The 440,703-nt window shown below is 45.5% G+C and overlaps 2 protein-coding genes and 2 non-coding genes across 9 annotated transcripts; 1 reads left to right on the top strand and 3 right to left on the bottom strand.

Moving 5' to 3' along the window:
* The first annotated feature begins 22,834 nt into the window (after positions 1–22,834).
* On the top strand, positions 22,835–389,392 carry CUX2 (cut like homeobox 2). Of its 3 annotated transcripts, XM_029057640.2 has the most exons (23): positions 22,835–23,083; positions 67,828–67,898; positions 261,523–261,633; positions 264,359–264,406; positions 310,746–310,824; positions 340,302–340,439; positions 345,801–345,924; positions 348,874–348,950; positions 351,923–351,989; positions 356,239–356,287; positions 358,203–358,310; positions 363,004–363,195; positions 363,749–363,807; positions 364,495–364,543; positions 364,786–364,885; positions 365,933–366,589; positions 368,361–368,462; positions 373,136–373,932; positions 374,677–374,836; positions 378,536–378,805; positions 379,612–379,800; positions 384,054–384,327; positions 385,969–389,392. In XM_029057640.2, exons 1-23 carry the CDS (start codon positions 22,939–22,941, stop codon positions 386,780–386,782), a joined length of 4,680 nt encoding a protein of 1,559 aa, XP_028913473.1. In that variant the 5' UTR covers positions 22,835–22,938; the 3' UTR covers positions 386,783–389,392. The 3 variants fall into 3 exon arrangements, with proteins under 3 accessions (XP_028913473.1, XP_028913475.1, XP_028913477.1); XM_029057644.2 differs by lacking the exons at positions 22,835–23,083; positions 67,828–67,898 and adding an exon at positions 202,776–202,944; XM_029057642.2 differs by lacking the exons at positions 345,801–345,924; positions 348,874–348,950 and having other exon boundaries at positions 22,836–23,083.
* LOC114809778 lies at positions 118,478–118,615 on the bottom strand. The gene has a single exon (XR_003757556.1). It is a non-coding gene; the product is annotated as a small nucleolar RNA SNORA7 (small nucleolar RNA).
* On the bottom strand, positions 272,390–272,527 carry LOC114809842. Its single transcript, XR_003757616.1, has one exon. It is a non-coding gene; the product is annotated as a small nucleolar RNA SNORA7 (small nucleolar RNA).
* Positions 389,393–396,571: 7,179 nt separating the features above from the next.
* Positions 396,572–408,779, bottom strand: PHETA1 (PH domain containing endocytic trafficking adaptor 1). 4 transcript variants are annotated; one of them, XM_039910488.1, is made up of 3 exons: positions 408,571–408,779; positions 405,646–405,811; positions 396,572–398,309 (listed from the first exon to the last, which is right to left on the bottom strand). In XM_039910488.1, the coding sequence occupies exon 3, from the start codon at positions 398,295–398,297 to the stop codon at positions 397,509–397,511; it is 789 nt and encodes a 262-aa protein (XP_039766422.1). In that variant the 5' UTR covers positions 398,298–398,309; positions 405,646–405,811; positions 408,571–408,779; the 3' UTR covers positions 396,572–397,508. The 4 variants fall into 4 exon arrangements, with proteins under 4 accessions (XP_039766422.1, XP_039766423.1, XP_039766428.1 ...); XM_039910489.1 differs by having other exon boundaries at positions 405,646–405,817; XM_039910494.1 differs by lacking the exon at positions 405,646–405,811.
* Between the last annotated feature and the right edge of the window lie 31,924 nt (positions 408,780–440,703).

The following is a 440,703-nucleotide window of genomic DNA, read 5'->3' on the forward strand; positions in this document are numbered from 1 at the left end:
CTGTGGCCTTGAGCAAGTCACTTAACTTCTTCATGTCCCAGTTTCTTCAACTGTAACGTAGGGATTCAATACCTATTCTCCCTCTTACTTAGACTGTGCGCTCCATGTGGGACCTGATTATCTTGTCTACCCCAGTTAGTTAGTTAGTACAGTGCTTGGCACATAAAAAGCACCTAACAAATACCATTATTATTATCACTATTATAGTTATGTCATGGGTGGCTGTGAGTGTGTAAATGTTGAGTTGGTAGATGGAAGGATTTGACCTGGGGAGGAGTTATTCAGATGGGACACCACTGGACACTTCACTTCTCTGTGCCTCAATTACCTCATCAGTAAAATGGGGATTGAGACTGTGAACCCCACATGGGAAGGGACTGTGTCCAACTCAATTTGTTTATATCCACCTCAGGCACACACTAAGTGCTTAATAATTACCATCATTATTATTATTATTATCCCTGGCCCACCTGGTACTCCCACACTAAGAGATAGGGGATCAAGTAGTTTATCCCTAATTTACAGATGAGAAAACTAAGGCACAGAGAGGTTTTAATGATTTGTCGCAAGACACACCACAGGTCAGTAGTGGCACTGGATCTAGAACTCCCAACTTCCAACTCCCAGACCCATGCTCCTTAATAATAATAATAATGTTGGCATTTGTTAAGCGCTTACTATGTGCACAGCACTGTTCTAAGCGCTGGGGTATACAGGGTAATCAGGTTGTCCCCCATGAGGCTCACACTTAATCCTCATTTTACAGATGAGGTAACTGAGGCACAGAGAAGTTAAGTGACTTGCCCACAGTCACACAACTGACAAGTGGCAGAGCTGGGATTCGAACCCATGACCTCTGACTTCCAAGCCCAGGCTTTTTCCACTGAGCCACGCTGCTTCTCCTTCCCACTGCTGTCTCTGCCCAGCATTATTATTAATAATAATAAATAAAATCATAACACCCAAATTATAGAACACCCCCAAATATTGATAAATTCCCAGGTGTCCAGGACTTGGAGTTTAAGTTCATACCCAGGGATGTGAACATCAATCAAACATCAGTGGTATTGATAAAACACTTACTGTGTGCAGAGCACTGTATTAAGCACTTGGAAAAATATAACAGAGTAGTTAGAAGCATCATCCCTGTCCCCAAGGATCTTACAGTCTACAGAGAAGCACTGTGTCCTAGTGAAAAGAGCAAGGGCCTGGGAGTTGGAGGACCAACTGGGTTCTAATGCCAAATGCTTGCAGTGTGACCTTGGGTAAGTCACTTAACTCCTCTGGGCCTCAATTTCCTCATCTGTGAAATGGGGATTAAATCCTATTTCCTCCAACTTAAATTATGAGCCCCATATTAGACAGGAATTTTATCCAGCTTGAAAATCTATCTACTCCAGCACTTAGAACAATGGCTGGACACATAGTAAGCACTTTTGGAAATACCATGAAAAAAAAAGAGAGGGAGACATTGAAATAAATCCAGACTGGTCAAATAGAGTATAAGGATATGTACATATGTGCTGTGGGGCTGGGGTGAGTATCAAAGAGTTTAAGGGGTATAGAGACAATAATAACAATAATAATAATGCTGGTATTTAAGTAGCGTGGCTTAGTGGAAAAAGCCCGGGCTTGGGAGTCAGAGGTCGCGGGTTCTAATCCCAGCTCTGCCACTTGTCAGCTGTGTGACTTTGGGCAAGTCACTTCACTACTCTGTGCCTCAGTTCCCTCATTTGTAAAATGGGGATTAAGACCTTATTCCCTTGTGTCTACCTCAACACTTAGAACAGTGCTTGGCACATAGTAAGTGCTTAACAAATACCAGCATTATTATTATTATTATTATTACTAGGTGCCAGGCACTGTTCTAAGCACTGGGGTAGATTCAAGGTAATCAGGTTGTCCCACGTGAGGCATGCAGTCTTAATCTCCACTTCACAGATGAGGTCACTGAAGCACAGAGAAGTGAAGTGACTTGCCCAAAATCACACAGCAGACAAGTGGCGAAGTCGCAATTAGAACCCAAGACCTCTGACTCCTAAGCCTGTGCTCTTTCCACTGAGCCACGCTGCTTCTCTAAGCAGAGCAGACAAGCATAGTCACCGCGGAAGGGAAGGTCAGTAGCAGAAATAAGGGCTTAATCAGGGGAGGCCTCCCATGCAGGGGTGGGGAAGGAGAAAGGAGTGATTTAGGCTGAAAATCAGATGGGGCAATTGCTTTAGGCCCTGACTGCAAGGGTCTCAGCCTGTCGGCCAGAGGCAAATGGAGCTGCCTTTTCATCAGATCGCTGTGTTTGGAACACCCTCTGTTGGCGAAACCTATTAATTGCTTCGCTGCCATGAAAGCTGAGATGTGTGCAAAAGCAGACCGTAGTTTGCAAAGAGCTGATTTTGCAGGCTGACATCTACCAAGACCTTGTGCTAATTGCCAAGCCATTTTCACCACCGGAGGAGGTGAGCACAGTTATCACAACAGGGCTGAGCTGTGGGGAGGAATTAGAAGCAGAGGCTCAGAAGAAGGGAAAAAGCTGTGACCTTTCCTTAGGATGATATTATCCTGAACACATCTGTTAACCTTCTGAGCCATTCAGGCTTCTGAGAGACAGTAAGGCCTCAGAGTTGGCTAATAGGCGTTTCAGGGACAATCCCAACTCTGCCACTAATTTTCTTCATGATCCGAAGCAAGCCAAGCAACTTATCATGCCTTCTCTGCTGGTTTAGAACCTGAGACAAATACACTGGCCTTCTTTGGGTTACTTATATTCCTTCATTCATAGTGCATTTAGAGAGGCTGTTGATGGTCCTTTTGGGTACCTCCATATTCAACATCATATGCTTTATGCTGGAAGTTACCTAATGATATCAAATGCAGCATTTCAATCAATTGTCTTTATTGAGCACTTACTGTGTGCAGAGCACTGTACTAAGTACTTGGGAGAGTACACTGGAACCGAGTTGGTAAACTTGTTCCCTATCCATAGCGGAGCCTATTCCCTAGAAAGGGAGGTGGACATTAATATAAATAAGTAAATTATGGATATGTACGTAGGTGCTGCGGGTCAAAGGAAAGGGTAAATAAAGGGTGAAAATCCAAGTCAAAGGTAAGCAGAAATGATTGGAAGAAGAAGAAATGAGGGCCTAGTTGGGGAAAGACTCTTGGAGAAGATGTGCCTTCATTAAAGCTTTGAAGAGAGTGATTGTTAGATATGAAGAGGGAGGACGTTCCAGGCCAGAGGCAGGACGTGGACGAGAGGTCAGCAGCGAGATAGACAAGATTGAGGTACGGTGAGTAGGTTGGCATTAGAGGACCAAAAAGTGCAGATTGGGTTGTAGTAGGAAAACAGCAAGTTAAGGGAGGTGGGGGCAAGGTGATTGAGTGTTTTAAAGCCAATGGTAAGGAGTTTCTGTTTGATGCAAAGGTGGATGGGTTACTGTTGGAGGTTCTTTGAGGAGTGGGGAAATATGGCCTAAATATTTTTATAGAAAAATGATCCAGGCAGCAGAGTGAAGTATGGTCTGGAGTGGGGAGAAACTGGAGACAGGGAGGTCAGCAAGGAGGCTGATGCAGTAATCAAGGTGGGATAGGATATGTGCTTGGACTAACATGGTTGCAGTTTGGATAGAGAGGAAAAGGTGAATTTTTGCCATGTTGTGAAGGTTGAACAGACAATATTTAGTACAGATTGAATATGTCAGTTGACTGGGAGAGATGAGTCAAGGATAAGACCAAGGTCATGGGCTTGTGAGACAGCAAGGATAGTGGTACTGTTTACAGTGACAGGAAAGTTAGGGAATCATGGAAGTATGTCCAAGTCTACCCAGGTCTAGAACATTTCTTGGGAGAGTATGGATGTAGGGAACCCCTGATCCTTCTACTTGCCCCAAATCATAATAATATTGGTATTTGTTAAGTGCTTACTATGTGCCAAGCACTGTTGCTCTGCACTGGAGTAGATATAAGGCAATCAGGTTGGACACATTTCCTGTCCCACATGGGTCTCAGTCTCAATCCCCATTTTACAGATGAGGTAAATGAGGCACAGCACAGTTAAGTGAATTGCCCAAAGTCACACAGCAGAGAAGTGGCGGAGCCAGGATTAGAACCCACATCCCTTGACTCCCAAGCCTGTGCTCTTGCCACTAGACCATGCAAGGTGCTCCCCTCCCGGGTTCCTGTAATCATAGGTGCTTCTACTTCCCAGTCACGGACTCCGTGGCAGAAGCCAAAATGGAGGGAGGCTGAGCGCCTCAAATAAAAATACCAGACAGAGCCCACCAAATCCAAGAAGCCTCCCATGATTAATTCACAACACCCCAGTTATGTCATATTAGCACCCTTGACAATTGTGTGCTTTAATCCCGTCCTCAGCACTCAAGTATACCTGTATATTTTAATTTTTTTGTAAATTATAGTCATTAATTATACACATCAATCAATGGTATTTATTGAGCACCTAAAATGTGCAGGACACTGTACCAAGCACTTGGGAGAATCGAATACAGCAGAGTAGAATACAACAGAATTAGCAGAAATGTTCTCTGCCCATAATGAATTTACAGTCTAAAGGGGGAGACAGACATAAATATAAATAAATGAGTAATTTATAATATCTAATTTAAAGATATGTGTATAAATTCTGTGGGGTTGAGGGTGGAGTGAATATCAAATGTCCATAGGTTGCAGATCCTAGCACCTATATGATGCAGAAGGGAGAACAAGCTGGAGTAAAGAGGCCTTAATCAGGGAAGACATCCTGGAAGACATGTGACCTTAATAAGGCTTTGAAGATGGGGAGAGGAATGGTCTGGAGTATATAGAGGGGGAGGGTGTTCCAGGCTAGGGGAAGGATGCGGTAAGTAGGGACAGAATAGCGGTAATGTAGTGGAGATGAAGCAATGTCCCTCTGCAAAACATTGCATATGAAATCATTATGTTATATTGCATGTGCATGGAGGCTAATGAAATGATGTCTTACGGAATGGGGACGGTGATCAATTTTTTTTCCCATGCCTCGGAGCACCGGAATATCTGAATATCCGACAGAGACAAGGTAGGCAAACTCACAGAGTTTTTCACGGGAATGGCTAATGGGTCTTAGTCCTGAGCCTGCAGTGCCAAGAATGTGTGTGGAGAATGTAAGCTGGTTGTGGGCTGGGAAAGTGTCTACCAACTGTTATACTATCCTCTCCCAGGTACTTATTACAGTGTTCTGCACACAGTAAGTGTTCAATAAATGCCATTGACTGATTGATTATAGTGCTAGTGGCTTCTGTAGAGCCACTTGCACTTTCCCTGCAGTCATGTTCCCACTGGTTTTGGAATGCAACAGTTGAGCAGGCTTGCCCACAAAGTGCTCCTGAAAGCTGACATGACCACAGCAAGGTATCAGTGTTGTGACATATAGCGCCAAAACCTGGAAGGAGGATGCTTTGGTAGCCTTTGCCACATAGTTGGTCAGCTTTTTTTTTATGGTATTTGTTAAGCACTTATTATTTGCCAGCCTTTAAGCCCTACATGGGACAGGGAATGTGTCCAAAACAATTTGCTTGTATCCATCCCAGTGCTTAGTACAGTGCCTGCTTAGTACAGTGCCTGGCACATAGTAAGTACTTAACAAATACCAACAGGATGGCTTAGTGGAAAGAGCACAGGTTTGGGTGTCAGAGGTGGTGGGTTCTAATCCCGTCTCCACCACTTATCAGCTGGGTGACTTTGGGCAAGTCACTTAACTTCTCTGTGCCTCAGTTACCTCATCAGTAAAATGGGGATGAAGACCGTAAGCCCCATGTGGGACAACATGATTACCTTGTATCTACCCCAGTGCTTAAAACAGTGCTTGACACATAGTAAGTGCTTAACAAATACCATCATCATCATCATAATTACTATTATTATTATTATTATTACACCAGCTAATTAAGTTGGACACAGCCCATGTCCCACATTGGGCTCACAGAATTAATCCCCATTTCACATATGAGGTAACTGAGGCACAGAGAAGTGAAGTGACTTGCCCGAGGTCACACAGCAGATAAGTGACAAAGCCAGGATTAGAACCCAGGTCCTTCTGACTCCTAGGCCCATACTCTAATGACTAGACCACATTGCTTCTCACACACTATCCACTAGGTTATGCTGTTTTTTTAGAATATTTGCTGGATCTAAACACCTTATGAATTGTCATAGGTGTTTTTTTCAGAGAGAAACCTTCACCACTGATGGCATAGACCCAGAAGACAAAACTGGGACCAGAACTCAGTCCTTCTGATTCACAGAGAGGAGGTCTTCCCACAGGACCAAGAGCAGATTTTTAGATCAGTGGAGATGGATACACATACATCAGGAAAGAGAGTGTATATTGATGCTGTGGATTCTATAGTGAGAACGTATACTAAGTTGGTCTGGAAAGGCTGAAAAGAGGAGGTGAGTTCCAATTGTTTCTGGGAAGTGTGTCAGAACTGTAGGTTTTAAGATTTTTCTGAACCTATCCAAACCTCCCCTCTCGGTGTCCCCAGGAGTCAGACTTGGGACTTTGACTCTGAACCACTTCTTTAGGCTCTAATGATCCCTTGACGATAGGAAACTATGCTTTGAAAGTATCAAGCCCTTCAGAGGCAGTAAACATTTTTATTCTTGCTTGTATCCACCCCAGCACTTAGTACAATGCCTGGCACCTAGTTAGTGCTTAACAAATACCATAATCATCATCGTCATCATCATAGCATGAGCAGGATGTGGGTGGGGCAGAGGCAGTGGTCATCACTAGGTTGAGTACCTTTGGCCTGGAATTCTCTCCCTCCTCATATCCAACAGACAATTACTCTACCCTGCTTCAAATCCTTATTGAAAGCACATCTCCAAGAGGACTTCCCTGGCTAAGCCCTGCTACCTCTTCTCCCCCTGCTTCTGCATCTCCTTGACTTCCTCCCATTATTCATCTCCCCTCCAAGCCCCATAGCACTTTTGTACATATCTATAATTTTTTAATTTATATTAATGTCTGACTCCCCCTCTAATCTCTAAGCTCACTGTGGGCAGGGAATGTGTCCGTTATATTGCACGTTCCCAAGTACTTAGTATAGTGCTCTGCACACAGTAAACACTCAAGAAATGTATTTGACTGACTGAATGACCAGGGAAGCTATAATATGGGGATGAAAGCTTTCAGTGAATACAAGGGATAGCAGGGTAGAATGAAGGGTGGTGGGTTAGGTGAGGACCAAGAAATCTAGTCCAGCCATAGGCTCAGGAAAATTTAAACATCCCTTTGAGATACAATCACCCCGAGCATTCCTTTTTTTGGGTGTCATTTGCCTTCTCACTCACAGAACTGTGCATGGAAATACTACCAGCAGGAGGAAGAAACAGAAGGCAAGAAATGCTACAGGGAGGCCAAAACTCACTGGAAAACAGAGAGAGCAATGAAGTGGAGGAATAGAACCAGTTTGCTCTGGTTGTCTGGGGAGGTCACCTGTTAAACTTTGACCAGCCCATTGGATCTGCAAGTTATTTCTGCACAGGTTGTAGGTGGATAAGCTTTGGAGTTAGGTGCCCTAAAAACTAAATCTGGCTTCCCCAGATTTGCAGAATGACTTTGGCTGAGATATCTTATTAACTAGTAAAGAAATTTACAGATATTTCAGAATTTTCAGAAAGCTTGAAGCCTGTCATAACCAGTCCACCCTGGACAAAGTCCTCTCAACATCAAGCACTTGCTCCCCTAATGCAAAACACAATAGAAAATTTTAAGACTGGAAGGTACCTTAAGAGGTCATTTAGTCCATTCCCCTGACTCCAGGAAGGGCCAGTTCTCCCTGACAGAGGAAAAGAGCACTTATTTTTAAAGACCACTAGAGAAAGGGATTCCATTACCTCCCTCGGTAACTCATTCCGTTGCTTAACAATCTTCCCTGACAGGAAATGAATTACGAATGGATGTAAAGTAGGGCAGATTCCTTTAGAAAGAGAAATGCTTTGTTTCCACTTTATGGGTTGTGTACCTATAATCCCCCAAAAGCTAATGGCTGAAGAGCCTAGAGTCTCTATCCAGTTGTGCCCCCCTTCTGGCCAAGAATGGCCAGTATAAAGGAAAGGTGATGGACTCTGGGAGCCTCAGTGTCTTCACAATCTACCGCCAGAGAGGAACAAGGAACTTGGGGAGGAAAAGGGGGTTCAGGCTCTCCTCTGTTTAATCAAGGTCTGGATTCTGTTAGTCCTAGAAATTTCACTGAATTAATTGGACCCCAGTGCAATTATCTTAATTTACAGCATTAGGTAAAATCTATAAATGTCAAGAAGTGATGCACAGAAGCTTAATGGGAATTGTCATTGGTGCCACAAAACCTTGCACATTATTCTGAGCCTGTGACTCGGAGCAGCGCTGCTGAGGGTGGAGTACTGGGACAAACATCCCTGTGGGAACTGCACAGGTGAACAGGAATGGAGGTCATTTTAAGTTGGGGCTTGATTCCCTGATTGTTTTGAATCATAGTGAAAACAAAATTCTGCATCTGAACAGCTCCTTCCATACAGGAAGCTCAAAGCACTTTCTAAATATTCATGTTCCTTCCTTCCTTCACATATTTATTAAACACCAACCGTGTGCACTGTATTCAGTACTTAGAGGAGCTAGGAAAAATACCGAAAACAGTCATCTTCCGGAAAGGTAGTTCTGTTCTCAGGGAGACGGATGAGACATATATTATTTAAAAACATTGGAACAATGAACATCCTTTAAGCATTAAGTTGTATTTCAATTTCTGCTGGGGCCTGGGCCAGGCCTTCTAAGGCAGAAGCAATTTCCCTCCATGCAGGGGAAGATATACCACCAGGAGGGGCTTTCCATTATCCAATCCCTCTTCTAAAGCTGAAATTTGCTCCCTGGCAGATGGGGAATTTGGAATCATGGTCCCTCCTTCTGTTCTACACATTGTCCACTTTGAGTCTTTTCTTTGTCCAAGGGAGGTGGCCAAAATAACTAAAATCCACCAACCTTATTTGCTCTTTAGATTAATACCCAGCCTTTGGGAAAGGACTAGGTTTGTGTTTAACTTCTTTAAGTCATCAGTTCCAGAGAAGAAATCCAAATGGGTTGGCCAGCTCCATTCCCTAGTTTCAGTTTATAGTAGACTCAAACAAAAAGGGCTGGTTTTGCTGATTCTTCCTTTTCTTCAGTTGTACTTATCGAGCGCTTACTGTGTGTAGAGCACTGTACTGACTGCTTGGGAGAGTACAATAGAACAATAAACAGTCACATTCCCTGCCCACAATGAGCTTCCAATCTAGACTGCTAATTATTTGTAGACTAAGGAATGGAGGGTATTCTTCCCCTATAGCCTGTAAGCTCCTTTTTTTAAAAAAATAAAAGGTGTTTAAGTGCTTACTATGTGCCAGGAACTAGCGCAGGTGCTGTGGTAGATATAAGATAATCAGCCACAGTGGAATCACGGTCTTAATCCCCATTTTACAGATGAGGTAACTGAGAGACAGCCAAGTTGAGTAATTTGCCCCAAGTCACCCAGCAGACAAGTGGCAGCGCTATGATAGGAACCTTTATTCTCAGAGCCATGCTCTATTCACTAGGCCATGCTACTTCTCCTTGTGGGCAAGGACTGTGCCTACCAATTTTGTTGTAGTGTAGTTTCTCAAGCACTTAGTACAGTGCTCGGCACACAGGAAGGGCTTGGTAATTATCACTGATTGATGGATTGAACTCACAGAGGCAGGAGAGTCATTCACCAACCTCGGGGAATAATAATAATAATTGTGGTATATGTTAAGTACTTACTGTGTGCCAGGCACTGTACTAAGCACTGGGTTGGACACAAGCAAATCAGGTTGGACACAGTCCCTGTCCCACATGGGGCTCTATACATCTGCACTGTTGCTCATTTTACAGATGAGGTAACTGAGGCACAGAGAAGTGAAGTGACTTGCCCAAGGACACACAGCAGACAAGTGGCAGAAAAATGAAATGTCACCTTGGTTCTGGACCCAGCATAGGCCCCAGCAGTGGGGGGGATCAGCTTTCTGAGGCAGTGGGGAAGGCTGGTGGGTGGTCAGGCATGAAAGAATGCACAAAGTGACCTGTGTTCCAGACATGGCCCCATTTCACGGGTCTGCTGGGCCAAGGACCGGCTGTACAACGTCTAAGCCTTAATCTAGAAAGAGTTTAGCTGCCATTGACATTAAAGATGACACCCACTTTAGGAGGCTGAGGTGTAAAAGGCGATCTAGTGTCATTACCAGTCTTCCACCCCCGCAAACATAAAGCCTTCCCAATCCTCCAGACTGAGAGGTGTGTATGAGAAGGCATGGCTGCCTCGACGGTCTCCTGTTTGTTCTTCAGAAACAGGGAGATTATGATAGCACTTATTTGTGAGCTTGGATCACACATGTGCTATATGATGGATACGAGACATTGACAGGATGGATCAGATACTAAAAACATATGACTACATATGGAAGGCCATGGTGTGGGATAAAAATCCTGGATGGGTATGGGGTGCAGATGGCTATGTATAATTCCACAGTAATTTGTAAGACTATACATCTGCTCTGTTGCTCATTTTTCAGTTGTCAGACAGACATAATCCTGAGCCTCTTATTTTATAACACAGATTTGCCAGGGAACTGGGGGGGAAGCCAGAGCTGCTGCCAGGAAAACTCAGAAATAATTTGGGGCAGAAATGCCGCGGGAGCAGTGAGGACAGTGAAGGCATTTGAGGTCGTGACCGTGGGACAAGGTTCAGGAGGTGCCGGCAGGGGGCGCTGCTGGTCCTTCCTCTTGTGCCCATTTGTGGGGCTTGGTCAGTCGGTCAATCATATTCATTGAGCGCTCACTGGGTGCTGAGCACTGAACTAAGGATACAGTTTAACAGACAGATTCCCTGCCCACAACGAGCTTACATTATCACAGCGGGCAACAGGAGAGATCCACACTGGGGAGGGAACTTTCTGGACACCAAGTTGCATGGCCCGATGAAAAGTGCGCGGGCCTGGGAGTCAGAGGAGCTGGATTCAAATCCTAGCTCTGCCACTTGTCTGTTGTGTGACCGTATTCAAGTTACTTAACTTCTCTGTGCCTCTATATCCTCCTCTGTAAAATGAGGATTAAATCCTACTCCCTCCTACTTTGACTGGAAGCTTCCTGTGGGATAGGGACCGTGTCCAACCTGATGATCTTGTATGTACTTCAGCACTTAGTACAGTGCGTGGCACATAGTGAGCATTTATCGCTGTAGGCAGGGAATGTGTGTTTACTGTTGTACAACTGTGTGCTCTGCAGGCAGTAAGCGCTCAGTAAATACAATTGACCGATTAACTGACAGACTTAATAAGTATAATGATAATAATAATCTCTTTTCTTTTGTCTTCTCTAAGTTCTGACCAACTCAAATGGCAAGAAGCAGCAAATCCCTAGCCTTGACCTCCTCCAGATAAACCTATCCAGATTAATTTCCAACGTTCTAATTAGTCTAAACCTATCGTCCCTCTCTAGCAATTAGAAGTTTATGTATCTATCTTCAGGACTTTGTTAGACCTGTTCATTTAATTGTATGCCAATTATTTATCTCGATCATGCTATTTATGAATATTTTTATGTCTGTCTCCCATTTTAGAGTATAAACTCCTTGAGAAGCAGCATAGCCTAGTGGAAAGAGCACAGGCTTGGGAGTCTAATTCTGGCTCCACCACACTTCTACTACAGCCCAGCCCACACACTTCACTCCTCTAGTGCCAGTTTACTCAGTGTGCCCAAATCTCGTCTATCTCGCCATCGACTCCTTTCCCGCATCCTCCTCCTAGCCAGGAACTCCCTCCCCTTCCACATATGCCAGCCCACCACTCTCCCCACCTTCAAAGTCTTAAGGTAACATCTCCCCCAAGAGGCCTTCCCTGATTAAGTTTTCTTTTCCCTGTCTCCCTCTCCTTTCTGCGTCAGCTGTATGCTTGGAGCTGCAACCTTTGGGCATTTGCCATTCATTCCACCCTCAACACCACAGCATTTTTTTACACATCTATAAATTCTACATTATAAATTATTTATATTAATGTCTGACTCCCCTTTTAGACTGTAAGTTCGTAGTGAGCAGGAAATGTGTCTATCAACTCTATTATATTGTACTTTCACAAGTGCTTAACACAGTGCTCTGAACACAGGAAGTGCTCAATAAATATCGTCGATGGTGATGATGATGATGATGATAACTCGTGGCAATGGGCAAGTCGCTGAACTTCTCTGAACCTCCTCATCCACAAAATGGGCATTCAATACCTGTTTTCCCTCCTGTTTAGACTGAGCCCATGTGGGATCTGATTATCTTGTATCTACCCCAGCACTTAGTACAGCACTTGGCATATAGTAGGTGCTTAAAAATGCCACAATTGTTATTAATTATTATTGTGGACAGGGAATTATTTCCTTGTTTTGTCTTTCCTAAACTCTTAGTTGGGTGTATTGCACCAGGCTGGCACTCGATAAATAATACTATTTATTTACATTCACCAATTAATTACACCTCTCCAGATGCTCAAAAATAATTTTTTTTGACTGACCTACACTTTAACCTCAGTCAAACTCCACTCAGAGGTTGACATAGGAATCTTATCCTAGAAGTCCTGGTGTCAGATCTCACTGTGTCCAGTTTCTTCCTATTTCCTGGTGTTGAGTTTCTTGGAATTATCAGAGAAACTCTCAAGAGCTCTGAGATGTCTTTTTAGGGTTTGTTTTTGATTCCCTGGTGGAGTAGTGCTTATGGGGGGTTGGATGGATGGAGCAGGTGTCTGTCTACTACTTAAGGGTGAAGTCAAATGTCTGGGCTAGAGAGCTTGGCCAGAGGGTCTTGACTAGATGGGTCACTGTGTTTGTTTGCCTTACATCAGGCTGGGTAGGTGGAGAGGTAATTCACAAAAGGGGGTTGGACTGGACCCTTCACGGGTCAGGCTTGCAAGAGACAAAGAACATTTCTGGAAAGTTCTATATAGAAAACCTTCTTTTCTGACCAGAATCAACACAAGGCAGTGTTTTTTTTAAGCATCCAGTTAACACTAACAAGGTTTAGTGAGATTAACATTTTGGGAGCACTGCTTACTAAGCTACCCCGGGGAACCTGACTAACAAGGACTGTGTCTGCTTACTGTCATATTGTACTCTCCCAAGTGTTTAGTACAGCACTTTGCAAAACGTAAGTGCTCAATAAATACGACTGAATGAATGAATGACTTTTCCATCCCAGTCACTTGAACCCATCCCGGCTGCTTTCCTGGGAAGCTTCAGGGCAATCTCCAGGTTGCAGGAAGTAACCCAAACCCGGTCCTCTCCCAGACTTCTCTATCACCGTGGATGGCACAACCATCCTTCCCGTCTCTCAGGCCCGCAATCTTGGTGTCATCCTTGACTCGTCCCTCTCGTTCACCCCACACATCCTATCCGTTACCAAGACCTGCCGGTTTCACCTCTACAATATCGCCAAGATCCGCCCTTTCCTCTCCACCCAAACGGCTACCTTACTATTATGGGCTCTCGTTATATCCCGGCTAGACTACTGTGTCAGCCTTCTCTCTGACCTCCCTTCCTCCTCTCTCGCCCCGCTCCGGTCTATTCTTCACTCCGCTGCCCGGCTCATCTTCCTGCAGAAACGATCTGGGCATGTCACTCCCCTTCTTAAACAACTCCAGTGGTTGCCTATCGACCTCCGCTCCAAACAAAAACTCCTCACTCTAGGCTTCAAGGCTCTCCATCACCTTGCCCCTTCCTACCTCTCCTCCCTTTCTACCGCCCACCCCGCACGCTCCGCTCCTCCGCCGCCCACCTCCTCACCGTCCCTCGGTCTCGCCTATCCCGCCGTCGACCCCTGGGTCACGTCCTCCCGCGGTCCTGGAACGCCCTCCCTCCTCACCTCCGCCAAACTGATTCTCTTTCCCTCTTCAAAACCCTACTTAAAAATCACCTCCTCCAAGAGGCGTTCCCAGACTGAGCTCCTCTTCCCCCTCTACTCCCTCTGCCATCCCCCCTTTACCTCTCCGCAGCTAAAGCCTCATTTTCCCCTTTTCCCTCTGCTCCTCCACCTCTCCCTTCCCATCCCCACAGCACTGTACTTGTCCGCTCAACTGTATATATTTTCGTTACCCTATTTATTTTGTTAATGAATTGTACATTGCCTTGATTCTATTTAGTTGCCATTGTTTTTACGAGATGTTCTTCCCCTTGACGCTGTTTAGTGCCATTGTTCTTGTCTGTCCGTCTCCCCCGATTAGACTGTAAGCCCGTCAAACGGCAGGGACTGTCTCTATCTGTTGCCGACTTGTTCATCCCAAGCGCTTAGTACAGTGCTCTGCACATAGTAAGCGCTCAATAAATACTATTGATAGCAGCTATCAATCGGCAGACTTCAGGACCAGTAAGGAGACATACACAGGCATGGCCTGGGATGCAGAGGAACTAGGTTCTAATCCCTTCCACTACTTGTCTGCTGTGTGACCTTGATCAAATCACTTAACTTTCTGTGCCTTAGTTTCCTCACCTGTAAAATGGGGATTGAGACGGTGAGCCCCATATGGGACATGGACTGTGTGTCTAAACTGATTAGCTTATATCTACCCCAGAGCTTAGTACAGTACCTGGCACACAGTAAGCACTTAACAAATACCATTAAAAAAGTGCTTAGTTCAGTGTTCTGCACTAAAGTAAAGGCTCATAAATGTGATTGATTGATTCAACATAGTTAGTAGACATGTTCACTCCTCCCAAGGTGCTTACAGCCTAAATGTAACTATCTGTAACCATTATAACAAAATATAATGCCTGCCCATCCAACTTGGATAACCTTTAAAATAAAGCAGGAACTGATTCTGACATGATTGAAAAACTTGGATGATTTTCCCTTTATTCCACAAGCTTTTCCCTTTGCTTGTGTCAAATCAATTGTATTTCTTGATAGCTTACTATATGCAGAGCACTGTACTAGTGCTTGAGCAAGTACAATTAGTGTTAGAGTTGACAGACATGCTCCCCGCCCACAAGCTTATGGTCTAGAGGGAGAGAAGACATTAATATAAATAAATTAATTACAGGAATGTACATTAGTGCTGCACCACTTTTAGGTTTCCAAACGTGCTCCTTAGTCATGGTGCTATAGGATTTGATGAATGAGTCATGACATTGAGAATTTCAATCATATCCCTTCTCAACCTTCATCTTTACCAAATGAAGGGTCCTAATCTTTAGCATCTCACCTTCACCTGGAAGCTTCTCCATCCCTCTGGTCATCTTGGAAGCCCATCTCCATACTTCTCCAGCTCGAATATGTCTTTAATAGCTTACGTCCTCACTTCTTCCATAACATGATTGTGGCCGAGTGGAAAGAACACAAGATTGAGAGTCAGGAGACCTGGGAATGAGGTAGGCTCTGGGACTGTGGGATTGTAGGAGACACATGGGGATTGTTTCCAATCTCATCTATCCCAGTGATTATAACATAGTAAGCACTCAACAAATGCCATGGTTATTATTATTTTCACTATACATTTTGACCAGAACACTATTAAGGAAACAGGGAATGTTCTCCTGAAAATACAAGCCCATTTGGATTCAGCGTACCACATTATCAAAGAAAACAGCTTGCACGCAGGGGCAGAATAATAAAAATAATGGTGGTATTGTTAAGGACTTACTATGTGTCAAGCACTGGCCTAACTGCTGGGGAAGATGCAAGATCATCAGGTGGGATCCACAGTCCCTGTCCCTCACTGGGCTCACAGTCTAGTTAAGAAGGACAATGGTTATCGTATGAGTGTTCCTTCACATGGGATTTTGCAAGAAAACAATCTTGCATTTTTGGAGAACCAAATGTAATTCCAGGGATGGAAAGGAGCTTGGAAGAGCTTCCCTACTTCAACTAGTACTACCAGTTTAGAAGCAGTTGAAAGAGCTGGGAATTAGAGGACCTGGGTTCTAATCCTCGCTCTGCCACTTTGCCAGCAGCGTGACTTTGGGTAAGTCATTTAGCTTCTCTGTCTCTCAGTTTTCTCATCCGTAAAATGGGGCTTAAATGCCTGTTCTCCCTGCCCATTAGACTGCGAGCCCCGTCACCCACATCTGTGGAACAGGGACTGTGACCAAACTGATTATTTTGTATCTACCTCAGCGCTTAGTCCAGTGTTTGAACTGTAAGCTCCAGGGCAGGGATCCTGGGTACCAACTGTATTGTATTGAACACTTCCAAGTGCTTGTTCACTGCTCGGTACACAGTAAGTACTCAATAAATACCACTGACTGATTGGCACATAATAATAATACTAATGTTGGTATTTGTTAAGCACTTACTATGTTCAGAACACTGTTCTAAGTGCTGGGGTAGATACAGGGTTATCAGGTTGTCCCACGTGAGTCTCACAGTTAATCCCCATTTTACAGATGAGGTAGCTGAGGCACAGAGAAGTTAAGTGACTTGCCCACAGTCACACAGCTGACAAATGGCAGAGCCGGGATTTGAGCCCATGCCCTCTGACTCCCAAGCCCGGGCTCTTTCCACTAAGCCACACTGCTCCTCCTAGTAAGCACTTAACTAATACCCCAATTATTATACTTATAATTAGTATTATTAAGTTAAAAGAACTTCTATTTTTAAAGATCTTCAGAGAAGAAGATTCCACAGCCTCCATCAGTCACTTATTTCATTGTTTCACCCACTGTCAGAAAATTCTTCCATATTCACTATGTAGTCCAAATCACTTATGCTGCAGGTTAAATCCATTTCCTTTTGATTCTTCTTCAATCGAGAGGGAGAACAGCTGGCCACTCTCTTTGGTAGAAGAACATTCATATCCTTGAAAATTGTCATTTACATTACTCCTCAGTCTCCTTTACTGTGAAAGAATAACCGTTCTGGAGGGCATGTGATTTTCAGGGCCTGAAGTGTGGTAGGATGAGGCAGGACGCCAGCACACTTCTCCTCAAAAGGGGCAGAAACTTTCCTGCTCCCTTGTATTAGGCTTTGAAAATAGATTGGTGAAATATTTTGGAAAGTCAGCAACCTTCTCTGTTATTAGCACCAACAAGCCTCGATGTATGGACCAAACCTTAAAATGACCCATTGATGAACCTCATGGAAACTACCATAATTTGAAATAAGGGCCAAATAAGTCCAAAAACATATGCAGGAAGAAGAAGCTTCTCTGGAAAACTGAAAGCAAGGAGAAGAGGATTTAAGCTATAAAGGGAAAAAAAAGAAAGCCTTAGACATGCTGTATCCTTGCTGAAAGCTGGCGGTAGATATCTTTCTTCTAGCATGGCATGTTACAATCAAGGGAAGACCAACTCTTTTCTAGGAGAGGCTTCCTAAGGTTTGTGAGATCAGGAGACAAAAAAAAAAACAACAGCTCAAGTGTCTGCAGACAACAAACATTACTGCTCAAAGGAGGATGGGTTTTGTATATGCCCAGTGTGATCTGTGGGTCGTGGACTCCAGACAAGGAAACTGCACATCTGTCACAGGTGTTACTCTAGGCATACCATATGACATGATGATGTCACAGGCCATTTTGCAGAAGCTTGACAATTTTGCACAACCCTGGAGCATTTCTCCCAGGTGACCCTTGAACCCCCATGCATGACCTATTAGATAGAGCACAGGCATGAAAATCAGAAGGACCTGGGTTCTAATCTCTGCCACTTGTCTGTGGCTTGTGTGACCTTGGGCAAGTCATTTAACTTCTCTGCCTCAGTTACCTCATCTGTAAAATGGGAATTAAAACTGTATGTCCCATGTGGGACAGGGGCTGTGTCCAACTTGATTAGCTTGTTTTTACCCCACCACGCAATGCCTGGCACATAGTAAGCACTTAACAAATAGCATTAAAAGCAAAACAAAACAAAAATCCTCTTGCTCCAGAGCTGGTGCATTCCCCAGCTAGGTCTGAGTGAACTCTGGAGCCATGCCTCAGCCCAGGGACAGGGTGAAAGGAGGCTCGGTGTTGCAAAACACAACAACAGAGAAACAGACATAAAAGCATCCGGCTCCATATCAGTAGCATAAGGAGGATATATCAGCTAAAAATTGGATTTCCCAGTGTAAAACCCCACAGACACCACTTAACTGTGGGGTCCGAATCAGCCTTTTCAGCCACATACAAACCCACAGTTGAATTTTGCCTTCTGTGGCACCTTCTTCTTGTACAAAGGGAAACTGTATCTGTGTATATGTTTAATATATGTAGGGGGAAGAGAGAGAGGGAGATAGGGCTATTAAATCTGCAGCTGTGATAGACCATCTCATTTCCTTATTTCTCTGATTGACACACAACTCACATCATCCCATTTCCTTTTTCTCTCACTTCAGGCATTGGTCAAAATCTGTGATTGAGGTTTTTCTAGGCAAGGTTATAGATAAATTCCAAGGGCAGTAAGTGCTTTGTGGTCACTTGGAAGACTTTTCCACAGATTAAACTGGGTGTGTTGTGGAACTTTTCAAAGGCCGGGCTCTGCTGATCCCACGCCTCGGGGCCCAGCTCAGACAAAAGTGTTTAATTACATTGTTCCTCTCCGCAGAGAAGCTATCTCCCCTCCCAGCAGACACCTGCCCTGAACAGGACAGGCAGGGAACACCCTCCCCACCCCCCCCCACCCCCCAGGCCTCCAGGGAGATAAAAATGAAATTACCCAGCTGCACCTCTGTTTCGTTGTGTTGAAGGCTGCAGCTCTGAGCCCAGCTGTTGCTTCCTCCCTTTTGTCAGGAAGGAGAACAAAAGTAACCCTTCCTTTTTCTGGAAGGGAGTCAGAAGGCTACAGAGTCAATCAATCAATCAATCAATCAATCGTATTTATTGATCACTTACTATGAGAAAGCACAATACCACAGTACAAAAGACACATTCCCTGCCCGCATGATCTTACAGTCTAAGGGAGGGGGGAGGCAGGGGAGACAGACATTAATATAAATAAATTATAGATATGTACATAAGTGCTGCATGGCTTGGAGGAAGGATGAATAAAGGGAGCAAGTCAGGGTGATGCAGAAGGGAGTTGAAGAAAAGGACAGAGGCTTAGTCAGGGAAAGCCTCTTGAAGGAGGTTTGCCTTCAAAAAGGCTTTGAAGAAGGAGAGAGTAATTGTTTGTCTGATTTGAGGAGGGAGGGCATTCCGGGTCAGAGGGAGGATGTAGGCGAGAGGTCGGTGGTGAGATAGATGAGATAGAGATTCAGTGAGTAGGCTGGCAATAGAGGAGTGAAGTGTGTGGGCTGGGTTGTAGTGGGAAAGCTGCGAGGTGAGATAGGAGAGGGCAAAGTATTTGAGTGTTTTAAAGTCTATGGCAAGCAGTTTCTGTTTGATGTTGGTATTCGTTAAGTGCTTACTATGTGCAGAGCACTGTTCTAAGCGCTGGGGTAGGTACAGAGTAATCAGGTTGTCCCACGTGAGGCTCACAGTCTTAATCCCCATTTTACAGATGAGGTAACTGAGGCACAGAGAAGTTAAGTGATTTGCCCACAGTCACACAGCTGACAAGTAGCAGAGCCAGGATTTGAACCCATGACCTCTGACTCCCAAGCCCGGGCTCTTTCCACTGAGCCACACTGCTTCTCTGATGTAGAGGTGGATGGGCAACCACTGGAAGATTTTGAGGAATGGGGAAGTGTGGACTGAGTATTTTCATAGAAAAATGATCTGGGCAGCAGAGTGAAGTATGGACTGGAATGGGGAGAGACAGGAGGCAGGGAAGTCAGCAAGGAGGATGACACTAATCAAAAAGGGATAGGATAAGTGCTTGGATTAACGTGATAGCACTTTGGGTGTAGAGGAAAGAATGGATTTTAGCAATGCGGAGGTTAAATCAAGAGAATTCAGTAATAGATTGAATATATGGGTTGAATGAGAAAGAGGAGTGAAGGATACCACCAAGGTTACTGGCTTTTGAGACAGGGAGGATGGCAGTGCTGTCTGATAGAAAAATCAGGGAAGGACAGGGTTTGGGTGGGAAGATAAAGAGTTCTGCTTTTGACGTGTTGAGTTTGAGGGGATGCCAGAACATCCAAGTGGAGATGTCTTGAAGGCAGGAGGAAATGAAAGACTGAGGAGGGGGAGAAAAATTAGGGATGGAGATGTAAATTTGGGTATCATTCTGTAAAGAGGTGGTAGTTGAAACCATAGGTGTGAATGAGTTCTCCAAGGGAGTGGGTGTAGATGGAGAATAGAAGGGAACCCAGAACTGAGCCTTGAGGGACCCCCACAGTTAGAAGGTGGGAGGCAGAGGAGGAGTCTATGAAAGAGACTGAGAATGAGCAGCCAGAGTGATAGGAGGAGGACCAGGAGAGGACAGTGTCAGGGAAACCAAGGTTGGATAATGTTTCCAGGAAAAGTGGGTGATCACCAGTGTCGAAAGCAGCTGAGAGGTAAAGGAGGACTAGAATGGAATAGAGGCCATTGGATTTGGCAAGGAGATCACTTATGGCCCTTGAGAGGGAGGTTTCTGTGGAGTGAAGGGGATGGAAGCCAGATTGGAGGGGTTCAAAGAGAGTATTGGAGAGGAACTTGAGACAGTGGGTCTAGATAATCCACTCAAGGAGTTTGGAGAAGAATGGTAGGAGGGAGGTGGGGCAATAAGTGGAGGGAGTTGTGGACTCAAGGGAGGGTTTTATTAGGATAAGGGAGACATGGCAAGTTCGAAAATAGTGGGGAAGAAGCACTGGATAGTGCACAGTGAACATGGCTGTTAGGGAGGGAAAAGGGGAAAGGGCAAGTGTTTTGATAAGGAAAGAAGGGATGGGGTGGGATGTGCATGTGGAGGGGGTGATTTAGAGAGAAGGCAGAAGATCTCCTTGGTGTTTATTTAGCACTTACCATGTGCAGAACACTGCATTAAGTGCTTGGGAGAGTACAGTGCAACAGAGTTAGTAGACAGGATCCCTGCCCACAGTGAACTTTCAGTCTAGAATCCCAGACTTCTACCTGCCCTGAGTTACAATCTCTAGGGCAGGTAGTCTATCAAGAGTTTTTATCGAGCACTTCTAGGTGTACAGCACTGTCCTAAGCACTTGGGAGAGTACCAGAGAGTAAATAGACACAATCTCTGCTCTCAAAGAGTTTACAGTTGAGCGAGTGAGACAGACATTAAAATTAATGACGTAAGGGAAGCGACCATGTACAGGAATATGTACATAAATGTATGAGGTTGGGGTGGGGTATCAAAGTGATTAGAGGGCAAAACTGAATACATAGGTGATACAGAAGGGAGGGAGAGTAAGGTGGGGACATGAGATGATAGTCAAGGAATCAGCATGGCCTAGGGGAAAGAGCATAGGCCTATGAGTCAGAAGACCCGGGTCCTACATCCAGCTTCTCCACTTGTCTGCAGTGTGAACTTGGGCAAGTCACCTCTCTTCTCAGTGCCTCAGTTGCCTCATCTGCAAAATAGGGGTTCAATTCTTGTTCTCCCTCCTACTTAGATTGTGATTCCAGTGTGGGACCTGATTACCTTGTATCTCCCCTAGGGTTTAGTACAGTGCTTGGCACATAGTAAGCACTTAACAAATACCACAGTTAATTGCCACAATTAAGGAAGGCTTCCTGGAGAAATAGCATGGTATAGTGGATAGAGCCTGGGCCTGGGAGTCAGAAGGTCATGGGTTCTAATCCCTGCTCTGCCACTTGCCTGCAGTGTGAACTTGTGCAAGTCACTTCACTTCTCTGTGCCTCAGTTACCTCATCTGTAAAATGGAGATTGAGACTATGAGTCCCACATGGGACAGGGACTGTGTCCAACCCAATTTGCTTGTATTCACCCTAGCTCTTAGTACAATGCCTGGCACATAGTAAACTCTCAACAAATACCACGATTATTATTATTATTATTGGAGGAGATATGATTTTAGTAGGGCTTTGAAGATTCAGGCAGTGGTGATCTGTCAGATATGAAGGGGGAGAGAGTTCCAGGCAGAAGAATATTGTGAGCAAGAAGTCAAAGGAGGGAGAGAGGAGAGTGAGGCACAGTGAGTAGGTTGGTGCTAGAGGAGTGAGGTGTGGGGGCTGGCTTTTAGTGGGAGAGAACTGAAGAGAAATAGTGGGAGAGGAGGGAGGAGAAGTAGTGGGAGAGGAGGGAGGAGAAGTAGTGGGAGAGGAGCCAGGAGAAATAGTGGGAGAGGAGCCAGGAGAAATAGTGGGAGAGGAGTGAAGAGTAATAGAAGAGGAGCGAGGAGAAGTGGTGGGAGAGAAGTGAGGGGGAGAAGTGAGAAGTAGTGGGGAGAGAGCATTTGCCCTTTGGGCTACAGAAATGATTTCCCTAATGTCACTCTCTGCATTTGTCCCAGGTCCAAACCCACCACCCATACTAGATTTCTGGACCATAAACACTCACACCATACATCTTCTTTGGGGTTAATGGGCTCTTACTCTTCTACCTCCTCACCCCCCTGCTTTCCCATTTTCAGATGGGCAAATGAATGTCTGAGCATTCATTACCCTTGTGGGCTCCACATGCAAATTGCCTTTGAGAATCCATCCCAAACTTACTTTCCAGGAACTCAGGGGGATAAATCACCTCTGCACAAAGGGAAGAATGTTATCGCTCTGAACCAGGACGAGCCAGTGCTGGCTCTGTTGCAGGAAACACATTTCACTCATGCAGAACACACCAAATTGAAAAGAGTGTGGGTTAATCAAATCCTTTTTTACTCGGTTTTTATCAAACTCAAGAGGGGTTGGCCTATTAATTAGAAAGGCTTTTTCATGTAAAACACGGGCACTTTAGAGATAAGAAGGAAAGATACTTGATTCTGCAGTCACAATGATGTTTCAGTTATTTCATCACAATGCGCTACATTCATTTACTGCACCATGGCCACAGTGTTGGGACTCTCAGCCCTCTGACTGAAGTTCTTCCCAAACCTCAAGAAGTTTTCTAACTAGTGCCTGCTAAGAAGAGAGAGGTTTCAGTGTGGGCCCAGCATGTCAAGAGGACCATCCATCTTGCGTGATGGGCATCATATTCAGGCAGCAGAATGCCAGGATTATTCCTTTTTTATGCAAGTCTCTGACCCACAGGACTCGAAGTGCATGCTGAGCTGTTTGGTGAATGAAGAGAACGATGAAGGTCAGTGGTTAGAGAGGACATGACTATTACAGATAATTGAGCTCAACAGATAATCCCTATGTTTACTAAAACATAGGGACACAGCACAGCCTAATGGAAAGAGCTGGGGCCTGGGAGTCAGAGGATCTGGGTTCTAGTTCTGACTCCAACACTTGTCTGCTGTGGGATCTTGGGCAAGTCACTTAACTTCTCTGTGCCTCAATTTCCTCATCTGTAAAATGGGGATGAAATTCCTGTTTTCCCACCTCCTCCCCCAGTGAGCCCCATGTGGGACAGGGTCTGTATTGAACTGGATTAATTTGTATCTACCCCAGGATTGTCTCTATCAGTTACTGAATTGTACTTCCCAAGCGCTTAGTACAGTGCTTTGCACACAGTAAGCGCTCAATAAATACGATTGAATGAATGAATGAATGAATGAATGAATGAATGAACAGTGCTGGGCACATAGTAACTGCTTAACCAATACCATAAAAGCAAACAAACCATGGAGTGGCTGTTTTGCTTTTCAGGGGAAGATACACAACACCTGGGATTTGGGGAATAGACTTACCAGGCTGACCGTGGAGTTCCCTGTAAGAACCAGGAAACAGGGGTACTGGAAACCAAAGTGGAGTTTGTAGCCCTTTTCCACCTAGAATGTAGTCCAGATCAAAAATTGGTGAGGGAAACATCCCTTCTAGATTGAACAGATAATATTAGCAACAGAATGAAGGAAATTTGCTTTACAAAACATGCAATTTTTCATTTGACAGCATTCTACTTAAATTACAGTTCATTTTAAAAGCGTTGTGATTTGTTAAGTTGAAGTTAACTGTCAAACCCTGATCTCACAGTTCAGCTGTGTTGTGTGCGCTAGATTAAAACGTGTATATTCAGTATATATTTTACACAATATCCAATTAGCAGAATCTCTGTAAATTTGTCCATAATGATAAAGCACTGGGTGGGCATCAACTTTACTCTTTACCCAAATTATTAAATAAGAAAGAATTGGGTGCTGTAATTGTTATTTTAATGATAATTATTCTCTGTTCACACTGCAGCTTTCTACATAGAACCTAAAGTGTTTGACTGAAGTTATCTGATTCATTCTCTCCTCATTCTGAGATCTGGGGAGGAGTCCCACTTATCTTCACTATTTAATCAGAGAAACCAAGTCACAGAGGTCAGTGACTCGTCCAAGGACACACTGCAAATGAAGGGCAAAACAGAGAAGTAGTCGTAATGGCATTTATTGAGCTTTCACTGTGTGTGAAGCAGTTTGGAAAGCACTTACCTGTTTTTCTTGACTCCTCAAGTCCAGGTTTTCCTCTCAGTTAATAGCATTTATCAAGTGCTAGATTTATGGGGAGCACCATATTAACAATTTGAGGCAGTACAACAGAATTAGTAGACGTGATCCCTGCCCTCAAGTAACTTTCAATCTAGTGGGGGAGACAGACATTAAAATAAATTACAGGTAGGAGGAAAAATAGAGTAGAAAGATATGTATGAATTTGTTGGTGGGTTGAAGGTTGTGAGTGCTGTAATGGTAGTTGAAGGATAGAAAGTGAGGAGATTAGCAATTAATCGGGTATAGTCTTCTGGAAGAGATGTGTTCTCGGAAGGCATTTGAAGATGGGGAGAGCTGTTGTCTGTTGGATGTGAAAAGCCTGAGAGTTCAGGGAGGGAGGATGTGAGCAGGAAGCACAAGAACAAGCAGAGTGAGTCAATTAGCTTAAGAAGAATGAAGAGTGTGAGCTGGTGTGTAGTGGGAAAAGAGTGTAAAATATAATGAGTGTATAAAGTAGGAGGGAAGGAGAGATTGAGAGTCTTGAAGCTAAAGGTGAGGTTTTTCTGCCTGATGCAGAAAGGGATGAGCAACCAATGGAGGTTTTGAGGAATGGGGAGATGTGTGCAGAATAACATTTTAGAAAAATGATCCAGTCACCAGAGTGAAGAATGGACTGAAGACTGGAGAGACTTCAGTGGGAAATCAGTGAGGAGGCTGATGGAGTAATCAAGTCAGGATATGGACCAGTTTGGTGGCCATTGGATGGAGGGAGAGGAACTGTTAAGGCTTCTGAATATTTTTTTGTCTCAGTGATACCTTGAAAATTAATCATAGACTGTTATTGGGCACCACATTCTATTTAGGGCCCAGGCCCAATACATGCAAGGCAGGATCAGTGTGGAACTCAGGCAACCATAGCAGAGGAAAGTAAAAATCTGATGGAAAAAAATGGAATTTCTAGACCTGAGAAAACTCTGAAACAAGATAAAGTCAGGAGTTTTGTGGGAGGAAACCTGGGACATCTAAATTACTGCATCTGCAGAAATGGAGTGTCCCAATGGCAAAACCTGACCCATCAGTGGGAAAATCATTAAACACTGAAACTGTCCAGATTCCCAGAGCAAAGCCTTTCTGTTTCTATTGCTGCATTTCTAAGCTTTGCACCATTTCTCCACTGTGCAAGGAAGGTGACCTTTGAGGAGGGAGACAACACTGATCCATAACTATGGTCAGAAATGAGCCTCGGGCAAAGGGAAGTTGATATTTTCAAATGGAGTTGGCCTCTGAGTGCTGGAGGTCTCCATTTTTTCTCTGAGAAACTAATACAGGCTGACCTTTCTCAGCCTGGGCTTGATCTCATTGTTTCAGACTCATCAAAAGGATCCATCTCAGCTCCCACTAACCAGTCTCCTCGTTAAATGTAAATTACAATATCTGAGAGAGGAGATTAGTGGAGGAGAAAGAAAGGATTCATGCACTCATGGCAAGGATCAGACAGACTTCCTGCCTGGATGTTAATTCCATCTGATTATGTTCAGAGAGTCATTAGCATCTGTCCTGCAGTTGCTGGTTGCTCCTCCATGGCCAAACTCCTTCCTTGGGGAGGTCTGGAAAAGGCCCAGTGAGAAGGCAATTGTGCTTTACGTCAAGAAGGTGGGACTGGGAACCATGTTTAGGGAAGGATAGGAAGCAGTTTTCAAAGTTCTTGGATATTTGGGCAACAAGAGAAGCAGCATTGCCTAGTGGAAAGAACAAGATCCTGGGAGTCAGAGGACTCTGCCACTTCTTTGCTGTGTGACCCTGTGTGACACCTCTCTGTGCCTCAGTTTCCATCTGTAAAATGGGGTTTAAGATGGTGAGCCCCCTGTGGGACAAGGACTATGTCCAACTCGATTATCTTGTCTCTACTTCAGTGCTTAGCACAGTGCCTGGCACAGAGTAAGCACTTAAATACCATTTAAAAAAATCCCCAAAACAAGTAGATTCTGCATCTATGATGCTGGGGGTAAAGACTGGAATTAGTGTATAAAAAGAGACCTAGAGACTATGTTAACAGACACAAGATTCATGTACATATGGATGTCCAGTTTTATGGGTTTTTAAACTCCACCTTGCCTGGAAGAGGAAAGGAGACAAGGAAACTGGATGAGGATTCCAGTGGAAAAAAAACAGGAAGAGGATTTGGGTGTTGATGAAAATGAAGAGAAACCATTGCAAACCGGTTTATTCAGAGACACCCGGGTCCCCTGGGTCCCATGCTCTCTGGGAAAACTGAAATTGCTGACTGTCACAAGTTCTCAGTTGATGCAAGTCCACAAAAATCAGCCAATGAGTTTCTTTCTCCAAGGAGGGAGAACAGGGAGAGTACGTAATGATTCAAAAGGAGTCTATCTTGTCTCCCCAAGAGAAAGCACAGGTTTCTTGGCCACTCATTTGATGAAATAGAAGTTGTGCATGTGGGGCACCTCCAAAATGTTCTCCTTTTGAATAGCAGGAGCTCTTGTTTGGCCCAGAGCCTAAGGGCTTGGAATTTTTTCTGCCAGAACTTTGAGCATCGGACTCAATTTCATAAAACCCTTGTTAGGTGTCTGCACTTATAATCAAGCTAGACACATTATGTTTTGTTGAGACAAAAATAACTTGTTTATTTATATGATTGAATTATGCACAAGGGAGAGCCTCTCTCCTGTTCAGCTCCTCTACTGCTCGTTGCCAGCTCTCCCAGCACATCCTGTCCCTTTCTGGAACTTTCCCACTAACAGGAATCCTATCCAAATGGACCTCCCTTGGTGATGTATTAGAGACTATATGAATAAGTTATCAATATTAGAATATTATTTACTTTTTTTACACAGACTTCCTTTACCTTTCAGACTTTCTTCTCACTCTAGTTGTCTCTGCCCATGGTAAGTGCTCAATAAATATCATTGATTTTTTTAAATGGTATTTGTTAAGTGCTTGCAATGTGCCAGGCACAGTCCTAAGCACTGCGGTAGATACAAGCTAATTCAGCTGGTTACAGTCAATGTACCACATGGTCTTAATCCCCATTTTACAGATGCAGTAACTGAGGCACAGAGATGTGAAGTCACTTGCCCAAGGTGACCCAGGAGATAAATTGCTTCATGATTAGAACTCAGGTCCTCCTGACTCCCAGGCCTGTGTTCTATCCACTAGGCCATCATACTGCTTCTCATTGATTAACTGATCACCCTTCTCATATCTGTAAGCTCTTTGAGGGCAGAGATCAAGTCTCCTTACTCTGTCGTTCTCTCCCAAGTGTTTAGTGCAGTGGTCTGTACAGAGTAAGCACTCATTAAATACCACTGACTGTTCGATTGATTGCTTTCCCAGTTTCTTCACTCTCAGTATTGTCATTCTTCATGTTTTAATCCATACTGTAGCATTGTTTAGACTATCCTTGTTTAGCTTCCTTGTAGTCCTTTCTTTCCTCCCACCAACCCCCACAAAATCTTGTTTTCTGTGCCTATTTTATTCTTTCCCGTCGGTAGTTGTAAATGCTTCTTGTTCATGCTGTAGCTCTATCCGTTTTCCATTTTAACCTCATGCAATTTTATTGCCATTTCCCACGTAGCAACTCTTTTATCCACCCAATAATTTCCATTGAACAAACTAACTTCATCATCTTCCTTTCATTTAGACAACTATGAGAATGCCTGTCATACCACAGCTTGTCCTTTCTTTTTCTTGTCATCTTATTTCTATTTAAATGTCTTTCCTCTCACTGATTTCATTTCTAAATTTGTTGGAAGTCTAGTTCTGTCTTTTCTCCCAAATAATAACTCCACTGGTGACCGACCATTCTTTTGACAAAGTAGTTCGATAATTTAATAATGCTAAAGAGGATTCCCCTCCTATAACTTTTGCAAATAGTCTCTTAATTATTTGACTCATCGTATTATGTTGTGTATCATCTCTTTAATCAAGACAGTCACTGCATGTTTTATTAAACAATGAATAATTTGTTTATTTACATGATTTAACAATGAACAAGTGAGGCTTTCTGTTACATCTTACTGGCTTTTCCAATCCAGCACTCCCTGATCCCCTCTGGACCTTTCATTTTTTAAAGGTATCTTGCCCTAACATTCTCCTGTTCCCATGACATTAGGTCTTTTTTTTAATACTTACCTGTCTAACCCCACATTCTAGGAGGGCCTCTTGGGGGTCTCCATGGATCTGTGACAAGATGTTTTGCCATCTTTGGTGATTTGGAAAAATAATTGGTGGCAACATTTTCAGTGGCTTTACACCCTGCTGTTTCCCCTATCTCATTATTTTAATGTCTCTCTCCCCATCTAGACCATAAACTCCTTGTAGGCAATGAGGGAGAAAGCCACGAGTGTGGCTGCTTTGAGAAGCAGCGTGGCCTAGTTGAAAGAGTATGGGAGACAGAGGCCCTGGGTTCTAATCCTACCTCCACCGATTGTCTGCTGTGTGACTTTGGGCAAATTACTTAACTTCTCTGTGCTTCAGTTACCTCAACTGTAAAATGGGGATTAAGACTGTGAGCCCTGTAGAAGACAGGGACTGTGTTCAACCTGATTATCTTGTATCTACTCCAGCATTTAGTACAGTGTCTGGCACAAAGTCAGAGCTAAGCAAATACCACTGAAAAAGTAACGTGATTGGGAGCAGGTTGGGGGACAAGCCGTGATGTAGAGGGAGATGAGGAGGGTGAGCACTGTGGTCTTTTGGGATAATAAACAGATTCTGAAAACCGCAAACCATACAGGCCCCTTGTGGATTATTTTTCTTTTAAAGTAGGTCTGGAGTGGGGGAAAATGAAAACTCCCACTGAGGGAAGATTCTGAAATCATAGAGCATGGATTTTTCATGAAATGAATCAATAGAAAAACACAGAATGGGAGAGAAAATGAAAACAAATGGCTGCCATCTCATTACCTCTTGTGTGATGTGAATTCCCGACCATCTGCTGAGAAAAGGGACACATTATCTGCTGATGATCTGTACGAGGTTTAAATCAGGCTCTGTAATAGAGATGCAGTGCCTGGGCTGGAGGAAGCTGACACAGGATGGAATCCAGGAGAACTTCCAACAGATCCAAGAGAACATCTAGGAAGAAACAAGCAAATGAAGCATGTAGAAATGGAAAAACTCAGGGTAGACCATGAGGTGTTTTATCCTTTAAGGGACAACATGGCCATGGACCTGTAATGTACAGTTTTCATTTGTGTGTTTTGTGTTCATCAATCAATCAATAATATTTACTGAGCACTTATTATGTGCTGAGCATTGTACTATGTGCTTGGGAGAGTTCAATAGAATTAGTAGACATGATCCCTGCCCTCAAGGAGCTTATAATCTAGTGGGTTTGGGGGGAACAGACCCTAAAATAAATTATAGGTAGAGGGAAACAATTGAGTACGAAGATCTGTACATAAGCTTTGTGAGAAGCAGCATGGTGTAGTGGATAGAGCATGGTCCTGGGAGTCAGAAGGTCATGGGTTGTAATCCCAGCTCCACCATGTGTCTGCTGTGTGACCTTGGGCAAATGACTTCACTTCTCTGGGCCTCAGTTATACCATTTGTAAAATGGGGATTGAGACTGTGAGCCCCATGTAGGACAGGGTCTGGACCCAACCAGATTTACCTGAATCCACCCCAGCCCTTAGTACAGTGCTTGGCACATAGTAAGAGCTTAACAAATACCACAGTTGTTATTAATATTTGTGATGGGGAGGGAGTGGTATGGCTACCCAAGTGCTTAGGGTGTGAGGACTCAAATGCCTCAAATGTAGAAGTGTTTAAATAGTACTAGGGAGGAAATAAGGTAGTGAGATAAGAGATGTTCCTCTCCTCTAAGATCACTGTGGGCAAGAAACATGTCTGGGGTGTCTGTCATCCTTTGAGGGTCAAAGTCTGAGGACAGAACTCTCCCTTGTTCTTCTTTTTGTAACACCCAACAGGGTGCTCAGTAAATAATGATGATTGAGTTACAGCCCCATATCAAAAGTTTCCAAGTGTTTTAGACAATAGTTCTGCATTCCCTAGCTCATATTCAGTAAAGAAAGAGCCAACCAATTCATTAGTTCAGTATTATTTCCTGAGCATCTAGGGGCAAGAAAATTCTGGAATATCCCTTAGATAATCCCAAAGACTTATTTTATCCATCTATTTCAACATTCCCCTCACCAAATCTTTTATTAGAACTGTTAGAAATAGCAAAACAGATGGGTTTGACTTTCTTCTCCTTTCATTTCTCCCTTCCACTTTTTGGTAGGTGATAGTGGATAGGTATGGTAGGTTTTGGTAGGTGTGAACTCTTCAGAGGACTGGGATAATGCAGTGGAAGGACAGAAGAAGTTAAGAAGGTGGGTGGGGGTGGGGAAGACCACACACTGGAACCACACTCCCTGGGTTGTTTAAGCATTCACTCACTTGGAGGAAGGGGACTAAATCAGGTGGAGTTCGTGTAAATTTGCCCGGGCAATCAATCAATCAATGCAGAAAATTTAACATGACTGCCATAAACATCAGAAGTTGTCAACCAGGGATGTGTGAACCCCTATGGGTATCCCAAAGCACTGTAGGACTACAGCCATTATGGCAAACAATGGGGAAGACTCCAGGGGTGCTCAGCAATAAGAAGAAACAGGAATAGGGACAGGATAAAAGAGTCTTGCTCAGTATCTCAGGCTTTGAAGTAAAAGGAGCTGTTTTGTTTTGTCATCTACTCTAGTGATTTATAGAGAAAGGACAGCTGGAGTTGGGTGAATATTTCTGTGCATGTGAGTGGTGTGTGTGTGTGTGTGTGTGTGTGTAAGGATAGGTAGGAGGGGGCACTGAAAGAGAGGTGGAGGGAATGTGAAAGGAGGATTTGTGGTTGGAAAAGGAAGTTCTTTTGATGAAACCTTGAGCCTGAAGGGCACAGTTTTAAAAAATGTTGCAAGTTCCTGATATAAATGATCTGAAAATATAAAACAGTTCTTGGAGTTCTAAAGTCGGGACTTGGAATGCATGTCCACGATAATACTGTCTTGTCTTATGCCATCGAGTTGTCTCCGACCCATAGCGACACCGCAGACACATCTCTCCCAGAACAACCCACTACCACCTTCAGTTGTTCTGGTAGTGTAGCCATAGAGTTTTCTTGGTCAAAATATGGAAGTGGTTAACCATTGTCTTCCGCGCAGTAAAGTCTCTGCCCTCAACTCTCTCCCATGCCGCTGCTGCCCAGCCGAGGTGAGTCTGTAGCAAATTGCCTTCCACTTGCCAGCCACTGCCCAAGCTAGGAGTGGAATGGATATGCCTCTGCTCAACTCTTCCTCTCATAGTTGAGACTGATAGGATACTGGAAACTCTCCAGGTGTGACCCTGAGCTAGGGCCACGATAATACTAAAGGACTATATTTCCCTGAAAGGGTAATATCTGCTGAGATATGTTGCTAATACAAAGCAGCATTTACTGACTCAAGACAATCATTAAGAAATTTATATAAACAATGCCTAGTCTCCTCTCATTTTGTGTTTCACCTATCAGCTCAGCTGCTTGAAGACCTGACATGGGTTCTCTCACGTGACTTCTCATCAGTGGCAGTAGGGGAGAAAGGGGATAATGGGACCAAAGGGCTCATAAATTCTTACTTGGATAGCCCTGGGAGGAGATGGGGAAGAGTGAAAGCTCCCCAATGATTTGATTATGTTGTATCTACCCTGATTTAGCACAGTACTTGGCAAGCACAAAGCACTAACAAATACCTCAATTATTATTATTATTGTTATCATTGTTATTGAGAATCTGCTGTGCCACTCTGAATCTGGCTTTTTACTTGCTCTGAGCTTGGAGCAAAAAAATGGTGGCTCACAGTCATGGGTGACCTACATTCACCCTCAAGGGGAATGGTCTGCCAGGATTTTCCTGGTAATTTGGAGTGCCTGGTGTGGACTACTAATATAGATTTATAGAACAATAATTGCCTAGGTCAGGTTGCCTAGAGGAAGTTATTTGGACTCTGCTTTGGGCTGAATTCACTGAATATTGACTGACCCTCCTCCAAACTCTGCGCTGATTAGATGATTAGATCTTGTCGGGAGGCCTGGTCTCTACCTGCAACTCCATTATGCATTAATTCAGGCACTAATCTGGCAGTATCCAAAGCACTATCAGCCTCTCCAGCAGTGACCTGAGAAAATGGAAAGCTATTCCCATTTCTGTTTTCAACATGTTATTCTAAACAAGTTGTTAACAACTAACGGTATTTGACACTATCCCTTTAAATATATTTCTTACATTCTGGGTTCTTTATGAATAGGAGAGTTTCTCGTCTCTCACAAGAAACATGACGTTGCAACTACATATTTATACTTCACAACAAATGCCAAGGTCAGATTGAATCTGGGTACTTGTTCAATTCCCTCTGAGCATATTAAACCTGAAACCTGGGGAAGTTGGGTGTTTTATCTGACTTCCACATCTAAACCGACAGTGCATAAAGAAGAAAGGTAGTAAATCAATCAACAGCATATATTGAGCATCTGTTATGTGCAGAGCATTGTTCTGAGGCTTGGGAGAGTATAATAAAAATTATCAATGATCCCTGCCCTCAAGAAGTTTACACTCTAACAGGGAGATAGACACATATTACAATTAGGACTACATGATAAAGTATTTAAAATATATACATTAATGCCAGAGGTCTTGAGATTTAAGCATTTAGAAAGCTCTGAACAGCTGAAAAGGCAGTTGATATAAACTGAGGAAATGAGAAATTCATGAAGGAAGCCCTTTCGGAAGAGATGAGATTTCAGAATACTTTGAAAATGGGAAGAGTTGTGGTTTATTGGACTACATGAGGTGAGAGAGTTCCAGAAAGGGGGAAATAAAACAATCCCCCAATAGCCACTCTGAGTCTGCCTGGTCCTGCTTTTGTCAGTATGCATGATTACACTCCTCAGGGCATTGAAGGACTGTGTGTATGAAGTGGTTTCAGTGGTAATGAGATGAAAGGCAATGTTTGTGGTTCAGAGTTGGCTTATGTCAAAGACCAGGATGACCAAGATAAAAATAGAAAAGAATAGAAGTGTAGCTCAAGACTCAACCCATTAGGGAAGCTCTCACTGATTAACCCCTTCCACTCTTCCATCTACTAGCACAATCAATGGCTCATTCTTTCCCCCACCATCCCCTAATTGTATTGAAATGTTCATATTTATATTGATTGCAAGAATTTGTTAAGCACTTGCTATGTCCCCGCTGCTGTACTTAGTACTAGGGCAGATGCAAACTAATCAGGTCGGACACACTCTAGGTCTCTCATGGAGCTCGTAGTCTTAATCCCCATTTTTCAGATAAGGTAACTGAGGAACAGAGAAGTTAAGTGACTTGCCCTAGGTCATCCAGCAGACATGTGGCAGAACTGAGATTAGAACCCAGGTCCTTCTGACTCTGAGGCATGTGCTCCATCCATTAGACCATGCTGCTGCTTTGTAAATGCAAATGTAAGGGTACCTGTCTTGTTTTCCCAGTTAGACAATTAGTTTCTTGAACAAAGAAGACTGTTTGACCTGGCTCAGGACAGGAGAAGACATACCTACTACATCCTAGTTCAACTCCAAAGGAGGAATCACTCTTCAATCCTGTGGCTTTCCCCTAGACCGAATCACCTCACCGGAGCATTTCTAAGCCTTTGCCATTTTAATCTGGTGCAGGTGAAAATTAGGCAAAAATGCTTTTCCCCTGCATTGGTGAGGGTGGTCTTAAAAGGTCTGGTTTGAATTTCCACTCTGTACTCTCTGATCCAAACGAGAACTCTTCCCAACTGGAAGAGAAATGCAGAGCAGAGAACATACCAAGTGCAGAGCACTGTTCTAAGTGCTTGCGAGACTACTATAGAATAGGTAGAGACCATTCCTGCCCTCAGAGACCTTACACATCTAGTTAATGGGGAAGATTCACTCATTCAATTCATTCATTCAATCATATTTATTGAGCACTTACTGTGTGCAGAGCACTGTATAAAGTGTTTGGGAAAGCAATACAATAGACACATTCCCTTGGCCATAATGAGTTTACAGTCTAGAGGATGGCACCTGTCCACTCACTTATATACCTCCTTAAAGCCTTTTAGAAGACAGAAATGACTGCTATTAGACCCGGAACATATGGATAAAACAACCAACTCTTCTAAGCATGGGCACCATCTCTTCATCTGGAACCTAGGTCTCCACATGCACTGTTCCTTCCTGCCCAGGTTGTGGCTTGTTCAAAGCAGTGTATGGGAGAGGTGCTGAAGGCACCATGGGGTGTGAAAGGGCCTGAGAGAATGGCTCAGAGCCCAAGACTCCTTGATTGCAATGGGGAAGATCCCATTACCATCAGCCTGCCAACCCTTCTACCTTCAGCGGGGCATTGATATGCCAAAATCAATGCTAGGAAGAGGAGCCGTGTCCTTTCCAGGGAGAGAGCAAAGAGGCACAAGATGATGAAGTTTGTGGATGGGAAATACTATTCTCACCACCTCCTTCCTCTGAAGTGGGAGTTTGCTTTCAGAAATGGCAAACTTCAAGCAGTTAGTACAGAGCTCTGCACCCAGTAAGTGCTCAGTAAATATGACTGAATAAACAGTAAACAAGTTTTGTGCATTGAATAATAATGTTGGTATTTGTTAAGCACTTATTATGTGCAGAGCACTGTTCTAAGTGCTGGGGTAGATACAGGGTAATCAGGTTGTCCCATGTGAGGCTCACAGTCTTAATCCCCATTTTACAGATGAGGGAACTGAGGCCTAGAGAAGTTAGGTGACTTGCCCACAGTCACACAGCTGATGAGTGGCGGAGCTGGGATTTGAACCCATGACCTCTGACTCCCAAACCCGGGCTCTTTCCACTGAGCCACACTGCTTTAATAATTATCTGAAATCAAGCAAATTCGTTACCAGATTGCCCTCATCCTTAGTAATGCAAACACTACCGTGAGGCTGATGAGGAAATCACCCTTCAAATAACAGAGACCATCATCATCAAAGGCATTTATTGAGTGCTTACTGTGTGCAGAGCACTGTTCTAAGCATTTGGGAGAGTACAATACAAGTTAGGGAAGCAGTGTGGACTAGTGGAAAGAGCATAGGCCTAGGTGTCAGAGGAGCTGGGTTCTAATCCCCCCTCGGCCACTTCTCTACTGTATGACTTTAAGCAAGTCACTTCACATCTCTGCGCCTCAGTTACCTCATCTGCAAAATGGGGATTTAATACCTGTGCTTCCTCCTACTTAGAATCTGAGTCCTATATGGGACTTGATTTTCTTGTGTTTACCCCAGCACTTAATATAGTGCTTGGCACATAGTAAGCACTTAAAAAATACCACAGTTCTTGGTACACATGTTCCTTGCCCACTATGAGCTTACAGTCTAGAGGGCAAGCCGAGGTCTATCCCTCCCATGCAGAGAAAAAGGTGTGAGGCATAGGCCATGCACAATAAAGTTAGTACTATTGATTGGGCAGTGCTTAAAAATGCTCTTTTACTGAGGTGGCATGGTATCTGTTCTCAGAAGACAGAAGAACCGAATGGGCCTGTTTCGGGCTGCCCGTTCCAGTATGAGGTCGATAGAGCATATTTGGAGGCTGGTCTTTAGTACATCCTTGTACCTTCTCCACTGGCCACCTTGGGAGCATGTGCTCATGCTAAGCTCTCCATAAAAGATCATCTTAACCAACAATTTAACCTATCCCATCTGCACCATCGGAGGAGTGTAGATGGCATAAGGGCTATGGTTGATTACAGATGGAGAGAGTCAAGACTCTACTAAATGTTTGGTTTAAAATCACTGCTCCAATACCTACACCAGGATTATGCCTCCTGTGGGGGCCTAATTGTTGCTTGTTGGATTTTCTGGCCTTGGGAACATTTATGGGCTCTCTGTGCATCCCACAGTTTAAAAAAAGGAGCAAAGTAGAACTACCTAAGGCTCCAGAAAGAATCATTTCTGGACTCTGAATTCTGATTAGACAGATTCCAGGAGAGAGGATGGCAGATGGTGCTTATTAAGCACTTACATTGGGTCAAGCACCTTGCTAAGCACCAAGGTAGACACAAGATAAGGGATCTGACTCAGAGAACTCAATCAAGGGTATTTACTGACCATTTACCATTTACAGAGCACTATACTAAGCATTTAAGAGTGTACAATACAACAGAATTGGCAGGCATGTTCCCTGCCCACAGAGAGCAGTATAAAGGGGAAGACAGACATCAATGTAAATTGAAAACTTATAATATTCTCAGTGGAAAGAGCCCGGGCTTGGGAGTCAGAGGTCATGGGTTCGAATCCAGGCTCTGCCACTTGTCAGCTGTGTGACTGTGGGCAAGTCACTTCACTTCTAGGTGCCTCAGTTACCTCATCTGTAAAATGGGTATTAAAACTGTGAGCCTCATATGGGACGACCTGATTACCCTGTATACCCCAGCGCTTAGAACAGTACTCTGCACATAGTAAGCACTTAACAAATACCAACATCATTATTATTAATTTAAACTTAGGTACATAAGTGTTGTGGGGTTGAGTGGAGAGGCAAATATCCAGTGCCCAAAGGTCACGGATCCTAGTGTATATGCCCAGGGACAGTTAAGGACAAATGGACATCAACTTCATCATCATCATTATCATCATCATCGTCATCATCATCATCTTCACCATGCACTCAGTTGTGGCTTGGATTTTTTTATGGTATTTGTTTAGTGCCACGCACTATACTAAGCGTTGAGATAGATGTAAGATCATCAGATTGGGCATAGTCCATGTCCCACACAGAGCTCACTGTCTTACTCCCAATTTTACAGGTAAGGTAACTGAGGTACAGAGATATTAGATGACTTACCCAAAGTCACACTGCACACTAGTGGCAGGCAGGGGATTAGAACCCAGGTCCTCTGACTACCAGGCCTGTGCTTCTTCCACTAGGTCACACTGCTTCTCATGGCCTATGGCCAGGAGATCTAAAGCACTTTAGCCACGATCAGACCTCAGGGGCTCCATTCAGGGAATGAGTGCTCCAGTAGGCTAATCAACACCCTCCAAGAGGAAATTCCCCTCTCAGCCTCCATGTTCTCACCCCCCAGATCATATGGCTCATCCTCAGAGCATCTTTCTTGGACCTGGGGTGTATCTTGAAGGACTTGACACAAAGGGGTGTCAATTTCTTGGCAAAGTCACACAGAAATCAGTGAAGGATCTGGGATTAGAACACATGTATGTTGAAGCAATGTGACCTAGTGGAAAGAGCATGGGCCTGGGAGTCAGAGGCTCTGTGTTCTAGCCCCGGCTCCGACTTGACCCTGGGCAAGTCACTTAACTTCTCTGTACCTCGGTTACCTCATCTGTAAAATGAGGAACAAGACTGTGAACCCTGAGTGGGACATGGACTGTGTCCAACTGGATCTGCAATCTAGGGATTTAACATCTGTTCTCTCTCCTGATTGTCCTCTCTCCAGAGTGGGACCTGATTGTCTTGCAACTTCCTCATTGCTTAGTACAGTAAGGGTTTAACAAACACCACAATTACTGTTGTTAATAATAATAAGTTCATATCATCACCCAGGTGATCTCTCGTGAGGATACCATATAGGTATTTCTACTCTCTCCCGCTGGCACCAGCAGATTCAGTGTGGAATAAACAAAAGAGGATGTGGTCCCACTCTTTCTCCGGGCTCCTGCCTTCTTCTCCCACTTTCCCTTTTTCAGGAAGGATCACCTTCTGCTGGGCTTGAACCTACTCCCAGTGCCGTGGGTGTCCAAAATGGAAGCTGCATAAAACACTGTCCCCCAGGCACAGAGAGAACTGGCTCCCAGACAGCATTTTCCCTTTTACTCTGCTGTGTGTGGCTTATTTTGTTATATGCACCAATGCAGATGAAATTAATTCAGTCCCACTGAATAGATCAGCATGAGGTCTTCTCACATCATTACTGTCCAAGGGTGAAAGTCAGTAATTTCCACAAGGATGCCCTGATGCTAATTCTTACCCTAATATATAAAAAACAGGTGCTTCCAGGAACTGTAAATATGAATCTACTTTAGGCTTTTAGAGCGATTGCTGAATTGAATAATCATAAAAGATATTTCTTCCATTGAGATTTATGCTTTTTTTCCCCAGTTCCCAATAGATAAAAAAACATATTTTACAAAAATATATCTCCTATCAGCGATCCTGGGAAATCTCCCTAACTGACTATATTTATTGGGAAATGATTCCCATTAATTTTAGGCTTCATACTAATATTATATTTATGACAAACTGGCTGAGCAGCCTGCTAGTGGTCTTGATTCATTACTGGCATATATTCTCTGTATCTGCAAACATATATTGTAAACACTGTCTTGAGAGATAGAATCATAAAACCCAAATAGGTTATCTTTAGAAAATCTGTTAACCCTAATCAAATGTGACAACCTCTCTCCCTTCTTGAATAGTGCCACTCAATGCCTCTCCATCACTGCCACCCCTTGTTCTGACCCCCGGACTTTGGTTTGACCTTTTTTATGGCGGGAGAACAGTTGGAAAAGCTTTTTGCATATTAAGAGTCTTGATTGGCTGGTCCTGCAAGGGTTGGACATGGGTCCATTATTCCAAAGGGGATAGGGAGGGCTCCAAAGAGGAGAGTTGGAAACCAAGTCAGAAGAAGAATTTTGTTCAAGACACTCCAATTCAAGTAGGCTTTAGAGCAGGTCGTGACATTCCAGATGCTACACTAAAGGCTATATTCATTCATTCATTCATTCATTCATTCATTCATTCACTCAATCGTATTTATTGAGCACTTACTGTGCTTGGGAAGTACAATTCAGCAATAAAGAGAGACAGTCCCTGCCCAAACTAGGCTTCTAGTCTTGAGGTGGGGTGGGGAAGGCAGACATCAAAACAAATAAAAAAATAAATAGAATTATAGATATATACATATATACATAAGTGTGGTGGGGTGGGGAGAGAGAGGGAAGAGCGAAGTTAGCGAGTCGAGGTGACGTGGAAGAGAGGAGCTGAGGAAAAGGAAGGCTTAACCTGGGAAGGCCTCTTGGAGGAGGTGCACCTTCAGTATGGCTTTGAAGGGGGGGAAGAGTGATTGTTTGGCGGATTTGAGGAGGGAGGGCGTTGCAGGCCAGAGGTAGGATGTGGGCCAGGGGTCGACGGCGGGGCAGGCAAGAATGAGGCAAAGTGAGAAGGTTAGCACCAGAGGAGCAGAGTGTGAGGACTGGGATGTAGAAGGAGAGAAGGAAGGTGAGGGAAGAGGGGGCAAGGTGATGTGGAGCTTTGAAGCCAATAGTGAGGAGTTTTTTTTGATACAGAGGTTGTTAAGCAACCAATGGAGATTTTCGAGGAGGGGGGCGACATGCCCGGAATGTTTCCTGTAGAAAGATAATCCATCAGCAGAGTGAAGTATGGTCTGAAATAGGAAGAGGCAGGAAGTTGAGAGGTCAGAAAGGAGGCTGATTCAGTAATCCAGTCGGGGTAGAATGAGTGATTGTACTAACGTAGTAGCGGTTTAGATGGAGAGGAAAGGGCGGGTCTTAGAGATGTTGTAAAGGTGAGACCAGCAGGCTTTCGTGACAAATTGGATATGTGGGGTGAATGAGAGAGTGGAGTCAAGGATGACACCAAGGTTGCAGGCTTGTGGGAAGGGAAGGATGGTTGTGCCGTCCACAGAGACAGGAAAGTTTGGGAGAGGACAGGGTTTGGGAGGGAAGATAAGGAGTTCCGTCTTAGAAATGTTGAGTTTCAGGTGGCGGGAGGACTTTCAAGTAGAGATGTCCTGAAGGCAGAAGGAGATGCAAGCCTGGTGGGAAGGGGAGAGAACAGGGGAGGAGATAGCGATTTGGGTGTCATCCGCATAGAGATTATAGTTGAAGCCGTGGGAGCAAATGAGTTCTCCAAGGGAGTGAGTGTAGATGGAGAAAAGAAGGGGATCAAGAACTGAACTTTGAGGGGCCCCTTCAGTTAGGGGATGGGAAGGGGAGGAAGAGCTTCTGAAGGAGACTGAGAATGAATGGACAGAGAGATGAGGAGAGCCAGGAGAGGATGGAGTCAGTGAGGAGAAGGGGATGGGATGGTCCACAGTGTCAAAGGCAGCTGAGTGATCAAGGGGGATTAGGATGGAGTAGGAGCTGTTGGATTTGACAAGAAGGAGGTCATTGGTGACCTTTGAGAGGGCAGTTTCAGTGGAGTGAAGGGGGCAGAAACCAGATTGGAGGGGGTTCAGGAGAGAGTTGGAGGAGAGGAATTTGAGGAAGTGAGTACAGATGACTCGCTCAAGAAGTTTGGACAGGAAGGGTAGGAGGGAGATGGGGTGAAAACTGGAGGGTGTTGTGGTGTCAAGCGAGGGTTTTTTTAGGATGGGGGAGATGTGGGCATGTCTGAAGGCAGTGGGGAAGAAGCCACTGGAGAGTGAGCGGTTGAAGATGGTAGCAAAGGAAGGAAGGAGGGATGGCGTGAGAGTTTTTATAAAGAATGAAGGAATGGGGCCTGATGTGCATGTGGAGGGTGTGGCACTTGAGAGGAAGCAGGAGATCTCTTCTGAAGATACTGTTGGGATGGATGGGAAAGTTGAAAAGGGGGCCGAGAGGAGGGGGGATGGTGTAGGGGGAGAGGTGATTTTGGGGAGCTCAGACCTGATGGTGTCAATTTTCTTAATGAAGTAGATGGCCAGATTGTTGGGGGTGAAGGATGGGGGAAGGGGAGAGGATGAGCCTGAGGAGGGAGTTAAATATCTGGAACAACTGACAAGGGTGATGGGCAGGGGTGTCAATAAGGGAAGAGAAATAGCTTTGCCAAGCAGAGGAGAGGTCAGAGTAAAGGCAAGTAAGGACAAACTTGAAGTGGACATGGTTGCGGTAGAGAGCGCTGGGAAGTGAAGGCCTTACCTTGATGGAGTTTGGAATAGAAACAGAGGAGGCAGACCAAAAGGAATCTATAAGATCAATCTATTTGAGAATGCAGACTGAAATAACACTTGAATATTATGACAGAAGGATAGTCCAATGGCTCCTTAGCCTAGATCAAGCAGATTCCTGGAGGAGATGGGTCTAGAGCAGGGCTCTGAAGAATGAGAAGGCCTATAGAGCCCTCCTTTGTGGCCTAGGGGAGACTATGGGTGCCAGGGAGAGAAGAATAAGAAGGATGTCTCATGGCCTGAAGGAAGGCAGGCCAATCCCAACTATGTAAATCAGGGGGAAGGAGGGTCACCAGGCTCCTGGAATTGCCAGCTGGGCGCTTGGAAGCAGGTAGCATCCCTTGTTTCCCTAGCAACTGCCAAGCTCAGCTCCTGGCCCTGCCCCAGTTCTAAAAATGGTTCCACGCTCTGAGGAACTCATATGCCCTCATAGCCCTTCTTCAGAACCAAGCAGAAAGGAGAGACAAAGGACCACATGTGTGGTACCTAAAGCTTCTGCAGTGCCATGAGCCGGACTGAGGACACAGGAGCTTCTGGGAGTGAAGCAAGAAAAACACACTCCTCAGAGTTCCTGGGAGCCAAAGGAAGGGGAGCACAGGCCACCTGTGACTGGCAGATCAGTTGCGAGACTGCCCTGAAGTGATAAACAATAGTAATCACTTCAATTATCCAAGGGGTTTTTACATTCATTCATTCAATCATATTTATTAAGTGCTTACTCTATGCACAGTAAGTGCTCAATAAATACAATCGAATGAATGCATAACACTGTACTAAGTGCATGGGAAAGAACAGTACAACACTAAACAGTGACGATCCCTGACCACAGTGATTTTACAGTCTAGAGTGGGGAGAGAGACATCAATATGGATAAATTAAATTACATAGCTATATATAAGTGCTGTGGGACTGGGATGGGGGAAGAGAAAAGGGAACAAGTTAGGGCAGTGCAGAAGGGAGTGGGAGATGAGGAAAAGTGGGGTTTAGTCTGGGACGGCCTCCTGGAGGAGATGTGCCTTCAGTAAGGCTTTGTAGCGGGGAAGAGTAATTGTGTGTCAGATTTGAGGAGGGAGGGCATTCCAGGCCAGAGACAGGACGAGGGCCAGGGGTCAGCGGCAAGACAGGAGAGATCAAGACACAGTGAGAAGGTTAGCACCTGAGGACAAAAGTATGCCAGTGGGTTGTAGATGGAGAGAAGCAAGGTGAGGTAGGAGGAAACAATGCTTTAAAGCCAATGCTGAGGAGTTTTTGTTTGATATGGAGGTGGATGAGCAACCACAGGAGAATTTTGAGGAGGGTGGTGACATGTCCTGAACGTTTTTATAGAAAGATGATCAGGCAGCGGCGTGAAATATGGACTAGAGTGGGGAGAGACAGGAGGTTGGGAGGTCAGCATGGAGTCAGATGCAGTAAGCCTAAGTGGAATAGGATGAGTGATTGTATTAATGTAGTAGCAATTGGGATGGAGAGGAAAGGGCGGATTTTAGCCATGTTGTGAAGGTGGCACCGACAGGATTTAGTGACAGATTGAATTGTATCATCCTCACATCCATGTGAGGTAGGGAGGGTCTAGGTATTGTTATCCCCATTTCAACAGATGAGGAAACTGAGGTCCAGAGAGGTTAGTCTTCTTGCCCGAGATCACACGGTAGGCCAATTGCAGAGTCAGAATGAAAATGACTTCCAGAACCATACCTCCCCACTTATGGCCCCGAATGGCCCAAAGCAGAAAGCAAATGTGAAATAAGGAAGAAGAGAGGAGAAAGTGGACCTAGAAATGGCAGAAGGTTGGGCAGAGTTCAGAGAGTTCAGAGACTTGGCATCCAAGCCTCAGACATATTGGGCCACATCTCAGGTCATGAAACTGGCCCTTTCAGGGTAGGGATTTTCATTTCCAGTTCTAGGTCAGAGTGGGTTAGAGGAAGCTCTCATTCACCACAGCATGGTGCCTGGATTTAGTGAGAGAATTCATTCATTCAACCATATTTATTGAGAGCTTACTGGGTGCAGAGCCCTGTACTAACCTCTTGGGAGAGTACAATACAATAATAAATAGCCACCTTCCCTGCTTGTAACGAACCTACAGTCTAGAGTCAGGAAGACTCAGAATCTGGGGAGGGTGCTAAATGTCAGCTACGTTGGGGTTCTGTGTCATCTATGCACTTAGATCTGTACACTGTGGACCCTTGATATTTATCCCACCCACAGCCGCACATCACTTACATACATATCTGAAATATATTTATTTATATTAATGTCCATCTCCCCCTCTAGATTGTAAACTACTGTGGGTAGGGAATGTGTCTACCAATCCTGTTGTATGCTTCCAAGTGCTTAGTGTAGTGCTCTGCAAACAGTAAATGCTCAGTAAATACCATTGATTGATTGATTGATGGGGTGGTGGGGCTGCTGCTTCCTTGCTTTCGGAGCCTCTGTATCCTTGGTTCAGGTAACTGCTGAACATCCCAACCCCCAGCCAGGGATGAATGGTGGAGCCAGGGTTAGAACCCATGACCTTCTGACTCCCAGTCAATCAATGAATGGCATTTAGTGAGCGCTGACTCTGTTCAGAGAACTGTACTAAACAATGGAAGAGTAGGACAGAGTTGGTAGACATGATTCCTCCCCTTGAGAGAGAATTCAGGATGTAAGCTCATTGTGAGGAGGGAAAGTGCCTACCAATTCTGTTATATTGTACTCTCATAAACACCTAGTACAGTACACTAAACACAATAAGCTCTCTTTAAATATAATTGATTGATTGGCTAATCTTTCTCTTTCAGATATCCCTTCAGGGGCTTTCTATAGAAATGGGCTCTTGAACACCTTGGGCTGGAAGAGAAGGGCAGTGGATGAGCCAAGCCTTCCCATTTCTACCAGACCCAGGGCTCTCTGTTTGGATCCCAAGGCAATGTGCTAGTATTAATAATTAATAATAATTTGGGTATTTGTTAAGCACTAACTCTCTGCCAAGCACTGTACTAAGCCCTGGGTAGAAGATAAATCAGGTCTCACAAGGGGCTCACCATCTAAGAAGGAGGGAGAACAGGTACTGAATGCCCATTTTGCAAATGAGGGAACTGAGGCACAGAGAAGTGAAGTGACTTGCCCAAGTTCACACAGCAGGCAAGTGGCAGAGCAGGGATTAGAGCCCAGGACCTCTGACTCTCAGGCCTATGCTCTTTCCACTAGGTCACGCTGCTTCCCTGCCAGTCATCAGGGGAGACATGGGGACACATTCCTTCTATCTTTTAAAAAAGAGAAAAAGAGGAAAGTAAAACTCGTTTCAATTAGAGGAGCAGCAGCTCCTGCCCGGGCTCGGCAAACAGTTGCCTTCAAAAATGTCAGGAGTATTTTTAGCCCTTGGAGTTGGTGCATATGTGTGGCAGATCGGAGAAGCGGTGACTCCACTCTCAGAACATGAAATGTTAAACCACAACAAACTCTCCATAAAAGGAGAGAGTCTGTGGCTCAGAGCGAGACACCCAGGGACGGGGACTGGGCCAGAGCAGCAAGGGCGCTGTCCTCTCCGGACCTTGCTGGGCCACAGGGTGGCAGGGCGGCTGCCTTGTGAGACCTTGGGCAAGTCACTTCACTTCTCTGAGCCTCAGTTACCTCATCTGTAAAAGGGGATTGAGTCTGTGATATGGGACAGGGACTGTGTCCAACCCAATTTGCTTGTATCCACTCCAGCACTTAGTACAGTGTCTGGCACATAGTAAGTGCTTAATAAGTACCATTAGTATTATTATTTTTATTATTATTATTATTATGCCCGCTCCTCCATGTGTGACTGGCTGGGCCGCTCACCCTTCTTGGGCGGGTCGGTTCAGGAGGCCCAGCTCAGGCCAGAGGCCACGGTGACGAGCAGAGGTGAACCCTTCTCCCAGCGATTCCAACAATGAAATAATTAGCCAGCTCGCTCATGTGTGATAATGAAAATCCTTTGCAGAGGAACGTGCAAGGTGGTAAAAATTAAATGCAAGAGTGAGGGTGGGAAAAGGGGAAGGGGCTTCTTGGTGAGGGATCTGGAGGAGGGGAGGAAACCTTCAGTGGGGGTCAGAAGAGGGCATTTGCGCTCAGTCGGAAGCAGATTCTGCTGTTCTCATGTGCTCCTGACAGATTAGTACCCATGTCCACTCCAGCTGAGCCCACCAGTGGCAGTCTCTGTGGGCTTGACTCCCTCCCCAAGCATTCCACCACAGAACCTTCTTGCTCTGACTTCTCAGGGGAAGGAGAGGGAAGGCTTGACTACCTACCCACAATTTCTGGTTCCGCAGCTGTACATACTGCCCTGCCCATGCCACATCTGGTCCAGGCTTGGGTCCCAGGGCTACACATATCCCTCTCAAACTCCCCCACCTCCCCACCCCCCAGCAGCAAGGGCACTGAGGAGGACAGCTTAGGGAAAGACTGCGCAAAACCAGCCAGCCCTCTTTGTCTGTGTGTATTTTCCTTTATCTCCTAATGCTTTTTATCCCTGGTAGCAGCAGCAAATTAACTGTTTACTTTTAGCCTCCACGTCCGTCATCATGCCCATTGTCAATAAATTTGTTGCTGTTTCACAGACGCTTGTGTCCCATATTAAATATCATTACAGTTTGGTCCCAGAAGCAATTGCAGCTGTCAGCGGAGCCAGCACTGGAGCCATTGAAGAAGACAGCTAAGAACCAGATGCTACTGCTGGGAGAAAGACATTTCCAGTGGTTAGCATCTGGATTCTGCAGCTGTCAAATGCACCCCATGTGGCCTGAGGGGAGTTGAACCATTCAGAGAGAACAAAGAGCCAGATACCTCCGCCTCCATCTCAGCCTAATGAGTGGCAAGGCCAAGAGCTTTCTACCATGTTCAAGAGCCAGGTGGGGGGGAGAATCCCTAACTACTTTCCCCTCTACTCCCCATTCTGCCTCTCCCCACAGTGACAAGGGAAGACATGACACTGTTTGAAATCCTCCAGGAACTCAGGAACGCACAGAGGTTCATGTAGCCAGAATGAGCTCCAGGTAGAAGTACAGTCCTTCTAGACTGTAAGATCCTTGCGGGCTCGGAACATGTCAGCCACCTCTGTTATACTGTACTCTCCCAAGTGTTTAATACAATGCCTAGTGAGAAGCTGTGTGGCCTAGTGGAAAGAGCACAGGGGAGTCAGAGGACTTGGGTTCTAATTCTGGCTCTGCCACTTGTGTGCTCTGTGACCTTGGGCAAGTCATTTAACTTCTGTGTGCCTCAGTTACCTCATCTGTAAAATGGGGATTATAACTCTGAGTCCCATGTGGGACATGGGACTGTGTCCAGCCTGTATTCAGCCCGATTAGCTTGTATCTACCACAGGAGTGCATGCTAGTACAGTGGTAAGGGTTTAACAAATACCATGAAAAAACCAAGCACTCAATAAACACCACGGATTGATTTATTGATTGAGTAGTAATAGTATTTATTAAGTGTTTATGGTGTGCAGAACACTGTAGTAAACGTTGGTAGAGAATACACAGGAGGGAATTAGGTGTGATCGCTATTCTTATTTTTCTGAGTCCTCTCTTTGGTGGACAGATCCCGGTTACTGGGTAGGCTCTAAGGGGTTAAAAAGGAAGGAGAAGTCATGGTCCCTAAATTGGAGGAGAATGGGGGAAACAAGACAAATGCACAAACATAAACAGGGATTGGAAAATACATGAATCACCCAGTCAATCCATAGTGTTTATTGAATGCCTGTTGTGTACAGAATTCTACATTAAGAGCTTGGTCTAGTTCAATAGAATTAGTAAGCTCTGTGAGGGCAGGGAACAAGCCTACTAACTCAGTCAATCAATTAATCACATTTATTGAGCGCTTACTGTGTGCAGAGCACTGAACTAAGCACTTGGGAGAGCACACTATAACAATATTACAGACACATGACCTGCCTGTTGTATTGTACTCTCCCAAGTGGTTATACAGTGCTCTGAATACAGTAAGTGCTCAATAAATATGATTGACTGATTAATTAGACCTGATGCCCTACCCTCAAGGAGCTCACAATCTACCTGAGGAAACAGGTAGTAAAATAATTTACAGATAGGAGAAAGATAGAGAAAGAGGCTAAGCACAAAAGTGCTGCAAGCACTTGGGAGTACTTAATGCTTCAGTGGTTCAGAAGTGCTTGAGAGACAGGAGGAAGGATATAAACTGAGATTATAAATTTTCTGGGAAAAATCCATGGGAATCCATCCTTTTCTGGATTTTTTTCTTAGAGCCATTTCCAATCCCACAAGCTTTCATTTCTGCCTAGGCCAAGTGATGCAGGTGAAATTTTTTTACGGTATTTGTTAAGTGCTTACTATGTGCTTGGCACTATACTAAGTGCTGATATAGATACACCCACATGGGATTTACAGCATTAATCCCCATTTTCCAGATAAGGTAACTGAGGAACAGAGAAGTACAGTGACTTGCCCAAGGTAACCTAGAAGACACATGGCAGACCTAGGATTAGAACCCAGGTCCTTCTGACTCCCAGGTGCATGCTCTATCCACTAGGCCATGCTGCTTCTGGGATTGGAGTGTAGATGGTTTTGGAATGAATCAAATGTTGATCCAAAAAGCCAGTCCGGTATGGTATGGAAATGCCCTGGTCCTTTACTCTTGACTTCTATTACTTTGTTCAAATATCTACACTCAACAACTCTTTCCATCTGACTCAAGCAGCTCTCTCTCAGGACCTAGCAGGAGTCTTAGCTGCAGCTGAAGTCAGCATCTCCATGCCCAAGCCAATGTGTGTTATTAGAATTAACCTTAGTGCTGAAACTGTGATGCTACTCCTGTTTCAAATGGGAGCAGGCAAAAAGCAATGTGTGAGCTTTTTATTTAAAAAAAGCAAGAAAAAACCCAAAAAGCTCCGATGAATATATTTTGCTCTAACCAATATTTTACACAATCGGATACATTTGACTGAACTAATACATATGTATGGGAACTGATACATTTCCATTCAAACCAATGTAAATTACCTTTGACCAATATATTTTTCCTGGAAATCAATGCATTTTAACACAAGATAATATTTATGAAATTGAATTTTTTATTGAAGCTAATGCAATTCTAGTCTATTTTATGCATTTTTTTAAACTAATGCATTTTAAATTAAACCATTGTATATTAAGTACAATAGACATTGGTACTTACAGTAAAATAATATACTCTTGCTGAAATCAATACATCTTCGAAACCCAGCATTTTCCATTTAACCAAGATATGTCAAATATCACAAATTCATATAAACCTTTGATTTCGGGGAACACATATGCGAACTTGTATCTTTATTGTGATACAAATTCACTGTTATTTAGTAGTTACTAAATGCCAGTAAAGTGCTAGTTGCTGAATGGAATTGAGTTAGTCACAGCCCTAGTTAAGAGACTTGTAAGTTCCATTTTAGAATCACGAGAGTTGACTGGTGAACAAGTGTGGAAAGGAGGAAATCACCCCTTTCTAGACTACACTTGATGAGGATTCTAAAACTATCATTATGGAGGATCTCACAGCACCTTATAATTACCTCATCTGTAAAATGGGGATTAACTGTGAGCCTCACGTGGGACAACCTGATTACCCTGTACCTCCCCCAGCGCTTAGAACAGTGCTCGGCACATAGTAAGCGCTTAACAAATACCAACATTACTAATAATGATAATAATGGACTCCTCACCATGCTTTTGGCAGGCAACACAGAGACGGCGATCCTTGGCAAAACCTACTTGTTCACGCAGCAAAAATATTGGTTGAATTGTCGGAAACTCCTGAACACATTTCAGAAGTTCTTTGTCAATCAACACACATTGTCTCATTTACCTCAAGGAGTGGCAATCAATCAATCGTATTTGAGTGCTTACTGTGTGCAGAGCACTATGCTAAGCAAGCGCTTGGGAGAATAGAGCAGATTTGGTAGACACGTTCTCTGTCCCCAGTGTGCTTACACACTGGAGGGAGAGACAGCCATTAATATAAATAAAATACGGATATGTACGGAAGTACTATGTGGCTGAGGAAGGGGTGAATAAAGGGGGCAGAAGGGCAAGGTGGGAGATCTCACTTGGGGCAGCTTTGGGAAAGGGTGACTTTGGGACTTGGAAGAGTCAGGCTCCCAGGCCCTGCATTTTACCCATCTCTACCTCTCCTTCCTTATGGTCTGTGCAGTCTCTCTCCTGCTGCCTCTTCCTGTTTCCACTGTGGCTGATCTCCCCCTTCAGACTATAAGCTCCTTGTGGGAAGGGAACTTGTCTACCCACTCTGGTCTACTGAACTCTCCCAAGCCCTTAGTACAGTGCTCTGAACACAGCAAGCGCTACTAAATACGATTGATTGATTGATTGGAGAAGCAGCGTGGCTCAGTGGAAAGAGCACGGTCTTTGGAGTCAGGGTTCATGAGTTCGAATCCCAGCTCTGCCACTTGTCGGCTGTGTGACTGTGGGCAAGTCACTTAACTTCTCTGTGCCTCAGTTCCCTCATCTGTAAAATGGGGATTAAGACTGTGAGCCCCATGTGGGACAACCTGATTCCCCTATGTCTACCCCAGTGCTTAGAACAGTGCTTGGCACATAGTAAGCGCTTAACAAATACCAACATAGGAGAAGCAGCGTGGCTCAGTGGAAAGAGCATGGGCTTTGGAGTCAGGGCTCATGAGTTCGAATCCCAGCTCTGCCACTTGTCGGCTGTGTGACTGTGGGCGAGTCACTTAACTTCTCTGTGCCTCAGTTCCCTCATCTGTAAAATGGGGATTAAGACTGTGAGCCCCACGTGGGACAACCTGATTCCCCTATGTCTACCCCAGCGCTTAGAACAGTGCTCGGCACATAGTAAGCGCTTAACAAATACCAACATTATTATTATTATTATTATGATTGATTGATTGATGCTTCTTCTACCTCAATTCCTGTTGCTGCAACGCCCTCCCCTCCCTCCACACTTAATATCTCTATTTAATATAGGTCAGAAAGACTATACGCCAGTGATGGAGCATATAATAACAACCACCTTTCTCTTTGGTCTTCCCTTCATCATTTATTCCCTGCCTGTGTAAAGACAGATAGAAAGAAGGTATTGCACTTCTGTATCATTGATAGTAGTAAATTCTCTGTCCAGAACTCAATGGAGAGGAGGAGATGATAGAAGACAAATAAGATATTAATTTTCCTAAATGAATATAAAAATAAGCAAGCATGATTAAAGGGAGAGGATATAGGAAGGGGGCAGAATTTTGAGTTCTGTTTTTGATTCCGCCCTTACCATCCTGGCTGTCCAGGAAAAATTCACGTAACACCCCTGTGCACTGTTACTCCATCTGCAAAATGGGGTAACAATACGTCTCTGAATTGGGAGAAGTGCTTTGGAATTTTTAGATGAAAAACATCAGCAAAAATGAAAAGTATATTATTGTTCTGAATAAGGAAAATCAATCACAACCCCTTCATAAACACTCTTTTTGCTATCTGTGGCTTGCTTACATAGGCAAAACGAAGTGGAGAGTTGCGATAAGTAGACATACAGTTCAGACCCCAAAACTGGACTAGTGAAGAAAGATACATTTTGGCCTAAAATGATTTAAATAGTTCAACTCTTTGACCCAAATTCACTGGTCGAAAAGCTCGGTTCTCCATTTCACCATGCCTGTGTAGTTACAGACTTAATGCCTATGTATATACAATATAGCATTTCCTCCATGGATTTTCATGAATACTCAAGTTCATGATGTAGCAACTGTAATGTTTTTGATCACATAATGAAGATATTTTAAAATATCATACATATGTGTTTTAAATACAGGCAAATAGCTGGCAGAGAAAGCCAGTTTCACAGTTGTATGCCATTCTAAGATATAATCTCTCTTCCAACTTTTAAAATCATATCATGAAGCCCAGATCAGCCCCAGAAGGTTTCTAATGTGGTACATTAACTCTGCATTTTAATTACAAGCTTAGTCTTGTTTTATCTTCTGTGTGTGCCTCTTTGAAACAGTTCTTCTCTGGAGCCTCTTTTCTTTTAAGTATTGGGGAGCTAAGTACTAAAGGAATTCATCAGACTGGGTATTTGCCCTCAATTTATGAGCAAAACATAAATCTCTAGCTGAAGAAGAAAAGGCTGGGTGTGGAGAGGGGTGATTGTAATCAATCAATCAATGCTATTTACTGAGCGCTTCTTGGATACAGAGCACTGTTCTAAGCACTTGGGAGAGACTGTAAGGGCGGAGTCTTTTTGTCTTGGAAAAATTATTATAGGAATACAGATTTCTTTCTCCACAGAGAAAGCAGAAGGAAATAAACTTCAATTGCAGCAGAATGACTGAAGGTCAGATTTAAGGAAGAACTTCCTGATCCAAAGGTTCTGAAGTTCTCAGATTGGTCAGTTATGAGCACTTGTGGTTTATATTTATATCTGCATATCTTTAAGAATGGATTGTAAGATCCTTGAGAGCAAGGATAATGTCTCTCAAGTGCTTAGTACAGAGCTCTGAACACAATCATATTTATTTAGTGCTTACTGTGTGCAGAGCACTGTGCAATATAACAGTATAAGAGTATAATAAATCAGTGTTGATAGATGTGTTCCCAGCCCACAATGACCTTACAGTCTAGAAGGGGAGGTGGACATTAATAGAAATGAATAAATGACAGATATGTACATAAGGGTCATGGGGCTGAGGGAGGGATGAATGAAGGGCGCAAATCCAAGTAGAAGGGTGAAACAGAAGGAAGTGGGAGAAGAGGAAATGAGGGCTTAGTCAAGGAAGGCCTCTTGGAGGAGATGTGCTTTTAAAATGGTTTTGAAGGTGGGGAGAGTGAGCCCTTAATTAATACCATTGATCAGTTGAATAGGATAGCCATTCCTGGCATAGTTTAGGTGAAGCCTGCATGTAGACAGGGGGGGAAACCTAGGTCACCTTTAGAGGCCCTTTCCATGCCTAGAATTACTTGAATTTTAAAATATTTTACCTTCCTGTGGAGCGAAACTTAGCACCTTTCAAGAGGAGCAGCCAATTCTCATTTGTTTGAATTCTTGGGCTAGGGATAGCACAGATATGGGACATCCATAGTTAATGCCTAAACCTCATTTTAGGTAATATTTTCAACATTCCCTTTGAAAGAACCCTTTATCAGAGATGCAGGCAACAATTAATAGTAACTGATTGAAATGTGTCCTCTACTTCCTGTCCCTGGCACTCACTGGTGGAGATGCTAACAGTAATCATAATACTAATAATAATTGTGGTATTTGTTAAGGCCTTACAGTGTGTACTAAGGGCTGGGGTGGTTACCAGCAAGTCAGGTTGGACACAGGCCCTGTCCCACATGGGGCTCTCAGTCTCAACCCCCCTTTTACAGAGGAGGTAACTGAAGCACAGAGAAGTCAAGTGACTTGTCTAAAGTCACACAGCAGGCAAGTGGCAGAGCAGGAATTAGAATCCAAGTCCTCTGACTCCCAGGCCCATGCTCTAGCCACTAGACCTTGCTGCTTCCCAGCTCTGAAATGGCCAAAAGGGAGGGGGAGAGAGTAGGAGGAAGCATAATCCTCTAACAGAACATCAGTTTAGGAATCAGGAGACTTGGGGTCTAATCCCAGCTCTGCTGTTGTCCAGCTGTGGGATCTTGAGCAAGCCACTTAACCACCTTGCCTCAGTTCCCTCCTCTCTAAAATGGGGATAATATTCCTCCTCTCACTCCCACTTAATTTATGTGCCCAGTGTGGGACAGAGACTGGGTCCAATCTGATTATCCTGCATCCACCCCAGCAATTAGCACATAGTAAATCCTTAATTAAGGCCATAATTAACAAATTAAACAGCTCCCAAATAATTAAAGGTTGGCTCTAGGTGGTATTCAGCCTTAGAGGGGGCAGCCTCACTGTTACCTCTGCTGCTGTGTCCCTCTTGAGACCTTTTCCTGCTGCCAGCTAGAATGGAGGAGTTAATCTCTTTTCAAACCTGGGGAAATTGGGAAGGTGGGAGACTAAGTAAACATGGCAAAGGGCACAAGGACACCCACCTTGGCTCTGCGAGATGCTTATGACATTAATCTGTGCTTCCCTTGGGGGTGTTTTTGAACTCTTTCTTTTCCTACTTTACCTTCATTGGTGTTTCCTGGGAGCAAGTTGGTTTCTCCCTTGGTGTAATGTGTAAGGAATATTCCATCCTTTTCCCACAAATAATAATAGCAGTGGTATTTGTTAAGCACTTACTCTGTGCCAAGCACAGTACTAAGGAGTAGGATAGATAAAAAATAATCAGGTCAGACACTGACTCACAGGGAACTCAGTCTAAGTAGGAGGGAGAACAAGTATTGGATTCCCATTTAACAGATGACGAAACTGAGTCATCAAGAAGTTGAGACTTGTCCAAGGTCATACAGCAAAGTGGTTGAGCCCAGGACTAGAACCCAGGTCTTCTGACCCTCCAGGCCTGAACTCTTTCCACTAGCCCAGGCTGCTTCCAAGAGAATTCTCCTAGTGAGTCACCTAGAAGGATGAATGAATTAATCAATCAATCATATTTATTGACCATTTACTGAGTGCAGAGCTGTGTACTGAATGCATGGAAGAGTACAATGGAATAAGAAGACACAGTCTCTCCTATCTAGGAACTTACTACACGCTAGTAGTGGGGAATAGACAGTAAAATAAATTATAGGTCGGGGAAGCAACAAGTATAGGGATATATATATGAGTGCTGTTGGGAGTTGAGGGAGGGGAGGCATGAGTACTTAAATACATAGATAACTTGAGCAATCAGACCCTTCCATATGGAATGGAACATTCCTCCATCCTCATGGAGCCAGAATCTTTCCATGCAACTGGGGCAAACCCAGCCTCATTCCCTGAGGATCAGTGGTTCTGGGAGCATCTTGCAGAAAGTGATAAAAATCTGCAAAATGTTTTCCCACCTTTCTTCCAACTACCAACGCCACAGTGGATGCTTTAGAGGAGACATATGGAGGAGACAGTGGGCTGCCGTAGCCTGAAAAAGTGCCAAACAGTACTGGAGTCCTGGAGGCGTTCTCCATTGGCCTGAGTTTTAGGGCTCTGCTATTAAGTGGGGCTGGGTTGCTCTTCCTCCTGAGGCAGGTCTGAGGTGGCTGGAGCAGGCCAGGGCTGGAGAGAAGGGGTGGATCCATCTGGGGGAACAGAGCCGATGGATCCTCAGGTACTGTTTGTGCCAGATTAAGATGGGGGTCGGGGGGCTGGGGAGGGGCAGTTTCTCCTTCCCTACCCACTTGGGGGAGGTCAGAATGGAACCTGTGAAACTGGAGGTGCTGGAAATAAATCTGAAAACTGGAATTAGTTGTTATTGTTAAATTTGAAGTTGGCAGCTATCGAACACTTCATTGAGTAAAGAAGGCAGTATTAAATTTCAACCTCTCACCAAAGAAACTACCTGGGGTCTGATAGGGGCTTAGTTATAGGATCCGAGTATCTTTAAATAAGAAAGAAAGCCTGATTAATTTCCCATTAACAAATAATATAGACTACTGATAATATGTTGGGTGCAGGAGCACAAACCTTTGGACAAAGACAAACTGATTCAAAATTGTTGAAGAATGGACATATATGCACATATATGTATGTATAAGCACTCACGCATACACATACATATACATATCCACATGCACATATATATCACCTATAAGTACATGATAAAGGAAATATGCAGGTGGCAAAATAAATTAATTCAGAAACTCATGCTATTTGTAACCTGTGGAAAATAAAATCACTATTATGTGATATGTATGATCCCATCTGTGTTCAAACCTATTTAAGTAAACTGGTTATTTCAATAAGCAAACCCTTTATCCACCAGTAAGGGTTTCCCTGTACTCTGTTATTGTTACTTCTTACTTGCTATTTTGTATTCTGACTAGACCAACGGGACTTTACTCCTGTAGAGTTTTACTTCCTTAAGATATCAGCTCAGTGAAGAGAGGGCAACTCTTGAGAGAGAATTTCAACTGGCTGATATTTCCATATTTTTGTGAAGAACCAAAGAAATCCTTCCATCAGTCAGGTGGGCAGGCAGTTAGGGACTGACCACTATAAGGAATGTACTGATCTGAGAAGAGGGACCATTCCCACGGCAAAAATCAGATTAGGGTTGCAAAGGGGAGTCTTGGTAGTCTTCGATTCCTTGAAAGCCCAAGACCTTATTGCCACAGATTTAGAAAAGTTGTGAAGAAACATGAGGTTATAGGAGACGGATTTAGTCCTTGCTGTTGGGAGCCTGAGGCAAGCAGGATTACTTGCTAGTTTCCACAGAGGTCAAGATATGGGAGAGAAACAAAGGAGAGAGTGAGGTCCATTTCCCTTTATAATTCCTACTGTTTACAGAACCCAAACTGGCATTTAGAGAGGACACAGAGGTATTCCTCAATCCAAGGGGAGGAGTGGTTAGCTTCAGGAGCCACAGTGGAGATAGAGAGAGTCAGTCCTTGTGGGTGAGAGTCTGAGGAAGTGGAGTTAGTAGAACAGTAGAACTCAATCTGAGGGAGGGAACAGGAGGGTCAAAGGGCAAAATTATGAGGGAATTGAGAGTGAGAGTAGGATAATCAGTCTACACCTGGGTTGGAACTATGTGGACGGTTTGTTTTTATATCCTGGGTCACTCTTGTTGTTGGGTACAAGGATTAGTTTACGTGAGTGTTGTAGCTGTTGCTGAACATGTGGGAATTTCAGCAATATTTGACATCAGTCGCAAACTACTAGTCTTGGGGGTGTAGGTTAGAATGGATTCCACACAACTGAATTCTGTGCTGTAGCACAGTGAGTTATTGTGGCCTCCCAATACATTTTCAATTACAGTCAATCGTCAATTATCAGTGTTAATGGAGTGCAAGAGTGTGGCTAATACAAAACAACAGATAATCCATAGAGGAGAAGTGACTTGGGTCTAAGCAGGGCAGTGGGGGCAAGCAAATGGGATGAGCCTGGAGATTCAACGGCAATAGAACTGAGGAAATGGAACCTGGAGAGAGAGAGAGAGAGAGAGAGAGAGAGAGAGAGAGAGAGAGAGGGAGAGAGACTACTGTAGGCTGTCATGGGGGAGAAGATAGTAAGAAAAGCAGAGGGATGATATAAAAACCTGGGGCACTTAATCCAAATAGTGGCTAATCCATTTGCCTGAGTTTTTTTTAGGGCATAGGCTAATTTTCATGGCTGTCAGTGACAAGGGATTTAGTCTTCCCTTTGATAAATGACTGCCCCCCATGAAGCTGATGTCACATTTCAGATGAGGTGGTAACTGATCCTCGTGCCTCAGTTTACCCTCCCAAGGCTGATTGGGGGGCAAAGTGAATGGCCACATAAACAGTATGTAGATCTGGAATAGCTGTGGAGATAAGATAATCTCAGAGAAGCAATAAAATAGATGGAAATTAAACTAATTAAAGAGCATCTGCTAATTGTAGGAGCAGTGTCAGAAAAATTACATCTGCTGAATGTTACTAAATGGTACTAAGGTGGAGAAAACCTTACCAGCAAGCACATCTCCTTCCTGATGGAGCGGCTCAGTGACTCCGAGGGACAGATGGTTATTCTGACAAGATAAGAATATAAAAAAGAGATTAGAAAATGAAAAATTGTACATTCCACACTTTATTTAGAAGTCAGCGATTGGTAAATAGCATCCTGGTGACGCCGATTTTTTTTTTTTTGAGCAAGCAGCAGAATCCCGGTGCCACATTTAATGTAGGTTGAATTTGGGGTTACTGAACCAAAGGATCTGGGAGAGCTGCCTCTCTCAGGGGATACTGAAATATACTGCGTTTCCTGGTAGAGCCCCAGGTGGGCTAAGATCAGGCCCCCAGAAGGCTTGCACCCCCCCTACTTGTTGGGAGGAAGGGTCTTCTCAGCTTGGGGAGAGGCTGAAAATCCTCCATTTGGAAGGGAGGTCAGGCCTCAGGAGGTTCAGGCTGGGCCTGGAAGTTTGGTACAGAAACCTTGGAAACTCAACTCTGACCCAGCATAGGAGAAACACCTACGGGAGAGGAATATTTCATCCAAATCCTTCTGTATAACCCTATATTCAATCACCCATTCCTGGAGTTTAATGAAAGCGGGATCTCACAAGGGTATTGGTCCAGAGGGTTGGTTGTTGGGGTTTTTTTTTTCCCCGTTCAGGGGAATTGACTTTTGATGAACGCGGCTCGGTAGGGGAGCCTGGGATCTGTTTCTTCTAAGACCCAAACGGTTCCGTTCCCCAGCTCAAGAACGGGTGTGGAGGTGCTGGACTATGCAGCCTGTGTCCACCAGATGGGGCCTTTACCCAACAGGCCACGCAGACCCTGCTGCGGCTCCTACTCGCTGGGACACGCAAGGCCAACCGGCAGCACCGAGAATTGTTGGTGTTGCCTGGGAAGTTCGGGATTTAAAACAAAAACAAAACCAAAAACTCACCCCACAACGAATAACAGTCCACAGATCACTTAAACTGACAACGACAAATGTTACTAGTAGCACATCACCTGCTGAGAATGGGTTTAGACAACTACAAGCCACAATCTAACTCTTGGATGCAAATTCATGCATTCATTCATTCAATAGTATTTATTGAGCGCTTACTATGTGCAGAGCACTGTACTAAGCGCTTGGAATGTACAAATCGGTAACAGATAGAGACAGTCCCTGCCCTTTGACGGGCTTACAGTCTAATCGGGGGACAAAACAATAGACAAAAACATTAGCAATAAATAGAATCGAGGGGATGAACATCTCATTATGACTTGAACCGTGTAATAACCATCTCAAGGAATTTAGTCGCTAGGATATCTGGGTTCTTTTACATCCTTGACACTTGCCTAGCATTCTGCAACGTTTCCACTGGGGACAAATGAGTCAGGATTTTTTTTTTTCCTCCAGGAGTGGGGAAAACTCCCCACCCAGCCTGGGAGTGGCACTCTGGGAAAAGGGAAAAGAAAAAGTGAGATGAATAATTCTGAAGTCTGGGGTCCTTTGCAGAGGAAGGAAAATTTGAGCTTGGAAAGTTCTGGTGGTCAATTAGGTTGGTTTTGGGGGGATTTCAGCTATGCCAAATGTGTGGCATTGCTGTTCTCAGACATAGAGAACTGGAATACGTTGCAAAGTATGTCTGAGGTACTGAAGCCTTCCCTGAGCAACCTCTCATTTTCCCACTTTATTTGCCTTCCCTTCTGCATCATCTATGCACTTGGGTCTGTGCCACTTAAAGTCTTCAGTACAGTGGAAAGAGCACGGGCTTGGGAGTCGGAGGTCATGGGTTCGAATCCCAGCTCCATCACTTGTCAGCTGTGTGACTGTGGGCAAGTCACTTAACTTCTCTGTGCCTCAGTTACCTCATCTGTAAAATGGGAATGAAGACTGTGAGCCTCGCGTGGGACCACCTGATTACACTGGATCTACCTCAGCACTTAGAACAGTGCTCTGCACATAGTAAGCACTTAACAAACACCAACATTAATTACTCACTCCACACTGCAGCCTCACAGCTCTTAAATCCATATCTGTATACTCTTCCATTTCCCCTATCAGTAATTTATTTTAATGTCTCTCTTGTCTCTCTGGATGAGAAGCTCTTTGAGGCGGAATTGTATCTACCAACTCCTTTGGTTTATACTCTCCCAAGTGTTTAGTACAGTGCTCTTATAATAATAATAATTATATGGTATTTGTTAAGCGCTTACTATGTGCCAAGCACTGTTATAAGTGCTGGGGTAGACAGAGGGTAATCAGGTTGTCCCACATGGGACTCACAGCCTTAATCCCCATTGTACACATGAGGAATCTGAGGCCCAGAGAAATGAGGTGTTTTGCCCACAGTCACACAGCAGACAAGTGGCGGAGCCAGGATTAGAACCCACATCCTCTGACTCCCAAGCCCGGGCCCTTTCCCCCAGGCCACGGTACTGCACAAGGTAAGCACTCAGTAACTACCTTTGACTGACTGGGTGGAAAAAGTGACACAAGTTCCAGCTGTTGCCACCACAATCCCTCCTACCTATCGCCCCCATTAAAAGACCACCTCTTGCAGGAAGGCTTCCCTGATTAACTTTTGCAATTCCAATGGAATCATTTTTCCCAGCTTCCTCAAACTTACATATGCCACTTAGGTATAGCTTTGTCAACCTTGTGTATGTACTATATTTCAGTTATCTGTATTCTAACTAGATGCTCTGAGACGTGCCATTTTTAATCTTACTCTATAAACTGCTTTGAGGGTTTTTATTTGTGACCGTTTGCTGTGCTTTTTACACTATGAGCTTCCCAAGGGCAGAGACCATGGCATTACTCTTTTTCGGTAATTCCCCACAAGGCTACCACTCAAAGATGGTGCTCAGTGAATACAAATGATGACAGTCCTAATAATAATAATAACCTTGGTATTTGTTAAGCATTTATCAAGGGCCAAGCACTGCACTAAACATTGGGGTAGGTACAAGATAATCAGTTTGGAAAAACTCCCTAGCCCATATGGGGCTCACAGTCTAAGTAGGAGGGAGAACGGGGATTGAATTCCCATTTCACAGATGAGGAAACTGAGGCACATAAAGGTTAAGTGACTTGCCCAAGGCCCACACAGCAGGCAAGGGGAAGAATGAGGCATAGAACCCACATCCTCTGAGTCTCCTTCTGCTGTGCCACAGTGCTTTTCATCATGATAATGATGAACACTGCCATCTTTCCTCAGCTGCGAGGTGTGGCAGGAGCTCCCAAGAAATGGGGAGGTATATGTAAGGCTGGAAGGGTATAAGTGAGCCTTCCAGGGAGTTTGGACTACCTTGCTATCATAACGGCAAGGAAAAGCAGTGAGCAGGTAGCAGAAGGGAGAGGGTATATGAAAAAACCATGACAAGCCCTGGGTGGAATCAATCAAACACTCAATAGTATTTATTAATAATAATAATGATGATGATATTTGTTAAGTGTTTACTATGCATCAGGCACTTTTCTATGCGCTGGGATAGATACAAGCTAATCAGTTTGGACACAGTCCCTTTTCCATATGGGGCTCACAGTCTTAATCCCCATTTTACAGATGAGGTAACCAAGGCACAGAGAAGTTAAGCGACTTGCCTGAGGTCACAGAGCAGACAAGTGGCGGAGCAGGGATTAGAATGCAGGTCCTTCTGACTCCGACGCCCACGCTCTGTCCACTAGGCCACACTGCTTCTCCACTGTGCACAGCATTGTATTATGCACTTGGGAGAATACAATACAGCTAGAAGTCACAGTTCCTGTCCTCAAAGGTCTTAGTCTTGCGGGAAATCGCCTTCTCAGTGGGTCACTAAATATAGGACTTTTGTCAAATCAATCAATCAATCAAGTGGTGTTTATTGAGTGCTTACTATGAAAAGCACCAAACTAAATGCTTGGTAGACTACGATACCCTTGACAGACCCATACCCTGACCATAAGGAATGTACCACCTAGTGAGGGAAGCAGACAAGAAAATAAATTTTAGTAAGAGGGTAAAAGGAAACAGGCATACATGCTTGCATATCTACCTGGGATGGTATCTCTGACTGTGGCCTTGCTGAGAGGCCAAGTGGGGTTTAAGCTTCAGTCAGATTCAGTGTTCAGGGATAAATTCAGGGGCAGGTAGATTCCATTTCAACAAAACATTCTCCAGAATCCTAACAGAACAGCCAACCCCTACCTGATGGACTGAAGATAAGTGACAAAGGGGTCTGTGAAGCATCATAATTGAAGTCAGAGAAGCTGATCAATGAGACCACAGCTGTGATCCCTGATTATTCTGATGTAAGTTGCTTTTGGGGACCCAGGATATCTTGTGAAACAGAAAGGAAAGGTGGGAGATGGGCAAGGACCTTCAGTGGAGATCACCTAAAAATGTCAATTCCTTTGGATTTCGCCAGTATAGAATGGGTTTTATCTTCAGGGAAGGGTGATGTTATTTCAAATGGGCAGGAAGACCTGCAGAGTGACTCACACTGAAATCAAAATGCTTTCAAAGCTCCTGTATTTTTCTGCCTAGAGGAAATCTCTCTGGCTTTTTCTAAATCTGATCAGAGAGTTATTTCTGTGAATGACCTGGTAGCTTGAAGTCACCGTTATTGATAGCCTGTTGATTGTTCTTTCTTGGGTATTACCAACATTAGCTCATTATGCCTCTGGCCAGGGAAAGGTGTTTCGGGTACTAGCTCCATTTTACAGATGGATAAACTGAGTTACAAGAGGGTCACTCCCCAAGGACTGAAGAGTTGAAGCCCAGATTAAACAGCTCTTGCGATTTGCATTTGTTTAATTATGTGGCTTATCATATGTCCCTTGAAGTGGTGGGGAGGCAGAGGTCAGGACCACAGGATCTGGGACTTTCTGGGCTCTGGGTTCTGCAGGAGCTATGACAGCTTCTCTCTTCCTACCCAACACAGCAGGAGTGAAGGCCTGCCTCCAGAGGAGCAAAGGGAGGATGGGCAGAAGCCACTGTATAACATTTATAATGTGCGGAAGGAGGTGGTAGTTTTCACCAGGGTGACCTGGACTGGAAATGTGAGGATACAGGGAGGTCATGAAGTCTGTCCTTGACCATGTCTAATTCCCACCTGGATATTCTCTCTCAGTAGTTAGTACAGTGTTCTGCACACAGTAAGCATTTAATGAAAACTACCACTATTTCTATACTACTCTTCTCCTCCAAGAGGCCTTCCCTGACAAAACTCTCCTCTCCTCCCATTTCCTCTGCATTGTCCTGATTCGCTTCCTTTATTCATCCCCAGTCCCAGCCCCTTAGCACTTAAGTACATATCTGTAATTTATTTATATTAATCCGTCTCTCCCTCTAGACTATAAACTTGTTGTGGGCAGGGAATGTGTCTGTTCAGTGTTATATTGTAATGAATGTTGAATGAATGTTGGTATTTGTTAAGCGCTTACTATGTGCCGAGCACTGTTCTAAGCGCTGGAATTTACTCTCCCAAGCACTTAGTACAATGCTCTGCACACAGTAAGCCCTCAATAAATACAAGTGAATGAATAAATAAATACCACTAAAGAGGAATGTACTGTTATTTTCCCTGTTGTTACAACTGATTGGCTTATTTTAGGCTGCTTTCTTCATTTCCTTACATATCTGTCTCTGCCCTTGTAGACCGTGAACTTCGTATGGGCTAGGGCCCAAATCTGATTCAATGCCTATCCTTCTTGTGGCTTAGTACAGCCTTTTTGCATACAGCTTAATGAACATGATAAGTATTATTGGAATTGCAATTAGTTTCCAAAAATCCTTCAGCAAAAATGATCAGCTCACAACTTGTTCACTAACTCTTCCCACACTTACCAGTTACCTGGTGGCCACTTAGCTCCTGTCTGTGACCATCGGAGGACTGAATACTGCTGCTACTATTTTAATTCATTTCTATTAAAATTCATCCATCAATCAATGGTATTTATTCAACACTAACTTTGCGCAGAACACTGTCGAAAGTGCTTGGGAGAGTACAGTTATTATTCCAAGAGCACTCAGTCCAACCTGGTTTCTATTTTCTTTCCAAGCTTCATAGTGATGTTCTTCTTTTAAGCGAACACCTCTACCTTGCTTTCAGACTTCTTAAGTGCTGAAGTCTTGGGAAAGGAAGAGGAAAAAGGAAAGGTAGGAGGTTTATTTATTTGGACTAATAGCACACCTCCCTCCTTAGCCAACGAGAAAATTGATTTTTTATTTAGTATGTGTGTGTGCGTGGGTATGTATCTCTAATATCACGAGGTCTTTAATACCACCTAATGTCTCAATCTGTTTTAGGCAGGGGTGACATTTTTCCGTTTCAATAACCAGATTCCAGTAATCTGAACACAGGTTGAAGCAGCTTGGGACTGACTTGGGGGAACAGACACCAAAGGTCAGTTGGTTGATTATTGTTTACCATTTACTAAGTCCCTGCGGTGTGCCATGGCTGCACAGAACAGTCCCTGTCCTCTGAGAGTTTACATTCTAAGGGGATTAGGCTGACAGGTGCACACTCCTTTCTCTTAATGGTTCCTTTTGTAATTTTTTTTGGATCGTCTGGCCTGCAGTGCCCCAGGGAAACTGGAGATCCAGCTGTGCTCCTCCAGCCTCTGACATCACCACCGACAGGAGTGAAAGTGCTATGTCAAAACCTTCCTGGTGATGCATGAAGCAAACCCTTCTAGCCCAGCTCATCTGCAGCTGCCTTGATTCTTAGGCTACAGCAGGCTGTCCTCTCCAGAATTCTCTTCTAATATCAAAACCCCCAAACATTCCAGGCAAGAAGGAATTCATTTTAGATCTTAACCCAATGGAAACAAGCCTTCTTCAGTCACTACATTTTGTTTGATGGTGTCAGACTGACCTCTTAAAAAAAATATCAAAACTTGTTCTGCTTTCCTTCAAACTGTAAGAAAGCCAAGGCAGAAAAGCAGTCTGTGGCTCCTGTACTCCACTTCTCCTAATTTACGGCACTTGTGGATATTGGATACCCAGACACAGGTCAGGTTATCTGTGCTACACCGGGTATTTAGCGTAATGCAATGCTGAACATTTTGCTGAAGTCCATCTGAACCCAGACCACTTCTTCAGGTTCTTGCAGGGACCAGTGCAATTTATTTCATGCATAAAGTGCCATGTGTATCCACTCCAAAAGCACTTTCCTCCTCCTCATACTTCTACAACTATTTCCATATTATAAGCTAGAAAGCCACCCTTTAACAATTAGTGTAAAAATCTCAGCGTTTTACTATGCTTTTCAAATCAGAATAATTTAACTGTCTACAATTTAGCTAGAAAGTAAGCTCTCCCAAGTAGAGTGTAAGTTCCTTGGAGGCTGAGATTGTGTCTCCTAACTCCATTATATTGTACTCTCCCATCTCTTGGTACAGTGCTCTGCACAAAGTGTCCAACAAGTACCAGTGATTGACTGATTGACCACCGATTCTCCCCTTTAGGCTTGAGAGCCTTTGTGTTCCCTTCCCAGGCCCCTGTGAACACAGGCACCACATTTGAGCCTTGGAACTCAGCAGCATTGAGAGGCTGGGCGCCCAAAGTAAAAATAGTGAACATAAAGGTGTCTGCTGCCGTATCCGTACCAGGCGGGGGACAGACCAGCTGAAAATCAGACTGTCGGGGAGAAAACTGGACAAGTGGCCACCCTTCCCAGAGGAGGCGCTGGCAGTGGCATTCAAAAGAAGACTAGTTCTGCTGGTGGTAGAGGAGGCTGTTCCAGGACCGCTCTAGAAATTGCTTCATGTCCCCATGGGGCTGAACCCCATGTAGGCCAACAACTGTTCTTTCCAGGCGGGCAACAGCCGGCAGCGAGCAGAGACCCGTGCGGGTGACAGCCGATGGAAATCATTTTGCTATTCCCATCATGCGGCTCCTTAACACTTCCAAATGAATTCAGTCAGAGGCTCAGGAGTTGCCTCCTTGTCTATCATGTGGCCAGGCTTCTGGTGGGCTGCCTAGTGCTCCTGGCTGACATTTTCTTTTGTTTCAGCTTTGATGCTGGGGAATTCGCATATAATTATCTGTTTGTGGTTAAGGACCTGCCATTATCTTTCATAGCATCTTTGTGCAGCCTATGAATTTTCCAAAGGGATGTTTACTCATGACTACATATGTTTTCAGCATCAGGCAACACTCCGTCCTTCATCCTCACTGATGCCCTGGCAATTTCACTGTGATTCAGAAATAAGCGTTGAGCTTACTATGCTTTTTTTGTGTGTGAATTGTGACTTGGGGTGGGCAAAGAAGCCGACTGAAGATTTATACTCATGTTAGAATTTAAAATGCTGCGATTTGGAGACTACACCTTTCCTTGACCAAAGACAGATGGCATTTTACCCATAGAGTAGGTTTTTTTTTTTTTAAAAAAAAGCATTGATATTAGGTTACCTTTTCAGAGCTAGCATCTTTGTTTTGGGTTAAATGTTTCTACTTAATTCAATATTATAGAATCCGAGACAGGAATAGATGTCCTAATATAAACCTCCAAGTGTAATAAGGTATCATATAGCTATCTGCTCCAAATATTGTGGGGCGATGCCTGAAATTTATTTTATGAATAAAGCAATAAGCTACTAAGTAAAGCTAATATGTTTCAGCACAAACAGAAAGACTATCATCCAGTATTTATAGAGCAACCACATTCTCAGGAGCACTTCAAGTTTCTGCTATTAAAGTTGTCTGAATTCTTCAGAGACTAGCTGCATTAAGTCATTTTAAAATATCACAGACTTAAAACAATCTGAATTATTGGATTTTTCTTGCTGCTGTTCTGTAAGCATGTTTGCTGGGGCAATTTCAATTAGGGCCAAAGGTGCAGAGGCATATCAGTTAGGAAAGTAGGAAAGTTCCCAGTACTCACTGCAGTCCTTATTTAGAGGCAGTATAGTCTTTATCTTCTGTTTTTTATACGCCACCAATTTGTATAAAAACAAATTAAAATGACTTCAAAAAAACTCACACATGTCATGTTTTACAAGGATTCGCAAAAGAAAGAGAGAGCAAAGATTCATCGTCTCAGAGCCGTAGCAGGAAGAATTAGCCAGTCAAGAAAATGGAAATGCAACAGTTTTGAAATTCTTCTTAATTAAATTAGCCAAAATAAAGGCTGCAATTTCAAATACGAAGTTATCGGGATCGAGGATAAAATGCACAGAAGATGCAATTTAATCTAGCCTGGGAATAGGTTTACTTTGAATCGCTCGTGAGACAATTGCTGCTTTGCAACATCTTGTTATAGACAGTCCTTGGTCTCAAAAGGCTTACTCTGTATCTCCCCAAACTTACGGAAAACGTTTGTGAAAGGCAACGGATATATTGCATCCCTAGTTAAAATCAGATTACATTTTAAAAGAGACTTGGCGATTGCTAGCTAATAGGATCCCATTTTCAGGCAGCATCTGATGAAATAATTATTTCCATTCCATAAAAAAACCCGACAACTTTAATGGACTCAAAGCATGTGTTCTGGGATGCAAATATTGGAAACTCATCGAAAATATCCCTTCCGATGTGCTCTCCTTTACAACTCTCTAAACTTTATCTTTTTTTTTTTTAACAACCCGCTCTATTGATCTATTGTCCCGGAGTAAGAAAGCTGTAACAAGCGCGGCTTGATCATAAGAGACTGACATTTGCGTTTGCTGTCGAGTAACTGGAAAAAAAAATGTAGGAAAGCCTAGAGGTTGCTCCTTTTTTTTCTCCCCAGGGTTACAGGGAGGGGTGTGCGTCCTGAGCTTGAAGAAAGCTAGGTTTTGTGTGTGTGTTTTGGGGTTCCCCCCCCCCCCACCCCTTGGCTAGGGTGATGCTGTAGGCTGGACGGGTGTAGATGCTTTCAGGCGTTGCCCGGCGAGGAACATGTGCTTTGCAATGCGAGGCAGAGAATTGCAGCCGAAGAAGAAACGGAGGTGCTTCGAGCGGCCTGGGCCCCTGGGGCACGTCCCTTTTTGCCCCCGGAGCTGCCCATCGCTGCATTGCAATCGCCCTGGGACCTGCTGGATCCTCGGCTGTGCGGCTCCTCCAACCCCTCGCGTAACTAAGTCGAGGGTCCCCGAGGGCGACCCTGCACGGAGTCCTCCGGCCCCGACCCGCCCGGGATGGAAGGGGGGTGGGCGGCCCCTTGAAGTTCCCCCTCGCCGGGGGCGTAAAAATTAATAATAATAATGTTGGTATTTGTTAAGTGCTTACTCTGTGCCAAACCCTGCTCTGAGCGCTGGGGGAGATACAGGGCTATCAGGTCGTCCCACCTAGGGCTCAGTCTTCATCCCCATTTTCCAGATGAGGGCACTGAGGCAACAGAGCAGTGCCAGGTCCCACAGCCGACAGGCGGCGGAGTCGGGATTAGAACCCATGACCCCCGCCTCCCCAGCCCGGGCTCTTATCCTGGGAACGGATCCTAGGCGCGGAAGACCGCCGGAGACACCACGTGGTGCTCCCTCGCAGAAAATAAATATTGCAAACTATTAACTTTTTAAAAAAATTTCCTTCCGTGGGAGGGGGAGGAGGCAGAACGGACCCCCCCCCCCTCGGCGCTCCCCCCTCCCAGCCAAAAGGAAAACCCACCCCGGGCCGGCCGCCCTTTGCATTTGCCGCCTCCATCGATCGGCGCCTTACGTCAGTATCGATAAGTTTGCAAAAAGCCAAAGTCAAGTGCAATCCAGTTGCCAATCGACCCCGGACTTGGGGGAAATGTAGCTGAGCGCTACTTTGGGATTGGAGGAAGAGCGGGGCGGGCGGCGGCGGCAGGAGCGGCGGCGGCCGGTCCTTGCTCCTCGACCGGCGGGGCCGGGGCTGGGCGCCGGGCTGCGGGCTGCGGGCTGCGGGCTCCGGGCTCGGGGCTGCGGGCTCCGCTGCCGGCGGGGCGGTCGGTCCTTGGAGCGGCGGCGGAGGGGGGAGCTGGTGCCGGGGAGAGGAGAGTGAGCGCGGGGAGGGGAACCGGGGCGGGGAGGGAGAAGGGGAGGGAAGGGGAGGGGAGGGGAGGGGAGGACGGACCCCCGCGGCAGCCCCCGGGCCGGGGGAGTCCAGCCCAGATATCGAGCGCAGCCACCGAGGGAGCAAAACTCTTCTCTGTCTCTCTTCAATAGCCCCCAAGATGGCCGCCAATGTGGGATCGATGTTTCAATATTGGAAGCGATTTGATCTACGACGGCTTCAGGTTAGTGGGGCAGCGCCGGCGGCGGGGGGGAGCCGCCGCCCCCTTATCCCGGGCGCGGCGGGGCGGCTCCCCCCTCGGGGGGTGGGGTGCGTGGCCGGAGGGGGTCCGCCTGCCCGCTCCCCATTGATAGGTATTAGAAATTGATTCCCGGCGCTGCTCTTTGTTCGGTTCGGTCATCGATTAGCGGCGGCGACCGTGGAGCAGCGCTGGAGAGCTCGGCGGCGGCGGGGGTCGGGAGAGGACCGGCCGGTGGGGGGGTCGGGTTGGGGAGGGTCACCGGCCGACCCCCGACCCCCCCTCCCCCCCGCCGCCTTACTTTTCCCGGCTCCCAACTTCTCCCGGGATGGGGGGGGGGAGGGAGCTGCGTGACTCTCCCCGCTCCGGAGGGGAGGGGGCGGGAGAAAGGGGAGAGGAGGGGAGGGAGGAACCAAAGGGGGAGGGAGAGGAGGAGGAGGAGGAGGAAGAGGAGGAGGAGGAGGAGGCGGCTCCGCGCCCCACCGCCACCAGCAGCACCTCCACCGCCTGCCGCCGCCGCTCCCGAGCTGGCTGCAGAAGGACCCGCCGCCCGGACTTTCTCCGCTCCTTCTTCTCCTCCTCTGTACATTTTTTTGGGGGTTTGTCATTTTCTCCTTCTTCTTTTCCTAATCCGTCCGACGCGACCTCATCCCCAGTCTAGATTAGAATAGCGAGTGAAAGGGCTCCAGGCGCGGAAGTGAGCGCTCCTACCTCTGGGACTCTTAATAGACTTGGATAATTGCAAAGCAGGTGAATGCAACCCTGGCAGATGTTAACTTTGAAATAGGTGATTTTTCGCTCCCTCTTTCTCCTTCTCCCACCCCTCTCTCTTTCCCTCTCTTTCTCCCTCGCCTCCCCTTCCCCTCTCTTTCCCACCCCTCTCTCTTTTCCCTTTCTTTCCCATCTCTCTCTTCTTTCCCTCTTTTTCCCACCCCTCTCTTTCCCACCCCTCTCTCCTTTCCCTTTCTTTCCCACCCCTCTCTTTCCCACCCCTCTCTCCTTTCCATCTCTTTCCCACCCCTCTCTTTCTCACTTCCCTCTCTTTCCCACCCCTCTCTCCTCCTCTCTTTCCCACCCCTCTCTCCTTTCCTTCTCTTTCTCACATCCCTCTCTTTCTCACCCCTTTTTCCTTCCCCACTTTCCTACCCTCTCTCGCCTCTTTCTCACCCCTCTCTCCTTCCCCTGTCTTTCCCACTTCCCTCTTTCCCACCCCTCTCTCCTTCCCCTCTCTTTCCAAAAAGCGAACCCGCTCCCAATTGAGGAAGAGTTTGTCGAATGAATGCTCTCCCTGGATCTAACCTGTGTGTGCATGTCTGTGTTGTGTGTGTGTTGTGTGTGTGTATGTTAGGGGGTCGCTCTGCCCTCTCGTGGGTCAGTCCTTTTAGACCTAATGGAAAAGACTCTACCCAGTGAGTGGGGGGGGGGGGGGGGGGGCCCGTTACCGGGGGATGGCAAGGGCGGCGAAATTAATTTGAGATTTTTTTTTTTTGGAGTGCTTAGGCTGGGCTGTTGCGGCGAATTTCTCCATAAATGTTTAAATCTTTGAAGTAGCAATCACAGCAGGAAGAAGTTGCGGGGAAATGATGCAGATAACAGACCGATTATAGGATCTTGACTTGTTTGCCATGACATTAGCTTAAGATAAAAGATAATCAGTCTGGAGATAAAAGGGGCCGCTGGAGGTTTTTTTTTCTTTTGCCTATATGCAAATCTTGTTAAGTTTCTTCCACCCAGGCAAGTGGTTCCCGTCCCCCCTCCCGCCCTTCACCGCCTCTGTGTTTCCCATTCCCCCCTTCCCCCCCGCCCCCATCTCTTCCCCCAAAGCTATTGAGATTAAATAAAATTCAGGGCAATCATACTTCTTCCTAATAACTGAAAGTGACTTGCATTTTCCAGGTTTTCGGTGACCATGAATTTAGAGATAGGGGAAGGAGCTGGTTGAAGGTGTTAGGATTTTGTAAAATACTGCAATGACAAAAAAAAAGAAAGGCATGGCATTTTGAAAGGATGTGATGTGTGTATGTGTGTTAGGTTGGTTATATTGTGTTTGGTACTAAGGCCAATTGTAATTGTATTCCCTGCTAATGTTTGTAAATTAGACCTGGGCACTCTGAGGGCACAGACTCTTTATTTATGATTGATGTTCTGTAACATAAGGAATGACAAGAGCATGGCAAACAGATATGGGAGAAAGCAGAAGGAGCATGGAATCTGCTTAGGGCTGACTAGAGCCCTTTTGTGGTCCATTGTTATTCAGGTCTTGAGAATTTAACGTTCAGATTTACAGCAGTGGTATTTGGGTCCATTCATCCCTGAATGTCAGTTAACAAAATTTTCATTAGGCAACTAATATTCAATCTTCTGACCTCACTGGAGGTTCACATATCTTTCAGATAGTCAGGATTTCAGATCAGATCTTACACCTCTATTCTCTTAGGCAAGAGAGCTCCTTTGTGGTCCTGTTTAGGTCACAATACTGTGTACAGCTGTAGTGCCATTGGTCTGTGAAATTAACGATAAGCCCTTTGTTAAAATTTTTAACAGGACAGTTGACCTGAAAAATAAAAAAGAGCCGGTATTTACATTAGTGTCATTTAAAAAAAAATCACAAAGTGGAAAAAAAAAAAGCAATAGGTTTCATGGTGATGTTCATTAAAAGAATAGCTGTATGGATGTGGCAAATAATGAGCTGAATAAGTCTAACATGGAAACAACTGAAAGGAGAGTTTGCTCATTTACATGGATATTAAATGGGTTTATCCCTGTAGGATATTCCAGAGTTTAGAATGCTGCATACTTCATTTGGAAGTAAACAAATGTAAATACAATTGATGGAGTTTCAATAATATATCAACAGTTATTGCCCTTGGACTTTTAAGCACATTCACTGAATGCCTCTGTGATACCCAGCTCTAAAAGTATGCAGGTACTATAAACATAGAGTCCCTACAAATTTTCATTAATGACTTTTTGTTTGAAACGGATTATCTGGCTAAGCACTTTAGGTTCACATCATCCCTAGAACATACCACTAATGACTATTGCACTTAAAAAAACACCCAATAATTTTAACTTTAAAAAAATAAAACCCTTCACACTAGTCGTTAAGGATCTAGGTAGCTCTCCCCCCCCCAAAATTAGGGTTCAGAGACCTAGGTTGACTTTCAGTTCAATTGTGCTTCCCTGGAAAGAGGTGTACAGCTTTAATTCTCAGATGTTCTGGTTGAATGGGCAGCTGTGTCTGGGTGCTGAGCTGTAAAGTGAGCAGCGCGGTAGTAAGGGCTGTCTGTCGTTGGGCCTGGGCCACATTGCTGGCGCCGCCCCTGGATCCTGGCGAGAAAGGTGACCTTGTGCCAGCTTGGCCTAATGCCCTCTATTATTAAAAAAAATGGAAACAATCCGTTTATTATTCCTTCAAATACTGTACTTCCACAGAGGGTTGTTTACCTAGAATGGGAGACCACTGGGAGAGCGGACAACCTCGATGAATTGTGGGCAGATGTAAAACACGTTAGCCAGATAGATATTCAGGAGCACTTTGATCAGAGGGGCACCAGACCATCTTTTTTTCCCCCCTTTTTATGTTAGCAGCCTAGGAAATGAGAATAGATAAAATTCTATCAGAGATAACCCGGACATATTTCATTTGGTTATGAGATTGCTTTATAGGGTACATTACTAATGCAGTATTTTTTTACAGCTTTTCTGTGTATAATCGTCATAACAGGATTCATTGCTTTATGATTTTTTGGCTGTAGAGTGTTCATTTTCTTATTATGTTCAGCGTACCAATGAACAGGTTATATACTGTCTCGGTACTTGAGGTTTCCACACGCTGTTCTAACCAGGCACCAAGAGCAAAGTAAGTTGATGATTTTCAGCCCGAATGTACATTTGCAGTTTGAAAACCACTATAAAGGATGTTTTTGGTTTTTTTGGGTTTGTTTTTTTTGTAGTGTCTAGTTTTCCTTGGGAGCATAGGTTGACCGACAGTGATATTAGTAAGACATAAGTGACTTTATCAAATAAATACAAAATGCTCTTTTGTTCCATCTGTAAAAGAAGCTCTTTAAAGAAAGAGAACTGTGCTTGAGCTGGAAGACTCTGAAGAGTTAGGGGAAACTTAAGTGGAGAGATTAGATATCTTGTCACTCCGAGCGGAGTTGCTTTTGGGGGAGGGTGACAGAGCACCTGAATGCCGCCGAGCCTGATGGAATGTTTTTACTCTTCAAAGTTTAGAAAAAAACGTGAATGTGATTAAAATATTATAACCTTATGATATTCCGAAGTGCATAAATTTTACAGATCAGCTACAGGGGGAGTTTAGACATCCATTAAATGATATGACAGCTTGACTTATCTAAATGTGCTATCATTTAACAATGTGTCAAAATTCCTCTTTCTATAGATGACAGCAGTAAATAAGCTATCAGTTCTATTGGCTGAAGCTTAACTTTTGAAACTTGGACTAACACAGTTACTGCCGGAGCGGGGAACATTAACGGGCAGGAGTGCCCGGCTTGACCCCTCCCTGGAGAGAAGTGCTGCCTTTCAAGCTTGGCCTCTCAGAAGCTTCTTGGGGGGAGGGGCTCACTTCAACCACAGTGACCACATGCAGATGCTCCTACCCCTCGCTCCCATCATCACCGACCAACAAATCCAGCCCAAGTTAGAGTTTGGCCAGTGGCCAAGCTCTGTGGCTCCATTCTTTTAGGAGTTTGGGTTCCCAGGGAGACTGATATTAGAAAGTCCAGAGCAGAGAGTCTTTCCCATTGGGAGTCCTAGATATAGCTGATGGTCATTATTTAGATGGCACCACTCAGTGCGACAGTCACTCTCTGTTGTGCATCGTAACATGTTGCCAGTGTTTCAATTTTCCATTTCAGTGAGGGGGATAGAATGGAGAGAAGGCTAATGCTTCCAAAAGATTTACTTCCCGTTCCGATTGCGCGATGCCGTACACATCTCCAGTGCTATAGAAATAATAAATATCAAGCTCTTATCCTGCACAGTTTTAGCTGTTTGTTATTTTAGATTAACGTTGTGCGGGTAGATACATCAGAGAACAGCTTTCCAATTTCTTTACCTTCTGTTAAAAACATGCAAAACGGAATTCTGTCGCAGTACTTCAGAAATATTACACCCGCTGTCTGTGGTGGTAGCCTTTCTTCCATCAGGCAGAATCTCAAGCAAACCCTCCAGTGGTGCTAAATTTGTCTCAGGGAGCTGCAGACAGGGCTGCCCAAGAGCCGTTGTTCTAACTCAGTTTTTGTTTTTTGTTTTTTGTTTTTTTGATCTAATCCAGGTGAAATCACATGGAAGCTCCTGGATTGCCAAACTTGCAGGCTGAAATCCAGCAGACAGTATAGTTAGGGTGAGGGCAGTAGCAGTAGCAGAATCTTCCAGCCCTCAACTTGAAGTGCTTCAGTTTTGACTAGTATAACTCCTCCTTTCCCACAGCCCTTCAGAGGTCTGCTACAGTTCTTTATGGTCTTGAACTGAAATGTGATGACTTGCATGAGGCCCACTAGTGTTTTGCCGATCTTGGACCACACCCGATTCTCTTAGGATGCTTTACCTTGCCCCTTGTCTCTGCAATTCAGACCATTCCTGGAAGGTACCATATCCTCATCATGGGAATCTGTCAATCAATCAGGGTATTTATTGAACGCTTACTGTACAGAGCACTGTATTAAGAGTTTGGGAAAATACCATATAACAGAGTTGGTAGACCCAATCCCTGCCCACAAGGAGTTTACCATCCAAAGGTGAAGACGGGCATTAAAATAGATTAGGGTTAGGGGATTATAGCAGCATCCAAGACCGTTCAGGAAGGAAGTGCGAGAGGCAGACACATCTTAGGGGCAAAACCTCCAGGAATCTGTTGACCTCACAGGAGGGTTCCCACTGAGAGGTCCCTTTTATTTAGAATTATTTTTCGTAGAGATCGAGGGTAAAGAGAATTGACTGTCCCTGGGAAAGGGACCGACAGAGTGAACAGAGAATGAACCCTGAGAGAAACAGAATGATTTTGACCATTTCACAGAATTGAAGGTAAAAGACACAGCTTTTCCCCTCAGCGTGGTATGTTATATGGGTTGTTTTTTCCACCCCTGGCATGCTGCCCCAGAGATGGCTGCATTTCAAGGACAGGGAGCCCTGTTGTATTTCTCCGTATTTATCTGTGTGAGTATATGTAACATGAAGCCCTTTGAGGTGGAATGTGCCATAACAAGGTTTGAGATATCATTTAAGAGTACCGTGGTCACGAATAGCTTAATTAAAAAAGTGGTTAATTACAAATGGTCTTATGCCTGTGGTTATGGAGAAAACATAAAAGATTATTAGTTAACTCCACTTAGACTCACTCCTCCGCTGCCTCACCCCAACAAACACGTATTAGTTAAGCCAAGGGAAATGAAGACACTGATATTAGCATTAGTCATTTTTAAAAAATCAATCAAAAGGATTCTTAGCTCCCAAACTGGCTGTGTGCACAAGATTCCTTGGGCAGAGAGTGGTACTTAAGACTTTTTCAGTTGGTGTCTCGTGGACCTAGTCCATTGTAATGGCTCCTCTGGAGCCATTATGGTCTATTGACTTTTAGAATCTTGCTGGTTGAAGTGTGGGTGCCGTTGACACAACAGACCACAAGAGCGCCAAATAAGCTGTTATGGTCTAACAGGTCAATGCTCTACAGACTGAATCCTCTAAGTGGGCAGTGAAGCTCTAGGAGAGAACAACTCCTTGGGACATATTATGGTCTGTGGTGCCAGAGGCACCTGCACTGACCTCTTCCTTCCCCAGCAGCGCCTCTCTGGGAGTTGTGATGGCCCACAGCCACTTGCTCATTGATCTGGTCGACCATAACAGCTTCAGGGGCTGAGTTTACAACTTTGGGTGATCTTAAAAGTGTTCTCAGGTGCCCTCGTTGGATTTAGGGGTACTCAGAGGCAACTAGGCAGTGTCCCAAAGGGGCGGTCTGCTCCAAGACGTGGAGTATTGGATGTATTTCCAGAACAACCCAAATTTGCCATGCAGTCACCCGCTCCCTGTAAGTGACACTCCACACCCGAAGTTCCCCATCGGTCACAGAGGGATGATAATATTGTCTGCCCAGCTGACTCCTGGGATGATGGGGTGGAGAGTCAGATGCAAGGCACTCTGAATTTTTTGAAGAAGGAAATGGGGGAAGTAGCCATGTGAGTATGTTTAAGAGCATCGCATTATGGGGAGGATCGTCCACTGGGATGGAGACTCCAGTGTAAGTACCCTGTAAGTTTGTTATGGGCAGGGAATATGTTTACCAGCTCTATTGTACTGTACTTTCCCGAGCGCTCAGTACAGTGCTCTGCCCACAGTAAGTGGTCAGTAAATACCATTGACTGTCAGTCAAACGTATTTATTGAGTGCTTATTGTGTGCAGAGCACTGTACTAAGCACTTGGGAGAGTACGGTACAACAGTAAGCAGACACATTCCCTGCCCCAAATGAGCTCCCCGTCATGCCAGCTCTTGGCCAGAGTCCTGACCCACATTACATGGCTATGTAATCCGGGGGAAACGAGTGGCTCATGCTGGTTACATGTGTTCCTTGCTGATGGGAAGGGCCCTTCTCGGGTAGCTCCAAGTTCCTTCGCTGGCTACCAAGAATTATTAGATGAGGTTCAGTTCCACTAAAGGAACTGAATGATCCCAGCACCTTTCTTTAGATTTCCTGCCTCAACCACAACCATAATCTGGTGGCATCTGTTAAGCAGAATTTATGCAGGTATTGCTTTGATGGGTGCAAAGTTGACTTCACCCTCAACACAAAAATACAGTCCCCTGCACCCTACCACCTCATCACCTAAAGTAAAAAAAGACATGTAGAATAGGGCACACTACTAGAGACACTGAGTCATCAAAAGAGAAACAGAGTCTCATCACATTGAATGGAGAGAGAAAGCATTCAGTCTTATTTATCAAGTGCTTACTGTGTGCAGAGCACTGTACTAAGCATGTGGAAAGTACAATTTGGGAGCTTGTAGTGCAAACCCGCACATAGTAAGTACTTCCTTGACCTTGGTCCATCACAGTTTTCATAACTAAATGAAGTAATGATGAGAATGTCGGTCAGCCTCCGGATAGTGGGGCTCATGAACCATTTTCAAAGAGATGTTTCCCAGTGCCCATGGGCTGGAAGGCGACTTGAAAGAGATCGGTTGGACAGTCAGTCAATGATATTCATTGAGTGCTTACTGTGAGTAGAGACTGGTACTAAGCGCTTGGGAGAGTACAATGTAACAGCGTTGATAGATATGTTCCCTGCCCACAGTGACCTTACAGAACAGAGGAGGAGACAGCAAGTTCCTCTCAGTGCCTGAGGGCCATATGGCAGTCCCAAAGTCCCAGGAGGGTAGTTGTGTATCTTTTTCGGATTGCTTATGGTCTGAGGATGAAAAAGACTGTAAAAACCAAGTCCAAGTTACTCTCTTCCCATCATTCCCTGTCCTCTCCTTTGAGCTGCTTTTTGCTCGTAACCTCTTATTACCCGCTGTGGTGTTCTTCTTGAGAGCCAAAGCGAATCGTGAGAGTGACTTGGTCGACGCTGCTCCACCTTTTGTCTTGAATTTCATCACCTTGGTTGTGTAATGCCAGGTCACTGAAGTTAGTAAAATGTGCTTGAATAATTGAGCAGGTGTTGGATGATGAAGTTGGAAGAGCTGCAGAAAATGAGAATTTATCTTTAGCTCAGTGGCTCTCACTTTAGAAAGTGGTGACCCCAATTTCAGCCCTAAGAGTGACTCCTTCCCTAATTAGTCCATTAATTAATTACGTGCATGCTGCAGTCCATTAGAGATGTTTTTGGTAGCCTTCAGTCCCATAACTCAGAACTCTCAGTGACCTTTGAAAATCTGAGGCAAAAGGGAAGCATTCTCTTCTTCCCCTCCACCCCAACCAAATATATTCCAGTTGTACAGGAATAAAAACAAATGAAAGGGACCATGAACCTCTTACATGTTTTCTTGTTCACTCTCTAGGAAGCCAGACATTTTCAGAAGCACATTTAGACTGGGGATAAACTCTTCTCTCTCTTTTTCAGGTGATGTGTCCATAGGTGATACTATTAGCATCAGTTGAAATAGAAAGGTGTGATAAGAAAAAATGATACAGGCTGAAATCTTCCTCCTTCATCCTATAGAATAAGCTCCTTGTAGGCAGGAATTACATCTACCAGCTCTGCTGTACTGTACTTTACGAAACGCTTCTTACAGGTGCTCAATAAATACCATTGATCCTGCTTCCCTGGGCCTCTTTTAGGATTTTTTTTAATGGTACTTGTTAAGCGCTTACTATGTGCCAGACCTAGTACTAAGTGGTGGGGTAGATAACAAGCTAATCAGTTTGGACACAGTCCATGGCCTATGTGGGGCTCACAGTCCTAATCCTCATTTTACAGATGAGGTACAGATTAAGTGACTTGCCCAAGGTCACAGAGCAGACTAGTGGCAGAGCCAGGATTAGAACCTATCAATCAATCAATTGTATTTATTGAGCTCTTACTCTATACAGGGCACTGTACTAAGTGCTTGGGAGAGTACCACACAGTGTAATAGACACATTCCTTGTCCACAATGAGCTTACAAAGATGTTATCTGACTCCCAGGCTGTGTACATGTTTTGGGTCTTGGGAAGTGTGAGCCATCTTTGTCTCCATGGGTGGAACCACTGTGGCCCCTTGCTGGGGGAACAGAGGTGAGAGGGTGAACTTGACTTAACATGGGCTATGCTCCTTCGGCAGCCTGTCAGTCAGTCAGTCAATCGGTTGGGAAGGTAAATACAATAAACGGACACATTCCCTACCCACCATGACCTCTCTGTGACCTCTGTGCTCAATCAAAAGCCGAAATGAGCTGATGGAATCCCTTAGTTTATAGTTTAGATCTCCTAGCTCTTCAAGCACTGGGGTGTTTGTCCCAAAGCAGGACTCTGGAACACTTAGGGAGAGATCAATCAATCAATTATAGTTATTTATTGAGTGCTTACAGTGTGCAGAGCACCAAACTTCGTGCTTGGGAGAGTACAATACAAGAGAAGTGAGAGACATGATTCCCTGCCCCCAAGGAGCGTAATAATTGTGGTACTTGTTAAACACTATGTACTAAGCGCTGTTTAATTGCTGGGGTAGATCCAAGATAAACATGTTGGTCCCAGTCATAGGACTCACAGTCTAAGTGGGAGGGAGAAGAACAGGTATTTAATCCCCATTTTACAAGGCAGAGAACTGAGACACAGAGAAGTCAAGTAACTTGTCCCAGGGTCACACAGTAAAGAAGTTGCAAAACTGGGATTAGGACTCAGGTCCTCTGACTCCCTGGCTCGTGCTCTTTCCATTAGGCCATGTTGCTTCTCCATCTAGTTTACAATCTAGTGGGAGAGACACTGTGCTGTGAGGCTGGGGGTGGGGTGAGTATAAAGTGCTTAAGGGATACAGATACAAGTGTGTATTTGAATGAGACGACTTAAAAAGTAATAATGGGATTTGTTATATACTATTTGCCAAGCACTGTACTAAACATCGGGTTTATACAAGATAAGCAGGTTGATTTAAGAGACTTAGAGAGGGTCTGCTGCCTCCTTTCTCTGAAGCCTTCAAAAGGTAGCAGGGTCCTCTTTAGGTTGGTGAGAGCACAGCTTTGTTCAGAAGTTGTCTATCTCCCCCGTTTAGACTGTGAGCCTGTTATTGGTCAGGAATTGTCTCTTTCTGTTCTGAATTGTACTTTCCAAGTGCTTAGTATGGTGCTCTGCACATAGTAAGTGCTCAATAAATACTATTGAATGAATGGAAAGTTGGGGAAAGGACCAGATGACCTGAGACCCCTTCTAGCCTAAGAATATTGGGAAACACTCTTAAAAGTATCATAATAATGGGTACTACTAGTTAAGGGTAGTTCCTGGAGGAAAGAGCGTGGGCTCTCGGAGTCAGAGATTTGTCAATTTGCTTGTATCCACTCCAATGCTTAGTACAGGGCTTGGCACGTAGTAGGCACTTAACAAATACCACAGTTATTAATCCCAGCCCCAACACGCACCTACTGTGTGACCTTGAGCAAATTAGTTAACTTCTCTGTGCCTCATTTCCCTCATCTGCAAAATGGAGATTCAATGCCTGTTCTCCCTCCTACTTAGACAGCTAACCTCATGTGAGACCTGATTATCTTGTATGTGCCCCAGCATTTAGTACAATGATTGGCACTTAGTGCTTATCAAATACCACAGTTATTATTATTAGTTTAAGGGTAGTGGCAGGACTGTGACAGATAATTATGATCAGTCGATTGTATTTATTGAGCACTTACTGTTTGCAGAACACTGTATTAAGCACTTGGAAGACTACAATATAATGGTAGACATGTTCCCTGCTCACAATGAACTTACAGTCTAGAGGCAGAGAGACATTAATATAAATAAACTATGGATATGTATGAAGTAATGTGGAGCTGAGGAAGGTGAATAAAGGGAGCAAATCCAAGTGCAAGATGTAATGCAGAAGGGAGTGGGAGAAGAAGAAATGAGGGCTTAGTCAGGGAAGGCCTCTTGGAGGAGATGTGTCTTGCATAAAGCTTTGAAGGTGGAGGGAGTGTAATAGCGTGGCTCAGAGGAAAGAGCATAGGCTTGGGAGTTAGAGGTCATGGGTTCTAATCCTGGCTCCTCCACTTGTCAGCTGTGTGACTTTGGTCAAGTCACTTAACTTGAAACAGCAGAAGAAGCAGCAGAAGCAGCGTGGCGCAGTGGAAAGAGCACGGGCTTTGGAGTCAGGGCTCGTGAGTTCGAATCCCAGCTCTGCCACTTGTCAGCTGTGTGACTGTGGGCAAGTCACTTAATGTTGGTATTTGTTAAGTGCTTACTATGTGCCGAGCACTGTTCTAAGCGCTGGGGTAGACATAGGGGAATCAGGTTGTCCCACGTGGGGCTCACAGTTTTCATCCCCATTTTACAGATGAGGGAACTGAGGCGCAGAGAAGTTAAGTGACTTGCCCACAGTCACACAGCCGACAGACAAGTGGCAGAGCTGGGATTCGAACTCATGAGCCCTGACTCCAAAGCCCGTGCTCTTTCCACTGAGCCACGACTTAACTTCTCTGTGCCTCAGTTCCCTCATCTGTAAAATGGGGATTAAGACTGTGACCCCCACGTGGGACAACCTGATTCCCCTGTGTCTACCCCAGCGCTTAGAACAGTGCTCGGCACATAGTAAGCGCTTAACAAATACCAACATTAACTTATCTGTGCCTGTTACCTCATCTGTAAAATGGGGATTAAGACTGTGAGCCCCACATGGGACAACCTGATTACCTTGTATCCCCCCCAGTGCTTAGAGCAGTGCTTCGCACATAGCTCTTAACAAGCACCATTTTTTTATTTTAAAAAGGGCAGGGCATTGAAGGCCAGAGGCAGGACTTGGGTGAGAGGTTAGGTTAGAGATAGATGAGATCGAGGTACACTGAGTATGTTGGAAATAGAGGAGTGAAGTGTGTGGGAATAGGATGTAGTAGGAAAGTGGTGAGGTAAGGTAGGAGGGGGCAAGGTGATTGAATGCTTTAAAGCCAATGGTGAAAGTGGATGGTCAACAATTGGAAGTTCTTGAAGAGTGAGGAAACTTGGACTAAACATTTTTGTTGAAAAATGATCTGGGCAGCAGAGTGAAGTATGGATTGGAGCTGGGAGCGACAGGAGGGAGGGAGGTCATGACTGATTCCAGCTGTCAAATTTACTGTTTTAACCAGAATATTCCCTTTTGGTTTCCACAGATGATAGCTACACCCCCAGTAACTTTTCCATTCTTGTTCTTTTTGACTTACTAACACCAAGACATAATTCAGTTACAAAGGGAACAGAAGCAGCAAGAGGGTTCTAAGCCTTTTTTCTTTTTAATGGTATTTATTAAGCACTTACTATGTGCCAGGCATTGTTCTAAGCACTAGGGTAGATATAAATAATCAGGCTAGATACAGTTCTTGTCCCACGTGGGGCTCACAGTCTTAACCCGCAATTTACAGATGAGGTAACTGAGGCACGGAGAAGTTAAGTGACTTGCCCAAGGTCACACAGCAGACAAGTGGCGGAGCCAGAATTAGAACTCAGTTCTTTCTGACTCCCAGGCCTAAGCTCTATCCACTAGGCCACATCCTCGTCAGGGAAGATGTTCTAAACAGGCAGTAAAGGTAAAACAAGATAGAAAACAGTCCCGCATCTATGTCACACAGGGCAGGCAGGTGGGGGATGATCTTAGTGTATGCTTTGGAGATTCAAACCTAATTTTCCAGAGCCTCTTTCAAAATACTAGCTCATCAGGTAAGCTGAGGATCCAAAACAGGAGGGAATGGGAAACCCTGCCTGGTTCTGAACCCAAGGATGGTGGCCTTTGGAGAACATTAAACAATAATTTTGTGGCTGGTTTTTACAGTACACGTGGGTGGAATGTTAATTTTTCCAGTGAGCTGAATTATTAGTTATTAACAGACTTAGTAAACAGGGCTCTCACCCTGACACTCCACCAGGATGCAATTTCTTAACCAGATAACCTCATCAGGGGTTAGACAAGCAGCTATTAAAGTCCCCCTCCTTATGTTGGTAAGGTAGCAGCCCCTTCCAGTTAATTTTCCTAATCCTTGTCAGCTGAGGTTTCAAAAGAAAAATGCAGGAAGAATAGTTTTACCCCATAAACCCCAGTGCCTCCACCACTGAGCACAAAGTTATTCAGAGAAGAGGCTTCCCAGGTAAGCCGCAGCATTTCAGATGGCACTGCCTGACCAGAGCCGGCTGCCAGCAGCTTGCTCCTGTGCCAGCTTGTCTTGCCAGATTGCTGCCCTTGGTGCTATCCGGGGAGATCCTTCCTGCAGGGAACTCTGAAAAAGAGGTTTAGCATTGCCTGACCATGTGCTTCTTTGAAGCCAATTTACCTGGCAACACTAGTACCTGACTTTAAAGCTAGGCACTGGAATCGCATTGAGCACAGTGTGTGTACCTGAGTGTGAGTTTGTATATTGGAGGTGGGGAAGAAAGGAGGGAATGGCCAGGGGACATAGAACTGAGCTGTTCATTCATCTCTCTGTTGGGCAATAACCTGATTTAGGGAGGGAGGAGATGGGGGTAGGGGAAAGATCTTGCCAGTTTGGAGCCGGGTTCTGTTAGATAGGGAACGCTTAGTCTTGTTGTCTTCACTTATGGGACAGGAGTGACAACATATGCCACTCCATTCTGTTGCCGATTTGTACATTCCAAGCTCTTAGTACAGTGCTCTGTACATAGTAAGCTCTCAATAAATACTATTGAATGAAAAGTTGATGTGGAAACAAACTCGTTCTTCTGAGGGCTTCAACTCTTCTTGCTACCCAGCAGCAAGGGACCCTGAGGTCAGACTGGGAAGTCCAGGATAAAATGAGGAGAAGGAAGGGCGCTCCGTTATTGGACAAAGAACTCAGTGTCCCATCCTACCCTACTTAAAACTCACCTCCTCCAAGAGGCCTTCCCAGACTGAGCTCCTCTTCTCCCTCTACTCCCTCTACCACCCCCACTTCACCTCTCCGCAGCTAAACCCTCTTTTCCCCCTTTCCCTCTGCTCCTCCCCCTCTCCCTTCCCATCCCCTCAGCACTGTACTCGTCCACTCAACTGTATATATTTCCATTACCTATTTATTTTGTTAATGAATTGTACATTGCCTTGATTCTATTTAGTTGCCATTGTTTTTACGAGATGTTCTTCCCCTTGACCCTATTTATTGCCATTGTTCTTGTCAGTCCGTCTCCCCCGATTAGACTGTAAGCCCGTCAAACGGCAGGGACTGTCTCTATCTGTTGCCGACTTGTTCATTCCAAGCGCTTAGTACAGTGCTCTGCACATAGTAAGTGCTCAATAAATACTGTTGAATAAATGAATGAATGAAAGATGTTCAAATAGATGAGGTCTTTTATTTTAACATTTGTTAAGTGCTTACTATGTGCCAGGCACTAGGGTAAATGCAAGCTAATCAGATTGGACACAGCCCATAATAATCATAATAATAATGATGATGGCATTTGTTAAGCACTTACTATGTGCAAAGCACTGTTCTAAGCACAGGGGAGGATACAAGGTGATCAGCTTGTCCCACGAGGGACTCACAGTCTTAATCCCAGTTTTACAGATGAGGTAACTGAGGCACAGAGAAGTTAAGTGACTTGCCCACAGTCACACAGCTGACAAGTGATAGAGCTGGGATTTGAACTCGTGACCTCTGACTCCCCAGCCCATGCTCTTTCCACTGAGCCACGCTGCCCAGCCCATGTCCCACATGAGACCCACAGTCTTAAATCCCCATTTTAACTGTCAAGGTAAAAGAGGCACAGAGAAGTCAAGTAATGTGTCTGAGGTCACACAGGAGACTAGTGGCGGAACTGGAATTAAAACTCAGGTCCTTTGACTCCAGGCCCCTGCTCTTTCCACTAGACTTTCCACAATGCTTCCCAGAGGTGCCTGCATGCTTAATTCTTAGAGGATTTACCCACCAGTCTGGCCCAGGATTTGACATTCACAGCCAGCTGGGTGATTTATCAGGCCCCCCAGCATGAGTACAGCCCCTTTCTGACAAATGCCACAATGCTATAGCTCAGAGAACTTGTGGATTAGGAGCTAGAGGCAGTTCCAGTCCTGGATGCCTGTGCCTGAGGATCACCTCTACAATGGAAGCTGGCCATAACCAAATATAGGGAGAGCTCTGTGTGTGGGTGAGATAATGGGCCCTACACTTTGAGGCTGAGATTCTCTCTAGCGAGGCCAGAGGAAAGAGCTCAGAGTTGGGACTCCTGGGTTCCATTCTGGGTTCTTCAGGGCACATCTAACAATTCACTTAGGTTGGGGAGAATAATGCAGTAAAGCATCTTTGTTTAAATAAAAAAAGGAAGAAGGGGCCAATTTGTGGGGTGTTGTGTGAAGGCTTTTTAAAGGTGTATTAAATTACGCTGTGGGACTCTGGGACTTCTGCAAAACTTCATTATAGGGAGTTGTTCCTGATGAAGAAAGAGGCTTTTATAAAACTTGCCACTGACCATCCTTGTGGGGATAGTCTGATAGCAGAAAAGTCAGGATTTTTAAAGTCTGATGAAATCTCCGATTCCCTTGAAAGAGTAGCAGACACAGGGGAAGCTACTGAAATTCAGGCAGACACTTGGCTTACAGTGGGCGGCCTGGTGCTGGGGAGAGATGATTGGCCAAGACAGTATGGCCCATCATGCTTCCTCTACTCCCCCCTCCCCAAACCTACACCTCTCCCCCCACCCCAACTTCAGGAGTTGTGGTGTTTTAAGGTACCATCTGAAGGATCAATATGCATGGAAATTAATTTGCGTCCAAAGGCCTTAGAGACATTGGGAGCCCAGTGTCGTTTTATTAATAACACAAGAAAGATTCCCTTACTCAGTTGGAAAATGAACAGTCAAATGAACATTCATTCACTCCAAAGGGCTGGACGAAGTTTTAAAACACTCTGTGCACTTTGTCGTCTGGCTAATATTCCAAAAGATGGAATTCTTCAATCCGGGAAGATAATAAGCAGGTATTGACTGCTGCTGAGGTCATTATCAAGATTTATTCAGTCAATATGGCTTCTCAGGTCAATAAATCGTGATGTTGATAAAGAAGGAAGGATATAGACTTGTAGACTTTATTAAAAAAGTTTTTTTTTTAATCCTGGCCCTGTTCTTTGTATTTTTCAGGCATATCTGGTATATTTTATATTTTGTGTTTAATTTGCTTTCCCTTTCAGTGACAGCTTTTCCACTCTCTTATATATTTGTTCCTTGGAGAGCACAAGCAAAAGGTGCACCTACTGGCCATCTGAGAACTGTCAGGTGGGTCTGGGGTGGATAATAATTATGGTATTTATTAAGCGATTACTCTGTGCCAATCAATGTTCCAAATCCTGGGTTCAATACAAGATAGTCGGTTGGGACATAGTCACTGAGCCAAATTGGGCTCACAATCTAGGTCGTGTGGAAGGCTGGTATCTTTCTTATCTGCATTTTACAGATGTAGAATCTTAGGCACAGAGATGTCAGCTGGCTTGCTTACACCACAGCAGGGTTTAAAACCCAGGTCTTTGGACTCCCATTCCATGCTCTTTCCAGTAGCAGTAATAATGTTGGTAGTAGTAGTGATATCAGCCAATCAATTAATTAGTAGCACTGATTGAGAAATTATGTGCAGAACACTGTACTAAGTGCTTGGGAGAGTATAGTGCAGTGGAGTTGGGAGCAGCATGGCCTAGTGGATAGCCCCTAGGCCTGGGAATCAGAAGGACCTAGGTTCTAATCCCGGCTCCTCCACTTGTCTGCTGTGTGTGGCCTTGGGCAAGTCACTTTACTTTTCTGCACCTCAGTTCTCTCATCTGTGAAATGGAGATTCTTTGCCTGTTCTCCCTTCTACTTAAACTTTAAGCCCATGTGGGATTTACTCAACTTGTATGTATCCCAGCGCTTAGTACAGGGCATGAAACCTAGTGTTTAGCAAATATCACTATTATCATTTTGATTCCTGCCCTCAAGAAACCAGTAGTAATAAGAGTATTTATTGAGGTCCACTGGATGCGATGTACTTTTATGAAGCATTTGGGCAGTAGAAAGCAAAAAAGTGATGCTTCCTGAGAAAAAGAAGCTTACGCTCTAATGGGGGAGGAAGACATGCTGCCACTACATAGAGGTGTCGAGGATATGGTGAGGTTGGACCAGACTCTTGGAGCAGGTAAAGGCCCCCCATTCTTGGAGGGTACCTGGGGCGTCCTTGTAGGGAAGTGGGCATGTAGGGGCAGGATGTCAGCACTTTCCCACCCAAGGCACTGCAGACCCAGAAGCAAACACAGTCTGCGCAGAAAGGACATGACAAGCTAGGGAACAAGGTGTAAGGTGCCATCGTGTCATCAAATGAAAGCAGTGAAGGTGAAAGAGGAGTGGCATTGGCCCAGAATGGGGGCCAGCCCACAATTGTAGGCATGTGGTTGAAAGCTACATGGGTTGAAAGGCTTCTTGTTGCAAGCCCTTTGCTACAAGGTTGGGAGGAGGCCTGAAGGCCATATTTCTTCTCCTATATTAGGATCTGCTTTGGACAGTTGCCCTTGATTTTTCACTGGAGTGGTGTGTTTGAGGGGAAGAGAGAAATTCCAAACAAGTGAAAGCCCTGCCTCCACTCAGACCATGTTTCCTCTAAGGGAAAGAAATCTGTCAGGAGCTCAGTGGATCAAAGCACTGCTCTGTTTCATCTGCAGGAGGGAGTGTTCATGGAGCCCTGTGAGGTTGGTGCCCAAAGGAACAGGTCACTCAGCAGACATGTGGCTAAGCTGGGATTAGAACCCAGGTCCCTTGACTTGTCCTTCCCACTAGGAGGCTACGACTAATGCTGTTGCTGCTGCTGCTGCTGCTGGGAGTCAGCAGAGAAGAGGAAGGGCAACCCTAGTCTTCAGGGCTGACTTCCTGAAGATCCTTTGCAGATTTGGAGATGTGAATTGCAACGGGCTGTTAGTTGATGATGCTGTAGGCATTCCTAATTCCACCTTGGTTCCCATTTTCCTATCCTCAAAATTTTAATGGCATTTAATTTGTAATAACAACAATAATAATAGTATTTAAGCCAAGTACTTTACTAAGCATTGGGGTAGATACAAGATAATGAGATCAGACACAGTCCCTGTCCCACATGGGGTTCACGGTCAGTTCCATTCCGCTAGATTGCAAGATTTTGAGAGCAGGGATCATGTTTATTAACTGGATTGTATTCTCTCTAGTACTTAGTACAGTACTCTGAACGGAATAAGTGTTCAATAAATACTCTTGATTGATTGACTCAGAGTCCCTCTGTTGGATTCTGATCTGCCAATGGGTGCCCTTTCTGTTCTTGACACTGAGCCAGTGAAGTCATATGTTTAAAATTTAGATCCCAGTTTCTATATTATGAAATGGCATATATATATACATATATATTTTCCCTTGAAGTAGTTTCAGTGCCTTTTAATGTCTCCTCGCTGTGTAATTATTTTTTGACTAGTTTGGTGTAGCATTTAATGATTTCCCAAAAGCCGAGAGAGGCCCCCAGAGTATTGATCTTGTTGCAGTTTAAGTGACTCACTGCTAATGTGGGGCTGCTTTAATATGAACGGGGGCTGCGGGCGGGCACTGCCTAGTCAGAGAGCGATGTCTCCTGAAACACCAATTTCCCCCAAAAGTAAATAACCAATTTGAACCCCCTGCAACCTGCTCTGATGGTAGCCAGTCTCCACATCAGCAGCCCTGGGCTCGGCACAGTTCGCGCATGTTTTTGGTGCTGCTCCTTGCAGTGTCAGAGGAAAAGCGGGCACTTCCCAGGGCTTTTGTTTCCCTGCTCAGAAATAATAGGAGCAAGAATCACCTGGTGCTGCTGCCATCGAGCACAGCTGCATTCAGTGTCAAAAATGTCCCTCTGGCTTCCCAAGATCTGGGGATTAGAGTCAAGCTCAGTAACCTGTTAAATGCCAACTCTGAATTGATGGCATTTTCATTCCAGAATATAGAGAGTGATGAACAGTAACTCTTTTGCATTTTTCAAGAGCCTTTCAATCAAGGGTCTCAAAATGGCCTGCAAGCCATAAGCAAACCTCACTACATTCCGGGAAGGCTGACATTATCATTCACTCAAACAGGTGCCCAAAGGCCACACTGAATATTAGTGGGGATTGGATTGTGATAGTCCAATTCTTCAGGCTTCTGTTCTCTTTGCTTTTTGGGAGATGCTGTGTACGTCACTTGTACTTTCTGTGCCTCAGTTTTCCGCATCTGCAGAGTGGGAGCAGGAGAATTCTTCCTTACTCCCAGCCTGAGCTGTACTGAGAGTGCAATAAATAATTCCACTTGTGATCCAAAAATATGACAAGAAATCACAAGTGCCAGAAAGACAGGGTTAAATTTTGTGCTCTGGTCTGCTTCCTGCAACCTCTGAAAGGCAGAGTGTAATTTTTAGTATTGAATGCCTTCTAGGTGCTAAGCACTGGGGTGGATACAAGATTATCAAATGGATCAGTCATAGTTCCTGCTCCACAAGGATTTCAAAATCTAAGAGTTAGGTAGAACAGCTAGTTTATCCTCAGTTTATAGATGAGGAAGCTGAGGCTCACAAACCTTAAGTAATTTGCTCAAATCCTTCCTCAAGACGAGTAGTAAAGCTAAGATTTGAACCCAGGTCTCCTAATTCCCAAATCCCATGCCCTTTCCACTAGGTCATGCTAATCCTCATCTTTTGTTGCCTTCTTTCTCAACCCTCTGTCTCTCCTTGCTTCTTCCTTCCTTTCTCAGAGTGGTCATTTGTCTGGTTTTGTGCCACATAGACTGGTTTTCAGTTAGTCCATTTGCTTTTCAGAGCAGTTAGGGTACTGGGTGCCCTTATGTCTGGTGTTTTTATGCTATCTGCCCAGCCTTCCTCCACCTGGGCACCTGCTGCTGAGTTCTACAACTTAGATATGGGAAGGGGACGCATCAGATGTGGAGTCAGAGGTCAGCCCCCCTTCCCTGGCAAGTGCCTTAGGCCCTGTGGATTTCTGTAGAAGGTTCTGTGAGATATCACTGTGTTACATGGTATAGCCAGTGTAATGCATGTGACAGTAAGCTCGTTGTGGGCAGGGAATGTGTCTGCTTATTGTTCTATCGTACTCTCCCGAGCACTTAGTACAGTGCTCTGCACACAATAACGCTCAATAATTACGACTGAATGAATGTGTCTGTTACTTTGGAATTGCCCAAGTCATGTCCGGTGTTCCCTAGGGCTGTTGGTGGCCACCCTGCCCCCACCAGCCATGAAAACTCCGTGACCTCTCTGAGCAAGAAGATTCCAGTCCAAGGGTCTCTGAGGCTCAGTGCTCAATGAACAGAGTTCAGAGTGGCCTAGTTTGTGAAATTCATCCTGCTATCCTAGCCTATACTAGCTATTTATGGAAAAGCCCTCCTATGATGGCTGAGTCTCTAGGCCCCAGGTAGAGGTTGTACCCAATAAAAATAATAATAATGACGTGTTAAGCATTTACTTTATGCCAAGCACTGTATCTTCCCTCTCCAGTCCCTACTTTATTATATTTCCCAGCTCAGTTTCCTGAAAAATTGTTTGGCCCACATCTTCCCTCTCCAAAAACCTCCCATGGTTACCCATCCACCTCTGCATCGAAGAGAAATTTCTTAACATGGGCTTTAAGGTACTCAATCAATTCTTCCTTCCTACTTAACCCTGTTGATCTCTTACTACAATCCAACCCACACACTTTGCCCCTCTGGCAGCAACCTATTCTTTACCCTAATCTCATGTAGTCTTGCCCATATTCTCCCTTGGGCCTGGAACTCCCTCCCACTTAGTATTTGGCAGTCCACCGCTCTCCCCGCCTTCAAAACCCTCCTAAAATTACATCTCCTCCAAGTAGCCTTCCCACATTAAGCTATTTCCCCATCTGTTCTCCCTCTCCATTGACTATGTATTTGTCTGTGAATCCCTTAAACACTTCAATACCCCAGCTCCACAGTCCTTAAAATAATAATAATAATAGTGATGTTTGTTAAGTGCTTACTATGTGCCAAGAACTCTTCTAAGCACTGGGATAGATACATGGTTATTAGGTTGTCCCACGTGGGGCTCACAGTTTCAATCCCCATTTTACAGATGGGCAAACTGAGGCACAGAGAGGTAAAGTGACTTGCCCAAAGTTACACAGCTGACAAGTGGTGGAGGCAGGATTAGAACCCATGACCTCTGACTCACAATCCCAGGCTCTTTCCACAAAGCCATGCTGCTTCTCCTAATTTAAATATTCTTATACTCTACTATTTCCTATATCCATAATCTAGTTTAATGTCGGTCTCCTCCAGTAGACTGTAAACTCGTTGTGGGCAGAGATCATATTTAACATTTATACAATGCTGGGCACACAGAAAGTGCACAATAAACACCACTGATTGTTACTAAGGGCTGGGGTAGAAAAAAGATAATCAGGTCAGATTCAATCTCTGTCCCGCGTGGGGCTCACAATCTAAGTGAGAGGCGAAACAGGTATTGAATGCCCATTTTCCAGCTGAAGAAACCGAGGCCCAGAGAAGTTAAGTGGGCCAGGAACACAGACATGTACCAAATCTGTTATAGTGTACTCTCCCAAGCACTTAGATCAGTACTCTGTACACAATAAGCCCTCAATAAATATGACTGATTAAGAACTCACTAAATACAGTCGATTAAGTGACCTGCTCAAGGTCCCACAGCAGGCAAGTGGCGGAGCTTGGATTAGAACTCGAGTCCTCTGCCTCTTTGTCCCGAGCTTCTACAGATAGGCCTTACTACTTCCCTAGTAAATCAGTCTTGGGCTTGATCTAAGCTAGAAAGCTGAGCAGAGCTCTGTTTTCTTCTCCCCGACTGCAGGAGAGCAGAAGTGAATGATACCTACAAGGGCAGGAACAGATGAGGTAGTATGCAGGGCTGCAGGCTTGGAGGACAGGGACACTGCCCAAGGAAGTAGGTGGAGCAACCATTCTTGAATTTCAACCTCTCTTTGAGTCCATATTTGTTTCCTCCAAACAGATGAATTCCATATAATTTTTCTGAAGGTATTACTAAGGTGGGGTCAACACCAAAAATTTGCTTCTCTTTGGTTTTGATTGGCATGCTGCTTAGTTAGCCCCTGCACAAGTGTTCTGCTTGGTCTGCCTTGCATTTCCATTCACCTAAAGTGGAGCAGAGGGAAAATTCCCTGGGCCTTTGACCTGGCTTTCTGGGTGGAGAGCACTTCTCACCCGTTGTCAGGTCAGCAAGCTCAGGAGGCCTGGAGCTTTGATCAACTTGTGTTAAACGGACAAGTTTTGGGTGGTTTTGAAAAAATTGGTGGCTGTCAATTACTTGTGCAGAAGCTTTCAAGTATGGGCCCAGGGTTGGGGAGGAAGGTGGAGGACTGGGTGGATTCAAAGTCTTGGGAAAATGGCTGGGTGGATCCTCCGTATATCCTCAGAACTAGGCCTGGGAGCAGCTGATAACAGACCACTGAAGAATCAGCTCAGTGCCTCTAGATTTCTCTGGAACACCTCAGTGAGGCTGCTTGGTTTGTTTTCAAGATGGAGGAGACCTGGGGCCTTTGAGTCATTTTCCTATTATCTTGTCCCCATTTTCTGACCGATGCCTTCCCCTCCCCAATGTCCAGGTAGGCCTGACCTTATTTAAGTCCAGTCTTCTTGAAAATTTATTCGTGTACCCGCTTAAAAGAGACTCTGATTGGGCAGCCACCATCCGCTGATGAAGAGAAAGGTTCTTGATTTGCACTTGGTACTGTGCGACTCCAGAGGAAGGCGTTTTAATCTTCCTGGAGGAAAACATTATACAGAGCAGTTAGGTATTGGAGTAGGGCCTGGAAAGTCTCCAGCTACTGTACTTTCTTTCAAATAAAAGCAGCTAATTAACATTATTCTTTAATTATTGCCTTTATCAACAAGGGGTCTGATTTGTACCAGCAGGATAGTTGCTTTTCCTTAAACTACCCAAGTGAATGCTTCAATTCCTGTTGCTTTTGAAATGAATTTGATGTCATCTGCCCATTGTCACTTAATGGGGACACTTGGGTAATGATTGTACGTAGTAACTCTGTTAGCGGCACTGCAAGCATGTAATTTAGCCCCTTAGGCAACAGCACTTTTGAAATCTCTGGATAGTTTTGAACTCTCTGTTCTTAATTAAATATGCAATTTTTCACGGTAACCAGGTTAATTCTTTTGTGTTGTGTTGTAATACTGTTAGGAATTTTCATAGTTCTTATTAAACATTATTCAGGCATTGTGAATTCCATAATTAAAAAAATGAAAAGAACAAAGCTTGATTCACTCCTTTCTTTTCCCTGGTTAATTTATCAAATGAATTTTGCAAATTTTTCTTTTTGTCCCCAGACAGTGTGGCAAGTGTTTTAAAGGGGAAGGATTTAATTGCCCTGTAGGGATTGGTTGGTTATGAAGGATTTGGCTGTTTGATTAGTAAACCCTATTGGGAATGGTTTAATGCTCCATGATCTTAAAAATTGTCTGATTGTTCGGCTCTCCAAGGATGTTTTCGCTTTTCACTATGTAGAGCAACAGCTTCACACAAGTGTGATTATTAGATACTGAGGAAAAAAAAAAGATCTTACTTTACTTTAAATTGGTGATCATGGGAGGTTTTTCCATTCCCCTGGCTGTGAGGGCGAGAGAGAGATCGCTTCCCAAATAACAGGTAGAAGGGGGTAGGGGGAGCGAGGGCAGGGAAACATCCAGTAGCTGTCTGTTTATAAACATCATTGCCGATAATTCGGTGTGGCAGGGAGGCTGCTGTTCAGCTTCCTTGCGAGGCTCTTGGGGAATAGAGGCTCTCCAGGAGACAGGAGTAGACCAGTCCCTCCCTTCCAGGGGGGTTTCTGCTCCGGAACATGAGATCTTCCCAGAATTTTGGTTTGGTACCCATGTGTCAGCCGTCCCCAGCCTGCTCACCTGCGCTCACTGAGGAGTGTTCAGGAACACAGTCGAGTGGGCCCTGCAGAGGATCGAGGTAACTGTGCCACTCTGTCCCCCCCGGCCTGCGCCGAGGCAGCGGTGCGTTTTCCTCTGACAACGGCACAAGAAATGGGGGCATGGGTGGGGGCTGAGGAGAGCAGCTGTGCTTGGCAAGTGAACACGGTGGCGAGTGGTGGAGGGAGGAGGCAGGGGGAAGATGGGCAGGTCAGGGTATTGGAAATGAGGGGGACTGAGTTCTGTCCCCTCCAGTGACTTGGCCAGTCAGTGGGCCAACCCCATCCTCTCTTCTCTGCCCTGTTTTTTCCCCCCTTTGTGGTGTGGGGAAAATGAAATCAGTCTCCTCCCTTCATCCCAGGGAGATGGAGGAGGTCAGTGACTATAAAGTGCCTTTTAGCATGGGTCCAACGTTAGAAGGCAGAAGGTGTGGGTTGTAGAAACAACTGGAGGCCTGAGGAAGCCAATCAATCCATCAGTCAATCAAGCTGCAGTTGTTCTAGGGTTTGAAATTCAAGAGTCAGCAGCCAGAGTTGTCCTGCTGATGTCTTCAGTCAATCATTCAATCAGACAATATTTATTGAGTGCTTACTGTGTGCAGACTACTGGACTAAGCACTTGGGAGAATATAGTATAACAGTTGGTAAACAGCTTCCTTGCCTGCTAGGAACTTGCAGTCTAGAGGGGAATACAGACATTAAAGTAAGTTATGAATATGAGAATGTACATAATTATGGTATTTAAGTACTTGCTATATGCCAGTCACTGTACTAAGTGTTGGGATGGATACAAGTCAGTCAAGTTGGACACAGTCCCTGTCCCATGAAGGGCTCACAGTCTCAATCCCCATTTTACAGATGAGATAACTGAGGCACTGAGGAGTGAAGTGACTTGCCCAGGGTCACAGAGCAGACAAGTGACAGAGCCAGGATTAGAACCCATGACCTTCTGACTCCCAAGCCCGTGCTCTATCCACTCTGCCACACTGCGTAAGTCCTGTGGAGTTGAGCGTGGGGTGAATATCAAGTTCTTAAAGGGTATAAATCCAATGTAGGGGTGACACAAAAAGGAGAACGTGTAGGGGAAATGGGGGCCTAGTTGATGAAGCCCTCTTGGAGGAGATGTAATTTTTCATGAAGACTTGGAAGGTGGGGAGAGTGATGGTCTGTATATGGAGGGAGAGGGAGTTCCAGGGCAGAGGCAGGATGCGGGTCAGGGGTTGGCAGTGAGAAAGATGAGACTGAGGTTCAGTGAGTAGGTTGGCAGTAGAGGAGCTACTGGATTGTGGTAGGAAATCAGTGAGGTAAGCTAGAGGAGAGGGCAAGGTGATTGAATGCTTTAAAGCCAATGCTAAGGAGTTTCTGTTTGATGTGGAGGTGGATGGGCTACCACTGGAGGTTCTTGAGGATTGGGGAGCATAGACCTAACATTTTTTTTGAAAAATGATCCAGACAGCAAAGTAAAGCATGGGTGAGTGTGAGGACAGACAGAAGGCAGGGATACGGCATTGGAATCTGCCGGGATGGTTTTTCCATCCATGGCCTTCTTTTTTCCATGTGGTCTGTCCAAGACAGGGTGAGGTGAAAAAGCTACTTCTCAAGTAGGGCTTCCGAGGACAGAAGGATCTTTTTAAATTTAAGACATTTTCAAATGATCTGGCATTGTTTTCACTGTGTGCATTTCTACATTTTGTGAGGCCTGACCCCCTGCGGCATAATGAAGTGGGACATGGTTAAATGTAACGTAGAAAAACAAATAACTTTTATGCTGAACTTCACACTTTCCAGGCAGCAGCTGAGTAAGAGACCTAACTTGAGGTTTCATTTCTTAGCAACTCTTTCAAAATGGACATTTCTCTGCCACTGGACACATTCCAGTTTTTAAGTGGCCTGAAGGCATTCATCAGCTCACAGTGTCATAGGAATATAAGACCTGCCATTCCCGGTAAGACCAATAGCCCATATGACTCTATAGTCTGACTCTGACAGTGCTAACAGGATGCTTGTAGGAACAGTATGATGGTTGCTTGCTTTGACATCCAATCCTAATGGTTAGGGATGAACTTAATAACACACCCTGCTCTCCCTCTATTAATCCAGTGTCTCCTGAAGAGACTTCTTCAATCAGTCAATCAATCAATCGAATTTATCGAACGCTTACTCTGTTTAAAGCACTATACTAAACACTTGGGAGAGTACGAGACAATGAGCTTACAATCTTACCCCCGTTTTGCAGTTGGATGAAAAAATGGCAGGGAAAACAATGACTTCTCCAGGGTGGCAATCCAGGAATTTCTGAGTTTCTCTTTATTGATCGCTCCTCTAAGCAGAAAGAACTCACCCCTTTCTGTCTTATTCAGCATTTCCACTCCAATGAGCATTTTGAGTGTTCTAAACTTGCTTAATTGAGAGGGTTCTTCATGCCCCAGTACAATGTTGTTGTACTGGGTGAAGCATAGTGACATTTCCTGACAAGGCATTGGTTGGTAAGCAGTTATGGCCCTTATGGCCCTTATGTTGGTTAAGAAATGAAAAGGCAGGTGATAGCTCAGTTCTGATGCAGACTTTAGAGCTCCAGGCAGTGAGGGTGAAGGTGACAGAGGGAGGGTGACTGGGATGGGGGGATGGAGAGAAGGGAGCTTCCGATATCTACTCTTCACCACCCCCTAACTGCTGTCACCCTCGCCCTCGTTATTATATGCCAAATCTTGAGATTCCTACTTTCCAGGGAAGGAGTCAATTACAAGCATCAAATTGCATTTTTTCACGTGAAAGGAGGGTTTGCAGTTTCAACATTTTTGTTGATGAAATGCAAGACAACTGCATGATGCTTGTTGTCTTCCAGCAGTGGCGTGGTGTTGACTTCCAAAGGAGCCAAATTAGTGATATCAAATGCATTGCCATGAGGAATGTAGAATCCTAATAGGGCAGATTATTGGGCAGAGTTTTCAGAACTTTGGGAAATCCCTGTGCTGGGTTTCCCACCTGTACTGCATTCCCAGCAGCTTAGACCTCAGCCTCTGGAGCCAGAGCAATTGTCAGCTTGACAGTATTTTATGGTTGACATTATAATATGAGCTCAGAAAATCCTCTGCTGAAATCTGGCCTCAGTGGTTACTGTTCAGCCTAACAGCATAGTCTACAAGAGCTGTGAATGCTTAGGAGGAGCCCAGCTACCAGCAGGAAGAATCCTGGAGGACTTTGGTGTTGGCTTCCTTTTTCTTTCTCTTTGGGGAAAAAAAAAGGTGGATACATTTTTGATGGGCGTTCAAATGAGAGGTAGAAGGGTGGAGATGGGGAAAGAGGTGTCCTGGGAAATGGGCTGTGGTCTGATGGAATGTCTGCAGGAAGAGAAGTAACGGAGAAGCTTTGACAGAAAATAATGCAGGTGATTGTTTCATCTAGCTGCACTGTAGTGAGGGTGAGTGTTTGTGTGTGTGTGTTTGTGTGTCTGAGTGATTAGAGTTGGGTGTAGAGGTCTAAATAGAGACACAGATGGAGACACACAGAGTGAAGCAGGCCAGGGCCAGCCTCGTTAAGGGTCTGTTAGCATTTTATTATTATTAAATATTTATATGGTGCTTGTAAAATGTACCTGGTGCTTTTCAATAAATACAATTATGCCATATAAATAAAACCCCTGCGCTGAAGAGCTGACATACTGAACACTAGAAAGAGACACGACAAGACAAGCAGAAATTCATTTTCAGCACACACTCAGGGATGGAGGAGGCTTTGTGAGTGGAATGTGGCCCAGGGTGAACAGGCCTTGGGGAGGGTAGAAGAGGAGGGCTAGCGGTGGAGATGGGAAGGAAGGAAGTGTCTTTGATTTGGAAGCTGCTTTTGGAGCGCTCAATGAACAATACTGATTGATTCATTGACTGGAGGTGCAAGAGGCGATGGAAGGAAGCAGCAAGGGAATTTATTGGGAGGGCTCTGGATTGAGGTGAGGGAAGACTGACATGCTGGCATACAGAAAGGCATGGAGAGAGCTGAAGTTCCAACCTGCTAAGCAGAGAAGGAAGGTCGTTATAATTTATTTCTCCTTTTCAGTGGTTTATTATTTACCATGGGGTTTGAAAACACATTGCTCCAGGCCACTGCCTAAGGGGAAATTATTTTTCCCAATTTTTTCAGTGCATCGCTATTATAAACCCTTTGGTGCCAGTGATTTTTGAGACTGCATGGCTGTCAGTGGATGTTGTGCTGTGGAAAAAAAAAAATCATTCCCCATGCTAAAGGATCAAATCACCGATGTGCAAAAAAAAAAGGTTAGGTTCTGTTTTTTATCTGCCTCTTTGTGCTGTAATAACTCAAGCGTAGCTTAGCTTTCTGAAAGAGAAGTTTTGCAGGGATTCAGTCCCTCCATGTGGACCAGCTTCCAACAAAGCAGCAGAACCTCTGAAAGGACTGGAGTTGCTAATGCTGGGAAATTTGGCTGCCGCCTCCTTGTAGCGATATTTTGTGTTACACATATCCTTATTAGCATTGTAATAGCTCCAAAGCACTGATTCATTATCCAGCTCCTCTCCACAGATTGATGCAGTGGAATTTAATGGTTCCATATGAGCCATTCTGGTGTGTTGAGTAAATAATGCTCATTCTGAAAAATCGGGTAAATATGTGTTTGTGCAGTAGATTACCACGGAGGCCTATCAGGTGACTGTTCTGTGGCTTGGATCCTGTTGGCTCTGAGGTGGCCATTGGCTCAGTGGGAAATCACATGGTTTGGCTAGGATTGGCCCCAGGCCCACAAATGATCAGAATAATTCAGGCCTTAAAATAGGTTTTTGACTTCATTACAACTCAACATTTCTGGTCAAAAAAGTACTCTGACCTGAATCTGATGCAAGTGGTTTTTGACCCAAAGTACCTGGCTGGGGCAGGAGGGTCAAGCAGTCACCTTTGGAGTTGGATCCAGTTTCAGGCAGCAGGAGGGCAGCAAGCAAAGTAAACTGTATCTATCCTTATGTCTACATTTTTTTTTCTTCGACCTCCATGCCACTCCACTTGCTTGACCCACAAAATCTGGGGAAGCTAGATTGCAAGGTCCTTGAGAACAGGGATCGTGTCTACCAACTCTGTTGTATTGTTCTCTCCCAAGCACTTAGTACAGTGGTCTGAACACAGTATATGTGCTCAGTGGCTACCATTGCTTGATTGATTAGCCGGCTGACGTGGAGTACGGTGAACAGTTGTCTTTTGGTTCACATCAGGTTCATCAGCTGGTTCTTGCCAGAGATGGGGTGGTAGGATTAATAATAATAATAATGATAATGTTGGTATCTGTTAAACGCTTACTTTGTGCAGAGCACTGTTCTAAGCGCTGGGGTAGATACAGGGTGATCAGGTTGTCCCTCGTGAGGCTCACAGTCTTAATCCCCATTTTACAGATAAGGTAACTGAGGCATAGAGAAGTGAAGTGACTTGCTCACAGTCACACAGCTGACAAGTGGCAGAGCCAGGATTCGAACCCATGACCTCTGACTCCCAAGCCCGGGCTCTTTCCACTGAGCCACGCTTAGAGGGGGTGGGCTTGGAATCAAAAGAGACAAGGAGCACTCTTTGGAACTAGACTCAAATCTAGGCAATGCTAATATGGGGGAACCCACATATTTATTTTCTAGTCCCACTCCTTCACAATATAAAACTGACCTTCCCGCATCCAATCCTTTGATCTCCAGTACTTTGTGTAGATTGGTTAAGAACACAACAGATTCCCCTTCTGAGCGTGCATATGGAGGTACATTGGGACAGAGCAATGCTGGTGGAAATCCCAGTGTCAGGTTGACCCTGTTCATTTGACACATCCTTACCTGCTTCAACTTTGCCCTCTCCTCTGTCCAGCAACAATATTTCTCCATCCTTGTTGACTTCCATGCCTATTGCCCTTGCCAACTGTTTCAGATTTTTAGCTCCCTTCCTGCCCTGCTGCCCTCCCCTCCCCCTGCACTTCTTTTTTTAAAATGGTATTTGTTCCAGGCACCATTCTAAGCCCTGGGATAGATAGAAGTTAATCATGTTGGACACAGTCCATATCCTTCATGAAACTCACAGTCTTAATCCCCACTTTACAGATTAGACAACTGAGGCACAAAGAAGTTAAGTGATTTGCCCAAGATCACACAGCAGAAAAGTGAAGGATCTGGAATTAGAACACAGGTCCTGTGACTCCTAGGCCTGCGTTCTTTCCACTGGTACATGCTGCGTCTCTTGTCCCTAATGACCTTGCCACATACTTTGTCGATAAAATTCCCACATGCTTTATTGATAAAATCTGAGAGTGTGAACTCCCTAAAATATCCCCTGCTCCTCTCCGGTTCCTCCCTCCTCCTGCCCACGCTTCAACCCTACCCTATCTTTCCCAGCAATATCTCAAGAGGACAGTATCTCCCTCTTCCTGTCAAAATCTCCCCCTGCCACTTCTTATCAAACAGTTTTCTCCCTCCTTTTTTCCCTCCCTGACCATGATCTTTAACCATTCACTTTGCAATGGCTCCATCTCCACTGCTTTCAGACATGGTCATGTATTCCCTTTCCTGCAAAATCCCTCACTTGATCCCACGGCTCCCCTCCAGTTGTCCCTTCCTCCCCAAATTGCTTTAGTGAGTTGTCTGCACCGGTGCCTCCATTTCTTCTCCAGTTATCTCCTTGACCCCCTCCAATCTGGCTTCTACCCTCTTCACTCAACTAAAACCATCCTCTCAAAGGTCAGCAGTTATTTCTTTCTTGTCACATCCAGTTGGCCTCTACTCCATTTTTCTCCTCAACCTTAACTGCCTTTGACCCTGCAGACCACCCCCTTCTCCCTGAAACATGATTGAATCTTCTTGTTCTCTTCCTATCACTCTGGTTGCTCATTCTCAGTCCCTTTCTTGGGCTTCTCCTCTGCTTTCTGCCCTCTAACTCTGGGCTCCCTCAAGCTTCAGTTTGGATTCCCCTTCTATTCTCCATCTATCACTCATTCACTCTCATGACTTCTGCTTCCATCTCTATGCTGTTGATTCCCAAATCTACCTCTCTAGGCTGACCTCCCTCCTTCTGTGCAGTGTCGCATTTCATCTTGCCTTCAAGACATCTCAACTTGGAATCCCACCAACACCTCAAACTTACCATGTCCAAACCAGAACTCCTCATCTTCTCACCCAAACCCACGTTCTCCCTGTGTCTTGACCATCACTGTAGACGGTAGTACTGTCCTCCCTTTTTCACAAGCCCATATCATATCTTGTCTTGTCTTCTGTATCAGCCTCCTAGAAGACCTGGGGCAAGTCACTTCACTTCTCTGGACCTCAGTTCCCGTCATCTATAAAATGGGGATTAAGACTTAGTCCCCTGTGGGACAGGGACTGTGTCCAAAGTGATTATCCTGTAGCTAACCCAGTGCTAAGTACAGTGCCTGACACATAGTAAGCACTTAACAGATACCCTAAAAAACAAACAGGTATTGAATCCCTATTTTACAGAAGAGGAAGCCGAGGCTCAGAAGTTTAGTGACTTTCCCAAGATCATACAGCAGGCAACTGGTGGAACCAAGATTAGAGCCCAAGTCCTCTGATTCCAGGCCTATGCTGTCTTTGCTAGGTTACAATCCTTCCCAATATCAGATAATCTACAATAATTTCCAAATTTGCATTCCACTGTGATCCTGTCTAACAGGCAGCTGTCAGTGTATTGGGCGTGATTAAGCAAAGTCACCAAGATTGGTTTGATACAAATTAGGAGTTGACTTGGAGTAAAACAAGTACACTTGCAAATAATAGATTTCAGTAAGAGTAACAATTATAAGGTATACCTGGCAACATCTCATGACTCAGAAGGGAGGCCTATGGAAACCTTCCTCACAACATGGAAATCAAGGAGTATGGACAGCAGAGGGTGGGTGGCCAAAGTGGAAGAGACTCCGAGGCAGACTGCCAAGAGACCACAAATTTCTACATATCTTTAGGGATATGATCTGTCTCTGGATGTGCTATCAAAGCCCCACTTAAGAGTGAAGGTGGTTCCACCCTCTGCCCAGAGAAGGAGAATCTTGAAGCGTATTTCAACCTTCTACTATTGAAGATGAGTCCCTTTGAAACAGAAAAATTCCAGCTTGTATGGAAAGCTGGAGAGAATATGGCATCAGAGAATATGGCATCCTTCCAGGCTCTTGTTGAAGTCACAGTTGGAGCTGTGAAAAATGATGAAGTACCTGGACCTGATAATGTAGCCCCTGAGATCTACAAGCATGGAGAGGACGCATGCTTAAATACTTACACAAACACTTCCCTCAACATACAGATCACGGAGGAGATGCCACAGGCTCTCAAGGATTCCACCTTTATCACCAAGTTCAAAAAAAAAGGTGAAAGATGAACTTGTGGCAGTGATTGAGTCACCCTCTAGAATGTAAGCTCCTTGTGGGCAGGGAACGTGTTTTAATGTACTTTCCCAAACGCTTAGTACAGTGCTCTGCAAACATTAGGTACTCAATAAATGCCATTTCAATGCTCTCCGTTGCCGGCAGGATCCTAGCCAGAACAGCCCTGAATCTGCTACTGAAGAATATTCTTGTAGAATGTAAGATCCTTATGGGCAGGGATTGAATCATATTATACTTTACCAAGCCTTTAGTACAGTGTTCTGCACCCAGTAAATGCTCTGTACGTACATACTATTGATTGGTGGACTGTGGTTGACTGAATACTCCTAGGTGACTGCGTAGCTCACTGAACGAGATCTTGACAGCAGGTCACATACAGAAAAAACTCAGGAAGCAGGTGTAAGACTTCTGTAAGGTTTTCATAGACCTTATGGAAATATTTGATTTCATTAGTAGATCGAGACTCTTGAAATTTCTTAGAAAATTAACTTCTCCCAGAAAGTTCTTGAAGATTCAGAGACTACTTTATTACATCCTGGCTGGCAGGTTCAGAGCTGGGGGTGCCCTATTTGTTCCAGTGAGGCAAAGCAGAGATGTGTGGTGAGTCCAGTCCTTTTTTTAATTAAGACTTACCATATGCCAACACTGGGAGGTAAATACAACTTAATTAGGTCAGACATGGTCTCTGTTGTGCATTCATTCATTCAAAAGTATTTATTGAGTGCTTACTATGTGCAGAGCACTGTACTAAGCGCTTGGAATGAACAAGTCGGCAACAGATAGATACAGTCCCTGCCGTTTGATGGGCTCACGGTCTAATCGGGGGAGACGGACAGACAAGAACAATGGCAATAAATAGAGTCAAGGGGAAGAACATCTCGTAAAAACAATGGCAACTAAATAGAATCAAGGCGATGTACATTTCATTAACAAAATAAATAGGGTAATGAAAATATATACAGTTGAGCGGACGAGTACAGTGCTGAGGGGATGGGAAGGGAGGGGGAGAGGAGCAGAGGGAAAGGGGGGAAAGAGGGTTTAGCTGCGGAGAGGTGAAGGGGGGGTGGTAGAGGGAGTAGAAGGAGAAGAGGAGCTCAGTCTGGGAAGGCCTCTTGGAGGAGGTGAGTTTTAAGTAGGGTTTTGAAGAGGGGAAGAGAATCAGTTTGGTGGAGGTGAGGAAGGAGGGCGTTCCAGGACCGCGGGAGGATGTGGCCCAGGGGTCAACGGTGGGATAGGCGAGACCGAGGGACAGTGAGGAGGTGGGCGGCGGAGGAGCGGAGCGTGCGGGGTGGGCGGTAGAAAGAAGGGAGGAGAGGTAGGAAGGGGCAAGGTGATGTAGAGCCTTGAAGCCTAGAGTGAGGAGTTTTTGTTTGGAGCGGAGGTTGATAGGCAACCACTGAAGTTGTTTAAGAAGGGGAGTGACATGCCCAGTTCGTTTCTGCAGGAAGATGAGCCGGGCAGCGGAGTGAAGAATAGACTGGAGCGGGGCGAGAGAGGAGGAAGGGAGGTCAGAGAGAAGGCTGACACAGTAGTCTAGCCGGGATATAACGAGAGCCTGTAGCAGTAAGGTAGCCGTTTGGGTGGAGAGGAAAGGGCGGATCTTGGCAATATTGTAAAGGTGAAACTGGCAGGTCTTGGTAACGGGGCTTGTGCATGGGGCTCACAGTCTAAGTAAGAGAGAGAACAGGCTTTTATTGTCTATTTTACAGTTGAAATAGAGGCCCAGAGAAGTTAAGTGATTTGCCCAAGGTGACACAGCCAGCAATCGGCAGGGCCGAGTTTAGAACCCAGGCACGTGATCTTTCCAGTAGACCACGCTGCTTCTCTTGTTCAGGATATTCTATGTGGCCAGGCTGGAAGTCATGGTAAATGACCAGGCTTCAGGTGTTAGATTATGTTTCTGCCCCTCTAGGAAACTCTTTCAACTAACAGACTTTAAGCATCTCCCAGAGGCCGAGGGACAGTCATTCAACAATTGCTAGTCATAGATGACTGTGCTTTAGAGGCACACACCCAAGAAGACATACAAGTGATTGTAAACTACCTTGCCAAATCAGCTTGGTGTTACTGGATGAAAATAGATCTAAGAAAAACCCAAGTAATGTATCAGTCTGCACCAGGAAACATGTTTGTTGAATAAAAAATCTACATTGGCAACAGAATTAAATGTGGTCATAGAGTTGTGTTTCTTGGGCAGCAAGCACAGTGACCAACAAATCAACAATTGACAAAATAGAAAATCTAATCAAGGCCAGCACACCCTTTGGGAGCTGTCAAATAATGATTAGAGGTCTGTCTACCCTTGTACGCTCCTGTGATATCTGGACTCCCTTCAGATGCCATACCCAACTCTGAGCAATTCTGCCATGGCATCGATGGGCTATATTCAACACCAAATGGCAAGAGAGAATCAAAAACGACCAAATCCTAGAACAGGTTGGTATCCTAGCATTGATATTAGTTTCACTGCGACACAACTGCGCATTGTGGGATGTGAGGAGAATAGCTGACAGTAGGCCTCCACAAACAGTACCCTACTGAGTGGTAAGCTGAAATTGGAAAAACAAAAGCCAGGAGGACTGAAAAATGGTTTTTGGGAAATAGTCAAGCAAAGCCTCAGACAGTGCTGCATCCTGTCTGAAATTTGGGAGTCATTTTCTGTAGACAGACTAATCAGTCGGACTTACTGAGCACTTACTATGTGCAGAGTGCTGCTTAAAGGCTTGGGAGAGAACAATACCACAGAATTAACAGACCCATTCCCTGCCCATAATGGGCTTACCGTCTAGAGGAACCAGAGGGTGCTCTGCAATCAAGAAAAGAACAACTCCTTTGGAACAAGCTTCATAAGAATCGTGAGATATGGAGGCAAAAGTGAAAACAGCACCAAGCACCACAAAGAGCAAACATGACAGCATAGCACGGGACAGTCTTAGCATAGGCACAGAATAGTTGGGACTGGGAATTCTGCACTGACCTTTTCAGCCCCCACATATGCAGAGATGAATTTCACTGTCAGTGGTGTCTAATATGAAGAATATCTCTACCTACCTACTTACATACACACACACAAACACACGTAGAGCTAGTTGAAAGTGTAATGGTAGAAGTAATAGTGTTAATCATTAAATGGTATTTATTGAGCACTTACTATGTGCACAGCACTGTACTAAGTGCTGGGAGAATAAGTCCTTACTCTGTCCAAAGTCCTGCTCTAAATTTTGTGAGAGAATATCCAGTTGAGAATTTGAGAGGGTCCCTGTCCCTTGAGGGACTCACAGTCCTAGAGTAAGGTTGGGAAAAGGATCCCGAGATTGATACATCAGAAATGATGGACCATTAAAACATAACACAGACAAATGCACAAAATTAAAATGAAGTGCACACACGTGTTGCCATGAAAATAAAATATAATGGTAGAACACACACATAAGAAAGAGGGATCGGTAAGCTCCTCCTTATAGACTGTAAGCAACTTGTGGGCAGGAATCGTGTTTACCAACTCTATTGCATTGTACTTTCCCAAGTTCTTAGTACAATGCTCTCACATAGAAAGCATTCAATAAATATTACTGATTGGTTGAGGAACCTTTTCAACTCTTGCAGCCTTGGATATGGCAGGGAGTTAACTGAAAATAGTTTTCTTCCTTTCAGAAAAAAGGTCATGCAAGAGATAGATGGGTTGCCTAAATCCCCTTCCTGGGGTGGAATTTTGGGAAGATAATAGATTCCACCTACAGAACAGAAATAGGACAGAGTCGTGTCCTGTTTTCCACAGTGAAATTATTAGATGGGTGGGGATTTTTCCCCCCAAACCATGTTTACTGTTTACTATATTGATGATGCACATTGTTCCTTAATTGATTAGTTCATTCAAAAATGTTGAGAATATAGTTTACTTTTGGACTGGGCACTGTTGGGGATAACCAAAGAGAAAGTAAGTCACAATTCTGCCTTCAAGGAACTTACAGTTTAACGACTTATACTGTGTCTGTATTTTATAAAGGAAAAGGTAATGGTCTTAAGCTAAATGTTCCTTTCGATGCTTAGAGCAGCTGCTGGTATTCAGCACAATTCTTTCTCCCGTTTTGTTTTGGTGCTTAATCAACACTGTCAAAAGAGATTGTTTGTGTGTGCAGTTTACACCAACACCACTTTTTCTAATTTTGCTTGAGTTACTGCATTTTTTTTTTTGGATCCACTTGGGGTAAGCTCTCACCCACACAATAACTCACAATGTATGGAAAAAGTACTTCCTGGCGATTATAACGAAAATTACTCTGAAAAAGACTGGTTGATTTTCCTTTCTTTGAAGCAGCTTGCATGGAGCAGTGAAAATGCACCAGACATCACGCAGTGTGACTTTAAACCAATCTAGAAAAGTAACTCTTTTATGGAAAATGATCAGTAGAAACTTTGTGAACTCTGCTTTGCTCTTCGCATGCACAATCGTTAGCTACCATTTTCTGCAGCTCGGCAATTTAATGTTCCTTGGCTTAGGTTGGCACCACTGAAAATGCATTTAATAAAATTGTTCCTGCATCAGGTCACTAGTAGCAGCTTCTTTGAATGGGAATGAGTCGTTTTCTTCTTCCTTTCTCCTTTCCCTTTTTGACACCTCCCTTAATGACCCAGATCCAAGGGCACTGGCACCATGGTGTTCTTGGGAAAAGACGGGTTAAGAAAAGGAAAAGAGACACTCTGCCACTTACAGGGTGTGCATGGAGGCTGGAGATATCTGCAAGGCCTGGCTCAGGTCATATTTAATTTTCATGGCAAAGAATCTCTTGGATGCTTAAGGACCCCTCTATTATTTAAAGCTAAATAGAATCTCTAGAGGTTATTTGGATTAGCCCATATTCCAGTCAGAGGAATGACCTGTAAGTTTTGACATTCATCTGGACATTCCCAGGGCAGACAGTTGTCTGCTCATTTTGAAACACTCTCCTAGGATGGAGATTCTGCAACTTCTCTCTGGAGCTTGTTCAAAGAATTCATTCATTCATTCATTCATTCATTCAATAGTATTTATTGAGCGCTTACTATGTGCAGAGCACTGTACTAAGCGCTTGGGATGAACAAGTCGGCAACAGATAGAGACAGTCCCTGCCGTTTGACGGGCTTACAGTCTAATCGGGGGAGAATCTAACCATGCTGTCATTCAAGAACGTCCTCATTGTGTCTTAATAGAACTTTCTCTTGCCATGATTTAAACCCATTTCTCAGGGCTTACAAGTATTCAATGTTCTCATAAAAGCCCCTTATATTCTTAAAGACTATTAATATGTCATCCCATAGCCATGAGTCATCACAGTTCTTCTAGGATTTCTTAATAGGACCTGTTTTTCATCCCTTTGTTAAGTTTTGTTGCTCTCTTCTGGCTTCTCTCCAGTTTGCCTCTTTTTGAAAAAAATGTAGGGATCAAAACTGGATCCAAGCATCTAATAAGGGCCTTACAAATGCAGCATGTACTGGGAGAGTTACTTCCGAGCTTTGCCCTGATATTTTCCTGTTATGTACCCGTTCACTAATGGATGTTTTAATAAAGACATTGCATTTTCTCTAACTGCTTTTTTGTGTCTTCCTCTCCTCTTTTAGATCGTAAAGCTCCTTTTGGAAGGGAACCATCCATTCCTTATGCTTTTGCCATTTTCCATGGGATCTTAGCACAAAGTAAGTGCTTAGTAAATACTCTAGCCATTGAGGGGCCACATTCTCCTAAAGTCCCCAATGATCCCCAGGTCCTTTTCTGCCATGCTTGTCCTCATCCAGTCCTCCCTATGCCGTATCCCTGTTGTTTGTGTTCTACTAAACGCATCAACTTGCTATTGAATTTCATTTTGTTTTCCATTTTTCCAATCTGTCAAGCCCAAGAGTTAGCTGTCCCACTCAATTTAGTATTATCTGCAAACCTGATAAGCAGCTCTTCCCTTCTTTGCTCCCTCCCTCTCCAGAATGTCGCGTGCGTCCTGTCCTGCTGCTGGAGTTAGGACCGCCTCCTAGAGGCCCAGGCAACCTGAAACGGCAGTGTGCCTAGGGTAGCATGTCTTTCTGGCCAGCTAGCCTCTTCCTGGCCTGGGTCTGAGTCTCCAGTGATCGCTGGATGTAGTTTCATGGGCTAAAAGCCACTTAACAGTTTTACAGGAACCAGGAGCCGTGGCTCCTGCATGGAAAGGTAGGGGATTCTGGGCACCGTTAGAGAGTACAATTGATTTCTGTCTGGTTTTCTTGGAAGTCTTGTCATGATGAAAACATTCAGCAGGGTAAACAGGAGCCACTGACCTGATGCATGAAAGAAACAACAGTGATGGCAGGAGCCCCTAGCTGCCTCAGCGGTGCATCCCAACCCAGGGGCTCAGAGCAGCATCTGTGATACCTTTCAACCTTCTTCTCATCCCCCTCCATCTTCAGCCCTGTCCTTTGAATGGAGGAATTAGGTAAGTGGGAAGTATGAACTCAATCCAAGATGGAGGACAAAGACAGCTGGCTTGTCCTGAGCATTAAACCTTCAAAATGGAGTGGATGCAGCCTTCCAGCCGGCCATTCGTCCTACTGGGTCTTTTTCAATCAATCAATCAATCAGTCAATCAGTCAGTCAGTAGCGTTTACACAAAGCATCAGCCCTCTCTCTGCTGCTGGGCCTCTGGTCTTTTGACTCTCTTGTCGCTTCCCACTACTGAACCCTTGAACAACAGATTTTTTTTCCCTCTTTTGTTAAGAGAGTTGCTCTTCCCAATTCTCCCACTCTGCATCAGCCTTTAGGCCCGGATAACTTGCTATGGGGATCTGAGGGGAAGTGGAAGTGTTTGGCCAGCCTGCCAAACTGGTTGTTTTGGATTCAGTCTTCTGGGGGTTGGGTGAAATTGTGCCCTGTCCAGCACTCTAGGAAAAGTAAATCTGGGAGATTGCTTCTTTGGAGAGCTGTGCTGTGAAATTACAGAGCAGACAGGATCAATATGATCAGGTCTAAGGGCCTTTGGGGGATTATTTTGCTTTGAGGAGAGGTCAGAGGGGCTTTAGACTTATAAATATATTATTATTTAAGAGAAAATTCATTGTGCCTCTAAGAGTGTGTTCTGTGGGGCGTCCACATTTCACGGTCATATTGCACTGTGGTCTTGCTTGCTGAATTAAAGTATCCAAGCAACTATGGTGCTGTCCACAGTCAGAACAATTTTATTAAGCGGCCAGTGTGTGGTCACAGGAGCTTAGGGCAAAATTCCCTGATGGTTATGGATGCGCTTTGATTTTTGTGCTTTTTAGCTGCTGGGGCTCAACTCCTTGGCTTCCCTACATTATAAGGGAGGAAGCTGAAACCTAGAAATTCAGAGGGACTTGTACAGGATGCATAACTGAATATAACCCAGCCAGTGGTTAGTACTCTAAGCCAAAATCTTTCCTTTTTCTGGTTCATAGCAATATCACCTCCTTAAAAAAATGGAAAAGAAAAGGGGAAAACCGAGGCAGAGATGGGTTAGGCGAGTTAAACCTCCACCAGGCTGATGCTTGAGCTGCTTTTGTGCTAGTTATAGTCTGCCTGGTTAGTAGCCATATTGAAGAGCAGTTTTATTTTTTGTGGCTTTTTCAATCAGTGGTGTTTATTGAGTGCTTACTATGTGCAGAGCTCTGGACTAAGCACCTGGGAGAATACAATACCAACAGAGTTGGCAGACATGTTCCCTGCCTGCACTGAGCCTCCAGTCTAGAGGGGGAGACAGACATTAATATAAATAATTTATAATGTATAGTTTAAAGATATGTATTTAAGTGTTGTGGGATTAATAGCCGAGGCAAATATCAAATACCCAAAGTTTGCAGATACAAGTAAGTAAATGATACAGAAGGGAGAGGGAGCAGGAGATAAGAGGGTGTAATAGGGGAAGGCCTCTTTGCAGGCAATGTGACTGTTTATGCTTAAGGAAGAAAGCAGCATGGCCCAGTGGAAAGAGCATGGGGCTGGGGGTCAGAGGACCTGGGTTTTAATCCCAGCTCTACCAGTTGCTTGGTGTATGACCTTGAGCAAGTCATTTAACTTCTCTGGGCCTCAGTTTCCTCTCCTCAAGTGTAAAATGGGGACTCAGTACCTGTTCTCCCTTCTACTTAGACTCTGAGCTCCATGTGGGACACGGACTGTGTCTGGCCTCATTAACATGTACCTACCCCCAGTGTCTAGAACAGTGTTTGACCCTTAGTAAGTGATTAACAGGTACCATGGAAGAAAAGTTCCAAACTAGGTCCAGGCACTGGCATTTTGCTTGTTCAAGGGCTGTAGATCTTTAGGCTTAGGTCAGGACTGTTTCTTAGAGGGAGATTTGAGGTTCCATTTAAGAGGCTTATAAGCCTCGGTACCAGGAGAAGCACTGCGGAAGAAGGGGAGAACACAGACACTCTCAGCCAGTCACTTGCTGTGCATCTGAGGAAGCCCGGCATAAAGGATTTAGTCTTTATTATAAGGGGTAGGATGGGATCCCCATCAAAGCTCCTTTTACGTAAGAAGCCATGCAGTAATAATTGTGTACCCTAAATTAATAGAGCTCATGGTTCTCAAAACACTGCATATAGATGATCTCATTGATCCGGGTTCCACAAAGGGAGCGTATATCTTCCCTGACTCGGTAAAGATGGGGAAGCTGAGGCCCAGAGCGGTTTTGTGATTTACCCGAGGTCACACAGCAAGTCAAGAGGGGGTGCAGATCGCTTGTCTTTCAACCATTGTACTCTTCTACTAAAGTATATGGTCCTGTTAGTTACTTCTCAGAATTTTCCATATTCCCTTCCAAGTTCCACCCTTTAATCAGGTCAGCAATTGAATTTCAGCCCCAAAATAATAATGCAGATCCCGGCCTTTACTTTGGGTGAGTTTCCTGCTTGCCAAGCAGTGTGGAAACTTCACTTTTTACTTTGTTGTTTACTTTGCTTTTGTTTTCACAAGATATGGCTGTTAATGAAGCTTAATTCAAGGTCAGAGTGCTTGAATATCTGATTGTCTGCCAGATTTATGCCCCAAATGTATGTCTTCTAAAATAATATACTTTTAAACGGTCCCATTTAAACAGAGCTATTTTTAACAGAAAGAAAGAAAATATTTGAACTAGCTATGTCTCTCGTCCCTGAATGTTTGCATACTGCCTTTTGCCTTTTCAGGGAAAATAATTTATTAGCTTGGAATGAAAACAAAAATCCCCATGCTGTTGCTAACTAGGAAACTTTAAAGGATTATGCTTCATGTAGAGGGAGCTATCTTCACGAGGTAGAAATAGAAGAGAAACCCAGGAGCGGAGAGAATAGACATTTGGGGGCTAGAGCAGACACTGGTAATGTATTCATAGTCATGACACAGAGTGGCAGAGTGTCATGAACTGTAGCCTCTCGGGACCAGTGGGACTGTGATATTGGCTTTAACCCACAAAGACGCCAGTCCCTGCGTAAATTCATCAGGCTTACAAATATTGCTCTCGGACTACTGAATAATTTACCGTTCCAGGGCCCAGCCTGGTTCAGGTCATTGGAGTTCATGGGTTAATAACAGGTTTGGTTTTCAATGTCAGCAGCTGCCTTGATAACATATGAAAGAATCCTATTCTGTTGATTAGATTTTGAAATGGATCAATTTTTAATCAGCAGAACACCTGACTCACTCAATAAGAGTAGCATTGTGTAGACAGGATGGAGGTTTTCTTTATTTACAGGATTGTTTGTTTTTAGAAATACGCAAATCCCTACCCAGACCCCTCCTCCTCAAATAAATTGACTGGATTATCTTCAGACTCAAATCGTGTATTTGATTCATCTACTGATTAGTTGGTAAATCCATGGTTCTGTTTAAGAGATAAGAGCTCTGGCTAAAGGTTTGATTTAGTTATCCATTGTTATTGATGTAAAAACATTTACTTACCAATGAAGAAATTCTGCTTAACGTAATAACAACACCAAAAAAGAGGTGGGGGTGGGGAATGAACCAATGAAGCAGCAGAGCAAATCGAAGGCCAGGCCACATTCTCATTGCAGGCGAGTCCCAGGAAATCCCATTTCCACCGTGTTTTAGGGTTTCTGCCCTATAGGAGGAGGCTGACAAGTTTTAGCCTCTGCCTCTTTGTTTACTGTGGCTGTGGCATCTTTTTATAGTGGTGGGTTGGGTTGGTTGACTTTCAGCTCTGGTTGGCAATGTTTTCTCATTCCACCTGACATGTCCTACCTAGAATTTAATGATTATAAAGGGCTATTTGCCAGTCTAATCTTTGTGGGCACTGTATACTTTACAGCCCCAACGTAGGTATCAAGGGGCCCTACGGGTTTATGTGAGTTCTCAGAAGGAAAGATTTTAGTCTCCCCAGTAGCATCTTGTGGATGTTGGTTGCTTCGGAAATCTCTCCGTCTCTGCTGTGGCCCCTCTGTGACTCATATAATCCCCTCTGCTCCCGTTGTTGCCTGGAAATGTAAATCAGAGGCCTGGGATACTGATCCTGAGCCCTTTCTCAGAAGGGGCTCTCTCAGGGAAGCAGACTGCTCAGGGTCTAGAGGCCAGGGAGGGGAGGAAGTGGCGGTAGGTGAGCCAGGGTAGAAATGGCTAATTCTCTGCGATTAAAGTGTCTCCTCTCCCTCATTCAGAGATGTGGCCCTGACACCTCACTCCCACCCTCCCCACCCCTGCCCCGGTTTTTCCAGTAAACGATTGATTTTTCTTTGAAGTGTTGCTGGGCAAAGAGCAGGGCAGGACAAGCTGAAGAGCATCTCTGTGCCCAGAAAGGGAGCGTCGGGTCCCATGAGTGGAACTATCTCTCCCTCCTTTTCTGTCTCCTTCACCTTAAAAAGCTGTTTAGATAACTGGGCTTTTTTTCTTTAACCTCTATTGCAATTCTTGCCTAGTTTTTCTCCCAAACCTTTGGTCAATACTGGAAAGACAGGTAATAATAATAACAATAAATAAATAATTTTTAAGCACTTACCAAATGCACTGGGCTAAGTGTTAGGTTAGATTCAATCAGATCAGACACCATCCCTGCCTCACATGGGGCTCATGGTCAAGAGAGGAGGAAGAACAGATATTCTTTACAGGTGAGGAAACTGAGGCACCTAGAAGTTAAGTGACTTGGCCAGGGTTCCACAAAAGGCAGTGATGGAGCCACGATTAGCTCTCACAGCTCCTCACTCTCTGTCCTGGGCTTTTTCCACTAGGTGTAGAACTGGGCCTTTTTTTGATTCCAAGACACCAAAGGCATGAAGAGCAGTCACAGACATTGTCTAACCCTGACCCTGCTATTATTCTTAAGCCTGGGTTTGGGGGAAGAAGTCGAGACACTCATAGGCCACTTTTATATGCTTTTCTGGGCTGGGGATTGGACGAGTCCTAGACTTGTCCTGAGTAACTGTAAACATAATGTACTTTGAAGTGCACCCTCACATGTAAGGTGCCACAAAATCAAACACAGTGGTGCCCAGATTTGCAGGGATGCCCCTAAGAGGTCTCCCGCACGCCCTCCTCCCCCAAAAGGCCATGGCACATCTCTTGGAGGATTCTGTACCCATCAAGAGTGACGACCATTGGAGAAATGAAAGAATGAAGACAAACTCAGGTTTTTTTATGATATTTGTTGAGCGCTTACTAAGTCTGTTCTAAACACTGGGGTACATACAGGGTAATGAGGTTAGACCCAATCCATGTCCCACATGAGGCTTACAATCTTAATCCCCATTTTACAGGTGAGGTAACTGAGGCACAGAGAAGTTAGGTGACTTGCCCAAAGTCACACACCAGACAAGTGGTGGAGCTGGGATTAGGACCTAGGTCCTTCTGACTCCCAGGCCTATGCTCTTTGACCTAGGGCGCATTGCTTCTCCAGTTCATACAGAGGAAGTAAAGAAAACATTACATTCCAAACAATTCTTGGTGATGAGCAGTTTTTGATGATCTACAAAAGCTAGAAAGGTTTGTCCTAGGAAATAAAATTGGTATTTTGAATCAAGGTTTGGCCACACACCACAGTCACCATCATTGCTGGGCCTTGGTAGATTTTTTTCATTGGCAGCATCTTAGCAGAGATATGTGCGTTGCGGGTGGGGTTGGAGCAAGGGAGTTACTTTTGAAAGTAATATTGGGTTGGAAGAGAGGATTCTTAAGCCATAACTAATTTGTAACTAGAGAAAGGCAGTCTCTAAAGTTGTCAATCCAGCTTCTTATACCAGCATGAAATGAGAAAAAGTAATAGAGGAAAAGAAGGAGGATCAGGAAAAGAGAAAATAGAAAATAGAAATATGAAGCTTTGCTCTCTGTTTTAGGGTGTGCAAGAAAAGAAAACAAATGTTTAAAATTAGCCCTTAAAGTGAGATGTCTGTGGTGAGAAAAGGGGTTTCTAATGGAGAAGATAACAGACCAATAACTACAGTTGTTCAAATGGTGACAGAACATTAAGGATTCTTAAGTGGCTGCTCTTTGAGCACTGATAGGCTACTTGTGACAGCCTTTAGCTTACAGGTATTGATATTGATAAGGAGTCGATCTGAAAGGCACTTTGCATAGCTTTGGCCATGGTGAGCTACGATTTAGCTTTCAGTACGGCCGCCTTTTGGCCAATCTTGTTACCCTAAATGAATACTTTTTCCCTCACACCATCGATCAGTTGAGATGGTGGTTGGTTGGGCTGGGGATGGGAGGCAGAGCTATTGGGTATTTTCTGTGTTTGATTCTTCTCATTTGCACCACATACATGAAAGACTTCGAACCCATAGAGACAGAACCTCTCTCCCTAAGTCGGTGCCCCTCCATTCTTGGACAATGATAATAATTGTATTATTTAAGTGCTTGCAATTTGTCAAGCACTGTTGTCAGCGCTGGGGAAGATATAAAGTAATCAGGTCAGACAAATTCCCTGTCCCACACAGGGGTCACATTCTAAGTAGGAGGGAGAGCAGATATTGAATCCCTATTTTATAGATGAGGTAACTGAGGCCCAGAGAAGTTAAGTGATTTACCCAAGGTCACACAGCAGGCACATGGTGAAGCCAGCATTAGAACCCAGCTCCTTCATCTCCCAAGCCTGGGCTCTTTCCAGTAGGCCATGCTGCTGCTCTGTGCCACTAGGCCACACTTGGAAAAGATTGCTGTCTAAGTTTGAGGCTGTAGATATTCAGAAGGTAATCTATCAATTGGTCATTTGTATTTATTGAGTGCTTGCTGTGGGCAGATCACTGAACTGAACATTTGGGAAACTACAGTATAATCGAGTTGGTAGACATGATCCCTGCCCACAGGGAATTTAGATCTACAGACCAACCTAAAGGTATTTTTTGGAACTTGATTTCAGTTTAACTTTTAGTCTTAGTTAAGGGCCCTTAACTGTTTTTTTCCCTTTTTAATAACAGTAGAAGCCATTGGCTATTATGAAAATAGGAAATAGCAAATGCTACCAGGGAATAAAAGGCCTGATTTAATTAGAGCAGTAAAGTGTTTGAATGCTTACACTTGATATTTTGGTTAACATGATTATATAGCATTTTAACTACCTGTGAACACTTTAAAGACTCTCAGCGATGAATTATTAGCAATTTCACAGGAAACTTCTATTTTAAAAACAAAATTATATGAAAGTTGCTGTGAAGGCTTTTAGGCAGCAGCTACACTGTATAATGAAACAGTTTGAGCATTTGCCACCTGAAGGATGAGCTGGCAGACAGTGCCAAAGCCAGTCATCGCTTCTCTCACTCTCCTTTGAGAACTGGGTTCCTGAGCAGTTCTTTGTGTTGGAAGGCTCCATTCTCCCCATAAGGGGAAGGGTATGCACACATCTCCCCACTCCTCAAAATCCTCCAATGGTGGTCCATTCCTGTCCACATAAAGCAAAATCCGCCGACCATTGGCTTTAGGGCACTCGACCAGCTTTCTCCCTTCTACTTATTCTTGCTCCTCTCGCACTGTGTCCCAGCTAACATCCTTTGCTCTTCCTTTTCCATCAATCAGTCATATTTATTGTTTGTTTTATTGTACTTAAGGGGTTACTCTGTGTTAAACACTTTTCTAAGCGTTGGGGTAGGTACAAGTCAATCAGGTCAGACACAGTCCCTGTCCTGCGTGGGACTCACAGTCTTGAGTGGGAGGGAGAACAGGTACTGAATCCCCATTTTACAGTTGAGGCACAGAGAAATTAAGTTACTTGCCCAAGATCACAGTTAGCAATTGTCAGAGGAGTTGACAGAGCCGGGATTAGAACCCAGGTCCTCTGACTCTCAGGCCCATGCTCTTTCCACTAGGCCACGCTGCTTCCTCACCTACTGTGTGCAGAGCACTGTACTAAGTGCTTGGAAGAGTACAGTATAATATAATGATAATGGTGTTTGTTAAGCGCTTACTATGTGCCAAGCCCTGTACTAAGGGGTGGATACAAGGAAATCGGGCCTCAATTCCCATTTTACGGATGAGGCAACCGAGGCAAAGAGAAGTGAAGTGATTTGTCCAAGGTCACCCAGCAGACAAGTGGTAGAGCCGGGATTAGAATCCATGCTCTTCTGACTCCCAGGCCCATGCTCTATCCACTGCACCATGCAAGCCTCACCGTGCTGCTTTAATTGAAAGATGTAGGACTATGTTCAGTTTAATAAAAAGGCTAAAATACAGAGTTCATGATTTGGTAAGACAATCCTATTGGTTTAACCAGGAAGCCTAGGGAGGAGTAAGGAACTCAGGTTATAGTTTTTGCGTCAGATTAGAACACAAAGTTGTTCTGGCTCAGAATCAGTTATCCAACCTTCTCAGGGTTATGTGTCTGACAGTGGCACCAAAGGACATTTGAAAGAAGGACAGGATGATTGACATCTAATAACCTCTCATGGGCTGTTCCTCTGTGATTTATATAAGCACCTCTTGAATACATTGTAGCCACACAACTTTGTGATATTTCAGATTCAGTATTTTTGCTACATGTGCTGTGAAGAAAAGTTACTATTTGGGAGGTTCAAGTCCCTGAGGAAGCAGAAGACTCCATGGAGAGTTGAGTAGTTAACTGGGAAGTGCCCTTAAAGAGAACCCACAAGTGCTGATTAGTGTTCTTGAGACCCCAGGGACATAGCTTACTATCTGCCAAGCACTGCTCTAAGCTTTGGGGGAGATACAAGGTTATCAGGTTGTCCCAGGTGGGGCTCATAGTCTTAATCCCCATTTTACAGATGAGGTAACTGAGGCACTGAGAAGTTAAGTGACTTGTCCAAAGCCACACAGCTGGCACAGTCGGGATTAGAACCCATAAACTCTGACTCCCAAACCCTACTTTCCCATCCTTCCTTGCAGTATCCTCAGAGGAGATCTCCTCCCTCCTCGCAAGTGCCACCCCCTCCACCTGCGCCTCGGACCCCATTCCCTCTCACCTTATTAAAACCATCGCCCCTGCCCTCCTCCCTTCCTTAACTTCTATTTTTAACCACTCAATCTCCAATGGCTCCTTCCCCTCTGCCTTCAAACATGCCCACGTCTCCCCCATCCTAAAAAAACCCGCTCTTGACCCCACTTCCCCCTTCAGTTATCACCCTATCTCCCTACTACCCTTCCTTTCCAGAATCCTAGAACGAGTCGTCTACAATCGATGCTTAGAATTCCTTAACTCCCATTCTCTCCTAGACCCCCTCCAATCTGGCTTCCATCCCCTCCACTCTACCGAGACTGCTCTCTCTAAGGTCACCCATGACCTCCTTCTTGCCAAATCCAATGGCTCCTACTCCATTCTGATCCTCCTTGACCTCTCTGCTGCCTTTGACACTGTCGACCATCCCCTCCTCCTCCATACCTTATCTCACCTTGGCTTCACGGACTCCGTCCTCTCCCGGTTCTCCTCTTACCTCTCTGGCTGGTCATTCTCGGTCTCCGCTGGAGCCTCCTCCCCCTCCCATCCTTTAACTGTTGGAGTTCCTCAAGGGTCAGTTCTCGGCCCTCTTCCGTTCTCCATTTACACTCACTCCCTTGGTGAACTCATTCGCTCTCACGGCTTTGACTACCATCTCTAGGCAGATGACACACAGATCTACATCTCTGCCCCTGTCCTCTCCCCCTTCCTTCAGGCTCGCATCTCCTCCTGCCTCCGGGACGTCTCCACCTGGATGTCGGCCCGCCACCTAAAACTCAACATGAGCAAGACTGAGCTCCTCATCTTCCCTCCCAAACCCGGTCCTCTCCCAGACTTCTCTATCACCGTGGATGGCACGACCATCCTTCCCGTCTCTCGGGCCCGCAATCTCGGTGTCATCCTTGACTTGTCTCTCTCGTTCACCCCACACATCCTATCCGTTACCAAGACCTGCCGGTTTCACCTATACAATATCGCTAAGATCCACCCTTTCCTCTCCACCCAAACGGCTACCTTACTGCTACGGGCTTTCGTTATATCCCGGCTAGACTACTGTGTCGGCCTTCTCTCTGACCTCCCTTCCTCCTCTCTCGCCCCGCTCCAGTCTATTCTTCACTCCGCTGCCCGGCTCACCTTCCTGCAGAAACGATCTGGGCATGTCACTCCCCTTCTTAAACAACTCCAGTGGTTGCCTATCAACCTCCGCTCCAAACAAAAACTCCTCACTCTAGGCTTCAAGGCTCTACATCACCTTGCCCCTTCCTACCTCTCCTCCCTTCTCTTTCTACCGCCACCCCGCATGCTCCGCTCCTCTGCTGCCCACCTCCTCACTGGCCCTCGGTCTCGCCTATCCCGCCGTCGACCCCTGGGCCACGTCCTCCCGCGGTCCTGGAACGCCCTCCCTCCTCACCTCCGCCAAACTGATTCTCTTCCCCTCTTCAAAACCCTACTTAAAACTCACCTCCTCCAAGAGGCCTTCCCAGACTGAGCTCCCTTCTCCCTCTACTCCCTCTACCACCCCCCCTTCACCTCTCTGCAGCTAAACCCTCTTTTCCCCCTTTCCCTCTGCTCCTCCACCTCTCCCTTCCCCTCCCCGCAGCACTGTACTCGTCCACTCAACTGTATATACTTCCATTACCCTATTTATTTTGTTAATGAATTGTACATCGCCTTGATTCTCTTTAGTTGCCATTGTTTTTACAAGATGTTCTTCCCCTTGACTCTATTTATTGCCATTGTTCTTGTCTGTCCATCTCCCCCGATTAGACTGTAAGCCCGTCAAACAGCAGGGACTGTCTCTATCTGTTGCCGACTTGTTCATCCCAAGCGCTTAGTACAGTGCTGTGCACATAGTAAGCGCTCAATAAATACTATTGAATGAATGAATGAATGAACCCATGCTATTTCTGCTAAGCCATACTGCTAGGGTTGGCCATTTAAGTGGGCAACTGTTAGCGTCAGGACCCTGAAGAGCTCTACTTCTTGTTTCAGTGAACTTCCCTTGTCTGTGTTGCTTTTGTTTTCTGTGTTGTCTGCGATGCCTTTGACTGGTGGACTGAGAGAACGTTGTTAAGTTCACGACTAATAGTACAGAGCTGCTGAATCTTGGGAAAAGACCCCCTCCCCCCCTTTTCATCCTTGTCTTGTATTATGCCATCGAGGAGATTCTGACCTATAGCGACATCATGAACACCCCGCTCTCCATCTGCAATCGTTCTGGTAGTGTTTCCATAGAGTTTTCTTGGTAAAAATTCAGAAGTGTCACCTTCCTTACAGTAAATTCGAGTCTCCGCCCTCGACTCTCTCCTGTGCCGCTGCTGCCCAGCACGGGGTAGCTTTGACTTGTAGCAGATCGCCTTCCACTCGCTAGCCACTGCCCAAGCTAGGATTGGAATGGGTAGGCCTCTGCTTGACACTCCCTCCCCTAACTGAAGCTGGTAGAGTACTGGAAACTTTCCAGGTACGACCCTTAAAGGGGCCTTTTCATCCACCAGCCTACAGTTCATCTCTGGGCAATAAGAATTGTTTGGGTTTGCTCTTGAACTCTTTTAGTATCGATGAGGTCAGTCAATCAACCAGTCATTGGTATTTATTCAGTGCTTAATGAGTGCAGAGCACTGAACCAAGCACTTGGGAGAGTACAATACAACAGACAATACATTTCCTACACATAGTGAGGTTACAGTGCAGTGGGGGGAAGTTATAGCCTAAGTGTCCTTAGTGCAACTCTCAGAGATAGTCTGCCTTAACCCCATGTAGGATGGGCTGTGAGGTAATAGGGCTTTTCCCCTGGGGGCCTACAGCCCCAATCCAGGGTTCCTGGAGTCACTGAATAGTGGCTGATGGTGGTAACTGTGGAGATTTGGACCAGAATAACCTGGCTCACTCTCAATCTGGTAAATAATAATAAGAAGAATTGTGGTATTAAGTGCATACTTTGTGTCTTCCAAGCACTGTGATAGATACAAATGCAATCAGATCAGATCAGACATAGTCCTAGTTCCACACAGGACTCAGATTACGAGGGAGGGAGGACAGGTATTTCATTCCCTTTTTATAGATGAGCAAACTGAAGCCCAGAAGTTAATTGACTGGCCCAAGTTCACACAGCAGACAAGCAGCAGCGGCAGAGTCGGGATTAAAAATACTTGGGAATGCTTCGGTGACTTTCACCAACATCTCTTTTTGGTTTTGTGTGAGCTTTGAAATTATAGGAAGAAAGTTGGAGGAAATAACACAGGAATTGGAAAGCTCAGTGAATCAGGAGTGAGAAGCCAGATCCAGCTGTAAACCCTGGGTGGGTGGAAAACTGAAAATCCTTGCTTCTGCTGCTCCTTCTTCAGTCTCCCCTCAGCCGGAGAAAGCCGTCAGGCTGGTGTGTACCTTTAAAATGGGTCCTAGGATTCTGAACCTTGAATGATCATGAGGAAGGCTTTAAGTTACCCAAATGGATGATGCTGTGAAAGTGCAAAGCGTTGTTATTCATCTGTTGGGGAAGAAGGTTAGTGGGCATTTTGGCATTGAGTGGTGAGAGGCTTTCTTTGGAAACAGAAACGCGGGGAACGTCGTTGAGAAGTGTTTAGTGGAGTGATATAGTGGCTAGGGAGAGAATAGTGTTGGGTAAGTAGAAGCTCCCACATAGAACAATATAGTACCCAGTGTTATTACAGTAACATAAGCCCAAGGGTTCTTTTATCTAACCTGGAAGTAACACTGCAGGAAATAGGCAGTTCACTAATAGCCACAGTAATAGCTTATGGACTCTTGCTCCTGTCAGCAAGAACGAACAATATATCAGTTTCTGTTGAAAACATTAGCAACATCAGAAGGTTAAATATTCATATTATATCATCCCTGGCATTTTTATTGTCATGAGAGCAATGGATGTCATAAGTTCATGACTTAAAATTAAGTTTATTTCAATGATGGAAAATATGCTCATCTAACTGGCTTCTGGTACTTCTTTTCTGAGGTTAGTTACAAGAAAAACATTTTTACAGAGAGAACAGGGTTGGCTGACCTGATTTTTAATAATGAGGGCTTACAAAGTATTGATTGAGATGATCAGCATTTTGTAGTTAATGAGAATCTGCCCAGTTTATATTTGACAAAGACAGTAACTGCCCTGGGTTTTTAATGAGGTGTGCAAGAGCTTGGGCCAGGAAGATATTTAAAACCATAGACCCATGTCAGGGAAGTGAGAGGTAGAAAGGACTTTTTTAGGTCACCCAATCCCCTCCCCTCTGTGTCTCCCCTCCTGTTTCCCATGCTCAGGTCCCTGGGCCACCTCCAATTTTAGAAGTTTCTTGCAAAAGTACAGGAATGTCATGACTGCCCTTTTTTTTAAGGTTATTTGTTAAGCATTTACTTTGTGCCAGGCACTGTACTAAGCTCTGGGTAGATACAGATTGACACAGTCCCTGTCCCACATGGGGTTCACAGTCTTAATCCCCATTTTACACACAAGGTAGCTGAGGCCCAGAGAAGTGAATTTGCCCAAGATCACACAGCAGACAAGTGGCAAAGCTGGGATTAGAGCCGGGTTCTTCTGACTCCCAGGCCTGAGCTCTATCCATCAGGCCATGCTGCTTCTCTTCTTTCATTATTATCAAAGTGATTTTAGTACTTAAGAGGCTAGGGCGAGCATTGAGGTACTTAAGGTAATTCACACCCAAAATGTACATTTGTCTCAGTTATCTGAACACTTCAACCAGTAAATCAGTCGTATTTATGGAATGCTTACTATGTGCAGAGCACTGTATAAGTGCTTGGGAGAGTACAATACAACAGAATTAGCAAACACATTCCCTACCCATAACGAGTTTACAATCTAGAGGGCTGTTTCACCAATATGCTTTTTGGTGGAAGCATTCCTTGGCCTGAATAATCTAGGTAATTTCTTCAGTTTTCCCCCTGATTTTGCCTCTGTGATTCAGAACCTAGGGTGCTGGCTTCTGGAAATCACCACCATTGTCATCATCGCCATCATCCCCAGCAGTAGTTCTGAAGCAGGGCACTGAACAGGGGGCAGTGGGAATTCCTCAAGAAGAATGAAGTCAGCTTCTGCTCTTCAGGAGCTTTCAAACGTGAATATCCATAAAAATTAAACACAAGGGTCAAGGGTGTAAAACTCAAGAGGGCTTGAGATCGCCTGCATTGGCAGAACACATGAGACAGTCACATTCTTTTCCATTGTGTTGTCATCTGCATTGTATGTGTGCTTGTGTGTGTGTGTTTATGTGATTGGTTGCCAGTCAGGAGAGAGACTGTGACCCCTGAAATCCATGTAATAGTGAAATTCAACTACATTTACACCAAGGCATACTTAACTAGTGATGTGGCTACTGGGTAATGGTGTGACTGGGGGTCAGAGGAAGTGTTGGCTTCATGAAGGAGCCATGGGGTAAATGAGATGCATTTGGTATAAGAAAGACATGGTCCCTGCCCCAAAAGATTTAGAGGTGATCATGAAGGCCCATTCCTTCCACTTCTCCCTGCTTAATCAGGACTCTTTTTAGTCAGTCAGTGGCATTTACTGAGTGCTTACTCTGAGCAAGCACTATATTAGGCCCTTGGAAGAGAACAATAAAAGTACACAATCCCTTCCCTCAAAGAATTTACGATTAAGTGGATTCTTCATCTTTCTCATTTTTAGCATGTTCACCTCTGGGTTTTTAGGTTTTCTCTTTGGCATTTTCACATTCAGTTTTTTTGAAGGGCCTGAAGGGTCATTAGGCATGGAGCTCCCTTTTATAAATGGATAGAGCTACAGAATTGGCTGTAATGATGATGGTGATGATAATAATGGTATTTGTTAAATACAGCAAGGTCTGTGCTCAGCACTGGGGTAGATAATAATAGTTATAGCAGTATTTTCCCCCGATGGTATTTTTGAGAACTTACTGTGTGCAGAACACTAGAGGATAGAGCATGGGCCTGGGAGTCTGAATGACCTGGGTTCTAATCCCGGCTCCGTCATTTGTCTGCTCTATGACTTTGGACAAGTCACTTCATTTCTCTGTGCCTCAGTTACCTCATCTGCAAAATGGGGATTAAGACTGTGAGCCCTATGTGGGACAGGGACTGTGTCCAACCAGATTTTCTTGTATCCCCCCCAGTACTTAGTACAGTGCCTCGCACAGAGTAAGTGCTTAACAAATGTCATAATTGTTATTAGTATTATTAAGTGTGGGGTGAAGGGACTGGAGACATTAAATCACAACACAGACAAATGCACAAAGTAAAAACAAAATCAGTATGGAAATGTGGTTTGAGGAGCAGAATTTCAGGCTTTGCTTGGCCCAGAGTCCACAACACACCCACAGCCCCAGCATCCCATACGACAGCTATTCTTTCCCTCCAGGGTGTGGTGGAAGGCAGGATGAGATGGATTCTCCTCTGTGGCACAGAGGAAAGTCAGTGCTGGTTCCCAGGGAGGCCGTGAGGTTGGTTGTCTGGTACTGGGGGACACTGAGAACACATGGCAGCAGCTTTTATCACCAGCCTGGGGATAAAATTAAGCATGCCAGGCGTGGAGACCCTCAGTGGCAGGAGCTAAAGCAGCAGTTACCAAGGATGCCAGTGAGGCAAGTTTCCTGTCATTTTCCTGCATTGTGTCCATCTACAAGTTATGCTGATACAGTACAATCAGATCAGACTCAGTCCCTGTCCCACATAGAGCTCACAGTCTAAGGAAAGGTATTGAATCCCCATATTTCAGATGAGGAAGCTGAGCATAGAAAAGTTAAGTAATTTGGTGTTAGAGTGATTAGTATTTTAGCAGAGTGGTGTAATCTTTCTTTGATTTGACGCAGTTGGATGCAGGTCATATTGGTCCATCCAATGAATATTCAGGGCAAACCATATTTCCACTCTCTCTCCAGTGACAAGGAACGGAACATTTGAAAACAAAATCAGTTTTCTAAAATTGAGATTGTGGAAGTGAATAAAATAGCCAACCTGTCCCAAACCCTTGCATCTTATTAACAGAGTCAGGGTCCCTAGTTGAGCCTTTCAGGCATGTCTCTGCCTCTGAACAGCTGTGCAGGCCGTGTTTACCCTAGGATGGCTCTTCCCTGCTGATTGCATTTGTATTGGTGATCAGTAACTGGATTTGTAAGAGATCCACAACAAGGGGATGAATTTGGGAGATGGTGGGGGGCGAGTTTATTAGCCAGTCAGGCACTGCACAGCCTGTTTGGACATCCTTTGTTTCCATCATTTCTTGGGTCCAGATCCACGTGATGAAATGATTTCCAAATGTCTTCCCCCTCCTTCTCTTCCCCGACCCCCTGCCCATTAGCATGCAGAAGAGCACTTCCGGAAACCCTCTCCTTCCTGTGAGATAGTCCAAGATAAAAATGCACCCTGGATGGGTTGTCTATGAATATGAACCCAAGGACTTTGGCTTCTTCCTGAAGTCGTTGGGATGATCAGTTAGGCTGTAAATGTGGGCATATGTCAGGTGGTTCTAGTGGGATTTCTGTGGAAGTCCAGCCAACTCTGAGGCCTTGAATCAGACGTGGGGGAGAAGGTTCAGGCACACAAGAATGGCGTCTGTACCTGACCTCAAACCTCAGTCTAACCGAGAGTTGCAACCTCCTCACCACTTAACCTTTACTAAAACTGGTAGTTAAGTAACCAAATGGCCTAGTCTCTGGACATTCCTTGCAGGAGGTATAAAGGGGGAAGGAAATGCCCAAAAAACAGTAGAAAGACACAGGGGCCTGGAAATCCACAGATTGGATAAGTAGCTCCTTAATAAGAGAAACTTGACCGAACCCCCAGCAACCATTGGTTTCCTAGACCTAGAAATACCACACTGGGAGAATGTCAGAGGAGAAGGGTCCTGTTACTAGTTAAAATTATGTCCCGCACTTCCTCGGGTAAAGTGCCTGAGCCTGGTGCTATGAATTCCTTAAAGCCCAACTCCTTGTTGCAGTTCATTAGTGAATCCCAGTCCAATTGAGAGAGAAGGATATTCTCATCCACTGTAGGGTTTCTGGCTAGAAAGTACCTTCCCCACCTTCACCCCTTTTTGCAGATTCACCAGGCTGTGGACAGACTAACTCAGAAAGGAATGTGACATCGTGGGCAGGAAATGTGCCTACCAATTTTATTGTAGTGGGCTTTCCCAGGGCCATAGTTCAGTCTTCTGTGCACAGTAAGCACTCAAGAGATACCATTGATTTATTAGTACTAATGGAGTTTATTGAGCACCCACTAGATGTAATGCACTATTCTCAGTGCTTGGGAAAGTACTAAAAAAACACGAGACAAGTTCCCTGTTCAAAAGGAGCTGGCATTGTAATTGGGTGTGGCTTAACCCTCGGAAAATGATAATAAAATTAAGCGCTTATTTGTTAAGTGCAGCTGTACCACTCACTGTACTGAGCACTAAGGTAGATACAAAAAATCAGGTCAGACACAGTCCCTTGCCCACATGGGGCTCACAGTCTATTATTATTGTTAAGAGGAGGGAAATGGGTATTCCACCCCCAATTTACAGATGAGAAAACTGAGTCACAGAGAAGCTAAGCGACTTGCCTAAGGTCACACAGTAGATAGGGGACAGAACTGGGATTAGAACCCAGATCTGACTTCCAGGACTGACTGTTTAGCCCTGGCCAGCCTTATCTCTCTTTCCCTTTTGAAAAATGAGCACATTGTTTCCTCTTGGGAGAATCAATTAGTTAGTGTTTTGAGATTCTTTGATGATTCAAAGTGCCGTAGGAGTACTAAGCATTATTATTTATCCTGTGGTGTTTTCTCACTCAGGTTTACCGGTTTCTTGGCTTTCTTATTTATTAGTGTCTGGCAGCACAGAGTTGGAATTTTTACACAGACACAACTGCATGTGGCATGGGGTGGAGCATGTGTTGGCAACAAATATTTTATAATAGACAAGCTTCGTCTATCACTTCAGAAAGTGACAAAAAAAAACAACTGAGAAGGGAGTGAAAACATCTAGGAGCCTGAGTCACTGAACTTGCTTGAAGTTGGCTGTTTTGCATCTGGGTTTTTGAAATGGCCTTATTTATAGGCCAGGGAGTCGCGTGCATTGAGCTGGAAAGTTTGAGGCCTCTGGTGTTTTTAAGTGAAAGTACCGGCAGCTTCCAAAAGGCCATTTCTGCCCGGAGATGGTTTTAGCTTCAGAAGAAAATGGTATCCACCAAGCCTGCTATTTTGCTTTCCTCTTTTCCCCAGCTCTCATTGAAATGCCCTATTTCTTTTTTAAAAAGTGACTTACAATTGATAATTTAGCTCTGGATAAGGCAACCTTAGAGCTTTTATTTCTTAGAGGCCAAACATTGATGTTGTGTGAAATGGGAGCTTTGAGAAGCCTTTGTATGGAACTTTAGCTTCCTGAAAAATTTATTTACTGTGACTGTGATCTGCAGGAGTGAATTGATGTTTATCTATAGTAGTTCTTGCCAGAAAAAAATGCATAACTGCACTTTCTTAGGAAGCCTTGAAGGGCCTTTTAAATAAGTGTCTAATAGTGGGCTTTCAATAGCAAACAGCTAGCTTGACAGACAGTATACAGTATATTATTAACCATAAGCAGGCTTAATCTTTTTCTCATGTTTTAGAGAATGCTTTATAACCTTATGGCCATAGAATTCATGATAGCCAGGTATTTGAAGCTAAGCAAAATTATACTGGCTGTTACAGCTGCAGGATCGATAATACAGAGACACACATAAGGCACTGAACCTCGGCTTTGCAGTGTGGAGCCTGACAGCAGTTTCAGCCACTTTATTGTGGCTGGGGGAGGTGGGGAGGTAGCTCACAGGGAAGCAAGGGAGTGGGAGGAGATCGGCTCCTTTTTTTGCAGAGGGGTGGTTTGTTCATTCAGTCGTATTTATTGAGCACTTACTTTGTGCAAAACACTGAACCAAGTGCTTAGGAGAGCATAATATAACAATAGTCACATTCGCTGCCCACAACGAGCTGAGAGTCTAGAGGCGGTTGCTTCTGCTGCTGCTCCTGCCTCAGACTTACGCATGTAGATCAATCAATCAAGCAATCAGTGGTATTTATTTAGCACCTACTATGTGCAGAGCACTGAATGAAGTGCTGGGAGAGTACAATATAACAAAGTTGATGTAGATGGAATGTGTTATGTAGTTGGGAACAGGTGGAGACTAGTTCCTTTTCTGCAGGGCAGTCACCTGCCAGTTTACAATATTTAGGATCCACTGTGGTTTTTTTGGGTTTAAAAAAAATTTTTTTAAGCACTACTATGTGCCCAGGCACCGTACTAAGTGCTCGAGTACATACCAGCTAATAAGGTTGGACAAAGTCCCTGTCCCATATGGGGCTCACAGTCATGATCCTCATTTTACAGATGAGACACAGAGAAGTGAAGTGACTTGCCCAAGGTCGCACAGCAGACAAGTGGTGGAGTCAGGACCCAGGTCCACAGTTGGGCTCTTCTGCAGAACAACAGAACTCCCCAGGGTGGCCCGTGACTGTCTCTGCCCCCTGCATATTGCCTGGGGGAATAGCATCCAGCTTGACTCTTTCGCCTTTTGTTTTCTTTGGTGTCAGGTTGGGTTTGCTTACATCAGACACAGGGGAAACTAGAAGGGCTTGCATCCATCCCTGCCCTTATCTATCCTCATTATGATCCAGAAGGAAGCAGGAAGTTGCTGCTGCCAGGACATTCCATCCTTTTGAGGTCCACGATGACCAAACTATTAAAGGGTATCAAAGGCAGAGAGAGAGGGCTTAAGGAGAGACTGCACAGCCAACTGGAAATGGCGAGGTGCTTCCCATCCGTGTCTGGAACCATGTGATTCATAATAATAATAATAATAATGTTGGTATTTGTTAAGTGCTTTCTATGTGCAGAGCACTGTTCTAAGCCTGGGGTAGATACAGGGTAATCTGGTTGTCCCATGTGAGGCTCCCAATTAATCCCCATTTTACAGATGAGGTAACTGAGCCACAGAGAAGTTAAGTCACTTGCTCACAGTCACACAGCTGACAAGTGGCAGAACCAGGATTCGAACCCATGACCTCTGACTCCCAAGCCTGTGCTCTTTCCACTGAGTCACGCTGCTTCTCGTTTCATGGCTAGTCTGTAGAAGGTATCCCTAGACACTTGCACTCCTGCACGTGTAGTGCTGCCTCAAGGTTGCGGGTTGAGTCGGGCAGTCAGTGCCAGGGTGTTCTTTTGGGAAGAGTGTGGGTTAGGCTGGGTTTGGTTTGGATGAATGAAGAGAAGAGTGTGGCTCAGTGGAAAGAGCATGGGCGGGGAGTCAGAGTTCATGGATTCAAATCCCGGCTCCGCCACTTGTCAGCTGTAGGACTTTGGGCAGGTCACTTCACTTCTCTGGGCCTCCGTTACCTCATCTGTAAAATGGGCATTAAGACTGTGAGCCCCACATGGGACAGGCTGATCACCTTGTATCTTCTACAGCGCTTAGAACAGTGCTTTGCACATAGTAAGTGCTTAACAAATGCCGTTATTATTATTATGACCACCACTCCTCTCAGGGTGCCTGGAGTAAATATTGGCTGGGCTTGCACTGCTGCTTTTCCTAAGGTTGCCACTCCCCTTCCTCCTGTTTTCCCCCTGGTCCCCACCCATTCCCTCCAGCCCCCGCCTCAGCCAGCCTCTCCCTGTTCTGTGAGGAAGGTGTCAGGGTGAGCAAGGCAGGTCCTAGGTTAACCGCAGGAAGCATGGTGTAGTGGATAGAGTATTGGCCTGAGAGTCAGAAGATCATGGGTTATAATCTCTGCTTTGCCAATTGTCTGCTGAGTGACCTTGGTCAAGTCACTTTATTGCTCTGTGCCTCAGTTACCTCACCTGTAAAATGGGGATTAAGACTGAGCCCCATGAGGGACAGGGACTGTCTCCAACCCGATTTGTTTGTATCCACCCTAGCTACTATGTGCCTGGCACGCAGTAAGTGCTAAACAAATGCCACAATCATTATTATTATCTGTCCTGCAGGAGTGAGCCGCAGTTTACCTTGCCTGGCAGGTCAGGTCAGTTAAGTAAATTTTTTCTGCAGGTTTGGGGTAGGTCATATATGGATGGGGTGGGTACAGGTACAGTTTACAGCCCTAAATCCCATACTGCCCTGGACATGTGTGTCAGCTGTGTCACCATCCCAAGCTCCCTCCAGGAGATGGCTTAATATCTGCCACCAAGGAAGGTTTGGCCTCCATTTGGCTAACGGTGTGACTTGGCAAAACCCACCTGGGTTTTCTGTCCTCTCCTGATTCTCCACTGTTTTTGTTTTACCTTTCCTCTTCTCTTCTGCCTTTCTGTACTCAATTTTAAAATGTTAGATGCCTCATTTTAGAGGACCTATGCTTATTTTGTCAGAGGAAGGGAGCTTTAGAAAGCTAGCAATTAAACAAAGAGGCTTAGAAGTGGACAGATCTGAGGCTGCTCAACTTTTCTTTGCAGGAGAAAATGACTTGTAGTGGGATCTATCGATTGATTGTGGGTTGTAATGATCTATTGATCTTCTGTGGGAAGGAAGAGCAGCATTTCACACTGCTCTCCTCACTCTTATATTCTTTCTCTTCCATGTCCTTTCCAAATACTTGTGGCCTTCTCACTCATTTATTTGTTATTATTAATGATGATAATAATGCACCCGGCCTTTCCGTAACCCGTGTTTTCACTACACATTTTGGCTAGTACTCGGTAGGGGAGTTAGGGAACGTTTTTCTGACCACATGCATCTAGCTGCACAGTATCAGATGGGATGGCAAAAGAAATCTTTGTGCCCTTATGCTACAACCAGTTAGTGCAAGTTCCTCCATTCTGGGTTGGAAAGGAACATCACCCCTGTTTATAGAAGCACTGAGGATCCTTTCAATACCGATAAATGCATATCTCATTGCTTGCTATGTGACCTTTGGCAAGTCATTTAATCTCTGTGCCTCAGTTTCCTCAACAGTAAAATGGGGATTCCATGCCTGTTCCCTCTCCTTTCTAGACTGTGAGCCCCATAGGGGACAGGGACTTTGTCCAATGTGATTTACTTGTATTTACCCCAGTGATTAGAGTGGTACTGGACAATAAGGGCTTAACAAATATAATAATATAGTAATAATGAGAAGCAGCATACCCTAGTGGGTAGAGCATGGGCTTGGGAGTCAGAAGGACCTGGGTTCTAATTCTGGCTCCACCACTTGTCAGCTGTGTGATTTTAGGCAAGTCTTTTCAATTCTCTGGGCCTCAGTTACTGCATCTGTAAAATGGGGATTAAGACTGTGAGCCTACCTATGTCCAACCTGACAACCTTATATCTACCCCAACGCTTAATATAGTGCCTGGTACATAGTAAGCATTTAACAAATACCAAAAAAAAATAATAACCTCATAAGTATGCAACAGAACTTTACGTAGGCCCTGCCGGGGGCTCTCCCTGCCTATGCAGGGCAGGATTTATCCTCCAGGGAGAAAGAGTGAGGAGGCCTGGACCTCCCAGCTGATCCCATTGCACTCATCTGTGGCTTTCAGCAGATGCTCCTTCCTAAATGCAACTCTCTTCCCATCAGACCATCACCTCTGTAATTATTAATAGCAATTAATGATCATTTATTATTAATCACAGTATTATAGTATTTCTTAAGGGCTTACTATGTCTGAAGCACTATTTAGTACTAAACTTGGGGTAGATGCCAGTTAATCAGGCTGGATACAGTTCCTGTCCCATACTGGACTCACAGTTAAGAAGGAGGGAATAATATTTGATCCCCATTTTACAGATGAGGAAACTGAGGCACCATGAAGCTAAGTGACTTGCTGGGGGTAGATACAAGATAATCGGGTCAGACAATCTAAATAGGAGGGAGTCGGATTTGATCCCCATTTTGCAGATGAGGAAACTGGGGTAAAGAGAAGTTACCCCTCCACCTGTGCATCAAACCAAAACTCCTCACCACTGGCTTTAAAACACTCCATCACCTTTCCCCCTCCTACCTCACCTAGATACTCTCCTATACTGCCCTGCCCGCACACTTCGCTCCTCTAGTGCTAATCTTCTCACTGTGCCTCGATCTCGCCTATCTCACCACCGGCCCCTCACCTATGTCCTGCTCTGGCCAGAAAAGCCCTCCCTCCTCAAATCCGACAAACAGTTACTCTTTTCACTTTCAAAGCTTTATTGAAGGCACACCTCTAAAAGGCCCTCCCTGACTAAGCCTCCCTTTCCTCTTCTCCCACACCCTTCTGAGTCACCCTGACTTGCTCCCTTTTTTCTTCCTCCCCTCCAATCCCACAGCATTTATGTACATTTCTGCAATTTATTTACTTATTGTCTGACTCGCCCCTGCCAGAGACTGTAAGCTCATTGTGGGCAGGAAATATTTCTGTTTATTCTTGTATTGTACTCTTCCAAGTGTTTAGTACAGTGCTTCATAGCCAGTAAACACTCAATAAATACTAATGAATGAATGAATGCAGTTATGTGACTTGTCCAAGGTCAAACAGAAGGCTAGTGGCAGAGTTTGGGATTAGAATCCAGGTCCTTTGATTCCCAGACCCGTGCTCCTACCACTAGGCCAAACTCCTTCTTAAACGACATTTTTGTATGATTGGGAAAACAGTCTTTTAGAGGAGGGAGGATCCCCTTTCCAACCATTATCCTCCTTGGAGAGAAAGGGCCCCCATGTAGCGTATTGTGCATACACATCCAATTGGAGTCCTTATCTTGTATTCTTCTAGGGAAGAGATGCTGACTTAGAAAGACAGTGTGGTGAAATGCAAAAGGGCCAGGGCTGGGAATCAAGAGATTTGGATTCTAGTCTAAGTGACTGTGTGAACCCTGGGCAACTTGTAATCCATTGAACTTCAGTGAAATTAAGTAAAAAAAATCCATGCGATCAATCAATCCATCATTTGTATTTTATTGAGCACTTTACTATGAGCAGAGCACTCTACTAAGTGCTTGGGAGAGTACAGTGTAACAGAGTTGGTAGACACATTCCCTGCCAACAATGGAGTCGTACAGTACATACAGTAATATGAGAAGCAGCGTTGCTTAGTGGAAAGAGCCCAGGCTTGGGAGCCAGAGATTGTGTGTTCTAATCCCGGCTCCACCGCTCCACAGCTCCACTGGCTCCACAGCTGCGTGACTTTGGGCAAGTCACTTAACTTCTCTGGGCCTCAGTTACCTCATCAGTAAAAATGGAGATTAAGGCTGTGAGCCCCACGTGGGACAACCTGATTACCTTGTATCTACCCCAGTGCTTAGAACAGTGCTTGGCACATAGTAAGCACTAAACAAATAACATAATAATAATTATTATTAATATAAATAAATTACAGCTGTGCACAGCTATGTGGAGTCACCTGTGCCAGGCAGCAGTGGCTTGGGAAACAGTCAGAGGCGAAGTGATCAAAATGTTGATCAAAGACAATGGCAGAGACTCAAGTTTTTACTGTGTGGAATAAGGCAATGGTAAACCACTTCCATATCATTACCAAGAAAACCTTATGGATACACATACCAGAATGATTTTGTAACACAAGATAGGACACTCTAAAGTGGGTGTGTCCATGGAGTCACTATGGGTCGGAAATGACTTGGTGGCATTTGAGGAAGATGTACCTAAGTGCTGTGGGGCTGAGGGAAGGGTGAATAAAGGGTGCAAATCCAAGTGCAAGGGTGATGAGAAGTGAGTGGAAGAGGAGGAAATAAGGGCTTAGTTGGGGAAGACCTCTGGGAGGAGATGTACTTTTAATGAGGCTTTGAAGGAGGGTGGAGTGGTTGTCTCTCAGGGAGGCTGGGAAGATAAAATTAAAATAATAGGTGTGGAGGTGCTTTGAGTTCTTGGCAAGACTGAGGCTCTCGAGACTCCTGGCATTGTTATTGCTGCAGTGGAGTCTGTAGGACGGAGTGGAACCTGGCCCAAGGGAGATCTACATTTCTTGGTTAAACAGCATTTTCTAAACGTCATTCCCTCTGCCCACGCCTGCTATCAGTATACAGAGTAATGGTCTCTCTACTTTAATGCCATTAGATTAAATCCCGGCTTTCACATGAAACCCGATTTGCATCACTGTAATCATACAATGTAATACATTGTAATCATACTGAAAATGTACTTGGTAAGGCCCACAGAAAATGTGTGTGTGTGTGTGTATGTGTGTGATCTGATAGTACAATGTAACCTCAAGTTTGAGATAAACATTATCTTGCTACTTAGTGTAAATGTCTCAATTACTCAAGCAGTGCTGTAGTGAAACAGTTACTTTAACTTTTACATTTGCTGTCAAATCCTCTTCCTTCCCCCTTCCTTTGCGGCTTTTTTTCTGTTAAAGTGATTTCCTTTGAGTTTAGAAAAACACATGACAGCCCCCAGCACTCTTTTGATTTGGGGATTGAATTCTCCTTTCCTATGTGCTTTTTGGGTCGGTGCAGGGGCTGGCAAAGGAAGAATGGAAGTGAAACCATAGATTCCCTGGGCTGGGTGGGACCCAGAGCCATTTATAGCGCATCTCCCAGCATCTGGGCGAGATGACACAAAAATTTCCCTGGAGTGGTAACATTACGCTGACAGTGAGTTCCTTGAAAGTCTCCGTTGAGCTTCTGGCTGGGCCAGTGGAAATGTCTTCCCAAGAGTTCCAAGAGTGGGATCATCTCAGAGCGTTTCAGTGGCCTTGGAGCCTGGAAGCCCGTGGTCTTTTGCCAACCTGGGCAATGACATTTCTTGTGGCCGATTGGGTCCCTCATTCCTGATAAGGGGACAACATTAAGGTATTCAGCCCACCAAAAGAGACCAAGCAGTCTGGTTCTGGGTAGCAGAGAGCCTGATGCCATTCCTCTCCTTCCTCTCCTTCAGAGAGAGTGGCTCTTTCAATAATAGTAATAATAGTGGTAATAATAGTAATGATAGTGGTATTTGTTCAGCACTTAATATGTGCCAAGCATTGTACTAAGTGCTGGGGTAGTTACAAGATAAGTCAGGCACAATCCCTGTCCCACATGGAGTTCACGGACTAAGTAATAGGGAGAACAGGTATTTCATCCCCATCTTATAGATGAGAAAACTGAGGCAGAGATGTTAAATGACTTGCTCAACATCACACAGCAGGCAAGCAGCAGAGCCGGGAATAGAACCCAGTTCCTTTGATTCCCAGGCCTGGGCTCTTTCCATTAGACCATGCTGTTTTTCAAGTCACTTCCTTTGTAAAGCGACTCGTGACTAATCCCCACACCATTCTGTTCATGCCATTCCCTCAGCTGGGCCAGCATTCAGTGGTATATACTGAATGCTTGCTTTGTGTAGAGCACTGTACTAAGCACTTGGAAGAGTACAATAGTGTTGGTAAATCTCTGCCCTCAGGGAGCTCATTTTATGTACTTATCTGTTTATGAATTTGCCATTTATCCATTCGAGTTTGTTATTTTTATCTATTCTCATAGCCTAATTATTGTGTGTTCTGCATCTCCACCTCTGAACTCTCTCCCCCTCTGCAGTCGTGCATTTCCCCAGCCTTCAAGATATCTCCACTCGGATGTCCCGCCAACACCTCAAGCTTAACATGTCCAAAACAGAATTCTTTATCTTCCCGTTCAAGCCCTGCCCTGCCCAATTTTCCCATCACTGTAGAAAGCACCACCATCCTTCCTGTATCACAAGACCCTAACCTGGGCGTTATCCTTGACTCCTTTCTCTTGTTCAAACCATGTAATTAACCATGTATTCAATCTACCAATAAATCCCCTCAGTTCAAACTCTATAATATAGCTAAAATCCACTCTTTCCTGTCCAGTCAAACTGCTACCATGATAATCCAAGCACTGATCCTCTCCTTCCCTCATTACTGAATCAGCCTCCTTGCTGACCTTCCTACTGTCTGTCTCTCCACACTCCAGTCCAAACTTCACTCTTCTGCCCCAGCTCATTTTTCTATGAAAACTTTCAGTCCATGCTTCCCCACTTGCCCAGAGCCTCCAATGGTTGCCCATCTACCTCGGCATCTAATAGAAACTCCTTACCATCGGCTCTAAAGCACTCAATCACCTTGCCCTCTCCTACCTCACTTGACTACTCTCAAACTTGCCCTCACATTTTGCTTCTCTAATTCCAGCCTACTCATTGTACCTCAATCTCATCTATCTCGCCCCTGACCTCGCCCACATCCTGCCTCTGGCCTGGAATGCCCTCCCTCTTTATATCCGACAGGTACCCTCCCCACCTTCAAAGGTTTATTAAGGGCACATCTCCTCCTAGAGGCCTTCCCTGATTAAAGCCCTCATTTCCTCTTCTCCTTTCTGCATTGCCCTCATTTACTCCCTTCATTTAACCCTCCCTCAGCTCCACAGCACTTATTCACATATCCTTAATGTATTTTTAGTTTTAACAATGTCTGTTTTCTCCCCCTCTAGACTGTAACCTTGCTGTGGGCAGGGACCATGTCTACTAGCTCTTATATTGTACTCTCCCAAGTGCTTAGTGCAGTGCTTTGCACACAAAGTGTTCAGTGAATGTGACTCATTGATTCAGCGTTAGATTGCAGATACCTGAGGGCAGGGCAAGTTTCTTGTGTTTTATAGCCTTATATATCTCTTGTTTTACTGGCCTTCTCCCTGTCTTGCTCATCACTGAAGACAACACCACTAATCGCCCTGTTTCACACCCATAACCTTGACATTCTCCTAGGCTCATCTCTCTCATTCAGCCCACATATTCAATGTCACCAAATCATGTCTGTTTACAGCATCACTAATATCTGCCCTTTTCTCTCTTTCCAAAGTGCTACCATGTTAATCCAAGCTCTAAGCATCACTCACCTTGGCTACTGCAACAGCCTCCTTGCTGACCTCCCTGCCACCTATCTCTCCCTACTTCGGTCCTTAATTCCTTCTGTTGCCCATATTAATTTTCTAAGAAACAGTTCAGTCCACATCTCCCCACTCCTCAAAAACCTCCAGTGGTTGCCCATCCACCTCTTCATCCAAAAGAAACTCCTTACCATCAGCTCTAAAGCAATCACCTCACCCCCTCCTATCTTACTACACTGATTTCCTACAGCTCAGCCCACATTTTTGTTCCTGCCACACCAGCCTACTCACTCTACTTCAATCTCGTTTATCTGACCGCTAATTCCTTGCCTATGTCCTCCTTCTGTCCGAAACTCCTGCCCCTTCTATATAGGACAAACCACCACTCTCCCCAATTTCAAAGACCTGTTAAAATCACATCTCCTCCAAAAGGCCTTCCGTGACTCAGGCCTCAATTCCTCTACTGCTTCTCCCTTCTGTGTCGCCTATGCACTTGGATCTGAACCCTTTAAGTACTTGATATTCACCCCATGCTCAGCCCCATGACACCTAGATATAGATCTGTAATCTATTTAAACGTCTGTCTGTCCCTCTAGACTGAAAGTTTTCTGTGGGCAGGGAATGTGACTACCAACTCTGTTATATGTATTGTTCTCTCAAAAGTGCTTAGTATAGTTCTCTGCATGCAGTAAATGCTCAATAAATACTTGGATTGATTGATTGAGTGGTTGGCCACAGGCAGGGAAGGGCAGCCCAGCCTCCGGGACAACCCTGGCCCAGGGTGCTTAGCTCAGTTCCAAAAAAAAAGCATCTGTTTTGAAATAATTCAAACCGGAATGTTCTCTACCTCTTATTCTCTTACTATTGATTAATTGATTGATTACCAGGCCCCATTCCAGACTGTTTGGCTGAACTTCTGGCCTTGATTTCTCTTGTGATAATCATCCTGATACAGTTTCTCAGCCAATCAGTGGTACTTATTGAGTGCTCACTTTATGCAGAGCACTGGACTAAGTGCTTAGGAGAGTACAATCCAATTGGGAGACCTGAACCCTGCTCTCACAGAGCTTACAGTCTTATGGTTTCTCCAGGTGAGGAGATTCATTCCATCTTCCCTAAAACACTAACACTCTAATCAATTCCTTTGGGCATATTCTCCTTCCTGAGGTCTCAGGCCTAAGACTCATCCATCATTTGCTCCTGGAGACTGTGACATCATCTTTTCTTATTGATTGCCAACAGTGCCACATACATTATCTTCCCCTCTGACTCACTGGGTGACCTGTTCCAAGTCCCTTCACCTTTCTGTGCCTCAGTTTTGCTCTCTGTAAAGTGGAACTGTTGTGGAGCATTAGTCAGATTTTTAAAATTCCCTGAAATCCTTTTAAATCAGTCTGAGGCAGGTGGTCTGTAAATGTAAGCAAGGTACTATAGTGATCATTATTCTTGTTTCTTCTAACAATAGCTTCACACTTGAAACCCCTGCTGTATCCTCACACCTGCTGATTGTCTCATTTATGCCAGCAGGCCACTGACACACATTCTTAAGTACATGAAGTCTAGCTTTGAGGATATGTTCAAAATTGTTAGCAACCCACAAACATCTTTATTTACCTACCAAATTTTTCACCAGCCCTTCTCGCATATATCAGAGTCACAGCAATGATGTACCTGCTGGAAGGACAATACCAATGCTGGGCAGTATATTTTCCATTTTTCTTCAGATTCTACTTGCAAGGAGCCTGATAGCTTTTAGATACTGGTTTTATTCATTCATTCAGTCAGTCAGTCATATTTATTGAGTGCTCACTTACAGAGGAGCAGTTTGGCCTAATGGATAGAGCACAAGCCTGGAAGTCAGAAAGTCATTTGTTCTAATCCTGGCTCTGCCACTTCTCTACTGTGTGACCTTGGCCAAGTCACTTAACTTCTTTGTGCCTCAGTTCCCTCATTTGTAAAATGGAGATTAAGACTGTGAGCCCTATGTTGGAAAGGGTCTGTGTCCAACCTGATTATCTTGTATCTACCCCAGCACTTAGAACAGTGCTTGGCACATAGTTCATGCTTAACAAATGCCATAATCATTTTTATTATTACAGTGTGCAGAGCACTATACTAAGTGCTCAGGAGAGTACAATTTAACAATAAACAGACACATTCCCTGCTCACAGTGAGCTTACACTTTAAGACACCAAGGCCCTGGGCTCAGACCAAATTTCCTGGCCAGCGTAGCAGCCAAAGCTCAAAGATTTGTGGAGGTCCCGTGATGTGTGTAGTGTACATCCGCCACAGGCCCAGAAAGTAGGCCCATGGTAAAGTACTCTTGCAGGGAGCTGGCTGTCTTCTGACAAAGCTCTCATACTAATTGCCCCCCCAAAGGCCTGCTGGAACAGCCAGGGCATAGATAAAGGAGCCGTGGAGCCGGCCCAGAGAGCAAGCCAGCCAGCCAGCTCCACGATCTTCTTTAAAGAATCTGCTCGGCAGCTTCTTCCCTGCAGGCAGATTCAGTGGGATCGTGATTGTTAATACTGTGCGTACATGAAACAGTTTTGTATACTTGTCAAGAGCAAGACTGACATCTGGGTATCAGTAAAGAGCCAGAGAATGGCAGAGCGTTTCCCCACAGATTGGAATTGGGTTTTTTCTTCCCCTTAAATGTTTTCAGAGCAATGTCTATTTTTATACATCTTAGAACATTTCATGAGTGGCTCTGAGCAGCTGACAGTGTTCTCAATCCTCACATTTGTGGCTTTCTGTCGATCTGGCCTCTTTGCCAGCTCACACAGTGCCGATGGAGGGGCTGCTAATCCCTTCCGTGGTGAAACATCCATACCTTGGCCTGGTTTCGGCAGGAGCATCTGACCAAAGTCTCAGATGAGGTGCTCTCCAGTGGAAGGCTAAAGCACTGTGGAAGTGGCCTTCCTGCTCTTCTCAGCTCCCCAGCTTTCACCAGCCTCTGAAAAGGAGTGTGGACTAGTGAAAAGAGCATGGGCCTGTGAGTCAGGACCTGAGTTCTTATCCCGGCTTCACCACATACCTGCTGGATGATCTTGGGCAAGTCACTTACCTTCTCAGTACCTCAGTTTTCTCATCTGTAAAATGGGAATTCAATCCCCATATTCCCTCTTATTTAAACTGGAAGTCCCATGTGGGACAGGGACTGTGCCTGACTTGAGTATCTTGTGTCTACCCCAGTGCTTAGTACAGTGCTTGTCTCATAGTAAGCACTTAACAATTACCATAATTAAATTTTTAGTTTGTAACAACTCCTGAGAATGAGTCGCCCTGGTGGTTCCTATGGGTTGTTTGATTTTGCCACTTGAGCAAAATTCCCTAATAGGATGCTGAAGTGGAGGAATTCTTGAGAACAGTCAATCAGTGGTATTAACCGAGCACTTACTGTGTGTAGAGCACTGTACTAAGCACTAGGGAGAGCACAATAGAGTAGCTTTGTCATATCTACCTTCTTGGCCCTCCAGGAGATGAGTGCTCAGAGGTACCTACAAAGAACTGCAGAATCTGGGGGTGGAGCTTGTGTCCCTGTGGGGGGAATTCTTTTGGCCCCAAAGTCGCTGTCAAGTGGCTTTCCAGTGGCTCTCCAGTGGCTTTCTAGTGGCTCTCCAGGTGCTGGTAGCTTCCCTGATTTGAATAGTGAGATGCCGCCAGGTGAGCAGGGTTTTCTGTCACAACCTTTTGTGTTTTTTTAAGGAAAAAAAAGAAGAGAAAGATCACACTGTGTCTTGTGCTACTTCCCCTTTGTCCCAGTCATCAGATGCATCAGGACTTTCAGAGCAGCGACCTTTCCAAATGTGATGTGCTGCTGGTTTATGGGCTTCACAAGGATGATCATAATGGTGGCAATTTGATTAGGAGACCCTGATTTATGAAAAACCTGCCTCTTCCATTCCTTGGCATTGAAAAAGTTTTCAAGGTGATTTTCTCCTTCCTCTCTGATTTGGTACTGTCTTTCAGGCCTTTGGAGTCAGGAAATTTTATAGGCAAACTGGAGCCCAAAACACCTTGCTGAGTTAAATAACACAGAGAGTTAAGTAATGGCCAAGAAAATTTGTGAGTCAGAGGAATTGGCAGGGAAGACAAGAGGCTTTCAGATGAAATTTGAAGTGTGATGGGAAGTTGATGAAGTGGAGAGGTGGATTGGAGGTGGCGGGTACTGTAGAGGAGAAGGTGAACTTGCAAAGAGAAGTAAAGAATGGAGACTGAGGGAGATGAGGCCCAGGCTAGAACAATTCCTGGTGGGGACCACATAAAACATAAGGAGGCCTGAGCCAACTGCATCATAAAACCTCCATATTCAATAGAAACTCCTTACCATGGTCTCTAGAGCACTCAATCATCCCCCCTCCTAACTTACCTCGTTGCTCTCCTATTACATCCCAGCCTGCACACTTCGCCCCTCTAATGCCAACCCTACTCAGTGTGCCTCGATCTCATCTATCTCATTGCCGACCTCTCGCCCATATCCTGCCTCTGTCCAGGAATGCCCTCCCTCTTATCCGACAGACAGTTACACTCCCCACCTTCAAAGCCTTATTATGGGCCCCTCTCCTCCATGAAGCCTTCCCTGACTAAGCCCTCATTTCCTCTTTCCCACTCCCTTCTGCATCACCCTTGCACTTGGATTTGCTCCCTATATTCACCCCTTCCTCAGCTTCACAGCATTTAGGTTACAAATTCATAATTTATATATATTAATATCTGTCTCCCCCTCTAAACTGTCAGTTCACTGTGAACAGGGAATGTGTCTACCAACTGTGTTATATTGGTATATTGAGCTCTCCCAAGCACTTAGTACAGTGCTCTGCACACACTAAGCTCTTAATAAATACGATTGAAAAACATTGCAGGACCGAAAGCTGGGAGAACAGGAATTTCAGATCAGGGCTGCATTCCAAGAGAGGTGGGAGGAGTTGAAAGAGAAAACACTAGGGTGGGGGAGATGAAGAAAAAAGAGAGAATGGAGGTGACAGTGACTTAAATGAGCGAAATGTTACCCTAAAAAGCAGGTGTGAATTCCACATACCGGTGAGGGGAGGACAAGCTGGGGAGTGTCTGATAACATTTTCAGACTCTGAAGTAGATTAGGCCCCACTGCCTCTCAGGGTGCTGTCTTGTGCAGACTCTGTCAGATGCTCAGGTTTCAGAGAAAGAAATCTTCTGACCCTGGAGTTTCAAAATAATTCAGACTCATTTCTGTCACCTGAGTGGCCCCCCACTCTCCCTCTCCCCCTTTCTGGGCAAAGGCAGTTATGAATGTCTGTCTCTAATTCAAACAGCCCTCCTCTGAGACCTCCTTTGTCATGAGAAAGCTCAAATTTCCACTCAACCTTTAGAGCCCAGGGTTTTGTTGTCTCTGCTGGAATGGGGAGCCAAATCGATGTTTTGTTTAGTTTTTCCTTGGGGGAAGAGCCTATCCATGGAAGAGTTTTCCCAGATCTTAGCTGGGGAGCGATCTCTCCTCACCCGGATTCCAACCAGCCTCCTTTTTCCAAGGGCATTCGCAGTGCCATCTGGGCCTGTGGTCCTTGCTGCCTCTATGGTTGCAGAAAGGGCAACTTTAGAGGAAAGAAAAAACACTTTTGTATTTCAAAGAGGAAAGATCAACTCAAGGGGGGCGGAGGGGGAATGACATTTGGTGTGGTGGCATTGCCGTTAAATGCTGAATTTGTCCTGTCGAAGTGTTCTCTGGCCTGAGCAGGTGTCCCAGTTTTCGTCAAGTAATTCTCAGTAAATATCCTCTTTTTGGGCTTTCACTGGGCGTTAAATTCATGATTTCCCCCAATAATATTGGTAGCAGAAACTTGAGGTCCAGGACAGTGAGCCCACAGAGTCATGTAGAATTGGGTAAAACAAGGTATCCCAGCCTTGGCATCAGGAAGATGTGATTTCGGTTTCCTTCCGCTCCTGCTCCTTCTTTTGCATCTGTAGAATTATTTGGGAGGCTTTTCAAGGCATGGAGCTTGTACAGGAACGGAGTAAGGTTTGAGGGCTGGGGATAATCTGTTCTCAGTTGTATTTGATAATTTGAGTGGCTAGGCAATGCCATATTGATTCCTCTGGTCTCAGGCAGAAAAAGAGTGACTCAGCAAAGGGGGATCACGTTCAAATTCGGGAGAGAGTTAATCCAGGAAGACAAAGAAGGTATGTTCAAATGTGAGCGTGTCTCCAGAGCTCATAATTTAGAATTTAGAGATGATATAAAATATAAATTCACATAATTTGGTCTGTAAGATTTTGGACTAGTCTTAAAAGTGTGCAGAAACATTGAGCAATTCTCAAAATGCAGGATTGTACAATTTATGTACTGGCGATCCTGGCTTTTGAAGCAGGAAATCTCTTCAAGTGGCTGAAAAATCTGACCATCCCAAGGATGAAGTGCCTCTCTTCCCTATCCCAGGTCCTCTTTCAAGGTGGTAGCCTTCATGTGTTGGGATTCTAGTGATCTTGGGAAGAGAATAAAATAGGAAATGTAAAATACGAGAAACATGAAGGCTTGATGGAAAGAGTACAGACTTGGGAATCAGAAGCACCTGGGTTTTAATCCCGGCTCTACCACTTGTCTGCTGTGTGACCTTGGGGAAGTCACTTCATTTCTGTGTGCCTCGGTTATCTCATTGGTAAAATGGGGATTAAGACTGTGAGGCCTATGTACAGGGACTCTGTCCATTCTGATTGTCTTGTATCCACCCCAGCACTTAGTACAGTGCCTGACACTTTGCACTTAACAATACCATTAAAAAAAAAGTATTCAAATGCCCTGGATTTAGAAACAGATTTCCTGGGCTCCACCCAAACAAGGCAGAATTATTTTAATGAATTCCCTTCCCTCTCATTTCCCCTCCCCCTTTCAACAAAAAAAACAAACTCTGTTCTGGGTTTGGGGATCAGGTGCAGAAAGACTAGCTGAGAGCTGTCTGCATCACTTGTAGAGATGATTTGTTTTCAGCACTTTAAGTTACATGAATTTACCCTTTATATGAAAACTTTCAGGTGTTGGAGTTGGAAGTACATTTTTTTTTCTTAAAATATCTATCACGCTTAATTGAATCAGTCAAGGATGTCATCTGGATTTCATTTGTGATTCTCTCTTTCTGCTCTTACCCACATGCTCATGTTGCCGTAGAGAGTGGTGGCCTAAAGCAGTTTATCCCAAATGGTGTGGTTTTCCATCCTGATGCATTTCGTCCCAGTGCTATCCTTAATTTCACCATGAATGAAGGTGGAGTGGGGCACTCATAAAATTGGGTGCACCCCCGCACGTGTGTGTGGTGAAAATTAGGTGCCATGAACATACTGAACAGGACAAGGGAGATCTGAACTCTTTTCAGCCCTCCCAACTCACCCCACTCCCTCAGTTCCAGGGGTGAAGTGGTAATAAATGACAGTATATGTTAAGCGCTTACTATGTGCAAAGCATTGTTCTAAGCACTGGGGAGGATACATGAATTCTGACTCCCAAGCCCAGGCTCTTTCCACTGAGCCATGCTGCACTGGGGTACGTACTCCCAGGGCCCATTTTGGAGGTGCCCCCAATTTAAAAAGGTTGGGAAGGACTGGATTCCCCACCAATGAATGAAATAACTTTTCCACACTCTTCTAGGATTTCTAGGCCCTAGTTAAATGTGCATATTTTAGTGTGTGGGTGTATATAAGTGGAGAACTTTCTACAATGTGAATTTACTCTACAGGGGAAAGCAAACATTAACATTTCACCTCACCATCCCCAGTAGAGGCTATTGAAATGTCTGTGGTGTAGATGTAGGTAAACATGGCTTGTATAGATATGCTTTACAGTAATAATTCATAAAATGGCTAGACATGCCTTAGGATAGCAATTCATTTATCCAAGCATACCACTTCCATTGCCTGACAGTGACACACCATAGCAATTTATCCGGGGATGCAGGGTCGAGTGCCGAAGTTGGTCCAGAATGTGGGGGAAGTCAATCCGAATCTTACTGGCTGTAATACGGAAACCGGCATCCATGCCAGACTAGAGTGCTTCTGTTTAGGGCTGTCCATCTGCTCTGGGCATCTCCCATTGTGGGAAGAAGAAAAACGGCACTCTGCCCTGAGATGTAATGGTCGGTTCCTTTCAAGGAGATGGTTCTGGGACTGGTCCCTGTGGTGCGCTGCAGGTGTTTAGAGCATGTTGCCAGGGAAGGCCTCGTGCCTGCCAACCCAGTGCCTTCTTTCTGGGTTCTCCGCCTTCCTCCTGCCATCATCTGAACCAGAAAGGGGCTATAATAATTGTGGTATTTGTTAAGCCCCTATTATGTGCCACACACTGTTCTAAGCGCTGGGGTAGATATAAGATAATAAGGTCCTACATGGGGCTCACGTTCTAAGTAGAAGGGCGCATGGGTATTGAATCCCCATTTTGCAGATGAGGGAACTGAAGTACAGAGAAGTTAAGTGACTTGCCCAAGGTAACACAGCAGGTAAGTGGGGGAACTGGGATTAGAACCTAGGTCCTCTGACTCTTAGGCCTGTGCTTTTTCCTCTAGGCACACTGCTTCCCATGCAAGTCAGTTCATTCATTCAACAATATTTATTGAGTGCTTACTATGTGTAGAGCACTGTACTGTGCGCTTGGAATGTACAATTCGGCAACAGATAGAGACAATCTCTGCCCATTGACGGGTTTGCAGTCTAATTGGGGGTGACAGATGGGCAGAAACAGTTGTCACCTTACAGGTTATGAGGGGAGACCAGATGGATTTTCCTGAGCTACCGTGGTAGGTGCAATTTTAGGTCAATCAATCAATCCAGCAGTGATATTTATTGAGCACTTATTGTATGTGGAATACCATTCCAAGGGCTTGGAAGTATACAGTACAATAGAGTTGGTAGACAAGACTCCTGCCCTCAAGGAGTTTATAATCAAGGCCAAGAGAAGCAACTTGGTTTAGTGGAAAGTGCACGGACCTGGGAGTCCAAGGACATGGGTTCTAATTCCGACTCTACTACTTGCCTGCTGTGTGACATTGGGGAAGTCACTTCACTTCTCTGTGCCTCAGTTTCCTCATCTGTAAAATGGGGATTCACTATCTGTTCTCCTGCTTAGACTTTAATAGTAATAATAATAATGTTGGTATTTGTTAAGCGCTTACTATGTGCAAAGCACTGTTCTAAGACCTGGGGGGGATACAAGGTGATCAGGTTGTCCCACGTGGGGCTCACAGTCTTAATCCCCATTTTACAGATGAGGGAACTGAGGCCCAGAGAAGAGAAGTGATTTGCCCAAAGTCACACAGCTTGTAAGCGACGGAGCCGGGATTGGAACCCACGACATCTGACTCCCAAGCCCGGGCTCTTTCCACTGAGCCATGCCCTTTATGGGTCAGGGACCGTGTCTAACCTGTTTATCTGATATTTATCCCAGCACTTAATACAGTGCGTGGCACATAGTAACAAAGAATATTATTACTCAATTAATGGTATTTAATGAGCCCTTACTATGTGCAGAGCACTGTACCAAGTGCTTAGGAGAATACAATACAGTAGTGTTAGCAATCATGTTCCCTGTCCACAATGACCTTATAGACTAGAGAGGGAGACAGACATTACTATAAATACAAAATCTATAATATATTTTTATTATTTAAGGTGAAACAGCAGTTTCTTTTGTCTTGGAAGGGATGGCCTTGGTGACTTTTAGATAAATCACATTGTATTTAATTCTAAGTTTCTAAATGTTGCCTCCTGAAATGGATCGAGTGGAGGCTACAGAAATAAGAGTAAATGAAGTTCTTGGCTCAGAGGGAAAGATCTGCACAATTGTACTTGGCAGTGCTGTAACATAAAAGAACTTCAAAAATTTTGGAATTGCCACGCTGGCTCAGACGAATGGTCAGTCCAACTGTCTCTGATTTTGGCAATGAAGGATGTTTGGAGGAATGAGGTTATGTTGTTCTACCTGGCATCCATCTTCACAACCTTAACTTTCCCTCTAGTAGCCTGTTTTTTCCTACGGTATTTGTTAAGTGCTTACTGTGCCAGGCCTGTACTAAGCCCTGGGGTGGATACAAGTTAATCAGGTGGGATGCAGTCCCTGTCCCACATAGGGACCACAGTCTTAATCCCCATTCTACAGATGAGGTAACTGATGAACAGAGAAATTAAGTTACTTCCCAAAGTTCACACAGCAGAAAAGTGATAGAGACTGGATTAGAACCTAGATCCTCCTGACTCCCAGGTCCATGCTGTATCCACTAGGCCATGATGCTTCTCTATTTGAGACTCTCATATACTTCTTCAGTTCAATTCAGTTGTATTTATTGAGTGCTTACTGGGTGCAGAGCTCTGTATTAAGCGCTTACCACCTGCTTACCACTTACCACCTTCTGGATGAAAAAAATAGTTTGAGGAACAGTGAGCCCCAAGCCCCCAACTTATTAAAGAAAATTATGCCTTGTCTTTGCCTGAAGGCTGGAGATGTTTGAGGAGGGCTCTTATAGGCCCTTGCAGCTTTCTAAATCCAACCATTTGACAGGCTCTGGGTTTTGGGAACTGTTGCCTGACTTGGCATTTTACCACAACCGTATCTCTTGTCTTGTTTAGGCCATCTGCTAGAATTGGCCTCTTCAGGTCAAATGCTGGTGGTTTAGTTTAATAAGTTTACATTTAGCTTCATCTCTTGTGCCAGCATCTGGAATAGATCAGAGAAGATCCAAGAGAAGTGACAATGGGGTGGAGGGGGATCGTTGAGGTTATTTTCTTAGCCTCCCCACCAGCTTGCTGAGTCTTTGTGATGGGCAAAGCTAACCTTGCTATCTCAGTTTCCCCATCTCAAACCGACAAATCAGAACATGGGCCAGAGTCAGAAGGAACTGTGTTCTAATCCCAGCTCAGCCACTTGTCTGCTATGTGACCTTGAAGAAGTCACTTAACTTATCTGCGCCTCAGTTACCTCATCTGTTAAATGGGGATTAAGACTGTGACTGCTTTGTGGATAGGGACTGTGTCCAACCCAATTGTCTCTATCTACGCCAGCACTTAGTATAATGCCTGGCACATAGTAAAAGCTTAACAAATAATGTTTTAAAAAAAGCATGGCCAGTACAGTGCTCTGTACACAGTAAGTGCTCAGTAAATACAATTGATTGATTATTGGGGCTTCTTGGAGAAACACATTACTCCTACCCAAGTGCTCCATGCTGAGGAGGACCCAGTCAAGCACTGTTGTAAAATAAATACCCATTTGGGGTTGTGCTGGGTGTGTACTTAGTTTTTTAACCTAACCTGATTAGAAAAAGATCGTTCTCTTTTGTTACTACTGCTTTGGTTTAACCACTTTTTAGTGGAGACTGAGGGTTCAACCAGCAAGCCCCATTACCAGTTGAAAACTGACAAGACAAATGGCAGATAATATTCACCAGACCAACTTAAAAATTAATACAGGCTTTTGAGCGTTACCCTGCCTTTATCAGAGCCGTCTGAGAGTCCTATGTTTGAGATTAAAACTCACATTTCATTTTTATATGCTGTGCTTAATCCAATAATGATTTCATGTTACAAACTGCAATAATATCTTTCAGCATAGTTAATCAGAATAGACTTAATGCTGTCACTATTTATTAACCTTTGTTGAAAAGCAAGAAGTTTTCTACTAATCTGTGATTGTTGGACTTGTCAGGCGCTATCAAGTGAAAAAACAGATTTGGCATTCATTAAAATGGTGAGAATTCTGTAATGACAATTGAAACTACATGGTATTTGGTGCATGAAATCTTTGTTCTATTCACCATGATAACTGTGAAAACTGAGCAGAGAGTGGGTAACCCAAATGGTGAGTTCAAAAGACTTTAACTTTGGCTCTCTCAGGCCACATATAATAAAGCTGTCCTTAAAAATATTGGAGGGCATGGCAGGGCTAGGGGCGGGGGGGCTACAATGTGGGGGGAATCCCCTATTTTCATAGTACTTCCACACAAAAGGACTCCTTTCATTAGTTGGAGCTGAATGTTTCTTGGATCAGGTGGTGCAGAGGGAAGGTGGTGAATTAAGGCCTGGGGATGTGTTTACTACGGCAGCTCCTGTGATTGAGCCTTCAGGTTTTAGGGGAAGAGTCAAATTTCCACTTCAGTGGAATCATTTCATCAAGTGATCTGAATGCCTTACCTTGATTTCTAAGAGAAGCCAAGATTATTTTGAACTGTTGGTTTTGGTTTTGGGAGGCAATGGCTTTTTTTTAGGAACAGGAGGAAGAGTTGCTTAATCAAAATCTTGTCGGTTCTACCTTCGCAACATTGCAAAAAATCTTCCCTTTCCTCACCTTCCAAAATGCTACTGTGCTGATCCAAGCACTTATCGTATCCCTCCTGGACTACTGCATCAGCCTCCCTCCTCACCAACCTCCCTGCTTCCTGTCTCTCCCCACTCCAGCCCATACTCACTCTCCTGGCCAGATCTTTTTTCTGCAAGATCAATCAATCAATCGTTGATATTTCTTGAGCACTTTCTGAGTGCAGGGCACTGTATTAAGTGCTTGGGATAGTTCAATACAACAGATACAACAGAGTTGACAGACACCTTCCCATTACAATCTAGACGGGGAGGACAGACATGAATTTAAATACTGAACAAAACTATTCGGTCCATTTCACCCCACTCCTCCAGAACCTCCAATGATTGCTTATCCACCTCAACATCAAACAGAAACTCCTTACCATCAACATTAATCAGCTTGCCCCATACTACCTTATCTCACTGATCTACTACAACCCAGGCTGCACCCTTCATTCCTCTAACCCCAGCTTGCTCCTTGTACTCTGATCTCATCTGTCTCACCACTGACCCCTTTCGCATGACCTCCCTGTGGCCTGGAGTGCCCTCCCACTCCCTATATGCCAGCTCCTCCCCACCTTTGAAGCCTTATTAATGTTACATCTCCTCCAATAGACCTTCCCTGATTAAGTCCTTTTTCCCCCAACTCCCTTTTCTCCCAACTCCCTCTCCCTTCTGCATCATCTATGCACTTGGATCTATGCCCTTAGAGCATTTGGTATTCATCCCACCCTCAGCCCCATAGCACTTATATATAAATATTTATAGATAGATAAATACATTTATAATAATTTATATTTATAATTTATAATGTTTATAAATTTATAAATATTTATTTATGGTGAAGTCTGTCTTCCTTCTAGACTGTAACCTCCTTGTGGGCAGGGAACCTGTCTACTAACTTTGTTGTATTGTACTCTCCCAAGTGCATAATACAGGGCTTTGTACACAGTAAGCACTCAATAAATACCATTGATTGACCAATTGTAGGAAGCCAGTGGAGAGCCAGTTAAATGAAGGTTCTATCCAACTGTGCCGTTGTTCTTGAAGTCTCCTCTTCTATTTCATTCTAATCTTGCTTGCTAGCTAAATGATTACATTTGTTTGTGAGATGGTAGTTGTAGGAAGCAAGTAAGTATGGACGCAGAGAAGTTTGTAGTTCTTGGGAACAGTGAGCTTCTTAATCAGTCGTTCTAATTAATAATGATGGTATTTGTTAAGTGCTAACTTTGTGACAAGCACTGTTCTAAGCCCTGGGGTAGATACAACATGATCAGGTTGTCCCAGGTGGGGCTCACAGTCTTAATCCCCATTTTACAGATGAGGTAACTGAGGCACAGAGAAGTGAAGTGACTTGCCCAAAGTCACACAGTTGACAGGTGGGGGAGCGGGGATTAGAACCCATGACCTCTGACTCCCAAGCCCAGGCTCTTGCCATTATGCCACGCTGCTAATCGAGTGTTTACTGTATGCAGAGCACTATGCTAATCGCTTGGGTGAATACAGTATAATAGAGTTGGTAGAAATGTTCCCTGCCCACAGTGAGTTTACCGTCTAGAGGAGAGGAGGGAGAATGGGCAGTAATATAAATAAATTCATTATGGATAGGTATATAAGTGCTGGGGGCTGGGCAGGTGAATAAAATGTGAAAATCCAAGTGCAAGGGTGATGCAGAAGGGAGTGGGAGAAGAGGAAATGAAGGCTTAGTAAGGGAAGATCTCTTGGAGGAGCTTTAATAAGGCTTTTAACGTAGGGAGAGCGGGTGTCTGTTGGATATGAAGAGGGAGGGTGTTCCAGGGCAGAGACAGGCTGTGTGCGAGATGTTGGTGGTGAGTTAAGCAAGTTCGAGGTACAGCGAGTAGATTGGCATTAGAGTAGCAAAGTGTGCAGGCTGGGTTGTAGTAGGAAATTAGCATGGTAAGGTAATAATAATAAATATGGTACTTGTTAAGCACTTACTATGTGCCAAGTATTGTTCTAAGTGCTGGAGTAGATACAAGGTGAGCAGGTTGTCCCACGTGGGGCTCACAGTCTTAATCCCCATTTTACAGATGAGGTGATTGAGGCCCAGAGATGGTAGGAGGGGGCAAGATGATTGAGTGCTTTAAAGCCCATGATAAGGAGTTTCTGTTTAATGCGGAGGTGGATGGGTAACCACTGGAGGTTCTTGAGAAGTGGGGAAACATGGACTGAATAGGTTTGTAGAAAAATGAGTCAGGCAGCAAAGCAAATTATGGACCAAAGAGGGGAGAGATAGGAGGTAGGGAGTCAGAAGGAACCTGTGCCGATCAGCAAGATGGGATTGTGATTCTTGGATTGGATTGGATTGTAGCCCTCGAGGGAGAGGGGCCATGTCTACTTTCCACCTGTGTATTCCCAACCAGTGCTTAATACACAGTGCTATGCACACAGTAAGCACTAGTGGAAAGAGCCCGGGCTTTGGAGTCAGAGGTCATGGGTTCGAATCCCGGCTTTGCCACTTGTCAGCTGTGTGACTGTGGGCAAGTCACTTAACTTCTCTGTGCCTCAGTTCCCTCATCTGTAAAATGGGGATTAAGACTGTGAGCCCCATGTGGGACAACCTCATTCCCCTGTGTCTACCCCAGCGCTTAGAACAGTGCTTGGCACATAGTAAGCGCTTAACAAATACAACATTATTATTATTATTAATGAATACTATTACTAGAACTACTACTTTATACTATTACTAGAACTACTACTTTATACTGTTACTAGAACTACTACTACTATATAGAGAAGCAGCGTGGCTCAGTGGAAAGAGCCCGGGCTTTGGAGTCAGAGGTCATGAGTTCAAATCCCGGCTCTGCCACTTGCCAGCTGTGTGACTGTGGGCAAGTCGCTTCACTTCTCTGTGCCTCAGTTACCTCATCTGTAAAATGGGGATGAAGACTGTGAGCCCCACGTGGGACAACCTGATTCCCCTGTGTCTACCCCAGCGCTTAGAACAGTGCTTGTCACATAGTAAGCGCTTAACAAATACCATCATTATTATTACTTTTGTGTGGTATTCGTTAAGCGCTTACTATGTACCAGGCACTGTACTAAAACTCAGACTAAACCCCCCTTTTCATCACCCCCCCCACATTGCCCCATCTCTCTCCCTTTGCTCTACCCCCTCCCTGCCCTACAGCACTTGTGTATATATGTACATGTCTATAATTCTATTTATTTATATTAATGCCTGTTTTACTTGTTCTGATGTGCATACATATCTCTAATTCTATTTATATTGATGCTATTAATGCCTGTTTACTTGTTTTTGATGTCTGTCTCCCCCCTTCTAGTCTGTGAGCCAATTGTGGGCAGGGATTGTTGCTTTGTTGCTGAATTGTACTTTCTAAATGCTTAGTACAGTGCTGTGCACACAGTAAGCACTCAGTAAATATAATTGAATGAATGAATGAATATTAAGCACTGGGTTAGAGATAAACTAATCAGGTTGGATATAGTCCATGTCCCATTTGGGGCTCACAGTCTTAATCCTCATTTTACAGATGAGGTAACTGAGGCACAGAGAAGTGAAGTGTCTTACCCAAGGTCACACAGCAGACAAGTGGCGGAGCTGGGGTTAGAACCCAGGTCTTTCTGGCTCAGAGGCCTGTGCTCTATTCTCTAGGCCATATTTGTCCAGAACTGTCTGCCACGAGCTCTGGTTGAAAGTATTTCGAAAAGATGTTGAAGAGGTCTGACAGCAGGGCCCATGAGTGTCCGGGGACAGCCTAATGGCAAGTGGCAAGAGTGTGATGCCTGCTAAAAATATTAATTGAAGTCTCAAAAGAAGTTATCGAAAAGACTTCAGCTCTTAAATAGTCATCTGCAGAGAACAACATGTTTGCCTCATGCAATTCTTCCTTTCCAATGACAATCTTCAGGCATCAAACTCAGTAAATTTAAATAAGGTCTCTTCTGGGAAGGATGGTTCTGAGAGGAGTTGTCCAGGAGAGGTCAATGGTGAAGTTCCTATTTTTGGATTTCTGCATGAGATGATGGATGTAGCCCAACAAAGTGATACTTTTTTCCCCAGGAGTTAGTGGGGCTGCTGAAGTGGGCCCCTCTCAGTGAAGAGAACGCCTCCTAACGATAAACTAGGTGGTGGTTTTGGTGGATGTGAGTAGGGAGGATGAACAGGTGCTGTTAATTATAGAGGGAGGAATTAAGTGGTCTAGGTATGTGGGTTTTCTGCTTTACTTGGTAATAAAGGTTGCCATAAAAAGGCATTTTAAAATTCAGTATTCTCACTTCTGCCTCCTATTTCAAAGAAGTTGAATCTCGATTTGGCTGGTAGGAGCATCTGGAATTAATGAAGCAGCTTCTTACAGTGCAGAAATCAATGTTTTTTGCATTAATTGCACAATACCGAAACCTTGCCTTTTTATTCTGAATCGCATACCTATCACCAAAGATGTCTCTCTTCAGAGGTGTTTCCCCTTTTCTTCCTCTTTCTGGAAATTGGAGCCTGCCTTCTCCACAGCAAAGCGGTCATGAGCATGCTCAGTTGGTGGGTTTGCCGTTGGGTGGGGGGCAGGCGATGTGTGCCATTTCTGCGAGGCGTTTTGTCCTGCATTTGCCAACCATCAGAAGAGCTTTGGGGTAGGGTTAGGACCATAGTCATGCATTGGTAGAACTTAAATCTTCCCTCTCCAAAGCTTCCAGTTTTCTGCCGTTCAGATGCCTCTCTACTCTTTCCTTCCCCTCTGAGAGCATCCTCTCTCCTGTTGTTTCCTGGTTAAATTAGACCTTGTTGAGAAAGTCCTTGTTTTACAGAGAGTGACAAATGTGACTAGCGTTTACTCCTTTTTTAGGATATTACCCTTCAAGAATTTATACTCCTCACAGCCCCTTAATCATGTCTGTTCATTGCATCCAGCAGTTCTAATAAGTGTGGTATTTGTTAAGTTCTTACTATGTGCCAAGCACTGTATTAAGTGCTAGGGTAGATATGAGATAATCAGATCGGACACAGTCTCTGTCCCACTTGAGGCTCCCAGTTTAAGTAGGAAAGAGAGCAAGTATTGAATTCGCATTTTGCAGATGAGGAAATTCAGGCACCAAGAAGTCAAGTGACCGGCCCAAGGTCCCACATCAGGCAGTGGAGAAGCTGGTATTAGAACCCAGGTCCTCTGACTTTTTTTCAATTGTATCCGTTAAGCAGTTACTATGTGCCAGGCACTGTACTTAGCACTGGGTTAGAGGCAAGCTAATCAGTTTGGACACAGTCCATGCCCCAGATGGGGCTCATAGTCTTAATCCCCATTTTACAGATCAGGGAACTGAGGCACAGGGAAGCTAAGTGACTTGCCCAAGGCCGCATAGCAAACAAATTGTGGAGCTTGGATTAGAACCCAGGTTCTCAGACTTCCAGGCCCAGACACTTTCCATTAAGTTCGTGGTACTTCTCCATGTAGCTTGTTTTGCCTATTTCTAAACACGAATACTTCCTTCCCACTTTCTTTTACTGCTAATCTTGCAGTCACCAAATATTAGAAATTAGCCATACTAGTTAGCTGAGAGTTCTGAAGACATGTTCTTGGGCTGCTGGATGGTGGAAATTTTCTACTAGTGAGCAGCAAATTTGGAGAACTCATTCTTTACAGGTTGCTATGTGTAATTATGATGAAATGAAATCACACATCTATAGAGAATTTTCAAGCAATGATTATAATACAGAAGTTTAATTTATGAAAAAAATGTTGCTTTCACAGCACCAGTTGGAGCAATTGAAAACCTGTGGAATAGGTCTTGATTGAATTAATCTTTGCTAATAATTAGGAAATGCCCAGACTGCAAAATGCTGTGAAGTGGTGAGAACAAAGTGATGAAATTAAGATTTTTTTTTTAATGAGGTCTAAGGAGTAGGCAGATTTGGGATATTGTGTGCTTTACTATTTGGTGCATGAAAGTTGTTTTGAATACTTAATACTTGTATGTAGCTTGTGTTTTATCGCAAACTGATACAATTGTCCAATGTGAACATCGTAGCCTAGAAAAAGAGCCTGGGCCTGGGAGTCAGAGGCCCTGAGTCCCTGCCCCACAACTTGCCTGTTCTGTGACCTTGGGCATACCATTTAACTTATCTGTGCTTCATTTTCCTTAACTGAAAATGGGGATTAAATACCCTTTTCCCTCCTACTTGGACTGTGAGCCCCGGTTGGAACAGGGACTTTGTCCAATCTAATGAACTTGTACCTAGCCCAGTGCTTAGAACAGTGCTTGACCCATAGTAAGTGCTTAGCATATACCATAATAATAATGATAATCATAATGCTAATTAGAGTCCAGCATGAAGGCTTTAGGTTAGACTTCAGGAAGAACATACTGACAGCAGGCTGTTATATATTAAAGTGGGTAGCTAGGAGGTTTTGAAACCTTCAATGGGGAAATTTACAAATGATTACTCAGCTATGCTGAATGATGTCCTGGAAGCAGGGGGATGGACTGGATTGTCTCTGACCCCGAGATAGCAGTAGCTTAGGCCTTTTCTTATAGACCTATAGATCAATCAGTCGATCAGTCGAATTTACTGAGTGCTTACCATGTGCAGAGCACTGTACTAAACACTTGGGAGAGTACAGTATAACAGAGTTAGCATACACGTTCCCTACCCAAAGGGAAAGCAGCATGGCCTAGAGAAAGCAGTAACCTAACGGAGAGAACACAGCACTGGAAGTCAGAAGGAACTGGGTTCTCATCCTGGCTCTGCCAATGGCTTGCTGTGTGACCTTGGGCAAGTCACTTCTCTCTGCCTCAGTTTTCTCAACTGTAAAATGGGGATTCCTGTTCTCCCTCCTACTTAGACTGTGAGCCCCATGCAGGACAGGGACTATGTACTATCTAATTCACTTGTACCTTCCCCAGTGCTTCGAACAGTGTTTGACACTTAGTAAGTACTTTACCGATACTGTGGGAAAAAAAAATAAAAAAAGGAGATCAGCGAGTCATCCTTTTCCCTCACAGTGTGATCTGAATTAGCATATGTTTCAGACCCAAAGTGAAATGTCATCTGGATTTGGCCTTGTTGTTGTGGGAGGACAAGTGTCTGGGAATTACTGGTGACTCTTGCAATTCCATTCTTACACCAAACGTAGTTACCAGTTGCCCCTGTTTCCTAGGTGAACACTAGATTGTAGGAACCCATCGGGAGATATCTGACCATGAAACGTGCCTGTCAGATCATCAGTCCTGGGCCTAATGGATGCTTATCAGCCCACATGAAGCCACCGTACACATCAGCATCACTGTCAATCTCAACTCCAGGCAAAGTGGCCTCTTCTGATGTAGCCATGATGTCGGAAGGTGAGGAGAGTGGTATCTTAGTTGAGGTAAGAAGGGAGAGCTATTCACGGCCTTAGAGCTTTGCTTTAGCAAGCGGCACAGATGTTTAATATTCCTGAGCATCAAATTCCATTCTGAAAAATTAAAAGTTGTCCTTCCATAGTCTACTGGGATTTTTTTTGTTTTGTTTTAAGGCAGAGTTTTTTCTAAAGGAATTTCCATTACTCAAAAACAGGGCATTTATCTCCCTTAATACCTTATCCTCAGAGTTCTGCTAATCAACTAAATGAAGAAAGTGACCATGAAAACCAGGTTTGATTTAAACCTTTTTAAAGATATAAGCTGCTGAAGATTAGCTGGAAGAAACTATACTAGGTTTCCAGCTTTGATTTGCAATTTGAGATAAATGTGTGAAACGTGTTGTAGGTTGGTGCGGGAGGATTATGCTGTTTTGCAAGGTGGGTTGCTGTCACTTTTGATTTTGGAGTTATTATTCGTACCTTTTGTAATTAACAATCTTCTCCAGATCAGCAAACATGAAAGCAGAAAAGCCATCACGGAGAGCTTTCTGTCCTCGAGGTGGAAGGGTCTTCATTTTTTGGAAAATGTCTGTTTCAGAACTCCCACCTGACATTCCTTCAGCAGCCTGACTTTTGTGCTCCGTCTGGTTAACTGAACACTCAAGGTTTATTTTAGTTACAGATACTAGAAGCAAATCTTGTTTAATACTATTAAAGAACAAACATGGTGTTTTATATTTTTAGCAAATTGTTCCTCATGGTATTGATTTACATGTAATGTAGCACTCGCATGAATAACTACTCTAAATCGGCCACCATTTATCATCCAAAATAGCAGTGAACTCAGTCAAATTTTTTATTCATTAGACATGATTATGGAGCTTAAACTGTGAGGCTGAGAAGAAAATGTAAACCATATTTCCTGTAAACAGCATCGTGTTCACCTAGTGTGCTAATTGAGCTGTTAGAAGAAGTAAGGATTTGAGGTAATTTGGCAAACTGAAAAATGCCTATATAAATGACAACGATTAGATGCTTTGATGCGATGTATTCCTGAGATACTGTGAGAGCAAACCCAGGGTGAGTGGACGGGGAGATGCACAAATGAAGAAACTCCTTCCCAGAGTTCAGAAGCTTTTGGCTTTTGCCTACGGCTTATTTCCTTCCTGGAGCCGATCGGAGGCTGTCGGGGCAAGTGATGCACTGCCATTAATACTTGGAAAGGGTTCTATCTGGCCACCCCGAGGTCTGCGAAAACAAGAGGGCTCCAAAAAGTTAAATCTTGTTTTCACAGCTAACCCCAGAATGCCATCCACAGTGGGTCTCTCACACTAGTTGGAAGTCTCCGGTTTGGAGGGCTAAGTGGTTCCAGGCTCTAAATATAGCCATTTAAAAGAAGATTATGGACTATCCACTTGGGACTTCTAAAAAGCTTTCACAATAACTCTTGAAAGCCTGATGCCTTTAATCCTTAACTTTAATTTAAAATAAAGAAATCTTTTCAACTCGCCTTCCACTCTCCCCCTCCCCCACTTTTCATTATTAAAGAATAAGGTTCTTTACAACTAACTTGCTTAGAGAGCAAAGATGTGCTAAGCTGTTTTAATTTCTTGAGAAGATATTTTTATAGAAGGAAAGCAAGTCAACACTCAAGAGTATACACAGCAGTTGACTGAGATAGGAAAAATTAATCAGTCCATAAAGTTCAGAATGTAAGGAGAGAGCGAGAAAACACCACTGATCAAACAGAGCTCTTCTAGGAGATGCAAAGATAAAAGACTTTTCCTCTCCAAGCTTCTTAAATATTGGCAAGCAGTGGGGTCAAGATTTTTTGTTATGGAAAGCTACAGATAATTAATGTTGTTGAAAGAAGACTATTCCATTGGCGTCTCACAGACTAGCCCCCTAGTCTGGAATCTTCTGAAAAGAAACAAGTCAGGAAAAAGTTATCCACTGAGGAACTGCCAATTTAAATGAGCAATAAATAACATCCAGAGATAAAAAGGCTATTGAAAAAGTTACATGTTGCTACTGATATTTGATATAAAGCACAACTCGGGTGTGCCTGATGAACTCAAGGGAAAAAAAAAATCCCCTCTTAAAAAAATAAAAAAATGATGCTGTAACAGAAGCTCAAGAATGTTAAACAATGGCACTGATATTTACAATTTTCATTACTTCCTAGTAACACAGCTCAATCTTTAATTTAATGGGCAGGAAATGCTTTCTGCAGCTAAGAAGGTCATTGCTTCTCCTCCTGCCAATAATAAGCAGTGGACTTTTGAGTGGCTTTGTTTGCAGTTGCACTTGAATGCAACAGCAGCTCAGTGCACTAGACTGATAGGACTGGTCTGGTCTTGGTGAGGGAGGGAGGGAGAGAGGGGGAGAGAGAGAGAGAGAGAGAGAGAGTGTGTGTGTGCGGGCTTGCGTGTTGGGAGTGGGGAAGGGGGGCTTAACCCTTTAGGACCTGGTTCCAGCTGCAGTGACTCCACTAGCAGCAGCTGGACATTGAAATAATTCTGAACACCCCTCCCTCCGCCCCCCCCAACCTCCCTTGAGGCTGTGGTCAGTTGTTGTGGGATTCACAAACTGTTTTTGCCCCTCATGTGAGCATTTCTGGCTCAGACCCCGTTCTCTGGTGGTGAGGACTGTCACTCTTTTTTTTTTTCTTTCAGACAGGGACGGAGGAAATGCTAGGAAGGGGTTCACAGGAGAAAGCCGGTAGGCAGCTGGGAGGAAGAGGGACCGAGAGAGTTTGTGCCGTCAGCCCAAGAAGATAAAGCCAGAGGAGGAAGGTGACCCATCCGAAAGCAGCCAAGATGACAGGCATCTCCTGTCTCTCTAATTTTCTTGCTTGGAAGAGGTGGGGGAGGGGAGACCCCAACCACTAGTCACCTTCATCTGAGAAGTGAAGGAGAAATGAGATGGTTCAGCTATGCGAGACAGCTGGGACCCCATCAGCCCCAGTCTCTCCCAGTGCTTGGCAATGCATCCCAGAGCCTCCGCTGCAGTGCTAAGAAAGCACATGCAGGCCGTGGCCTGGGGATGGGGGGCTTCCTTTGGGTGGGAGGAATGATTGATTGAACCTGGTGGACTAGCAAATGAGGCTGCAGCAGCCAAGGGGGAAGCCTCAACGGTAAAGCCCCAGGGGGCACCCGGGTTCATCAATGTGGCCAGTGAGCAGCAGTGAACAGCACCCCTGCTCTTAGGGAGAACAAAAGGACTGGTCTCTGGGAGCTCGGGCCAGCCCGCTGAAAAGCCAAGTTTGACTCATGTTTGTTTGACAACACTCAGTCTGTCTCCTCCAAGGAACATTCAGGCTTTATGCACCAATCCTTAAATCCTGGACACCCAACAGATGGCTTTAAAGAGGCCGAAACAAACTGAATGATGTTCAGGAAGGATAAGTTCAGAGCAGTTTGACTCGAGTGGAAAGACTAAGTACACGAATAAGTGGAGGGGAAGAAAAAGGTTTGTGTAAGGTTGATTGGGAAGAACTTGGGGACAAGAAAGGAGAACAACAGTGGGGACTGTGGATCAGTATTGCATCTTTGTAGAAAATCAGCTAATCAGTTGTATTTAGTGAGCGCTTAATGAGTGCAGGGCACTGTACTAAGCATGTGGAAGAGTGCAGTATAAGAGAGTTAGTAGACATGTCTGAAGTCTAGAGGGAGATATTAAAATAAATTATGGATATATACATTCATTCATTCATTCAGTTGTATTTATTGGGCCCTTGCTTGTGCAGAGCACAACTGTACAATGCGCCAACAGATAGTAACAATCCCTTCCCAACAGCGGGCTCACAGTCTAGGAGGGAGAGACAGACAACATAAGTGCTATGGATTAATGGTGGGGTGAATAAAAGGTACAAATCCAAATGCAAGGAGAGGGGGTGGGGGGAATGAGGGCTTAGTCAGGGAAGGCCTCATGGAGGAGATGTGATTCGCATAATGCTTTGAAGATGTAGGGAGTGATGGTCTGTTGGCTATGAAGGGAGATGGAGTTCCAGGACAGAGGCAGGATACGGGCGAGGGGTCGGTGGCCAGGTAGAGTGAGCAGATTAACGTTGGAGAAGAGAAGCATGTGGCCTGGGTTGTAGAAGGAATTCATTGAGGTAAGATGGGTGGGGGTAAGATGTTTGTGTGCTTTAAAGCTGATGGTAAAGAGTTTCTGTGTGGTGCAAAGCAGGGTGGACAACTACTGGAGGCTTTTGAGGAGTGGGAAGGCGTGAACTGAACTTTTTTTTAGAAAAATGTTCTGCGCAACAGAGTTAAGTAAGGACTGGAGAGGGGAGAGGTAGGAGGGTGGGAGATCAGTGAGGAAGCTGAGGCAGTAGTCAAGGTGGGACTTGGGTTAGATCTCAGTATTTTTATACCTTGTACTAGGTGACCGAGGAAAGCTGTGGAATCTCCTCCTCTAAAGGTGCTTCTAACCAGGCAAGATTGTCATCTGCCTGGACTGGTCTAGGCAAGGTCTTACCTGAAGGTAAAGGGTAAGGGCTCTCAACATCCTTTCCAGTTCTGGGACTCCATGATTCTGAGAGAACCTATTCACCAGAAGGGTAGTGACCCCAGCTCACCTAACTCACAAATCTAGATCTCAGTGAGGAGTGAAGGTGAGCAGAGGGAGGATGAAACCAAGAGAACCCAATGTGCTGTCTTTTGGTGTTACCTGGAATTTAGCAGTGCAACCTAGTCCTGGGATGCCCGCCAATAGGCATGTGCCAAGTCACCAAAAACTCCTGTCCATCCTGATTGTCCTCTGGCCAAGGCCTGCTTTCTGGCGTGAGTCTCCAGACAACCAGAAAGGTTTAAGAGACTTCTGACTCTCATCCTTGCTAGTTTTGTTTACACTGTAGCAAGAAGTGTCCCAAGTGAATAGCCAGTCAGGGGTGTAGCATGTTGCCAAATGCCCCCAGAGGATTTGTTCATACAGAACTGGTGTACTACTGGTATTATAATAATAATAATAATTTATAAGTGCTTACTCTAAGACCTGGGATAGATAGTGTGTATGCAGATCAGACACAGTTCCTGCCTCACATGGGGCTTACAGTTTAAGTAGGAGGAAGGAACAGATATCAAATTCCCATTTTACAGGTGAGGGAACTGAGGCCCGGAAAAGTTAAGTGATTTGTCCATAGTAACGTAGCAGGCCAGTGACAGAGCCTGGATTACAACCCAGGTGTTTTGACTCCCAGGCCCATGCCATGCTCTTTCCAATAGGCCACACTGCTCCTGCCCTGCCACTTGTCTACTGTGTGACTTTGGGAAGGTTCCCTAACTTGTGTGCCTCAGTTTCCTCATCAGCAAAATGGGGATTTGAAACCTGTTCTCCCACCTCCTTAGCCTGTGAGCCCTTTGTGGGACTTGATTATCTTGTATCTACCCCAGTGCTTAGTACAGTGTGTGGCCCATATTAAGAACTTAAATACCATAATTATTGTTGATCTGACTGCACTGTAGTGCTAGTGATTTGTTGTTGTGTCATAGGCCTACTGGTAGTTGCCTTGGTAGCTGCTGGAAACTTCTCTAACCGCATTAGCCTGTCCCTTATCAGGATTCTCCCTGGGTTGGTCCACCCTATGAAGTGCTGTTTGGTCAGAAACCTTTCCCAGGGATGGCAGAGCCCCATCAGACATCCCCCTAAGGGTAGAGCCACGACTAGAACCCAGGTTTCCGGACTCCCAGAGAGGTACTTTTCCCCTGGAGCAACAGCAGGACTTGAGCAGTAGGCTGTGATGGACAAGGGCTGAGCATTAACAAGCATAATGCAATTTTAGTTGTAAAGGATAAAAACCTCACAAAGACGATTGCCCAGCAACATAGACACCATTTCCTACTTGTCCCCTGTGCCCCTCTCCCCTCCATTTGGGACTTTCATACTCAAAAGTCAAGCCAAACTTGAGGCGGAAACATTTTAGCAAAATAGCCAGATCATCCAGGATTTCCTAATGAGGCCGTTAGGTACATTTGCTGCATCCTTGATCTATCTCTGCTCCTAATGCTCATTTGGACGTGGCCTATAATTGTGTTTGTGTTAAATCTGCCCACTCTCATAATCGATAGGCAAGTCACCCAAGTTGCTTCTCTATTTTATTAAATGTGGAGGCTCCTCTTAAACATGAGTAGATAGGAACAGGCAGTGGGACCATCATTCAAAACTGGGATGAAATCATTGTTTGTGGTGGTAATTGGAGCCACTCCTTAGGCCCAGGTGGAATATCTACAAGCTTCCTGCAATGGAGGGGTGGAGGGGTGAATCTCTGTCTGGTGGGCATAATGTAGTGAGATGCCAGGAGCAGTGTGGCGTATTGTGGGGACACATATCATATGGCCCTTGCTGGGCTTCTTCATCAACTTTGTTTAGCCTATAGAATAAGTGAAGCAAATTCCCAGCAGAAAAAAGAGCTTTTCCATTCACAGCACTCAAAACCCTACCCCAAAGTGTCCTCTTGGGCCAAACATGTGATCCAAGGGGGTTGTTGGATGCATCCATTCATTCATTTAATTTTACTTATAGAGCACTTACTGTGTGCAGAGCACTGTCCTAAGCACTTGGAAAGTACAATTCAGGAACAAAGAGAGGCAATCCTTGCCCACACCAGCCTTACAGTCTACATTCCTTGGGTTGGCTGGGGTGTTTGCAGCATATTTTCAAATGGAATTGATTAAGCCCTTTCTTGGTACTGAGCCCTGGGGTACATTCAAACTTATCAGATCAGAAACAGCGCCTGTCAATCATATTTCAATCAATTGTATTATTGAGCACTTGTGCAGAGGACTGGATTAAGTGCTTGGAAGAGTACGGTATGACAGAGTTGGTAGACACGTTCCCTGCCCCAAATGAGCTTATAGTCCAGCCCCTATCCCAGATGGAATCCACTGTCCGTCTTATGCCTATTTTATAGAGGATGAAACTGAGGCCCCGAGAGGATTTGCCCAAGATCAGCCAGCTAGTGGTAGGGTTGGGACTAGTACCCATGTCTCTCATGTCCAACCATGCACTCTTTTTATTATCCTACACTACTTCCTAAACTGACCACCCCAACAAGAATGCCTTTCCTAACTGAATATCTTGACTCTTCTCCACCTTATGCTCAATATCTGTGGAGTGGAAACCAACAGGAAGTAAGCCCTTTCCTTGCCACTCTTAGTCATCCAGGTGAGTAAAATAAAATGTGTGATGTGGGCTTGCATACCATGTTTTGGAACGCTGAGGAGACAGGGATAATTTGTTGCTCTCCCTCCTGGTAGCTAAACTTGTTGACTAGGCTGTAAGATCACTGTGGGCAGGGAATGTGTCTGCCAACTCTGTTATTCTTTATTCTCCCAAGCTCTTAGAACAGTGGTCTGCACCCAGTAAGTGCTCAGTAAATATGATTGATTGATTTGGATGGGGGGTTGGCAGTGAGATTATCCCTCTCTAAACTGTAAGCTCGTTATTGGCAGGGAACTAGTTTCACTAGTTCTACTGCATTGTACTCTCCCAAGTACTTCATACCGTGCTCTGCACATACTAAATACTCAATGAATACTATTGACTGAATGATTGCTAGACAAGGTGACTCATGAAGATGGCAGGCTCTTCTCTGAGGAGCAAACAACAGCAGAGATCATCCATTAGGGGAGAAGATGTGGCTGCTTTGATCTCAGTGGAATAGTAAAATTTCAGAGTTGAATGGGACCTTGCTTGGTCCCGTAGACCATCCTGTTATCACAGTAAGCGTTCAATAAATACGACTGAAAGAATGAATCTATCAACCTGGAAAAATGAAAGCCTCTTCTATCATTAGATATCTTTAGAGAAGGATATTCTATTGGATTGTAAGGTCTTGTTGGCAGGTATTGTGTGTCCTGCACCTATTGTGCTCTCATAAGTACTTAGTACAGTGTAAGACACACAATGGGTGCTTAATAAATGCCACTGATTGATTAATTCTCCCTTCAAAGACCTTTCTAGTTTTTAACAGCACCCACTGCAGGGACATTCTTTATTCTGTCTAAGTTAAATCTGTCCTGTTGCATTTTAAGCCCATTTCCTTTACTTTGGACCCCACGAGACATTAAGAACAGGCTGCCATCCTCTGTGTGAAGAGGTCCTTGAATAAACCCAGTTTTTTTTAATGGTATTTTTTAAGCGCTTACTATGTGCCAGGCACCCTTTCAACCACTGGGGTAGATATGAGAAGCAGCATGGTTTAGTGGCAAGAGCACGGGCTTGGGAGTCAGAGGCCGTGGGTTCTAATCCTAGCTCTGCCATTTGTCTGCTGTGTGACCTTGGGCAAGCCACTTAACTTCTCTGTGCCTCAGTTACCTCATCTGTAAAATGGGGATTAAGACTGTGAGCCCCACGTGGGACAACCTGATTACCTTGTATCTACCCAGCACTTAGTATGGTGCTTGGCACATAGTAAGTGCTTAACAAATACCATAATTATTATTAGTAGTACAAGATAACTGGTTTGGACACAGTCCCTGTTCCACATAGGGTGTACATTTACAGTCTTAATCCCCATTTAATAGATGAGGTAACCGAGGCCCAGAAAAGTTAAGTGACTTGCTCAAGGTCACAAAGCATACAAGTGGCAGAGCCAGGATTAGAACCCAGGCCCAACTCTCAGGCCTGTGCTCTTTCTGCTAGGCCACACTGCAGTTCCTCTAGATCTCTTTCGTATTCTTAATTTTTAAGCCTTCTTTGCCATTCTTCTCAGGTCTCCCTGCAAGTTCTTTGCAGTCCCACCTCTCATTACCATCCTCCTCAGGTCACGTGTTCTGATCCAGGCTCCAGAGTGGCCTATTCAACATAGAATGCATCACGTTTGACATGCCCAGGGATTATGCTTCTGTGACTACAGGCTCATCTTTGCTCCAGGGCATTTACAGTCTTTGGTCCTTCTTAAGAAAGCCAGAACCTAAGCAGGCAGACCAGTCTCAAGGGACTTGATGGGGGATCAGCTGATGCCAATTCTGCTTTGTGCACAGATGTATATGCCAGCTCCTGATGGGTGGAAATGATCTGGGAGCAGCTAACTTCATTGATAATTAAATTCAAATTAAGAGAGATTTGCATTTATCAAAAGCCTGTTTGACAAGGCGTCACTGTTCCGATCCAGCAACGGGAAGCCTGAGAGTCTGCAAAATGAGGGGAGATGAACAGGAGAGAGAATCAAACTGAAATGACTGTCCACTGACTTCTTGTTAGACCTGGGCAGCTCCAGAGACGCAGCGATCCCTGCTGTCTTGGATGGAAGATCTTGGCCAGAGGAAGCAGCGTGGCCTAGTGGATAGAGCAAAGACCTGGGAGCCAGGAGGACCTGGGCTCTAATTTTGTCTCTGCCACTTGTCAGCTGTGTGACCTTGGGCAAGTCACTTCACTTCTCTGTGCCTCAGCTACCTCATCTATCAACTGGGGATTAAGATTGTGAGTCCCACGTGGAACAGGGACTGCGTCCAACCTCATAACCTTCTCTCTACCCCAGCACTTAGAGCAGTGCTTGGCAGGTAGAAAGTGCTTAATAAATACCATCATCACGAGATGGAAGAATAGGTTCCAAGAATCTGGAACCCTGAAAACAGTAGCGTGTGAATGTGGGGTTGTGGAGGAGAAATCATCTCCCCCAAGGCAGAATTGGCAATGAACGTATGTCCCCTTGAATGGGTTTTTGTTTTTCTGCTGCAGAGATCTAAGCAGATCCCTGCTCACTGGGGGACCCCTGCCCCCTCAAGACTGATTTCTTTGCAGACCAGAGCTGCCAGAACTGTCAGAACAGCCAAGAATGTGAGAGAGGTCAGAGTTGGTGGGAGTGGAAAAGGTCAAAAATTCACTCTTTTTACCATCAAAATCTTAGTTGTTGCTCTCAATTGAGTTAATTTCACACCTGGGTACAGTGGGGATTCAATACCTACTTAAACCGTGAGCTCCATGTGGGGCAGGACTAACCTTATCATATTTACCTCAGTGCATAATACAGTGCTTGATACCATCTTCAAGTATCATCATCATCAATGGTTTTTGAGCACTTACTAAGTGCAGAGCACTCTACTAAGTGCTTGAGAAAGTACTGTATCGCAGAGTTGACAGACTTGTTCCTGCCCACAGTAAGCTTATGTGGAAATAGACATAATAAGAGGGGGAAATAGACATTAGTATAAAGAATTTATAATATGTAATTTAAAGATATGAACATTAGTGCTGTGGGGCTGGGGGTGGGACGAATAGCAGATGCCCAAAGGTCACATGCAAGTGCATAGATGACGAGAAGGGAGAGGGAGTCAGGGAAAAGAGGGCTTAATCAAGGAAGGCTTCTTGGAGGAGGTGTGACCATAATACTGCTTTGAAGGTGGGGAGAGTGGTTGTCTGGTGTACATGGAGGGGGTGGGAATTCCAGGCCAGAGGGAGGATGTGGGAAAGAGGTTGGCAGCAAGATAGATGAGATCGGGGTACAGTGAGTAAACGGGCTAGAGGAGCTAAGTGTGTGAGCTGGGCTATAGTTGGAGATCAGTGAGGTAAAGTAGAAAGGGGCGAGCTGATTGAGTGCTTTAAAGCCAATAATAAAGAGTTTCTGTTTAATGCAGATGTGGATGGGCAACCATTGGAAGTTCTTGAGGAGTGGGGAGACAGGATAGGATAGGATAAATGCTTAGATCAGTGTGGTAGCAATTTGGAAAGAGAGGAAAGGGCAAATTTTAGCAATATTGTGAAGATAGAACTGACAAGATTTGGTGACAGATTCAATCTGTGGGTTAAATGAGAGAGATGAGTCAAGAACAATGCCAAGTTTACAGGCTTCTGTGACAGGAGGATAGTGGTATTGTATATAGTGATGGGAAAGACGGGGGAGGACAAGGTTTGGGTGGGAAGATATGAAGTTCGGTTTTGGACATGCCAAGTTTGAGATATCCGGGACATCCAGGTAGAGGTGTCCCCAGGGAGGGAGGAAATGCAAGATTGCAGAGAAGGAGGGAGGTCACAGATGCAGATTTGGGAATCATCCACATAGAGATGGTAATTGAAGCCATGGGAGCAAATGAGTTCTCCAAGGGACTGAGTGCCAATGGAGATTAGAAGGGAACCTAGAACTGAGCCTTGAGGGACCCCCCACTATTATATGGTGGGAGGCAGAGGAGAAACCTGCAAAAGAGACTGAGAAGGAGTGGTCAGAGAGATAGGTGGAGACCCCAGAGAAGCCAAGGTTGGATGAAGTTTCAAGGAGAAACTGGGAGTCTAGTGTCAAAGGCAGCTGAGACACCTATTAAGTGCTTAATGAATACCACCATCAGTGGCCAGAATTCTTTGCTATCCAACCTCTCAATGGCTAGAACCTTTTTTTAAATGAGTGTACCCAACTCCCTCTAGGTATATCTGGGGAAATAAACTACTAGAGGTGAGCTGGGTTCCCTGGTACCCCCCTGCCAGTCTTCCTCCTGGGCAACAATCCCTGAGCCCGGGAGCTAGGCCTGTCCTTATCTTACCTTGCTGAGCTGCCAGGCTTGTCTAGGCAGGGGCCCAGCTCCTCTCCCCGCGTTTCCGTTCCCGACTGTCTTTTTTCCTTGCGCTTTCCCAGCCTGTGTTCTGATTCAGTTGGCAAGAGACGGTTCTCCCCAACCTTTGTGGAACGTGTGTGTGTGTGTGTGTAGTGTGTGTGCGTGTGTGTCAAGCTGCCGCAGCCGTCTGGATGGTTCCCGTCTCTGAGCAGAGAGTGTGGGCAGAGCTCCAGGCATGGCTGTCTCTCTCTCTTTCTCTTTCTCTCTCTCTCTCTCTCTGAGGTCTGCAAGGCTCCATCAGCCTCCTGAGGAGGGAAGAGCCACCCAGGGGCCAGGGCCTTGGACTTGGCTGGGACTCTGCGATCATAGGGCCTTCCCTCTGGGGCATGTGCCAGGACAGCACTTCCAGCAGACTGGGGCTCATTGAAAGAGTTGCCAGCTCTTTGGGGTGAGTTGGAAGAGACCATAGGGTGTCTAGCCTATGAAAGGTTGCAGAAAAGTCTGAGCGGGTCCTGAGGAACAGTGAAAATGATGTCCGATTACAGGAAAGTTAAAAGGGCAGGGACTGTTTAGCTTGGAGAAGAGGGGAAGGGATGGAGGAAGGGAGGGATGAGATGTAGGAGGATGGTTTGGAGCTATCAGACAGTCCCCCTGAGTTTGGAAAAAGTTGAGAGGAGCTAGAGATGTGGCAAGAGAGGTGGAAATTAGATCCAATGAGAGACTACTACTAGATTCTTAAAGATGTTTCTAGGTAAGGTTGTAGCCCCTTGGTTCTGGAGATCTGAAGGAATGAGAGAGAGGTCCCTCAACTAGGTGGTTTAAATGTGGCTGTAACTGGGGATGAGGAGTGACCTGCTATCTTGTTTGTGATTTTCTTCCTTGCATTGCATCAGATTCAAGACTGTCCTCTCCTTTGCCTCCGAGTGTCCCAGCAGTCCCCAGTCCTGCCTTTTCAGTTCAGTTCTTGAGTTTCTCCTCTCCTCATGCCAGAATTCCTTTAAAGTGCAGTAAAATCTGATGGGGATGGGGTAAGTTGTGGATAATAAAAAACAACAGATGATGCAAAAAAGAGGAGGTGTTTTGGGTCCCAAACAGGCAGCAGTGAGACAAGCAGCCCCAGTGCCCATCTCGGGTCATGAGGGAAGCTCAGTTAATCAGGTCTAGACAGAACTCCTGTGGCAAGCCGAATCTCCCTCAGCTTGGAAGGGACGATGGTGGTGATGAAGGCGATGTTGATGATGATGATGGTGGAGTTCCCCATCAGGAAAGGTGACTAAGCCTCAGCCCTTAGACTTTGGAACCGAGAACCTTCGTAAAGGAATTGATTCAAGTACTAGTGGTTTGCACAGCACCCCTCTCCCTCCTTAGTCCCTCTCAGTTATGAAAAGAAAGAAGGTAACTGGTGACAGCTTGAACAACTCCAGTGGAAAATCCATCTACCGATTGGATCTCTAGGCTCCTGCAGTTCCCCAGTAATCTCATTCATTCCTTCCCACTCCAACATCCTCCCCAGGCCCTACTCTTTGCCATGTTCTGTGCTGTGTTGCAGGCTCAATATTCACCTGCATCTTCTGGCCCTGGGGGACCCCTTCGTGCAGCATAGCAGACCCCCACTTGGGTCTCCCTCAAGCCCAGCTCAGGAAACCCTCCTGGGAAGGATGACTCAAGTCATAGCAGTGGAGGAGTTAAAAAGAAAACCAAGAAACATGTTGGACAACTTTTTCAGAGTTCGTCTTGAACAGATAATACAGAGGCCCAATTTCCTGAACAAATGTTGAGTATGAGCTTCTGTATAACAGAAATATGTTGACAGTGGACATTTGGCCAGAAGGCAATTCTCACTTTTTCATCAATACAGTAGATTGAGTAGACAGTGAAGGAGTTTTTTTGCAAGATGCAATACAGCCTGTCAAATTGAAAATCCTGTCTTGATGTAGAAATATGTATACACGCGGTGATTTTATTTTCCTGTTTCCTGTTGCTACCCCAGCCCCCTAGTAAAGATATTCAGAGGTGAAGGTGTTTAGTGCAGACTCTACATTGCATTAATATTAACAATTGTTACATAATCAATGTTTTCCAATTACAAATAAAACTACATAAAGCAGACACCAAATATCGAAAGCTCTCAATCAAGGGCTGTCAGGGTTCAAAAACTTGGCTAGAGTCTCCATAGTAAATGATAGACAATGAAGGACCTTTTTTGTGTAATTTAAAATGAAGTAGTTACAAGGTGAAAAACCCTTGATTTATGAGGCCCAAAAAACTCATTCTTTGCTCCACCCTACTTCTGACCCCAAGCGAATTCAGTTTCTTCATCCATAAAATGGGGGTAATCTTTTCCCTCAGCCCATACTATTTCAAAGTGCCCATTAAAGAACCTTATAGGATTTGTTGGTATGTTAAAGTACCTCGTTATCTGTTGGTGTCCAAGCCGAGACAATCTGCTTCTCTCTAGTTAAGATCTTATATTTAACCCCTTGCCTTCGCCAACCTGAGCTCAAACTGGCTTCCTCAAAGAGGTTTCCCTACCTCTGTCACAGAGAAGCAAAATGGAGTCTTTTTGAAGTGTCTCTGTGGAGGAAAAAAACTGAAATTGATTTACTGGAGAATTCTGTCATGGATTAATAAACCCCCATCAGATTTCCAAACAGGAAGGAATTCACCGAGATAAGGACATGTACAGTATTCACACAAAATTGTGCACATTTCTGAATTTTAGAATCAGGCAGAGAATTGTAAAGTACAGTGCAATTGCATAAAATATTGTCCCAATTTAATCCGTCTATCTAGTGTTCCATCTAATTACTATATTAGAAAAGTCTCCAGACCATGTATTGAACATTATAAATGGGAATAAAATGATTCTGGTAATGGCTTAATAAAACAGGTGAGGTAGCTCAGTCTGTCTGCTTATATCCTTGGATTGGGGCCAGATTGATTTGTCAGAAAAAAAAATGTGCTTGTGTTGTTACACTTTAGAGATTGTATCCATTAGAAGCCTTTGATTTTCTTCTTGTTTTTTCTTATGAGAAGTAGTTATTGGTTCCTTTTGTTAACCGAGGAATATGTAGAACTGATGGAGAAACTGTCAGCCGGTATTTTGTATTTAATATAGCAGGTCTTTAGCCTGTATTTTGGAGGCTTGAACAAGAAACTCCTGGGTGAATTTGCCGATGATGAATTTTAGGCTTCTCCCGACAGTCCCTGAGACTGCAGGAATTTAAGCTCCCTGGGATCTGGGCACAAGTAGGGGGTGGGAGGGAACCATATTCAGCACTTAGAACAGTGCTTGGCACATAGTAAGCGCTTAATAAGTATCATAATTATTATGATTATATCTGAGTGGTGGCCATTTTTAAGATGAGGATGGTCCCTTTTGGCCATTTCTGCCCAGTCGGGCAAGAAGAAGGGCTGCGTGATTATTTAAGCAACTCAAGCCCCCACTAAACCTACCTTTTCTTAACCTCACTGGGTGATTGTGGCCAGGAGGACTTCAGTCAGTCAATTGTATTTATTTAGTGCTCACTTTGTGCAGAACACTGTACTAAACACTTGGGAGAGAACAGTATAACAGACACATTCCCTGACCACAGTGAGCTTACAGTCTAGAGGGGGAGACAGAGATTAATATAAATAAATACATTACAGGAATTCATTCATTCATTCAAAATGTACGTGAGTGTTGTGGGGCTGGGAGGGCGGATGAACAAAGGGAGTAAGTCGGGGCAGCGCAGAAGGGAATTGAAGAAAAGGAAAGGAGGGCTTAGGGAAGGCCTCTTGGAGGAGGTGTGCCTTCTATAAGGCTTTGACGAGGAGTAGAGTAATTGTCTGTCAGATACAAGGAGGGAGGGCGTTCCAATCCAGAAGCAGGAGGTAGGCGAGATGTCGACAGCAAGATAGACAAGATTGAGGTACAGCGAGGAGGTCAGCTTTAGAGGAGCAAAGTCCAGGATTTGGAATTGGGTTGCTGTTGTTCTAGGATCGCTTTAATCCTAACCTTTCTCAGTCCCAGTCTTCCATCTGGTAGGCGGTGCGCTGCCATTTTGGCTCAAGACATTCCTGGCCTGATTAGTTCCAGGTTTCGGGGTTGGCAAGGAACCACCGGAGGATGGCACAACCTGTCTCATGGCTCCTTTTTCCCATGGAACTCTGACTCCCCTCGAAGGAAAAGCTGTTGTGTAAGTGCCTTGCATATTTACAGCACCAAACCTATAATTTCTGGCTCCGAGTAGACTAATATGCAGATGTCAAAGGTTAAATTCCAGTGCGCCAATGAGGTGCCCATCTTTCATGGAGAGATGGCATTCTCACTAGGCGTCTTCCATGTTGTCATGGATACTAAGGCATGGGACCCCAGAGATTGGAGCTGGGAATTAATGGCAGTCCCGTGTAAAGGATTCCTGTCTTGGCTGAGTTGATGGATTACATTGATGTGCCATTTGTCATACTGTAATTGTTCTGGCAAATGTAATACCCACTAGTATAAACATTGTGCTGCTTTGCTAATAAAACTGAAAATAGGAAGAGAAAGGATGATACAGTGTTATGTTCAGTTAAAGAGACAATGCCTCTTTTCTGTGTCGGAGCCCACTCCTTCTTCCTGAAAACCCAACTGATGCTGCCCTCTTTATTGATGTGCACAAATGTGCTAAGAAGCCGTCCACCTCCCTTACAGAATACTTAATGCCAAACCTCCCGGTTGCTAGTTATTATTCTCAGTATCTCAGAGGACTGCTTTTCCCACTAGCTCAGTCTCCCAGTTTTAGGGTCACACCCCAGGTCCACAGCCTATGTCCAGCTCCTGTGGTCCCTGGTCATACTCAGCTGCCCAGGAATCATCTTATTTTCCCAATGGCGATGCTCAAAACGAAACCACTCACCTCATTGCCTCACCGCGCTCACACTGGCCGTTACATCCCTGAGCTAAACTGAGCCCTGTAGTAGCTGGGTGGTGCTGTGTCCAATCTTGTCATGGTTGAATCCCCTATCTTTGCGGACTGAACCCAGCAGGTGAACCCAAACAGCCATCTCCAAGGGCTGAAATCCCCTCAGTTTCAGGGGAAAAGCCTTAGCGAGGAAAGAGGGTCCCTGTGGCTTTAGTGTCGTTAGGGTGAGTGCTTAGCTCTAGTCCGGTTTGATGTTTCCCAGGATTGTTTTGTCGTATGTGGTGCCTTCTCTCAGCCCAGCTCTGGGGGACTTGGATATAGCCTCTGTCGTACCAGAATCTTTAGGACCCATAACTCAGAGGAACCAATTTTTGTGTCAACTTTTCAGCCCCCTTTCTTTCTTTAGGATCCTGGCCCCTTGTTGCTACCAATAAGGAACCTCCCTCTCTTCTCCAGCTATTTGTTCTTTGAATGAAACCCTTTAGGTTACAGCAGAGAGGAGCTTTAGAATTGTTAGAGGTCTCAGTAGAGGCTAAAGCCAGGGGCTGTTACAGAGTTGGAACTTTTATGTTCCCGTGATAGGGAACCCCTTACCTTTTGGAGCATGATTCAGAGGGGCCATTTGAAACAGGCCTTGCTCAAACCCCATCTCACTAACTAAAGCTTCTTTTAAACATGTCACTCCATACTCAGGGCAGTAATTCCCAACCCTTCACCCCTGTCCCTGTAGAAGTCAAGGAAGAGAATTTGCCTGGCATCTGCCCCCAGGCACCTGACAAACCTGAGCTGAGAGCAGAACTCATGGAGATCAAGGAAAAATCCAGATCTTCCTGAATTCCAAGTTTTCATGCTCTTCACCAGACCATGTGACCTCTGCGGGAGCCATCACTCAGTCTGCCTGCGGGAAAGGTGAAAAAGAGGGGAGGTAGGGAATATGAGTCTGGTTCTAGGAGCAAAAACATAGTCACTCTATCCACGTCTGGTATTAATATGGGGAGGATGAAGGCCCCTGAGAAAATATGGTTTTGCCATGCAGCTGACAGGTCAAAAGGGTTTTTTTTCTGCCTCTAGTTAGCACATTCCTTCCCCCAAGTGCCAGTTAATATCACACAACCACTCATCACCGCCAGTACCTCTCCGTGGCTGTGTGAAGTGTATACTGCCCGTGTTTAACCAGCAGCACCTCTCCAGGACGGCTGTGATAAACCCTCCCGCACAGTAGCTGAGGGCACATCCTTTCTTATTGATAAATTACTTTAGTGACTGTCTATCTAGCATTTGTCTATCTCCTGCCTGTAGCGTCTATAAGCTCCTCAAGGATAGGGATCGTATCTATTTTCTCTGTCGTACTCTCCTAAGTGCCAAGTGCCAAATGCAAAGTGCTCCGCACAGAGTAGGCATTAAAAAAATACTGTCGGTGGATTGTTTCAGCCTTGCGTTGTACAAGGACTAGGGCTTGGGGCCCTGCCATCCTCTAACTGTAGGGGTTCCTCAAGGGTCAGTTCTTGGCCCTCTTCTGTTCTCCATTTACACTCACTCCCTTGGTGAACTCATTCGCTCCCATGGCTTCAACTATCATCTCTATGCAGAGAACACACAAATCTACATCTCCTCCCCTGTCCTCTCCCCCTCCCTTCAGGCTTGTAACTCCTCCTGCCTCCAGGACGTCTCCACCTGGATGTCTGCCCTCCACCTAAAACTTAACATATCCAAAACTGAGCTCCTTATCTTCCCTCCCAAACCCTGTCCTCTTCCTGACTTCCCTCTCAGGATGAGGATGATATGACCATCCTTCCCCCTTCTCAAGCCCGCAACCTTGGTGTCATCCTTGACTCGGCTCTCTCATTCACCCCACACATCCAATCCGTGTCACCAAGGCGTCACCAAGGCCTGCCGGTCTCACCTTTATAATATCGCCAAGATCCACCCTTTCTTCTCCATCCAAATGGCTAACTTACTGGTACAGGCTCTCATAATATCCCGGCTGGATTACTGTGTCAGCCTTCTCTCTGATCTCCCTTCCTCCTGCCTCTCCCCGCTCCAGTCTATTCTTCATTCCGCTCCCCGGATCATCTTCTTGCAGAATCGCTCTGGGCATGTCACTCCCCTCCTTAAAAACCTCCAGTGGTCGCCTATCAACCTCCACACAAAACAAAAACTTCTCACTCTAGGCTTCAAGGCTCTCCATCATCTTGCCCCCTCTTACCTCTCCTCCCTTCTCTCTTTCTACTGCTCACCCCGCACGCTCCGCTCCTCTGCCGCTCACCTCCTCACCGTCTTCCATTCTTGCCTATCCCACCGTCAACCCCTGGCCCACGTCCTCCCGCTGTCGCAGAATGCCCTCCTTCCTCACCTCCGCCAAACTAACTCTCTTCCCCTCTTCAAAGCCCTACTGAGAGCTCACCTCTTCCAAGAGAGCTTCCCAGACTGAGCTTCCCCTTTTCCCTCTGCTCCCTCTGCTGCCTCTCGCCCCCCCCACCTCCCCTCTGCTAAGTCCCCTTTTCCCCCTTTCCCTCTGCTCCTTCCCTCAGCACTGTGCTCATTTGCTCATTTGTATATATCTTTATTACCCTATTTATTTTGTCAATGAGATGTACATCCCCTTGTTTCTATTTATTGCTATTGTTTATGTCTGTCTGTCTCCCCCGACTAGACTGTAAGCCCATCAATGGGCAGGGGATTGTCTCTGTTGCCGAATTGTACATTCCAAGAGCTTAGTACAGTGCTCTGCACATAGTAAGCGCTCAATAAATACTATTGAATGAATGAATGAATGCCTTATCATGGGACTAGGCATTTCGAACGAATTCCTACTGTTATTCCTATTATACTTGATCGCTTCTGAATGGTGCTTTGTGGATAAAAAAAAGAAACTGAGTGAGAGGTCCAAGAGAGCAAATTGAGACCACCTGGGGCTGGAGGAGGGTCCTTAGAGGGTCTGAACCCATTTGTAACTGCAACTTTATGAGGCAGCCAGATGGGGAGATCTTATAGAGGCACACCCTGGGAAAGACTTTGACCTCAGAGGGAGGAGTGACTTACAGATGTCTTGAGGGAATGAAGTGCTGTCAGTGAGCTAGGCTTGGGAATGAGAGAGGCCGCAAGTGGGCCCAAACTGTTTCAGATTTCTGGTACAGAACAAGGCTGAGAGGCTGTATTATAGCTGCGTGTAGTCCCTTGGTCTCCTCCAATTGGAAAGAAGCCAGCTGTTAGGGCACTTCATAAAAGGCATGGATTTATGTTGCCTGCAATCGACTCACAAGGCTTTGTTCACCCCTTACTTAGCTGTGTAAAGAGACTACCTGCAGCTCCTCTATACCATTATTTATGGTAATGCAACATTCCCATTGTCCTGGGTCCCTGGCCCTGCCCTGTAGCACCACTCAAGGGCTCCTCTGCTCTTTTGGCCCCTTAGCCGGCTTTCCTGATTAGAGTGGAGGGTGTTTCTGCAGTTCCCCTCACCCAAGATCGCTTAGTAGCAGCCCCTGGGTCAAATTACTCTTCCTTCTGGGAGTGGCTGATTCCCCTAGCTTTTCTGATCCTCATCCATGCTGTGCTGCTGCACCCTCTCTTTCTCATTCTCCCTTGCTTTCTCTCTTTCTTTCATTGCTTGCAAATGAAATATTGCAAGGCTCAGTAATGGAGGCTAGATAGGAAGATAATGCTTTGCTAAATTTAATACAACAAATCTCTTTGAATGGGGCAGGAGTTGTAAAAATGGAAAAGTGCAAGGAAAGAGAGGCTAAGAGAGGGGACTAGCAAATGAGTTGAAGGAAGAGGAAGAGATGAGGAAACCAGAGAGAGGAGGTCAAAGGATAAGGCTCTGGTAGAGGGTAAGCTCTTTGTGGGCAAGGAGCATGTCTTGCCCGTTTATTGTACTTCCCAAACTCTTAGTACAGTGCATTGCACTCTAAGATGCTAAATATATAGCATTACTGAGACTGCCCTGTTTCTTGAAGCCCAAGGTCCAAAGAGTTAAGGTGATGTGGATGGAAGGACATGGTAAAACCCTTGGAGATGGTGAAATAAGTCACAGGGAGCTAGCAGACTTCTGAGTGGAAGGTCACTGCTAGCTTGAGATATCTGGATCTACATGGTTGGGAGAGTCAAGGCCAGCAGTGACAGTTAGAGGGCTAAAGGAGTGTTCTTCTTTAGTAACTGGGGGAAGAGGTGGGGAAACCAAGGGGTTAATAACTGGAGACAAGGATGGTTCCAGAGCTTTTCTCAGGAAGATTGATTAATCAGTCCATCAATCAATGGTATTTATCTAGCGTTTACTGTGTGCGGAGCTCTGTACTAAGCACTTGAGTGAGTACAGTACAGCAGAGTTGGTAGATACTTTCCCCGCTCACAAAGATCTTACAGTCTAGAGAGGAGTTTACTGTCTAGAGATGAGAATGTGTCACAGTTCAGTAGTGGTTTTGGAGGGTCCCAGGGTGATGTTAGAATTGGGAACTGTCCTGCTCCAGGATTCTATAGAGAATTGCTGCAGTATGTGGAATGAGCTGTGGCTCCTTCTTCCCGCCCCTCAGAGTGCCTCAGCCTCCCCTTCCTCAGCTAATTCAGCCCTCACTGCTCTTCCTTGATCTCATGATTACTAGCAATGGACTGAGACCTGGGGGCCAGAAATCATCAACATTCCCCTGGGCTTTCAGGGCTGTACTAAACCGGCTGTCAAAACCTCTCCCCCTGCAGCTCTTCTATTTCATAAAGAGGTCTTGGTGGGGTGGGAGGATTAAGAAGCTATGGGAAGCAGAAAGAGATGGGGTTTTAAGACTCCATCCTTCCTGGGAACTGGCCACGTGGCCACTGTAGCCAATTAGAAATTAATTCTAATTCTACGCAATTACTTAAAGTATAGAGGCCAATCCCCTTGACTTCTTCTTTTCTTTTTTTAATTTTAAATTGTATTTAAGTGCTTGCAATGTGCCAGGCTCTGTACTAAACTCTGAGGTAGATACAGACTAATCGGGTTGGACACAGTCCATGCCCCACATTGGGTTCACCGTCTAATCCCCATTTTACAGATGAGGTAAATGGTTGAAATGACTTGTCCAAGGTCACACAGCAAACAAGTTGCAGAACTGGGATTAGAAACCAGATTCTTCTGACTTCCAGGCCCGTGCACTATCCACTAGACCACTCTGCTTCTCCTCCCCCTCCTTTCTTCTCCCACACCTCCCGTAGTGTCCATTTGGGCCCTGCTGCTACCATGGTAACCCTCCCCCACGGTACCTCACACATAACATTCTAAGTCTTGACGAGCCACGTAAAGGCAACATTTGATGGGCTGGATATGGATCTTGGGACATATTTAGCCCATTTCCCTCCAGAGTCTCTTATTATAGTAGGGATTTTTTATGGTATTTGTTAAGCACTTACTATGTACCAAGCACTGTACTAAGTACTGGGGTAGATCTAAGCTATTTAGGTTGGACACAGTCCTCGCCCCATATGGCGCTCACAGTCTTAATCCCCAGTTTACAGATGAGGTAAGTGGGGCACAGAGGAGTGAAGTGACTTGCCCAAGGTCACCCAGCAGACGAGTGACAGAGCCAGAATTCAAACCTAAGTCCTTCTGACTCCCTGGCCCATGCTCTATCCACTAGGCCATGCTGCTTCTCCACTTCACTTTAGAGAATCTTCACTGATTGACAGTGAAGATTCCTCAGGGTTGTAGGTAGAATTTCCAGTGCTGTCAAGAGTCACTTTCTACAGTGATCACTGGTTGTTGTCATAGTCATCATTAATTGCCAGCATCTGTGTAATTTTTTTTCTGGGGGACAAAGTTAAACATACATGACCCTGGTTTTCTTGGGGTTTACTATCTAACACACCTCAACATCATGGGGATAATTTAACAGGATGTAGAGAGACAATGGGGCAGGTATTAGAGAGAGAAATAATTGTTCCAGTAGCATATTAGTAAGCAATTATACTAATAATGTGTACCAGCACCCATGCAAAAGTCTTTGTTAGTGGGAAGGAGGAGGATAAAGCTTGTGAGTACTGTGTTCAGATCATCTGAAATGGAGGGCAGTTTGCCCTCTCACTTCCAAGAAGTTGTAAAAGATTTGTTAAGACTGTGAGCCCCATGTGGGACAGGGACTGTGTCCAAACCAATTTGCTTGTAACCACCCCAGGTCTTAATACAGTGCCTGACACATAGTAAGCACTTAACAAATACCACAATTATTATTATTATTTTTGTTATTAATACTTGCTTATTGCTTCCTTGCCTGTGGCTCTAGCCCCTGGCAATTTCCCAGTCTTCCAGAGACTTCATTCTATTTTCCCCTTTCCTTCCTTTGTCTCAGTTTAGAAAGTATCTTTCTGCCTATGAAAGTATTCTCAAATAACTTTTTTATTGAAATAGAGAGATTAAAAAGGTATCATTATAAGTGGGCCCATGATATAATAGCAAAAGGTCATAAAATCCTGAAAAAGTTCTTGTAGCAAGTACGAACTTCAGCATAAACACAAATGACCAAAATAGGGGTCTGCCTTTTAACATAGAGGCTTTTTTTTCTGAGTTTCCAAGCTCAGGAAGTTCCTGGAACCTTGTTCTGTCTTCACACCACTAGTTTTCCACCTGGAGATAATTTTTCTTTCCTGTGGTGGGATCCCTTGGCTCCTGTGGAGGTAATCAAGGGGAGCTGTTGTCAACAGGAAAATGCTTCAAAGTTTTTAAGAAATATTCTGTCTCCTCCCCAAAGATGGCGGTCACTCATTACCTGAGGTTATAAGCCCAGTAATTCTTATAGTAAGAGTAATCTCTCCCCTATCAACTTGACAGTACCTTTGTTTTATCTCATATGAATCTGGTTTTCATTGTAAGTACAACTTCTAGCAAAGTTTCACCGGAATCTTTCAAAGGCCACACACCCTTGGAAAGTGAACAGGAAGCTAATTGGCTTAGGCTGTCTTCAAAGAAATGCAGTGTAAAGACTTGACTGTGGTGTGACTCATCTCACTTTGTTTTTTTATTAGTTGGCAGAAAGGCAGGAGATCACTGGCAGGGTGGTTTATTCCATCTAAGGATGGATGGCGGAGGAAAGTTGTTAAATCTCTTGAGGATTTGAAATACGGGAGGGATTATCATTTGTCAAGGGTGGATTCTGTGTGGGCCTCTGTGAAGGCAGGGGGCTGGACAAAGTGGCTGCTAAAGTGTTCTTCTTTGAATCCAAGAGATCTCCTTCTCTACACCAAGTGGCCTGGTCTCAAGATTTGAAAGCTGGACAAGAAAAGGAGGGCAGCATAGCAAGAAAGGAGTGATTCCATTGAACCTCTAGGAATCAGTCAATCAGTCATATAATTAATAAATCAATGATATTTATTGAGCACTTTCTGTGTGCAGAGCACCCTACTAAGTACTTGGGAAAGTGCAATACAACAGAGTTGGTAGACATAATCCCTGCCTTCAAGAAGTTTACGGTCTAACAGGGGAGACAGACATTAAAATAAATTGAAGGGGGAAAAATTGTGGGGCAGGAGATAGATGGAGAAAAACACCTCTTTCCCAGAATAGCAAGGTAGAGGAAAACCCTTCCAATTCCTGAATATTTCAAAGACCTTTGAGTTTATAGGAATGTATCTCAAATGTTTTTTAAAGTTTATGACTGACCTGATTCATAGAAAAAGATAAACACCCTTTCTATGTTTGCAGTCATATGTAATTTTTATCTCTTGACCTTTAAATGTAAGCAGCAGTAAAATGAAGAACTATTGCAGTCATTTAACACCCTGCCTGTACTAACTGGTTCCTGCCTGTGAGCCGTGGTTTTAAATTGGCTAATGCAGAATACTTGCAGAGCTAATAATAATTCAGATTACTCCTGTCAGCTATTCCGGTTTCATGGGTAATTTAGTAGTTGAATAAATTTTTAAAAAAATTCATTCGTTACCATGCACTGTTATGAATCAGTAGATGGTTTACCATTGGCAGCAGTAACTGTAAGAAGATTTAAATTGCTACTGAAAAGGATTTGAGTGAAGGTAATGTTTTATAATGTTCTAAGCCATATGCACTACTTTCAGGCCTCATCAGTTTTACATTGATTCCTAGTGAAGTGTTTAATTGCATCATGAATGCAATATAATTCAGTTCTTTTTGCTAATATGGTATATATCTCAAAGTGATATACGGCACTGACAGTGAGAATTCACAATTTCTTCCAGATTTGAGTACACATAAAGATGTATACTTATCATGCATATTCGGGGCTCTGTTTCCATTTCGGGGGAGAAGAAGGGGCTGTGGGTTTTGATCTCCTCCCATAGCTTTTCGGTCAGATTCATTGTTTGTGCTGGGCTCAGTTTTCTCACAAATCTCCAGAATCTGATTGCCTGTCAGTGAGGGGGTTGGGTTTGACTGACTGTGTAATTGACCCAGGATTCAAAATATGGGAGCAAGGATTTCTCCTAGGGAAACTACCTGAGGCTAGAGGGTTGATGTGTTGGGTTCCATGTATAGGAGCTGCTACGTGGTGCTTGGAAGTAGGTCGTTGTGGGTGGAGAATGTGTCAGTTTATTGTCATAGCGTACTCTCCCAAGTGCTTAGTACAGTGCTTTGCACACAGTAAGCACTCAGTAAATATGACTGAATGAATGAATGAACGAACGAGTGAATGAATAGGTAATTCCATCTCACTGGTGAGACAATGGGTTCACATGATTTTTCAGTATCAGGATTCACCTTTCCATCCCTGAATTCCTAGGGCCTCCACTGGGCACTCACATTAGCTGTAATGTTATCTGCTGCTGATGCTACATATGCTCTGGAGCAAAGAGTTTAAAAGAACAAGTTTTGGGTTAATGTGAAGTCAATTTTTTTCAAGCCATAAAGAGCTAATTATGGATACAGAAGATCACTAGGTACTGCTGTTCACACTGTTCATGGTGGAGCTGTGAAAGCCATTTTGCCAGATATTGGTTGTGTGGGGATGGTCATTCAATTTTTGGGCTTTGGAGAGGAGAGACAAGAGCTGGCTGGGAGAGACCAGAAACAGAAGCCCGCAGTGAACTTCTTCGTGGGGTTTGTAGCCTTGGTTTCGGAGAGACTCACTTGTATGGGAGCCTCATTCTAAGGTAGACAGATAGGCCTAACGACAGATTCTCTCTAAGATACTTCTCCCATTTATCAAAATCTGGTTTCTGCTATCTTTTGAACTATGACCTTTTTAATGGTCATTTCAGTCTTCCTCCTGACATCTTCCATGCTGAAGGTGGAAGTGCTTTGTGAGTGAAACTGGATTTTTTCTTGCCTCCATGGTTTTTCCTTTCCTGATTCACCAAAGCTGACTCCCTCCTGATTTGGCTGTTCATTTAGTTGAGGCCACAGAGAACATGGAGATGTCTAGTGGAGGCAGGGCAGGGAGGATACAGAGTTGTTGCTTTTAGTTTGAAGACCCTTCCTGATGCCTAGTCATCAGATGGGAAATCTGACTTTCTTATGTGGTACAACCCTTTTGTGCAGGATACTAAAATCAGAGATTCATACATTTTCAGATATCTGATTGTTGTAAGGTGAGATAACAAAGGAGAAGCACAATGCAGTGGCATTTAGCGAGGCCCCCTTAAAGCTGGCTCAGGCAGGAGTAATCAAAGCTCATTTTTTTTCCTCCTGAGGAAGGCCGACTGTGCTTCCTTTTTGATCATCATAACCTTGTTGCGGGAGAATAATTTATCCTTGCTCCCATGCAGGAAAATTGCAAAATATTATTTATGAACATGGAGTGTCTTGCTCTAATCTTGGATGATGGGATCTGGACTGGACTCACAAGACTTTGGTGAAACATAGACGTTACTGGCTAATAAAATGGGATGTTGTGCTGATTAAATGCTGCTTTGGAGAAGCAAAGGGCATGGTCACTGACTGTCCGGGAGAGGATAATAATTCCAGGCTGGGCTGACAACAACTCTTTTGTTGGCACCTACAATCAGAGATCTGGAAGAAAACTGAAGAAGCCATCTTGTTCTAGCCCCTGACTTCAGGTAGGTGAATATCTAGGCTGTCAGGGACTTCTGGTTACCTCTCTTTTTACCTAAAAAGTTATAGGAATGGAGACTCCACAGCCTCTTTTGGTAGCCTGTGTTTATTAACCCTGACAATCAGGAAATTCTCCCTGATGTCGAACCAAACTCTTCCCTCAGGGTCATCAATAAATGTGTGCAGGACATCAGTCACTTGGGAGCATACTACAGAAGGAAAATGTACTCTTCCAAGTTCTTGTACTCTCCCAAGATCATAGAACAGTGCACCCAGTAAACGCTAAATAAATATGATTGAATGAATGAAGGCAGAGCCCCACTTCGTAATAACGATGCTATTTGGTAAGCGCTTACTATGGGCCAAGCACTGTTCTAAGCACTGGGGGAGATACAAGGTTATCAGCTGACAACAAGTGGGGTTTACAGTTTTAATCCCCATTTTACAGGTGAGGTAACTGAGGCACAGAGAAGTGAAGTGATGTGCCCCAAATCACACAGCTGAGAAGTGGTGGAGCTGGGATTAGGCGGGGCTGGCATTGTGACCCAAGAGGGAGGAGTGGTGGGTAGTTTGGATTTAATTCTTAAAACAACTTATTAAAAAGGCAGGGTCTGGTTCTCTGCCACAGGTAATTTCAAACCACCTGTGGACACAAACGAACCCTGTTTTAAAGGGAAAAGTTTCCCATACATGTGTTTACTGAAAGAGAGTTTCTATACCTGGGGGATAAGTCAGTCATTTCTGCTGGAAGGCTGTAATTTTCATATTGGGGAACCTTTCATTGTTGATGAAGTAGTAAGTTTCTCATTCTGCTGGCATCACAATGATTGGCTTCATTTCTTCTGAACTGGAGGTGAAATGGTTTCTTTTGGCTCTAAGTTCTCCACTTTTTCACCTCTCTCATTGCTCTCCTCCATTAGATGATAAGCTCCCTGAAGGCAAGGATAGTGTTTTCCGATTCTCTTGAACTGTACTGCCTCAGGCGGTTGGCCTGGTGGATAGAGCACAGGCCTGAGAGTCAGAAAAACATGGGTTTTAATCTTGGCTCTGCACTTCTCTTCTGTGCGATCTCTGGAAAGTCACTTAAATTCTTTGTGCCTCAATTACCTCATCTGTAAAATGGGGATTAATAGCATGAGCCTCATGTGGGACATGGACTGTGTCCAACCAGATTCGCTCATTTTTACCCCAGTGCTTAGTACAATGCCTGGCACATAGTAAGCACTGAAAAAGTACCTTAAAAAAGTGTCCAGTACAGTGCTCTGCACAAAGTGGGTACTCAGTAAATTGGTTTCCTGCTTTGGTGTACTGTCATGAAACTGGGGAGGGACTTTCAAGCAGGCAAACTGGACTTGGGAGTGGCAGGCTTCTAGGAAATTAAAGGCGTGTCAATATTAGTCATTTAAAATGAAACATTTTTCACGTGGCACCCTACAAATGTAAGAAAAGCTTGCCTGTCCATCTCCCTCCCAGTCAGAAGTGGAGGCTGGAAGGCAAAGGTTGAGGATATTGCAATGGTGAAAAAGAGGGAGGAGATAGCGCTATGCCATAGTGGCTCTTTTCCTTCCTAACACTGAGCTTTTTTGGCCAATGGGAAGGAAAGGGCTTCAACAGCAGCAGCTGTCCCAGGTTTACAAGTGCCCTTTCTTTGTGTGTCCCTGTCCTCTGTGGCTTGGGAGTCAGGAGACATGGGTTCTAATCCCAGCTCTGCCACATTCTTGTTGTGTGACCTTGGGAAAGTCACTTAATTTCTCTGGGCCTCAGAGAAATGACCTGTAAAATGGAGATTAAATACCTGTTCTCCTCCTCTTTACACTGTGAAGCTCCTTTGGGACAGGAACTATGTCTGATCAGATTGTATTGTGCCAACATGTACAACTCTGTTATATTCTCTTAAGCACTCAATACAGTGCTTTGCTTTCAGTAAGCATGTAATAAATATCACTGATGCATTATATCTACTCCCAGCACTTTGCACAGTGCTTGGCACATAGTAAATACTTAACAAATACTATCATCATCATCATCATCATTACACTGGTTTCCAAGAATTCTAGTGTTCGAATGGACTCCAAGAGGCCAACTTGTTCATCCACCTGCCTCCAAGCAGAATATTTTCTAACATATTTTTTATGGTGTTTAGACTAGCCCAGCATGTGATCACCCCTATGGATAGAGCATCCCTCCTTAGGTCAAATCAAGCATTTGCTTGACAGAATTTAAGCCCAGTTCTTCTAGTTTTCAATCAGTTATACTTATTAAGCGCTTTTGTATATACAGCTCAGTACTAAGTGCTTAGGAGGGTACAATATAAGAGAGTTGGTAGACACATTCCCTGGCCACAATGAGCTTGCAGTCTAGAGGGGGAGACATACACTAATCTAGATAAATCAATTATTAATAATAATAATAATAATAATAATAATGGTATTTGTTATGTGCTTACTATGTGCCAAGCACTGTTCCAAGCACTGGGGTAGATACAGGGTAATCAGGTTGTCCCACGTGAGGCTCACAATAAGTACATAAGTGCTATGGGGTTGAGGGAGGGGTGAATAAAGGGTGCAGATGCCAGTGCAAGGGTGACACACAAGGGAGTGGGAGACGAGGAAATGAGGGCTTGTGTTATCTTCAGTTAAAATGGCAGATAGCTGGTAAGCACCTTTCTTCACGGACTTGAAGATGGTTGTAATATCAGTCTCTTAACTTTCTATCCTCAAGGCTCAGCAACACCACATTTCTAATCCGTCCTTATAACCTTGCCTGCTTTCCATCCCTTTAATTATTTGGATTGCTTTTCTCTGGAACTTCTCCAGCTTCTCCCCTAAATTGTGGAGTCCAGACCTGGACACAGCACTCGGATGTAGCCTGACCATGACCAAATACAGAGGAGGGATTATTGCTTGGCCTCTGAAAGTCATATTCCTGTTTACACATCCCAACGATCACGTTAGCTTTCTTAATAAGAGTATCACATTGTTGATTCTTAATTAGTTTGCGGTCCACTGTGTGGTTTGGTTTTCATCCCTCAGGGTCCTACCTGGCACTTGTCCTTATTGAACTTCATCCTGCTTTTGATGGATCATTTCTCTAATTAGTCACGGTCACTTGGAAGTTTTTTTTTTCTTTTTTCCCCACTAATTTGATGTCATCTGTAGACTTTATAGATACCCTTTCAAGAGCACCTTCCAGGGCATTGCTAAAGATTCCTAAGCTAACTGGGCCCAGGGCAGACTCTCAAGGGAATAGACATTTTGTGGGCAGCCTCCAGCCAATTGTGCGTCCACTTAAGAGTAGTGTGGTCTAGAGCCAACCTCTCCAGTTTGTCGATGAGAAGGTCATGTGGGACAGAATCAAAAAGCCATACTAAAGTCCAGAGAGATTACATCTATTGCTTACTCCTTATCTACATAGCCTGTCACTCTATCATAGAGGGAAATTAAATTGGTCTGGCACGATTTGCTTTTCACAAAGCCATGTTGGTTGCTCCCTAGTTCCTAGTGCTCTTCGAGGTGATTGCAAATTGATTGTTTGATGATTTGTTCTAGTATCTTCCCAGGTATCGAAGCTAAGCTGCCTGGTCTGTAATTACCAGGGTCGCCCATTTTGATTTTTTTTTTTTAAATGAGCTTTGGGTTTCTTCTTTGCCAGTCTTCAGGGACTTCCCCTGCCCTACATTCATTCTGAGAAATAATAGCTAGGAGCTTCACAATAGTGCCTGTCCAATTCCCTAAAGACCCTAGCACACGTGTCATCTGCTAATTTGAATACGTGCTGCCTTTTAAAGTGCTCTTTGACAATTTTCTTTCCTATTCTAGCGTGAGTTTTTGCCGTCCCATCCAAGGGACATCAGATTTAGTTATCTAATCCCAAACAGGTAATAAATAAATAAATAGCAGAGGCATCTGCCTTTCCACAGTCATTTGCTAGTGGCCATATTGTTCCTAGCTGTTGATCGGCTAACATTTTTTCTTGATCCTTCCTTTTTGCCCTGTATATTTAAAGAAATGCTTTCCAGTTCCTGGTATTATCCCATTCAAGCTTCATTGCTTCTGACTCAGCTTTCCTGGTCTTGTCCCTACACAGTCCTACTGCTCTTCAGGAAACTGGTCTGATTTCCTGATTTTAAAGGCAATAGTATTTATTGAGACCTTACTCTGTGCAGAACACCGAACTAAATGCTTTGAAGAGTACAATACAGTAGAGTTGGTTGACACAATCCCTGCCTACCAGGAGCTTACAGTCTAGAGGATGCGTTTCAGGAAGTTATATTGGTCTGGACTGAGTCAGTGTGGCATCTTGCTAGCATTCTTGTATCAATCAATCGATCAGTTGTATTTATTAAGCGCTTACTGTGTTCAGGACACTGTACCTAACTCTTGGGAGAGAACAATACAACAATATAACAGACACATTCCCTGCCCATATTGAATTTCCAGTCTGGAGGATGAGCTTACCTCATTGGGGGCAGAGAATTTGACTGCTCATGGTTGTATTGTACTCTCCCAAGTGCTTAGTACAGTGGGAGAAAACACTCAGTGAATATAATTGAATGAATGAATTAATGAGTAGAGGATAAGCTTAAATTGGCTCTTGAGACCTAGCATTGTGGCCCTTCCTCTGTGCATCAAACCCATGTTAGGTCCACACTTCGGTATTTCCCACTGGTCAGCAAGATTTTTCTTGAAAGATTTATCCATCGTGAGATGTTTACATTTGCTATTATTTCTTTTCATAGTGCTTAGAGCACCGCTTACCTCAACTGTCTTATTTTTATTGCTCCAACTCCCAGTTCTCCCATGCTGAAATAACTGGAGAAGATTGCCATGTAGACATCATGGGAATCCAGAGTTGAATTTGAAGCTCATATCCTGTTGGTTTAGAAGCTACAAATTAAATCCCATACATTACATGGGACCTGAATCTGGCCCCTCTGGTTGGAGTTTCCATTAGCCCCTGGGAACCAGCCTGTTTCAAACTCTTCTTCACTCCTGTCTGTGCCTACTTTGCACTTGAACTTCCTCCCTCTATTCTCGCCTTCCTCATCCCCATAGCACTTATGTACACATCCATAATTTATTCACTGTATTATTGTCTGTCCCTCTAGACTGTAAAAATTGTGGTATTTGTTAAGCGCTTACTATGTGCAGAGCACTCTTCTAAGCACTGGGGGATACAAGGTGATCAAGTTGTCTCACGTGGGGCTCACAGTTTTAATCCCCATTTGATAGATGAGGTAACTGAGGCACAGAGAAGTTAAGTGACTTGCCCAAGGTCACACAGCTGACTAGCGGCAGACCCGAAGTTAGAACCCATGACCTCTGACTCCCAAGCCCAGGCTATTTCCACTGAGCCACACTGCTTCTCTAAACTGTAAACTCGTTGTGGGTAGGGAACATGTCTGCCAACTCTGTTATATTGTATTCTCCCAAGCGCTTAGTACAGTGTGCTTCAGACAGTAAGTCACTTGTCTGCTGTGTGACCTCGGGCAAGTCACTTAGCTTCTCTGTGCCTCAGTTACCTCATCTGTAAAATGGGGATTAAGACTGTGAGCCCCATGGTGTGCACACAGTAAGTGCCCAATAAATACAATGGAATGAATGATTTTGGGACAAGGACTATGTCCAACTTGATTAGCTTGTGTCTACCCCAGCACTTGGTATGGTGCCTGGAGTAAGTGCTCAACAAATACCATAATAAATAAATAAATGTGATTGATTGACTGATCCACGAGTGCAGACCCAGGTCCAAATCTTAAACCAACTCAGGGGGAGCTGACCTCACTTCTAGGTGGAATGAGGCCTAGCTCATGAGCCGTGGTGAACAAGTGTGCTTGTCTCTGTGGATTGCTGTGACTTCCCGGGAATTCTATCCAAGAGCAGTTCTTGAACACTCTGGTGTAACTTCATTTGCCCCCCACCCCAAAGCAGGGTGTGTGCGATCAGTCAAGCCACCCTGCATTCCTCTCTATCATTCTAAGCCTGACCTGATCCAGAGAGCACTCCAGTTTCCCCATAAGAACCTCATCTGGTCATATGACATCGAGCTCTTCTGTGACTATTCCGAATGATTTGCTTCTTTAAAGTATGGTGGATGTGGCCCAAACAATCGATCTTGTTTATTGAGCACTTATTTAGTGAGTGCAGAGAACTGTTTTAAGTATAATACAACAGAGATTGTAGGCACATTCTGTGCTGTCAACAAGCTTACAGTCTAAAGGGGGAGATAGAAATTAAAAGAGTAAATAAATAAATTACAGATATGTATATACATGCTGGGGGGCTAAGGGGCAAGGGTGACACAAAATGGAGTCAGAGAAAAGGAAATGAGGGCTTAGTCAGGGAAGGCCTTGGGAACTCGTTAGCTCTGGGATACACACATTCATCTAGACTTCAGGACCCGGCTCCTGAGCTATTAGAGTCTATCTCAGCCCTGCTAGAGAGCTCAGTGTTTTGGAGCAGGGTTAAATGACGACATACGGAGAGTGATTGTTTTTAAAAAGTTGTTTCAGGCAGGAGTGCATTCCAAATGTGTAATCTAATGTGATATTAAAAAGACACTAATAAAATTACACTTTTATATCATATTAAAGAAAATGAATACTCATTCAATACAAAATACTAATTCAGTAGAACCTGAAATTGCTGAGAGACTAGAAAGCAATTAATGGGCTGAATGACCATATTGAAGCCTCGGAAAACACATTGATGTTTTCTGGACGTCCTTCTTTATTTTGTTTCGTAGTATCATTAACTTGGAGTTCTAGGTTGTATGTCGAAGGTTTGATAGTGACCAGGATCATAGTATAAGGTGTTTGAACTGCAGATTGGTTCAATGATAGCCCTTGGGAATCGTAGTCCTGGCAGCGAATGAAGAAATCGCATGGACCAGCCAACGAAGTAGTGGACTGAGGATCTGTAAACCCTTGGGAATATTCCCACGTGGCCCATGTTATTAGTTCCAAAAACACAGTGGACTGGTCGGTTGATTCAACAATAGAGACAGTGTAAAATAGAACTTCACCAAATAATGATGCAGGATATTGAGGTGATGAGTTGCAGATTAGAAAGACAGCTTCCATAGGAGGGTTTGGGGCTGGAAAGGCACATCTCCTCCAAAAGGCCTTCCCTGACTAAGCCTCCCTTTCCTCTTCTTCCACTCCCTTCTATGTCTTCCAGATTTGCTCCCTTTATTCATATCCCCCCTCCCAACCCACTGCAGTTACTTACATATGCGTAATTTATTTATATTAATATCTGTCTCCCACTATAGACTATAAACTCACTGTGGGCAGGGAATGTGTCTGTTCATTGTTGTAGTATACTCTCCCAAGCATTTGGTACAGTTCTCTGCACACAGGAAGTGCTCAATAAATATAATTGAATGAATATGAACTTGATTTTTACCTGGAAATGGCAATTTTGTGGGGTTTTGGACTGAATGAGCTGAGAGGAACTGCAGGTGGAAGGTGGAGGCAGTGGTCTGCAGAGCCGCTTGTCTGGGGCTGTCTCCCGGGCCTGGGTGACAGGGAGTGATGAGATGAAACTGATGGCCCACTGAAGTGAGTAGGGGCTGGGAGCTGTGGCTGGATACTGAACAGAATAGTAAAAACCTGAATTTGCAGAGCACTTATATTTTGCAAATGGATTTCACACAATTTAATTTATCCCCGAACTGTGAGCCATGTGGGACAGGGACTGTGTTCAATCTGATTGTGTGGTAATAACTGTGATATTTGTTTTGGTATTTGTTAAGCACTTACTATGTGCCAGGCACTGTACTAAGCGCTGGGGGGTGTACAAGTGTTTAGGGTTGGACACAGTCCCTGTCCCACATCAGGCTCACAGTTTTAATCTCCATTTTACAGATGACGTAACTGAGGCCCAGTGAAGTGACTTGCCTAAGGTCACTCAACAGATAAACAGTGGAGCCAGAATTAGACTCCATGTCCTTCTGACTTCCAGGTCCATGCTCTATCCACTAGGCCATATTGTTTCTCAACCCCAGTGCTGGGCACATAGTAAGTGCTTAGCAAATACCACAATTATCATTCCTATTATCTTGTTTTGTCCTTGTAACATCCCAGTGAGGCTGGAAGAAACAGCTCGTATTATCTCCATTTTACAGATGAGGAAACGGGAGGTTCAGAGAGTTTAAGCAACTGGCCCACGGCGCTAAATAGGCCGACTCACAGAGCTGGGGTTAGAAGCCAGGTCTCCTGACTCACAGACTGATGCTCTCTCTATTCGACCATGCTTCCTCTGAAGCTCCCTTGGCATTGTTGGTTGGGTGTCGGGGGATATATTTTGCAAGGGAATTAACCTGAGGGGATTTGAATGACACATGAATCTGTAGATGTAATATTGTAAGTTTTGCCCTGTCCATGCACTCTGGCTCAGGGCAGTTCTGTGAATCACTTGGCTGGAGGGCTATGGTTTGGGGGATATTGTGTGGTGGAGGGAGGTGGTACCGTAATCTCTTCTTACTTACTTCATCCTAACCTCTCAGAGGAATAAAAGTGCAAAGCAAATGGTCTGAGGGGGAATTGAGGGAGGCGCATCACCAAAATACATCCTCCTCCCAAAGCACCAAGAGCCATCACAGCCACAGCTTCACACTTGCTCAGACCACGAATGCCCTTCCAGATACAGATAACTTTCCCCAGTAGCTGTCCACAGACTAGAACAGACCAAACAGCAGTGAAGACAGGAGGAAGTAACAACAGGGGACACAGAGGCTGCCTGGGATTCCTGATGAAGAGCCCCTAGAAGCCCACAGAGGAGGAAATTTGACTACCAAGCAGCGGCAGTGGAAAGCCAGCCCCCTGAGAGGTTGGTCAGTGATTGTGGTTTGCTAGATGATTTCCCATCTCTGTCAGCTACTCCGGGCTTTCCCCTTGGAATTCCGACTAGCCAGGGATGGTGGTCATGGCTGTGCTGCCGTTTCACTTGCTTTGCCTTCTTGCCCTTGGTACTTTGGAGTATCTCAGGTATGCACATGTGTGAATAAATACATCTATCTTCATGAAAGTGTCCGAGGGTGAAAGTGGGTGTCTCTGTCTCCCTCTATCTCATTTACCTTTCAGTCCCTCTCTGCCTCCCTCTGTGTCTTTTTCTTTCACTCTTTTGTTCCTCTAATATACACTTCTTTGCTTCCATCACCCCCACATGGAGCACAGGCTTCTCTACTGCTAAATTATATTTGTAGCAGCTCATTCATGTGTCCAAGAGTCTGCAGAAGCCTTTTTCCAGTGCTCTTGCATGTTGAAAAAGAATTTGAGGAAATACAGACTCTGCCCACAATGGCTCCAAAATTGCTAGGACAGGAATGAAATTCCCAGCTATACTAAGGAAGCCTGAAGTAGTGCCTATGGCAGAATAGACTTCTCCAGGTGCCCAGGGAGAGGTCCCTGTTGGCCCTGCTATTAGCTCACAGATCAAATATATTTTATCACTGAAAAGGTGTTTAAGAGTTATCACATTATCTCCCATGTCTGTCATTAGTCATTCAAACACAGCGTACACGGTAATGTGATAACAGTAATTATAATGGCATTATCTTTTCATGAGTGGAGGTTGGCAGCCTTAAAACGAGATGAAAACACATTGCCAGCCTAAGTTAACAGAGCAGGCTGAATAGCTAGGCCAGGCTTTGAAGCCATCCAGTTGCCCTCAATGCCATGGAATGCCTGTGTGTTTATAAACCATATGAAAGATGGGTACAGTGGTTCTCTGAGGCTGGGAGGGTCTCTCCCCTAAGTACTTTCTTGTTACTGTATCAGTAGAATAATTGGGAACAGGATACCCTTGATCCCCTGGAGAGCCCAGGGAACTCTTTGCTAGATTGCTTACTCCTTGAAGGCAAGCAATAGTATGTAACCAGTTCTATTGTACTCTTCCAAATGTGAGTACAGGGCTCTGCACACGATAAACAGTCCATAAATACCACTGATTGACAGGGAAGGGTCTTTACATTTTCCATCCCCTTGAGAGTTTTGTTCCACAGTTTCTTGAGGGCCGTTGGTTTGGGGATGCTTGGATTATTTCAGTTCAGAGCAATATTTGATCGAATGGTATTTGATCCTGTTGGTTATAGAACTGCCAGGCACTGTCCACCTTTTTCCTGGTGAACAACATCCAGCCAGGAGTGCTCAGTTCAGTGCTCTGCACACAGTTAATACTAAATAAAGGCCATTGATTGGTTGATTGAGGAGCTGGATGGAGCCAGGTCTTTGTTTCTATGCTGGGAGTTAGGCAAGTTAGTTAGCAAGTTTCCTTGCTTTCCATTCCATATTTTAAGGAAGAATGATAAAGGTCCTATTTTAGAGAAATGTAACTCCCTATCCTATGTGAGGTCTAGGAGAGAGCCCAGGCCTGGGAGTCAAGGGACCTGGGTTCTAGCCCCAACTCTGCCACATACCTGCTGTGTGACCTTGGGCAAGTCACCTAACTTCTCTGTGCCTCAGTTTCCCCATCTGTTAAATGGGGATTTACTATCTGTTCTTCCTTCTCCTTAGACTGTAAACCCTATGTAGGACCTAATTATCTTGTATTATCCCAATGCTTACTACAGCGCTTAACAAATAGCATAATTATTATCACTGTGTCTGGAGAAGTTGGGAAGACACACGTGGTGGGATTTATTGAGTCATCTTCTAGAGCTTTGAATCTTTCCATCCAACCTTTCCTCTCCATGTTAGGTTCAGGAGCATTCACTTTCCCTAAGAGCTTAGTTCTCAAGAAGACCTCTTCTGAAAGGATCATCTTTCCTCCCTTATTTTCATTCTCCTGTCAGAGTGTCAAGAGGAGGAAGGTTGGCACTTATTTCACAGAAGGAAATGTGCGTGATTTCTCTTGAGTTGGGAGAGAATCATGACTTTTTTTCCCACAAGCATCCTGGGCCCTGGTATAGCATGGCCTAGGGGATAGAGCACAGGCCTAGGAGTCAGAGGGACCTGGGTTCTAATCCGAACTCCACCGCCTGCCTGCTCTGTGACCTTGTGCAAGCCACTTAACTTCTCTGTGCCTCAGTTAACTCACCTGTAAAATGGGAATTAAGACTGTGAGCCCCATGTGGGATATGGAGTGTGTCCAACCTGATTAGCTTGTATCTATCTCAGTGCTTAGTACAGTGCCTGGCATATAGTAAGCACTTAAATACCATAAATATAATTAAATTAACTAAAGTATCTGATTCAACCATGGAAATAGGTGTCCTAGATGGAAATAGAGACCTTCCCTAGAAGAGGAAAGGCTGGGAAATGATGTTTGTAGGATGGTATAATTTGTATAAGTAATTTTTGCAGATCCAACCCCCAGAAGCTCTATTTGGAGAGGACAGTATAATAATATAACAGAAACATTCCCTGCCCACAGTGAGCTTAAAGTCTAGAGGGGAAGACTAGAATTGCAGATATACACATAAGTGCTGTGAGGCTGAGAACTTTCCTCCCAAAACCACAGACCCCAGGGCAAGCCCACTTTCAAAGCACTCCAAAAATCCCACCTCCTCTAGAAGGTTTTCCTGGTGAGTTTCCAACATTCTAAATTGTATAAGCCCATCATCCATTTCTAGAACTTACAAACCCATAACTATCCTCTGCACTTTTACACATATGTTTATTGGATTGTACATTTTATTATTTATCTTGACTACTCTATTTGTAAATGTTTTTATGTTTGTCTCCCATGTTGGAGTGTAAGCTCTTGGTGGTTCATTCCTTTTGGGGATTTTTTATGTCCCTAACCCTTACTATAGTGTGTTATACCAAGTGGGAGCTCAATATATACTAGTACTACTCTTCCTGTCTGTTGTATGACCTTGGGGAAGTCATTTAACTTCTCTGTGCCTCAGCTCTCTCATCTGGAAAATGGGGATTAAGACTGTGAGCCCCATGTGGGGGATTGTGTCCAACCCAATTATCTTGTAACTAACCCAGTGCTTAGAACAGTGCCTGGCACAAAGTAAGCACTTAACAAATACCATTATTATTGTTGTTATTATTACTAGTCCTCAGAGAACTGGAGAGATCCATGTGATCTTTGTGGCTGAGGGTAAAAGTGAAAATGTAAAGTACTGGTTCCCTCTTATCTGTAAGCCCATTGTGGGCAAGAATCCCCTCTACCAATTCTGTTATATTGAACTTTTCTAAGCACTTAGTACAGTGCTATGCACATTGTGAGCACCCAGTAAATGTGATTGATTTATTGATTAATCAGACCAAAACCCAGCTTTGGCACTTTAACCCAACTTTAATGTTATCCCCAGCCCTTGTACAAATGTGTAATTTTTATTTATTTATATATTGTTTATCTATAAACTCATGTATTTTTGTAGCAGCTTCACCCTGATATGTTTGTAGTGCTTCTTGTTTATATTTATTCCTCTGGCTTTCATTTTCTGTGATTCATTCTTTTCAATCTTCCCCATTGGTTTGCAAGCTTTGAGGGCAAATAACATGGTTCTTGCTACTGTCAAATTCTTCCAAGCATTTAGTACAGTACCTAGATCTCAGTAGGCGTGCAGTAAATGTCATTGATTGATTGAAAGAATTGGAGGTCCCTGAGTCACCTCAGTGTCCTTGCAGCAGCAAACCAAGACATCCTCAGCCTGAGCCTGGAGCCCTTAGTGGGAGAGCCTTCCTATGGGGATGACTACTGTAATAGCATGTGGGGTGGGAGGAAGGGAGGGGAGAAGGAAGACAAGTGAAGTGACCTAGTAGATATAGCACAGGCTTGAGTGTTAGAAGGGCCTGGATTCTAATCCTGGCTCTGCCATTTGTCTGTTGTCTGACCTTGGGCAAGTCACTTAACTTCTTTGTGCCTCAGTTTCCCCAACTGTAAAATGGGCATTCAGTACCTGATCTCCCTCCTACTTAGACTGTGAACCCCATGTGTGGCAGGATCTGTATCCGACCTGATTGATTTGTAGCTATCCCCAGCACTTGATATAAAGTAAGTGCTTAACAAATACCATTTAAAAAAAGTCCTGAGACCCTCATCACTGGTCCTGAGACCCTCACCTACATGCTGGTGGAAGAACCAAAGAGAACCCAGTTAGAGAATAAGAAAGATGCTTAATAAGTTACTTTCCCTCCGCACACAACTTTCCCAGCTCCCTTGGTGGGGTGGAGGTTTGGATCCATATTATGATGCATGTAGCGTTACGTTCCTGTTGCACTTGGATTTGGTTCACATGGATTTTGGCAGTGTTGTCACACAACTTTAGCTTTGTCGCACGTTTGGATGATTCTGTCACTCAGAAGGTTGACAGGGCAACAAGAGAACAACTAGAGTTCAGAGGTGTTGTGTGTACATGATTAAAGTATTTGCCTGAATAAAATAAATGTATACTTTTTTCTTTAACTGGTGTTAAGAAAGCGACATTGTGATGGGAGATGTCTGATTTTAAATCCACCTGAAAGAGGTCAACTTTTTTTTAAGAAGCTGGAGTAATTTAAATTTTCAGTCCCTCTATGTGCAGGGCCATTTTCTTTGACTTCATTCTGATTTTTGTACCCAGTTCTCTAGGGGTTGGTTGTTCACTCACTTAGTCCTTTCTCAGTTCACTTTGTCAGAAGGTGAAGTACTAGGATTTATTCTGCATTGCTCCCACTCTTTATCTGGAAGCTGTGGGAATCTTGAAGTAATAAGAAAGCTGTGTGATTAACAGTCAGTCAGTCGTATTTATTGAGTGCTTACTTTGTGCACTGCTCTGTATTAAAGGCTTGGGAACTACAGTATAACAATAAATGGACTCATTCCCTGCCCACAACGAGCTTATATTTACAACAAGCCCTTTAACAGGCCTAATGGAAGGATCATGACTGGAGTGAACAGTTTATCGCCATCGCTTGTGAAATAATCCCTACCCAGAAGGAGGAAAAGAGAAAGTTACTTTCTTATGTTTTAAACAGAGTTCTGAGATCAGTTTGCATGTGAAAGAAGCGGCATGTCTTAGTGGAAAGAGCACGGGCTTGGGAGTCAGATGTCATGGGTTCTAATCCCGGATCCTCCACTTGTCAGATGTGTGACTTGGGCAAGTCATTTAACTTCTCTATGTCTCAGTTACCTCACTGTAAAATGGGGATTAAGACTGAGGCCCATGTGGGGCAACCCGATTACCTTGTATCTACCCCAATGCTTAGAACAGTGCTTGGCACATAGTAAGTGCTTAACAAATATTATTATTATTATTATTATTCTTTAAAGTGCATGTTGCCCCTGTCCTAGGCATAAAGGGGGGTGGGAGAAGGATGGGGGGGCAGGGCACCACGCCTATGATGGCATTCATCCTATCGGAGGTGAGCGTGTTGATTCTCGATGGCGCGGATACGGCCTCTGCTGGGCGAGTCCAGCTCATAGTCCGTGTCCCGGGCCTGGCCGTGGGCTCTATTGCTGCTGATTCACTGTGCCGAAGGCTGCTGACTAGTTCTGCCGGTGGGGGCACCAGGAAGAAGAATTTATCAGAAGGATAATAATAATAATTATTATGGTACTTGTTAAGTGCTTATTTTATGCCAAGCACTATTCTTGGTTGGACACAGTTCAGATTGGACAGTCCCTGTCCCACATTGAGCTCATACTTTTAATCCCCATTTTACAGATGAGGTAACTGAGGCCCAGGGACGTGAAGAGAATTGCTAAGGTCACCCAGAAGACAAGTGGTGGAGCTGGGATTAGAACCCAGGTCCTTCTGACTCCTAGGTCAGTGCTTTATCCACTAAGCCACGCTTCTTTTCGATCTAGGCAGGAAGTCCTCTGGGATGTGTATCCGGGGACAATGAGAGGGACTCAGATGGGGAAGACCGAGTTCATATGACACTGTCCCTCCCACTTTTTTCCTTTATCCCAGGTGCACAGCCCATAGACCATGGTTCAGAATTTGAGTGGTGATTGCAGGTTAGCCAGTGGAGAGATAGTCGGACAGTAAGGTATAGAATTAGTATTCCTGGGAAATGCCTTTGCTGATCATACCATGTTCCTCCCATGGCCCTTCTCATTCCGTACTTGGGGCTGCAAAGTTTTCTATCTAGCTTTTCCTCCCATCTGTCCTTCCGCGCCCACCCAATTAGGAGTCCTACACTCATGGTCCTGCTCTTTCTCCCCACTAACTGGAGCCCCGCAGGGACTTAAATTCCCACAGCTGGGCCCACTGCAGCTGCCACTGAAGGAACTGGAGCAGTGGCACAGTGATGCCCACAGCCATCTCAGTATTTATGGATTTCTAAATATTTTCATGGGCTTAAGGCAAATAGCCAATTTTAGCTTATTTTTACAGCCTGTTTGTGAATTTAATAATGGTTGATGGTCTCTGTTCCTGACTCCAGTCCTATTGGCAGTAACTGTGGCACCCCAAGTTGGAGATATTTCTAGATAGTGGGCAAACCTGATAGGCTGGTCATCCAGGGGCCAGTCCAACAGCCAAGCCATTGCCTAGCCTGGATTTGAGTCTTGCCCTAGTGTCCATAAGTTGCACAGGAACAGAGTGAACCCAAGACAAATCCCAAGTGGCTCCATGCTCATTGCTAGTGTCACTCAGTGGAAAGAGCATAGGCTTGGGAGTCAGAGGTCATGGGCTCAACTCCTGGCTCTGCCACTTGTCACCTGTGTGACTTAGGGCAAGTCACTTAACTTCTCTGTACCTCAGTTGCCTCATCTATAAAATGGGGATTAAGACTGTGAGCCTCATGTGGGACAACCTGATTACCCTGTATCTACCCCAGCACTTAGAAAATGCTCCGCACATAGTAAGCACTTAACAAATACCAACGTTATTATTATTAGAAAGTGCTACCATGCATATGCAAGTTCTCTCAAGTTTCTGGGGGTCTTTGCTTCTGTGGCATTCCAAGTATTTACAGTAAACCACTCCCACTTTGCTGCCCGCTCCTTCCACCCAACTTCTGTCCTGGCCTAGAATCCCCAAAATGAAAATTTGGAGGAGATTGCAGGAGCAGCATGGCCTAGTGGAGTGAACACAGGCCTGGGAGTCAGGGGACCTGGGTTCTCATTCCAGTTCTGTTACCTGTCAACTGTGTCACCTTAGGCAAGTCACTTAACTTCCCTGTGCCTCAGTTTCCTCATCTGTAAAATGGGGTTTCAATACTTATTCTCCCTCCTACTTGCACTGGGAGCCCTTTATGGGAGCGGCACTGGGTCAGACCAGATTATCTTGTATCTATTCCCATGCTTAGTACAATGCTTGGTACATAGTAAGCACATATTATTGTGCTTCTGTCAGGGGACCTGGTTTCTCATTCCAGTTTTGTTTCTTGTTTGCTGTGTGACTTTAGGCAAGTCACTTGACTTCTCTGTGGCTCAGTTCCTTCATTTGCAAAATGGGGATTCAATGCCTGTTCTCCCTCCTACTTGGACTCTGAGACTGTGGCACCTGATTATCTTATATCTACACTAGCACTTGGGACAGTGCTTGGCACATAGTAAGTGCTTAACAATTACCACAATTTTCAATTGTATCACTACACAATTTTCAATTGTTAACAATACATTCCAATTGTGTTTCACTTAATGCTGGCCTGATCTAGTCTCCCAAGGCTCATGGAACCCCTGGGTCGGGTCTGTCCTACATAGGGCATTATCTCAACCACATCCAAGGTCTTGGAGGAATTCCTATCACATTCAAGCCAGTTTTGGCTAGGTGCAAAAGCACATGGAAGAAGCAGTGACCAGAACTGTGGGGAGGTGGAGACTTTTCTGGGAAATGCAGAGGGAATTCAGTAACATCAGCCCTCTGAAGAGAAATGGAAATTCCTTGCCCACTGATGCAGAGCAAATTGAAGAGTGACCCCATTCCTCTTTCCCAGTCCCTTGCCCCATCAGACATGACAAGTTGTGGTGCCGGAGTTCTGCTGTGGTTCTGTAGAGCTCCTGACAGGCTCCTTTCAGCTAGTAAGACTTGAGACTTGAATGCCTGAAAGTCATTTGTTTAGTTGGTGAACTGTGGTGTCCATTGAGTTGGGGAGAGGATGGCAAATGACTCCTCCTCTTCATTTTATCACAGCCACAGTCAGAATAGCAACAAACAGAATTTAACTGGATGAGACCCCCAAGAGGGCATCTGGTCCATCCCCCTGCCTCCAGGTAGGTTGATATGCAAACTGACCCTCAGTCCTGTTGTTAGTATAGTGAAGCAGTATGACATAATGGATAGAGCATGGCCTGCAAGTCAGAAGATCACGGGTTCTAATTCTGGCTCCGCCACTTGTCTTGCTGTGTGAACTTGGGCAAGTCACTTTACTTCTCTCTGCCTCAGTTACCTCACCTGGAAAATGGGGATTGAGACTGTGAGCCCCATGTGGCACAGGGACTTTGTCCAACCCAATTTGGTTGGATCCACTCCAGCACTTAGTACAGTGCTTGGCACATAGTAAGTGCTTGACAAATACCACAATTATTATTATTATTTTTATTGCTAATAATAAAAATAAATACTATCTTCGATAGGGATTTCACACTTTCTCTTGGTAAACTCTTGTGGGGTTAATCACCCTCTCAAAAAGTATTCCCCTGATCTTGCCCAACTCTCTCCTGCTTCAATTTAATTTCCTTTCCCCTTTGAGTCTTTGCTTCAGTGACATGCCAAACATGCACAGTAACCCCAGTCATTACTTTGCTACCTGTTCTTTCCACCCCTTACCCTTACCACCATTCCCTAAACCCTCTTCCTCTGTGGTGATGGAGAACAATTGGGTAGTGTCCCCTTCATGATAGTCTTTTGTGTAAATGAAGGCATGTATCACCTCCTCAGCTGCCCTAACCTTAATTATCATCTCCAAGGAATCTGGGCTTACTAGAGGCAAGATGAGTTTAACTCTGTTCTGTGGAGAAAGCCCTTCATCCCCATTACGTGGACTACATAAATGCCATCCCACTAGACTGTAAGATCCTCGAGAGCAGGAATCATGACTTGCAACTCTTGTAGTCCTCCAAGTGCTTAGTACGGGGCTCTACGTACAATAAACACTCAATAAATGCCATTATTAATTAATTGATAGATTTTAGAGAAGTGCTGGGGAAGGAGGGGAGGGTTATTCCTGGCGATTGCTTGGGAAGGCATTTTATGCATTTTATGCTGGTCATCATCATTAATATCAGTAATGAGCAACTGCTATGGGTATAGCATTCTATGAGATCCATGGGATCATATTCAAAGGTGGAAGCACAATCCCTGCCTTTGAAGAGTTCACGAACCAGTGGTTGCCCCTGCCTTTAAAGAGTTCACCAACTAGTGGTTGCCCCTGCCTTCGAAGAGTTCATGAACTAGTGGCCGCTGTTAGATTAATTGAAATGAATATAAAAAGTTGACCTTGGTGATATGCCTCTTCTGGACAGCAAAATACCCTCTGAGACAGGGCATGGGAAGAGAGAGGTGTGAGTCTCTGTCCATTTGTTCTAATCTCTGAAAGTCTTCAGAGCCTGAGGTTGAGGTTGAAGTATTCTGTGGGGGTGGAAGCACTGGTGTAGAATGCTCAGGGTCTCAAAACTTTCTTGAATTTCTTATTTCCCTCCCTGTGCTGTGGTCTAAGGAACAAGCTGCAGTTCAGACAGTGTTGACAAGAGAGATAATTAGTCCCTCCCAACCCCAGTTAACAGTTACTAGTTTGGTGCTATTTTAATTGCCAGGAATTTGCCTGGGATTGACCCCGGGGGGAGTGAAAGGACTGTGGTGATTCTGGGCCTACTGCTAAATCAATCAAACAATCAATCAGTCAAACAGCCAATGGCATTTATTAAGTATTTTCTCTATGCAGAGCACTGTACTAAATGACTGGGAGAGTATACACAGAGCTAGTAGACATGATCCCTGCCTTCAAGGAGTTTAAAATCTACTGGGCCTCCTGACTTGCTCCAGTTGTTAGAGCTGCTGCCTCCACATTGGCATTACCCGACTCCAGCTGTACACCTCAGGCCAGAGACTTTAGCCTGACATAGTAAGTGGAACTAGACAACTTTGAGGAACAAGGTTCATCTTTTCTCCACATCTGGCAGCAGTGAACTTGGCAGAGAGAGGCGGGCATAAGCCCAGAGATCACCATTTCTAATTTTGCAACTTGCTGACTCACCGAGTAGCGGTTTCTCACCTTCAGTGGGCACAACAGTGGTGAGAGACACTTGATATTTTGATGGTGTTGCTTGCTTCTTGCCAGTCTAATTTTGGAGTAATTCAGAAGGTGAAAGATTCTCTGAAAAAATCAGGATGTGCCTTTCCCCAGGCCATAGGCTTTAAGGCTGTCTATCAGCTCTCTCCCATCTGTCCTTTTCAACTTCTACTTCCCAGCTTACCATCTTGGCTTTTCCTAAGTGAATCCTCTCCTTTTGCAGCTGCCCCTTTGCTTATGCCTTTCCCACTGCTTTAGATTCCCTTCCCTTCAAATCCATTAGACCACATCTCCCTTCAGTTTCAAAGCCTTCTGAAATCTCACCTCTTCCAGGAATCTTTACCAGTGAAATTCATTCATTCATTCATTCAATCATATTTATTGAGCACTTACTGTGTGCAGAGCACTGTACTAAGCCCTTGGAAAGTACGATTCGGCAACAAATAGAGACAATCCCACCAGCCCAGGTCACGTCATCGCAACTGCTACCAAATACAACCAACTGAACCCTAGTATACATCCAGCTAAGCTTAGTAATAAAATTCATAGCAATCTGTGTTCCTATTCACTTATCGGTATTCACCCCACTTCGACCCCACAGCACTTATGTACATGTCTGCAAATTGTATTTGATAAATTTTTAATTTATATTAATGCCCTTTAGACCATAGTCTCGTATGCTGGAGACATGTCTACCGACTCTGTTGTACTCTACTAAGAGTTTAGCCCAGTGCTCTGCACAAAGTAAGCACTCAATACATGCGACTGATGATGATTGTGGTATTTGTTAAATTTTTACAATGTGCCAGCACTCTTCTAAGTGCTGAGATAGATATGAAATAATCGGACACAGTCCTGTCCCACATGGGGCTCATGGACTAAGTAGAAGAGAGTAGGATTGAATCCCCATTTTATAGATAACCTAATTGAGGCACAGAGAAATGAAGTGACTTGCCCAAGGTCACACAGTAGACAAGTGACAGAACCTGCATCAGTTGTGTCTTTTTTTTACCTTCTTTCCCAAATAATTGTAAATCATTTGTTTTCCTGTTGACATCATTAGATTTTAAGCAATGCAAGGAGAGGAACTGTATGTTTTATTTCCATCGTACTCTCTCAAATGCTTAGTACAGTGCTCTGCACACAGCACTAAGTAAACTCCATTGATTGATTGACCATACCCAGATATGGAATTGCCTTTTCCTTTATACTTCCTTGGGCTCCCTTGGAAGGCTGATGCTTAGCACTTTGGGTCTGAATGCCCTTTCATTAGTGCTCACTGCACTAGCGCAGGGGAGCTAGAGTGGAAAGCCATTTCGACTGAGGATTGCTATATATCAGAGTTTCTGAGACTTTAGAAGGTGGAGAAAGGTATTGCTCAAGCAACCAAAAAAGGAATAAAAAACTCAAGTTAGACACCAGGCACCTGGATGGAAAGTCTCTGATCATACATTTTTTTCCCATCCTCCCCACTTTTTCTCATCAGTTTAATTCTGGTGAGTGAAAATATTCAGAATTAGAATAAGAAGCATAAGCATAAGAAGCACCTTGGTCTAGTGGTTAGAGCAAGGGCTTGGGAGTCAGAAAGACCTGGATTCTAATCTAGACTCCACCACTTGTCTTCTGGCTGACCTTGGGCAAGTCAGTTGACATCTCTGTGCCTCAGTTACTTCATCTGTAAAATGAGGATTAAAATTGTGAGTCCTATGTAGGTCATGGAGTGTGTCCAACCTGATTTGCTTATATCTACCACAGTGCTTAGTACAGTGCCTGACACATAGAAAACACTTAACAAATACCATAAAAAATAACTGTGGTATTCATTAAGCACATTCATTAAGCAGTAGGATACAATCTCTGACACACACAGGCTACACAGTCTAAGGAGGAAGGAGAAGTCAAGACACAAAGAAGTAAAGTGACTTGCCCAGAAGGGAGTGATTTTTGTAGGAAATTCAAATAGAGGTGGAGCAATTATTGTTAACTCCACCCCTTCCTGGATTGGATTCAGGTGACAGGCCTGTTGTAGTTGGATAGGAGAAGAAGACTGAAGTCATCACTAAACCCTATGGATCCTCATGGCCTTAGTACAAGTTTTTGAGCTGAGCTCTAGGAGGAGTGGCCTTGCAGCCCCGAACCTTTACAGAGTTCTTTGCAGTGAGGGCACCAGTCTTATTTTTCTGTTTGACCTTGGAAAAACCCAACTTTTGATATGTTGAGTTTTTCAGGCTTTTAATGGAATGTGTCATTCAGGGCTTTAGCCTCTTTGGCCACATCAGCAAAATAATTCTATGTTTTGCTCGCTCTTCAAAATCCACTGGCTCTGCTGCATCCACAGATACTTGATGAATTAACTTTGGCAATGCTGAACTACATTGTCATACCAATAAAGTTATGGAAATTGAAAACTTGACTGCCTCTGAGGGGTAGAACAAGCCCTTCCCTTTCATCCTGATTCCTGGTGAATGCTTCAAGAAGTACCATGTTGAAGTTCTTAAGAGAGAACTGCACTCTCTCCTCACAACAGGGAATCACACAGACAAGCAGCTAGTTCAACTCCCCAATCCTGGCCCTTTTAGAGATCTCAGCTGTAGCCTTTAGATCCATTTAGAGGGAGGTGGGCAGACCCAATCACTTCTCAGTTTATTGCAGCTGCCCGGAGAGGCACTTTTTTAAAACTAGTCTGCAGAAACCCCCCTTCCCTGGGCTTTTGTGGTAAGCTAGGGGAATACTTGCTGGGACAATTAAATGATGACTGACAGCCACTCTCATGTTTAACCATAATTTCAGGGGTCCTGTTTTCTGAGGCCTTCAGTTTTGGTACAGCAGACCAAGCTACTCAAGGATGACCCCTTTCTGTTTTTCTGATGTGGGGCAAAAAATTGCTAGGGGAGCGGTAAACTTGTTTTTAAGGAGTAATTGGAATCCAGTTTCCTCAGGTGAGCCACTGGAGTTCTGTGGGAATATGAAGACCTTGAGGTGAATTTTATATATATACATATTTATAATAGTTGTAAGTTTTTGAAGATTACACTACCAACTGTTAATTAACAAATGTGCTTAGTTTTGTCTGAAAAGGCCTGAGCCTCCTACACCAAAATTGCCCTATTTTAGGGACTTGTTTTCTATTTGCATGATCTTATGCTTTGTGTGGCTCTCTTTTTATCTCATAAGCCTCTAGGAGTCTAACAAAGAGCGAGCCCATCCTTTATTAATTGCAAAATGCCAGGTTGGTTCATTGGAGGTTTTTAGTACCTGTGCTTCATTGTCTGTTTGTGCTTCTCTGTACTAAAGCATTTCCTCTGCCATTCCATTTCAGCTTTCCCTTAAAGTAGTTTTGTGGGTTGTCTATATTATCTATTCTTTAAGTCTGTCCCACCCAACAAAGCTATTTTATGATGAACATTTTGTTAGTGCTGCTAAATAGTCACTTAACTTCTCAGTGCCTCAGTTATCTCATCTGTAAAATGGGGATTAAGACTGTGAGCCTCACGTGGGACAACTTGATTACCCTGTATCTACCCCAGCACTTAGAACAGTGCTTGGCACATAGTAAGCGCTTAAAAAATACCAACATTATTTAAGAACATATCCCCTCTTTCTTCTTCCTCCTTCCTTGCCCAGGAATAATTGTGGTATTGAGTCTTTACTATTTGCCAACCACCATCCTAAACTCTGAGTTGGATACAAGATAATCGGGTCACGTAGTCTCTGTGCCACATGGTGCTCGCAGTCTAAGAGGGAGGGAGAACAGGCAATTAATCCCCATTTTATGAATGTGGAAACTGAGGAACAAAGAAGTTAAATGACTTCCTCAGGGTCACACAGCAGACCAGAGTCAGCACTGGGATTAGAATTTAGGCCCTCCAACTCCCAGCCCTTTACTTTTTCCACAAAGCCATGTCCCTACCCACTAGCCCATGCTGTCATTATTGAGTGTTTGGCACGCTCTGTATTCTATACACTGTCAACTCCTTGAGGGCAGGAATTGTGCCTACCAACTCTATGTTGTAGTGTACCAGCTCACGCGCTTAGTACAGTGGTTGGTAGACAGTAATCACTCAGTAAATTCTATTGATTAATGACTCTTAAAGACTTTGGCATGCTACTTACAACCAAGCATTAACATATGTCAGGATTACTAACTTGTCAGGTGATGGTTCCACCACTGAATCCCTTCAGATCTTTGTATAAACTCCCTATTATGTTGTGTCGATTCAGAATTACAGACACATATATGGTGATGGTAGCAAAGTGCTTTAGTTTCAGAGGTAGGAATAGGTCATCAGTTAGTCACTTGTGTTCCAGCAAATTTGGAAGACCCAAAGCCAGCAATTGTACGATTCAATCAATCCTATTTATTGAGCGCTTATTGTATGCAGAACTTTGTACTAACCCTCAATACAATGGAGTTGGTAGACATGTTCTCTGCCCACAAGGAGCCTGCAGTCTAGAGGAGTCTGTAATTTGAACACCTGAAAATAATCTTTGAAACCAGAAGACCTGTGCAGACCTTTTAGTGTAAGACCCCTGAGAGCAGAGATCTAGTGCTTGGTTTCCAGTATATCATGTACCAATGTCCAATCAATAAATGACATTTATTGAGTGTTTACACTTCATTAAGTCTGTGAGCTTTCTGCGGGACAGGGACTGTGTCCAACCTGATTTGCTTGTATCCACCCCAGTGCTTAGTACAGTTCCTGGCACATAGTAAGCACTTAAATACCATAATTATTAATATTACAAAGTGGTAAGAGCTTCACAGTAGCAAGACACAAGTTCCCTGCCCTCAAGGAGCTTGCAGTTTTGTGAAGAGGCAGGCAAAGATTATTTACAGGTAATGAAAGGCAGGAAAGAAGAAGTGTAAAGCAGGAAGCAGTACAAAACATCTGGAGGAAAGACCCTAATAAACAATTGGATGTAATCAATTAGTGGAATTTGGCTGCTTATTGTGTGCAAAGCACTATACTAAACACTTGGGAGCGTAAATATAATAGAGTTGGTAGATATGTCCCTGCTCTCAAGGAGCTTACCATGTAGTGGGGAAGACAGACATTAAAATACATTACAAATAATGGAAGCAGCAGAGCATAAAAATATGAGTGTGCATGCCTAAAAGGTATAGACCCAAGTGAATAGAAATGTACAAATGAATGTATAAATAATAGATATATAAAATATACTCTTGGACAAGAGCGTGGATAGATGTATTCCAATTACTTATTACCTGCACAATACATAGCAGTGATTACAGAAGAAGGGGTATCCGTCACTACCTGTCGGGTTGAGATAACCTTCTTCAAAACGTATGATCTTACTAAGCCTGGTATTTGTTTCATGCTTACTGTGTGCTAGGCACTATAGTAAGCACTGGAGTAGATACAAGATAATCAGGTTGGACACAGTCCATATCCCACATGGAGCTCACAGACTTAATCCCCATTTTCCAGATGAGGTAACTGAGACACAGAAATGTTAAGTGACTTGCCCAAGTTTCCACAGAAGACAAGTAACGGAGCTGGAATTACGACTCAGGTCCTCAGAATTCCAGGCCCATCCTCTTTCCACTAGGCCACACTGCTTCCCATTGTTGCTTATGAACTAGAAATGGGGCTGACAAGTACCTTTCTTCTTTGCAAGTGACCACCCCCTAATAATTTTATAGTGTCCCAACATTCTAACAACTCAGGTGTTTTCTTTGTTCTATGTGATTTTCATGTGTGTGGGAGGGGGATGGGCGGGAGGTAAGCTTTTATACCAGGAGAATAAAACCCACCAGTCACTGTAAGCTTGTTATGGACAGGGAAAGAGTCGGTGCATCGTTATAGTGTACTCTCCCAAGCTCTTAGTACAGTACTGTGTACACAATAAGTGCTCAATAAATAAGATTGAATGAATGAAAGAATGAATAGTCAGGTGATCCTGGTTAGGTATGGGTACAGGAGGTAATTTTAGGGCATCTTTTCTAGCCCACTCCCATCGGGAATGAAGAAGTGCATTTATAAGTACCAAAGGATGGTATTGCCTCTTCAGCAGTAAGATGACTAATTTCCTGGGCCACTTTCTGGCCCAAGGTCTTTATTTAGGGAAGCCTAGAGTAAGTAGGAACTGCACTTGCATTGCTTTTATAATAGTACTGATGACATCCCCTGTCTTTTGTGTGTTTCTTGGTAACAAGCAGCATGAATTGTGAAACAACTGACTGGGATAAAGCTGTGGTCTGTGGCCCAAGAATAAAATGTCTGTGTACCGTCCTTAACAGCAGGAAGCTGCTGTGCCCTCATCCACCTTTGTATACCATTGTTTAAAGTGGCTTTCATATCTGTTGTGTAAATTATTGGGTTTTTTCATTGAGGGTCCAGTAGCTAAATCCCGATTGGATTTTCAGTGCTAATAGACCTTTTCTATAATACTAGCTCTACTCCTGGCTTTCCTCTGGAAAAGGTTGAAGAAGACTTTTGTAAAAATGGTATTTGATAAGTGTATACTATGTGCCAGGCACTGGGGTAGATACAAGCTAATTAGGTTGGGTATAGTCCATGTCTTACTTGGACACTAATCGCCATTAATTCCCATTTATAGATGAGGTAATTGAGGCACAAAAAAGTGACTTGCTCAAGGTCCCACAGCAGACAAGTGATGGAGCTGGGATTAGAATTGGATCCTTTTCACTCCCAGACCCATGCTGTATCCACTAGGCCACATTGCTTCTTTTTTAAAATGGTATTTAAGTGCCAGGCACTATACTAAGTTTTAGGGTAGATACAAGCTAATTACGTTAGACAGAGTCCATGTCCCACATGGAGCTCATAGTCAATCCCCATTTTACAGAACAGGTAACTGAGGCACAGAGAAGTTAAGTGACTAGCCCAAGGTCACACAGCAGACAAGTGGAAGAGCCAGGACTAGAACCCAGGTCCTTCTGACTCCCAGCCCATGCTCTATCCACTAGGGCACATTGCTTCTCTTAAAGCACTACATCTCGTTATATCCCGGCTAGACTACTGTGTCAGCCTTCTCTCTGACCTCCCTTCCTCCTCTCTCGCCCCGCTCCGGTCTCTTCTTCACTCCGCTGCCCGGCTCATCTTCCTGCAGAAACGATCTGGGCATGTCACTCCCCTTCTTAAACAACTCCAGTGGTTGCCTATCGACCTCCGCTCCAAACAAAAACTCCTCACTCTAGGCTTCAAGGCTCTCCATCACCTTGCCCCTTCCTACCTCTCCTCCCTTCTCTCTTTCTACCACCCACCCCGCACGCTCCGCTCCTCTGCCGCCCACCTCCTCACCGTCCCTCGGTCTCGCCTATCCCGCCGTCGACCCCTGGGTCACGTCCTCCCGCGGTCCTGGAACGCCCTCCCTCCTCACCTCCGCCAAACTGATTCTCTTTCCCTCTTCAAAACCTTACTTAAAAATCACCTCCTCCAAGAGGCGTTCCCAGACTGAGCTCCTCTTCCCCCTCTACTCCCACTGCCATCCCCCCTTTACCTCTCCGCAGCTAAAGCCTCATTTTCCCCTTTTCCCTCTGCTCCTCCACCTCTCCCTTCCCATCCCCACAGCACCGTACTCGTCCGCTCAACTGTATATATTTTCGTTACCCTATTTATTTTGTTAATGAATTGTACATTGCCTTGATTCTATTTAGTTGCCATTGTTTTTACGAGATGTTCTTCCCCTTGACGCTGTTTAGTGCCATTGTTCTTGTCTGTCCGTCTCCCCCGATTAGACTGTAAGCCCGTCAAACGGCAGGGACTGTCTCTATCTGTTGCCGACTTGTTCATCCCAAGCGCTTAGTACAGTGCTCTGCACATAGTAAGTGCTCAATAAATACTACTGAATGAATGAATGAATGAACTACATATATTATAAATGGGTGGGAGAATAAGAGAGGATTTGGAGGTTCTTAACCTGGTAAAGATAAAGGTAAGGATCAAGGAATTTAATAATGGTCTTCAAAAATGATGGTTCTCCATTGCTAATGAGGGTACATAGAAAGGATAAGGGTCTAAAATGTAACCTAGGGAATATAGGAAAAATAAAAGGAGTTTTCTGGCAGTAAGGGTGGTTATTCACTGGACTAGGTGATCATAGGAAGATATTGAATCTCCTCCTCTGAAGATCTTAAGAGATCAGTGTGGGATGGTTTAAGCGTAGTTCTGCTTTGAGGCAGGAGCTGGACTGAGTAACCTCTGGAGGATCAGCTTGAAGAGTGTCTAACTGCTTTCAGGAATTAAAGTTCCAAATATCTCCACACCAAAACTCCAAAGGAAATCCAGAGAGAGTACTTGGCAGACCTTTGCTCGACTGAGAAACCCATAATTTCAGGCTGACTCCTGATGATCACTTTTATTCACTAATATTGCTCAAAGTGAACTGCAAAGTGGAACTATCATTCCTGTACTGGTAGGAGAGTCCGATCATATTAGCAATTTTCCATCAGATCATGTCATATTAGTACAGTATTGTGTTAGTATTTGTTTCCGCTAATGTGATGAGAAAGTTGCTAATACGATAAGACTTTTGCATTGTATTAACAAAAACAAATATTAATGTGATGCGATGGAAAATTGCTAATAAGAAACTAAGTTGCTAATCGGACATGATGGATCTCCCAGAGACATTTGTGGCTGTTTTTCTGTACTTTTCCACAACCATTTGCAACCAGGCTCAAAGGGAAAATGACATTGGGAAAAGAGCATTCTTTACCAGAATCTCTTGTTAATACTTCTCGGAGGTGAAGCTAAACATCTGAGCTGACACCTCTCTCCTCAACTCCCACTATGATAAAATACTGCAAGAGAGAGTGAAATAAGAGTCCCACTTTACCTATGCAGTCAAAAGACACAGTCTGGGCTGGTATTTTTTTTACATCCCGACTCCTAAAGGTTCCCCCCCGCTCCCCTCCCCACTCAACTCTGGGTGTTAACCAAACTCTACACGAATGGATGTTTCTTTAAAAAGGGGGAAAAAAATCTCGAGTCGTGTGACTGTCGGGCACATGGGAGCCGCTTACAGCTTATCCTCATGTTAATATGTGATTAAAGGGGTCTTAAAACTCTCATTACTTCCCCTCTGGTACCTAATAGCTCTTTTGGATTTAGAACAGAATATTATTTACTCATTAGTTCTTAATAGACCTTGAGTTCATGCAGTATGTATTAGGACAATTATTAAAATGCACGTTGTATACCCGAATGACTGGAAATGTGGCTTCAGGTACGCAGGCGTGTTAAAAATGTTATATACCACAACATCAGAATGGATGCAGCAGTCCACAGTGAGTGTTTTCCTGATAATAATAAAACCGTAGATTTGTATGAGGGTTTCTGTTTAATGACCCAAATCCTCTACAGGAGTGATCTCCCTCTTCCTTATAATAGCCCTGTCAGGTGGATTGAAGGGAGAAGTTGCTCTTTCCTGGCATCAAGTGAAGTAACTGAGACATAGAAAGGTGGCATGCCCTGCCCAAGCTCACAAGGCAAACCTGGGGTGGAGGAGAGAAGAAAGTCTAAGGGGTTTAGGCTGAAACCCCCCACTCTAATTGCGGAGATTTATTTCGGTGGTTCTATTATTTAATGAAAACTCTTTAGTTCAGATACAGTGGCTGACATCTCTAAAACTTAATAGTGATTATAATGTGTTGTTTAAGTGCTTTCTATGTGCCAAGCACTGTACTAAGCACTGGAGTAGATGCAAAGTTATCAAGAACTAATGAACCTTCCCAAAGGCAATTTTTATCTCCAAGGTCTTGAATTTGGAGCAAAATAAAAAAGACACTTGATTAGCATGTATTTCATATTTCAGTGGGCAAAAACATCTCCTCCACTTAGCGGATGTTGGACTTTGTCTTTGTCCCAGGTTTCAAACTGTCCTCAAACATTATGTAGGCTAGAGCCGAGCTCAGAGAAGGGAGTATTTTCAAAGTCATCAGTTTCATTTGAACAGGGACAATTTCCTTCATGGCAGATTTTTATTTTATTTTTTTAATAGTATTTGTTCATCACTTAGTTATGTTCCAGCCACTGTACTAAGCACTAGGGGAGATACAAGCTTATCAGGTTGGACACAGTCCAACTCCCACATGAGTCTCACAATATTAATCCCCCATTTTGCAGATATGGTAACTGAGGCAGAGACACAGCAGACAAGTGGTGAAGCCGGGATTAGAAACCAGGTCTTTCTGACTCCCAGGCCCGTGCTCTGTCTACTAGGACACACTGCTTCTCAAAACCCACCCTGGTTTTGAGTGGGTGCAGTATTGGTTAAATGTGAAAATAAGTAGTTATTCAAGAGGACATCTGGTTCCTCTCCCTCCTCTACCCTTTCCTCGACACACACACACACACACACACACACACACACTAATTCCATCCTGAAATTTTGGTGTAGCTTGTATTCTTAAATCTCATAGGGAATGAGATTCCCATCTCCTGCCTTGGTCACCCATTCCAAGTTGTCATATTTCCTCATATTTGACTGATATTCTTACAACCCCAGGCTAGCCTGTATCCTTCCGTAAGAACACCTAGTTGTCTTCACCTCTAGATTGCATGGAGCAAATCCCTCCAACTCAGTCTTTTTCAAAGGGGTGCAGTCAAGAAACCACTTGGCTGAATTCAAATGTCTCTTAGAAGCACCTCCCTCTCAGGTATGCTGTCACTCAAGGATGGGAAATGGAGCAAGTGTTCTCCTCACCTGGAGATTTTCACCATTGAGGGTGGAGGGAGGTCCCTTTCTATTCCCCTTGACACCCTACCTGGTGTCTCACACCGTGCCTACCCATAGTGCCCATGGGGAGGCAAATGGAAAGAAGTAAAGGAAGGGAGAAGGTTGTGGATGAAATAGCTATGGAAAGTGGAGGAATCAAACATCAGCAGGGTGACCTAGTGGAAAGAGCACGGTCCTTGGAGTCAGAGGACTTGGGGTTTTTTTTTTTGTTTTTTTAGTTGGTATTTGTTAAGCACTTACTATGTGCAGAGCACTGTTCTAAGTGCTGGGGTAGATGCAGGGTAATCAGGTTGTCCTACGTGAGGCTCACAGTCTTAATCCCCATTTTACAGATGAAGTAACTGAGGCCCAGAGAAGTTAAGTGACTTGCCCACAGTCACACAGCTGACAAGTGGCAGAGCTGGTATTCGAACCCATGACCTCTGACTCCCAAGCCAGTGCTCTTTCCCCTGAACCACGCTGCTTCTCTAGCAGGTTCTAATCCTGGCTCCTCCACTTGTATGCTATGTGACCTTGAGCAAATCACTTAACTTCTCTGTACCTCACTTAACTCATCTGTGAAATGGGGATTAAGACTGTGAGCCCTCTGTGGGACACAGACTGTCTGCACCTGATTATCGTATATCTAGCACTTAATGAAGTGCCTGGCATATGATATGTACCTAACAAATACCATTTAAAACCAAACAAACGGAAATACCAGGAAGAGGCGGCCAGTGGGGAAGTGACAGGGGTAGGGAGGCAGTCAGAAAAGAAAGATGGCATCATTACCCATCATAGCCTCACATCTCCACATCATTCCCTCGCTTCTTAGATTCCTCTTTCATTCTCTAGACTGCAAGCTCCCTAGTGCTTAGTACGGTGTTCTACACACAGTAAGCACTCAGTAAGTGCCATTGGTTGATTGATTAATCTCCCTGGATCAGTCCCTCTGGCCCTGGCTTTTTTTCTTCCTTCTTCCAAGCAAACTCTCCTCTCCTCTGCTGCCTCACCCTCTTCTTCTCTCACCACCTCCAGAATGATCTGCTCCCCACCCACCCTTCCAAACTCTCTTCTTTGGATCCAGCCCCCATCTCACAGCATTCTGAGCCCCTCTCCGCCCTCCCCAAATGCTTTGTTCACCCCCTCACTAACCTGTTCACAATCTTCTTCCTCCTTTGCCCCCTTTGGGCACTCCTGTGAGGGAGTTGTCCCTCTGTGCTATGTGCTGTAAAACCTAGTAGCCTCCCTTTGCCCTTCTTTAAGGCTTAAAGCAGAAAGATAGAAGCAGTGATAGAAGGTGAGCAGAGGGGAGGGAGAAGAAGGGATGGGGTCCTCTTCAAGGGCAGCCGCATTGAGATCCATGGACCTATCCACTTATTAATATGGACCTGACCATGATCCTTAGCAGGAATTTCAGGCAGCTGCTCAGCTAGGCAAGGTGATCTTGGACCATCATTGGCCCCATAATCTGAACTTCAGGAGTCCAAACCCTCAAAGGCCCCGTGGTGATTAAGAGGTGCCCCTCTGTTCTCCAGTCCGACCTATCTTCGTCCTGCGAGCTGAGGGAGGAATCAAGGAGGAAGCACACAGGAGGCCCCCCTTTCTCTTAAAGGGGGAGGGGAGAAAAGCCTTGTTTTTCTTTTGTAAGCGCACACAATGCGCTCAGGGGCCGAGCCCTGTCTCCATCTGTGTTCTGACTCGGCATCTCTCAGGCGATTTGTCAAGGTTGCGGAAACCTCGTCACCAGTTTATTAATACAAACAGGGAGGAGGAAGAAAAGAGACCCGTGCTGCTCTCTGCCGAGTCCATTTCCAGAGTGTGGACGCGTTAAGTTTAATGAAAAGGAAACATAAAGCATAAGTAGATAAAAGGTTCTCCCAACAATATGTTCTGCATTTAGGGGCCAATTCTCTTGTCCTTGTTCACTCTCCAAGGAAGAATGAGATTCCTCGGTGAGCAGAATGGATGCGGATTTATGGAAGTGATGAACAGGTTCAATTACACTGGTCTCTGAAAGGGAAGGCTGAAAAATCAGGTGCTTGGGAAATCGGGGTCTGTCTCTCTAATATTGCTTCCCAATCTTCCACCCTCTTTCCCATCCCTAACTCCCCAAATCCACAGGAGATAGGTCCCATCACCTAGGTGTGAACTCACACCCATTCCACGTGGACCAAATAAACAATTTCCCAATTTTTTTTTTTTAAGAACATGAGCCAGATATCAATTTCTGTCAGAAAGAAGCAGAGGATCTGAACCAGAACTAAATAAAAATAAACATTAAACAATTATTGGAATTTAGGTTTATTTTAAAAATCAGCAGGGTTGAGGGAACAAGCCACCCATTAGCTAGGAAGAGCTATTGGGCTTTTTAACAACCTGCTGTTTCTTGGCTGGCAGCGAGATTTGGGCTGTTCAAGCAGTGGCAACCCTGGATTTTATTGATTAAAGATGATGCAGTAACAGCACAATTATATCACAGTTTGTGCTCACTGTGGTGGTAATGCCGGCCTACCATTTGTCTGTATGAAGATTGCTTTGTTTACACGTCTTTGTTAAGCTTTCATTTGCCTTTCCTCTCCCTCTCTTTTTTTCCCCCTTCTCCTCCCTCCCCCATCCCTATGTTGCTTCCGTTTATGGTTTGGATAGGAGTGACATACACGAATGGGATCCCTTCCGTCTCCTTTCCCAACCCTCTGCTATTTGCAGACTGCGACGGTTATGGCATTTTTCACTCCAGACCCTTTACTCTTGACAATAATTCAAGAGGTCCCTGTGCTTTATCAACCAAATCAATGCAAATAATGGGTGAACGTCAGTGGACTTTTCAGTAATAATTGATCTTCCTAGAACTGATATTGTATTGAAATGTAAAGATGGAGCAGCAATCCAGCTGCACAGTTTAAAAGAATATAATTGCTTAGAGTTATAGAAAAAGAAATTACTCCTTTCAGAGCTTCAGGTTCACAAAGAGTAAAGAAGACTACTGTAGAACAGTGAGTGAGATTCTCCCAATTCTTTATCTTGTTATCCTCGCTGAGATTCGGCTTCAGCTTTACCTGAATATTTCTCAGTCGAACAGCTCTCAGGCTTTGGTGTTTCTTTGGAGTTTTTGTTTGAAGGTTGAGCATTGCCCATTTCTGTTTACTTAAGAACTGTCATTCTTCTGGGATCGTTCCTTCCTTAGACCTAGACCTGTTGGTTGCAGGATACTTCACTTGTTCATTTGCTGATTTTCAAAGGTGTTTGCTCTGATATGTGGAATTGGTTTCTGCCCAGCTCTACCTTCTCTTCGTTTTTGATCCTGCAGTGAGGTCGTGATGCCAGGCAGAGGCATCAGAGGATTGGGTTCATTAAATGCCTCCCCACAGAGTGGGTGGGATTTGGCCTTGGGCACCCCTCCCAGTTGGTAGGAACACTCCTGGGTAGCCTTTGGGGCTGGCAGCCCAGTTATTTGTAATTTGCCTAAACTGCATCAAGTGGTTACTTAGAATAGGTACCCTCGAACCATTAGTTTTGCAACACAGAAGCTGAAATCTCTCCAAGAGGAAACAAGATCCAATTCCTTAAAGTTCATTTTTAGTCCCAATTAGGAGTGGGATTAATGTAGATTAATCAATCGTATTTGTTGAGCACTTACTGTATGCAGAGCACTGTCCTAAGTGCTTGGGAGAGGACAATATTAAAGAGTTGGTAGACGTGTTCCCAGCCCACAGTGAGCTTACAGTCTAGAAGGGGAGTGTAGATGTTACAAGGTTTGCTCATTTCCCTTTCCCCAAATTACCATGTAATCTGCCTGTTAGGGTTGCCTAGTGGAAAAAGCCCAAGCCTGAGAGTCCGAGGGCTTGGGTTTTAATCTTGACCTTGGGCAGTTAGTTCACTTAACTTCTCTGTGCCTCAGTCTGCAAAATGGGGATTCAATACCTGTTCTCCCTCCTACTTAGACTGTGAGCTGCTATGTGGGACCTGATTATATTGTATCTACCCTAGCACATAGGACAGTGCTTGGCACATAGTAAGCACTTAGCAAATACTATAATTAATCAGTTAAGGTCTATGACCCTGTCACAGGAGAGCCAGCTTCCCCTACTATCTTTAGGGAAAGTTTGGATAATCCAGTCACACCATTCTTGTCTCTTTCTAATCCCCAGGGTTTTTCTTATAAAGCCATCCCATGGGGAAAACTATGTGGAATCCCAGATTCTCCAAAAGGAACTTAGTAAAGGGATTCATCTGCCTTTAAGTCATATGATAGGCTTTCCTCAAGAAGGTGGAGGCGATCTGTGGGAAATAATGAAGTAAAAAACAAAAAAAGTGTTTCCAGAAAATTCTATGACAACATTAGAAAGAGAGCTGCGATGCAATCTAAATCTTCTATGTAACCAGCTTCAAACATGCATAGAAGCTGGAGGATACCTTACGGGGATTCTGCATCTTAGAATCAGTCTATAATGCAATCAATTCTGTATATCCCTAGTGAAACAGCAACATTTATTTAACGTCTTTTATAGAGCAGCTGAGTTTTATCACAAATCACATTCCATTTCTATTCATCAGGGACCCCTTGAAGGCTAAAATGCACTTACTTTTCTCAGAGGAAATTTACCAATTCCTCAATAAAGACCCATTTGTTTCAGAATGTAAAATTGACACATTTATTGAATATTAAACATTTGCTGTTGTTTTTTTCACCCTATGGCCCATTTCCCCTCCACCCCCAACTACTTTTGACTTTCTCCAGGACACTGAAAAGTCATTAGGGAAGAGTATATAAAAATCATAATAGAGGTGTATTTATGTGAAGAAACAAGTGATGTTTAAATTCACTGGCCTGAATGCCTTCCCTTTTTGTTTGGAAATTGTAAAGATGAATTTTGAATTTTTGTAGCAACTTAAGTCCTTAGAGTGTCCGGTTTCAGTTGTGTGATTTTTTTCATCTCTTTGAAGATTCAGCTCTCTGTGTTACACTGGGATATCTTATAGGGTTCTTCACAAAAGCTTTTTGTCTGCACATACAACATTTTCAGAAGGCATAGTTGTCTCCCAAACAATTAGTTGAGCTAATTAGCATGAGGTCCAATAAAACTAGTTTTCTTTTTATCACTGTTACTAAATGGTTTGGGAAATCAATTAAAATGTATTCCTGGACTGCTCTCTTCTCTTTGGTGATTGGGAGATGGAGGTTGTTCAAAAATAAATAGAGCAATTAACTTTTTTTGTGTATGGCTTTATATAGGAAAATTATTGAACCTCTGAATTTGCTTTGAACTTTCAACCCAAACTTTCTTTCTAGGTCTCTAAATAAGAGCAGCAACTCTTGCCCCTTAGTCGTCTACTATGGCCATGTTGATCCAAGAAAGTTATCCTTTATAGACAATGCCTACTCTCATTTCGAGGTTCCTCTTGAGTTCCCTATCAAAATTTCCTTCCGGGTACAGCTGAGCACTGTTCTAGTACTTGGGAGAGTACAATATAACAGAATTCTTAAAGCAAAAATTATTAAACATTTTTATCCCATCAACCAATCAGTCAGTGGTATTTATTGAGCACTTACTATCTGCAGAGCAATATACTAAGCACTTGGAAAAGTACACTACAACAGAATTAGCAGATATGTTCCCTACCCATAACAAGCTTACAGACTAGAGATCCTTCTTCCTTCTACCTGCGCCCAGCATCATCTTTACATCAAAAAAGTTTGCAAGATTTCCTTGCTTTTGATAACATCTTCCTTGAGGTTAACCAAGAGAGGCTAATGGGAAGAAGTCAGTAATCGTGACCTGGAACTGGATAATAAGGAATGGGAGGTGGGGAGTAGACTTGGAAAAGAAGAGAGCTGGGATGAGAGTGGAAAGGGAGCAGATTATTAATGAGCTGCATCACCAACATTCATCAATCATTCATTCATACTTATTGAGATCTAACTGTGCAGAGCACTGTACTATGGGCTTGGGAGAATACAATATAATAGAGTTGGTAGGCACCTTCCATACCTACAGTGAGCTCACAGTCTAGAGAAAGAGACAGACATTAATATAAGTTATGGATTTGTGCCTAAGTGCTGTGGGGATGAGGAAGGGGTGACTAAAGGGAGCAAATCAGAGCCACACAAAGGGGAGTGGGAAAAGAGCAAATGAGAGCTTAGTCAGGGAAGGCCTCTTAGAGAAGATGTGCCTTCAATAAGGCTTTGAAAAGTGGAGAGAGAATGTGCCTGTCTGATATGAAGCGGGAGGGTGTTCAAGGCCAGAGGCAGAACTTGGCTGAGAGATCAGCTGTGAGATAGAAGAGATTGAGGTACAGTGGGTAGGTTGGCATTAGAGGAGTGAAGTGTGCAGGCTGGGTAGTAAGAGGAGAGTAGTGAGATAGGGTAGGAAGGGGCAAGGTGAATAAGTGCTTTAAAGCCAGTGGTAAGGAGTTTTTGATGTGGAAGCAGTGTGGCTTAGTGGATAGAGCATCGACCTGGGAGTCAGAAGGACTGGGGTTCTAATCCCAGTCTGCCCCTTGTCTGCTGGGTGACCTTGAGCTACTCACTTCTCTGGGCCTCAGTTACCTCATCTGTAAAATGAGGATTAAGAGTGTGAGCCCTATGTGGGACAGGGATTGCGTGCAACCCAATTAACTTGTATCTACCCCAGCTCTTAGAACAGTGCTTGGCACATAGAGAGTGCTTAACAAATACCATTATTATTATTATTATTGTTATGTGGAAGTGGATAGGCAACCACTGGAGGTTCTTGAGGAGTGAAGAAACACGAACTGAATGTTTTTGTAGAAAAATGATCCACGCATCAGGGTGAAATATGGACTGGAGCTGGGTAAGACAGGACGCAAGGAGTTCAGCAAGGAGGCTGATACAGTTATCAAGGCAGAATAACATAAATGCTTGGATTAACATGGTAGCAGTTTGGATGGAGAGGAAAGGGTGTATTTTAGCACTGTTGTGAAGGTTGAACCAACAGGAGTCACCGAACAGTTGTTAGTTTTTTAGCACGTCCAATCCATGAGTTCCCCTTAAAACTTCCCTGTGCTCCCCTATGGGGCCTTCTTCCCTTCACCCTGCCCCCCAGACACACATTTTCACATTTTCAGAAGGACTTCCTTCAAGTGTTAGTACTGTGAAAGAAAATATATTTAATTTTTGTTAGTGAGTGAGAATCTTAGGGGTTCTCACATGCTCAGCAGGAACTAAAATGCAGTACACACACTACAACAAAAGCTGTACAGAAATGTGTATGAAAAATCAAGGCCGATGGCCCAATCTCCAGTCTTTTCCTTGCCAGTCAATAATTCACTCTGATGCCTAGATCCTTATTCTGAAACATTGTACCACACACATCTCCTCTCCTCAAAAAATTCCAGGGGCTGCACATTCCTCTCTGCAATATTTACTTATTTATTGTGGCATTTATTAATGTCATACCATTGGATTTAAAAACACTCAACCAGCTCCCATCCAGCTACTTATCCACTTTCTTCTCCTAGTACTATGGTGCAGCTCACAATCTTTGTTCCTCAAACTAGTCTGCTCATTGTGCCTCCTACTAGCCTCTCCCACCAGTGACTTCCTGCCCATACCCTCCCCACTGTTGTCACTCCCTCTCTTTCAGACCTGACGGATTATAGCTCTTCCCATCTTCAAAACCTTTCTGAGATCCTGTCTCCCTGAAGAGTCCTTCCTTGAGTAATCTCTTATCTCCTCACTTTATATCCATCCCTGTGGCTACTTAAGGCCCTCCTTGCCACCTAAGCACTTAAGTAGTAACTAGCAACCCTAGTAGTACATACCTTATATACTCTAACTTGTGTTATCTGTAATTTATTTAAGTGCCTGTCTCCCCTGCTGGTCTGTAAGTTCCTTGATGGCAGGAATCTTCTCTTTTATGCTCTCCCAAGCACTTAGTACAGTACTCTGCGTACAATGTGCTTAGTAAATAAAATTAATTGATTATTTTCTAAATACAGCCCCAACTCAAGAATACCCTGTCTATTAATTTATTCCCTTGTAATGGCTGTATTTGTGTTTACCGTGTGCGAAACGAAACGTGGTATTAAGTGCTAGGATATATACTAGATAATCAGGTTGGACACAGTCCCTGTCCCATATGGTGCCCGTGGACTAAGTAGGATGGAGTAGGATTTAGTCTCCATTTTACAGATGAGGAAACTCAGGTCCAGTGAAATGACTTGACCAAGGTCACACTGCAGACAAGTGGCAGATCTGGGATTAGAACCCAGGTCCTCTGACTCCCAGGCCCTTGTTGTTTTCGTTAGGCCACACTTCTTCTCTTTTACACCCCTGATTCTTAACCTGTTTGCCTCAAGTTCCCAGTGATGGGCACCAACTCTGGAATCTGCAGTTATTTGCCCTTTCTTAAAGTGAGAAATACTCTGAATCCTCTCTAAATCTAGACCCCTGGGCAAAGATAGTTAAGGCGATAGAGAGCCTTACCCCGCTCCTGATTCATTCCCAAATTTGAACTTTAAGGAAACTGGGAAATATCTTGTTCTTATCACAGCAGCAAGCTGGAGAAACAGCGTGGCTTAGTGGAAAGAATATAGATTTCAGAGCCAGGAGATCTGGGTTCTAATCCTGGCTCTGCCATTTGCCTTTGGCTGACTTTGAGCAAGTCGTTTAACTTCTGTGCCTAGATTTCTTCATCTGTAAAATGCGGATTAAATACCTGTGCTCCCTCTGTCTTAGACTGGGAGCCCCATGTGAATTAGAGACATGTCCTATCTGACTGTCTTGTATCTATCACAGAGCTGGGCACATGTCAAGCGCTTAATGATAATAGTTATATTTGCTATTGCTATTATTCTATTATTATGATTGCTATCATTATAATGCCTATTATATCTGCTTTAGGAGATTCCACTGTTTCCTCAGGACTTTCCTGATTCTGCAGTCATGGGATCCTAGACTGTTGAGGAATGGGGAAATGGCAGGTTTCCATTTCCAACCCTATCTAATTTTATTTTAGAAATAGTTCCTCTCCTCTAATAAATGCATTCCCTGATAAAGGTAACCTAACCACTTTCCTACCCCCGGGGGTCAGGTGAATTTCTTTAGTTCTTAATTGGAAATTCAAGCTAAGGTTGAAAATTCCCAGATGGTTGGGAAACAGGCTTTGTTTCAACTTCCTTTCAGGAATCCCCTTCCCTTCATGGGCAAGTCAGCTGGGGAAGTAGAGAACTCCCAGAACAAAGTCTCTTAAATGTGTTGTCAGAATCTAAAATATGCACAGCTTGGAAGCCCTTGTTTGCAGATAAAAACCTTGTTTATTGAAAAGATTGGTCTGCCTATATAGGGTCGAACGTCAATGAAATCATTCACATCACAATACTTTGTTGTCTATAAATACCATCTGCTTGACCTCTAAGGTTTTTGTATTGATCCATCTTTGTCCTTTATGTGTTTCCTGTATCCTGTGCTTATAGGTGACATATGTCCACCCTGTCTTTGTTCCAATTGATTATTGTTTATAGATACTGTCTCCATAGATCCATTTTGTCCCATGTGTATCCCCTTGTATCCTGTACTTAAGTGTCGTGTGGCAGGCCTTTAAGGATTTAATATGAATCTCTCGTTGTTCCAAAATTTTCCCAACAACAGGGACTGTATCTAATCTGCTTATATTTTATCAATCCAGTACTAGTACAGTACTTGGCACATAGTAAGTGCTTATCCAAAAGTGCCATTATTATTACTTGTTTTTATCAGGTTGGGGTTTTTTTTGTTTGTTTGCTTGTTTGTTTTAATAGCTAAGGCCCAGTTCCTGTCTGGTTCCGGATATCCCATTAATGGGAGGGTGGAATTTACTGCTTCTGCATTCAGGGAAATATTTGATAGCTGCCAGCCTATCACTTTCAAATTTAACTGTCATCACTATTTCAAATTTAGAGAATTATTCCAGCCTTAATTCCAACCCCCCTCAATTTTGAAGATAATTGTGCTTGAAATAACCTAGGGAATGAGTTGTGGAGGGGTTTAAAATAATGATTTGGTAGGTAATTATTGGAGACCATTTTGTTTGTTTTAAATTCATATTAAAATGTGGTTTCAGTTTAAAATTTAAAAATTGTAAAAATTTTAGGTTTTATTTTAGTCTTTCTGTTTAATTATTTGTATTCAGTGCCATCTGAATGGCAACTGTTTCTTTATACTATTTTTTACAGAACTTTCAAGGGATGTAAATGATTAAATCAATGCCTGACATCATGGCTTCCTGTTGACATACATACCCAGGGATGTCTAAGCAGCCTCGCTTAATTTAAGGTTATCCAACTCCAGCATCAATATAAAAGCTTTTCTGCATTGAAATCTCTTATCAGCATTCAAATCTTGGTTTTGAAGTGAGAGTTTTACATTAGAACCAGAAGGTTGACTCACACAAGAAAGATGAACAAAAATTGATCATTTACCTCCAGGAAACTTCAGATTCTTCACAGAGTCAGGAGAAGAGAAATCCCTCAAATATATATATATATTTTTGTTGCATTTTAAACTGACCAAACCTTCTCGATGTCACATTCCAAATTACGTGTCATTTCTATTGGCAACAATGAAGGTATTGACAATTCATTACACAAATGCTCTAAATCGACTTGTTGACTCTGGAGGAATTTAATCAACATGTTTAATGTTCTTTTTTTAAGGTTTCACCCAATTTTAAAGAAATATGATTTGGGTTGAGGGGTAGAAATAGTTTAATTGGGTAAACCCTAAAATTTCCATAACTTATTCAGATGCTGCTGCTACTGGTCATTCACGTGTGAGATTTCTGTCTAGTGAATGGCTTAACTCCCAGTCATCAACAATTTCATGACAGTTGGTTATCCAGACACTCTACTTTTCAAGAAGAGAGCTCTCCCAAATGTGGAAGTCAGGAATGAGGGAAGGAGAGTGGTGAATTAAATCTTGCCCTGCAAAATTGTCCATCAGCAGTTCTGTACTCAGTTCCTGAGGACCATATGAGGAAGTGAAGATAATTAGGAACTGAAACTAAATTAACCTACTATTTCCATTTCCCAGCTGAATAAAGTTCAGTGGGCAAAAAGTGTATTAATTGTATTTATTGAGCACTCACTGTTTTCAGAGCACTGTACTAAGCGCTTGGGAGAGTACCCTATTACAAGAGTTGGTAGGCACCTTCTCTGCCCGCAAGGAACTTACAGTCTAGAGGGGAAGACTGGCATTAATATGAATAAATGTTATAGATATATACATAAGTGCTGAGGATGGGGTGAATAAAGTGTTCAAATCCAAGTGTAAGGGTAATGCAGAAGGTAGTGGGAAAAAAGGAAATGAGGGTGTAGTCAGGGAAGGCCTTTTGGAGGAGATGTGTTTATTAAGATTTATTAATATGAAAATTGCTTTGCTTTAAGCTCTGTCATAGTAGTAATAACTCCTTGGACTTACATGGAGAGCATAACTCAATAATAATTATAGTATTTGTTAAGCGCTTACTATGTGCTAAGCACATGCTGTTCCACATGGGACTCACAGTCTTAATCCCCATTTTACAGGTGAGGTACCTGGCATAGGGAAGTAAAGTGGCTTGCCCAAGGTCACACAGCAAACAAGTGGCAGAGCCAGGATTAGAACCCTTGTCCTCTGACTCCCAAACCTGTGCTCATTCCACTAAGGCACGCTGCTTCCCATAATATCCCTGTGAAGCAGCAGATAGGTATAACAGATGAGGAAACTGAGACCGAGATGTTAAGTAACGGATCTGCCATTATCCTGTAAGTCAGTGGCAGAACCAAGACTTGAATCAAAATCTCCTGATTTCTTTGCTGCTCTCTCCATTCAGTCAATCAGTGCCATTTTTTGAGCACTTGTTACCTGTAGAGCACTGTCATAGGCCCTTGGGAAACTAAAGGGAACATGTCTACCAACTGTGTTATATTGTACTCTCTCAAGCACTTAGTTCAGTACCCTGTACACAGTAAGCCCTCAGTATATGTTATTGATTGATTGTTGACAACAGAGTAGGTAAACACAATCCTTGCCCTCAAGGAGCTGCCAATACCCTGCCTCCTGAGTTACTAGGCAACTAAAGGAAGACAAGTCACTTTAGAGCTCTGCGACTTAGTTTCATCATCTATAAAAATGGGGATAATAATAGCTGCCTCTCCTTTCTTCAGTGATGTGGTATGTGGATAAAATGAGTTAACTGGTGTAAATGCATTTAGGAAAAATAAAAGTGCTACACAAATTCAGAGAATGATTAAAGAGAAAGACAGGTGTTGTACACTAGATTTTTTTTTTGCCCTTCTTACCAATATATAGGTATTGCCATAGTAGTGTTTCTCTGTTCTCTTTCATTTAAAAAGCAAGCAGACATAATAAATCTCCCCTAGGAATCTCTGCAGTACATCTTGACTTGAGTGTATGATAAATCTAATATATTGTTACCTCTTAGTATCTGAGACCCTTTGCTTATATTTGTGTTTTCTACGGTACTATCCATAGCAGAAGGGTGATAGGGTGATAGTGTAATTGTGCTGTAGGCTTTTATTAGACTGGAGGAGCTCTGCCTGTGTTTGTCATTGATCCACAGCTTTTGCTGGCTCAAATGTCTGAATTTCCCAATCTCCTATACTTTTCTCTTTCTCTTTGCTCAAGAAATCTCCAAGTTCAGATGGTTGATTTTTTTTTGTTCAATAATAAAGGGAATCAAGGTCAAGAATCTTTGTCGGGAAAGAAGTGGGAATTTTCAAATTTCACCTCAGTTGTGTCCCATTTAGTTGGTGTTGCAAACCTGCAGTAGTACTAGGCCCTTCATTGCGGGGGTTGAGGGCCTGAAGAAGTTGTATCCTTTGCATTATCATATACATTCTCTCTGTCTCTCTATCTCTCTCTCCGTATATTTGTATACCTCCTTTCCATCCTATGTCTATCCCTCCTATTTGGGTCATCTTGACTAGGCTCAAGGCATTTAACAAATTCCCTGCCAAGGGAAGACCCAGAAGTAACCTACTTCCCTCTCATCTTTGGCTTTTAGGGCTGCTTTTTTAATAGTGTTTGTTCTTCACAGTCCATTGCTTTGGCTACACCGTTGCAAGGAAAACTAGAGCTGGCTGGTTGAGGAGCACTTGTGGGTCTCATGAAAGTGTGAAAATGATACCTCCCTGTCTTCATTTTCCACTGGACCACACGGTTTCTGTCTCCCAAACCACTGGGCTTGCCTGTCTGTGAGGCTGGAAACGCGAGTTCCTGCCTGGGGGGGTGGGGCTGAGCCCAATGAGAAGCCTGTCGCTTGATGCATCATTTAGTAGACATGAATCACCACGATTTTCTTCTCATCTCTCATCTGGAGGTAAGGAAGGCCAGCAATCCTTTCTTGATGTTATTGAGGGAAGACATATCGCAAAGAAACCTTTCTATAAAAATAACCTTCCTGGCGCATAGAGAGGCTCTTCTTTATGGGTGAGGGAAAGTGCTTAAAATGCTTAGAGGGAATAAACAGCTTTTAATGAAGTTACATTGCCACATAATGGGTATCATAAAATTGCCTTCATAGTACAGGGTCCCAGGATGGCTTTTATTATTGACTGAGTTGGAATAGTCTCTGAAAAGCTCCAGCAGCTGCAGAGAGAAGAATGCAAAGTCTTCTTAAATTACCTGATTGAAATAACTGGCGAAATATTCTGCTTTGCTGCTGTGTGGAAGGGAAGCTGCCTTTGGGGTGGTCTGTCAGAGCTGGTTTGCACATTCTGAAGAACACAGGAGTTTCATTGCAGCAAAACAGATGTTCATCTTGTTTCTCTATCGGCTGTTTGATGAGAAATTTATTGCTCTTCCGCTGGGTTGGAGCTCCTCTGCTGTGGAGTCTATTAGCCAGCCCAGCAACTGGCAGGAAGCCAGGGAAGCACTGTTTTGATGAAACCCATGAAAGCCCTGGTTCGAAGGCGCCAGTAATAATGCATTGGCTAGACTGTTCTGATTGGGCAATTGATTGCTCTGATTTGATTTATTGATCAATACCCTCAAATTTGGCGTCTGAGAAGCTGAACTAATCTTTAACTGTTGTGAACATCTCTGCCTGGTGGAGAATTAGAACTGATAAGGAATGTATGAAAGGAATCTGAGCTTATCTTAATCACACAGTGCCCCAGTGCTGCCTGAGCTGAGAGAGTCTATGTGTGCGAAACACAATCACCAGGCAGAGCAGAGCAGATCTATAAATTGATGGAATTCAAAGCCTCCAGCATCGATTACCATTATAACAAACAGTGGTGCACAGAATGTCTGATTATTTTTAGACAAAGATTCTGTGCTCTCAGCAGCAATTTTGCTGATGCTGTCACTGTGTCAGATGTCTGCTGTTGATTGCAATTAGATGCAATACAAAAAAAAATTAAACTATCTGTATCCTTAGTCTTTATTTCCAGTTATTAAATCTCTTCCTTTGTTTCCCATTTCCTCATAATATCTACAGCTGGATAAAATATTTTGTTAGCAAGAGAAATCCCTCTATTCAGTAGGGTGTAATCACTTTACAGATCATTCGATTATATCTGATCCGGTTCAAATAAACCTGGGAAAAGTGGGACATTTTTACCAACGCTTGTTTAAAAGGGCCAGGGGTTAGGCTGTGATCGGAAATCTGCAGAATGCCCTTGGTTTTAAAACGGAATCAGCACAATCAAACTGTTCTAAGCAAATTCTCCAGTGTAATAGTCTCTTAGCCACCCGTGTTCATAGCATTTGCTGTTTCCTCCTCCGTTGAGCCTTAAACCTGTGAGGTGCTGCCGGTGTTGATATCATCTGATAACATTTGAAGAATTCATTTCTTTGGTGACCAGATTTTTGGAATCATTCCACACTGAATCGCACTTGAAAGCAGACTCCAGGTAATTGAGGATTTGAACAAATTATATAGAGCTTTGGAGTTTAGTTTTACATGGGGCTGGCTACTGGGATTCTTTCATTGTCAAGTTCATTCATCATTTTGATGACTTTCAGTTTATCTCTGGTTTCAGAGCCATTAGCTCAAGTCTCCTAATACAGCACAACAGCTGTAAACTTGAGACTATCTGTGGGGTGCCCATGATTGACAATTCGTAAGAAAATAGCCCCAGACACTCTATGGCTGGGATGACAAGTCCAGCTTTCTTGGTGCTGAAAAGGTTCCTGGATGAAATATACCCCTTTGGATTTGGGGCCAACTCATTTTCATTCTTTGAAGAAAATGGAGCAACAAGGCAGAACATAGCATCAGGTGAATGAGAGCTGGCCAGACCATTCAGCTCAGCCTCTATAAAGGTCGACTGGGAAAAGAACCAGCAAGGTCCCGGAGGGAATCTGGCAGGAAGGGACTCTGAATGGTTGGGGATTTCCTTGTTTAATACTTCGGCTGTCATCTTGGGACTGAGAAAAAGCCCAAGTGAAATGCACCAAGGGGTGCGGCCACGTAGAGAAAATTGAATTTCCATCTACTTGCTAGCCTCTTGGAGTCCCAGCAGATCCTGTGTTTGTCTGGTCGAGGTCAGATGAAGTCCCAGTTCAGAGAAACGCCCCCCCAGTGCCAGCCCACAGGACTTGGGTTCCTTTCTTCTCAGGATTTAATCCAGGGATTGTCTTTGGCTCTTAGGTGAATGAAGGTCTGAGTTGATCTCGACCTACACTTGGCCCCGTAGAGTGATATGAAGGCCAAAGCTCAGGTTTGCCCATCTCTTCAGCCTGAGACCATTAATGGTAAATGAATCTTGGTAAAACCTGGGGACTCTAAAATGTACCTGACTCTTGGCTCTCTGCTCTAACTGTTCATCTGACTGGAGCCCCTTCTCTCTAATAATGATAATAAGAATAATAATAGTATTTAAATGCTTTCTATGTGCCAATCACAGGGGTAGATACAAGAAAATCAGGTCTAACAAGGGGCTTACATTCCAAGAGGGAAAACAGGTACTGAATCCTCATTTTGCAGATGATGGAACTAAGGCACAGAGAAGTTAGGTGACTTGTTGAAAATCACACAGCAGGTAAATGCTTGAGCCGGGATTAGAACCCACATGGTTTGACTCATGCCCGTGCTCTTTCCACTGGGCATGCTGTGTCTCAAAGACCACATCACATAGATCACAGATAATAGTAATAATAATAATAGCTAATAGTAATAAAATAATAATAATACATGTCCCCACTTTCAAATCTCTCTTCCTGATTTTCCTAGTACCCTGAGCCCTATCATGCCTTCAGCCAACTCTAGCACATTTCAGCCTTATTTGCACCCTCATTCTCAGTCACGTATGTAAGTCTGCTGTATTTATTTGAACCATCATAGTCATAAGTAGTTTTATGTTTGTCTCCTTCTTCTGAGTGTTTGTCCCTTATGGGTAGAGAATGTACTTATTCTGTACTTTCTAATGCCTACTACAGTCCTGGGCTCCAAGTGGGCACTCAGTAAAAGCTACTGCTATCACTACTAATTTTCCCGAGAATTAGGATCGAAAAAGGAAATATTCCTGGATGCCTGCTCGCGCAGTAGATAAGATCGTGTGTGGTTGAGCCAAGTCAGATCTGTAGGCCCAGAACCCACCTCCCAGGTGAGTACCTCTGTGGTCATTTAGCCTGAGTTTGATGGAGAGCAGAAATGATAGTAGTATTTGTTAAGCATTTACTATGTGCCAAGCACTGTTCTAAAACACTGGAGAATTAAACACGATAATTAGTTCCAAATGGGGTTCATAGTCTAAGTGGGAGGGAGAACAGGTATTGTAGTCCCATTTTGCAGATGAGGGAACTAAAGCCTAGAGACATTGAGTGACTTGCCCAAGGTCACACAGCAGGTAAGCGGCAGAGCTGGGATCCTCTGACTCCCAGACCTGTGCTGTTTCCAGTAGGCTACACTGCTTCTGTGATGGAGAATAGTGCACAATAGAGAACCATCAGTCCATTGATTAGGCACAGATCTTTCCAGATACGGGAACTCTAGAAACTTATGTTTGCTCAGTGAAGATCTCTGGAACAACAAGGGATGCATGGGTAAGGTTACCTTTAGCTGCCACATGTCCCTCCCTTCTGCTGGGAACTCCCTCCCCTTTCACATCTAGCAGGCTATTGTTCACACCATCTTCAAGCCCCTCTGCAGAATATCTCCTCTAGGAGGCCTTCTGTGATTTCTCTCTCATTTCACTGCTACTCACTCTTCACTATTTCCGTGACACTGAAGCACTTGGATACTCACCTCCACTGCACTTATGTACATGGCTCTATCCTTTATTGCTTCCCCATCCTTGTAATGTTAGTCTCTGATTTCCTAAGGGCAAGCACATGTCTACTAGCCCTGTTATACTCTCCCAAGCCTTTAGTATAGTGCTCTGCCTAGAATGAATGTTCCCAATAAATATAATTGATTGAACAATTAGTCGTAGTGATGGTATTTAACTGCTTACTATGTGCAAAGCCCTATACTAAGCACTGGGAAAGAAGTTTTCAGCTGAGACATAGACACAATTCTTGGATCCCAATCTAAGAAGAGGATGGGAAGGAGATTGGCGACAGGCACATAAGGAAATCTGAAGAAAAATATAAAGGACAAAGATGACGATAAACACAGAAGGAGCACCAGGATTTCAGGCTCTTTGTGGATTAGATCCCAGGACAAAGGCCACGCAAGTCAAAATTCATTCCGTCCAAAACAGTGCTGGGATCCAGCTCTGCTCTGCATCCCTAAGCTATTGGTTTTTAATATCAAAAGGTACAGAGAGGTTGTAAGGATTGAAGGTTATAAGGATTGACCAATGTCAAACAACTTCAATAAATTCTGAGCCCACAGTCTCATACTCCTTACTTTATTCCTTTTGAACCATGTTGCTTCTCACTTGAATTTTCCAGATAACTATAGGTGGAAGCTGGAGGTAACCTAAATTTATAGTAGACTCCCCAAAACACTTGTTCTAACAAATGCTTTGTCTGTTTTCTTGTAATGCAGGGGTTATGTTCTTAGTACATCCCTCATTAAGGAAAACTCTCATCACAGTATAGGAAATCCTCACACTTAAAACATAATTAGTCAAGCTTAAGTCAGAACGAATTCTTCTCTAGGAACAATGTTATAAGTGAGGTAGTGAGTTCCTGAACCGTGTTTAAATATGCTATTTAAAGCTGCTATTAGAAGCAGCGTGGCTTAGTGGATAGAGCCCTATGTGGGACAGGGACTGTGTCCAACCTGAGTAACTTAATGTTGGTATTTGTTAAGCGCTTACTATGTGCAGAGCACTGTTCTAAGCGCTGGGGTAGACACAGGGGAATCAGGTTGTCCCACGTGGGGCTCACAGTTTTCATCCCCATTTTACAGATGAGGGAACTGAGGCACAGAGAAGTTAAGTGACTTGCCCACAGTCACACAGCTGACAAGTGGCAGAGCTGGGATTCGAACTCATCACCTCTGACTCCAAAGCCCAGGCTCTTTCCACTGAGCCACGCTGCTTCTCACTTGTATCTTGTATAGAACTTGTATCTACCCCAGCGCTTGGATCAGTGTGTGGCACATAGTAAGCACTTAACAAGTACCGTTATTTTCATTATTATTTTGACTCAAATTATCCTTAGAGTAATATAGCTACAGTCTTGTTTTCTAGTATTAATAGTAATCATAGAAAGCTAAAAAATATAGTACATTACTGCAGTGGGCAGTGGGCATTATCGACACGTGATGTTAAAACACAGACATTTTAAACCCTTCTTTCTTTAGTTTTTTAGTTTAGTTCAATTCAGTTTTAGTGAGCTCATATGTCTCATTGGATGAGATCTCCAGAGAGTTTTGTTGAAGTGATTTAAACTGTGGCTGGAGTCTTCTCAGACACCTGACCTCTTGAATTTTCTGCATTCTCGGCTATATTAGGCAGTTCTTGGTACCACTGCTGGTTTCCTCTATGGCTCATGGTGCCCGCCCTCAAGGTTGGCCACAGAGGAGGTTGTGTAGAAACCCCTTTGACTGCAGTGACCATGGCTCTTGTCACCAGCAGGGGCTAGTAGGGGAAGAAAGGGGCTGTCTTGCAGTCACCCTCCAGCTGCTGCTCTTCCTGCTATTACCACTGACACTTGACTCCTACCCTGCCCCCTGACTTGGCAGCCCCAGTAGATGTGTGCCATAGAGTGGGGCAGTAATAATAATAATAATAATCATGTTGGTATTTGTTAAGCGCTTACTAAGCACATAGTAAGCGTCAAGCACTGCTCTAAGCACTGGGGTAGAGACAGGACAACCTGATTGGCCCACGTAGGGCTCACAGTCTTGATCCCCATTTTACAGATGAGGTGACTGAGGCCCAGAGAAGTTAAGTGACTTGCCCAAGGTCACACAGCTGACAAGCAGTGGAGCCGGCATTAGAACCCATTACCCCTGACTCCCAAGCCCGGGCTCTTTCCACTAAACCACATTGCTAGGAACCATGGCAAGAGTGTAAGCTCTAAAATGTAAACTCATTATGGGTAAGGAACTATCTGCTAATTCTGTTGTAGTGTACTGTCCCAAGGGCTTAGTTCAGTGCTCTGCACATAATAAGTGTTTAATAAATGCCATTGATTAAATAGTGACATTGAACAGGATACAGTGGGGGAAGAGAAAGATGGAGAGGCGAGTGTAGGGTGGGAGCACAGGATAGCTGTGAGGAGCAGTGAGTAATGAAATAGTTATTTTAAGAGACTAACATTGAGAAATCAAAGCTGATATCATAAACTTGAAACAGGGTGTAAACTCAGAGGCTTTACAATAACATGGGCCTGGGAGTCAGAGGACCTAGAATCTAATCCCAGCTCTCACGGTCTTCTTCTATGTGACGTTGGGCAAGTCACTTAACTTCTCTGTGCCTCAGTTTCCATATTTGTAAAGTGAGGATTAAATCTTACTCCCTCCCATTTAGATTGTGAGCCCCATACAGGACAGGAACTGTGTCCAACTTGACAACCTTGTGTTCATGCTTTCATTCAGTTGTATTTATTGAGTGCTTACTGTGCAAAGCACTGTACTAAGAGCTTGGGAGAGTACAATATAATAATGATGGTGTTTGTTAAGTGCTTAGTATATGCAAAGCACTGTTCTAAGCACTGGGTATAATAACAAACAGACACATTCCTGCCCACAACGAGTTCACAGTCTAGAGGGGGAGACAGACAATATAAATAGATAAATTACAGATATCTCTCTATATATAGATATATGCAAATGTGTTGTGGGGATGGGAGGGAGGATGAATGAAGAAGCAAGTAAGTCTGGTACAGAAGGGAGTGGGAGAAGAGGAGAGGAGGGCTTAGTCAGAGAAGGCTTCTTGGAGGAGGTGTGCCTTCAATAAGATTTGGAAGTGGGAGAGAGCAAGTATCTGTCTGATAGGAGGGAGGGCATTCCAGGTCAGAGGTAGGATGTGGGCAAGAGGTAGGCGGCAAGATAGTTGATGAAATAGATGATATCTAAGTACTGTGAGAAGGTGAACATTATATCTACCCCAGTACTTAGAACAGAGCTTGGCACATAGTAAGCACTTAACAGATGCTATTAAAAAAGAAGTGCCTTTTGTCTGCTAGGACAGTCATAACCCAAGGTTTTTCAAGTGTGCCTTGACTAATAATAATAATGATTATTATGGTATTTGGTAGGCGTTTACTACGTGCCAAGCGCTGTTCTAAGCACTGGGATAGAGACAAGGTAATCAGGTTTTCCCGCATAGGGCTCACAGTCTTAATCCTCATTTTACAGATGAGGTAACTGAGGCACAGAGAAGTTAAGTAGCTCGCCCAGGGTCACCCAGTAGACTAGTTGTGGAGCTGGGATTAGAACCCAAATCCTCTGACTCCCAAGCCCGTGCTCTTTTCGCTAAGCCATGCTGCTTCTCTAATACCACATGCAACCATTGCCTCCGACATCGAATTAGTCTGTCCAGATTGATATCGGTTGTGGGAAAAAGTTTCCTAATTCCGCATCGGTGTTCTATCCAAAACATGTAGTCAGTACACGTATTTTGGAAGAATCAAGCATTACAGTAGTGCCATATTTGCAGTAGTGTACTACTTGTTGCAGTGAATAAAGTTTTCCTTGAAGCCATTTTGTTTTATCAGTCTTTCTCCCCTTGGGTCCCTTCCTTTCTCAGATTGATAATCTCCCTTCTTTTTTCACTGTTGTTTTCCCATTATGGCCAGCAACATTCCAGTCTGTAGATTATGCAGAGCCTTAATTTCTCTGTTTTAATAATGTTGGTATTTGTTAAGCGCTTACTATGTGCAGAGCACTGTTCTAAGCGCTGGGGTAAACACAGGGGAATCAGGTTGTCCCACGTGGGGCTCACAGTCTTAATCCCCATTTTACAGATGAGGGAACTGAGGCACAGAGAAGTTAAGTGACTTGCCCACAGTCACACAGCTGACAAGTGGCGGAGCTGGGATTCGAACTCATGAGCCCTGACTCCAAAGCCCGTGCTCTTTCCACTGCGCCACGCTGCTTCTCTTTTACTCTCCTGCTGCTTGACTTGGCCATTTCAAGCAAAGACGTAAAGACTCCCTCTTAAAGGGTGGAGAGGGGGAAGGAAGGGAAGACAGCATGAAGAGGGAAAACTCATTTTCCTCCTTGTTAGCAGCTCCAGTTAAGGAATCAGTGGAGAGATCTAAACCACTGGGCTAATGGTGTTTTTTTGGGGTGGCCCTGACTGTGAATTTCAAACACTCATGTTACCCCTGAATCATTTTCTTCCTGTTCACTCTGCTGGGCTCATCCACCCGTGCTGTAACATGGATCTTTCTGTAGCCTGTTATAGCTCTACTCCGGCATAATAGCCATGTCTCTCAACAGACCCCTACCTGGATTGACTATAGCCTCAAAACACACTTCTTGGGGAGCAGGGCCAGCAGTGGGCTGCTAGGAGGGTACACTGGTCTTGGGGGTACAGCCTCTTTCCTGACTATCCCCTCAGGCAGTACGGGGGGACCCAGAAGGGGACCGTGTGTGTGATCGATAGCTCCCAGGACGGATGGAAAATGAGCCATGTCATAGGAGTCATGCATTGTTTGTTGCCGGTACCGTCTGTCTATGGGAAATCTAATATATTGATTAGATTTCTTTGGAATAGCATCAATAAAGGGTATGACGGCATGGCTGGTGGCTGAATGGCTAATGCCGCCAGCATCTCCTTCAGGGCTCCGAGAGGCCGCAGAAGTCAGGAAGCCTCAAGTTTGTTTTCCCCTCGGCTGCTCCGGCCAAGGTTGCTCCGATATATCCAGTCTCCTGGCGGTCCCTGGTGGAGACTGTGGGCAGGCCTGGTTTCAGATCCGCCTCTGCAAGAAGCCCTTTCCTTGGAACAGTAGAGTCAAGTGGCTTGGGTTGGTTTCAAGGAAGAGAGGAAGTGGAGTGGAGGTGGGGAAGTAAAAGTGGGTGGGTGTTGTGGGGTGGGGAGGGTGGGGGTTGGTGTTTGTTCCTCCTCTTTCTTCCTTCCCCGAACCCATGCTCATTCCCACCGGACCCAGGAGAGTGTTGTTTCTTTTTGTTGTGGTTTTTCTTAGCAAAGAGTGCAGTAACAGTGGGTGGCTAGTTTGGCAAACGGCTGATTTATGGTTTTCAGCAGTTTTTTACTTTGGTTGCGGGGCTAGGCCAAGAGGTGATAATCGAGCAACTTCTTAAAATTATGATCAATCAATCAGTGGTATTTATTGAGCACTTACTGTGTAAGTGCTTAGGGAAGTACAGTAAAATAGAGTTGGTAGACACGAGTCTACCAGGGGCGGCAGACATTTGAAATAAATTGCAGATAGGGGAAATGGTAGACTGTCAGTGCATTGTGGGCAGGGAACATACCTGTCAACTGTATTGTACTCTCCTAGTACTATGTGCATAATAAACACTCAGTAAATACCATTGATGATGACAGTAGGGTATAAGGATATTAAATAACTGCTGTGCTGCTCTGTTATCTAAGTAATCTTGGGTGATAATTCTCATAGGATGATTTGAAGAACCCAGGATTTGATATTTCTCATCACTACGAGAAGCAGCATGGCCTAGTGGAAAGAGCACAGACCTGAGAGAGAGTCAGAAGACCTGAGTTCTAATAATAATAATGATATTTGTTAAGCGCTTACTATGTGCCAAGCACTGTTCTAAGCGCTGGGGTAGATACAAGGTAATCAGGTTGTCCCACATGGGGCTCACAAGTCTTCATCCCCATTTTACAGATGAGGTAACTGAGGCATAGAGAAGCTAAGTGGCTTGCCCAAGGTCACACAGCAGACAAGCGGCAGAGCCAGGATTAGAACCCACGACCTCTGACTCCCAAGCCTGTGCTCTTTCCACTAAACCACGCTGCTTCTCTCTACCGGCTCCACTGCCTATCTGCTATGAGGCCTTGGGCAAATCACTTAACTTCTCTGAGTTTCAGTTTCCTCATCTGCAAAATGGGGATTCGATACATGTTCCTGCTCTCTATTTAAACTATGAACCCCATATGGGACCTGATTATTTTATATCTACCCCAGTGCTTACTACAGTGCTTAGCACATAGTAAGCACTTAACAAATATTAGTAGTAGTAGTATTAGTAATAATAATAATTTGGTTCATCCCCCCACTGTCTTTGCAGGTCAGGGATTATTCCCTCGCCCTCCTCCCTCCATTTTACAAATGGGACCGAGACTCGAAGAGGACAGATTTCCTCCCCAGAGTTACAGAGTCACACCAAGCTGAAGGAAGTTGGGAGGATTCAGCTTACCAAAATCAGCCCCTCGTGGGCAGGGAATGTGTCCACTGACTCTGTTGTATTATACCTTCCCAAGTGTTTGGTACAGTGCTCTGCAGATAGTAAGTGCTCAATAAATACCATTGATTAAAGAATGCTGGATCATTCATTAAGTTATAGAGGGGCTATTGTACAATGCCGTTCATGCTGAACTCCCAGCTAGACTCCTGCCATCACACTGACATTTTTGGTTATGAGGAAATCAGTGGTATTTATTGAGCGCTTAATGTGTTCAGAGTACTGTATTATGCGCTTGGGAGAGTACAGTATAACAGACTTTGTAGGCATGTTCCCTGCGTACTAGGAGCTTAGGGAAACGAAGAAAGCCCCTTGCTGTTGCCCGTACCTCTAGTCTGTGAGTCCCCACTCAAGGGAAGCTAAAGTGTACTGTATTTTCTGCAATAAAGGGTCAAAGGTAAAGACTTCAGACAGTTCTGGCTCCTAGTGAATTCCAGAACCTTCCATTGACTTTGCAGGGATGCAGCACTTCAGTGCAAGCCAAAGTAATATAATAATAATAATAACTGGTATTTGTGAAGCACTTCCTATATGCCAGGTACTGTCGTAAGCACTGGGGTAGATTCAAGGTAATTGAGTTGGACACAATCCCTGCCCTACATAGGACTCACAGTCTTAATCCACATTTTACAGATGAGGGAACTGGCACAGAGAAGTGAAGTGAGTTGTCCAAGGTTATACAGCAGACAAATGGCAGACCTGAGTTTAGAACCCTTGACCTTCTGGCTTCCAGTCCTGTGCTCTAGCCCCTGTGCCATGCTAGCGCCCAAGCTGGCCTTTCCAAAATCCTCCATGTTTGCCATGAAATCACTCTAGGCGTAGGCTGGAAGGAATCTGTAGAAAGACTGACCCAACCTACTGAGCACAGAGGACGGTGGCCGTTTCACACCAGGGCAGCACCACCCTGACCCCACATCACCGAAGGGTCCATCGAGAGCAGCAACTTAATTTCACCAGTGTTAGCTTGTGCCCCTCGGAGCCAAGCCGACCTGATTAATGTTCCTTTTTCCTACCTGGCCCCAAATCAGCCACTGTGAGACCAAGGAGCCAGAAGTGTGGCAGTTTTTCAGATGGTGGGAAAGACACCCCAGAAAGCAGGACTTAGACATGCCACTATGAACAGCTTCCCAGCAATAAGAATAGTTGTGGTATTTGTGAAGTGCTTACTATGTGCCAGACACTATACTAAGCTCTGGATGAATACAATTAAAATCGGGGTGGACATAGTCCCTGTCCCACATGGGCTTTACAGTCTTTTTACAGATGAGGTAACTGAGGCACAGAGAAGTGAAGTGACTTGCCCAAGATTCCACAGCAGACAAGTGGAAGAGTCAGAATTAGAACCCAGGTCGTTCTGATTCCCAGGACTGTGCTGTATCCACTAATAGTAATAATAGTAATGTTGGTGTTTGTTAAGCGCTTACTATGTGCAGAGCACTGTTCTAAGCACTGGGGTAGATATAGAGTAATCAGGTTGTCCCACGTGAGGCTCACAGTCTTAATCCCCATTTTACAGATGAGGTAACTGAGACACAGAGAAATTAAGTGACTTGCCCACAGTCACACAGCTGACAAGTGGGAGAGCTGGGATACGAACCCATGACCTCTGACTCCCAAGCCCGTGCTCTTTCCACTGAGCCACGCTGCTTCTCTGGGCCATGCTGCTTCTCACTTGTGGTGGTGAAACTCAAAGCCCTTCCTATGCCTCCTGTCGGGTGCTGTGCCTTCCTGGGGAGGAGCCATGACAGTAATATGGAGGCCTGTATTCATTCATTCATTCAATAGCATTTATTGAGCGCTTACTATGTGCAGAGCACTGTACTAAGTGCTTGGAATGTACAAATCAGTAACAGATACAGTCCCTGCCCTTTGACGGGCTTACAGTCTCATCAGGGGAGACAGACAAACAAAAACAATAGCAATAAATAGAATCAAGGGGATGAACATCTTATTAAAATGATGGCAAATAAATAGAATCAAGATGATGTACATCTCATTAGCAAAATAAATAGGGTAATGAAAATATATACAGTTGAGCGGACGAGTACAGTGCTGAGGGGAGGGGAAGGGAGGGGGCAGAAGCAGAGGGAAATGGGGGAAAAGGGGGCTTAGCTGAGGAGAGATGAAGGGGTAGAGGGGGAGGTGAGCTTTAAGTAGGGTTTTGAAGAGGGGAAGAGAGTTTGGCGGAGGTGAGGAGGGAGGGCATTCCAGGACTGCGGGAGGACATGGCCCAGGAGTCGACAGCGGGTTAGGTGAGAACGGGGGACGGTGAGGAGGTGGGCGGCAGAGGAGCGGAGCATGCGGGGTAGGCAGTGGAAAGAGAGAAAGGAGGAGAAGTAGGAGGGGGCAAGGTGATGGAGAGTCTTGAAGCCTAGAGTGAGAAGTTTTTGTTTCGTGCAGAGGTTGACAGGCAGCCACTGTCCGGCCTCCTTCTCTACCAACAAGGATGGATGACCCATCTTTAGATCAGGGTATCACACTGCAACTCTGGGGCTTCAGAGTAAACAAGGCCTGGGTGGAAGAGACAGGAAAACTAGTGGTAATCCAGGCACTAAGAGAAGCAGCATGGCTTAGTGGAAAGAGCACAGGCTTGGGAGTCAGAGGTCATGGGTTCTAATCCCCGCTCTACCACTTATCAGCTGTGTGACTTTGGGCAAGTCACTTAATTTCTCTGTGCCTCAGTTATCTCATCTGTAAAATGGGGATTAAGACTGTGAGCCCTACGTGGGACAACTTAACTGCCGTGTATCTACCCAAGCGCTTAGAACGGTGCTTGGCACATAGTAAGCACTTAACAAATACCATCATTATTATTTAACCTATCCCTCCTTGATTAATCTATCAGCCTACTTGCTGACCTCCCTGCCTCCTGTCTCTCCCCACTCCAGTGCATACTTCGCTCTGCTGCCCAGATCATTTTTCTAAAAAAAAGGTTCAGTCCTATTTTTCCCTACTCCTCAAGAACCTTGAGTGGTTGCCCATCCACCTCCTCATCAAACGAAAACTCCTTACCATTGGCTTTAAAGCCCTCCATCATCTTGCCCCCTCCTACCTCACCTCACCTCACTTCACTCTCCTACTACAACCCAACCTGGACACTTCGTTCCTCTAATACTCTCTGTATCTCCATCTCATCTCTCTCGTCGATGACCTCTTGACCAAGTCCCGTCTCTCACCTGGAAGGCCCTCCCTCTTCATATCTAACAGACAATTACTCTCCTCACCTTCAAAGCCTTATCAAAAAAACATCTCCAGGAGACTTCCCTGACTAAGCCCTCTTTTCCTTTTCTTCCACTCCCTTCTATGTTGCCCTGACTTACTCCCTTTATTCATCCCCTCTCCCAGCCCCATAGCACTTATGTATGTAACCATAATTTATTTATTTATACTAATATCTCTGTCCCCCTCTAGATTATAAGCTTGTCGTGGGTAGGGAATGTGTCTGCTGTATCGTCGTATTGTACTCTCCCAAGCACTTAGTACAATGCTCTGCACATAGTAAGTGCTCAATAAATACAATTGATTGGTCAAGCATTTAATTGTGTATAGAACCTCTGTTCTCCCAGTTGGGCAATTTAAAATTCATTGCCCAAATATTTCCTGAGTCCGCTTTCTTAAACTTTTTTAAAAATTTACTTATGTCCCTTAAGGATACATTTTCAAAGCATTAACTGGGGTCTAACTGTGCGACTCCCAGCTTAACAAATACCAACATTATTATTAAAATTAATGGACACTGTGTGGCTTAAGCCCCTGCCATGCTATGTAAGAATATTGTGTAGTGACTCAACACAGTCCTCTCATTTATCTTTTCTCTTCCAGTTTATAATTATTGTTCAGGCCTGGGGAAGAAGCTGGAGGAGAGAGAGATACAGGAACTCATATGCAGTACATAATAACCTACTTATAGGATGTTACAAGAGGAATATTCACCCTCGTATTGATTGTACATACAGCACTGACATCTAGTCATTTACCTCCCCAAGTAAGGCCCCCCGTGTTATTAAAACCACCTGATTTCTCATTTATGTTGGATTATTTTCCCCCTCTTCTTCCCTCTAATGAGGTGGATGCTCAAACCCACTTTCCTGTTAAATTTGCTGTTGTTTTCCCACTCCTGGAAAATATATATATATACATATATATCTATGTGCATATATATATTTATTTTAAACTGTGCATTGTGCTCTCCTTCCTGACTGCCTGGGACATCTCTGTAATTATTAGCAGTTTAACAGACCGTTTACACCTTGTCAAACAATTACTCTGAAAATGGATGAACCCAGCCAGTGATCCTGGGAAGAGTAAGGAAAGGAACTGAGATACAAATGATAGCTATTGTCTGACTGATTAAAAGAGCTGTGTTCTGTAAAGTTTCCAATTGTGCCTATCCCTCTGCCCAACTCTCATATACTTCTTTTTAAATCTATTTTATGGACAGAAAAGTATCTCTGACCTAATGGTTTCGTACATTCACTCTGGATGCTTTTCTAATATCCGCCTTTTAAAAACACAGTCTTGAAATAGCAACCAACAGACACAAACCCAGTTGGGTAGAGTGCGGGGAATCACGCCTGACAATTCCCCACTCTCCCATTCAGGAAAACATATCATCCTGGAAATAAATAATAGAACAAGAGAGGTATTCAGGGTGTGAGATCTTCTCAGTAGCTGCCATGATGAATTTGGAATTAGAAACAAATATGTGAAATCTTGCCCTAAGAGCCGTAGTAACAAAATAATAATAATTCATTCATTCAGTCATATTGAGTGCTTACTGTGTGCAGAACACTGTACTAAGCACTTGGAAAGTACAGTTCGGCAACAGAAAGAGACAGTCCCTACCCAACAACAGGCTCACAGTCTAGAAAATAATGATACTACTACTAATAATAATGATACTATGTGCTAAGCACTGTATTAAGTAGATACAAGGTCATCAGGCTGGACACAGTCCCTGTCCCTATTGGGGCTCATATTCTAAATGGGTGGGAGAACAAGAGAAAAATGTCTCTAGCTCAGGCCTCAGGACAGGCTTTGCAAGTTTCATTCAAGTCCAGGGAAGATGGGCCTTCTGAAATTGACGGACTACGAGTGCTCTGCACACAGCAAACGCTCAGTAAATACGATTGAATGAATGATGAGGAGTTTATCATGATGATAGAATTTGAAATAATTAGAAATTTATAAAATATCTTTAAACACGATAGTAACGGGGATAAGAAAACACTTCTGAAATGTAATCAGTTATTAGCAGCTGATCAATTATCTTCATGGATAGCTGCTACTGGGAGAGAAGTAATAATAAGCATCCTGATTAGCTAATTTGAATATCTTTGGAGAAGACATTCCAAATTTTCTTTTTTCTCTATTGTAACAGATCTGCACATCTGCAAGCTAAAGAGGGAATGAATAGGGTAATGCACATTCTTCTGTAAATGTAGCACTTGTGTGGTGCCAACATCTTGGAAAAATTGTCCTCTGGCCTCCAGCCAGAGTATAGATCAAATAATAAATGATCTTAAATTATGGAAGTTCTATGACCCTTAAAGCCAAGAGTCTGGAAAGCTGTCCGGAGGTAAAGATTGGAGGAAAGGTGAACTGAGCATCTGACAAAGAGGAAGATGCCTAGGACCACAGACCCCATTTTGGGTCAGTGGGCTGCTTGCACGTGTGATGTCTCTGTGAATTGTTTCTCTACCTACCAAATGCCTGGTTGGTCCTGGTATGATATGCATACCAGTTTTTCCCAGCTGAGATGTTCTCCTGTGGTCAGTCTGGAAGAACCTTGAACAAACGGTCAATTATATTTGTTGAGAACTTACTGTGTTTGGCACACTACCCTAAGCGCTTGTGAAAGTGCAACACAATGTAAGCTCGTTGTGGGCAGGGAATGTATCTGTTTATTGTTATAGTGTACTCTCCCAAGCGCTTAATACAGTGCTTTGCTCACGTAAATGCTCAATAAATATTATTGAATGAATGGAGTTGGTAAATATGATATCTGCCCTCTGGGAGATTGCAGTATAGTGGGAGGGACACATAGTAAAATAAATTACAGCTAGGGAAGCAACCAAGTATAAGGACCTGTATATAAGTACTGGGGGAGTGGGGGTGCGCTGGCCAGAGGTGGCCCGGTCATTTAGCAGAGAGAGAGATCATTCACTACATATAGCTTCTCATATGTACATGAGAAGCAGTGTGCCTGGTAGATAGAGCACACAGGCCGGGGAGTCAGAAGGACCTGGATTTTAATCCTGGCTCTGCCACTTGTCTACTCTGCCATCTTGGGCAAGTTCCTTCACTTCTCTGTGCCTCAGTTACCTTATCTGTAAAATGGGAATTAAGGCCATGAGCCCCGTGTGGAACATGGACTGTGTCCAACCTTGTTTCTACCTCTGAGCTTAGTACAGTGCCTGGCACATAGTAAGCTCTCAACAAATTTAAAAAAAACCCAATTTGGCCATTACGGCCATTCTAAGGTGTCTGTAACTTCTTTCATGCAGACCCCTCCTCATTTCACTTTACATTCTAAAGTGGGAGTGTAAATTCCAGTTTCCCTCTTCTCTCCACAACCCAGCAGTGCGACTGCACTTGTGGCAGGGATATGTATTTTAAGTCAATCTGTCAATCAGTTAATTGTATTTATTGAGCGCTTACTGTGTGCAGAGCACTGTATTAGGCTCTTGGGAGAGTACAGTATAACAGAGATGGGAGAGTTAAGTGTTTCACACATCATTTCTGCATAACAAATCAGAGACAAGGGACATCTAGGAGAGCAAAATATGGATTTCATGGAAGGTCCTGTTGTGATAGGTTTGTATTTGTCTCTTAATTGAGGTCTTTTTATTTTTAGTTTGAAGCCAATCAAAAAATGTCTGAAACAACCTTTAAAATCCCACCTCCCCTTTTTTCTGGCTTCTCTGTAGCTTAAAAGTGGCTTAACCAATTTAGGTTATTTTTAGAAAAATACATGGCATGTTGGCTGACAACCTGTATTCTAAATTTCAACCTGATACGAAAAAGACAGAGTTTATAAATCTCCAAAAAGCAGTGTTTTCTCATGGAAATCATTTGTAACTGACCCTGATGATAACTGTTGTTCCCCAGGGCAAGGGGCTACTGGAGAGAAGGAGCAGGTGCAGATTTAAGGAAGCAGAGTTTGCAGGTTGAGAGTCCAAAAGAGCACGCTGTCAGTCCATCCTGTTTATAAGACCCTATTGAGATCTTATTTGTTTAAGAATCCGGCATTTTCTCACCTCCTTTTCTTGAATGGAAAGCTAGTGTTTCTCCATCTGATCATGTTACCTTTTGGGATCCCATTATAGAAGTGTTGATAGAACTCAAGTCTTAACAGGAAGCCTTCCGTGACTAACCTCTCACATCTGTACTTTATTCTCCCTCCCTGCCCAATTGCCTGTGTACTTATGTCTGAACTCCGCAAGGACTTGGTTACTCACACCATTTGTGTACATATTATACTCTGTTGCCTCCTCATCTGTGATTCATTTTGTCTTCTTCCACAACCCCAAAAATCAATAAATGAATTGTGTTTGAGTGATTACTGGGTCAGAATAAGTGCTTGGAAGAGTACAACATTGATCCCTGTCCACAAGGAGCTTACAGTCTACAGGGGGAGACAGACATTGAAATAAATTACAGATAGGGGAAGTGGCAGGTTATAAGGCTAGATTGTAAGCACCTTGTGGGCAAGGATCATGCCTATCAGAGTCTTCTGTACTCTCCCAAGCACTTAGTACCTCTGTACACAGCAAGTGCTCCATAGATACCATGGATTGATTGTCAGTGCTTGAGGCTTTACAATAATCCTCACCCATAGATCCATTTTGGCTTTCTCTGACCCAGCTGGATCCAGGACACTGCTCAAGGAATGAGATATTCCACTTGGGGAATTGCCTGGTGAACCAGAATAGAGTCAGAAGGATATGGGTTCTAATTCTGGTTCCACCACTTGTCTGCTTGGTGACCTTGGGCAAATCACATAACTTCTCTGTGCCTTCTTTAGTTACCTCATCTGTAAAATGTGGTTTAAGATTGTGAGTCCTACTCACTACATGGACTATTCATTCAATAGTATTTATTGAGCGCTTACTATGTGCAGAGCACTGTACTAAGCGCTTGGGATGAACAAGTCGGCAACAGATAGAGACAGTCCCTGCCGTTTGACGGGCTTACAGTCTAATCGGGGGAGACGGACAGACAAGAACAATGGCACTAAACAGCGTCAAGGGGAAGAACATCTCATAAAAACAATGGCAACTAAATAGAATCAAGGCGATGTACAATTCATTAACAAAATAAATAGGGTAACGAAAATATATACAGTTGAGCGGACGGGTACAGTGCTGTGGGGATGGGAAGGGAGAGGTGGAGGAGCAGAGGGAAAAGGGGAAAATGAGGCTTTAGCTGCGGAGAGGTAAAGGGGGGATGGCAGTGGGAGTAGAGGGGGAAGAGGAGCTCAGTCTGGGAAGGCCTCTTGGAGGAGGTGATTTTTAAGTAAGGTTTTGAAGAGGGAAAGAGAATCAGTTTGGCGGAGGTGAGGAGGGAGGGCGTTCCAGGACCGCGGGAGGACGTGACCCGGGGGTCGACGGCGGGATAGGCGAGACCGAGGGACGGCGAGGAGGTGGGCGGCAGAGGAGCGGAGCGTGCGGGGTGGGCGGTAGAAAGAGAGAAGGGAGGAGAGGTAGGAAGGGGCAAGGTGATGGAGAGCCTTGAAGCCTAGAGTGAGGAGTTTTTGTTTGGAGCGGAGGTCGATAGGCAACCACTGGAGTTGTTTAAGAAGGGGAGTGACAGGCCCAGATCGTTTCTGCAGGAAGATGAGCCGGGCAGCGGAGTGAAGAATAGACCGGAGCGGGGCGAGAGAGGAGGAAGGGAGGTCAGAGAGAAGGCTGACACAGTAGTCTAGCCGGGATATAACGAGAGCCCGTAATAGTAAGGTAGCCGTTTGGGTGGAGAGGAAAGGGCGGATCTTGGCGATATTGTAGAGGTGAAACCGGCAGGTCTTGGTAACGGATAGGATGTGTGGGGTGAACGAGAGGGACGAGTCAAGGATGACACCGAGATTGCGGGCCTGCGGGACGGGAAGGATGGTCGTGCCATCCACGGTGATGGAGAAGTCTGGGAGCGGACCGGGTTTGGGAGGGAAGATGAGGAGCTCAGTCTTGCTCATGTTGAGTTTTAGGTGGCGGGCCGACATCCAGGTGAAGACGTCCCGGAGGCAGGAGGAGATGCGAGCCTGAAGGGAGGGGGAGAGGACAGGGGCGGAGATGTAGATCTGCGTGTCATCTGCGTAGAGATGGTAGTCAAAGCCGTGAGAGCGGATGAGTTCACCGAGGGAGTGAGTGTAAATGGAGAACAGAAGAGGGCCAAGAACTGACCCTGGTTGACTATGGTTGACTATGGTTGACTATGGTCAACCTGGTTACCTTGTATATACCCTGATGCTTAGAACGATGCCTAGCACATAGTAAGAGCTTAACAAATACCATAAAAAAAAATAAATAAAATGATTAGGAAAAGACAGCAAATGGGATCAGGCTTCCTTGGTGTAAAGGGTTTTGTTTAGAGGGTGGTGAATGACTGTCATCTTTGATAGAATTGGGGGAAAGGGGTTTGAATTCCAAGGAATTTGGATTAAACATTTAGGAAGAACTTTAAGGTTAGGGTTTTGAGATATCAGGTGACTGATGCATAATAATAATAATAATAATGGTATTTATTAAGTGCTTACTATATGCCAAGCACTGTTCTAAGCACTGGGGTAGATATTAAGATAATCAGGTTGGAGACAGTCCCTGTCCAATATAGGGCTCACAATCCAGATGCAGTTAATAATGTTGACAATATTTATGATGTTAAGCACTTACTCTGTGCCAAGCACTCTACTAAGAGCTGGGGTAGATACAAAATAATCTGGTCAGTTTCAGTTCCTGTCTCACAGGGACCCACAATCTAAGTAGGAGGGAGAGCAAGTATTCAATCCCCAGTTTACAGTTGAGGAATCTGAGGCACAGCGCAGCTAAGTGATTTTGCCAAGGTCACACAGCAGGCAAGTGGCAAAGCGATTAGAGCCCAAGTCTAGATCCCCTGATCCCCAGGCCCATGCTCTTTCCACTAGATTTCTGAGGGAGAAATAGACTGCTACCTTTCTGAGTGAATAGCAGAAGAACCCTACATGGAGGCTGGTCAATGTTCCTTCCAACTCTGTGATCCTAAAATCAATCCACTGGGTCAGTCTGTGAAAATTTAGGAGATGGAGGGTCAGAGTTTTGCCCAGGAGGTTGAAGAAGGGTACTGGGAGAAAAGAACTGGCAAAGAACCCAGCAAAGAAGTCTTTCCAGAAAGTTTCCCTGTTGTCTCCTTCTCCATTAGAAATTGTGGTTGTACAACCAGTCTTGGGTTAAAAGCTAGCACAAGTCTGTTTTTTGTAAAGGCAGAGGTCATTTTTTTTCTCCTTTTAAGCAACAACTGTATCTTCAACAGGGATGTAGAGCAGGGCTCACGTCTGATGTATAAGATGAGGTCTGTTGCGGTGTCTGTGATTGCTGGTTCCTTCAGGCTGGTCTCCGGCTTGGCCTTCCACCCATCCATCCATGAATAGATCGCTTAGGGAGAGAGGGTTGTATGCCGGGCTGACTGATGTTTATTCATTTAAAAATATGGCCCTAAAATGTTAATAGATTCGCATTCAAATAATCCTCCGAGGTCCCAAAATATTAGAATTCATTTAATGTCATAAACTGATAACATTTTGGCAGCAACGGCCCCAGCTCTGTTTGCTTTTATGCATACAGTCTTTCATTTATATTAATCACACAATTTCTCGTTCTTTCCATTTTTTTTGTTCTCCTTCACTTTCTCTCACAGTTCCTCCTCACCTCCTTTGGCCCTCTCTTGTCTGTCTCAGACCAATCAATCAGGCAATCAATCATATTTATGGAGTGATTCTTGTATGCAAAGGAGTGTACTAAGTGCTTGGGAGAATACAATATAACAGAGTTGGTAGACATGTTCCCTGCTCACGATGAGTTTACAGTCTAGAGGGTGAGGTGCCTTCAGTGGTTGCTACCTCACAGTAATGGTGATCCCAAGGTCATTGATCTACCTCCCTATCCCTAGGCTTGACAGTGTTAGCCCGTCCCAGACAATATGCACTCTGTTCTGTTCATGAAGAAGTCTCCGGGAAAGTGTATTCTCCAGCCTTACTGGCAACCCTCACTCGTCTACATAAATCTCTCCTGCTGCAGCTTAACCCATTTATTAATAATAATCATAGTAATAATGACAATAATGGTACTTGCTAAATACTATGTTCCAAGCACTGTACTAAGCACTGGAGTAGATACCTGATAATCAGGTTGGACACAGTCCCTGTACCACATGGGGCTCACAGTCAGAGTAGGATTTAATCCCTGTTTTACAGATGGGGAAACTGAGGCACAGAGGCATTACAAGACTTGCCCGATGTCTTCTGTTTGTCACTGAGGGGAAGAGCAACTGGGCACCTTCTTTTGGTACTCTGGAGACAGCTAATCATCCGTTTAGAGAAGCAGCATGGCTCAGTGGAAAGAGCATGGGCTTGGGAGTCAGAGGTCATGAGTTCGAATCCCGGCTCTGCCACTTGTCAGCTGTGTGACTGTGGGCAAGTCACTTAACTTCTCTGTGCCTCAGTTACCTCATCTGTAAAATGGGGACTGACTGTGAGCCTCACGTGGGACAACCTGATTACCCTGTATCTACCCCAGCGCTTAGAACAGTGCTCGGCACAAAGTAAGCGCTTAACAAATACCAACATTATTATTATTATTATTATCTGTTCAGTTTTCTCTTCCTCGTGCTCACAGCTAAGGCTCATCCCTGGCCCTGCATGAATCGGCTTTTGAAGCTGTTTTGTCCTCCTCACGGTTGAGTAACTGGGCAAACAGGCTCACTTCTACACCCTTCCTGTACCTAGTGATTTGTCCTTGCTATACATATCCGATCTTTAATTTGGCTAGAAACCGTAAAAGTTATATCCATGATGTTGGATCTTGGAATTAGACGAGGTTAGAGGTCCATTCTTTTGGGCTTGGAGTTGGCAGCCCAGGATCCAGGGATTTGATTCTGCCTTAATTTCATTCCCTATTCTACTCCATTCTTTTGAGCTTGGAGTTGACAGCCCAGGATCCGGGGAATTGATTCTGCCGTAATTTCATTCCCTATTCTACCAGCCTAACCTCCCTGTAGTTAGGGGAGGGAAGGGGGCATTATCCACTAGACTATAAGCTCGCTGTGGGCAGGGAACATATCTACCAACTCTCTTCTATTGAACTCTCCCAAGTGCTTGTGCTAAGCACCGTGCACACAGCAAGCACTCAGTAAATATAAATGATTGATTGATTGATCCAGTTAGAAATACCTACTGGGAAGCATTGTGGCCTAGTCGAAAGAGCATTGGTTTCTAATCCCCCTTTGCACACTTGCCTGCTATCACAACTTTACTGCCTCTATTTCATCATCTGCACAATGGGGAGTGAATATCCTTCTTGGACTGTGAGCCCCACATGGGATAGGTACTGTGTCCAACCTAACCATCTTGTGCCTATTCTAGGGCTTAGTATAGTGTTTGGCATATGGTTAATAAGAGCTTTATAAATACCACAATTATCATTATTTTTACCACAACCAGTCCAAGGCATCTGAAGGTTGCTGCTTCTGGTTTTCCTCTAGAGCTAGAACCGTCGTGGACTGAACAGACGAGAATCCCATCTTTATCCAGATTTACAGATGTGCACAGGGCATTGTGGGGATGGCGGGGGGTGGGGGCTGGAGAATAATGAAAACCCATAGATCATCACAGTCCTGGTTTTTTAGAACATGTTTGAAGCAATGGTTTTGTTGTTTTAAAGTAGAAATGGCTCTTGACTGGGAAATCTATTTGGCTCTACCTGAGAAATGACAATAATAATAATTTTGGGGTTTTTTAAGCGCTTACTATGTGCCAAGCACTGTACTAAAAGCTGGGATAGATACAAGATAATCAGGACCAGCTTGGCCTAGTGGCAAGAGCACAGGCTTGGGAATCAGAGGACATGGGTTCTAATCCCAGCTCTGCCACTTGTCAGCTGTGTGACTGTGGGCAAATCACTTAACTTCTCTGGGCCTCAGTTACCTCATCTGTAAAATGGGGATGAAGACTGTGAGCCCCACGTGAGGCAATCTGATTACCTGTATCTACCCCAGCGCTTAGAACAGTGCTCTGCACATAGTAAGCGCTTAACAAATACCAACATTATTATTAAGTAGGAAGGAGAATAGGTATTGAATCCCCATTTTTCGGATGAGAGAACTGAGGCATAGAGAAGTTGTGTCTTGCCCAAGGTCACAAAGCAGGTAAGTGGCAGATCAGGATTAAAACCTAAGTCCTCCGACTTCCAGGCCCGTGCTCATTCCACTAGGCTTGTCATGGCCATGAAGCAGCACAATTAGTTGGCTTGGTATTGGAATAGACAAGTTAGCTGTTTGAGTCTGACTTTCCTCAGAAAGGCACATTCTTTGCTGACGGCATCTCTTCTGGTGAAGCAACAAGATCTGCCTAGAGTTAAGAAGGGTTATTGCTCATGCCTGGCCCTGGGGGTGGGAACTAAGGCAAATCCCTATATATCTGGAAGCCTCAGTGGCCCTGTCTGTTGAATAGAGAAAGTAGCCTTCCTGATGATGTGTTTCCTTATAAGTGAGCTGAAGTCTGTCCTGGACCTTCAGTGTCATAAGAAGTGAAGAACTGGGGAGGCTCCAGTCTTAATCCAGTCCCCGTGGATAGAGCTACAATTCTTGAGTTAGTTAACAAAGGACCAAGTGTGTACTTTGACTTGGCCTCTAGACATGTACAGGGACATTCCCAATGTTTTTTCATTGATGTTCGTTGAAGTGTTTTTGTTTTTAAAAATAGTCCCTTTCTCTGCTGTAATTTTGCCTGAGAACAGCCACCTAACTCTCATTAGTCAGTTTACACACACACACACACACACACACACACACACACGAAAAAGCCGCAACAGCAGCCACACTTTGCAGTCCACAGACAACTGTGTGTACTTGCTGTTGATGATGATGAGATGTATATTGAAATGTTGGTGCTGGGTCTGTGCTTATGGCCTGGTTCTTGAATTCACTTTTGGTTATTTCAGTTGTTTGGTTAAAACCAACCCCATCGAGAGCCTGTCCCCGGAGGTTCGAATGGCCAGTTGCAGTTCATCCTTCCTGTGCCATCTGTGCCAGCACCTCATGGCTTTCCCTTTCACGGGCAAATCCTCTCGTGAGATATCTGTCGGCGGAAGCTTGGAAGAGAGGGGAGAGAGAAAGAGGAAGAAAGAGAGAGAGAGAGAGCGCACGCATGTCCGCGCAGGCGATGCGAAGGCCATGAAACTGGCCCTTGGGGAGCAGTGCTGTGCTGACAGTTTGGATGTACTGGGGATGTGGTGCTTGGGTTTTTCTATTATGTAATTTTTTTTCTATGGCAGAAGCATTTTTTCATTTAATTTTTTTTTTTTGAAAACTTCTGTCATCAGATTGGGGAGGGGTGGCGGGGACTCCAACAACCCATCTGGTTTGCTTTATGGAGGAGTCTGTCCTTGAATTTTCTCTGGTATTTGGTTCAGTTGGTTAGCATTGTTATTAAAGTGCCTTTGCTTATCGCTTTTATTTACTGCAGCAGGGAAGGAAGTCTACATAGTGGTGGGTGCAGTTTATAGGTAATTAAACTCAGCTTGGTGGGAATTTAAACATTAATATTGATGGTAAACTTTTTAATAAAATATAGGTAGAGAAAGAGATATTGATTCTTAAAGTTTTTTTTTTTTTTAAGTGGAAAGGATTTGATATATTGGGATCCTGAACAGCTGCGCGTGAAATAAGATCTTACTCTCCATGAGGCTGCAAATTAGATTCTGATCTGCAGCCGAGCAGGGTGTCAGGAGGACAATGGGAGACGTTTGGCAAGTCTCTATCTCTGGGGTCCACAAGGGATTGAGACCCCCAAGGTGAGACCCCCACAAGGACTGGAACCGAGTGGGACTCGGCTTCCGGCAACGGCTTGTTCAGACCTTTTGTGTTAGTGACATCTTCTCTAACCTCCGGTTCTCTGAGACGGAGTCGCTCATGCAAATGACTTGCAGCCCTGAAAAGAACAGCCGGCTTGTGTGGGACGGAGCTAAATTTGGGTTGGAATTGAGGGATGTCCCTGGGGACCAGAAACACTAGAGGGTTTGTGGGGAGTTTTTTGGGTTTCTTTTTGCTGAGATGTGATGAAATCAGGTGAGAGGGAAGAAACTCTATCCCTCAGGTCTGACTGTTTGTTTCATTTTTCATTCTTTCTTGAATTCATTACCCTTAGGTGTTTTGTATGGCGTTTGTTGAGGACTTGCTAGGTGTCAAGCACTTTTCTAAGCACTGGGATAGATAGAAGATAATCAGGTTGGAGCCAATCCATGTCCCATATGAGTCGTACAGTCTTAATCCCCATTTTACAGGTGAGGTAACTGAGGCACAGAGAAGTAAAGTGACTTGCCCAAGGTCACACAGCAGACAAGTGGCAAAGCCAGGATTAAAACCCAGTTCTTCAGACTATCAGGCCCATGTTCTGTTCAGTAGGGCCTGCTGCCACTCTGGGCTTCACAGTGGGTTTGCTGTAACACTCTATTTGGATACTGGGTTGAGTAGAAAGAGGAGCAAAGATCTGATTCCTCTTAAATTGATAATCTCACCACCTTGTATCTACCCCAGCAAGTAGAACAATGATTGTAAGCACCTAACAAATACAATTAGTAGTAGTAATATTAATAATAGTAAACCTGACTCTTTACTGGCTACTTTTGCCTCAAAGTCACTGACATATATTGGAAATGAAGCAAATCAGTTCTCCATTCTTGTGCCCAAATTAGTAATAATGTCAAGAATCTTGCCTCTTTAGCTCACCATCTCTTCTTAGTTCTTGAGCTTTGGGCTCTGTTTGTCAGTCCAGTAGCATTCCTGAGTAACCACTATGGTCAGGGTCTGAATCAGGCTTTGCGAGAGTTACAGAAACAAGCAGTTATCTCTAATGGGGGAGGCAGGGCAGACCTGTGATACATGGCACCCAGTTTGATACATGGCAAACATCATCCCTAAACGTGAACAGCAAAATCATGGAAGTGCTTGGGACAAAGATGTGCATAAGTGTTGAAGGTGAGAGCTCTTTTCTTGGGGTCTCCAGCTGAAGCCAAAACAGTGTCCTTGGACAAGTCACTTTACTTCTCTGGACCTCAGTAACCTCATCTGTAAAATGGGGCTTAAGACTGTGAGCCCCATGTAGGACAGAAACTGTGCTCAACCTGATTAACTAGTATCTACCCCAGCCCTTAAAACAGTGCTTGGCAAATAGTAAGTGTTTAACAAGTACCTTAATTCTAATTATTATTACTGTTAAGCCTTAGGAACCTGATCCTAGAGCCCCTTTTTTGTTGGTGGTGGTGGTATTTGTTAAGCACTTACTATGTGTTAGGCACTGTACTAAGCACTGAGATAGCACTGAGTTTCTCAGGTTGGACATAATCATAGTTTCAATCCCCATTTTAGAGACGAGGTAACTGAGGCACAATATTAAGTGATTTGACCAGGGTCACACTGAAGACAGCTGGAAGATCAGGGATTAGAATCCAGGTTATCTGACTTCCAGGCCCGTGTTCTATCCATGGTGCTTCTCCTCAATCAATCATTTTTGCTTTTCTGCCCCTAATCCTGGCTTCCAGATCTAGTGACACAAGGGGTAATGACCTTGTGGGGGGGGGGAGGTTCCCCCATCTAGACTGTAAGCTCTTTGTGGGCAGGGAATTTGTCTACCAACTCCTTTGTATTGTACTCTCCCAAGCACTTTGTACAGTGCTCAGTGAATACCACTGTTGGATTGATTGGGGTCTGGGATCTGACATGACCCGAAGTCCAAAAGTTCTACTGAGAGCCCAGCACTCCTTGTTTTTTGTGTTGTTGTTTTATCTTTTTAATGGTATTTGTTAAGTGTTTATTATGTGCCAGGCAACGTAATAATAATGATAATGTTGGTATTTGTTAAGTGCTTACTATGTGCAGAGCACTGTTCTAAGTGCTGGGGTAGATACCGGGTAATCAGGTTGTCCCACATGAGGCTCACACTCTTAATTCTTATTTAACAGGTGAGGTAACTGAGGCACAGAGAAGTTAAGTGATTTCCCCACAGTCACTCAGCTGACAAGTGGCAGAACCCTGACTCCCAAGCCCGTGCTCTTTCCACTGAGCCATGCTGCTGCTCTACTAAGCATGGGGTAGATACAAGGTAGTCAGGTTGGACTCAATCTGTGTCCCACATGGAGTTCACAGTTTTAATCCTCATTTTACAGATAAGATAACTCAGGCACAGAGAAGTTAAGTGAGTTGCCCAAGGTTACACAGCAGACAAGTGGTGGAGTCTGGATTAGAACCCAGGTCCTCTGACTCCCTGGCCCGTGCTCTTGCCACTGGGCCACCACACTGCTCCACTGTTCTCTCGTGCTTTTATGATTCTAAGTTCTGAGGAACTCTGCATATAAAACAGTAATCAAGGCCAGGCGGAAGCTATCTGATTTTGATCCCAGTTTATATGTGTGCCACTGAGATAATTAGGAGTTTGATTGGCATCCTTTCTCAAGGACAGCGATTGCAATTTCTCCTGTGTATCCTGCAAAAGTGGGTTTCCCTTTTTGCTTTGGAAGTTGGTGTGGTGGTCTGGATTGATGATGATTAGACAAGGAAGCCTTGGGTTCCCAGTGGACCCCTTGTTTTGGTATCTGCGGATAGGCTCAGGGGCCTTGTATGCCATGTGTGCCAAGCAGAAACTATTTGCAGATCAAATCTCGGTTCAGAATCTGAAGTGATACTCAGAGGAGAGACGATATATAAGGATATATAAGAGAAGCAGCATGGCATAGTGGATAGAGCACGGGCCTGGGAGTCAGAAGGTCATGGGTTCTAATCCTGGCTCCGTCACATGTCTGCAGTGTGACCTTGGGCAAGTCACCTCACATCTCTGGGCCTCAGTTACCTCATCTGTAAAATGGGGATTGGGACCATGAGCCCCATGTAGGACAGGACCTGTGTCCAACCCAATTTGCTTGTAACCACCCTAGAGCTTAGTACAGTGCTCGGCACATAATACCACAATTATTATTATTAATCCATGATGTGGAAAGAGGTCCATGGAGGAGACAATCTGGGTCAACTAATGCTCCTAAAGTGGCTTCCACTGCTCAGACCGAGAACGACTCACCAGTCCTCCCTCCAGTTGATGGTTACCAGGCCCTTCCATATGGAGGCTTGTAAATAATGGGTTAGGGTCAGTCCACAAATCCCAAACTCAGGGGCTAGTCCAACGGCTCTAGACTAGCTACATTTCCAGCCACTCCTCTCCTTTTTCTAGTCTTATAAAGTAGGGCAGGGAGTTGATTGGTGGGGGTTGTGGGGTGGCTTGATGGGATGATACCTTGGTTTCTGCTATGTATGTGTGTCACTGCATATATGTGCAGTTGTTCCAAGTATTGCTAGAACTATCAACTCATGAGCACCCCTCGGCAACCAAGTCGATATCGTACATACTCCTTTTGTTCCTTTTGTTCCCCCTCTATGCCCTGTCATCTTGAATGAGATTCACACCCACTTCCAGTTCTGCATGGACCCAACGTAGGCCCTGACTCAGGTCCTGGGACTTGGTTTGAAACAATCAGATGGGCGAGGCCTTAAAATTTTGAGGCACAGAGAAGTGAAGTGACTTGACCAAGGTCACACAGCAGGCAAATCTTAGAGCTGGGATTAGAACCCACGTCTAAAATCTTTGCCCTCCCTATTTTCCAGAATGCTATGGATGTGGGGAGAGCATGCTCTAGGGACTCCCTGGAAATGTTGCAATTGGAAGAGTTGGGGAAAGGTGATCGGTGAGAGCCATATGCCAAGCAGTTGAGGGTGGTCAGGGACAGAAGAAGAGGACTTGTGGTATGGAGGCAGGAGGCTTAAGAGGCCATTTTGTGTGCTGTATTGAGGAGGTTTTTCTGAACTGACTTGTGTGTCTATGGTGCTTTAAGGTCTTACCCTGTGAGGGGCTACTTAAACAGAACTTGTCAATCTGCATGCTGTATTGTTAGTGTCATTATTTGGCCCAAATGACCTGCTCAGTCTAGTCAGAAGCATGAATTGTTTTTTTCCTGAATTTGAGTGATTTTAGCCATTTGGAAGAGTAGGGGTCAGAAGAACAGCATCTCTGTGCCACAGCTGTGTTTAGTGTTGTTGTCTTTTAATAAGTTATTGAGCAAGAAGTGCAGCTAGCGAGATGACTTAGTGATTTGCACCATGAACCCCTGAAAAAGTACCCTGGGGCACCCGCTGCCAGCTTGTCCAGCATTTCGGGCTCATTTCACCACCAGGAACGGGATTGCTAAGGAAGGATGCTGGGTAGTGGCTGGGAATTCAGAAGGAGGGCTGAGTCATCCGTTCTTTTTAAGCTCCTGTTACGCAGGAGCGTGACTACTAACTCTTCTATATTGTGCTCTCCCAAGTTCTTAATACAATGCTCTGCACACAGTGCTCAATAAATACCATTGATTGATTTACACTCACCCCCCCAACAAAGCTGGCCTGTACTCCAGTACCCCAGCATTAACACCACATGGAGTGGATGTCTCCTTTGAGTCTGGGGAGACCTGGCTCTATCAGACTGAATTCTGGCCTCTTGACAGCTTGGGGTAAGACAGAATTGGAAAGAAAAGATCTGTCTAGGGAAAGGATTCGCCCTTAGTCCTATACCACATCAATGCTGGGCTGTTCCTGAGACTACTTGGAGTAGCCAGAAAATGGACCCGCTGTGGGTTAAATGCTAAATTTGTGTAATTTGACCCTCTGTTTTGGAATGGGGTTTACCAGCCTACCTTCTGGTATTGAAACCAATTTCTTGACTCCCTTATCATTCATTCATTCAACAGCCAGCCCAGAACTGTTTCTGAGAGCGTTTCCTAGATACCTCCAGGGCCAATCCTGCCCCTCTTTTCTCAATCAGTGGTATTTATTGAATGCTTACTGTGTGCAGAATGTTGTCCTAAGTGCTTGGGAGAGTACAGTACAACAGTCGGTAAATGAATTCCCTGTCCACAGCGAGCCTTCAGTCTAGAGGGGGAGACAAACATTAATATGAATACCTAATATATAAATATGTACATATGTTGTTGTGTGGCTGAGGGTGGGGCGAATACCAACTACTCTAAGGTCATAGATCCAAGAGGAGGCACATCGCCTCTTAAATCCAGGTTTTCCCAAGAGAGGCTGCCCTTGGATCCTAGATCCTCTGCTCTCCCCATTTCCTAGACTTTTCCAGGGCCTTCCAAGTGATCACTATTCCAAGGGATAGTGATCGATGAGGTCAAGGTGCTGGGCATCAAGTTGAAATCACATTATCACACCTTGGACTGCAAGGAAAGGTCTCCTAGAAGGTCCAAAAAAATGCTATGCAAGGATACTGTAGATCACAAACTCAATGTTGTACTCTCCCAAGCGCTTACTACAGTGCTCTGTACACAGGAAGCACTCAATAAATATCACTGATTGATGAGGAGTGTGGGTACTTGACATGAACTTTTTGGTTGCAGCCTCAATGTGTCATCATAGTTGAAAGCTGGGAGACCACTGCAGCCAACAGACCAGCAGGGCACATTGCAACCAAAAAAAGAGCAGCTGTTCTTGAGCAGAAGTGTGAGACTAGAGGCCAGGCATAGCAGACAACAGACATGACAAAACAACTGTGGACTTTCTTCATGTGTAGGGCTTGTTGGTTCACCTTGGGCCTACCAACCATATATGCACCTTGACTAAAACTTCACTGTTGATGGCATCATCCTCGAATACTGAAAACATTTTCTCACTCCCCCTTATCTCTCTTTTTTTCTCTCCTCTTTCATCCCTCTCCCCTTTCTCTCTCCCCCGCCATATGATACATATATATATATATATATATATATGCTTATATATATGATATATATTGTGATTATATTAGGAGGACCTGAGCACATAGGTAGTTGCAAAATCTGATCAGGAGGGTCTGAATTTATATAGTATTGAGCTTGCTGAATGATCCAGGTAGAAACAAATACAAAATGGCAGCAGCCGTTAGCCAGAGCAGATGCTGCAAAAGAGGGTGGAAAAAGAAGCCGTCAGAGCAGGTGTCAAGGAGTGGTGTAAAGCAGATTAGGGAAAGAGGTCCCAAGGCAGAGATCTGCAAGTATCTCTACTTGGCAGAGAGTAGCAGCAAAGAGTGAGCTGAAATGGGACTTGGGAGCCTTTAAAAACCTGCCAAATTATAATGCAAAGAGCCTTCTCCACTATCCCCAGAGGTGGACAGCAGGGTCTGCTCTTTCTTCTTGACTTGCCTCAGTCCAGAGAGGGACTGTGCAGTGGGGTGGTCAGTGAGGGTCACATTTGCTCTCAGTTTCTTCCTAATAGGGCACCTCCCTTTCTGGAATTGGCTAAGGGTGCAAATGTGATTTACAGATGTGATTTTATCTCTTTTCCCCTCCCCCATGTCCAGTGTGCCTCCTTCTCTAACCCGACATCCCCTTCAGGGCAGCAGTTAGGGAGACCCCTGCCCACACCCCTCCCAAAGGATAATATATACGGAGACCTCTCCCATCACCTTTCACTGGCTCGACTCTCCACCGTCCCCAGTCTCAGCTAACCTGACAGGGGAGTAGAATGAAGCTACCCTGCGAACAGGGGTCTCTGGAAAGTCAGAACAGATGTGCTGTGTCTCTCTGGATCTCTTTAAAAGTCATTTTCCAACCCTGATTCCCGTAATACACCGAAAGGCAGTTAAGAAGTTGCTGACAGCCACTTCTCATTACCTGCTTTTCTGTGTACACACAGGACTCAGATTGAGCTGCTTCTCCAGTATGATTTCATCCAAGAGTGAAATATTTATACCAGCCAGCAAAACGTGGTAAGCTGGCAATTGTTCTCCAGCTCAGCTGAGAAAGGTTTATCGTACACATCTAACCCTTTGCTGTGGCCTCTGATAATTGGCTCAATACTTCCTTAGCCTCAAAAATTTACATACGGTGTAGGAAATGATTGATGGCTCCCGTGCCCTGTCCTGTCTCCTGGCAGTTCTTCAGTTATCCATCTCTGCCACCTGAGAAGGAGCCATCGCTCTTGCCTCGTCATGTCCCTCACTGTGGACGTGGCCAAAACCGTTCCTTTGGTGTCGCCTGGCCAGCCCCCTCCCTCCAGATATCAGCATCATTATCTTGAGTGTTATTCCTCAGAATCTCTGTGTGGCCTTATTCTCGGGCTCTCTGAGTAGCTCTCGGCACAGATGAACAAGTCAAGCTTTCTCCTCCTTCGTCTCTCGTCCTACTGGATGTTGGGAATGGATCTTTGCCCTGAATAGTGTTTAACTGGCATAGGGAACCTCAATCCAGAATTGGGAACCTTTCCCAGGGAGTCCAAACCAGTTCACATGAATCATGGAGCCTCTGTGTTAAATATGGATGGAAGTTCCTGGACTCCTCAGTTCTTTCCTTGAATAAGAGATCAGGCCTTTCAACATTATAGATGAAGTTTAAAGGATGTATTCTACTCCTGTGATCATTTGAGGAAGAAACCCCCAGACTGCATCAGTGGGGGCAGTGCTGTGAGGCTTTGGCTAATCCAAGTCAGGTCACTGAGGGCCACAGGGACACAGTGGGTTTGTGGGTCCCCTGAGGGCCTAAGTGGATCATTGAGACCTACAGGGGCCCAAGTGGGTTTTTGGAGTACCCAGGGGCCCAAGTGAGTTTCTGGTTCCCCCTGGGGCCTAGGTAGGTCACTGGGGGCTCCCAGGGGCCCAAGTGTATTTATAGTTCCCAAAACAGCATGGTGTAATGGAGAGCAACCGGGCCTGGGAGTCAGAAGGTCATGGGTTCTAATCCCAGCTCTGCATTTGTCTGCTGTGTGACCATGGGCAAGTCATTTCACTTCTCTGGGCCTCAGTTTGTCATCTGTAAAATGGGGGTTGATACTGTAAGCCCCACGTGGGAAACAGACTGTGTCCAACCCAACTTGCTTGCAGCCACCACACAGGAAGTGCTTAACAAATACCACAGTTATTATTATTATTATTAGTGTAAACATGACAGGGAGGGGAATGTGAAAAGAGTGGTTTGTGAGGATTCATCCAGTCAAAAGCCACACCAGAATGGAGAGGAAGACAGGGGAATTCTAAGTTTCTACGTCCCATCCCAGGGCCGGGCAGACAGCCTCAGAGTCAGTCACTGCACCAAAGTTTTTAGAGGATCTTGGTGGGGCTTGAAAGCTCAGAGAGTACTCTGCCTGGCGTCTGGATTGAAGGTCTGAGCTGCCAGTTCAGAGCCCAGAATCTGAATGTTAGTATACCCCCAACCTCAAAAAGGATACACCCTTTGCTTGAAAAGTTAGTCCCCATTTGGAAATCTCACTTTTTACATTTATTCTAGATGGCTCTCACATTTCAGACCCTTCTGACATTGAATCACAGGGACCACCAATTCAAGGAAAACTTCCAAAGAACATCTTCTCAAAGGATTCCCAGTTCAGGACTGGGCAGAAGTAGCTTCTCCCATGTTATTTTGAGAAGCAGTATGACCTGGTGGAAAGGCCACTGGGAGTCAGGTTTCTAATCCCAGGTCTGCCACTTGCCTGTTATGTGACCTTGGGCAAGTCACTAAATTTCTCTGTGCCTCATTTTCCTCATCTGTAAAGTGGAGATGAAATATCTGTTCTCCTTCCTCCTTAGACTTGGAGCCCCAGGTGAGACAGAGATAATGTATGATCTGATTGTATTCACCCCAGTGTTTAGTACAGTTCTTGTTACCTAGTTAGCAATTGAAAATGTTATTTGTTGTTGTTATTATACCTACTCCTTCTTGTCCGGCCAAAAAATAACTCCCCAATCAAGAATGTCCCCCCAGGCTTAACACTTTTCCAACTTTCCAGGGCTACTGTTGGAGAGAGACTTCGAGTCTGGGGCAAGATGTTTATTTCTGATCTAGGTTTCTCCCATCCTGAGTCTTCAACCTTCCAACCTCGTTTTCTTTCTGACCATCAGCCAAAGGAATGAGAAGTGGGATTTGTCTTTTTTTTTTCCTGAACTCATTACAGTGATTTCTTTTTTCATTGGTCACGGGATGTTTATTAATATCATTATTTGAAATGGTTTGTGTCAGGCTCCATGCTGTCTGTCTGCTCCTGATGGGCAACTAATCCGATGAATTTCTCTGAGCACGGGGGCTGGCATGAAGTCCGGTATCGGGATAATTAAATCTCCATACCAGTTTGTGGCAGGGAGGGATGGGCAACCACAAAGGGAAGGAGCATATCCCTTTTCCTCAATGCTTATTAATTGGGAGATTTTGCTGGTTGAGGTACCACGGGGTATTATTCCCTCTGACAGCTAACTGACTGGCTATGGTTATCAGAGAGCTCGGTCTTCAGGTGGACTCTGGGTGTTCATGGGGTTGCGAGTGGATGGTCTTTATTTCTGCTTTCTGAACTTCAGCCTCTTATTCAAACATTAACTACTATGGTATTTGTTAAGCACTTATTATGTACCAAGCACTCTACTAAGTGTTGGGGTAGATACAAGATAGGCCCCGCATGGGGCTCACAATCTAGGAGGGAGACCGGGTATTGAATCCCCATTTTGCGGATGAGGGAACTGAGGCACAGAGAAGTAAAGTGACTTGCCCAAAGTCACCCAACAGGTACTTGGCAGAGCCGGGTTTAGTACCCAGGTCCTCGGACTTAGAAGCCCATGCTTTTTCCACTAGGCCACGCGTCTTCCCTTTGCAGATATCTAGCAAACTAGGTGAACATGACACTGGGGCCTCCTATCCCAGGGCTTAGATCACCCTACTGATCCTAGCATCCTAATGAGGTTTGGAGAGGTAGCGCTCCCCTCCCTTGAACTCATTTTTCATAGTAATTCCCATTCTATAGGTTTGGTCATCCACTGTCTATCTCGGAGTCCTTATAGTCTAAGTGAGAAGCTAAGCTGTTCAGACCCCAGCCCTAGTGACCTCATTTTAATGGGTCCAGAACAGAGGACAAATTTCCATAGTCCTTTTGTTTGAAGGACTGAGAGGTACACAGTAAGTGTACATCCCCCAACCCTTCTGCCAGGACCCCAACCTTGAAAGCATTGGGCAGAGGAGATGAAATTTGATTCTACAGAAGAAGAAACTGGCTTCATTCACATCAGAGAAAGCACACTGAATGACACCAGTTCACTGGATTACTCATCCATCCCCACCCATTTGTTCTCATGATTTCTGATTTCCCCCTCTCCCTCCTTAAGGGGAGAGATGACAATTAGAATCTCTCTGTTCTCTGATAACTCTCTCCTGGGGAAACCTTGGGCCAGTAGCCTGAGCCTTTTAATGGCCAGTGGTTTGTGGCCGGATGCCCCAGTGCCTGGAATAAGGTTTATGGGACTGGCGTGAATTGCTGCAGAGCAAGATTTACTGATGTTCAAGCGTGATATAAGTCCATTTCCTCATGTTTCATCCTTTAGAAGAAAAGGGATTTTTAGTGGGTTAATAGTACTTTTATTTCATCATGTAATGGTAAAAGTGTTTCATTGTGTGTGCTAGATAAATGTCTATTAATGGTAACAAATGGGTCTTTTGGCATGCTACTTCCTTCATTATACATACTGTAGATTAAAGAGTTCACTCTAGGAATACTCTCCAGCATATGCATACATGTTTCTAATAAATCTGATTGAAGATATTTATTGCATCACCGGATTTGGGAAATTATGGGTTTTGATTTCCGCAAATATAATCAGGTGATATATACCGAAGCGCAGTTCGAATTATTGGCCAGAAAAAAAAAATCCTTCCCAGTTCATGCAAGTAGGCAGTAGACCATATAAACAGACCATATCCTGAATTATGCAAATGAAATCCATGACAACTAATGGTGAATTGTACTTCCCCTGTGAAATTGCCACTGTTAAAGTGAAGAAAGAAGTGAAGGGTGTGATAAAATATACATGTATTACAAACAGATATTCTCCATCATGTGTGGAATGGGTTTTTTTCCTCTTCCTTCTATCCTTGCCTTTGCTACCTAGTGTTAAAACGTGACTCTGCGCCCGTTTTATATATCGCGGGAAACCAATCAAGTGAACTAATTGGCACCGAGGCTAGTTCAGATAATCGAAAGTTTGAGTAACCAAACACGATTGGGCTTCATTCTCTGACAGGCTCTGGCCCAATTTTGCTCAATTATCTGAACTCCTTTTTTATTATGCAAGCTCACTTTGGTTCAGATAGCCAGGCAGTAGGGAAAGACTAACGGATGTGCGGATAATCGGTGTCCTGCTGGAGGCAGGGAAGGTTTCTCCAGACCCGTTTCCTATGAATCTACAATTCTTAAATGAAATATTCCTTGCCCTTGAAGTGAACCGTAAATGATTTACTGCAGGATACACAAAAGGTCAGTTTACTTCATATTGGCACCTTCATTTTTCCAAAATCTGCTGAAATTAAAAAGCCATATATATCTTAAAAAGCTTATTTATGAACACTTAAGTGTAAGTAAGTCATAGTTGGAACGGCTCCCTGCCACTGATATATGAAAGCTGTCAGTGGCACATTCTTAGACTATAATCTGCCCATACAATATGCTGCACTTTACTATTTTGACATGGCATGGTGATGTTTTCTACAGTTACTGACAAGCTTATGCCACCGTTCCTTTAGAAAATTAAAAGGGGGGCAAGTGGAGGACAGCCAACTTTATAGGAGAACATTGATTAGCCTGGCTCCCAATGATCTAAAAAGCTGTCCTGGATTTTTAGGTTGGATCCACAGTTTCTTAAATTATTCATGTACTCTGGAAGTCAATATTGTGTCTTTTCTCAGTTTTTGTCAGTTAAAAAACTTGTTCAGAATGCTGCTATGTATGATGATTAAGAAGGAAAAGCGGGGAAAAAAATCCTTTTCTTTTTTTTTCTCTTTATTGTTCCAGAAGGAGCTTAATTCTGTTGCTTCTGAACTGGCTGCACGGCAGGAGGAGAGTGAGCATTCTCATAAACATTTAATTGAACTCCGTCGGGAATTTAAGAAAAATGTACCTGAGGTACAGTATATTTGCTGTTCTAGAATTAACTCAGTAGGAATGCAGATTTTCTTCTGTTCAAACTAGATTCTGAAAACTGTAGACATAAGTGACTAACAAGGAAAGAAGCTAATTAGCCCTAAAGAAAAATTATAGTCCTCTAACCTTTGGATTCTCTTATTATAGTGGTGCCCAGCAGTACCATATTACTTAAGAATCTGAAGCGTTTCCATTAAAGTAATTGTTTTTGAGGGCTTTATAAAGCAGCCATTTTTTGGCATTTATATCCGAGGTCTAGTCATCAGTAAGTCTACCAATCGCACTCACTGAGTGGTTACTGTGCGTAGAGCACTGTACTAAGCATTTGGGACAGAACAGTATAACAGAGTTGCTAGACATGTTCCCTGCCCACAAGGAGCTTACAGTGTAGAAGGGGAGACAGACATTTATATAAATAAATTGAAGATATGTACAAAAGTGCTGTGTGGCCTTGGGTGGGATGAATAAAGGGTGCAAAGCCTGTATTTAAGCTCTTAATTTTAATGGAAGACACCATTTGTCCACAGATTTTTCCTTGTGGTTTTATTTGTGGGCATGACCGAACCAGCCATTTCTGACTCTATTCCTTGGCTCCACCCCATTCTCCTTCCTCTTTTTTACTTCCTCCCTCCCCCGTGCTCTTCTGTAGTCTCTAGCTGGCAGAGGAAGAGAGCAACTTCCAGAAAAGTAGAGGACTCTCCAAGGAAAACGTAGAGGAGCTTATATATTTCCCATTCTTTTTGGAGGAAAACTTGTGAATTTCTTTTCCTGCATTAGCAAGCCCTTGTGGCTTCTTGGAATATTCCACAAATAATTTAAAAAAAAAGAAAGTGGGAGTAAACATTTTCTTAAAGCCTAGACCCAAACCACAGGATGACTCTAGGGTCATAGCAGATGGGAGGGAGACAAAAATAACCAAGACAGCCAGACAGTATGGCCCATCAGATATAAGTTCTTGAAGCACACAGTCCCATCCCAGTCTGAAGTCATTGGCTAAATCCTCCTGGGATGCTACATTTGTAGGGCTGTTTAGGGCCTCCTTGCCTCACCAACAAAATTTCCTTGTTCTTGATCTCTTTGGTTTTTTTGCCTGGCTCTGGAACTCTGGGGTTTGGTGGATTTCCCTCTTTGCAGCACAGTGGAAAGTCATCCAAAGGTGGAACTAAAAATCTTGAGTGACATCCCCAGAGCAGTAGCCTTGCAAGGCTTAAACAGAGCCCCTCCTCTCCTTCACAGAGCCCCTCCTCTCCTTCACATGAGAGAACCAGATCTTCCGAGGTCACTTGCTCCTCTAAGGACCCCACTTAGGGGTGTACCCCTCCTGCTGGGGATTCAGGGGTTGGGAGGGAAGGGGGAACAGAGGAGCATGTGTTCTGCAAATAGATGAAGAAAAAGCCCAGGAGAGATGGAAGGAGCTGCTAACCAGGAATGAATGGAACTAAGAGAATGAATTAATCAGCGATCCTTAGTCACTTTGGGCTACCCTTGCATATGAGACACAACCATTTCAATTATTTTAAGCTTAAAGTTGGAACTGGGTCCTTTACGTAACTAACACCAAAATCCAAGCTATTGTGGCTTTCAGTTGTTTAGAATATTAAATTACTCTGATATGAGGTAATATCTTCTCTGTCCATATATTTGAAAGGGCCAACTAACCTTTGGTCTTTGGGTGAAGGAGCAAGAGGCCAGTTTGCAGAGGGTTCAGAGTGGATCCTGTGGAGAAGAGGTCTTGATCCAGATCATAGCCTTTTCTACTAATCATCTCCACCAGGATAGAGATCTCATGGCCGTTCTCTTGAGAGGATCCACTCTCTTAGAACTTGGACCTCTAGACTCTAAGCTCTTCGAGGGCAGGGAATGTATCTACCAATTCTGTTACATTGTACTCTTCCAAGCGCTTAGTACAGTGTTCTGCATACAGTAAGCACTCAACAAATACGATTGATTAATTGATTGATTGATGGGACCCCTCCAGGAATTCCCACTGACGATTATATCAATGTATCATTGGAGGGTTTTTAACCTAGACAGACTAGGAGATAGACAGCTAACCACCCTTGTCCGGTCCTCCTCCCCCTAGCTTCCTGAGTCATAAACAGGTGATCTGTGAAATCCAGTCCAGGTTTTATACTTCTAATTTAAGCTTTCATCATTTTAATGCTGCATAATTATGCAATTAGGAGGAATAAGCTTCCATTCCTATTATAGGAGTGCCTCTAAAATTTTCCTTTTTGGAACCAGCTCCTCCTGCAGATGAGGGTGTCATGTTAAGGCCCTATTTAGGAACATCTCCTGACTGGTGCCAAATCACCTCCCACTTGTAACTTTCAGCAGCTCATTGTGGGTGAAGCAGGACAGACCACCAAGATCGTTCTCTAGAGGGGCTGCAGTTACCAGGTGGAGAGAAGTCTGAGGCTGAGCACACATAAGAGAGAAATAGGCAAAGGAATAGTCAGTAATGCTGTGTCTATCTGAATAGACTGAGCTCAGGGCTACCTAGCCAGATTTTAGCCCAGTGGAATCCACTTCTTGGTTCTAGCTTCTCTCCGGCTCACTAGTTGTGATCCTAGAAATCTAAAAGAGTTATAACACCTCCTAGAGATGAGCCACTGACAGCCTAGCAAGTGGCTAGCTCGGGCAGACATCTTACCACTGGGTGACCTGTTCCATCAACCATTGGTGAATGCTTCAATCTCTTTTTCAGGAAATCAGGGAGATGGTGGCTCCTGTCTTAAAGAGCTTCCAAGCCGAGGTAAGGTGATGCATTGTGTGTCCCAGTTATTTCCTCCTCGTTCATCCATTCCCTCCACCTCCTTCTCCAATGTTGAATCTGAGCACCTGAGAACGTGAGGGAATTGTGACCGTGGGCTATGAACCGTGAGGAGCCTGAAATTTGGCTCATTTAGCCACAGTACCCAACTGATCTTGGGGTTTTTTTTTATATCTTTATGTTGTCTTAGTATTTTGCTTCATTTTTCTTTGTGTATCTGTCACCGGTCCCCTTTCCCCCTTTTGATTTTTAGATTGTGGGCGCCTCGGGGCTGTGTCAAATTCTCATCGGTGTATTCTTTCCCAGCACTTAGTTCAATGCTCTGCGCAGAGTAAGAACTTAATAAATACTATTACCACTACTACTAAACTAGCTAATAGTGAGGCAGTAAGAAAGCGTCCTATCCCCTCTCCAGGTGGAATTGAAGTCTCTGACACTGCCAGCACTCCAGCACTCTTCATCCTCAAACTTCGGTAGCCTTGCAAATAATACAAACTCATTGGAAAGCCACAAAAAATACTGTTTACCAGCCCGTCCTCCCCTCAGTCTATTTCAGATAATGAAATCAACATAATCACATTAATTCCTGCTAGCCTGCCATCTGTTGTTACCAGCCTCAGGCACATAGAAGTGTCTGCAAAATTGACCTCAGAAATATGCTTTACTTGCCATTCTGGCCCCGGGTGACCGAGAGCCCACACTGGGAGGCTGTACCGCCATTGTTCCCCTTGACTGGTTTTGCAACCATGTTCATCCCCAGATGCTGATAAAATGAACTTAGCTAACTCCAGAGGGTGGAGGCAGAAAGATTTAAATTCCTATGAAGGGGAAGAGTTAAAAAAAAAAAAAATCACACGCGAAAGCGTTTTTAAAATGATCAGTCTTCGGGGGCCTGCTTTCCGTGTTCTTATAATGTGCTCAGACGGAAACCCCAAGAGGGATGGTGCTCTGCTCACCAGCAGCGACACATTTGAATCTGTCATCCGCTGAGCATTACATTACTTTAAATCTGTCTCCTTGGAACTATGTAACCGCATAAGAAAATATTAAAGTAAACAATAACTGGATTTACACAAATGCAGCTTATTTCCATATTTTTCATCACTTCATTTTATTACTCAGTTTACTGATGTGCTCATTTATTTATAGGGCAATCCAGTATTGATTCATTCCATTGCAGTATGCCTAAGCACATAAAAGAGAGTGATAACGATAGGAATATGTTTTCATGGAGGTTTTTTTCGGGGGGAGGGGGAAACTTGGTTTGGTGTTCTGGTTTTTTTTTTTGCCTGCTTTGTCTTTAAATATTGTGATGCACCAGTATCCTTTGTTGGCCACCTTGTCAGAGAAGAGGCACCCACTCGGGAGGCCAGAACTATATCCTAGATCCTTGAGAGATGATTTATTTCCTTGCAGAGAACTTGATTTTTCTGAAGCAGAGTTGGGGTTGTGCTAAAGCTGTTGGCATGGAAGTAGCCAGGCCAACCGTGCATGCGGCTTGCCTAGAATGCACACTTCATCCAAGTCACGTCAACCGACACCAAATTCCCTGTGGCCTCTTCTCCTCCCCACAGCAGAGCTTATCAGCTCTTGCTGGACCAGATTGGGCAATCCCGTGGTGAACAGCTTAGAGGTTAGAGGGGCCCAGCCTTGACGGAATCCCTCAATGTGAACTTCTGATTGTTCTGGCAGACCCTACGAGGAATTCTAGGTTATTTTCACTAGCAATAAACATGACACCCCCTCTCACTCCTGGACAATAGAGATGGGAAATGGTAAATGGAGAAAAGGGCAGAAGTTCATGGTAATAAAGAGTGCCAAATATGCTTCTTTCTTGGAGAGACGAAGCAGAATCGATGTCCAGTGAGAACCCAACCACATTAGCCCCTTAATCGGTATTTTTACCCTTCTTGTTCTGTAAACGCTTAATGCAGTGCTGCGCACAGTAAGCATTCAGTAAATGTCGATGGATTTCTAGCAAAGTATCCATTGTTTTGAATGGTATTTATTAAGCTCTTATTAGATACGAGTTAATCGGGTGGGACACAATCCCCATCCTGCATAGGGCTCACAGTCTTAAACCCCATTTTCCAGGTGAGGTAACTAAGGCACAGAGGAAGTGAAATGACTTGCCCAAGGTCACACAACAGACAAGTGGCAGAGCCAAGATTAGAACCCAGATCCATCTGACTCCCAGGGCTGTGCTCTGTCCTCTAGACATACTGCCTGTCTATTCCGTCTTGACTTTCCCACAGTCCAAAAGCATTCACCCTTTTGGGAGCTTGAGAGCTTCTTATCTGTATGGAAGGTTTCCTGCCTCTGCCTCTGTCACTAGATTGTAAGCTCTTTGAGGGTAGGAATCATGACTGCTATCTCTTTTGTACTCTTCCAAGTGCTGAGTACAGTGTTCTGCACAGAGTAAGTGTTCAGTAAACACTACTGATTTGATTTAATTGATTACAAGAACCATTGGCAGTATGAGTCAGCAGAATAGTAGGGCAGGGAGCCGAATGTCCTGTGATGCTTTAAAGGTGACTATCACAGGAGAAATTCCTTTCTGTGGTCTCTATGCTATGGGCGGAAGCAAAGGAGCAATGGCACTTTTCTTTCCAAACTCATTTTTCACTTTTAGGTCTCCACATAGATTCTGTTAATAGTTTGGGATCTTAAGAAAGCTTCATTAATTTCCTTAAGAGAGCTTTTCATCGCACCTTTAATGTACCAAAAAGAGGGCATTTGTCTAGAATTTTTATTCATGAAACCTTTACTTCTCCCTTGATCTATGGACTCACTGATCATGGTAAACTACCCTCCCCCCTTTCCTGAGGGAATAAATATTTCCAAAGAAAGGTGTTAATAAAAGACTATTCCTTGCCCAGAACTGGATTTGCTCTGTAATTATTATACACGATTTGATGTTAATTTATTTTTAAATGAGAATGCATCCGTTAGGTCTTCCTTCCCCTCCTCCCTCACCCCCAAACTTCTGGCCTCATGGTTCTTTCTGAGGATTTCCAGACACTAATCACCAAGCTGGAATATTTACCATAGCGACTACAGGCCCGAGTCATATAAGTCATGTAAAGTAGCCTATAAAAAGCCTGGGTTGAATGCATCATCATTCACTCCTTTCTTTCAGATGGAAAGCTTAGGTTGAAATATTAACATTTTTAAGTTCATTTCTTACTTTTCCCAGATCGGCTCTGGGATCCATCAGCCCATGTATCCTTTTTATCTTTTAATATTTTTTCGTGTGTAGAAGAGGCGGAGAGAGAATAAATCGCCCCTGCTGTGAATCCAGGCAGCCCTGCCTCCCCACCCTGATTAAATAAAGGACAGTTTGATTTCACTGGTGCAGGGGAACAAAGCCTGCCCATAAGGTAGTTTAATGGAGACAGCTTGAAATGGACAAAGTTTGAATATCCTTGCACACAGAGAAAAGAGCAAGACTAAAGCCCTGCTAATTACAAAAGTTGCTTTATGAAAGATAATTCAAAGCAATAATTTAGCAAACATAATCAAGTAGCACAGATGGGGATTTTGATGAATAGTTTGCAACATGCAATTAGCAGCTCTTGCAGTTACATATCATTAACCCTCAGAGCACAAAAATTATTTTCTCATTATTAGTTGAAAAGGTAAAATTAAGCTGACTAGACAGTAAAGGAACAAACTACAATTAATTACCTTCATTTATTACAGTCATTATTTTAAACTTATTTTTACTCAGATAGATAGATGAAAACATCTAAATTAAAAGTTTTGTTACGCTAAACCGGAGGTGAAACTTTCTAAGTGGTTGGAACCCCGGACTGACCAGTGGGACTGCACGGAGCTGTTGGATGGTATTTACTTCTGTCCAGACAGGTGAACAACACATGACCCAACAGCAGAATTCTTTTTATTGCCATAAACCGGAGATTTGAAGCTCCCTAATGGACTTTCTGAAATGTAACGGCTCAAGTTTAAAGGGGAGCCCACGTCCCTGGGCAGTAACCAATCACATGATCATTAGCTCATCCACTGAAAGAAGATGGAACATCTCACTTCTCATGTACTTCCTCCCAGGGAGGAGAAGAGGCCATATCTAGTACCCAGCCCAAGAAACTAGAAAATACCTTAGGGAGGAGGGGAGGACACTGTCCTTAGATTGGGAAGGCCAAGCAATTGGAGCTTGGAAGAGGGAAGCAAGAGGGACTTTTGAGGTGGTTCACTGGAGGAGGGAAGGAGTGTGTGTGTGTTTAAATAAAACTCACAGTGCCATGAAGAGAAGGGAGTATTGTAGAGTTTTTTCGGAAATCAATCAATTAATTCAATCAATGGCAAGTAACTTAAAGGGTACTGGTACCCAAGGAGAGAATATAAAAAGTGGGAAGAGCTTAAGGAGAGGAGTCCAGTGGCCATGATTGACGTGAATATTTAAAAACACAGAAGCTCCTTTATTTCCAAGAAGAAGCCCTCAGAGACCTGGACTGCAGGATGTGTAGACAGTTTGGATTTCAGTGAGAGAGGCAACGAGGCCTAGTGGATGGAGTCTGGGCCTGGGAATCAGAAGGACGTGGGTTCTAATCCTGGCTCTGCCACTTATCTGCTGTGTGACCTTTGGCCGGTCACTTCACTTCTCCGTTCCTCACTTACCTCATCTGTAAAATGGGGATTAATAATGTGAGGCCCACATGGCACATGGACTGAGTCCAACCTGATTAGCTTATATTTCCCCCAGCACTTAGTGCCTGGCACACAGTAAGCGCCTAACAAAGACCATTTAAAAAAAACCAAAACTTGAGCTTTTGTCTGTCTCACCCTTCCTCCCAGTGCCTTGCCTCAGGAACAGTTTTGTTGAAGTTTCAGAAAAGGGTCCCGCTGAATCCACATTCCTAACCCCAAGACCTCATTAGCGCTGGCTCATCTCTAGTCTTGTGTTTCTCAAACTGGGAGTCGCAGGTGAATTCCAAGGGGTCTCAGACCAGAGCTGCAGAGTTCTAAACAGCTGTTTGGCTTTGGCAGCAGAAAATTGTTGGCTATATAAACAGAGTGAGCTAACTTCCTCTTCCTCCAGAGGCCTCCTGCAGTCACATATTCCCAGCCTTTTAGATGTGCTGAGGTGCCAGGCGGGAGACCAACTGGAAGCTTTATATTTTTCTTTTAAGTAAAGTGAGGGATGTGGGGTGTGGAAGATACTGGAAACTGTAGAATTTGCATTGGCCACAATTCTCTGTGCTTGTTGTCTTTCGTATGAGACCTCGGGAATGTTCTCTGCTACCTCCCTTCAGCATCGACATATTCCTCTGGTTAGAAAAATGCTCTCCCCCGGTTTTCTAATACTGGTTTCTACCAGCCCAAGTGGAAACCTTAGCTAACTTCATGCTTGCTTCACCACACTCTTCTCTTAGCTCTGCTAGATCATGTTTTTTCCCAGCTGAATTAGAGCGAAGAGCTGCATGAAGGAAAGGAATCAGGGAAGCACACATGTTCCCTCAGGTGATCTTTACACTGACTGCACTCTTCAGGTCATGTCCTATGGTCCAGTTTGAGTCTGGTTATTGTCCCTCAAGCAAGTAGCAGCTGTTTATCTTAATGATTCAAGCTGGGAGTGTCTAGGGATTCCCACCCCCTTGGGTAAGGGAACTGAAGCTCTCAGCAAGCCTTCTGACCATAGGAACCTGATAGCCAGGGTTTAGGAGAGTAGCCCAACACTGAGTTTTTGAAAGCCTGCTCATGTTAATCCCAGGGTTCAAATGAGAAATCGCCTGACCTGTCAATACTGTTTCTCTTTCCGGAGTATTAGCCACATTGATTCATTTTTTATAAAATAATGTCCCCAACTTCCCACCCATACTGTAGGAATTAAGTAATCAATCATTTGTATTTACTGAGTGTTGACTATTTGCAGAGCACTGAACCAAGTGCTTGAGAGAGTACAAGTAAGGTGGAAAATCTAGTGAAGACACTTCCATTGACAAAATATGGTTGAGAGGAGAGGAAGTAGAGAATGCCCGCCCCCACGCCGCGCCCACCCCACCCTCAAACCCCATCCCAACCCATCTGTTAGTCTCTACATGACACATTTGTGCTAAGGGCTTCCCCTGAGGGAGCAGAGCACCATTTAGGGGTGATCTTTAGGGCAGGATAACTGGCAATAATTGGCTAGAACAAAGGTGCTGTTATTGAGTTGCTTCTATATACCAGTCGTAGCCTGCTTCAAATGAGAATTAGGAAGAGGACAGATGGAATTTACTCTTCTAGCCATTGCTGGACCCTAGAGAGCCTTAGATGGGAGCATCGGGCTCACTTCTCAGCTCAGCTTTTTAGATACTTCACTGCCCTCTGTCTTCGTTTTCCCCAGGGGAGAGATGAAAGCGCCAGAAGGAGAAATGACCTGCCCTCAGATTACCAATAATGAAATTGAAACTAGAATTCAAGCCCTGCAGACTCCAGACTAAGCAGATCACAGATAGTATTCTGGAGGCAGCGGGGTGTGGAAAGAGTATGGGTCTGGAAGTCAGAAAGGTCACCCTAGTTTCAGTGAATAAGAATCAAATCTCAGCTGTACCATTGGCCACTTCTGTGAAGAAGCAGCATGGCCTAGAGGAAAGAGCACGGGCCTGGGAGGACCTAGGTTCTAATCCCAGCTCTGCCATGTGTCTGCTGCGTGACCTTGGGAAGTCACTTAACTTCTCTGTACCTCAGTTACCTCATCTGTAAAATGGGGATTAAATCCTACCCCTTCCTACTTAGATGGTGAGCCCCATGTGGAACAAGGACTGGGTCCAACCTGATTAACTTGTATCTAGTCAGTGCTTAGAACAGTGATTGGCAAATAGTAAGTGCTTAACAAGTATTGTGATAGTTATTATCATTATTATTATGCTTAACCTTGGAAAAGTCTGTGCCTCAATTTTGTTATCAGTATACTGGGAAGGATAGTACCTTCCGTTCCCTTATCTCACAGAGATATTGTGAGGCCAAACGTGAGGCATAGAAATGAAAATGCTTGAGAAAATGAGAACAAGGACCACACAAAACCAAAGAATTGTTATTGTGCTGCTCCTGGATTATGGGTTCTCCTGCAGGCAATTAGTTTCTCAAATTCTCCCGAGGGCCTTCATTTTTCCCTAGCAGTCAGTCATGTCAGACCCAGCCATTCTTTTAGGGCATTACTGCTGTAAAACACCAGCAGGGGTTCCCTAGTCATGCAGTGGAGTGAAGGTCCTCTGTCAGCATCAGAGTTGCTCTTAAAGCTGGGCTGAAGGGAAATGGAGTCCAGTCAGTGTTAGTAGATGCGCGAATAGTGGTTCAAATCACTATATAGTAAGAATCAGTGGTATTTATGGAGTACTAGTATGTCCAGAGCACTATACTAAGCTGTTGGGAGAGTACAACAGTAAAATTGGTGGACTTAATTCCTGTCCTCCAATAACTTTTTTGTTTATGGTATTTGTTCATTCAATCAAATTTATTCCTTCAATAGTATTTATTGAGCGCTTACTATGTGCAGAGCACTGTACTAAGCGCTTGGAATGTACAAATCGGCAACAGATAGAGACAGTCCCTGCCCTTTGACGGGCTTACAGTCTAGTAAGACAGACAGACAAGAACAATGGCAATAAATAGAGTCAAGGGGAAGAACATCTCATTAAAACAATAGCAAATAAATAGAATCAGGGTGATGTACATAAATGTACTCAACATTTATTGAGTGTTTACTGTGTGCAGAGCACTGTACTAAGCATTTGGGAGAATTGTCTTATGCTGTTGAGTCGTCTCCGACCCATAGCCACACCGTGGACACATCTCTCCCAGAACGCCCCACCTCCACCTGCAATCATTCCGGTAGTATATCCATAGAGTTTTCTTGGTAAAAATATGGAAGTGGTTTACCAGTGCCTTCTTCCACTCAGCAAACATGAGTCTACACCCTCAACTCTCTCTTACGCCGCTTTTGCCCAGCACAGGTGAGTTTTGACTTGTAGCAGTTTGTCTTCCACTCACTAGCCACTGTCCAAGCTAGGAATGAAATGGATATGCCTCTCCTTGACTCTCCCTCCTGTAGTCGAGGCTGGTAGAGTTCTGGAAACTCTCGAGGTACAACCCTGAGAGGGGGTTTGGGAGAGTACAGTCAATAATAAATAGACACATTCCGTGCCCTCAACGAGCGTACAGCGTATTTGTTAAGCACTTACTCTGTGCCAGGCACTGTGCTATGCACTTGGGTAGATGCAAGACAGGTTGGACACAATCCATATCCCACATGGGGTTCACAGTTTTTTGTGTTTTTTCAATCCCCATTTTACAGATGAGGTAACCGGGGCACAGAGAAGCTAAGTGACTTGCCCAAGTTCACACACCAGACAGTTGGCAAAGCCCGGATTAGAACCCTGGTCCTTCGGACTCCCAGGCCCATGCTCCATCCAGGCCATGCTGCTTCACATATAATGAAGCATACTAGCTTCCGTAGCACACTAGCTTCCTAGCTAGTATGCGCTCCTCCCCAAGTGAACAACTAAGGGGAAAGCTCACTACTCAGTCACTGTCGATATTGGTAGTGATTTCCTATGTTCATTTATTTGGGTTGGGAATCAATCAATCAATGGTATTTTTTGAGCACTTACTACATGCAGAGCTCTGTACTAAGCGCTTGGGAGAGTACAAATCAGGAGAATTAGCAGTCACACTCCCTGCCCATAACCATCTTACAGTATAGAGAAGGGGGGAAGGAGGTCCTTTTCACCTCAGTAACCCTTAAAATGAACGTTCGTTTTCCTAAGTTGCCATGGAGATGGATTTGTACCATTGACCTGGAAATAATGTACGTGACTTGGGCTGGATTGTGGAACATCCACACTGAAATTCCCCGTGTTGGAGTAATATTTCTCTGCACCTTAGAATTATTCTTGAAACATAAAATAATCTAGAAATTATACAGTGGTGCCCTCTAAATGGAACTGAGACTTCCCAGGGATCCTGCAGTGCAAACAACTGGTGATTATGATTCTCATTCCTTGGGGCCATCTGCATGGGGAGAAGGAGAGATGTAAGTTCCAATGTTTATCCATCTAATTGTTTGGGGACCGGAAGGGGGTCCTTGTTGTTTAAGAGGTGTTTTAGCTGCTAGGGTATTGGATGTTTCTTCATTCACCAGGAATTCACAGAGTTAAACTCGAGACTTTGGTGACTTTGCAGGCAAGGCCGTAGTTTTCTCCCCACTACCCTCCCAAAGCGTGCTCCCCGTATTGCTTGTGTGGCCTTGGAATACTGGGCAGCGGTGATGGAGGACTACAAGCCAGATACCACAAATCAAGCACAATGGAGAGGAACTGAAGGCAGATTGACTTCAAGGCAAGGCCAGAATTGGATGACCACCTCTCTGCAATTAAGACCTGAAAGGTTCCAGTTTCAGGTCATGGCCGTTTGCTTTGAAGAGGCAGCGAGGAGTGTGTCACCATTCTCCCCCCCCCCCCCCGCCCCCCCGGCCGATCTTTCAGCCCTCCTCCAGCCCTCACCTCCCAGCTTCCCCAGGTGGAGACTGAAGCTCACAATCCCCCCCCCCCCCCCCCGAAGTACAGCCAAGAGCCCAGTTCCCCTTTGGGGGCAGGGTTTTGTTCTTCCTTGCAGCCTCCCACTGACTATGTGCCCTGTCTGGGAAAGTTCCTTTTGTTTGGTCAGTCCATCGTATCTATTGAGCACTTACTCTGGGCAGAGCACTGTACTAAGCACTTGGGAGAGTACATCACAACAGTAGACATTCCCTGCCCACTGTGAGCTTTCCAATGTCAGTGGAAACAGTACCTGATCCATCCAAGATTGATCTAACCCTGGCCCACTCACTGGGGTGGAGGGGAGAAATTATTGTAGTGTTCCTGGTCAAGGAGGTGGGCACAGAGACTTCCGAATTTAAGTTGTTTATTGCTGTATTGTACTCCCTGAAGCGCTTAGTGAAGTGTTCCGCACACAAAAAGCTCTCAGTAAATACGATTGAATGAATGAATGAATTAATTTCCGGGGGGGTTCTGGAGTGCAGCTAGTAGTCTATGGTCCATATCCCAGTATTATGTTCACGTGCTCTTGTCTCCATGAATAATTACTGGGCCTCAGTTGTCAGTTTCTCACAGATTCTGTTCCTAAAAGGATGTTTTAAAGAAGGAAAATAAGCACTTAGTAGAGTGCTCTGCACTCAGTAAGCACTCAATAAATACCATTGATTGATCCTCAAAGATACGGTTGTCCTGGGCAGGGTTGGCTATATAATGAAGCAGCGTGCCCAGAGGGAAGAGCGCCAGCCTGGGAATCAGAGAACCTGGGTTCTAAACTCGGCTCCACTACTTATTTGCTGGGTGACCTTGGGCACTTTACTTCTCTGGGACTCAGTTTTCTCATCTGCCAAATGGGGATTCAATATCTGTGCTCCCTCCTATACTTAGATTGTGAGCCCCATGTGGGACCTGATAATCTTGTACCTATCCCAGGGCTTGGCACATAATACAGTGCTTGGCACATAGTAAGCATTTAAAAATACTATTGTTATTATTGTTATTATTATTCTACTAGGGAGCTAGAAGGGGCCTCAAAGGATAATCTGTTCTATCTCTCTGTTCCAAGCAGGTGACTACTTAATCTTTTTTTAAGAGTCTCCAGGATTGGAGATGCAATACCCTCTGGAGTCTGTCATCTTCTTTCAGCACCCCACACAGTATCCCATGGTCCAAATTCTTCTTACATGTAACCAAACTCTCTCATGTATTTAAGTCCATTTCCTCTCATTCATCCCCCTTTAGTCATGGAGAGACTTGTGTTATCCATTTAATATTGATGTTTTAGTCTCACAGGTTTCTTGCAGATTATACACTTATTTGGTTTTTAAAATATACTATGGCGGTTGAATGTGCAGCTATGCTAGAATAAAACAATAATAATATTTATATTAATGTCTGTCTCTCTCTAGAAGGTAAGCTTGTTGTGGGCAGGGAACAAGTCTACTAATTGTGTTGTATTATACTCTCCTAAGCGCTTAGTACAGTGCTCTGCAAACAGTAAGCTCTCAGTATACACCACTGATGATGATGATTATGATTAAGTGCCTTCTGTGTGCTGAGCCTTGTACTAAGCACAGGGAACTCTACAGGTGAAAATTAGAAACAGTCCCTACCCCCATGTGGCTCTCAATCTAAGAACAAGGTGGGGAAGGGGGTGGGTGATAGACACATATAAGGAATGATAATGTAAAAGTCAAGAATGGTAATATATATAACAAGTAGGATGGGCCATTGTAGCTAGAGGAACTGAGTTTCTAGCCCCAGCTACAATCCCATTATTCCCAACGTTTTAACTGTTGGGAAGGCCTGTTGCACCTGCTTCCTCTTCCTTCTGTCTGGAGGAGGGGTCAGTGGGAGTCCCATGGGATGAGAGGAGAATGGCCCCTCTCATGAGAAGCAGGCCCCAGCCTTCTGGTGTGAGGGAACGCAGCGTGGCTCAGTGGAAAGAGCACGGGCTTTGGAGTCAGAGGTCATGGGTTCGAATCCCCGCTCGGCCACTTGTCAGCTGTGTGACTTTGGGCAAGTCACTTAACTTCTCGGTGCCTCAGTTAGTTACCTCATCTGTAAAATGGGGATTAAGACTGTGAGCCCCACGTGGGACAATCTGATTCCCCTGTGTCTACCCCAGCGCTTAGAACAGTGCTCGGCACCTAGTAAGCGCTTAACAAATACCAACATTATTATTATTATTGATTGTGCTCAAGCGGCCATTGCCCCCTCACCCTCCCACCTGGAGGAGGATGGGCTCCTGGGTGTCCTGGTTGGCACCAGGATGGCCTCTGTTCTGGGTAGCATATCCCCTCAAAGGGCTTGCAGGTGATGATGATGATATTGGTTAAGTTTTTACCAGGTGTCAAGCACTGTAATAAGCGCTGGGGCAATTACAAGCTAATTAGTGGGATACAGTCCCTGTCCCACAAGGGGCTTAAAGTCTTAGTCCCCATTTTACAGATTGAGGTAGCTGAGGCACAGAGAAGTTAAGTGCCTTGTCCAAGGTCACATAGCAAACAAGTGTTGGAGCCAGGATTAGAACCCAGGTCCTTCTGACTCCCAGCCTGGGCTCTATCCATTGGACCATGCTACATTTGCTCAGGTGGCCTGACCCCAGATGACAAAGGGGAGGTTAAGGATGGTTTAGCCTTGCAGATGGGCTGCGAGCCTGCCAACTCACTGACACTTCAATCGACCTGACCTCGTGCTTTATTGGGTCTTTCCGCACTTTATAGAGCCCTCGTTTGGGAAGCTGAGGATGGCCGCAAGCATCAGTAGCCAGACAAAGCTCAGAGGTGGTGTGTGCATAAGATTTCTAGTTTTTAGAAAAACTGTCGCTTACCCGAGACTTGGTTTCCTTCCTGCTATCCCCATTTCTTTCAGGTTCTGGGCAGATGGGCCTATGCTCACACATCTACCTGACATCATTAACCCAGGCAAGCCGGTCTCGTACCTAGAGCATTGACATTCTGGTTCCTGCTGACCAGAAAATACCAATGCCTCTCCTCCCTGTCAAGATCCAACTGCCCAACTTTTTCAGCTGGCATCCTGAGCATCAGGTCCATAATACAGTGTAGTCCAGAGGTCTGCTTGATACCTTGAGTTTCATTTCCAGACACTTAAAAATAATCCAGAGGTTAAAACAAGCACTCACTATTTTAGTAGATGTTCTCTCAGTAAACCTTGCTAGAGGAAAGTTTGCAGGTTGTCCTCACTGTTAAACAGGCTCAAATGTCAGAAAGGGGGTAAAAAAAAAACCCATACCAAATCATACCAAAACCCATAACTGAATCCTTTCTGGTGCCTTGTAGATTTTTTTCCCCAAGCCTCATTTCTGTGTTGGGTATATCTGCATGATTTTTCCTCAGCTATTATTCATTCATTCAATAGTATTTATTGAGCACTTACTATGTGCAGAGCACTGTACTAAGCGCTTGGAATGTACAATTCGGCAACAGATAGAGACAATCCTTGCCCATTGATGGGCTTACAGTCTAATCGGGAGAGACAGACATCTCATTAACATGAGATGTACATCTCATTAAGAAAATAAATAGGGTAATAAAAATATATACAAATAAGCAAATGAGCACAGTGCTGAGGGGAGGGAAAGGGAGAGGGGGAGGAGCAGAGGGAATACTATGTACCAAGCACTGTTCTAAGCATTAGGGTAAATACAGGATAGTCAGGTTGTCCCATGTAGGGCTTTCAGTCTTATTTCCCATTTTACAGATGAGATAACTGAGGCACAGAGAAGTGGCTTGCATAAAGTCACACAGCAGACAAGTGGCAGAGCTGGAATTAGAACCCATGTCCTCTGATTCCTAAGCCTGTGTTCTTTCCACTTTGCCACACTGCTTCTCTTAAACTCTTCAGACTGAGTTTGAACAATAAAGCTCTTCAAACTGAAATTTAATTGCACCATTTTAGTTTTTTTTTTTGCCTTTCAAAATTATTTGGTTTTCCAGTTGTCTTTGATATATATATATATATTTCTGAGCCACGCTTTAATTGGGCTTCCCAGCCAATTCCACCTAATCAGGCCAATGCTTTATGTAAAGCGGACTGGTGTCCATGCCCTCACCCATTCCCCTTGCTCACCTGCTCCTCTTGTTTGCACGCTCACTTGCTCCTCTTTCTCACATACTCCCTCTCTCAACTTGCAAAACTAGCTCGGATCAGAGGACGCAAACTAAGAAAAATGGTCTGCACCAGTAAATACAAGTCAAACATGCAAGATGTGGCACATCTATCAATTTCTTATCCTCTTCCATCCTGGTTTTCTTTTATTCAGTGCCCACGGGGACACTGACTGATTTGAATGTGGCTTAGCTGTGTGATAGGTTGCCATTCAACCAGGCTCAGGTGGAGCATGCTCTGGTCCTTAATATCTGAGAAGTCATCCTGTCCATCCCCAGGCCAAAAGGGAATTAACTCCAAAAAGCCATTTCCCATATTGTACAGTAGAATGGGTTGAAGAGGGTGGTTACACTGTGTGTATTCAAATTCAATCTGTCACCTAATCCTGTTGCTTCTTCTTTCACAACATCACTAAAATCTACCCTTTCCTCTCAATCCAAACTGCTGCTATGCTGATCCAAGCACTTATCCTCTCCCACCTGGACTACTACATCTGCCTCCTCACAAACCTCCCTGCCTTCTGCCTTGCCATGCTCCAGTCCATACTTCACTCTGCTGCCCATATCATTTTTCTTAAAAACTCTTCAACCTATGTCTCCCCAATCCTCAAGAACCTCCAGTGCTTGCCTATTTACCTCTGCATCAAACAGAAATTCTTTACCATCAGTGTTAAAGCACTCATTCGGCTTGCCTGTCTATTTTACCTCACTTATGTCCTACTACAGCCCAACTTGCACATTTCACTTTTCTAGTGGCAGCCTGCTAGCTGCACCCCAATCGGGTCAATCGTATCACCGGACCCTTTCCTGGGTCTTCCCTCTGTCCTGGAAATCCCTCCCCTTCCATGTACACCAGCATCTTCGCCATCTTCAAAGCCTTATTAAGGTCACATCTCCTCCAAAAGGCCCTCTCTTCCCTTAACTCCCTCTCCCTTCTGCTTCAGCTGTGCACTTGGATATGTACCCTATAAGCACTTGATATTCATCCCATCCTCAGTCCCACAGGACTTATGTATATAGCTGCAATTTATATTAATGTCTGTCTCCCCCTCCAGACTGTAAGCTCCTTGTGGGCAGGGAATGTGTCTACCAATCTGTTATATTGTACTCTCACAAGTGCTTAGTACAGTGCTCTGTGTACAGTAAGTGCTCAGTAAATATGATTGATTGATTGATTGATTGTAAACTCATTATGGGCAGGGACTGTATCTACCAACTCTGTTGTTTTATACTCTCCCAAGCACTTAGTACAGTTCTCTGCATACAGTAAGCACTCAGTAATTACCATTGATTGGTTTGGAGAGTGACAAGAGGCCCAGGGACCCTTTAGGGGAGTTACCTAAATGATGAGTAAGCTGTCATGCTTTGAAATCATACTCAGTGAGATCAAACCAGTAATAGAGCCTCTTAAGTGGACCCATCCTGTAAGTCCTTAAAATTTTCAAATCAAAGAAGCAGTAATGCGACTGAAAACAAGTGACGCTGAAGTTGATGAACCTTCAAATGACTTGGGACAAGTTTCCAAATTTGAAGGCCTTTTAGTAGTTACTAAAACACCTGGACGATTCCTCTTGTGATTTGTAGAAATGATACAGTGCCTTCTTCGAAGTTGCTTGCCCCCTGAGGTAGTTTGACAAAGATACACACAACACTATATTTTAATAGGATTTTTTATCTTTAATTTCTCCTTGCAACTGGATTATGGAAGAGTGACCTTCTCTTGCCAGCACTTAAAGGAACAGTGGAAAGCAGCATGGCCTTGGGCAGGGAATGTGGACCTGGGAGTCAGAGGATCTGGCTTTGAATCCCAGCTCCTCCACTTGTCTGCTGTGTGAACTTGGGCAAGTCAGTTAACTTATCTGTGCCTTCACTTACCTCATCTGTAAAATGGGGATTGACTGTGAGCCGTATGTAGGACATGAACTGTGTCCGCGATTATCTTGTATCTATCCCAGTGCTTAGTACAGTGCCTGGCACATAGTAAGCACTTACCAATTGCCCATTAAAAAAAATCGAACATAGTTGGTTTGTTCTAGACCCTCTAAGCTGATGCAAACATTTTTGAGATGGTCTTGTGTTTGTGTATTGCTGGGCCTGGGGCTAAAGGTCACTTCTCCTGGAAAATCAGTTTGATTATTGCCAAGAGCTTGCCACCCAGGCACCATTCCATTTCCTGTCACTGTATTTTTTTCCTCCTGGAGGCAACTTCTTAGAGCTGCTGACTCCAGATGGTTCTGTTGCCGACTTGTTCATTCCAAGTGCTTAGTACAGTGCTCTGCACATAGTAAGCGCTCAATAAATAAATACTATTACTATTGAAGATGGTGACTATGTCCCATCCCATTTTATTCCTCAAAAATGTCATTTTAGGGGAATTTATCGAGTTTTTCCAGGATGGAGACTGTGAGGGATGGATTTGGAAAAACTGAAAGAACAATGGAAAGGGAAAGGGAATTTGAGGCACAAGGTGAAGTCCTAGCTTTTACCCCAGCTTCAGAAAAACAGCTTGATCATAAAAAGGTTATCAGAGCCCAGAATTCTTAGGCATCTAAATACAAATATAACAACAATGGCATTAAGTTCTTACTATGTCAAGGACAGTGCTCAGCCCCAGGACAGATATAAGATATTCGTATCAGACCCAGTTCCTGTTCTACTTAGAACTCACAGTCTCATAGGGAAAGCAAGCGAGTAAAATCCCCATTTTACAGATGAGGAAACTGAGACAGAGAAATTGAGTGACTTGTCCAAGGTCGCACAACAGGCAAATGGCAGAACTGATACTAGAACCGAGGGCTTCTGACTCTTAATCCTGTTCTTTCCATTGGGCAATCTCTGAGACTTCATGCAAATGGCATCTCAGCTCTTTGAGGACCGAGTCCATGATTTACTGGGGAAAGATCTTTTCGGTCCCTCTTCTCAGATTGTCTGTGTGGGCTCTCTTCAGCTGAAAATGCCGCAAGTTACATTAGAAACCAGCCTGACACCCTCTCCTTGGCCTTTTCCACTGAGTCAAGGAGGCAATGAGATAGTAACTCTCTCAGGATCATGGACAAGTCCCAAAACATGACCTAGTAGAAAAAACAGTTCTAGGAGTCAGAGGATCTGGGTTGTGAACTTGGCTCTGCCATTTGTCTGCTGTGTGACCTTGGGCAAATCATTTAGCTTCTCTGTGCCTCGGTTTTCTGAGCTATAAAATAGAGATTATGTAATTGACCCCCCTCCTACTTAAACTGTGAGCCTCATCTGGGACAGAGAGTGTACCCGACCTGATTATCTAATATCTCCCCCAGTGCTTAGTGCCATGCGTGGCACATATTAAGTGCTTATTATTATTATTATTATTATTTTATGGCTACATAATAATATTATTCCCTTTGCCTAGTTCTGTGCCCAGCTCCAAGCAGGCAGACTCCCCCAGCCACCTGCAAATACATTCAGAAGATCAAGTGCTTTTTGTATTTGCTTTTTCACATGTGTGGCGAGCGTGTAAATAGGAAGAATTTTTTTAACCTGCCTCTTCCTGCTCTTAAGAGAACTGATAAATAAAATATTCCAAATTGCATTGTCTTTCTTTGGATATAATCATGACTACAGGGGCCCCAAATTCGGCATCTTTCTCTTTTGGGCAGCCCCACTTGACAAGGTGGATCCAAACTTCTAATGAAATTAACATCCTTTTGACTCTAGTATTAGGAATTTCACCAAAGAATCACTGAGCTTGTCACAAAGTATTACAACAAAATCAAGAACCAGCAGCAATTTTCTTTCATTCAGTATCATATGCTTTATAAAGTAAATTATTAATGCTTTTTTTTTCAGTTAAGCAGTTATTTGCAGTGGTCTCGGGTATTTCTCATTAGAAATAACATCATCTAAAGAACTATATTGATTGATTTTTTTAATCTTGGAATCATGGACGTGAACAACATATTTATATGACATTCCCTTTAACTAGAATTCTCGTGCTTTATTTTTATATTATTGATCTTTTTGACATGAATTGCTTTTTGGCCTTGTGAAAATGTTGTAAGCTTTCTGCCTTCAGAGAAATGGGCTTGAGTCTGTGCAGAGCTGGGAAGAATGATAACTCATACCTACTAGAAGTAACATTCAACACATTTAACAACAATTAGTCTGCAGTGACTTCATGTTCGGCTTTCGAGTATGAAAATTTACAAGCCTTTTAATGGACTGGATTATGAAATGCTGTGGCTAGGCCAGTCGGGTGAAGATAAGGCTGCCTGTAGAAACATCTGTCTTCTTGCACTTTCTAGGTGTGAAGGGAGGGAGCTGGGGAAAGAGTGAAAGCAGCACTTAGGAGTAGCTTCATATAACTAACTCCTGGAACGAAAACCGAGTCTTCAGTCTCTGGATTTTTAAACTCCGGGGAAGGGGAATGGAAAAGGTCTAGAAACCTGCTCAAGTCACTGGAGTAAGCTCCTTCCATTAGAAAGGATATAATAGGGCTTTTTCCACTGGGTGAAGGGCAGTTATCTGAGGGATAGCCACCCCCACCACCCATTATAGACGGCACCTACTAGGATACCACTTTCCTACCACAGAAGGATAATCCTCTTAGACTTTAAGCTTGTTGTGGGCAGGGATTATGTCCACCAACTCTTGTTGTATTGTACTCTCCCAGTCGCTTAATGCACGGCTGTGCACACAGTGAGCACTCAGTAAATGCCACTGGTCAATTGATTGCAGTTGAAATGGAACCATGGTTCCAAAGAGTCGGGGTAGACCAAACCCAAAGCCCAGACCCATTGGCCGTAGTTGTACTCCGCCATTAGAATTCATTGACCGCTTTCAGGGTGCACAGCAATATATTAAGTACTTGAAAGAATATGATAGAATTAGAAGACATTATCCTAGCCCTTAAGGAGTTCCCAGACTAGCAGGATAGACAAACACAAAATAAAGTGCAGAAAAGATAAAGAAGAGAATGGAAAGATGGATATGTGGATGAGAAAGTGTTTAAGTAATAGAAAGGATATGAGCAGCCAAGTGTGAAGAGAAATAAATTAGCACTTAGTACAGTGCCTGGCACATAGTAAGTGCTTGACAAATACCATTATTATTATTAGAAATTGGTGAAGGCCTGCTGGTGGAGGTGGGATTTGATAAGGGCTTTGAATGAATGAATCAATCATTGGTATTGAACGCTTACTGTGTGCAGAGCAATCAATCAGTTGCATTCATTCAGCGCTTACTGTGTGCAGTTCACTGTACTAATCACTTGGGAGAGTCCACCTTAACAATATAACAGACACATTCTCTGCCCACAAGAAGCTTACAGTCTCTACAAAGTGTTTGGGAGAGTACAGTAGAGTTGGTAGACACGTTTCCTGCCCACAAGGAACTGACACTCTAGAGGGGAGAGACAGACATTCATATAAATTAATTAAGGGTATGTACATAACTGCTGTGGGGCTGAGGGAAGACTGATTAAAGAGTAATAATAATAATAATGGTATTTGTTAAGCACTTAATATGTGCTAAACACTGTTCTAAGCGCTGGGGTAGTTAGAAGGTAATCAGGTTGTCCCACGCGGGGCTCACAGTCTTAATCCTCATTTTACAGATGAGGCAACTGAGGCACAGAGAAGTCAAGTGACTTGCCCAGCATCACACAGCAGACAAGTGGCAGAGCAGGGAATAGAACCCAACTCCTCTGACTCCCAAGCCCGTGCCGTTTCCACCAAGCCACGCTGCTTCTCTACTAAACCATGCTCCTTCTCTTGGAGTACAAATCCAAGTGTAAAGGCATTGCAGAAGGGAGAGGGAATAGTGGAAATGAGGGCTTAGTGGAGGGAGGCCTCTTGGAGGAGATGTGATTTAAGTAAGGCTTTGAAGGTGGGGCGAGTGGTGTTCTGTCTTATATGGAGGGGGAGGGAGCTCCAGGTCAGAGGAAGGATGTGGGCAAGGGGTCGGCAGCAAGAGAGATGGGATCAAGATACAGTGAGTAAATTGGCATTAGAGGAGTAAAGTGTGTGGACTGGGATGTAATAGAAAATCAGCAAGGTAAGGCAGGAGGGGGTGAGCTGATTGGGTGCTTTAAAGCTGGTAAGAAGTTCCGGTTTGATGCAGCGGTAGTTGGGCAACCACTGGAGGTTCTTGAAGAGTGAGGAAATGTGGACTGAATGGGGTTTTTTTGGCATCAGAGTGAAGTATGTATTGGGAGAAATGGGAAACAGGGAGGTCATCAAGGAGGCAGATGCAGTAGTTAAGGCTAGGATATGACAAGCACTTGGATCACTGTAGTAGCAGTTTGGATGGAGAAGAAAAGGAGGATTTTAGTGATGCTGTGGAGGTAGAACTGACAGAATTTGGTGATAGATTGAATATGTGTGTTGAATGTGAAATGTGGAGAGCCGTGGTCTGTCTGGTGGATTTGAATCTCCACCCTCCCCTCTGGATTCAGTTTTCTAAGGGTTGCTTTGGAGGCTTTTCCTTTCTCACCCCTGCTTGCTTCTGTTTTTGAACTCCAGTCAATCAGTGGTACTTAGTGAGTGACTCTTAAGGACAGAGTAATGTACTGAGCACTCAGGAGAGTACGTCAAAAGTAAAAGACTCCGTGCCCTCAAGGAGTTTGCAATCTAATGGCGGCCTATGTAGCTCATTGTATTAACCAGGATTTAAGAACTAGTGCCTGGCACATAGTAAGCGCTTAATAAATGCTATAAAAAATTGTTAGCTGTTCAGAGTTTGTTATTTTCTGTTGTAAGAATTTTGATCACAGACTCACAGCATGGTTGGCTTTACTTTGGGGCTAAAATGACTTGCTTCCCCTTCCCTTTGCTGAGATTTGATTCACGCTGAGTTGTCCCATTCCAACTATGGTGCTGTTGGTTTGTACTAGGAGAGGTTTCAGACTTAGGTTTTGTCTCACCACCATTCATTCATTAATTCAATTGTATTCATTCATTCATCCATCCATATTTATTGAATGGTTACTGTGTGCAGAGCACTATACTAAAAGCTGCTTGGAAAGTACAATTCAGCAATAAAGAGAGACAATCCCTGCCAACAGTGGGTTTACAGTCTAGAAGATGGACTTTCTGAGCTCTTACGTTTACAGAGCACTATACTAAAACTTGGGAGACTACAGTATAGCAATAAACAGACACATTCCCAGCCAATGAAGAGCTCACAGCCTAGCAGGAGGAGACAGACATTAATATTTAAAAAAAAATTACAGATACGTACATAAGTGCTGTGGGGCTGACAGGGGGGAAGAACAGAGGGAGCATGTCAGGCCGATGCAGAATAGAGTGGCAGAAGAGCAAAGGGGGAGTTTTTTTGACAGTTAAGGGGACACTTGACTCCCTCGGGTTGCTTTTTTCAGAGCTTTGTCAAATCTGCTCTCTGCTCCAACAGCCCAACCCAGGATTTCCGGTGTGGTGGCTGAGATCTCTTTAGACCGCTACACCACACCTCATTCCCCTTCTTTCCAACCACCTAAGCATGGCCTTTATAGGAGGAGAGACAGTGGGGCAACTCCAGCCTCTGCTTTCTTGCAGCCTCACTGCATGCCCAGTCAATTAGTCAATGGTATTGGAGTGCTTACTATGTGTAGAAAGCACTGTACTAAGTGCTTGGGACAGTACAATACAAAAGATCCTCTTCAAAGGGCTTGTTCTAATCAGGATATCCCTGTTCCTAAAGCTTCTTTCCCCTACGCAGTCATTTTCCAGTCTTGTCATGAGGCTGCAATTAAAATCGTTTCATATCACTTCTTAATATCTGTTCGCTTTAGTCTACCAACTAAATCATCTTACCCACCTTCCCCCGCCACCACCTCCCCCTCCCCTTCCCCATGCCTGGCTTTCCATCAATATTTTCTTGTCTGGAAAACCCGCCAGTGCTTTCAACACCTTCTGTCTCTGGTGATAGCAGCCCTGGGGCAATGCAATACTGCAGCTCTCAGACTGTGCAGGATGGCAGTAAGCCGGCCCTTCCAAAGGTAGCACTGGTGGAAACACCTGCTGCTGATGCTGCCGCTCCTACTATTGCACCTCCTCACCCACCTCTTCTCTATGCCCTGTAGACTGCCAGGAACTGGGAGGAAACTTTTTAGGGGGCATTATTTCAAACTGGGGCCTCTCTTCCCTTCATTCTTTACTAGCCCAGTTGAACCCCATTGGGCTTAGATCCATCTGCCGTCCCTTCTGTATGTCTTCTGATAAGCAGTCCTCCTTGGACGAGAGCCCTGTACTAGAGGACCTGACTATGGAGCCCGCGGAGTAAGGTGCTGTGCAATGGAACCAATTGGGGGTGTTTAAAGTTCCTTTTTGTCTCTCTTAACCAGTGGGATTTAGTCACTCCTGACGGTGAGATGCTCGGCTTAGAGGGGCCAAAGGAGATAAATCCATAATACTGCTTCTACTCATAATAATGATAATGGTGGTATTTATTAAGCACTTAGTATGTGCTAAATTATGTTCTGATCTCTGGGATAGAAGTAAGATAAGCAGGTCGGACACAGTCCCCTCCCTTCATGGGGGTCCCGATCTAAGAGGGATAGAGAACAGATATCAAATCCCCATTTTAGAGTTGTGGAAACCGAGGCATAGAGAAGTTGAACGACTTGCCCAGGGTCACACAGCAGAGAAGTGGCAGAGCTGGAATTAGAGCCCAGATCCTCTGACTCTTTGAACCTTCCCGTTTCCACTAAGCTATGCTGCTTCTTACAGGTGCTCAAGGCACTCCACTTTTAGTACCACCGCTGTCCCTTTCCTCTTCCAGCTCCCACTTCAACCCCAGGAGAATGCTCGTGATCACTTCCTAAGTGGTCACCACCTCAGCATAACCCTTGATTTGATCCCTCCATGGTTCTGGTGTCCTGGACCCTCACTTTTCCCCTCAGACTGCACATAATCCCTCCACCTCTTCTAGGATGTAGAGTATCACTCATCCTATTCTGCCTGGAGTACTGCATCAGCCTCCTTGCTCACTTTCCAGCCTCATGCCTCTCCCCACTTCAGTCCTTACTTTACTCTGCTGCCCGGATAATTTTTCCACAGAAACATTCAGGACACATCACCCCACTCCTCAAAAACTCCAGTTGTTGCCCTTGCACCTCCTCATCAAACAAAAACTCCTCACCATTGGCTTTATAGCACTCCACCACCTTAACCCCTTCTACCTCACTTCACTAATAATAATAATAATAATGTTGGTATTTATTAATACTACTCTCTTCCTACAACCCAGCTGGTACACTTCGCTCCTCTAGTGCTAACTTTCTCACTGTGCCTCAGTCTTGCCTGTCTCGAAGCTGACCACTGGCCTACATCCTGCATCTGGCCTTGAATGCTCTCCCACCTCAAATCCGACAGACAATTACTATCCCCTCCTTCAAACCTTTATTGAAGGCTCATCTCTTTGAAGAGGGCTTCCCAGACTAGGCCCCCTGCTTTCCTCTTTTCTCCCCTCTACCCCCCCCCCCTTCCCGGGCAGCCCCACAGCACTTATGTACATATCTGTAATTTATTTATTTGTATTGATGTTTGTCTTCCCACTCTAGACTGTAAGCTCATTATGGGCAGGGATGTGTCTGTTTGTTACTTTTTTGTACTTTTCCAAGTTCTCAGTACAGTGGTTTGCACATAGTAAGCACTCAATAAATGCTATTGAATGAAATACGATAGAATGAATGGATGAACAGGGAGTTGGCTCCGTGGCAGGCCCAGGACCCCCTTTCTCAGAAAATTTCTGAGCTTCCAGCCAATCCCCCCAGCCAGCCTGCCTCCCAATCTTCAAACAACTTGCAGTTCTCTTCTCTGTTCTTCTCTGTTCTTCTCTTCTCTGTGGAAGGGAAGTATTGAGGAAGCCAGTCATTTCTCAGGCAAATGTTTAGGGCCAAGCCTTGCCCTTATATAAAATTTTCCCTTTTTCCTTCCCAACCTCAGGAGGTACTCTGTCAGGGGGGGTTAGGATGTTGGGGTTTTTCTTCTGTTCCACTTGGCAGCCAGGTTCTTTGTGAATAAAACCAGACTGGACAGGGCAACAGCCTTGTATTTATGTACTTTATTTATTCATTCAGTTTATAAAATTCTTAATAAAATCACCTCAGGGCACAAGTACAAAATAATAACATTTAATTAAAATACATAAAACACAACAGCAGCAATGACCAGCAGAGATTCTCATCAGTCAAATACCAATTTAAAAAGCTGGGTCTTACACTAAGGGCTGGGAGTCAGCAGGCTTGAGATCCATTGAATGAGACCAAACCAGGAGTTGGGAAATGGAAAGGAAATCTCTGAAAAACTTCCAATTCCTCACGGATGGAAATTTGGAATGCCACAGTTTGCCCTAGCTGATCTTAAGTTGCACAGGAAGAGAAGGGACTGCTCTCTAAGGTAGATAGGGCCCAAAGCTTCATCATTAGTCCGCCTGTGACCATTTCTAGCTGATGGTGAGCTTCATAAAGAACATTGGTCTCATTTTATTTGGCCCTCTGGAGGGTATATAGGCAAGGTAATTTGGACGTTTCAAAAGTGATACCGTTTATTTTGAGAGCTATTAAACTTCATCTATTTCTGATCAGAATACCTTGCCCTCTCCTCACTCAAATCTTGCCAGGTCTTCAGTAGGAATTCAGTTTATATTGATATCCTGTGTTCTGTTGGGACTTCACTTCCTCCCAGAGGTAGAAGGATCCTCCAGGAGCCATTTACCTCGGGACTTAGTCTCCAGGCAGGTTCACCGCCCCTATACCATCCTGAAATCCCAAACCTATTTTTAAAGACCCCGGACACACACGCACTAGCTCCCTTGGGAGTCTATTTTAGGGTTCAAGCACTTAGTACAGTACTCTGCCCACAGTAAGCACTCAATAAATACGATTGATTGAAAAAGTCAGCAGTAGGGTCGGGAAATGTCTCCCAAGGTCTGAGGAAGAAAGACAGAAGTAAGCAATTCTTCCTTTTTTCCAAGAATTCCAAAGCTTCTTCTCTTCTCTGAGGACTCATAGCAGGTCAGATCTCCTCATTTATCAGCTGTTTGTGTTTTTAATTGTCTTCCTGCCATGAAATGTTTTATTTTAGTGTTCTTACATTTAAAGGAAAGCTTCCGCAACCCACCGCAGTAAAAGTATTTTTAAAGAGAGCACTCCCAAGACAACCTAGAAAGGCTTGTGTGCGCATCTAATGGTCCCGTCGTGAGAAATAACATCCTCAGGGAGAGGACACTTTGACAATTTTACCAGTCAATTATAATAATATTTTTGTCTCCAAATGTTTTAAAAAGTTGGCTTGATAAGGTATAATCATGGCACAGAGGCCAAGCTGACAATAGTTATTAATTAGGCTATTATGCATTCCACAGTGATAATTGCTTTGCTGGAAAGTCACCAGCCATGAAAAAGACCCAGCACATAAATGTAATTTATCAATCTGAGTAGTTGCAGCACAGTTGCATTTTCTCACCTTGAGTCGGTGTACACTTTAGCAGGAAACAAAACGAAATTAATGATACATCGATATATAATATGGAGCCTGACCACTTGCCATGCTTGAGATCGCCAAAGGATTTCATGGTGGTGAACAAGAACGGTGTTTAAGGGAAGTTTATCAGCTGAAATGGTCATCTCTTTGATCTCGCAGCCAGCGTTAGTCTTTTCATCTTCTTTCCGTTCACTCCTTTTTCTCGTAATTTAAGTGGGGGGCGGGGGAAGCTTCATTTCCATCTGTTTCCTTCATTTATTGCTTATTGCAATCAGTAGGGTGGGGAAAATAGCAACTGTTGAAGGCCGACCGGTCGAAAGAGGAAGCGCTTATGGAAAGCAAAACATCTCCATCTGTATTTCCTTTCTGGGTCTTGGTAAGAATTGGAATCAGATCCCAGTTGTGACTGCTTTGCTTTCATGCTGGGTTTCTCATGGATCAATGTCTTCATTGGAATCTCATTTCTGGGACCACCTACCAAATGATAATAATTGTAGGATTTGTTAAAAGCTTATCCTATGCCAAGCACTGTGGTGGGTACCCTTCAATCTAGTCAGAAGCAGCCCTTGACCCATAGGAGCTGGCAGTCTTAGTGGGAGGGAAAACAGCTATTTAATCCCCATTTCCTCTAGACTGTAAGCTCACTGTGGGCATGGAATGTGTCTACCAACTCTTGTATTGTACTCTCCCAAGTGCTTAATACAGTGCTCTGCACACAGTGAGTACTCAATAATTGATTTTACGGAGGAGGAAGCTGAGATACAGAAGTTAAGTGACTTCGCCAAGGTCACACAGTCTGCAAGAAATGGAGCCGGAATTAAAACCCAGAGCTCTTGACTCCCATTCTGTACTCCTTCTAATGAGCCATTCTGTATCTCTATCTCAAATCATGTTCTCCATTCCCATAAAACTTGGCTGCCCAGGGGATAGTTCCACTAATTCCTGAAAGACCATTTCCCTAATTTCCCAACAGCGTTCTATCAAAAATTAGTAGTGAAAACACCAGCTGTGGTAGAATTGACAATATCAGTCGATCAATCAATGATATTTATTGAGCACTTACTTTGTGCAGAGCACTGTTCTAAGTATTTTGGTGTGTACAATACAACAAAATTAGACACATTCCCTGCCCGATAGATAGTTGTCCTTCAGGCAGTGCGAACCTTGAGGTCCTATCCCTGTGAGGAAGTGTGACCGAAAAAATCAGTGTGTGACTTCCACTCCGTACCACATTGTTTGGAAGTTCATCGGGTATAGTTTTCCGGTGGACCAGTTTTGAATTTGCTGAGGCATTCACTGTCCAGTGCATCATTTCTATCTGTCGGTAGTATTCAATGGCATAATCCCATCAGGCATCCCCCTCCTGCAGCATCAAGACCAGACCCTGATCTCCCAATTCTCAAGGTTTTTTGTGAGATGGACAGACCCAGTATGAATCCAGAAAAAAAGCCACTGGGGTGGGCAGTGAAGACTTCCACAACTACCAAGGTGCAACTGCCTGCTAGGTTATGGTGCAGCATTGCATCTCCTCCAAGAGGCCTTCCCTGACTAAGCCCTCATTTTCCCTACTCCCTCTACCTTCTATATTGCCTCTGCACCTGTACCCTTAAAGCACTTGATATTGGCCCCACGAGCTCCATAATTGACTTTAGGATCTATCTCCCCTCCTAGACTGTAAGCTCCTAATAGGCAGGGAATTGTGTCTACCAACTCCTTTGCATTGTACTCTCCCAGTCTCTTAGTGAAATGCTCTGCACACTGTAAGCTCCCAATAAATATCACTGATTGATTGATTGACACTTTCCTGCAGTCACTGTGCCCATAAGTGGCTCCCAAATATAAGAAGCAACAAAGCTTTATATGTTTGTCTCAACATACTACACCCCTGCCTTCCTTCTCACTTGTTTCACCAGATTGTTAGCCTCTTGAGGGCAGGGATCATGTACAAAATGATATAGTATTTTGTGATATATGTCTATAATTCTATTTATTTTAATGCTATTGATGCCTGTCTACTTGTTTTGTTGTCTGTCTCGCCCTTCTAGAATGTGAGCCCATTGTTGGGTAGGTATTGTCTCTATCTGTTGCCAAATTGTACTTTCCAAGCACTTAGTACAGTGCTCTGCACACAGTAAGCTGTCAATAAATACGATTAAATAAATTCATGAATTTAGTACTCTCCTAAGTGCTTACTACAGTGCTCCGCACAAAGTAAGCACTCAATAATTACTGTTGATTGATTGATTATACTCTGGCCCCTAGTGGGGACACAGCTGACAGGTATGAGAGTGTGATTGGCACTACACAAACCAGAGTCAGTACAAAGCTCTTGAAATCTCAGGATTGACGCACATCCATCATTCTCAACAAAAGATTCTATTAGTAATAATAAAAACTGTGGTATTCCTTGAGCACTCTTTATGTGCCAAGCACTGTACTAAGAGTTGGGGTAGATACAAGATAATCAGGTCAGACTCAGTCCTTGTCCTACATAGGGCTCACAATCTAAGGAGATGGGAAAACAGGTGTTTTACTCCCATTTTCAGATGAGGAAGTTGAGGGACAGAGAAGTTAAGTAACTTGGCCAAGATCACCCAGCAGGCAAGTAGCAGAGCCGGTATTAGAACCCAGGTCCTTCAAGTCAATCACTCAATCATATTTAATGAGTGCTTACTACCCGCAGAGCCCTATTCTAAGTGCTTGGGAAAGGACGGTATAAAAGAATTAGCAGGCACATTCCCTGCCCAAAATGATCTTACAGTCTAAAGGGGGAAACAAACATTCATATGCCCATTGTGGGCAGAGATTATCTCTATTTGTCACTGAATTGTACTTCCCAAGTGATTAGGACAGTGCTCTGCACACAGTAAGTCCTCAATAAATATGATTGAATGAGTGAATGAATATGAATCTGACTCCCAGGCTCATTCCTCTTTCCACTAGATCCCACTGCCTACACAGGGCCTGCTGTGGGCATAATATTTAGGGGAGTGCTTGGAAACGGACACTAGAAGTAAAAGTCACAGTATTTGCCTTCAAGAGCTAATAATCTAATGGAGGAGACTAGTAAACACAAATGATTTACAGTGGAAGTTTACAGTGAGTAGTGCATTTCAATATAGTGCTGTTCAGACACCGCTTCCCGAGCGATCGGACGATCGATATCCTGGGCCGCCTACTTGCAGGTCATGTGCTTGAGTTGTTTTTCTAGTAGTGCCAGTGGTGATTTGCACTTAGCCTAGTCCGCATTTCACCAGCAGTATGAATTGAGAGACTATTGATTGGGGTCAGCGACCATGGAACACATAATCTGTGGGGACCCTTTGAAGCAGCAGAAACCAGTGTGTCCTTGTCTGCTTTTCACAACGTTGTTGATCAGTTAATCAGTCTTATTTATTGAGCGCCTACCATGGGCAAAGCACAGTACTAAGAGCTTGGGAGAGTTCAATACAATAGAGTAGGCAGAAACAATGCCTGCCTCTAGGGAGCTTACAGATTCAAACCTGCTGAGTGTAACATTCACATCTACCATGAAAATCACTGAGGTCCCTTTTTTATTTAAACTATTTCATTTGTCTTGTTATTTATGGTATTTGTTAAGTGCCTACAATGTGCCGGGCACTGTACTAAGCACTGGGTAGATAAAAGCTAATCAGGTTAGCCATAGCCCTTGTCCAAATGGGGCTCACTGTACCGCTCTCCATTTTACAGATGAGGTAAGTGAGGCACAGAGAAGTTAAGTGTCTTGCCCATGTCGTACAGCAGACAAACGATAGAGTTGGGTTTAGAACCCAGGTCTTTCTGACTTCCATGCCTGTGCTCCATCCACGAGGCCATGCGGCTTCTCACATCTTTAGTTCATATTAGGGTGGTTATCCCTCTGCTAGACTATAAGATCCCTGAGGCCAAGGATCGCATTTTCTAACTTCTGTACTCTCCCAAGCAGTAAGTACTCAAATGCTATTGGCCAATAACTTTTGATCGAGACTTTGAAGGGGTAAACTGTAGGGAAAACAAGTTTGATTCTCCTGGCCCAGTGTCTCCCATTTGGACTCAGGGAATACAGATTTAGTTCAGATGGATAATAATATTAATACTATTTATGGTATTTGTTAAGCGCTATGTGCTCGATGCTGTATTAAGCACTAGGGTGGTTACAGACAAATCGGGTTGGACACAGTCCCTGTCCCATGTGGGGCTCATAGCCTCAATCCTCATTTCACAGATGAGGAAACTGAGGCCCAGAGTAGTGAAGTGACTTACCCACGGTCACACAACAGACAAGTGGAGGATCAGAATTAGAACCCATGACCTTCTGACTCCCAGGCCTGTGCTCTATCCACTGACAGTTGTCGGTCCTTGTTCTGCCACCATTCCATGGATTGAGAATCTGGCCCAAGTAGGTCCTCTCCTACAGATGACAGTTAAACCTTGGAAGTCTAGATTTGGGGCTATATCTTTAATTGTTCCTTAGCTGGAAGGAGTAGTGCAGTCTAGACCATGACACCCAGCTCACTGATAACGAACTGGGTGAGGTTGTATTTTGACATTTATCTTCTCCCCAGAGCATCAGGAAAGCAGCAGCCGACCATCAAGACGAGTACATTCCAGGATATTTAACATTTAGCGCTAATAATTGAAGCGGAAACTGAAGGGATTTCATAGCTGTGTTAGGCAATTAAATTACTTAAACAGATCCGCTCAGACTTGATTATTTGTACATTTTTTTCTTCAAACATGTTCCATACCTTAATTTGCTACTACCCAGCTCTCGCTGTTGCAGCACTGACTAGTGTGGTAGTGAATCTCGAGAGGTGGCTTTTCTACCTAAATACTATGCGAAAACAGCTCCCCAATCCGTACCTCTCTTCCTTACAAAAAATGGGGATTTTCTCCCTGACAGATCGATTGAAATTTACTAAATGGCTCTTTCCATCCCGCTGAGTGAGTCGCTGTGCTATATGTTTATTATTTTGTCATAAATTATGTTTCAAATTTTGTCACGTGAGAAAATGAGAAAAATTGCCTCCATTAGACAGACGGCAGAGTTGCTGCAGGGAAAGACAGGAGGAAAAGACGGCTTTGGATTAAATGGATTTCCACTGTATTTGGCTAAAGGTTCCTGGAAGAGGACAAGGGAAAGTGTGCCACAACTTTCCTCCTCCTTCATCCAGAACTCTCCAGCTTTGTCAGCTGGAACATTTCCTCCAGGGACTCTGGGGTAGGCAATAATCGTAATTATGGTATTTGTTAAATATTTACTATGTACCAAGCGCTGATCGAAGCACTGGGTTAGATACAAGGTAATCAAGTTGGAGACAGTCCCTGTCCCAGGTGGGGCTCACAGTCTTAATACCCATTTTACAGATGAGATACCTGAGGCACAGAGAAGTTAAGTGACTTGCCCAAAGTCACACAGCAGACAGGTGGAGGCAGGATTAGAACCCATGTCCTCTGACTCCCAAGCACATGCTCTTGCCATTAGGCCACAGTGCTTCTTGTGGAAATTGATCAAATGGAATTGGAAAAACCACAAGGTCTCCAGGTCCAAAGTTCATGGCCCCTGTAGCCCTGAAACATGCTTCCCCCGTGAAGATGGTGAGTACGTATCTGCTCTTTCCTTAAAAACCCAGGTATGGGGAAGGGCAGAGTGGGAGCCCTCTGAGGAAAACACTGCCAAGAACCACGTGAGCTGAATTTGTTTTTTTTAAGGCATTTGTTAAGTGCTTACTATGTGCCAGACACAGAGTACTAAGTACATAGTAAATATTACTAAGCGCTGGAGTAGTTACAAGTTAAACAGGTTGGACACACTCCATGTCCCCACAATGCACTCTCCATATTGTATCTCCTAAGCACTTAGTACAGTGCTCTGCATACAGTAAGCACTCAGCAAATATGATTGATAGGTCCTACTTGGGGCTCACAGTCTCCATTTTACAGATGAGGCACAGAAGCTGAGGGAAACATTTTGAGAGATAGGGTGAGACAGATGGAATCGAGAGCTGCGTAAGGGGGATTGATGTGGCCATCAATCTTGAGACAAAAATCCACCGAGACACCCCAGAAAAGATTCTGCTATCTTTAAAAGATTAAAAAAAAAATCTTTTGGTATTTAGGAGGGCTATCTCTCTCTGGAAAAGGGCACTTGTACTTTTTTAACTTGCTCTTCTGTGCTGACATTTCATAAAGTTGCCCAGCATCACAGTCAAGAGCAAAGACAGCTGCTGTGGCTTTCAGAATCTGGTTACGTTCAGAGCAACGTCCCCACAGTGAGCTTTGCTGTCAACTTTGGAGGGCGCTTGGGGACTCTTGCTTGATGTATCCCAGCTAAATGAGGGAATGCAGGAGAAAAGAAATAGCGTAGAAAATGCAGACCCAATGTCCTGCCCAGAGATGCCCTCTTAGAGGCTGTTCACAATCGGGATGTATTTCTTGACTGTTCTAGCAACTCCCAGGTCTGCCAGGCCTCTGCAGATTATCCCATCAATCAATCATATTTGTTGAGTGCCTCTGGTGGGCAGTTCCACTAGAGTCACCTAAGGATCAAATTTAATATCAGATGATTTGACAAAGAAGCAGCATGGCTTACTGGAAAGAGCACAGGCCTGAGATTCAAAGGACCTGGGTCCTAATCCCGGCTTTGCCAAATCATTTGCTGTGTGACCTTGGGCAAGTTACTGAAATGGAAATTAAATACCTGTTCTCCTTCCTACTTAGATTGGGAGCCCAATGCGGGACAAGGATTGTGTCTGACCTAATTAACTTGTACTCACCCCAGCTCATAGAACAGTGTTTGACACATAGTAAACGCTTAACAAATACCATAAAAAGAAAAAAAAGAAAAAAGTTCACAAACACTGAAATTCTGGACTGTAGTCATTCTCCTAGCATTGTAGCTCTGCTCACCTCAGCACAGCTACAGTAGCTAGGGCACATGAGGAAAATGAGTGACTGCAGGATACCCAAGCAGCTGCTGTGTGGAAAACTGAAATTGAGAAACCAAAAGAAAAGAAGGCAGATGAAGCATTTTAAGGACAGAGTAAAAAGAAGCCTCAGACATTGCTGAATCCCAGCTAAAAGCTGGGAGTCAATTGCCCAAGATAGACCTGCAAGGGGCACTGATATCAAGAAAAGAGTTGCTCTTTTTGAGCCAAAACTATGTAGGGAACGAGACAGGGAGGAAGAAAAGAAAACAGCTCCAGCTGCAAGCACCAAGGATGACAACACAAAAATCAATATTATTTATTGAGTGTTTCATTCAGTCGAATTTATTGAGCACTTACTGTGTGCAGAACAGTGTACTTAGCACTTGGAAGAGAACAATGTAACAATGAACAGGCACATTCCCTGCCCACAACAAGTTAACAGTTTAGAGAGGGAGTAAGCAGTGCTCTGCTTTCTGTTTGTAGAGCACTGTACTGAGCACCTGGGGGACTACAATATATCAGAGGTGGTAGACATGTTCCCTGCCCACAGTAAACTCACAGTCTAGAGGGGGAGACAGACATTAATTTAAATTAATAAATTATGGATATGTACAGAAGTACTGTGGGGCTGAGGGAGAGGTGTATAAAGGGTACACATCCAAGTGCAAGGATAACACAGAAAGGAGTGAGAGAATTGGAAATGAGCAAGTCACTTCATGAGTTTACTGTGGGCAAGTCACTTAACTTCTCTGTGCCTCAGTTCCCTCATCTGTAAAATGGGGATTAAGACTGTGAGCCCCACGAGGGACAACCTGATTCCCCTATGTCTACCCCAGCGCTTAGAACAGTGCTCGGCACATAGTAAGCGCTTAACAAATACCAACATTATTATTATTATTATTATTAAATGAGGGCTTAGTCAGGGAAGTCTTCTTGGAGGAGATGAGTCTTCAATAAGGCTTTGAAGGTGGGGAGTGTTGATCATCTGAGGGAGTAAAGGGGGTGGGCATTCGAGGCCAGAAGCAGGATGCGGGCATGAGGTTGGTGGCGAGATAGATGAGATAGAGGTACAGTGAGTAGGTTGGCGTTAGAGGAGCGAAGTATGTGGGCTGGGTTTGTAGCAGAACAGGGAGGTAAGCAAGGAGGGGGCAAGGTGATTGAGTGCTTTAAAGTCACTGATAAGGAGTTTCTGTTGATGCAGAGGTGGATGGACAAGCACTGGAGGTTCTTGAGGAGTGGGGAAACATGAACTGAACTGAGCAAGGGGCAGAATTCTGTGCATGCCCCAATGTAGATGGGACCGTGGTATCTCATTGGCCTTTTCAGTCACACATGCACTCACTGGAGAGTTTCACAATCATTGGTGTTTTCTTTAAATTTGGAGGACAGCTTCAGAGGTATATATCTCTATAGTTGTTCCATCTTCCTTCCTTCCCAGCATTGCAGTACTCTCTGTATTTATTATAGTGACTGTAGCCTGTCTAGAATATAAAACCCTTGAGGGCACAGGTCAAGCTTACTCTGTCCACTCTCAATCAGTGGTATTTATTGAGCATTTACTATGTGCAGAGCACTGTACCGAGTGCAGTGCAACAGAGTTGGTGGACATGTTCCTTAACACACAGCGAGCTTACTTAATGTCGGGAGTATCAACTGGACCTTGTTTCATTTAAACCGCAACGCTTCCTGGGGAGTATGGTGTTGGCGTGGCGGTGGGTCCTGTTTTACAGGCTGAGGTTCTAAGACATTAACTGTCTTTCTAATGGAGGCGGGAACCTATTTCCATTTATTTTTCCCCCTTTTTCCACATCACCCATTCCATTTCTTCTTTCCTTACTCATCACAGTTTGGGTTTAAATGGACCATCTTTGAGTTCATCCTGATGTCTATTTTTACCCCGACTGCTAATCTCCAGTTGCCTGTAACAAAGGCAGCAGCAGGAAGCTGGAAAACCATTCCTACAGCTAATTTCCTGAAACTGATTTCCAGAGGGACAGCAAATTCTTTCTGAATTCACGATTCAAAGGATCGAGTTAGATCAGTAGTGCGTACCGGCGAAGTTGAAAGAGTTAGTGTGACAAGACTCCTGTCTGTCAAAGCTGACCTGAAACAACAGCTCTCGTTCCCTCTGAGACCCAGAATGTCTGAGACGTTCAGTAGAAGTCTGAACATCCAAATGGAGGCTGGCTTGGGTCATTTTGTTTTTAATAACTTAGCCAGGATCGCCATACCCCATGCCACAGAGTTGGCAGATACATTCCCTGCCCAAAATGAACTTACATTCTAGAATAATAATAATAATGATGATGGTATTTGTTAAGTGCTTACTATGTGCCAAGCACTGTTATAAGCGCAGGGGTAGATACAAGGTAGTCAAGTTGTCCCACATGGGGCTCACAGTCTTAATCCCCATTTTACAGATGAGGTAACTGAGGCACAGAGAAGTTAAGCGACTTGCCCTCAGTCACACAGCTAACAAGTGGTGGAGCCGGGATTAGAACCCCATGACCTCTGACTCCCAAACCTGTGCTCTTTCCACTAAGCCACGCTGCTTAGGCAGACATTCACATGCCCAAATAATTTATCATATAAAATATAATTTAAAGGTATGTACGTCATATGTTCAAGATATATCTATTGTATGACCTTGGGTAAGTCACTTGCCTTCTCTAAGCTTCGTTTTCTCTATCTGTAAAATGGGAACATGATAGACGGTGACCTTTGTATAGGTCAGGGACTGTGTCCTAATTCACGGCCTTGAATAATAATAATAATTTTGGTATTTGTTGAGTGCGTACTCTGTGCCAGGCACTGTACTAAATGCTGGGGTGCATACAAGATAGTCGTGTTGGACACAATCCCTGTCCTACATGGGGCTCACAGTTTTAATCCTCATTTTTCAGAAGAGGGTACTGAGGCGTAGAGAAGTTAAGTGACTTGCCCAAGGTCACCCAGCAGGTAAGTGGTTATGTTGTTGTTAAATTGTACTCTCCCAAGCGTTTAGTACAGTGCTTTGCATACAGTAAGCACTCAGAAAATATGATTTAATGAATGAATGAAAGTGGTGGAGCTGGGATTGGAACCTAGGTCCTCTGACTCCCAGGCCCAGGCTTTTTCCACTAGGTCACAGTGCTTCTACCCCAGCGTTTAATACATGAGTGAGCATTTAATAAAGTGCGTTGTTATTATTTCTTGTTCATTTTGCTCCTTTGTAGCCCTCTGAATTGGGAGGAGGGAGAGCCCAGGTTTAAAATGTGGTTTCTGGAGGACCCAGGGCCCTTGCTGCTCTCCCCAGCATGCCCTGCTGGGCTGTTAAGGGACACACCACCCGACAAGTGCAGCATGGCTCAGTGGAAAGAGCCTGGGCTTCGGAGTCAGAGGTCATGGGTTCGACTCCCGGCTCTGCCACTTGTCAGCTGTGTGACTGTGGGCAAGTCACTTAACTTCTCTGTGCCTCAGTTACCTCATCTGTAAAATGGGGATTAACTGTGAGCCTCACATGGGACAACCTGATTTCCCTGTATCTACCCCAGTGCTTAGAACAGTGCCCTGCACATAGTAAGCGCTTAACAAATACCAACATTATTATTAATACAGTGCTCTGCACATAGTAAGTGCTCAGTAAATACCATTGATGATGGTGATATTGCTCGGTGGTCCCAACTTCCGACCGTAGAGGCTGGCCTGATCCCCGTTAGTTGGATATTCGGCTTTCTGCTGTGGCACGAGGGCTGTTCATTGTTGCATAGCAATCGGCCTTTCGGGATCCAGGCCAGACTGGCCCGCGGCTCCACCACCCTCCGTGTTAAACTGCTGGCACACGGCTGCCAGCATAGCCACAGCCAGGGAGGAACAGCGTGGGTGGCGAGCGCAGTGCTGGCACTCGGAGCCCCAAAGCGCCGGCTCCTTAGGCGGGAACACCGGCGGCATCTTCAGCCGCTACGGAAACGAGCCTCAATTACATTCGCTCTCCTGAAATCACTTACAGATGATGTACAACGGGCCAACGCAGCAAACATAACTTTTGTCCTGTTAAAATATACATAGACACACACATATGGCCTTGCTGTATAATTGATTGTTTTCGGCTTGTATTCGAGCACACTGCTGAATCTTTTTAACACCCCGAAGCAAAATTTATTTGTGAGGCTCAAAAGAAAGCCCCAATTTCTTTTATGCTGGGAGCACTCACAGAAGAAGTGGAATTGTGTATTCGATGCTAAAAAAAGCCCAGCTTATACAATTTTAACAATAGAAAAATGATCTTTGTGCTGCGGTGCGTGTATGCTTAGAGGGAGAAGGCAATCTGCTCAGGTGGCTGGTGAATTACAAATGAGTGGTTTGCCTTTGTTTTGAATGACAAGCAATTTAAATTCAGTCTTCTGTGGAGGCCTGGAAGATATTTTTTTTCCCCCCAGAAAAGCTTCCTTTTAGACTTGAGAGATTGCATTAGTTGCCACTGTGCGAAGGTTAGAAGTTAGAACTTCATTTGGTAATTATAAAATCAGTAGTTTGTGATTGGTGTAATTGATGATTACACCATTGCTAATAGCATCCCTGCCAACCTTAAATGGTGGGACATTTCATTTTTGCACTGCATCAAAGCTTTAAAGGCGACATGGCTTTTAGAACAGCTCATGATATCTCAGGGAATTTGACATAAATGTATTTCTGTGCTTGTATTATGCTGGATAAAAAGTGTTCATTAATCCAGACATTTGAAAACACATTGCTCAATGCCTTATTTTTAGCCTGGGAATAATTACAAATATTAGAATACAATTATATGGTATTTTTCCTTTATGTTCCTCAGCAGACTTGCCTCAACCAGAGACAGGGTGGTTTGCTTTGGGGGATGGGGAAAAAGAGAGACACAGAGATGGACAGACAGAAGCGCTGACTTTAAAAATTTTTTTTTGCCTGGAAGAATGGTCTCTTTGGGGCCAGGGGTTAAAGAGTTGGTGCATCAGCTCTTACTCAGTCCTAAAGCCATTTTCACCATGCATGCTCATCAGTTTCCCTTAGCTTTGCAGAATGTACTCTCTAAGCTCAAGGTGGGCAGGGAATGTGCCTACCAAGTCTTATAATTTATTTTCCCAAGTGTTTAGTTCAGTGCTCTGCACACAGTAAGCGCTCAGTAAATATGATTGATTGATACCAAGTCCTGTAGCGGCTGTGGCCCCCAAGGCTCGGGGGCATTGTGAAGGGGCAGGGGTGGAGCTCCTGACTTTAACTTACTTTGGAGTTTGATTTACAAGGCTACTTTTGGGTCAGGATTTTATTGAGAAGCCATGCCCTTAGGAGATTAATGCTGAGTGCCCACCAATCCCTGAACAGGCTGGGCCTGACTTTTATAAAATGATTTGGACCCAAAGGGCAGCACGGGAACTGGTCTCTCTCACCGAAGCCCCTGATTTCTGGAAATTCTGGTCACTCAAAGGATCGTGGCTGGCAAAGGAGCAGGGGTAGCACCTTCCACCTCCACCACCCAGCCCCATGGGCCCTGGCATTGCTCCGTTTGATTGATTGATGGATCCCCCTAACCGGGGGGTAAGCGAGCCCCCAACTGGTGACAGGGCCTGACTAGACCTCCTGCCCCCTCCAGTCAATTCTTCAACCCCCTGAACCTAGGACCATAATTTAAGTTGGCAAATGGAGCCGTTCACCCGCAGTATTCAACTCCTCACATTCCTCCATTTGAAGTGAGGCGTTTCTGCTTTGGGGACTCTTGCAGAGGGCTGGTTGCCAAGATCCAAGTATCAGCAAAAGCCAGACAATGCACTGTGGCTCTCTCAGGAATCTCCATCATTGCCGAACGTCAACTTCGCTGAAAGTTCACACCAAAGAAAATCAGTAAGCTTGGGGCAGTACCTGAAAGCAAGGTGCTGAAAACTGAACCTGAGTGAATGATTTATGCTCATAAATTTTGAATGGTATTGTTGCAGGATTAATACGCCCTTTATTAGACTTCGTTGCCTCCTGCTTCTGAAGAACAGGTCAGGAGCTGGGCTGAGGACCTCTCTGGAGAGCCACATCATTTCCTTCTTTGTGATGTCAGGAAGTCCTTTTGGTTTATGAGGTCATAGGGGAGGGCTGACAGGAGACTTGTTCTGCCCCCTTATATTCGGGCAAGGAATTCATCTTTAGCATACTCTTTTCCTACTCCCCTCTCTAGATGAGATAGACCAAAGTCAACAACAAAATATTTAAATAAAAAGTGAAATTCTTATTTTTTATTTAAGCACAGCATTAAATTACAATTTTCATTTGCTCAGCGGCATCAATGATTTATAATGGTAGTGGCATTACAGCAGTGTAGGGAATTTAGCCAAAGGCAAAGGAGTTCAGTTTTGTTTGCTGCACCTGGCCTAAACTGGTTATTCTGTGGAGGATTTGTTTTTGGTTTTTCTTTTACATTTTTGCTCTCTGTGTAACTGTTCCTTCTCCTCCCCTTTCCCTGATGCTTCTCCGGCTTTCTCCACATCCGCATGCTCTTTTCCAGCATTTAAGTGTTATTGTTTTAAAAGGAAAGGTGCCAGCTCAATTCCACTGTGGGTCTGTCCACCAGGGAAGAGTGGTTCCTTCCCAGCCTTATCTAATGCCCATGACAGAGCTAGATATTTTTTGGGTCCTTGACAGTTTTCATGAACTCTGCCTAATTTTATATAATCCCTTGGGTTTCTGGAGCCAGGGCTGGGTCTGGTTACTTTGAGCCCCTGGCAGTCTGTCCAAGCATTTGCTTCCCCTTTCCCTGGAGTTGTTTTTCTTAAGTCTCTTGTCCAGTTAGGTGGTTCCAATGGAAACAGGGTTAGGGATAGTGAGACCAACGAGAATAGCAGTTGGAGTGTGCATGCAAGCCATATGGCTCTGACTCGAAAGCTACACCCCCATTCTACACCCCTTTCCAGACTGTGCCTGGAGCATTTGTTCAAATCACTTAATTATGGTACTTGTTAAGCGCTTATTATGTGCCAAGCACTGTTCTAAGCACTGGGGTAAATACGGGTTAATCAGGTTGGCCACAGTGTCTGTCCCACATGGGGCTCACAGTCTTAATCCCTATTTTGCAGATGAGGGAACTGAGGCCCAAAGAAGTGAAGTGACTTGACCAACGTCACACAAAAGACAAATGGCAGAACCAGAATTAGACCCATGACCTTCTGATTCCCAGGCCCATGCTCTATCCACTAGGTTATGCTGATTCTGGATCCCCCATTTCTCCAGGATCTCCCATTTCTGTCCCCCTTCTGAGCCTCTCCCTGCTACTTCCTAAAAACCAAGGGAAACAGTGAAACAGGAAATCCAACATCTCCATACCCCAACTCCATTGTCATTTATAACAATAATAATAGTAATTGTGGTATTTAAGTGCTTGCTATATGCCAGGCACTGTCCTAAATGGTGGTGTGGTTACAAGTTAATCAGGTTGGACACAATCCCTGTCTCACATAGGTCTCAAAGTCTTAATCCCCATTTTACAGATGAGGTAACTGAGGCACAGAGAAGTAATGTGACTTGCCCAAGATCTCACAGCAGACAAATGGAGAAGCTGAGATTAGAACCTGTTCCTTCTGACTTCCAACCCCAGGCTCTATCCACTAGGCCACACTGCTCCTTTGTCTATAACCCTATATGCAAGAAGCATTTTCTCACATCCCGCTGAATTTAGCTCCTGATTGGTAAACATTCACTCTCACTACACCAGTTATATAATATTCTGAGGCCAGCCTTAATTTTATTCTATTATCATATTAAAAAGTGTGATGGAAATGCCTTGGGTTGTCATCAGCCACAGATCTATTTCTGATGGTGTGCTTCCTCAAGGTGTGTCTCTGTCTGTCCGTCTGTCTCCCTCCTCCTCACTCTCTCCCTCTCGCTGATGGATTCCTGAAAGGGCTCCTGAGTGGTAATTTACCATTCACTCCATGGCCCAGCCAAGCCCCTACCCTATGCCCCACAACCCTCCTCCCTCCCCTGGGCCCCTCTTTTTAGTCACTGAAAAGAATCTCCAGAAGACCTCAAGATGAGAAATAGTTTTGTATTAACGGGCACCACTGGAAGTAACCATATTTACCTGCCTAATGGCTGCACCATTTATCCCCATTTGCAGGCCCCAAATGGGGAAGAGCCTTTTGCAGTATAGTTCCAATTTTCTGATATCCAGAAATCTATAGAGAGCAATTACATAATTGCCACCATTAGGTGAGTCAAAGTGGAAGCTGATATCTTTGACCTCCCACTGTTGGTCACTGTGACCGCAGGCAGTGGGTAAACCAGGTCACTTAGACCATGTTCCTTTAACCCCAGCAGACCAGTAGCCACAAAGAAGGTGGTGTGCACATCATCACCGTCATTACTGATTGGCATTCACACTCCCCTTCAGTATTCCTGTAAGCATCCATCCTTCTCTGCTGGTTGCCATATAAACTAGTAGTCTTAACTCTAAGAGTTTACCATATCAATAGTGAATCTTTTGAAGTAGGAAAAGGACTCATGTTTTTTGATTCCCATCAGCCCTTTCATCTCAAGTCCTCTTGACCTCCATTTTCAAATTAATCAATCAGTGGCATTTTTGAGCACTTTCTGTGTGCAGAGCACTGTACTCAGTGCTTGGGAGAGTTAAGTACAACAGAATTTGTAGGAACGTACCCTGCCCACAAGGAGCTTACAGTCTAGAGGGGGATACAGATATTAAAATAAATTACAGATAGGAGAAATGGCAAGTGGAAGGATATGTATGTAAGTGCTGTGGAGCTGAGGGTGGGGTGAATATCAAGTACTCAAAGGGTAGATCCAAATGCAAATAAGGGTTACAGTCAGAATGTGTTGACTCTCCTGAGACAGGCTGAAAGTAACTATAAACCATTCTCCTCTTCCTCCTCTTCACAAGATGACACTATAGGGTTTGCACTTACCTGGTCTCCTGTTCTTTTCATTGTTCTGTCTGCCCTTTTGCATTTTTTTACAGTATTTGTTAGGCACTTACTAAATGCCAGGCACTATACTAAGCACTGGGTTAGATACAAACTAATCAGGTTGAACACAGCCCATATATAATAGTCTGAGGCCAGCCTTAATTTTATTCTATTATCATATTAAAAAGTGTGATGTAAATGCCTTGGGTTGTTATCAGCCACAGATCTATTTCTGATGGTGTGCTTCTTCAAGGTGTGTCTCCATCTATCCATCTGTCTTAATCCCCATTTTACAGATGAGGTAACTGAAGCACGGAGAAATTAAGTGACTTGCCCAAGGTCACACAGCAGGCCCCTGGCAGAACAGGGATTGGAACGCAGCTCCTACGACTCCCAGGCCCAAGCTCTTTCCACTAGGCCATGCTGCTTCTCCAAAGGAAGGTTAATGTTAAACTATCCCTAATTTATTTATGTAAAACTAGCTTGTCTGGGAGGCATGGACAAAATCATTTTGTATTAATTACTGTGCTTGAGAAGCAGCATCTTGGAGTCCCTTTGACCGTCCCAAAGCCAGCAGCAGAATCCAACTAAGACCCCTCGATCCACAGAATCTTTGAGCTAGCAGGGATTTTAAGGAGATGACCTGCAACCCAGATAGAAGAGAGTGTCTCAGAGTTTTACAACTATCCAGAGAAGGTTTCCAATTTCACTCTGTAATATCTCTCACTGGTGGAAAATTCTTCCTTAGAGCTGTCAAGGTATCCTGGCAATCAGCAAGCCCCTGCTCTAGAGCTAAGAGAAGACTCAGCCTTGGAGATTGCCAGGCAGTTGGAATTCCTTGAGTGTGTGCTGAATTCCCACTGTGTGTAGAACACATTGTCCCATCTGATCATTCCTCTATACTGACATAGAAAAGGATTAACCTTTTCATTCCAGCAGGTTCCTAAGAGCCCAAATGCTGGCCCATTCCCACCCCCCCACAAGCTCAGCTTAATTCTGCATAATAATGATGACATTTATTAGGTGCTTACTGTGTGCCAATTACTCTCTCCATCTTCAAAGCCTTATTGAAGGCACATCTTCTTCAAGAGGTCTTTCTTTTCTTTTTATCCATCTCCCTTCCATGTCACTCTGATTTGCTCCCTTTCTTCAGCCATCCCTTAGCCCCACAGCACTTAAGTACATATCCGTAATTCATTTATTTATATTAATGTCTGTCTCACCCTCTAGATTATGAGCCCATTGCGGGCAGGGAACGTAACTACCAACTCTGTTATATTGTACTCTCCCAAGCGCTTAGTACAGTGCTCTGCACACACAGTAAGTGCTCAATAAATACAATTGATTGATTGAATATTGTGCTAAATGCTGAGGTAAATACAAGACAGATTGGATACAGTCCCTGTCTTCATTCACACTCTAAATAAGAAGGAAAGCAAGTATTTAATTCCCATTTTTCAGTTTTGGAAACTGAGGCCCAGAGAGGTTTTACTTCAGCAGCCAATTGATGGAGTCAGAATGGGAACCCATGTCTCTGGACTTCAAGTTCCATGGTCTTTCCAATCAATCAATTAATCAGTTGTATTTATTGAGCACTTACTATGTGCAGAGCACTGTACCCACTCTGTATAACAGAGTTAGACACATTCCCTACCCAAAGTGATCTTACAGTCTAGGCTCTTAATCTTTTTGGCTTGGAAATGTGCCATTAAAGGATAGAGGAATATTCTGTTCTCTACCTTTTGCTGAGCAAGACTCAACACTGGGCAGAGGGTTTCCTCCCTGCGTAGGCATTAAGGAAACCATTTCCAGCCTGTCTAGGCAGCTAGTAAGACATTTGTCAGATTTAACGGAGACACTCTCCTCCAATCCTTAAAAAAAAAGGCTTTGGAGAAATACAATTCTCAAACATGACTTGGCCAAATTGATACCCTTCTCAGTCCCCTGTTTTGCCCCTCTACCTCTCCCCTTTAAAGCTCTTTTTAGTACTGGAAATAATATGTTTTCAAGCATGTTAATTTTCTTTGTCATTTGGCTGTACTTAGTATGATTGTTATTATTATTGTTATTTTCATTATTTTTGTTAAACACTTACTGTGTGTCAAGCACTGTTCTAAGAGCTGGGTTAAATACAAGCTAATCAGGTTAGACACAATTTCTTTTCCCACCTTGTTCTCACAGTCTAAGAAAGTTGGAGAACAGATATTTAATCCCCATTTTGTAGTTGAAGAAACTGAGGCACAGAGATGTTAAGTGACTTGCCCAAGATCACACAGCAAGCAATTGGCATAGCCAGACTTGGAACCCAGGTCCTCTGACTCCCCGCACATGCTCTTTTCACTAGGCTATACTGCTTAAAGTTAAATGGGTATTCCAAAATTCCTCTGAGGGTACTTTGCTATTAGTATTTGGAAAAAGAGTCTGGTTTTCCCTTTCAATTAATCAGTCAATCAATGCTATTTATTGAGCACTTACTAAGCTCATGGGGTAGTACAATACAGTGGAATAAGCAGATGCATTACCTTCCCATAACAAGCTTATAATCTAAGTGGGAGACAGACATTAATAAAAATAAATAATATATAATATATAACAAATTATGTACATAAATGCTGTAGGATTAAGGGTGGGGAGAATATCAGATGCCCAAAGGTCACAGATCCAAGTGCACAGGCAACAGAGAAGGGAGAGTGAGCTGGGGAAAAAAGGCTTAATCAAGGAAGGCCTCTTGGAAGAGATGTAACCTTCATTCTTTCATTTAATCCTATTTATTGAGTGCTTACTGCATGTGAAGAACTGTACTAAGTGCTTGGGAGAGTACAATGCAACAATAAACAGACATATTCCCTCTCCACAACAAACTACGGTCTAGGAGGGAGCTGGGAGAGTGGTGGTCTGGCATAAATGGAGGGGGAGGGAGTTCCAGGCTAGGGAGAGGATGTGAAAAAGGGTTTGGCAGCGAGCTAGATGAGATCAGGGCACAGTGAGTAAACTGGGGCTAGAGGACCGCATTGTGGGAGCTGGGCTATAGTAGGAGATCAGTGAGGTGAGGTAGGAGGAGGCAAGGTGATTGAGTGCTGTAAAGCTGATGGTAAGGAGTTTTTGTTTATGCAGAGGTGGATGGACAACCATTGGAGGTTCTTGAGGAAACTTTCCTCTCTCCCTGCCCCGGGATCTGTTGGTTGCTGACCCCTGGATATGCATAACCATGAATAAATGTAATTTATGAAAATAAGGTTGGGGAATCCACCACATATGGGAAACCGTGTTTGGAGGATGAGGTCTGAGATTAATTGCTTTCATTTTCTTTAGAGCTTTCTTTGAAAGCTTTTTCCTCCAGACTTACTGTAATAGCAGCAACTGAATTTGGGACCTAGAGATATTCATGTAGGCTCCAAATGACAGGCTTTGCAAAGTTATCACTTAGTCAACAAGTATATATGCTCCTTGTGGGTGGGGAACATGTCTGCCAACTGTCATTCTCTCCCATATATTTAGTACAGTGTTCTGCACACAGTAAGTGCTCAGTAAGTACCACTGATAGATTGATTTATACAAGGCATGGCACTTGTATGGTTTTGATAAGAATAAAGTACAACCATTCCTATTGTTCTCTGTGGGCCGGGAACATGTCTGTCATATTGTTGTGTGTACTCCCCTGAGCGCTTAGTACAATGCTGCTCACACAGTAAGCACTCAATGAATATGACTTATTGATTGAGTAATGTTCATCACAGTTCACTGCTCTGCAGTTGTTTCTGTTGCTGGAAAGAGATGAGATCCTTTTTTGCTATTTGCTAATATGCAGTCACGGCAAAATTGAATGACCCTCTTTAAGGTAGATCCTGATCATTTAGGCAGTGGGATGATGGGTGAAAAGAAGAGCACCTTCCAAACATGGAGGAGATGACTATACCCATGTGTGGCTTCTTTTCCAATTAAATAGGAAAGCAGATCCAAGGATGGTGTTACTGACATCAAGGATCCCCCTTGCCCAGGGATGATGTTGCAGATAAAGACGTTTTTATCCATGTGCATGGGTGTGGCTTTTTTATGGTATTTGCTAACTGCTTACTTTGTGTCAACACTGTTCTGAGCGCTGGGGTTGATACAAGTGATTTAGGTTGGACACTGACCCTGTCCCGCATGGGATTCACAATCTAAATATTCATTCAGTCATATTTATTGAGTGCCTGCTGTGTGCAGAGCACTGTACTAAGCGCTTGGAATGTACACTTTGGCAACAGAGACAATCCCTGCCCAAAGGGCTCACAGTCTATAGAGAACAGGAGAACTGAGGCACAGAGAAGTTAGCCCAAGGTCACACAGCAAGCATTTGGGAGATCCAGGTTTAGAACCCAGGTCCTCTGACTTTCAGGCCCGTGCTCTTCCAAGCAGTCATACATATTGAGTACTTACTGTGTGCAGAGCAATTTACTAAGCACTTGGGGAGTACAGCACAACAATATAGCAGACACATTCCCTCCACTAGGCCATGCCCTTTCTCTAGTCAGAGCAATGCAAGATGGACATGTGAAGAGCTCACATTGCTCTGACCTATAGGATATAAGAGGGGAAATTTAGAGCAAGAAAATAGATGTTTCAGCCAGACTTCTTTTTTCAGTTCAGGCTGAAGGGGCGATCGGGTATAGCAGGGACGGGTGTGTATGTATATGTGCTTGTGTAGGTAAATAATCAGAATTTATAATTCGACAAGTCACTCATCGATGAAGGCCCAGGTCAAAGGCTGGCAAGTTTTCTATTACTGTTCCCTGTTTCTAGTGAACACATTGCAGCTTTGGTTTTGTTTGGAGAGACCAATTTAGACCCAGACCAGTTTAGATAGAGTGTTTTAGGTTTGGTCCATTGAGTGAGAATCATGTGAGTGTATGTTCGTATGTTTATGTGCACAGGACAAAGGAAGATGTCTTTCTGTCTTGCAGCTATCACTCACCTCATCAAATCCCATACAGTTTGGTAAAGGGTCTGTTGTCCCAAATGTCTGAATTGCTTTTAATATTTTTTTAAATAGAGGAAAGAGAATGTTCCTACTTTAATACTCAAAAACTCATTTTGGCCCCATGATCCTTGTGTTGGAGGGAACCCTTAACCCATCCATCCACCCTAGACTGGAAGCTTGTGGTGGGCAGGGAATGTGTCCATTTATCATTATGTTGTACTCTCCCAAATGCTTAGTACAGTGCTTTGCACACAGTAAGAGCTCAGTAAATATGACTGAATAAATGAATCCAGGCCCCCAGCCCTCTCTCTTGTTTTTGCATGTGTAGGAGACTGACGGAATCAGGAGGGGGGCTCATATTCCATAGTTATATTTGATTTTTTTTTCTGTTCCCAAAGGTGGTTGCACTTAGTAAAAGAAGCCAGGAGGCTGAGGCCGCTTTTCTGAGTGTTTACAAGCAATTAATTGAAGCACCAGGTAAGAAATGCTTCGGCTACTTAGTTGAATAATTAATGATGAGAAACGACTGTTAAGACTATTAGACAGAGGTTACCTAGCAGCCAGGGCTTGCAAAGATTGCAGAACATAATGTATTCTAGAACATCATTGTGTTGTCCTTGGGTGGAGGGTTTCAGCTGCCCAGGCTTTCACAAAATTCTTCTGGCAGGCAAGAGTTTCTTGGGGAAGCAGTGCTGTCAGCTTGAGCCATTGAGCCCGTTTCCCCCATTTATTGTCTGCTGATATTGCTGCCATTAAGACCTGGGCAGCCACCCTTAGCCACCCTGGATCAGGGAGGACAGTGTGTTTCCCTCTAAACCCAGAACCCTGCATCTTTTAACAAAACGGGACACGGGCCCTGTCATATCACTCCAGCAACCCCCAATTGCCTATTTTGGGGTACATTCCCTGAAATACCTGAGCTGCAATTGCTGCCTTTCTGGCCACAGTCTGTTGAAAGTCTGATGTTTTTTAAATATGCATGAATAGCTAGCCTCTAACCTATATGCCTGGGCACTCCTAATTCATTTTTAAAGCTACAATAACAATTTGAAGGTAATGCTTCCAAAACACAACCTAATCTCCACTTTCCCTTCATCTCCTGATCCTATCAGAAATCCCTGAGGTCCAAATGCCAAAATGGAAAAATCCCTCCAATCTAAGGATTGAAAAGGACAGTAGATTGGCATTAGGTGTTGTAGAAAAGGGGGAAGCCTAGGGAGCAAGAACTAAATTTCTGCTGTTATACTTTGGTTCCTGTTTTTTCAGTGTAGCCTCCCCTAGAGAGGGGGCTACAATGAACCCAATGAAGTAATGCCCTCAGCTTGCATTTGGCCATCAGGCTTTCATAAAAACAGAAGAATATAAGCCATGGGTCACACCAGTGGCCCTTCTCTTCTTTTAATATGGTATTAGCCACTTACTATGCATCAGACATTGTACTAAGCACTGGGGTAGACACAAAATCAGGTTGGACACAGTCCATGTCTTACGTGGGGCTCACAGCCTTAATCCCCATTCTAGAGATGAGGGAATTGAGGGATTTAGAAGTTAAATGATTTGCCCAAGGTCACACAGCAGACAAGCAGCAGAGTCAGATTAGAACCCAGATCCTCTGACTCCCAGGCCTGTGCTCTTTCCACTAAGCTCCAGCCCAGTATTCTGGCCCTTCCGGCCCAGTATTCCATCTCCAATAATGGCCAAAGGACCCATGGAGGAATATTGTGATAGTTGTCTTCTTTTATTCCCATCCTAGTCTTTACGGATGTATCTTCTAACATCACTAACTCTTCACCCTACACCTTTTCCTCCATTACCCCACAGTGGACCTCTTGCTCAAAATGTATCCAAACCCCTCCTACACCTGCTGATATCTGGGGCCTGAACCACTTGTTCTGCTCACCACCCACTTTGTGCAGAAGTGTTTCCCATTTTTGTTTCAGAACTACTCACCTGTCAACTTCAGTGGGTGTCCCTTCCCCTTGCTGTTTTGGATTTATTGAACAATAAATCCATGTTTGCTCTTGCAGCCCCCTTCATAAGTTTGAAAGTTTCAGCCATGTCCCCGTGTCCCCTCCGAAGGATGGAGGCTTCTGTGAAACTGGACATAAGTGGGTATTTTAACTGACTTCTACTGCTCCTATGATTTTTTTTTTTTGGAATTTTCTACAATACTCTTTTCTTTTCTATCCGCCTCCAATCTCCAGATAGATGGAGGGAGGTGGAAGCAGAGGGAATTGCTCAGGGCAAAGTTGTTGTTTTTTTAAATGGCATTTGTTAAGTGCTTATTATATACCAGGCACTGTTCTAAGTACTGGGCTAGATCCAAATTAATCAGGTTGGTCATAGTCCTTGTCCCACTTGAAGCTTCCAGTCTTAATTCTTGTTTTACAGATGAGGTAACTGAGACTCAGAAAAGTGAAACGACTTGCCCAAGGTCACACAGCAAACAAATAGCAGAGCCCAGATTAGAACCCAGGTCCTTCCGACTCCCAGGCTCGTGCTCTATCCACTAGGCCATGATAATGAGTGGAGCCCAGGATCTCAATTTCCACCCTGCACTCAATGATTGGTACACTTCCTATGCCCAAGATGGGGGCCCATCTTGGCTTTTCACTCCTGTTGGAATTATTTTCTCTATCTCATCATGCAAAAAATCATCCCCAGCCTCCCAGAACCTTTCAATCCACCTCAACAACCTTTCCGAACCAGTCCACTCTCCCATCGTTAAGGTTAATAAAGAGGTGAAAATGGAGATGGCTTCACCCGTTGTTCATCGGTTGGTCCATCCTCTGGAGCAGGCAGGGACCCAAGAACTGAAATTGGAAATCCACCAGAAAGCGGAGTGAAGCAGGACGAGATGAGGAGGCCCCCAAATCAATCCAATTCAAATCCCGATTCTCCTTGAAGACGTTTCCCCCTTTCAAAATTGTTTCTTTCTTTCTCTCTTTTCTCTGACTGGTGCATGACTCACCTAACCCTCATCAGATCACATCCTCTCCCACCTTGGACACTCTCCCTTCTCCACCCTGTGTCCCTTCCAGACTGCCTCTCTAGTCTGAGAGTCCCAGTCCCCCCAGCTATATTCAAGCCTTGGTTTATCCTATGAATTATGCATCTGTACTTCTACCCTGGCACTTTTTGTCATGCAATTTTGATCTCTTTGTATCATATTTAAAGCCTAAGTTTCTATGGATACAGCAACCAACAGAAATAGCCTGTCTGTGCCTGGATGTCTGGGCCTTGGCCCTAACCCTATTTCCACTTGGCTGTATGTACCCCTCAAGCACTTTGATACTCACCCCAGCCCCACAGCACTTGCATACATAACCTGTACTCTGCTATTTCTCTTTATTTATTTTAGTGTCAGCTCCATGTGGGCAGGGATTGTGTTAACCAATTCTTTGGTATTGCACTTTCTTAAGTGTTTAGTACAGGACTGTGCACTCAGTAAGTGCTCAGTAAATAGCATCGATCAATTCCCCCCTGCTTTTGCCCCTTTCTCTGTCAGCAACCCTGCCCTTACTCCTACATAAATTTCTGTTCCATCCCCTGATCCCTCCATAGCTGGACCCAGTCTCCCCAGAGACCAGCTCTGCCACTGTTTTGTTTCCCCCAGATACTCTGATGGTTTTGGCTCCTAGTCCCTGACCCTTTTGCCTCTTCAACCCCCACCTCCTCTTCCCACCTGCTCATTCTCACCTTCTTTCTTTTTTTTAATGACATTTGTTAAGCACTTACTAGAGCCAGGTAACCAGGTTGGACACTGTCCGTGGCCCACACGGGTCTCACAGTCTTAATTCCCATTTTATAGATGAGTTAATTGATGCACAGAGAAGTGAAGTGACCTGCCCAAGGTTACACAGCAGACAAAAGGCAGATCTAGGATTAGAACCCAGGTCCTTCTGACTCTTAGGCGTGTGGTCTATCCACCAGATCATGTTGCTTCTCTTCAGCTTAAAGCACTCAGTGGCATTCCTGAAGGCTTGTGGGCCCAAGATGAGCATAGGGAAGCAGTGTGGTCTAGTGGATAGAGCTCAGGCCAGGGAGTCAGAAGGACCTGGGTTCTAGTCCCGGCTCCTCCGCTTGTCTCCTGTGTGATCTTGGGATAGCCGCTTCACTTCTCTATGCCTTAGTTCCCTCATCTGTCAAATGATTATTAAGACTGTGAGCCCCATGTCGGGCTTGGACTGTGACCAACCTGATTAGCTTGTATGTACCCCAGTGCTTAGTTCAGGGCCTGGCACATATTAAGCGTTTAACAAATGCTGTTAAAAAAAAAAATGCAGACATGACCCCGATGGGTCCAACGTAGATGCTGTACTGGGTCAGATCAGAATATCCAACCAGTATTCTGATTCTATCAATGACTTGGAGAATAATGCAATATCCAGCTCATGGTTAGAGATGTTAACACCAACATCTTTAACTCTTCCCTCTCCAAAAGCCCTCAGTAAAAACCCCTCCTCGGGAAACATGCCTTGGCTAATCTTTCCCTCTCTAGTCATGTCATCCCATAGCCACCAGAGCAGCTATTTTCTTATTCCATTTATTCATCTTTTTACTTGCTTTTGTTTTTCCCAATTGTATGTCCTTCCAATCTTCTTCCTCTTGTATATATTCAGTTTGCGTCTGCTGGCTCCTTGAGGGCAGGGGCCTCCTCTTTGACTCTTATTATATGCTTCCTAGCTCCCAGTTCAAAACTCTCCACACCATTTGTGCTCAGAAAATGTTGATGTGCATGATAACCCACTTGTGTTCATCATTAAGTAATCAGTTACTTGAAGGCCAGTATTGACTCCTGATCTGAAAGTCTGATCTTGTGAGATATGAGGCGGGGCTATAAGGGGCCTCAGGGATCCGGTGGCTGGACCAGCTCAATTTACCGAGGAGAACCGGGTCCAGTGGACCCCATTCACATGACTCCCTCCCATGGCCAGTTCACCCCCAACTCCTCCCTCCCCAGAGCTACCTGCCTAGGCCCTGCCCTAGCCAAACCACCTTTGAGTCCTGGCATTCCCCTCTTTTTGGCACGGTGAATAGTAATAATTATGGTATTTGTTAAGTACTTACTATGTGCTAGACATTGTACTAAGTGCTGGGATAGATAAAGGCAAACCGGGTTGCTTATAGTCCCTGTACTATATGGGGCTCACAGTCTTAATCCCCATTTTACAGAGGAGGTAACTAAGGCATGGAGAAGTAAAATGACTTGCCCAGGGTCACACAGCAAACAAGTGGCAGAGCTGGGATTAGAATGAATGACCTTCTGACTCCCGGGCTTGTGCTCTATCCACTTCACCATGCTGCTTCCCATGCATTACTAGCGTAAAGTACAGTGCTCCGCACTCAGTAAGCACTCAATAAATACCATTTTTTTAAATGAAATTTGTTAAGTGCTTACTATATGGTAGGTTTTGTACTGAGCACTGGGGTAGATATCAGCTAATCAGGTTGGACATATTCTCTGTCCCATATGGGGGCTCACAATCTTAATCCCCATTTTACGGGTGAGATAACCGAGACATAGAGAATGAAGTGACTTACCCAAGGTTACACAGCAGCAGGTTGTGGAGCTGGGATTAGAACCCAGGTCCTTCTGACTTCCAGGCCCATGCTCTCTCCACTAGGCAACGCTGATTCTCAATTAATTGATTGATTGATTATTAGCAAGCCAGAGATATAATCGCCGTTGAGAACAGGAGCTGGTCTTGCCATCTCCTTTGCATCAGTCAATGGTTCCTTCAGCTTTCTAGTTACAGGGTTGGAGTGTGAGTCCATCAATCAATCAGTGGTATTTTGGAGCACTGACTGTGCAGAGCACTTGGGAAAATACAGTATTACAGAGTTGGTACACACGATCCCCAACCTCAAGAAACTCGGCAACATCCTCTACAAGACTCTATTCACAGTGGGCTTCCAACTAATGCTCTTATAAATTACTTATTCATATTAATGTCTGTCTCCCCCTCTAGACTGTAAGCTTGTTATGGACAGGGAACCTGTCGGCTAATTCTGTTGTATTGTACTCTCCCAAACGCTTAGTATAGTGCTCTGTACATAGTAAGCACTCAATAAATACTATCCAATGAATGGTAGGCACATAGTAAGTGTTCAATAAATGCCACTGATTAGTTGATTAAAAGAAGGTTTCATTTTTTTAAAAAATGGTATTTGTTAAGCGCTTACTATGTGCCTGGCACTGTACTGAGCATTGGGGTGGATACAAATTAATTAGATTGGGCACAGTTCAAAACCTACCTGGGGCTCACAGAAGTAATCCCCCTTTTACAAGTTGAGGTAACCGAGGCACAGAGAAGTGAAGTGACTTGCCCAAGGTCACAGAGCAGACAAATGATAGAGTAAAACCCAGGTTCCTTTGACTCCCATTCCCGTCCTCTAACCACTAGGCAACCGTGGTTCTTCCTTCCTGTTGCTCAGCATCAGTAGGCAGTTGATGTTTCAGGAGACTCCAGAGGGGAGAGGCAATTGAGGCAGATGTCATTGGAGTGCTCTGAGGTCAGCGGGGCTCAGCTTCCCGTGGTGGAGCTCCTAGAATTGGCTCCGGGGCCTGCTGCCACTGCTTTTCCTGCTTTCATTTAGAGAATATATGTTTTCCAGATCTCTTCCCCCACACACAAAGGGAAGGTCATTGCAGCCTGGTGTTGATGTTGAGTGTCTCCTTCTCCAGCTCTTCTCTCTTAGAGAAGGGGAAAGCCTGCCCCGGCTGTCAGCGGGTCTGAGAATGAGGAGTGTGTAACTGATGGAGATGTACTCTACAGAAAGCTCCTTCAGGGGCTCTAATTCATTTTCGAGACATTTAAGAATAACAAAATGTTTTAATGATTTCTTAGGGGAATTAGGAAGACATATTTTTGTTCTCATTAAATTTTATCCTGAGATACAAGAACCAAATGTCAGATCTGTTTCCAGAGCTGTGAGCTTCTTCTCCACTTCCCCCCCCATCCCCCTCTGCCACACACTCCACTCCCCCCCCCAGTTCCCTCCTTGAATCTTCCTTAAAATTTTGCCCGAACACAGACTCTCCTGTTTTTATATTTCTTGACAGGCAAATTATTTGTCGAATACTTTTTTCTGAAGCAACACAAGTCCTGATTCAACATTTTTGTTTTGAATGGCTGCTGTCAACACAAATCTTTTGCAGAGAATGCTATATAGTCTGATTGCTCAGCAAGTATTTTGATAAGTGTGCTGGCTGTATGTCTGTAATTACGAAAGAAAATCGTAAATCTTTTTGATATTGTTCACACAGATGTGGCGTGAAGTGAAAAAAAAGAGCAGTAAAACGTGTTAAAAGCATAATTAATGTCATTGTTGTCGAGGATGATTTGATTTAAACCTCACTCTGACTTATGTATCGGTGACGGCTGATTTCTTTATTGTGCTCATTGAATCACTAGGTACCGACCTGAGCTTAAGAAAGCTAACTTGTTAACTGAGTGATTAGTTAAAATAGAGAAAGTACAAGGGCAAGTGGAAAAGCCTGCCATAGAGATGAGACAGGGAGAGGTGTGAGGCAGTGATGCTTTTTTTCCTTCTGTTTTTATCTTAAACAAAGTCATTTCAGCTCTTTATTCCGATCTTTGTAAGTTTTAAATTTGGGGGACGTGATAAACTTTGCTAGGGATTTTGTCAGTTTGCTGAGGCCCTGGGATTGAGAATTCTTGGATCCAAGCCTCAACCTGGGTGCTAATTTCTAGGCTGTAAGTCTTGTAAATCAGGAGTGGTGCTGACTGCCCCTCCCCCCACCCCCATTCAGCCATCGATACCTGTAAAGTTTTCAAGATCTTGCCTTGCTTGAAGAAGAATGTTCTGAGTCCAATTAAAGAGTTGTGTACTTGTGATCTAGTGGAAAGAGCAAAAGCTTGGGTTTTAATTTTGACTCTGCAACCAATGAGTTGTGTGACCTTGGGCAAGTCACTCAGCTCTTCTGGGCCAAAGCTGCAGTACATGGGAATAACAACACATGCCCCTTTGTATCTTTTAGGGATATGAGGCTGTATGAGAAATTCTGTAATACAAGAGCACTGCATAAATTCCAAATTTTCATCAAATGCGGTGATCAAAGATCACAGTTTACTGCAGCCAAAATATGTGTGTGTGTGTGTGTGTTTATGCCCATTTATATGTGTAGATAATGAAAAAGACTTGGAAATGAAGCACAGATCCACAGACCTAGTGCTTTAACAAGTAAGTTGTAGGCAGGAGAGAATTTTAATAAAAATTGAAATGGTGACCTCCAGGTCAGTTACACCACTCTTTCAGACTTTATGACCCTTGGCCACCAGAATCACCTTGGCTCTGATACCACCAGGTATGAGAATTGCTGATAACATCCCTGCAGGCTGATAAACATTTTTGCGGTTAATCAAATTCTTTTTGAACCTTTCCCGGCCATCTCCCGACTGGGACTTCATGCTCTTCCCTGATCCGAAGGTGTTTATGAAAGGGCTCCCTGTCAGTCCAGATAACTGCAGATGGTCCTAATGACGATGGTTAATGTCCGAAGTTGATGCTACGTGACAGATCTCACTGTCGACATGAGAGTCTGGGAAGTAGCCAGTGTGGTGGTAGAAAGTGCCAAGAGGCAGCTGCTGGTGCACGACATGGAACCCGATACATGGTTCAGAGATTGCTGATGGTTCACAAGGAAGGAGGGATCCAGAGAAGGCAGAAATCAGAGACTCTCTGACTCAGAGGGTGAATTGGACCCAGGTTGGGCAGCTTTGCCAGAAAAACCTACCTTAATCTAGGGCATCTCCCAGTGTGTGACTCTTGGGCTCAGCCGTCTGTCAGCCTACATCCAGGATTTATATAATAATAATAACTGTGGTATTTTTTAAGCATTTACTATGTGCCAGGCACTGTACCTGGCACTCAGGTGGGTACAAAGAAATTGGCATGGACCCAGTCACTTTTCCATGCAGGGCTTACATTGTCAATCTCCGTTCTCCAGATGAGGTAACTGAGGCACAGAGAAGTGAAGTGACTTGCCCAAAGCCATACAGCAGACAAGTGGTAGAGCCAGGATTAGAAGCCATGACCTTTTGACTCCCAAGCCTCTACTCTATCCACTATGCCATGCTGATTCTCTTACACCATTTATTTAACTTGGATTTGTCAAGTGTTTGTAGGTCTCCACCCCCCCTCCACTCCACCACCCCTAAGACACAGATATTTGTAGTGGATAGAGTACAGGTCTGGGAGTTAGAAGGTCATAGGTTCTAATCCCAGCTCCGCCACTTTTCTTCTGTGTGCCGTTGGACAAGTCACTTCATTTCTCTGTGCCTCAGTTTCCTCATCTGTAAAATGGGGGTTAAAAAACTGTGAGCCCCACGTGGGACAACCTGATCACCTTGTATCCCCCCAGCACTTAGAACAGTGCTTTGCACATAGTAAGCGCTTAACAAATACCAACATTTTATAATTATTATTATCCCCATTTTACAGATGAGAAAGCTGAGGCCCCAAGAGGTTAAGTAATTTGCCCAAAGTCACAAAAAGGTCAGTGGCAGAATTGGAACTAGAGCCTAGGTTCTCTGACTCCCAGACCTGTGGCTCTTTCCATTAGACTGCACTGTCTCTGTAGGTGTTCCCTGAGACTGCAAAGTGTTAGAAGTTATATCTATTCCTACTCAGATCTCTTGTTAGACAAGAGGTTAATCCCCATAACCCATTTGGATCTTAATTGAATTCATTCACGTAAAGGCTTTATAAGAACACATTCATTGTCTATTGGTGCAATTGCATTTGGGTGTCAAGGAGAAGCTATATTGGTCTGTATAGTTTAAGTGGCTCCTGTCTGGAGGCTTAGAAGGATTAGATGATCAAGAATCCTCTTCCAAGGATTCCTATGGGAAAGGTCTCTTCCTTGACCCACCTTTTTTCTTAGAAGTTTGACACTAGGGTGACGGTGTTCTTGGCTCCAATTCAAGGCTGTGGCTAAATGCCAGAAGATCAACAATATCATTCTGGGTCAGACCAGTGGTCTAGGCAGTCCATACTCTGTCTCTGACAGTGGCTGCAAAGAATACTTGGAGAATCAGGGTGCTGGTTGCCAACCTTGCAAGTTTAGAAGCTACACCTGACTTTTCCTCCAATAACTTAAATTGGGCCTCCCACCTATTAAATTTATCCAAACCCATCTTGAACCTTAAAATATTTCTGCTTGCACAGCTTCATGTGGAAATGAACTGTACTTACTGCCCATTGTGTGAAGCAGTGTTTCCTTTTGTCTGTTTTGAACCTACCTCCTTCAAGCTTCGGTGGATGTTCCATAGTCTCCCGGTTTGGAAGAACATATGGAATAACAAGTCCATGTTCTTCCTGACTGCCCACTTCCATAATTTTGTATTCTTCCATCTAGTTCCCTTGACTAAAGAATCCTAATCTTTTTGAACTGTTGCTGCTCCATCTCCTCGATCAGTCAGTTGCTTTTCATAAGACTCAATGCTTCTTTCCAAAGAGCAAAGCCTCACCAAGTCTTTGGTGTAAGTTAAGGGCTACTGGCAGGAAATGGACTTGCTCTAAATATATGTATGGCTAGGTCAGAAATGGGGCCCAGGAGTTCAGATTCCCAGACTTCTAGGTGACAGTCCCAGGACTTGAAAACAATTCATACGGTTTTCCTTCATTATTTGCCTTCTTCCCAGTGGCCTAAAAAGTTCAGTCAGCAACACAAAGCCCTCTAGACTGTAAACTGGCTGTAGGCAGGTAGCATGTCTACCTATTCTGCTATATTGTATTCTTACAAATTCCTAGTGCAGTGCTCTGCACATAGTAAGTGCACAATAAATTCCATTAATGGACCGACTGATTTTATACAGATGAGACATTGGGATTTTTAGTGACAGCGTGGCCTAGTAGAAAGAGCCTGGGCCTGGGAATGAGAAGGACCTGGGTTCTAATCCCGGCTCCACCACCTGTCTGCTGTGTGACCTTGGTCAAGTCACTTCACTTCTCTGGGCCTCAGTTACCTCATCTATAAAATGGGGATTGAGACTGAGGCCCCACGTGGGTCAGGGACCATATCCAACTTTATTGGCTCGTATCCACCCCAGTGCTTAGTGGCACACAGTAAGTGCTTAAGAAGTACCAAGATTATTATTATTATTATTTTGTAAGCCATAGGGCTGTTATGATCCTTGCCAGGCCTGACAAAATATTGAAGGCCATGGAGAGTTGGGGGTGTTGCCCTAGAAATTGACATCTGCCGGCTGGGCATAGGAAGGGCAGATTTGGATAGGGAGACTGGGGAAGTCTGGCCCAAGGCCTTCCCGAACCTGTAAACCCCAAGACATCGGGGCAGTTCTGTGACAGGAATCTGGGTTCCCCCCAAGGTGGCCCTAAGTATCTTGGGGTCATTCAGACCTTCACATGCACCCTGGAGTGAACCTAAATTCCAGATCAATTATAGAATAACTGGAACTTCCCTAGGGTCTTCCAGAAGGATTAATTCATCAATCAGTGGGATGTATGGAGCGCTTTTGGTATGCAGAGCACTGGCCCATGTGCTTGGGAGATCACAGTACAGTGGGTAGATACAGAATCTGCCCTCAGGGAATTTGCAGTCTAGTGGGAAGATCTGGGGTCTCAGCATGTTGATTAAGGCTGCTCTGACTCAGCCTTCCTGCACCCCATCCTCAACTCTGGGGTAGGATCCCAGGGCAGAGAGGGCAAGGGGGAGCAAGATGCTGATCCACAAGGACTCTCCCCATGGTGTCTTCCTAGACCTCAGACTTTTTCTCTGTACCTTTCCCTTGGTGGAAATGTGGTCACAAGCCACTTAGCAAGCAGGGGAAAAGCAATTGTGAGAGTTCCTGATTCCCTATCTCTTTTTTTATTATTATTACTTTATGGTATTTGTTTAAGGCCTTACTGTGTGCCAGGCACTGTACTAAGCACTGAGGAAGATAACAGGCTAATCAGGTTGAACACAGTCTGTGTCCCATGTGGGACTCACAGTCTTAATCCCCATTTTACAGATGAGTTAACTGAAACACAGAGATGTGAAGTGACTTGCCCAAGGTCACACAGCAGACAAGTGGCAGAGCCAGAATTAGAAGCCAGGTCCTCCGACTCCCAGGCCCATGCTCTTTCCATTAGGCCATGCTGCTTCTCAACCTCTTCTCCAACCTCCTCAGCAACCTAAATAATTCCCAACTGCTGAAGTGGCCTTTCGTAGGGCCCTTCATGCCCCAGTATTAAGGATGTAAAATATGTTCAGGGTAAATTGTGCAGGAAGCGCATCCTCTATTGTAAAGTTCAGATTAAAGGATCAAAGTTAGACTGACTGAGGTTGTAACCACCAACTTTTTAACCACTCTTGGCCCTCCCCTGCTTCCCCTAACCCAGCCTGGCCCAGAGAATGCGAAGGCTTCTTTCCGTCATATTTTAGAGGGGCTCGTGCAGAGCTCGGCATTTAAATGTTTGAAGGCAGCATCGAGGACTTTGCCTTTTCACTCTTCCCTTCAAAAAATAAAAAAACTCCTTCTGCTCCACCCAATCTGGTAGCCCTGTTGGGAGCTGTCTCTTTCACCATCCCCTTGTAGATACCTAAAAAACATCCTACAGCATCAGCTAGTGGCTAAAGGCGGAATCGATGATTTAGCGAGAGTCCCCTGGCAGAATCTTTTGAAAGACTTGTCTCGTATTAAAATATCCTTTGCTAGCCTTCTCAGGAGGCTCAAATCTAATGTAATCAGAATGAATTAGTCATTTTATTAAGCAGTTTATGCATAAAGAACAGGTCAGTGACAGCACTACAAAGTCAATTCCAGGTCTCAACAACTTTCCCCCCTCCTAACCAGTCAACAATTCAACCACCTCGAACGCTCATATTTGATCATCCGTGTCGGTACGAGGTGTTCATCAAATCAAAGGATTTTCTGCATTTAAGGAAGTTCTGATTTTTTTTTCCAAGTTGGATCTGAGACAGGTTGATTTTTGCTGCCACTGGCCTCGTCTACATATTGACCTGGAACAGTTTAGCGCACGGATTATATAAACCGTCGGCCCACGCCTCTTCTCGCCTGGTGCTGCAGCCTTTGCGGAACTCTCGGCAACTGAATTGAGCTGCCGGATTGAAGTGGGGGGAAAAAAATAAAATAAACCGACCTGTCACCAAATGCTCACATCTCAGGGTAGAGGAAGGAAAACTTTACAAAATGAGTCAACAGAATTTCCACCAAGACAAGACTGCTGAAAGGCACGAGGGAGAAATGCTGATCCAGGCACAATCTTGCAGTTGTTGGATTGGACGGAGGAGTTGCAGAAATGTTTTCCCCTGTGTTACATAAGGGGATGAGAGCTCCTGGGCTGGGAAAGGCTGCTGGGCCTGTTCCCTAAGCTGCATCCTGCCAAGGTCCATGCTCAATTCCTTAGAGGGTGGTGGAGACCATGGAGGGGCGGGATGTGGCGTAGGCAAGTGGGCATGGAGTTTGAGTGGTCAGAACTCTTTCTGGAAATAATAATGATAATAATAATGATGGTATTTGTTAAGTGGTTACTATGTGCCAGGCTCTGAATTAAGCTCTGGGGTAGATACAACCAAATTGAGTTGGACACAGTACCGGCCGCATGTGGGGCTCACAGTATCAATTTTACAGATGAGGTAACTGAGGCCCAGTGAAATGACTTGCCCAAGGGCGCACACAGCAGACAAGTGATGGAGCTAGGATTAGAACATTTGACCTTATGACTCCCAGGCCTGGGCTCTATCCAGTACGTCATGGGAACTCAGGGGTTGGGATCAAGCCTGCTGATTCTGCACCAACAATATAGGCCATGTGACAGAATAAAGCCATTTGGTTTCAGTATCCGGGGAATGGACATTTCCCGTGGGTAGAAGTGTTTTTAAAATAGTTATCAGAATGGACATTTCCCACGGGTAGAAGTGTTTTTAAAATAGTTATCAAGCACTTACTATGTGCTAAGAACTATCCCAGGTGTGGATACAAGATAATCACATCAATCCCTGCCCCACATGGGGCTTGCAGACTAAGAGGAAGGAAGAAGGGGTGGTAGCCTTAGCCTATCCCCACTTTTTACAGATGAGGAATCTGAAGCCCAGAGAGGTTAAATGACTTACCCACAGTCACACAGCAGACAAGTGGTGGAGGAGGGATCAGAACTGTGTTCTCCTAGTTCCTCTAGACTGAAGCTTGTTGTGGGCGGGGAATGTGTCTGTTTATTGCTATATTGTACTTTCCCAAATCTTCTGCACACAGTAGGTGCTCAATAAATAAGATTGAATGAAATGCAACTGAATGGTTCCCAGGCCTAGGCATTGTCCACTAGGCTTTGCTCCTTCCCAGTGAATATGAGAGAACCCTGAGGAGGTATGAAGGCCCCTCATGAAAACATTATCAATCCCAGGCAGAGTAGGCTGCCAACCTGTTCTTTATTCCTGAGGCCCAAGGTTCTTGCTCAGGTTAAGCCATCTACTACCAGCCCCTCTCCCCTCCATTCCAGACCATCCCTTGAAGACTCTTCTACATCTCTAATATTATGGTATTGTGGTATTTATTATGATATTTGTTAAATGCTTACCCTGTGTCAAGCACTGTTCTAAGCACTGAATCTCCTTGAAATCTTCAGTCCCTATTTGGCCCTCAGGCTGCTAATAATTAATAATGTGGGTTTTGTTAAGCGCTTAACATAGAGTAGGTACTGATACAAGATAATCTAGAAGGTAAACTCCTTGGAGGCAGGGAACAAGTTTACCAATTCTGTTGTACTCTCCCAAGAACTTAATTCAGTGCTCTGCACAGTTAGTGCCCAATAAATATCATCCATGTATAATCTGGTTGGATGCCATCCCTGTCCCACATGGGATCACACTCTAGGAGGGAGAACACATATTGAATTCCCATTTTACAGGCAAGTGGCAGATCTGGCATTAGAACCCGGGTCCACTGATTCTCAGTCCTGCGCTCTTTCCACTAGGCCATGCTACTTCTCCATGTAAATTACTCTGCATATTTCCACACACAAATCCTTCCCTCCACCTATCTTTTTCTGTTACTCTAGCAGTTGCCAAATATCAGGACTTTGCTGTTAGCTACAGGATAGTTCTGAAACCTGTTCTTGGCTGCAGGATGATAGAAAGTTTCTACCAGAAGGGCCCAGAATGAGTTCCTCAGCCATGTCTTCTGAAGGAGCAGGGTCTCCTTACTCTGCCATCTTTATTTTTAGTTACAAAGAAGAGCCAACCGTTAAGCCTGATATTTCCCGTTTTCAATTTAGGTTTTTAGGAACAACAGCTGATATTTAGCCAGTGCCTTAATTGTTTTCCAGGACCAAGTAAACAAGGAATTCTTTGATTCACCGTCACTTAGTTCCTGGTGCCCTAGGTCTGCATAATTTGACAGAATCCCATAGTTGTGTGGTCTCTTTAACATTTGTTTCCTAAGGAAACCACTAAAAAGTTATTTCAACACAAGAGTAAAGGGGTCCACAGATTTCAGCCATTTGAGGGCTGTGGTAAGGAATTAGTTTCCTCACATTCTATAAAAATTGGGAGCTCAGCAATCTTGAGGAAGAAATAAATAAGGGAGTGCACCCTGGGAAGTTAATTGTAATCATCACTGTGTACATTTTAGAGCACAGCGTTAAAAAAAACAACAACCCACCACCACATTTCTTGTAAGTCTGGGGATAATGCAAATATATTTGGATTGGATTCTAGACCCTAGCTCACTAGGAGCACATTCATTCTGATGTGGAGAGAGCAAACCTTATCTCTGCTAAAGGCTGAACAAAATTAAATGAGTTTACAGTGCAGCATGAGGGATTTCATTTAGACCTACAGATGAACTTTCTATCTCTTAGGATTTTGAACTTCTGAAACAGATTGCTAAAGGAAGCAGTGTGGCTTAGTGGATAGAGCACGGGCCCTGGGAGTCAGAAGGACCTGGGTTCTAATTCTGCTCTGCCACTTGTCTGCTGTGTGACCTTGGGTTTAACTTTTGTTTAACTTTTCTTACCTTAACTTCTCTTGCCTGAGTTACCTCTTCTGTAGAATGGGGATTAAGACTGTGAGCCCCAAGTGGAACATGGATTGTGTCTAATCTGATTAACTTGTAACTACCTCAGTGCTTAGTACAGTGCCTGGCACATAGAGTAAATGATTAACAAATACAATTTTTTAAAAAAAGGTCATGGAGTCAGTGTGCTCCATGATCTGTAGTGAAGGTCAAGCAGTCGTCTTTTGGAAATGGCACAAGTGTATTCAGTCAATCAGTGGTATTTATTGAACACTTACTGTGTGCAGGGCACAGTACTAAGCGCTTGGGAGAGTTCAATACGACAGAGTTGGTAGCCACATTCCCTCCCAACAAGGAAGGAGGTGGATTGGGAAACCTGTGAAAGTTTACACTTACCACAGAATTCTAGTTGCCTCTGATTCTATTCATTCATTCATTCTATTGTATTTATTGAGTGCTTACTGTGTGCAGAGCACTGTACTAAGCGCTTGGGAAAGTACAATACAATACTAAACAGTGACATTCCCTGTCCACGATGAGCTCACAATGTAGAATGGGGGATTCAGGCATCAATACAAATAAATAAAATTATCGATATAATAAAATTACAGATACAGATTCTAGACAGCTAAAGGAAAGGTCTTGATCTTCGCAGATAATTTTTCATAGATTATTTTCACATGGATACAGTTACCTTCTTGGGGAAGAGAGGAGGGCCAAAATTGACAGGGAGTGGATATGGGCAGGAGGATCAGAGGCAGCACAGTTGGAGGTCTGAGTGTCAGGTGTCCTGTGACTATTTTTAAACATTAGCCACTGTTTTTCCCTTGGGGGTATAATAAGGACTCAAACCATTCTTCCTGACATTAAATAAGAGCACAATCCTATCACAGTGGGTTCTCCCCTTTGCTATTGTTTACAGCTGTCTGTTAGAGAGCAAGAGGTATTGTTTTCTCTCCCCCCACCACCTTTCTTCTCCCTGATTTCACAGTTCCTGAAACATAAAACTGTCTGCATTCACTCTGCTGTTAGCATTTACACTTGGGCTAGGGTGGAGGAAATGGTTTCAACAGGAAATTGCCCTGAACCCCATATCCAAATGAGGCTACATGATTGGCCCTGAACCTACATCCTTTTAGTCATAGAACAGGTAAAAATGGTCTTAGTGCGGCATCACCAGGTGCCTGCTGGGGGGGGGGGGGGGGGGGGGCGGGGGGGGCGGCAGGTGGAGAGGAGACTGCAGTGGTCACTTCCACTTTCAGACCCTGTGCTGCTGTGGCTCCCTCTTCTAGTACCACCACCCACTCCTTCCCTGACAAGGCTGCCCAGCCCTGGGAGTATGAAATCAGTCAATCAATCAATCGTATTTATTGAGCACTTTCTGTTTGCAGAACACTGTACTAATCGCTTGGGAAGGTACAGTATAAGAGAGTTGGTAGACATGCTCCCTACCCACAACGAGCTTACAGTCTAGAGGGTTGGAGACCCCTCAACCATTGCTGCTGCTGTTCTCCCTAACACATAGGGCAAGTCACTTAACTTCTTTGTGCCTCAGTTTCCTCATTTGTAAAATGGGGATTAAAAGCGTGGGCCCCATGTGGGACAACCTGATTACCCTGTATCTACCCCAATGCTTAGAACAGTGCTGGCACATAGTAAGCGCTTAACAAATACCAAAATTATTATTATTATTACACCGGATTAGTACAGTGCCTGGCTCATAGTAAGCACGTAATAATAATGGTATTTGTTAAGTGCTTACTATGTTTCCAGTACTGTTCTAAGTGCTGGAGTAGATACAGGGTAATCAGGTTGTCCCACATGGGGCTCACAGTCTTAATCCCCATTTTTCAGAAGAGGTAACTGAAGCACAGAGAGGCTTGCCCCAGGTCACACAGCAGACAAGTGGCGAAGGCAGGATTAGAACCCATGATCTCTGTCTTCCAAGCCCGTGCTCTTGCCACTAAGCCATGCTGCTTCTCTAACAAATACCATTTAAAAAAAACAAAAAAACAAAGTTGGTAGACATGTTCACTGTCCACAATGAGAGGGAGAGACAGACATTAATATAAGTAAATAAATTATGGATATGTACATAAGTGCTGTGGGGCTGAGGGACGAATGAATATTCATTCATTCAATCAAATTTATTGAGTGCTTACTGTGCACAGAGCACTGTGCTAAGCTCTTGGAAAGTATAATTCAGCAATAAAGAGAGACAGTCCGTGCCCTCAACGGGCTTACAGTCTAGAAGAGGGGAGACAGGCCTCAAAACAAGTAAACAGACATCAATAGCATCAATATAAATAAATAAAACTATAGATATGTACACATCAAAACAAGTAAACAGGCATTAATATAAATAAGTAGAATTATAGATATATACATACACAAGTGCTGTGGGGTGGGGAGGGGGAGTAGAGCAAAGGGAGCGAGTTGGGACGATGGGGAGGGGAAGCTGAGGAAAAGCAGGGCTTAGTCTGGGAAGGCCTTTTGGAGGAGGTGAGCCTTCAGTAGGGTTTTGAAGGTGAGAGGTATGATTGTTTGGTGGATTTGAAGAGGGAGGTCATTCCAGGCCAGAGGTGAAACGTGGGCCAGGTACTGATGGTGGTGGGACAGGCAAGAATGAGGCACAGTGAGAAGGTTAGCCCTAGAGGTATGCAAATCCCAGTGCAAGGGAGGTGCAGAATAGTGGGAGAATAGGAAATGAGGGCTTAGTCGGGGAAGGTCTCTTGGAGAAGAAGTCCTTTTAATAAGGCTTTGAAGGTGGGCAGAGTGATAGTCGTGAGGTCTTGGGTGCTTTTGGTGATGGAGATGGCGTGGGAGGAATCTCGAGAACGTTAGAGAGTGTGGGATAACACCCACCCTCAGCCCCACACCACTCTAGAGCTGGCTTTGATAGAGTGAAATAAATAAAGCCTTTAATCAGTGTTGCTGGCTTGCTTGCCCCGGGATATTTGGGCATGTAGCTCTCTTCAAAACTGCCTCAACAAACCCTAGGGCATGTTATGGGATTACAGATCATCTGTCCATTGGTATTGGTTATGTAATAAATGCATGGAAGAAGATGAAGATTTTGAATTTGTATTACTTCTTCCCTCCAAGGCCCTGAAAGGCCCACAAATATTATATTCTAGAATCTCTCCTCTTCCCCAGGAGGTAGCCATAGATGATGCCCATTAGAATAATAATAACAACTGTACTTGTTAAACTAAGTGCCAAGCACTAAGACTCTAATCTTGTCCTGTAGACTGTAAACTTGTTGTGGGCCAGGAATGTGTGCGCCAACTCTGTTATATTATACTCTCCCAAGTGCTTAATGCAGTGCCCTGCACACAGTAAGCTCTCAAAAAATATCGTTGGTGATGATACAAGATAATCAGGTTGGATACAGTCAGGAGATAGAAGTCCAAAACTCAAAGCTGAGTGACATTCCCTACCATTTTCCTACTAGCGTAGAATAAAGGAATCCAGGATTCCTTTGGGAGGATGTAGCTGGGAGCAACCAAACCCTGAGCTATGAATCTTGTCTGATAACAAGAATCCCTAGGATGACCCCAAGGGTTCAGTACCATCTTGTCTGATAACAAGAATCCCTAGGATGACCCCAGGGGTTCAGTACAGTTCTTCCTCCCACTTAGACTATTCAATTATATTTATAGAGTGCTTTCTGTGTGTGAAGCACTGTACTAAGCCTTTGTGGAGTACAGTATAACAATAAACAAATACCCTGCCCACAATGAGCTTATAGTCTAGAGGCAAATTTACAGTCTAGACTATGAGCCCCATGTGGGACAGGAACTGTGTCTGGCTTGATTACCTTATAAGTTTACCCCAGTCCTCAGAACAATGCTCTGTACTTAGTAAATGCTAAATACAATTATTATTATATCTCTCTGTCAACACACTCTCAGGCACACGCACAAACATATCTCTGCAGACCCAAAATAACCCAGCAGGTCCCAAACAGAAACAGACCCCCTCAGAATCAATTAATCACTCAATCAATTGTCTATATTGAGCATTTTTTATGGTATTTGTTAAGTGCGTACTATGTGCCGGGCACTATAATAAGTGCTGGGTTAGGTACAAAATAATCAGATTGGACAGAGTCCCTGCCTCACATTGAGTTCACAGTCTTAATCCCCATTTAACAGATAAGGTAACTGAGGCACAGAGAAGTGAAGCGACTTGCCCAAGGTTACACACAGACAAGTAATAATAATAATAATGATATTTGTTAAGTGCTTACTATTTGTCAAGCACTGTTCTAAGCACTGGGGTAATCACGTTGTCCCATGAGGGTCTCACAGTCTTAATCCCCATTTTACAAGATGAGGGAACTGAGGCACAGAGAAGTAAAGTGATTTGCCCAAGGTCACACAGACAGGTGGCGGAGACAGGATTAGAACCCAGGTCCTCTGACTCCCAGGCCTGTTCTTGGTCAACCAGGCCATGCTGCTTACCCTGTCCTCCAGAGATCCTTCAAGAGGATTCCCAGGATGGTTCAGTTCCAATCGGATGGGACTGGGTCCTAAATCACAGGGAGAGAAACAGTCAGACAGGCACTAAAAAATGGAGAGGCTGATTGATGCCCAGAGAGGCTGAGTAATTTGCCCATTCATTCATTAATTCATTCAGTTGTATTTATTGAGCACTTAACGGTGTGTAAAGTGCTGTACTAAGCGCTTGGGAAAGTACAGTGCACCAATAGAGACAATCCCTGTCCACAACAGGTGAGTCAGAGGCTGGGCCAGGAATGTATAGTCCAAGCAAATATAGCCTTTACTGTGTGCACATATTGTGGGATAACTAGTCCCATGTCTCTGCTTACCTGTATAGCAGTTAAAATAAGATAGGTGAATGCATGTTCTTTGCAGCCATCAACGTGTTTACAATAAGTTGTAGCATTCATTCATTCAGTCATATTTATCGAGGGCTTACTGTGTGCACAACACCGAACTAAGCTTGGAAAGTACAATTCAGCACTAGAGACACTCCCTGCCCACACCGGGCTTACAGTCTAGACGGGGGAAGACAGACATCAAAACAAGTATATGCACATCAAAACAAGTAAACAGTAGCAGTCGCTACCAAAAGTAAAATTATGTGTGCGTGTGTGTGTGTGTGCGCGCACATGCACGTCCAATTACATGTCACCTGCATCTGTAATGGCCAGACTTCTGAACAAATATACTGGACAACAGTAGAGAAACAGTAAAAGATCCCTCCATCCCCCTGAAATACAAGGCAGAAGCTTGCACCATTTTTCAGCAGCAGCACATGTAAGTCTAGGGACAGGAAGTGGCCACGCTGCAGCCACTTAAGAGAGAGGGAAAATAAAATGCAATTCCCTGGGCTGGAGTGGGGCCAAGACACCACAAAGAAGCCCCGACGATGGGAGAAGGACCACAGGCTCCCTCCCTACTGCAGCCAAGCAAGGCCAGTTGGGAGATCCCCTCAGCCAGCCCGCGTCACTCAAGCAGAAGGAATCCCGGGAGACAGATCCTAAAACACTGGGGGAACCTGGACCCTGGCTTGAATCTTTACTTGGTGGCAATCATCTTTTGCATTAGACTCCAAAGTCACCATCTTTCCCCTTGCAATACTTTGGGGCACTTTGTTCATGCAAGTATTGATCCTGTTCCTAGAGGGATTTCACAAAAACATGCTCTGCTTATCGAAAATCAACCCCATGCATCCAGATGTCACTTAGGGACCAGACGGATTTGCTTGCCTCCGGTTGGCAGCTCCAGCTTGACTTCCTCCCTGAAGTGTCCATTCTCAAGAGGATGCAGTCTAGTTTTATTCCGGGCAGCAGCAGGGTCGGAGATGGCCCTTCTCCAGAATTTGGGAATCAAGTCTGCCTTTCAGAGTCTCCCCACAGTGGAGGCTGTGGATGTTGCATTGCAGTCTCTCTCTGGACAGACTGCCCAATTTGGAGGTGACACGACCCAACCCTGGATTCCGTGGCCTGCAGGTGATATTGCCAGGAGTTAACCCCTCAGCCGAAGTGGAGTAGGGAACCTCTAATTCTATTCCTTTTCTCTACTCCCCCACTTCCTAAGGGAGCTTCTAGCTCTTTTAGTCTGTTAGCTCTTTGTTGTTTTAATTATTATTATATTGTACTCTCCTAAGCGCTTAGTACAGTCACTTGGTAAATATGATTGATTGATTATTATTGTCATAATATAACAAGCACCAGAGGAGATAAGTTTATCAGGTCAGCTTCAGTCCCTGTCGCGCATGGAGCTCACAGTCTAAATAGGAGAGAGAACAGGCATTGAATCTCCATTTTACAGGTGAGGAAACTGAGGCAGAGAAGTTAAGTGACTTGCCCAAGGTTACACAGCAGGCAGCTAGCAGAGCTGGGATTAGAACCCAGATCCTCTAACTCGCAGACCCATGGTCTTTCCACTAGACCATGCTGCTGCTTGTGGGCAGGGCTTATGTTTACCTACTCTATTGTATCGTCCTCTCCCGAGCACTTCGTACAGTGCTCTGCACCCAGGAAAGTGCTTGATAAGTAGTGCTGATTGATTGATCGATTGATCCTCACAGCCATCAGATAAATTCGTGCATTTGGTAAATACCTCACTTGCCTATCCTACAAACTTGGTTACATCACCCACCAATGTCCCAAAGCATAGCCACATCCCTGCCAGGGCTGCTGAAGATCTGCACCGCATCCCTCATTCAGAAAAGGGGGCTCTAAAGGGCTTGCACCCCAGCTCTAGGACTGAATGCTTCACTGCAAAAATTAACAGTTGCCCATACACAAGGAATGAGGCCTTCAACCTAATGAAAATCAGAGAGTGAGCCTAAAAGATATTCAGTGTACTCTGCACTCCTTTCAGTTCCTGTGAATTTAATTTTTATGGGGCTCCAGGGTGGGACACCTGGAGCATTTGTTGGAGGCAGGTAAGTGCCTACATTCTCTTAGCCATACTGGAAGGACAGATTGCCTCTGGACAGAACTCCTGCAGCCTCATGATTTGTGGAAACTAATGGGGAGGTTTGCCTGGCCCCTCTACAAGATACCTGGTCGAGGGAAGCCAGGATGGAGATGCTTTCGAATCAGCCAGCTGAACTGATCCTTTGGCCACAATTTCCATCTTCCGTCTTAACCTCCCAATCAGGAGGCATTTCTTCCAGACACACAGTGGGGGTCTCGGGTGATGGAGTCCCATTTGCTCTCGGAAAAGTGGTAACAATCCAGCACACCGAAAGTAAATATCTACCCTCCCCCCCCCCAAAAAAATAATTAAACTGAATCTAATCTCCTCTCAGTGAAGTAATGATCAGAAGCAGAACAGTAGCGTCTGTGAGTGCAGCAAAGGGAAACATCCTGCCAGGGGTTCAGAGATGGATGTCCCCGACACTGGGATAGGATGGACTTATACCTTCTTTCCACTGGCGTGGGCTCCAACAGAGACCAAGTAACAAAGGTGGGTTTGAAAAGCTCTGATTGACACTGGTTATCTAGCCTGTCTCAGGGAGGGTATTGGAAACTTAGTTGAGAGAAGTCTTGTCCCTTTAATCAGTTGTAGGCAATGAAGTCATCTTCCTTCGATGAAACCCCCTCCTTTCTCTCTTCTCTGAATAGAGAAAAATGGGAGATGGCAAGGGGCAAGGACTATCATTTGGCTCTCTCACCTAATCCCCTCTTCTCCCATTCCCTTCCGCGTCACCCTTGCACTAGCATTTGCACCCTTTATTTGCCCCTCCCTCAGTCCCATAGCACTGTGTTCATATCCATAATTAATTTATATTAATGTCTGTCTTCCCCTCTAGATGGTAAGCTTGCTGTGGGCAGGGAATATGTCTTCCAACTGGATTATATTGTATTCTCACAAACTCTTAGTCCAGTGCTCTGCATACAGTAAGCATTCAATAAATATGAGTTTTGATTGATTGATTGATTGTTCATGTAAGTACAGTCTTCCCTAAGGAACCACTGATCCAGCATGGGATTGTCTCTGGAGATCCCTGATGCAACATAGAATCTTCCTTGGGGGGCACTGAACTGCAGTAGAACACAGTTGTCCTTACTTTCCAAATACAATTGATTGATTGATTGATCTCAAAAGTCATTAGGCAATTTGGGCCCTGGATCTGCATCTTTCGCTTTCCAAATGCCTTTCTGTTCGGGAGTGTGGGCTGTCACAGCACAATTATACTCCTCAATGAAAGCATACAGTATTTCCTGTTAGGTTTCCATACAGGGTGTATTGAGAGTCAAGATGAATTAAGCCCTCTTTATTCCTTTTGTCCACCAAACCTGTAATTTTGTCAGGGACGGCTATTGGGTTTGTCTGGGCTGATCTGTGCTCTTTATGAACTCGCCTGATAATCACTCATTATGTTGTTCTCCTTTAAGCGCTTGCCCATTGATTCCATTATTATTTGTACTAATATTTTACCCGGTATTGAAATTAAGATAACTGGCCAGTAATTTCCTGGGTCTCCCTTTTTAATGATCAGCAGAACCACATCTGTTTTTTTCCTCCGGTCAGTCAATCCTCCACCTGTCCCACAAAATCAGGAGAAAGAGGGGGAAATGGGCCACCTCATTCAGCTGGAGCACCTCAAGACCACCCCCAAGTATTTCCATAAGTCTACAGAACAATCTGTTGGCCCTTTCACAAACTTACCACATGACATTGTTGATGATGGTGATGATGGTATTTGTTGAGTGCTTAGTATGTGCCAACCACTGTTTTAAGAGCTGAGATAGATACAAGGTAATCAGGTTGTCCCACGTGGGGCTCAGAGTCTTAATCCCCATTTTACAGATGAGGTAAATGAGGTACAAAGAAGTGAAGTGACTTGCCCAAAGTCACACAGCTGAGAAGTGGCTGATCTGGAATTAGAACCCATGACCTCTGACTCCCAAGCCCTAACTCTTTCCACTAAGCCAACCTGCTTCCCTAAGCAGTGACATTGGGCAAGTCATTTGCTGTCTCTTGAGTTTTCATTTCTCTTTCTGAAAAAGTAAGGCAATATTTGGTTCTGCCTATGCCAAGGTTCCCTCGAGCGTTCTGAGGGTCAACAGGATGAAAATTACTTTGCAAATCTTCTGACAAAGAGACCAGTACAAGCAGAAGGCTATGAGCCTCATGTGGGACAGGGACTGTACCTGACCTGATTATCGTGTATGTACCCCAGCGGTTAGTGCAGCGCTTGGCACATAGTAAGCACTTAACAAATACTATTTTCATTAGAAGCATGAGCAAGAAAGAGCCTTCTAAGGGAGATCTTTGAAGGGTTCCTGTTTTCTCAAGAAACAATGCGGGGACTATTGAAGATTTCTGAGAAAAGGAGCGATGTGTTCTGATCAGGGTTTTAATAAGGTGATACAGTCAGCTTGATACGATCTCTCCAGGCTGAAGAGGGGTGAGGTCAGAGACCTTAGCCTCAGTAGTTCAGCTGAGAAAGAATAAGACTGTCTGCCAGGCTAGTAACTATAAAAGTGGAAAGAAAGGGGCAGTTATATGAAGTATTGTAAAAGAATGGGCTTAATTTAGAGGTGGATTGTGTTTGGAAGGTAAATGACAGTCAGTGGTGACACAAGGCTGAAAGCTCACGGGACGGGGAGGACGGTGATGTCAAGAGTATGGGAAAAGTTATGAAGAGGCAAGGAATTGAAAGTTTGGGAAATAGGGCTTGGTTGTTGGGAAAGAGGAGAAAAAGTCATGCTAAAAAAATGTAAAATCCTATGGAATATATTTGTCCTGCTGTCTAGTAATATCCCTCTCCCCCACCCCCACCCCCCGCACTCCACGGCCGGATGCCTTGCAAACTTTCTCTGATTGAAAGTGGAAAGAAACACGGAGTGACCTGAACAATTATATTCTTCAAGCAAAATGAAATGTCAATAATGTAATTCATATAGCTGTGAATGGATGACACCTTTTATTATTATTGCTGGCAATTATTCGGCATTGATATTAGCAAGGGCCATGCGCTGTTTTAGGTGATGGAGCTTCTTTTTATAGCCAGTTGTTAGAGACCCAGAGCCGGCCCATCAACGGCCCCACCGCCCCGTGCTGAGGCTCATTGGAGTTTCCTGCCACTTCCTTGTTTGCCTAACTTCCCTGACCCTGGAGGATTCTCTGCTTTTTATAAAAATCCAGCACAATGGGAAGCATTTTCTTGAACTTATTAAAAAATCCAGACTTGTAAATTAATTTGTTCATGTTGTACAATGGCAGTGCAGATGGACTCATTAGCATGCACACAACAAATAATTATAGATGAATTTTTAGCTGGCCTGCCTAATGGGCTTGCTGGGTTAATTATGTCAATGTATAATTACATCAGCCCTGGGAGACATAATGGCACACCCTGCTGAGCAGACACTAGCTAATGATGGTGTAATGCTGACAGAGAAAAGACATACTGTTCAGAATGCACCTGCTTACCTCTGCACAAACTGCTATTGTCTGTTTCCTCCTTTGCCTAAATAAACAGGCATTATTAGGAGAGTGCAGCAGTAGAGGGAGGATAGAGAAGAGGTTTTCCTGTTCAGAGGTGCTCCTTGGTGACTCTGGAGAGACTTTGTTGCCCCGGGTTCAGGAGCTTCTGGCCTGTCAGTGGGAAACTGAACTGCCTAGTTGGGCTATTCAGTCTTCCTGGGAATGGCACAGGCAGAGAGCCCAGCAGAGTGGCGTGAGTCCCCAGGATCTCAAGAAAGTTGGGTCAGAACCAACTCTTCTCCTTCCTACTTGGATTGTGAGTCCCATGTGGGACAGGGACTGTGTCCAACCTAATTAACTTGTATCTATTCCAGTGTTTAGAACAGTGTTGGACATGAGCACTTATCAAATACTATAAAAGAAACTGGAAGGGGATTTTGCTGGGGAAGGTCAAGGCCAAGCTAGATGTGACGACTTCTGTAGGGTGAATAATAATAATTAATAATTTTGGTACTTGTCAAATGCTTACTAAGCACTACTAAGCCGTGGGGTAGATAGAAGATCATCAGGTTGGGTGGTCCTAGTCCTACATGAGGCTCATAGTCTGGTTGGGAGAAAGTAGGGTTTAACAACCATCTTACAGATGAGGAAACTGAGTCACAGAAAAGTTAAGTGACTTGCCCAAGGTCACACCGACAAGGGGCAAAGCCGGAATTAGAACCCAGAAATTCCAGCCCGTGCTGTGTCCACTAGGCCCATGCTGTCCTCAAGGCCCTGCAGTATGGACACAGTTTTACCTTTACATTTGGTCATTCTCTCAAACCATAGTCATCAGCAACAGCAGCACACTGGTTCTTGAACCAGCTTCAGTACTGGCACCTACATTCTCCAGAAGAGGCATCCCCAGTTGGGAGCCTCTCATACCCCACGAACACCACCATCAAAATAGATATGAGGGTGGTGTCTTTAGGTAAGGGATATCTCCAATCCACGGTGACCTCATGTGTATGGAGAAATAGAAATAAAGCAAGGAAATGGCAGGGGTTGTTGGGGACAAGCTGTGCTCCGTTTCCATTGGGGGTGGAAAAGAAAGAAATGGGCTTAAATTGCAGTAAGAGCGGTAGAGGTTATACCAAGGAAGAATTTCCTTTCTGGAAGTGTTTTGGAAACCTGGATATTTCTTGGTTGGAGATAATGGGAAATGACCGTTTCTGATGATTTTAAGGTTAAGATAGATGCTTATTGGTCTTTGGTTAATGTAGGGGAGGTTCGCTAAATTGTAAACTCCTTGAGGGCAGTTTATCATTAGTTATACTCTCCTCAGGTACTTTGTACATGGCTCTGCAACAGTAAGCACTCAGTAAATACTGATTGATTGGTTCAACTAAGTGGCAGGGGAATGTACTACTACTACTACTAATAATAATGATGCCATTTGTTAAGCACTTACTATGTTCCGCTGGGAGGGATACAAGGTGATCAGGTTGTCCCACGTGGGGCTCACAGTCTTAATCCCCATTTTACAGATGAAATAACTGAGGCACAGAGAAGTTAAGTGACTTGCCCAAAGTCACACACCTCACAAGTGACCGAGCCTGGATTCGAACCCATGATCTCTGACTCCCAAGCCCGTGCTCTTTCCACTGAGCCACGCTGCTTCTCCTACTACTAGATGACCTCAAGGCAGTTGTTCTGTGCACTGCTTAGCACGTTTAGGTACTAATGATCTATTCAGTAGCTCTTCCTCAATAACTCCTCTTTCTGACAGGGATCCTCCTGGTGGCTTATAATGCTCTTCCCCTCAGCACCATACCTGGTTGGGCAGAGGGTCCCTGCGTTGTTAAAGAAGCCCCCTTTGATACAGGCGGCTCCAAAGTGCCAAGGGAAACCTCAGCTCTTATTTAGAGCTGAGAAACAGCATGGCCTCATGGGAAGAGCCTGGGATCAGAGGACCTGAGTTCTAATCCCAACTCTGCAACCTGCCTGATGTTTAACCTTGGGCAAGTCATTTAACCTCACTGTGCCTCAGTTTCCTCATCTGTAAAATGGGGATTCTATGCCTATTCTCCCTCCTACTTAGACTTTGAGCCCCCTCTAGAACAAGGACTGTGACTGATTGAATTATCTCGAATTATTTCAGCACTTAGTACAGTGTCTGGCATATAGTAAGTGTTTAACAAGTGTCCCAATTAATAATAATATTATTATTTCAATTATTACTATCAGCAGGAGCATCCCAGCTTTTCCCATCATTCCGATGACTCCCCTTCCTTCATCTCATAGAGAGCAGCAGATGGTAGGAATGCAGGCCCTGCAGGAAAGTTAATGTACAGAGCTTGAGGACATGCAGAAGCAAGGTCAATCCCCCAAAGCCCAAGACTGGAGAACAGTCAATCAGTCAGTATTTACTGACCCCTTGCTATGTGCAAAGCACTGTATTAAGTGCTTGGGAGGATACAATACAGCAGAGTTGGTAGACACATTCACTGTCCACAAGGAGCCTACGGTGAGTATGCCTCAATTATTGCCACGAGCTGGTCTTTCACCTTTCTTTTTGAAGTTGGTGATTATGGTGGCAGAGAAGCAGAGTGGCCTAATGGAAAGAGCACAGGTTCATTCATTCATTCAATAGTATTTATTGAGCGCTTACTATGTGCAGAGCACTGTACTAAGCGCTTGGGATGAACAAGTCGGCAACAGATAGAGACAGTCCCTGCCGTTTGACGGGCTTACAGTCTAATCGGGGGAAACGGACAGACAAGAACAATGGCAATAAACAGCGTCAAGGGGAAGAACATCTCGTAAAAACCGATGGCAACTAAATAGAATCAAGGCGATGTACAATTCATTAACAAAATAAATAGGGTAACGAAAATATATACAGTTGAGCGGACGAGTACAGTGCTGAGGGGATGGGAAGGGAGAGGTGGAGGAGCAGAGGGAAAAGGGGAAAATGAGGCTTTAGCTGCGGAGAGGTAAAGGGGGGATGGCAGAGGGAGTAGAGGGGGAAGAGGAGCTCAGTCTGGGAACGCCTCTTGGAGGAGGTGATTTTTAAGTGGGGTTCTAACCCCACCTCCGCAACTCATCTGCTTTATGACCTGGGCAAGTCATTTCACTTCTCTGTGCTTCAGTTACCTCATCTGAAATGGGGATTAAGTCTGTGAGCCTCATCTGGAACAGGGACTGTGTCCAACCCGATTAGCTGATTTCCACCTTAATGTTTACTACAGTGCCTGGCACGTCGTAAGCGCTTAACAAATGCCCCAGTTATTATTATCATTATTATCCTTGAGGGCCCGTGGCATCTTTTCCATGCTTGTGGTGGGCAATTTATGAGCCAAAGCGCATTCCACACGATGGTCCCATATGCCCCACCTATGGCTGCTGGGAGCCACACATCCTTGAGATCTTCCTGCTGCACCCTGTTGTAGTTGATGAGATGCCACTGTTTGGATTGTGGATGCATTCAGGACAGACTAGTAAATGTGTGCTTCAGAATGCCTGGATGACCAGCAGGCTCCTCTGTGCCTAGATCCTGTCCCTGTATTTGAGGCCGCCCGGAGCATAGAGGACAGACTGCAGCAGCTCCAGGACATCAATCCAGAGAGCCAGCCCTTGGACGATCTCAACAAACAGTGGGAAAAGAATTCGGAACTTCTCCACACCAAAGGTAAAGCTCCGGCAGCTCTTCTCCTCCGTCCTCTCTCCTTGGCTTTCACTTCTGTGCTCCTCTTGTGGCAGAAACGAAGCTGGATGGGACAACCTTCTGGGTGAAAGGAGGAGGGGTCGAAAAATGGAAAGAAACTTTCCAGATGTTGAAGATTTTGGGGTGGTTGGGAGGACCTGATAGCAACTTTGAAGTATCATTATCATTTTGTTCTCCACTCCACGGTATTACAAATACCAATAAAAAGTTAATGAAGGGGAAGAGGGAAAAAGCAGCCAGAAGAAATAAATGAACCATAAAATATTCTGTAACAAAACCTTGTCTACATTAGGGGGTTGGTCTGGATTTCATATGTTGTCACGTTGAAAAGGAAATTGCCATGTGGCCCAGGTCGGGATGCTTGAGAGGGTAGAGGCCTGCTAGCAGCCAGCCCCCAGACCTTGAAGCTCCCTCTCTCCTCACCTCCTCAAAATTCCCTGCAGCTAGAAACCATTCTCCAGGGTGCCAATTAGCCCAGAACCGCATTCCTCTCCCTTCTTAGCCCAGATCCACTAGAATCTGACTCACCCAGAGGACTCTTAGGCATGAGTCTGGAAGCCCTCACAGTTTTCTGGGAGGGGGTGAGAGGGGGAAGGTAGTTGGGAAGAACAAAGGCTGCAGATTGCTCAGCCTCAACCCTGCCCTCAGCCCTCATCTTGCTCCCTACTCATGCCCCATTGGAATCCTGCCTCTGGAGACTTCAGCCAGTACTCTGGCATCATGGGAATTTGGCAAGGTAATTCAACCTTAGTACCGGCTTCACCAAGTTCTACAGCCTTTTTGGATGGGGAAATATGTATCTGTCACACACAGACACACATATTCTCATACACACATGCACACATTCCCCACCTGACCCCGTTTGTACAGGAAAATATGACTGTTACACATAGACCCACATTTTAACTAACACAACAACTTACTTCCCAGCAGCCTCATTGTCTTTGGATGAGAGTCCTCTTCCACTTCACTGCTCTTACATTCCTTCTCTTTGTCTCCATCCTTACATTGATCCCTGGGGACTCCAGTATCCATGTGGATGTCTTGACCACCCTTCTGCTGCCCACTTCCTGTCCTCCTCAACTCTATTGACGTCCTGCTCCACCCCATCTCACCCACTCACCAACTTGGACACACATGTGATCGCATCATCTCTAGTCACTGTACAATCTCTAGAGAAGCAGCGTGGCTCAGTGGAAAGAGCACGGGCTTTGGAGTCAGAGGTCATGGGTTCAAATCCCAGCTCGGCCATTTGTCAGCTGTGTGACTTTGGGCAAGTCACTTAACTTCTCAGTGCCTCAGTTACCTCATCTGTAAAATGGGGATTAAGACTGTGAGCCCCACATGGGACAACCTGATTCCCTTGTGTCTACCCCAGCGCTTAGAACAGTGCTCGGCACATAGTAAGCGCTTAACAAATACCAACATTATTATTATTATTATTACCCTCTCCAACTCTGAAATACCTCTATCCAACCACAGCCTCCTCACCTGCCTTCTCTTCCACACACTCCATCCCTACAAATCTGTTCCCCCACAGAGATCTCTGATCTTTTGACCGGCACCAATTTTCTCAAGTCATCATGCCCCATTTTGTCTCCATACCCAAAATACCATTCCTTGACCCACAGATTAGTACCCTCAACACTACGCTCTATATTAAACTCAACTCACTCACTCCCCTATCCCTCCACTGATGTCATGCCACTAACCTACAGTACTGGATGATCTCCACAGTTTATCTGCTCCTGTGCACAAACTGCTGAATACTGCTGGCTGAAATTCAGCTATCAGGCCAACCTCATCCATCATAAATTCATGCTCACCTGCTTTAACTCTGGCCTCTCCTTCCTCCAGACAATATTTGGTCTTCATCTTTCATGAATCTAGTACCCATTGCCCTCGCCAAGTTGTTTCAGATGTTTAACTCCCTCCTCTAACCCTCTGTCCTTCTACCCACCCCCCAACAACCCTATCTCTCGCTCCTGACTGGCCACATACTTTACTGAGAAAATTGAAACCATTAGATGTGATCTTATTAAAATTGCCCCTCCTCCTGCCCCTTCTTGGACATGCTCATCTTTCCCATCAGTATCTTGAGAGAAGATCTCATACTTTCCCCTAAAATCTATCCCCTCCATCTGCTCCAACCCCATCCCTTTTCCTTATCAAAACACTTGTCTCCTCCCTTCTTCCCTCCCTGACCACCATCCTCAGCTGTTAACTGTGCAATGGCTTCTTTTTCACTGCTTTCAAATATGCTCATGCATTCCCTATACTACAAACAACCCTTTCTTGCCCCCATGGTTCCCTCCAGTTATCATCCCATCTCCCTCCCACCATTCTTCTCCAAACTCCTTGAGCAAGTTGTCTACTTGCACATTCTCCACTTCCTCCCCTCCAGTTCTCCCCTTGATTCCCTTCAATCTGGCTTACACCCCCTTCACTCCATGATAACTGCCCTCTCAAAGGCCATTAATGATTTCCTTCTTGCCAAATCCAACAGCCTCTACACCATACTAATCATCCTCGACCTCTAAGTTGCCTTTGACCCTTTGGGCCACCCCTTTCTCCTGAAAACATCATGCAACCTTGACTTCACAGACACTATCCTCTCCTGGTTTTTCTGTCTCTCTGGACACTCATTCTCAATCTCTTTCAACAGGCTCCTCCTTTACCTCCAAGCCCCTAACTGTGGTACCTCAAGGCTCAGTTCTGGGTCCTCTTCTATTCTCCATCTATACCCACTCCCTTAAAGAACTAATTCACTCCCATGGTTTCAACCACCATCTCTATGTGGGTGTTTCCCAAATCTACATTTCCATCCCTGATCTCTCTTTCTCTGCAGTCTTGTATTTCTTCCTGCTTTCAGGTCATCTCTACTTGGATGTCCCACCACCACCTCAAGCAAGCGCTTAGTACAGTGCTCTGCACATAGTAAGCGCTCAATAAATACGATTCATTGAATGAATGAATGAATGAACACATCCAAAACAGAGCTCCTCATCTTCCCACCCTAACCTTGTTCTTCCCATGACTTCCCCTTCACTGTAGACAGAACCAGCATCCTTCCTGTGAGCCCATCATTGGGCAGGGATTGTCTCTATCTGTTGCCGAATTGTACATTCCAAGTGCTTAGTACTGGAGAAGCAGTGTGGCTCAGCGGAAAGAGCACGGGCTTTGGAGTCAGAGGTCATGGGTTCGAATCCCGGCTCGGCCACTTGTCAGCTGTGTGACTTTGGGCAAGTCACTTAACTTCTCGGTGCCTCAGTTACCTCATCTGTAAAATGGGGATGAAGACTGTGAGCCCCACGTGGGACAACCTGATTCCCCTGTGTCTACCCCAGCGCTTAGAACAGTGCTCGGCACATAGTAAGCGCTTAACAAATACCAACATTATTATTATTATTAGTGCTGTGCACATAGTAAGCGCTCAATAAATACTATTGAATGATTGAATGAATCCTTCCTGTCTCACAAACCCTTAACTTTGGCATTATCCTCTAACTCATCTCTCTTATTCAACCCACATAGTCAATCTGACACCAAATCCTATCAGTTCTAGCTTCACAATTTAACTAAAATCTGATCTTTCCTCTCCATCCAAACTGCTACTATGCTGATCTAAGCACTTATCCTATCCTACCTTGACTACTGCATTAGTCTCCTTGCTGACCTCCCTGCCTCCTGTCTCTCCCCACTCCAGTCCATACTTCACTATGCTGCCCAGATCATTTTTCTATAAAGGCATTCAGTCCATGTTTCCCCACTCCTCAAGGCCTTACAGTGGTTGCCCATCCACCCCCACATCAAACAGAAACGCTTTTCCATCAGCTTTAAAGCACTCAATCATCTTTCCCCCTCCTACCTTACCTGCTGATTTCCTACTTCAGTCCAGCCCACTCACTTGGCTGCTCTAATGCCAACCTACTTACTTTACCTGGATCTCATCTATCTCACCACCAGGCCCTCACCAACATACTGCCTTTAAGCTCTAATTCCCTTCCTTTTCATATCCAACATAGTATCACTTTTCTCACCTTCAAACACATTTCTTCCAAGAGGCCTTCCCCTCTGACTAAAACCTCATTTCCCCTACTCATCCCTTATGGTGACGCCCTCCCACATAGCTTTGTATCCTTGAAGCACTTGGTAGTCACCCTGCCCTCAGCCAGGGCTCTTAGGTATATATCCAGAATTTATTTCAGTGTATCCGGCTCCCCCTCTAGACTGAAAACTCCTTTGGGCAGGGAACATGTCTACCACCTCTGTTGTACTCTCCGAAGTGCTTAGTACAGTGTTCTCCATACAGTAAGCACTCAATAAGTGTGACTGATTGATTTATTCATTGATTGCTCATATACTATCAGCTGGTGTCCTCCTTTTCCCCTCAGAGGCAGCTGCGTGTTCAGGGCCCGTGGTTTGGGATAAAGGGGTGTTAACCTGGAGTCACACATGGTGGAACCACTGGAAGTCTTGCCCTTTGTATGCAGTAACCAGGGGGATTATGGTGGGAGTGGAAGCAGCCACTGGCCCAGGAGTCCCCCTGACCTTCCTTATAAATTCACATCAAAGCCTTTGGCTTCCTCAAATGGTATAAGTGGTTTTGGCTTCTGAACCTTTTAGACATGGGAGAAAAGATTGGAGACTGAGCTACTTGCGCCCAGGGAGAAAAAATGTGGGCAGTTAGTCTGCTGTTTGTCTTTACGTCACTGGCCTCTGGCCCAGGGCCAGTAGCTTTGTGCCAGGCGAGTAGTGCTAGTCTTTGTCCCCACAATGGGGGAGGCAGGCTGAGAAAATGGATTGGTCTTCTTTGGCAAGGCTTAACCTAAGGGCTGTAGGGGCCAAGGCTTTTGGGTCCATAGCCCAGAAGCAACCCAGAAGTGCCCGAGGTTGGCAGAGAAGAGGAGAAGAGGTGGTGATTTGGGGAGGGCCTGCCGAGTCCTGTACCACCACCAAGAGCTTAGAGCAAGCCAGACGAAGCAATCACCTTGTGCCCGAGAAGGTGACTATGCTCTCCAGGAGCCATATGCAAGGGCCTGAAGACTGGAAAATATTTCCAAACCAGCCAGTCCCCACGGTTGGGAGCGATGAGCTGGAGGCTGTAAGAGGAAAACACGGCTACTTTCTCAGGCCTTGGGCTGAATTCCAACTCTCTGATTCTGTAACCCAATTGACCAGCGGAACCTGCCAGAGGTCTTCACACGAGAGCTGGAGTTTGGTAAATCAGTGTATGGTCCTCGGAATTTTTCTCTTGCCCCGGCCAAAAGAAGCTGCTTTCTTCTGTCTGTCAGGCTGCTCATGAGAAGTTTTCCCTCCCTCCAGAGCAGAAAGAGGGGACGTCGCCAACTGGGATCACAGTGTTGGAGGGACGCAGGTTCACGGGGATTCCTGGCAAAGCATTTTTAACAGAAACCTTGCTGCAGAGAAATGAGGCAGAAAAACAGAAGTACGTGAGTAGCAGGCTGCGGGGCAGTGTACATCCACATATCTGAGAGTCCATTCCTCCCAGAGGGCATTGCAAGCTCCCCCTCCCCATTTTCCAAGGAGACCCTCACCCCAAGAGTCAGAGTTTAGAGCTAGATGTGCAGGTTGGAAAGGTGACGTTTCTATTTTAGAAAAGTAAAATAATTCCTTGGGTTTCTATAACCTTTGCTTCCATCGCTTTTCCTCGTGACAGCCCTGTGAAGTTCCCCACATCCCGATGCATCAACCCAATACCCACTCTTGGCACTCATGTATAGTCCTTATCCTCAGCACTTTGGCATATGTGTATATTCAATTATTTATTTCAGCTATCTCATCCCGATATATTTGTGTTCCCATTTACTATACCTTTGTACATCCTCCTGCCCCCTTATTGTAAATAATTTAGATCTGCCCTACTTCCCCATTCAATTGCAGCACCCTACAGAGCAGGTAGCCTGTCCTTTACTTCTAGTGTGTTCTCCCAAGTACTTAGTACAGTGCTTTGTACACCGTAGGCACTCAGTAAGTGATGATGATGATGACTGTGATGATGGGAGGAACAGGATTATTCCCCTTTTTGCACTTAGGGAAAACAAGGCCCAGTGAAGTGAAGGGATTTGTCTAAAAGTCACCTGGCAAATCAGTGACAGAGCCAAGAGTAGAACTCAGGTCTCCCGAATTGTTGCCCTCATTTGACTACTTATCCACTTCTCTTCACTGGAGAAGGGTTTTTTTAATGGTATATGTTAAGCGTTTACTATGTGTCAAACACTGTTCTAAGTGCTGGGGTAGGTACACGTTAGTCAGGTCAGCCGTAGTCCCTGTCCCACATGGGACTCACAGTCTAACTAGGAGGGAGAATCAGTATTTAATCTACATTTTACAGTGAAGGAAACAAGCATAGAGAGGTTAAGCAACTTGCCCAAGGTCACACAGCAAGCAATTGTCAGAGCCAGGATTAGAACCCAGGTCCTCTGACCTTGGCTGCCCAGTCAAGGAGCGATCCTCTGTGGAAGGGTTTGCTCATCCATAGGTCTTGTTGGCTGTGGCTCAAGGCACAGGCAATGCTGCCCCTAGCCCTGACCAGATGTGGGGAGAAGCCCATATCTTCCACAAGGTAGAAGAGGCTATTCAGGCAGTGCGGTCGAAGGGAGGTTTGGAAGTTCCCCAGATTTGCCCATTTCAGATCAAAGACAAACCCTAACTTGAGGAAAGCCCACGGCAAAAACTGGGGAGCTGTCAGTTTCTGCAGCTCTTCCCAAGCAGCGAACAAGTTCCTCATTCTCTTTTTGTCGCCTGGCAAACATGATGGCCCAGGGAAGAAGCTCCAGTCTGGCCAGAGTTCCCTTGCCAAATGGCCTTTTTTTGTAGCTATGACGTATTGTCCATAGGATGACTCCACACCCCTGCAGGAGTTCCGAGAGCTGTACCGTCAGCTCCATCAGCTCCCCCAAATAATGACAGCCCCAGAAACCTTAGATGGGTATCTTAAAGCTTCTTTTGTTAGTTGTGGACCTCCACCTACAGCCCCAATATCTGAATGACCCAGATCGTTGGGTCGCTCTGTCTTTTGATTTTTTAAATGGTGTGGCTTTTCATCTTGTAGTAATCAAGTTCCATGTCCTTTGTCTGTGGTATTTAAAATAATCCTCGGGCACATTAGGGGAAACAAGAATAAATTATTGCCAGAGGCATAAAATGCCCCTGGATCCGATTTTTGCCGAATGGGAACTTGTATATCCATGGCTCTCAATTTAGGGTCTTGGGAAGCTTTTTCTTTAACAATAATTAAGTCTGTGTGGTTAAAAGCCCACTCAAAGTTTAGTGGCTCTCTCACCTCGGGGGGAGTGAGGGGAGGTGGCACCCGTGGAGTGCTCGCTGTTCTTTTCTGCTGGTTGGAACTGGGTCAGCCGCACTCATTTCCCTCCTTGCTTTGATGCTCTAGACCTCACTGAACTAACTAGCTGTTCACTCCTGCTCACCCTGTGGGCTCCTTTGAGATATTATTACTACTATTACTACTACTATTAATAATAATAATAATAACATTTGTTAATCGCTTGCTTTGTGCCAAGCACTGTACTAACCACATGGGATAGATACAAAATAATCAGGTACCGTGGAAGCAGCATGACCTAGTGTGTAGAGCATGGGCTTGGGAGTCAGGGGACCTGGATTCTAATCCCAGTTCCATCGCTTATCTGCTGCGTGACCTTGGACAGATCACTTTACTTCTCTATACCTCAGTTACCTTATCTGTAAAGTGGGGATTAAGACTTTGAGCCCCATGTGGGACAAGGACCACGTCCAATCTGATTATCTTGTATCTACCCCAGTACTTAGTACAGTGCCTGGTACCTAGTAAGTGCTTAACAAATACCATTTTTTTTAAAAGGTAGGACACGATCCCTGTCCCACAATCTGGGGCTCACAATCTAAGGAAGCATTCACTGCCCACTCCTGTTAAATCTGCACTCCTCCAAGATAGCCAATTGTTTTTTTTTTCCTTTCCTTCACAAATTTTGCAAAGAAATTTGTTTCTGGGCTGTGATCCAATATGTCGAGCTTCAGCTGGAAAAGAATTTTTATAGCTGGGGCTATAAACCCCAGGATATAGAGTTTTATAATGGAAATGCTGACAGAACTTTAACCGGAGCATCCCAAATGGTGGCTCTATAATAAGCATATAAATTCTGTAGCATAACTTCTGAATTATAGGTCTAAGTACATGGTAAAAAGAGAGAGTAGCAAATCGATGGAAATGAGGTGGATGATTGTCAAATTTAGTGCCTTTCCCAACTAGGAGAAGTCAGTGCTAGCAATTTTCCCATGTCAGAGCAGGGTTGTGCTGGCTGGAAAGTCCTATTTGAGGCAGGGATTAGCCACACGTAAGTAGAGCAGATAATCACTGATACTGGTCTCTTCACAGGGGAGTACAGGAAACACAAATCACTTTGGCTGCTAGACTGGGGGAAGCAGAAGAAAAGATCAAAGTGCTACATTCAGGTATTTAAAGATTTCATGTCCAAACTCCTGTTCGGGTTGGGGGCCCTAGTTGGGCTTCTAGTACAGTCCCCGGATGACTCAGAAGATTTAAAAATGCATCGGGCCAACACAGTTCAGTTTTTCTACCTTCCTCCAGAGATGTGTGGGAAAGAACCATCCCATTAAAGGAACATGCCCCAAGGACAGTCGCACCAACACAGACCTGAGAAAGAGAGAGAGAAAGAGAAGGGCTTCAGTCCTTGGGTTCACCCCAGGTCCCATCTGATAAGATCCCTAACCAGTCATTTTCTTCTTGGGTCAAGGAGGAGAAGGATTCTAAAGCTCCTCTGGCCTGATCTCTTTATCCTTCAGAATCTGGGGCCGGGACGGGGAACTGCCCCCCCTCCCTCATGGCTCAACTCCCACCTTCTACCACCATCTACTGGCGGAGAAAAAGGTCTTCTCCATCCTGGATCAGGGCACGGTCTGGGCTGGGTGGCTGCCTACTGTTGTCTGGGGCAGAAGGGGTCGGGAGGCCAAAGGTGAACAGTGCTGCTGCTGGCACCAGCAGGACTTGGTTTAAAAGACCCATCCAACATCTTAAAGGCAGAGTGAAGCCCAGTTTCAAGCAATGTGATGTAGCCGTGAAGAGTTGGGAGACCACTGCAGCCAGCAGACCTGCTTGCCTTTACGGGAGAGGAGGATGCTTTCCTTGAAAAGAGGCTTCAGGAAGATTGGGATATTGAGAAGCAGCCTCAGGCCCTGCAAATGGCGAACTCTACAGCACAGAAAGCTGCTATTTTTACGCACATGGGTGGTAACCCCACAGCTATCGTTTCACCCTCACACGCCTGGATAGGATGTCATCTTCAGTAGCAACATCTCCCGAAGGAAAGGACAGCTGAAAGTGATCGATCCGGAAGGGTCTAAGGCAACCATTAGTTGCCGGCACCTCACCACGCTGTCCGGTGACCTGCTCTAAACCATCCAGAGAAGTTGGTGGTCTAAACCGACTCTCCGGATCTCCAGGAAAGGAGGCGCTCCCTTGGGACTCTTATGCAGTGGTTTCAGCCATCTATTGACAGTTACAACAGTCTTTCTTATTCTCCTTTTCTGCCGTTTGCACTTCTGTGAAATTGGAGAACGATGGCTCGGGCTCCACCTCAAAAAGATCATCACTGGAGACTTTAAGATGATTGCAGAACAGTGTCTGGCACATAGTAAGCACTTAACAAATACCCTAATTATTATTATTATTATTACAGTAGCGCAGTCACTTCTCCAGCAATGCTTGTCTGGAGAAATGGTTTATCTGGATCATTTCTGGCTCCTGAGACTGCTCCTAAGCCCAGCTCCAGGCTCCCTTACCTGGCTTCCATCTCCCTTTTCCTATCTCAGGAGCCCAACCAGCTGAGGCCATTCAGAAATGATGCTGGATACATTCTTTGTGCCCCGGGAAAGAGGAACATGCCCCTTCTCGCAGCACTGTTTCTGAATGCATCTGGGAGCCAGCTATAGGACAGAGGGACCGAGTTCCACAAATGATGTGTGTGGCGGCCGTGAGACACCACTGGGTGTTAATAATCTCAGAACGTTAGCCTCTTCTTCTCAGAAAACAGCCCCAAATTCTTCCATCTTTCCTTCTGGGACCAATTTCCCATCATATTAAATCATTTGTGTTGCTCTACTCTGGACTCCTTTCAGTTTTCTCACATTTTGTAAATGTGAAGATCAACTTTAGGCTAAGTGCAGAAGGCAGGGCAAAGCCTTTCTTACTTTTGGACCTGTCATGAGATGAAGAAGAAGCATTCATCCCTCCTAGGGTCCCTACTTCAACATTCCCTATGTCAACATCCTCCTCCTCACCCTCTCCTTTACCCACTTTTGCCCCCTCCATCTGTCAGTTCTGAACTACCTTGCTGCTCCAGGCTAAGCCATCTCCCTCCACCCCAGGTCCCATTGGCGGTTGGTGGGTTGAACACCTACCTGTAAATTTATCTTAATGTTTGCATCCTCACTTGAGTGTAAGCTCCTTCAGGGCAGGAAACACATCTGTCTACTCTCTTGTACTTTCCTAAGCACTCAGGTCAGTGCTCTGCTAGGAGAAAGTGCTCAGTGAATCCTATTGGTTGATTAATGGAGCAAGAAATGAGGAACAGACCTCGGTTTTGTCTGAGGAAGGGGACCACCGGGGGGAATCTGGAAATGATGGGGAGGTGGCTGGAGAATGAGGCTCATAAGAGTGAAGGGAAGGGGGAGAATCCCTTCCCTACCCACCAGGGGGTCAGGAGCTTGGCCCCATTAGCCTTCAGCCTGATGAGAGATCAGAGAGTCCAGGCCAAAGAGCCTAGTGGTTCACTCCTTGTCTATCCACTGTGACGGTGCTCCCATTCACCATCTCAGAGGGAGGCCCGGTCTTTTCCAGAAGTCTACAGATTCTGGTGGCTTGCTGGCTTGAAGCTGGGCTGAGCAGGGATCTAGAAAGGGAAATCCTAGGTAAAGGCATGGATGGACTTTTCCCTGCTGCCTGTGGGAGAGGCAGGGAAGGCCCACTGCCAAGACACACAGGCCAGAGTTGCAATCATTGTAACCCGACGGCTGCAACAACAGTCGTGATTTGTCCAAGGCCAGAGAATCCCAAAACTCATAGGGGTCTTGTTACCTTGCCTTTTTTTGCCTACAGATCGGACCAGGGTACCGTTCAGAGGCAAGGGGCACTCCTTCCCCTCACATCCTCCCCACTAGTTCCCAAGGGGAATGGAGGATAGCCAGATATAGCAGTCTGAGGGTTAAGACTAAAATTTACTCAGATGCATCTGGGCCTGAAGGGGAAATGAAAGCCTAGAGACCCAGGGCAGGAATGTGAATCTGCCCCAATACCACTGGCTACCTTTGGGCCCAGTTATGCTGCACATCTGTCTCTGTCCCCCTCCAAAGCTGAGGGCCTCAGCAGGAGGCAGGTTATTCATTCTGAGTCCCTTCTTGTTGGACAGCGTTAAAGGCCACCCAGACGGAGCTGCTGGATCTGCGGTGTAAATATGACGAAGAGGCGACGTCCAAGTAAGTGACTCTGTGGGGCTGGCCAGCCTGGGCCTCCCCACTTGGGTTTCCCAGACTGCATTTTGAGACTCTGACTTCCCAGTTCCCTGATTTGTACCACTCAGTCCTTCCCTTCACTAGACTCCACTCCCTCTACCCACCTCCTAAACCCCCAACCCTACCGCCATCAGGCCCCTGTTTGCCCCCACTGACATTCCCAAACTGTGCCTCCATTTCCCCCACAAACTTCCCCAGATCCCGCCTCATTTATACTCACCACACCTCCAGCCTCCCAGCACTTTCGTACATATCCTTCCACTCTGCCATTTTCCCTATCTGTCATTTTACTGTCTGTCTCCCATAGACGGTAGGCACCTTATTTGCAGGGATTGTTTCTGCAAACTGTATCTTTTTGTACCCTCCCAAGTGCTTAGTACAGTGCTCTGTATACAGCAAGCACTCAATAAATTCCATTGATTAGTAATCGATTGCTTGCCCCAGGCTCCCTCCCTGCTCTCCAGACTCTTCTCCTGGCTCAGTCCCCAAACAGAACCACAGGACCACCCCATCAAGAGATAGCTACCTTTCTGTCACTTGGTTACTGCCCTGAAGCACCAGAGGCAAAGAAGGGGGGTGGATCTGGAGGGGATCCATGAGCCCTGCAATTGGAAAGCTGCTGAGTCTATCCAGATTCCCACTCCTTGAACTGTACTTGAAATGGACGCTCGCTTTGAAGTGTGAGGGTTTGGAGGCAGCAGATTAGCTTTAACAGACTACTTCACTTCATTAAATGTACATTTGCCGTTCTTATTTTTGTTGGGAAGATGCCATCTATTTTTATGAGACAAGAACATCTTCTGCCTCCCTTTGGCACCCACCGGCAGCTACTGCTGCCAAACACTTACAGCTGTTCAAATGTTTTGCCAGGCTTGCGAACACACTGCAACAAAATTTTCATTCACATTATGCAACAGAGAAAGAACACTTAATCATATAATACCAAAACAGATGTTCTCTGATAATTTGATATGCCATTTGTACATCGCGGTGCTGTAAATAATTTTGCCTTTGATCAGGGCTGGGAGTGCCGTCCGTCACATAGGGAGTGGCTGTTGCCGGGCGGGGAACAGGGGGCAGGCCCGGCTCCCCGCCTTCCTCTACAGGGGATTTTGGGATATCCTCCCTGGGTTCCACTGAGGCGCTTTAAATGTGAATCTGCCATGTGGAGGCTGGCTGGCGGCTCCTTGGACCTGGCTAGGTGGCTGGTTGGAAGCAAATCAACTCACTCCCCTTCTCCCCAGGCCATCTCTCTCTAAGAATGCCATAATCTTAGTGCCTTTGGTGATGGGAAGCTACCGGTGCTGCGGGATGAATTTTCTATTTATATTCGTAGTCTTCCTCACCTGTAGCCTGATTTTGTTCAGGCTACGGATAGAACATGGGCCTGGGAGTCAAAAGGACCTGGGTTCTGATCCCTACTCTACCACTCTTCTGCTGTTAGATCTTGAAGAAGTCACTTAACTTTTCTGGGCATCAGTTGCCTCTTCTGTAAAATAGGGATTAAGTCTGTGAGCCCTGTGTGTGATTACCATGTATCTACCCCGGCACTTAGTATAGTGCTTGGAACATTCATTCATTCATTCAATAGTATTTATTGAGCGCTTACTATGTGCAGAGCACTGTACTAAGCGCTTGGAATGAACAAGTCAGCAACAGATAGAGACAGTCCCTGCTGTTTGATGGGCTTACAGTCTAATCGGGGGAGACAGGCAGACAAGAACAATGGCAATAAATAGAGTCAAGGGGAAGAACATCTCGTAAAAACAATGGCAACTAAAGAGAATCAAGGCGATGTACATTTCATTAACAAAATAAATAGGGTAATGAAAATATATACAGTTGAGCGGACGAGTACAGTGCTGTGGGGATGGGAAGGGAGAGGTGGAGGAGCAGAGGGAAAAGGGGGGAAAAGAGGGTTAAGCTGCGGAGAGGTGGGGGGGGGGGGTTAGAGGGAGTAGAGGGAGAAGAGGAGCTCAGTCTGGGAAGGCCTCTTGGAGCAGGTGAGTTTTAAGTAGGGTTTTGAAGAGGGGAAGAGAATCAGTTTGGCGGAGGTGAGGAGGGAGGGCGTTCCGGGACCGCGGGAGGACGTGGCCCAGGGGTCGATGGTGGGATAGGCGAGACCGAGGGACGGTGAGAAGGTGGGTGGCGGAGGAGCGGAGCGTGCGGGGTGGGCAGTAGAAAGAGAGAAGGGAGGAGAGGTAGGAAGGGGCAAGGTGATGGAGAGCCATGAAGCCTAGAGTGAGGAGTTTTTGTTTGGAGCGGAGGTTGATAGGCAACCACTGGAGTTGTTTAAGAAGGGGAGTGACATGCCCAGATCGTTTCTGCAGGAAGATGAGCCGGGCAGCGGAGTGAAGAATAGACTGGAGCAGGGCGAGAGAGGAGGAAGGGAGGTCAGAGAGAAGGCTGACACAGTAGTCTAGCCGGGATATAACGAGAGCCCGTAGCAGTAAGGTAGCCGTTTGGGTGGAGAGGAAAGGGTGGATCTTGGCGATATTCTAAAGGTGAAACCGGCAGGTCTCGGTAACGGATAGGATGTGTGGGGTGAACAAGAGAGACGAGTCAAGGATGACACCGAGATCGTGGGCCCGAGAGACGGGAAGGATGGTCGTGCCATCCACGGTGATAGGGAAGTCTGGGAGAGGACCGAGTTTGGGAGGGAAGATGAGGAGCTTAGTCTTGCTCATGTTGAGTTTTAGGTGGCGGGCCGACATCCAGGTGGAGACGTCCCGGAGGCAGGAGGAGATGCGAGCCTGAAGGGAGGGGGAGAGGACAGGGGCGGAGATGTAGATCTGCGTGTCATCTGCGTAGAGATGGTAGTCAAAGCCGTGAGAGCGGATGAGTTCACCGAGGGAGTGAGTGTAAATGGAGAACAGAAGAGGGCCAAGAACTGACCCTTGAGTAACTCCAACAGTTAAAGGATGGGAGGGGGAGGAGGCTCCAGCGAAGGAGACCGAGAATGACCGGCCAGAGAGGTAAGAGGAGAACCAGGAGAGGACAGAGTCCGTGAAGCCAAGGTGAGATAAGGTATGGAGGAGGAGGGGATGGTCGACAGTGTCAAAGGCAGCAGAGAGGTCAAGGAGGATTAGAATGGAGTAGGAGCCATTGGATTTGGCAAGAAGAAGGTCACGGGTGACCTTAGAGAGAGCAGTCTCAGTAGAGTGGAGGGGACGGAAGCCAGATTGGAGGGGGTCTAGGAGAGAATGGGAGTTAAGGAATTCTAAGCATCGATTGTAGATGACTCGTTCTAGGATTTTGGAAAGGAAGGGTAGTAGGGAGATAGGGCGATAACTGGAGAGGGAAGTGGGGTCGAGAGTGGGTTTTTTTAGGATGGGGGAGATGTGGGCATGTTTGAAGGGAGAGGGGAAGGAGCCATTGGAGATTGAGTGGTTAAAAATAGAAGTTAAGGAAGGGAGGAGGGCAAGGGCGATGGTTTTAATAAGGTGAGAGGGAATGGGGTCCGAGGCGCTGGTGGAGGGGGTGGCACTTGCGAGGAGGGAGGAGATCTCCTCTGAGGATACTGCAGGGAAGGATGGGAAAGTTGGGGAGAGGGTTGGTGGGGGGGAGGGGAGAGGCGGAGGGGTGACTTTGGGGAGCTCAGACCTGATCGTGTTGATTTTTGTGAGGAAATAGGTGGCCAGATCATTGGGGATGAGAGATGGGGGAGGGGGAGGAACAGGGGGCCTAAGGAGAGAGTTAAAGGTCCGGAACAATCGGCGGGGGTGACGAGCATGGGTGTCGATGAGGGAGGAGAAGAAGTTTTGCCTGGCGGAGGAGAGGGCAGAGTTAAGGCAGGAAAGGATAAATTTGAAGTGTGTGAGGTCGGCTTGGTGCTTGGACTTTCGCCAGCAGCACTCATTTAACAAATACCACAATTATTAATATTATTATTCAGGCTTAGGCTGATTTCTCTCTGGTCTGCCCCAGCTGGTCTACAGTGTAACCAGAGAAAGGAAAGAGCTGCCTTGCCCCCCTGAACCTGCAATAAAATAGTCTCCATTGAGCCCCCTAAGGAAGGGAGACAATTTAGAGAGACAGCACCCTTTGCCCTGCCTAGCCTTTGGTGGGAAGGGGGCAGGAGTCAGGAGAGTGGGCCTGATTCCACCAAATGGAAGTGGAAAGGAAGTGGCGGGGAGGGAATTGCAGGGAGCAGAGGTGGTATTTGCTACACTCATTCAGGAATCTTGCTCACCACTCTCCCTTTCTGTCTCAGGGCAGATGAAGTTGGAATGATCATGACAAATCTTGAAAAAGCCAATCAGGTGAGACATTCATGCTTTTCTCTGTGTTTGTGATGAGACTGAATTAAACAAATGTTGAGTAGAGATGGAATTGGGGGATCAGTTCTGCTAACTGTTTTTTCTCTGCTCCGGAAGGGGGCAGCCGATCCAGCAACTCCAGAATCCCTTCTGGTCCAGGAGAAAGCCCAGGTGGATGAACGTCTCCATCAGGATATTATGGGGACATTCCTCCCTCCAACCTCTTGCTGGGAGTGGTGGTGTTTCTGGGAATGGAGGGCCTCCTGGGAATTTTGTTGGACAGCCTTAAGCAGGAGGAAGGGAAAATAGGAAAACATTAAATGCCATCCCAGTAAAGAGACCTACAGAATCATGACCCCAATGTGAATGGGGGCTCAGGCATGTCCAGCCTCTATAAAGATGTGCATTTATTTCCCAAAGAATCATAAACTGTCACCAAATTTGCTGCTTACAAAGGAGTGTTGTGTGTCAAATGTGGCTAGTGCCCTCTCTCTTGCCAAATAGGTAGCTCCCACTCCAATTTTCTCTCCATCCATAGAGGGAAATCCCTCCAGGCCACACTGGTTTGCTTGTACCTATGACAGGTGAGGGGAAGGCAGCAGCTTTTTCTCATGATTATTTGTGGGGTAAGATGCAGGTGCTAGATTGTAAGCTCCTTAAGGTCAGGGATCGTATCTACCTACTCTATTGTTGTACTCTCCTAGGAGCTTAATACAGTGCTCTTCACACAGTAGGAACTCAGTAAATACTATTGGTTAACTGATTATTTAGTTGGTCGAAGCCATTTGGATCAAAGAGAGTCTTTGGGAAGAGTCATCGTGGTGTCCGGAGTCAGTTTTATCTCAAGGCAAAGTAAAGCAGAGAATCAAAACAATTATTATGCTCTCCGAAGTGCTTACTACAGTGCTGTGCACACAATAAATACAATACTTTACACATAGCACTCGGTAAATATCACTGATTGATCCAAAAACTTCAGGCAAAAAAAAACCCTCTGAAAAAAGCAGAATTGTGACCTGGGTGTCCAGTTAATCAGACACCTCGATGCTTGTGCTTTGCCCATGAGGGAAGAGAGCTAAGAGTAGAGACTCCCAGGGCCTGGATGTGATTCTTGAAACTGTCCTGTCTGCTCTGCACACAGTAAGCACTCAAAAAATATCATTAAGTGACTGATCCATGCAATGCTTCTTTTCCTTAGATGAGTTATATCTGGGCCTGGCTTTCCGCACTCCCTGAAGTTAGGTTCCCCCCCCAACCCAAAGTACCTGGAGAATTCAGGAGCAGTGGGCTGGAATGTCTAATTCAGACCTGGTTGGTTCCCATTATCTTCCTACAAAAGAAGCATGGGAAGATTTTTGACCCACTTTAAAGAGCAGAGGCCTGAAGGTAAACTCAGAGAATCAGATGTGCAGTGTAAATATGAATTAAAACTCAGCTGGTCAGGCAGAGCCTCCATGGGGGAGAAAGGGTAGGATGGGATTCTAAGAAACAGCAACACTCTGCTCCCCTGGAGGTGACATTGATATGCAAATCCTAGCTGTCTATTGGGAATTTCAGAAGTGTCCCCTCCCTTCCCGCTCCTCCCACCTCTCTCCCCATCCGGGGAAAGTGAAAACCACCCCACTGGTGTGTCCAGCTTTAACGTCCAGCCTGGGAACTGTAGTCCATATGAAAAAATAATTTTTTTCTGTTTCCTTTGCTTAATAGCTAGGGCCCTGCACTTCTGCCATGATCTGACTCTAGAGTGAATTTAGAGACTGTGAGTGGATCGCCAGCCAACATTCCGGAAGCTCTCCTCTGAGTCACACAGCTCTAGGCCTAGGTTAAAAGTTCATCTGCCGGAAGCCCCCACTGGGTAATGCTGAGCGGATCACAGCGATGCACAACACACTCAACTCCCTTTCGTTTCCCTTCCCAGAGAGCAGAAGCCGCCCAGAGGGAGGTGGAGAGCCTGAGGGAGCAGCTTGCAGCTGTAAATAGTTCCATTCGGCTGGCCGCCTGTTGCTCTCCGCAAGGACCCAGTGGGGTGAGCGGTGGGGATGGGGCAGCTCAGAACACGGGCTTTGGTTTGAAAGGATGAATGTCAGGAGTGTGAACCATGCACAGAGGCATGAAAAAGTGTGTTTGTGAGTGAGAGGAAGAGAAAGAGAGAGTGTGAGAGAGAGAGAGTATGAAACAGACTCAGAAAAGGGAAAGGGGTTCTTAATTAACCCCCTTGTAACATAGCAAATGACTTTCCTAATCAGTCACTGGGAACATTGCAAATTTTAAGGGGAAGGGAGTTTAGAAGAAACAGTGGCATTCAATGCTAATTAATTTAATGGATTAATGGCATCTGAATTTAGTTTAAATTGGCATTTATCTCCATGCCAGGGTACCTTTTTTAACCTGATGACTTGTATTTATTTGGTACTGAGCCTGTTTCTGTGCCTTCACCTCAGGAAATAGTATGTTCTCATAATTAAGAAGTAAAAAGTCACAGACGATGGGCCAGAACTTTACCTGAGACTCCTGAGGCAATTGGAAGGGAAGGCTATCTGCATTTGGCAGGCGAGTGGCAGGAGGGCATCTGAGCCTGCAGGACAAGTTAGGGGCCTTTTTGCTAATTAGAGATGGAGGGGGCAATTCTATTCCAAGTCCTACAGAACAGTCTTGGAAGAGAAAAAGTAAAAAAAGGGAAGCAATGTGACCTAATGGAAAGAGCACAGACCTGGGAGTCAGAGAATTTGGGTCCTAATTCCAACTCTCCCTCTTTCCTGCTGTGTGATCTTGGGCAAGCCACTTCACTTCTCTCTGCCTACACTTCTCTCTGCTTCCAGTTCCTTATCTGTAAAATAGGGAGTCAATACCTGCTCTCCCTCCTACTTGGATTCTGAGTCCCTTGTGGGCTAGGGACTGTGTCTGATGTGATTATCATTGGCACGTAGTGAGTACTTAACACAGAGAAGCAGTGTGGCATAGTGGATAGAGTACAGGTCTGCAAGTCAGAAGGTCATGGGTTCTAATCCCGGCTCTGCTGTGTGACCTTGGGCAAATCATTTCACTTCTCTGGGCCTCAGTTACCTCATCTGTAAAATGGGGATTAAGAATGTGGGTCCTATGTGGGACAGAAACTGTGTCCAACCTGACTGGCTAACTTGTATCTACCCCAGCACTTAGAGCAGTGCTAGACACATAATAAGCACTTAACAAATACCATAATAATAATTATTATTATATGCTAGTGGTATTATTATTAGAAAGTAAGCCAGCCACAAATTGCAGCCAAGTGATAGTGCAGCTTGGCGGTTGGGACCTGTAGTCAAACCGTTTAGGAGCTGCTGGTCAAATTTGGGATGGAGTCGGAGGGGCATGAGGAGCCACAGGTCAGTGTCAGAGAAAGGCAGGGCAGGCAGGCAGGACAGACAGATGGACCAGATTACTTTTACATTTTAGGGCGGAATGGTCAACTGGAAAAAGGGCCCTGGCCTGAAAGTCAATTCATCTGGGTTCTCAATCAGGCCTTTTGTTCAGTGTCACCTCAGACAAGGTACTTAACTTCTCTTTACCTCAACTGAGAATTGAATAATCATGTACATCCTGTTTACCTCCCAAGGATGTTGGGAAGAGAAATGTTATCACTGATGTGGAAGAGCTTGGGAAAACAAAAGTTCTAAATATGTGTGAGGTATGGGGATTGAAGGAGGAAGAATCGGGCCCATAGTGAGAACACAAGCTGTCTGAAGTCAACGTAGGGTATCTGTGGTATTTATTGTTAAGCACTTACTATGTGCCAAACACTGTTCCTAGCCTCCAAGTAGATGCAAGCTTATAAAGTTGGACACAGTCTCTGTCCCACATAGGGCTCACAGTCTTAATCTCCATTTTACAGATGAGGGAACTGAGGCACAGAGAAGTTAAGTGACTGGTCCAAGGTCACACAGCAAACAAGTGGAGGAACTGAAATTAGAACCCAGGTCCCTCTGACTCCCAAGCCCATCCTCTAACCTAGTCCATCTAGTGCTAGGGCAGATCTGAGCTCTGCTTTCTGCTCACCGTGCAACGACATGATGTTAAGCCCTGTGTATGGGTTGGATAGAGGGAAGGCCTTGCAGCGTGGGAGTATGTCAGAGGGTGTAAAAGCAGGTGCTGTTACTGAAGAGTCTGCTGTCAAAACATGGCCTAGAGGAAAGAGCATGGGCCAGAGAGTCAGAGGACCTGGGTTCTAATTCCAACTCTGCCACTCCTCTGCTGTGTGATATTGGGCAAGTCACTTAGTTTCTCTGTGCCTGTTTTTCATCTGTAAAATGGTGATTCAATCTTATTTCCTACCTAGACTGGAAGCCCTATGCAGGACTGGAATTGTGTCCATCCTAATTAATCTGTATCTACCCCAGTACTTAGTACTGTGCATGGACATAGTAAGCGCTTAACAATTATAGTAATAATAACAGTAACAAGAGCAGCCTGCAGTTCTCCAATCCCCTATGTTGGCTCCTCAGTGCTACCAAAAAAAACTGAAATAGGAGAGTTGGGCTCCACATTATTCTAATCCTCCTGTCCCAATCAACATGTTTGCCATCCCGAAGAGAGTAGATGAACCGGAGAGCTGTCTTGCACTAACAAGATAGCTGTAACACTCCCCTTTAGCCTCACTGTTCTTACTTTCCTCTTCTCTCCAGTGAGGCTTCACCAGAACTGTCTCCCCTCCATATTGAACTTTCCCTAGTGTTTAGTACAGTGTTCTGCATATAGTAACTGCTCAGTAAATACCGTTGATTGATTGATATTGACCTACCCTGGACAGTGAGACCCTTGTCCCTCCCCAAGCCACCAGCAGGTCACCAGGGGTCGCTTGTTTCTTCAGTCTGTTCCTAATCTTCCTCCCAAACTGTTCCATTCCTAAACCATTGCCCATCGGGCAGTTTCTTTTCCTTGAATATAAACACTAACTGTGTGACCCAGGCATTTGAGAAGTTCTGAGCCAGTGGTTGCTGTCAATTATCTTTCACCAGTTTCAGATCCCTTGTTATGTGCCATCCTTCATCCTGCACCTCAGGGTGCCAAGATGAGAGACAACAACCCTTATTCTGTCATGCCACATTGGGGCTGACAGGCCGAGCCTCTCCCATAAGGGGCTAGTGTCTTTCATGTTCACCTCTTAATAATTGTGGTATTTGTTAAGCACTTACTATGTGCCAGGTACTGTACCAATTGCTGGGTTGGGCAAATCGAGTTGGACACAGTCCCTGTCCCACGTGGGGCTCACGGTCTCCATCCCCATTTTACAGATGAGGTAACTGAGGCCCAGAGAAGTGAAGTGACTTGCCCAAGGTCACACAGCAGACAAGTGGCAGAAGCAAGGATTAGAACCCACAGCCTTCTGACTCCCAGTCCCATGCTCTACCAATATGCCACGCTGCTTCCGGCCTGTCCTGAGCTGGCAAACCCAAGGAAATTAAAGCAAGCTCATAATCATCAGCTTTAAGGCACTTGTTCTGCTCTCTCCATCCTGCAAAGTGGTTAAAATATGGGCCTATATGGCATATGGGATGATGAGCAACAACCATAAAAAGTTGGATTAGGGCAAAGATGGAGAGGAGCAGAGGCCTCTGGAAAGTGCAAAGGCCATGGTGTGCATATGGAATTCTTCGTGCACTTACGGGATCCCAGCAACTCCCAGGGATAACTATGAAATGGGATCATGTGTGTGCAGCTCTGTCCTCTTTCTCATCTTCTTCCTTCCTCACAGAAGTGAGGCCGAGCACCCAAGTGTGAGGTGAAAATACTCCTCAGGCCTCAACCTGGAGCCAAACTTGGGCCCAAGTGGATGGCATGAATCTGGCTCTAGGTTTGTGTTCCATGTGGGGCTCTTCCACCCAACCTTCTAGTGGTCTTAGAGCATAGGCCTGGGAGTAAGAAGAACCTGGGTTCTAATCCCAGCTCTGCCACATGTCTGCTGGGTGACCTTGGGCAAGGCACGTCACTTCTCTGTGCCTCAGTTACCTCAACTCTAAAATGGGGATTGAGACTATGAGCCCTATGTGGGACAGGGACTGTGTCCAACCTGATTAGCTTTCATTTAACCCAGCACTAGGTATACAATGCCTGGCACATAGTAAGCACTTAACTAATACCACAGTTATTATCATTATTACCCAGCCAGTCTGGAGAAGCCTGCTTGTTCTTACAGCCAGTGAAGCTTATCCTTGAGCTCCACAGGAATGGGAAGAGGAGTAAAGGGAAAAGGGACCTGAATCCTGTGGCCCAACTGTTACACTTGGGCACAGTGATTTGTTGAGGTGGGAGGTAGAGCTGTGTTGTATTTTAGCTGAAATATCTTCTTGCTTCATCTGTGATTCTGGAATTGAGGAACATACCGCTGCCTCGCCTTCCCTGCTCCTGTAAGGGACCCCTCATGTTCCCTGCTCTGCTCCAGCACATTAAGAGAAGCAGTGTGGCTTAGTGGAAAGAGTCCGGGCTTGGGAATCAGAGGATATGGGTTCTAATCCCGGCTTCACCACTTGTCAAATGGGTGACTTTGGACAAGTCACTTCACTTCTCTGTGCCTCAGTTATCTCATCTGTAAAATGGAGATTAAGCCTGTGAGCCCCGTGTGGGACAACCTGTTAACTTAGTATCTACTCCAGTGCTTAGAACAGTGCATGGCACATAGTAAGTACTTAACAAATACCATCATCATCATTATTATTATTATTAAAGCTCATTTCTGCTTTCAGGATAAAGTCAACTATGCCCTGTGCTCTGGACCTCGACTGGAGGCAGCATTAGCTTCCAAAGACCGAGAGATCCTCCGACTCCTGAAGGACATTCAGCATCTCCAGAACTCCCTCCAAGAGCTAGAGGAGTCCTCAGCCAATCAGATAGCAGACCTGGAGCGGCAGCTCACAGCCAAAACAGAGGCAATAGAAGTAGGTATCGGGGATATTGGGATAATGGGGCCTGGAGGGAGGAATCGGAAGCAGATTTAGAGTCCAAGATGGAGCTGACGTGGGTTTTGAACCTGTGCTTCCATTTCTGAGTTGTTTGATCCCATCAGGATCCTGGGCTTCAAGCTCCATAATCCTTGGGCCTGACCAGAGCTGAATCCCCAGTACTCACTTGTACTCATTTGCACTTGGATTTGTGCCTTTTATTCATCCCTCAGCCCCACAGCACTAAAGTACATATCCATAATTTGTTTATATTAACATCTGTGTCCCCCTCTAGACTGTAAGTTGCTTGTGGGCAGGAAACGTGTCTGTCAACTCTGTTATATTGTACTCTCCCAAGCCCTTAGTATAGTGCTCTGCACAGAGTAAGCCCTCAGTAAATACGATTGCTTGACTGATTGCTCACAAGACTGCTGAACCCTGTAGGGTAGGAAGGACATCTCGATGGAGAGAGCTTGGGCGGAGGTGAAAGAGCTGGGGTTAAGCTCCTTGTTTGCAGATGCTGGTAACTCTGATTCCTTGATTGTTCTAGAAGCTGGAAGAAAAGCTCCAGGCCCAGTCTGACTACGAGGAGATTAAAACCGAACTGAGGTAGGTGGAGCCGGTGCCTTTGCTTCTTCCAGCTCCTGGGGCAGCCTCTTGGAGAAGACCCTGGGGTACCTGGGCCACCTTCCCTTTTGTCCTCTTGGTTTCCTCTTGGGCCGGGCCTGGGTGGGGCTGCAGGGAGGCCTTGATGTGCAAGCCAAAGTGCTTTTATAGGAGACAAGACTTCCTCCACTTCCCCCAGTGGGGAGCCCTCAGGCTGGGAGCGTGGGCCCCCCAGCCTGAATCTGGGGCAGGCTGAAAACAGACTGGGGTGGAGCGAGCCAGACCAGACTAGGGTGGAGAGTGCCAGATGGTGTGTCGTGCCTCGGGAGTGGTTGGGGTGGGCAGCGGGGGTGGGGCAAGTGCTGGGGCAAAGCTTTTAAATAGGTGGCGGTCGTGATGCTAAGTGTTCACCTTAAAATGCTCCAAATCTGGGTCTAAGAAGGGGCTAAATACTGAGTATGGGAAGGGATGGGTTAAGGTAGCAGGGGAACACAATCCTTCTCAGCTCCTCCTGGTGAGGGGAGATAGTCTGGTAGTTCACACAGTCGATAGAAACGGGAAGGCGAAAGGCGAGAAGGGAGAGACGGGGGAGGCAGCTGGAGTGTGTAAAGATCAGTCAGCTTGTCCTTTCGCAAATGTCGAGACTGAACAGCCGTAGCACTTACCCGGTGGTCTCCTTCTCTTTGCCAGCATCCTGAAAGCCATGAAGCTGGCCTCTGCGAACTGCAGCCTCTCCCAGGCAAGTGACCGCATCTGTCCGCGGGTGGGCTGCCCAGCTGGGCGAGGGTTCCCTGAATCTCCGGACCTGGGACCCCAGCAGTTAATCACCTGTTGTCCCTAGACTGTGAGCCCTGTGTGAGACAGGGACTTTATCCAACCTGATTACCTGGTATCTAGTACAGTGCTTGGCACATAGTAAGTGCTTCACAAATACCCCACTGACTATTATCCCAACCCTTGATATGGTTCTTGTCTCCACAGAATATTTCAAAGTCTGAAGACCCACTGCTCATAGGAAAGGAGGCCTTCTTCACCTCCCAGAAATTCCTCCTGGAAAAACCCAGCCTGCTAGCTGGCACTGGTAGGAGCAGGTTGTGGGGAGGGCAATGTCTTGGTCTTTCTGTCTGTAACTGCCTGTGTGTGGAAGGGGGTGTTCTGTATTCCCATAGTTTTTGTCCCACAGCGTGGCCCCCGGCCTAGGTCCCAAATCCAGCAGCCTCAGGGGAAGCAGAGCAGCAGACTGGACCCCCTCGGTGGGACCCTCATAAACAGACCTTCCCCCTGCAGCCCGTGCAGCTCACTAGACTTGGGAGATCCCGAGAGGAATTCCTCACGGCTGTCAAGCAGAGGGTAGCAGCAAAACCTCAGACTTATGCTGTGTTATTATTTTATCGTCATCATCATTATTCATCACATTTTTTGAGCACGTACTTCGTGCCAAATACACTAATCACTAAGGAGAGGCACGAGGATATTACCTTAAACACGGCCCCCGGCCCACAGAGGGTTTCAGCATGTAAAAGCGGGAATAGACTCATGGGGAAAAAATAAGATTAGAAACAGCAGCAATAGTGAGTGAGCAGTGTCGACCAAAGTCCCAGTGAGAGCTGCAGCCTGGTTCTGGAAGAAGAGTTTCCAGGCTCTTTGCCACTCTGGCAGGGCCATTCCTAGTGCAACAGAGGTCTCAAACTTCCCAAGTTCTATCAGGTGAGCTGAAAACCCATCAGATGCTTTCCTCCTGCAGCCCCATCTCCTTGCACGCCCCTCTCCATCCCCCACCACAATGGCATCGATCAGCCGGGGTTGGAGGGGAGGTGATGTCACCCGGAAGACCTGGGGCTTCGATGAGGGAGGAACGCCCAGCCAACTGGACACAGGTCCGGCTCATCCCCGTCCCACACCTAAGAGACAGACTGAGCCTAACGATCTGAAAGTCCTTGCAGAACAGGACTCAGAAGCTGGCACAGCCAGGTCTTCATACTCTATCTTTTGGACCATTTTTTAATGGAAGAGTGAAGGCGGCGTGGCCAGAGGGATGTGGGTGGTGGGAGGACAGAGGGAATGCCCATGCCGTGGGCTTCTATAGCTCCTTCTTCCCTTTCTTTCTCTCTCTCTCTCTGCTCTCTAGAGGAGGATCATTCTGAAGATGACTCAGTGAAGGACTCTTTGGGGACCGATCAGTCATACCCCTCCCCACAGCAGGTCTCCCACCCCGCTGGGAGAGAAGACCCCGCCTCCCCCAGTCCGGTCCAGCCCCTGATGGGCCCCAGCATGGAAGCACAAAGGACCTTCTCTCTGTCTCCCTTCCCCAACCTTGCCGGCAATGAGAGGCTCCCCGGGGAGCCACTGCTTCCCAAGCCCATGATGCCCCCGACCTACAAGAGTGAGGGGGGTGGTCTCCTGGTGTTCCCCTCCCCCTTCTTCACCGCGAAGGGCCCCCTGCTCCCGGCTCCACCCAACCCACCAACCAGTACCAATGACGCCAGCCCGCCCAGTGACCAGTCAGAGGGCAGTGGGACCAGCTTGGCAGACGAGGAGCAGCTGGACACGGCAGAGATCGCCTTTCAGGTGAAGGAGCAGCTGCTCAAGCACAACATTGGGCAGCGGGTCTTCGGCCACTATGTGCTGGGGCTGTCGCAGGGCTCGGTCAGCGAGATCCTGGCCCGGCCCAAGCCCTGGCGGAAGCTGACGGTGAAGGGGAAGGAGCCCTTCATCAAAATGAAGCAGTTCCTGTCTGATGAGCAGAACGTGCTGGCGCTCAGGACCATCCAGGTGCGGCAGAGAGGTGAGCCACCGCGGGCTACAGAGCCGTGGGACTCTGGGCTGGATGACTCTCCGGGTTCAGTTGGAGGGCTCAGGAATTGGAAGGGCTCTCTGAAGTCCCGGCCTGGGCAGAATCTGGGTCTTTCAACTCCCCAGGGAAAACCTCAATAAATATGAGGGATTGATTGAAAAAATCAATCAGTGGTATTTAACGAGCACTTGCCGTGCGCGAGCACCGAACTAAGCACTTAGAAGAGTACAATACTACAGAGTTGGTAGAGACGTTCCCTTCCCCAAATGAGCCTAGAATCTAGAGGGGGAGAATCCAGGGGAGACCACTCAGAATCCAGCAGTGCCATTAATAGTCTGTTCAGAAGTGGCCAGGCAGTTCTGTCTGCAGTCACATAATGACTACCCCAGCTCTACTGAGTGCATCTGCTTCTCTTCTTTCCTTTTCCCATCATTTTCTTTGCTCCTTTCTCCTCCTGTTGTTCCCATTGCACTAGTCCCCAAACAGAGCCTAGAGAAGAGCCAATCACTGCCTGTATCAGTGCCTTGAAACGTACGTGTAGAATGATGCCAGAAACAACTGGTTTCATTAACTTTGAGGTGACACTCAACCTGAATGCCTGTAGTCCAGATCAGGGAATGAGAAAGAAAGCTCTCATTGTCCTTTTGCCTTGAGACATCTAAAAAAGTTGCTGAAAATAAACTTTATCTAGACGGTGCCACTTTCTAGTGTCCTAAATAAATAATAATGATGGTATTTGTTAAGTGCTTACTATGTGCCAAGCACTGTTCTAAGCACGAAGGTAGATACAGAGTAATCAGGTTGTCCCACATGGGGTTCACAGTTTTAATCCCCATTTTACAGATGAGGTAAATGAGGCACAGAGAAGTTAAGTGGCTTGACCAAGGTCACACAGCAGACAAAGTGGCGGAGCCAGGATTAGAACCCACGTCCTCTCAAGCCCCCAAGCCCATGCTCTTTCCACTAAGCCATGTGACACTGGGCCTGGGGTTGATAGTACAGGGTGAAGCTGAAGGGTAATGCCTTGTATGATGGACTTGAGGATATTTTTGGAAAGAGAGCCTGAATTTCCACTTTTATGAGAAACCTGAAAAGAACCTTTTTTTCCCAGTCTTCCATTTAAAGGTCACCAGACATAAGGAGAGGCTATTGTGACTTCAACAGAAATGACCTTCTGTTTAGAGTGAGGCTGGTTGTTTGTGAAAGAGCAGGAGGAGTCTGGGCTCAGGGAAAGTTGAAGGCTCCAGGAAGGAGGATTTTTCCTCACAGCCCAGTCTTTCTTCCCTTTTCCCCCCAAACCAAGATGAGGGTCAAAGAGATAACGGGCTTCCCAATTTTGGGCCTCATCCATGAAGAAGGCATCCTCCACAGTATCCTTTAGAGTCACCTAAGACCTAAGTAGGTAGCCCAGGGTTGGGACCTCCCATCCTTCCCGAAAGCCAGGGCCCTAAAAATAACCAAGCTGGTCTCCTGGAAAAAGCACATAGCTATGGGTCAGCAGTCATGAGTTCTAGCCCTGGCTCTGCCCTGGGCCTGCTGAGAGATTTTGGATGTCAATAGTCTCTCTGGGCCTCAGTTTCCCCATATGTAAAATAGAGATGGTAACATCCATTCTCTCCTTTTATGTGGCAGGGATTTTGTGAGAAGAAATGAGCTAATAGGTGTAGGGATGATTTGGGAAAACAGAAAGCTCTGTATCCCAAGATATAGTTGTGTTGTTGACTCCTCCCCGATGACAAATCTGTTGCACTTCTTCGTTCAGGTAGCATCACTCCAAGGATCCGGACTCCTGAGACGGGCTCTGACGATGCCATTAAGAACATCTTGGAGCAAGCAAAGAAGGAGATTGAGTCTCAGAAGGGAAGTAAGTGCAACCAACTGGGCTCTGGGTTCCTTGGGTTCCCTGTCCACTGGGCCTGGATTCAGCATATCTCTCTGAGATGAAGAGCAGAGAAACTCATTGACTGCCACCCCTTGCAGGACAGGGGCCCGCAGACCTGACAGCCGAGTGAAAGCAGAGCTGGGGGTGGATTTCCTTTCTCCACCTGTCCTGTTATCCTGCACTCTCTTTCTGTGGTCCTCTCTCAAACAGGTGCTGAGTTCACCCCTCCCCTCACCCTTCAGTGGTATCACACCTATCGTAAGGGAGAATTGGGGTTCAGAGCCTCCACTCAGGGAAGATACTCAGCTTCGGTCAGAGGGTGGGTCTGCAGAAAAGAAATTGGGGGCCCCTCCATCCTAAGGGTGTGATGCAGGGACCAGAGACCCCTCAGACCCTTACACACCACACTTAGATCTCCCAAGACAAACTATCCGGTGGGTCGGGAAGCAACCATCTGGAAGAGCCTTGGAGATTACTCCTCCTCTCAAGTGTAAATAGGGCTGGAGTGGGGTGGTTGGTTTTATTTGAAGGGAAGTGTCATGGGGGAGGAAGCTGGAGAGTCTGAAAAAAGTGGGACAGGAGCGAGAGCCTTGGTCCTCTCAGAAGCCACCCAGACTCTGGGACAACTCAGGAAGTAAGGCTATCATCCAGCAGGTTGATAGCGAGAGACAAGATTGAGACACAGTTAAGTAGGTTGGTTAGAGAGAAGAGACACCTGCAAGTTGGTTTGAAGAAGGAGATGAGTGAGGATAGACAGTGGAGGGAGCTTGAATGAGTGCCTTAAAAGCCAGTGGTCAGGAGTATCTCCTTGATGCGGAGAGGAATTAGCAACCACTGGAGGATTTCAAGGAGTGGGGAGATGTGTGTTCAGGATGTGCACCAAGTCCTGAAACAGCCCAGCAGAGCCTCTGAGTACCAAGCTGGCCAGGGAGGAGGAGTGACTACCAGCTGGCCCTTCCTTGTGACAGTTGTCTCGATCAGCAGCTGGAACTAGAATCAGCCAGTCAATCAATCATTAGTATTTGCTGAGCCCTTACTGAATGCAGAGTGCTGTACTAAGCACTCGGGCGAGTACACAGCAACAGAGTTGGTAGGCACGTTTCCTGCCCACAAGGAGCTTTCAGGGGGAGGCAGACATGAATATAAATAAATTATTGGTATGTAAGAAAGTACTGTGGGGTCGAGGATGGGATGAATATCAAGTGCCTAAAGGGTACAGATCCAAGTTCGTTGGGGATGCAGAAGGAGAGGGAGTAGGGAAAAGGAGGGATTAATCAGGGAAGGCCTTGTGGAGCTATGATTTTATTAAGGCTTTGAAGGTGGGGAGAGTGATGATCTGTCGGGTATGCGGGGGGAGGAAATTCCAGGTGAGAGGGAGGACAGTGGGCAGGTTTAGGCTGAATATGTTCACAGACTGTAGCATCCCTGCCAGAATACCCCAACCCTCCCACCTCTTTGGGTGCTTGTCCTTTCCCATCTCTGTTGGGACTATTTTAGTTCAGCTCAGCATCCAAAGAGGAAGGGAGATCAGAGAAGAGGGAGAAGAAGGTAGTAAAATGAAGTCACACTTGCTCCTACTGGCCTGAGCCTACAGACCACCTGTCGGTGTAACTGCCTGCCAGGCAATCTTATCTGCTCCCTGGCCTCGTCTCAGCAGCACCACAACTAAGCTTCTCGGGCACAGGTCCGGAGCCTGAGCTGGTGGCAGGGCGGTTCTGTAGCTTATGCTGCCATCTTCTGGACAGATCTTAGCACCGTGGGGGCTCAATCGATCAATCGATGATAATAATAATAATAATAATGTTGGTATTTGTTAAGCACATACTATGAGCAGAGCACTGTTCTAAGCACTGGGGGAGATACAGGGTAATCAGATTGTCCCAACGGGGCTCACAGTTTTATTCCCCATTTAACAGATGAGGTCACTGAGGCCCAGAGCAGTGAAGTGACTTGCCCACAGTCACATCGTTAAGCGCTTACTATTTGCCAGGCACTGTACTAAGGGATCAGAGATGCTGGAAGTACTGTAGGAGGTGAGTGGACCCATCCCAGGAAGAGACCCTGGACATTCTGGTACCAGGCAGCTCCTCAGACTTGTATTATTTCAAACTGAGAAGCAGCATTGCCTAGTGGATAGAGCACGGACCTGGGAGTCAGAAGGACCTGGGTTCTAGTCCCGGCTCTTCCACCTATCTGCTGTGTGACCTTGGACAAGTCACTTCACTTCTCTGTGCCTCAGTTACCTCATCTGTAAAATGTGGATTAAAACTGTGAGCCCCGTGTGGGACAGGGACTGTATCCAACCTGATTAACGTGCATCTTCCCCAGCGTGTAGTACAGTTCCTGGAACATAGTAAGCACTTAACAAAATACCATTAAAAGAAACCCTTAAGACCCAAGCTCGCCTCCATTCAAGTGTAGGAACTTCCATTCCCTGCCTGGGTTTGTAAAGCTGTTCTGGGCACAGTCATTTCAGCAAGTGAAGGAAGGAGAGTCAGGGAGTCTACAGAGTTCAACCCCAGGAATTCAGAGCCACTATCCCCCACATAGGGATTGGAAAACAAGTCCACTTGCCACCGCAAGAGTCCAGAGGGCTCACTGGGCAACTGGGCCCTGGGCTGAGGTCCCACATTCCTCCCTTACCAAACCTGTGGTGTGATGAAGCCTAATAAGTGAGTGCCAGGGCCAGATTATAGCTGTGATGGGACCAGGCTGTGATGGGACCGGGGTAGAGGGAGTGAAAGGAGAATGGAGGAGGCATCCAGGACAGAGTCTACCCTCTAAACACACATACCTCACCCCAACCCACCCACCTCTTTGGATGCTTGTCCTTTCCCAGCTCTGCTGGGCCTATTTTAGCTCAGCTCAGCATCCACAGAGGAAGGGAGAGCAGAGAAGAGGGGGTGGAGGGCTGTCAGGATGACCATAGTGGGCCCCCCATGATGACCTCAGAACTCCTCTTGAGCAGGGGAGTATTGTCGCTTTGAACAGTGGATACAGTGGCCCTTGGCAGTGTGAATGAAAGAGAAAATGCACTAATAATAATAAATTGTAGTATTTGTTAAGTGCTTACTATGTGCTAAGCACTGTTCTAAGCCCTGGAGTAGATGCAAGGTAATTAAGTTGGACACAGTCCCTGTCCCAAATGGGGCTCACAGTCTTGATCCCCATTTTACAGATGAGGTAACTGAGGCACAGAGAAGTTAAGTGACTTGCCCAAGGTCACACAGCAGACGTGTGGCAGAGCTGCGATTAGAACCCACATCTTCTGACTCCCAGACCCAGCTCTTTCTCTCATGCTATCTCTCTCAAGCTACACATGCTATCTCCTACCTAAAACTCTTCCAAGGGAATCCCACGGCAGGATTCTCAGCTTCACAAACCCCGAGGGGCTTCCCCCCAACCCAGTTTTCTGAGTTCCAGAACCAAAGAGACGGGGGATGCTTGGGACTAGGATTTTAAGTACCTTCCTCTTTTTCTTAGAGGAAAGGGCATCTCCTTTCTCAAGGGGGGTCCAAAGACTTCTCATTTCTAGGGACTAAAATGGAGTCGAACTTCAAGGACGTTCAATGCATGAGACTTGCCCTCCCATACTGCTCCCTCTGTCCCCTGCCACCTCTCCCCATTCATATGGGGCAGCCTCATCTCAGCCTTACTGAAGCCTCACATTGTGCTGTCAGCTATTGTGTAGAGCGGGATTTCCCTGTGTCCCTTTCAAGGTGAACACTTACCCTTTCTTGATCTCTTCGACTTATTCCTGTGCCCTGTGTCCTGTGTCCTCCTTTAATGCAATCTTGATCTCATTCATTCATTCAGTTGTATTTATTGAGCATTTACTGTATGCAGAGCACTGTACTAAGTGCTTGGAAAGTACAATTCATACAAATCTCATATATGCCTCGCATCCTGCCTCTGGCCTAGAACTCCCTCCCTCTTGATATCTGACAGGCATTCACACTCCCCACCTTCAAAGCCCTATTTATTTAAAGCACATTTCCAAGAGGTCTTCCTCGACTAAGCACTTCCTTCTCTTCCATTCCCTCTGTGTCACTCTTGCACTATGATTTGCACAGTTTCTTCACCCCTTCCTCAGCCCCATAACACATATGCATTTCTGTGATTTATTTATATTAAGGTCTATCTCCCCCTCCAGACTGTAAGCTTGCTGTGGGCAGGGAACGTGACTGTCGTATCTGTTATATTATTGTACTCTACCAAGTGCTTAGTAGAGTGCTCCATATACAGTAAACACTCAATAAATGCAATCGACGATTGAAGGTTTGGGATGGGAGTGGCCTGGGAGGAAGTTAACCGTGTGAAGGGACAGGAAATGGAGGCCCAAGACTGGGCTAGAAGGTGGACACTCTACTGCCCCACCTCCCCCGGCAACAGCATAGTGGTAAGCAGTTCTGGGGGCACACAGTTAGGAAGAAGCCAAACTATCCTGGGCCTGGCCAAGACAGAGCAAAGATATGGTGGGTAGGGATCATGTCTACCAACTCTGTTATGTCGTACTCTCCAAAGCGCTTAGTACAGTGCTCCACACTCAGTGCCGATTGATTGATATCGTGGGACGTTCGTTAGGCAGTGCGGACAGGTGGGCCCTTTATTCTCCGACTGTCCTCATGAGTTCCCTCCATTTCCTCAACCTCCAGGCGAAGCCAAGAGCTCTCCCGCACCGCTGCACGCAGCCAACGGCACCGGTAGCAGCACCTCAGAAGATGCAATCAAGAGCATCCTGGAGCAGGCCCGGCGGGAGATGCAGGCCCAGCAGCAGGCCCTGCTGGAGATCGAGTCCGGGCCCAGTGGACGCTCGGTGCCCCCTTCGCCCACCGAACGCTCCACGCTGGCAGCCGTGAGCCAAAATATCGTCCAGGCCTACATCAAGCAGGAGGAGGGGCCCGGCTGCCCCGGCGGGACCAGCAGCAGTGCCACTCAGACCCCTCTTACCGTGCTGTCCCCTGCCGCCTTCGTCCAAAGCATCATCCGCAAGGTCAAGTCGGAGATCGGGGACGCCGGCTCTTACTTCGACCAACATTGGGCCTCAGAGCGCAACCTGCTCAGCCGGCCCTACACCTCCGTCTCGCCCTCCCTCTCCTCCTCCTCCTCCAGCTACTCCAGCCTGCCTAGCGGGCGGCCCTGGCCACGGGGGGAGCCCGGCGAGGCCCCGGCCAATGACGACGAGGCCACTGCTGGTGGCGGCGGGGAGGAGGAGCCTCCCAAGTCAGGGGAGGTGAAATCCGAGGGGTCCGGCTCGGAAGCGGCCGGGAGCGGGCGACTAGCATACTACCCAGCTTACGTGCCCCGGACCCTGAAGCCCACAGTGCCGCCCCTGACCCCGGAGCAGTATGAGATGTACATGTACCGGGAAGTGGACACGCTAGATCTGACCCGGCAGGTGAAGGAAAAGCTGGCCAAGAATGGGATCTGCCAGAGGATCTTCGGGGAGAAGGTACTTGGGGCTGGCAGGGAGCCCCGGGGCAGGGGTGGTCATCTCCCAGCTTTGGGGCCATGCCCTGAGCTTCAGAGCCTCAGTCTCCCAAGCTGGGTAGCGGGCATAGGACCATGTGCTTCCTCCCCTCTGTTCCCAAGGGAAAATCTCAGCAAGGCTCTGACGCAGGACAGCTTATTTAAGAGCCATGTTGAGAAGCTTGCCACATTAACTGCATTCCATTTCCCTTGTCTGCACTGCATGCTCTGGATTATTATTCAGTAAAGTCTAGTCTAAAGTGCTTCTGGGCAGATGGTTGGAGCCCAGATGTGGCCCAGCCACCATGGAGCCTGGGAGCAGGTGGTGGCATGCGTGGGTATCAGCCGGACAGTGCGTCACTGTTGTATGACCACATGTGTGAGCTCACATGATTCCTCCTTGCAAGTCTCCTTCATCCAGCCTGGTTCATCCCTCAGCCAGGAGTTTAGCCCCGGAACCAACCTGACTATGGGCCACCGGGCTCTCATTAGGCTAGGGCAGGGTCCTGGTCCTCTGGTTCAACCAGTGGCCTGTAGATGGGTGTCCGTGTTTCCGTCCTGGGGATCAAGGACCAGGTCTGGGAAGGGGTTTTCTCTGCGATTGCCATGAGGAAGCTTAGAAAGAGGGGAGGGACTGCTTCTGTGCAGAGGCCAGCTGGGAGTACCAAGCAGGCGTGTGGCCTTGCTATGCCTGATGTCCGTTCTGCTCTGTGAACCCTTTATTCAGGTGTTGGGCTTGTCCCAGGGGAGTGTGAGTGACATGCTGTCCAGGCCCAAGCCCTGGAGTAAGCTGACTCAAAAGGGCCGAGAGCCTTTCATCCGGATGCAACTCTGGCTCACGGACCAGCTGGGCCAAGGGATCATCCAGCACCCTCTGCCCCCACAAGGTGAGTTCCCCTCCGCTCTCCCTGACCGTTCAAGGCAGCGGTGGGCTGGACACACTGGACATGTGCTGCAGCCTTGAGCAGCTGTCGGGATTTGGGCCTTCCAAGGAATCCAGCTGGCCGAGTCTTGGGATCCCAAGTTTGGAGGCCACCAGGTCCTGATGGAGAGAGCAAGGGAAAGTGGGGGGTTAAAATGGGCTCTCCTTTAGAGCCACAGGGCAGCATCATTGCACCTGCTCCTCCAAAGCCATCCTGTTCTTGAGTAAGTAGACCTGCTACTGGAGATCCGGTGCCCTGCATGTCTGGCTTTCGTAGACGTGCCCAGGTTGGCCACAGGAAATGGGTCCTGTGAGGGGATATGCCTTAGCCCTGAAAACTCCCATGCCAGTATGGAAGACCTCCTTTGTCCCCAAAGCCACCCAAGGCCTCTCTGCCAGAGCTCTCAGCCTGCCCACAGATCCCATTCTGAAGGGTGGTCACTGATGCTCAACTGGTTCTCTCCCCCTGCAGCACTTGGGTGGCCAGGGTTGGCACCACCCATCTAGGACCTAAATTTACTGGACGATTCAGGACCCAGGGCACAGAACCTCCACTGGCTGAGTGCCCCAGAGATCCCCTAGCTGGCTCCTGGGTATGCCACCTTGGGAGCCAGGCAGCATGGCTGTGTTCTGGAAGGGATTGTCTGCAGACACATTCATTCATTCAACAGTATTTGTTGATTTATTACTATTTATTAGTATTTATCTCCCATGAGGGAATAACCCCAGGCCCCTTCCAGACAGAAGTTCCTTTAACCCCAAGAAACAATCACTTTCAGTAGAGATCTTGGGTAGATTGGGGGAGCAAGGGCATGACTTAAATGACCTCTCGAGACCACTTTCATGGCCGCTTGTCGCGGTTGCAGGATTGTTCTGATAGGTTTCCCCTTCCAGGATTATACCAGCCTCCCCACGGAGGCCAGAGACCTGCCTAGAGAGAAGAGAGTGACTTCCCTCTCTCCTCCCCAACCCCCGGATCTCTCTGATCCTCAGCCCCTCCCACCAGAGCCAGATGGGATTTCCCCTGGAATTAGGTTCTCTCTCCACTGCCCTCCCTACTCCTCTTCTCCCAGGGGGTGGGCTGAGCAGGAGGGTCTCCGGTTCTTATTGAAATGGATGAAAGGGAATGAGCAGGCAGCTCTAGGGGCGGGGGAAGGATGCCAGCCTGTGCTAATCAAATGCCACGGCTCTCCCCTCCCGGCCACTTGCCAAAGAACCCTTTGTTACTGCTCTCGTTTTAATTAACATCCCTCATTAGAAATGGCCACATTGTGCATAATAAATATTCCAGGCGCTTCTGTATTTCTCTTCTCTGAATTCTTAAACAGAAGAGGGATCTCTCACCCTCATCTCTCTCTAACTCCATATCTCTCGAAATCTCTGTCTTTTTCTTTTATTCATGCCCAGGATCTCCTCCTCTCCATTTGCCTCGAGTCGTGTTATAACAACCCCGAATCCAGGTTAATCTGAGTCCTCTCCTCTGTCATCCCCGTGAAACGGAGATTCATCCATCCACCTTTTGGAGCTTGCTGTCCTGACACCTGCAGCATGCTTCCAGGGCCTTTAATTAGCATGTTCTGCAAGATCAGGTTGTTCCCCTGATCCTTCAAATGTTTTGTCAAAAATGGTGTTGAAAGTCGTCTAGTCAGCAATGACTGGCTTTCTGCCTGGATATGGAAATGTCTGTATTTTTTATGCTAATGACCTGTTTTCTTCACCTCCCTCCCATTCCCTGCTCTCCACTCCTCACTCCGGTAGTGATGGTTTGAAAATTCTGCCTTTTGGGGTTTTTCTAACTTTCCAGTGCTGAAGCCGAGGTCTCCTCACCCTCCCCGCCTCCAACACTTCTTCTGGCCCAGCAGCCCTGGGGAGATGTCCTGCTCCCTCCTACTGGTCACCAGTGATAAACAGCATGGAAATGAGCAGTTGACTTCCCTTTGCTTCTGGGGGTCTGCCAAATGAAGAATTCGGCAGCGAGAAGTTGCTCCCAGGCAATTGACACTCCCAGCAAGTGTCAATTTGGCTCTCACTAGAATCAGACACTAGTGGCAAGGGTAAGATTTCAAAAAGGAGATGCAGGGAAGCAGTGTGGCCTAATGGTTAGGAGGTCAGAAGGACCTGGGTTCTAGTCCTGGCCACTTATCTGCTGTGTGACCCTGGGTAAGTCACTTCACTTCTCTATGTCTCAGTTACCTCATCTGTAAAAGGGGGATTGTGAGCCTCATGTGAGATATGGACTGTGTCCAACATGATTACCTTGTATTTACAGTGTCTGGAACACAGTAAGTGCTTAACAGATACCATAAAAAACAGTAAAGGATGTCTTGACTAGTGATATTCGCTCAATCAGCCAATCAATCGATCAGTCACTCTTATTTGTTGAGCGCTTACTGTGTACAAAGCGCTTGGGAGAGTACAACACAATAGAGTTAGTAGGCACATTTCCTGTCCACAACAAGCTTCTAGTCTAGAAGGGGTGACAACCATTAATATAACTAAATTATGAATATGTACATAAGTGCTGTGGGAGGGGTGAATAAAGTGTGCTAATCCAAATCCAAGTGTGATGCAAAAGGGAGAGGGAGGAGAGGAAATGAGGGCTTAGTCATGGAAGACCCCTTGGAGGAGATGTACTTTTAATAAGGCTTTGAAGGTGGGGAGGGTGATCGCTTGTCTGTCGGATATGAAGAGGGAGGATGTTCCAAGCCAGAAACAAGACGTGGGTCGGCTGTGAGATAGACGAGACTAGGTACAGTAAGTAGGTTGGCATTAGAGAAGCCAAGTCTGTGGGCTGGCTTCAGGGATATCAGGGAGGTAAGGAATGAGGGGGCAAGATGATTGAATGCTTTAAAGCCATTGGTAAGGAGTTTCAGTTTGATTCAGAGATTAATGGGCAACCACTGGAGGTTCTTGAGGAGTGGAGAAACATGAACTGAAGATTTTGATAGAAAAATGATCCAGGCAGCTAAGTGAAGTAGGGACTGAAGAGAGGAGAGACAGGAAGCAGGGAGATCAGCAAGGAGGCTGATGCAGTAATTAAGACAGGATAGGATTCCCAACCCAGGAATTCAGCAGGGAGTGGTTGTGGTAAGGGGCTCATTGAGATTCACTTGCTATGTAGTAGAGACCCATATTTCAGGGAGCTGCTGGCTGCAGACAGTGAGACTTTCCTCCATCCCCCAAAGGATGGCAGGCTCCCCACACTCCAAAAAACCAAGGAGTTTTTATCCCCAGGCCACTCTCTGTCAAGCTCAGCCCTGGTCCCCGGGGCCCAGAAGGAGGCTTCCAGAGCCCAACACCATGCAACCACCTGGCATTCACCTCCTATGGTCTTCACCCAGGGCAGGAGGTCCCGGGCCTTTCTCCTAAGGGCTGGGCCCTGGTGGTGGGTGTTTCAGCCCCATTGGCTCCCTGAGGACCCCTCTCCCAGATCCCTCTTGATGTTACTTCTCATGGTTTCAGGCCCCTGGAATCAGGGTAGAACAAACCGGCACCCGTTGTTACAAAGTGCCTGTTTCTTGTTCATTGTGAGTGGTCTCCAGATTTCCTGCATTGCTCTCTCTCATCCGAGGGGTACGCCATAGGTCTGAAATGATAGTAACCCCCTCTCTCTGCCCTCCCTCCTCCCTTTTTTTCTTCCCCAACTCCTGTGGCCATGGGACAGCGAGCCCGGCAGAAGCAAGGTCTTCCCCGTCCCCTCCTCCCAGTCCTGCAGAGCCGGAGAAGAGCTCCCAGGAGCCCCTGGGTTTAAACCTGGAGAGCAGCAAAGAGAACCAGCAACCGGAGAGCAGGTCGGGCTCAGCCCTTAGCGGGAAGATCTATGCCAGCACCCAGGCCCCCGCAGGAATCCAGGAAATTGTGGCCATGTCCCCGGAGTTGGACACATATGCCATCACCAAGAAAGTCAAGGAAGTGCTGACGGACAATAACTTAGGTACTGGGCGGGTGAGGCAAAAGCCTTCATGCTTGGGAGTGACGCTCTCCCTTTCTCTCTCACACACACTGTCTCTCACTCTCTGACTTTTAGGTCTGATAAAGCGCTGCGTGTCCAGGTGCCTTATGTCCTCCCAGCCCATCTGCAGGAGGTCCTGGGAAGACCTCAAGGGGTCTAACCCAGATTTGGCCTATAAAATGGGAAGGGGAAGTGGAGGGGGAGTTGTTTCACCAAAGCCCCCAGCCTCAAGATCTGTGGGATTTCTGCCTTTCTCAAGGTCTCTCTTTCTCTGGGTCTGTCAGTCTGTCTCACACACTCTACCTCTATTAGTTTGGGGGCCTGAGGGGAGGAGGGGGTCCCCTTGCTAGCCTGGCCTGCCCAGAATTTCTCACAGTGGGCAGAGCAGGGCTGCCAGAGGGACCAGATTTCAACACGTAGATGCACACTAAAGAAAGGAGATCTTTTTTTTCCCAAAACTTCATTCCAGTTGGGCATTTTCCTTTAACTTCATCTAGGTGGGGATCAAAGGCGCTAACCTTTTTCCTTGTTTATTGCCCCAGCCTTCTCCTCCTTCTCTACCTTCTCCTACCTTTCTCCTCTTCCTGTTCCTCCTTTTCCTTCTCCTCCTGATCTTCCTCCTCCTCCTCCTCCCTCTCCTTCTTCCCCCCCCTTTCTTTTCTTCCTCCTCTTCTCCCTTCTCCTACTCCTTTCTTCTCCCCCTTCTCCTCTTCTTTGTCCTTCTCCCTCTCCCCTCCTCCTCCTCCTCCCCCAGCGGACACTCATGCAGTGGCTGTTTTTCTTCACAGGTCAGCGACTGTTTGGGGAGAGCATCCTGGGACTGACCCAAGGCTCGGTCTCGGACCTCCTGTCCCGGCCCAAGCCATGGCACAAACTGAGCCTCAAGGGACGGGAACCCTTTGTGCGAATGCAACTGTGGCTCAATGACCCCCACAATGTGGACAAGCTACGGGACATGAAGAAGTTGGAGAAGAAAGGTGAGAAGGAGGAGGACCGACTGTCGGAGTGGAGGGCAACTAATCAGGCCAGGAATACAGGGTTATAGCAGCCAGAAATCCTACGCATTATAGCGGGCTGCTCCAGGGGAAGCCGTGGAGGTCAGGGGGTCTGGGAAGAGGGAAAGGATTAGGCTTCACCTCTGAATCATTTTACCTCATGCAAGCTAAACACTACATCCACTGGGCTCAGAGGCTCAGGGCCTGGGAATTCTAAGCCCACTCTCTACCACTCATTTATAGGCTAAGAATCAAGCTGTCACCATGTTGCTCTGAATAGGTACACAGCTGCCATGGGGGTCATTACCAAAAAGAGTCATGACTGATTTTTCAGTGTCAGCGTGAGGACCTGTATTAAGGGAGTTTCACGGAATTGTCTCAGAACCAGCTGTCCCCAAGTCTGGTGACACAGACAAAAGGATCAAGAGCATGTCCCTGAGAATTTAGTGATACTAAACTGGACAAAATTTTTAACTTTTTGGAAGACCTTTCAAAGATTAATTGGAAAAATGAAAACAGGGTGAAATTCAAAAGGGACAAATAGAAAATAGCCCACTTAGACATGAAAAGCAATTCAATTGCATAGTGGGTATGGAAAAACAAAACAAAAAGAAAATTGGGCCACTACATTTAACATGGTTCATCTGTTCCACAAATACTAAGTGCAGTTCTGGTCACTGCACTTAGGAAAGACATAATGGAGCTGGAGAGGAAATGACCAGAGCAACAAGATGATCAGGGGGATTAGAGAGGCAACATGGCCCAGTGAAAAGGGCATGGGCCTGGAGGGCAGAGGACCTGGGTTCTAATCCTGGTTCTGCCACTTGCCTCCTTTGTGATCTTGGGCAAGTGACTTAACTTCTCTGGGCCTCAGTTTCTGTCTGATCTGGTTACTTTGTATTTACCTCAGCACTTAGTCTAGTTATTAGCACATAGTAAGCACTTAACAAATAACATAATTAGTATAGAACAGTGCTTGGCACACAGTAAGCACTTAACAAATACTATTATTATTATTATTACTATTATTATGGAGGAGCTTCCCTATGAGCTGAAAAGATATAGGCTCTCTAGTCGAAAAAGACAAAAGCTAAGAACACGTGGAAAATTTTCAAAAATATGTTGGTTGTGAACCAAGACCACATAAAATGGGTAGGGATCAGATTTACCAACTCTGTTGTATGGGACTCTCCCAAGCACTTAGTACAGTGCTCTGCATAGTAGGTGCTCAATACTACTGATTCAATACTCGTGAAGCAGCGTGGCTTGGTGGAAAGAGCACGGGCTTTGGAGTCAGAGGTCATGGGTTTGAATCCCAGCTCGGCCACTTGTCAGCTGTGTGACTTTGGGCAAGTCACTTAACTTCTCGGTGCCTCAGTTACCTCATCTGTAAAATGGGGATGAAGACTGTGAGCCCCACGTGGGACAACCTGATTCCCCTGTGTCTACCCCAGCGCTTAGAACAGTGCTCGGCACATAGTAAGCGCTTAACAAATACCAACATTATTACTGATTGAGTCACCAAATCCCACAAGACCAGAATTAAGAGAGCACTCTTGGAAACAAAGCAAAAGGAGATCCTTTTTCTTGGAGTGGTTAGTAAGCAGCGTGGCTCAGTGGAAAAGAGCACGGGCTTTGGAGTCAGAGGTCATGAGTTCGAATCCCAGCTCTGCCACTTGTCTGCTGTGTGACCTTGGGCAAGTCACTTCACTTCTCTGGGCCTCAGTTCCCTCATCTGGAAAATGGGGATGAAGACTGTGAGCCCCACGTGGGACAACCTGATTCCCCTCTGTCTACCCCAGTGCTTAGAACAGTGCTCTGCACATAGTAAGCGCTTAACAAATACCAACATTAAACAAGTGGAATTCATTACCATAAGTTAGGCCAGCAGAAAAGGTCAATACAATCAAGAAGGGTTTGAATAAACACATAATAAGAATAATCATCGTCATCATCATAATGGTAATGATGATGAAAATAATAATGCTATTTATAAATCCCTTACTAAGGGCCAAGCACTTGGATAGATACAAAGATAATCAATTCGGACACAGTCCCTGTCCCAGTTAGGGATCAAAGTCAAAGAGGGAGAACAGGTATTTTATCCCCATGCGGTACTGAGGCACAGAAAAGTTAAAGGAGTTGTCCAAGGTTACACAGCAGGCAAGTGATGGAACCGCAACTAGAACTTGGGTCTCCTGACTTCTGTCCACTGGTAATGGTGCCTCCCAACTCATCAATGAAGGTCCATAATAGGTTATTAGAGGGAAAAGTGGGGGGATGGTAAAAGGGACATCTTTAATGAGATGGTTAGATGCTAAAAATCTCCCACAGTTTCTTCAAGCATCTTGCTTGCCAATTTGAGAGACAAAATATTGTCCTGGATAGACCATTGGTTTGACCTTTTATGGCAACACTGAAGTTCATATGATCTCAGGCACAAAGACTGGGCATGAGAATAGCAGAAAAAGGGTAATAGGTTATAGTCAACTATAAACTGACCACATGTTGGCATTGTAATGCTGTAATTAAAAAAGACAACAGTATTCTGGGATGTCTAATAGTGAGTCTGACCTCTGTGGACCTGGAAGAGATCCTTCCCCTTTAATAAGGGCCTGTCTATTGCAGATTAGAGTCCAGGTCTAGTTTTGGTCACTGTCCTTTTAAAAAATCCCAGTGAAACTCTTCAACAGCCAGAGGAGAGTGGTGAAATGATTAAGATGGGATTGAACATGGAAGCCATAAAGAAAAGTTAAAACTATACCTTGGTTTAGTCTCAAAAGAAGGCTAAAGGGTGACATACTTTACATAAAGAGTTCATGTTGGGTGTAGAGGGGTGCTGGCCACTTGCCACTAAAAACCAAACAAGAGGAAATGGGCTTAAGGTAGAACTGGAAATAAAGGGGAAAATGTCAGGTCTATCAGAAGTATAAAACAAAGCTGAAGGAGTTTATGGACCACACCCTCTCTGGAGCCCAATGGGAACCAAAGAAATAGCCATCATCTCCCCTTGATGGCTCAGTCAGGACCCATGACACTTTGGTGTGTGGGGCTGGCACCAACCAGGGCATCGAACGAGATGACAGTAGTGGTGTGGGCAGGGTCTGTGTTCTCTGGGGTTCACGGGGACCAGGGACAAAGAGAAGGCAAAGTCAGGGCAGGGGGAAAAGGGTGGGTGATGCGATGGCGCCACACCCCGGAAATCCCACCTTCCAATCATCTGGAGCAGCGTGAGTCAGGGGAGTCAGGACCCCTTCCTAATCTGCTCCTCGTGCCATCACCACCCCGACGGCAGGGCCAGTCTCCCAGCCGCAAGATGTGAGCGTGACACAGAGCCCTTCCCTTGTCGGGCAACAGGGGCCGAGCTAAGTGCTCTCTTGAGGCTGGCTCCTCCCAGCTGCTACCTGCCATTCTGAGCCCCCCTAGAGGCATGGCTCCCCAGAAATTCCTCAGCCCTAATCTGGGAAAGGAAATTCCAAGGTCTGGAGAAGCAGGGAATCTACCTAAAGGTGCAAGAATCCCTGGATGTGTGGGGAAGTGGGAAATTCTTCCTCTTTGTCACAGGGTCCAAATTCCATAAGAGCACATTTAAGGCCAATCTCAAATGCATTCCCTAATTTAGAAGGCAGGTTTCAGTGCCATTCCATTTGTTGAGTTGCTGTATTGTGAAGGACAACTGTGCATCAAGATAATCTGCTCTGAGAACATAATAACATTATGAGCATTAATCAATGCATTATAATCGTCCAAGAGATTTTTAAAGCCCTCCTGACTCACAAAGATGTTCAGTCAGTCTGCCTTCTGAATTGCCGACTGTTTTCGGGGGACAACAAATAGAATCGCCCATTATTTATTGACTGATCAACAGGGGATATTAATAATTGATTATCATTGATTGTATTACCATTAGAGTAGAAGCCCATAGGTTCTCTTTCCCCACCACCCTTAAATGAGGCTTGGAGATGAGATCTTCCAGCAAATGGTGGCCGGGAGGGTTTCTTCTCTCTCCTTCTCCCCAAGGAGGCCATGGGCTGGGAAGCTATACTCCCCCAGCTCAGGCCATGCTTTGCTCTGGGTCCTTTGGTCCACCATGTTTCCTGTGGCCTGGGCAAGGCTGATGGAGGAAGCAGTTGAGGAATGGAGGAGAGGGGGATGGAGAGTGGGGCCAGAGGAGTTGGTATTGGATCTGACAGAAATGGTGCTTCCCTCCCTCCTTCCTGCCCCACATATACCAGCCTATCTGAAACGCCGCTACGGACTCATCAGCACCGGCTCGGACAGCGAGTCCCCCAGTACCCGCTCTGAGTGTGCCAGCCCCAGCCTGCAGCCCCAGGACCTGAGCCTCCTCCAGATCAAGAAGCCCCGAGTAGTCCTGGCTCCAGAGGAAAAAGAGGCCTTGAAGAAGGCCTATCAGCTGGAGCCTTACCCTTCCCAGCAGACCATTGAGCTACTTTCCTTCCAGCTAAACCTCAAGACCAACACCGTCATCAACTGGTTCCACAACTACAGGTGCAGAGAAGGAAGCTGGGGAAAGCCCCTCAGAATGCGGAGGGCATACAGCCTCTGGGGAGGTGGCTGGTACCACCAAGAGAGAGCAAAATGGAGTGGGAATGGAGGGAGGGAAGGGGGGGTGCTGAGATGGGGGTGAGGTTCTCTTCCCCCAGGACAGAGCCATGGGAACTTCACAGAGGGTGGGAGTGGCTTCCAGAGGAATTTGAGAAAAAGAACAGGAATGGAACAAATAGGACAGGAGGGCAGCTGCCAAAACTGAATTCAAGCTCATAATCCATCCTGCCTTAAGGGCTGATGAGAGGATCGGTGGGCCCAAGACTGAAAAACTGGGCTCCTCGAGCATGAGGAGATTCCTTTCTTGAACGCAGACACACTCCCACATCACTTCAGGACTGGTTGTGCCAAGGCCCAGTCCGAGTGCCCCCAGCCTCACTTGGGCTGGGGGTACTCGGGATGCCCCGAGTTGCCTGAATTGGAGCTCTTGTCCTATGGTCTGTTGTGCTTCTGGCCTGGCTGACCGGTGCTCCAGGCTTTGGCCGACATTCCTGCCCACTCCTGCTCTTAAGTCAGTAGCACTGGCTCCGGGAAGCTGGGGAGTGGAGAAGGAGCCTTGTGTTTCCCCAGCATCCTGGCACTGAACTTCCCAGCACACCTGGGGAGGTGTGGCCAAGGCTGAGAGGCAGGATGGGATTAAGGAAGTGACAAAAATGAATGAGGGAGGAGGGAACCAGAGATTAGGGGAGGATACATGTAACCCAAATGCATTTTAAGTTCTGAATTTAAATCCATGGTAAAAAAAATTTTTCTAATAATAACGATGGTATTTATTAAACACATAGTACAAGATAATAGAAGTGAACAAAGTCCCTGTTCCACATGGGGTTCAGAGCCGAAGAGGGAGGGAAAATAGATTTTTTTTCCCCACTTTACAAATGAGGAAATTGAGGCACAGAGCAGTTAAATGACATGACCATGTCAATCAGCAGGTGAGTGGCAGAGCTGAGACTAGAACCCCGGTCATGTGACTCCCGGGCCTCATGCTCTTTCCTCTGTACCATGTTGTCTATCTCCTATTTCCCTTTGAATCAATTCAGAAGAGAGAGTGCCGTATGTCAGTCACTGGTATGTATTAAGTGCTGACTGTGTATAGAGCACTGAACAAAGCATTCAGAAGAGTACAACAGAGTAAAGGTGTCAGTGTATCCTTGGGATACAACTACTTCATATCTGGCAGACCACAGCTTCCCCCATCTTCAAAGCCCTTCTGAAATCACATCTCCTCCAGGAGACCAACCTCAAATAATCTCTAATGTCCCCATTTTATGTTTTCCAGATGCCACTTCAGCACTTCCACACGACCTAAACACTAAAGTATTCACAACCTTCCCTCCCACCCCCACCACTGCAACTCTTAAGTACATATCTTAAACATTCTGTCACTTCCTCCTATCTATAACTCACATAAGTATCTCTCTCCCTGGTTAGATTGTAAATTCCTGGAGGGCAGGGATCTAACTCTATCTCAGTGTTGTGCACACAGTAGGCACTCAATAAATGCCATTGGTGGATTGATCGAGCAGAGACTTGCGGGCCATGGTCCGGATCCACTGCACGACATTCACCCTACCTCTGTCCCAGGTCCCGGATGCGCCGGGAGATGCTAGTGGAGGGGACCCAAGACAACGACACCGACATGGAGCAGGGCAGCGGCCCAGGCTTCCTGCCCACCGGCCACTCTCACCAAGGACCCAGTCCCCAGAGCCCCGACTCCGAGACTGAGGACCGGAAGCCTGGCTTCAAGGACCTGGATCCCCAGGCCGTCCGGGGCAAGACCCTGATTAAGATCAAGCAGGAACAGCCAGAAGAGGCTGAGGAGGAAGATGAGGAGGACTCCTGCAGCGGGCTCAGGACGGAAGTCCAGACGTTCCAGTACCGGGGCCCCAGCCTGAAAGAAGAGCGGACCGAGTCCCCGGGCATTGAAGAGCCCCGGAAGGGGACCCCGGGCCCGGCGTCCCTCCCGCGCAGCGGCCCCACTTACAGCAAAGCTCCGGCCACCCCAGACTGCTCCTCGCTGCACCCGCCCCAGGAGACCGAAGGCGGGGAGCGGCCCCACCCGGACCCGATTAGCTTTAAATCCATCTCAGAGTCATCCCGCTGCAGCCTAGAGGTGTCTCTCAACTCGCCCTCAGCCGCCTCCTCGCCTGGCCTGATGATGTCTGTGTCTCCGGTGCCCTCCTCCTCTGCCCCCATCTCCCCCTCCCCTCCCGGGGCCCCCTTGGCCAAAGCACCAAACTGGAGCCCCTCCTTGGACACAGCGGGGGCCTTCCCCGCCAGCGTCAAGCTGAGCACGAGCAACCAGCGGCGGCACGAGAAGATGGCCAATCTCAACAACATCATCCACCGGCTGGAGAGAGCTGCCAACCGCGAGGAGGCCCTGGAGTGGGAGTTCTGAGTGCCCAGGTGCTTCCCCGGGAGTCTGCTCACTCACTCGTTCTCTCTGTCCCTCTCTTTCAGTCTCCCTCTCTTACCCCTCTGCTCTTTCTATCTCACTCCCTTGGCCGTTTCTCTCTCTCTCTCTCTCTGTCTCTCTCTTTCCCTTTCTCTCCTTCTAATCCTTTTCCAGACAGTGATGAGCTTTGGGAAATTCTTGGAGGGCCCGGCATGGGGATGAGGGGACCATCAGCAGGCCAATGCTGACACAACTTGTTTTTTTCTTATTCGCCTTTTTTTTTTTCCTTTGGGGAATTTTTCAACTGATTTCAACGCCATCAAGTTCTGAGTGGGCAGGCAGGAGGTAGGGAGGCCTCTGACCCCACCTCTCCCTCCCCTCCTCCGGAAGGTTCCGAAAACTCACTCCCCACTCCAGCCCTGACACCTTTGCAGGTGGCAAAAGCAAAACGGCTCTTTACATTTTCACCTGAAAACTTGGAACTCTTTTAGAAAAAAAAATATTTATAGACCTCTTTTAGCTATTTTAATAAAGGATCCTTTGGAATTTATTAACAGCTTAAGCTGCTTTGATATTAAAGAGAGCTATAAAATCAGGATGATGTAGCAGTCGTCATTAAATGTACACTGAAGTCTTGTAGTTTGCCACTGGATGAGATTAAAGAAGACAATTGTTCAAAGCCATCGAGAAGCACTCAGACTGACCAAATGTAATAACTTTTGAACCGCGGTTTTTCCACGTTTGTCTATGAGACAGTGCATCACTACTGCCCTTTCAGAGACTGTGTTTAAAAGTCCAAAAAGACTCTAAATTGAAATCTTGATGCCATCGAGTATGTATTTAGTTCTGGTGGTATGTTTTGAAACATTTGTAACACAGATTGTCACGTGCAGTTGTATATGTTGTAGAAATGTCGGCAATAGCCCTCCCTAAACGAGATGTAGCATGGAACATAATGAATTCCTTACACTTCCTCTAGTTAGAAACCTGTGATACAACGGAAACAAAACACCATCTGTGGACAAAGCATTTCTCGGTATGGTTTGAAAAGGCCCCGGGCGTCCTAACGGGGGCCAGGTGAGGCTTGGGGAGGGCAGCCGGGAGACCGGGTTGTGGCGTGCCTGAGCCCTGGACATCACCGGTTTCCTGCCAACAAACTGATTGCTGGGCACCGCAGCTGGAGAATTTTCTGCGCGAACTCAGCCCATCATGAAGGGGTTGGGAGTTGGAGGGCGTCATGGGGCCAAGACCCCTGCGCTGTCTTCCTCCTTGTCTTTTCTGAAAAAATCACACTTTGTCATCCGTGGAACCCTGGTGCTTGCACAAGCACTACAAGAATACAACCCCCCGCCTCGCCCCTGTGCCCTCCATCTTCTTTTTCTTTCATGCCAGTGCAGCTGGACAGCATTTGGGACTGACCGACCTGGATGCAGGGGACAGACTCGACCCGCTCAGTGGGCCCGTGAGAAGGAGGACTGAGCCCATAGAAAGGGTCAGGGCTGTTCTCAGTAAGGGCAACCTTTAGCTCTTCCCCGGACCCGCAGTTTTGGAACCCACTCTTTGAGATCAAGCAGCTCTGTACAGTAGAGAGCAACCTTAGTAGAAAGGCAAAAAAAAACCAAAACCATCCCATCTCTAAGGCACCAGGAGCAGCTCTTCCTCTCCATGGAAGGTATAAGCACCTGGAGAGGGACCGACTGTGCCTTGGGGCTTGGGGGTCATTTCTCCACCCAGTGGTAGCCAAACCCTTAGTTGTATTTTAGGTTGGTTTGGGTTTTGTTGTTTTTTTAACCAGATTTGGTGGCGGGTCCTAATTTGGTGGCCGTCGAAGTGACATTATTTTGGCACCTCTCCTTTAAGACATTGTCAGCAAGATGGCTTTAATCTGTAAAGTCGGGATGACTGGGGAGAGGAAACATCTCTGATTGCAATGCCTTTAAGAAAGCATGGGCTGATGGACGGAGGCAGTGGGCCAAAGCCAGGCCGGAACCCTGCCCTGGGAGGCAACGGCTAGAGCAAAGGTAGCCCTCAAGGAAGCCCCAGAGATCAGTGGTCGTGGACCCCGGCCGAAAGCTGTAGCCAACCGGTCGACATCTCTGCGCTGAACAAACCCTGACGGAATGCATTCTTTTTCCACACACCCAGGCTATGCATCAAAGAGTTCCCCTGGAGACATTTTTATCCAAATGAAGGTATTTTTATATTTTGGCAGTAGTTAACAGTGACCGATTTTAAAAGTCAAAAACCGGAGCAAAGAAACCACCTTCTTTAGTAACCATAGCCCAGTCACCACCAAGCCAACCCTGGGGGATGTCCCTATTTTTACCGTTGATAACCAACCCAAGGTGGAAATCTCAGCTTATCCACGGACTATTCTTAGTGTGCTAGTTTTGGTTTTAGTGGAACGGGATTTGATTAAGCACTTAGTCTAGTCTTTTGAACACGGAAATCCTGTTGTACTAAAAGCCAGGGGACCTGTGATCACCTTTTTGTCAGGCTCACGTACTGTACGGAAAAAAAAAAGTTTCTATGAGAGATTGACGACCTTTGTTAAAAATTTTAAAAAGGAACAAGTCTGTAAACAGCCACTAAATACAGAATTGTATAATAACGCCTGGGTGTGCTGGTCTCTTTCATTGGGAAAAATAGCTTCTGGCAGCAAAGCCTCCAAGAAACCCTGAGAGCACCCCCTGCTCCACCATCCTCGGTTTCTACCATCTTGTTGGCCACATGGGACCTGCCTGTGCCAAGTAAAGCCGAAGGGATGTCCCGCCCGCACTGACTCCATGGTAAGTGATTTGGAAAATGGGTGGGGGGTAGTCCGGGAGAGCCTCTTGGAAGTGGTGGTTTAAAGAGAAGATTCTTCCTTGCACAGTGGAGCACAGCTTAGACGTGAGGGAAGATGAAGTGTAATCAGGGTCTGAGAGACCTGCACAAGGTGAAATGGCAGTCACCAGCCTGGAAATGCAGGCCTCTAGTCTGACCACCTCTGACCCCAGTTCCAGGGAAGGGACCATAGTGACTCACATGGAATCCCACGAGCTGGTGACAGGAGACTTCCCTGGGATTTGCAAGAATGCACGGTGGTAATCCCAACCATGGCCATGCATGCCAGGGTCCAGTGGTATCCCTTGACCCAAGATGGTCTGAACAGGTTTGAGTGAAGAGAGGGGTGAAGGTCAGAAGGGCCAGCCTTTGTCTCTGCAAGCCAAGTTTTGCAGGGGACTTCAAGAAGGCAAGCTTGACTGGCCTAAACAGTGTGGGCAGAGGTATAGGTCCCAAAAATCTGGAGGCAGACCCACTCCTTGGGCTCAGCCTCCTAAGGGCAGTGATCCAGTTCTGGTGTCCACTTGGACACCTTGCTTGAGCAGGCAAGTGGTTGAGTATGGCGGGATAGGGCCGCTCTTCTCCCTGGGAGTCAAGTGACTTTCCTCCCACTCTGCCCCACCTTCTCTGCTGTATCCTCCTCCTGCTAAGGAGAGTCAAATCTCCTCACTCTCTCACCCTCTTGGTCATCTTCAGCTGGTTTTGGGGTCCCTTAGTGATTCCCTGCAGAGTCAGACCTGAGAGAAGATGGATGCAGCATATCCAACCCAACTTCGCAGCCTCCGTGCCCAGCGGCTTGTGGTATAGGCAAACATTTTACATCTTAAAGGGGGATTAACCGGTCTATCGTTTTCACTTCCCAAGCTTTGTCTCTGTAAGGAGAGATAGGTGACCTTACATAGGTTCGTAGAGTTCTGCTCTGCGGAATCCCCAGTGAGAGCATAGGTTTTGCTTTAGATGAATTAATAAATCTATACATTACGCAGTCATTTAAGCTTGTCTGCTACAAGTGGGAGAGGATTTGTTTTTAATGAATATCTCTAACTTCTCTGGGGCTTGGCCTGCTGTCATGGAAACAGGCTCTGCTTGGGCAGACAAGCCCGGGTCTCTGGGCTAACCAGAGTCTGCAGCTGCTGCTTTGAAACTGACTGAAGGCCTAGGTGGTGAGGGATTTGGGGGAGCCAGAAGAGGAAGCTGGCTCCCCCCCAGCCCCAGAGTAGGACTTATGACTTGGAAAAACAGCTGGCTCTGAAAAGACGTGGCTCTGGACTGAATGGAAAGTTACATCATTCTCCAAGGGAGTGGGGGCTGGGAGCGGGGACTACTAGTGTGAACAGAAAGCTTGGATCTAGGATGGTTTAGTTACATGATAGCATGCTCTCTGGTGATGATCACAGCCCCCTTCCCTCCAAGTTGCTCAGAGTTCCTTTGCCCCCTCCACCAAAGATGAAGTTATAACGACAGAGATGCCAGGGCTCAGGCCCAGATGAGGGCTTTCTACTCAAGCTCCACATAAGCAGCAGGGCAACACTTGTGGAGCTGCCTGGACTGTGAGCAGCTGATTCTAGAGAGCCTGGGGCTGGGCCTGGGCACAGCTATAGCTACCCTGGGTGCTTCCATCCTCCCAGCCTTTCCCACACTATTAGCTTTGTTGTGAGCATTACTTTCTGGGGAGACTGCGGGAGGAGTCAGTGGCAGAACAGAGAAAGCCATAGGCTGATTCCTGTGAGCTATGCTTCTGATATTGGGGTGACAGCATAGTTGGGTTGAAATTGAGTGGGTTGTTCCAGGAGCACCAGAGTCAAACATCTCCACCTCCTGCCACCACCTCCTCCACCCCTCCTTGCCTAAGCCTGGCTCAGAATATCTTTCTCCCAGTTCAGCTCACTCCTCACCTCTGAGTCAGCAGTCCACCCTCTAACTCCTTGCTAGAGCTTCTGGATGTCTTAACGGGATCTGCGAACCTCAAGACAACACAGAAAAAAGTCTTTTTATAGCCAAGTTCACCAGCTGTCCAAATCATTGGCAGCCTGCTGGAAGGTCACTGGGGGGCGGGGGCCTAAAAATAGTCTCTGTCCACCCAATCATAAAGGCTCTTAGAATGGAGATGGGGCTCTCCATCAAATCCCAGAAAGATAACAATTGATCACAGGTGAGATTCAGAGGAATGTTTTCATTGTAGAGTTTAAGGTTTGCTATAAGGGGGATTAAAAATGTGTTGGAGTTCAGGGCAGTTGGCTGATCTTGGAGAAATTGCATTGTGGCTTTCAGATTTACGGGGCTTCCAACAGGGTCTCCAAGTCCTGAAGGGAATCCAAAACCCCAAACCCCAAGTCAAGAAGACTGATGGGGCCACTTAGCCAGTGCACTGTGGCAGCTTGGATTCAGATCTGCTCAGGACACCCTGACAATAACAAAACCAGGTGGCTCCAACGAGGCTCAGCCCCTCAGCAACTGGAGCACATGCACTGGAGAAAAGGAGTAGTCCTGGATTCTGTGACTCCTGCTGAGAAACACTACCCAAAGAGGCAATGAGCCTGCCCAACTCCAAATCCACATTTCACCCCAGAGAGTGGACTGGGCTGGCCCCAGGACAGAAAGAATATTAGGCCAGGAAAGGGAAGGCGTTTTGGCTGGGGAGCTGGGTAACTGGTTTCCATTGCTTCCTCCCAGAGCTCGCCCCTGCCCTTCCTCCCCTCAGGTTCCTAAGAAAAGCCTGTGGAACAGGGCAAGAGGCTTCGGCATGGGGCAGTGAGGAGGGGCACCCTCCTCTGAGTAGCTTGAACCTGTGGGGGAGGTGGGAGCAGGCATCCCACATGCCCCGAGCGGAACTGCATGCACTGGAAACTGGAAAGCCTGGGTTCTAGTCCCAATCCTGACTCACCACGTGCCTTAGGCAAATTAATCTCTTGGTCCCTCAGTTTCTCCATCTCTGAAATTTGGGGGGGGGGAGCAGGGGGGTCAGGGATGGAGGGGAAGAGAATCAGATTTCTTATCCCTTCCAACTGCCCAACCCAGCTGCCTGAGGTCCCTTCCACCATTGTTAATAAAACCAATGAAAACGCGATTTTTAAGGCTCTGGCTTCTTGGCTAACTGAACACAGAACAGAGCAAACCCTATACTGGGGCAAGCCAAAGGCCTATCCAGCTCGATATTCTGTCTCCCAAAATCAGGAAGGAAGCATGGGGTGATTGGCCTGGTGGTTTCCAGGGAATCAGTCATCTTCCCTTCATACCTCTTACACTGTGTTTCCCACAATGAAATGAATAATAAACACATGAAAAATTGCTCCTGAACAGAGGGCTCAATGTTTCCTTCCTCTTTCTCGCTCAAAACACCAGCAGACTGCCAAAGAGCCATCCCCCGGGGAGTTTCCTCCCCCAGCTCCAGGACAGGAACTCATGATAAGTCCTCTGGAGATTTTGCTCCATGAATCCCGATGGCTCCGCCTGGGGTAGTAGACAAGCACCGTGGTCTATCAATCTTATTTATTGTGCATTTACTGTGTGCAGAGCACTGTATTAACAGAAAGAGCATGTACCTGGGAGTCAAGTAACCTGGGTTCTAATCCTGGCTCTGCCACTTGCCCTGCTGTGTGACTGTGGGCAAATCACTCCCATTCTCTGAGTCTGTTTCCTCATTTGTAAAAGGATGACTCAATACCTGTTCTCCCTCCCCCTTAGATTGGCAGACCCACATGGGATAAGGACTGTGTCCAGCCTGACAATCTTATCTCTACTCCAGCACTTAGCACTGTCCTTCACACACAGTAAGCACTTAAATCCCACAATTATGTCATTATTATTAGAGGGATGGATACCAAGGAAGGGCAGGTGGAAAGGCTGCCTCTTTCTTAATGGTATTTGTTAAACCTTTACTACATGCCAGGCCCTGGGGTAGGTGCAAGCTAATCAGCTTGAACAAAGTCCATGTCCCACATTAATTCCCATTTCACAGATGAGGTAACTGCGGCACACAGACGTTAAGGGAATTGTCCAAGGTCACACAGCAGACAAATAGCAAACAGAATTAAAACCCAGGTCCTTCCGATTTGCAGGCCCGTGTTCCATCCACTAGGCCACGCTGCTTCTCAGATTGCCGCAACAGGAGAGGTAATGGCATGAAGAACTGGAGGGCCCAGGAAAAGCTTTGGCTTAAACATAGCAAACAACTCACTTTGCCAACCTTCAACCCCCAGGTCCCCAGGTTTGTGTCTGCACTACCATGCCGGGGCCCTCAGAAGTTTGGTCTGAGCTTGCAGGGACCAGTCGCTATCCACTGTCCCCAGTCGCCCTCTCTCCTTGGCTTTCACTCTACCCCCTGGAGTGGGACGGGGCCCAGCCCCTCCAACCCAGAGATTGCCCCATTCCTCAGGGCCGACTACACCGAAGTTACATGAGGCAGGCCTCCATCAGCATAGTCCTGGACTCTGCTGCTCAGAGGCTGAGACTCAGAAGCAGAAAATGCCCCCCCCCCCCATCAGGAAATGCTCAGATAGCAAGAAACTGAACAGAGACGGCAATGGAGAACCCTAGCAACTTCATAGTGAGACTCCCAAGACTCAGGAGAGGAGCCCAGCCCCACTCCAGCTTAGTGTTTACATAGATGAGTGATAAAAAGTAATAAACCTTTGGCATAGCAAGGGACAGGGAAGAAGATTTGTCCAAAGTGTTTGTTGTGGCCACTTCCCTTTGTCCCAATGGGCTTCCTCCACAAAAAACATTCCAATCCCTCCTTTCCCACTCCCTGCAGGTTACCTGGACTCATCTGGTGCTGACATGGGGGTCTAGGCTGCCCTTCCTGAGAAGGAAGAGAAGGATGGGAAGTGAGCAGGACCCTCCCCACTCCCAAGGTGGTGAGGCTCCTTGTAGATAGCTGATCTTTTCCCTCCTTTCCTTTCCAGGAAGAGCTAAGGCCCTGACCTGGCTGTCTCGGACACACCTGCCCCTGCCCGGTCAGGTCAATCCCATGGAGCAACAGACAAGGACCGGGAAACATTGGGAGCGTCAGCCACTGAGAGAAAGCCTGGGGGCCCACCTGACAGGAAACTGCAGGGAGTTCTTCCTTTGGGCTCCCTTCGCCACCCACCTCCAGGAGGATAGAGGTCGAGTCTACAGGAGCTCATCCCTGGACCAAGTCCTCTCTCAGGTCAGCTGGAGAGATAACTGAACCAGCCCCGCCCACCAACCCCCACTCTACGTCACCTATCCCAGTCCCAGGAGGTTGGACATATATGATTGGCAGGCCCTCGTGGCACAGACCTGGCCCTTGCCCCAGAGCGTGTCCCTGCCTAGCCCACCATTAAGACCTGAGGAGGAAACACTGACCGACCCAGTCTGTCCTCCCCCAGGGACAAGAGCAAGGGAAGGGAGGCAAGCAGAGTGCAGCTCACCCTACCTTCCTACCTCCGAGCCATGATTTTGAAACAAATGGAGAGCTAGATCCTCTCCCTCCCACCTCAAACTCACATCTTGTTTTGTCTGGCTCTGTGGTGCAATGAATAGTGACTGGACTCCTAACATGGTGGAAGCCATTCAAAGGTTGTGGGTTCGTATCCCACCACTCATTTTCCCTCTAGACTGTAAGCTTGCTATGGACAGGGAACGTATCTACCAATTCCGTTTACTATACTCTCCCAAGCGCTTAGTACAGTGCTTTGCACACAATAAGCGCTCAATAAATACCATTGATTGATGTTCCCAGAACTCCCTCTGTCCACCTCACAAGGACTTTTAACAGATTTTCTGCCAGAGCGGAGATCTGATTGGAAATAATGCTTCTATTTCCCTTCTAGAAGCTGAGCAGGGTCCTCTGGGAACACTTATAAGGTGAGAATGGGGGATTCAGCTGCCCATCTTCTCTCCCCCAACTGTAAGAACAGCTCAAGAGGCAGAAGCTCCAGAAAGGGGGTCAGAGTCCAGACACCAACAGGAACTGAAAGCGTGACCACTCGGTGCTTAAATGCCAGCCACACCAGTCTTTGAAATATTGTGTGTATTTAAGCTCTGCGTACCCCACGCCAGCAGTGAGGTAATAAGGAGTTTGGATGCCCAGACATGGTAGACCGGGGGCCACAAAAGACAGGGCCAGGGAAACAGGCCTACAGTTTATCCACCTGGCCACTTCAGCCAGCTAGTCTGCAGTTTTCTGCTGACTAACTTCTGAGAGAAGCCTTGCCGAAGCCAGAGGTACCGGGAGCAAGTAAAAAGCCCACCCCACTAGTTTTCTGAGCCCTGCCACTGGCAGGGAAATCAGAGAGGAGGAAAGGGGGTTAGAAACCCCTGTAAACAAGCCTCTGATGTGGCAATGAGACAAGGCCTGGAAAATGCAGGGCTGAGGCCTCCCAACGCCTGCCTGGGCTGGTGGCCTCCTCAGAGACCTCCTCCTTCTGCTCCTGACATCTCTTGTTTGCAGAGAAGATAGTATCTATAAGCAGGGAATGGACATCTCCATCCCTCCCTCCCTCTGCAGAGAACTAAGAGACCACACCCCATAGGGGAGATCTGCAAAGGTAAGTCAGGGGCAAAGAGGCCTTTCAAACAGTTTGGGAACTTTCTATGCGGGCTTCCCTACTGTCCCTTACTGGGATAAAGGACACACGGTTCAGGGGGTCACAAGTCAGGAGGTAGGGCTGAAGTGACACTGGGAGAAGAGAGGATGATCTGTGGCCTTGACAGGCCAACAGGTCCCTGAAGATTAATACATTAAGAAAACCCTGGGCTCCTCTTGGCTATTATACAGTCATCTCCTAGATTCACCAAGGGGACCCCAGTTTCATAGTGAACCTATTGCTATAGGGTCTCTGAATACTCCCGAATGCCTGTGCTCACCTCCCCATTTCTCTAAGGGTGGGGGCACAGCTCCCTGGCCAACCGTGACCAGCCCTGCTTCCACCATCCTGTCCAGTGCCCCACTCCAATTTGGGACCTCCCCCGAGCCAAAGGCAGTGACCCTCCAGGCTCCTGCTGGTAGTGCCAGATTTTATTCCAGATTCCATCACCCCTCTAGCCTGAACTGAAAGATCAGCTTTAGAAGGGAGGTCAGCCGGAGAGATAACTGAACCCCATTCTACAGGTGATAGGGTAAAATGTTTGAACTGAACCCCATTCTACAGGTGATAGGGTAAAATGTTTGGCTCCGAGGGCAGTCTAGTCCCCCTCTCCCTCAGGTAGCTCAGGTCTCTCTCCAAGAGGTTGGGTGGTCAGGGAGGAAGGGCAGATATGTGGTGCCTTCTCGTTGCTCCCAGAAGGCTGAAGGGCCATTTTGCTAGAGGAGAGGCAGACTGGCTGAGGGAGGTTGGAAACAACATAGGCGGACTGTGGCCCAGGTTACTTCAGCTAGGGTGGGAGCTCACACTTTCACACCCCAGGATAGCTGGTTCACACTTTCAGCTCCTAGGAGAGCTGGTTTGGGGTAGTGTGAGGCTATCAGGGAGACTGGCAGAGCAGTGAGAAAGGAAGCGAGATGATGAGAAGAGCCTGAATCTGTTTACACGGGACTCCTGCTGCAGCCAGCCATTAGCTCATCCCCTACTTCCTGGACAGGAGCTGCTCAGCCAGATCGGGGTCAGTTGGTAGGGGGCCTGGACTCCCATCCAGAGTCATCGCTCAGGGGCCGCTGCCCAGATACCCAGCATTGCCAGCAATGGTGGGCACACAGTCCGGAAATCCTCGATGACAGCCCCAAGAGTCAGAAGGAAAACCTGGCGCTTTCATCTTGGAGGCTTAGAAGAGAGAGCGTCCTCTCCCTCTTCCACCCTGCAAGCACACAGGAAGGCCTTCACTCAGGCCCGCAACTAGGAACTTTCCCGAGGCAGAGCTTCCCCCACGGTGAGGAACAGGCTCCCAGGATGGCTCAGGGTCCCCACTGCCCTCCGCAATCACTCCCTGGGCCGTGGCTCCATCACAGCTGGCCCTGGCTCTCCAGCCACTCCCTCCTCAACTCCACAATCTCCCTCCCGTACCACTCATGCAGCTTGCCAAAGGAGGCCGTGCCGGGCGAGAAGGGACTCTCCAGAGCCAGCGAATGGACAGAGGTGCCCGAGGGCCTCCGGCGAGGGGGCAGCGGTGGGGGCTGGGGACTCCCGTCGTGGCTCAGCCTGGCAGCCCTGGGCCCAGGACCCGTGCCATTGGGCCAAGCGCTAGGGTCGGTGCTCCACACAGCGCAGCCGTTGTCTTTGGAGCCAGCGGGGCAGGCGTGGACAGGGCGGTCCCTCCGGGGCGGGGCCACGGGTTCTGGCTGGCTCCTCCGGTGGCCCGGAGAGCACCGCTGGGCCCGCTTGCCGCCAGCCTCGCTGCCCCGCACCTCCTCCAGCTGCTGCTCCAGTTCGCGCACCACCAGGCGCAGGTAGTCAAAGCTGGCCCGGGACAGGGCCTTGACCCACGTCTCCATGGCCGGCTGGCTGTCGGCCGCCAAGACATAGGTGCGCGAGCGAGCACCTGCAAAGCGGATGGCGAAAGCGAACTCCTCCGTGGCCTCGCACAGTTCCACCGTGCAGCCCTCCAGGATGATGACGCCCACCGGCTCCCGGCTGTCCCGGTCCTCAAAGTAGAAGAGCATGTTGCCTTTGAGAACGAACCAGCGCTTGTGGTAAGCGGTGTGGCGCTCCCCCTTCTTGTACAGGAAGCCGGTGTTATCAGCTGGAGAGTCGCAGGTGGCGTAGAAGGCCAGGCTCCGCTCGTTCAGCTTCATGATGGCCCCAGCCTGGGGGTCAAGACAGGAAGACAGAAAACCGGTGAGGGTTTTAACATAACGGTGCCATCAATCGAGCCCTCACTGTGTGCCCAGCACTATGCTAAGCATCAGGGTTGATTCAAGCTAAGCAGTTCAGACGCAGCCCCTGTTCCACCTGGAGCTCACAGTCTAAGAGAGAAGGCAAGAGGGCATTTTATCCCCATTTTACAGATAAGAAAACTGAGGCCCCAAGAGGTTAGGTCGCTCATCCAAGGCCACTCAGCAGGCAAGGGGCAGAACTGGGACTACAACTTCCCAGCTCTTGGTGCTCTTTCTATTAGGCCATACTGCCTCTCAGAACCTTTGTTTTCAGCCTGTTCCCACCTCCTGACACACAGTAAGCGCTTAACAAATACCATTACTAAATTCATCCCAGGTCTTTACTGTTTACAGGCCAGGCAGTGGAGTCAAATGGGAAAAACCCAGAGATTACTGTCTCTCTGAGACTACTGGGGTAACCTCTCTGTGTCTCAGTTTCCCCACCTAATAAATTTGGGGTTGTCCCTGGGCCTACTTCCCAGGGATGTCACTAGGGTGAATAAAAACACACGTAGGGGCTATGAGCTTATTTAGGGAATTTGGGGGATGAGAATTTGGCCCCTCCCCTGCTCCCACTCGACCTCCTATTTGGCCTCTCACCAAGAGACCAAGGCTGCTATAGAAAGGGAGGCTGACAAGAGGGTGGAGAAGTGATGTGTCCCAACTCACACGGCACCAATCATTGAAACCCTCTCACCTACTTTCCAGGAGCCTCTCTTGACTCTCCTTGTTGCCAACCACTCACAATCAGAGTGAAATTGAGGTACCGACCCCAGATTGTCTCTCCTCAGTCAATGGTATTTACTGAGTGCAGGGCACTGTACTAAGCAGTTGGCAGAGAAGATTACAATAAAATTATTACACAACATTTCTGCCCTCAATAAGCTTACAGTCTGGGGGGAATATAGACACAGAAATAAATTACAGATAGGGAAAAAACAGAAAAGAATAAGGGCATGTACATAAGTGAGGAGGGCAACTAACACTTGTTTAAAGGGAACAGACCCAAGGGCATAGATGATGCAAAAGAGAGGGCGAAAAGAGTGGGGAAATGACAAGCTAATCAGGGAAGGCTTCTTGGAGGAGATGTGATTTACTTAGGGCTTTGAATATGGGGAGAGTGGTGGTCTGCCGGATACCACGGGGGAGGGAGTTCTAGGCCAGAGGGAAGCCTGTGTTCATTCCATTAGGCCACGCCATTTCCCTAAATAGATGGGATTCAGGGACCACAAAGGCTTGGGACATATCATTCAGCTCCTTCTCCTGCTGCAAAATAATTCTGTGATATCTGTTCCGGCAAGCTCTCAGTGATTGATAACACCATCACGAGGCAGGAGTTGCTTCTTTTCACAATAACACAAACACCACTACCTCGATTTCTGTACACTCCTTCTTTCCAAAAGCCTGCAGTCCTTCCCAGCCAGTGTCATCCTGGGCATTCCGACTGTTTATGACGTGGCTGCGTTCATTATTAACACTCCCCCCAGCTCTGGGAAGCAACAAGAGGGCAGAATTGTCATGCCCATAGACATGAGTAAGGCCAATGATCAAAGAGAAGAGAGCAAGACACAGAGAGTAAGTTGGCAATAAAGGAATAAAGTAGGTGAGCCAAGCTGTAGTAGGAAATTAGCTAGATAAGGTAGGAGCTGATTGAGTGCTTTAAAGCTAATGGTAAGGGGTTTCTGTTCGATGCAAAGGATAGGCAACTATTGGCGATTTGGGGGGAGTGGAGAAGACGTGGATCATTTAGAAAAGTGATCCAGGCAGTATGGACGGGAGAGGGGAGAGGCAGGAGGCAAGGAAGTCAGCAAGGAGGCCAATGAAGTAGTCAAGGTGGAATAGGATAAGTGCACAGGATCAGCAGGGTAACAGTTTGGAGGGAGAAGGGAAGGAGCAGATTCTAGAGGGGTTAAAGACTCCTAAGCCTTCCTAGCAGCAAGGCTCTGTTACCTTCTTGGCGGATCCCCCAGGGCCCAGTCGGGTGAAATGACACACAATTGGGAAGAAAAGGGACAGAAGCGAGTGAGCAGCACAGACTCCAGAGTTCATCCACCCCAAGCCCTGGGGCTTTGTGCCTCAGCCAGGAGGGCTCCAGTTCTGCTCGGCACTGACATCGCAGTTGGTGCTTGACAAGGGTTAAGTAAATCGTGCGATGGTCACATCCCCTCCTGACCCTGGGCCTCGTGAGGTTCCGTTCTTGGACCACAAGCTCAAGTGCAGGGAGCAGATAAGGCTGCGCCCTGGCAGCAGTTACATTCAACGCTCTCGGAAACACAACCACACAGTGAACCACCCTCACCTGTCCCCAGCGTGCTCGCTCTGACGCTGGTATGGGTAAGCTCTGACGCTGGTATGGGTAACTGTTTCTCTGAATGGCCAGCCGTGGGTCACTCTTCCTCCCTGCCCGGGCTACAGGGGCTGCAGGGATCAGAGGCTTCCGCTGGGACTCACTCCCTGATTCCATCAGCACTGACAGAGGAGAGAAGCTCCTCCTTGGGCCCTTTCCTAGGCCAAAGAGGATCCAAACTAGGTTCTCAGAGGGGAAACAATAACAATGATTATGGTATTTCTTAAGGGCTTATTATGTGCCAAACACTGTAGGAAGCACTGGGATAACTCTAAGAAGCATGAGAAGCAGCACGGTGTAGTGGATAGAACAAGGCCTTGGAGTCCATAGGTCATGGGTTCCAATTCCGCCTTTGCAACTTGTCTCTTGTGTGGCCCTGGGCAAGTCACTTAACCTCTCTGTGCTTCCGTTACCTCATCTGTAAAATGGGGATTAAGATTGCGAGCTCCATGAGGGAAAGGGACTTTATCCAACCTGATTTGCTTGTATCCACCCTGGCATTTAGTACAGTGCCTGGCACATGGTAAGCACTTAACAAATACAATTATTATTATTATTACAAGCTATTCAGATTGGACACAGTCCTTGTTCCACATAGGGCTCATAGTCTAAGTAGAGGGAGTAGGATTCAATCCCCATTTTATAGGTGAGAAAACTGAGGCACAAAAGTTAAGTAATGTGCCCAAGGTCATTCATTCAGTCAATCGTATTTATTGAGCACTTACCATGTGCAGAGCACTGTACTAAGCACTTGGAATGTACAATTCAGCAACAGAGACAGTAATAATAGTAATAATAAATATGGTATTTAAGTGTTTACTATGTGCCAAGCACTGTTCTAAACACTGGGGTGGATACAAGGTAATCAGGTTGTCCCACTTGGGGCTCACAGTTTTAATCCCCATTTTATAGATGAGGTAACTGAGGCACAGAGAAATTAAGGGGCTTGCCCAAGGTCACACAGCAGACAAGTGGCAGAGCCAGGATTGGAACCTGTGTCCTGTGACTCCCAAGCCCGTGCTCTTTCCACTAAGCCAATCCCTGCCCAACAACGGGCTCACAGTCTAAAAGGATACAAAGCAGCACACGGAGGAGCCAGGATTAAAACCTAAGTCGTCAGACTTCTAGGCCTGTGTTCATTCCATTAGGCCACGCCGTTTCCCTAAATAGATGGGATTCAGGGACCACAAAGGCTTGGGACATATCATTCAGCTCCTTTTCCTGCTGCAAAATAATTTTGTGATATCTGTTCTGGCAAGCTCTCAGTGATTGATAACACCCCACGAGGAAGAAGTTGCTTCCTTTCACAATAACACAAACACCACTACCTTGATTTCTGTACACTCCTTTCCAAAAGCCTGCAGTCCTTTCCAGCCAGTGTCATCCTGAGCATTCCGACTGATTATGACGTGGCTGAGTTCATTATTAACATTCCCCCCAGCTCTGGGAAGCAACAAGAGGGCAGAATTGTCATGCCCATAGTAGAGACAGTGACACACTGGTAGAAAGGTCAAGGATAGGCCCAAGGTCACCTGGAGAGTCAGGGACAAAGCCAGAATTAGTAAAACTGGATCTTCAGCCTTCCCACACGCGAGGCCTCTGACAGTGCCTGGCAGCACCTGGCTTATGTTTCCCCTCCCAAACAACAGCAGCATGGATGACTGCAAAGGGCACAGGCCTGGGAGTCAGAGAACCTGGCTTCTAATGCCAGCTTTGCCACTTCCTGCTGTGTGACCCCAGGCATGTCACTTAACATCTCTGTGCCTCAGATTCCTCAATTGTAAAATGGGGATTCAATACCTGTTTCCCCTCCTGTTAAGACTGGAAGGCCCATGAGTGATCGGGACTGTGTCAGACTTGATTATCTTGTATCTACCCAGGGCCGAATACACTGCTTGACCCATATTAAGCACTTAACACGCAATATTATTAGTATTATTTTTATTGTTATTAAGCAGCTGGAGCTCAGGGCCGCTTGCTGGCAGTGAGGAGCAATGTGTCTGGAGACGTCACTCTTCAAAAACTTGGGCAAGGAGGTTCCCCAGACACCCCAGCCACACCCTGGCCCATGTCCCTAAACCACCCAACCAAGAAGGGATGACCTGCAATTGGCTCAGTTGGCTCAGAACCTTGTTATTTGATACTTAAGCAACAACATTCAATCCTTTGTATTTCTAAGTGCAGTTCCTCCCACTCATTCAGGCCAATTCCTACCTCATTCTTCCTCAACAATCTGGGCCATAGGGTGCTAGAGTTAAAGCCACGTGATTATTAAAATCACATCTCCAAGAGGTCTTCCCTGATTAAGCTATTTCCTCTTCTCTCACTCCCTTCTGTGTCACCCTTGCACTTGGATTTGTACTCTTTATACACCCCACCTCAACATATCCATAATTTTATCTCAATGTCTTTCTCCCTCTCTAGATTTTAAGCTCCTTATAAGCAGGGTATATGTCTACCAACTCTGCTATATTGTACTCTTTCAAGTGCTTAGTACAGTGCTCTGCACAGAGTAAATGCTTAATAAATGATTAATTGATAGTAGGATTAGTCTCATTTTACAGGTGAGGAGAACACTGAGGCCCAGCCACCCACAATCACATAAGAGATTGAACAAACTCCCAGACTAGGTTTCCTCCCAGCAGACTCTCCCACCTTCCCCAGGCCAGCAGAAAGCACAAAGGTGAAGGGAGAACTTGACTCTTTCATTCAATTGTATTTAGTAAACGCTTACTGTGTGCAGAGCACTGGATCCCAACTAGGGCCCCAGGGTGGGAGGTATTGGGAGCCTGGGGAAAGAAGCCCCAGCCTGATAGCATCCTCACATAAGTCACCAACCCAGAAAGATCACCACCACCCAGGTGGTGGCTGAGAGCAACAAAACTGTATCATCGTCCCTCTCGCTGAGGCAGTGGGTCTCCTGGGTCCCAGGTAAGCCCTTTCCCCTCCATGGGCCCTGGTTTCCCAGATCCGCAAAAGGGGAAATAATGTTGCAACATGTTCACCAGAGGGAAAGCTCCCTGAGGGGAGGAACTGGATTTTCCCATGCTGTTCAGCATTAGGATGCCATGGGTGGCCCCTAATTAATGGCAGTAATGACCTGGGGATTAGGGTTACTCAATGAAGTAGATTCTCAGATCCCTTTCTTTCTCTTCCTGTCACCCCCAACCTGTTCTCCAAAACTGCAAGCTCCTTGTGGGCAGGGAAAATGTCTACGAGCCCTGTTACATTGTTCTCTCCCAAGCACTTAGTACAGTGCTGGGCACACAGTAAGCACTCAAGGATAAATCAACATCCTGGCCAATGCTCCCCTCACCCCCTTTCTTATCTAAACGTCCGGTTTTCGGAAGAGTCGGGGATTTATTGCCACTGGGGAGAAGTCCCTGCAGCCAGGATGGTGACAGAGAGGAAGACAAACCTCATGGATCCCAAAGCCTCTGGGCTGGGTTAAGGAATCAAAGGACAGGAGGGAAGTGACTGAGATGGCAAGCCAATCTTGCTGCCACGGGGAGCCACTCAGGGATTAGACTGGGCACCAACAAACACCTTGCAAAGAAATTAATCTATGGTTAAGAGCCTATGAAAGGCCTTTATAAGGCAGGGATGTGCTAGCTTCATTGCCCGTGGTGGTGAAACTAGAGCTAAAACTGCAAGGAGAAGGAATTGGGATAAATGAGCTTGTCCCTAATGCCAGGGATGGGCATGAGAGTCCTCAGGGTCTGCAGTGTGAGGGGGACTCAGGAAGCCAGACTCTGTGTGGTACAGAAAGTAAGGGAAGAGCAGCGATGAAACACTGACAGTTGGACTAGAATGGAGGAGTACTGCTGGGATAAAACCAAAAAGGTGTCCCAGGAGCTCAATTGGAGACACACTGGGGAGGCTTTAGATTCAGGGTAAGAAAGAACCATTTCATCACCAGATGCTGCCAAGACCCAGGATCAGTTACCAAAAGGAATTTCAGGACTTGCTTCCCTAAAGTTCCCAAGCCTTAGTCCTTATAGTGCACTGAGCAGGCATTAAATATCTATTATTACTACTATGCACAGCACAGTACAAGCCCTTGAAAGCATACAATAGAGTTGCAAGAGTTAAGCGCTGGGGTAGATACCAGGCAATCAGGTCAGACACAGTCCCTATCCCACATAGGGTTCACAGTCTTAATCCCCATTATACAGATGAGGGAACTGAGGGCCAGTGAAGTGACTTGCCCAAGGTCACACAGCAGACATGTAGTGGAACCAGTATTAGAACCCACATCCTATGAATTCCAGTCCTGTGCTCATTCCACTAGTCCATGCTGCTTCTCGTTCCCTGCCCTCAAGGGACTTAAACAATCTAGTGATTGTATTTATTACTACTAAAGGGCTTGAAGAGTAAGGCAACAGGCTAATAATAAGTGGTATTTGTTAGGTTCTTACTAGATGCCAAGCACTGTGTTAAGCCCTAGGGTAGATACACAATAATCAGGTGGGACCCTGTCCCAGTCCCACGTGGGTCTCACAGTCTAAGTAGGAGGGAACAGGCCTTTCATCCCCATTTTACAGATAAGGAAACTGAGGCCCAGAGAAGTTAAATGACTTACCCAAGGTCACACAGCAGGCAAGAGGCAGAGGCAGAGCCAGAACTAGAACACGGGTCCTCTGATTCTCTTTTCCACTAGGCCATGCTGCTTCCACTTTTCACTTGAGAGTGAATCCAAAGGTCCTTCAAGCTCTAGGAGTTTGTGATTTTAAGGTGATGTCATTCCTCCCATTCTCACATACACATGCTGTTGGCCAGAGGCGATTTTCAGAGAGAAGTGGATCGCCTGGCTTGTTCTGGGGCAAAACCCCCACTATTTTCAGTGGCTTGGGGATGGCTGAAAGAAGCAGCATCTTATCCTACAGATAGAGCGGCAGAGTGTCAACTGAGTCAGCTCACCTGTGGCCACTAGAACAGCACAACGGCTGCCCTTAGGCAATGTGTAGAGCTGGGCTGGGAAGACAATGCAGGATGGAGGTCAGCACTGCCTGGAACTTTACATCATCCGGGCGGGGGCTCACTTGCTTGCTCCACTTGCTCCAAATCCTCAATTCCCAAAAGCAGCCTAAAACTCAGATTCAAAAAAAAATTTAGCAACTCTTAGAAAACCTCTTTACGAGAAACAGCGTGACCTAGTGGAACGAGCACAGGACTGGAAGTCATAGGATGTGGGTTCTAATCTTGGTTCTGCCACATCTGCTGTGTGACTTTGGGCAAGTTACTTCACTTCTCTGTGCCTCAGTTCCCTCATCTGTAAAATGGGGATTAAGACTGTGAGCCCCATGTGGAACAGGGACTGTGTCCGACCTGATTACCTTGTATCTTCACCAGCGCTCATCACAGTAATAATAATAATAATGTTGGTATTTGTTAAGCGCTTACTATGTGCCGAGCACTGTTCTAAGCGCCGGGGTAGACACAGGGGAATCAGATTGTCCCACGTGGGGCTCACACACTTTTAATCCCCATTTTACAGAAAAGGTAACCAAGGCACCGAGAAGTTAAGTGACTTGCCCAAAGTCACACAGCTGACAAGTGGCCGAGCTGGGATTCGAACCCGTGACCTCCGACTCCAAAGCCCGGGCTCTTTCCACTGAGCCACGCTGCTTCTCACAGTGCTTGGTACATAGTAGGCGCTTAATACCATTATTATTGCTGCTGCAATTATTATTACTATTAACTAAATACCCTTGCTCCTTTCTGCTAGGACAGGATGGCCCTGCTCTTCTCATGCTTTTTTGGATATGACCTTGACTCCTAGGACTGTCCACTCAGAAGTTTTAAAAAAAAACAAACAGGCTCTAATTACATCGGTTTGATATCTCAATTTTGAGCACCTGAAGTCACTCGATTAGTATCATTTATCCAGAGCTGGGACTAGAAGGCAATTCATAGGTTATTTTCTAGCCCTACATCTTGTTCGAGAATTTCTAAGAGCTTGATGAGTTTCCTCTCCACTTCTTGGAGAGGCAAAGGAGAAAGGATCATCCTTCTGCTTTTCCAGATGGGGAAAATGAGGCACAGAGATTTGACGTGACTCAACCAGTACATGCAGCGAGTCAGTATGGCTACAGCTCTAAAGATAGGTCGCAGGCCCTCTTTTTCCACCCTGCCGGAGCTCACCCAAACCCACCGTGAGTCTTGCATATGAACCCCCCGGCCAACACTGGGAATCACGCATCCACAGAGATGAACCAGCCCCATCCATAGGAAAGGGTTTTTGATCCTTTTTTTCAGAAACCAGATCTCTGAATTGTTGGGAAGTACTCCCCAGCATCCACTCACTGTTACCCTCCCTTCCCAAATGACCTGCAATACTACTACTACTACTTATGGCATTTGTTAAGCACTATGTGCCAAGCACTGTTCAAAGTGCTGGAGTAGATAGTGTCAGGTTGGACACAATACTATCTCACAAGAGGCTCACAGTCTTAATCCCCATTTGACAGATGAGGGAACTGAGGCACAAAGAAGTTGTGAGTTGCCCAAAATCACACAGCAGACAAGTGGTGGAGCTGGAATTAGAACCCAATCCTCTGACTCCCAAGCCTGTGCTCTTGCCACTAGGCCATGCTGCTGGAGCCCACCTCTAGACTGTAAGCTCACTGTGGGCAGGGAATGTGTCCATTGTAGTGTACTCTCCCAAGTGCTTAGTACAGTGCTCTGCACACAGTAAGCACTCAACATAAATTGACTGATTGATTGAGAAGCAACAGGACAACAACCAGGCTTAAAGAAAAACTACCTGGGGTAATTTTTCTCCTCCTCTGGTGAGTCAAAAGCAGCAGCAGCAAGGGAAATCTTTCTTTTTGTCTGCTCCAGAGCCTACTGTACCTATTGATGGGAGTGGGAATCCTGCAAGGAATAGTTCTACAGTGTCAGGAGCTGCGGCACAGCTAAAAATGTCCCAACCTGGGTGAGATATTTTGAAATGCCTTATGATTTAAAGATTTTAAATCACTGATATTTAAGGCCACCTCCGGAAGAGACCCACTCTCAGTACTTCCAGGCTAGCTCTGGCCCTTTTCAACAACCTATTGGCCAAGGCTTTGGGCCGCCCCCCCCCGATTTCCAGGGTTGATTTACACCACCGAAGTGGATCGGTAGCTCTGATTCACTGCAGGCCCTTTCAAAGAAATTTTACTGGCCCGCTAGCAGATGAGACCAAAAACAGCCTCCTTAAAAAGCACAGACCTCTCTCTGCCTTTGTTTTCTTTGTGGTTTTTGACCTGAGTCAAGTTTCCTAGATGAAGTTGGGTTCTGAGCTGCTCAGAGAGGAGGGGCCAGCGACCCAGAAACAGGATTTTCCCGTGGGTTTGATTTCAGCTGCAGCCCAGAGGTGGCGGGTTTGATTTCAGCTGCAGCCCAGAGGTGGCACGGTGGCCGCTGACCTCAGGGTGGGGCCTGGAAATCTCAGAGTGTCGACCCCTCACATCCCCCTGTCCCCTCTGTGCCTCATTTTCCCCATTTGGAAAAGCCGAAGGATGATCCTACCCTTCCAACGCCACCCCTCCCCTCTCTCCAGAGGCCTGCAACCGGGGGCTGGTGGCAGATCTCACAGGATCTCGGGGAGATCCCTGGGCAGCTCCTCCTGTCCGGGGAGGGAGGTCGAGGTCGGTGGGTCACGGGGGGAGAAGGGCAGATCCTCCGGCTGTCAGCGGGAAGGGGGCCTTGCCTCAAAGAAGGCGCGGCCTTCTCAGCCGCTGTCTCAGCACGGCTCCCCCTACTCCATATTCCCCCCTCTCCTCGGCACCCCGCTCTTTTTACCTCGCAGGACCCCTCGTCTCCCCCTCACTCCCTTCCCCACGGCTGCCCCCGTTTTACCTCACGGGCGGCTCCCGCTTAAGAGGGCCCCCCCGGGCTTGTCCTGTCCGGGTCCGGAGCCGGTCGGAGGGTCGCAGCCATGGCCGGGGCGGGCAGCCAGTCCGGCTCTGTCCTCCGCCCTGTTCCCCGGCGCGGTGACCCTTTGTTTCCCGGCGCGGGCCGCGGCCCTCCTCCCTCTTCTCCCTCTCCTCAGCCCTGTCTCCTCCCGTCCTCTCCCGCCCCGCGGGAACCACGGAGGAGAGAAGAGGAGGAGGAGAAGGAGGGGGAGGGAAGACAGGGCCAAACGTGCCGCCGGGATCGGCCCCCTTAACCCTCCCCTGTCTGGCCTGGTCCACCCAGCCGGGCCACAGCTCCCCAGGCGCGGCCCTTCCTTCCCTCCCCCGCCTCCCCCTCCACCCCTGACCTCCTCTCCCTCCTGGACCCCCCTCGACCCGAACCGTGAGGGTCCCCGACCCCAATTTTTCCCTTTATTAGAACCACCGCCTCACCCTGGCACTTGACCCAGGAACTCTTTCCGCCCTGTAATGTCAGATCGTCCCGGCTGTTTCCTACCCTGGGTCATCAGAATTTCCCCAAGGGCCCATTCCTCTGGTGACCTGTAAGGAAGGCTTTCTGACCCCTTTGTGCCGTAAAATCTGAGGAAGCTCTCATCATCAATTGGCAGTTTGCAAGCTTAAAATGCTACCGCTGCTCCCCAGAAGGTGTTTTCTTTTTGATTTTCCTCTTCTTTACTCCCCTCGCCCCCAACTCCAAGATATAAACAGTAGAGTTAGTGTTAGTAGAATAGAATTAAAATTAGTAGAGAAGCTCACGACTTCTCACCCATGTCCTGCCTCTGGTCTGGAATGCCCTCCTATCTAATATCCGACAATCACTCTCCCCACCTTCAAAGCCTTACTGAGGGCACCTCTCTTCCAAGAGGCCTTCCCTGACTAAGCCCTCTTCTCCTCTTCTCCCACTCCCTTCTGCATTGCCCTGACTTGCTCCCTTTTATCATCCCCCTTCTTAGCCCCACAGCACCTATGTACATATCTACAATTTAGTTATTTATATTAATATCTGACTCCCCCTCTTAGACGGTAAGGTCATTGTGGCCAGGCAATGTGTCTGTTTATTGCTATATTAATGTACTCTTCCAAGTACTTCATACAACTTTCTGCTCACAGTAAGCGCTCAAAAATAAGATTGACTGACTGAGTAGAGGACAGAAAATCACAGAAATCTACAGAAAGGCTCCTCTTCTTACACCACTGTGTCCCAGAAGTTGAGGAAGTTGGCAGGGGGCGTGGAGGGAGAGGCATGAATGGGAGCCATTGCCCCAAGCCCTTGGCACAGAGTCCAAATGCCACCCCCAGAAAACAAGTGGCAGTGGTGTGTTAGTGCCCCAGGAAATGGTGGCCTTATTCAGACAGAAGTTACACCAACGGTCTTCCTCCCCCCTCTGCTCTCTTCTTTTGTTACTTGCCAGCTCACACTCTTTGATCCTCCTGAGCCAACCATTTTTTATGGAATTTGTTAAGTGCTGACTATGTGCCAGACACTGTACTAAGCACTGGGGTAGATACAGGCTAATCAGGTTGGACACAGTCCAGTCCCTCGTGGGGCTCACGGTCTCAACCCCCATTTTACAGATGAGGTAACAGACACAGAGAAGCTAAGTAACTTGCTAACGTCACAGAAGACAAGTGGAGGAGCTGGTATTATAACCCAGGCCTGCTGTCTATTCCCGAGACCACACTGCTTCTCTGTGTACCTTCTAAGTATACCTCATTCTCCAGGCTCCAATCCACTTACTGCTGGCACCTTTCCTCCCACATGTCCTTCCCGCCTTCAAAACCCTCCTTAAGAGACACCTTTTCCACCTGGCTTTCCCTGATTTAACCCCCATAATCAAGCCAACCCATTAGTCACCCATTGCATTCAGCATATACCCATTTACCAATTCATGTAATTGATATAGTTTATCACGCTTTCACTCTTTACTTAATATATATTTGGCCTTGGGGCCCCTTGACTCCAGCAATACATTATAAAATCCTTTGAAATAATATTTGTTTAGCATTTACTATGTGCCAAGAACTATATTGAGCCCTGAGGTAGATGCAATATAAACAGATTGGACACAGTTTCTATCATACTTGGGGTCTCCGAGCGGCCTTAAATGATTAAGCCCTCTTTTCCTTGACTACCTCTCCCTTCCGCATCATCTCTTCACTTAGATCTGTGTGCTTTGGGCACTTGGTATTCACCCCATCCTCAGCCTCACAGCACTTATGCACATATATGGAATTAACTTATTTATATTAATGTCTATTTCCCCTACTGGATTGTAAATTCTTTGTGGGCAGGGAATATGTCTACCAATTCTGTTGTTTTGTACTCTCAAGCACTTAATAACAGTGATCTGCACACAGTAAGTGCTCAATAAATACCATTGATTGTATGATTGATTGATGGGGCCCTTAAGTTTAATAAAGATGGAGAAGTGGTATCTTACCCCAGATTTTAAGATGAGGAATCTGAGGCATAGAAGTTAAGTGACTTGGCCAAAGTCACATAGCAAGCAAATGGCAGAGCTGGAATTAGAACCCAGGTCTCCTGACTCTCTGGCCCCTGCTCTTTCCACTAATCCAAGCTGCTTCTCCTTGAATATAGGGGTCATGACGTTGCATTCTATTGCACATTTTCAAATACCTGGAACAGTGCTTGCACAGAGTAGGTTCTCAGTAAATACAGATGGTGATGATGATGATGATTGGTGATGAAGCAGTGGGGAGGGAGAAAGCACTTCCTGGAAGGAACTCCTCCTTTTCCAGGAGGAAACTACAGCCACTGTCCCTGCTTCTACCTCTAAATGGAGTGCTCTTGCCCCTCCCTTTATCCAAACTTTGGGGTGTTTCTTTCCTCCTCCAAAAATATAGAAAACTCCATTCCTCCATGAAACCCTCCCCTTATGCCTCCACTCACTCCACTCACTTTATGACCCTTTTGCCTGTGTGTCTGTTGCTGAACAAGATTCAGAAAGCTCTCTATGTGTCTCCCTTATACAAAACATGAGAAGCAACGTGGTCTAATGGAAAGAGCCTGGGCCTGGGAATTGGAGGACCTGAGTCCTAATCACAGTTCTGCCACTTACCTACTATATGATCTCGGGCAAGTCACTAAATTTCTCTAGGCCTCAGTTTCCTCATCTGTAAAATGAGGATTCGATACCTGTTCTCTCTCCTCCTTAGACTGTGAACTCCATGTGGGACAGGCACTGTGCCCAACCTGATTATGTTGTATATACCCCAGTGTTTAGTATAGTGTTAGGTGTATAGTAAATGCTTAACAAATACCATTATTATCATTATTACGTTCAGATCTCCTCCAATCAGTCAATCATATTTATTGAGCACTTACTTTGAGCAGACTACTGTGCTTAGCGCTTGGGAGACTACAATATAATAGAATTAATGGATATGTTCCCTGCTTACAGTGAGTATAGTCATCTATTCTCCTTTGTTTCAGTCGTGGTAACCTAATCCAGCCCCTACCCCCTAAGGGAGAGGCTTGGGCAGCTCCTCCAGCTCCTGCCCAAAGCTGGGAACTTCTGAGAGCCACAGCTGACTATTGTCCTCTGAGGGCACTTGGACATCCAAAGTAGGAGAGCCCCTGGGACAAGTCCAGTGGCAGACAGAGATTTTCCTGGTTGCTATGTTTTCCCCAGGATCCTCTTCTGGACCTCATCTCAGGAATCCCAGAGAGAGCCACAGCCAAATGCCAGGAACTGGGCCAAAGGGATTCTGGGGGGCTCTTCCACGGTATTCAGAGCTGCTCTTCACTGTGACCTTGACTGGGGCTATGAAATCGCAGGCCTTTTCCTCAGATGAGCTCCTGTAGGCCTCCCTCTCTGTTGGGGCTCAGCATCTTTCTGTGCCTGGCAGGGAGGCAGCATAGAGGAGAGAAGGGTAACCCCACCCTCTGAAAACAATCAATCCTCGCGACCAACATACACACACACAAACATGAGCCATTCCCATCCTTCAGCTAAGGGTCTGGGAAACCTGTACAAGGAGCAGCGTCTGTAGTAGCCACTCCCATCAGCCTCCTCTCAGCCTCCCTAACCCCATTCTTCAGGATGGCTATTTCTCAGTCTGACAGTGGCGATGAGAAAAAAAAACAGTAGGAGGGGGATATGCAGGATCGAATTGCGCAAACCCATAGAAGGGCCTGGGTAGTTCTAGTGCGTGGGCCTTTAATGAAAGAAAACCAGTTTTGCATACACAGTCCTTGACTGTTTAACATCTAGGCAATAACAATATGCTCACACAACACACACACACACACACACAGAGAGAAAAGAGTTAACTGCCTGCTAATTAATAAATGGGCAGGATTTTGCATACGAATAGACTTTTTTGTGTTTTGAAGTGGATTGCTCAAGGTAATTGGGTGGGGCAGGGTCTGGGCAGGAAAAATGACCCCATTTCCATTTGGAATATTTTGTGGAAGAGATGGGAGCCAGGTGATAGCTGCATGATAAAAGGCAGGGTGTTTGTAGTGGAAAGGCAGTCTGAACTCAAAGGACCTGCAAAGCACTGGCTAAAGGGAATTGAGGGAAGGTTTGCTTTGCTGAAGCAGGACGATTGTAATGGGACATAGCCGTAAACGTTGTTTACGTCACACAACCCATTATTTGATTCATTTTCCGAGTAAGTGGGGAGTTAGGGATTGGAATAGATCCTCCCTTTACAATATTTGACTAGAACTTCCATGCTTTAATTCCCCTCTGGGCTCTTCAAGAGAGGAAGAATGGGCTGCTTCAGGCTCACAGACTGGGAAACAGAGGCGCCAAACAGCTCCTGGGCAGACCCCACAAGGGAAGCCCAGTGTCCCCACCCGGCTCTGCTCTCCATTCTCTTTTCCCACCTCAGGGATCCAACCACATTTTTCTCCACATCCCGCCTGGGGGTTTCTGCTTTTGGTGCATGAGCTCACGTCAGTTTACCACTTCCACTTCCACTTCTCTCTAAACCTAAAGCCTCATGCACCTCCATGGGAGGCACAGCCCTCAGGGATGGCGAGAGCTCTGCCACCCCACACAATGTCCCTCCTCCAAGTCGGGGTTCAGTAGGATGGTCCAGGATATCCAGGAGGCCCAAGGTCATGCTTGGTGGGGGACCCTTAGGGATGGTCTGGAGAGAAAAAAATCAGCCACAAGGATGGACAGAGAAGGAGGAGTTCATAGTTCATCATCATCATCTGTGGTATTTATCAAGCACTTACTATGTGCAGAGAGCTATACTAAGCACTTGGGAGAGCACAACAGAGTTTCCAGACATGTTCCCTGCCCACAACAACAACACATCTTGCCCCTTCTCACCTTAATTTACTACTTTTCAACTACAACCCAGCCCACACATTTCTCTCCTCTAATAATAATAATGGTGGTATTTGTTAAGCATTTACTATGTGCCAAGCACTGTTCTAAGCACTGAGATAGATACAACCTAATCAGGTTGTCCCACATGGGGCTAACAGTCGTAATCCCCATTTTACAGATGAGTTAACTGAGGCACAGAGAACTAAAGTGACTTGCCCAAGGTCACACAGCAGATAAGTGGCAGAGTCGAGATTAGAACCCACGACCTCCGACTCCCAAACACGGGCTCTTTCTATGAAGCCACACTGCCTCCCATGCCAACCTACTCACTGTACCTTGATCTTGCCTATCTTGTTACCAACTTCTTGCCCACGTCCTGCCTTTGGCCTGTAATGCCCTCCCTCTTCATATCCAACAGATAATCACTCTTCTCACCTTCAAAGGTTTATAAAAGGCACATCTCCTCCAAGAGGCCTTCCCAGACCAAGCCCTCATTTCCTCTTCTTCTCCCTTCTGCCCTGCCTTTGAATTTAGATTTGCACCCTTTATTCATCCCTCCCTCAGCCTCACAGCACTTACATACATATCCATAATTTATTTATATTAATGTCTGTCTCCCCCAGCCAGACTGTAAACTTATTGTGGGCAGGGAACATGTCTATTAACTAAGTTATATTGTACTCTCCCAAGTGATTAGTATGGTTCTCTGCACACAATAATTGCTCAATAAATATGACTAATTAATTGATTGATGAGAAAACTGAGACACAGAGGAGTTAAGTGACTTACCCGAGGCCACACAGCAGACAAGGGGCAGAGCTGGGATGAGAACCCAGGTCTCCTAACTGCCAGTCTTGTCCTATTTTTGAGGCAGGTTGTAAGTGCTATTTCATCAGATGCCTAATAGACTCCATCAAAGGAAACATTGGGAAATTCATAATTACATCATAAAGCAGTGTGGTCTAGTGGATATTTATTTTGATGCTATTGATGTCTGTCTACATGTTTTGATTTGTTGTTTGTCTCCCCCTTCTAGACTGTGAGCACGTTGTTGGGTAGGGATCATCTCTATCTGTTACCAAATTGTACTTTCCAAGCACTTAGTACAGTGCTCTGCACACAGTAAGTGCTCAATAAATACGATTGAATGAATGATTGAATGAATGAATGAATGAATGAATGAATAAAGCAAGGGCCTGGAAGTCAGAAGGACTGGGTGCTTGTCTGCTTTGTGACCTTAAGCAAGTCACTTAACTTCTCTTTGCCTCAGTTCCCTCATCAGCAGAATTAGGGATTAAGACTGTGAGCCCCACGTGGGAAGTGGAGGGTGTCCAACCTGATTACTTTGTATCTACCCAAGCTAGTAGAACCAGTGCATGGCACTTAGTGCTTAACAAATACCATTTTCTTAAAAATGCACTTCAGAGTCATTTTCCAGAGCCTCAAAAGTCTGGGCTTTTAAAAAACAAAAGGGTTTCCTCTGCTCTCAAGGCATATCCATTTTTTAAGTATTTAGGACCAGCTCAGACTAGGGGAGGGAGTGCCTGACTGAATAGAGTAGGAGGTCACTGCTAAATGGGTCCATTTGAGAGCAGGCCCCACTGAGTACCATGTGGCCTTAAATAGGGCTTGCAGTAAATGGGCAACACCCAGTTCACATCAGTGTTTGCCTAGGCATTTCAGCACATGTGGCCTGGCCCCAACTGCCCACACCCCACCCCTCCGTGTGCTGTTTTTAGCAGGGCCACTCATGTGACATGAATGGCATCTTGGGTGTCCCCTCCCTTCACCCGCCTCACTCTAGCCTGGCACCTATTTTAACATGCCACTGCCCAGCTGGGGCTGGGAGAGGGTGCCTTTGCCTTTGCCCCAGAAAGAGTGATAAATGTGGTGTTCCCTCACCTGCCACCCTGTCATAGTGGCTATGGCACCATTCAGAATCTCTCAGCTCCTTTTACTCTCAGCCCTCAAGAGGAGACAGCCACGAGTCTGCGGAAAAGCAGGCAGAGAAACCAGGGCTGGCAAAATGACAGTAGATCAGCATTAGCAACTGTTCAGGGCCAGGCCCCTGAGGGCACAGAACAGGTGGACAACCACCCAGCAGCGCAAAGGAACCTGTGAGGAGGGCCGTGTCCCCTTTATGAGCTCATCTCAAGTCTCCGGGGTTACTGCCCACCCAGATCCTGGGAGCCCCCAAAACAATCTTGTCTTCTTTTTGTAAAGTCCCCACTCCTGGTGCCTTCTCATTTCTTTCCTCACCAAACCCCAGCTTCCCCTCCCTGGTCTTCCCACTGTGGACAGTCAGCCAGTCAGACAGTCAGTCAAATGTATTTATTGAGCATTTACTGTGTACACAGCACTGTATTACATGCTTGGGAGAGAGTACAAAATAACAATGTAACGGACACATTCCCTGTCCACAATAAGCTTACAGTCTAAAGGAACTACAATCTAGAGTTTAGGGCAGGGAATGTGTCTACCAACTCAGGTTGCACTGTATTCACCCAAGTGCTTAGTACAGTGCTCTGCAGGCAGTAAGCACTCAATAAATACCACTGATGGATGGATTGATTGATTGATCCTTTGCCCTGCCCTTAGGCAGATCCTACCCCATGGAGTGCATGGATGTGCCCAGAAACACAATAGATCATATAAGGTGTAGGGCCATGAGGGTAAATTTTCCCTGCCCCTCGAGGAAATTCCCTGCCCCTAGAGGAAATCAAAGGTGATATGGTCTGATGAGGCCCTGCTGAGGGGAAAGAGAAGCCATGGTATGTCTCTCTAGTGCCTGCTATTTTGAGTTGTTTGGATAAAGAGAATCTGTCCTCCTGGGAGTCTCTGCCATGCCCTCTGTGGGCCACAAATAACAGAACCGAAAACCCCAGGCCTTTGCCGCCTTAGCAACAAATGTCCCTGTATTTTCCTGAGCCCTTAAACCACAAAGTCAAAACCATCAGAAGATACCCAACCTCTGGATGCTTCAGGACCCTCCTTACCTAAATCCTCCATTAGGGAGTAAACTGTCAGGGAATGTGTCACTTCTTTATGCTGCATGTCCCCCATCTGTAAAATAGGGATAAAATATCACTCATTCATTCATTCATTCAATCATATTTATTTAGTGCTTACTGTGTATTTATTGTCATTGTTCTTGTCTGTCCATCTCCCCCGATTAGACTGTAAGCCCGTCAAACGGCAGGGACTGTCTCTATCTGTTGCCAACTTGTTCATCCCAAGCGCTTAGTACAGTGCTCTGCACATAGTAAGCGCTCAATAAATACTATTGAATCTGAATCTACTGTGTGCAGAGCAGTGTATTAAGCACTTGGAACGTACAATTCGGCAACAGATAGAGACAATCCCTGCCCAACAATGGGCTCACAGTCTCAAAGGGGGAGATAGATGGCAAAACAGAACAAGTAGACAGGCATCAATATCATCAAAATAGATAAATAGAATAATAGATAAATACAGATCATTAATAAAATAGAATAATAAAGGATATAAGCAAATATACACAAGTACTGTGGGGAGAGGAAGGGAGTAGAGCAGAGGGAGGGAGTCCTCCTTAGGCTGAGTACTGAGTGCATAAAATGGTCCCTGACACATCATAGCATGGTGTCCAAAACATAGTAAATCCTTAATAAACACCATCATTCTCTTTATAAGTATTATTCCCAGGCACAGTGCACTGCAGGAAGTGGACACTCTGTAAATTTGAGTATTACTATTACTACCATAACTGGGGCTTTCCTCAGTGCTCCTCACTCCATGCTGTTCCTGCCCCTTATGGCTGCCATTTTGACCTCCAACAAATGGTTAAGCCGCACCTCATCTGCTCAGAAACAACCCCTCAGTGGAGTTTTTTGCCCCTTGGACTTCTATACTAACCACACGGTAAGATAGATTTTTGCCTGGAATGGATTGTCCTTTGCCTAGTACCTGATCCTATATTCCCTGAAGTGTTTGTGGATGCATGTGACATCACATGCATCATGTAATATGTATGCATCATGTAATTTTCAAGCATAATGTATAGATGGCATACATGCCATTTTGGAGAAGTGGGCCGAAGTCTACCCGAATCTAAAAGGTTTCTGCAAGGGGATCCCTGACTCCCCCTCACTGGACAAACATTTGCTCTGGATCCATTGCATTCTTCTCCCAGGTCCCCTGGGAAAGTGGGCATCTCTTCGAGCCACAGAACTCAGCAACACCAGGAGTAGAAATGATGGTAGAAATGACATTCATTGAGCTTTTACTGAGTGTAGTGAACTATATTTACTAAGTGATTAGGCGATAGAAAAAGACACGTTTTCCTGTCTACAAGGAGCTTCCATGCTCTTAAAAGAGATGTAATAATAATAATGATGATGGTATTTGTTAAGTGCTTACTATGTGCCAGGCACTGTACTAAGCACTGCAGTGGATACAAGTAAATCAGGTTGGACACAGTCCCTGTCCCACATGGGGCTCACAGTCTTAATTTCCATTTTACAGATGAGGAAACTGAGGCCCAGAGAAATCAAGTGACTTGCCCAAGGTCACATAGCAGATGAGTGGCAGAATCTTAGAGAAGCAGCATGGCTTAGTGGAAAGAGCACAGGTTTGGGAGTCAGAGGTCATGGGTTCTAATCCCAGCTCTGCCACTCCTTTGCTATGTGACCTTGGGCAAGTCACTTAACTTCTCTGTGCCATAGTTACCTCATCTGTAAAAATGGGGATTAAAAAATGTGAGCCCCATATGGGACAATCTGATTACCCTGTATCTACCCCAGCGCTTAGAAGAGTGCTCAGCACATAGTAAGCCCTTAACAAATACCATAATTATTATTATTTTTATTAGAGCTAGGTTTAGAACCCAGGTCCTTCTTATTCCCAGTCCTGTGCTCTATCCACTAGCCCACAGGTCCTGGAGAAGGCCGTAAATAAATAATGTCAAGAGGTGAAAGAAGTGGCTGAAGAGTTGATAAGAAACAGAATACTGATAATTAGTCAGGCAAAGCTTGTTTGTTTTTTTAAATGGTATTTGTTAAGTGCTTAATGTATACCAAGCACTGTAATAAGCAATGGGGTAGATACCAGCTAATCAGGCTGGACACATTGCATGTCCCACATAGAGCTAAATTCCCATTTTACAAGTGAAGTAATGGAGGCAAAGAGAAGTTAAGTGATTTGTCCAAAGTCACACAGCAGACAGGGGCAGAGCCAGAATTAGAACCCAGACTCTCAGTCCCTTCTGAGTCTCAAACCCATTTTCTATCCACTAGGTCATGCTCCTCTTGGAGATGGAATATTAAGAGGGCTTTAAAGGTGGGGAGGGCTGAGTTCTGGTGGATTTGGGGTGAATGGATCTCCAGCCCCCGGGAACAATGTGAGCAAAGGGTCAGAGTTGGGCTTGAGAGGACCAAAGTATTCGAGCAGGAGAGTAGCAGATAATGTGAGCAGATGAGGAAGGTGGACAGAGTTGGTGGAGAGAACCTGAAAGCCAATCAATCAGTGGTATTTATTGAGCACTCACAGTGTTCAAGGGCTGTACTAAGAGCTTGGGAGAGTACAATGCAATAATAATAATAATAATGTTGGTATTTGTTAAGTGCTTACTATGTGCACAGCACTGTTCTAAGCACTGGGGTAGATACAGGGTAATCAGGTTGTCCCACATGAGGCTCACAGTTAATCCCCATTTTATAGATGGGGTAACTGAGGCACAGAGAAGTGAAGTGACTTGCCCACAGTCACACAGCTGACAAGTGGCAGAGCCGGAAGTCGAACTCATGACCTCTGACTCCGAAGCCCAGGCTCTTAGTTGGTAGGCACAATCCCTGCCCTCAAAGAGCTTACAGTCTAGAGAGGGGAGACAGGCATTAAAATAAATTTCAGATAGGATAAGGTAGAGTATCTACCTTAGATACTCTAAGATACCTTAGATACTCTTAGATATCTTAGATAGGAGTGCAAGACTGAGCTCCTCATCTTCCCTCCCAAGGCCGGTCCTCTCCCAGATTTCCCTATCACTGTGGATGGCACGACCATCCTTCCCGTCTCTTAGGCCCGCAATCTCAGTGTCATCTTTGACTCGTCTCTCTCGTTCACCCCACACATCCTATCTGTTACCAAGACCTGCCGGTTTCACCTTTACAATATCGCCAAGATCCGCCCTTTCCTCTCCACCCAGACGGCTACCTTACTGCTAAGGGCTCTTGTTATATCCTGGCTAGACTACTGTGTCAGCCTTCTCTCTGATCTCCCTTCCTCCTCTCTCGCCCCGCTACAGTTTATTCTTCACTCCGCTGCCCGGCTCATCTTCCCGCAGAAATGATCTGGGCATGTCACTCCCCTTCTTAAACAACTCCAGTGGTTGCCTATCGACCTCCGCTCCAAACAAAAACTCCTCACTCTAGGCTTCAAGGCTCTCCATCACCTTGCCCCTTCCTACCTCTCCTCCCTTCTCTCCTTCTACTGCCCACCCCGCACGCTCCGCTCCTCTGCCACCCACCTCCTCACCCTCCCTCGGTCTCGCCTATCCCGCCGTCGACCCCTGGGCCACGTCCTCCCGCGGTCCCGGAACGCCCTCCCTCCTCACCTCTGCCAAACTGATTCTCTTCCCCTCTTCAAAACCCTACTTAAAACTCACCTCCTCCAAGAGGCCTTCCCAGACTGAGCTCCCCTTCTCCCTCTACTCCCTCTACCGCCCCCCTTCACCTCTCCGCAGCTAAACCCTCTTTTCCCCCCATTTCTCTCTGCTCCTCCCCCTCTCCCTTCCCATCCCCTCAGCACTGTACTCGTCTGCTCAACTGTATATATTTTCATTACCCTATTTATTTTGTTAATGAAATGTACATCGTCTTGATTCTATTTAGTTGCCACTGTTTTTACGAGATGTTCTTCCCCTCGACTCTATTTATTGCCATTGTTCTTGTCTGCCTGTCTCCCCTGATTAGACTGTAAGCCCGTCAAACGGCAGGGACCGTCTCTATCTGTTGCCGACTTGTTCATTCCAAGCGCTTAGTACAGTGCTCTGCTCATAGTAAGCGCTCAATAAATACTATTGAATGAATGAATGAATGAATGAGTATAAGGATATATGCATAAGTGCTGTGAGGGTGGAGGCGGGGTATCAAAGGGCTTAAGGAGCAGAGAACCAAAGACATAAGCAACACAGATGGATGGCCAACAGAGTAGAGAAATGAGGACTTAGTCCAGGAGGACCTCTTGTAGGAAATGTGATTTTAGTAGGGCTTTGAAGGTGGAGAAAATGGTGGTCTAATAATAATAATAGCAATAATTATTATGGTTTTTGTTAAGCACTAACTATGTTCCAGGCATTGTACTAAATGCTGGAGTGGGTACAGGCAAATTGAGTGGACATAGTCCCTGTCCCACAGGGAGCTCACAGTCTCAATCTCCATTTTACAGATGAGGTAACTGAGGCATAAAGAAAGGAAGTGACTTGACCAAGGTAACACCGCAGACAAATGGCGGATCTGGGATTAGAACCCAGGATCTTCTACCTCCCAGTCCCTTGCTCTATCCATTATGCCACAAGACTATAAGCTCACTGTGGGCAGGGAATGTGTCTATCAACTCGGTTATATTGCAGTCTCCTAAGTACATTGCTCTGCACAGAACAGACACTCAATAAATATGACTGCTGATTGATTGATCTGTCAGATATGAAGGGAGAGGAAGTTCCAGGCCAGTGGGAGGATGTGGGCGAGGAGTTGACATTTTTGTTGTATAGGAAGGCTGGGGGCATTATAATGAAAATACCAGTCATAAAAGCAAATCAATCAATGCCAGCCAATGCACAGAGGACTGACGAGCTGAAAAACAGATGAATGGTCCCAGTGAAGCGGATGAGCTCCCAAGTAGTGTCCCAGTCACAAAGAGGCCCAGCAGGGCAAGCAGCTCCCAGAACTCTTCCTGAGCAAAACCTCAAGGAGAGCATAGTGAGAATCAGCATGCCCTAGTGGATAGAGCATGCACCTGGGAGTCAGAAGAACCTGGGTTCTAATCCTGACTCCTCCATTTGCTGTGACTTTCAGCAAGTCACTTAACTTCTCTGTGCCTCAGTTACCTCATATGTAAAATGGGGATTAAGACTGAGCCCTACATGGGACAGGGACTATGTCCAACTTGATTGGCTAGTATCTACCCTGGCACTCAGCCCAGTACCTGGCACATAGTGGCAACAGTGGATAGAGCACAGGCCTGGGAGTCAGAAGGTCTTCGGTTCTAACCCTGACTCTGCTACATGTCTGCAGTGTGACCTTGGGCAATTCACTTCACTTCTCTGGCCCTCAGCGACCTCATCTGAAAATGGGGATTGAGACTGTGAGCCCCACCTGGGACAGGGACTGTGTCCAACCCAAATCTGCCTGTATTCATTCATTCATTGAAGCATATTTATTGAGTGCTTACTGTGTGCAGAGCACTGCACTAAGCGCTTGGAATGTGACTGTGGGCAAGTCCCTTAACTTCTCTGTGCCTCAATTACCTCATCTGTAAAATGGGGATTAACTGTGAGCCTCACGTGGGCCAACCTGATTACCCTGTATCGCCCCAGTGCTTAGAACAGTGCTCTGCACATAGTAAGCGCTTAACAAATACCAACATAATTATTATTATTATTATTACAATTCGGCAACAGATAGAGACAATCCCTGCCCAACAACGGGCTCACAGTCTAAGCAGGGGAGACAACACAGAACAGACTGTATCCGCTGTCCACTCCAGAGCTTAGTACAGTGCCTGGCACGTAGTTAAACGTTTACCAAATACTGTAATAATAATTATTAATAAAAATAACAAATACCATAAAAAATAAAAAAGGAGCCAAGGGTCCACAGGCTCAAGGGAACTTCAAAATGGGGGAAAAGGCCAGGTTCTCCTGGAGGAAAGCAAGCCTGCCCTTTCCTTTGCTTCTTACAACCACAGGAGGGCTCCCGTGGCCCGTGCAAAGAAGGTTGGAGCTCCTGCCCGCAGCTCGGCAATCTCTGCTCTTCAGGCTCAGTTTCCAGGGCTTCGAGACTACAGGGCCTGGTTTCTTCCCTTGGGGCGGGAGTGGAGACCCCGACTGGAGAGGCAACTTGGCCTCCTCCCTCCAATGGGGTTGAGTTCCTCCTCCGGGGGCGTTGGACGAGATAATGAATTGGTAGAAAAGTGCTTGGAGATCCACAGATGAAAGGGTTAGACAGGCTATGTGGATACAGTATTAATTAGGCATGAAGAGACACACATAATTATCTGAAGACTCAAAGGCTACTGACTCACTTCCCCTTTCAAACCTCAGCTCCCCTAAATGGGGTAGGTAATACAGAAGTGAGAGCCAGGGGCTGTTTTTGCCCCCCGCTTCTGTGATTTGGGGCATCTTTCTCTCTCCATTTGTTTAGGGCTTACTGTTCTAAGAACTGTTCTAAGCACTGGGGTAGATACAAGTTTATCAGATTGCACACAGTCTCTGTCCCACATGGGGCTCATAGTCTAAATTGGAGGGAGGAGGATTTAATCCCCATTTTACAGAGGATGCAACTGATGCACAGAGAAGCTTTAACGATTTGCCCAAGGTCAAACAGTAAGTGATTGGAAGAGCCAGGGTTAGAATTGAGGTTCTCTGACACCCAGGCCCATGCTCTTTCCACTAGGCCATCTTCTCTCTCTCTTTCTCTCTGTCCCTCTCTCTCTCTCCATCTCTCCCTTTCCCTCTCTCTCCACATCTCCAAAGCCTGGTTCTCTGCCCATCACCCTCAGCCAGAAATTGCTACAATCTTACCTACTGAGCCATGCTGTTTTGCAGGAGGTCTCTGGATTTAGCTTGGAATAGAGTTAGTCAATCAATCAGTGTCATTTATTGACATGTGCAGTGCACTGTACTAAGCACTTGGGAGAGTACAATACAATAGAATTAAAAGACACACGTTCCCTGCCCCAAACGAGTTTATGTCTAGAGAGTCCTGCTGCCTGTGGGCGACCTGCGTTTGTCTGCCCAACTCAAACCCCGTAGTCCCCCTTTTTTTAATGGTATTTGTTAAATGGTACTATGTGCCCGGCTTTGTGCTAAGACCTGGGGTAGTCACAAGATAATTAGGTTGGGCACAGTCCATGTCCCACAGGGGCTTACAGTCCTAATCCTCAACACTGTAAAATCACTGTGGAAAGGGACCTTGTCTGCTAACTCTACTGTATTGTACTCTCCCAAGCACTTAGTACAGTGCTCTGCACATAGTAAACCCTCAATAAATTCCATTGTTTGATTAATCCCCATTTTACAGATAAGGTAACTGAGGCACAGAGAAGTTGTGATTTGCTGAGGTCACATGGCAGACAAATGGCAGAACTGGGATTAGCACCCAGGTCCTCTGACTCTCAGGCCCAGCCTCTTTCCACTAGGCCACGCTGCCTCTCTCTCCACTCCTCTGCCCCTCCACCGTTTCAGCACTGATCCAGCAGGCTCTCATCCTCCACTCATTTGGTATCCATCATCTCAGTGGATAATGAAAAGTCACATGCCCAATTCTCTCAGGCTGTGAGGCCCTGTTCACTTTTCTAAGCAGATAAACCTCAGATCCCTAAGGGACACTGAGTGAATTACAGTTCCAACATTCTCAGGGGCATCATGATGGGATGAAAGGGTGAAGTCAGCTCCCACAGCAACCTGCTTTTTCCCAGGGAGCCCCCTGCATTTCAGACCCATAAGGCTCCTCCTCCTCCTCCTCCTCCTCCTCCTCCTTCTCCTTCCCAGGGCACGAGTTCCCTTGGCAGTAAACTCCTTTGAGAGGGATATTTGCTTAGGCTTCCTCTCTGGAGTCAGCTGTTCCTCTGTCTATTTTCACAGGGCTGGACTGGCAGGAAAAGGAAACAGATTTTCCAACTTCCCCCAACCGGCCGGGTGCCTCCCACTCCAGAAATGCCAAGTCAGTTTACTGCTTCCATGATCTATTTTGTTACAGAATGGGAACAAAAATAATAAGGCTGTTATGGTATTGCTGAACTAGGGTCTTTCCTCTAGGGTGCTTAAAAAGCTCTACAGAGAAGCACTCCTTCGTTGCCTCAGCCCTGCTGGGAGGTAGAAAATATCAAAGCCTCATTTAACCAGCTTTGTAGATGGAGAAAGTGGGGTGCAGAAGGGTTCAGTGACTGGTCTAAGCTTAATGGGATCAGGGATAAGACTCCAATCCAAGAGTTAAGCTCCACCTCTTCTCACTGCAAAAAGAACATGAGCTATTTTAAGCTCTTTCCTAAGCTGATTGTTGTCCAGCCTTACTAAGGCTTTAAATAATAATAATTGTGGTATCTGTTAGGCATAGAGAAGTTAAGTGATTTGCCCAAGGTCACAGAGCAGGTAAGTGGCAGAACCTAGTTCCTCTGACTCCCAGGTCCAGGATTTTTCCACAAGCCCACACTGCTTCCCATTGGGAGAAAGAATGCACTGGAAGGGAATATGGTCTAGAGGAAAAAAGCTGGGGCTTGGGAGTCAGAAGACTTACATTCTAGTCCCAAATCTGCCACTGGCCTGCTGGGTGAACTTGGGCAAGTGACTTGAGTTTTCTGAGACTCCATTTCCTCATCTGTACAATGCAGATAAGATACTTGCTCACTGGGAGCCCCTTTGGGTGACAGTCTGATTTGATTATTTTGTATCTACCCCCGTGCTTAGCACAATGCCTAGACAGATACCATCTTCACAAGTATCTTACTATTGACTGATGACAGAGTGATGGTAGAGTGCTTGGTGCTCATTAACATCTCAAACATTTTCCAAAACCCAGGCCTCCATCTGAATCTCTGAAGCAGGGCTGACCTGACTCTTGCCTGACTTATTCTTGCCTGGGTTGCAAGCTCTCTCTTTCCAAGGCTTTTCCTTGCTACCACCTACCATGTCCACAAATCCCAGCCAATTACCATCAGAGATGACCAGAAGTGAGATCCTGATTGTAGCAAGGATCTGAACCCCCATCCCCAAACCAGAAGAAGCGGAGTGAATGAAGCAGTGTGGCTTAGTGAAAAGAGCACTCAGAGGATGTGAATTCTAATCCCAGTTCCACCACGAGTCTGCTGTGTGACCTAGGGCAAGTCACTTCACTTCTCTGTGCTTCAGTTCCCTCATCTGTAAAATGGGGATGAAGACTGTGAGCCCCAAGTGAGACAACCTGATTACCTTATCTCTATCGCAGTGCTTAGAACAGTGCTTGGCACATAGTAAGTGCTTAACAAATACCATCATCATCATCAACAGAAGAAGAAGAAAGCCTGGAGGAGCCATGGTTATGCTCCACCAACAAAGTCTCACTGTGGCAACTACCAAACTTGTCATGTCTTTGGCATGATAATGCATCACAGGTGCAAATGAATCCAATGAGTGCTCATCTCTGGCTTTGGGGGTCAGGAGATTGTTACTCTATGTCTCTATTTGGTGCCTCTATTGAACCCAGAAACATTACTCTGGGAAGTAGCATGGAAAGAGCACGGGCCTGGGATTCAGAGAAACTGAGTTCTAATCCCAGCTCTGCCACTTGTCTGCTGTGTGACTCTGGGCAAGTCACCTAACTTCTCTGTGTCTCATTTTCCTCAACTGTAAAATGGGGGTTCAATATTCTTTTTCACTCTTACATAGACTGTAGGGCCCATGTGGGACAGGGACCGTGTCCAACCTCATTAACTTGTGTCTACCCCAGTGCTTAGTATAGTGCTAGGCACATAGTAAGTATTTGAGAAGTATCATAATTATTCATTGTTATTATCACCAAAGACACCTGGGGCACAGACTCAAAATGAGCCCCCACAAAGTGGCTGAGAAAAGAAATGACCTCTCGGCAGCTCCCAAGTGAAGGATTAAAGCCCCAAATAAACATCAGCTGAACATTTTAATAGGAGTCATGGAGAGATGGGGATATGTGCAGTGACTTAGGGACTTCAGCACCTCTTGGAGAGGCGTAGAAGTCACAAACCCCTTACGGACCAGTGCAGCAGTTAACAGTGAGACAAGATCACCCTATATGGTCAGGCCTTTGGGGTTGTTTTCCGAAGGATGGGGGCAGGGGCGGAGGCTGTTTTAACTCGTGTTTAGGCATGTGTGATGGATAGCTTTTTCAAAGATACTCACAGAAATTTGCTTTTTTGTCCAAAGAAAAATCCTTACAACCTTGGAAAGGAGTCCTCCCAATCAGGCAGTCAATCAATAGCATTTGTTGAGCACCTACGGGGTGCAAGAGCACTGTACTAAGTACTTGGGAGAATACAAAAGAGGTAGAAGACATAATTCCTGCCCTCAAAGAGCTTGCGGCCTAGGAGAAATACATTTAAATAATGGTGGCTCCAAACCAGCAAGAAATAATACTAATAGTAATAATAACTGGGGTATTTGTTGAGCGCTTACTATGTGCCAAGCTCTGTAATATGTACAAGATAAGCAGGTCCTACTTAGAGCTCACAGTCTAAATAGGAGGGAGAACAGGTATTGAATTTCCATTTTGCAAATGAGGTAACAAGCCCAGAGAATTTAAATGACTTGCCGAAGGACACACAGGAGGTATGTGGTAGTGTTGGGATTAAAATTCAGGTCCCCTGACTCCCAGGTCCAGGCTCTTTCCTCTAGGCCATACTTCCCAAGGATAGCTTTGCCTGGAATGGTAGATAAGTAAAATAAAAATAATCAGGCTATTGGCAAGATTTTTTTAATAAACCTCACAAGCAGGTTCCTCCTGTTCTTTGCTCCAGTTGCAGTGGGGCAGGCAACTTGGCCTAGGGAAAAGAGCACAAAACCAATGAGTCCTGAGAGACCGAGCACCTCCACTGGATTCCTCTTTGACCTTGGACAATTCACTTAACCTCTCTGTGCCTCAACTTCCTCATCTGTAAGCATAATAGTAATATCTCGTCATCTCCTACCGCTGCACTATCTCCTCACTCACCAACTCTGAAATCCCTCTCTCGGACCATAACCTTCTCACCTGCCTCATCTCTCACACTCCCTCCCCCTGCAAATCTTCGCTACTGCCCCACAGAGACCTCCGCTCTCTCGATCCCATCCGTCTTTCCAATAGCATCTTGCCTCACCTTGCCGCCCTGTCCTCTCTTCCCACTCTCAACGATCAGGTCTCCGCTCTCAACTCCACCCTCTCTACTCATCTCGACTCTCTCGCCCCCCTTTCCCTCCGCCGCTCTCGCGCCACTAACCCACAGCCCTGGATCACCTCCTCCGTCCGCCTCCTACGCTCCTATGCTCGAGCTGCTGAGCGCTGCTGGCGAAAGTCCAAGCACCAAGCCGACCTCACACACTTCAAATTTATCCTTTCCTGCCTTAACTCTGCCCTCTCCTCCGCCAGGCAAAGCTTCTTCTCCTCCCTCATCGACACCCATGCCCGTCACCCCCGCCGATTGTTCCGGACCTTTAACTCTCTCCTTAGGCCCCCTGTTCCTCCCCCTCCCCCATCTCTCACCCCTAATGATCTGGCCACCTATTTCCTCACGAAAATCAACACGATCAGGTCTGAGCTCCCAAAAGTCACCCCTCCGCCTCTCCCCTCCCCCCCACCAACCCCCTCCCCTACTTTCCCATCCTTCCCTGCAGTATCCTCAGAGGAGATCTCCTCCCTCCTCGCAAGTGCCACCCCCTCCACCTGCGCCTCGGACCCCATTCCCTCTCACCTTCTTAAAACCATCGCCCCTGCCCTCCTCCCTTCCTTAACTTCTATTTTTAACCACTCAATCTCCAAGGGCTCCTTCCCCTCTGCCTTCAAACACGCCCACGTCTCCCCCATCCTAAAAAAACCCGCTCTTGACCCCACTTCCCCCTCCAGTTATCGTCCTATCTCCCTACTACCCTTCCTTTCCAAAATCTTAGAACGAGTCGTCTACAATCGATGCCTAGAATTCCTTAACTCCCATTCTCTCCTAGACCCCCTCCAATCTGGCTTCCGTCCCCTCCACTCTACCGAGACTGCTCTCTCTAAGGTCACCCATGACCTCCTTCTTGCCAAATCCAATGGCTCCTACTCCATTCTGATCCTCCTTGACCTCTCTGCTGCCTTTGACACTGTCGACCATCCCCTCCTCCTCCATACCTTATCTCACCTTGGCTTCACGGACTCTGTCCTCTCCTGGTTCTCCTCTTACCTCTCTGGCCGATCATTCTCGGTCTCCTACGCTGGAGCCTCCTCCCCCTCCCATCCTTTAACTGTTGGAGTTCCTCAAGGGTCAGTTCTTGGCCCTCTTCTGTTCTCCATTTACACTCACTCCCTCGGTGAACTCATCCGCTCTCACGGCTTTGACTACCATCTCTACGCAGATGACACACAGATCTACATCTCCGCCCCTGTCCTCTCCCCCTCCCTTCAGGCTCGCATCTCCTCCTGCCTCCGGGACGTCTCCACCTGGATGTCGGCCCGCCACCTAAAACTCAACATGAGCAAGACTGAGCTCCTCATCTTCCCTCCCAAACCCGGTCCGCTCCCAGACTTCTCCATCACCGTGGATGGCATGACCATCCTTCCCGTCCCACAGGCCCGCAATCTCGGTGTCATCCTTGACTCGTCCCTCTCGTTCACCCCACACATCCTATCCGTTACCAAGACCTGCCGGTTTCACCTCTACAATATCGCCAAGATCCGCCCTTTCCTCTCCACCCAAACGGCTACCTTACTATTACGGGCTCTCGTTATATCCCGGCTAGACTACTGTGTCAGCCTTCTCTCTGACCTCCCTTCCTCCTCTCTCGCCCCGCTCCGGTCTATTCTTCACTCCGCTGCCCGGCTCATCTTCCTGCAGAAACGATCTGGGCATGTCACTCCTCTTCTTAAACAACTCCAGTGGTTGCCTATCGACCTCCGCTCCAAACAAAAACTCCTCACTCTAGGCTTCAAGGCTCTCCATCACCTTGCCCCTTCCTACCTCTCCTCCCTTCTCTCTTTCTACCGCCCACCCCGCACGCTCCGCTCCTCTGCCGCCCACCTCCTCGCCGTCCCTCGGTCTCGCCTATCCCGCCGTCGACCCCCGGGTCACGTCCTCCCGCGGTCCTGGAACGCCCTCCCTCCTCACCTCCGCCAAACTGATTCTCTTTCCCTCTTCAAAACCTTACTTAAAAATCACCTCCTCCAAGAGGCCTTCCCAGACTGAGCTCCTCTTCCCCCTCTACTCCCTCTGCCACCCCCCCTTTACCTCTCCGCAGCTAAAGCCTCATTTTCCCCTTTTCCCTCTGCTCCTCCACCTCTCTCTTCCCATCCCCACAGCACTGTACCCGTCCGCTCAACTGTATATATTTTCGTTACCCTATTTATTTTGTTAATGAATTGTACATCACCTTGATTCTATTTAGTTGCCATTGTTTTTATGAGATGTTCTTCCCCTTGACGCTGTTTAGTGCCATTGTTCTTGTCTGTCCGTCTCCCCCGATTAGACTGTAAGCCCGTCAAACGGCAGGGACTGTCTCTATCTGTTGCCGACTTGTTCATCCCAAGCGCTTAGTACAGTGCTCTGCACATAGTAAGCGCTCAATAAATACTATTGAATGAATGAATGAATAGTAGTCATAGTAATAGTAGTAGTAATATTTATTAATCAATCAATCAATGGACATAAGTGCTTATTGTGTGCAGAGTGCTGGGAAGGAGTTCAGAGGTGGAAATTAGACACAGATCCTGTGATCATGAGCCTTAGGAGGAAGTAGGATTGTGTCTGATCTGGTAACCTGTTGTGTATGCCAGAACTTAGCACATATTCAGAACTTAATAAATGCCATAATCATCATTATGTTGCTACGTTTGGGGAAGGCTGATGAGATTTTTTTTGTTTCGAAAAGGGTTTTTTTATAACTGTCTTGTCTAATCCAGTTTTTTTTCTGTGAGCTCTAGGCCCAGGGAACAGATAGGATGTTCAGCATGTTCCAAGGACCTGGTAATTATGGTATTCATTAAGCGCTTACTGTGTGCCAGGCACTACGAGCCCTCCTGTTGCAGTTTAATACAAATTACTTCAATCTCATCTATCTCACTACCAACCTCTTACCCTCGTACTGCCTCTGGCCTGGAAAGCCCTCCCTCCTCATATCCAACAATTACTTTCCCCACTTTCAAAGCCTTATTGAAGGCATGTCTCCTCCAAGAGGCCTTCCTTGACTAAGTCCTCCTTTCCTCTTCTCCCACTCCTTTCTGCGTTGCCCTGACTTGCTCCCTTTATTCACCCCACCATCCAACAGCCGCTCAGCACTTATGAACATATCTGTAATTTATTTCTATTAATGCCTGTCTACCACTCTAGACTGCAAGCTCATTGTGGGCAGGGAATATGTCTGTTTATTGTTATATTGTACTCTCCAAGGCATTTAGTACAGTGCTCTGCACTCAATAAGTGCTCAATAAGTACAACTGATTGACAGATTGAACAGTCTCAGCATGCTGGACCCTAAGTAGGGGAGTGTAGAGTAGAGCAATGGCTTCTTCAGCAGGGGAAACAGAGGCCCAGAGGCTGCAGGGAGGCAATAGTAGTTCCAGGAACAGAACCCAGGAGACCCAGAGATCTCCATTTCTAGGTCGTGCTAGTGACTGGAACACTTCCCCCTCTCTGTGGTGCCATTTTGAATCTGAGGAACAAATTCCCTGCCTGAAGTCAACTCATTCTGAGGTAAGGAACAATAGAGCCATGGAACCTCCCTTTGTCTGACCTTAGCAGCAGCAGCTAAGCTGATCGCAAGGACTCGGTTTTGTTAGAGCCTTGAGCAGGGCAGCAGGAGGATTCTGGCTCAAATGGGGTTAATGAAAAGAGCCTTTTCCATGCAATTCATAAATCAAGCCTCCTAAGGAACCTTTCCTGGATTAGCACCTGCTCTGGGTAGGAATGTGTGGGCCTCAGTCTCCGAAAGGGCAGAGTGGAAGGAAGCCCACAGAGAGTTGGAAAGCAGCCTCATTTCCCATGCCCTGGAGCTGAGCTGAAGCCAGCAGGTAAATTAAAGACCCAAACCTGTCATTTTCTGGGGCTGGAATGGGGTGGGGTGGGGACCCAAGTTGTTTCATCAGGAGGAAGTTGATGAGGAAGGAGAGGAGGGAGAAGCAGAGCCTAGCAGAAAAAGCGCGGACCTGAAGTCAGAGGACCTAGGTTCTAATCCCAGCTCTACCACTGCCAGTTGCATGACCTTGGGCAAGTCACTTAACTTTTCTGTCCTTAGTTTCCTCAGCTGTAAAATGGGGACTCAATGCCTGTTCTCCTTTCTACAAAGACTGTGAGCCCCATGTGGGACAGGGACTCCGTCTGACAACATTGATTTTTCTTATCTACCTCAGTGCTTAGAACAGTGCTTGATGCATAGTAAGTGCTTAATGAATATCATAAAAAAAGGAGGAGAAGGAGAAATCTAACATGACCTGTCTGCAGGTGAGGGAAAGGAAAGTGTCAACCGACTCTCTTGCATTGTACTCTCCCAAATGCTCTGCACACAGTAAGTGCTCAGTAAATACCATTGATGACAATGCCAGGTGGCAGAATAGTGTTGACCTACGAAGAGAATAAGAAATACCAAATTCTCTCTAAACATCTCCTCTTGGGCTAGGTGGGAATAGATAGGGAAGCTATTTGGGGAGAGGGTGTGAAATCTGGTAGTCAGAAGGTCATGGGTTCTATTTCTGGCTCCATCACTTATCTGCTGTGTGACCTTGGGCTAATCACTTCACTTCTCTTTGCATCAGTTACTTCTTCTGTAAAATGGGGATTGAGACGTTGAGCCCCACAAGGGACAGGGACTGTGTCCAACCCAATAGGATTGTATCTATTTCAGCACTTCGTACAGTGCCTGACACAGAGTAAGTGCTTAACAAATACTACTATTATTACTGTTATTATTATTATTAAATCTGGGCAGGTAAAACCTTGACCTAAAACAAGAGACTCCTTATAATTATAATGATAATGATGATGATAAATAACTGTGGTATTTGTTGAATGTTAGCTATATGCCAAGCACTGTAGCACTGGGGTAAATGTAATACCATTAGATGAGGCACAGTCTCTGTCCCACATGAGGATCACAGACTAGTTAGCAGGGAGAATAGGTCTCTTATCCTTATCCTCATTTTATAGATGAGAAACTGAGGCCTAGAGAAGTGACTTTCCCAAGGTCACACAGCCTCCTGATGACTGTTTTCTGTGATGATACAAAACTTTGTTCCCTTCAGCTTCCTCTCGGTCAATGAGGTGACCCAGAAGCAATGTGACCTAGTGGAAGGAACACAGTTCTGGGAGCCAGAGGACCTGGGTTCTAATCTTGGTTCTGCCACTTGTCTGCTCTGTGACCTTGGGCAAGTCACTTAACTTCTTTGTGCCTTGAGGAGTAATGGACTCACCTCCAGCTAGTCCTTCTTTGCGTGTGGAGAGCAGCAGTTGTCTCGGTCAGCAGCTGGAGCTAGAATCAATCAATTATTCACTGATATTTATTTATTGGTCACTGTGTGCCAAGCACTGTACTACACACTTGGGAGAGTTTCATTCTCAGTCTCCTCTGTGGGCTCCTCCTCTCCCTCCCACTGCCTAACTGTAGAGATTCCTCGAAGGTCAGTTCTTGATCCCCTTCTATTCTCCATCTACACTCACTCCCTTGGTGAACTCATTCGCTCCCACGGCTTCAACTATCATCACTTTGCAGATGATACACAAATCTATATCTCCTCCCTTGTTCTCTCTCCCTTCCTCCAGGTTCGCATCTCCTCCTGCCTTCAGGACATCTGTACTTGGATGTCCTCCTGCCACCTAAAACTCAACAGGTCCAAGACAGAACTCCTTATCTTCCCTCCCAAACCCTGTCCTCGCCCGAGCTTTCTCGTCACTGTGGATGGCACAGCCATCCTTCCCGTCTCACAAGTCCGCAACCTTGGTGTCATCCTTGATTCCACTCTTTCATTCACCCCACATATTCAATCCATCACCAAAGCCTGCCGGTCTCACCTTCACATCACCCAGATCCGCCCTTTCCTCTCCATCCAAACTGCTACCACATTAGTACAATCACTCGTCTTGTTCCGACTGGATTCCTGCATCAGCCTCCTTTCTGACCCCCCAACCTCCTGTCTCTTCCCGCTTCGGTCCATACTTCACTCTGCTGCCTGGATTATCTTTCTACAGAAATGTTCTGGGCATGCCACCCCACTCCTCAAAAATCTCCAGTGGTTGCCTATCAACCTCCATATCATGCAAAAACTCCTCACTATTGGCTTCAAAGCTCTCCATCACCTTGCCCCCTCTTCCCTCACCTCCCTTCTCTCCTTCTCCATCTTTTAGATTATCAAGATTAGATTATCTTGAATCTAACCCAGCGCTTGACATATAGGAAATGCTGAACAAATAACATGATATTTATTATCAATTCCTGGACTGGGGTGCTGAATGAGGGGTAAGGGTGAAACTTCAAGAGCATTTACAGTTCATCCTGACTCTCATCTCATTTTTAAGCTTTGTTTAGTTTCAGAACTGGCTGTGTGACATTGAGCAAATTAGGTCCTCTCTGTGCGCTTGAGATTTCCCCATTATTCCTCACCATAAAGCACCCAGGTCCCTGCCAGGCCTCACGAAAGTTATATTCAGTTCTGCTACGTGTTTTCAATATGGGTTTCAGCTCGAGTGGTATTATGGTGTGTTCTTCTGACAACGAGAATCTGTTTGGGCTTGGCGGGCCATGTCAGCTGAACTGCTCGTGCACATATGTGCGGCATTGGAATGGGTGAGGATTATAGTCCAAGTGTTCCTTAACAGGAGATTTCACAAGGATGTAACCCTCCCAGGAGATCTGGGTGTAGTGCAAAGTCAAGTGAGAAGAAATTATTTTAAGTAAAACATTTGATTTCCTTCTGGGCCTTTGCACGTTGGAGATTGCCACATTCCCTCTTTTCCACCCCTTCCATTTGGAAACACTGCTTCTATCTCTTCACTGTACTTTCTTCTGCCTTTTCATCTCTCACTGGCCTTAAACTATCAGTCAATCTTTCTTTAATCTTTCTCTCTGGGCTGGTCTTTTGACTTTTATCTCTGGGTCCATTCTATTAACTCTTGGGTGGATATTTGTTCAATTGTACCCTGTACAGGAAGGTTTTCAGTTGGTCTGTACCAGTTTGAATACAGCAGTGGATACCCTTAAGTCTGGGATTTAAATTTTTAATATCCGGACACCAAGCCCTACATTTTGGAGGTGATCCCCGAGGATTCTGGGTAGGGAATCCAACAGGTCTGTGAAAACAGGGAGGATAAGCAAAATGCACAGCAACTATCAGTCAATCGATCAATCAATCATATTTACTGTGTGTAGTTACTCCCCTCCTCAAAAACCTCCAGTGGTTGCCTATCAACCTTCGCATGAAGCAAAAACTCCTCACTCTTGGCTTCAAATCTCTCCATCACCTTGGCCCCTCCTCCCTCACCTCCCTTCTCTCCTTCTACAGCCCTCCCTGTACACTCTGCTCCTCTGCTGCCACTAACCTCCTCACTGGGCCTCTTCCTTGCCTGTCCTGCTGTCGACCCCTGGCCCACGTCCTGCCACTGACCTGGAATGCCCTCCCTCCTCCTATCTGCCAAACTAACTCTCTTCCCTTCTTCAAAGCCCTACTTCTCCCGGGAACTCACCTTCTCCATGGGACCTTCCCAGACTGAGCCCTCCCTTTCCCTCTGCCCCTCCTCTCCCCATTGCCCCTGCTCCCTCCCTCTGCTCTACCCCCTTCCCCTCCCCACAACACTTGCGTATATTTGTACATATTATTTATTACTCTATTTTATTAATGATGTGTATATATCTATGATTCTATTTATCTATTTTGATTATATTGATGCCTGACTACTTGTTTTGCTGTCTGTCTCCCCCCTTTTAGGCTGTGAGCCCATTGTTGAGCAGGGATTGCCTCTATCTGTTGCCGAATTGTACATTCCAAGCGCTTAGTACAGGGCTGTGCACTCAGTATGTGCTCTATAAATAAAAATGAATGAATGACTGAGAGTACAATATAACAGTTAGTAGACATGTTCCCTGCCCACAAAGAAGGGGAGACTGACCTTAAAATAATTAGATATGTACATAAGTCCTGTGGGGCTGAGAATGGGGTGCATAAAGAGTACAAATCCAAGTGCAGAAGATGGAGTAGAGATAATGGGGTCTTGTCAGGAAGGCCTCTTCAAGGAGTTGTGATTTTACTAAGGCTTTGAAGATAAGGAGAGTGATGGTGCAGTGTGGCTCAGTGTGGAAAGAGCCCGGGCTTTGGAGTCAGAGGTCATGAGTTCAAATCCCAGCTCTGCCACTTGTCAGCTGTGTGACTGTGGGCAAGTCACTTAACTTCTCTGTGCCTCAGTTACCTCATCTGTAAAATGGGGATTAAGAGTGTGAGCCCCACGTGGGACATCCTGATTCCCCTGTGTCTACCCCAGCGCTTAGAACAGTGCTCGGCACATAGTAAGCGCTTAACAAATACCAACATTATTATCATTATTATGGTGTGTTGTGTGTGAAGGGGGAAGGAATTCCAGGCCAGAGGCAGGGCATGGATGAGGAGTTGGGGGCAATAGAGATGAGATCGAGGTACAGTGAGAAGGTTGGCACTAAAGGAACCAAGTGTGCAGGCTGGGTTATAGCAGAAAATCAGTGAGGTAAAGTAGAAGCGGGGGAAGGTGATTTAAGTGCTTTAAAGCCTATAGTAAAAGGTTTCTGTTGGTTGCAGAGGTGGATAGGCAACCACTGGAGGTTCTTGAGGAGTGGGGAAACATGGACTACACATTTTTGTAGAAGAAATTATCCAGGCAGCAGAGCGAATTTTTTTGTTTTACTGTCTCCCCCTTTTAGACTGTGAGCCCATTGTTGGGCAGGGATTGTCTCATCTGTTGCCGACTTGTACATTCCAAGCACTAAGTACAGTGGTCTGCACACAGTAAATGCTCAATTAATACAATTGAATGAATGAAGTATGGACTGGAGTGGGGAGACAAGAGACAGGGAGGACAGCAGAGTCTGGTGCAGTAGTCGAGGCGGGATAGGATAAGAGCTTGGATCAGTGTGGTAGCAGTTTGGTTCATCATCATCATCATCCTCAACAATGATATTTATTGAAGCACATGTATTATGTGCAGAACACTGTGCTAATCTCTCAGGAGAGTAAAATGTGACAGAGTTGGCAGACATGTTACTTGCCCATGAGCTTACAGTCTTGAAAGGGAGACAGACATTCTGCAAATAACCTGTTCACTGGGTGTCTGTGATGCCATTATGTCGCATTTCTTACATTTACCCTATGTAATGTATTAAGTAGCCACAGCGGAGAAGCAGCGTGGCTCAGTGGAAAGAGCCTGGGCTTGGGAGTCAGAGGTCATGGGTTCAAATTCTGGCTCTGCCACTTGTCAGCTCTGTGACAGTGGGCAAGTCACTTTACTTCTCTGTGCCTCAGTTCCCTCATCTGTAAAATGGAGATTAAGACTGTGAGCCTCACGTGGGACAACCTGATTACTTAGTACAGTGCTCTGCACATAGTAAGGGCTTAACAAATACCAACATTATTATTAGTATTAGTGGATGTTTCATTGAGGGGTCAGCAAAAGGAGCTCTAGTATTCCTCAGTGCTATAACTGACCACTAATTAACCTGATAGGGCTTGTAGTAGGGTGGTAGGAGAGGCCACTGATGAAACCCAGTCCAGAGAGGCTTTAAAGGAGAAAGCTCTTCCTCTCAAAGCCTCCTTGTGCTTGTCCTCCTGGTCATTTGGCCACTCCTGGTGGAAGAGACAGGAGAGATAACAGTTGATCACTCTCCTATCCTGGCACTGGAGATTGTAAACCAACATTCTTGCCACATTAATATATTAAGCCACTTCACCTGCTTTTCTAACTATTGTTGTTACAGCTTTGGCTACTCAGAGATTGTAGTCTCTGGCTATGGCCATCACTGTAGGCCTTTAATCCTTTAGGGAGAGCTGTTGATTCCTCCCCACCCCCACCCAGCTCCCCAGCCCCTAGGCTTTTAGGGGAGCAAAGGGGAAATAAGTTGGTGTAGGCAGGGCCTGCCAAACTTGAATTAAGAATCTATTTTATTAAGCACTTGGGCTACTTATCAAAGAGTAGTTGTAAACTCCCTCCCTCTTCATGTCAGACCACCATGCTCCCCATATTATCAAAGCCCTACTAAATGATATCTGTTCCAGGAGGTCTTTCTTGGCTATCTTCTCATCTCCCCACCCCATTCTCCCTCCCATCTCCATCACCTATGCCTGCACCCCCTAAACACTTCTATACTTCCCCACCCCCAACAGCATGTATGTGTATCTCCACATACTCTGTTGCTACCTGTCAATGCCTGTCTCCCCACTAGCTTGTAAACTCCCTGAGGGCAAGGATCATGCCTACAGGGATTTATTGTACTCTCCCTGGCTCTTAGTTCAGTGCTTTACACATAATAAGAACAAAATGAAAACCAGGGATTAATTAGTTGATTGATTTTGAGTCCTGTCTCCAAACAACTGAAGTGTTTGCATTTCTTGATTTGGAATATATAATAACAATTAAGGTATTTGTTAAACATTTACTATGTCAAGCACTGTTCTAAATTCTGGGTAAGTACATGTTAATGCCGTGAAACACAGCCCCGTCCCAACAAGCACATCTCCAAGATGCCTTACCCAACTAAACTCTCATTTCCCCTTCTCCCACTTCCTTCTGCATCCACTTGGATTTGCAACCTTTATTCACCTCTCCGTCAGCCCCACAGCAGTTATGTACAATAATTTAGTTATTCATTCAATAGTATTTATTGCGTGCTTACTATGTGCAGAACACTGTACTAAGTACTTGGAATGTGCAATTTGGCAACAGATAGAGACAATCCCTGCCCAAAGACAGGCTCACAGTCTAATCTGGGGAGACAGCAGAGCAAAACAGTGTATATGTCTGTATGCCCCTCTAGACCATAAATTCACTGTGGGCAGGGAACGTCTCTATCAACTCTTCATTCATTCAATTGTATTTATTGAGAGCTTACTGAGTGCAGACCACTGTACTAAGCGCTTGGAATGTGCAATTCGGCAACAGATAGAGAAAATCCCTGCATAACAACGGGCTCACAGTCTAAGCAGCGTGGCTGGGTGGGAAGAGCCCAGGCTTGGGAGTCAGAGGTCATGGGTTCTAATCCCGGCTCTGACGCTTGTCAGTTCTGTGACCTTGGGCAAGTCACTTCACTTCTCTGTGCCTCAGTTACCTCATCTGTAAAATGGGGGTGAAGACTGTGAGCCCTCCGTGGGACAATCTGATTACCTTGTGTGTACCCCAGCACTTAGAACAGTGCTTGGCACATAGTGAGCGCTTAACAAATACCCAACATTATTATTTAAAGGGGACTCATATTATATATATTATATACTATATATAATATATATCACTCTTATATTGTACTCTCCCAAGTACTTAGTACAGTGCTCTGCGCACAGTAAGGGCTCAATAAATACGTTTGACTGATTGACTGATGAAGTTCACGGCCTAAATAGAAGGGAGAAGGGGTATCGAACCCTCATTTTACAGTTAAGGAAACTGAAGCCCAGAGAAGTTCAATGAGTTGCCCAAGGTGACGCGGTCGGCAAGTGGCCGAGGCAGGATTAGAACCTCCGTCCTCCGACTCGCAGGCCGGGGGCTCTTTCCCCTAGACCATGCTCCTTCAGTATGCATGATCAAAATATGTCCAAAAGAATAGAAAAATGTAAAAATGACTGGGGGGAGGGAGGGTAGAGGAAGCCAGGGGCTAACGCCGTGTGAGCAGGGGGTCGGTCCCAGCTGCGGGTGGGAGTTAGAGGGGGATCACCCTGGGTAAACCCCTGGGGCCCCCGCCTCCCTTCCTCCCCGCCAGGACACGTTTCACTCCCCTCCTCTTCCTCCTCCTCCGCCTCGAACGCTGAAAAGCGAAAACGAAAGGGGCCGCGAGGCTCGGAGGAGGAGGAGGAGGAGGCGGGGGGGGGGCTCTGTTGGGGGGGGGGGGGGGGCGGGACCGGCGGGGCCCCCCCTCTCTGGGAGCGGGGCTGCATCACGGCCCCCCTCGACCTCAGATCCTGGGTGGGACCCCCCGCCCCTCCCCCTGGGGCTGCCCTTAGCCCCCGGTCCCCCATGGGCTCCCCTCAGCCCCATCCCCCTTCGTCCTCCCTTCAGCCCCCTTCCCCCCAATGGCTCCCCTGAGCCCCCCACCCCTGGGGGTCCCCTCTCTCCCTCCCCCGGGGGTCCCCGTCCCCCCGGGCTGGTCTCCGCCGGTCCCTCTCCCTCCGCGGGCCAGGGGCAGCCGCCTTCCCGGGACCTCTCCCGGCGGGGACGCGGGCAGACAAGCCCCCTGCCCACCCCTGCCCACCCCTGCCCCGTCTGCCCGCTGCCTCCCGCCGGGGCCGGGAGCGGGCGGGGGGCTCTGTGTGTGTGTGTGTGTGTGTGTGTGTGTGTGTGTGTATGGGGTGGGGAAGGGGCGCCTGCAGCAGGTCCCCGCTCCTCTTCCGGGGAGGGCAGCACTGCTGCGGGGGGCAGAGCCAACAGCCTCCCCCCGCCCACCATCACCCCACCATCACCCCCTCACCCCACCATCACCCCATCACCACCACCATTATCCCACCATCACCCCACCATCACCCCCACCATCACCCCACCATCCCTCCCATCATCCCCCCCCCACCCCCACCGTCTCCCCCCAGTCCCCGGTCCCCTGCCCCCTGCCCCCTGCCCCCGTGGCGGCCGGTGCCCCCCGCAAGCCGAGGGTCGGTCCGGCCGCCCCTCCGCCCGCCCCGAGGCCCAGGCCGGGC

Source organism: Ornithorhynchus anatinus, chromosome 2 (assembly GCF_004115215.2).
Source record: "Ornithorhynchus anatinus isolate Pmale09 chromosome 2, mOrnAna1.pri.v4, whole genome shotgun sequence".
In the NCBI taxonomy this organism is placed as follows: Eukaryota; Metazoa; Chordata; class Mammalia; order Monotremata; family Ornithorhynchidae; genus Ornithorhynchus; species Ornithorhynchus anatinus.

Excerpts from the sequence above, each read along its gene's own strand:
- CUX2 (XM_029057640.2), top strand. The coding sequence starts at position 22,939 with ATGTCAAGAGGACCATCCATCTTGCGTGATGGGCATCATATTCAGGCA. Across the intron at positions 373,933-374,676 it reads AGAGGATCTTCGGGGAGAAG|GTGTTGGGCTTGTCCCAGGG; the intron begins GTACTTGGGGCT and ends CCCTTTATTCAG. Across the intron at positions 384,328-385,968 it reads AACTGGTTCCACAACTACAG|GTCCCGGATGCGCCGGGAGA; the intron begins GTGCAGAGAAGG and ends CCTCTGTCCCAG.
- PHETA1 (XM_039910494.1), bottom strand. The coding sequence starts at position 398,297 with ATGAAGCTGAACGAGCGGAGCCTGGCCTTCTACGCCACCTGCGACTCT.